At 33.7% G+C, this 573969-nt stretch overlaps 12 protein-coding genes and 1 pseudogene across 22 annotated transcripts; 10 read left to right on the forward strand and 3 right to left on the reverse strand.

Annotated features, from left to right (window-relative positions):
- Positions 1-60969: 60969 nt before the first annotated feature.
- On the forward strand, positions 60970-194303 carry LOC125053879 (POU domain, class 6, transcription factor 2). Of its 7 annotated transcripts, none has more exons than XM_047655481.1 (14): positions 60970-61279; positions 65067-65161; positions 86733-86825; positions 96877-96974; positions 160025-160154; positions 160624-160797; positions 162770-162910; positions 163317-163800; positions 175425-175606; positions 185798-185978; positions 187780-187833; positions 188642-188725; positions 190504-190640; positions 191476-194303. In XM_047655481.1, exons 4-14 carry the CDS (start codon positions 96900-96902, stop codon positions 191598-191600), a joined length of 1767 nt encoding a protein of 588 aa, XP_047511437.1. In that variant the 5' UTR covers positions 60970-61279; positions 65067-65161; positions 86733-86825; positions 96877-96899; the 3' UTR covers positions 191601-194303. The 7 variants fall into 7 exon arrangements, with proteins under 7 accessions (XP_047511437.1, XP_047511439.1, XP_047511436.1 ...); XM_047655483.1 differs by having other exon boundaries at positions 160028-160154; XM_047655480.1 differs by lacking the exon at positions 86733-86825.
- An 833-nt stretch (positions 194304-195136) lies between these two features.
- LOC125053859 (tyrosine-protein phosphatase non-receptor type 4) lies at positions 195137-212139 on the forward strand. Of its 2 annotated transcripts, none has more exons than XM_047655455.1 (15): positions 195137-195727; positions 196100-196228; positions 197902-198115; positions 199088-199296; positions 200120-200272; positions 201330-201568; positions 202783-202932; positions 204112-204349; positions 205403-205508; positions 206240-206479; positions 207089-207205; positions 207937-208160; positions 208975-209107; positions 210220-210428; positions 210969-212139. In XM_047655455.1, the coding sequence occupies exons 1-15, from the start codon at positions 195578-195580 to the stop codon at positions 211035-211037; spliced, it is 2580 nt and encodes an 859-aa protein (XP_047511411.1). In that variant the 5' UTR covers positions 195137-195577; the 3' UTR covers positions 211038-212139. The 2 variants fall into 2 exon arrangements, with proteins under 2 accessions (XP_047511411.1, XP_047511410.1); XM_047655454.1 differs by having other exon boundaries at positions 195138-195727; positions 204109-204349.
- A 5226-nt stretch (positions 212140-217365) lies between these two features.
- LOC125053839 (fibroblast growth factor receptor 3-like) lies at positions 217366-303576 on the forward strand. The gene is made up of 14 exons (XM_047655429.1): positions 217366-217455; positions 234706-234841; positions 235640-235734; positions 236309-236453; positions 239305-239482; positions 240194-240450; positions 241106-241149; positions 241225-241385; positions 295536-295602; positions 296537-296687; positions 299237-299482; positions 300624-300828; positions 302172-302383; positions 303280-303576. Exons 1-14 carry the CDS (start codon positions 217390-217392, stop codon positions 303543-303545), a joined length of 2229 nt encoding a protein of 742 aa, XP_047511385.1. The 5' UTR covers positions 217366-217389; the 3' UTR covers positions 303546-303576.
- On the forward strand, positions 283761-285109 carry LOC125053840 (annotated as a pseudogene).
- A 664-nt stretch (positions 303577-304240) lies between the features above and the next one.
- LOC125054126 (hepatitis A virus cellular receptor 1-like) lies at positions 304241-306039 on the forward strand. Its single transcript, XM_047655845.1, has 2 exons — positions 304241-304350; positions 305048-306039. Coding segments are annotated over exons 1-2 (783 nt in total). The 5' UTR covers positions 304241-304349; the 3' UTR covers positions 305830-306039.
- A 3525-nt stretch (positions 306040-309564) lies between these two features.
- Positions 309565-378657, forward strand: LOC125053898 (BMP and activin membrane-bound inhibitor homolog). Its single transcript, XM_047655508.1, has 5 exons — positions 309565-309918; positions 363683-363851; positions 372941-373098; positions 376768-376939; positions 377427-378657. Exons 1-5 carry the CDS (start codon positions 309813-309815, stop codon positions 377584-377586), a joined length of 765 nt encoding a protein of 254 aa, XP_047511464.1. The 5' UTR covers positions 309565-309812; the 3' UTR covers positions 377587-378657.
- A 4121-nt stretch (positions 378658-382778) lies between these two features.
- LOC125054174 (4-hydroxyphenylpyruvate dioxygenase-like) lies at positions 382779-391922 on the forward strand. The gene is made up of 10 exons (XM_047655911.1): positions 382779-382812; positions 385244-385329; positions 385481-385582; positions 386022-386234; positions 386679-386782; positions 387220-387324; positions 387918-388005; positions 389972-390094; positions 390769-391008; positions 391782-391922. Exons 2-10 carry the CDS (start codon positions 385249-385251, stop codon positions 391854-391856), a joined length of 1131 nt encoding a protein of 376 aa, XP_047511867.1. The 5' UTR covers positions 382779-382812; positions 385244-385248; the 3' UTR covers positions 391857-391922.
- A 4241-nt stretch (positions 391923-396163) lies between these two features.
- LOC125053886 (4-hydroxyphenylpyruvate dioxygenase-like) lies at positions 396164-403720 on the forward strand. Its single transcript, XM_047655493.1, has 9 exons — positions 396164-396346; positions 397619-397708; positions 398193-398297; positions 398748-398963; positions 399322-399422; positions 400912-401016; positions 402530-402737; positions 403076-403315; positions 403565-403720. The coding sequence occupies exons 1-9, from the start codon at positions 396344-396346 to the stop codon at positions 403637-403639; spliced, it is 1143 nt and encodes a 380-aa protein (XP_047511449.1). The 5' UTR covers positions 396164-396343; the 3' UTR covers positions 403640-403720.
- A 1618-nt stretch (positions 403721-405338) lies between these two features.
- Positions 405339-413854, forward strand: LOC125054092 (4-hydroxyphenylpyruvate dioxygenase-like). Its single transcript, XM_047655766.1, has 10 exons — positions 405339-405353; positions 406979-407062; positions 407276-407380; positions 408525-408740; positions 410104-410204; positions 410903-411007; positions 412103-412310; positions 413027-413266; positions 413532-413688; positions 413762-413854. Exons 1-9 carry the CDS (start codon positions 405339-405341, stop codon positions 413604-413606), a joined length of 1149 nt encoding a protein of 382 aa, XP_047511722.1. The 3' UTR covers positions 413607-413688; positions 413762-413854.
- A 2449-nt stretch (positions 413855-416303) lies between these two features.
- Positions 416304-430138, reverse strand: LOC125053943 (translocation protein SEC62). Its single transcript, XM_047655575.1, has 8 exons — positions 429975-430138; positions 425883-426009; positions 422608-422741; positions 421619-421732; positions 420140-420336; positions 419518-419704; positions 417351-417514; positions 416304-416465 (listed from the first exon to the last, which is right to left on the reverse strand). The coding sequence occupies exons 1-8, from the start codon at positions 430008-430010 to the stop codon at positions 416324-416326; spliced, it is 1101 nt and encodes a 366-aa protein (XP_047511531.1). The 5' UTR covers positions 430011-430138; the 3' UTR covers positions 416304-416323.
- Positions 430139-430322: 184 nt separating this feature from the next.
- Positions 430323-434015, forward strand: LOC125053989 (probable serine hydrolase). The gene is made up of 2 exons (XM_047655632.1): positions 430323-430643; positions 431230-434015. Exons 1-2 carry the CDS (start codon positions 430619-430621, stop codon positions 432135-432137), a joined length of 933 nt encoding a protein of 310 aa, XP_047511588.1. The 5' UTR covers positions 430323-430618; the 3' UTR covers positions 432138-434015.
- A 1436-nt stretch (positions 434016-435451) lies between these two features.
- LOC125053900 (NFX1-type zinc finger-containing protein 1-like) lies at positions 435452-450121 on the reverse strand. Of its 2 annotated transcripts, XM_047655510.1 has the most exons (14): positions 449324-450119; positions 448872-449088; positions 447906-447951; positions 447374-447608; positions 446704-446868; positions 445389-446234; positions 444754-444906; positions 443184-443331; positions 442748-442831; positions 441166-441440; positions 438980-439126; positions 437852-438026; positions 436762-436901; positions 435452-435533 (listed from the first exon to the last, which is right to left on the reverse strand). In XM_047655510.1, exons 1-14 carry the CDS (start codon positions 449993-449995, stop codon positions 435471-435473), a joined length of 3366 nt encoding a protein of 1121 aa, XP_047511466.1. In that variant the 5' UTR covers positions 449996-450119; the 3' UTR covers positions 435452-435470. The 2 variants fall into 2 exon arrangements, with proteins under 2 accessions (XP_047511466.1, XP_047511467.1); XM_047655511.1 differs by lacking the exon at positions 438980-439126 and having other exon boundaries at positions 449324-450121.
- A 35351-nt stretch (positions 450122-485472) lies between these two features.
- LOC125053902 lies at positions 485473-526221 on the reverse strand. 3 transcript variants are annotated; one of them, XM_047655513.1, is made up of 8 exons: positions 526012-526221; positions 510210-510293; positions 495096-495161; positions 492149-492265; positions 490881-491004; positions 487881-487968; positions 487165-487263; positions 485473-486148 (listed from the first exon to the last, which is right to left on the reverse strand). In XM_047655513.1, the coding sequence occupies exons 1-8, from the start codon at positions 526067-526069 to the stop codon at positions 485837-485839; spliced, it is 948 nt and encodes a 315-aa protein (XP_047511469.1). In that variant the 5' UTR covers positions 526070-526221; the 3' UTR covers positions 485473-485836. The 3 variants fall into 3 exon arrangements, with proteins under 3 accessions (XP_047511469.1, XP_047511470.1, XP_047511468.1); XM_047655514.1 differs by having other exon boundaries at positions 490896-491004; positions 492149-492271; XM_047655512.1 differs by having other exon boundaries at positions 492149-492271.
- Positions 526222-573969: the final 47748 nt, after the last annotated feature.

Consider the following 573969-nt stretch of genomic DNA (forward strand, 5'->3'; position numbering starts at 1 on the left):
TGATGAACTACGCACAAAACGACACCAACAATCCGTACGATGATGACATACCCTGTACCGCGTTAGCAAAGTTTCTACTGTGTAGGATACAAACAACTCAACCTTAGCCATTGGGCCTCAGGGCCTGTCGGTATTTAAAAAGGTCGAGATCCTGCCTTCAGGTCATAGGACCACTTCTGTATTAAAAATTATAGAATTTTGTCTAAAAATCTTACCCTTAAAGCATTGCTAATTGCTAAATTTAGCACTCTTCAATTTAGGGAAAATTAAAGTCTCACAGATAAACACACATTCACAAACATTTTACAAAACTCTTTTAGGTTTAAATAAGTATATTCTGATTAAAAACATACATGTTATTTAGGTACAATTCTTTCTATTACGACTTACTATAAAACTCCGTTGAATCCAGTACTTTTTCAAATATTTATACGCACAAACTAAATACATACACCACATATAGTTTACATGAATAACGTATATGTGTGCAATTTAAGGGAGTCACAAAACCAAAATTTTAAATTGATACAAATATGACAAAGAAGAGCAAAGGTTTAACTACGTTTACGTACCAGAGAGTTGATTGCCATTCTTCTTTTCCGTTGATTTGAGAACTGGCGGTTAATGTAAAATTAGAAGCGTTTCACATATTATACATATTTTTTTTGCCGTTCATAAGTGTACATTGTGTTAACTACCTATTTGAATAAATGATTTTGACTTTAAAATTTCCACAATTACCGTCTTAAATGTCAGTTGAAAGTTAGTCCAGCGTTTAAAATAACGTTACAATAGTATAGGGTTAGGCCAAAAAAGCATGCTCATGAAAACTAGGTATATGGCCGAGCGTGCTGCCAAAAAACTCGTTATAACCAAACACAATTATGGTTCACGAAACAAAAGTGAAGCGGAGTCGCTATTTCTATCCAGTTTAATGGTAAATAAAAATTATTTAAAAAATATAATGCTGGATCATTCGACTTGATCCAGCTTTTAATAAAAATTATAACATCTAGAATTAGAGAAGCTTCACGCTTTTCCTAAGGTTGTTTGTCTGTTTAAAAGCTATTTTTTAACAGACACAGACACACAGTTATTGGACGTCAAGGCAGTATACAAAATACCTTCCGTATTACTTCGACGTTTCTTAAGGCAGTTTTTGCCGCCACCACTATGTGGAACCAGCTGCCCACTAAAGTATTTCCGAACCAATTCGACTTAGGGTCCTTCAAGAAAAGAGCGTACCAATTCTTAAATGGCTGGCAAGTGCTTGCGAACCTTCTGGCTATGTGAGTGTCCATGGGCAGTATCAATTAACATCAGGTGCGCCTCCTGCCCATTTTCTTCCTATTGCATAAAAAAAAAAAAATTATATATATATATATATAACTACTAGTGTAGTATGCAATTTGACGTTGAAAAACTCTACATTTTGAATTAAAATATCTCCACACATTTTATGTTTCAGGTAGTTAATTACTCCTATAACGACAGTTAGAGGATAATGAGATTTTTGCAATTCAACAGTACACATTACTGGGTGTCACCTCACACAACGTGACCCATGGGTTATTAGGTGGCATGTTAATGAATTTCATCAAACGAATTTGCAAATATTATACACAATACGAGTTGAAAAGTTCGCCTACGTGGTTCAACTGTTATAAATATTACTAGCATATCATCTAGTAATAAGAACCAAATAATTTAAGGGATTAAGTCCCTAACGCTAATTGATTATACTTAAGTATACCCACTGGGCAACGCTAGAGACAATGATGATCTCCTAGAAGATGGTACGGGCTTTGGTATGGGATTCTACTAGTGTGGACACGTTAGCTCCGTCTCACCTCCATCGTACAAGCCTCAGAAATTAGTCTTTCCTGCAACTTCGATTTTGTTCCCTTTTTATTTAACAATAATATAAAAACATTTGCACAGGCGCTATTTAAAGATTTAAGTTGTCGCCTGACAGATAGTACCAGTGTCCCCAGAGCTCGTGCTTTCCTCGCTTAACGAATAAGCATACAGCAGCGAGGAAATACTGCCAGCGTTTTCACAGGGACTAAACCTTTTAAATTTGTTTTAATTTTCTTTTTATACATTTTTATATCATTACTACGTAGGTTAAGAAAATTGTAAATACTGTATATTTGATTGTAATAATAAATATAAACTTTATGAATCTTAAAAAAATAAGTATTCTTTTCTCTTAAGTGGTGCTGATATTGTTTCGTTTCCCCCTTCGCCGAAGCCTTGCCTAGCCGAAGACTCTATCTTCGGCAAGGCTTAGCGCCTGTGTAAGGATCTTAACTTGGTCAGTCCAGCGAGTAGTGTCAGTATCGTCCTATTAATGTCCACGCTCACATAGTCAGATTTTTTTAAATTTATGACACAATGAATTAAAGAGTTGAAATAAAAATAAATCAGTGGCACTAAAACCTTTTTAAGGCCTCAGATTTCTAAATCTGTTTCTTGATCATTTGTCAATCTAAAAGGCACCTGGTGCCTGACACACACCGTCGACTTTTTGGGTCTAGGCCAAGCTGGTTATGTCACGATGTTGACCTTCACCGTTCAAGCGAATGTTAAATGCGCACATAGAAAGAAAGACCATTGGTGCACAGCCGGGAATCGAACCTCCGACTTCCAGGATGAGAGTCACACACTGAAGCTACTAGGGCAACACTGCTCTAATTAAAGAGTTACTGAGCTAAATTCTAAAGGGATAAATAAGACTAGATATTATATCGTATTAAAAATGTCCATAGCGCTAAGGCAGTAGTTTGAACTGAAGCTTTTTGAAGCATCGCACCTATCCAAGTGCGTGAGAGAGCTTGTAAAAAGCTTAATTCTTGAAAGCTCAAATTCCAAGACTAATAGTCTGATCTAGGCTACGTCTAGCGACCGAGTGTACGGAGATAGGCCTGCGGTGCTCATTAAAATATGTAAATGTTCCCCAGACATTACGCAGATAGGTGCTTCTGACTTATTGACTGGATAGCTTTAAGCACTCCTAATATGCGGTTAAAGCTTTTACGCTTTTTCGAATTTACTTGAAGTGGGATGATTTGCTGTGCAGCACGAGAGTTGTTGGAGGAATTCAGGAGGAAAAATAAGATGATAGTCAATAAAGAAATAGGGATTTCTCCGGGAGTTTTCCCAAAGGTAACAACATCAAAAGTGCAGTGTTAGCCTACTGGCTTCAGCGTGCGATTACCATACCTGAGATCGTAGGTTCGATGTCCGGCTGTGCAATTTTGGACTGTCTATGTGCGCATTTAACATTCACTCAAACGGAGAAGGAAAATATCGTGCAGAAACCGGCTTGCCTTAGACCCAAAAAGTCGACGGCGCGTCAGGCACAGGAGGGTGATCACCTACTGGTCTATTATATTGAAGATCATAAAACAGATACAAAGATCTGAAGCCCAGACCTAAAAAGGTTTTAGCGCCACTGATTTATTTTTTAACATTATCATAAAGTAAACAACAACTGCTAAGTTCATAATATTTACGAAAGAGGTTACAACGTATTTTTACTTTAACAAGTTTACTATAAACGCTTAACTGAGCGTTCCTTATAACAGTCGTAAAATGTCGCAGTCGCAAATGTTTGGTTTTTAGACTCGTATATTATTAGTACACATACCTAATAGGCGATTTAATTAAGTAAAAAAATTTAACCATCTTCAAATATCCATCAACATGATTAACCTGGGCACTTTTGAACAGAAATGTATGGATGCTCATATCTTAAAAACTACTGAAGCGATTTGAATTAAATTTCAAGCTAACATACACTACATCTTAAGCATTTAGCTAAAATCAGAACCGCATATGGTCGCAAAAATATACCTTATTCACTCCGTAATTCGAATTCAAATACGCCTGCGAAGTTTTTTGGTAGACTCTAATGCAGTAACAGCGTACGACAGTGCTATAGTTTCTTTTATATTTTTAATATTATTATTTTTTCTTATGTTAGTGAATGATTTAAATGAGAATAAAGTTCTTCAAATCTAAGCAAAACATACGCCACATATAATTAAATAAATATAATTTTCCGTCTGTGGATAGATAAAAAATTACCTTGTCCTGACATAAAGGCTATTTATGTAAGGGCATACTTTATATGTGTGTATAAATTATTCAAGTCAATTCAAAGTACACTTTCTATATATAAAAATTGCATAACACCATCCCGCGGTTGTGAACGCATTACCGGTATGGGGCACCTACCGCGCGCAACTATTTAGTATCATTACAAATGTCGCCCTGTCCGTCTGTGCGCTGCTACCGTTCCTTATTAATAACGAGTCGAAGCTTTCATAGGGTGGATAAGGTTTGTACTAAATATTTTGAAAAAAGGTTGTTTTTCGAATAATATGAGAATAGAGAAGTTAAAGTTAAATTCTTCTGTTTAATCCGTTCAATACTCAGTTAACAAAGTGGAACATCACATGTTATGTTTAAAATAGATATCTAATAGTTTTCAAAGTTTGCAAATTGTGCAGCTCTTTCCGCTTGACCGTATTTAACGAAGAGCGAATCGAATCGTCGAAAACCAGTCAATTTCCGAACAGCTTGATCCCTTGGCGTTGCGCAGAGATGTGGGATCTCTCTGCATCTTCTACTGCATTTACCATCGAGAGTGTTCAGAGGAGTTGTTCGAGACTAAAAACTAAAGCTAATATATGACGCTGTTCACCGTGAGCACGGTAAAATGAACGTGGTCCTCCGCCGGTGGCGCTAATATCTATCTATCAAACTATTACATTATGGGATAATTGTATACAGCATGTCGGACTCATATACAATAAAACTTAAGCTAAGATTAAAAAATACAGTCTTCTTTTTCTTTTGGTGCCATTACTGGAGATTGCCCGTCAGTCTCGTAAAGCGTGTCTTGCCTTGCCAGATGCAGCAACTCTTCCGCACTCATAATACCCGTCCACTCCTTAACGTTGAAGTCATTTCCTTCTACCATCAGTTCTACCCTGGATTTTACCCATTATAATTAATTGAAGGAGGTGGTAGCGGTCATGGCGCAAACTCAAACTCAAACTCAAACTCAAAATATCTTTATTCAAGTAGGTAACCAAGTACACTTTTGAATAGTCAAGTTAAATTAATCGTAAATTTACATTTACTACCAGTTCGCAAGTCAAGGGCGTAGAGCGGGTAAGAAGAACTGGCAAGAAACTTTCCGCCACTCTTTTTAATCGCCAAGTATTGTCATACAAATTGTTTGAACTGGAGCAATTCAATCCCAAGGATTAGGATCATTTAAGTAGTCCTCAAATTTATAAAAAGCTTTGTTGATTAATTTTCGTTTAACGAGGACTTTGAATTTATTTAGTGATAATTCTCTAATTGCGCTTGGGAGTTTGTTGTAAAAACGAATACAATTTCCATATAAGGAGTGGTTTATCAAATTAGTTCTATTTCGCGTATTATACTGGTGAAAGTCACCATTTGTTTTAAATTCGTTTATATTTTTTTGGACATACAACAAGGCTTCAAGAATATATTGACCAGATAGTGTCATAATATTTAATTCCTTAAACTTATTCCGTACCGACTCCCTCGGAGAAACACAACAAATACCCCGAACAGCCCGCTTCTGCAGCACAAATATAGATTGAACCTCTGCAGCAGCACCCCACAATAAAATGCCGTACGACATAACGCTATGAAAGTAGCTATGATACACAATTTTAGCCGTGTCCTCATCAGTAAACTGTCGGATTTTCTTTACTGCATATGCTGCAGAGCTCAGCCTATTCGAAAGAGTCTCTATGTGTGGACCCCATTGGAGTTTACTATCTATTGTTATGCCTAGAAAAACAGTTTTGTCAACAAAGTTTAGTTCACTGTCCTTAATTTTCAGGTTACCAATATCTCGCTTTACGCTAGTAGTTGTAAATCTAATACATTTTGTTTTATTCTCATTAAGCAATAAGTTATTTACATTAAACCAGTTAACTATACGAGAGATAGAATTGTTTACATCGTCCAATAATACGTTATTCCTATTCACTTTAAATAGAAGTGAAGTGTCATCAGCAATCAATACCATCTCATGAACTTCGTTGACAAAGAATGGGAGGTCATTTATGTAAATCAGAAACACCTGGCACAAGTACGCTTTTCGACGACATTCCAACTCCATTTAAACCTTTCTCGTTAGTGACCAGCCTATACAGCATGAGACGATAACACCACATTTCAAATGCTTTAAAGCACCGGTGGGCTTTATAAATAGAAATAATATTGATAAAAAGCTTTTTACTAAACGGATGAGAAGTCCATACAAATCGAACGGCGTTCGTTACTCGAATCCGCTGAGGTAAGCAAGTGTTGTTTTGTTTTGTCCTCGTCATTACGTACCTTTCAGCTCATTACAGTTACTGCCAACAGATCACTCGCTTAATTTGTGCATTTCCGATCCGAAGATATTCAAATTTCAACTTTAATGACGGGAGGGAAATGATAATAGAATGTTAATGGTACAAGAGGGCTTAGCAAGTACAATAAGACGCAGATTCCCTTGACAGGCATCAGGTTACAAGTCACGATTTGTTTTTTGTCTGCTCTATTATTTATGAGGCGAGCGAGGCATGTCGATTATATCGATGCTTATATTAAAATTTGCACTGGTTTAGACGTTGTGTTTGCAAGGATTTCAACTTTTTTACGCTCACAAATCAACAAATTTATTTAAAGTTATTATATCAAAAAACTTAGCCTAAATACATCCATATAAAAACAAAATTAATAAATCAGTGCCTAAAAAGCTTGTAGAGCACAAGCTTTTTAGGCCTGGGCCTCAGATTTCTATATCTGTTTCATGATACGTCAATCTTATAGGTGACCAAGCTTTTGTGCCTGATACACACCGTCAACTTTTTGGGTTTAGGGCATGCCAGTTTTCTCACGATGTTTTACTTCGCCGGACGCGCGAGTGTGTAATGCACACATAGATAGAAAATCCATTGGTGCACAGCCGGGGATCGAACCTTAGACCCCAAGGATGAAAGTCGCTCGCTTAAGCCACTAGGCCATGCCACGCTATATTGGAGGCTGATTATTGCAAAACCTATCGAAATAGCCTTCATTTAATAATGTTTAGTTTTGTGGTTGTTGATTTTTCTCAAATAGTTTTATTATTTACTTATGCATAAAAAGGAGGTTTCAATACTATTGTGACAATATTGAAGTGTTATTTACAATTTCTACGTTATTTTTTGGCAATTGAAGCGAGTTGAACTTGCAAAACAGACTCTTATCCAAAGCGAGTTATTAAATTTAAAAGTTAATTTGAAATTAAAAATGTTGGCAAGAGAACTAAAATACTTGGCTCATAAAGCGACGTCAAGAAAAATTTATTCGAAATTATTTCCTTCATTATGATAATTAACGGCAAACGGAACTAAATGGTAATTATTTTCTGCTGACATTTTTATTACGAAAGAATTCTTTTAACGCTAGATTCACATTTTATACTTATTTATTAAAATAGTTTGTACACAGTCTCTTTTCAGTCGGTTGCTCATGTCTGAGCAAGGAAACATCTGGAGCTGACAATCTGTTTCCACCGGTTTCTGATTAGCTTTTCTTATAACAGTGTATGGTTTTGAGGACGATGAGTCTTTCACTTGATCGGTCCATCTGGTTGGTGAACGGGCACGTGATCTTTTGCCTTCTATGTTACCAACCACGATCAGTTTCTCCAAGCCTTTCCCAACGCCTCTGCGCATTGCATGACCGAAATATATATGTACATTGTACACAGGGTAAACAATATACATTTTTAATGAATAGAATAACTAATAATAATAATCTTTATTTTCTTCTCTGGCATACATAAGGTTTTTATGATTAAACTAAGATTATAACATTAGAAAGTGTATGTGAGAGACTGGTCTCTGTAACAGGAGACCTGAGTGACAGATAACCAGCCTCTCCACCACCGGACCGGAACACGTACAATCATGTCATTGTCAAAGGTTACAATAGAAGAAAATAAGTATTAAGTGCTAAAGAAAACATTGCAAACGGAGTCTTAAAAATAAATTTGGTGTGTGTTTGTGTGTGTGTGTATGTGTGTGTGTCTCTCTCTCTAAGTGTGTGTATGCGTGCGTGGGTGTGTGTATATGTGTGGGGGAGTGGGTGTGTTACAGAATAACAGTTATTCAACTCCACACGACCTTCTAATATGGCCTTCTTACAAAGCGTGATCAAAATATTAGAACCGTGTAGGTTTCACAATTTAGTCTAGGTTTTTTAATATAATGACAAGTGCCCGCCGCCCATGGCATGCGAGCCATTGCCGGCATTTGAAGAATTGTTTTTCCTGAAGGACGCCAGTGGGGTGGGGACAGGAGACCGATTATTGCACCATCCACTATTTCAAGGCTTCTTTAAATTCTGACTAATAATTATTCATATTATTTTTACTTTTACTGGTGACACTGCATGAGTAGGCGGGTACTATCAATGTCGGCGTCTGCTGCGGCCTGGCCTTACTTCAATTAGACAATCCAATGAGGAGGTCGATCTTCAGTTGTTTGGACTAATACATGCAGCTGAGTTTCATCATCGGATATCAAGGCAGAATACAAAATACCATCCGTATCACCTTGAAGTCGTCGCTCCTTAGTGAGCGATTCTTAAGGCAATTTCTGCCACTCACCACCACTAAAAAAGCTTTCCAATACAATTGCATGCATTATCTGAATTTTCCTGCTTTGTGCTAAACTTAGATGCGGTGAAACTCGCACTGTCAGCTTACGTTGCCTTTTACTGCTGGAGGCCGCAATGGTATATAGAAGGATAATATACAGTTATTGGAAAATCTAAAAAATATTTACATAAAGAATTTTTCGAATTCCCAACTACCCAAACGATTTTACTTGCAAGAGCCAATAAAGTTCAAAAAATGAATTGTAGTGAAGCTTTCAAAATTCCAATTGCATTCGTAGGTCGTCTTTGATCTGACACGTCATGGGAACACTTTTAGCGTGAATATCGAAACGGGTGCAAAAGGAAAATGTACTAGACTAGGCTAGGCTATGTATGCCTTTTGAATTATTCATTATAATCAGGGCACTTAGGACCGTTTTCGTCCCACGCAGTTATTTTGTATTAGTTATTTGTGTATTTTGTCACCTTGATTAAAAAAAAGGGTGCGTGTACTTATGAACGCACGTAAGAAATTATACTTTTTTGGCATTATTAAAAATAGTTTTTGATTGCATGCAAATAATTAATTACAATAATAATCAAAGACTGGAAAAGGAGTCATTGTAGTCAATAAAGTTCAGTTTACATTGGAAAAATTAAATAAATAAATATTTATTATTATTCTCTTACATTAGGTGTAACATAAATACTATTATTATTCGAATGTTGTTTTTAAATTATGTCCATATTCATTCTGTTAATTTTGTGTCACGATGCGCGCGCATCGTAAAATTTCACTCTCATCAATTTTTCATAACGCGCCTAAAGAAGTATAACTTCAAAAATCTCGATAGATTTTTGTTACAAGAAATTATTTGTTAAAAACGTTACCGCTACGGTTGGAATACTAATCGAATACAAACCAACTCGGTTCGATCCTGTGTCTCAAAAAATATCAATATCAATGCAGTTGGCTGTCATAATACGAGAATTTCGAATAACTAATTGTGAATACATAAGTTACATTTAATCAAATTAAATTAAAATGTTTTTATCATGTAGGTAACATTAAAAAAACAGTTGTTTAATTTGCATTTACTACCAGTTCCCAAGTAGAATAGAGTGGGCGAGAACTGGCAAGAAACTCGGCCATTCTTTATAATACCAAAATTTTTGTTTACAATAAAATTGAAATCTGCTCAACTGCCAATGATACCGTAAGAGATGCACACCATGCTTCATTTTACATATTGAAACAAAAAATTACTCAGAGCGAATTTGCAATACTGACGTTAAATATGTATGTATGTATGTTTGTATAATATGACCTAAATTACGGTAATCAAGTAACACAACTATCGTATTGGCTATTAGCGGTTAGTTGTATAGTTATGAATAAATAAATAAAGTGTCATAATAATGAATAAAACAGAGACTGTATCTCTTTTATTATAATATGTCAATCTAATGGGCAAGATTGACAAATTAGAATAAAAGGTGATCAGCCTCCTGTAGGCTGTACCGTCAACTTTTGGGTCTAAGGAAAGCAGATTTCTTCACGATGTTTTCCTTCACGGTTCGAGCGAATGTTAAATGCGCATAGACAGAAAGTCCATTGGTGCACAGCCGGGGATCGAACCTACGACCTCAGGGATGAGTCGCACGCTGAAGCCACTAGGCCACACATACAGTGACAACAAAACTTAAGGTACAATTATAAGCAAACTCCTCCTTTATATTGACAGTATCAAATTCTATTCATTAACTTCCCAGTTAATAAAAGTCAAAGTGTAACGCACACAGATGCACTGAACGCACTCAAAGGAAATAAAAATTAATCATTTCGTTATGTAAGTAGTATCAATCCATCGTTTTCCGTTCGATTGCGACGCCGATTGCAATTGACATTTTTTGGTTTTCAACCTTAATTATTAATAAAATGGCAAAAAAGTACACTGTAATATCCCAGTGGCAGTAGGTTTTTACTATCACAGGTTCGATATATTTATTTGAAATTTCGTATGAGTTTAGATGTTTGGATATGGGTCGGTCGTCGTGTATACATTTCTGGGTTTCCTTCATCATGTTTTCACACGAAAACTTATTTTTTTTTTTTTACTTCAATTATATTATCTACTAGCCATGCTCTTCGGTTTCAATCGCGTAGATACCAATCTACTACGTCGGACTATAGATATATTTTTGTTATCATAATAGTTTATACTTTTCAGAGTTTATAATTCTTATTTATTCCTTCCTTCCTTTTTATTTAGATTATTAGTTACATACTATTCATAATCTAATCAATATACAGATTTTACTTTACAACGAATATATATCTAATAAAGATGAAAAAATTTGAAATCGGTCTAGTAGTTTTTATGTAAAATCTTATATAAAATTCAAAGCTATTAGAAAACTGGATAAGTAACATAGTTACAATCAAATTTCTCTTGCAACATAACTGAACATTATAAAGAGCTACGAAATAATAATTGATGAGTGAAGAACCGTATTTCAAGTATTAATACTTTTGGACTTCCTGGAGTCGCAACTGGGACTAAGGGTAAGATTCAGAAACAGAAAGACTTAGTGTGACTCCTGTGTGTCAGAAACGTAATGGATTTTGACAAACAAAGGCATAGTTCGTCTCTATACTTAATGCACTACTGATGTTTGTATATAAGTGGTTATGTACGAATTTAAATAAACGCGAAAGAGTGAAGCTACTTTATAATAAACAGTTTTACGCAAATGAATAATAGTTATTTTATTTTTCAATTGTCCAGTGCGGTCCGGTCGCCGAATGCCCAAGAATTAATAACATTCGCCCCGACCGCGGACAATCTGTGCTCTTTTTGACTGTATTTTTGTAATTTTTTTTCTATTCAGTTTCGGATAGTTTTTTGCGGTTGATGACCATTGGTGCTTTTATGATGGCTGTGTTTTTAATAGGACGCGACAGGTATGTTATGGAAGATGGATGCTGGGTATTCGTTTGTTACTACGTTAGATGAATCGTATTCAAACTTGTCAAATTGAGATGAGCATCACTTTTCCTCCAACAAAACGCAAATTTCATATGTAAGAACAGAACATTGTAAGACAGTGTTTAATAAAAAAAAACAAAAAAAGTTTTGCCTACAAAACTTCATTTTAAAGGATGATTCACGCTACACCGTGTCTCGACCGGGCCGTGCCCCGCCCGGGGCACGGTCTAACATTAATGATATACTTTTGTATGAAGTAATTCATGCCTGACCGTTGCTCGGCCGTGCGCCGCCCGGACTCGGCCGGGGCACGGCGTTGTATTGTCGGTGGGTATTGTTTCCCGGCTCCGGCACGGTCCGGCCCCGGCACGTCGTAACATGAACGTAGGCGCCCGTGCACCCGCAGAGCAGTCAACGTTAAATCTTAGTAAGGTTAAATTTTTTTTTGACAAAAACAGATATAGTCGTCCAAACACGTACGTGCGTACACCCAAACAGCCCGGTGTAACATGAACCACTGTCCCGGCCGGCGCACGGTGGACGTGTCCCGGCCGAGGCCCGGCCCGGTCGCGACACGGTGTACCGTGAATCATCCTTAAATCTATTAGCGTAATTTATTCAGTATTAAAAAGTTAAATATGGTTAAGTTAACTAAAATACATGTTACATTATGATTCTTACACAGTTTATTTGTTTAATCGATACCTAAAAATTGTGTATAACATATCCACAATACAATAACGACATTTATAACTAAAGCTTACAAATGAAAGTAATTAGAGCCATACAAAAAAAGCTATTCTTACAATAAACTTTCTATCCCTAAACATTATTGTTGAAGATAAATAAATCTGGCCAAAATACACGAAATCCCAAATCAAATCAAAACTGCGGGTTTGTACACATTTATAGATTTTTCATAATAATAAACCCCTTTTATTCCATACTGTTGAAATATACATATCAAATGGGTGTTAGTTTTGTTAATATACTCTTACTCTTCGTTTGTTAATGTTATTTCCGTTTATTTGTCATACTTTGAAATATATGTGTCTTTACTAAGACATTATGGAACATTACGATCTAGCTTAACTTAAAACTAATAAGTAATTTAAGTCTAGGCTAATTCATTAATAAGGATATTTAATATAAGAAAGTGTCCAATAACACTACTTAGAATCTCTATTAAAGGGAAGACACTCTGTTCTTGTGTTCTATGATATATTTTATATACAAGCGATTGACTGCAAATATTTTGGTAATACATTCCTTAAATAAATTCAAAATGTCCACCCATTAATATCCGTCAATGAGATACCGTTGATGCAAATGAGCTAACGCAGTCTCGAGCTGTCAAATATGAAAATTATTATGGTTATTTTCACCACTTAACGAAAATCAATTCAGATTTCCCGATGCATTTCACATGTACGTTACTTATTATCATAGGATACGGATTGTAGATTCGTGACATTGTATATATATAATATATTTTAATTCAAATATCCGGCACTTGTGGTGGACATTATTGTATTGTTTTGTACAAATATATACTGAAATATATATTGAAATTTCTATTTTATATTCGTAGGCGAGAATATATTTATAGTGCAAAAGCAACGTACATATATTTATAATTATATCAGTAATTGTAATTACTGAAATAAGAAAGGGTCGCTGGCGCATTTATGAAGCCTTTAACAATTAGAATTTATAGAAAATAGTACCAATTCAACGCCAGCACAGCCGCCGAGAAGCTTTTTAGACTAGCAAAAGATACCCGGCAATTTAATTTGTTAATAGCCAATCATTAGCAATAAAGTGGCATCAAAAGAAGATTACTGTATCGAATCATGAGTTTGAGTGTTACTTTTATAAATCGTATCACTTTTTTGGTTACTTTATTAATACTCCACTAGGCAGTGTTGGCCTAGCGGCTTCAGCGTGCGACTCTCATACCTGAGGTTGTAGGTTCGATCCCCGGCTGTGCACCAATGGACTTTCTTTCTATGTGCGCATTTAACATTTGCTCGAACGGTGAAGGAAAACATCGTGAGGAAACCGACATGTCTTAGACCCAAAAAGTCGACGACGTGTGTCAGGCACTGGAGGCTGATCACCTACTTGCCTATTAGATTTAAAAATGATTATGAAACAGATTCAGAAATCTGAGGCCAAGACCTAAAGAGGTTGTGGCGTCGCTGATTTATTTTTTATTAATACTCCATGCGCAACTCTAATACTTTATCAAAATCGTAAATCGTAGCGAAATCCATGACTTTCGATTCAAAATTTCGAAATTATCAAACGTGCATTCTAGTTCGTAACTTGCTTTGAATAGCACTTTGTTCATTTGCGGCGTTGCAGTAACTTAATACACGCATTGCCTTATTTAGAGAAGCTTTCTAGCTAATTTATTCATACGTTAGTGTTGACCAGGATACGGTAGAAGCAGCACGTATGAAACTTGTATCAAATGGAATGTTTATAATAAAAAAAAACGTGTGTGTTAATGTACACGCATTAGAAGTTATACTTCTTTGGCGTAACAAGATAAAAATCTTTTTAAAAATTTGTAGAAAAAACGACACTAACAATAGAAAAAAGGTATTTAATACATTTAAAGTTTTATTATAACACATTATCTAGTTAAATAAAGGTTATTTAAATATCACAAAAAATTACATCTGCATAATTAAAGAAATTGACATTTTTTATTTAGCATGCAACTCTGGTACATATTGATATTTACTATTTAATTCACGTCCATTGGTTACAAGAAGCTTATAAAAACTTAAATGTATAGCTAACTTCAGGGTGTCAGTTATTTGTGCCGGTGTGCGCGCGCATTGTAAAAATTTACCCTCATAATTTTTCCCTAACGCGCCAAAAGAAGTGTAACTTCAATAATAATAGCCTTCATTGCTGTAAAATACTTATCCTTAGTAAGTACATACAAATGCGAAATACTATAAACACTAAGGGTAATTTCTATGTTACAACTTGTCCTTGGACATCCTCTAAGAGCTTCCACTCTTCTCGGTGTCTAGCTTTACGTAGCCAGATAGGGTCAATTACTCTAGTTATATCATCTTCCAAATATAAAGTTAGAATATTGGATGTATAAAACAAGAATGACAGCAAACCGGTAACATTAGCAGACACGGAATTACGAAAATATACACTAAAATCATTATAAACTCTAAATTTATACTCTCAAAGGCCGTGGAACGGACGAATACTGACAAGAAACTTTTTAAATTGCTGACTCTTCTATTTTAAAAGATGCTTGTAAGGAGCTGCAGGTATTACACATGACTTGAAATCAACCATGAAAATAAATACAAATTTAGTGAGACTTAGGTTGAAATTAATTATTTCACCGCATTTACGAATTCAAGCCCGACCATTGACCACAGTTGACATAAATTAATTAGACTATGACTTCGCACCTTGTAAAATCGCCCCTAGGTCTAAAATAAAGCATACACTTATGAAACATGTTATGTATACACTGCGCAAAATGTAAAGGAATTAAGTGCATGATTAGCATACGTAATTACAGCTGTTATCGGCAGCTTAATTGCACTAAGAAATCGCCGCGATATACGCGTAATGTATTTCGGTTAGTTATTCGAATCTATTATGTGATCTAGTGGCGTAGTTTACGACTTTCAATCCTGAGGTCGTCTGTACGAAAATGAAATACTCGAAAGAAAATCTTCGTTAGTACGTCATGTGCGGCCAAAAATGGACGGCGTGTGTCAGGTGAAAAATACTGCACGTTTACCGTACGTACATAGTAAAATCACAAAAAAAGGAACCAAAAATTTATGATGTCTGGTACATAGACATGTATATTTAAATACGGTTCTATTTGCATGTTAATTATGTATGTAAATCAAAACTAACTGTCTAAGAAAATAATTATACATATAATATATTTTGAAGCTTACGAAATAACTGGTATTCGAATACTTTTATATACACGAATTTTTGTGTTTATTTTTAAACTGAAAAAAACCGAAATTGAAATTGCCCCGGCGTAACAGTCGTAAAACCAAAAATTATTTTTTCAATTTTTTTTCCTATTCGACGATTTAATCATTGTTGTAAACAATAACATAATGTACATTACAGTAATTTATCTCATTAAAATGAAGAGCAAAAGCATTTACTATTGTTTCACTGTTTAAACATAATTACAGGCGACACAGTAACCGCACATTATGACAGTAATTTTGACGAAAGTGTAAAACGTAATAATTTATTACCACTCTTTTCGAGAAAATATGATCCTGGTGAAAGAGAGATATATTATAACTCTTTACTTGTTGTTTGTCGCATTAACTTTTATTAATTACTTGGTAGAACTTCAAAACTACCTTGATCGTTGGAACCCAGCATCCGCGTAGTTTAAAAGGAAAATTTAAAAAAAAAGTAATTAATTTATTAAAATACAGTTTTTTTCATTTAATAACAATATTATAAAATCAATTTAAAGAGCTTTTTTCACGAGCAGTTGGCCTTCAACGTGCAACGCTCGTCGCTGAGGTCGTAGGTTCCATCCCTATTTAACATTCGCTCAAACGGTGAAGGAAACCATCGTGAGGAAACCGGCTTGCCTTAGAATTAAAAAGTCGACAGCGTGACAGGCACAGGAGACTGATCACCTACTTGCCTATTAGATTGACAAATTATCATGAAACAGATATAAAAATCTGAGGCCCAGACATAAAAAGTTATTTTTTTTTATTTAGTACACTGAAGTTTTCCATGTATAAAACACAGAATCATAACGTCCAATCCTATTTAAATCAGTCGTGCTACCGTTTCAAATCACTAAGTTTGTCTATACGCTAATTTATTTAATGCCTCACGGTGTATGTTGCTCTAATTGCGGCCTAGACGTTGCCAACTTATCATAATGTCTCGCAAATCACGACACAACAAGAATAAATCTATATGATACGGGCAGAATAGGGCTGTCAGCATAATTGTGCAATTATAAAGCTGGTATGCATGTGAATTTGACTGTTAGAATGGGTTTTTGATAGCAGAGTAGATAATAGATATAGCGATATAAGAAGGCACGACTCAACTCTGTCGACGAATGGGTTATGGTGACGAAAACCAGCACGTTTTAGATCCAAAAATGGATTGTTTGACAACCAGATCACCTAATTCAACTTAGGCGTACCAATTCTTAAAAGGCCGGCAACGCACTTGCTCAAGCTTTCGGGTAATGTCCGTAATCCATGGGCGGCGGTATCACTTAAACATCAGGTGAGCCTCCTGTCGGTATCGGTACTACTATAACATAAAAAAATGAGCAAACATACATAAATCTGATCCCATATAAAGTTATCTTTTCTTGGTTATAAGTAAACTACGACGACTACGACGGCTCATTGGTCTAGTGGTTAGTACCCCTGACTGCGAATCCATGGGTCCCAGGTTCGATCCCCGGCTGAGACAAACATCGATGTGATGAGCATTTGGTGTTGTGCTTAGGTCTTGGGTGTTTAAATATGTATTTATATGTCTATCTATCTATAATATGTATGTATATCCGTTGCCTAGTACCCATAACAGAAGCTTCACCAGCTTAGCATGGGACTAGGTCAATTGGTGTGATTGTCCAATAAAAAAAAACTCCTTTTAAATGTTTTTTACCCGTGGTCTCCAGCTCTTTAATAACAAATTTAACATTATAAAGAGAGGATCCTCTCTCCTGGATCTTAACCACTGACTGGTATTGACTACGGTTGAGAAGCTGCCATCATTAGCGGCCAGAATAACATCATCAGCGCGTTTCAAGGAATTACGTCACGTAATCGATGTCGCAGAGACAGGTGCTGCAAACGCAATGGATTTGACACACTGGGGTCAAACTTAGCGCTGAGTTTCGACTCTCAATCTTACTCTGAGGTCTGCAATAAATGACGTAGTTGATATAAATTGAATAACGTATGATATAATATGTACGATACAAATAATATAAGAATTGACCAATCATATGACTCAAACTCAAAAACTCAAACTCAAACTCAAAATATCTTTATTCAAGTGGGTAACCAAGTACACTTTTGAATCGTCAAGTTAAATTAATCGTAAATTTACATTTACTACCAGTTCGCAAGTCAAGGGCGTAGAGCGGGTAAGAAGAACTGGCAAGAAACTTTCCGCCACTCTTTTTAATCGCCAAGTATTGTCATACAAATTGTTTGAACTGGAGCAATTCAATCCCAAGGATTAGGATCATTTAAGTAGTCCTCAAATTTATAAAAAGCTTTGTTGATTAATTTTCGTTTAACGAGGGTTTTGAATTTATTTAGTGATAATTCTCTAATTTCGCTTGGGAGTTTGTTGTAAAAACGAATACAATTTCCATATAAGGAGTGGTTTATCTTTTGGAGCCTGGTTGGTCGTACACTCAAATTAGTTCTATTTCGCGTATTATACTGCTGAAAGTCACTATTTTTTTGGACATACAACAAGGCTTCAAGAATATATTGACCAGATAGTGTCATAATATTTAATTCCTTAAACTTATTCCGTACCGACTCCCTCGGAGAAACACAACAAATACCCCGAACAGCCCGCTTCTGCAGCACAAATATGGATTGAACCTCTGCAGCAGCACCCCACAGTAAAATGCCGTACGACATAACGCTATGACTAATAATGTAAAATGTAAAATTCTTTTAAAGACAAATTTGCGCGCCATTGTGTGTGGAAGAATATGTGAACTTACGATTGTACCACCTTGCACATTTTTGTACCATATTCTTGCAATACATTATTATTATTATTGTATTCTATTGCTAGAAATGTAAAACAATTGAAGAACACTGAATGCATAAACAAGCTTTTTGTCTCTTATATGTTATGTGATATTGAATAATTAAATATATTTTACTTACTTAGTCAATTAATAAGAGATTAGATGTGCACCGGCAGTCAATAGGCTGAAAGAAACGTAGACAATTTTTGCACAATATTGCAATGCTGAGACAACCCTGCATGAAAGAGTTAAATGAATATATAATACTGCGCACACGCATCCAATACACAAAATTGTTTTATTGTGTATCAACACGAGATTATTAGCACCAGACCACCTGCATTAATGTTATGACGCGTCGTATGTCTTGATTATTTAAACGGCATAACATGTAATTGCTTTTAACAATCTTAAAATCGTCTGCGCCTGTGTCTGATTCTATAAAGAGTTTCTCAAATATGTTATTGAAGAGAATTAAGAGTATTAACCAAAATGCCCGCTGTCTTCTATAAGTACCTACGGCTCGCTTATCTGCTACTTTTATTGCTGCAATAGGCTCGCTCTTACAACATAAACTAACATTAATGAAAATATTAAAATATTTTACAACAATCTTCATACTTACTGTAACTATATGTATTAATGAGGTGTAGGTTTTCATTTAGATTTTTTTGCTGTTTGCCTGTGTTTAATTTCGTTGCTATTGATGATATATATTGATATTTGACTTTTTATGTTTGAAGTGAAGTTTATTAGGGACTTATAAATAAATAGAAACCACTTTTCGTTGACATGATTTGATATAAGTTTGTGATGTTTTAATTAAAGATAATAAACGTATATTGGCCACTACTTCAGCGGGCGACTCTCATACCTGAAGTCGTAGCTTCGATCCCCGGCTGAGCACCAATGGACTTTCTTCTATGTGCGCATTTAACATTCGCTCGCACGGTGAAGGAAACCATCGTGACGAAACCTGCATACCTTAGATGAATGTTTTAGCAGGCTGTAATAGAAAACTTAATATATATGAGACGGTGAACACCTAAAAACCCTAAATATGTATCCTAACTCATAAATAGTCAATATATAAATATACGGAATGTCTGCATCAAGATACCTAAGGTAACAGACGGAGCCCTACGGGTACGATCAGAGGCTCAAGGTGGTGGGTCTTTCTCAAATGTTTCAGGTAGGCTCACCTCAATTAAGGGCTTGATGGAGTCTTTGCCACTTTGAGAGGAAGCGAGAAATGAATACGACAGGCCATTATTCATATTGGTTTTATTGTTATAAAACAACATTTTGACTTCTACTTACTTCTATTCACACATGTATAAAGTTACTCTCGAGAGCTGTTGGTGTACCTTCAGGTATTAAAATTGGAACAAACCGTGAACCGTGTCAGCAGTTAATTAATAAATTCAATGACCACTAAGGTACATTTGGAGGCTGTACCTCTATAGCGTGTTGTTCCCACGGGAATGTAAGTGCGTGCTCCTATTTCACCATGCCTCCTGCTGATAGAGGACAAATCTTTACTTTTAATTTATTTTATTATGATTAATTAACTATTGATTACTTAAGATGTCACGTGGAACATGGTGTAATGGTTGCAGCTCCTTAAAAACATTGTTTAAAACAAAAAATGTGGCGATTAAAAAGAGTGGCGGAGAGCTTGCCAGTTCTACTCTTCCGTTCTACGTCCTTGATTTTAGAACTGGCAGTAAATGTAAAATTAGAAGGATTTAATCTATTACTTTTTTGACGTTTATAAGTGTACATTGTGTTACCTATATGACTAAATGATATTGGCTTTTGACTCTTTAATGTTTTATAAGCTATGTTATATATATGTTCACTTTAAAAGTTGGTCTATGAAACGTAACAATAAGCAAAAATTTAAACGTAATTTACAATAAAACTATATCTTAAATTTCATAGTTCCCGATCTAGGTAACTATATCTACTTGTATAATATATTATGTATATAGTGTATGGTTAACGCTGGACCTGAGATCTTTACATAATATCTTTTGGCTTGAAACCAAAGGCTTATCTCCGAACAATGTGTTCTCAATTTTAGTTTAGATTTAGTGCTTAAAGATTATAGGGAATAATGTTTAGCTATAATAACTTCTTCGGGGAGTTCATTATTACTTCCTAAGCCAATTAAAAGCCTCGGTGTTAAAATTCCTAGTTAATATATATGTTAACGTAAAATTGTAAACACCGTTAGATTGTAATCTATCTCGCGAGATTATAAACTGTCGAAAGATTGTGAACCTCAGCTTACTGCTTACAATTTAACGTATTCGAAATCCAAGACCCATTTTTTAATTGGGGCAAACGAGGAGACTCATCTGATGTTAAGTGATACCGACATGGTCACTCACATAGCCTGAAGGCTCGCAAGTGCGTTGCCGGCCTAAGAATTGTTACGCTATTTTCTTGTAGGACACTGAGTCGAATTGGTTCGGAAATACTGGGGAGCTGCTTCCACATAATGGCGGTGCGCGGCAAAAAATGCCTTAAGAAACGCACAGTCGTGGAACGACGGACGTCGAGGTGATACTGGAGGTAGATAAGTACTTGGAAAGGTGATAAAAGATTGGAGCGCCTATTATTATTTTATATATGCGTAATGGCCCACGTTTCTGATAGTCTAAAAACCTTATTTAATAAATTTAATTTTCTACAACAAAAAACATTTTTCAATGAAAACAGATCATTCTTGAAATTCTTCAAACCAAAAATATCTTATAATATAAGAAGAATTTATTGCGAAAGCGTTTGTTTACGTGTTAAATTTTCACACCTTAACCGCTGAATTAATTATCACGTTCTTGTATACCAGTCTACCTCATAACTGTTTTAATTTGATTTGAACTAACGTTTTTACTAGACATATATATCAAGACAAGACAAGACATCAATGGAAAGTACCTTAAATATCGTAGATAGGATATTTTACTGAAATAAGACTTTATTTTATTTTGAAAAGTAAGTAAGCGGACTTATTAAAAGATTGGCGATTTGCGTAAGACAAAAGGGATCACCAATTGAGCATTTAATTAATTAATTTCCAAAAAAAATACTTAATTGACTTCTTCATGTATGTTTTAGTTTGATTAAAATAATTAATTTCACGTGGTTCCTTTCTTTCAAAATACTATTTTACTTAAGAACAATTATTATATTTTGTCCATTCTCTTAATTGGCATCAAACAAATAAGAGGGTTTATTTTTACATTTAAGTCGGTTCAATTCCCAGGCGAGACAAGTATTTTTTAGAAATCATTGAAGGCAGTACTTACTTTTTAAAATAAAATAGTCTTATTTCAACAAAATATCCTATCTACGACGTTTAAGCTGCTTTCCTTTGAAGTCCCATAGTCTTGGGACGCCCTGTATACTAACTCGCTGTACACATTGTTAGAAAAGTATTCCTTACAATTAAACACCTTTACTTGGAAACTTTAAATGAATAATTATTCCGCTCGAGCCATTCGCTTTATAATCTTTAACCCAAAACAAATGAGTGCCCAATTTCTTGCCTAAATATTGACTCCAGAATGCAACATCGACTGAGACGCGGTAGACATGCACATAAATCGGCGGGGCCGTAATGGCTGGCCCTCTCAAATCCATGCCTCAGCTCAGAAAGCCGGATTTCTACGGTAATACACTTAAAACGGCTGAGCTTAAATCATCGTCATCGTTTGTTGAACAAGACTCCGGTCACATATCAGCCCGGTGACGGCCGACCCTACCCTAACTCCCAATAATTTTCGGTCTAGCCTCCCTGCGCCTAGATTTCTAGAGTGCAAGTTCATATATCGCATGAAACTTGCTCTTATTGAAATTGTACCTGGATATTTTGAGATGAGAATTTTGAGGTTGATCTAGAGTTGCGTTTTAATTAGTATTAAGATTTCAATTTTCTTTCCAAGGACTTATCTATTTCTGATAAACTTTTAATTCTAGGAAGGAAAAATATTCACCTTAAGTATATAAAGGTACTATAGATCAGTTTTTTCCAACATTTTTTGTGCCATACCTTATTTTTATGTAATAGGAGGCAAACGGGCAGGAGGCTCACCTGATGTAAAGTGATACAGCCGCCCATGGACACAGGCTCGCAAGTGCGTTGCTGGCCTTTCAAGAATTGGTACGCTCTTAATATCAACTTAAACCTCATTAAGAACAAAAACAAAGTTACGGTAAGTTGGTAGATTGTTTTAAAATATATCAATATTTTCATCTATGTTCTTTGATAGCCTATTCACTGTTCTATGATTATTTTTCTTGAGAATAGATGATATTCTAACAGTCAGGCTAATATCATTAGTATCTGTTAATTTGATTATTAGACAAGTTTGTATATAGCGTAGAATATATCTACCGAATTATTATCAGTTATTTGCAATGTTACATAGTAATTAGTGTGCAAATAAGGTTATTAATATTATAATTACAGCCATAAAATGGCGTCAATCCTTTGTGTGGCAAAGCTAAATTCGATATTGGATTTTTCAGACTTAATCTTGTATTCAAATTTTAATTATATCATTCTGGGGTTTGAATAAAAACGGACTCATTTCGCGGCCTCGGTGAATAATAACCAGTCCACGAATCCTGTTATGAATTACACTGTAATGTAACAGTGGTTAAAATACATTTATGTCCCGATTTCTCAGATTCATTCATTCTTTACTGGAACATAATAGGAAGACTTGGAAAATTTAAAGATTTATCAAACTTAAACTCGAACTTAAAATACCTCATATTGGTAACCATGTACACTTATGAACGTCAACAGAAAATATGTTAAATTGATTCTAAATTTACATTAAATACCTGTTCGAAAGTCAAGGACGTAGAGCGGGCAAGAATGATCAGGCAAGAAACTCTCCGCCTCTCTTTTTAAGCGCTAGGTTTTGAGTCATATAAATTGTTTGAACTGGAGCAAATCAATTCCAAGGATTGGTATCATTTAAGGAATCGTCAAATTTATAAAAAGCTTTATTGATTAATTTACGTTTCACGAGAGTTTTGAATTTATTTAGTGATAATTCTCCAATTTCTAGGTATTTTTAATCGTCTTTCCTATTAAAGAGAACGACTTCGGTATCGTTAAGTTATCTACATAATTATATACATAGCGTTGTCCATTTACCTGATATTGTTTTATTGTTACGTACTATACTACGTACTGTTATTTGTTAGTATATTTTCAGTCTTGAATTTAATAAGTGAACTAAAAGTAAAAACTCATTCAGTACAACTTAAGTAAAAACATTTGTATTTTACAACGAGTTACACTTCGGTGTAACAGCGGTCTGCCGTTATGTTGATCAACAATTAATTCGTATCTGTGTATCCGTAAAAGCACTTTCATCATATGCATATTAAAATTATTCTTTGTGATTATGACGCTTAGAATAATGTTTGCCATTTGACATTTATTATGAAAATACAACAGTTAGCACTTTATCGCTAAACAGTAAGTTAATTTTGGATCTGTGCAGTCTGTTTTGAATCTGCTTAATTTGATTTCAATTAGTTGACTTAGTTGATATGCTACATTGCAGTTCAGTTCATTTGCCTTATGTCTAAACATAAAAATATTTTTTATATAAATTCACATACATATATATGTAAAATCAGTTGTAAACCAGATTGAAAGCCATTTTTTTAACAAGTCTTAAATCACGACTGATTCTTAAGATATTCAGCAACTTGCTATAATAATACCAATTCATCTATATTTTAAAAAAAAGCAATTATGAATACTACTTCACTCCGGTCCACCGCTTGCAACTCTATAAAGCGCGAAATCCGGCCTGACAGTGCGAGTGTCCATGGGCGGCGGTATCACTTACCATCAGGTGAGCCTCCTGCCCATTTCCGTTCTGTATCATACGAAAAATACATGGAGTACTGTACTCACATCTGGCCGGGATGTCCCCAGTACCAGCTCCTTCCGTTTGACCGTATTCAACGAAGAACGAAGCGTATGGTCAACGTCCAGTCACTTTCCATGCGGCTTGATCCCTTGGCGATGCGTAGATATGCGGGGTCTATCTGCATCTTCTACCGCATTTACCTTGGAGATTGTTCAGACAAGTTGTTTGGACTAATACCTGCAGCTGAGTTTCATTATCGGACAGGCAGAATACAAAATACCATCCGTATCACCTCGTTTCCACAACTGAGCGTTTCTTACGGCAATTTTTGCCGTGCACCACCACTATATGGAACCAGCTACCCACTGAAGTGTGTCCGTACCAATTCAATATGGTCCTTTAATAAAAGTGCGTACCAATTCTTAAAAAGCCAGCAATATCACTTAACATCAGGTTAGCCTCCTGCCCGTTTGCCTCCTATTACATCAAAAAAATTAATTAAGAGATCCTGTAAGTGTCATCTCATGTTATTTCACGAGCATTTTTCCTATAATTTTAACCTATAAATAAATATGCTGTTTGTAAAATGAAGAAATGCTTCGTGCTTATCACGGATTTGACGGCCAAAATAGTAGACAACTTTTGTAAAGACATCGCGAGCATTAAATAAAAAGCATTTATAATACAATCAGGAGACGCTCGCTTATAATAATAATCGTCAATAATAAATTTCATTAAAATGTAGATCCAGTTAAAAGCATTTTTTCTGATTAATTTTCAGTCGCGGGCTCGCTCTTCTTTTTTTAATTGAATATCAGGCCACTTTGATGGCGCGTCGAGAGAAAGGGGTTGAAAAAGTTCACCCTCATTTGAATAAAATAACACCACTCGCACTTTGCATTTACGGAGATATTTCAAATTATATCTGAACTCTTTTTTGTTAAATTTTTTTGGTATTTATTTTATTTTTCCATCAGCCCTCCCTATCTAATTGAGTTAGGCCTCCGAATCGTGAATGTCGATCGAGTTTTAATTCAATTTATTTTTGTTTCTAATGGAGTTCGGAGATTTTTTGCGTTGTAATTTTAAATCATTGGCCTATTTGAATATTGATTGAATATTTTTAATTTCGGAAAGTTCTTAATTCTAGAAAGTTTTATAATTAATTATATCGGCTTATTTAATATTTTTTACCTCTCAATTTTTTTAGATTATATATACGTAGATAAATATTTTTTGTCTCTCTGTTCGAATTTTTGTCGAGTACTAGAACCTTACTCTTCGTATCTCTTCTTCTAGTTCACATAATATGCAAAAACTTGTAACAAATTATGATCATGATGAATCGCTTGCTGAGTCTTAACTCGTCTACATTCCCTTTTCGGATCTATTCCGTGATCGTAGTACTCATTTCTAAAACAAATGCGAACGGCGGATGTGACGTTTTCAATTACGAACCTTGGAATTCAACAATCATGTCTAATGACGTCACATCCGTCCTCAAAGCGTCTTTGCTTCATTTATTCAAATAAAGTTACATAACCATTATTATATTAGCGATACACGTAACTACAACAATGGCGACACGCCACGGCTCGGCGCCACTTGAGCAACACTTGTCGGATTTAACTGGATTGAACCTGTTTGATACTTTTTTATAATTAACTTGCTTTACTCCGCGTTTATTCGGTCGCAACTAGATGTCGTATATAGCTTTTTTTTCTATAAATGAACTGATCCAAAAATAAATTTTAAATTCGAAGCCTTATTCGCTTTCGAGAATTACATTTTGTCTATTGGTTCGACTGTTCGATTGTCCAATTTGTCGTTCGCATGTTATGAGTACATATATTTCCAGTTTCATATATGTACAGTTATTTTATGTTTATATACATATATATTAACTTTTTGCTATTATACGAGAAATAAAAAACCATACATTTTTCAATCGGGAGCCAGCAATACACAAGTTTTCCAACTGTGCAAGAGTCTTTTTAATGTTCATAGATCACTTCAGTGGGTACCAGCAAAGCAATAGTTCTCTAAGTACAAGAGTCGTAAAAAACGTATGTGAAAAGTATCAAAATGACGCATTCGCAGTACAGTAGGCAAGAGCGTTTAAGAGAGTGAGAAAAGCTCGCCGCCTGGCCTATTCGTTTCAGAGGGCGGCTCTACTTTTGTCTTTGCACGATGGAAAAACGAACAACTTGGATCTTCTTTTTATACCTTTCAAAGGTTTTGGTTGGTGTATTTAAAAATAGAACACTCTTCAAACATTATTTAGAGTATCGTTTCTTTTGCAATTCGAAATTTAAAAATGACACGAGTAATTTACTGTACAGTTTAATAAAGAGTCTAGGTTTAGCGAGTAATGAAACACTCCGTGTTTCATTGACTTTATTAAGGTAAGTGGACTTATTGGGTGTATTATAAAGCCATTTTTGTGGGATTCGCACTGGCAAGCACTGGTCATACGTAAAAAAATATTTTATCTGCATATTATTAATATAGTTGCGGATTTTATTTCATTTAACAATCTTTAATTAAAATAACAATAAAGAGTATAACTCGCTAATGCCATTGTGATACAAAATTTTGAAAAAGACTGTCTAATTAAACTGAACTCTTCAATATGTGTGTAATTAATACTGTACAATCTAAAGTGTTAAGTTTTCTGTAAATTTAAAATTGGGACGTTTCTAGAAAAACTTCAAAGACAATAAAGATTTCCTTAAGAAAGGCTCGAGTGCGGGGAGGCCCTCAAGGGAGGCTTGACACTCATTTAAGTAGCACATAATTCAGTTTATTTAGCCGAATTGAATCTCGACGAAGGGTTGGAGAGGGAAAACATGTTTTAAGTCGTTTCTTTTATCGGAATAAATTAGTCGATTTGAGCTTTTGCTAATGAATTTCTTCGTTTTAATTAATTCGCGAGTTGGATTAATAGTTGTATTCGTAATCCGATATTTTCTTTTTTGAAATGGAATTTTAAGTAACTAGAAATTTAATTTAGCTTAATTATTAAACGCATAGTTTATATATGCAGACATCGTGTGTTTGAACTACAGTTGAACTGATTTTTGTAGTACGTACTTTAGTTATATATTAAAAGTTTTAACGTTTTATAATTACTAGTTTTCGGATATTATTGTAAGTTTTTAAAGAGATTATTAATGGCGCTATAACCCTTAATGGCTCCTTTCCATGATTTTGCTTTGGTGTTTTTTTCTTTTCTGGTTCGGTAACCAAATACATACGCCGTCAATAGTGGGGAAAATAGAAACGTGATTAATATAAGCGCGAACTTAGTCTCCCAAATGTCAATACACTTTTGACGTGTCGTCAGACTTAGCTAAGTCCTGTTTCTGAGTCTTACTTTATATTATGTCCCTTACATGCGTCATGTGGAACATGGCATAATGGTTGCAGCTCCTTACAAACGATGTGTAAAACAAAAAACTTGGCGATTAAAAAGATTGGCGGAGAGTTTATTGCCAGTTCTTCTCTTCCGTTCTACGCCCTTGATTTGAGAACTGGCAGTAAATGTAAAATTAGAAGCATTTAATGTATATTTTTTAGAGGTTATCAAAAATTTCGTAGTAAAATAAAATAGCAAACAATAACACACACAGATGGAGCATTTTATCCTAGCAACAATCAAAACCCAACCGCAAGTTTAATTATGCAAACATCAAGCCGTTGCCAGATTTCTCATTAGAGCTAAGATAATGACGGCGTACACTGTCGCAAAATTAGATACCAAGCACGCACCCAAACAGATATACGCGGCACATTAACATAAACCGAATTTGCATGTAAATTACATTTTACAGCGTCTTAATTAAAACATTTTGGCATTATAAATGATCAGGGGTGTGCTCTGGTTATAGTTTAGTACCATTTTTAACCAGTTACAAAGTTTTAGATGTTTTTTTGTTACGAAGTTTTATGATGAATGGTAACCCTAATCACTTTTTTATTTATCACGCTTTTCAATTGTTTTTTTAGTTATTCAATCAGTTGCGGAGGCTGTTGTTGTTCCTTGTCTTTACACAACTTCTCTTGGGAATCAAGTCTAGCACTTCCGGTAAAAACAAATGAACGAAAAGCGTATTAAAAGTCATAATGTACGTTTTGCATAGTATAAATGTCGCATTTCTTACATTTTACCAAAGTTATTATTACTTCTCACTATGGCTGGAACAGCTTGGAGTTGCATTTGGGGTAATTAAATAAACAGCCATAGATTAAAAACCTCGTTCAAAACAATGAAAACAAAAAAGAGAATTTCTGATTTGAGTTTTTATTACGTTTTCCATTAAGAACCCCATCGAATCTTGTAGCATAATTTACATGCAATTTAAAGAAAATAAAATCTTCGCCCGCTCAAGGGGTGTAGGGGTGATATTAACAAAAACCTCTTTAAATAATTTGGCAATTAGGGGCGACATTAAATTTGCATAATTGTGTAAGTTGTGTACAGTTTATGTTTTCACAATAGGATTTATCTATTAAAGCTGACTCTGTGTAGCTATTAAAATTAATGTACATTATTTAAATTATCTGACAAATAACCAACTTTAGAAAAATACGGTTTAAATTACAATTTGTTAAAGTATTTAGTATTAAGTTATTTAGGGGATTTATTTTATTTATTTACAAAAGCTTGCCAACGTCTGCACACTCATTGGTACATAAGAAACACTTATAGGCAAACATAACCTACATGAAAATCTTAGAAAAAAATTATAAACCTAAGGGAATTGGAAAATCGATTTCAAAGTGTGGAGCAATTATGGATATCCAAACCTAGCTCGTTTATCAGAATGCTCAATGCTCTGGATATCGCTGAGTTTTTCTTAAACGGGACGATAGGGATATCTTGATACCCCAGGCAACCCACACATAGGGTTCACGAAATTTAAATTTAGCTAAAATATTGGGGCAATAATACCTAATTCTTAAATATCTTAAACGCAAACGTATCAATGAATTATTTATCTAGTTTTTCTACCGATATAACCAAAAAGTAATATATACATAGCGATTACATAAATTCTAGTCTTATATAACCATGACATAATCAAAAAATTGTGTATTATGTAAACACGTGGATTAAAAAAACGTCTTGACACAATTTCGTTTCTAAACGTGTATTGTTCCAACAGACAGCATTCAGAATTAGTTATGAAGAACTAAAGACAGTCGTCTTTGTATATAGAGAGTCGCCGCAGGCTACGTATAGTCTAAGTAACACATTGTTTCAAGAAACCACTTGAAAAAATAATGAACCCGTTGTTCCAGCGTAATAATAAAAAATTATCAACAATAACCCTCCGCCAAAGAATCTCGAAAATAATGACACAAAACGCTTTATTTCTCACAATTACGACGTTCTACCTCGACACGTTGCACTGTGCGTATTAAGCGAAACTTCAGCGCTGTAAATAAGCTTTCAACTAAGTTTCAACTTTTAGGCGGCTTCAAGCAAGGGGAGGAAATGTCAGTACGCTCAGCATTGCCGGTTAAGCGAGGGAATCGCTTGTAACATGCATTTACATATGAAAAATAAATTTAAGACGCAACTCTAAGCCAGTGTGCACTGTTGTAGTGAAATACGGACGCCTAGTGTCAAGTGTAAATCGCCTTGTTAATTTCGCAGAGCCTGCGGCGAATTTCGCCGAGGACGCATTGTGTATGCCGGCTTTATGTCGCGTCTTCCCGTTGTCTGTACATGGCTTTAATTGCGCGCGTCATTGGCGCGCTTTTTGAAAAAAGAATGACGTGTAATTAACGCGGGAATATGGAACGTGACAACGCGTTCTGAGGGAGTTTTTTTAATTTTTTTAATTAGGCAAGGGTTTTATCGGCGGTACCGTTTTGTTTTCGCCTCGATTGTTAATTAGCTATTTGATATTATGTAAATTTAAACAAGCTTGTTCGTGTAATTCAAAGTTTTCGTATATAATTTGGCGTTGTATGAAAAATAGCACAGATTTGTCAACCATTTAGAGCTATTAATACGAGGTTAACATTACCCCGCTTCGGTTGATAAATAAAAATATTTTTTCAGGACAATGACTGGTCAAAATGGCGATGATACATGATCCTCGTTTCGTTGGTGCTCGTGTATTTTTTATTATTAAAAAATCACATTAACGGCCTTCATTGGGGCGGCGATAAATAATGCTCTCCTTATTCAAATTTTTTGTTTTTGTTCAGCCCCCGTGCGTTATAAATGAGCTTATTTGGAAACGAATGATAGGGCGAGATAAAATGCTGTTAGGTCTATGTATGTATGAATTATTAATTACTTGCCGCAATGTCTAAAATAAAAAGCCGATAAACAGTATACAACAGTTATTACAATTTGCTTTATCTTATCCCAAATTTCATGGAATAAGATAAAGCAAATTAAAAGACACGTGTATTTTACAAATAAAATAAATTTCATGTATTTTAAACAGCACTTTTTATAAATTAGATTTTTTACTGTCAACAATTTTTAAAATCATGATTTCTTCGATTAAAAAAACTTTATTTATTACATTACAATTGCCTTTTTTTATTAGTATTATTATAATTTACCACGTATGTTTTACTATATATTATGTGAATGTATTTTCGGTACTACTCTTTTGAAGTACACTGAAAGATTAACGAAAATTATTTAAATTATTTACCCAAGCAGACAAGAATCACGTTGACTTAAGTGTAAATGTTATTACGTTGTTTTGTATTGCTAGATCAGTTCTTCATCTATTACCCTGGACATAGAATTTTCTATTGCTTATCTCTAACACTGCTAGACCACGTATACTGTAAATTGTCTTTTCCAGGGTTTGTACTGCAAGTATAGGCGTTGTGGATTTCACCTTTCAACTCTGAGGTCGTTGAATCGAGTCACAGCTGTGTACCAATTGATTTATCACGATGTCCACAATAAACACTCTCTTATACGAAAAAAATATCGTGAGTCATGCCAAAACTAATTGCCTTGAATTTTATGTCAATGAAGAAAATTTGGTAAACGTTACATTGCATTTTACCTATTCTTAAAAGTTTTTATATACACGAAACAATGTCATAATTAAATAAAGGCTATTGTTATTAAGAAGAAAAAAATATCTCAGATTCAAATTTGCGGCTTAAAATTTGTAGTACATTAGTTTTTAGTACACTAGAAACGTAGCTACTATAAATGCTTATGTAAATCCAATGTAGGTACTAAGTAGCTCGGCTCATTGTATAAGTGTAGTCAATCTTGCCGCGACCTCCCTTTTGTTAACATTATGATGGATGCATCTAGAATACAGTATGAAGTTATTTCTTACTATTAACATAAACTATAGAATGTTATACGAGGTTGCGGGCTACTCGATTGTAAGGAAGTTGAATGGATCTTGTTAGCGCTGTGGCTATTTAAGTTCTCGTGTCATATTTTATTTATTTATTTAATAATAATTTTACAGCTAACATACACATTATAAAACAAAATACTTCGACAATATACAAAGCCAAAACAGATTACATAGATATACGATATATATGAAACATAACATAAGTACATTAATAGACAAAAAGAAAAAGAAATAAAAGAAAACTGAAGTTTAACATTTAACAAGTGATACTTAATATTTAAACAAAGTCAAAATCTTTCCGCCTCTTCAAATATTTCCTCACATCCTCTTTGGTAAGGCGGAAAATATCAACATCCTCATAATAAGTGTTATAGTTAGATGAAACCCGATACATTGGCGAATTATGCAGGTAATTTGTGTTCATACGAGGCACGTGGGACAATTGTATCTTGTCACATACGGTGAAGGGATTCTTAAAGAAATTATCGACAGCAAATAGCCCCTATTAAGTATCAATAAATCCGCCCATTAAGCATATCATGCAAAAATAAAGGGTCATAAGTATCTGACCGTCCTTGTTACATGTATGATGTTTAGAGCACAAATAAAATAAAATTCGTATGGTTCATAGTGTGATTATAAAAAAAGGATTATAAGTTCTATAATGCTAACATAACATTTTATTATTACATAATATATTCGTAGCATCTAAGTTTCTCAAGTTTTCATGTATTTGTAGCTTTAGCCGTGTTATATTTAACGTTCAACTAATTATATGAATTCCAAATATACGCTTTTAAATGTATAGCAAGATTTGATATAAACTGCCCTAGTGAAATATAATCTAAAATAATAACTTTATGTGTATTTGACAATATATTTGATATGTATATGATGAAATTCCATTGAAATACAATAAACGTTTACAAAGTTTTCTGCCTATATATTTAAATAGAAGTAAATTTTAATTTCTATTAGTAGTTTAGGAATATTGTAAATACTAGTGTGTTGGAAATAAATAATAGTATGCTTTCGAACCTTTTAAATATGAGTACATTAAACAAAGTTTTCAGAGTACTTCATGAATAGGGCATATAATCTAAAAATATATAACATTGTGTACTTATCTGTGTTTCTCTATCTAAATATGTAAACAGAAATACGTGTTGGTACTTTAAATGTAATGAGAATATTTTATGAATATACTTGTAGGTCTAAAATAAAACCTAGAATTCATCTGACGTCACATTAAATTAGCCCGAAGCACCTGGTACATAATATAGAAGAAATGCAATGAAACGATAACGTCCTATTGAAGATAATCGGGCCATTTCCACTAGCACAATTGAATGATGACTTGCCATTGTGACTATGTTTAGAGATCCTGCTCTGATGTTGGATAGGTGCTGCTATTTGATCCACTTATCTATATTATTACGTCTTACTAGGTCACTCTGTGCAAATTGATGTACTTGCTTATGGAATATAACTGAGGAGTTTTGCATTTGGATATAATTTATTCATCGACATATATAACTGCGTCAATTTTTATTGCTTTCTGCTCTCAAACAACACACACATACTTATCACCTTAACAGCAGTTACTGCCAGTATGCACGCAAAAATACTAGGGTTATCAGTTATGATTTGAAATGGGATTGTCAATGTCAAATTCCATGCTCTATTAGTGAAGAAATCATTCAAATACTTCACACATATAAATGTTACATTAGACCACGAAAATAGTCAGAGCGCTTAGGTATAAACTTTAAAGATAATAAGCGTCTGAAAGCACTTGATCTTACTAATTTAGGAAGTTAGAGGATATCTCTTTGAAACCTATAAAATCCTTACTATTATAATGTTCCAACTGAAGACTACTAAGTAGTCATCTCAGTGGTAGATTTTATACAATAATATAAGGTTTAGGAGATCTAGGTCTAGGTAAGGTCTAGGACACTAGGTCATGCCAGTTTTCTCACAATGGTTACCGTGTAAGTACGTAAGAGAATTAAATGATGCACAGCCAGGTTTGTACACTACTGAAAATCTTACTGGTCCTACCTAACAAACCTTTTCTGTAATCTATTCTGATATACTTACTTTTTATATGGGGGGCAAAAACTGCCTTAAAAAACTTTCGGCTGTGGAACGACGGACGTCGAGGTGGTATGGTTCTATCTTCTTCTTGCATTGCCTCTCCACTACTGGAGGTTGTCGGTCAGCTCGTCATACTTCTTCTTATTCTTCACCAAGCGCATCAGCTGTTCCTGTATACAAGTAATCAATGTTCTGTGGACGTTGATACTAAACAATAGGATCGTTCGAATAGAATTCGTATAGTATATGGAAAGGATGCGTTTAATATTTTGACAACAATTTTACAATTATATTCTGTTTAAATGCAGTAATCTATTCTCTATAATAGTACCAGTGATTACAACTTCAGGTTTTTAAATTTAGGGGGAATCAAGATGTTCTGGAGGATTTGATTAGATTTCATTTGGAAAACGTACGATTCTATACAACAAAACAAACCAAATATAAACTCAAATAAAAAAGCTATAAAAATACTTATATGTTTGACACATTTGAAATTATCTCTCAAAAAGTACAACAAAAGCTTTAGGGGATTGTAATCGAAATTTAGGGATATTTAAAGTTACCGTTGGTACATAACTTATCGTACGGTTTTTCACGTATCCGTTTGATTTAAGCTTAGTTCTGAATAGTGAATAAGTTTTCGCGATCAGGTAATTAATTCAGATTGATGAGAACCAAACAATGTAGACGATAATCTTTTAACACAATCCGGCAGAATCATTTTATCGCGGCGTGCTCAGCATGAGTAGTGTTTGAGTACCTACTGTATAAATTATGTTGTGTCCTCTTCAGAGCTATTCAACCTTTTTTAAGGTTTTGGCTTTGTTGGCAGGTTGTAAGGCTTTGTTTTTAGGTTATGTGAAATGTATAAAGCAAAAATATTTGCAAAGCATATCAAACAGTAGTTTTCGTTAATCTGCATCTTGTTAATCTAATATAATAATCTATTTTATAACAATCTTTTGATTTTTAGGTCTAAATTTCTATGTATTTTTTTCCTTTCTACGTTGTGTATGATCTAATATAATTGATTAAAAAAATGTGACGTTATATTTTCTTGTATCTTTTAAGCATACTCGTACATGTTTATTTAGGATTTCAAAATTTTATCAAACTAACATACCTAAGCGGTAAAACAATTGAATGAGAGTTCGATCATTGCTATAAGAAAAAAAAATTAAACATAGTAATGTTGTCATATTTGTAACTACATTATGATTTTTATATTAGCGAGCGAACGCCAAATATACACCAAACGTAAAGATCGTGTTGTTTGGTGTATAAACGTTATTAGAAAAAAAAATCAGTAGCGCTACAACCTCTTTAAGTCTTGGCCTCAGATTTCTGTATCTGTTTCAAGATCATTTGGTAATCTAATAGGCAAGTAGGTGATCAGCCTCCAATGCCTGGCACACGTCGTCGACTTTTTGGGTCTAAGACATGTCGGTTTGATGTTTTCCTTAACCGTTCGAGCAAATGTTAAATGCGCACATAGAAAGTCCATTGGTGCACAGCCGGGGATCGAACTTCAGGTATGAGAGTCGCACGCTGAAACCACTAGGCCCACACTGCTCTTATTAGAAAAAAACACGGAGAAATAATATCTCTTTCAGCGACCTTATTTTTGTACTCAACAGAATGTTGAAACTACAATTTTGAATGAATGAACCACAGGTAACGAACAACTGGATCGACATTTAAATTACGAGCGGGACCCATTTTTATCTGCTTTTTTCCCGTCGAGCCTAGGGGTGGCGCGTACTTTTTTTGAACTTATTTTTTTATCGAACGGCTCTGAACGCACTGCGCTGGGTTAAACGTTCGATATGGGCCTACATCGGCCATCGACATTATAAATACTGCTAATTGATACTAGCTTTATACGCTATTTTGTCTACGTACAAATAGAGTGGGGACGTTAGAAAAGGTCTTATACTTCTCTAATTCTCTTCGAAGAATGTTTAGTTACTCTATACATATTAAGAGTTACAACTTCCGTAACCTAATTTTGGACGAAGACCCAATAAGTGTAAATGCTTTATGGGTCTCCGCTCAAAATTTTGCATGTGTTATAATATTTCGCATTGAGCAGTGTTGGCCTATTTGATTTAAAAGTGTTCATGAAACAGATTCAGAAATCTTAGGCCAAGACCTAAAGAGGTTGTAGCGCCACTGATTTATTTAATAATATTTCGGATATTATTTTGGCCTAGATGCCGCGAACTTAGTTTCGCCTTAATGATTGTTTTTCCTTAGCCTATCTTTAGCAACTAAATACAGAAACAATTCGCTATGCTACCCAATAGAGACTGTTTACTTTTCCAGAATAAAACAAGTTTTTAATTCTCCTTGCAATTTTTCCATTCCTTTTCTCCGTAAGAAAACATATTTTGCGTTTTTTTAATGTAACATAAATAAACGGGCAGTATGCTCACCTGATGCTAAGTGATACCGCCGCCCATGGACACTCAGATTGCCAGAAGGCTCGCAAGTGCGCCCTTTACCTTAGAGCGAGTGAGAATTGTGCTAGTAAGTGTCTTCTTCGCGTTCTCAAAAATCCAATACGCACGGCAGTCATAATTTAGTCTCACCCGAATTACTGCCCTGTCTTTCATTCTTACTATAGCTAGTAACGCAAATAAAATAACCTTAATTAATCATTAAAATGTTTTCAAATGTATTTAGTACACAATTAAAATAATTTCGGAGAGTTTATTGCCAGTTCTCTCCATCAAATCCCTTGATTCAAGAACTGTCAATTAATTTAGAAGCATTTGTTTCACAGACCTGTGTTACCTATATGAATAAATGTATGTTATTTATTTATTTACACTCCGTTACACAAAAATAAGGTACAATTAAATAAATTAAATGAAAAGGAGGACAACTGGCGGCCTTATCGCTATTGAGCGGTCTCTTCCAGGCAACCACTTGGATATTTAAATTTTATGCAAATTATTCACTAACTAATTATCTTAGTTACTTTATATTTATGTTAATATTGACTTATAAATACTGATTTGAATACATTAAAGTGACTTTATGAGTGTACAAGTTCATGTCAAGGTAAAATGTAATTGTCAATAGAATTTCTGCGAGTCACGTTTAATTCCTGCATAATGTATGATTTTAATAGAGGACTCTGCACACACCTGTTTAATTAACAGCTGTGACTACTTAAGACACGATCTTTGAAAATAATTAATTACGAGTTTACTGGCTGGTGGCGTTTGATTATATACATAAGTAATGTGTATATAATGTTGTGTTACATATAAAAACGTATATCAAACGTGTATCAAACTCCGGATCTTTAAGTGAATCAATGCTTGATCTAGCCACCAAGGAGGTTTTATTTTAAGTTACTACACATAGGTACTTTACTCTAATCTGTGGTAAAGGATACGTGTGTGTTATCCGTTCTAATTTCAAATTCGAGGCTTATAAAGCGATTTTAAAAAAGCTTTCAAAGCAACATTCAAACAAATGTTATTTGAATTTCGAACGCAAATATGTAGGAAGCATTTTTTAATTTTATATGAGTATTATTTATTACATTTAAATATATATGTAACGTTGTGTTGTGTGTAAAATACATGATTTTTAACAGGAGGCAAACGAGCAGGGGGGAACCTAATGTTAAGTGATACCGCCGCCCATGGACACTTATATTGCCAGAAGGCTCGCAAGTGCGTTGCCGGACTTTTTAAGTATTGGTTCGCTCTATCCTTGAAGGATCTAGCAACCAAGGCGGTTTTATTTATTACATATTTCACTATAATCTGTGTTTATGGATACGCGTGTATTTAATGGATATGTCATCCGTTCTAATTTCAAATTCAAAGCTTAAAAAAGCTTTCGCAGTAACATCCAATCAAATATTATTCGAATTTCGAACGCAAATATGTAAATTTTTTTGTTAATTTCATAAAAGTGTTTCTAAACTTATAAATCAAATAAAATGTAAACTCAAATAGTTAACGAATGGTTACGATATTGAATGAAAATATAAGTAACGATTCGTTATTTGAAATAAACGCAAGTACCAAAAGATTGTGTTCATATTCTTGACAAAACTATTGTAGAACATGTGAAAAGGCCTCTGATATGTAGACACGGTTTTGACTATTCTCCTATATCCCCTAGCTTCGCCTTTGCGTTCATTGAGCTACGCACTTAACCACACTAACTTTTTTTTTCTAAACATTATCGTATGGGCATAGTCTGTAGGGATAATGTATGTATGTTCTGTAAATAAAAAGATTTAAAAAATATCAATAACTCGTCCTGGACGTCGGTCATCTGGATTTTTAGAGCCTTTTTCTTTGGGGATTGGTCTAATCTAGTGTGGTTCGGCTCCCTTTGAAGATTGTGTATGCAACGTAGACAGAGTTACGATATCTAATAATAAAAATCCAATCAAAACAAGAAGCAAAGATCAGCTTATGGGATAATAATCTACGAGCGCAAAATCTAAGACCTCCATACAACTTTCATATGACGGCATGGACAGTTAATGCACAAAGGCTTTATAGGGTTGTAACAATTTATAAATATAATATATTTTTATGTAATTATCTAGATGGCTTCCGTAGGCGTTTTCTTTTGCAAGCCAGTGAACTGTGTAATCGACTCCCTGGAAGGTACGACGTCCAATTGTTTAAAAGAATACTCATCTCTCAAAGGCCTGCAACCTATTAAAATGGGCCGCCATTGGTTTCGATGACTGCCTGCATATGTTTGCCCCTAAAAAAAGACATTTGAATTAAGAAGACACTAAAATGGGATAAAAGATTACAAAAAAACACTATTATTAAGTTGTTATCAATTTGTTACATCACAGTGAAATACTTGTTTTTCAGCTTTATTTCGCATTAATTTTGCGTTGCGTAGAGATGTGGGGACTGCATCTTCTACCGCATTTACCATGTGTATTCAGAGGAATTGATTAGATTAATACCTGCAGCTGAGTTTCATTATCGGACGTCAAAATACGAAATTCCACCCGTGTCACCTAGACGTCCGTCGTTCCACAACTGAGAGTTTTAAGGCAGTTTTTCCAGTATGTGGAACCAGCTGCTTGAAGTAATTCCGAATCAATTGTATATTATTATTATTATTATTAGTATTATATTGTCATTGTAAGTTGGACACTTATATACTAAAAATACTACTTATATAAAATACTTTATAATTCCGTAAAGACTCTCAAAGGATACTCAAAAGTCAAAACTATGATTAAATATATCGTTTGTCTTTGAATTATTACAGTTCGACGTTCACACAAAATATATCCGCGTACCTTATTTACATAGAAATGAACTATATCTAAGAAATTGTCGCTTCAAGGTTATAATGGAATCTTAGTGATTAATTATTATAAACCGACAGCCCTACACGCCGCCAACACAAGCAGTAGCCCTACCTTATTAATAAACATGCGCTAACAATAAATAATTGTTTATAATGAACTTTATAATATATTAGTGCAGATACTTCATTATCTCGCGGTCTCACGCACACACGCATACACGAAAGGATCCGCGATTTAGTGTTGTACTTATGTATCGATAATTTTTACACATTATTAATACCTTTTTCGTAGTCTTACGGTTATTTTGTGGCTTGGCTATGAAACATTTCTGGCGAATTAATATCAAACGACAGTTGAAATTATTTTACAATAATTTAGTTAGTCGCACCAACAAAGACTAAAAAAAATAAAAAAAGGAATGAACAAAGTTGGACGAATTATAACCAATGGTTGGCCTAGATAGGTGCAACGACGGCGTGTAAATAATGTAAATCGTAAGTGTCATATAAATAAAATAAAATAATATTATTTTAATAAGAAATAAACAACTTAAATAACTGTTTTCTCTTTCTTTTTATATCTCTTTATCCTATCTTAAAAAGAGACAAATCCTTGTTTTCAACGCGTCGTCAAAGAAGTCGAAATAATGATTTTTTAATAAGACAATCAAATTATAAAGATGGTGATTAGGTTTGAGAGTATAGGAATGGATTTTTGAAATGTCATATAATCAAGTGGGATTTTAAAATTAGAATTTTGCATACATTTTCTAATTATTTCTACCTAATTTAAAAACATCGACATAATTACCATACCCTACACTATGCGCAGGAGCACCGTTCGCATTTTCTTTTATCGACGCATTGATTAATGCAGCTCGATTTGAATAATAATTTCAGTACAAACGTTATTGTATGATAAATTTAGTGCAAATTGTAACTGGGCTTGAGATCTTTGAATTAACATTGAAGAGGATCTTAATGTTAACTACTTTATGATGCCTAGAAAATGGCTGATATGATATGTTCATTGCCTTGAATTGAATTAATAAATAGCCTAGAAGTACAAAATAGTATCTTGATCTTGAACTCAAATTGCATATCAGAGTTTATTGCCAGTTCTCTTCCGTTCTACGCCCTTGATTTGAGAAATGGCCGTAAATGTAAAATTAGAAGCAATTAATGTATTTTTTTTACGTTCATAAGAGTATTGTTTTTACATGAATAAATGATTTTTGACTTGACTTTGACTTTTTGACTTGATTTGCTTTTATCATTTTTATATTATAGACACAGCCAACACGCACACTGACACACATTGACACAAATTTTTGGGTTAAAGTCATGCTGGTTGCTTCACAATGCTTGTTTTTATCGTAAGAGCAAGACTAAAAACGTGAATACGAGTAAATGAGGAGAAACAAAGCTTAGTGGTTAACTGAACTGTTTTAATTTCCTGTAAACCAAATGGTACCTACTCACGAATGCATAAGGAGACAGTGGTCCGTAATTGTCCCTAACAACCTACTTGCCTTTTAAGGAAAGAAAAAAAATGGTCACAAACAAAAAATGAAAAAAAAAATGACGTTTGAAAAATTATATATTTTTTTGCATTATTAATAATCAATGGCGCTACAACCTTTTTAGGCCTGGGCCTCATATTTATGTATCTGTTTTATGATCCTTTGTCAATCTAATAGGCAAGTAGGTGATCAGCCTTACACATGTAGTCGACTTTTTGCGTTTAAGGCAAGTCGGTTTCCTCACGATGCGCACATAGAAAGAAAGTCCATTGGTGCACAGCCGGAGTTCGAACTTACGACTTTAGGGATGAAAGTCGCACGCTGAAGGCCAACACTTCTCTTTTTGCATTATACCGGCGATAATTAAGATAGTTTTGAAATGGCTTATGTTTAACTTACCACCAGGTATAGTAACATATAACAGACAAAAATAGTAAATGATTACCAAAATTAAACCCGCATTTTAATGTAAAATTACAACCTAAGTTTTAACATCTCGCTATCCTATTTAAGCAAACTGGCTCCAAAAAACTCATTGTTAGCCCAAAAATAGTTAATGAAAACCAAATTATTAACCATATTTTAATTTAAAATGAAATGCAAAAAAATAAAATCTCGTTATCCGATTAAAGTAAATTACCCTCGGCAAAAAAAATATTTTGCCAAACACAGTAAAGTAAATTTACTCCTAACCTTTTTGTCTCCAAATTGATTAACCACTACAAAAAAAAATTATCTTGAGCGTTTCGTTTACAACCAAATGCTATACCTAAAATAAAAAATAAAACTCTTACAATTTCAATAATCCCTTTTTTAATTATTGAAACAATCATTAAAAAGATAGTCCTCTTAAAACTAATAATAAACAGTTCAAAGATCTTAAAACTAAACTAATAATAAGCATTTAAAAAATCTTAAGAAGAATCAGTCTTCTGTATTAATTCACTGCACAATTAATGCTTTCTTAGCTTTGGCTGGTCGTCCTCTTTTGCGCTTCATGCCAATCGGAATAGCTCTGGCCTCTGAAGGTGGCTGGACGTGCTTAAGCCGAATCGCCAATCCAACGAGATGTCCCAGTGTGGTGGGAGAGGATCGTAAGCCGCAGACATAACTTAATATGGCATCATAATGCTTCATTTGGTAATAAGCCTACATTTTATGTCAATCATAGTGGTTTATTTAGGCAGAAATAGCGCATTAATTTGCTCGCTAAGATTTGGTGATCATTTACTACATTTGGTGTTCGAATACAATTTGAAGTGCAGTCGTGACTAAAATAGCTAGTACTATTGTAATTTTAGACGTTATTTATCTGGTGTTAAGTATATATTTTTGGTAAAAGAACTAAGGGTATCAAAGCATTTTATGGTGATCATTATATTTAACCCCTTTTGAAATAGATAATAAAAAAATATTCTATAAGTATATGTAGGTATATTATAAGATTATTTAACCCTAAGCAAATTATTCCCGCGTAAGTGCCAGCCATCTTTAGATCATCTTCGATAGTAAAAGGGTCCGGCTCTGACTTTTGACCTCTGTGCTAAGTCATTAACTATGCTGCGAGGTTGTCAGTTGCAAAAATAGTCTTCATAAAGCCATAGACAAGAAAGTATAATGCTTACTTATATAAAATTGCGCCTAGTTCCCTTTTTTGTGTTATTTACAACTGCCGTGCGATTCTGTAACTCACTTTTTGAGCTCAATGATTTGAGCGCGACCGCCGCTGTGAAAACCGCTGTGTGAGTTCGAAAAGTGAGTTACAGAATCGCAAGGCTGATCTGGAATTTATATATATTTGCTATTTGCCTTTCTTGGGGGCTACTACTGTGATTATAAAATCACTAACTGTTTGCGATGACGGTGTTTGACGTATTCGCTACAATGAAGAACTTTATAATATCCTTGACGACGCCAACATCATCCAATTCATAAAGTGCAACAGGCTCAAGTACTTGGGACATGTGTACCGAATGACAGAATCCCAAGGTCCTTACTGAACTCACAACCTAGTGGTAAGAGGAAACCCGGCAGAACGAGGCTGCGTTGGTGGGATAGATCATAGAGTTGTAGAGGATGGCCAAACATACTTGAGGAGGCTAAGGTTTACCCGGGCCTGTATAGCCATTGATGATGATGAACAAAAGTTTTGACTTGCAAATTATTCGTTTTTTTTATTAATTATTTACCGATACACAAAATATGGACGTAAATGAGAAAGTAAATTAAAATATAAAAATAGAGCAGTGTTGGTCTAGTAGGGTGCGACTCTCATCTCTAGTCGTAGGTTCGAACCCCGGCTGTGCACCGTTTAACGTGCGGAGAAGGAAAACATTCCATGCCTTAGACCCAAAAACAGCCATAGAAGGATGATCACCTACTTACCTATTAGAAAAAAACAAATGATCACATACCAGATACAGATATCTGAGGCCGCTAAAGGCTGTAGCGCTACTAGTCTTTTTATGTTTCACGCGAACGAAAGTGAATAAAACCTTTTAAACGATACTGTATCTAAGAAGTGAAAGAATGAAAGTTCCACACATAAAAGTGAAAAGGTAGTGAATAAATCGACTTCGGGGGAACTCCGCTACTTGCTTCCGTGAGAAAATAAAAGAACACACTTATATAGAGCTGTTACAATTATTATTTAGTGTTCTTTTTTCTTTAAGATGTAATTTAAGGGATGGTTCATAATTGAAATATTTAATAAGTCAATCATGAAGTGTGTGTAAATATATTTATCTAGGTCAAAATGGGAACATAATATTATTTTAGGTTGTGTTAAAGTCTTACTCTAGATTTGACGGATACATTTTTGCGTCTCATTAATTAATTCCTGTCATAATAGGTGACCCTAAATCGACGAGAATGCATTACCAATGCAAAAAAAACACATACAAAACAAAAAACTAACATAAGAAATTAATTAGGAAAAACAAGCTAAAGAATTACATAAAAGGTAAACAAAATATTAACTATACAATAACTTTTGTCGGTTCACTCAATGGACAATAAAAACTGTCCGTTTACCTGTAATTCATTAACTAAAGTAATACAGAGAATAATATGTGCACTTTTCAGAAGTTTAGGTTTTTATTAGGGGTAGTAGGTCCGCCATCGTAGGTTCAAATCAAACAATTATTTCGTCGCTGTGTAAAGTTGGGTCCTATTTTTCACAAATATCATGTGATATATATTTGAATTGCCTTGCATTCAATGAAATTTACTGTTTAAAGTAACCAATTCACATTTATGAAAATGTAGATATATTTTACAACAATCTTCATACTTACCGTAACTTTGTGTATCACGCTTTAATGAGGTTTTTTTTTAATTTTGTTGTTTTGTATAATATAATTTATAGATGAGATTTGTGTATAATTTGTGTGTTAAGCATTCATATTGTTTGAGGACTTATAAATAAATTAATTCAATTTGTGGGATTTTTGTATAAATTTTTTATGGTGTTGTATCATCTCTAGTAGTATATTTTAGGAGGACAAGGGCGTGAAATGGCGCAACAACACACTTGTGTGGGGACTGCGACCTTCAGATTTTATTTTCTTTTAAAAGCTACAGATTTTTCCGTTTTTCGCGACACATGTAGGTGAATAGGGCTTTGGCCAGCGGAGATATGATCGAAATTATCTTCTTGTTTTTTTCAACTGTTATCATAGTATTGTAAACTCGTGGCGTACAATTTTAAATTTAGAACAAATGCATCTATTTAGAAAAAAAAGACATTTAATTAAAAATCATAAGTCACCGTGACCACGCAAGCTGTAAAGCACGCGAAACGTCGGATAAATTTAAAATTATGTTAAATAATTGTAAATTTATAATAATAAATAACTTTAATCCGGTCAAAAAGTTTTTTTTTTAAATGTGTAAAGGTTATGTTAATCAAAGACAATACTAAAAATCATAACTATGAGATGTACATTATCAACCTCAAATCAATTTGTATGTGATAAATATTTTGTCTTTTACGAGGTTTTTTTGTATGTTTTAAACTAGCAAAAAATAATAAACGACTCAATTATAAGAGTCTTCGCCTCTTTAGTAGTCTGCTCCAACTTTGATTTTGTTCCCTATAGAGACAGGCGCTAATTATACATTTAAGTTGGTGCGTGGTTTGATAGTACCGGTGACTCCAGAGCTGGTGCTGCTCAACCAAGTATCGCAATACGGAGACGTAAATGCCAGCATTAAAGGTATTCTGTGACAGGGACCAAACTTTTTAGAGTGGTTTTAATTTTCTATTTATTTACGTTTCATTATTATTATTACAATGTCGGTTAATAAGTAAATACTCTATATTTTTGTTAAAAAAATATTAAGTATTTATATATAATATGTACTACAAGAATAAGAGTCTTAAAAGTCTATACGGAAGCCAAAAGCCTAGGAGATTTTGAATTGGTTCGGAAATACCTAATAATTGGTGTAAAAAATGACTATATACTCTTTTTAACATCTAATATATAAAATTCTCGTGTCACAATGTTCGACCTCTACTCCTCCGAAACGATCTTATGAAATTTTGTGCATTATTTTTTAAGTAAGTCTGAGAATCGGCCACTATCTATTTTTAAAACCCCTAAGTGATAAGGAGTATACACCGCAAAAAATTGTTTTTTTTTAGACAACATTTTTGTTTTTATTTTTTTAAGATACAGCATATAAAAATACACACAAACCTTAATTTTTATCCCTCTACGATCAACACCTATTTTTATTTGAGGTTTATACAGAGAAAATTCACAGAAAAACCTAAAAAAATTTCATTCCAGAAAACCGAACAGTCTCTGGGGTAGCATAGCAAAATGTTCCATGTTGGTATGTACTAAAGAGGTAGGCTAAGTATCACATTAAGGAGAAACGAAGTTCGCGGGGCAGCTAATGACTTTATATATATTTTCGTGTTATTAGTATGTATCACAAGATAATTGCTAAACAAGCAAGCCTCTAATGTTTGTGCACGAAGTGTTAAGCGACAAAATTGGTTGAATGAGTTGTCAGTGCCGCATTTAGGCGCCACCATAAAAGTATTAATTGCTCACCGACTAGCACTATTGTTTTGATTATAGTAGATGCAAAATTTTAAGACAATGCCTTATAGTTGAATACAATTAATAATTATGATTACATACGGTTGTATAAATTAGTCGTTATGGCTTTTATGAAACAGTAGGCAAACGGACAGAAGGTTCACCTGATGTTATACCGCTACACTCCGATACACTCGCATTGCCAGAGGGCTCGCAAACGCGTTGGCGGCCTTTTAAGTATTGTACGCTCTTTTCTTGAAGGACCCAAAGTCGAATTGGTTCGGAAATACTTGAGTAGGCAGCTGGTTCCACATAGTGGTGGTGCGCGGCAAAACTGCCTTAAAAATGCTCAGTTGTGGAACGAGTAATAGAACCTGATGGTATACCGCCATAGACACTCGCATTGCCAGAAGGCTCACAAGTAACTGATATTTAAGTTGATAGTTTTAGAGCGCAGAGTTGCCCCCTCCAGAATAGGAAGGGCAGCCTGTGCGTTCACACCGGGTCCTAAGCGTTCCGATATTTTCGTAACCTCTCTTATACACTTATAATAAAATAAAATAAAAATAACCTCTATTCGAGTATTACATAATAAGGATTACATTAAGTTTATCTTATTATGATTAATACTGGCAGAGTGATGGCCACCTCCAAACTCTTCCATTTGTCCCTCGTCGCTACTATTTTCAAATCTTTCCCCGCTATCTCTATTATTAAAATCTACCAGTTTCAAGTGGGCGTCCTATCTTTTTTTCTCATAACTATGCTATGTTACAGCATACATAGATTTCTGCTCCTGTTTAGTTGTAATAAACAAGTGTATTGTCACCGTTAACCACTGCGCCAGGCCGACTATTTTATACAGTGTAACACTTTGTTGTACGCTCATCTAGAAACATGCTGGAGTTTCACCCCTTCGTTGTTGACATCACCATGTGCTGCACGATTTGGTTCGTCGTTTCTTCAACAGCAAAAGAGTGGAACTCCTTGTCTCCTGCCATCTTCCCTAGACAGTTTACTATGGGTTCTTTTAAGCGGCAGTTAAATAGGCATCACCTGTGCGTGCCCTTCAATAGGCCACATCTCAAAATTTATGAAGAACTATATATTTAATCTGCTAATTTAATCCATACTATGAATGGAGCACGTAACAATTAATTGGTATAATACTAAGGCGCGGCGTTGATAATTGCGCAGGAATAATATCAGATGATGATTCATCCCCGTCTTGGAGAATGGAGGCAACGCGGACTATTTGGTGATGTCATGGAGGGCACGTGATATATAATTAGCTCACAATTGTTAACGTCTTGATTTGGACAGTTCGTTCAGACATACACTATTATGTTACAAGCCTATAATTCATATAAGCAGTGTTGGCATAGCTTCAGCGTGCGACTCTCATCCCTGAGGTCGTGGATTCGATCTGGCTGTGCACCAATGGACATTATGTGCGCATTTAACAGTCGCTCGAACGGTGAAGGAAAACATCGTGAGGAAACGGGCTTGCCTTAGACCCAAAAAGTCTACGGTGTGTTTCAGTGCGGCGATTGACAAATGATCATGAAACATACATAAATCTGGGGCCCAGACCTAAAAATCTAGTGCCACTGATTTTTAATAATATAATATGATATGGGCTTTAAAAAGCTATAAACTTTGATATACTATATTGCAATCGCCCATTCAATTATTTCAATTTTACCATTATGTATCCACTATGAAGTTTGAGTTGAGTAAAACAGTTGTTTTGAGTTTTTTTTATTTAACTGTTAGTTAAATAAAAAAAAGTAACTTAACAAAGAACTCTAGGTACGGTTAAATATAATCAAAATAATTTCGTAAAACGCAATAGTCTACCATATTACATAATAGTGGCTGAGATAAATGATTCTTTGTGTTGGCGAGAATAATTGTTTTGTTTAAATCAGCTTGTTGTCGAACTTGTTAACTGCTATTTATCTTATTTTCGATTTAAGATAGCCAACTGGCCTATTTGTAAATTACATAGATAGTAATTTGAAGTGCAATTTATTGATAAAAATACAATAAATCAGTGGCTCTACAACCTTTTTAGATCTGGGTCTCAGATTTCTGTATGTGTTTCATGATCTATCAATCTAATAGGCAAGTAGGTGATCCTGTGCCTGATACACGCTCTCGACTTTTTGGGCCTAGCGACATAGAAAGAAAGTCCATTGGGGCACAGCCAGATCGAACCCACGACCTCAGGGATGAGAGTTCAACGTGCGAAGCCACTAGGCCAACACTACTTAGCAATGTATTGATACTCTAGTGAATATTTGTCACAAATAACTATTGTATGTGAAGAAGTAAGACAGTTTTTCTGTGTGTCATTCATATTTTTCCACCGCAAACAATATATATTTCGCCTGGAGTCTAAGTCTCTCACTAACTAAGCCACGATATAATATGATAAAAATGATACTAGCGATGCATCCATTCATGGCAAGTATTGTTTCCCGTAGTATCGTCTTGCCTTGGGTGTATTTGTGCGAAAACTCTAGTTAAAACACTGAACATTGCATTTATACTCTTTAAAATGAAACAATAATAAATAATGGCGCTCTTTACGTCTAGGCCTCAGATTTTTGAATCTGTATCATGGTCATTTTTAAATCTAATTGGCCAGTAAGTGTCAGCCACAGCTGACACACGCCGTCGAACTTTTGTGTCTAAGACATGTCGGTTTCCTCACGATGTTTTTGTTCGCCGTACGAGCAAGTGTAAATGCGCACATCGAAATAAAGTCTATTGGTGCACAGCAGGGGTTGGAACCTACGACCTCAGGGATGAGTCGCACGCTGAAGCCACTAGGCCAATACTGCTCCGATCTATACTCTTTAGCCTATGTTAAATGAGTACCATTATCATTTAATACTTAAAAACCTTTTTAAGATTCACCGTATAAGTTCACTTGTTTAATTGGCATGAAGTTTCCTGCTCGATGAATCTATAGATAGGTAAGTCTAACTCTAAGAATGACTTAGCTTATTTATACATAATTAGCTTGAGCTGTAAACACTGAGTGCATCCCTAACTTCCCAACATCAATATTCAACTGGAGCGTTTATTATCATATCTCATTATACGAGTTAGTGCTTGTACAGGCTTGGGTAGAAGCCCCTTCTTAGGTTATGACCTCACAAGTAAGTACTAAATTTCGCTCTTACATCATCGAGATATATTAAACTTTCGCAGTTAGCGGTAAGGTCCATTTTGATTTGACGATAAACCGATGTAAAGTCGAGATTTAGTTTCGAAATGCAATTTGGAAATGAGATCCGGAGGGTAGCCGTTACCCTTGGGTGGGGGTGGGAGAGTTACCACTATTATTTATAAGGGTAGGGTCAGTCGACGGATACTCGGCTAGCTATTATATTGCTGGACGAAACCGGTAATGTTAATGCGTAGGTTTATTTGTAAATCGCCACGGATTAATTATTAAATCTTTGACCAACCTGCCTTAATCAATATTATTGTATACTCTAATCTGTTTCACAAATACTTATAACATCGCACAGTAGATACAGAATTATATTGTACTATAATCTGTGGGATCTAAGAATGATATTAAACCCGAATAAATTTAAATACATACCAGTCAAAGTATTAGGTATAAAAACAAATTCAATTTATACAATTTCACTTAAGCTTTTGTGGTAATTTGTTAAAAAAGGTCCAAACAATTTATAAGAATGGAATACTTAATTAAGATTAAGTTTCATTGTTTTAACGATATTAATTTCACGCCTATCTAATTACGGAAGTCAAAACCTCATTAAATCTGTTTCCATAGTTATACATTAACGGCGCGTTCATTGCCGTACGTCCGTACGCCGTTGACTTGAGAACTGACAGCAAATTTAAATTCAGAATCATTTAGGTATGTTTTACGTTTATAAGTGTACATATACAATACAATACAATAATTATATTGTATAATTTAATGTAATTAATTTATTAATGAACTTTATTTGCCATAATATGAACTTTAAAACGACATTTTTAACATATCAAAACTTCTACGAAAGAAGATAATTTTATAAAGTCTTTACATGATAAAACAAAAACCTGGAAGTATTTTTTCAAGTAATCAGAGTAACTACTTTAGACTCTAAATTTATTATATATTTATTTAAAAAAACTCTAAAGTTTAGAGTTTTACAATCTTGATTTGGTTTGTTAATCAACAGCTCTGGTCCTATTTCTGAGTACTACCCTTCCCTTTTTACACGTGTCTATTACGAATCATGTTTATATTATAGAAGACTAACATTCTTCAATATAAATGTTTCAAAACTGTATTTACGCTGTATCAGAAGTCATATGAGTACTTAAAACCGAGCAATTAACTAATTAATAAGGTATATAGTAGGTGGATTTGCTACATTTAACCGTTACAGTACACAAATATCTTGCACGTAAAAATAGATGAAGCCAGCCAGCACAATGGAAACAAACCCAAGATAGTGTTCGCGAGTTATATCTACTTAACTTGTATGTTTAAAATAAACAAGTGCGCCCAGACACAATTTACATAAATATATTGCTTCTAACCTTGTACGGTTCTCAATTTAATGGCCTTAATAGCTTCTTTGTAACTACACTTTATGTCCGTTAATTTATTGCCAACCACATTAACAGGTTTTTATATAGTCTAGTTTTGTTTGATATTACGCGGTACTTTGGTAATTGTTGTAAAAACGGATTATAAAAAGTGTATTCCATACTAATTTTGTATGTATTTTTGAACTACAAGTACTTCTAAGAATTATTTTATTAACATGCCTGAGTAATAACAGTTAGACATTTAAACAAATAAATAGTAAATAATAATCTTTATTTTGTCTTACAAAAACTTACATATAAGTACACAAAATAAAGCAACAGTTCTTAATAATAAGGAAAAGCTGTATGTGTGAGACTGATTCCTGTTAAATGTAAGAGTATAACCCGTACATATAGTCGTCTGTTATATTACTAATGGGGGAATAATTATGTTCATCTAAGGAACTCAGCACGGTCTTTATCCGTATCACCTCTATCACGTATATGGAACTGCCCACTGAAGTATTTCCGAACCAATTCGACTCAGGGTCCTTCAAAAAAAGAGCGTAACAATTCTTAAAAGGACGGCAACGCACTTGCAAGCCTTCTGGCAATGTGAGTGTCCATGGACGGCCTCCTATTACTTAAAAAAAAGGTCTATTAGACTTAAGTATAATGTAGTGAAATATTTTAAGATAACCGACCAGAGTGAACTAATTTAACTCTTATAGCGTTCTGAGTGAAACGGAAAACTCGTAAATAACAATTATGTAGGTACTTTAAATTATATTTGTGTTGTAGAGGACGTGTTGTTTGAGTTAATTGTCATTGCAGTGAGGGTTGTAGTATTGATAGCGCCACCTATAAGGTTATAAAACAGCCTTGTGTGCCTTTTAACACTGACTAAACATATGAAAATTGGTTTATGTAGTGCACATTATGATATAATCTGAGAGAACTAGAAATATAGATCCAGTAGATGAAAGCTAGAAGATAAAAAGTAACAATAACAACAAATAACAAAATAACCTTCTGGCAATGAGTTCATGGCCTGTATCACTTTACATAAGATAATAAAAACGTTAGTACATCTAAAATGCTTTATGCTCTTAGAAGCAAGTAGGTGATCAGCCTCCTGTACCTGACAGACGCCGACGACTGTTTTATCTAAGGCAAGTCGGTGTCCTCACGATGTTTTCCTTCACCATTCGGCCGAATGTTAAATGCGCACATAGAAAGTCCATTGGTGCCGGGTATCGAACCTACGACCTCAGTGATGAGAGTCGCACGCTGAAGCCACTAGACCATCACTGCTCACAAAATGTATACAAAACATCATCTCAAATCAATATTACACCTGACAAGTATCAAAACTCGGCCATCCTATCAATCATAAAATGTGTTTTGCCTCACATGTGTAAATATAACATTCTAGCCTCTATACTCGGTCACATTCTTTAAAATAATAACAATGTATCCTGCCCCATAAACAGCTCATATCCATTAAATATCAATCCAAATAATAATACATTTTTGAATAACATTACATTTTGTACAATTTCAATTGACATTTCGATAGTATCAAATAATTACAGTCGTTATTAATGTCAAAGCTTAGACAGAATTGAAAGAGTTGACATTAGCGTAGGTCGATACGTAACGGCGATAGTTCCGAAGGGGGTTAATTAATAATAACGGCGTATGGGTGATTAATGAAACTGTACCCTTCCTAATTTATAGTTGGACTTAGCTTCCCCACCCCGCCGGCCCAAAGCAAACTAAATATCCGATACCTCGCTAGGAGTGTTGATGGGCGAGTTTTGATACTTTTCAGGTGTAATTTTGATTTAGGACGATATTTTGTTTGAATTTTTTGAGCAGTGTTGGCTTAGTGGCTTCAGCGTGCAACTCTCATCCCTGAGATGATAAGTTCCATCTACTGTGCACCAATGGACTTTCTTTCTATGTCCGAATTTCGCCCGAACGGTGAAGGAAAACATTGTGAGGATACCGGCTTGCCTTCGACCCAAAAAAGTCAAAAATGATCATGAAACAGTAAGAGAAATCTGAGGCCCAACCTTAAAAGGTTGTAGCGCCACTGATTTATTTTTGTATGAATTTAAGCCTGTTTTGTTGATACAATTTTTTCTAAGTTACTTTCAGAATTAGTAATTTAACATGTAAAATAGACTTGTATATAGATTCAATTAAGTATCAAACACTATGCGGCCTATCTAAGTTAAAGAATATGTTTAAAGAACAATTCGCAAACAAGGTGCATTCAAATCCCAATCAAAGAGATTTCTGAGTTGCTCTATTTAATTTAATCTTTGCCATAATGTCTAGTATCAAAACGTGCGCATCCAACCACATTATTATGAAGACAAGTACGAGCAGTGTATTCGGACTTTGAAAATCTAATTACGTAGCCAGTACCCTTACCTCGATCGCTCCTTCGCGTCTACCCCCTCCCCCTCCCGTACGTCACCCCGCAACACCCCCTCCCGTTGTTCTATTCCACTTAATAATTTTAGTTAGAACAAACACAAATATTTATGTATACAGTTAAATTATGGCTTATTATGTTCAGTTTTGTTTGTTATTAACTGTTAATATTAACTTCCATGTCAATATAGTTAAAGTTGTGTGGGTACTTGAAAAAAACGTTTAATCTTTCAACAGTTATTCCAACACTTTTCATGACCTCAATTATGTGTCAAAACATTCTTTCATAGTATGTATTTTAAAATATTCGACCCCTATACAAGAGACTGTTACTCGAGACATGAATGGACCAAGCCTATATTTTGTATACAAACAGTGAATTTATCTTAATAAAAATTCAGAAATATTAATCAAATAATAACACGTTCATATTAAGTTGTACCAATAAATATGTCACCGAATTAATTAATCCCGCCTTACAAAAACTCGTAAATTAAAACCCGTCATTATTCTATTAAAGAATCGGGAACAATTAAAAACGATGAATAAAATCGCAATTAACATCGCATAACATGTAATAAAATTCAATATTCTGATGGTATCGGCAAGTAGGGCCAAGTTGGACCAACTCGGGCCAACCGCTCGAATTATACATGGTGTATTAATAGTTACTCTAGTATTGCTAGTGAAGTTTTAATTCGATAACCCGCCGCCCGCCACCCTGCGATAATGTATTTATGGACGATACCGCGTACCTAATGAGCGTTCATACGCCTGTTTATGTGGCCCCGACTTGTAAGGTAGTTAGAGCTTTTAACGGGCCGGTTATGATCAACTTACTGGGCGGCAAAGGAAACGCGCCCGGCTATATTAAGTCGCTGTATAAGGGTCAGCAAGTGGGATTCGATTTTTAAATCTTAGCTCGGCTATAGATAGCCTTTGGAATAACCTGGTCTTTGTGGTTCGATTTTTAAATTTTAGCTAAGCTCGAATTTCTCTAATGTCGATTGTGGAATTCCATTTTTAAATTTTATCTTGGCTATAGTCTGTAGCTTTTAATTTAGCCTTACTGTTGGAATTCGATTTTTAAACTTTTTTGTTATTTTAATCTTACCTGTACCTGCCAGAATCATACACTTTATGGTTTAAGGGTGAAGTGTTTTAAATATAGACCCAGTCATAATTATAATCGTACTAAAATCATTAATCAGTAATTGTTGTCTGATTTGTATGAGTGTCAAGACATACAGCTATTTCAATTAATGTACGATTGGACAAGTTCCATTCTTTTCGTAATTCAAATCCATAATATCAGAATTAATATTTAAAACTAAGGAATATTGAAAATACATTTAAAATTTTAATTATTACTAATAATGATTAAAGCCATCAGAAGCACAAGCTGACCTCCCTCTCACACCCTTTGATGTCTTGACAGGATACTAAGCAGTGGATATGGCATTGTTGATATATTTATATGCACTATTTTTTTTTATTTTTTCATAAGTCTCTGTCTTTAGTTGGAGCTTAATTTAAATGATGGTTACGTTAATACATAAATATGTATATAAGAATACTACCTAATCCCAAATACGTTTTGCCATTTAAAAGTTATTTAATTGGCAATATCTATAAAATTGAGGCTTAGAAAAATTAAAAAAAAATTAAAAAAAAATTGTCGAACAAATAAAACAATTGAAGATCGGACCACAGTTATTACTAACTTAAAATAGTTTACAACCCAATCTCAGAGCTAATGAATATTACAAATACCATAGTGCTCTTTCTAGAACAGACAGCAAACGGGTTGGACACAATGCTAGAACCACGCTTTTCTTGTGACTCTTCTTCTTACCTAAGCCAAATTGGTTTACAAATACTTTCATGGGTAGCTGGTTCCACATTGTTGTAATGTATGTATGCAATTTCCGCACTTAAACGCTCATTTCATCCAGAAGCTCTTGGGCACTTCACGGTGCGACCTCACTGCTCCAAGGGTATATTCAATTCAGCGTGCAACTCATCCCTGAGGTCGTAGGTTCGATCCCCGGCTGTGCACCAATGGACTTTCTTTCTATAACGCATTTAACATTCGCTCGAACTGTGAAGGAAAACATCGTGAGGAAACCGACATATCTTAGACCCAAAAAGTCGACGACGTGTCAGGCACTGGATTCTGATCACCTACTTGCCTATTAGATTGAAAAATGATCACGAAAAAGATTTTTTCACCACCAGGTCAAATTTGGTTACAATGCACATTTGGGGCATCCACTGCAATGCCTCTTCCCAGTTCCCTCTCGGCCGTCTCCCTCGGCCTCCTCAGTACGTCTTGAAGCAACTTCCTATAATTAATTACACTCATTATCATTATTGTTCGGAAGGCAGTTTTGCTTCTATAATGAATTGTTCGCCTCCATCATTAATTAGTTTATTATAATAAGGAGCGGAACTCCGTTCGGAGATTAATCAACTTTTATCTGATTGCATTCGCTTTTGAATATTTGCTGGATAAAGGAGTTTCTAATGAATTCTTCTAATGGGACCAAGGTGTTGAATTGTGTTTGCTTGGAAGGCATCGCTTATAAGGGCCGTTGATTCATGGTTTTTTATTTAAAATGGATTTTTGGATGATTGAAAATGGTTTAATGGATTATTATTTATAGTATTTATGATGGTTTCTTTAATTAGAAAAATACAAGTTTAGCAAAACGCGTTAAGATTTCTTTATTTCTAGATGAATAGACCGCGTTTTTCAAGGAAGTTTTTGCCGCGCACCACCACTGTGTCGAACCAGCTGCCCACTGAAGTATTTCCGGATCAGTTCGACGGGGTCCATCAAGAAAAAAGCGTACCAATTTTTAAAAGGCCGGTAACGAAATCGCGAGCCCTCTAAGATCGAGAGTGTCCATGGGCGACGATATCAATTAACATCAAAAAAAGATTTGGTTCTAAAAGAGATAACTAAGATTAGTTGATTATAATATTAAGTTTAACTTTTATTTAGAACAAAAGTTTAACATAACATCTATTTAAAATCTATGAAAAAGTGTTTATCGTTTTTCATATTTAGTGTGTAATGCTTTGTTACTATTGTTTAATTGTATCTGCACAGAGACAGCATTTAAAATTACGATCGAGCTTAACTTAAGACTAATAAGTAATTTAAGTAAACTACGAATAAGGATTACAAGAAACACACAGTTTATACAGAAATAATTAGAATTTTTCTAAGACCTCTAATAGAGTATAGGCCTATACTCTATTAGAGGCTTCATCTCTCTCTATCTTGATGCATGCATTTTCTCCCAATCTTATGTAATCGTCAACGACGCAATTAATGAATATTAATAGAAATTTGATTTAATAAAACATCAGTTTCTGTTGGTTAATAAACCTGTCTATCCATTACAAATGTTTTAGTTCAGTTAATTTTTAGAATCGACCCAGACTAAACTGAACGACGAACGAGTCGATTTCATATTTCGATAGCAACTATTCAATAGTCACTCGTTGAATCGTCAAGGGTAGCGCATGCTTTAGTAGAATTTCAATTACTATTTATTAGAGGTTATCAATAATAGTCTTTGTTAAATTCTTAAACATATTTTTATTATTTATTTTAAGCCTTAACTTAATTTCCTAATACAAATATATCTAGTTATCTCATGTGTTAGTGAATAACTTTTACAGTTAGTAAGTATCAGGAACCCTCTCCGGTAAAGGCCTCCTCCAAGGCTTGCCATCTTTCTCTATCCCGAGCTATTTGGACCCAGTGAGGACCCGCGATTTTTTTGATGTCATCATCCCATCGAGCGTAGGGTCTGCCTCTGTTTCGTTTGCCTGGTGGGCCACTCCATGTAGTTACTGTTTTCGTCCACCTATGATCCGTGAGGCGCGCTACATGACCCGCCCACTTCCACTTCAATTTTTTTGCGTGGCTTAGAGCATCAATTGCTTTCGTCTCTTGTCTAATTTTAATGTGTCTTATTTTATGTACCTTTTTAATATTTAGCATGCTCCTTTCCATTCCTCGTTGACATGTATTTATTTTATTTTTTGTTTTATTTGTAAATTTCCATGTTTGGCATGCATATGTCAGACATGGCAGAAGGCATGAGTCCATAACTCTTCTTAAACATATAAAGTATATTAAATCTAATATCTATATATTCTATTGGTATTTAAATTTAATATATAACTATTTATAAACTTGTTTTGGGCACGAATAAGGTGGCCCAAAATTAAGATAAAGAATGCTACTTTGCAAATTATAATCAGCGAGTTCTTATTTTGTATACAATAACAAGAATAAATTAAATAAATCAGCGCTACAACCTTTTTTAGGTCTCTGATTTTTGTATTTGTTTCATGATTATTTGTCAATCTTATATCAGCGGTGATCAGCCTCCTGTGCCTGACACACACCGTCGACTTTTTGGGTCTAAGGCAAGCCGGTTTCCTCACGATGATTTCTTTCACCGTTCGAGCGAAAGTTAAATGCGCACATAGAAATTACGTCCATTGGTGTACAGCCGATCGAACTTACGACCTCAAGGATGAGAGTCGCATGCTGAAGCCACTAGGCTAACACTGTTAATTACAAGAAAAAATTAAAATTCAAAGACACAATTTCCTTAAAAACACTAATTACGTAAGTTTTAAGCGGGTTAGAAAAATATACGTTTCGTAGCATTTACGATTGATAACGATAGCCGTTGCTTATCATTGTGGCTAAGCTTACGTAATACGATACCCAATCAATTATGAAGTCGAACGGCAACTTTCGGCTGCAACTTGCTAAACAAAGTTGTGACGTCATTTAGGTATTTGTGTACTCCTGTTGAGCCATGTTTAAAACGATTTTGTTTAAATACACCTCTGAGATACGAGCGAGTTCGTGGATAAGTTTTCAACTCAATTTGGTTCGTATATTTTAAATATGCAGGAAATATTAATAATTAAAAAAACAGTGGTGCTACAACCTCTTTAGGTCTTGGCCTCAGATTTTTCTGAATCTGTTTCATGATCATTTTTAAATCCAATAGGCAAGTAGCCTCCAGTGACACACGCCGTCGACTTTTTGGGTCTAAGACATGTCGGTTTCCTCACGATGTTTTCCTTCACCGTTCGTGCGAATGTTAAATGCGCACATAGAAAGAAACATTTTAATGCACAGTCGGTAATCGAACCGACAACTCCGATAACCGACGACTCAAGGATGACTGTCGTACACTAAAGCCACTAGGCCATCACTGCTCTAAGAAAGTGAAATATTATAAGGGAATCCAAAATCGAGTAAGTTCGACATTTCAGGAAATTTAACTGTAAATCAAGAACTGATTCAGTTGGTTCATATATTTAGAAACAGAAGATGACTTTAATAGAAATCCTAAGTTGGGATTAGTTAATAATAGTAATAATAAAGTCCGTTTAATTTCCAATCATGAAAAAGAATCTTACCTATTAGATTAACAAATGATCATGAAACAGGCACAGAAATCTGAGGCCCAGACCTAAAAATATATTACAAGCATGCTATAACATAGTCGACTAATATTATTATTACTCCATACAGCTTTTTAAATGTTTTTTAGATAATAAATAGCACTTTATTTTTCAAACTGTCAGATTGATTTCTAAAATCTGTAACGATAACTGACAGTTCGTTTATTACAACTACGATATTCTTAAGATGATAATTTTGAGGGTAGTCACAGTAACAGCTAGGAAAATATCTATATGATTTGCTCATATGGCAGACTTTTTTAATAAAGATAAATTAAAAATTCATAACTGGAAAAGTCCTAGATACCTTTTTATTTTGAGAAGTTTTCTAAACATCACCCTTAAAGGCAGACACGAACATCACCCTTAAATGATTTAGTAACGATGTTTTTAACAGATCTAAACCCCTGTTATTTATTAAGAAATGTGTCGTATCGGTCCCAACTTTAATTCCTATCAGTACAAAATCATATCAATCACATCGAGCATATTTATACCAATTACCTTTTTGGTCTGGACCTCAAATTTTTGATTTTGATTTTGATCATTTCTAATAGGTAAGTAGGTGATCAATGATCATCCACGCTGTCTTTTTTGGTCTTAGATATGCCCGGTATCTTCACGATGTTTTCCTACACCTTAAGAGCGAAATTTTTTAAATGGACATAGACAAAATCATTAGCCCAACACTGCTCTAGTGCAGAGCATACTACTAGATAAATAATTGTACCAAGTTTAAAATTTGGATTTTAAATGTGGAATTTGTAATTAGCAAGATGATTATAATCTTTACTATTTCGATATTAATTAAAAAGTTATAAATATTATCTAAAGTATCATTCACAGATTATGATTCTAAATCTTCGATCAAGAAGAAAACTTTATCTGTTCTTAATTTGACATTTGGCAATAAACAATTGTCATTTTTGACGACTTAAAGCCTATCGCAGATTATAATTCTAATTCTTTGTTTAAAAAGTAAACGTCATCTCTTCTTAACTTGACACTTAACAATAATCTATTGAAAATTTTCAGTCTTAAAAAAACCGCAGGACAAAGTGTAATACTAAAAACGTTATAAACGTTGTGAATTATTTTCTAAACGTTTGGAAGAAGGGTTTTGCACGCCTCTGGCAGTGCTCTACTCTCGACATGTCAAAAAACCCAGTCTTTCAAAACTTGAATGACTTTTTTCTCACTAATATAACACTTACAGGATAATATGAGATGACACTAAAATCGAGTTAAATAATCTATCAAGCACATATGGTATTTTTTATGAACAATTATTTTGTTTAACATAGTAAATAATAACATTAAAATCAATCATTCTTGGACGTCCGTCAATCTGTGTTTATGGATCCACGTATGTGGCAGAGAAATTGGTCGAAAAATTTATCGTACCAGAATACTTTTTTTCTTATTATATAAAGTTATACCCTGGGCTGATTCCTAGTTAATATTAGCGTTCTAAATCCTATCGTTTAATTATAATTTGTAAAAAACTAAAATACGACTGTGTATTTTCCTCACCTTAGAGTTATGGCGCCACTATATATTTTTTTATTATATTATTGTTTTTTTTCAATCATTCATTTTCATTTATTTTTTATTTTTATTTTTTTTGTTATTTTGTTTTAAAAAACTTGAGTTTTTGTTTTAGATTTCTTTTTTAAATGTGAATGACCGCTATGAGGCGTGCACTTTTGGATTTTCCAAACTATTTTAAATTACAGTTTTAAGTGCTCATTTGATATTGTGTGGATTTCGTTACATTTATTGCTACTTGCTCAGACTTTGACAGTTGTCATAAAATAAATAACATTGCAGCATTAAGTTTTGACTGTTAATTATAGTACTTCGCGATATTAATTAAAGATTCCTTCGGTCAGGAAAGCAAATTGTTGGTATTAAATCAAATTTAAAGTTTGCCTATAGTTATAAAAGTTTATATTTATTATCGAATCATTCACGTAATTTATTTGGACATTTATTTGAGAAATGGCGTCCAAGAGCCTCTATTCGATCACTGTTTTGTAGTGGAAATGGCTTACTAAGGTGATGCGTCTGAATCGCTACCGAACTCCGATAATGCATTGTCCAGTTACGAATTCCCCCCAAAATATAGTGTGCGAAAAAACTCACCACCCGCTATCGTAATGTCCCCCCACCGCGCACTAAACTTCTTTTTTTAATACATAACTTTTTTTCAAGATGCATTTTTACATGTTTCGGCCTAAAACTTTACACACCCAGTGAGAGCGGACAATGTTGGTAACGCCTATCGCCGCTCGGATTTCTCTTTCCCGCCCGCACGTAAAGCGTACCGGACGATAGTGGCGCGAGGGAAATAGCCTATCCGTTGCCATTGTTACGTCTTAAACCAAGATTAAGGCTCTATGCCGATTTCCATACGCATACATTCTTGAACGCATCGAACGTCAAATATCAATTTAACATTTTATAAAAATTTCCTACAATTTTTTAATTACTATAAAAGTTCGGAATATGCATTTGATAGCCACACGTCTCCCTCCCTCGTCCAGTGCGAAGGCATTCGCGCCACGACAATTGAGTTGAGTTGAATTGAATTGAGTTGGTTAAACCGTAAAAATGCTACGGGCGGGCATTGCCGCGCGAGAAAGAGACGAACGAAAGGCGTGTTGGCCGAGACCGCTGCCTTCTTCTCGACTTACGCCGAGGCGCGACTAGTGAACGTCAGCGTACTGACGTGGACGGCCGCATTTGTGTTTGTCTGTGCCTCGTTTGACAGCCACTGAAAAAAATATTTCGCGCGTCTTTTGACAGCTGTTAGCGAACTTTTTGGTGCGCTCGGATATTAAACTATTTTATGTGTTGTTGCATAATATTGTAACGAAGGAGGATTTTATGTGGTTGTGCTAATTGTTTGGCTGTGCGGGCTATTGAGACGTTATTAAGTGATGAATCAGCGAACGCCGGCTAATTAACAGCGTTACTGTTACGAAAACAATCTTGTACCTTTGCATCTATATCAGTTGGATATTGTAAGTATCGTGTTACTTGATCCCATTGCTTTGTTAAGATTTTTATTTCAAATTAAAATTTTAACCACGTCAGATTACAAAAATTCGTAAGCTAAAATTAATCTTATAAAAGTAAAGATTGCATATCTTACATTGTATTTCAAATAGAGAAGATATTTTGACGAGACAAAAATTAAATTATAATATTTATTGTAAACGTAAAAAGGTGGCATAAACTTAGCAAAGAGGTTAGTTTAAAAAAAAGAAAAAATTACACTGGCACACTACACATTCCATATTCAAAAACCGAGCGAAAATTTGTGATCTGTGATCTGTTTTATACCGATCATACTTTGATATCTTCAATAATAGTGTTCTTACGTATGAAAAAGTTGACGTAAAAAGTTAATATTGTTAGCGACACGTTGGAAAAGTTGACGGGGCGGAGCTAGGGACCGCCAAACAGCTGATTGGTTCGGATACGACGTGTATAACGTTTTTCCGTAGGTATTTTTTTGTACATATATTATATTTTCACGTGAAAACTGATGTATTATAATTCGTAAAGGTTTCGGAGCCATATGACACGTGGTTTACGGGCACGTAAGAGCCATACAGTTATTTTAATTGTAACTCTTTAATTAAACCTGTTTTATGTATGACGTAATAATGAGAATTTATTTTAAAGGGAGATAAGGAAAAGTATACATTTTTAAAGGTTTAAAAATTATCATTAAAATTAAAATTTATTAAGAAAATGAAATTTTATTGAAGTAATGAAACGGTATAAATTTCTAAATTACTAGCTGTAATTAATTAGAACACACTTTTCATTATTTATATGTAATATATTTATATTTGCCTCCACCAGAACAGAATAAAAAATCTGAATATATAATTTATTAAAAATAATGAAAATACATATAAACTGTCACATAATTTTATTCATATTTTATATTCAACAAAGTTATTGGAGTCTACATAGAAATTCTTTACCAAGTATAGTTTAGTATGTAAGCACTGCTATTGCTAACAATATTTGATCAAAAATAGCTAATGCTATAATCTAAACCAGTGTTTCCCAACCTTTTGTATACCACGCCCTTGCACCTTAGCCCCCAAAGCAATATACATAACTTAATTTTTTTTTAAATCGTATCGTTAATTTTTAGGATGATTTTACTAGGTAATTGTTAACGATACACAATAAGTTAAGCATATAATGAAAAACTTAAATTCTAACTCCAAATAATTTGCATAATTTTTTGAATAATCTGCAAAATTTGAACTGTCATTTATCCCACAATAATTAATGATACTATTTTCACATCATTACATCATTAAATTCATTGACCCAATCAACATGATTCATATGTTCATGAATCACACATTTCAATTGTCTTTATTGCTCAAAAATCAAGACATAAATTATACACAATTAACTTGTAAGTCTATGGCCAGTCAGAAATTTATTTATACTTCTATTACATTCATAGTTGCCTGGTAGATATTGCTAGGAACTTCGCCTGGTATTGTATGCATATAATAATATTTAAATATCTATCTATCACAATACATTTTTGTTACCTTTTTAAATAAATAAAAAATCGTTAGGAATAACTTAAGAAAGAAAAATATATTTTAATAAGATTGTTAATTATCTATGACTAATTTCATAGACAATTTATGTCACCAGTGAAATTTCAAAATGTATTTTTTATATTTGTCGACCCATCATACGATAATAAATTGCCGATAATGAATTGTATAATATATACATATATCTAAAACAATACGTTTTTGTTACCATTTTAAATTTATTTTCATATGGAATTAAAAAAAATCGTTAGCAATAACATAATAAAAATATATTTTGATAAGATAGTTAAAAATCTATGATTTATTTCTTAGACAAATTATGTCACCAGTGAAATCTCAAACTGTAATTGTTTTTATTTGTCAACGCATCACACGATAATAAATTCTAACAATAACTAAGTAAACTAATAAATTTGAGCCATTGAACACCAATCCCTCAGAGGTAAGGAAAATGAAAACACTTTACGACAAACAGAACACCGTCTGACATCCAGTTTTATAACCGAACAATTACATTTAATCAGACCATCACCCATCCCTCATCACGAATCCATAAAAACCTAAGAGCAACAGAGACAAATACAGCAAAGCTAGCACCAACCATTGTCTAATTGCTTTTATTATTTTAAGGCATCGTAATCATTATGACCGTAATAAAAATTGTAATTACTTCTCATTAGCTCAATTAAGAATTTTCTAGACTTTAGTCGATTACTCGGTGATATATCGTGTTGAGAAAGTTGTAATTATTACTCAAAAGCAAGGGAACAGCGGTGAAATCAGAAGATTTTATTAACGTCAGTCACGGATCGTATCAATCAATAATAATGATCGTAATTGGAACTAATCGTTTAAAATATTATGCATGAATTTTGAATTTTTGGACCATCTATTAGTAATATTAGAATTGTTTCCGTGATAATTACGTTTTTGTATTTAGACACGGATGTTCCTGGTTTAATAGAACGAAACAGGTCTCATTAATTGTTCTGTCTCGGCCATAATTAGTCTTTTGAACGTATAATTTTTAGTTTAAAGATCTTTAATAAAAGGTAAAATTATCTGACTCGGGTTACGCTAATTATATATTTTAAAGGCCGGCAACGTACTTCTGGTAATGTGAGTATTCATGGGCGACGATATCACTTAACATCAGGTGTTTGTGTCTGTTTGCCTCCTATTACATAAAAAATAATCTGTGGCATAATTTAAATATAGAAACCTGTTCTGTCCTATTATTATCTATTTCTATCATATACGTATCATACATATTAGGGGAAAGTAGAAAAGTGTTAATTTTTCATTACAAGTTCGTATTCGAAATTCAAAGTACAGCGGAAGTCGGAAGGAGCGAGGGAAAACTTTGGTGAAAAGTTCGCACGCACGTGGCTAACACGTGGTCTTGAGTGAAAAATCGCGCAGGTCCCGCCGCGCCACCCCCCGCTACTCGCGTCGCTTTATCCTAAACGAAGGCTAACATTACTATAGCCTACTATACTCCTGATTTTTGTTTTTCATATTATTGAAAATCTCTTCACAGTTTCTGCTTGCTTGAGAAGAGCTTGCTTTTATTATTTCCTCTTGATTTTTTACTTAGGTTTCTTTTTTTTTGGGGTTTAATTTCAATACTTATTTTTGGTTTTTTAAATAAAATATTATATAAGAAATTGTACATTTATATTAAAAACGCTTTTATTATTCATAGGAATACCATTGATTACAAATGAAAGCTACCTGTAGCTTAGTAAATATACCGATACCCTCCGCAGAATTTATTATTGATAAAAGTACAAACATCCGTTTGTTAGTTTTTGTGTTTATTTCGTACACACACACACAAACACATAAACTATCAGCTGACTTTTCAGAAACGAGGTATTTAATTTAACGTGATTTTACTAATTTCATCAAAGTCAGAACATAGTCGTTGATATTCATCCGCGATATTACGAACCTAATAATTTTAGCTAAGAACGAATAAGTATCGCAATACGACGAGGAAATGGTGCATTAAAAGTACACTACCATAGGGACCAAACTTTTTAATTTTTAATACATTTATTTTTACTATGCAGGTTAAGAAATTTGTAAGTATTGTATTTTTGATTGTATAGGTTTGTATAGACGACATCTTAACTATTTTAGCTTACAAATTCGATCTTTTTTATATTTGGATTAAAAATCTTTAATAGTATATTTCTATCAACAGTGCGGCGATCCGGTAAAGGCACGGCGGCAAGCTGTTTTACCCTTATTTGAAAACGTCCTCCCTCCAAAGGGACTTCCTGTTCGCCAGTGGCTCCGGTAAGTAACTTATCCGATATTCAAACCAAGACCTAACTAAGAATATCATATGGGTTAGCTACTCTGTGCTTTCCACTAGGGTAGGTACGACAGGCTCAAAAAGTCAACGGCGTCAGGGTGATCACCTACTTGCCTATTAGATTGCCAAATCATGAAACAGGTACAGAAATCTGAGGCACATACTTGAAAAGGTTGTAGCGCCATTGATTTTTTTACGATAGATCTTAGTAATGAGCTTTTGTACGAAGGTTGTAACGTCAGTGTTACTATTGAAAACATCGAAATTGTATCTCTATTGGAAGTTACAGAGTACGGGCGCTGGTTGTGTCTGTTTTTTTTATTTTGTTTTAAAGACAAGTAGATCTGAATCATGAATTTCGTCCAAGACATTCTTGAGACCTAACAAGCCACTTTATTGATAAATTCTTGGTTCCGGGCAAACACTTATCTACTGTTATGAAACGTAGACTAGACATTAAACGATGGATACAAAATTAGAACCTATTAATATGTATTTTCTACAATATATTTGCGTATTAATTTAAAAAAAAACGTTCTAGACACCAAAGTACGCATTGTCCTAGAATCTTTTAAGAATACTTTTTATATCGTATTAAAGAACTTGCAAGCTAAATTAAAACATGCGCATGCGCATTACTTCCTAAATAGAAGGATATGAATACTTGTAATGATTGCTTAATTCTTTTGAATTGTGAGTTAAATTATTTTATTACCACAAGTACAGGTTTCCGGCTCATTAGATAATTACGAATCAAAACATGGGAAGCTCCTTGACTATAAATATGGGGGCTCATTAACAATTTAGTACGTGACTGTACTTTTGGTACTGATTTAATTCAGTATGTGACTGTTCTGGTTCTAAATGTGAGTACTGTGGGTAATACAACTGTATTCTGATTCATTATCAATTGACTTAATGTCCCATAACCCCTAGATGGGGCAGAGGGCGTCCACAGTTTGACTTCATAGCGTTCGATCTTGAGCCTAGTATTTTACCTCGCTCCAAGTCATTCCGGCTCTCTTTGCCTCATCTGCAACTGTACGAAGGCCACATCTTTGCGGGTTCCAATCAAGCGCCTGGTTGGGGATATAATTGGAATCTCATCGAAGTGTATGGCCTATCCATTTTCAATTGCGTCGCTTGATCTGCTGGCTAATCGGGGTTTCCCGGCAGCGCTCCCAAAGTTGCTCGTTAGAGAAGTTCTTGAGCCAGTAGATAGGATACGACGAAGACAGTGGTTGACCAAGACTTGGAGCTGGGAGCCTTCCACGTTTCACACCCATAGAGCGGCACAGATTTATTATAAAATTATATGAAAATGTCATTACAAAAATCAAACTTGCAACTTTGTTGGAGAGTCCCATACAACATTATCTCAGAGTATATTATGTTTAATTAAAATTAATGAATTTACTAGCTGAAATATATGTATATTTTTTTAGGATTTTTTTTTAGTTCAATAAAAATAACTATCTACTATAAAAAAATAGGGGTTCACCGTAGAGGGGTGAAAATGATGGGTTGTATGTATTTTTAATGCCACATGATAAAAAATAAAAATTTATCCGAAATATAAAAATTTTGGGCGACACCCCTTATCACTTAGGGGTTTGAAATATAGATAGTAGCCGATTCTCAGACTTACTGCATATGCATAAAACATTTCATAAGAATCGGTCGAGCCGTTTCGGAGGAGTATGGGAACGAACATTGTGACACGAGAATTTTATATATTAGAGATACCTGAAAAATTTCATTCATTCGGGAAATTAATTGTCATGCAGAAACAAATTGTGGACTTAAGAACACTTAAAACTACATTTACTCAACAAAGCAATTACCGCGCGCTGAGATGACATATTCACATTCTTTTAATTATTCGTAGAATGCTTGACACCCTCACATTTAGGGTGAGGTAAGGAGGCCCGGGGCGGCGCGACGTTTCAAAATTTTCTCGTACTTATTGAGACAAGTACCTGTGCCAATTGACGCTTGGGGTGTTATGCTACCCTGGTACTAAACAATTGGTTAGCTACATTTCAAAACAAAACACTTCCTTGTTTTATCTTTATTTTTCTAATCATACAGGTTGGTAAATCATTGTTACAATTGCTTACTTAATAAATAGTATGCAACCTTATCAGGCTGTTTTATATAAACATTAAAATAGTTGTTTGCTTCGTATTTTAAAAAAATATTTTTCTGTTTTCGTGGTACCTACTCAATTTCTTTGTATTTTGCTATACTGGTACAATTTCTTATAAACTGTTGCCCACAGACAACGCTAAATCACATATATATATATATATATATATGATGGATCAGTATTAAGAATAACCTTATAATAAAAACTTATCAATAGAAACATATATTTAACAAACATTTAGTTGATATATTTCTAATAACATATAAGGAATATTTAACATTGCTAGAATAAGTTATCAAAACAAAACATTTTTTTACTCGTGATGTAATGATATGATTTTTTATCTGTTTCATCTCATATTATATAAATATGAGATGAAACAGATAAAAAATCACTGTCTAGTTCTCGAAATAGCGTACCATTGCCCTATAATGCCCAGTTAGTTACTAAAACTGATAAAGACAAAAAACGAACGAAACCAAACAATAAATCGCTCATATAATTACGTACAAATCACCAATCTCTGCGCCATACACATGCAACCTAATCATCCTGTCTTAACTTAAACATCGCTTGAATTTAATTTCTCGATTAATTACAACACGTAAACAGGGAAAAATTCAGCAAAACGATAATTATGCACCCAACGAATCGATAACATTCATCAAAGTCACAAGAATCCTATTCTAAAAAGTGGGACGTGTTCGCCAACAAAACCTATATCCAACGAAATGAAGGGTTGTAAACGCTTCGAAATTTAATGAAATGTTTGATTTATGCCCACCGTGAATCAGGTAGCTTATTATAAGGATATATCATTAAGCATTACGTATAATTAAACTCGAACTTAGCCCGAAGCTACCCCAATTTAAGCGGTGCCGCCATTATAATTTTAATAAAATTGCCTGCTCGATAAAAATACCAAAGAAACAACAAAATTAACACATCTGATTGATGTATTATTTGGTAATTTATCGGCTGTAATTACATTGTAATAATGGATAATGCTTCGGCGCGAGAGGCGATTTATTAGTATTTATTAAAGTATGAATTATTGTATAATTACTGGGATAGAAGCTTCCAAACTAAACACAGCGGCTTTAGGTTATTTATGAGTGATTCTCGGAGTCGGTAATCACTTGTTTGCGATCAACTCTTCCGATGCCCGCGCGTTTAATGCGTCCATATAAAAACACTATTAACTCTTAGAGGATATCGTTCTTCGAAGTTGTTTACGAATTTAAACTCTTGAATAGTTGATACCACGAACAGCTAGGATTAATTTTGATATTAATTTAATTATGTAACAAAGATAGTTTCTTCGATTAATTAGATAATATTGGCATACTTAATATTATTAACGTTTGAAGTGTTTTATCAGTGATATCCTTTGTTGTATTATATGTAATTAACAATATACTTTAGTGTTCCATACGTAGTATGTTTACTTTTATACATATTTCGTGTGTAATTTTTTTGATTTAAGGTCACCTGTTAGGACAGGATTGTTTTTTGTAAAAAAAATAAATATTTTTATTCTTATTCCGTAACATATAACAATTTTTTTTAAACAAAATCAGGCCTTTAGTAATATGAAAGTTTGATTAAAGGAAAAGAAAACATAGGAAAATTAAATTCTGATTATCAATTTGGCGCTTTAAAGTTTAAAGCTTGGTAACGCAACGAAGTATAATTACTCGTACATGTAGATAAAGCCGAAATAATAAATAAAAATTAAATGTCTGCCCATTATCAACACTAAACTAAATCACGGTTTGCCATTAACTTTAACAATTGTTTTTAAATCATAAATACTTACATCTTACGAACAAACAAATATAAAATTAATAGTTTTTTAAGCTACACAGAGTCGTAAAGGCGATGTACGCTTAAGATAAAACTCACATATGTTGTTATTATGACTAATAATTTATCCAGACATAATAATTGTATGTACCGGTTTAGTAAAGGCTATATTCAGGCAATTTTGAACCTTAAGAGAGATTTATTAGTATAAAAACATCCAATATATAACTTACTAGATCATTGAAGGAAAACATCGTGAGGAAACTGTTTTTTTATATAGAACAGGAGGCAAACGGAAGGCTCATTTGATGTTAAGTGATACCGCCCATGGACACTCACAATGCCAAAGGCCTTGTAAGAATTGGAACGCTCTTTTCTTGTCTCCTAAGTCGAATTGATTCGGAAATACTTCAGTGGGCATCTGGTTCCACATAGTGGTGGTGCGCGGCAAAAACTGCCTTTAAAACGCGTATGAGTAAGGTCGAAATTGGTTTTTGACAAGAGTCAAAGTTTGCGCTACGTTTTTGAATCTAACCCTATCATACCAAAATCCACATGTGTGGCTACTTTCCTTTAGACAAGACTTATCAAGGAAACTGTAAAGGTGAAGGAAATGTTTAAATTAGATGAAGATCTATCTATTTAGGTTTCTATATAGTGTATGTATGTCTTGTATACACTTACACATGTACTAGTTTAATCAAAATGTACTTAGGTAAATTAGTTACGCTCTGGGATTTAGAGTGTCCATGGCCGTTTGCCCCCTGTTCTATAAAAATAAAAGACTTATCCTTCCTCATCGTAGGTTCGATCCCCGACTGTGCACCTTTGGACTTTCTATGTGCACATTTAACATTCGCTCGAACAGTGAAGGAAAACATCGTGAGCAATCGTTGCCTCAGAATCAAAATACCGACGGCGTATCACAGGTGATCATTAAACAGACACAACTCTGAGGCCCAGACCTCAAAAGGTTATAGCGTCAATGATTTTTTTTATTAGCAACGCCATATACATTGCGTAATTATGTAATTAAGTGGTAAATAGGATTAGTGCGGCGTATTGGTCATCGGAATACTCAATGATAAAATTGAAGTGCCTTGGCCTATGATATCTATTATAGAAACGTTTCATACAACATATAGTATGCTTAATAATGGCTAAGTGGATCTCAAGGTCATGACTTCGAGCGGCAATGGACTCTTCATTGTGTGTGGCTCGTGAAGGAAAATATAATGCTGGACTGCTTTGTACCTCGCGATCCTAACAAAATTGGGAGAACTACATAAAGGCAACGCATTCGCGAATCCATGAATTAAGAGTCTATGGGCAATATCACGTTTTACATTTGCCTCTCTATATAAAAAAAAGTATTTTATTTAGAATTAGTAGGAATAACATTTACTAGATTTATATTTAAACAATTATATTTAGTACAATCATTGAAGGAAACAATTACGTTAATTATTCTCTACAAAATTTAACCTTGTATTGATTTAGGGGTTTAATCTAAATGGTAGCGTCAACGGATAATTGGGCAAGGGAATTGAGACCTTAACTATAGCGCAGAAGGTTCACAATGACCTAAACAATTTTAAGGCTTTTGATGTACAAATTTTACAGTCCTAGTCGTCCATAAACATACATAATATAAGAACACATTTAATCGAAATTATGCAACAGGCGGCCTTTAAGCGATCTCTTCGAGGCAATGTACAAGTTAGAAATAAGTAAATCAAGTTACAAGCGAGAAACATTAATAGGAAATAATTAAGTATAACAAAATTTTAAACAAAAGTAAGAACCACATAAATATAACGAATAAAATGCAATAAATACGTCTTAAAAAATGCCATTATTTTATTGACGATTGTGTGTCATTACACAATCTATATGACATTATAAACACATGACATTATATCCACGTGACATTATATCTATATGACATTATATCTAGGTACATGACATTATATCCATGTATACTTGTGACGTCGAATTGATAACCTCGTCATTCGGTAGTAATTTGCAGCTTAAACCCTCAAACCCCATTCAAAAATTCGCGCGCCTTCGTTATAAAGAAAACTTAAACTGAAGCTATAACAGACTTAAGTAAGCCATTAATTTAGATATTTTTTCCATTACTTTTTTTTTTAAAGACAATTCACACCAATTGACCGAGTCCCATGCTAAGCTGGTGAAGCTTGGGTTATGGGTACTAGGAAACGGATATACATACATATTATAGATAGATAGAACATATAAATACATATTTAAACATCCAAGACCTAAGCACAACACCAAATGCTATCGATGTTCGTCTCAGCCGGGGATCGAAACCGGGACCCATGGATTCGCAGTCAGGGGTACTAACCACTAGACCAATGACTGCACTTGTACGGAGACTAACAATTTAGATAAATTTCACCTATCAAACAAAATCCTTGATTCATAAGGATTGTAAACTAAAATGTATGGAAAGCTGTAGGTTTTTGATAAATACTTTTCAGGATTACATCCATCCTCTATATCTTTCGAATTCCAGCTAGGTTAGGAATTTAGTTGTCACATTTTTTATCTCCATCTTCCGTTGGTAGTTCATGCCCAAGCGTTGTGGTAGATAAGCAAGAAAAGATCTGGAGAAGGCAATCTGTATCCACTGGTTTCTATCCAGCGCCCCTCTTACACAGTGTATAGTTTTAAGTTGTTCTCATCGGTCCGCAATGTATGGCCGAAGTGTAATATATATAATTCAAACTGAAACTCTAACTCAAAATAATTATTAAAAAAAACTAATTATGATTTTAATTGTTTACATTTTCTATGTGTAGTAAAGACGTCCCTGTCAGTATAGGCCCACGGAACATCTGCGATGATAGCAAATAAGCCAAGTAGGGCCCAGTTTTTGTTTGTATTTGTGTATTGCTTACAAAAAATGTTTGTTTCTTTGTATAAATTTCATACTTGATAATTCTTTGAATAAATTTCCTTATTTTTACGATAATAACATTGTATTAATGCACTCAAATATTTTATGGTCGGTATTAAATGGTAATAAAGCAAAATTATTATCAATACTTAAATACTAATTAAGTTACCGCAAGGTCTTATACGTGATTTTCCATATTGAATTCTAATACATTGCGTCATTTGTTTTAATCGACGGTATTAATTAAAAGTTAATTGTGATGAAGGAAGTAGTGATATCAAAATAGCAGGTATTTGCTGTCGTAAATTTCATTAAAAATTGTTTAAAAAATCCCCCGTATGTGACAAGACAATTGTTCCATATTGTACGAACACATATTATTTGCGTAATTCGCCAATGTTTCGGGTTTTAGTGAACTACAACACAAATTATGAAGATGTAGACTTCCACATTTCCTTACCAAAGACGAAAGAAGCGGGAATACTTTCTTACTTTATTTAGCAGTAGTAACAATGTTTTTTTAATATTAGACTATCGTTTGTTTAATATGTAATTTCAGTTATCTTTTTTTTATCGATTAGTACTTAATTGACTTGTTCTGTATTGGCTTTGTGTAAGATTACCTACTTATAAATAAATAAATATAATAATAATATATATTCATACAAAAATTCCCAAAACCTCTTTGATGATTTCTCTTCCTGGCAAATTGGATTTGCTCTGTGATCGAAAGAGGCAAAAGTATATAAGAAAAGTGTAATTCCTATGCACTTTCTTTTTAATTAGACTATAATGCCATTATAAACTGTTTTAGAGCTTTTTGTTTGTTTTAAGTAACACAAAGTTTGATAAATTAAATGAACTACGAGACGAAATGTAGTGTCATTAACCTCGCAAGGTCAGGAACTTTTACTGTTTTGATTTTAATCAGCTGTTTTGCGAAACTTTTTTTAACTGAGATTCGAACCCTTTATATACAATAATAAATTATATTGTATCTGTCGGATCGATTTTCTTAAGCTATATACAAAAAAGCTTCATATTTTTATTTAAAATGCTACCTATGCGTCTTATTTTTAATATGTATTTTTCTTTAATATTGTAAAAAAAAACTAAATTAGAATACCAATCTTTATATATCAATATAATAATTACTAAGTAACTAACACACACTCTGTTGTGGGTGACCAGATAATCTTCCGAGGTTATATTTATATTTGTTTATACAAAAAATTGAAATTGGAACTAAACATAACATAATATGTAAACAAATTATAATAAATGTTAGAAGACCTTAAAATACTGTGAGTCATTTTACGTTTGCCGACTAGTATCTGTATGTACTATCTCTTTTCATCATAGCATACACACAATTGGACAGAAAGAGACAAAAGATTACTATAAAATCCTGCAATTTATTAAAAGATAAATGAAGTGACGTTTACAATGATATGTAAATAACGTTTTATATTTTAACACATGAAGTCGATAAAACTCCCAAAATGGTGAATTTCTGTGTCTGTTTAATTATTTTGGTATAGTAATTATGTGCTAATCCAACTTACATTACAGAAACATCAAATTATATTTCCATATGTCCTTAATTAGAAGTAAGGTGTTTATAACTTGATAACATAGCTAATTATGTTATTAATAGCGCATTAGGGTCATATGACGTCACCGTAATATTAAAAACGTAATTCCGTTACAATGCGTGATTATATATTCATTAACATTTGTGGTTTGTTATAATTTTTATTAGCCGGTTTCCTCACGATGTTTTCCTTCACCGTTCGAGCGAATGTTAAATACGCAAATAGACAGAAAGTCCATTGATGCACAGCCGGTAATGTTGTAATGGTTGCAGCTCCTTACAAACGTTGTGTAAAATAAAAAACTTGGCGATTAAAAGAGTGGCGGAGAGTTTATTGCCAGTTCTTATGTTCCCTTCTACGCCCTTGCTTTGAGAACGGGCAGTAAATGTAAAATAAGAAGCGTTTAATGTATATTTCCTTTTTGACGTTCATAAGTGTACATTGTGTTACCAATATGAATAAATGATTTTTGATTGGACTTTTGCCGAGGATCGAACGTGCGATCTTAGGGATGTCGCACTCTTCAGACTGCGAGTGGCTACTAGACCAGTGTTGGCCTACTACTCGCACTCGCAGATTAGTTCAGTTGTAAATAATCCTTCTGACCCAACATAACATTTAATAATCAGAGCTGATTATAACTGCATTGTCAACGAACTCAACTGACAATTTCAATAGAAAATTACTTTAAAAAAATAAAAAAATAAAAATTACAAATTACGTAGCCGTAAAGCACAAATGATTGCGATAGATAAAAATCAACGAAAAAATGTTGCCACTCGTGAAAAATGGTAAATTCGTAGAAAAAACAGACGATTTGGAATAAAATTGCTAATGACTGAGGCCATTAAGTAAATTATTTTAATTATAACTTGCTGTTTCGTTTATTCATTTCGGTAATTGTTGAATTTGAAATAAGAAGGGTAAATCTTTTTTTTTTTTTAACTGCTCATCTGATGTTAAGTAATACCTACCACCGCCCATGGACATTCTCAATGCCAGAAGCCTCGTTGCCGGCATTTTAAGAATTGGTACGCTCTTTTCTTGAAGGAACACTGATCAGCGAAATAGTTCTGTCTTTGGGAGGAAGAAATAGGACAATTACTTACTTATGATGATACATATATTAAAAACATGATATACAATATACATGGCGCAGCGGCATCCAGATCCATTCAACCTTCTCACAATCGAGTAGTCTGCAATATCGCAGCACACAACTCACGAGGGGACTCTTTGTATTGAAGAAGTCGCATGGGTCCACCAAGCATCCGCGAATATACAATTTGGGAAGGCCCTACCAATTTTTGTCGCTAAGAGTCTTATCTATTTCGCTCACTCCGCTGTGTCTCTGCGACCGAAAAAATTTCGAAATGAGAATCTTTCTTCCTGTGTCCTGTTTATTATTGTCTTTCAGCTGCAGCAGATCATCCGCCACTCTGTCGATCCAGCAGTACTTAGTCCGACCTGGTATCATAGTTCCTACACTACCATCTTAAACGAAACATACGCAGACTACCCGCAAAATTGTAAACGTCTACCCGCAGAATTATGATCTTATTTACATTATGTTTATGAATACTTTGTAAAGTCAAAATCTATTCATTTATTTCAATTAGGCCTATTAAATAGCACCTTTAAAGTTAAAATTACCAGTTAAACATTTAAAAAAATCACTATAGTTGCCTCTTCCAAAAGGTAGTTTTATATGGAGAATAATGGGCAAGAAACTCCATACTTAATCTTTTAAAATAGTTTTTTCAATATTTTGTATACCTACATTGATTTGATAATTGTGAAGAATAAAAAAAACTACTATAGTCTTTACTAAAAAGAAATAGCCTAGGCGCATGGTATAATAAAAAATGCAGCAAATAACTATATTATTATGTAGATACATTGCTCACATATTTATAAATATTGCAATATATAGAAAAAGAAAAAAAATAATAATATGTAGGTGTTTTATTTCGGTAAAATGGCTATATAATTTAGACGTAACTATTACATAACATGTTTGCAATATTTTGATTATGTTAGAGACACTTTATTTTATAAATTATACTAATTTATATTAGCCTCTTTCAAATGACAGTTGGTAGTTGAAACAAAATTAAACCGAATTAAACCCGTCCATTTTAAGACGTCTGTCCACTGATCTTCAAATTATGGAGGCGGCATGCTTGCACCATGCCATTATTATTTTTATCGTTTTCGTCTACTGTAGGAATAAAAAAATATATTTTTATTACTATATAATATACGAAGTATATCCGAACCATTCGACTTTGGGTCCTTCAAGTAAAAGTACCATTTCGTAAAAAGCCGGTAACGCACTTGTGAGCCTTCTGGCAATGTGAGTGTCTACGGATGGTGTCATTACATAAAAACAATTACCACAGGGCTCACAACTGCGTAGCCGACCTTTTGAGAACTGGTACGCTCTTTCGTTACTAAATGCTGTCTCCGACACCATCGATATGTTTATATATTCGCAGAGTTCACAGTATTGTGTGTATATCTTATGTATTTAATTTCGACATTATCATATTGGCTTATTATTGTAAGGTACGGTATTTTTGTAAGTAAATACATTTTAATATCATTTTCCTCCTGTCCCATAATTTTTCCTTTTTATATAATTTCTCCCTATACATTCTCCTTGGAAGCAGTGTTGGCCTGGTAACTTCAGCATGCGACTCTCATCCCTGAGGTCAAGGTTCAATCCCCGGCTGTGCACCAAAGTACTTTCTTTCAATGTGCGCATTTAACATTCGCTCGAATGGTGAAGGAAAACATCGCGAGGAAACCGGCTTGCCTTAGACCAAAAATTCGACGGCGTGTGTCAGGTACAGAAGTCTGATCACCTACTTGCCTATTAGATTAACAAATGATCATGAAACAGATACAGAAATTTGAGGCCCAGACCTAAAAAGGTTGTAGTGCCATTGATTTATTTATTTTATACCTTCTCCATATTATGATCTAATTCGTGTCTCAGGGCAGACGGACGTCTGAATGGCGTCTCATTATCTTTAATTATATACCGATTCTTCACTGACCCCTTTTTTTTTTTTTTTTTTTTTTTTTTTTTTGATATCCGAGGTGGAAATGCATTTGCGCATCCCCTGAACAGGGGTATGTGGGACTCGACCCACGCCAAAATCTCTGCTATTCAGAGACTGGGTGAGCAATACCCACTAAAACCACCTCGAGTAGTTCCGACAAAGCCGCGTTACAGAGGCTCCGGGGTCGCTGTCGCATTCTACCGGGACCTCAACGGCATGTTTCACTCAGAAACCTCTGGTGCAGTATACACTACATAGGAGGTAGGAGATGGGCATATCTTCTCCTATTTACTCCCCGTCTTCTACCCCTAGGATTCGTCCTAAAGCGCTCCCTCTCTCGTTCTGCTGTCTCCTTCTGTAGCATGACATGCTCACAGAAGGATACCACTGCATTCCATACCTCGTCACTGCCGACCATTTTTTGTACAACACAAGGCAAAGCAAGGTTATTACCCACCACAGAACTAAGATTATGACGTAACTGAGACCACTGCGGACAATCCTCCAACGTATGCTGTGCAGTATCATCATTTGCGCCACACTCCAAGCAGCTCGGTGTTGGTTCCCGCCGCACGATGTCATGCAAGTATCGCCCAAAACATCCATGTCCTGTCAACACCTGCACAAGACGAAAAGTAAGGGCACCACTTTTTCTATTTGCCCAGTCACTAAGTACAGGACGAATAGCCTCCACCGTTCTATGCCCCGCTGCTGGGTTAGCTAAGTCTTGGTACCATTTTTGCATAGTAGCTGATCGCGCCAAACGTCTTAAATTCTCGACTTCCTCAACACCAGGGTAAATACCTTCAGCCCTCGACTCCATCCGGTGATTGTATACTAAAGTGAGAGCCTCAGCCTCTAACTCCCAAGGTGGAGTGCCAGCCAATATACAACAAGCGGTAAAAGACACCGTTCGGTAACAACGGACTATTCTTCTTGCCACAACCCTTTGCGGCCTCCGTAGAAGGATTTTATTGGTTACAGTGAGCGAGTCTTGCCACACTGGGGCTCCGTAAAGTGCCATGCTTCGAATGACCCCACAGTAAAGCCTCCGACACCGTTCGTCAGGTCCACCTATATTTGGAAGCAGACGACTTAGTGCCCCTGCTGCACCAACTAGTCTCGAACCAAGGGCTTTAAAATGATCCTCAAACTTCCACCTACCATCAAGAATGAGCCCTAAATATTTCATATTACGACCAACCGACACTCTAACTTCATTAACAATAATTGATGCCCTAGAAGGCGGGCCACCTCTTGGCCCGTGAAACAAGAGCGCACTAGTCTTTTCAAGAGCAACCTGGAGTCCTAGTAGGCCAATCCTATCAACTACTAAAGAGGTCCCAACTTCTACTAGACGTACCACTTCTTGAAAGTCTCTTCCTTGCGCTACAATAAGGGTATCATCTGCATAGCAAAACATTTTTAACTTAGGTAGCAACGTACCCCTAAGCACCCAATCGTATCCAATGTTCCATAAAAGGGGGCCCAGTACCGAGCCCTGAGGAACCCCGCACTTCATTGGCCACCGAACCAGCTCTCCTGAGTCATTTACATACAGAATCTTACGATCTTCTAAATAACTTCTGACAAGATTCTGAAGATATAAGGGCACACCGTGGAAACGGAGAGCCTCCATTATGACTGTAAACGGCAAGCTATTGAAAGCATTAGAAATATCCAAGGAAACTGCCAAGGCCTTACCTCCACTACGGACAGCCTCCATAGTGAAATGTTTCAAGGCGCCAATCGCTTCTAATGTTGATCGCCCAACTCTAAATCCGTACTGAGCGTCTGCTAAATCTGGACCAACAACAGATATATGTTGACTTAAGCGCCAAACTATTATCCTTTCTAAAAGCTTACCCACCTCATTAAGTAAAACTATTGGGCGGTATGCTGATGAAGTGTCTTGCGGACGACCGGGCTTGCGCAATAAACATAGACGACCCTCCTTCCATAGTTGCGGAAATTGTCCAGTAAGAAAACAAAGATTAAATGATTCCCGCATTTCACCCTCTAGATATTCAACAGCAATTGCCAATACACGGCCGTGTATACCGTCTGGACCTGGGGCTCTCCTACGCTTTTTTAGACGATCCACTACGTTTGCAAATTCCACATCACTAACCAAGGGAATCTCGCCTTCTATTTCTGGTATTATATCAGATGTCATCCGTGGAGGAACAATGTTGGGGTCAGCGGGAAATAGTTCAGATACAATTCTGGCGACAAAGTCTGACCGGAGTGTCTCAGTTAGTGAAGGACCTCCTGCCTGCAATTTATTTCGTACAAGACGGTATGGGCGCCCCCATGGGTCCTGATTGAGACTTTCGAGAAACTCACTATGTGCCTTATCCTTAGCCTGACTAATAGCCAGTTGTAGAGCCTTCTTATGTTCTACAAATTGAGAGTGAAGTCGTTGTTCTTGAGCAGCATCACGCTGATGTCTTCGGCGATTGCGAAGATATGCTCTTCTAGCACTGTTGCACATTTCACGTAAATAAGCAATATCCTCGTTCCACCAATGAACCATTTTACGTGATGGCTGGCGCCTCCATTTTGACATGGAAGCGTTTGATATTGCTTTTGCCGCATGACGAAGACGACTAGCTGCTTCATTAACGTCTGTAGGCCAAATAGCGGGTGCACACCAGGCTTGTACAATAGCCGCCTCTTCTGCTAGATCCTTATTTAGACTGCTGAGAACCCAGCGTGGGAATGCCTGTCTATTAACACCCACTTCATACCGTCTCTGGGATTTAAAAATATTGAACCTAATATAGCGATGGTCCGACAGAGTCTCAATATCTTCCGCAACTTTCCAATTTTGCACCGAGGAGGCTAAACTTGGTGAAGAAAATGTTAGATCCACCAAGGATTGCCCTTGCGCCCGCACACAGGTTGGAACGTTCCCTCTATTATGCAGAAAAAGTCCCAATTCTGTATACCATTCCTCTACAGCTTTACCTCTATCGTTAGTGAGGCTATCACCCCATATTTGAGATCGGGCATTAAAGTCGCCTAATACTATCACTGGCAATTGTGCTCGTTGAATTGGGAGACATAAGTTGTCCAGAAAAGTAAGAAACTCCGATAGTTCTCTGTTGGGAGAAAAATAAACAGCAACTATTATGAGACCGTTCCACTCAGCCACAACATAACCTATTCCACGATCCTTTAAAATAAGCGGATATCCACCAGGTCGAGCAATTATACTGACGAGGCCACTTAAATCTTCTAACCAATGAGATGGTGAAGGTATAAAGTATGGCTCCGAGACAACAGTAATATCAATATCCCATTCAGCCCTAGTCTGCAGGAGAAGGTCCTGTGCCCTAGCGCAGTGATTTATATTTGCCTGAAGAAAGTTAATGTGTGCCCTACTACCCATTATTGAGACATAATATCAGCCTCCCGAGCCTGAGCCTGATTTACAGTGCTGATCCCTCTACCCAAATGCGCCATCTTTGCCTTCACAACAGGAGGATTACATTTTCTTCCCCTCATTATGTGGTCCGCTGGCTTACCAGCATCGCCACAGACAGCACAGTGCGCTACAGCCGCTGTACATGTTGCAGATTGATGACCATTCTTTCCACATCGGAAACATAAAGTGCTACGATCCACTTCTGACGGACATTTCACACTAATATGGCCCAAACCTAGACATTTGTAGCATCGTAGAGGGCCATCTTCTATCACCTGAATGTGAGCTGAACTCCAACCTACAAGCAAACGACCTTCAGTGACTTTTTTAGCTGCAGTGACTGGGCATTGTACAAAAACTACATTGTTTCCACCCTGGCCCCTTACAAGAGTGCTCGCCTTTATTAAATCCACCTCACATTCACCCTTTGCAGCTATTGCGGCAATGACTTCTTGGACAGACACAGAGTCATCCAGGCCCCCAATTCGAAGAGCTGCTCGCTTCACCGGCGTATCCACCCTAACCTCTTCTGCAAGAACGCTGCGGAGTTTCTCAGCAAGTTGGCTAGCCTTTTCTGCACTTTGAGTTCCGGGTATCTCAATAATTCGGGCTCCTGTTGCAGTCTCTCTAATTCTGACTTCAGTCACGCCTAAGTCAGCTAATACGACATTGTCCCTAGCCTTTTTTAATATACCCGCATACGTTACACCTCTATCTGCGGCCTCCTGCTGCAATTTAATGACAACCGCAGCAGATCGCGGTGCAGAAAGTTTAGCTTTTTTTCGTGCTTTCGACACCGCACTTGGCACAGTTGCCATCTCCGCAGGAGTAGACAATATCTTACTTTTACGCTTAGGATGCGCAACAACTGACGTCCAGGCACCATCCTGCTCCTGGGAGCAACTTGGAGTAGGGCAAAGACCCTCAAGCACCTGAATTGGATTATCAGTGGCACCTGCATCAGGTAGCACATTAATGGAAGACCCCACAGGTCTCGCGTGCTCCCTTTCTTTTGAAGCTGCAAGGGGCGGACGAATAATACTTGCTGGTAATAAGCGGTCCTCCATTCCCGCCAATTTGGCATCGATCATTGCACCCACCGAGCGCATGACCTCACCTTGCTTCACTGACCCCTGCAGATCGAGTATTTATCTACATTTTAATCTACATACATTAAAATCCATAGCAATTAGCATTAAAACAATTTATTAAAACATCGTATTGCCTTAAGCCGACATACATTATGACAAACAAAAGTCCGTTTTACTTGTTGAAGTGAAACTTCTTTAGGCGCATGAGGGTAATTTTTTTACGGATGAAACGCAATAATAATAATATTAGCGTCACGAAGATGTGCAGCGTTTTTGTCGAAGAAAATTGAGAGAGCGATTGAGACCGATTGAGTGAGAATGAGAAGGGCGAATTACCTGATAGAAATTCTATTTTTAAAATTAAAATATCGTCAAGAGTTAGATTAGTTTTATGCAAAATAATTTATTGAAATCTCAAATGACGAATTGTAAATTAAAATGCCACGTGTTTTTATTATTGAGGGAATAAATTATTTTTATTGTGTAGTCAGATCCTAAGTTACCTGAGTAGTAACATTTTACTGACTTTAAAAAAATGATGACACGGCTCTGTGTCAGTTGATTAGAACGAAAAGTACTGTTAAACTTCTGGACCAATTGCTATAAATATTGATCGTGTCTAACTCATTTGTTCGGAATAGATATTTTTGAAATCTAAGGCTCATCCCGCCCCCTGATGTATAATAGAAGTCCGTCATACTTGTTTTTGACGTGACAACGTCTTATAATTCGATGGAGCCGGCTGCACGCACGAAAAAACATGACTCATGCGGCGTTACCTCGCTCTGAGGCGTTCCATTTAAAATTGACATAATTGTATTTATGCGTACAAATAAATGTAACTTGATCAATTCAATTGTGATTTCCATTTACCTCCTTCTCTATATCCATACAAAATACCTATCAAACAAATAAAATTTAATTTTTTTTTTGAAAAATGCAACCATCCCATCAATATTTTTTTATGACGTTGTCACGTTCAACTATCGTCAGTAAACCGACTTTACAGACAACAGATTTTTTTAATTGTTAAGTTATGTAACCAGCTACCCACTAAACAGAGTAGCATATCTTAAAATCCCGCCACGCATTTGCGAGCTTTCTGGCAGTGTGGGCGGCGGTGTCGCTTAACATCAATAGCTTCCGTTTGCCTATAAAAACATACAAACATTCATACATATCGTTGTGAAAAAATATTTGTGATTTTACTCAAAGGCAAAGTTTTTGAAGTGAAACTTCTTTATCGGGGTTGGAAAAAAATTTAGTGTAACATTTTTTCGTTACGCGTCACATTTTTCCGTTACGCGCCATCTTTTGAAGTGAAACTTCTTTATCGACGTATGGGAGAAATTTTGTAGCAGGTTACGCGCCATGTTGCTTTTTGAAGTCAAACTTCTTTATCGGCGTTGGAAAAAAATTTACACACATTTGTCACATTTTTCGGTTACGCGCCATCTTTTTCTTGTCCCTACCACGGTTGATCCGAAGAGATTCGAAGCCATTAGTAACAAAAATATATAATAACGATAACAATGATAGTAATACTAATAATGCTATTACAATTAATGAAATTTTGTAATAATCTTAGTAGGTACTACATAGTAGTACAGTAATAAGTTAAAATGAAATAATTGTATTTGTATTCATGTCTATGATAATAAAAGCCTTTTGTTAAACTTTATCTAATTTAACTTTATTTAACCAATTTCTGTAAAGTTGCATATAGTAGATCATTTTTCAAAAAAATAAGGTCATAAAGAAGTTTCACTTCTTACGTGTGTACACCTAGTACACGCACACATTTTTTTGTTATCAGCCTAACCTCTCTCATTGTTCCTATTTCTATTGGGATCCTTATTTCGTTAAGTTCGAGTCAATCAATCGGGGTATTTTATCACGACAGAAATAGATGCAAGCAAATAATACATCCACATGGAAAGTTCAGGAGAAGTCCTTTACCTAAAGGAGGTTCATAATGCGGAACATGAACCTCCTTTATATCCACATAGTCTGTGTATTATAACAAAACTAATACCAATTTCATTTGTGAATTCTACAGTATGGAATTAAAGTAGCTTTATTATTATTATTATATACTCAGGGCGTACTATTTATTGTTATATATTCTTTGTGGCCGAATAAATTCGCTATAATACACAGAACTATCCACGTACTACACGACAAATTTTCCACGTTTTCCGCCGCGTAATCGTATTGAAAGCGAACTTTAAGCTAGTGGAAAAAAGCTTCAAACAGACAATCTCTAGTACTCAGGGTAAAAAGGGGAACGCGGGCTAAAAAGCGTAATTATGTTGATTATTTAGGTCGTAATGCGACTGCCACCCTGTCATTAATCGTCCCCCCTCCTCCACACTCTTTATTATTTCGTTTCAATTATTTTTGTGATTATCTTTTTATAGCGGGCGCATTAAAACTCAAAATAACAGCGCATTAAAGGTAATTTGAGAACACGAACTGTTATTGACACTTTATGGAGTAGCTCTGTGACACTTCGGCGTTCTTTTTCGTTGTATTATCTGTGTTTGTCACGTTTAATTTGACAGTTAATTTTCAGTTGAATGCTCTTCTGTGCTCTATTCTCTATTCACACACAAGTATGACTCCCGTGCTATTAGATAAACAATGTATGCTAATTTAATGTAATAATCTCACCCTACTTGACTTCATTTCCTATATCCCCTATATGAGGCAGACGGCGTCCATCGCGATTTTAAGCCTCGTATTTTATATCTGAATTGTACGTCGCCAGGTTTGCTTGTGTTGCCATGCTTCCGCTTTCCTTGCGGGTTCCAATCCATCGCCTGCTTGGAGATATAATTGGGATCTCTTTGGAGTTTATGGCCTATCCATTTCCATTTGTGTCACTTGATCTCCTGGCTCATCGTGGTTTCTCGGCAGCTCACTCTTATAAAGTTATGATAGTTTTTCCAAATACTTAAGTACATACATACATAACGTACTCACGTAATGACAGCTTCACTTTGGAATCTGTCAAGTCTACATCATCAGTATTCAAACAACGCATGTTTGCTTTCTTTTAATGGTTAATACGCTCCAAGAACGCCCAGATTTTCATTAAAAAATTAGTTTAAATATATAAATATTAAAATAACTATTCGATAATAAGTACATATTATGAGAACATTTTATTAATGGTGTGAATAAGCAACTAAAATCAGTTTTTCATTCTTGCTTGGTGTAGATCTTAATATGATTTAGCATCTCGACTAAAAAATTCGGAATGCCGGATTCGAATTGCCGGAGAGTTTTTTCAGGGAGTTTTTGCCGTACACCACTACACTATATCAGGCCACCACCACTATGGCCATCGATGTATTTCCGAACCAATTCGACTCCTTCAAGATAAGAGCGTAAAAGTCTTAAAAGGCCGGCAATGCGAGCTCTCTAGCAATGCGAGGGTCCCCCTGTTACATAAAAAAACTATGTTTTTGTGTTGCCCGTTTTATAAATTAAAACTGCTCCTACTTTTTTAACTGTTTAGCTATTTAAAGCTCTATTTGTATATTATAAAAAATTCTTCGATTCAATTTGTATCTTTTAAGTAGCATTAAACATTCCAAAGTTTCTTTTAATCGCACCTGAAAATATCCGTCAAAGCATTGAATGGCTTTGAGTTTTTAAGATTCTATTCATTCGAATTATTCTAAAGCATTAATAACAAATATAATTATAACGCGACGCGTGACTATTAACAATAGAAGTTGGATTTGCCAACCCTTATTCGTATTACTAATGAATCGCGGAATTCATTTAAAACTAGACTTTAATATAAATTAATAAAGTTTAAAGTCGTATAAATATAGATATAAATGCATTATTATAAACCTTTATGGATGGGCAATTTTTATGATTGTGCTCGTACAGATGTATGAAATCGTTAAATCTTCGGCTTGGAGCGCCGGAGCACGATTTTCTACATTATAAACTTTAATTGCCTTATTGTTGCTTAAAATATTAATTGCATTTTAAACAATGCCTTTCCAATGGGAGAATTTCTAAGTGTTGGTAGGGATTTCAATTATTGTTATTTTTAATAATCCAAAATGGCGTGACGTATAATAAAAAATAAATAAAAATAGACTTTATTCGAGTACACTAAGTCCATGTTCATGTTGTGGCCTCCAAATTCTTCCACTTGTTTCTATCACGACAATTGTCCAATTCTGCCCCGTTATCCCTTTTATTCTATCTTCCCAAGTTTCTGCTGGGCGTCCCTTCTTCCTTCTTCCCACTGGGCCCTTCGAAGTAAGTCTTCTTGATCCATGGCGTGACGTATATTGCGAACGATACATCATAGGTTTTGAAATTGTCATTGGTCATACCTGTTGAAACGATTAAAATTTTATTTGCCAGTGCCACAACACATCTTATAAGAATTTTAGCACCAGCTGATCCAGTGAACTTCATATGACCTATTTCTGAAAATGTCTATGAAGCAGACAAATTAACTTTTAAATATTTGACAACCAAGTGACAATATTTTATTTAAAAAAATACCATGTTTTGTAGCTAGAAACGAATTGTTTTGCGAAATTTAATTATTTATAATTTACACGTGTTTCTCGCCGCTTAAACCTTCCCGGAACCCAAATACTTCAAGATCAAAATAAGCCAAATCGATCTATTCTCGAGTTTTAGCGAGACAAACTTCTTATAATATATAGATTACAGATCATTAATATCGAAAACAATTAATTAGTTATCTTTAATGTGCCAACATAGTCAAATCTTTTCAATATTATTCTATAACGCGTATCCGATAATCTTCAACGAAGAACTCAACGCTTCAAATTGTCAGGTAAATACATAGCAACACGTTTCCACAGAGCATACAAACGTTATTTTATCTGTGCGCGGTTGCGTTCGAAAATTGAAAGTGGCAGTGCGAAAGCATGGAGCATTGATGTATCCGCTGATCTATTATTATATTTAGCGCACGTTAACTGGCCATCGGTGAAAGCGAAACCGTTTTCAATTGTTATCTCACTCGGCCGTTAATTGACCGATATTTGTAAATGTACGCGGGGTTAATTTTGTGTTTTAATCACGCTAGTTTTAACCGTTGACGGCTTGGGGTGATTCACCGTTCGACTTTCATTCTGTACGTTCGATTGTGTCATGTTTAATTTATTTGTTACAATTTTATTTGGAAAAAGCAATAAATAAATTATTTTAACAGACAATCCATATTATTGTGTTAGTTACAATATTGTCCCTATATTAGTAGCTTTATATATTCAATCATAAAAAATATGCCCCGCGTGACTTGGAAATAGGAAAGTTAAAAAGTGTTTTATACTCTGTTGAAATACACAGATTGAAACACGCTATTTATAATAACTGTCCGTGGTGTAGCGTAAAAGCTCTTAGTGACACCTGATTAAGCTTTAGATGGATATTGAGTTTTAAGTTGTTTATGGCTAACTAATTTTTTTTATCTCCGAGGTGGAAATGCCATATACGCAAGCCCCACATTACCGAGGGCACAGTATGTGGGTCTCGACTCACACCAGGCGTCTTCTCTGCTATACAAAGAGGGTGAGCAATACCCACTAGAATTCTGAACTTTAAGGAAAAGTAAATTCTGTCTTTGACAATTGTAAAATATCAGTTCAAGTCAAATACTCTTTTTTTGATTTAGTTTTATGAGGCAAAACCTTAAAAATCCAAAAACGTAGATTTAAGGAAAGCAAAATACTTAATAGTGACATATAAATATAGATTTTGCTGATTAAGGTTAGAATAATTTACGATTAATCCAAAAAAATAACTCGTAGGTACAACCTAATTGTTACTTACTCACTTAACTCGCTAAACAATTTAAAATAATAATAACGAAAGCCTTTTATTTCAGATACTAGGTATATAAAAATACATTTATTCTGTTACACCGCTTATTCTTTGGTATATATGTGGCCTTTGTGGCCTCCACTTAGCTTAAACTACCGCATTCAGTTACGGATTGATTTTTGTTCACGTAAAAACATAAGCAAATCACTTATTATATACACCTCTTAAAGGCTAACTGTTATTTATAAGCTTGCTTAACCCGCTACTAGGAACAGTAACTTTCATTTATCATTCTATGTTATTCTGCTTATTCCTTGGCATCTACGAGTGTATATATCTAGTATGTGGCATTTTTGACCTCCATTTGACTTACATCCCATTTCGGATTGATTATATCTTTAAAATCATATATATAAACACCTCTTTATTAACTGATAAACACTATTTTTCCGTTAAAACGTTCAAAAGCTCTAACTACTTTTACGATTTGAGTTACTGGTTAAGCTAATTCTGTTGTATTCCGAGTGCGTCATATAATTTGACTGTAAATTATACTTTAGTCGCAGCGTTTCCTTGCAATTGTTCCCTTGATGTACGCCGTTAACTTTTGTTTTGGCTATAATACTTCAAAGAGCTAGGCTAATTTAAGCATCTAGACATAACGTATTTAAATTAACTTATCTAAGAGTTAGTCTTCAGATAGTAAAAGAGAATTTGTTAATTATTTATTTTATTTTAAAATGGCACAGTAACGTAACATATACAGATACTTACCGAGAACATAAAACATACAAAAAACGATGTGCATCAATGACAAGTGTGCAGAACATTTAAGCGTTACAATTATAAGCGAGAAAATAAATAATGCAATAAAATAAATCACAATAAAATAGTATAAGAAATACAAGAATTTTCTACCCTAGGTCCCCAAATTCTTGAAATGTTTGTGTTAGCTATACTCTAACTAAACAAATAAATAAAACACGGAACAAGTGTAGTGAAAATACATAGCTAATGGGTGGATAATTCGTACGTTTGCATTACAAAAAAATCCCCGTAGATTCCTGGAGGCGCGTACGAGAGCACTTGTCGCGCTCTCGCCGCACAAAAGCCCTTATCACTGCCCTTCCGCGGGTGTTCCCGATCACTTATACGAACACCATTGTTCTAAAATTATATTGCGACGCGTGCCTCATTATTACATTTTTATTCACTGTTTTCCAATCCTCAACAAACACGTTCAATTAACAAAAATCACAATAACCTTATCAAAAATCGAGTGCCGAAAAATATAATTAGAAGGCGCGCGTAATTCTAATTTTGAATTCAAATTAAAGCCGCTTAATGCGCGGGAGCGACCCCGTAAAAAAAGAGTTGACGAGTGCTCGCAGGGTGGTAATTTTTCATTAATTTAAGTTCACCATTCCCTGTTTTGTTTGCTTTTAATCGCATTTCTAATTAATCCCGTCGAGAATAACGTGACAACTGTCGACTATGGCGGCCATTTTTTTCGTGGGCCAGTATAGCAGATGTCGGCCGATTTCCATTTGTTTCTGAGATTAATGATTCGGTGCGATTGTGAATTTTTCCGGTCGGCTTTTGTTGTTTTAGAAGCAATTTGTCCGCTTAATGTAGAGGGCATTCGTTAAATGCCTCACAATGATATTGAACACAAGGGCTACAACTCTAAAGCAATCTAAAATAGCAATCTCTTATATTATTTGAAATTGCCAGTAAAGTGTTTACCCAACATATACTAAATACTTGCTAGTATAAAGTGGTTCTATTTTTTAATACATTGTCTTTTCACTGTGACATCATGGAACAATACGATCTAACGTAAGACTAATAAATAATTTAAGTCTAAGCTACTAATAAGGATATTTAACATATTAAGAAAGTTTCAAGTGTCTTCTACTTATAGTCTCTCTTAAGGGAAGTGTCTTCCCCTTAAGAGAGACTATAAGTAGACTACTACTAACGTGCATTAACACTGATTCAATAATTCAATTGGTCCTTTTGAATATTCTCAAAGTGGTTCTATTAATCTATCTGTTTCCTGTAATGATTTCGAATAAGTTTTTACACGATTTAAATTTGTTGTTTTGTCATCATCATCTGGCTAGATTGAATAAGTGTATATCAAGATGAAACTTTTTCAAGGGTAATCAGCAGATACCTCCGCTTGACTTATATCGTCCGCTCTCGACAAATTTAACATGCACGGACGGTTATTCATTGTTCTTCTAAGCGCACACCCCTCACGTAGCATTTTACAAGACTGACTACTATTTTTGATTTTTTAAACTAAACTAAGGGGACAATATTCATTATAAATCGTTATAACTATAATGTCTTTAAAACGGCAATGGAAATAATTTATCAGTAATTTAGTTAAAAGACCGATTTAGTTTTTATGTCGATTTAACAGTGTTTTTAAAACGTTGAATCAATGAAATATTATATATATATTTTTAATTTATTAACGGTGTTTATTTCTTTATTTACACTTTGTTGCTTTATAATATAAAAATTTAACATAGTTACATGTAAAGGAAAGGCAACTGGCGGCCTTATTGCTTTCGAGCGATCTCTTCCAGGCAACCACTGTGAGAAAAGAAAAAAAAATGTATTAAATTACATAAGCTAGGCAAGAAGTGCAAAAATACATGTTTAGTTACTATTTAGTAATAGATGAAGACTCAGGAATACAGCTACTTCAAATATGTATAACAAACACTTTCTTAAACTATTAATCTTTTTGCGCCTAATCACTAACAATTTTCAATACAAATGTTTGATACAGACGTGGAATTTCATGCTTAAATCTCGTGATACAGAGCATATCCAGCTGTGCTATGAGCAGGGGCGTATATACTTAAGGGCTTTTTGGGCTGCAGCCTAGCCTTGCGATTCTGTAACTCACTTTTCGAACTCTCATAGCAGTTCGAAAAGTGAGTAACAGAATCGCAAGGCAGGGCTCGCAGTCCCTACTAAAAACAATTCGCGATATTTTAAATTTAAAAAAATATCCGATATTTTAAAAATTCACCTTAATTCTTACGTTTGAATCTCTAAGATCAATCAACACATGTGCGATGCGCGTATCGAACGGAACGGGGAATTCCCCGTCGCTTGTTTTCGGTGCGTTTGCGTCTATTACAGGGGACTTCCCCGTAAAAGCTCGTAGCCCCCAAATTCAAAATCCGCCCATGGCTACGAGTCTTAGTAGATATAGCAGTTTTAACTTTTTACAGCACCTGTACGACAATAAATGTACAGTGTATTTTTTGTAAAGGACAAAACGTAAATGGAGAGCATCGCTTAGTATTTGGAATCGATTGGAAAAGCAATCAAACTCTAGTACCAATGTTTTTGATATTAAAATAGAGCTGCATAGATTTTGATTAGTCGAGAATAGAAAATAACTAACAGGAATACACGTGTATAAATGTTAGATAGAAAAAGATACTGAGTATTGTTATGAATAAATGTATTGTGCGTTGACGGTAATGTTTTATTGTGTTTATTCAATAGAGTTATGATTAGGGAGTTACAACATTATGTCATTGTACCTAATGATTCCATAGTAGGCTGAAAGATAAATGCGCATTTAACATTGGCTCGAACGGTGAAGGAAAAAATCGTGAGGAAACCTGCTTGCCTTAGAGTCTAAGGCTTAGACCCAAAATGTCGACGGCGTGTGTCAGGCACAGAGGGATCACCAATTGCCTATTACAAATGATCATGAAACAGATACAGAAATTTGAGGCTCAGACCTAAAAAGGTTGTAGCGCCACTAATTTGTTTTTCATATTTTTAATTACGCAATAGTTAGAATTCTAAATTTAAAATAATAAAGTTCCCTATCTAATAAAACAGATATCGAAATCTGAGGCCCAGACCTAAAAAGGTTGTAGCGCCACTGATTAATTTTTCATAACTTTAATTTCACAATAGTTAGAATTTAAAATAATAAAGTTCACTATCTAATACAACAGATATCGAAACCTGAGGCCCAGACCTAAAACGGTTGTAGCGCCACTGATTTATTTTTCATAACTTTAATTACACAATAGAATTCTAAATTTATATAAAGTTTACTGTTCCAATTGTTCGGCATTGGTTTCTTAAAAAGGTTTAGGAGGTTGAATTTTGGCAGATATTTAAATTTAGAACTCAGATCAAGTATCTGAGTTCTAAATTAACAATGTATGAAAAGAATAACAAAACGAATCCCCAATGAGAATCACGAACAAAGTTACCTTTTGCATGCATCGGTCAAAATTTCAAAGCTATTTCCATCGTCTCAACGCTCGATACATCTTCGAAGCGCCTTAGCTTATTTAAAATTTAATCTCGACTCTGCACCAAGAACAATGTTTATTAGAAATTTATAATTATAGCTATAGCGTACTGCCAAAATACGCCTACGCCTTACGTATTCGAGTACGTAAAGCCAGCCTTTATCGTCTGCAGTGCACTATAAGTGTCTGGAGCCTGTAAATTTTCGCAGCGGCGATCTGCGGTCGGTCTTTGTGCTATTAATTTGTAATGTCCCCCTCACAGGCCGCCTAGAGTCGAGCAGGGGGTGGGAATCGCTGGATAGATCTAGGCATAACCAGTTTTGGCTTTAAGATTTTCATCTTTGTTTATCTTGATGTAGAACTTATTAATATTGCAGAGAATAGTATGCTAGGTTTGTGAGTTTTCAATAATATAAAAAAAACTTAGTAGTTGCTATGGTTCAAAGAATAGCCAGATTTTACTAAAAACAAATGCTCCATTAACTATACCGGAAATGACTATGTAAACGAGAAACAATAAAAAAGATATCAAAGGTTAATATCCTCAGACATATCCTCAGATCATATGGCATATCGAGTCCTTGCCGATCTTCAATGGGGGCCCGCGTTTCCGATAGGATTAAGCCAGACTTACTGCTCGGTCAGAAACACGGCGCGACGCAACCCCTCCCCCCACCGGCCTAGCCTCACCCCCCTATCACCCGGCGCATTAGGAGCAATCATATTCGACGGCCGCTACGTTTTGGCATCAGTTCGTATTGCTTAGGCCGGGCAGCTATTTGCAGAACAATGATTGGTAGTGTCTTAGTTTGTAAGGTCGTTAGGGCTCAGTTTTGCTTGCCGGAGTTAGAGTTGATTGGAGTGGTAAGATAGAGCGTTTTGTTGTTTGTTTTTGTTGCATTCGATACGTTTATAGGACATTGGGTTATCGAGTTATCCAGATGTATCTTATGGGTGCCGATTACTGTGTCATTTGATTCACTTTGATACGCAGCTAAAACTGTGAATCTTTTATTAACAATCGTTTCTGTATTATTTTACTAAAGGAATTCAGTTGAACATTTCGGACTAGTATTAATTAATTCAATCACTTTATATATTATAAAAATATACAACAATATTAATTCGATTGACGGTATTCTATTTAAACCCGTTTCTTTTTTTATGTAACAACAAAGTAAATGGGCAGGATGCTCACCAAGATGATGGTGTTCAGTGATTGTTGAGTGCCCATAGATACTTTAATTGCCAGAGGGCTCGCAAGTGCGTTGCCGACCTTTTAAGAATTGCTTTGCGCTTACATTTTTAAAGTTTACATTTAAAATAGTAACTTTCTTGTCAGCTCTTATGGAAACTATTATTTCCGCTTATTTTTTTTTCAGATTAAACCAGCATATATGTATGTGTGTTAACAATACCAGTCTTGTTAGGTTAACACATATAAATATTTTCTTCAATTGTTTTTTATGATGCTTAGCGTTCAGCTATCTAACAACTACTAAACATGACAATTCAAAATCTATTTATTTATTGAAGTTTACCACATCATACATAATACTATATTAACAGTATATCAAGCTATCTAAACATAAATGTTACAAAAAATTAAATTAAATAAGAATATAGTATTGTCTTTTATTGACATAACCTTTACACATTTAAAAAAAAAACTTTTTAACCGGATTAAAGTTATAATAATACATAACTTTACATTTACATTCCACGCACGCTGTAAAGCACGCGTAACGTCGGATAAATTTAAAATTATGTCAAATAATTGTATATAACTTTAATCCGGTTAAAAAGTTTTTTCTTTAAAAATAATAATACAATAAAAATACTTATACCAGCGGATCAGGTATGAGATAGAAACCTTATTTCTTTTAAGAAATTGAATGAAGTTTGCTTGAATTACCATCAAAGACTATATCGTAAATCCCGATCCAAATTATTATAGTACATCCATTTGTAATAATACCAAAGCTCGAAGCGCCCTAACATTCCAATTGAAATTTCGGTCAATACAATACGAGAAACCGATAAATCTATTCAAGTTGATAAACAAGTATTTCCAAGGAAAGCTTCTAAGTATCATAAAAGCTCGCATTATCTAAACTCTAATTCGTTCCTAGTATTAGTGTTTACGAGAAATGTTCATTAGAATATTTGCATGGATTTGTACCGATAGAAAAACAAAGCTATATCTTCGGTATTAGGTTTAGAATTTATTTTCTAGCTTAGCCGGCTTAATCATATATATAATCAGAAAAATGAGTCTCTTGGCATTTTGACACATACACGTTTAGTAGTTAGTATAACGGAATAATAATAATAATCCAGTGGCGCCACAGCCTTATATGTCTCACTCAAAGTGCACACGTTTATTTGTTAATTATATTTTTATAGACAAGTAGGTAGGCCTTTTGTGACACATGTCAACCATTTTTGGAAGACATGCCTGTTGCTTTACCTTGTCTGCCTTTATTTAATTGCGTTGAGGAAGCGGATACACACATAGAACGACGGGATTCGAATGCTCGACATCACAGTTGAGAGACGAACCACTAAGCCATTGCTACATTATGAAATAAAAAATAAAATTTATGAACCGTTTCATAATTAATAGGAGCTATAAAAAGTTATATATTAGAATTTCCTTATAAGTTCTAACTTATACATATTTTATATAGATTTGGATTTTTTACACGCTTTATATTAGCTTCACCTGTATGTATGTATGTATGTATGTATGTAACCGACTCCTTCGGACTCGATTTTGACCCACATTAAACGGACAGATTTAATTAAAACTTTGTACACTTATAAAGAATCAGCGACAATATAATAATTTCATAGGTTTATCTCGAAAAATCAATGAAATTTTTTTTAAGTCCACAAAGCAATACGATTAAATTGAGACAACACGTATTGCTGCTAGGACTAAAAAGTGGAAAATAAATATAATAAATAATTTATACATATCGCCTGGTTGATATTTTTATACACGCGTTAATACATTTAATAAACCAGCTAAACATCTGGGAACTTATTACATCTCAAAGCAAAATATTCGAGGAAAATGCAAGTGAAAAATCCAGCGAAAGTTCGATAAAAAAACACTAACATCTTTAACAAAGAATGAAAGGCATCCGAGGCATCCCAACAAAGCACAGCCCACACGAAACCCGCGTTGATTTTCAAAGCGTTTGCCTCCCACAGGTAAATAAAGAGGGAATTTTCCTTCCGAATGCCGACTCCGCCGGATCTTGACCTATTTGTTGGTACGCGTTGGGGTAGGTCAGGCACAGCCTTCGTTCTTTTGTGGCTTTGGTGTTTGTCTCGCAAGTTTATACGTGTTAGCTTTTCGGTTACGTGCGGTTCATGCAACTTGACTTTCGTTTACTACTTAACCATATTTTGCTTATGAAAAAAACGACTCTCAATTTACGACATTTTCCTTAACATATGTAAATAGTTAAATAATATCATTTTACATATTTTAAATTATTTACTTGAATGAGTTAAAGAAGGATAATTAAATAATAATTTGGGTCATATATCATTATTATTGGACATATATAAATCCGAATAAGGTGTAACTTAGTTAAGGTACCTATTTAATATTTTTTATTGACTTTCCTTTCCTAAAAGAACCTTTTGTTTATATTATGTATTCGATCTTTGGCTATAAGTTTTGTATATTTGATTTTAACTGTAGGATTACTAAATAAATATATAGACAGTAATATTTATTTCGTATTTGACTAAAAAAACTAATTTTAAAACTAATTTGATAGGTTTTATGACTTCTAAGGAAATAATTTACAATTAAATTTTATTATTATATTTCATAGGAGACTTACAGTACGTTGATTAATAATTTTTTTTTTTGCAATTATATAGAATTTAAATACTTGTACCGACTGTAAGAATAGATGTCTTTCTTTTAGCATCAAAAATCTATTTTAAACCTGAACAAAAGCTTCAAAACCAACCAAAAGAGTTCGAAAAAAGTTAATTTAAAAAACAGTTGACCAATGTATGAAAGGATAAAAATGTGGGTATCGCAAATTTAATCAAAATTCCCTCCATAATTATTTATCTTACCCGCGTAACTCAGCCCCAGAATTGAATTGTTTTGATTTGAAGTATTTCTAAATAAGTACATCAACTTAGTAGAGATCTAAATATATACGTAAATATCGGAGTTCTGGTGGATTATGTTTGGAATGACTTCTGGATATCTTATATATAAAACTCTCGTGTCACAATGTTCGACTACTCCTCCGAAGGACTCGACCGATTCTTATGAAAATTTTTATGCATATTCAATCAGAAAATCGGCTAGTATCTATCTTTCAAATGTTAAGTGTGGTTCAACCCTAAATTTTTATCTTTATTTTTAGATAAAATCTCTTCTTTTTTGATACAGCATACAAAAATACATACAACCCTTAATTTTCACCCTTCTACGATTAACCTCTATTTTTTATAGTAGATAGTTATTTTTATTGAACTAAAAAATGATTCATAAATATACTTAGAAGGCATTTTCTTTATTATAAAAGCAGCGGCTGTGATTATGCTTTAGTTTAACGCTTGTTGGTCTAATTTAGTATAGTATCCAAGTTATATCCCGCGGATTTAAACGCCACGTCTAAAATGTGTCAGACACTTCCAACTTTTAAGGGACATATAGCAAAGTAATAAAATCCTATTTATTTATAAGTTCTAAAACAACGTGTATGCATAAAATTATACAAGAAATAATATATTTTACACACATCAATTATATTAGAACAAAAGCAAGCAACTAATATAAAATCCTTAGCATAAAATACTTAACTGCTATTAACGTAGGGAATTAACGTGAAATAGATACGTTTTGTCCTATATCCTTAGCGCAGTTTCGTCGTACTTTTAAACTTTTACATATTAACATCATGATTTTTTTGGTAGCTTAGTTCCCTTTTTTCATATTAAGTCTACTTTATTTTTATACCGCTGTGTGAAACATTAAGATTTACATACTGTAACGTTGTAAGCAAGATTTTTAGTTATGTTATAAGTAAGTGTTAGGTGACTAATAAAGCTTTAAAGATATGATTTTTGTCACCTTTAAACGAATATATACCAGTCCTTGCCAATTGCCAGTGCTTGTCTAGCTTATGTCGGCAAGGTTCCGTCCCACATAGAATAACACACATCAACAATTTTCTTAAATCTGTGACAAGCTTACGAATAATAGTAGAGTATTCTTACGTATGTAATTAAATGTCTATAACAATGCATTCAATAACTACCGCATGGATTTTTGTACAGTTGTACAATTATACAGCCTGTCTAGGCTTTGTTTATGGTTCTATAGTTACTAATATACCTATTATAATTCGTTAACATTTGACGTATTTCCTGACCTGCACAAATCAAATCCACGTGGGCGGAAAGTAAATATTTCATTCTTAATACTAAACGTATTTTTTTTCTTTCAGACGAATCGGGATGCGAGGCTGATATGTTGGAAAGTGCAGAGGGGGGGCGGACCTCTCCCTCCCGGCCTCAGCAAGAGCCCATCAACCTCAAGAATGAGGTACACTTAACCCAATACTCAACACTATCTACTTATACTTTTGTGTCGCCGCCCTTAGTAACACTCTATTGTGAAATGTTATAATAAGCTGCATGCCTTTGTCTTGAGGTTGTATTAATAGTTTATGTTAGGATCAAACCGACCAATGTATGATTTCAATTAATGATGATTTTTCTTCCATAAGGAGTTCTTCTAAATAAAAGCACAAGTTAGACAAAAAGTAAAAAATATAGTTATAGGTGGTGCTATTGTTTACACCTGATCCCGAATTTTACATTTGTAACAAGTTAAGTATATGGGTAAGTATTGAATGCACATAAATTATTGGTTTCGATTATCATTAAAATTACCTATGTTTCAGCTTGATTTATAATTGGTATAAGCAATTCGTACGACAATCTAAAATTCTGAGTATAGACGAATAAATTGCTGCCCCGGCAAAATTCGTTCACTTTTCCGGTATAAAAACCTAAGTACTAAAACATTTTTTTCTTCATAAAAACCTCTGAATTTGAGAAATATATAAAAAAATAAATGACTCGAATTGGTCCAGCCAGTTTAACTTGTAGCAACATATTTTGCGATTCATTTTTAATTCTAACATAATTTGCCTAGCTATTAAAAGTCTGAATCACTGTGTAAAATTGTGTATAAAACGACCAAGTTTAGTTAGTTTAGATACTGCTAAAAAACGGGGCTACCGTTTTTTAGCAGTATCCCTATATTAACTGAATTCTAGGCCGTACCACAAAAATAAAGAAGAGATGAAGATTACAAAACGACGCAAAAGCGCCAAGTATGCCATTCAAAGTCGACGTTTTTTGTCTTTACACGTGACCGTAGAATTTGAAGCAGAAAGGACAAAGTTAAGTGCGAATAAGCGCGCTTAATTTTCAAGTGTTGACCGACGAGTTAGGTCCGGGCCGGCGTAAAAAGACGACACATCTGCGCCCCGCTCAAAAGGTCCGATTTCGAAAGACTAAACATCGACCGCTTCGTTAGAGGCCTCGAAAAAAATTCCGGAACGATCCTCCGACCAATCGGCGTGCCACCGGCGCAACCTACTTGCCTCAGAATCTATAGTATCGATTAGTAAGCGCTTTTTTACCCGCACGCACTCACACACCGCCGTCGCGGGGGGCAGCCTTTTTAACAATCTTTTTTTCGACCACCCCTCACCCCAAAAACCGCCATGTCCATCGCGCGATGCAAAGACCGCTGCACCCCACCCCCTTCCCTCATAGCATTGAAAATGGAATTTCCATGAGTGATGGAGTGTCAAACGAGATGTGCAAAAAGTAGAAAAAGTACATTATGTTAATTATTGAACGCGTACTCCGGTCCGAGTTTAAATTGAATGTCATGTCGTATTGTCGTACGTTTTCCAGTGGTGGAGTGACCCTACTTTTTAGAACCACCTCGTTTACATTTTTGTTATGCACGGCTCATTCTTGTATTCATGCAACGAGAGTTCGCATCTATATTTAAAATGTATCCTTTGAATCATGTGTCAAAATAGTATAAACAAATAATCCGGAGTTTTTTCATTTGGGAGAATAATTAAATATTATAATATAACTATTTAATTCAATTAGATGTAATAACAAAATCTATAACAAAAAATATTGCTAGCTATTATTAATTAGTCTAGCTATTCAAAGGGGGAACGCTGCCAGTATCTTCGGAACCTTGCCTAAAGGGATGCTTCCTTTTAATATCTAATATATTATAGTTATTGAATTTTAACGTTAGTTATTGTTTTTATATCTAATTTTATTAAATATGTATTATTAAATTAAATTAAAATTTCGCTCAAATAAATTAAAGGAAGATTAGAAAACATTTTTAACAATTTAAATTTTGAAGTAACTTTTTTTGCAAACGAAATAAATTATTTGTTCGTAAGAGCAGAGTTGGCCTAAAAGTTTCAACGTGCGACTCATCCCTGGGGTCGTTGGTTTGATCCCAGCTGTGTACCAATGATATTTCTGTCTAAGTGCCCATGTAACACCACTAGTACGGTGAAGAACAACATGGTATGCCTAAGACCAAAAAAGTCAGCGATATACAGTATCAGGAACAGCGCCACTTAAAACATCCCATGATGAACTTTAAAAACAATGAAACGTTTCTTTTTTTAATTACAATGATATACAATTCCATATATCAACTATACTAAAATCCATCATTACCCCAACAAACGCATTGAAAAACCAATATCAACAGTTATGTTCGGAGGTTTTTCATTCTGTTCGCAGCAAAAGTTTAAAACTCCAATGGTGCTTTAAGACGTGTTAAAACCGTGGGAAAGCGGAAAATGTAAAGCCTACTTCGTAACTCACGGGATGTGTGAATTTGGTGATTAACAACAAGTACTATACGGCCTTATGGCTGGAAAATTTATTGTAAAATTTTAATTTAATATTACGATGTAGTGTTTTTAGTTACCTCTACGAAATCTCTCTGTAGATAAATATTCTTTTACTTTCTTTAATTAATTTAATTTTTGTACTGTATTTTCTGTTTTAAATCAAATATTATTTTGATATACTATATAGATTATACTTTATTTAAGGTTTAAGGGTGGTAGACTCCGCACTTAGACTCATAATTGGTCCGTTGTGCAGTAAGTCCTGGCTAATTTAGCCAGCCTAGCTCCTTCCAGAAGCAAAGAAGTCTCCTGGGCACTTCACAGGCTTCCCGGAGCGAGGTCGCTACACTGTTCCGAGGATTTCTGTACGTTGTTTAGACACAGCCTCGCATTCCAGGACTATGTGGGTGACTGATGCGCAAGGGGCTATCTAACAATATATTTTAATATTACTGAATATCAAGTTAACGTAATATATTATCTTAGAAAAAAACTTGAGTTCCAAGAAAGCCATGAATAGAAGAAAATACTAATATAATATAGTTTACAGTTATATTTATTTGAACTACACTTCTAAACCGTATATGTTGGCATACCGGCCACAGAGAAATAAATATAAAAGACTGCTCATTCAGGTGTATCGCTACATTTTAGACGGTTCATTTTAAATATTGCCAGTATAAAAATACAATATGCGTGTTCGCGTATGAAGTTTATTTGAAAACATTTTGACATTCTAAATAGATAATCTGAAAAGCGCGGGAATCCCGACACGATCGTCCAACAGTCGCATAGTGTACGCCGAAAAAATATCGAAATATAAAAATAGTTTAAAAAAACGCAAGCACATTTGAATGAAAATTGTGTGGGGGCGGGTGGAGCAGCCCAGTGGACCGATCGCCTATTATTATTATTATTACTGGCATTATATCTGCATTTTTTCCCGCGCACACGGAGGCAGCCATGTTTATTTTTCTTCGTTTTTCTTTTTTCGGAAATTCGGCGGGTGTTGCCCCCCTACATACGCGATACAGGCTGAACTATGCGATGTCTACAAGTGGACGAACATTTAAATTGGCTCTCATCAAATATTGACTGCGTAGTTTTTTCATTAACCGGTCGGTATATTTTTCAGGAATCCTATTCGATGGCTGTATCAATTTGTTTCTTTTCAAATGCTCGGAAGCTCGAAGTATCTTTAAAATTAATTACATTATATTTTAATAAAAATATATTCCAAGTTCGCTGGAGTTTTCGCGATTTATACTTTTGTAAATTTCAACGTATTCATATTACAGATGCTTTTTCAAATTCGTTAGCTCACTGCAGACTTTTTAGTTTGATATAGAACAGATTAGATTTGAAAGATAGTCTAAGTTTAAAATGAAATCGTTAATTAAAAGAGAGATTACAAAAACTCTAATTAAATTTCATCTGAACGAAATTTCATACATCACCGTACTTTCTCCAACATTATTTTTCTTGTAGCGTCGTAGCACTAGTAAACCTCAACATTATTTTTCATGTAGCGTCGTAGCACTTCGTAGAACCCTTGAACATTTCCTATCAGATATGTGCTACTAATTTAAACATGAAGCTCATTCAAATGCAAATCATAAACATCGACAGTATGTGACAAACGCCTCGAGGTAGGGTTGGCACAAATAAATCGCGTCGCAGCCGCGGCCGGGGCTGCCCACGGAGGACGTGATTGATCAAAGTCGTTTGTCAAGCTCGCGTCGCCAGCCCTGCGCAATTAGCACGTGATTCTCCGCGTCTAATGCCGAATTTAGTTTTAATTATCTTTGCATTATCGCATCGAGACATTTGAGCGAAAACGAGAATTAACCTTTGAACCAGTTTGTAGCAAAATCTTGAATATTAACAGCAGTAATTTTGCATTTGTCTTTTGTTTTCACCGGGAACAGAACCGTCATGTTTCTAAACCACCAAGCCACCAAGGCTAATCAGTTAGTTCGTTGTCTCTCCAAAAACATATAGCGGATAGATTTTATAAAAAACTAAGTACTAAGATTTTAATTTACTTTCATTGAAAAGGTCATTAATTTTATTTCGTCTAGACTCGGATAGAATTCATTTGAGATTTGTTTAATTTTCTAATAACATAAATAGTATTATTTTTAAATATATAGCAGTGTTGCCTAGTGGCTTCATCGTGCGACTCTCATCCTTGAGGTCGTAGGTTCGATTCCCAGCTGTGCAACACTTGACTTTCTATGTTCGCATATAATAACCGCTCGAACGTTGAAGGAGAACATCGTGAGGAAACAGGCTTGTATTAGACCAAAAAAGTCGGCGTGTGTCAGGCAAGAAGGCTGAACACTTGCCTATTGGATTGACATATCATGAAACAGATTTAGAAATCTGAGAGACCTAAAAAGGTTGTAGCGCCACTGATTTATTTTTTTATTAAATATAAGTATGTTATCATAAAAATATAGTGTGAAAAGAATCATTGAAGACAAAGGCAGGACTTTTTAGAAAATTCTTAATTCTAAATTTGTGTGTATTGTGATGTTTCTCGTACGGTATAACATCGTAAGGACACAGGTAATTGGTCATACTTAGCGACTAACCATTCTTGAAGATTGTGTAAGAAGAGTGTGTTTCTGACCCATATCTTATTGATGAAAGTATAAACATAGTTGGTATCTAACACTTACTACGTTTCTTATTTGGTATAAAATCTGTCCGCTAAATTTTTTATAAGACAACGTACTTACTGATTGGTCACGGCAGCTTTGTGGTTAACAATACATACATAAATCAATGGAGTAGCGCCATTTTAAGTCTGGGCCTCAATTCTGTATCTGTTTCTCGAATCTAATCTAATAGGAAATTAGGTGATCAGCCGGTTTTCTCACGATGTTTTCCTTCACCGTTCGAGCGAATGTAAACTGCGCACAAAGAAAGAAAGCCCATTGCATAGCCGAGGATCAAACCTACGACCTCAAGGATGAGAGTCGCGTTCTGAAGCCTAAGGTTTATTATAAAAATAAAATAAATAAGCAAAGGGACAGTTACTTATGTGTGTATGTTTAATAATTAAAAATGCAAATTCAAATGCCTGCTATAGCAAAGTACAAACGAGATGTCGAGACATAACATCGAATCAAAATGCGCAATCACGCACATTACGACCAGTTCAAATCTTTTTTTCAATACACTTATACAAAACGCGGACAGGGAATGCTTAGAGAGGCTGTTGAATTTCAAAAAACTGATAAAAATAATCACTTCAGTTATCTAATAAAACAATATTATTAATATATAATATTCTGAATATTTAACTTTTTGACACCAGGGGCCTAGTCAGAAGTTTGAAAAGGACAAAACTATTTGAATTAGTGTTAGTGTGTAGTAGTGCACATCAGACATAAGTGCGAAACAGTGGTAACACAAGAACAAAGTGTCTTCCCCTTCATAGAGACTGTAAATAGTGTTATTAGACACTTTAATTTAAATATAATCAGGAGGTTAGAGTTTCATACATTCATTCTGAATTGGAGAAAAAAAGTATGAAGTCTCTTTATCTTTTGTTCTCAATCGTTGACCGCCGCATTAAATTAATGGAAAACTCGTTTAATGGCTGATTCTAATTCGTTATTTACATTTTGTTTATAATATACCATATTATTAAGTAATTTATATATTTTTGTTTTCCAAAATTGTTTTTACACCAAACCCTACTTTTGTCTATAGCTTAGCAGCCATAGACTAGTATATTCCCAACGTGAGCCCTACCACAGGGGGCTATTTAAAAATTATGTGAAATTTGTATTTCAGTTTTCATTTGAAATTACATTCTGTGTTTCGTTAATAATTTCCTAGGTAATGTATTACTTTCATGTAAGTTTTTTAAGTGAACAATTCAATTATTTTATATTAAAAATTATGTTTGTTTTTTGTTTCCATCGTGTACTTTTCCATCTCTTACATTAGGAACAATTTTATAAAGGCTAAAGGGTTGTGAAAAACTTAAGAGTATTACTACGAGTGTTTTAATAAAATTACTATTTATACGACTATATTATCTATAAATTTTGAACTTCTAAATCACACATTTGCATTAGTCAATAAGATCAAATTCACTAGATAACAACAATTATATCCTAACTAAGTCTGTAGTCAATTATATCTAACTAACTGTATCTATCTATCTCAGTGTAATCTGTGGAGAGTAAAGAACATCATACAAAATGCCAATATGTAAAAAGGAGTAAAAATTTCTCAATTATTGCGAATGTCTTCATGCGACTGGACACCGGTCACCTATCACTGCACCCAACAAAAGAGTTATTATGCATTTTAATGCAACTTAGATGCGATCAGATATAACGGGTTTTGTAGACTAGCGATTTTAAACGCTGCAGCAACAGCGCTGTTTTAAAGCCAGCTATTATCAAACACATTTCGACACATTCTTACATAATTTCAAAGATAGGTTGGTTAAGTTTTCGTCTGAGCAAATAAGGATATTGTTATTTCTTATATTGTTTTATTAATTGAATTATTAGACTTATTATAAAACATTTTTCAGATAAAATTTGTAGTTATTTAAGATTGTAAAAATACTTGGTTATAAACGCGTCCGAAACGCATTTCACCCGCCGGTTTGCGTCCGCGACCAGCCCATCCTCTGAAAATGGAGCGACCGATAAAAAAGGTAACGAATTATAAAAAAGCGGAGGCGCAATCGCGAGCGCGGACGTGTGGGTGGTGGGTGAAATGAAATGAAATAATGAAAAAAATGGACAAAAAGCAGTACAAACATGCATTGTCCTCACCCACCCCCTTAATGAGTGGGGGCTCCCTCTGTACGCGCAAGTGCCTGATTATCACCTGATTCTATCAAATGTAGTGGCGTGTTCACTTTGCCCTTTGTTGTTGTTGAATGTCTCGCGCCTATGTCAATGTGCATAATGGAGAATGCTTCATTTTCCGCATTTTTAACAAAAATAGAGCTTTCCATTTCGTATATTGGCTCAAATTTAATGACGTGGAATAAGTGATACCTGTATGTTCCATAATAAACATATTTATTCTATTTTAAGTGAGTCACGCTGTTTATCACAGTTCTCTGCGTTGTTCCTTGAAATCTAAGACCACGTTACAAAAGACACTTGGGTGAATAGAAGTCTTCTTATTAAAGAACATCTCGATTAAGCAACTCATAAGTATCAGAATATTGGCCATCAGAAACATCAGCCGAAATTAATTTGTTTATGCGAAACAAAGGTGGGCACTGGCTGTATGCACCCGTGCTTCGGCCACCTCCCGAAAAAAGAAAAAAATAGGGAAAAGGGGGGCGTGTGGGGGCGTCCCCCGCGCGATCGGCATCGGACTTCTTTTTTTAATCGCGTCGCATTCTGAATGGTCGTTTTTGGTAAGCACACACTGCGCGTTGCCTATTTTCCAATTTAGATTGCTTTGTATTACCGTCTGAGCGATGCGCAATAGTTTTTGAGGCTCGTGACACGTGAACGCCGGAAATTAAATTCTGTGTAAAATAAAAAACGCCCGGTTTTGGAGATTTTTTCCCGAATTTCGCTTGCGATCCGTCGAGGGCCCTCGCCGTTGATTCGGTCTTATTATGTTTACCAATATAGAAATTTTTATTCATAACTTTGTTCGTTCAACACAAAGGATTGTGTTAATTATAAATAATGAATCTACGAAGTCAAATCATTTGAAATTTTAATTTTATAAGCTTTTAAACCTTTAACATTCAAAGTACTGAACTCAAAAACTGTTAATAAAAATAATTTAAAACCGAATATTTTAATGATTATATTTCATTAATGTCCATTTATCTCAGTTAATTGAAAGATATCAGACCATTCCTTATTGCATCCTATTGAAAGGACGAAATTAAAATTTCCAATGCCGATTCTGAAGTCTACTATTCAAATGAACTACATAAACCGATTAAACATTAATTAAAACAAATGATGTACACAGAAACCACCGTTACACTTTCTCTGACGCTTAGACGTTTCACTTAAATAATTACACAAAAAGCAATAACTCAAGTATCAAAATTCCTCAATAATTAGCAGCCGGAGTAATAAATATTGCTAAGATGATTATTTACCGGCGACGCCTCTAATCACAAAGACAACGATAACATGAGACTTGGGATAAATTATATTAAACATCTATATATTTTAAGTATGGTATTCTAAACTAGGTTACGTTTAGATATATAATTAATTCTATAAATACATTTTGTGTAATGTTTTATACATAATTTTTTTACGCAACATTTAAAGTGTGACGGACTAAACAAACAAAGTTACGTCAAGTTATTTAACATTGACTCGTACGGTGAAGAAAAACATCGTGAGTTTATACATATTGACTTATACTCAAACAGTCGACGGTGTGTCAGGCACAGAAGGCTGATTACCTACTTGCCTCTTAGAAAAAACAAATGAACACGAAAAATATACAGAAATCTTATGACCAGAATGTAAAAGGTTGTCAACAAACAAAAATCTAGTCTAATAAAGAAAATTTATTTTCTAATTGTTACTAAGAACATGTTAATATGAAATTATGATTTTATGATACCTTTTATTTAGTATACATTATGTAACATGCTTTTTTATCTAAAATATATGACAATTAATGACAACATAAATATTACAAAAAATAGTAAAAATATGTATAAAAATACTTGAAATTTTTGTTAAGCTGAAAAAAATACCAGCAAAACAGCGGATTAAAAATGCTTTCTTTAAAATTGCTCACCCCAATACCGAATATATCCAACTTCGGATAAGTACTGTTCATACCGAGCGAAGAATTTGAAAAAGAGGTGCCAGGACATGTTAACCAATATTAATCCGATAAGAAATCAATTCTAAAATAACTTACAATTAAATGGGTCAAACTCAAAAATGCAACAGGAAAAAATGAATGAAACAACTTAAGTTTTAGTAATTATTGCCTCAAGGCAAAACGATTTTCTGCACCCTTCACTATAATTAAAAGTTTAAAATGGAAAGTAATTAGTCAAAGTCGGTAAAAGATATCATTTCAAAGAAATATTTTATCATTTATATCAAATATGAATCAATAAAAAATATATGCAACGATGTATAATCAATAAACGCAATCGATTCCTCAAACTATTTTATAATAAGAATGCCATTATGCCTAACTAACAGAGGCTGTATTTTTTCCAAAAGGGGAGGGGAGTATATGTAATCTTTAAGAAACACTTGAAAACGCTCTGCCAATATGCCCATGAACTAAACATTATATTTATCTGAAGTCTTGCGCCCATTGTTGTAAAACGATTTCTACATTTTACAAACACAGTATACAGCCGCATGGGGCATCGGGCACGGATTTGGGCTCTATTTTCTCGATCATTATTCTATTATTTTATCTATAATTTCTCGTTTTATTTGAGAGGCTGATTATCCTCTGTGCTAACTGCTCAACTTCTTACTGACTTTAAAGATTAAAATGAAATATAGATTGTTTAAATCACTGAATTAGATACAAAACATCCATAAATAACTATAACCTATCGTATATGTGATTCGTTAATTTTTAACCTCTTAGCAAATTCTAAATCCGCTGGTTCTTGTAACAAGTGATAGTACTGTTTTGAGAACTAGTACATACAATATTATGTTAAATTAATTCTTATATTTAAAAATTGAATTAATATTCTATTATAAATATATCTTAGAATAACTTCTATTATTTTCTAAATTGTTAACTTTTTAAATGAACTAGCATCAAATAACCTTGGGTTGGGCAGTTCCCGGGATATAAATGTGGCTCATTAATCATTGTAATTAGATCATTAGTGGGTTCTGGTTACAGGATATCACTATCTGAGTTTTCTTGCAAAAATATTGTGTTGGCTAGATACTGAAAATACTTCACTATTTGCTGTAACATAAGGGTGTATATTCATTTTACATTTGTAAGTCTTTCAACCCAAACACATTGGGTTTTGGCAGAAACTAGCCAATGAGATTTGTGCCCTGCAAGATATAACGCATGTCAGGGTATATTTTTTCATGTAATAGGAGGCAAACGGGCAGGTGTCTCAACTGATGTTAAGTGATACCATCGCCCATGGACACTCAGAATGCCAGAAGATGCCGGCCTTGTAAGAATTGGTACGCTCTTGAAGGACCCTAAGTTGAATTAGTTCTTAAATGTTTTTTCTTTTTATGTTAAAAACTATGAGCACTTGTGTTGTAAACGTGTGACTTACAAGTGACCTAATTAGACCTTATCATCGTAAAATGAGAATGAGTTCTGGGCTTCAGATTTAGACATAGACATAACATTTATAACAAACGAAAACACACACACATAAACACATACAAACACAACAGATTTCTGTATCTGTTTTATTTATTTTTCATAACAGCCTTCGTCACCGTAGCTAGTGTTGAGCACTTAAAAAGAAGAAACACTCAGGGCGCACGCTCAAGCCAATACTGCAAAATAACTTAATACACAATGTATGTCATAAATTATAAAAAGTTAAGGGTACACTGCCACAGGGATCAAACTTTTAAAATTAGTTTTAATTTTCTTTTTATTACTTTTAAATTATTTTTATTATTACTATGTAGCTAAAGACATAAGTATATCATAAAATATAATTAGTTGCTGTGTTAATTAGGTTTTTTAATACAAACTATATATCTATATAGCCTTGTTCGTCATCCTATTATAAACTACTGGGGTTCTTAACACAAATTTTAATACGATAATAAATACTGCTTCCAGCCCGCTAATGAAGCATTCTAAGCTTAAAGCATAAACCAGTTGCAAAATAGCTGATTACACGATAAACTCATACAAGTACATAATTGGCTACTTAATATAATTTTTCCGCGTTCCTAAGCAAGCTATATCGAGCCGGCTTAATTGGTACCGCTATGATTTATTATAGTTAATTTTATGATAATAAGCCATTGAATAATTTGCGAACTATTCTGGAAGAATATTAAACGATCGAGTTTTACGATGAAACAGGCTTGTACAGGTTTATAAAAATGTGATTTATTATAGGTCCTTGTTAGTGCTTTGTAATTTCTATGATAAATGTTTGACTTTCACGGTCTTATACAACTTGGACTAAAGATTTGCTACCGTATTTATTACTATGGTTACCATGGTTACGATATAAACTTAAATAATCGTCAGTCCATGTTTTATAAGAAGGCTTTCATTACTTTAATTACCTTAAAAGGAAATGTACGTATGTTGTGTCTACATTGTATTACCATAAAGTGCTTTTTACTATTACCATGCATTACTTAATAGATACAATTTCTTATTAACTGGAAGTTGGGTTCTCCACAAGTGATTCAAAGTTGTATTCTTCCAAGGAGATAGGGAATAAAAAATTATGTATATTTCGTCAAACGAAGTTTCATACAACCTTTTTTTAGAAAGGGTGTCTAGGGTTGCCTATTTTTTTCTCTAAAGCTGTCCAAACGTGTAGGTTCGACAATAAAGTTCGAATTTTGAATTTGAATGGTCAGATTCAAAAAATATTTAAACTTGTCGAACAAGCTAATAAGTGCATTATAAAATAATAAATAAATAGATTACGTAATTAATTAGTTGAAGAAATATCTCAATTTGACATAAAATAGTCAGAATACCACCGAGCGGCGTGTATTGAAATGGGAGCGTTGTAATAAGTCGCCCATAATTTATGTTAGATGCAATTAAAGTAAGATTGTTGCTCGCTAGGCTAGGAGACCACGCATTCGCAAGTCAAATGAGAAATTATGACTTCACAATTTTGCGTTAGTGTTTAACTATTCACAGCTTTTTAGTGTATTCAAATCAAGTAGTGTACACTAAGTCACTAATATGCTTTTTAATTCACATTAACTGACAATAATCATCAAATCTATACACATATTATATAGAGGAAAGATTTGTGTATTTGTAACGAATTGGCTCAAAAAGTACTGAACCGATTTTAAAAAATCTTTCACCATTTGAATGCTACATTATCACTGATTAATATAGGCTTTTAATTGCAAGAAAAGATATTCTAAACTTCAGAGAAATGTTTATAAAAATACCCGTTTATGTCATTTATTCTGTTATCATTTTGTTTTCATCAAGTCCGTACACAAAGGGAGCCAGCGATACACTATTGCTAAATATACCTATTACTATTCAGGGATCTCCGCGTTAAAAAAATAATTATTCACCCGTACGAAGCCGGGACAGGCCGCTAGTCAACAATAAACTCTGTGTCTTTTAAATCGGTTAGGGTTTTTGCCTCACTATAAGGAATCTATCAAACGAATAATAAATTATTCTTATTTCAAAAATACTAATCGAATCTTAAACTAACAACAATTCTCTATGTCATAATCCATGGACTATTTGATTGCACACATGACTTGGGGGTTATATGATGTGGGCCTATTCTTAAGAAAAATATTGAAACTCTTCTATAATCCATAAAGAAGGGAGTACGTTTCTTTGACCTGGGCTGTAAAGTTCGTAGGAAATAATCTTGTTTTGATAGTATTTGATTTAATTGTTCAATATCCTTCGAGAGCGTTACAGCGGCGATCGGTCATAAAAAAAATTGATTCCATTTTTATAGTATGATTTGCCTTTAGCCTCAAAATGGGCTTAAGTTTCTCTTGAGGTCTGAGAACTTGATTATATGCTTGTTCATAATAGATATAAGTCAATGGAGCTTAGAGAAAACTCAAAATATATCGTAACTTAAAACTAACTTTACAAATGTGTTATTCCAAAAATAAAAGAAAACTTTGAATTTTTTGATCGCTAATTATTCGACAGAAACTTTCTCAAAGGTTATATAGTAAAAAGTAAAATAATATATCCACGCTCTTTGACTATAATCGGTCCGAGGTTTCCTGTCACTAAATGAGATTAAATATATCCTTAGATTTTGCAACATAACGTTTAATGAAGCCTGTACCAGTTTATGATATCATAATAAAGCCTCCGCTAGAAAGTTACTAAATAAATTATTAAATAAGTGTTTACCAAATATAGCTAAAAACAAATGAGGGCGATTAGAAAAGTGTAGAACGTATAATAGGTATATTGAGTGATAGGCTAGGCGACTCTTAAAGATTCAGAAACGAAACTACGACTCTTGAATATCAAAATCCTATACATTATTGACTGGAGTAAATATTAGCACTAAGTTTCGTTTCTAAATCTTGCCATATACCCCGAGGCCGTTCATTTATGACTGTGCTAAAAATATTGTGCAATAAACAATAGTTTTCTGATATTTCAGTTCTATTCTTTTTTATTGATTTTATTTAAAGAAAACGCTTTTTTAACGGATTGAAGCTGTATGCACAGCTGTAGAAAAGGTTATATTATCTGTATTTATTTCCCCGGAGTTGATATCGACTAAAAGATGAAGGGTTTTTTCAGAAATGACTCACGGTGTCCTCTATTTTCGCGATACGTTTTGACATTTAAGTTAAATTAATTATAAGTTTAAAATAAACATAAAATTATGTAAAATAATTATAAGTTTATAATAATACTTAGCTTCAATTTGTTAAAAAGTGTTTTCTTTAAATGTGTAAAAGTTATGTTGATTTTATTTTATTTTTACTCTCAAATATCACACATGTTACAAGGACAATCAGATACTTGAATATATGTTATAGAAAGGATATACGTGTGAAAATGACATGAGAACTTAAGAAGGCGCAGCGCTAACCAGATCCATGCAACTCCCTCACAATCGAATATCGCAGCACACAACTCACGAGGGGACTCTTTGTATTGAAAAAGTCGCATGGATCCGCCAAGCATCCGCGAATATACAATGTAAATACATAATTATGTAGGAATAAAGAAAATAAGAATAATAGCAAATAACTAACACAGCATTCTAAAACGACTCGGCGAAAGGTCTCCATGGAGTTGCTGAAACTGTGTACCAAGTAAATTTGTATCATAGTTTTATTATATTTTATCATCGATAGTATAAAGTCAAGGTAAACCGTTGAATAGTTAATTTCAAAGAATGATGTCATTAAAGAGCTAAACCATATCATATAATATTGCCGAATAAGAATGTGCTTTCTGCCAAATGAGTTTTGGATTTTGTTTTATTTTGTAAGAGGGTAGCAGAAAGACTGTAGGTACCTACACAGTAAAGAAACAATTGCCAAATTTCACAAATTCTTAAAAGCGCGCCCTTTGGCATTGGGAGGGTCCATGGGCGGCATTATCACTTAACATCAGATGATCGTCCTGCCCAATTGTCCACTGTTCTATAAAAAAAAATTGCGCAAAGCTTAGTCAAACCCATGATGCGTATTAAAGATGTATGAATACATATATAATAATAGTCTTTAATTTTTTTTTTATTTACATTAAAAAACCTTGCCCCAATCTGTGTTATTAGAAATTTACACGAAACATTTTCTATTATTTTATGTGAGACCTCACACTAGAAGTGTCGCTAGTATGATAATAATTCTGAATTTATTGCACAATTGAATCGAATCTAATCAATATGCAAAGTGGGATCGCGTGCGCCGGCGCAACCCGCTGTCGGGATATTCGCTTTTTATTTAATTAACTTTTTCAATACTTTCCTTTTTTCGACATGTTCTCTGTAATGAGATATTGCCGATTATAGCTTTTAATTTATTTAATTCGAAACCTGATTTTTACCGTTTATTCCGCATTTTTGATTAATTTATTTCAGTTCGATTTTGGCTCGTGATAAGCCAGATATGTCGTTCTTTGTCCTTTAATTACGAAACAGGTTTATATGGTCTGTTTTTTGTCTTAATTTAACTTATTTATTTTATAAAAAAAAGGCTTTTTATTTCGTGCAAAAAAAATCATTAAATTTATGTTATAGCTATCTATGGTGGTTAAAGGGTCCGAGAAAAGAGCGTACCTACTGATGTTGATTGGCAACGCACTCGCGCGAGATTTTAATTAACCAATTTGGTCCAAGTTTATCCAAATATTATCCTATACTACATATACAGTATGTTAATTGCGCTTATAAAAAAAGCTAAAAACCGTATGCACGGCGTCGAAAGCTCGACATTACTGTGAATCGCGCTTCTACACACTACTACTAACCTAAGTAAAATTTTCAAGCCAAAGAATAAGCTTTCCTTACATCTTTATATATATAATTCTTCTGTGTGTATGTCACTGAACTTCTCTCAAACGACTGGACCGATTTAGATGAAATTTTTTGTGTGTGTTCAAGGGGATCTGGGAATGGTTTAGATTCACAAATCAGCCCGGCAGGTGGCGCTGCAGAAGGTACTTTCATACTTTGTGTAATATCCTAATCGCTTGAAATATCATGCAGGACAACGTCTGTCAGGTCCGCTAGTTTATTATAATTATTGATATTTGTGATTCTCGTATAAACTTTTAATTTCTGCAACTTGTGAATAACATCCACCAAATTGACGCTACGTTTACGAAGTTGATGTAAAAATTTTATGAGAACACTTTTATGTATTTAGATAAATTTTACCTCTCTATAATATTGTAAACGCACGTTTAATGTTTTCATTGAACTAATTTAATGTACTGTCAGCAAAAAGGGTTGTCTCACAATATAAACGCCCTAATGTAAATTTTGCAAACATATTTTTTTTTCTTTTGAGTTTTGTATATCTTCAACTAATTTAGTTAAAGAATAATTATTTAAGTAACATGTATATTTATAACGGTTTATAACGTATAAACCGTAAAACTACTGGTTAGATTTCAAAACCTCTTTCAGCACTGTAAAGTTACATTTTCATACCATTTCAAAATATTAAAAAGTCCAGCCTTGTGAAGCCGGAACGGAAGGTATTGTAATATACGTGTAATGTTAAAAGAGTAAGAACAATGCTTAATCAAAAGATATATGTCAAACCAAAGAATAGACAATCATGAAAGCTTTTCCCCATAGTTTTGCCCAGACACAAAATCAAAGACAGGCTACTCATTAAACTGGTAAACTTAATTTGCTGATGGTACTTTATAACTGGTTTCTAGTTAATTAAGAGTAAGCTATAATTTATCACTAATCATTCAATACTAAATGTCGAGTTGGTTGTGCAAATTATAATTATTTTGAGCTCATAAAGAGATCGGCTGGTTACACAATGGTAAAAGTGACTATTAGTCATAGACGCTGTATATAAGAATGTTTCAAATAAACGTTTATTATGTAAAATCTTATGATTATTCTTCATCCTTACACATCGGTTTAGCGCACAGACTCCATGTTTTTAAGACAAACCTATATATAGTATGACAAAGTGTTTGTCGTAAATGCTCTATTTTAAATTTACAATTCTTCAAAACATAGCCCTCTAGAAGCGTGTTGCTAACAACTATGAGATCTGTTGTATATAAAAAAATAATACAAATTAATGAATAACATTATACTAATACTGTATAATAATATTTTTTTATTTTTAGAAAACCGGGTTTTTAGAAAAAATAAATCTAAAATCCAATAAGTTTTATACGGAAATATATAAAAAAAGCCTACAACATACAAGCAGAGCAGTGTTGGGCTAGTGGCTTCAGACACTCATCCCTGAGGTCGTAGGATCAATCCCCGGCTGTGCACCAATGGACTTTCTTTCCATGTGCGCATTTAACATTCGCTCGAACGGTGAAGGAAAACATCAAGAGGAAACCGGCTTGCCTTAGATCCAAAAAATCGATGGCGTGTTAGGCACAGGAGTCTGATCACCTATTAGATTGACAAATGATCATGAAACAGATACAGAAATCTGAGGCCCAAACCTAAAAAGGTTATAGCGTCACTGTTTTTATTTTATTTTTTTACAACATACAAACACTTATTTAAAAATATAACTTATATCGATATACGAATAGCAGTAATAACAGGGAAATATAACAACAATGAAGCCAAGTGAAGTAAGCACTCCTATAAAGTTCAAACCATAATATTAACCACTAAGCCATGGAGATATTATGAAATCACTTTAAATAGAATTCGAAGAATATTTACGAGATATAATTATATTTTTGAAAGGCTTGATTAAACTTGTTTGAAAAGATTAATGATTAACAAGAAAAAGTAAACAGATCTTAATAAACTAAATAAGGGCCAATCAGTGATGGTTACGACCTGTACTTATGCAATTTTAATTAATTTTGAGATTATCTTTTCTTGCAAAGCCATATCAATTTTCAGTTCTGGACTTGATTTATACAATTCATTAAATTTCTTAAGATTGCCAATTGGATTTAAATTAGTTTTTACGTTTATTAAAATATGTGGTTTAATAAACCAAATAAATAATAAACGTAAAAATTATAATATATTAATACGAATATATATCTACAATTCATGTAAATTATTTATTGGAAGTCTTTGAATTTAATTAATTAATCTTTGAATAGATTTTGTTGCTTTATCATTTTAATAATGAAAAAAATGACGGCATAGTGCTCAGAGTTATTTTCTGATATAGTAACAGCCTTCTAAACGTTATTCACGTTGGTTCATTTCACAGGTTAATTAAATAATAATATAATAATAATCATTCTTAATAAAAATGTGTCTAACTAAAATGTTTCAAATGAATATAAATAATATATTTTATTTGCCTCAAGGCAAAAGTGGTAGCCGTAATTTAAGGGTCTCATATCTTGTTTACTCCGCCCACTACTTTAAAATCGTATCATAATGGGACTACCATCTCAAGGAAATAATAAAATATTGACTGTTTTATTGATATATTTTTATCGTTGTATAAACCGACTGTACTGGTCTTGGCCTAATATAACCATATCTTTTTAAGATTTTATAAGCTAGTACGTCAGTTGATTCCTTGGTGTTGCGTAGAGATGTGGGGTATCTCTGCATCTCCTAACGCATTTACCATGGAGAGTGTTCAGAGGAGGTGTTCGGACTAATACCCTGTGGCTGCGTTTCATCATCAGACGTCAAGGCAGAATACAAAATACCATCCGTTTCACCTCAACGTCCGTCGTTCTACAACTTTCTTAAGGCAGTTTTTGCCACGCACCACCACTATGTGGAACCAGCTGCCCACTGAAGTATTTCCGAACCAATCCTACTTAGGGTCCTTCAAGAAAAGAGCGTACTAATTTTTAAATGGCCGTCAACGCACTTGTGAGCCTTCTGGCAATGTGAGAATCTATGGGCGGCGGTATCACATAACATTAAATAAAAATAAAAAGCTGGCAAGATGCCAACATACTTGTACACATAGTGATTTGCTTATTATGTTTTTCATCGCCTTACACAGAAAACTTTGTACACATATGATTCGAACGAACGACTAAAGAATTGAGACGCGCGCTATTCTCCTAACAATATTAATTATTCATTTCTCACCTATTATCTTTTGTTTCAGGTAAGCAGTCTAGAACAGTGGTATATAGTTCCTATTTATTTTAAATGATGTCAGTATATTGGAGTATCATGTTTTTTTACGGTAACTATGTATTCTAGCATGCCTAAATGTATACTTCTATTCGCAACAAGTAATATAAATTTTCTAAACTAGTGATCGTTTATCTAAACCTAAACATAACAATCAAATATACAGTAGTAATTTTCTTAACCTACGTTATAATAATAAACATAATTTGTAAATAATAAAAATGTGGCAGTGTACCTTTAACTCTGGCAGCATTTCGTCGCTGTATTGCGATACTTATACTTATTTTTCGTTGAGCGAGGAAAGCACCAGCTCTGGAGTCACCGGTACTATCGACCAGCGCAAAACTTAAATCTTTAAACTTCTGTGCACTTGAACCCTACGACCCAAGTCTCTACTACAAAGGGAACAAAATTGAAGTTGGAGGATATTCTCTTATATTTCAGCAGTTTATTCTTTTCCACCTGATCTGCGGCCGCCCCAGCTTTTTTGCTTGTCTGAGGGAAGTGAGACGGGGCTAACGTGTAACACAAGTAGCATCCTATACCAAAGCGGGTCCCAACTTCCAAGGGATCAACGACATCCCATCCGACCTCTTGACATCGTTTCTAGCGATGACAACTATTAGTTTAGATTAATTTTGGGCAAAGTTGTTTGTTCTTAAATCGTTTTGAATATAATTTCGTATTGTGCTTACACACATTCAATCGTTCACTTTATGTCGGTATCTGATAACGGCTATACGATACTTTTGACCGTTTTAGCTACGATAAACGATTATGTATTTGTATATATAAAGTAAAAAATATTCTTAACATTGTCACATTCGAAATAAAAAAAAATTTCTTCAGTTCTTACAATTTACAGATTGTTTGTCAGATTGAGGCTAAGTCTCAGTTAAGAAATTCTATATCAGACTATGCAATCAATGCCACATCTAGTAAAAAATCAAATTCGAACATCTGTGTTTTGCTTGGTTGACTGATCAAGTTTGTTATGTCTACCCACATTTTTGGTGCTGTTTTGCTATTTTATATATGTACCTACATCTGTGCGCTCTAATTTCTAATTTTTAATCTTAGTTTTAAATATGTGTTTCTCAGTAAGTGATGATATGTATGTATGCAATTCTTATGAGAAATAAAGTTATTCTTAAACCAAAACCAAGAAAAAGATAGCTATTTTCTTTTAAGCAAACTATTTCTGTCTTATCGTAGTTAAAATTTTCTTCTAGGAAATTCCTATTTAACAGTTGTTTAAATTCTAAAGTGATTGTAAAACAGTCTTGCATTATATCAACAATTAATCCTTCGAAGCTAATGAAATTATGATGACATTTCACTAGTCACACCCCACGTTTTCACCCGATTTAATCCATTCCTAGCGTGTTGTACAATATATACCTCGATGAACAGACTATCAATTGCAACCTAATCTACACTATCCATCTACACTAATATTATAAAGAGGAAAGATTTGATTTTTTGTTTGTTTGAAATGAATAGGCTCCGAAACTACTGGACCGATTTCAAACTTGAATAATCTAACCCAAGGTGTACATAAATAAACAAAAAACTTCCTTCAATCGCGTGCGCTGCGAAAACTATTAATGATAGAACAAAATGATGTACAACAATTTTTCAGGACACATCACTATCTATAAAAAATGTCACGACAGCATGTCTCTATCTTTTATAGTTACGTCACAATAAGCGTAGATACGTCACAATAAATACCACCGCTAGAAAAGGCTCTTTATTCGTACCTAGGTATTGATCCTTATCAAAATAAATACCAATGTTAAGCTAACAAGTTAAGTTAAGCTAAAAATAAGCTACAATTTAATGGCGTAACCACCAAAACAGCATGATGGATTGGTGTTCTCCTGCCGTTTCTCTTGAATAGTTTACTACTATGTAATATAAGAAAAATCTTAGCCACAGCAACGCTTGACCGAGTCTACTACTCTATGATATAGTCTAAAAAATTCAAACAGAACATTGGTCAGTTAAAATAATCTAACAATTATAAGATCAAAGATCAACGAAAATAAGTGTCGCATCTTCTATCGAAGCGAAAATGAAGGAAGGGGTGTAATTAAAATCCGTTGATTAATATGTAAATGTAATAAGATTATTCTCGTGAATAAATTGAGGGAGGGCGCTTATTACAGGCTGTATCGGCCAGTCTAATGTATTCGATGTCTGCCTTGATAAACGCTGTCGTGGTTGTGGCAAGACGAGTAGTTAGTAACTGTTACGATAGTGGCCTTTGTGTACCTATGAAGCAATTTCACTTTAGAGTGGGCGAAAAATGCTGCAATTTCTCAAAATTACGCATTTATCGAAAGCGAGTTAACCTTGTCTCAGCTTTTTGTTTTCGAGTTGGAAATGACATTGTGGCCGCCCACGCTATGAACAAAGGTCAGGGAATAAGATCTCTGTTTCATATATATGATATTCTAATACAATGCGTCATCGGTACTTTAAGTAGATGTCAATAATGGTCTAAGATCCCGCTATACAACGACCTACACCGAGATGCTTATTTAATGAAACTTATTTTATATATAATTTAATATGTCAATAAATATAATCCATATGGGTTGCCTAGCAAATTTCAGTCCAGAGTATTTTTAATTAATTTAAAAAAAAAATATTTTTTTAAACATTTCACCGGTATAATTATTAGATAAATTCTATACCAATCGAAAGTATGAAGCCCATAGAATATACAAAAGTTAGGTTGTTTTTAATCAATTAATTATTTATGTGTATATTTTTTATGTGACACTAAAGTATATATACATCTTTAGTATAAAAGAAGGTTTTAGTGATACATATATAATACTACCCTGATTAAAAATATTAATTGAAAAAAGTTCAAAAAATTTACTACATGCAAATTATAAAAAAAAAATATTTTTTTTAAATATTAATTAAACATACTCTGGACTGAAATTTGCTAGGCAACCGATATGGATTATATTTATTGACATATTAAATTAAATATAAAATAAGTTTCATTAAATAAGCATCTCGGTGAAGGTCGTTGTATAGCGGGATCTTATACTATAAAAAAATGCGTGTGTACGAAGTACACATGTCAGAAGTGAAACTTCTTTGGCATACTAATTTTTGAGTCTTGTTCATATTTATACAAATCTAAAACTTTAGATTTCCGAGACTTGCAGGGGTAAAGGATGATATGTTATGAATTTTATGAATTTAAATGTAATTAAAATATTAAGTGTCGTAAATCGATGATAAAAACACGTGGAATTTAAATTAAAAAAAATATATAATTTCTTTAAGGTAATTCCCCTTTCTCACTCTCTCTCAATGAGTCTCAATCGCTCTCTTCCTTTTCTTCGATAAAAACGCTGCACATCTTCGTGACGTGCAGCGTCATAAAAACGTCAGCAAATCCATAAAAATTGTACCCTCATGCGCTTAAAGAAGTTTCAGTTCAAAAAAAAACCAATTGAGTTACCAAATATAAATATTATAATTTTTATTACCTAATTTACTTTAGCAAAACAGACACATAATATTTTTCTCTTTTATAAATGAAGGTGTACAATGTAGATATGTGTTAAACAAATATTTTATAAACGATCACCTAATTAGCATTGTGCCGAAAATCCTAACCAGTCTTATTTATGAAGTTACCAAAAGATGCGCTCCCTTGAACAACAGCTAACTTCTTCAATTTTTTACCCGATCTAAATAAATATAGGCCAATCAAACTTCCGAAGATGACCCAGAACACGTCCTCATTACTTGCTATCCAAATTTCGCGCCAAAACGGCCATGTTGTTTCCGCCATCTTTATTAAGAACGCATGGCCTCCCGCCTCCTGGCGTTGGTCAACATCCAGCAAGGCGTTAAAGGCATAAGCTACAGCCACCCACCAGTTTAGATAGACCTCCGTAGGCTGCACTAACGTCGTTAAACATAAACGCGGAGGGTGTATTGAGGTAATTTTCACGGCTCAAACTGTGTTGGTTGGCGGTGTTTGGCTCACTCGTCTAATGGCTTTGATTAAACTGCCAGTTTATTTGACGGTACGATGCGTGCGTGCGGCCACGTATGAATTTATGCTTAGAGGACATCCTAGGTTATATTTACGATCTGTTTTGTTATAATCTTGGACTAATTCTAATAGGGATGCCCTAGGAAAGACGTAACATTGACATTCTTCTTGATCTTCTTGTTGTTTCATGTTCTTCTTTCTCATTCTTGTCTCTCCTTGTTGTACCACATTAATGTGCGTAACGTTGCCACTAATAGTGTAAGCTGGTGTGTTAGGATAACCTTCTTCTTAAAGGCCGGCAACGCACTCGCCAGCCCTCTGGCATTGAGAGTGTAATTTAGCACATGCATAGAACGCCATACAAGAGAACACAACATTAAGAAAACCATTTCTTCTTCATTTCAATACGTCATAACTGTTGTTAAATATAAAGAATATAAACAGACGAAACAATAGGTAGAATTAACTGTTAGTTAATTAATGCATTAACTAACAGTTAATTATTGCAAAAAACCAATCACAATTGATTGTTGTGTGTCTACGTGTTTGGCGCCACTTTGAGGTCAACTATCATATAAAACAAAAAACTATTTCGTCTGTTGACGTAAGTCTTATACTTATACTTAGAACTTGTCGTGTGAAGAAGATACTTTAGAGTGACTTTTCTGTTTCTTAGACAGTTTCCGGTTTTTTGTTTATTCCACTATTTGAAAAAAGACTAGAACATACTATTTAACAAGATGTCAAATGAGTATGATATGAGTAATGATATCACTTGGAGTTGGGTAGAGATGTAGGGTCACTCAGTATCTTCTACCGCATTTACCAAAGAACAGGGGGCAAACGGGAAACAGGGTCATCTGATGTTTGTATGCTAAGTGATATCGGCCATGGTCACTCTCAATGCCAGAGGGCTCGCGATAGCGTTGCCGGCCTATTAAGAATTGGTACGCTCTTTTCTAGAAGGAGCTTAAGTCGAGTTCGGAAATATTTCAGTGAGCAGCTGGTTCCACATAATGGTGGTGCGTGGCAAAAACTGCCTTAAAAACGCTCAGTTGTTGACGGACGTCGAGGTGATACGGGTGGAATTTTGTATTCTGCCTTCACGTCCGATAATGAAACTCAGCTGCAGGTATTAATCCGAACAACTCCTCTAAATAGCTTTCTGTGGTTATGGTATTACAAGATTTTTGAGGTGTGTCATCAAAAATCTTGTAAATAAATACACTTAAGGAAAAGAAATCTAACTGTACAATTAATTAACTCAGCTTGTCAAGTTTCCACCGCTTCATACAATAATGATATAATTATTGTTACAGCAATCTTAGAAAATTTGCATTAAATTAGCCTCATTAATCTGTACATAGATAACTAGATAATTAAAACAAGATTTATAACAACTTGATTCTATGTGTTTACGTTTAATTACATTATGACGGAAATTATATTTCAAATGAGATATTAACTATGTTTTGATCCGAACAAAAGAATTACGATATTATTTGCGTATAACATCGCATTATTTATGATACAGATTTTAATTCGACACTTTCGTAATCCACTGTCCTGTATTTTATAATCTTCGATTTAGGATTTTTTTTATAGAACAGAGTCTTTAGGCAAATGTACAGGTGACATATTAAGTGATACAGCACACTCTGATTGAAAAAAGTGCGTGCGTACAAAGTACACATGTCAGAAGTGAAACTTCTTTGGCAAACTAATTTTTAAGTCTTGTTCATATTAATACAAATCTATAACTTTAAATTTCCGAGACTTAGAGGGAGGAAAATAGGAAGGTATGTTAGGAATTTAATTGTCATTAAAATGTTTCTTCGATAATAAAAACACGTGGCATTTTAATTTACAATTCGTCATTTGAAATTTCAATAAATTATTTTGCAATAAATATAAAATACTAATATTTCATAAATTCTCTTTACGAAATTTTAATTCATAAATTGAATTTCTATAAGGTAATTCACCCATCTCACTCTCTCTCAATCGGTTTCAATAGCTCTCCCTTTTCTTCGACAACAACGCTGCACAATTTCGTGACGTTCCGTAAAACAATTTCCCTCAAAGAAGTTTCACTTCAAAAATCTTCAATTAAACAGACGCTGTTTTTAAGGACCCTCAGTGGAATTGGTTCGGAAATACCTCAGCTGGTTGCTAGTGGTGGTGCGCGGCGGTGTGTTCATCAAATGACTAAACACGATAAATTATGGTGTCCATATCCAATCTTGGCATATATTCTGCATTCAGTCTTTAGGGGAATAATCCGAGTATTGCTAGTAATAATATTACCTTTCCCAAACAATGGATTTCCAAGTCTTGCTGCCAGCCTCAATAATTAGGATAGTGCTCACACTGGACTAGAATGGGGCCTTTGTACGAGTGAAGACTGTGTTGTATATCTTGATACTGTTTACGTTTGCTTTTTGTAGGGTTGCCAACATTTTTCAACCACAAGTTTTAAAATATTTTTTCACATTTTTGTCATTTATAGATATTATTTTAACAACCATACATTAGTTCCTAAACGCAAGTATTTCTTTAATTTTTTTTATTTCATAATATATATTTATATTATATAATATAAATATATATTATATAATATATAAATGGGCAAACGACCCTGTGGGACGCCCAAAAAGGGCAGTCTTCTATATATAATATATTGTCTTAAATCTAAATAATAATTTCTTCTTCTTCTTCGCGATTTCAACAAATTGAACACAGCGTATCCAGAGCTGGATATATTCGGTAGTGGGCTGATCGGTTTTAGAGAAAGCATTTGCAAGTGCCTTTCTCAAACCTAATTTCGCTGTTTTGATGATGATTTTTCTTTTTTTTCTGCTCTAAGTGCCAACAAATTTCTGTAATTTTTTTTTATTTTATTGTGTGCTTTTACTATCGTACCTATATGTTTTAATTGTAATTTTTATTTCCATTTTTTTTTTTTTTTTTGTGAAACTTATGCTTATATTAATTGTCACACATTTTAGATGCGAGATTTTTTGTAAAATAATTAGTAATTTTAGTACTGTGTGTGATGTTATAAGCTTAAACTAAATAAATAAAAATAAAAATAATCTATATACCCGATTGAAATGTCTGTATTAATCGGATCGATAAGACATATATCTTAAATAAAATCTAAAGTATTCTTTAGCGGGTATTTAAAACTCTTGAAACAAAAGCTTTGTATAAAAGAAACTGACTTTATTATTACAATTTTACTTGTAGTAGTACACAGCGTAGATTTGGTATATACATTTTTTCTTGTTATCCGTATATCCTGGCTTCCTTCAGTACCATTGATCGGCACCACTTCACGGGTAGAGGCTTCCTCCAGCTTTTTTCCCAATATCTCTGTCCATCCCTTTCTGTCTCCATTAGCTTCCTGTTAACTATTTCTCCTTCTTACCTTTTGTCCTTTCCATTTGTCTTAAAGTCCACTGCAATTTACATACAATACATCTTTGGCGAACTAGCAGAATCGACTCCCAGTGGGGTCTTCCCCGATAGATACGACCTCCAACTATTCAAAGTGTACTCCTCCCTCAAAGGCCGGCAACACAACCACTAAAAATGGGTGTCCATGGGCTGCGATGACTGCCCTTTTTGTCGTCCCAAAGACTCGTTTGCCCCTCTAATATAAATAAAAATAAATTCATAGTAAGTGATACTTGTTTAGATACATATGGATTATTAATGTGTAATGTTGTGGTATTCCTAAACATAATCTATATGATTTGCTTTATCAAGCTCTAAATAGCCAATACTATCATGAAGTATACAAATACAGAGAATCAACCATCTCAGTATCCTGAATTTTGATTTGACATTAAGTCATGTTTGCCATGCAATAATATAGTTGATCCAAATTAATCTGTTTTGCCAGCCCTACGTGCAACGTCCCCTGCATGCCACACTGCGTTACGAACGTCGTATATTTCCGTCAGTGCGTTCACAACTCTGTCTTATTAACCAATATTCCGAAACTGACTTAAACAAATCTTCCAAATTAAAACTTTTTTCAACCCTTTGGAGACAATTTTCCCCGCATTGAAATTGCCGGCCCGTTAATTAAAACAAAATCGAATTAGGCAAATTCCACCCCTTTAAAAATGAAGACGTACTTGGGGTATTGCTATACATATAGCGTGCCATAAACTAATATTCGCTCGGACACTACTTGGAGTTATTGGACAATGTAAATGAACGCTATCTCCTATAATGCCTTATTTCCCCCTAGCCAGGCCAGTGCCCGAAGCGACCCCGCTTGGGAGGCGCCCCCACCCGAACGATGTCTCATCAGTAAGGATTGAACCCTTTAATGTATTCACCGTAACTTTGGGATGAGTCTTGTATTAGTGTTATAATGAGACGTGGCCCTTAGGAATTATGGGTATACTTATGGATCTCCGGGGTTGGGATTACCTCAACCTAGTTTCAATTTCTATATGTGAGGCTTCATTAGTTGAGGGCGATACGCTATCCATATTATATTATCCCAATATTTGAACAACTAATCCCCGGTTCATTATCGAATTTAATAGTTTTAATATTGAGCCGTGAGTTGCTTCGTTTAATTCAAAAACGTTTCAAAGCAGTCGAGTAATGTAATTAAAATAGTGTTTAGTCGTTCGCTCCTTGAGTCGCCAACAGATCGATAATGCTACCAATTAGTCGGCACCAATTTTCCAATAAAACTTCAAACTGTTTTCCATTCCATTATCTCTCACCACCCTTTATTGCTGGCAAAGTTAAGCTACGACTCCTCTTTCCACTTCGCTCGGAAATTATTACAATAATAATATTATTATATTAATAATTGTATTGATAAGGAGACTCTCGTAATAAGGGTAAACCGTCCCCTTTCTGCCAGCCATCCTCAATAGGAGAATTTATGTAACTAATGAAATAAGCGAAGTGCTCCCCGCAGCAACCCTCTCCCAACACCCTTCATTATCGGAAAGTTTGAAATATAATTTGAAATTATGCTCAATGTTATATTGAAGATAAGAGAAACACAAATTCCTTTAATTGGACTTGTTAAAGTGACTCAAATTAAGTTAACACCGAGTTGATGGTATTACTTTTGAAGTTCTGAGTTATGACGGACTGTCCGTAGGTTTGGTACCTTTTGTGGATTTCACAGCTTGATTGGTTATCGAAATTTAAACTAAAAAGAATTTGAATTTCGAATTCTACTTGCCAATACTGTAACAAATACCCAGCTAATTTTGATGCTTGCCAATACTGTAACAATTGCACTTTATATCTAAGGACAACAAACCCGTATTGATTAAGTATTATAATGATAGTTTGAACAGTATAGATCTATTGATTTAGCAATGCGCCCAGTTCTCATCTAGGGGCAAGCAACTTGAGACTATCACAATTAGGCGTTGGCCTCAATCTAATTATATTTCTGATTGGCCTGGAGTCGACGGTCTGTACTCCTGTTTAGATTGTTCTAATTATTTTCTATAAGCTAATTATTTCATAGCACACATTATTTATGTACACGTTTTTAATTAATTACTAAGTTTAATTGTAATAATTACACAAGTTTTCACTTTTTACTTTACTATGTTATGTAGAATTCTAAATACCCAACGTGGAAGAATGAACTAAATCCTAAAAGTAAAATTTATGAAGAAATATTTGACTTAAATTATCAATAAAAGAGTAGTGTTGGCCAAGTTGCTACAGCGTGCGACTCTCATCCGATACCTACGATCTCTCTGAGGTCGTAGGTTCGATCCCCGGCTGTGCACCAATGGACTTTCTGTTTATGCGCATTTAACATTCGCTCGAACGTTGAAGGAATACATCGTGAGGAAACCGGCTTGCATTAGACCCAAAAAGTCGACGGCGTGCGTCAGGCACAGGAGGCTGATGACCTACTTGCCGATTAGATTAACAAATGATCATGAAACAGATACAGAAAACTGAGGCCCAGACCTAAAAAGGTTGTAACGCCACTGATTTATTTATTTTTTAACAATGTAAGCGTCAAGATCAATTCTTTAATCTTAATAAGGCTTTTTAGAAAGTTGATATATCATTCAACTTTCAATTTTGTATAAAAATAGAACGTTTAAAGTCCAGAGATAAACAAACAAACTTTCGAGAATTAAATTGTATTATAAGATTCACCTTCTCAACAAAACGTCAATTGAAATACTGGTCACAATTAGATGCAAATCGAGATCTAATTATTCGGATTCGAGCAACGCAGCACTATTCTGATTGTCGACAAGCGATTTCGGAAATTACTAAGGCGTCGAGTCCGCCCGCTCATTCCACCCCTTTCCTTGCGTTTCGGTTAGACGGTCAATCATTGGGTTCTATACATTTTAATTGCGATACGATTTGCTCTGACATTTTTGCTTCAAACGTATATATATATCGTGTAGACTTTATCGGTTTTAGAGAAAGTATTGTTGGGTGGTATCTCGAACCTAATTCGCTGTTTTGCTGATGATTTTTTACCAAAAAATTCTGGTAATAAATTGTATGCTTATTTTATCTTGTATATATTTTATTTATTTTTTTGTAACAGTTATGTTTACTTAATTTGTCATACATTTGATGTATTACATTTTATTAAATAAAATATAACTAAATAAAATATAAAATATAATAGACTTTTTAATGACACACACACACATCTCTCTTAGCACTATGTTAATTTCTAAAAGAGATATATAACGTCTCATTGATTGTATATACACAATCATTGAGACGTTAAATTAATTAAAATAAACATTAGACGCACTGTAATACAGAATACGACTTGTAAGTCAACGTCTTTAAAATTCTTAATAAATAATTTAATCGGCATTGCAGAGGTACATACAGCATTTGACCTTGAAATGAAGTACTTGGCTCAAGAGGGAACACGATGGGGAAGCTCTGGATGCCCTCTGCCCCACATAGGGGAAATAGGACAATAAGCCATTGACAAACAAAGCCTAATAAACTTTAACTCTAAAATTAAAGACAAATTTCAACAAGTACAATTCAATAAGTAAATTGATCTAGTCGAAGGCTTAAAAAGTTGTCCACCCAATGTTTGAATGAGTAGATAAATTACGGAATATTGAATAATAATAATAGTATTAAATAATTATAACAATAAAATGACGTTAACCGTTTTAAAGTTATCTTCATTTTGGATTCATTGAAGTGGAAATAATATTAATTTATTTAACTGAAGTATACAATACAACAACTTTTGCTATCTATTCTAATGTATAATATTACTGTTATTTTATAACAGTAATATTAAAAAGTAATAAAAGTAAATATATAGTATGTATGTTAATGTATAATAAATAAAATGTATTAATTTTTTTAAACATACACATAGTGTGTAATCACTATATTAAGAAATGATAACGTGTAACCAAAAACCAAACTTTATAAGCTATAATCTTAATTTATCTAAATGTCCTATCCAATGCAATTTTTGTCAGCAAAGATCTGCACGAAGCGTGTACGAATCAGATAATCGGGCGATGTTAGCCGCAACGTTTCCTCGACTCCCCCCCCAAGACCACCCCCCACTGTACATCATCTCATTTGAATTTCTAACTAGGAAACCTCCATGCAATTATTGGATTAATGTAAATTACGCAGTCTACAGCTCCACGGTGCACTATCAGGGACAGGGTTTAATTAGAATCCGGTTAAGTCTATAATAACGGTTAATCTATTCGAAAAAATAATTAAATAGCATTAATAAGAACTCGTACTTTTTATATTGATAGTTTCATTAAGTAATAACTATTTATTGGGTCACTTTATTGTATGTAGAAAACAATGTATAATTTAATTTTTTTCAATTTCAAAAATTCTTTATTTTTTTGCACAAAAATTAAAAATTATTTCCTGGAATGTAACGAACGTATAACTAGAAACGTTTTTAAAGCTGTTTTACTTTTTAAAATTTTATCAAATAGATAAAACTAAAGTTATAATGTTTCGAAAGGTTTTAACAATAACAAACTAAATTTAACAATGAGGTAAACTACCTGGTAACTATGCAATTTTAAATGAGATTTGCATTTTTGACATGCCTAGATTGAACTAAATATAACTTAAAATAAATGGGGTAGCACCGAGAACAAAAGAGTGGACGGCAAGCAATCACAATAGGAATAGTGATTGCTGTTTAAATAATGTATAAAACAATAAATTAATACTAAACTAAGATTGAGACCAACAGATGTAATTTTCCATACAAGAGCGCCGAAACGTGTGTTTCCCGCAAGGAAAACATTTCACCTTGTAAAACACGTAAAGGCAACATGTCAATGGCCCGAAGCAATCACTGCTAGCCCAGTAAGAGGGAACTCCTAAACAAAGTTGAGGCACGCCAAAACGACGAGCAAAACCTCGCAATATCCCGCCGTGACCTCGAAACCGTACGTAGGTGAAAGCCCTCGGGTACACGTAGGGGAGCAAAAAATCTCTAACCCCCGTAAGGAGCGGGGGGACGCCCGCCCATGAATGAGCGAAGGAGGCGCGCGTACTTGGAGCAAAAAAGTCACGTGACCCCGAGCAACAGGTGCCACCGTGGGTGCGTCCTTGCCAGATTAGACTTTACACTCTTCCATTTTCAAATTTATGTCAACTTCTTTTCGAATGTTTTGGTGTGACCATTTTTATATCACCACCGCACTATACGATACTTTAATATACATTTATTTGAATTATCAATCGTTTAATATACTATAACACACATTTGTAGCTCCCAATCTTCGAGCATTGAAATGTGTCTTTATGAATGGTAGTTCTCCCTCGGCCTCGCTTAACACAAATGTCACGACGGGCCGGAAAACTCTCTTTTCTTCCTGAAGCGGCGTACATTTCAAAATCAACTTTATCCCCACTATTTAAAGTTCACGTTGGTTCACCAATTCCGGGGAATTTAAAGAATTTTCTGCGCAACGCCGTCACTTCATTCTAAAACGTATTAAAGCGGTCTAAGTATGTTTTTTGCTCGTTTTCAATTTGTCGGCACGAAATCTTCCATTCTCCTGCGGCAAATTGTTTCCTCACGCGGTGTGTTTGTATTTTATTATACATTTTTATTCCTCGATAACATTAGCTTAACCGACTTTTCATTGCCTTCTCTAGGGTTGCCAGTTAAATTTATGCAGTTAACGACTTTATTACTTTTGTTAACTATTTTAGCTATTGCTAATTTGATAACGGGAACTTATGATTGTTCTTTATGGTTGTTATTAGGTTTTATGAGTTCTTTCACTTCGTTTAATAGATGGGTGTTTATGAACACTTAAATGTTACAATTGCAAATAATATCGCACTTTATTATTTCTAATATTCTGGATAACAATTCGTGGTGCTTATGCTTAATTTATCTTTAACTAACATCGGTACTTTATTCTATACATATAATTATCATATGTAAGTATGTATATCTCAGAAGTTTTGCTCTAAGAAAGAAGACCAGTAGTTACTTATATATATTTCCGTCGTTCTTCCTCGTTTAAATATGATCTATTATTTAAAGCGGCAACCCTATGTCTATTGTCAGTGATCGCGAGTCGCGTCAAACGTCGCGACCTTGTTTAATAATTCGCATCATTTCCTGTTCACCCGTTTGATATGAACTTTCTTTCACTACCTATCAAAATTTGTATCAATGATAGACATAGGTCTCTATTTATGTTGTCTATATTCAGTTTCACGTTAAATTGGTTGGTCTGTTATCTCAGTGGCTCGGATTGAAATTTGTTGTGTGAAGTAACAAACGATTACTTAAATAATGATTATATACTTATTTTCTTTATTCACTAAAGTATTATAAAAATTATTAATGCATATACAATTTATCATATTTCAAAAGTCACAAGTAACGCAGCGAAGAAGTGACACGTCCTGTGATTACCACGAAAAACAAATTTTTACATATTTCAAGAGTGAAAAACAATTTAAAAAAAAATCTAACATTCACACATAGATACTAAAATCAGTTTTGGTGTTGTCTATTTCGTTTCAACCCGTTGACGTCTACTGCTGAACATAGCCCATAGGCCTAGACAACATATACCCAAAACCTACAGTAGTTTTGAATTTCGAATGATTTAAAAGCATTCGAAATTCAAAACAACATCCGTATCCACTTTAGTCCGATATTGTATAATTCACAAAACATTTTCACCTCTTTACAGGTATTTCAAATGCAAAATAGATTAAAATTAAACCGAATCAGGAATCCTCTACATTTCCTCTTAAAGCTTATCTTTTTACCTTCTCGCGTTAGACACTTCTTGCGTTTTAATCCTTTTGCACTTACACCGCAACTGCTCTGCGGTCTCTTTTCATTCGGGATAATTTCGGACTTTTTACGGACTCTTTTTAAATAGCTGCAATTTTTAGACGTCGATTTTGAAGTGGATTTTATGGAGTGGAAATTAGGGAATCGTTTCACGTCACCGTGTTTTTAACTAGATGGATATTATAGATGATGAAGATAGATAGATTTTTAAGTTAAATAGATTTAACTAAATTGTACATGGGAAAGATTTGTCTTTTGAATGATTGTAACAAACATTGAGTGTTTTTTAAGGCAGTTTTTGCCGCGCACTACGTGGAACCAGCTGCCCACTGAGGTATTCCCGGACTAATTCAAGAAAAAAGCTAAACAATTCTTAAAAGGCCGACAACGCACTCGCGAGTCCTCTGCCATTGAGAGTGTCCATGGGCAACGTATCACTTAACATCAGGTGAGCTTCCAGCCCGTTTGCCCCCTGTTCTATAAAAAAAAAACTCGAAACTACTCTTTAATTTTTAATGTTGTATCCCTGATATAGGCTATTTGCAAAATAAATATCAACTGTGCAGGAACAGGGCGCTGGTTAAAAATAATGTTCGTTTATATATCTGAATAGTGATTAAATTTAAACAAATTTAGCTAGCATTCATTCAAACCAAATAAATATGTGGTAAAAACATTTATTTGATACCATAATCAAAGCCTACCCGATCGGATCATACTACGCCATTAACTATCTGACAACAGTTTTATTTTAAACTATCATATTAATTGATTTTACTTCATGTCTGATACTACATTTTATATAAAAATACGCTGAAAACATCTAAAATCTATACGAACATTTTTCTTTATTAAACCGAATTCGAAATCATGAGTCTCTTAAGCATAAATAAAGTTAAAGATTTTATTGTTACGCAATATGGGAGCGTCTTTGTACATGAAAAAGTATCGCGGCTTTGACTATCTTTAATTCACATTAAAATAGGATGCATGCTTATTGTGCTCAAGATGTATCAAGAGAAGGAGTCGAGATTAAGCGCGAACTACTTCCTGTAAATAATTTGGATAATATGACATATAGTCAACCTTTTTTTTTATCCGAGGTGAAAATGCATTTGCGCATTCCCTGCCCCAAAAAGTTGCAGGGGTATGTGGCACTCGACCCAAACCAGAATCTCTGCTATTCAGAGACTGGGTGAGCAATACCCACTAAAACCACCTCGAGTAGGTAGTTCCTATAGAGCCGCGTTACGCGTACTCCCCGTCTTCTAAGCCTAGGATTCGTCCTAAGACAAAGTCACCCAGACATTATTGATAAATCAAATAAAAGCTCTCTTTCGATGTATAATCCCATAATAGTGATTTAGAATCTTTTACGTTAAGTACCTACCTATTTATTTATTTTCTAAAGAGAATGCGTTTTTATACATCTAGTCATATGTTTTAGCTAGCTAGAAGCTATCAACTAAAACGGACCAATGTAACAGATTTAACATCTATCTCAGCTTCAGCGATAAAAATAATATCATCATGTATCATCAACCAATAAGACGCTTTTATAAGTTTTTTTTTTTGGTAGTTGTGTTAGTTAGTTTGTTATTAATCGAAACAATTTTCTTGATTTTGTTAAATTTATTACCCTATTTCTCCAACAACAAATGTGCGAAGTATTATAAAGAATGCTTAATATAAGTATACTTGCAGTGAAATGACAAACGCCACATCCATACATTTCACCTGCGGGTCAGACGACAAAGATCGGCATACGTGCGGGGTACGAATTAGGAGCGGCCTCACTATAACAACAGGGGGTGACCCGGGGGGAACTATCGATTTTGGATGAGGAACTGGACTGGAGACATGCAAGGCTTAATATCAATTCTAGATAACCTTTACGTACGAAGATGTATTTGGTTCGAACGATAATGCATTCAATGAATGAACATTTTGTGATTCTGTGTCGAGTCTATGGACAAGTGGTGGCCTTGATTCAAAGATTATATTAACGTTTAAAATAAGAATTGTCTATGCACTTACGGAGCTATATTTCGTTTTTACCATTAATTATTGATACTGTATATCAGGATAGGAAATTATTTACTTCATGACGCAATCATTGTACTAATCTGTAATTTTTATAATTGGAACGGCGTTTTTCCAAATCTGTTCACATGTTCTAATGGATTCAATTGTTTTCTACTACACTTTCGTTTAGTTAACAATTTAATTTTAATTTAATCTTAAATTAATAAAATAATATATTGCATTATATTTAATTATTATATAGTATGTAATGAAACCGTTATTTTAATTCAAATCAATAATTTAGTTATAAATGAAGGAACATATCACAAATACAGAATATGTAACAAAAACAAGTTTTAATGACAGTAGTATTAGACATATATAATGGTCAAGGTCACAGCGGGGTACTAGGCATTTTCTTTAGGCTTTTTATAAGTACATTAAAATGTTAAAACCATTCTAAATAATACATAATTAAAACAGACTTTCTCGATAGTGTATACGTTAAAACTAAAGAAAGAATTCAAACGTAATTTTATAGCAATGAGCAAATAAAGCTCATGTAAGCTCGGAAAACATAAGCTTTCTTTTTAAGAACAAAAAGTTTTCGAATTAAGCTGCCAAAAATTCAGGTTAACACAACATTTCCTAACTCGTTCAAGTTTTTCATTGAGTAAACAAATTAGCTTTAAAGATATATTATAGTCGTTAGTTACTGCCGCTTTTTTATAACACTTGCTAACTCCCGCGCGATTTCTCATAGAAATACGATAGATCTTTGAATCTATACATCATACGGTATATAAATAAACGTTCCTCTGCAATCACTGTCTGATGATGGAGAATTTGTTTCAGGCTAAATAATTATAAAAAAACTAGCTGACCCGGCGAACGTCATTTTGCCATGTAGGTAAAATCATTTATAATAAAAAATAGGGGTAAATCGTAGAGGGGTGAAAATTAGGGGTTGTATGTATTTTTTAATACTGTATCATAAAAAATAAAAAAATAAAATTTATCTAAAAATTAAAAAAAATTTATTTAGGGGTGGACTTACCCTTAACATTTAGGGGGATGAAAATCAGATGTTGGCCGATTCTCATAGATACCGGATAAGCACAAAAAAATTCATCAAAATCGGTCGAGCCGTTTTGTAGGAGTATGGCAACGAAAACTGTGACACGAGAATTGTATATATTAGATATCGAAATGAAGGTTCTTGAAATAATAAAAAAACAGACGAAATATATTACTTTCATCGTTAATTGTATTTACGAAAGGCAAAAGTATTTAAAAATAGTAATAATTATAGATGCAAGGGTGTCAAAATAACGTCTAACGTCGACTTTTACATACGTTTAAAATTAGATAGCAAAATACCAGGCAGCAACAAGTTCTATAATTCTTAACTTGTACGTAAACAAGCAAGCGATAAGTGCTTACCGCCCATACACACCTGCAACACCAGGAGGCCTGCAAGTGTGTTTACTGTGTAGGTGCTGGTTAGCTCTTGGCCCCCAAGTCTTCTCTTGGCTTCCATTAAGAAGTAGTGTGCGATACCTAAAAGCGCTCTTTCGTGGAGCGTTAAAAACCTCCAAAAATAAAAAGTAAAAAGTAAAATATTGAATAATCATGACCGATTAAGCGACTAAATAAAAATGCAAAATTAAAACCATTATACTTAGTCGGTTAGTGTTTCAATCGACCTCAAAACTTATTACAATCCACCCTAGCTCATTATCTCTGGCCATAGTTAGAATCGATATTACACACACACAAACTATTTCACACCCACAAGCAAATCTAAACGAAAGTCTACGTTTCGTAACCGGCGCGTCAACTTAAAACTTAATTATAATTAATTAATTCCAAATGGTTGCTGTCTCTTTCAGCCGTGGCAATCTTGGATCTTACCATCCCTTTCCAACATAGGCAAGGGTTGTGTATTGTTTTCGAAGACCTTTTATCGCGGAGGCATTTCACGAAGAGCGTTCGTCGGTTCGATTCCTTTCGGATTTTATTAGCACTTAGATTTTAATTGGAGTTGTATTGAGTGGGCTTTTTCCGGTATAAATATACGCGTTTCGATTGTTTCGCTTAAAAATAGGTGTTGAATTCGTCCTGCTTAACGATGTATAAAATTGTACGGAAATTAACCCGTGGTTTTTAGTATAAACTTGAACTTTTCTTGGGCTTTTTAATAATCACTTTACTGGGCTTAAGACATTACGACAACTCACCAATGTAATGCGTAATTAAGTACATAGAATTGGTGCACACATGGTGATCGAACCTCTTACGCATATTCCATTTTAACAGTATTTGTTACTTTTTGTGGGTAAAACTAAAACAGTCTAATTGCGCTCTCATCTATTTTACTTTCATCTCTTTCCATCAAATTGTGTTTACGCTGTGATGGAAAGAGACTTATTAAAAACTTTAGTTAAAACTGTGAACCAATTAACTATCGCAAATCGTCTATAACTTCGAATACAAAATGGTTCGCAGTCCTCTGATTTGCTAGTTTGCAAATCTAACACAGATGTATAATTTAATTATAATTACTACATTGGGTGACGGGTATCAATGAGGATGCGCCTGAAGGGTCCACCCCACCCCTTTCTTTCCCCATTAAGGGGTTAACCCCCCCTAATTACCATATTTCATTTACTCAACGAAATTATGCTAATTACTTATATTGCTTTGTGTAAAAAGGAAATTTATAAGGATTAAACTTATACCCCTAAATTCGACGTAGCTAGTTAAAGGCGGATCAAATGAATTATTTAACGAAAAAAGAAGGCTTAGGCACCCGTGATTCGGTTATAATCGTGCGCAATTAAAATTCAAATTGGAAATTTTTAATTTTGTTATTGATGGACCTCTTTCGCGGTCCAATTTGGCTGTTAAAAGTTTGAGAGAAGTTTCAAGATTATTTACGTTTGGTTTATGTTGTTGAGTTTAATTATTTTTCTGTATAAACTTCGTTAAATTATAAATAAGAACAAGTAATTAACGCCTTATCGCTGACAAGCTATCTCTTCCAGGCTAGTAAGGAAAATAAATGAAAAAGAAACTAGTGCATAGCTAAATCAACAAAAATGAAATTACAAGTAAGACAAGCTTACGGTTCGTGAATTACAATGGAATATTTTATAGTTAAGCTAATAAATAAGTAAACTTAAAGTGTCTTACTTAGGCACTTATGCAGTACTTTACACTACACTTTTGTTCACTAGCTGCAGTTTGAGTCAATTTTTTAAAGTGAAAACATTTATTAACTTTCCTTTGCTAAATGTCATGACAAAATATAAAAAATATATAGATGCTGTTAATCAAGTTGTATCAGTGTCAACCTTAGCATTTGTATGTATGTATTTTTTATTAATATGCTAACATGCTTATATTCGGTTACTCATTACAATTTGACAAAAGGTTTATATATAAACTGACTGATTAGTAATTACATTAAAATGTTTTAAATTATTCAAAGTTTTACTTCCCTAAAACAACGCATTTCATATTTGGTGACTCTTTTTTTGACTTTGATTAGAAAAATGATTCGAAATTTGAATTTCAAACACGTATCTTAACACTGAATCTCCAGAAATTATGTATATCGCTAAAGGCCATTTTTAATTGCGAAGTACTCCGATTCCTCGATACATATTCGAATTGAATTATATTAATGGCATACTTCTTGGGTAAAGAGTGCCCCGGGCCACTAGTTTCACAACTTATCCTGGCTAAGGCGTCCTTATTTAAATGTAAATGAGGTTCATTTCGTGAAATTAATGTCGTTCAGTACCTCCCCCTGTATTGTGACTATGTTTTTGTTATATTGTAGTATGATGTATCTATTTTAATTTAGGCTTTACGATAATATAAAGTATTACACAGAATAGCAGTGTTGGCCTAGTGGCTTCAGCGTGTGACTCTCATACCTGAGGTCGTAGGTTCGATCCCCGGCTGTGCACCAATGGACTTTCTTTCTATGCATTTAACATTTGCTCAAACGGTAAAGGAAAACATCGTGAGGAAACCGACATGTCTTAGACCCAAAAAGTTGACGGCGAGTGTCAGGCACTGGAGGCTGATCACCTACTTGCCTATTAGATTTAAAAATGATCATTAAACAGATTCAGAAATCTGAGGCCAAGACCTAAAGATGTTGTAGCGCCACTGATTTTATTATTATTTTTTATTACACAGAATAGTTTCACAATTTCAAATAATTTCTTATACTAATATAGTTCATTTAGTTCAATATCATTACGGACGTATTTTGCTATACATTTAGATGGAACGCTGAAACTAACTGAAACCAACCCTTTAGATACAATATCAAAAAACTTAATATTTGTACTTGAATATCAACATATCATGTTTGATAGGACAAAACAAACAGGCCAGGCTCTCACATTGCCAGAAGCCTCGCAAGTGCGATGCCGACCTTTTAAGAATTGGTACGCTCTTGAAGAACCCTGAGCTGATTCTGTTTTTAGATAGTGTAGTCGCTAAACCGATTTATCCTGTTTATTCGCAACGTGTGGACACCTAAGGGGTAGAAGTAATGGACGTACTATGATTATATGGACAGACGAGTCATTACTCCTTTGCAAGTGTTGTGAATCGCTAATGTCCTCTCAGAGTTTAACAAATTATTATTTTAAGAATGCACCGACAACTTTCAAAACTTTCCTCACCGGTGAGTTGAAATAATAAAGCTAAAGTAACCTTAACATATAATTCTAGCCGTTACTTATATTGTTATAATTTGAAATTCGAACACTTGCGAGATCTAGGTGAAACTAAATATTATACTAAATACAAGCTGACCCGGCAAACGTTTGTATTGCCATGTATATTATTTCTAGGAAACATTTTTTTTCTTAATTCAATAAAAATCTACAATAATAAAAAATAGAGGTTGATCGTAGATGGGTGAAAAAAAAAAATAAAAACAAAAAAAATTGTCGAAAAAATAAAAATAAATTTGGGGTGGACAATCCTTATCACTTATAAAGAGTGAGCTGAGTAGCTGATTCTCTGACTTTCTGAATATGCATAAAATTCATAAGAATCGGTCAAGCCGTTTCGGAGGAGTATGGGAACGAATATTTTGACACGAGAATTTTATATATAGAGAGATTATAGGTGATTTTTACCATTATTTTCTTAGCAACGACTTTTGGAAGCATCACGGATATTTCCTAGTTAAATAATATTTCTTAGAGTTCTTTAGCTTGGAAGGTATATAGAAGTGCAAATGTCATTCAACATACAAAATAATATTACAAAAATCATACCTTTTTATATGATACAGACATTCCAATATCATATTTACGACCTTGAACAAAACACGATCGCGCACACTTCTTTAAAATCGATAAAACCCACACATTAAAACATGAAAATATTAGTAATCACAAAATTACGATCGCAATCATTTGAACCAACTGTACGAAGGGTTAGACCACCCCCGGTAATTACACACAGACAAACAACGCACACAACGGTAGAACAAGGGAACTACTTAGCATTTTCAAATTAAATACACTAAACAGTGAATGTGTGGGTGATTATAATGAAGGGTGGAATTAAGTGGCTCCGTTCGAACACCCCACCCGGTGTCTTTCATAGAAACTAGCCGATCATTTGGTTTTAGCTCGCTTCAGAATAAACGTAATAATCTTAATTCATTTTGAAATGCCGAATTTAGTTGTCTTTTTGTATTTCGATCCACATACGCTACTAATGAGATTTTAAACCGATAAATATCAGCTGTCTTTAAATAAACAATTTGGAATCTAGACTTTCTCGACTTCCATCTACAAAAGAGCGTACCAAGTCTTATAAGGAAAGACCCGCTTACGGTACCAATAAGTTTTAAAACCGATTAGATTGATCTTTAGAGACAATTTGGGAACTGGTAGTAATTTTAGACCTTCAACTTCTAAAAAAGAGTGTCCCAATTAAGCCCGGCAAAAGTTTTCTTTAAAAGCCGGTTTGTTTTGTTATATTAAAAAAAAATTGTGACGTTTATGCGTTTACACTATATAATTTTGATTTGATTTAAGTATAAGTAATGTATTTTACTATACATGCAAATAGATACTAGAATAAAAAATCAAAAGCGTCTTATCATCAAAACAAATGCAATTGTTCGATTAGGTTACAAGAGTGCATATTTATAGTGCATTTAAAAAAACTTAGTCGAGAAACTTAGTCACTACTACTAATTCCCAAATTGTCTCTTTAAAACAGCTAAAGTTATCGATTTAAAATCTTAAAGCGTCATTGTGGAACAAAATCTCTCAAAAATGAATTAAGATTATTACGTAATAACGATTTTTACATAATGCGAGCTAAAACACGCATGCTTTAAAATTCAGGACAATACATTGTAAGTTTTACTGTTAGATATATTAGGACAACAAACATTTGAGTTGAGATATTCTAAAAACATAAATCAGTGGCGCTACATTTTTATAGGTCTCAGATTTCTGTATCTGTTTCATGATCATTTGTCAATCTAATAGGCGAGTAGGTGATCAGCCTGTGCCTGACATACTGACTTTTTGGGTCCTAGACAAGCCGGTTCCTCACCATGTTTCCCTTCCCGTAAGCGAGTGTTAGAGGCGCACATAGAGAGAAAGTCCATTGGTGCACAGCTGGGAATCGAACCTACGATCTCAGGGACGAGAGTCGCACGCTGAAGCCACTAGGCCCTGCTCATTTCAAATACCTACCCCATAATTAACACAAACATAATAAGAGTGAATTCCAAATAATAAAAGACAAAAGCTCTTGGATATATCGTTCTATAGACACGTTCTTTATCCATTAAATTGTATAGACCGGGTAAGTGTGTTAACTTGAATTCGAACAACACTCGAACACCATCTCGAATAAAAGCACGATACGTCGATCGATTAATTAGCGTTATTACATTCTACGATCCATCTGTCGTAATTAGCTCGCGATCCCTTTCCCGGCAAAAAATAATGACGCACCCTAAAACACTTTCCACTTTTTTTTTTCATTTTTAATCCAATTTGCTGAGGATTATGTTGGTAATTATATTTTTCCGATTGCCGCCCGTGACTGTGGAATTTCGCATGATTGAGATACGGAAAATTCTCGTTGATTAGCTACGTATGTTACATGCTATGTGCTATGAATTGGTATATTTTTGGTTATATATGTCACCGTAAAATTGTAAACACCGTTAGATTGTAATATATCTCGCGAGATTGTAAACTGTCGAAAGATTGTGAACCTCAACGAACTGCTTACAATTTAAGGTATTATTATTCGGTAGTTATATGAAATTGTTGGGAAGTAAAATTAATCTGTTATTGACCAAAGAAGTTTGAATGATAACTAAGTCAGTGTAGTACAATCTACCGAATAATAATACGTTAAATTGTAAGCAGTACGCTGAGGTTCACAATCTTTCGACAGTTTATAATCTCGCGAGATAGATTACAATCTAACGGTGTTTACAATTTTACGTTAACATATACATTACATTACAGCGTAGACAGAAGAGACGAAAGAGTTCTTAGTTAGAAGAGTACAATTAGACTTTTTGTCAAAAATAGGATAGATCAGAATAGTTAATACACAAGACTTTCAACCGTCCGTTACTATATTTATTCGTAACTTCAAAAACCTAAAACTTTACAAAATATAATCCAACTGTCTTTATTCATTACAGCGAAAACACAGTTTGACAGAAAGAGACGAAAGAGTTCTTAGTTAGAAGAGTGCATTTAGACTTTTTGTCAAAGATAGGATAGATCAGAATAGTTAATACACAAGACTTTCAACTGTCCGTTACTTTATTTTGTTCGTAACTTCAAAGTCCTAAAACAATTCACAAAATATAATCCAACTGTCTTTATTCATTACAGCGAAAACACAGTTTGACAGAAAGAGACGAAAGAGTTCTTAGTTAGAAGAGTGCATTTAGACTTTTTGTCAAAGATAGGATAGATCAGAATAGTTAATACACAAGACTTTCAACCGTCCGTTACTATATTTATTCGTAACTTCAAAAACCTAAAACTTTCAAGAACTAGACAAGACAGAATAAAAAATACCATCCGTTTCTTCGGGCAGTTTTTGCTGCACACCACCACTATGTGGAACCAGCTGCCCACTGAAGTTTTTCCGAACCGATTCGACTTCGGGTCCTTTAAGAAAAGAGCGTACTAATTTTTAGAAGCCCGGCAACGCATTTGCGAGCCTTCTGGCAATGTTAGTGTCTATTGTCAGCAGTATCACTTAACATCAGGTGAGCCTCCTGCCCGATTGCCTCCTATTAAAAAAAAATCTTGGAAATGAGTCTTCTGCCCGTTTGCCCACTATGCTATAAAAAATGGCTACTTTATTGTGTCTTATGATAGATTCTATTGTGTCATACTCGTATAATTTAAGTTAACTTGTATTTTGATTTAATATATTTGATCTAATTAAGACCAAGTTGCAATGAAATAAGTGATCGCTTGGTGATCTCGCCCGCATGCTTAGGACCATTAAGCATTGGACTAATGAGCGTTCATGCCAACACACAAACACACACACTGTGACAATATAGGATTATTATATACTTGGCAACTATTGTCTTGTTATTTTATTTAAAATTACACCATCACACAACACAGCCAAATAAGGTATCTCTTAGTTAAATGTATTGAATATTTTTTGTTTTGTTCCCTTTTGTAAGTGTTTTAACCTTTTTGAAGGTAAATATTATGTATTCTATCTTTGGCTATAATTTAGTGTAATTTTTTGTTATAATATATTATTAGATATAGGTAGATGTAGGATTACGAAATAAAAAAAACAACTACACCACTTCATGCGTTTTCTACAGTATATGTTACAAGCTATCTATAATAACATACATGACAACATAAATTTTACACAAAAAATATGTATTTCCAATTTTAGTTTTTACTAGTAATTTTTTGCTTAAAATCTCTGAAAATATGTTCTACGAGGAACTGTCGTTCTTTATGAAAACTGAACTATAGATACATTGTAACGTTTTATTTATATGGAAAAAACATTGTAACCATGGTAACCAAACGAATAGTTTCATCCTTAGTACGGCTCTTAAAGGACGGTTAATACTTGGCAGATACTGTCATTAGTTATGTTTAATTTGACAATTCGTGCTATAAATGTTATGCAATATCAAAATTATTTGTTACAAACTAATTGTCGTGTGTAAACCTCCTAACATGACCACAAAGCTAAATATCTATTACTTACGTAATACTGGATATGCTACTTATGTTTTTATGTGTGTGTAATAAAGGCGATATCCGCGTGCTTAGGTACCAGTGGGGTTCTAATGATAGCTTTAATGGATATTTCTAAATGTTAGTCTCCCTTTGCAGGTATTAGGTCGTAATACGATGTAGTACATTCATTTATACTAAATAATGATAAATTATGCGTAATTCGTTATTTACGACTTGAGGTGACGTAAACTAAATTCTACTACAGCTGTGGACCATATCTACCTGTGTTGATATGGTAGATATAGATATGTTCCATATGATATAATTCCAAATTCAAATTTCATTCAAGTTTAGAATGAAAAAAGAACAATACTCAGCACACATAGACACCGCCGCAAGTTGTTTGCATGTGTGCGTGCAGCCTAATTGCTTTTGTCATTAATAGACGAATACTTCTTTAGTCGTTGTACAATTAGTAATGATGTATAATTAGGCTTGCGTTAATGTGTGTGTATACTAAGAATTATTAAGGTTCATTTGCTATTAGGGTCATTATTATAGCGTCGTTATTTTAGTATTGCGGCCTCTTTGTTTAAATCACATTCTTTTAACAGTGCTGAGTTATTTTAAGTATGTATTTTTTGCTATCTTGTATGTTAACTTCTAGTATGGTTAGTGGTACGTCAAGTTCTAAATTAAGGGGAAGGATGCAGAGCTTTTGAAGACAGGTTAAAAGTTAAATACTTCCTTATGACTTAGAGTATTACTATCTAGCATTCATTTCACCACACCATATATTATACTTTATCTTCAGTTACATAATTTTTTTTTTTACCAATTTTAGATTTTACTATTAATCTGATAGGCACTTAACAATGTTTTTTTTTAATTGATCAACCCAGTGCCGAATATATCAAGCTAATGATACTAATAGTTTTAGAAGCTTCATGGTCATAGTAAAAGCTTTTAACAAGTATTATGTCAAACTTTGTACAAGTATATTGAGAAATTAGAGAATGACAAAAGCTAAATGTCAATACCTCGGCCAACGCGATTTGCATTGACATTTTAATAACACCAGTGTCGAAGCGAAATAAAAAAATTACTACCTAGAACTTGTCTTATTTACGAATTATATTTATCGATTTTTTTGAACACACTTTCCGAAATGACAATCAAGTATTTTGAATTAAGTTTTTTACCCGATTTCCTCTTTATTGTACAACTAGCGGACCCGACAGACGTTGTCCGGTCTTAACTATGAATATTGATTTCAAATTGGTATAATGAATTAAAAAATATTTCAGAAACAAAGTGTTTATTATTCTAATGCTTTATGTTATACAACATTCTTTGTTTGTTTTTCTGGCTCGCATATTATTATATTATCAATATAATAACTCCGATCGAAGCATTTATTTGAACGATATTCATTATTCTTACATCCTCTGACGATATTTGCAGCACGCATTCTGTCAATGTTGTGTTATGTCAAACGCCATAAGGTTACACCAAAAAGTTCGAATTGTATGGTGGTTAAGTATTCTTGAATTTTCTAATTTTCCGCGCAATTTTTTCTTTTTTTCTTTTATAAGAACCTTCTCCTGACAATTACAAACACAACAAAAAAAAAATCAGACAAATCGGTTGAGCCGTTTTCATGTGATGTCGTGACAACGGAAAACGGGTTTCATTTTTATATATATAGATAAAGGCGTGATAGTTTGCCAAACAAATATACTAATAGTTTTATATAGCAGAAGCCTTATTCGGTTTCAACAATCTTTTATATTTATAAATTGTCTCTGCACAAAGACATCATTTAACATTACGATCCAGTCTAACTTACTGACTGATAAGTAATTAAAAACTTATTTACAAAGAAAGGATATTTAAGATAAAGTGTCGAATTAAGTCTCTTTTAAGGGGTTTACTCTGTTCTTGTACTATTTCTTTCACTTTTGTTTAGCACTTAACACTCACTCACTAATTTGTATAGGTTTGCCCTTTTCAATCTTCTCACTAAGCCCGTGATATCAAGAAGATAGCCTCGACATTCAGGTGTTGCCTTTGTTCGTGGGTTCCAGCAATGGTTTGATTGTGGTGACGTCCTCTACTTTAATTCCTATGGAGGTCGTCATTGCGAATGAACCAGAATATTCTGGTTATAACCACATAAAATTAAGATAATTTTTAGCTTTATAAACTTCGATACCATTATATGAAGCATATCACTGACCGAGTCAAAATATCCACACAAAAGGCTCAAAGGCACACGGCATTGAAGTTAGAACAATGAACTATGAAATATGCAACGTCGCGACCTGATATACTTAATTAGTTGATAATGCTAGAACCAGGCCTGAATTTATTCACTACACTAGTTTTCAATAAAATATCTAGCAAAGACATTTAACGCAAACAATATTGCAAAATAGCTGTTTCTACGCCTTGATTACGATGCAAAGGAAAATTTGTTGTTTAAAAAATAAAATATTAGATATAAAGTACAGTAAATTATATAAATATAAAAATATTTTATAAATAATTAGTACAGTTAAATTTAAAACTAATTACTTTGGTTCTATACCATAACACTACTTGGCACCACCCGTTCACCATCCCCACCATCCGGGTGTTACTTATAAAATAATTTCTATTTCCAATTGTTCTTCATCAAGTTACTATTATACTATCGCCTTTAAGGCTAAAGCTGCGTGCTTTTTCACTGTTTATATTAAAACCAGTTTAAAAAAAGGAATATACATGTCTTGACAACTGTTTTGAATGAGAGGAGACCCAGACTCTTGTCACTTAAATAAAAATAGGCAACATATTTATCAACTAGAGGCATGTAATAATAATAATAATAAAGCCCGTTTATTTCCAATCTTTACAAATTATATATCTCTATCTACATTTTGTTTCTTGTCCCTCGATATCCTAATTTCCTTCTGTATTTTGATCGGACCCGCTACAGGTAAAGGCCTCCAGGCTTTTTTATCCATGGCTTTCTTTCTCCATTCTCTTCTATATCTTCTATCCACCTTTTTTTATCACCTCTTCTCCTTCTTCATATGTGAATACGATATAGGACAACGCAAATCCTTCATTAACCTTATTTCTTCTTTTTTTTTTAATCTCCGCAAAAGTTGCGGCCAAGCCATAACACATAATTGACGTGAGTGATCACGAGATTTAATTTAAAAAATAATTATACCCACATACTTATCATGTGTCTAATTATCGCAATGATTACTAGTTATTACGAAACTTAATAGATGTCGAGACTTCGTACTTAAGATTCCGCACTTATAGTCGAGGTCAATTGTATTTTTATTATAACGACGCGGTTTCGCTAAAGTAGTTATAATATTAGTGTATGTACATGGATTCAATAATAATACAGTGGCGCTACAACCCTATATGGACTCAGATTGCATCTATTTATTTCATAAATTTGTGTAAAAAAATCAATTTGAGAATGTAAGTGCGTGCACTTATTTCACCATGCCTCCTGCTGATAGAGGACAAATCTTTATTTTTAATTTATTTTATTATTATCTATTACTTAAGATGTCATGTGGAACATGGCGTAATGGTTGCAGCTCCTTACAAACGATGTGTAAAACAGAAAACTTGGCGATTAAAAGGAGTGGCGGAGAGTATATTGTTAGTTCTTCTCTTCCGTTCTACGCCCTTGATTTGAGAAATGGAAGTTAATGTAAAATTAGAAGCAATTAATGTTTATTTCATTTTTGACGTTCATAAGTGTACATTGTGTAACCTATAGGAAAAATGATTTTTGACTTTTGTCATCGATTTTTGTGTTTGAGACTGGTATTCTCACGATATTTGCTTTTACTGTAGGAGCAAGTGAATCACTTAGAAAGAAGAGCAGTGTAGGCTTCAGTAAATGACCCTTGTCCCTGTGATCGTGGGTTCGTATCACTCCTGTGCGCCAATGATAAATAGCCTGTTCAACACAAAATGAAATTTTCAATACTAGTTCGACCAGGCAATAGCCAGTTTTTTTAAGTGGCCATTTTCCAGGTCTATATTAAATCGAGAACTAAGTATGTAAAAAGGCAGTAGAGAACAAACGTTAGGGCCAACTGAAAATCAGTGACAGCAACTTAAAGTCCCTTCTGTTTCTGGTTTTGTTTTTTTTTCTCTATTTTTACAGTATTTCTCGCTTTAAAAGTTTATAGTGACACAACGGGTCTGTGCTCCGATGGTATAACTGTAGTAAATAACAATGCGTTATAAAGTTATCTTATTATGGAAGCCAAAAGCCTAGATTAAAGCCTTATAAGTTGGGACGAGTCGTTAAATACAAATAAAAGGCCGGCAACGCACTCGCCAGCCTTCTGGCATTGAGAGTGTCCATGGGCGGCGGTATCACTTAATATCAGGTAAGCCTTCTGCCCGTTTGCCCCCTGTTCTATAGAAAAAAATGTAAAAGCAGTCAAATTTTATAATTTTACATGCGCGAATATGCCGACGTTTAGACATTTTTTAATGAAACGGCCCATGGAATAACAAGCGGAGGATTGCGGATGCGTTGCCGTCCTTTTACTTGTATGTACACAAAGTATAAAATTTGGTTTTGGTACAATAACGTAATATTCTTGAGTTTGTATAGTTCGCTACCATTGGAAGTTACGTTAGTTTAAGATTTTTATATGTGCAAAAACTATTCATTGATAAATTACATATAATTCTATTCTCTTCATTTACCGTACTTAACACGCGTATTAATTATGCTTATTAACAATTAAAGGCAATACGACGAATGTGGGTCAAGACGGTTAAAACGAATAAATCAAATGGCAACCATGATCTCATGTTACTATGTCCAGTGTAACTTGAATCCGCTATAAATCTTATAATAATACCAATAAGGATGATATTAGCTTGATTGGGGATCACATTTCGGTGGTTAGTAAAAGGCCGACAGCGTCATTACATTATTTTAAGATCATTATATCGCTGAGCTATTCATGACTGATATTGTAGGGATAATGTTTGTTCTATTAACGCTATTCTTTTAGATTTTCAGAGCGGAATGACTGTTATTGCTTCAACCGGAAGTGTTGAAACGATTAATTATATATAGTAACTGCTTTTAGTGTGAAACGCGGAGATTTCTATGTACGCAATTAAACAAAATTATAAAAATAGCATACACCACGGACTTTTTGTATGTGCAATTAAGATCTTTATATACAGTAGGTAAAGGAAAACATCTTAGGCCAAAAATTCTAATTAACCAATACCTTTTGTTTTTTTAAAGATATTTTTTTCCAAAAGGGCACCCTGTTCTATATAAAACGAGGAGTACGCTCGACAGATGTACTTAAGTAATAAGCACATGGACACTTAATGCCAGAGGGCTCGCGAGTGCGTTGCCGGTCTTTATCATTTATATCCTGACGTATAAAGTACCTTGCTTTAACAATCAAACAACGATAACAATCTACTATTATTGGTTTAATATGCAGTTCTTGCACTTTCCCCTTTTTCCTTAGCAGAGTTGCCTGGAAGAGATCGCTTGTTAGGGATAAGGCTGTTGCATTATAAAGCCTCTTTATTTCCATAATGAATAAGATATTAAACAAGTATATCATATGATTAATTATTACATAATATGTGCATGCATTAAAAAATAAAATCAAATATTACTATAAATAATCCTTAACTTCCAGTCATAATTAATAATTTCAATGTATACAAATTTTAAATGATAAATTCAAAAAAAAATAAAACAAAATCATTACACAACATTACAACACAGCATTATCAAAGGCTGTTGCATGATTGTCCATTTAAGTTACCTGATTTTATATCTACTCTTGCAACAATCAAAATAACAAAATGTTAATTACAATAGCTAAACGAAACTAAAGATAAAACTCAAAATTATAATTCAAATCCAAATCAATTATAAACACAACTTTAAAATATTACCACTAAGTATAATCTATAATTGTTCATAATGGAATCTCATGTTACTAATAACGATTTTAATGTACGGTGAAAAATTTGTAATTGGTGAAATCAAAGAAATAACACGCCAACAATCAATTTCAACTATTAAACAGAAAACGAATTCGACTATAAAGCGTCCGATAAAATTACAAAAGAAATCAATAAAATAATTAAAATTTCTAATCGCACCAATTAGTGAATGAATTTATGGTTTCGCTTATTAAGACGCATATTGCCCGAAAGATTAAAAACTACTTGAATGCGCGGGAACCCTTTTTCTTAACAATGGGCGCAATTAAGTTATTATTCGCGTAAAAAAGTAACGACAAGTGATGCGTAGGCATAGGCGTGAAGACAAAGAAACGCCGACTATTATTTTGTATTCAATATTGCGGATTTCTCTGGAGTATCGATTTCTATTCCACGGTTATTGAAAGCTTTCTAGAAGCTTGAGCTCCTGGACTTTTTTGACATTAAAAAGTTAATTCACTACTGTCGGGCAAGAGTTGCGTTTGAATATTTTTTTATATAATAGGAGGCAAACGAGCAGAAGGCTCATCTGATGTTAAGTGATAAGCCCATGGACTCTCACAATGCCAGAAGGCTCGCAAGTGCGTTGCCGGCCTTTCAATAATTGATACGCTCTTTTCTTTCTGACCTTAAGTCAGTAGGCAGCTGGTTCCACGTAGTGTTGCGCAAAAATTGCCTTAAAAACGCTCACTTGTAGAAAAAATACTTGAATATTTGAATTTCGATCGATATTATTTTTCATATATTCTCCTTTGAGTACTCGTACACAGATTATAAAAACGCTCAACTCCGGCTATAAAGTTCCTATACGCATAATTTAGCATCTATCATGAGCCATAGATAATGCATTTTTATTTTTTATTCGCGCGCTCGACTCGACAGAACAAATAAACATAACAGCCAACAACTCGCCGCGCGCCCATAAAAAGCATACATTTGACACCCCTTATATTTGCTGACAAGGAAGCGAAAGGGAAAAAACCAGGCATGCTCTAATTAGGTTGTCGAGTGAGAAAGGCATTCGTCAGCACAATAATAATTAACACAGGATGGTAATGAAGCGCGCCATAAAAACTAATTGGAGGTACTAGGAGTGTAGGAGTCGGTAGGAGACTTGTCGCGGGGGCTGGATCATTCGATTGACTATTGTTCCAAATTCAAAACGGTTGTAATTACACGTTTTGTAGGTTTTACTTGTACTTTCTAATTAAACGTTACCAGGATTTTTGGTTATTTAGAACTTTTTGGCGCCATATTTGCTCGTGTTTCCGAAAATATTGGTGAATGATAGAAGCGGGATTATTGACATAATATAATATATTATTTGTTTTATACCTATTGTCTATATTTTCTTAATCAAAAAGCTTATAAATAAATTCTCCTATCAAAACAAATAGAGCGCTAATGTAGTAAACATGGCGCCGTGTTTTAAATCGAAAAGCCGGTGCGAACCGTCTATCAGCTAGTTGAAAAGGGAAATCAGTCAATAATGCACTAATTTCCCCTCCTTAATGGCTCAGTCCGGCCCTCTACTCAGACACTATTACGACACTGCAAGTTAGTGTATAATGAAATAACTTAGTTCGGGCTTTTAGTTACATATCGATGTGTTTGTTAAAGATGTTTCGTGTTTGAATTAGGTTTTATATGAAGAGAAATTTCACGTACATTCTGGTGAAGTGACTCTAATATAAATTTGATTAAGAAGCTTAGTCTTAGTCATTTTAAAATCTATGTTAGTTCAGAAAAATCATGAGGATACGGTTATGTCTAAGGCTCAAATATTTACGTGTATCGGACACAGAAGCCTGATCATCTACATCTTATTGAATATTATATGGTGAAAGTTTATATATGTAAGCGTTGTTATAATATAAATTTGGAAGATAATGATTCCCCCTATAACGCGGTAGACCCGGAGCGCTTTATAGGAAATGGCGTTGTAAGAGTTTTCTCGTAAAATCGTTTTTTTGAACAATTCAAAAACTTCGAATTTAATAAACTTATTTAGTTTAATTTTATAACAACACAATTGAAATGTGCAAAGGTACGCAAAACGAAATATGTACTTGACAAATCATTATAAATTTCACACTACAGAAATATAACTTGAGAAATCTAAGCGTTATAGGGCGGATTATTGTATTTCTAATGACAATATGTCGCGATATCACAATATTTTAGTTCAAGGTGTGGTTAAAAAACATCAAATCCCTTTGGGGTTTTATAAACAAGGCGATTAGAACCATTATCAAGAGACCGCGCTATACCATCATTACCTATCATTACGACGCATTAAGTTTTTTGATTATCCCTAATTCGTATAAAACAGAATTTTCCACATAATTGTACTATAGGTGTGACTGTCATTATTTTAATTGCAAATGTCGATTGTAATTGTGGCTTACGAATATGTATTCTTTCGCTTTCTTTTGTTTATTTTTCACGCAAATTACGCGTATTAGTTTTTTCAGTGATGCTATGTAATTACTGTTATGTCGTTTATTTCAGGGAATTTTACACAAAACAGATTTGAAAATTTAATTGATGTGTAAATGAATTTTTTATTTTATAAATTTCGTAATTGAATTCGGAATTACTAACACGATTTGAATTGTGACTTACTTCCGGGTATACGTAGAAGAGCGTAGCAATATTTTGCTACGAACTTTCATCTACGTAATTATTTTTAAATATATATTTTACAAATTTCATATTTATTAGAGGAATTTTAATTTATAAATATCTATCTATATAAATTAGCTAAACTTTACTAACTTATGTAGACCATTAAAGAGAATCCCTAAGTTTGAATTCCTGCGAAAGAATAACTGTTAAATAATGTCAAGTAGTACCTACTACTAGGTTGTTTACATAAGAAATTTGTGCCGAGCTGTTCAAACTCCGAAAATACTGTAAAAATAAAATGTTCACTCCACCTTAAAAAAAGTTTATTTGTTTTGTTTTAGATCATGCTCATTAGTATCTTCCCTTAGGATGTCTTGTTAAAAAAGGCTTATAAAATCCATACTTTAATGTAAACAATAAATATCAGGTTGCTTCGCTTTAATTCCAATTGAAACTTGTTAAAAAATTTATACGATAGGTTAAATATAACCATTTTTAATTTGTAATATTATTCATAATCTAGTAAAACTAAAACCCCATTTGGGTAATTAGCCTCAGATCGCGTCTATATCTTTCATGAATTCCTTCTCATTATTGTCAAATTTTAGGCTTAATACAATTATTTATTTTCCTTATTTCCTATTTTTACAGTAACTTAAATAGAAAACTAAACATAAAAACATAATATAAACATAACAAGTAAAAACTTAAAACCTAAACCATTTTGTAACTAATTATAAATAATGCAATTCTTGTGAATTCATCCAGTGTGCAACTAAATATATCCCGTCTCACATGCAATAGTGTTTAGAGTGCGCAAAACACGCATAAATGGTGCTTCTCCGAGTAAGTTCGTACGCGCCCGACACTGCCAGCAATTGTTTCTTGCTCATCAATATATGGTGTCTCATAATGTTTGCTTTCGCTGTACGTATTTTAATCACAACTTAAGTTAAGGCCCATCGAGCTCCGAATTTCTTTATCTACACGCAAAAGACTAATCATAATGTAGAACATTTATCTGTCTACATGTTCAGTAGTCCCATACTGAGTACTACGCAGTAAAGCACTCAAACATATGTAACGTGAATTCGTGTATTAGATATATTTGTCGATTTTCAATAACAATCTTATCTTTGTAAACGAAATTGTACGTACGGAGGGCGGTCACAGTTGATGGCGTATACTACTTACTACGCCTACATTTTCAATGCTTTTTTACTTTCTTTTTTACGCCATTTTCCATGGTCCGGCCGGGCGACCCGACCCGCGTTGCTTTTTGTTTTTTTAAATCAGTAAATTGCATATTTGAAAAACTACTGCAGGCTTCGAGGGATGTCGATTGAACGTGCGCGCTTTGTACGCGGTCAAATTTATATAAGGGGATTCTTTTATAAGACAAACATTCGACTGACGGGCGTATATTTATTTGAAGTACGTTTCAATTAGTGGGAAAGTCGACAATAAGTCACTGAAGCAAGGCTATCTTTACAATTCGGTTTATTGACGACTGGAAATGAATCTTTATTGTTAACTTTAAGGTTTTGTAAATGGTTATTATTTATTTTTAGAATCGGTATCATAGATATATAGATTATCAGTTACTCTACATTTTAAAAGCTTGCCAACGCTTGTCACTGATCTTAGTACCAGAAAATGAAAACACCATTTTTAATGTGACAAGAATTTTTAATATACACGGAGCGATAGTAAAAAATTAAACAAAACAATTAAATTATCAAAACTAAATGAAACTCGATATCTAAGTGTGAGGGGAGTAACTATAAGCTCCCAGACCTAGCTCGTTTATTAGAATGCTCAATCTGGATATCAGTTTTAGCCAAAGCGTTCCTTATAAGAAATTGAACTAGAACGCTGATGCTAGCTTAGTAAGAACATATTTTGCTTCTTTGCTACCTTCTAAACACCCTCTGTGCGATAGCCCATACGTTCAGTCCAGTACATCATTGTAGGATACGCTAATGTCACGATCGATTATTAATAGAATTACTATTTGCCTTTGACTAAAGTACAGGAAACAATATAGTTATACCACTTGAAATTCACGGAATATACTACGTGTAAGCGGCTTCTAAATAAGTTCTTTTAATGATTTTATTCCGGTCCCATAAAACCTAGATTATGTATAACTTTATAATTTGAAAATTAATTATAAATAGTACACGCATTATAACGCACCCGCGTTTGTGGGTCAAAATTACCCTTACTTGGGATGGACCAGTGGGATAAAATAAGAGAGGACATCCATCAGAAACCTGGGAATATGGTATAAAAGGAATGGTGGGGAAGGATTGGAACGTGTGTGAAAATGAGAGACAAGTGGAAGAATGAGTGTCCATGGGCTACGATGACTGCTTTTTTTGGGCGTCTCGTTTGCCCTCTATTCTATAAAAGAAAAAGTGCAGGCTATTTTTATTTTATTTTTTATGGATAAGAATACTTGCAGGTGGTACCACAATTAATTGACTCTGAATTTAAATTAGAATCAGAATTCGACAATTTTTAGATTGTTTTTCAATAATCGTACAGTACCAATAATCACAACCCCACACCCTACAAATCAATAATACCCATTAAAACCCTAATAATTGTTCCCTAATTCAATTCGAATTTCTATTTTGAAAAATTGTATTGAACAATTTAACTAAGCAATTGAGTACACGCGCCCCGGGGGTCCCTGCTGTGACGTCATGCTCTTGCGCATGGACCTCTATAATCACATTTATGCGTACTTGTTATTAAGTAGTTGATAATTGGAATTTAAAGTGAATTTGACCTATACTTCACCACAGTGTCGACTCAATAGAAATCAGGAGAGACGTTTTTTAATTGCTTGATTTAAAATGTATAGACAAATATTATTCTATAATACAACAGACTAGAAAAAAATAAAAAATGCAATGTACAAAGTACACAATACACATGTCAGAAGTGAAACTTCTTTGGCAAATTTTTAAGCCTTGTTCATATTTGTACAAATCTATCTTTAGATTTCCGAGACTTAGACTTAGGGAAAAAGAAAGATGTATTAGGAATTTATTCAATTTAACTGTCATGAAAATATTAAAAGCGTCGAAAATTAATATAACTTATAAATTTAATTTTTAATGTATTTATTCGATAGTAAAAACACGTGGCATTTTAATTTACAATTCTTCATTTGAGATTTCAATAAATTATTTTGCATAAAATATAAAATACTAATATTTCATTAATGCCCTTTACAAAATTTTAATTTAAAAAATATAATTTCTATAAGGTAATTCGCCCTTCTTACTCTCTCTCAATCGGGCTCAATCACTCTCTTCCTTTTCTTCGACAAAAACGCTGCACATCTTCGTGACGCTAATATTATTGTTATTGCGTTGCGTTGCTAAAATAATGAACGTTAGTATCAAAAAATTCCGTTTATTTGTTACTGTGATGACATTCAGCAGTCATACTTAGCATTTCTGGACTCTCAATCTTAATATCTTCAAGAACTTGCAAAAACTTATTTCCCATGCTTTGAAAATACATCAGCGATCCAAAATCAATTTCCGGAGTCATATTAGGGTAAACAAAAATACACTCTGATCAGTTCAGTAATTAGTTTACCGGCCAATAAATGGTTGGTAATTGAAGGGAAATTACGATATAAATGAAAAGTTTCCATTGAATTTGATGTTATTTGGGACCCTATGACATCTGCCATTTGTAGACCCTTGGACTTAACAACCCTTTTGTAGGCGTTATTTTGACGAATTACCAAGAGGTTAGTACGTAAATTTTATAGCGGTTTTTAATTATAACAGCTAGTTCAAGTTAATTTTTATAAAAGACTAGCAGACCGGCCAAGCGTTGCTGTGGCTAAGGTTTTTGTTATATCACATAGTGGTAAACTATTCAAAAGAAACGGTAGGTGAACACCAGTCATGGGGACCACCAAGCTTTTTTGGTGGTTATGCCACAGCGCCACCTGTTAGAATTGTGACTACCAAATAATAATCGAATATTTTGTAATAAAATAATATTGCGGGTATAAATTGAGATGTAAGCTTATCCTATCTTTTAAGTTAGTTCAAACTGCACACGGTGTGCAAATTTGATTGAAATTGGTTCGATAGTTCAGGAGTCCATAGCGGACAAACAACGTGACACGTAATTTATATATATTAAGATTTTACAGAATAGTCCTACAGCTTTCTACATTATGTACCATCGAAACCTTCTTTTTTCCTAATAAGTAATTTGAAAAAGAAGTAAACAGCCCAAATAGAAGAGTTTTCCTCCAACTTTGGTTTTGATCCTTTTGGAGTAGAGACTCTTGGGCTGTGTTATGCACAGGCACTATTTATAGATTTAAGTTGGCTCCTGGTATATAGCACCGGCTGCCCCAAGGCTGCTTTCTTCGCTCAACGAATAAGTATCGCAATACAGCAAGGAGACCCAAAGCGACCAAACTTATGAAATTTGCTTAAATTTTCTATTTATCAATTTTTTTATTATTATTACTAGTTAAGAATATAAAGATAGATTTCACCAATAAGGACATCATATCTATGCTTTAATAAAGTTTCTAAGTAAGGCTGGGTTAGTTTTTTTACTAAAACAATATTATAAACCCGACAGCATAACCATTTTTCAAAGCACAATATGTTCCGAGTGCAACAGAGTGGTTGATAAAATATTAAAATTTAAAATTCGAATGTCAGTAACTTACAAAGTGTTGACATGCGGCGCCAAGTTCAAATTCGCTCCAACATGACATTTCGCGCGTCGATCCACATGATTTAAGAATTTAGGCGGAATGCACATGCGGTCATGCACTATACATTCATTCGCGGAATATAGATAGATTGATTATATATTTGTCCGCCGAAAAGATTGTATTTGTATCTTTTAGTCTTAGAGTCTCTATTTATTATGTCACGAGAATAGTTAAAATGTTCTTAATACATGGCAACTTCACTATGAATACAACAGATTTGTAAACATCTCAAAATCCCTTCGTAATTGTAAATCTTATTAAGGCTTTCCCTAATAGAAATCGCAATATCTGATCTTGACCTCACAGTACTATTTTGAATTTGAATAGCAAAATCACTGTGGGAAAACAGTACCAGGAAATAAAAATATAAAACTGCAAATCGAAATCACACTTAACCTGATTTATCAATTTTTTTCTCGCAGGCTAATTATTATGATTTGTAGTTGCTGTACTTGAATTCGATAAAATACGAAACATAATTAAAAAGTGCAACTTAATTGCGTGCTAATTAGATTTATTTTTTTATTCATGATGATATTTCAGTTTAACAAAATACTTCAAGTCTAAATATTACGTCAGCCGTTTCAATTAATATTTCTTCGTTGTCGTTTCGTAGTCGAATCGAGTGCGCGACACCGGACTCCTGTCTGCATAATACATGGCCATACAGTGTTACCGTACGTCCGACTTTAATTATATATCTGCTACAATTTCGCCTTTTTTTCGAGTATTTTTCACAATTCCTCTCCCCATCCCCCGGTCACCCTACCGAACGGGCAGTTTAAAAAAATGCTTACGCGTGTGTGTAACATATCGCATTTCGTCGCAGCCAATTACGCCCTCGTCGCCGGACTGGATCTCAGCTAGGCCCTTAGCGCGCCCGCAACAGTTACAACGCTACGTGCAAGACATCTAACACTGACACGCTTTATTGCAATCACGCTGGACGACGCGGGACCAATAAGCCCCGCTCAACTTTTCCTGTAACAGGCTGTTATTTCACGATTTTAAATCGCTTCTCAACCCGTTAATGACGCGAGTACAAGTGCAGATCGGCGGCTCCGTTCGGCCGCGGACCAATCTATTTAATAACCCCCGCCGGTGACACCCCGCCCGGCGGCCATCGCCAATTTTTACCCCCTACACCCTAGCACCCGCCCTGAAAAAAATCCAGAGCGTTTTAAAATTAATGAGTAAAAATCTACACACACATCCGCACGGCCAAGTATGCGTGTATGCCCGCGCCCGATAATACCCACTTTGCGGCCAAATAATGAAGTGTAATGTGTTCGCGGAGTCGGACCGCTCTAGCTCCGCGCGCTCAGACGAAATCCGTGATCGGCGAGCCATTTCCATTAGGACCAACTATCGGAGGAAAAATTGAGTACAAATTGAAAATTGGACGGGCGCGCTAATTCCGAGCGGAGCGGCGCCGCGGCACAAGCGAACGCAGTTAGATAACATTTGTAGAGGCGGGGGGCGGGGGTGTCGCCCCTACGCAACGCCGTTTTTATTTTGGCCGGCCTTTGCCCCCTTACCCCCTTCGTTCGTCCAACTTCATCTGAATAATTACTGATTTTTTCGTGTACCGCTGATTATTTCGAATGTTATTTGCTGGTGATAATTTTTTCTGCGAACCGTTGTCCGGTTTGGTCAGCCACCTCATATTTTATTCTGTGGTTGAATTTTAAACAAATGTTCTCTAACTCAGCCGCATCAACTATTAAGCCAGTTTTCACTTTGATTTTAAAATTCACAACACATTATCACCGAAACACCACCCAATCATCCAAACAATGAAACACGAAAATAAATACTCAACGTAAAAACAATCTATAGTCCTTATAATCAGCCCGAGAAAGTACAACTTTCTAAATTGTCTAAACAAATTTCCAACGATAACTAGTTTACGTAAAATCCATTCGAAATATATATATAAAAATCAATAATAATATTAATATTCCTCATTGCAATCTCCTCTTATTGAATGTGGAATATTAAAAGTTGAGTATAATAAAAATGCGTTCAATTAAATCGCTAATCGAAAAGTCTAATTATTATGCTTATTCGACAAGTGACAAGTCGAGCCGATGGCGATCGCTTTGGCAAGGATTTCGGGTGACCGCCCACCACCCCGCGGGGCCGCATTTTTTCCAACCACCACTAAAGGGGTTGATTTTTTAAACTGATGACGCTTTCATTCCGCGCTGTGCAACTCGGCGCGCGGCTGTATGTGTGCCGCGGATAAATAAATAAAAAAATAAAAAATATGAACGCCAGGCCGATACGTGCTGCGCTATCTAACTAAACTTTTAACAAAACTTTTCAACGCGTACAAGTGGAAAAACGTGCAAATAGTTTCAATAAAAAACTTTCTAATAAGATTTTATTATCACGTGTTTGTGAGTAGTGCGTTTCTGAACTTTCAACAAAGTTTTCGGCTTCGGGACGTGTTGTGAAAAATTCGGAAAACTCGCCAACAATGCAGCGTGTTACGGGAAAATTATAGACACTGAAATTTTCCGGAAGTGACGAACTAATTAAAATAAGTGTGGGGAGAATGACATTGTCTTTCGTAAGTAATTTAAAAATTATATATTTTATTCGTTAATTCATATTTTTTCTCGGTTTAATTATGAGATAAGATAGTATAGTATTTTAAGTTGTAATTATAACGACAATAATTGGTAAAATAACTTTGTTCATTTAAAAAACAACTGTAATATACCTACTCTAACGTTATATTATGAAAAACTATTTTGAATATTTCAATAATAACCTGATCCAGATGTATTTGATATTATTAGTTTAAACATTAAACACTCCTAAATATAACAGTAAAAATTTACCATAATATTGAGATAAAAATAATGTATTTCCTTATTAATAATAATCAAAAATCTCTACTGATTAGTTCTATTATTTAATAAATATTAACTTTAAATCAAATCATTATATAAAAGACCTCATCTAATAGTTAATTACACCTTATGTAACCCACACGCCGACAATTTAATTAAAAAACACATAAATAAAATTTATGCATGATTAATTTTAGACAACAATATACTTTATTATATTTCCAAGGCTAATATTAATTATAGCTAATAGCGGCAATTATCTATTAGATATAACCGCCATCGATAAAATTTTATCTTAATTTCCTTAATTATTTATCAATTTCGATAAATACAGCCTTAACAACAATTAAATTAGGATTTCTATTTTATTATTTTTGAGTGAACTGACGATATTTTTAAATTTAGAATGCGTGGTGGATTTTACGAATGTTTTGAATCAAAAGTTTTATATTTTTTTACGATTTATTACTTTTATCTATCAAAATAAAAAAAATACTAGTAAGTTAACTTCGAAACACACAATTAGATATAAAGGCCGGCAGCGCGCTTGCGAGCTTTCTGGCAATGTGAGTGTCCATGGACATAAGCATTAACATTAGGTGAGCTTCCTACCTATTATATATTTTTTTTAAATATATATTATTATTATTAGTAAATCACGGTGTGCAAGAAGTAGCAAGCTTTATGTCCACGTATACGTATATTGCTATGCTATTCAATATGAAATAAGTTTAAAACTAAAACCATGAAATCAAAATTCGTTATCCCTAGAAACTTAACAAGCTATAGTCACTTCTTCCTTGCGTCTTTATCCTTCCGTGTCACTTAATTGTTTAGATTATAAGCTTTAAAAACCCTATGAAAATTAGGTACTTCTGATGGTTCTATATGATATATGATTAACGGTTCGTTTAAAGTTACAATACTAACAACGACTAAATCATAATTTGACGTCAAAAGTTTTTTTAGCAAAACCATCCGAAATCTTTTTTCCGGGCCTTAAAACTCTTTTGAACCATGACTTCCTTGAATATACAATATTGGTACCATATCATTCGTATTCGACAAAATCTAGATGAATTTATGTCAGAACTTTTAACTTCATAAGAAATACTAAATAATATGTAAATGTGTTTAAAATAAATAAGATTAACACGAACTAATGAAGATTAAAATGAAAATAATTGTGTCGAATTTAGTACTCTTCAAAATATGTAATATTTATGATTCATTAATAAGAAAGAAATATAATTACTGAATCTAAGTGTCCGTATTTTACACGGTTCGCTAAAGAACTGGAACCCAGAGACAGAAATTGTTCCTTGTTGCCCAATTATCAGCTATGACTCTAGGTGTCGTGGTCCAGCGATTTGTAAAGAATCGTAAATTGAAATGTGGGGCATTGATGACGGTTCCTAGACACAGTTATGTTTAGAAAATAATTTAATTATAGATATTTATTTATTTATAATCTTACAGCTAACATACATAGTATAAAACAAAACGCTTAAATATTATACAAAGCCAAAACCGAAAACATAAGTAAGTACATTGAAAGACAAAAAGAAAAAAATAAATGAAAACTGAAGTTTAACATTAAACAGTTAATATTTAAAAGAAAAAACTAAATTGTTACTGCTTAACAAAGTCACAGTCTTTCCGCCTCTCAGGAAATATTAGAATATTTCCTCACATCCTCTTTATTGAGGCGGAAAATATCAATATCCTCATAATTAGTGTCAAAGTTAGATAAAACCCGAAACATTGGCGAATTATGAAGGTAATTCGTGTTATAACGAGGCACATGGAACATGTCGCAGCAGGAGGGATTCTTAGAGAAATTAACGACAGCAAATAGAGGCTATCTATCCGCCCATCAAAAAAAAAAATATAAGTCTTGCTGACTCCGTCGACATCTATCGAAATTGATACTGTTAAAAATTAAGGAAGACAAACTTTTTTGTATATTTTCGACAGCTTTTATATATTATGGAGACCAGATGAAACATGCCCGCGTAAATGGCGTTCAGATCAGATTGATAGAAAGTAATGTTAACAGTCTATCATTGCAGGCATTTTTTTAAGAAGACGAACCGTTATTCAAACCGTGAGTAATTGCAATTAGTTACCAAGAGATTAAGCGGCTGTAGCAGCTTTAATTGCGCGTAATTGTATATTCTTATAAGAATACTGCATTGATCGACTTGCCCCTGCTTTACAAACAACGCAACGCTTCCATTTACAGTACTAAATATAGCAATACTAAGTCTGTTTTAGGCATTTTTAAAGTGTGTTTCCATTGTCAGCAGGCGGAGTCGGACCGGGAAAGCGGCGCTAGTTCGCCGGAGGGTGGCGGACCGCGGGCGCAGCTAGCCGAGCCGCGGACCCCGTCGCCGCGCGAGCGCACGCCGCACCAACCCCACTTGAATGGCTCTAGTGAGTTCGTACTGAATGCTTTTTAATTATTACATTAACATTTAAATATATTCTGCTATTATATTCTTAAATACTAAGAATATTGTGTACGAAATGCAATAATTGACCTTAAACGAACGACCATAAGTTTGACAATTAATATTAACGTAGGGTATTTACAAAATATGTCCTAATAATATTAAAATGTTTGAAAATCGTAAATGATTCAACGTATTTTCTCAATAATAACAGTACTAAGCTCTTCCGAAGGGTATTCTCATTTTCTATAATTTCACTACCCTATTTATTACATATTTTTTTTATGAAAATATTTTCTCAATAGACATTGATCTTCCACATCTTTGGGTCCTAACCTAATCATAATTTCATGAAAACTTCTAAAGTAATCTTGTGTTGAACCTTTATGATATTTCTATACATTAATTCCCTAATGTATTATGAGTGTACAATACAACCTTTAACCCCACAGTGGCATCGATGTTCCAAAACCTGCAAAACCTGGCGAACATGCAACAAGGGATGCCGATTTCTCAGCAACAGATGTCACAGCAGATGTCGCAGCTGGCTGCGAATCTCCAGGGTCTCACTTCCATGCCGAACCCTGTCATTAATTCGCCACTTAATTTGAGTGTTAGTGCACCAGGTAATGATGCATTTTAAATTATACTTAAAGCATGATTAGTGTTTTCGACGTTATATCCTACGCTTTTTGATGAGAAACATTTGAGTTTTTTAAACGGAAAATTAATTAGAGTTAATACTTACAAACAAAAAATAAATACTTATATATTACTAGCAGACCGGCCAAGCTATGCTGTGGCTTAGGTTCAAGTTATATTACATAGTAGTAACCTATTCAAGGGAAACGGTAGGAGAACACCAGTCATGGGGACCACCATGCTGTTTTGGTGGTAATGCCATTAAATTGTAGCTTATGTGAAACGTTGGTACTTTCAACACAGCGCCATCTGTTAGAATTGTGACTATCAAATAATAAACAAATATTTTGCAATAAAATAATATTGTGGGTATAAATTGAGATGTAAGCTATCCTATCTTTTAAGTTACATCAAACTGCACACGGTGTGCAAATTTGAATGAAATCGGTGCGGTAGTTTAAGAGTCCATAGCGGACAAACAACGTGACACGTAATTTATATATATATTAAGATAAGATGTGTCGCGTTATTGAATCATATGTCTGTTTCTATATTAATGTCATAGATTGAACATTTGTCATGTCCCACTTCATTCGTTTTCCTGTTGCTATAGTAAAATATTCTCAAGACTAACGATATTTTTCCTATTTAACTTCAAGATATCGTGAAAATCTAAAAAGTGAATATTACTTCGAATTTAAACTGTAAACGTATAATGTGATTAGGCTAAAAATCCAAAAATACGTTAAAAGCTAATATATCATCATGTGTTAATAACAATTACTTGTCTTAAATAAAGATTATTATTTTCACAAATAGAAATTCAAATGACGTCAAGGCAAATTTTGTTATTACATAATGTAAAAAACCCTTCAGCTTTATTAGTATAGATTACCCTAAAACACTTATCTCCATCTGCAAAGCTTTCGGCCCAAATTAAAAAGTCCAACTTGATTGCGCAATCCCATAAATACTGGAGTAACTAAAAATTTAGAAACAAAGTTGCAATTGAATTAAGCTAATTCTATTCTCGTCCCCTGCACTTCGCAGATCCTATTTTAGCAAAAACTGTTACCTTTTGCCTTTTAAGCCCTTAGGTTTGAGCGCGTCAAATAGACCACTCAGCTCTCGAGGGTTAACCACTAATTAGACGGAATGGTATAATAAGCGAGACAAGGTTTGTGCATTAAAAACTTGAAAATCGAGGTCAGAAATTAGGTAATTACCGAACCAAATCGATTAAAAATCTTCCCCATCAATCGAAATAATGAGTTGAATTTTTTCACGCGTTATCATTAAGAATTTTATTGTCTTAATAGAGATAATTATACATTTTTTTCGGTTCTTAATTGATGCGCTGTATTACAAAATGAAATGTCATGGTGTATGATATAAATGTTTTTCGTTTTGTTCGTGATTTGTGATGCTCGAATGACGATATCGTTTTATTGTCTCGATTATTTTATTGTTAATAATTATAATAGAAAGTATAGGCTTGATTTCAAGTACCATGACAGATGGGTACCGTTATGCCATATAGATAGAATCATTAAATACAAGTAGTACCTGATTGCACAATTAAGCAATTTTTGCAAAATTCAAATTTGGTTACGGTATTGTCAAAAACGGTTTTCCATTATATTTCGTTGTTTCGTGTTATAAATTTTATTGTTTGTTGTACAATACAACTAATCGGGTGTGAGAGGTATTTGTTGGGTTTTATTTGTTAATGCTAAAGTAATATTCGATTTCTATATCAGCATCAATCGTGTTTGCTTGTACAGAGATAATTTCATAGGATCATAAACAGAAAAATCTTCATACAAGTGCATGTTATACATTCCTCTTTGACATAAATATCATTAAACAACGTATTATACAAATGAATTAGTTTTAGTGATAAAGAAAGTTAATTTACCGTTTTTTGTCTAGCATTTAAAAAAATATTCTTTTCAGGAATGGGATCACCAAACCCAGTGAGCAATAATAATATGCTACCACCAGCGATGCCATCACCGATGCCCCAACTCATACTCGCTTCTGGTCAGTTGGTTCAAGGAATCCAGGGGGCACAGCTACTTATACCGACCTCACAAGGTGTGTACAATAATACCAAAAAATTACTCTAAAATGCCGAAGAGAGCATCTGATCACGAGCTTCCTGGTAGTGTCCTTATATCAGTATACTTCCTACCCGTTATCTCCCTGTGCTATCAAAAACTAATAACCTATATCCTGTAGTACTTTGAAATAATAATTTTCACACCTTGCACATTGGGTATATCTTTTGTGTTCGATTCTCGGAAGTATTATTTCGGGTCAAAAAGGCTGATCACACGTTTACCTGGAAATTAATAAAACTAATGCGGAAACGTTTCACAGGCAATTATGACTACATCATTAAGAAATCAATCTATTGTAGAAGACAAACGTGATATGTATATTTATCTACTATCGTAATTTATACTAGACAAGTTATTTAATACAATATATTCTTCAACAGGAATCGCAACCCAAACAATCCTAACAATACCGGTGAACCACGTGAACTCCAACGATCAGATGGTAAACTTAGCACTTAATAACGGCCAAGTGGTCTCCACATCCCTCGCCAACCTTCAAGCAATGGCCCAGCCTCACCAACTACTAAACTCAAACCAGCAGCAGACAAACATACGGCCGAACATGCTGAACCCATCTCTATCAAACGCCTTATTAAACCCCGGCTTGCCGAACTTCCTTTCGAACGGAGCAAGTAATGCGCAGGAGTTGCTTCAAGCGTTACAACAACCGCAAGGGAATCACAACCTTCTGCAGACGGTGCAACAGAACAATATGCCACAGCAGATGCAAGGCAGACGGTCGTCATCGCCCAGACCGGATAGACATTATAAGGAGAGAGAAAACTTTGAGAGATTCGTAGGTGGATCCAGGGAGAGGAACGAAAGGGATAACACAGGAGCGAATGCAATGAACAGTATTAATAGGTAAGTCCGTTTATAACAATTTTTATTATTAGCGGTGAGTTGAGGACAGGTTTTGCCCGAAAAAGCTGAAGTTCCAGACATATTCATTCCGATTAGATTTAGATGAACATGTTTTAAGAACATATCCAAGAGTCGAATCGTGTCAGATATAATATGGTGATGGCCTAGTGGGATCAGCTTGCGACTCTCAACCTTGAGGTCGTAGGTTCGATCCTGGGCTGTGCACCAATGGACTTTCTTTATATGTGTGCATTTAACATTCGAATGGTAAAAGAAAACATCGTGAGGCTTGCCATAGAGCCAAGAAGTCGACGGCGTGTGTCAGGCACAGGCTGGTCACCTACTAGCTAATTAGAGAAATTACCATGAAACAGATACAGAAATCTGAGGCACAGACCTAAAACGGTTGTAGTGTCACTGATTTTATAATATTTTAAGTCGTATTTTATCAAACAACGTTACGTGTATTATGAAATAAACGTTGTGAAAAAATGAGGATATCACAAAAATTGCACTTATAGCTCCGGTTTTCATGCAGCTTAGGAACTAACCTGTTAGAAAGGATGCTCGAAATCATTAAACCAAATATTTTCATGTCCTAATGAAACCAATCAAAACTAAAATTCTCCTAAATCTATTTCTATGAAATGTTTTCCCGTTTCATTTGGATCAAAATTTGAAATTTGAAATTCAAATTCGTTGGAGTATCTTTTGATGGGTTCCGGGACTGCGTATATACAATGACCTGAACATTACTCGTGACTATTTTCGTATTATTTGTAATTATAATTACATGATTTACATAATGTGATACTTAAAAACTTCTTTGTGCGAAATTTCCTTAAGGTATTCTCATCATTCCCATTGATGGCGAGTATGTGATTCCGGCTATCCGCTTTACGATATTTAAGGTGAAGGCCTAGATGAAAACTTAGACTCCGGTGCTCCCAAAATACCAGCTTCTTCTTCTCTTTTTCTTTTGACCAAATTCAGCGAAAGGCTTGTCGAATTGTCAATCTCCAATACAATGTATCTCAGATCAGTAGGATCGACTTGATTCTCTCTCTCTACGCAGAGACATTGCAGCTTTATGCGTCTTCTATAAAATGTATCAGAACACTCTCCTTCTGAAGAGTTGGTCCATTAACTGGATGATTGGAAGTCTTCCACGGTTCACTTCATTAGGCATCTTCTTAGTTCTTCTGAGAACTAGGGAACTGTAAATCCGGCTCCCTGTTGAGGTCTTCTCTGGGAAAAACGACAACCAATTGTTTTAAAAAACATACTTCGAAGGTATGAAACGCACCCATTAAAATGAGTCTTCTGTCAGAAACTACGATAGTGTAACCCAAGGTATGAGAAAGACCCTTTAAATAAATCGCGTACGCTGCGGAAGCTATTAACAATAGAGTGTAAAGTGTCACCATATGTCTAACAAAAATATTCACTCGATCGGTGAAGGAAAACATCGTCAGGAAACCGGCTTGCCTTAGACCTAAAAAATCGACAGCATATGGCACAGGAAGTTGATCACCAACTTGCCTATTAGATTGATCATGAAACAGATACAGAAATCTGAGGTCCAGACCTAAAAAGGTTTTACCACTGATTTATTTTTATTTAACCGAGACAAGATTTAGGCTATAGAAAGTTACCGAATTAATGCGGGTGAAACCGCGCAATAATAAACGTAAAAAGTCGATAATAAAAAAAACTAATGTTTTATCGGTAGATAAAGTTGGCGTGGGTGCAATGACAAATGTTAGCTGTAATTATGTGACAATGAGCGTAATTACTCGGCCGACACGAATGTGTGTGTTTAATCAACGGTAGTCGGTGTAGGCATTAAATGGAATTTGAAAGGGTCTGCGAATTACGTCTTTGTATATTGCAAATGCTAGTTTCTTCATTCATATTCCTAGTGAGGCATTCAGTATTTAGATAGTCTGATGAAACCTGGCATAGTGGCTGCTATGTATCTAAGAACTATCCGTATATAATTGTCCAATTTTACCGAATAAAACGATAATTTAAGAATTAAATTCAGATTTTAACATCTGAAGAAGTGATTCAATGTTTATTGATTGGTTTATCATTCTACTTAGTTACTTTATAATATGTTTAATCTTTCGATGGTTAACATATGTGGTGTTTAGACATCAATATTTTGTGTATGTTAAGTACATACACAAAAGACAAAACAATTACAAAAACGTGTGTGTACTTATGTACACACGAGAAGTTATACTTTGGCGTAACAGGATAAAAATCTTACCAAAATTTTTATTCTACTTTAGTAGAAAAAACTAAAATGTTGACTATAGCTCACTTCAGGGTGTCGGTTTTTTGTGACGGTGTGCACGCGCATCGTGAAAATTTACACTCATCATCTTGCCCTAACGCGTCAAAAGAAGTATAACTTCAAAAATACGTTAAAATTTACGATATTCCACATGTTATATTGTTCGTAAATATAAATCACCAGAACAACACTCCCCCACTAGAGGGATAATGAAAAAAGCTTCTCTGAAAAATCCTTTACAATACGACCACTTGACACGGCAAGAGGGCCTAATTTTTTTGAATTTAATTACAAAAACCAACATGCAACTAAATTATTAGCATATTCATTCACTTACGAAAACATTTTAGATCTTATCAAACAATTGTCAGTAAAAGGTACAACATTATTAAAGCGCAAAGAATTTCATGACTTCCGATACATAGACATTCACAAATAGTTGTTTCCATTCGAAGAATTTATCATAAACATTTGTATTACTAGTTGCATATGGTGCATTTGGAGGTTCGCTTTTCATTAAACCAAGTAGGGTACAAAAATAACAACTTTTGGAACGAAGTTCCTTATCGCGCGTTGTGAAAGGGGGCTAGACGGAAAAAATTCTTGCGAAAAGTTGTCACGACACTTTTTTGCTATTTGCTATTGTAATACACCGGTTCTCGTCCGATCACCGAAGTTAAGCAACGTCGGGCGAGGTCAGTACTTGGATGGGTGACCGCCTGGGAATGATGATGATGATGGCTTTTTTTTTTCATCGTAAGATTGGTGTCGAGAAAATCTATCATACTGTTATGGTACCAATTAACATATAAATTAATCGAAAGGAATTTCGATCCATCCGGGTGTCCCTTGACACCTCTAAGTTTTTTTTTTTTATAACAACGGGAAGGAGGTTTACCTGATGTTAAGTGATACCGCTGCCCATGGACACTCACATTGCCCGGCTCGCAAGTGTTTTAAAACAAGTTCTAAAACACCAATTCGTTTTGTGATCAAGAGAAAACAGAATTCAAACCTCACCTTTAAATGCATTGTCACGAGTTGGTTAGTGTTTCTTGGGTCAACTATGTCACCTATTTACCTGAAATTATATTTGATTAAGTACCCGAAAAGTTGGGAAATATTTATATCAAATACAAATTTAACATTTAATGAATAATAGAATCTAGTAAAACGGTTTTTTAATGTTATAAAAACTGGGCAATATTGATTACACTGACAGAAGTTGCTAGCGCCATCTTTCGTTTAATTTATTTAGTACTGTAGATATATTAGATTCCGTTCTTGTATGTCAATCGAAAATGTGTGTCGCGTAAAAGACAATATAAAATCATTCATATAACTATTATTCAACAATCAGTGGTCTGTATCTTGACGCCGCGATGGTAATAAGGAAAACAGATTTGCTCCACAATTATCTATCATAATGAGGTATTTTATGGTAATTATAGACAGGATGTGCCTCGCTTGATATAATTACATAATTCACACGAATAATTTTCTGCTTATGATCGTGCGGAAAAGGACGGAGTTTTATAATTGTCACTGTCTTAAGTCATACAATTCATAACTACGAGGTTTTAGCGTTTCATTTGTTTTTTTTAAGACAATTCACACCAATTGACCTAGTCCCATGCTAAGCTGGTGAAGCTTGTGTTATGGGTACAAGGCAACGGATATACATACATATTATAGATAGATAGGCATATAAATACATATTTAAACACCCAAGACCTAAAGACAACACCAAATGCTCATCACATCGATGTTCGTCTCAGCCGGGGATCGAACCCGGGACTCATGGATTAGTAGTCAGGGGTACTAACCACTAGACCAATGAGTCGTTTGTTAGACAATTTTTAAGCACGTGGCATAGGTCTTCCACTAGTTAAGAGCGGGCACTAATAATTTAAAATTAGAAGCATTTAATGTATATTTCTTTTCATAAGTATACATTGTGTTACCTACATGAATAAATGATTTTTGACTTTGACTTTGATGCTTGAATTAAAAACAATAAATATGTATTGATGCTTCACTATAAATTCAATGGTAGACTCTAATTAAAAACACAATACAAAATTCCTCGATACAAAAAAAAAAACAAATTCACCTCTAACTTTTGTCTAATTTCGTTTTTATATCATGGAGCCAAAAATTTATTGAATTACAAGTTTGCTCAAGTGCCGTTACTAGAGATTTTATTAAATATTGTGTATTTTACGAGTTATTTAAATGAAAAGCATTTGGCGCTTACTTCATTTCAATTATGAATTTTGCTAGCATTAGCGCGCTCTTAAGACCGTTTAGATCTACGACAGTTTCATCAAGCCGATGATACTACGATGTTAAAAAAATATGTGTTTAGCTTTAAATGTATTCAGATTAAAAGTAATTTAAAGATACCTATGTCAAAATTGTTGTCGCGGACTAATGACCTAATTTATTTCATTATCACGTATCAACGATTGTAATTTAGTGGAAAAAACATTACAAAAAACAAGTATTTCTTGAAACCTTTCACCAAGCACGTGTTTCGGAAATTTTACAAGTTTGAATTTTAATACAAAATGTTTAATTAAAAATTGCCCAAATATCCACTATCGTCCTTAACCTTAATTATTCATTTAAACCACCTTTAAGAAGTGATAACAAACAAATGAATAAATACAAAACATGGCGGAAACACGTTTATAATTTTCAAAGCGATAATTAATTATTCTCGGTACATGTAATATAATAGTACTTAATGTATTAAATGTTATCAAATGGCACTCCAGTTAATGCAATTAAACACACATAATTATCCTTACTAGAAATACTTGTTTACAATCTAATATAACTCGTTTCTTATCGAGATATGAGTTAATAAGGACAAAATCAATGATATTAAAATATTACAAAAACACGATTATTCACTTGTCTCTTTCTTATCTTTAAAATTCTTTATGGTTCGTACATTAAAGTTAAAAGTGTTTGTTTATCTCAAGTAATTCTTTAATTTAATAATGTAATGGATTCCGAATATGTTTCATGATTGTGCAATTGTGTCGGAAAATAACAATTGTACGAACGAAGACAAACCAAATTTACAAAAATACCTAAAATGTCAGCAGTTACGAATTATAAGTTCAATATCATAATGACGACTCATTGCTCTAATGCTTAGTACCCCTGACTGCGAATCCATGGGTCCCGGGTTCGATCCCCGGCTGAGACGAACATCGATGTGATGAGCATTTGGTGTTGTGCTTAGGTCTTGGGTGTTTAAATATGTATTTATATGTCTATCTATCTATAATATGTATGTATATCCGTTGCCTAGTACCCATAACACAAGCTTCACCAGCTTAGCATGGTACTAGGTCAATTGGTGTGAATTGTAAAAAAACAAAAATATCGCCCTTATCTATACCCTAACACCTTCTACTTAGAAGACAAATATCATAAAGAAACCAGCATGTCTTACACTCAAAAGCAACTCATGTATTAAGTAGAAGACTGATTTTCACCTAAACAAAAGAAACGGATGATATTTGAGACCAGGACTCGACTCTCACCCGAGTACAACAAACTTCTAATTTCCTCTATAAAAATAATACTTAGTGATTGTATTCGTATTTGGGCAAGACAAACAAATAACAGTATCCACAACCAAGGTGTACTTTCGTCACATAATTGATGGCTTAAAGATATTACAAGACACAAAGCTCCCAGAAAGAGCGACCAAATTGCGAGAGATATGGCGGATGAAATCTGCACTCCACTTAGTAATTATTTGTCCGAGAAGGACCACATAGTATATTTTGTAGTTGATAGCATACAGGAGTATCATTGAAAAAGCCTCAGCTCTTAGCGAGTTAAAAGCTGTATATTAAAATGGTGTTTAATAAGACGATGTTTGACAACAAAGTACGGTCAATGTTTTTAAAGGGTCACAATTATGATTTATAAGATATTTATTTCTCGTTAAAAATACTAATATTCCAAGAACAAATAACTAACTAGTAATATAACACATAGCTAGCTTATAAATTGAATATAAAACAGCGTCCAACTCTTTAAAAAAATGTGTACATATACAAAAAATTGTGACGTGATCTTTCTTTGATACTAAAATTTAAATCTCACAAATAATAATTAAAGTATTTATGAACTAAAAAATGCGCAGTCTTGGCATTGTATAAAGGACTGGACTACTACTCGTATTAAAACGGCTTAAATATATCCATCTATGAATTAATACAGGTCGTTAGCAATGCTTTGATAATGTATTCATCATCATCATTAATGGCTATTCAGCCCCTTGTGGGCTCTAGCCCCCTCAAGTATATTTCATCAACTATGTCTTATTTCTCCATCCCACCAACGCAGCCTCGGTCTACCGGGTTCCTCTTATTGTTATAAGTTCAGTAAGGAACTTGGTGTTCTGTCGTCCGCCATTCGGTGCCCATGTCTCGACCACTTGAGTTATGTGAATTGGCCGATGTTGGCGTCGTCATGAAGTTATAAAGTTATTCATTGTATACGCCAAACACCATCGTCGCAAACTGGGCCAAAGAATCTTTGAAGTATGAAAAATTTTAATTGCTCAGTAATATGTAAGAATTACTCAATTAAATAAAAGGTGATAAAAAAGGCTACACTGTACGTGACTCGCATGTAATAAGATAAGCGGAATTCGAAAATACTGAACTGACTTTCTCTTCTCGACTGTCATATACATATAGTATATGACGTGTAAAATACAAAAGGCATATTTATAAACTCAAACTCAAAATATCTTTATTCATATAGGTAAACAAGTACACTTATGAATGTCAGAAAAGAAGTTAAATTAATACAAAATTTACACTTACTACCAGTTCGCAAGTCAAGGGCGTAGAGGGCGTATAAAAAATCAATGGTGCTACAACCTTTTTAGGTCTGGGCCTCAGATTTCTGTATCTGTTTCAAGACCATTTGGTAATCTAATAGGCAAGTATTAAGTAGATGATCAGCCTTCTGTGCCTGACGCACGCCGTTGACTTTATGGATCTATCTGGTCTTTCTGAGCAAGCCTGTTTCCTTACGATGTTTTCCTTCACCGAGTAAATGCGCACATAGAAAGAAAGTTCATTGATGCACAGCTGGGGATCGAACGTACGACCTCAGGGATGAGAGTCACACGCTGAAGCCACTAGGCCAACACTGCTCGCAGAGGGCGTATATAGAATGTCAAAAAATCGTTTAAATATTCGTAACGATTGTACTATACATTAAAGTAAATGTATATGTACGCCTGTATACTTCAAAGACATTAACTTAATGCGACCTCATAATTACTAGCTCGAAGCATTAATTCTCGCATCCATAATTAAGTTTAATACCTCATTTCTGTTGGCCTACAATCTAGATAAATATTGTATGTCATTTGACGTCTATTAAAAGTACATTAAAATGTTAAGTCATTGTGAAATCAACGAAACAAAAAGGTTCTATGATAAGCAAGGTTTGAATAAAAAACTTGTAGCGTTTGGATAATAATAATAATACTTATAATACTAGGCAATTTTTCATTAAATTAGAAGAAATCAGTAGCGCTACAACACTTTTAGGTCTGGGCCTCAGATTTCTGTAGCTGTTTCATGATCATTTGTCCATCTTATAGGCAAGTAGGTGATCAGCCTCTGCCTGACACACGCCGTCGACTTTGGGTCTAAGGCAAGCCGGTTTCCTAATAATGTTTTCCTTCACCGTTCAAAATTTAAAATGCGCACATAGAAAGAATGTCCATTGGTGCATAGCCGGGGATCGAACCTACAATATCTGGGATGAGAGTCGCATGCTGAAGCCACTAGGCCAACACTTTTCATTAAATTAGTTTATTTATATAAATTTTGTATGACTTTCACGTTATCTTATTTAAAAAAAACAGACGTTTCGCAGCTCACCTGACGTTGAAAGTAAAGTGGCTATTGAAGAGTACGACTGTCTAGGAGCAAATTTTTTCACTGTTTCCTAGAGCCTATGTTATAAATATAGTAAAAGACTATATCTATTACTGTTTTTCCTATTAATATAATTGCGGAGCAGTGTTGGCCTAGTGGCTTCAGTGTGCTTATCTCTGAGCTCATTTAATCGTTTAATGTAATCATTTGCCAATCAACTATATAATATATATATTAGAAAATATATATATTACTAGTGGACCCGACAGACGTTGTCCTGTATGATATTTCAAGCAATTAGTAAAGCAAAGTATGAAAGTACCGACTGCAGCGCCATCTGGCGGGCTGATTTGTGAATCTAAACCATTCCCAGATCCCCTTGAACACACACAAAAAATTTCATCAAAATCGGGCCAGTCGTTTGAGCGAAGTTCAGTGACATACACACTCACAGAAGAATTATATATATATATAAAGATATAGTTAGATTAAATGCACTCAAAATATAATAAACCATACATTGATTTAACTTAGAATAAGATGGGTCCAACCATAACCAAACCAGTTATTAAAAATACCGTTTACGTATGAAGTTATATAAAATTATGTTGTCATATTAATGAATTATAACTATCATAATTACAACTTGAAAATAATGTTTATTAGGGTAAAACTGGTACTGATAATTATAATGTATTTGAAATCGCCAAAGGCGTACTGTTTCCTGCATGGCAACTGACTTTTTCTAATTGTATGAATAATTTATCTACTATATTAGGAATTACTTAACTACCTGTTATATAAATTTATTTTTAAATTAAATATACATAGTTACATTATGGTCAATTTGAACACAGCTATGGTCAGTTTTACAGATTTTCAAGGTTTAGGCTGTGAAGTTTTTGTCTTCTTTGCCGCCTTTGCGTCTACAATTGTCAAGTCCAAGAGAATTTTTTTAAATCCAACAATTTATCAGAAAATTATACACAAACCATCCAGTTTGCAGCCTCCAACCAGTGGAAGGACTGATATGTATGGGTTGGTAGGGGGAATAGGCAGAGGGAAATACATTTTCTGCAATTTTGCTCTTTTCACTCAGTGTTAGGTGAGGTCTATTACTGGTTGGTGGCCAGCGAACTAGTTGTTTTGCTGTAGAATATGGAAGTTTACTACATAATATGAGAGGGGAAAGTCATCGTCAAAGTTTGTTGCAGTCTATCTGTAAAACATCATCAAACCCGCCATGCTGAAATCTTTCTGAATTCTAGGAGGTATCAAAAAAAATCGCATGGAGTTACTGAAAATAGTCATCAAGTTATTTTTCATCGCAGTTTTATTATTAACGTTATAGTTAATTTTTTACAGGCGCTTACAACAAATATTTTCCGAAAACGATAACGCAGAATTTATTTAATAACAGATCAAAGCGAAAAAAATATATAAACTAAAGTCAAGTACCAAACTATACAATTGAGAAAATTATCCAGTTAATAAATTCAGATAAATTTAAATTCTCGTAAACACGTAATTACTGTGAGCGTAAAAATATGGAGATAACTGGTTGTCAAATTTTACAAGAAGAGTTTTATGAGCCTTAAAGGGCATTTTTAATTCAATATTAATGAACATTGGGAGTAAATTTTGAATGGAAAAAGCTTATGTTGAGTTATTAGTGCACAAGAAATTTTCAAAGATTTTCGTTTATAAATCTTCAGTCTCCTGCGCAGCTCGATAAAAGAATATAGTTGATATTAATTGTGTCAGGCGTCAAAACCTTTCTTTCATTCACCAAAGCCAAGTGAGCCAAGTGGCTTCAGCGTAGCTCTCATCCTCGAGGTCGTAGTTTCGATCCCCGGCTATGCATCAATGCACTTTCTATGTGCGCATTCGATCGAACGGTGATGGAAAACATCGTGAGGAAACCGACTTGCCTTAGACCCAAAAAGTCGATGGCGTGTCAGGCACAGGAGGCTCACCTACTTGCCTATTAGATTGACAAATATGTTAAATATACAGAAATCTTAGGCCCTGGTTCAAAAAGGTTGTAACTACACTGATTTATTCCATTCCATATGATGAAATAACCCTTTAAAATGTATAAAAATTCCCTACTAAAGAGCGTACCCCATTTCTCCCTCTACTTGAGTTGTTTAACATTTTTACCTTCAGATAAGATTGTTTTGTTCAGTAATTTACAATTCGATATTGTTCTTCTATTTGTATTTGCGTAACTATCATCCAGCAACCCACTCGCGAGCCCTCTGGCATTGAGAGTCTATGGACGGTATTACATAACATCAGATGAGCCTCCTGCCCATTTGCCCCTCTTCTATAAAACACCTATTGTCCCATAGTATGCTCAATAGGGTTGCCTGTATGACCTTATTTCTTAGGGATGTCGCCTTCCTATTTTTATACTCCAACGTTAATAAATACGTCGCGGGCTCAAACCTTAACAACGCATTTTAATTCAGTAAGGATTCTTACAAATTAAATCGTGTATTGCGACGGATGAGCACTAATTAGCTAGCAATTATGAGTAATGCGACACACTTAAAGAGCTGCGTTTTGTGCCGTGTACCCACATGCAGTTGAGAGTCTATTGTCGTAAATGTGGGAAGTTGAGTGTTTGCCGTTTTAAAATCTCGCAGTGGTGTGTTTTTACATATAAGACTTAAGTTACTCGGGGCATTACAGAAGTGTTATCAGGTCTGCGCGTCTGATCTGTATCAGTTAGTGGTAGGTAGTTGATCAGACTTGCCTGATATACGCGACTTTTTCATCATCATCATCAACAGCCTCTTGTGGGCTAAGGCTTCCTCGAAAATATTTCGCCATCACAATCTATTTTGTGATTTTACGTCCAACTTTGATCGCCTATTCCTTCGAGGTCCTTGACAAATCCATCTCACTAACGCAACCTCAGTCTACTGGGTTGCGTTAGTGAGATGGATGGATCAGGTCCATTGGTGCACAGCCGGGGTTCCAGCCAGGGATGAGAGTCGCATGGCGAAGCCAATACTGCTCTGGATTATTATTTACTTATTACAATGCATTAAACCCTTAATAGCTTTGGCCTTAGACTGGATTTGTTTTCTTATCATTTTTTTATATACAAATTGATCATATCAGTATTGTACATTTTTGGCTTTAAAACTACTGGTTTCCTTGCGATGTTCGCCTTCACCATATGAGCTATTTAGTGTTAATTGCACACAGCCGTGGTTCGAACGTACGACTTCAGAATTGTGAAGTAAAATGTAAGAAATTGTTAGTTTATTCTTGCTCGTAATATTCATTAAAACAGCGCACAATCTGTGCTTACACTTGCGCACCTATGACAGAATGTACCATATCTGGAGAACATAAAATAAATTAATATTATTTGGCAGGCTGGCGTCATCAAACGGTGAGATTACCATCACGACATCGCACTCCAACGCCGGCCCAGGCAGCAGTACGGGAAGTGTGAGTTCCGGCCCAAACGCATCGCCTCACGCGCCGGTCAAAATGTCACCGGGTTCTGTCAAGTCTCCATCACACGAGGAGAACGATTTACTGGCTGATTCACCAAGTAAGTTATTTGGTATACATTTAACTATGTATTGAGTATGATACGTCAAAGAATTGGAATCTGAAATTTTAAAAACTCCCCTTTATTGTCTTTGTAAGTCGCGTCTCGCTTTAGAAAACCATACTCCAAATCTGCTTGTGTTATATTTCATCTATGTATTGTAGAGATATATAAAAAATATTATTAGTGAATAGCAACTGCGGTATCTCGGACACACGAAGGGTCAAAACATTATGAACATTACCTTAGTGTTAGCTATTCACTAGTATTATAGATAATTAAGTCAACATAATATTACTTATGAGCCATAATTATTGTACAGGCTAGATTGTAATTCATGTAAAGTCGCACTCTTTTGTGAAGCTTATTGTTAAATGTTTTTTCGAATTAGTTGAATTACTGCTTTATATTGATTAAACCAACTAAAATAATATAACCAGTAAAAATATACCGTACTTATAATATTCTTAACTTAATAATAAAAAAATAATTAATAGAAAGAACTAATTTAAAAAGTTTGGTCCCTGTGCCAGTGTACCATTAACGCTGGCAGCATTTCCTCGCTGTATTGCGATACTTATTCGTTGAGCGAGGAAAGCACCAGCTATGGGTCACCGGTACTATTTACCAGGCGCCAACTTAAATCTTTAGCGCGTGTTCACTTGAATCCCAAAGATACTTTGATCAGTTATATAACTCATTTCGGTACACACAATTTTTTGTTACCTTAACATCCCTTTCCTAAATTCAAAGGTTTATAAATTAACCATTAGAAATGTTTCAACCGTTAGTTAACCTAGTTAAGTCTTTCGATCGCTAAAAACTAAGCGGGATATGAAAAGCTAGGTGCGACCCAGTCACTTAATTGTTCCATAATGAATGCATCGATTCTGCTATTTCTGCATTAAAGCCGGGTAATTACAGTTGATGTAAGCACGCTACAAATACTTTGATAGCTTTAATACGAATCCTAATACATTTTAGCTTTATTGTTTTAATTTTAAAAGGTTGTACGTATATTAAAATACGCTACAAAGGCGCTGCAATCTTTTGAGTAGGCAGTTTTTTGTATATAATCAATACATGATAAAACAAACAGCAGTATTGGTCAAGTGGCTTTATCGTGCGACTCTCATCTCTGAGGTCGTAAGTTCGATCCCCGGCTGTGCTTCAATGTACTTTATTTCTATGTGCGCATTTAACATTCGCTCGAACGGTGAAGGAAAACATCGTGAGGAAACCGGCTTGCCTTAGACACAAAATGTCGACGGCGTGTGTGAACAGTCTGATCACCTACTTGCCTATTAGATTGACAAATCATGAAATAGATACAGAAATCTATCCAGACCTAAAAAGGTTGTAGCGCCACTGAAATACTTTATTTTATTCTTCAAATTCAAATGATATAGCTTTTTGATCCAAAATGTATAGAGCAAACATTTCATATTAACTGTGGATGGTCACAGTCACAGACTATAAAATGGTTAATAAAATCAAGAATCAGCCACAGAGTATAGGATGGTTGCACAAAGAATAAAGATTTTATAATCAATGGAATTAGGTACTCCTGCTTAAATATAAGCGCTTCCAGGCATCTCTGTAATGAAAAAATATATATTATTAATATAGTAAAGTGCAAGAAGTTCATAACCAAATCTTATAAAAATTTATAGAAACACCAACCTTAATCAAAAGTAAAAAAAAAATTAATATAATAAACTTAAAACTAAAAAGCTAATGGTCACGGATTCATGAATTGCTATATCTAATTTACTAATGATATTTGTTCAACTGAAAATAAAAAAAAAGATAATACTTGCAACATATAGGTTGACACCAACGCCTAACCTGCAATTATTAAAAGCATTTTAATCGCAGACCTGATAAGAATCGGGGTTTTTAAACAAAGTGAAATCGCACGCCTAACTAAGCCCGCAACTGCTTCATCTCAATTGATGAATTAGGAAAAAATACACAAATTCAAAAATTAAATGTTCACAATAACTCCTTTACATTGAAATCAAAGCACTTTCCTATGTATTTACTCAAATATTCGAACTAAAAACAAGTGCTTTAATTATTCGGAAATTTGATAAAAACAAAAATTGTTTATTAGACTGTTTAAAGTATCAGTAAACTAAACAAGTCGAAAACCCTTGGCTAATCCAATTTTGTCGACGAGTGTACATTTTAAAACAATGGAAAGTTAGTCTTTTAATCTGTACGATTTTTTAAATTCAATTATAAACTATGATGAGACTAGCATAATTTGTTCAGGTCAACGACCTCATAACTTTTTAACATTTTCATTGAAACTTTTTTAATAATAAAATAAAAATGTGTTTAATAATTTGAATGCCTTTTAAATATAATTATTATATTTCTTTCCCCTTCAGTACTTTCTAGCTCTGAAACTTAGCATTAGAGTTAATTAAGTAATCAGTTAAACATTTTCTAAAAAGGCGGCAACGCACATATTTTGACATTATCAGTATTTGCCGGAATTATTTAACATTAGAAACATTCTTATTCGTTTAGTATACTAGACTGACGGGAGGCAAAATAGCGTGAAAACTGGGCTCTGGGCTCATTAGAGTTCTTCAAGAAAAAGTTACACACATATTCTAAAAAGGCGGCAACTCACTCGCTCACCTTTTGAAATTGTCAGTATTGACAGGCGGAAGAAACACCAGAAAAGCCTATTCTATCCATAGTACATTTACACACACGTTAGAATATTACAAAGTATTTGATTGGATTTTCTTTCAAACCTCCGTACAATGTACATTTCACGTTTTTATTTATATTTCTTTATCCCACTGTTACGTTAACTGTTGTTTAACTGTTAATTGAAACCAAATTAAAAGTCATTTTTATTGACTTTAACAACGTAAATAAATCAATTAAACCGTGCCCATAAGTTTTCATCAAATGACAAATTATCTAGTCGCGTCGTATAATCGTATCGTTTGGCCTAAAAGCGAAACGAGTGCGCCCGGGGCCCCATTTCTATTGATTACTATTTAATTCGTTGTTAGTGGATACAATTACTAAATTACTCAGTTCCTCTCCTGTTTACCAACTCTAATTTATCTATATTAAATCGATAGGCTACGTAGATTGCTTTTGGGTTAAGCTTATGATGAAATCTATACATCTATGAATGCTTAATCTATGTTACCGGTACTTGTCAGCTGTTATTATTTCTTATAAGTTCGAAATGTAATTAAACAATATTCATATTATGTACCACTTCAAATTTAAAAAAAATGCAGATTATATAGTTTTTGATCAATAAGTTTAAAACATTATATTTTTTTTATTACTCTGGATTGTCATTGGGAAATCTATAAAGACTTAGTCTATGCTACCGTTACTTGTCAACAGTTACTATTTCTTAAATTTCTAAAAGTAATGAAACAATAGTCATATTATGTATACCATGTCAAATTAAGAAGATGCTATAATTATTAGCTTTTGGATTAATAAGTTTAAAATGAATAAAAAATATTTCGTCTATTTTTTTATTACTGGATGGTCATTGGGAAATCTATTTAAAACGTAGTCTATGATACCTTACCGATTATTTTTAAATAGCAAAATTATATTATGGTAGCTAATCCTTACACTAATGACACCGCTATCTTGTTGGTGACAAAATACTTTCTTCTACTACTATTTAAATTTCTGCGGTAGATTTTTTTCAACTACAATAATTTAATAAAAATTATATATATGTATAATGTATAATTTAAGTATAAATTGGGCTTTGACTGGGAATCGAACCTGATACCCCAGGCGACACAGTGCCTTAACAAAACCGCTTGGCCAAAACTCCGATTTTAAAATAGCCATAGATATTATCGATGAACCAACTAGATAATTGATGAAACTAAATGACAATTAAATACTATATAAAGCGAATTAAGGCTGTTTAGGCTTCAAAGACACCGAAGTGAACCGCATTCTCGCAACGAACTAAATTAATTAATTAAATAATTAAAACCCATTACAAATAATTAAGGTTGCCGATAAAATTGAACGGATCGATAAGATGTAGTGTAGGAGTCGGCTGAGAAAATGTTCAGTTAAATTTGATGAAATTTATATTTTGGATTACATGGGAATAACAATTATTTAAGTTTTTTTTATATTCTGTACTTCTTAAATATATTAATTGTTTTGATTTAAAAGAATTTTAACGCGTTTCTAGTAGTGTTTTACGTGGGTTTAATAAGAATATAAGCGTAGTGGTGCAGTTAGTCAATTACCTTAACCTTAAAAATTCACTTTCTAGATCATCTTGAAATGGATACTATTCAAAGTCTGACATTAGCTTTGTCCCAGAAATGAGCTAGTCTGGGTGTGTTAACCAATTGGTTTTAATCCTTTTGGACTTCAGATACCTTATTAAGTGGAACGTTATCAGATATACGTATTAGAAAAACAATATTTCATTTTAAGTCAGGTTAAATAATCTTTATTACAGAATTTGAAACTCTATACTGTTTTTTTAAACAAGCACCAGAAAAGAAGTGTTATCGATATTTATAAGTGCAGCGTCTCTCGAACCACAACAAAGAAATATCCCGCCAAGCCACTTGACAAGTGACATTTCGTTTTGTATACGTAATTATAACTAAGAAAACATCGAAATTAAACTCATTACTTTGTTTTTATTAAGTACATTTTTATTACTTCCTTTTGCTTATTAATCCGTGTATAAGCCAAGTTCTTAATATAATTTTAGTAATATAAAGGCACTCGCGAGCCCTCGGGCATTGAGAGTGTCTATACTCTATGGGTATCGCCTTAACATCAGGAGTGCCTCATGTCCGTTTGCGTTGCCGCCTTTTAAGAATATACGCTCTTTTACTGAAGCCTAAGTCGAATTAGTTCGGAAATACTGGTCTCAAATACGTTGATACGGAAAAAACGCTCAGTTGTCGAATGACGGACGTCGTGGTGATACGGGTAGAATTTCTGCCTTGACGTTCGATTATGAAACTGAAACTGCACTGAGTTAGTGCTGACTTAACGTTGAGTATATCCATTATGTATTTGACATAGACATCCTCGAACTCATGCATGTCAAAATGTATTAAGTTCTAAGCCTAATTCGTACCCTAAGCGCAACTTCATGGCTGATCATATTAACACTCAGTTAAAAACTTTTAAAATAGATATTTAAAAAGTTTTAGATAGAAGATATTTAAAGAGAGTTAATTATCGCTGAAGTACGTGTTACTAGCGCCATCTGTTTTCGAAAGTTGTAATCATTATGACGTGAGTGAATGTGGCCATGCGTTATGGAAAATACGAGTTCGACTTATTTCTGTTAGGTGATAGCGATAGACTGTTTGATATTGACTCCTCCTAATTCCTTTGTTGTTTTTTCATTTTATTTGAAATAAGTATTGTGTATCTTATGTATTTCATTTTTTTTCGAGATTATTGTATTGGTTTAGTACTGGAGGATAGTGTATAAATAAATAAGTTGCTAGTTTTTAAGCATTGTTGGAGAGCTTAGAAATCTATTTTTCTTAAACTACAAGCCGTTTCATTAAGGCATTTCATTGGAAAAAATTAATAATATCGTTTTTCATCATTTGGATGGAACATTTGGATGTTGTTTTAATATTGATAAATGCCCACGTGTAACGTTTTTATATATAAAGTAAGTGATTTAAATTGCTTTAACTTTTGATGTTGCATTTTTGATTTACTTAAAAAAAATCTTGATTACTCAAAAATGGTTCATGCATACGTATAGGGTTAAAATTATCGCAAACCCCTATCACGTAGCGGGAATACGTCGAACTACAAGAACCCGATAAGGCAAAAATAATCTTGAAGCATGAAACCTCCTTTCAATCAAAACAAATAATATAACGTATTGCGAAATGAACACCTTTCTAACCTTTTTTTGCGATGGCAACTTGTATAATTGGATAGGCGAAAATGATACCGAATAGATACTTTAATAACTTTAAATTAAATTTTATTTTATTTACACAATTTCTATTCGACACTTTAAAGCTATTATGAAATGGGTCTTTAATTACGGACGTCCAACTGAAAACTTCGATAATATAAAGGTTAAACTTTCGAACGATCAAATCTAATTTTAATTCCTTTTAATTACTGTTATAAAACCTCATTACAGCAGAATTCGATTTACAAAATTCATAAACTACAGAAACTACAAATGTTGCCAGTTCATCGAATAATTATGAATAATCGAGCGTTGAAATAACGGAATCGATTATGGAGAATATTTTTCGACTAATCATAATAGTGTTAGCATGTAAAGTCGACATTAATATTTGAAACGCAAATTCGATATTAGAGATTTGATGAGGGTATTACTTAAATGTAAGTACCGTAAGTCGAATTCATTTGCATGGTTTTTCGTGGAAATGTTTTGAATTGAACGATCGTATCGATCTTTAATAATATAGAAGTTGATTTATAGAACTTGAAATATTCTTTACAAATTTCATATACATATATGAAATTTAGTTTAATTTCAATTACAATATACCTACAGTTATAATAATAATTAAAAATTGATAAAGAGAAAAATTAAAACAAATTAAAAGTTTGGTTATTGTGGCAGTGTATTAAAAGAATTTAATTGTTACTAAAATGTTTGTTTTTGTCTTATAGGGTAATACAGTATCTTAGGTTCCGAAACGAGACAGCGTGAATCCGTCCCGTACGTCAAAAATTTATTGGATTTTGACATACATTTATCAATAATTGTCATGTTTCGCGCTCTCACTTGGAACTTTTTTCTTTATACACAAGTATCTCTGGTCTACTTTATGTGCTTTCATATTCAAAACTAATAATGCATGTAGTGTGCACTGTTTGTACGTATAATGTTACTAAATAGTCGATTTATTAAACGGTCTATTATTCTGATTTTGAGTTTTAAATAAAATGTATTTGTTGTGTCATACTTTGTTGTTTTAATTTCTTTAATAGAGAATTCAAACCCGAATTTCACAGACTATAGACAAAAAATAAAAATACACCTGTCAATTAGTAAACTTTCATCATAGACAAAATGTCCCCTAACAAAATTATACCCCACAAATTTATTACGATTTCATCAAATTTACAGCCGATACTGTAATTAGAGATATCCAAAACAATTCTATCTAATCGCCAAAATACTTAATTGCCATTACTTTATTAAATTGTTCTTGTACACGTAACTCGGGTCAATAGTCGAAACACGCGAGCGATAATTGTATCTAATTAATTTAACGTATTAAACAATTAAGAGTGCGGTATCTTGAGCCATACGAATTCGGTGTACTTCGGCCAATTGCCTTATCTTTAATTAACGTGTAACGCGAAGTACTTGTACTGAATTGAATGATGCCAATTATACCATAGACAGCTAGTGTTGCCCAATTTTAGTTGGTACCAAAGAGTACAGATAACATTTAATATTTAGAATCGAGTCTATAAATTCGTAGCTCCTGTATATGTCAAAGTCAAAACATATTTATTCATTTAGGTAAATTTAGTAGTTTTATAAACGTATAAAAATTTTAATGATGCCAGCTTTCAAATCAGTGAAGTAGAAAAGAACTGGCAATAACTCTCCGTCGATCATTTTCATGGCTTACTATTTTACTTTATAAGATACTTGTAAGGAGCTGGAGCATTACATTTTGCTCCTCACCTCATTTTATGAAACATAATAAAAAAACTATGGAAGTGCTACTTCCCAATTAAGCTTGCCTTTGCCTTTTAGCTAAAGAATTGTGTTTGTAGATGTCGTAGATAGTGTATATACCACTTCATCAGAATAATTTGCTGAAATAAACATATCCAAAAAATATATTCAAACGGGATTTAGAATTTTAAAATTATTTTTGTCGATTCTATATCAAACATAGTTATGGCCAAACACAAATATAACTTATTAATATTCGAGTTTATATTAAGTTTATTTTATTATTATATTTAATTTATTTTATTATTATATTTAATATTACACGACCTCTGACGGAGTTCCTCTTCCCAAATCTTCCCATGTTTCTGGTATCTGCTATCATAAATGCAGGATATATATATGATATGTGACCGGCCTATTCCTTGCTAATATCTTAAATGTTACCTCGTCTATTATTTTTGTAAGGCTACGTATTGCACTGTTTTTTACCTTGTCTTTAATTTTTTTTAAATATACCACTGCATATCCCATTAAAGGGTCAACGAAAAACTGTTTTTTTACATTTAATTAAATGCGTTTTACTACGATTTGAACGTGACAATTTTAACTTATTTTTTATAAAAAGTTAATAAAATTACTAAAATATGATCAGCATTGTCTACATCCGTTACACATTTTTAGCATGAACAGTTTTCTGTGTTGCCAACAAATATCTAATAAATTTCCCCAAAATGCATATTAGAAAACAATCTCAATCCCCCATCTATAATGTAATTACAGTCCCTACAAGTAACAATTCATCGGTGTAACGAACTTAAGCAATCCAAGATTTACCGTACACCGGTAAACAGCAAACGATTGCCAATTTGCTAACCCTACCTTGTCTAATCTTTGTAGTCTTGACTAGAGAAAGTTGCTACTGCATTAAGCACACCACCCCTTTGGTGCTGTGGTCTGTTTTATGTAATAGGTGGCAAATGGGCAGGTGGCTCACTTGTTGTTAAGTGATACCGCCGCCCATGGACACATTTCCAGAAAGCTCGCAAGTGCGTTGCGGGCTTTTAAAAAATTGGTACGCTCTTTTCTTGAAGGACCCTAAGTGGAATTGGTCTATTTAATATATTTAGATTTTTGCCAAACACGAAAATATCACTTGTATTGAGCTTTATTTTTGGTATCTAGTACAATTTAAAAAGTAACATATATATTTAAGGACATATTAGCCTGTAGAAACTAACACTCACTCCGTTGTATAAATGCGCTTTGTGTGTAAAACAAAAAACTTGGCGATTAAAAAGAGTGGCGGAGAGTTTATTGCCAGTTCTTCTCTTCCGTTCTACGCCCTTGATTCGAGAACTGGCAGTAAATGTTTAGATTAGAAGCATTTAATAAATATATTTCTTTTTTTTTTGACGTTCATAAGTGTAGTGTAGTGTGTTGTAATAGTGTGTTACCTACATGAATAAATAATTTTTGACTTTTGACTGTATCTGCTACCCAAACAGAGTCTTTCTGTTTTAATTCTGTTTTAAGTTATTAACTATAAGTATTTTTTTTATGTATGAAGAACCTGACCTAGGGCCCGTTCAAGTATTACGTAAGCACTATAGGGGGGAGGGGGAGGTCTTTTATTTTCTTATCTGGTGATTACGTCAACAGTAATTATTTTCTCATTTACACATATTACCCACACATTGTCTTTGCTTGAAAAACGAAATGCATTTTCGAGGATTCCACAAAAAATTAATACGTTTATGTACTATTATTTTTAAGAGCTTTGCTTACTATTGCTCACAAGAGGAAGAGGGGGGGGGGGGGGGGGATAAATTGCAGTAAATCTGCTTACGTAATAATTGAACGGCGCCCTAGACCTACATAGAGAAAATAATCGATAAAACAATTATCACTGGCATGGGGATAATTTGTCATTGGCAAGCTAAGCAGGGGGTGCTTGAGGCACGTCTGTAGCGCTAATGACATTCCGCATAATTAGGAAGTGCCACCATCTACTAATTACATAAATTGCCCACTAGCTAACGGTAATTTCGCTGCGATGGCAACTTTTGCGATCCCCATTCTATTGACTTAAAGTGCGCTTATGTCACACATTTAAGGAAAAGATCGACGCTGTTTTCATTTGATCCATCTTTATTTTTTTTATTTATGTCAGAATTTGATTTATAGGTCGTTATTCTACAAACAGACTTCACAATGTCACATTTCCTGTAAAACTGTGCTATTATGAATTTAGTAAACATAACATGTCATATTGTGTCATAAACTAATATTTTTGATCTCTTTATGTAATCTGTGACCACGAGAATTTTTATTATTAAATTGCTCAGATAGTCAATTTGTCAAAGTTAATAATTGTTTTTATTTAGAAAATAAAATAATTATATTACATTAAGAATAAAGCAAAGTTTAAAATTGTTATTTCTCTTAGTTTATATTTAACACTGCTCCTGTATAAAACTTAATATTTAAAAAATTCACAGATCAACCGACAATTAGCCAATCATCGGGCAACGTGGTGGATGGCATAAATCTTGAAGACATCAAAGAGTTTGCGAAAGCATTCAAATTACGGCGCCTTGGTTTAGGCCTCACTCAGACTCAAGTTGGTCAAGCCCTCTCAGTTACAGAAGGACCCGCGTACAGCCAGAGCGCTATATGCAGGTAGGATTTTATTAAGATATTGAACATGCTAAAACACAATTTGTCTAGAGAGTTCTAATAATGAAAATTGAACACTATACAATGCTGTTACAGTATAAAATTCAGAGTCGCACGCTTGAAGAGTAGCTTAAATCACGCAATAAAAACTGGCAACACCAACGAAGTTGTCAAAAATGACAAAAAATTACTCTTGACAACCCCACGAGGCCAACAAAAGAGGTTTTAGTTGCGCCGTCACGCAGTCCGAGTACAGTTATCACACTTTTTAATATCGCTAATTGAAGTGATTTGTAAAACAGCGTGACTCCTTTCATTGCTTCCAGTTGGTTTAATTAATTACGATTCGGCTTCCGTTCCGTTTCGGTGTCTCGGACGCCATTTTTGGTGCTAGACGGGCCTTCTGAAATGTAGATTTATTATTTTACGCTTCTGTGGCCATAATGTTAATGTCTGACACATTGTAAATTATGTTTATGAATAGCTGATGAGTTAAGAACACTGAGTAATGTCTTGGATAAAAAATTAATTGTCTAATTACTCATACATTGTTATCAGAATAATTTTAGCCTAAATAATTTTTGTTCCGAATCTTCTCACCAGAAACGAGCTAAGATTTACATATAACAAATACATCTTAGAGTTAATAAAAGCAAGTAATCAATATAAATTAGAAATAAACGAAATAATAGCGAGCAATTATACTCAATTAAAGCTAAATCAATTAATATAAAATGTTTTTCACGGCCATGACTCGAAGGAGTATTTTCAGTTTGGAATCGACCTCCTTCGTATAATAAAATCATTAATCGTTACTTCTGTTCGAGTTAATTAATTATCTTGCCGTAATTACTTTTTTCGTGTAATTAAAAGAGTAAAATTCCCCTGTCTTTGTCCCGTCCTGATTTCATTTTCCATTAATTTTTCTTTCGTCTCCCCTTCAACTTTGTATTGTGACGTGGCTACAGTAGTTACTCCTTTGATTATGCTGGACTCAATTAATTTGCATTATAATTGAAATTAATTATACTTGAATAGACCTCAATTTCTTGGCTTTAATTGTGCAAATGGAATATCATCAAGATATTTCACTTGTTAGGCGTTTCTTCAAATTTAATTGTTCAATAGAAAATATTGTATTGGTTATAGATTCTATATAATTTTTCAACTATTGTATGAACATATTGTAAAACTATATTTCCAACACACAAATATGCAATATCCCTAACCTACACAGTAATAATAATAAAAAAAATAAAAATAGAAAAAAACTAATTTACAAAAAAAGTTTGGTCTCTATGGCAGTGTTGTTTTAACGCTGGCAGCATTTCCTCGCTGTATTGAGATACTTATTCGATGAGCGAGGAAAGCACCAGCTCTGGGGTCAACGGTAATATCAAACAGGCGCCAACTTAAATCTTTAATTACCGCCTGTACACTTGAACTCCACGGACCAGGTCTCCAAAGGGAACAAAATCAAATGTAGAATTTATTTCTAAATATCGAATGTAACGGATCTTTTATCCAAATATGTTTAATGGTCATTGAGCTCATGATCGAATACACTGAATTATCCATACATTCAGAAGGGTACAATTATAATTTCATATTAACGTAACTGCGTCAACGCATTATACAATTCTTGATAGAAATAATATCGTTTCAACATATGTAATTTCGACTAATTGTATCCTTAAAATGACCTAATTTAAAACCTTTGAAAAGCAAGCGTGCGGCTCAAAATATTCTAGTTATTTATGTTTTCTGATGGATTATCTAACATATTATTTGTTACCGTCCCCAGTGCCCTGGCTTCGCAGATGCTAGCAGCTCAACTGTCTTCACAACAACAAAACATGTACGTGTTTTGTTTTATATCCACACATCTGAAGTTAACACCATCTCAGAACATGACTATATTCAGCTCGATTAAAACCTATAAGTTCCGATGGTGATAGCTTCTGAATTACACCAGCCTGTTACATGCATTAAGCACACGCTTCACTACGACCGTACATAACTTGTCTTTAAATCTTTCAACGCTGTTTAATATAATCTAATCTTGATCGGCGATCCATGCATACCACGTGAGTGTAAGCCGCATACAATTATGTCTAATTACCGGTTTTGGAGTTCCTTTCTTTTCCTTTTCACACGTATACCGTATTTACATACGAGTAATTATGGTAAGAAGGCGCTATACATCAGAAGAACGTTACAATAGTTAAGACAAAGCCATTAACGTCGGCTACCAAATGCGCCGTTCGACATTATGAATAATTGTTATGAGAACTTTATCTGATTAGTTATTTGTAACACGACGTGTAATTTCAGACTTTCCATCTAAAGCTTGATGTATTATTTCATTACTTTTTTTATTTATATTAATATTCATTTCGCGCAATTCAAAGCCAGGGCATTGGCATACGTTACCTTTCGCTTCTAATTGAATTCATTTTATTGTTACGTTCGGTATTAATCAAACTGATTACCCTGGCCTAAATTGCCCATTGTTTTTTCTGTATCTTCAATCGTTAACGCTATGTCAATGTCCTGCAATTACTCTGTTAATTTGGAAATTAAATTATCTCGGGATGAGGCAACCGTGCGTTATGCTTTCCGTTCGGTCCGTTCAAGTCTAACATTCTAATTTATGTTCGATACAGATTTGAGAAATTGGATATAACACCAAAAAGTGCGCAGAAAATCAAACCGGTGCTCGAACGTTGGATGAAGGAAGCCGAGGAGAGGTAAATATTGTTTGAGTGAATATTGTATTACCGTCGTGACATTTGGCCTTAACGCTTAGCGATGATGAACATTTCTCAAATCTGGACTAACTGCGCTGTCGTTATGCTTTTTTGTTATCGTATTGCTTGTTTACTAACGTAGACCGATGTAGAAATATTTCATTTGTATGAAGTATTTGTTCAACGGTGTGTTGCGTGTGCGTTTACGAACTTTTCGGATATAGGAGCGGCCCCGATTCTGCGTCGTGTTCACCGTTATCTTGAAAGTTGCATAAGCATACCGGGTTTATTCCCCATCTACCACTTAACATCTTATAAAGCCCCCTTGTGTCTATCGATTATACATTTTGCATCATTAAAATGCATTATCTGAATGCAACGGGAATGGTTTAACATTGCAAATGGTGCGTTGAATTTGCAATCGCTTGTCCCTCTTGGTGGTAATTTTTAACGAGCGCCCCTGCCAACGAATTGTACTTGAATTAATTTCTGATATAGATTCAGTCTCGTCTTCATTAAGGTAACTAACAAATCATCCATTTAACTTTAATCACGCCTGACTTGTTTATTTTTATTTTAACCCTCTGTTTTAGATTGGTTACCTTGTATAAGACCTACAGTTACAGGTTACACACTCTTGAAAACGCTTTTGTTTCTTCGGTTTTTATGTCAATAATAATGTAGTACGTGGTGAATATTTTTAAAATACACTAATATTGTTATTAATAATATACAACAATTGGTAATTTTTTTATAAACGGAACGTGTGGGTACTTTTGACACGGGTTTTCTCAACATATGTACCCGCTTCAAAAGCGATTTTTTATGTAAATAATACCTACGTAATACGTGGCGTAGAATTTTGAAATATACTAATTTTATTACTAATAAAATACAAAATTAGTGATTTTTTATATAATCCGAACGTGTGGGTACTTTCACATGGGTTTTCCGAGCACATCTACCCGCTTCAAACGCGTCGCGGTACATAAATTTAAGCTTCAAATAACGAAGTTTTATTAATTTTAGTATACGAATTACTAACCGTATGATGTATTTTGGATATCCGTCTTTACACGGCCCAGAAATCAGTGGCGATATCGGGTGGTGGGGATGAAATCGGCTCGTAGTTTGAATCGGCAGTAGTTGATAATTAGGGTACGATTTGCCTACACACGAGGTGATCTAAGGAGCAACCTAGGGTGCCCTCCACCACTTCCCAGATTTTGCCTTTTATTTAGGGCCGTGTGTAGACGCTTTAACGTGACAACAAATCTTAAAATGCACTGTAAAAACTGCATCAGTAAAAATCTCTTACTGATGCAATAAGTTTCATACCAAAAGCTACATAAATGCATCAATATCTCATTCATTTATGTATTCAAATGGCATTCGCATTATGAAACCAGACCAAGGTTCATTATTTACATTTGACAGGCTTATTTGTGATATGAACTTGGAGTGTATATTACGAAAATCTCTCTCCCTGTATTTCTTGATTTTGGGTACGCATAAATAATTTCAAGAGGTCCGGTTAACACGTTTATTATTTCTATTCATTAGACTTGTTCGTGACACGGCTTAAACGAATTAAGAGTAGCAATTTCCTCAACGATGGTATTGCAGGTGAAAGTTTCTAGATGTTCTCTATATTAAAAATATGCAAAACGTTTACTTATGCTAGAACAATGTCGTCGTTACACACACTACACACTTCTCACAAACACATTACCCAGATGTATAGAAGTGTGGATATAATTATTAATATTAATTTACAGGTATGCATCGGGCCAGAATCATCTAACGGACTTTATCGGTATGGAACCAAGTAAGAAGCGGAAACGGCGCACGTCCTTCACACCACAAGCCTTAGAACTCCTTAATGCGCACTTCGAAAGAAATACTCATCCATCAGGTACGAATTGTTAACTAAAGCTATTTGCTAGAAGAGCTTTTTTATATTTTATTTGTTGACGTGATAACGTCTTATAACGTCGGCTGCACGCACGAAAAACATGATTCATTGTCACATACCGCCTGTGTGCAAGCGAGAGCGCGAAACAAGCGATAGAGACGCACGATCGGCCTAAGCGTTTGGCTTGTGACGCATTTATCTCTCTTCCAATCGTCGGCCGATGCGTCCAAAAGAGACAGCAGCAGTATACAACCTATACGTGAACTGTCAACTGTTTATAAAATGAAGTGAAAAGCCTTCTTTGTAAACATGTATACAAAATAATGATAATTTAGTGATAATAATTCAATTCAAATCATGAAAGTATGCAATTTTTCGTCAATGTTTTCTTATGACGTTATCATGTAAAATTATCGTCTGCAAACGGATTTAACAGACAACCAATTGTATTTTTTTTACTGAATATGAGAGAACTATGACCTTTTCCTTTCGAATAATTGAGGCATTAGGTTTTGTATTAGAAGCATTTCATATATTTATATACCTTCAGAAGTGTACATTGCGTTACCTATATGAATAAATGATTTTGACTTTTGTCGCCATTATTGTAATGATGAGAACAAAATGTCTAATAGCTATTTAAGGTTTTAATTGAATAAGATAGTTATTGAATAAGTCAAGAAAAAAACTAACTGTGTTAGTTTTAAAAACCCAAATAAAACCCAGGAGACTGATAAATTCGTATCCAAAGTAAATTAAATACAATTGCGCTTCCAAATTACATTCTTATAGAAATGTGTTGTACAAATAAATAATGATAATTTTATTTTTCCAGGTACGGAAATAACTGGTCTCGCGCATCAACTAGGCTACGAACGTGAAGTTATCAGAATATGGTTTTGCAACAAACGTCAGGCTTTGAAAAATACTGTACGAATGATGTCAAAAGGAATGGTCTAATGTTACTGTCATATTTAACGTCAACTATTTTAATGTCTTATTATTGTCATTTGTTTAAAACGCCTCTTGACCTGAAAAAAATAGCTATTTGACCTGGACAAACCACGTTATTCATAACAAATCAGTCTTTTTACACAATTTTAAAGTCTCTGTCAAATTGTGTGTACGCTGTGGTGAAAAGACATATTATTGTGACAGTGTATTACGACTGATCTAGTTTTATGAATAAAAGGATGTCAGTAGCAGATTCAATAGACCCTCGTAGATATGAAAATGGTTTGACATATCGTGACTTAAGTAACTGTCAAAATGGTCTAAAATCGATGAATTCGTTCATAAACAAGGCGAACAGTTATACCCTTAATTTTATCTAAATATCCTTGTTTTAAAAATTGTTTGATAAGTAAAAAGCTCTCTTAAACTACTTATGTATTCGAACTGAAGTTTTTGTCTCTTATATCCGTGTTTACGCTATGACGAAAAGAGACAGATCGATTTAAATCGTTAACTTTTTAGTTAGATTTTCAGGGACAGCTGTTGAAAGGATTATTATGATTAGATCATTTTGCCCCTGTTTTAAGAAAGTGATTATAATTATTTCTTTATTATATAAACACCGATCTTTAAATGCATTTTATAAGGACCGTGTTTTAATAATTCTTACGTCTAGCTACAAAAGCTGTAAACTAATATTTTGACAGATTTGACATATTGGAATACAGACAATACGACAAATATTATGCGACAGACGTATATAGCCTTATTAATCTTTATTCATAGATTACCTCTATCTAACACTTGATCATGTGACCTTTTCACGTCTGTCGGATAGTACTTGTCTAGGTCACCGTTGTCTTTTGTCTTTGCGATAAATATTTTATCTTCGATCCCCGTTCATACAAAAGGGAGATTTAAAATTCGTTATTTTAGCTTACGGTCTGGCCTTACTCGAATCTGACGATTCCAGCCAAGTTTAGTAAAGTAATAAGTTTTTAATGGAATGTTTATGTAAAATAAAACATTTTGACTGATATACTCGTCTCGATGTAGCTATTTTAACAATATAAATTGTTCGTAGAATAACTAGGTGTTTAGTACAAAATTAATATTGGCTTTTCGTTTCCTTGAATGAGTTGTGAATGCATTTTGTAAATAAGTACAACGTGAAATCTCATAGTAAGGTTATTTATTTTTACTCTGAGTTCTTTTGTTTTTAGCGAAATGTGCACCGTATAGTTTAGAATATGTAGTGAATGTGTCAGTCTTAGTGGCCTACCTTTTTCGACTCTTAGTTTTTCTGTTATTAGATAGATATAAAACAATATGTATAAATGCATTGTCGTAATGTAAATATTGTTCGTTTAGTTTAAATGTATTATTAGTTGTAGTTTAGTATAAGTTTTTAGCTTTGTAAGATTTGTGTATACAAGTTAGAAATTTGTTGCGATAATTCTTGAAAGCCTTTATTTCAATGTTTGCGAATACTCCATTTGTTTTAACATGTCACACGTTTAGCAGCAGGTCTGGAGTGCATATTTTTTGGAATCCAACAAAACTAATAAAATTACCTCGCATTTGGAAAGTAGATTTTGAAATATAGAATTTTCAAAAAATTGAAATTATATTTGATTTAAGCAATTGAATCCAAAATGTATGCACGATTTTTGACTTTTTCTTTTCAACTACCCTCACTAAACGGTTATATTTTGTACATGACTCAGATGGCGATAGATAATATTCCAAGTACCGACACCACTCAGAATTTTACGGCGAAGAGCCCCAAACATTTCCTAATAGACCTACTGCTATTCGTTCAGAAATAGATTTAAGACGTAATTTAACGTATGTTAATGACCAATGAAAACCAACTTGTGATGAATAATATTTGTACTGTTACCTACTACTTAACAAGAGTCGTTAAAAAATATTATTAAAAATATTGAACATATTTTTCGGCTGTTGAAAAAATTGTAAATACAATATTAAGGATAATAAAACTATTTGGATTAATATTTAGGAACAAAAGGGAAAAAATATTATCAAAATTTATATTTTCAAAAATTATTACAAATGCAAAAAATGTGTATTTAAAGTGGAGGGTTCGGCCATAATCAAAATTATCGTTAAACGGATTTTTTACGACTTTGCACATCACACACACAAACAAATCAGTACGGTATACAGTGTCTATGTGCGATGCGATGTCTCAATCATATTAAGGAAACAGGTTTTTCTTTACACCGACCGATCCGGGATTAATTAATCTAATTATAGAATAATATTATCAGAAACGATACTACGTTTATCCGATATTAAGCCGAATACTTAAATAGATGTACCATAGTGCTTTATCGTTAAATAAAAACCTGATTCCCCTCAAACATTAGCGTAATAGTCAGCATAGAAATAATGCTAAGTACAAAATAATTAATTAATTATAAAACTGCTAGTCCGTTATAAAATAAAGTTTATTATAATTGAGAGATGGATCGCATCGCACCCTGGTTTTCATACGCAATTACATAGTAATAGTAGTTTAAAAATTATGGAAATCTACACATAACTTCATCTGTAACACATATTCAAACCAAACTGTAACAGTATCTAATAGTGATTAATTTCTCTTCCTGTAATGGTACCGATTGAATGATATGGCTGCTGGTTTATGAAGAAATGCAGATTAAAGGCAGATAACTGTTTGAATTCTTGTTTTATTCATTTTATTATCACCCATAGACAATTTAACCTATTTAACTTATCCTTTTACGAGAGATTTAAGAAATTTTGTTTTGCACGTAGCCTAGGGGCGCTATAAATCTTTTCATTCAAATATTGTCGCAAGGTCGATTAAAACAAGTAACTTCGGGTCATGTAATATTTACATAAAAATTAAAACACATTTATCTACTACAGTATTATCCTAGAAATAAGGCGGTTTAAGGCCGATAATTTAATAAGAATAAATTAAATAAAAAAATCTGACCACTTAAAAAAAGGTAAAGTTTTACTTATTGCATATATGTACGGTGTCTTTCTATGCATAATTAAATAGAAAGGTACTTATTTAATGATGGTTTTAATAAGTTGTAATTGTAAGTAATTAATAAACATTTAGTAAATAATTCGTGCCTATTTACATTTTTTATCGTAAATTTCAAAATATAGTCAGAATGTTGAGTCAACGATGCGTTCGAATTACACAATACGTTTAAATGAAAGTATATTTCATAATATTTAATATATATAAAATAAACCTATAAGAGATTTTCCCGCAATAAAAAGAAATACTATCATAACATTCTGTAGCGGCAAGGCTTAGTTCTTTTGACCTTACCGCACACGTGTATATATATATATACATATTTTTGTACTATCAAGAATCAAACACATTTTTTTCTTAATATTTCTTAATAATAATAATTAAAAAAAGATATTAAATATCATGTACAACATTGTGACATATGAATCACTAGAATTTCAGTTTTTATAGAATGACAATGACAACTACATTACTGACAAATGACAAACTTTTATAACTACTACTGGGCACTGGCATTTGGCAAACGATAATATAATTTTCATAATTTCATATTTTTCAGAATTCAGAAATATACAATGGAGTCGACGAATCACGAATTAAAAGAAATTACGCAAATTTTTTAAAGGCACGCGTTAATTGATAAATATTTTTGATCAAAACAAACAAAGCTTTGTTTGATTTGCGCTTTTGAAGTAATTTAAATTAGCCTAACTTTACAAAACCACTACAAGAGTGTATTACAATTACCAGTGTAACATCGTAATTCTCTCATTGCGTCAAACGCGTACCAGAAACCATGAACGTCTATTGTGTTATGAATCATAAGGTTAGGGGTTAGTGGTTAGTGGTATGTGTAATTAAGTAGTTGATTCGTGTACGATAGCGTCGGGCGTTGACTTCTCTGATAGGAATCCGGTAGTGAGTAATCGATGGAAACATGATTGAGAGTGTATCGCGCCGTGCATTTAGTAGTTCCAGTGGTACATATAACGTGCGAGCATCCGAGCTCGCGAGAGAACGAAAGCTAAATATTTTCAATGTCACTGTGCTGTTTTTGGATGACACCCAACAATCCTTTCAAATCGAGGTAAGACCTGTACATTTTCGGATAATTTGGATAACTTTTTTGGGATACATTCCAAAAGCATAAGCTACAATAGAATATATATGAAGTGTTTGGTTGTCTAGGAATCAGATGAAGAAACTCCTTTCTTCCTTTCTTAAGCTTAACAGTAAAATAAGTTTAATAAAAATATTTTTATTTTATCATAATACTGTTGCTATTAAATGTTTTGCTGCTAAATGTTTCAAATTTAAATATTTATTTGCTTACATACATGTTCTTACTTTGCTGACAAGCACCCATGATTTCATTTCATATATAAAGAGTAATAAGAATATCCATAACATGCTATGTGTTTTTTCCATACCCTGACTGACTTATTATTGATTTTTTTAGAAAAAGGCAAAGGGTAGCACTCTTCTTGAGCTAGTGTTCCAACATCTAGATCTAATTGAGAAGGATTATTTTGGATTACAATTTACTGAGAATGGTTCACCACCTAGTGCAACAAATACTGAAATAACCGTGAGTACATATACATTTTGTTACTATCTAAATACCAGTAATATAAACATAATAATAACTGGTGTATCAATAAAACTCTATTTATATACCAGATATATATTAAGGTCATTGGCAATTGCAGCTTAAAAGATAACTAAATTGCACAATATAAGTTTTTATCCTGATGAATGATAAGATATAAGAAAGAGGTTTATAGATTGTCTTTTAAATATAAATAAGCCACGAAAATTAAAAATGTTTAAGTCACATTGGAATTAGATATCTCTTTATACCTATGAAAGCAAATGAAGTTAGTTGAATAGTCAACAAAAATCTTACTTATGCATTTATTGTGTGTAAAACAATTCACATAATACTAAATAAATTAAATTGGGAATCTAATAAGGAATATATTTTGAAAAGTTGTATGGTACAAGTGCATACTATAAAATTACATTTCCATTGAGTCATACATCATCCTTAAGGTCTTGCTTAGTTCTTTTACATTAATTAATCTACTATCAGTGAGTCATTGTGTTTATTTAATTAGTAGTTTAAGGAATTCTTATCAATCAAAGACTTTTCACTTAGTATATAGGTGAAAGGTGTGTCTATTCAAGTTTATAATTAAGTTTAAAGTGATGGTATTAAGTTGTTTAATTTCTGGAATAACTTCAAATAAAGTTAAAAGTGTGTGGTAAGTAATTTATGTGTCTTGTCTTATTAATAGTAAGTAGCCCTGTGATTTCTCCCTGTTATTTGGTTATTATGATTGTATAAAGCTTATACTATCCTTTTTCAATAAATAGGTTATTAAAAATTTAATTATTTCTATTGCGTCTGATTTCTATAGGTAATTAGGGGTGACCTAAGTGGAATTTGGGTTCGATACAAAGAATCTGCCAAAATAAATACAAATGTTACAATTAAAGTAAACGCAGCCAATTAAAAGTAACAATAATCTTCTATAGGATTGCTAACTTGCATTCTAGGAATCGAGTATGTAAAAAATGTGCATATTTGCACATATCATTAAACATTTGAATAAATTTATGGTCATTTCACGCATACAATCTCAGTTTTTATATGAATTTCATGCTTTCACCAATATCACTCTCAGTAATGTTATTCCTCCTAATAAATGATAATTATTAAATATTAATAGTAAAATTATTAATATATTGTTTCAAAATAAGATTGCATTTTTCTACTTCTGTGACTTAATAATATCTGTGATTAATTACCAGAAAAATATATGTGGATAATAGGTGGATAAAATAGAAAGTATAATACACTATAAAGCCAGTTAATTGACTATTAAAAGAATATCATTCAGTAAAACATAGACTTGCGAATGAATAACGTAGCTATTAATTTATATAACAATAGATTATTAAACTATATTTTAATTTGGATGCCTAATGCAACCGATAAACAAAAAAATTATTACATTGGTATAATATAATAATAATATATAGTTATTTGCATTTGCTCAAAGAAGTATTAAATAAGAAAAGGAAAACAAAACAATATTAATGCATCTTCAGGTAGCTTTAGGCAAGGGGGTATAGAAGATGGTTACAACTATTGCCTCATTCTTTGATGCTTGATAAAAATAAAAATAATTTTTTTGTCCCACCAAAAAGTATTTGTGTATCATATTTAAATATCCTCATTGTAACATACATTTTCAGCGCTGGTTGGATAGCAGTAAATCAGTAAAGAAACAAGTTGGTGTCAACGCTCAGTTCTGGCTTTCTGTCAGGTTCTACCCTCCAGAACCGTGCCGACTTGCCGAGGAGTTCACGAGATATTTACTCTGCTTACAATTGAGAAAGTTATTGCTCGATGGTCGCATGATTGCTCCGAGAAACACCGCTCTTTTGCTCGCTTCTTTTACTGTGCAAGGTAGGATTGATGCAAATGCAACTTCTATATAATAAGTTTTCATAAGCATAGAGATTGCCTAAATTATTTGAATTACACCCTAAGTTTATCAGATATCAGTCCTTCTCTTTAGAATTTAATAAGCATTTTGTAACATATTATTAATAATCCTAATGTTGTGTATGTTTCAAGGAACCATGCAAATCATAGATTTAAATTTTTTTTATTATTATGGAACATAAGTTACAGGTATCACTTATTCCACGTCATTTGGATAGGTTGACATCCCTACTCATCGGCAAAGTAGACAGAGAGTGTAGGCCAAGAGAAAAAGCCAGCGTAAAAAACTCTCGGTACTCATTTAAAATAGCAAATCATCAAACAACACTTATTTTAAAACCAATATCTCAAATTAATTAGAAGTAGCCTGTCTAGCACTAGCCCCTTTTATCAACTATATAATCGTTAACTTTATAGTAAGCATTTTTACATAGCTTTAATTTAGAAAAGCAAAGTTTCCCATATCTATATTGATTGGTTGATTTGTTTAAAAGTGTAGTACGAGTATGAAAGCTGTAATGTTTTTTTAAACCAAGCAAATACAATTTATATTGAAGCTTTCGCATTGGCAATGCCTAATATGATACAGCTAATGAAATCTATACCTTTAACACTATTTAAGGAGCGTTCAAGTATTGCGTGACGAATTTTGGGGGGGGGGTTCCTATTGTAAAACGTTACGATGCGGGGCGGAAATTGAATTACGCGTTATTCTTAATATTATTTTCGACTTTTCAGTACTTTACACCACATAATGGTAACTTTTATGTATAAAGAGTCACTGTGTGGTCACGAAACGTTTTACATGGGGGGGGTCAATAATCTCCAAAAAGATGATTTGTTAGTATGAATCCTAGCGCGTTGTAGTGTGTTACAACAAAAATTCTTGCCTTACCTTGGCTCACCTGGAGATCACATTTTAATCTTTTCTAGCGGAATTAGGAGATTACAATACGACAGAGCATACAAACAGCTATCTCTCAGAATTGTGCCTTATTCCCAAACAAAGTGCGGAGGACGAACGGCGTATACGCGAGTTGCATAAATTGCACAAAGGCCAGTCACCAGCAGATGCTGAGGCAAACTTTTTAGAGCACGCTAAGAGGCTTGATTGCTATGGTGTGGAGTCCCACCCGGCTAAGGTATTGACATTGATATTTACAGTGTAACTGATTTAAGGACCTATCCGGTTGCCAAACTCCAAAAAAGTACATTGTTTCTTTCCATTTTTCGTCATCGTTTGAAGTATGGCGAATGGAAAAAATATATGGTGGAGTTGAGTAGTTTATGTATCCATTTTGAAAGATCGATACACGATTTAAAAAACTTCGCTCGATAGTAAAAAATTCCAAACATCGCCAATTTTTACACTTTGAATTTTTTGCTAAGTAATCCATTTTAGAAAAAAATTTGATAAAATTAGATTAATTTAATGTTTTACAACTAATTGTTATTACGGGCCGGTGCGCTCAGTGCTCCAGCTCTCCACTGCGCCCCGCAATCCACCCCGAGATACTGACACAGCAATTCGAGCTGGGATAGGGCCTTAACGTGAAACTAAAATGCGCACACATCAGCGTCGCTATATACACATAAAAACAAAACTCAACTTCCCGAACAAATGAGCGGTGTTGGCCTAGTAGATTCAGCGTGCCACTCTCATTCCTGCGGTCGTAGGTTTGATACCCGGCTGTGCACCAATGGACTTCCTCTCTATATGCACAATTAACATTCGCTCGAACGGTGAAGGAAAACATCGTAAGGAAACCGGCTTGCCTTAGACCCAAAAAGTCGACGGCCTGTGTCAGGCAGAGGAAGCTGATCACCTTTTTGCCTATTAGATTGGCAAATGATCATAAAATAGATTCAGAAATCTGAACCGAACCGAAAGTGGTAGCGCCACTGATTTAATTTATTTTTTACGAATTTGACATAGATTGAAATTAATTAATAATAAAATTGCAGGATTACAGCGGAAAGGATATCCTTATTGGAGTGACCTCTATTGGCATTGTGGTTTTTCAAAATAATATTCGAGTCAACACATTCTCTTGGAGTAAAATTGTCAAGATTTCCTTCAAGAAGAAACAGTTTTTCATACAACTGAAGCGAGAATCAGTAAGTACATTTCTTGTTAATGAATATATTATTTTAAATAGTTTAGTTTAATTACCAAAGTTAGGGTAAATTACATGGTAAGAAAAGTTAAACACATACACAAACAAGTTATACGGATACAGATTTTGGAAATAAAACCTTTTACCTTGGTTAATAATACTTATTAATTTCAGTTTCTAATTTGATTTAAATTTCTCCATTATTCCGATAGCGTAGAACTGTAGAAGATACTAAATATAAATAGATAATCTTCATATACTTAATAAATTCTCGATTTCTTTATACATTTTAACAAAACATTTATTTGTCATTGTAAAGATTTATTGACTAAAAGTAATTAAGGAAAATCTTATACTTATTATTATTATATTAACGTCATTAAACAGTTATTTCTTGAATAAGGAAATAACGTATTACAAAAGGTACACATCTCAGTTTAAAACAAATCTGATTTTTTTTATATTAATATTTAAAAAGAACAGAAATCTATCTGTAGCTATATCTTAGATGCTCCCTTCCCTCGGTAAAATACTATGCGCTAGTTCGGCTGTATTTAGTCAGTATAGTAAAACAAGATATCCAAGAATATGGATTGATCGGACATGCCGGACATTCGCTACGTCCTGTGTATATCTTAATAAATATAAATTACGTGTCACGTTGTTTGTCCGCTATGGATTTCTAAACTACCGAACCGATTTCAATCAAATTTGCACACCGTGTGCAATTTGATCTAACTTAATAGATAGGATAGCTTACATCTCAATTTATACCCGCAATATTGTTTTAGTGTAAAATATTTGTTTATTATTTGATAGTCACAATTCTAACAGATGGCGCTGTCTTGAAAGTACCAACGTTTCAAATAAGCTACAATTTAATGGCATTACCACCAAAAAAGCATGGTGGTCCCCATGACTGGTGTTCTCCTACCGTTTCCCTTGAATAGGTTACTATTATGTAATATAACTAAAACCTTAGCCACAGCAACGCTCGGCCGGTCTGCTAGTAATATATATATCCTTCAAATTATATACATATATTATATATGTTCCAGTCTGAATCCTACGACACGGTATTAGGATTCAATATGCGTTCTGGACGCGCGGCGAAGGCCCTCTGGCGATGCAGCGTGGAGCGTCATGGCTTCTTCAGACTCAGAGCTCCACGTCGCAGGCCCCTTTTGGGGGCTCTAGGGGCGCTAGCTGGGGTCACAGCACCAACTGTAGCTAGGACTGAAACGCAGGCTCTCGAAGATGCGAGGCGGTCTAGATCGAGTAATCGGAGTTTTGTTAGGTGAGATAATAATTGTAACAGTTTGTTTGATCTTTATTATTATTATTATTAAGCCATTATTGCTGACACCCCAATACAATATATATCAACACTTGTATCACTTATATGTGATAACCTAACTTAATCTAATACATGTGATGTGTCATCGATTTTGGTGATCAGCGTGTCCTGTTACAGCGCCTCTCCAGCTACTTCCATTATTTTCTAATGTTAGCTCTTCTTGTCCTAGTTGTGCCTCCTATTCTCTTTATATCGTCTGCCCATCTCTTTCTCTGTCTTCCTCATTTCCTTTTTCTATCTCGCGTTTGCCATTCTGTAATAATTTTTGTCAATTTCAACCTGCTATCTCTCGTGATGTGCACGGTCCTGCGCCATTTCAATTGCCTTATAATAATAATAAAAGCCTTTATTGCTGAAACTACTTATACTATTACATAAAAATGTGAAGTACACTAATAATTCATCGGCAAGCCGGTTAATTTCAGTTATACAGCTTGTCCTTGGGCAGGCCTCCTCTAAGAGCTTCCACTTTTCTGTTTCTAGCATTGCGTAGCCACATAGGGCCAGCTGCTCTTCAGCATCTTCCCATCTTTTTATTTGTCTTCCTCGTTTTCTTTTGTCATAGCAAGGAAGCCATTCCGTCACTTTCTTCGTCCATTTATTTTTTTACCTTCTCTCATAATGTGTCTTGTCCATTTCAATCTTTCACTAGAAGTAACAGCATTTCTAAACTTTGTCATGTCCTTTATTCCTTCTAGTTTTACTCTATCTATTCTGACATACTCTTAATTTGTTTTCTTGTTTATCAGTGAGTGACCAGGTTTGACATGCGTATATTAGGCACGGTAATATACAGGCATCAAATACTTTTCGCTTGTAAAACATTTTCAAGTTTCATGACTTCTGACAGTGACCAGTATCTTTTTCATGTCAAAAATGCAAATCTCATCTAAAGATTGCATAGTTCCCAGGTAGATTACCTCATTGTTAAATTTAGTTTGTTATTGTTAAAACCTTTCGAAACATTATAAGTTTATAAAAAGCAACACGGCTTTAAAAACGTGTCTAGTTATAAGTTTGTTACATTCCAGGAAATAATGTACACTGGATATGTAGCACTATAAAGTTTTGTGCAACAAAATAAAGAATTTTTGAAATTGAGTATCTTTTCCAAGTATTTGTAACTCTTTAAACCATGTTGTATTACCTTTCAGACGCAGCAGTTCACGTAATCGTGACCGATCAGCAGGTGAATCTCCCGCGTTGGTCGTGACCTCATCAGCTAGAGGGTCTAAAGTCACGGGTCACGGGGAACCGCCGCCAAGACAGGCCTGGAGTGATGCACCGCCATTGGAGAATGAAGAGTATGTCCCAATTTCCATAATCTTTTCGACTCGAAACAATTACTGTTTAACTGGGAATCGAATTTAACACGTATGTCACCATAGGTCGTGGCCATAGCGACTCATGGCCACGCGTAAAACCTTTTCAGAATCCCTATTAAATGCGCCAAAACTTGTAGTACAGGGACACTTTTCGGTAGAGTAATTTTTTTTCACAGTGTGGTCCAAAGTAAAGAAAAATGTATGATTTGAAAAAAATTTATATCATATAACTTAATATTATCTTAAATACACTCAATAAACAACTATAAATAGTATGTCTAACGCAAGAACTCATCAGTACCAATCTAGTGGATATTATGAAAATGATACAGGATGTAGATTTTTTCGAATTTTAATAAGAATTAGTAAAAAAAATTAAATTTTCATATAAAAACCAAAATAAATCATAATTCTGCAGGGGTTGACCTTAGAGACCTCCCGTAGAACAATTTTTTGCCGCTGATGACCTCATCTATCCCCTATTTGCGTTTGATCCACGACTTTTTGGCCACCCTGTTTAGTTGTCTAAAAGATATCGCTCGAAAGCGATAAAGTTTCCAGTTGCCCTCCATAGGATCGGATAAGAAATTTTTTAATAACACAAAACTCCAACAAAATAAACAAAAATTATAACTTACTTGGCCGTGAGTTTTTTATCGATTTCTATCCGTCTCGAAGGACCAAAAAAGAAGTACGGTTCTGTTTAACAACCTTTGCCAAGGGGACCTTCTTCATGAGGGAAGCGGGTTGATAGCGCATTCAGATATAAACAATTAAAGCTGTGTTTGAACAATAAAGTATTTCCGAACCAATTCGACTTTCGGTCCTTCAAGAAAAGAGCATAACAATTCTTAAAAGGCCGGAAACGGACTCGCGAGCCCTCTGGCATTAAGTGTCCGTGGGCGGCGGTATCACCTAACATCAGATGATTCTCCTCCTGTTCTATTAAAAAAAATCAATGTAACTAGCTAGCAATGGTTTGTCTCTTTACTATAGTTGTCTCTGGTATTACTGTGTGTAAAGCCTATATGGATTTGATATATGCAAGTCACACTTAGCGCTAAGTCTCAATTATAGCAATCACAATAACAATTGACGGCCGTTCTTAACTCGCCTCATATGAAATCAACCGTTTTAAGTATATTTTTCCAACAGCAGCGATGGAGGATTTCTGGAGCGATCTCTGGCTCTCCGCGTTCCGCTGTCGTATGTAGACGAGTCGGAATCGGAATCGGCCGCGGAACCCGAACAGGATAGCGAAGCTGTCTGTGTCCGACTCAGTGCGGGACCGGATGGCCGATTCGGATTCAATGTCCGCGGCGGAGGGAATAATACTCCTGTGTTAGTTTCGAGGGTAGCGCCAAGGACAAGGGCACATTTGCAGGAAGGAGATCAGGTATTTTTTTTATTTGGACCACAAAATTAGGACAAACACATGATACAAATTGAGGTTCATACAAAAATATGAAAGCGGTGCCGTCCATATATATATATGTATATACCATGCGGACACGACCAGCGCAATCAAATAATCGATGTGAGACGTAGTATGCGTTCCGTCTCGCTCTAATGCGTATTGGCCGCATCTATATTACGTCATCATGTGTTAGGTTTATTTTCGTTAAAGAATTTCTTGATTCGGTCGCAGCGCTAAAAGCCCACTAACATGAATTGAACTCTGAAGTTCGAAGTCGTTAAATGGAATATCTACATTTATTTATTACTAGCTGACCTGGCTAACTTCGTTCCGCCCTACAACCTTATAATATCGTTGTTACTTTAATTTAACTTATTTTAGGATTTCATTAATGTTAAGTATTACATTAATACAACTTTTTTGCAAATACAGAAATGTTTTATTGCTTGCCATTGCGAAAGAAGAATGGCAGTTTTACACATTAGGCATCTTCTCTCTAGCGTCAATATGGCGATACTGCATGTTAAGCACTTCCAAATCCAACATCTTTTGATCAGGATCAAAGCATGGTTATGCATCTCCCCATTCACCTCAAGATCGGAATTTCTTGAACTGACACGAATTCGACGTAAAGTGATGCGTAGTTCTGTCAACAGATGGCACCATATGGTTTTTGTATTCGTAAAATTAATTAATTAATTTATTGTTATTCGATAACTTATCCGATATTTTATTGCTTATTCTGCTATTTGGGACGGAAACAAATCCAACAAATCAAAAACCATGGCAATCGGTCCAGCCGCTCTCGAGTTATAAGTGTTGTAACAAACCCGACTTTCTTTTATACATATAGATTTTCATTTAATTTTTTTAAATATTTTCTAGCAAATTACTGTCGTCGTAGGTATTAAATAACTTATGTATGTATATATATATTTAAGTAAATAGCATTAGTTACTTGTATGATTAAGCACCTATTTCCCTTACCTTGATATTTGAAATAAATTTAAAGTAGGTACATAATTATTTCAGGTGATATCGATAAACGGCAAAGATGTCGATGAAATGACTCACGATCAAGTGGTTCAAATGATTAGAAATACCAAGGGTGTTCTAACATTGTTGGTGAAACCTAACGGTAAATATTATTATAGTATTTAAATATATTTTTAAAGTTAAACTAATTTTTGCGCGTTAGGGATAATAAGAGTCCATTTTTTCTATTGTTAGTCGTCTACAAACGTAGAATAAATTTTTTGAAAAGATGTTTATCTGGTTACGCCAAAGAAGTATAACTTCTAACGCGGGTATATACGTATACGTTTTTATTTTTTTTATAAACGTGTAAATTGGATGTTTGCTTTATGAAATATTATGTTAATTTCTTGGATAAATTTAAGCGTAAAATCAACGTCAAGCTATAGAAATACATATTTATACTCAATAACTCGAATTTCAAAACGGAGACTCGTTTTAATATGTAAATATACTACAAAACTTAAGTTGAATTATTATTCAAATTCGACTCTACGGATCGAAACACACTTCGAAATCGCGCCTTTGTAAGTCGAAACTTCAACAGTTAAATCATAAGTATCTCGAAGTTTTTGTAGTAGAAAACTCGGTAACTCGATTTTTTTTGCACTTCCCTTAACATTCGAGTTATAGAGATTCCGCTGTATTATTAATTTTCTGGTTTTAGTCATCTTTCGTACGACGTTGATTTATGATACAACTATATATAGACGAATGCTATTACATAAATCAATTATATAAAGTAAAAATTTCCGTTTGTGTCCGTATAAAGCTTTTAAATATTGTCTTTGGTTTTGGTGGACGACGAAAGATTAATAACACACTCTCTTTCAGCGGTCTACGAACCCGAAGAGACGGGTCCAGAGGAACCGGCGGTATGTTTCGTCCCACTCGGATCAGGCCAATTCGAGGGAGACGCACTGGAACAGTCCATGCTCCTGCTGGGAGATGGTTTGGCGAGTGGTGCGGCTTTACGGCAGTATGAAACGTTATTACGGAGATTGCCTGAAGAGTCTGCGGTTTCCAAGTTACCGAATAATGTTAACAAGAATCGGTATAGGGATATCGCTCCTTGTAAGTATTTTTAAGAACTTAGCGTTTACTTCCAAGGAGTTATGAATAAGCTCTTTCTATATGTAGGTAAATAGCGTTTATAATTAGAATAGATTAAACCTTAGCTACGGTGCTGTCACGAATTTTTAAAAAAAAATTAATTTTTACTTTCGTTCTAATTATTTTCACTATAGTTCTAATTATTTTCACTTAAGCTCTAATTATTTTCTGTTTAATTCTTATTATTTTCGCCTTAGTTCCAATAATTTTCACTTGAGTTCTAACTACTTTTGCCCCCAGTTCTAAACGGTTATACTAGCGGATCCGACAGACCGACATCCTAAACACACGTCTTGAATACAAAAAAAAATAATTATGATGGGGCAGAGGGCGTCCACAGTGTCTCTCGTTCGGTTAGGAGTTTCACCTCGTTCCAAGTCTTTCCAGCTCTTTTTGCCTCATGCACCTGTACGCCAGGTTTGCTTGGGACGGCCACACTTTTCTTACGGTTTCCAATCAAGCGCCAGCTTGGAGATATAATTGGAATCTTTTAGGAGTGCGAATCCATTTACAAAGACACAGAAGATTTATATATAAGATGTAATAAAAAATTATATATTTTCTTTCTAGATGATTCGACTCGCGTGATATTAAAAAATGGACCAACAGGAGATTATATAAATGCTTCATTTATTAATATGGAGATTCCGAACTCTGATCTTGTACTCACATACATTGCCACTCAAGGTATTTGGAACTATTTTTAATTTATGAAAAATGAATAAACAGCCATAAAAATGTACGCACAATATTAAATATATATTTATTAATTTTGCAATTAATCCGCTAGCCCCGGGAAACAAAGTCGTAAAGCAATTTTTTTAGAATTTTAGCAATTAAAGAAATTTACAAAAAAAATTGTTTGTTCGTGAATTCCTCGAAAAAGATCATATCGTCATATTTACCGTAGAGAGTGTTCAGAGGAGTTGTTCTGACTAATACCTGCAGCTGAGTTTCACCATCGGACGTCAAGGCAGAATACGAAATTCCATCCGTATCACCTCGACGTCCGTCGTTCCACAACTGAGCGATTTTCAAGGCAATTGCTGCCGCGCACCACCACTATGTTGAACCAGCTGCCCACTGAAGTATTTCCGAACCAATTCGACTTAGGGTCCTTCAAGAAAAGAGCGTAGCAATTCTTAAAAGGCCGGCAGCGCTCTTGCGAGTCTTTGGCAGTGCGAGTGTCCATCACACTTAACATCATCATCATCAGTGGTATCACTTAACACCAGGTGAACATCAGAAAAAATCGGGACGATACTTTCTTATTTTAATCAGGCATAACTTGGGTAAATTTTTTAAAATTTGTTTAGTAGTTTTTGATATAGCATAATAACTGTACCAAAAACTGTTAAACTGATTTTGATGAAGTAGTAGTATGTATGCTAGGATTTATATGTTTTTTTTATCAACAGGTCCTCTAGCCTCGACAGTTGGAGACTTTTGGCAAATGGTTTGGGAAAGCGAGAGCAGTCTGATTGTGATGCTGACGGTACTGGCGGAGCGCGGTAGGGCGAAGTGCCACCAATATTGGCCCAAAGTTGGGACCAACCCACTCAAGACTAGCAACTCGTTGACCGTACTAACGAATAGCGAACAGAATCTTGGACATTATATCAGACGAGAATTGGTTTTGAAGGTTTGTTTCGTAAAAATCTTAATTTAACTTAAATTTACGAATTGTGTCATATCATAGGTGGCGCCACTTATATGAAATTAATTTAAATTAAAAGTATTTGTTGAGTAATTTTTGTCGTGACAAACTATTTTTGTGATTATTTTATAAATAAACTAAATGTAAAGAAAACACAAAAAATAAATTTTAAATTATTTAACTATAGATTTAAAAAAAATACAATTAATATAAAAAAACGAAACGAAAACATTACAACAGAGAGGGAAAAAACATTTTTATACCTTACACATAATATTACATAATATATCTTAAATAGCCAATCACATCCAAGGTTGGCCAATAAATACCTTTTAATTACCATTTTCAGGTTACTTGTAACTTACTTCACTTCAGTAGTAACTGAAGTACTATTTTGTCTCTTTCTGTCGAATAGTGTATACGCTGTGATGAAAAGAGATAGATGTATAGAAAAATTCGGTCTAAAGAATGAGAACAAGCCTGACAAATGTGAACTAATTCAATTTATATTACATATGCATATTCTCAAAAAGAAATATTAAGAATAGTGACGAAATATAATGACATAACAGTGTTGCCAACCTAAGAACATTTTTTTTTTTTTTTTTTCAAATATAACGAGGGAAACGGGCAGACGCTCGCCTGATGCTGAGTAATTCCACCGCCTATGGCCAAAAGGCTCGCAAGTGTGTTGCTGGTCTATTTAGAACTGTTTTAACACTGCGACCTCAAATCCCACGACGGATCTTCTCCATAACCTCAATGGCGCTGCGTTGATTGTAGTTTTCACTTATTAAAGGACAATGGCGGCGCGAGTCGGGCAATAACTCAGCTGCAGTACACGGCGTGGCCGGACCACGGAGTACCAGAGGACTCCGCTGCCTTCATTGACTTCACCCGGCTCTGTTCGCAACTCAGGAACCATCGAGCTGGTATGGTTTTAAAAATATCTCTGTCGGAAATTTAAACCTTATTACAAAGAAATAAAGATCGAAATTTCCGTAAATTATGGATCTTAATGACTGCTTCACAAAAGCTTTTTGACAAAATTTTGTACCATTTCGGATTATTTATTATTGGAACCTACAGACACGGTTATTTTTAATTCTGTTAATAGTTAAATATACGATTAAATTTTGACGACTCATTGGTCTAGTGGTTAGTACCCCTGACTGCGAATCCATGGGTCCGGGTCCGATCCCCGGAGACGAACATCGATGTGATGAGCATTTGGTGTTGTGTTTAGGTCTTGGGTGTTTAAATATGTATTTATATGTCTATCTATCTATAATATGTATGTATATCCGTTGCCAAGTATCCATAACACAAGCTTCACCAGCTTAGCATGGGACTAGGTCAACTCGTGTGAATTGTCTTTAAAAAAAAAACAAGGTTACGGTAACTTGGTAGACTGTTGTAAAACATTTTTAATATCGTGAACCTACCAAAACGCTTTTCTAGACAAGATGGCGTCGCATCAGCATTATATTATACAATAATATTATCGTTCGATCAAGAAGAGTTTGTCTTCTTGTCTAAACCCCAAGACAGTATTATGATTGAACAAGTGAGGACTTTATTTACAATTACTGTCACGTGACTAACATACCTATAAAAATCTATATTTTAATTTTTTTCTTATATAAAAACATTTTTATTTTTTACTCCATAACTATTTTCTTAAAGCCATGTTCCATATAGATTTACTCTTAATAATATTTTACTGTTTATCGGGCATCATTAAATCAATAGTATAATTTTGCTAAATTAGGCTAAATAGTATGCTTTGAGTAAACTTGAAGTGATTTTAATTTAGCTTAAGTATTTTTTTTATAGCATATGGGGGCAAACGTGCCTAATGCTTAAAAAACGGCAGTCATAGCAGCCCATGGACACCCATTTAAGTGGGTGCGTTGCCGGCATTTGAGGGAGTTTAGGAAGCCTTCGAAAGTGCACGCGCAATCTTTCCTATACCATACAAATTTTTGTAGAAAAACCAAAATTTATCGCGAATCAGACATTTATATACCATTTGATATTGCAGTAATACCAACCGTAGTGGAAGAAATGACGGAAGAAGAGCGTATACTGGAACCGCCAATGATCGTCCACTGTTCCGCGGGCGTGGGCCGGACGGGCGCGCTCATATTGGCCGAAACCGCGTTGGAACTCGTTGCGAGACGACAGCCTTTATACCCTCTGGATCTGGTTAGGACTATGAGGACTCAACGGCCGATGTGTATACAGAATGCGGTGAGAATAATCCAAAAAAAATTCGAAAATTCTAAGTTGTTTTGTTTTTTGTTCTATGTAAGGGAGCGTTCAAGTATTACGTAACGAATTTTGGGGGGAGGGGTCTTTTTGTAAAATGTTACGATGCGGGGCGGGGATTGAATTACGCGTTATTGTTAATATTATTTTCGACTTTCCAGTGCTTTACACCACATAATGGTAACTTTTAAGTATAAAGAGTCACTTTGGTGGTCACGAAACATTCTACTATTGGGTACAGAAAAACGTTACGGCGCGTTACATGGGAGGGGGAGGGGGTTAATAATCTCCAAAAATTGCGTGACGTAATACTTGAACGCTCCCTAACGAAGCTGTCGGGCTCATCTGATGTTAAGTGATACCGCCGCCCATTGACACTCGCCCATTGTCGGTTATCACTTTATTCAAAGTGACCTGCTTGCTTCATTACCTACTGTCTCATAAAATAAATATTAATTTAGATATTAGGAACTTAGGAACCATTTTATTAATTGTTTCTAAATAACTTGTTTTTAATTCCAGAGTCAATACAAATTCGTATGCGAAAGCATCCAAGCAGCGTACTCCCAGGGTCTGAACCAGGATAACTGATAGCTGCTACTCCACCCTTCGGGGGACCCCTATTTACGCATACTCATGTATGGTATCAGCCTTATAAGGACACTGTGTTGTATGGACCTTAGGTGACGTCACACGTGACGCAAATTTACGTACCAGGTTACCGTCAAAGCAAGACTGATACTTTTGTGCATTGTAAAATATACCTTAACACAAAGATATACATACAAATATTCAAAATGACCAATCTATGTGAAATATGAACGGAAACAAACGCGAATTTACAATTTGTCACAATAAAGTCACAGCTTAGATTTACTTTAAATTAACACGTCGTGGATACAAGTCTTTTGGCCGAAATTTAAATGTCATGTTTAATCTGTTATTTGTAGCAATTTTTACTGGATTTTTTACAAGTATTGTAGATAATATCTATTATGTGTGTTATAATTTCGCGTTTTATTCTATAAAGTGTTAATTAAAATCTTATCATAAATACTTCCGTCACTTTGATATGTCAATATCTTTCGAATCTGTCATTTTTGGATTGTTTTTAAAAGTTTTGACACTAATTCTGCACTTTGTATCAATGTTTTTTGGAAGTCTTGTTCACAGCGCACATTATGAATATACCCTCATTATGAAAAACTTTAATAATTCAATGTTAATAAATTTACTTTGGCCTCGAAAACTATGCTTTTATAGGAAGTGAAATTTTTAACTACCCTCAATTCTAGATAGCAAATTTTGTTAAAACTAAATTAAAAAAACGTGGCATTGGGGTATTTAAACAAACTTATGGCTAACTTGATAGTTTTCATAGAAAAATGGAAATAGTATTTTTTGTCCCCGGAAATCGAACCTAATATTTTATGATGTAGATAGACACATAGATGGTGTCCCCTTCAAAAAGTGTTCAAAATTTCATTCTATAAAAATTATTAATAAATCAAATTGATTTGAATAATCTCGAATCAAAAGTACATATCAATAAGAATTAGGATTAGGAATTTATTTATTTGATTTTTTTGTAAAGTACCCACATCGAAACTACCCTCAATTTTGTAACTTTTTTCTAAGCTCTCTTAATTAAGTATTTAGTTATTTACTTCGATTACAGTTTTTAAAAACTTTTTATACGCTTTTATGTAAATAGATAATAAAATACTGTTTTATCAGATTGAAACGCAACCGTTAAAACAGTATTTGAATAGTTAAACGCGAGTATCATATATTGGAGTTAAATAATTTGCAGATTGAAACTTGTTGTATATAAAATACGCGTTTTAATCTGGTAATTTCATTTAAATCTGTAGTTCTTGCCCTAACGAATTTATCACACTTTTGTTCTTAGTGCCATTTTAACTTAGACATATCTAGGCCCGTATTTCGGATATTTCAAAATCTAGTCTTGAGTTAACCCTTAAAACACCGGTTTAACTAGACACGTACTTCCCTTGTCAAATCTAAATGTTTTTTTTTTTTCTATATTTCCCTGTGATATCCAAGAAGTATCTTGAAACAAGTTGAACGTTCCGATATACGGCCCGTATTCTAGTAACTCTACCAGTATTACTTAAGTTTCTAAGCGAAATTTTTATTTCCCTGTATAAACAACTCCAATTGAGATGAGTGAGAATGTAAAACGAAAGACGAAACGATATCGTCTATCTGTCATTCGAAATGATATCACTCCCCAAATTTTTAATCTCTAGTATGTTTAATTTTCAAACGATAAAATTTATTTTTCAACGTATTTTTGTGCAAATATTTTATTATACAGTTGTTTTGGATTATATTTTTGTTACTATTTATTTCATTATAAACTTTATTTTCTCAACGAAATTTATATAATTTAAATATACAAAATAACATTTACTAATAGTTTTTATGTATCCGTTCATAGAGCTAAAGGGTACGTGGCGTACGTACTCCGAACGTATACGGTCTGACAATAACATAGTTTTACGATAAGTATTGAACACCGCATGATTTTGTATGAAAGTTGTAATATTTAGTGTTCATACAAATATACTCTAAGCGAACGTTCAAGTATTATGTAACGAATTTCGGGGGGTGGTTGAATTACGCGTTATTGTTAATATTATTTGCGACTTTCCAGTACTAATGTACTACAGCACATAATGGTAAGTTTTAGCTATAAAGAGTCACTGGGTGGTCACGAAACGTTTTACTATTGGGTATAGGAAAACGTTACGGCCCGTTACACGGGGGGGGGGGGTCAATAATCTACAAAAATTGCGTTACGTAATACTTGAACGCTCCCTAATAACAGCTGTTTTCTTGTTAAGCACAAAATGTATGTCTATTGCATAGTGCAAGTTTCGCACGCCAACGTACACAAACTAAGTATACGCGTATACGTACGCACACGTTTTTGCGTATTTTTTAAAACTTTTACTAGTATTTTACCCAAATGCTTTTAATTGCGACTTTAAAATATGAACATTTTTACATCTCCCTTGGCATATCGCAATACTAACCATTTTCATACAAATATGTTTGGTGTAACTTTGTCCAACTCAGTTCAGTGAGTGAAAACTTATTACTAAATTTTTTATTTCATACAGAAAGTTCAATTGGCCTTTTTGCGTTGATTATTAACACCATTGTAAATTGTGTGACTGATGTAGTTTTAAGCATGTATTTATGAACCTGCGCGTACGTTGGCAAGTTCGTTAGATGGTAACATTCGTTGACATAACAAAATCTTGCCAAGTTACGGGCCGGTAGTCACGTGAATTTCGCTAATATTATCACTTCAGAAAAACATAGTGTTTGCTAGCAGGATAGGGAACTCCCTAAAACAACTGTTTTCATGGAAATATCAAATGTTTTACAGGGTGAAAACAATTGGTAATTGTATTTCTTAAATAATTTATATAATTCTCCTTAATAAAGTGTTCTTGTAGAATATTGACGATCTCTTAAAATCTCCAGGGATTTGAAAGATTCGAACCGACACGTTTGCTATGTTATAAATTCTGGAGTATTAGCGAAGTGTACGTTATTTAGTCAATATTTCTACCTTGTGATGTCTGAAGTGCTGTGCGGGTTTTCTGTGAAAAAAATAAAGAAAATTTACCGAATTTTTTATTTATTTCGTTGCTTTCTTTCCCATAATAAGTTGAATATAACTTTCAAGAGTCGAGATAGCATGTTTTATTAACTGTCCAATTCTTGAAACTCAGGATCAAAGGCAAATTTAACTTAGGACTAATTTCCTATTTACAAATTAACGTGTTTGCGTTTTGTATGGATAATATTTGAGTCACATTTCAGTACTCACATCTTTTCAACTGTTAAGAGCTAGGGGATCGGAAATCGCTGTATGGGTTTATTTTAAATTAATCTACGATAAATTGTACTAAAAGTACACAATACGCAGAAAAACACTAATAACTGTACAAAACACTGTCACTAATTGGTTCAATTATGCACACAACACTCCCAGTACTTGATCACTTCTCGCACGTTCACACTAAAAAATGCCTTCATCCAAGGGGTGTACACAAGCCCTGAAAACTACTGTTTTCAGAGTATGTGACTATACTTGCTCTGAAACAGCCTAAAAATGGTTTAGCCTCCTGAAAACGAAGATTTATGTCAATTACAACTTTCAGGAATACTTACCTACTTACTTATATGAATAAATACCATTTCATTCACGAACCACGTCTCTAAGCTGTAGAAAAATCAAGAAATATTTCGTTCCAGACGTGTTCGTAACGGTGCCATTTTTTTCAATCAATAATTACGAATAAATGATTTGTAATATTTGTAGTTTTATTTTTTCTGGCAGCCCTCTGCACCATACATAGCCCATTCATGAATTCAGTTGAGTATCAAAACAAATATTGTTTACTAACAACATACATCGCTGAACTCTCACGAGATTAGCTTAGAATTTGAATGGAAATTACATATATGTTTTCAACATAATTTTATAGTAATAGACAGCCCTATTACGCACATTAATTCATGACTCCAGTTGAGCTCTGACTGGGCGGCTGACGCTCGCCCAATTTCATTTCCCGCCCTTCAGAGTTTTTATTAAAACTTTCAATATCTTGTTTATGACAATTTGTGTTTGTGATTCGGATAATAATGCGTAGAAGATTTAATGGCTTCAATAATTTAAAATATAATGTATACGAAAAGTAAATAATGTTTAACAATGAAATTATGGTATCAATTTCATTATATAGTAATAATTCTTATTATAGATGTAGAAATGAAAAGATACATACAAAAAGAGACAGGTGTTATGAATGTGCGTCAAGTTAATTTTGAACCATCTTCTAGAGTAGAAGATATATCTATTGGAATTACCTTTGGATTGAAGAATTCTTCTCTTGAACAAGTAAGATATATAGTATTGACATAACTTTTACACGTAGAAAACACTTTTTTACCGGATTGAAGTTATGTTATATTATAAATTTACAATGAAAATAACATAGTCACCGTGACCACGCATGCTGTAAAGCACGCGAAACGTCGGTTAAATTTATGTAAAATAAATTTATAATAATACATAACTTCAATCCGGTAAAAAAGGGTTTTCTAAGTAAGATATATAATTGAATACTCCTTAATAAATATATTATAAAACAATACGTAAAACCCGACGCAAGAAAAAGAAAATATCTTGAAAATTAAACTTTCGCGTTTCAACTTCCCCGGGATTATTCTGTAACAATTTTAGTGAATTGACTTTCAGAGCCCTATTGGGTTCTTCCTAATTGTTTTGGTTTTTGATTGGATTGCGTTCAAATCTATACTAATAATAATACAATATAAAAAGAGCTTACTCATTTGAACTGAAAAATACTTTTTGTTTTAATAATTTATCGAGAGATTTATATATAACAGTTCATAGAATCGACAATATATCATTTTAACGGGTTCACATCTAGTCCAGAAATCATCACATTGCATATTTCTCTTAAATACATAGTTATACGATACAATGATTCTGACCCAACTCCGCATACGGTTTCCCTGTGTACCATATGCCGACAACGAATTATATCATATTTTGGCCATATAATGCACAGAAGCGATGATAACTTGGAGAAACTGATCGTGGTTGGTAACACAAAAGACAAAAGACCACGTGGCCGTCCACCAACCAGATGGATCGATCAAGTGAAAGACTCATCGTCGGTCGTCCTCAAAACTAAACCGTTATAAGAGAGACGAGGGACAGAAACCGCTGGAAACAGATTGTAGTCTCCAGATGTTTTCTTTCTGAACACGACGTTCTGACATGAGTCTACCGACTGAAGAGAGAGAGATATAGTTATAGTATTTACTTTTTAGCTTAATATTGAATTAAGTTCCATTCGGTAATGCAGTGAGCAACTCTCTGGGGTTTTAGACTCATATTATAGTTATACCGTTTTGCTCAGGATTTTTACCTTAACTGAAAACAACTGAGCCGGTATTCTAATGTTTATAGCGACCCATAACGAGCCAGAAGAAGGTCGACTACAAAAATGTCGGGATTGTTATCATAATTACAGAGTATGAAGGCTCTTTGGTATTAAGACCACGGCCTGCTGAAAGAACAAGCCAATCAATCTTGGATGAACTGAAGTTCATACCAGACTCATATAGAAGAGTTCTAACTGACTTTGGTCATATCGCCCGTTGAAAGATAACCTGGACACGCTGGTTGTCGTCAGCAAGGTCGCCAAGCTGGTGCGACGAAGTCACGAGTCCCACAGGTCTCCCCCTGACAGCTGCACTAAGGGAAGCTATAGACAGAACAATGTGAAGAGCACTAGTAGGCTAGCAGGTACCTTACAGTGATGCAACCTTCAGCAATGACTCAGAAGAAGAAGAAGACATGGTACTTACTGATTTAGCAATTAATCATGACTAAAATATAATGGTGATTTAGACCAAGTTACGATTCTCACAGGTCTCTAAGAAAGCTATAGATCGAACAAAGTGGAGAGATGGCAGGGCAGCAGGTACCTTAGTGACAAAAAGTAAAGAGTCAAAAATCATTTATTCATATAGGTAACACAATGTACACTCATAAACTATAAAAAAGCCCCTCAAATCAAGGGCGTAGAACAGAAGAGAAGAACTGGCTAAACTCTCCGCCACTCTTTTTCCTTTCTTTTTTTACCGCGACCTTTAGTAGTGAAGACTGAGAAGAAGAAGATATGGAACTTACTTAGTATTACGAAGCAGGGGCACGACTATTATTATCTAAATTAATCATGACAAACATATTATAGTGATTCAATTGACGACGTAATATATGTTATCATTGCGATTACTAGAATTATCAGTCGATTAGTTGATTAAATTGACAGTTCCGTCTAATTAACGTAAGTGAACACACAAAATGTTTACAATTTTGACTATAAGTGTGATTCTGTGTTGTGTTTTTGTGCAATTTAACTTGACAAATGTAAGTGATATTTATATCTTAAAAGATATTATATTAATAGTACAGGTAACAAAACCTATATTATCAGATGTTCCTACGTTTGCGTCACATTTATAAGTCTATAACTGTATTTTCTAGGTACTAGTCTATATATATAAAAATGAAACCCGTTTTCCGTTGTCACGACATAACATGAAAACGGCTTGACCGATTTGTCTGATTTTTTTATTATAATATTCCTTGAAGTACGAGGATGGTTCTTACGGAGAAAAAAATTAAAAAAAATTGAGTAAAAAGTCTAAAAACAACAATTTTCTATATTCCCATACAAAATATTCGTGATAATACTTACAAGTCAATTTGAACTTTAATACCATTACATAAAGTTCAAGTGTTAGTGGAGGGGTTCCGGGAAGGTAAATTTTTATTTTTTGACATAATGTATTTGTTGTCTTTTTAGGTCTGTTTAGGTCTTTTTAGGTCTGGGCCTCAGATTTCTGTAACTATTTCATGATTTGTGAATCTAATAGACAAGTAGGTGATCAGCCTCCTGTGCCTGACACGCCATCGACTTTTTGGGTCTCAGGCAAGCCCGGTTTCCTGACGATGCTATCCTACACAGGGTAATAAAACTTTAAATAAACGCGATATTTTTATGTAGGTACATTGCTCGTTTCGAGTGCTCAGCCGCGCGCGTCGTCAGTGATTTAAATTTTGTGATGTAATAATATTAATGTATAATTAAACGAATTAAAATTACTTTTCAATACACAAATATACAGTCCTCCCTCAAAGGCCGGCAACGCACCCACTAAAAATGGGTGTCAAATGGGCTGCGATGACTGCCCTTTTTGAACGTCCCGCAGGCTCGTTTGCCCTCCTATTATCTATATATATAAAAGAAAGTCGTGTTTGTTACAACACTTATAACTCGAGAACGGCTGGACCGATTGCCATCGTTTTTGATTTGTTGGATTTGTTTCCGTCCCGAATAGCAGAATACATCTTAAAAACAATGAAAACTCGATATGTGTATTGAATACTTATTAATTTCAATAGATGCTGATTTGTTTATGACATGTCAAACATTTTTTGTCCAATCCTGTCAAAAAGTGTAACAACTATTTTTTTTTGAGCTTATGGCCTGGTTGCTGAGACCTTTAAGCCACAACTTTATTTTTTTCTGAACTGACATCATGTGTGCGTTCAGAAATTTATTTTTAATTCCCGAAAATAATACCTAAGATTTATTCTACAGTAAAAACATAAAATCATCGGAAAGGAACGGAATTTAGGGAAAAAAAATCTGTTGGTAAAGGTTGTAAGATTAAGGAAAAAAATCTACAGGTTAACAAAAGTGTAAATGTCTTTTTATAGATTGTCTATGATTTTTCTTCATAAGCTATTCATACGTAGTGGTTATATACTTTTTGAGCTATTGTCTATGTCTCGAAAGTTCAGGCACTGTATACTTATATTTAGTGGTTTTATGCGAGTTGTTATATCATAGCCTTGTACCCTATCTGGCTGACACACTAATATCTTTTGTCTAGTCAGCATTTCCCACCGAGAGGTGAAACAATAACTAAATGATGAAATCAGTTCGGTATCATCCTTCGTCGCGGAAACACATTTATTGGTTTTCATTTTATTCTGTTCGTATAATTAATTAATATTCCAATAAAAGTTCGATTGTATCGTGAACTCATTTTTCCTTTTTTAAAAACCCAATCACTGGGATCCTTCTAACATTGGTGGCAGCGTAAAGGGATTGTATTAATCCTAGGAACGTCTCATATATGTGCAAAAGTGAAAAGTGAAAGTGTAAAAGTGTCCGCGACAACCGAATTCCCGTCCACTGTGCAGTAAGTGACACAGGGTTGTTTCCCTTGATCAACCCACTGTTGAGTCCAGCACCGACGGAATAAGTCCTTATAAAATTCCAATGAAGCTACTATTATTCTCCAGTATCCTGTGAGTTATAAAATATATTTTTATTCACTGTAACATTTAATCGAACTTATCGTCTATCCCTACATTCCACAACTCGCGATAAGAACATATTGTTATGACTACACAAAGCGAGTCAAGTTCGCGACGTGTACAGAAAAAAGAAGAAAGCGAGGACAGAATGGACCTAAGTGTACTATTTAAGTTTATTAAACCCTTCGATGGGTCCAGGGAGAGATTAGTCCCATTTCTAAATAATTGTCATAACGCTTATGATTTAGCCATAGAATCTAAACGTCCTGCTTTACTTAAGTATATATTAAGTCAGTTAGAGGGTAAGGCCGAAAGTGCGTGTAGTATAAAAGAATTTGAATCGTGGGAACAACTCTCCGAGTTTCTCACCACTCAATTCGGAGAGAAAAAACACTATTCGGCACTACTCTCTGACTTACAAAACTGCACACAAAATAATGATTCGGTTAACGAGTTCGCACTACATATAGAATCTTGCCTTTCAAAATTGTTAACAGAAATAAATTTATCTCAAAAAAAGAAGAAAAGCGAACTAGCTGGCCGAATTGCAGCTATGCAGGATTTAGCCCTGCACCATTTTGTCATTGGTCTAAAACCCCAAATATCAACTATCGTCAGGTGTCGAGACCCAGAAACATTAAATGACGCAATAAACTTCGCAATTTCCGAGGAGAAAATAATGGAAGCTTCTCGGAAAAGGTATAATAATCCTCAAAGTCAAGGGCCGCCCAACAAAAATAATTATTCGCGCCCTAACTACCAATTTAGAGATCGCTATCAAAACAAACCAACATCAACTTATGAACGTGCTCCTAATAATGTAAATTTAAGCAGTGCACAGCCACTATTCTGTCGATACTGTAAAGCTAAAGGGCACGTATTGGAAAACTGCCGGAAGCGCGAATTTAATAATAAAAGATTCCAAAATACAAATCAAAATCCACGTACATTCCAACCACGAACTAACAGTAGTTCTAACCACGTAAACTTTGCAGATCCGATATCTTATGAAGATACCAATAATGATGAAGTTGTCGATGATTTAAACTGAAACCTGATTCGCGTCAGTGCCGTGCGGGTCAGAGAATAAAATACGGCACAACATATAATAACAATGTTGTCAATTATAGTATTCCCATTTCTTTACCCTGTAAACAAAAATCCAACTCTTTGACTCCGCTACATGGTAGTCAATTTCGTAAAACTCCAATATCCTCGCAGGGTAATCCAAATCCACAGGCTCCGCAACATGGTTGCCATACTAACCAACGAGACGATATTGTGACTAAATCCTCTGTATCCACTATACCTAAAAGTCCCACTAAATCTTATACTTCCGCCGCGAAGTTTGGACTTCCTAATTCCACTGTATCCAATACATCCACAAACTCTAACTCCAAAGACACACCTACTGTGTTCGAGGTGACATCCAATGCCATAAAGAGATCCTTACCATATGTATTACTCCAGACAAATGTCTCTGAAATCCCAATCAAATTCCTAATCGATTCAGGCTCGTCAGTTAGCCTAATGAAACAATCTTGCATCCAGATCGAACAATTATTCGAACCGCCCAAAATCTTACTCAAAGGAATAAACTCAAACAGCGAAGCAACCAAAACTTTAGGCCAGTTCCCATTAAAGTTCTTCCTGAGCAATAAACAAAACATTATCTTTGATTTTCACGCTGTAGATGACGTTAACTTACCCTATGATGCAATAATTGGTAACGATTTCCTCAACGACCTGGAAGGCATAATTGATTATAACCAAAATTCATTAACTCTAAAGAATCATAAAATTAAAATAGATTTTCAAAACCCCGTATATGTAATTCCACCTCGTACAGAAATAATTATTGAATGCTCAGTATCCAATCCTAACATAAAAGAAGGTCTTGTGCTAGACCAACAATTCCACGAAGATTTAATTTTCGCTAACTGCCTTGTCTCAGTTAAAAAGAATAAAAGAATTAATATATCTGTTTTGAATATCTCTGAATGTCCTGTTACTTTAAAATCAAATCTCGATATCACACTGAACCCTTTAGACTTTGATGACATAACTCATGAATCAGTTAACTTTAATTCTACATTACACCATACCCGACATACTGACGCTTACACTCGCACTCAGGAAGTTTTGAATCAATTAAGAGTGAATCACCTTAATACTGAGGAATCTAACGCTCTTCACGATATATGCTCTCAGTATTCTGATATCTTTCATATTCCTGGAGATAAACTATCTCATACTGATGCCATCCAACATGAAATAAATACAACACCCCAAAATCCTATACATGTTAAATCATACCGCTTTCCAGAAATTCACAAACAAGAAGTAGCAAAACAAATAGACCAAATGTTGGAGCAAGACATCATTAAACCTTCTATGTCCCCGTGGTCGTCTCCTATCTGGGTGGTCCCGAAAAAACTTGACGCTTCAGGACATCGCAAATGGCGTGTAGTTATTGACTACAGGAAACTAAACGACATTACTATTGGAGATAGCTATCCTATTCCTCAAATTTCCGAAATCTTAGACCAACTCGGACAAAGCAAATACTTCTCCACTCTTGATTTAGCCTCTGGATTTCATCAAATCCCCATTAGGGTAGAAGACACACCCAAAACCGCTTTCAGTGTTCCTCAAGGGCACTTTGAATTCACTCGAATGCCTTTTGGTCTTAAAAATGCGCCAGCTACATTCCAACGTCTTATGAACACAGCTCTCGCTGGTCTTCAAGATATCCGTTGCTTTGTGTACTTAGATGACATTGTCATATATTCTCACGACTTACCTAGCCACATAACAAACCTTGAGTTAGTTTTCGAACGTCTTAGAAAATTTAATCTTAAACTTCAACCAGATAAATGCGAGTTCTTGAGACGCGAAGTTATTTATCTAGGGCATGTAATTTCCGATAAAGGTGTAAAACCCAATCCAGACAAAATTAAATCTGTGACACAATTCCCCATTCCAAAAACTCCAAAAGATATTAAGTCTTTTCTAGGTCTTGTGTCCTATTACCGAAGATTTATTCCGGAATTCTCCAAAATCGCCAAACCTTTAACTGCTCTTTTGAAAAAAGATGTCTCTTTCGTTTGGGAAAACCAACAACAAATTGCTTTTGACGAATTGAAACTTAAACTAACTTCTGCTCCTGTTCTAATATATCCAGATTTTTCCTTACCATTTACCTTAACCTGCGATGCTTCTAAATATGCCATAGGTTCTGTTCTTTCTCAAGGACCTAAAGGCCAAGAAAGACCAATAGCTTATGCTTCTAGAACTCTGAATAAAGCTGAGACTAACTACAGCACCACAGAAAAAGAACTCCTTGCAATACTCTTTGGCTGCAAAACCTTTCGTCCTTATATTTATGGGCGCAAATTCAATATAATAACTGATCATCGACCACTGGCCTGGCTCATGAACCATAAAGACCCTAGCAGTAAGTTACAACGTTGGCGACTTAAACTCTCGGAGTATGACTATAATATAAACTACCGTAAAGGTCAACTAAATTCTGCGGCAGACGCTTTATCACGATATCCTGTAAATCCTATACAGAGTGATGACTCTCCTTTAAATCTTGATGAAATAAGCCCATTAAATCCTGATCATCTTGTCGATTTTGAACCCCTGAGTCCAGATGCCATTATCCCTTCCGAAATACAAAATCCTGATCCAATGCCAGATCAACGGCATACTGAATCTCCTATAGATGCACAACGAGTTTTAGATGACTTAATACAATTAGGAGACTTACACTCCCCAAACCTACAAGATAATTCAATTCCTTCTGAATTATTGACTCCCAGTAACTCTCATTCTGACGGTTCTCCTCCTGACACAATTCCTTCATCCAACCATGATTACAACACGTTCTTAAAAGCATTTTCCAAAAATGATACAACCTTTACAACTCACATTAAAGAACACAATGAAAATCTCCTGAAGACTAAATCCAAAACTATTCTTGTACCGGTGTCAATCGATTTTGACGAATCTAATCCTTATCTCGAGGAAATCCTGTCTAATTTAGAAAACCAGGAAATATTGAATGAAGAACGAGAACTCCATTCTTATAAAGAACTTCAGATAAATGAAAAAACCTTTTTCCTTCTCTTAACAAAAGTTTACTACTTCGACAGTTGCTCTTACCCAGATATATTTAAAACATTAAAAACTGTACGCGATAAAATTCTATTATCTGGTAATATCAGCGAAATAGCTATATCCGACTTTAAAAACCCGTATGACAACCAATCTTTCTTTAAAATATACAACATGTTAATTTATTTATTTAATAATACAAACATAATAGTTAATGTCTATCATAACAGTATCATATATCCTGTCCCAACAGAAATTACTAAAATACTTAAAGAAAACCACGATATTCCTATCGCTGGACATTTAGGCTCAAATCGAATGTTTTCTCGCATCAAAGAAAGATACTATTGGAAAGGAATGCGTTCCGACATTGAAAATTATGTAAAAAATTGTAGCTTATGTCAATCTAACAAAGCTTTTCGCCAAATCAATAGAGCTCCTATGCAAATAACTACGACATCAACTCGTCCTTTCGAAAGAGTTGCTTTAGACATAGTCGGTCCTTTGCCCGAAGCTGGCACTATTAAACTTAAATACATACTTACTCTACAAGACGATCTTACTAAGTTCTCTTTGGCTTATCCTATTACCAATGCTAATGCTGAAGAATCCTGTGAATGCTTAACCCATTTTATATCTTTATTCGGTATTCCAAAATCTATTCTAACCGATCAGGGTACTAATTTTACTGCGGAACTTTTCAAAATGTGTTGTAAATTTTTAAAGATTAAACAAATATGGTCAACACCATATCATCCACAAACACAAGGCGCGCTTGAACGTAGCCATTCGACCTTAAAAGAATATCTAAAATCATTTGTAAATGAAAATCAAACAGATTGGCATAAATATGTCTACACAGCTATACTCACCTATAATAGTACTATCCATAGCACAACCAAGTTTACTCCTTATGAACTCATATTCGGTCATAAACCATACATACCAGACTCAGTTTTTAATTCCCAACCGGATCTCACTTACCCTGAATATATTAAAATGTTACACCATCGTTTAAAACTTTCCCATCAAAAAGCCCTAGAGAACATCAATATTTCCAAAGAAAGATCCAAACAGTATTACGACAGACATAGTCGGACTGTACAATATAAAATCGGTGACTACGTGTATATTAAAAACCATGTCCGACTCCGTAAAGCCTTATCACCTATTTGGAAAGGTCCATATAAAGTAGTAAGGATACATGGTAATAACACCCTATCTCTTTTAATTAATCGTCGACATGTGAAACATCATTATGACGAAGTTAAACTCGCCGTCGAAGGTGAAAACTAAATAAAATTAAAATAGTATTAAGCTAGATTCTTAAGTAAACCTTTAAGTATTAATTAATGTTTAAATAAACCTATCTGATAGACTTAACTATAATTTGCACTCAATTTTCTATTTCTTCTTACAGACTAATAATTTATAATCCTATCCTGGGAAACAAAAATGAAGAGTACATTCATACTATCACCTCGAGTCCTGGCATTTACTTCGACCCACATGGTACTGCAAAAATAATAAATGATCATATTCACATAGTGATCCCAATTGATATATCGTTTGCACCAACTCACATAGACAATATTAAGAATGCTTTCAGCACAATACGTTACTTATGTCAACAAAGCGGAACATTCAACCACTTTGAATGTCACAATCTAATTCAACCACTTGATTCATTGTTCAAAGACATAATTCGGGATTTTCAGTCTATATCACACCTTACAACTTCCAAATCGAAACGATCTGCTTGGTTTGCCGGTATTGGAACTGTATTTAAACATATATTTGGAACTCTAAATGAAGATGACGCACATAGATATAATAAAGCAATTGCTAAAATGCAACAAATAGATAAAGATCTTAATTCAAATCTTAAACAAAGCATTTATATCTCTAAATCCGCAATTACAAACTTTAATGCTTCCATGAACGAACTCAATAAGAATCAAATCCTATTGAACGATGTTATCGATAAATTATCTCTTTCCGTCAAAAACGTTTCTGAGGTCATCAACTCTGTCAAGTTGCAAACAAACATGGATGAAATCTTAAGTGTGTTACAAGCTAGCCTATTAACACTTTCATTCAAAATTGAAGATATTGTAAGCAGTGTATTGTTTTCAAAATCAAACACTATTCATCCTTCAATTATTACTCCTAAGCAATTATACATAGATTTAGTAAGTAATATTAAAGATGTATCTAGACTTAAGGATTTCCCTGTAGAGTTAAATTTAGATAATATCAATATCCTAATGAACCTCGCTAAAGTAGTTTCATATGTAATCGAAAATCATCTAGTATTTGTAATAAAAATTCCTCTTTTAAATGTAGAAACATACAATCTTTATAAAGTTATACCTATCCCTGTACCACATAACCCGACATCTCCAAATTCATTTGCACTTATTACTGCAACGAAACCTTTTATAGGCATTAGTGAAGATAAGAAATTATATTTTAATTTTGATAATGTAGATTCTTGTAATTTAATAATTGGACATCAGTATATTTGTAACCCTTTGAATATTCTCAGTGTTGTTAATTATCCAATATGTGAAACAGAAATAATCACCAAAGCTGTTGAAAATTTACCTAAAACGTGTACTACAAGATTTATATTCGGTAAAATTGATATCTGGCATAAATTAAATAATAACAAATGGTTCTATGTTGAATCTAATGATGAGAAACTGACTATTGAATGTAATCATAGTATAATTGACATTGTTATATCAGGAACCGGAATACTTACCTTGACATCCGGTTGTACCGCATTTTGTAAAGAAAATAGATTTGAAGCAAAAAGTGTTTATGAAATTACCGTAAGTCCTGTTGTTTCAAATTTTAACATTATTAATGACAGTTGTTGTAATTTGATGGAATTTTCCAAAGTAAATATTAATATTTCAACGCACCAGTTACGACATGTGAATCTTGATAGTTTAAATTTAATTGACGATTTACCTATTAAGTCAATTGATGATGATTCAGATGATTTCCTTAATGACCCTTCAGACTATGTTAGTTTTAGCTTTAGCATAGTTTCCTTTTTAATAATCTTAAGTATTGCAATTATAATCTTTGTAAAAGCCAATAAATGCGTATTTCCAAACAAAGACATAGAAAATCCAGATAATATCTCTTCAACCAGTGAAACCCCACATCCTCAGCCTCGTCTCCGTATGGAATAACTATCTTACCCTTTTCTCTTTTCGCAAACTTACCTAAAACCGTAAGTTTACTCTTAAACGGGGGGTTGTTATATCATAGCCTTGTACCCTATCTGGCTGACACACTAATATCTTTTGTCTAGTCAGCATTTCCCACCGAGAGGTGAAACAATAACTAAATGATGAAATCAGTTCGGTATCATCCTTCGTCGCGGAAACACATTTATTGGTTTTCATTTTATTCTGTTCGTATAATTAATTAATATTCCAATAAAAGTTCGATTGTATCGTGAACTCATTTTTCCTTTTTTAAAAACCCAATCACTGGGATCCTTCTAACAGAGTGCACATTTTAATAACAATACCGCGTCCTAGAAGATCTTTTCTTTCCCAGCGAAGCCGTAATGCAATTAGGCAACGGAATATCGCGAGTCAATTATCTGATGGAGAACGAGAAATTGCACGCGAACAGCGCTGCGTAGTATGGAGCAAAGAAGGGCCTTAATTCGTGCTTCTCAAACACAAGAGCAAAGAGAGGCAGCCCGTGAAACGGCTACTGAACAACCGACATGTAACATTTCAAAACACTCCGCAATGGCCAAAGTTTTAGTAGCATCAAAAATCAACATATGGGACGAATGCACAATGGCGAACAAACGCGCATTGGAAGCACTAGACCGAACATTAAAAGATCTGCGCAATGACTCGAGATGTTTTGGTGGTGGTGGAACACTACCAGTCATTCCAAGATAGAAAACTGATGAGCAATGTGATTCACGCGTCGATACTTAAAGGAAAATTTAAAGATGAGGAAGTTCTTGTTCCAAGGATTCCGATGATCCCAACGGATATGCCCTTTGAGTTTAAACGAATTCAATTCCCGATTCGTCTTGCCTTCGCCATGACGATCAACAAATCACAGGGCCAATCCTTGACTATTTGAGGCCTCAATCTAGAAAATGCATGTTTTTCTCATGGTCAATTGTACGTGGCATGCTCACGTGTCTGCAAACCATCCCCTTTATTTGTTCTTGCGCCTGACCAAAAAACAAAGAATGTCGTTTACCACGAAGTGCTTGAATGAGAGTCCTATTAATGAATTAATCCGAGTTTTATTTTATTTTTTTCCAATCTGCACAACATAGTTTTCAATCATTTTTTTCTGACATGAGTTTGAAGTACTTAATTATTATTTTTTATTTTTATTCTCATTCTGTATGTATGTTTTCATCATCATTCATCATTATAAAATACTTTTTTGTTTCTACCTATATAAATATATTATTTTGTATCATTGTTTTGCGTTCATCAAAGCCTAAATTAGTTCAGCTAAAAAGTAACACGACATTCATTGACTGTTAGGCGGTACGAAGTTCGCTGGGTCAGCTAGTATATATATAGAAAACAGTATTTACAATATTATTAACCTACATAGTAAGAATAATAACAATTATTTAAAATGTATGAATACCGGTGACCACAGAGCTGGTGCTTTCCTCGCTCAACGAATAAGTATTGCTATACAGCGAAGTACACTGCCACAGAGAATTCTTAATTTTAAAGAATAACTGTAAATATTTAGGTTATATTATTATAAAATAAACTTATCGTTACTCGTTTGTACTGGTAGTAAATGTAAAATTAGAATCAATTCTGTTGAAAATCAATATATATATTATATAAACAAAGTAACTAAGCTAAATAATTCAGTATTAATCACCTAACTTAAACTCAAAATAACTTTATTCATATAGGTAACACAATGTACAGTTATGAACGTCAAAAAATAAATATATATATTAAATGCTTTCAATTTTACATTTACTGCCAGCCCTGCGATTCTGTAAATCACGTTTCGAACTCACACAGCGGTTTTTACATCGGCGGTCGCTCTCAAATCAGTCGTGAAGCAGTCATTTTATGATTTGGCATTCTGAAAAGGTGGGAGCTTGTAGTTTATTGTTTATCCCTCTCAATCCTCTCAAGCCTCTCAATCCTCAAGTGAGTTCAATTCGCGGCTCTGCCTTGCGATTCTGTAACTAACTCGATGCGAAAACCGCTGTGAGAGTTCGAAAAGTAAGTTACAGAATCGCAAGGCTGCACTCGCGGTTCTACTTTTCTTTCTAGGTATATTCCGAACTAACATTCGCTCGTTCTGTGTAGAACGGCTGATTATTTATTTATTTAGAAACAGATTTATAGCTAATTTTGAATGACAAACATTCGCGATAATAAATTCCTAAAAGAGATAAGTAAATAATTTATTATTCTAATAACATGTTAACTATCTATCAAACATATTATGTATATATTATTTAAGTAGTGAACGTATATTATTGTCGATGATACCGTTAATATTTTATATTATCCGATCACTGTTTACATGTTTTAATTGCTTTCTTGCATTAGCTTTGGCCAAGTAATTTATTTATAAATTTACAGTTTTAGAAAAACAAATAACGTAATACATAAAGATTATAAGGGATGCAAAAGGCGGCCTTATCGCTAACAAGGTATCTCTTCCAGGAAACCCTAGTGAGGAAAAATAACTGAAATAAGAAATATGATGGGGAAAGTGCAAAAAAATAAAATTTTAGAATTACCAACATTTTTCTAAAATAGTACAAAAAATAATAATAAAATAAATTTTTAAACTAAAAAGCTAATCTTACCGGTATAAAACAATAAATATATGTCTAATGTAGTTTTGCACTTCTTGCTCACCTTATCCATTTTTTTTATTTTTCTTACAGTGGTGGCCTGGCAGAAATCGCTCGAAAGCAATAGAGCCGCCAGTTGCAGACCTCTTTATTTAATTTTAGTGTATTTCTATATTAGTGCAACGAAGTGTTAATAAGTAATAAATTTTCTCAGAAAAAAAAAACCTTGTAAAACCTTGGTTTCTTACTGAAACTCTCCGGACACACTCGATCACTATCTTCTTTATTTGTAAATATTAAAAGACTGATCTATCCCTTTTCATCATAGCGTAAACAGAATTTAACAGAAAGAGACTTAAGTCCTTTGCACACTTGTGCAAAATAATATAGTTATTTTAACTGGGGCTATCTTGTATGTAAGTTGTAACTTATTAGCTTAGGCAATTTACTAAAAACTAATTACTTATTATATTCTCTAACTATCCGTACAAATCGATCCCAATATTTAATTAACTATTCAAAAACCTATTTCGGCAATTTACCGAAATTATTTTATCAAGATCTTATCAAGAGCTTTAGATATTAGGCGATAACTCTTAACGTAACCCACACATTCCCTGCTTAACCATAATATGGTTAAGTTTGGATTAACTTTTTTAGAAATTCAGGTAACAAATAAATATGCCTTCCCAAGGCGAATGTCCTTGATTCGATTCCTAGCAAAACATTTGTTCACATTGTGTAAATTACAACTTTCAAGGTAGAGGCTGTGAAGTATGTGCCGCCCTCGCCTCTACAATTGTCATGTCCTAGATTATTTTTACAATTTCGTTGAAATTGCACGAATAACATAATTTTTGGGTATGATTTTTGAGCACATAATTCACAAACCATCCAGTTCGCAGCCTCCAACCAGTAACCCAGACCTATATAGGATCGTAGTTTTAATAATATAATTATATTAATGATTATTTGAGTGAAACATAGCAAGACCGAAGAGCTGGCAGCTACCTCGGACAAAGAATTAGTCTAGCTATTCAAAGGGGGAACGCTGCCAGTATCTTCGGAACCTTGGCTAAAGGGACTGCTTTTAATAATATATTTTATGGTTAGTTATTGTTTTTTGTTACATTAATTTGTGTTATCCAATAAGATTTATCTTTCCTAGTTTATAGTTCCTAGTTTTGAATTAATTACTATAAATATACTAGATTCATTTGATAATGTAATAATATATTTTAATAATATGATGATGTAGTGATAAAATAATATAATAATTGACTATGATGAAATGATTTATAAATGTAAAACTCAACATTTTAAGACAAATTTCAAAACATGCAAAGTTTAGATTGTACCACCATATTATTTTGTACCATATTCTTGCTAATAAATTATTATTATAAATAATACAAATGTTGTTGCTTTTGTTTGGGTCTAAAATTTTAAAACACTTTTAAAGTTAGGTTAGGTTGAGTAACACGAGTATACTGGAAATAAGTAGGAGCTTTTAAACCAATAAAACTGTCAGAATCTCCAAAGTAATCAGAAATATGATGTACAAAGAATTTGTAAATTAAAGCCTTAAGGATAAACCGAACACGGTTCGTAAAACCGTGTAAATATCCTGCGGAAAATGGAACTGAAAAATATCTTCAAAGCTAAGACCCTGAAAATGCGAAGAATAATTGCTTATTTTATTTTATTTTCAACGTTTACAGTATTCCCCGTACTTGACTATCTAAAGTTAGTAATTCTTCTTTGGGGCGAGGGATACTTTTCTTTAATAAAATCCCAGAGGCTCTTTTATCTCTGCCTTTTAATAAATTTAAGAAATGTATTAAAGAAAAGCTGTGTAAAAAGGCTTACTATAAAGTTAACGATTATCTAGTTGATAAAAGGGCCTGGGACTAGTGCTTAACAGGCTACTTCTAATTAATTTGCGATATTTGTTTTAAAATAAGTGTTGTTCGCCATAGTCATTTTGTATGATGCTTTTCAAAAGAGTACCGAGAGTTTTTTACGCTTGCTTTTTCTCTCGGCTTACACCCTCTGTCTTCTTTGACGATGAGTAGGGATGTCTACCGAAAATGTAAATAATAAATCTAAGCTTTATATTCTACTATTGTAATAATTGGATTTACTCGGGTTTTTAATTATATGATAAGTATTATGCCGGCTATGTGTGAAGTTAAATTGAATCCGGGTAATTTTATGTTTAAAAAAATCTTACGCAAATCATGAAGTGATACTATGTAAAGATTCATCGTCAATTTTAATAAATTAAACACTGGATGTTTGTGAGAGTTAAATATAGACTTCACTGCTTAACGCCTACATGCACTCATGAAGAATTATTACTCATCAATAACGCATGTTTGTAATTAACTTATTTATCTGAAGAGCCAGAAGACAATTTGTTATTCCACAGCTAACTTAGTACATATAAACGAAACTAGCTAAAACAATTTATATAAGTTCTATAAATCAGTGGCACTGTGTCATGAATAATAGTCAATCTAATAGGAAAGTTGGTGTTCAGCCTCCTGTGCCTGACACACGCCGTCGACTTTTTGGGTCTAAGGCAAGTCGGTTTCATTACGGTGTTTTCCTTCACCGTTTGAGCGAATGTTAAATGCGCTCATAGAAATAAAGTTCATTGGCATAGCCGGGGATCGAACGTATGACCTCAGGGATAAAAGTCACACACTGAAGCCACTAGGCCAACACTGCTCGCTTAGATCTAAATCTAATATAATAATTATTATTATTTAGCATGTTGGCGAGCACGATACTATCCTTCAACATCAAATTACGGAGGGGAGCAACTAATATTGATTTTTATTCAATTTATCGAGTATTTTTAAGGAACCGATTTTTTTTCAAATAAACGAGTTTCAAATCCCTAAAGTTAGGCTTCATACTTAATGTGTTAAGTAGAGTTTAAATAACTATTGTTTTCACTTAAGTGTTTTAATTTTGTCCACATTCAAAAGAAACATTTAATTGTAATATAAACGAATTTCGTTATAAGAAAGGTTATAGTTAACATAAGCGAACAGCTTTTTAAAAATTATAATACCAAATGTATTATAATTAACAAAGAATTACTATGCACAGCCTAAAATATAATTATTCCAAATATTGGTGTGTCTGTGCGTTTCGTATGTGTTTATGTGTGTGTGCGTGTTTGTGAAAGGGAATGTGTGACTATTTTCTTAATAAATAATAATTTTTCATTTATTAAAAATGTCAAATTGAGAAAAGAAATTGTATTGGGCACAATTTTTTCTTTTGGGGGCGTTACGAGAAATGTTAATTTTATTTGTATTAACGAGAATTAAGTTCGGTGGCGGTGTTTTGTATGTTCAAAAAAATTCTTCGGTTTTAAATATGAGCTTATAACTAACACAATATTAGGGGTGGAGGGGTTGCGACGCCAACAAAAAGAAACTTGGCTTATCTAAGGTTTAATAAGTATATTTTTGCATTTTTTTTTAAATCTAAATAACACATGTTATTGGACATTATCGGAAACCAGAATGTTAAAATACAATTTATAAGTGTGGTAAAAACTAAAGGGCTCATTTTAGCTTCAAGTGTGCGAAGATTGTTCACATTTTGTTTACGCCTCTAACTATCTACTAAAACATATTCATATATTTTAACTTAACTAATGTTAGGTTAGGTTAGCTGATGGCGACGTGTATCTCGTTCGTATATATACTTAATATTAAATTTCTCATGTAAATAAAAAAATATTTTTTGTAATGAGAAATAAAGTTCTTTAAACATTAAACATTAGGTTACATAACTCGAGTATCAGAGATAATAAGAGCAAAACATTCTTGCAGATTAATTATTATGATAAAGCGTAAATACAACACGCGGTTGGAGGCCAATATCGAGTTCATTAACAAATGGAATGTATTTTCGTGCTTCCGTAAAGATCCCCATACACCCACGTTGGCCAAATTTTCATTCAAATTCTTTCGTGACTCTTTATCGTTTCGTATTTAATATCACGTGTTCGTATGGCGGGAGTTTTGTTGTCCTCTGCAGAGTAGATTATCTAGTCCAGCCATAAGTTATATTACAGATAAAATGCATTTAAAAAAAAATTAAATACTGTAATATTATTAGAATTATATACCTACACATTTATTAAAGTCTCAGCAAAAATTAAAAAAAATTCTATTCGAAATGGCCAGCTTTGGCTGTTATATAGGGTTTTAATCAGTTTGGAAACGAATCTATGAATTTACGCACTGTTTCCACGGGAAAATTCGCCACTTCTTGCTGCAAGTTTGAAGTCTAAAGGATTGAGGTCTGGGCTAGATGACGGCCAGTCTTCAACTCGTATAAAGTCCGGAACGTTGGTTTCAAGTTAGGCTTGGGTAGTACGTGCCTTGTGACCACGTGATGCAGCAATTCAAAAAAAAAAAACTTTTCTTCAATTGATTTCTAAAACCTTGCACGCCACTGGTACGATTACCCATTATATGAAAAACGTTGTGTTACCGACAATTTTTGAGTATTTGTAGAATCGTTATACCATTACCAACATTATCCAAAGTTTAATTTACTGAATTTCACAATATCATTTTACACCCATCTAAAAAGCCACATTATTTTAGCCTTATTGACCTTTGTCTGGCTTTATGACCTTTTTCTGAAAGACGTTGTTAAATTAATTGGAAAATGATTCGCTGTCATGTCCACACATATGACAGTGGAAAATGCCTGGGGGAAAAGTTGTTAGCTCGTGTATAATAAAATCGATTTGAGACAAGCTAATTTTAGTTATAAAAAATCTTATCTATATATTTGAAGTTACGTTTGCCTATATCAATAAATTTATAAGATACCATACAATCGTCCATACAACCGTTTGAGGTCTGGGCCTCAGATTTCTTTATCTGTTTCATGATCATTTATTTCTCTTAATAGAGAAGTAGGTGATCAGCCTCCTGTAACTGATACACACTGTCGACTTTTTGGGTTTAAGGCAATCAGGTTTCCTCACGATGTTTTCCGTCACCGTTTGAGCGAAAGTTAAAATGCGCACAAAAACAGATGTGTACAGCTGGGGATCGAACCTACGACCTCAGGGATGAGATTCGCCCGCTGAATCCACTAGGCATACACTGCTATAAATTTACGAAATAACTAGTTTAAATTTAAATCTCATTTTTTTTTAAAGAAAATTCACTCTCACCTGATGTTCTGTCAGCTCGCGAGTGCGTTGCCGGACTTTTATGATTGGGTACAGACGGTGGTGCAAGATAATGTTTTGAATAAGTCCTGTTTTACTATTGCAGGAATTGAATACAACACCACCAGATATGTATCCTGTCAGTCATGCCGCATTGCCCCGAGGACTGGCCGTTTATCCCCTGCCGTTGGAGAACTCCGACCATGAGGTCATGTTAAATGTTACCTGGGACCCGCCTATGGGTAATTGTTTGTACTTAGTGAGTAATTATAGCGTTAACTGCAAAAGCAGATAATGTTCTGCCTGGCATGTCGATTTTATTAGATACAAATAGGCTCTAACATCAGAAGATGACACTCATAGAGCTTTTTCCGAGTGACGCCATTCAAAGGAGTTCCGGCTTACAGGAAATAAAAATAATAATACCTAATTAAAATTTTATAAATAGAAAATTGAAACAAATTTTAAAAGTTTTGTCCCTGTGGCAGTGTATTTTTAACGCTGGAAGCATTTCCTTGCTGTATTGCGGTACTTATTCGTTGAGCGAGGTAAGCATACAGATACCGGCAAACATCTTGAACAAATGTCCTTGTCTGCGCAGAAGCGATTTTTAGGTATCACTGGGAGGGGGGGCGGCGGGAGAGTGACGTGTCGACCGCGTGATTGGTAAATCAGTTGACGTTTGTGACCCAGATGCGCAAACTTCCCCCACTTCCTTGTTTAATGCTCAAGAAGTTTGCCGGTATCTGTAATAAATTACTAACTAAAAAAAATTTACAATAATCTGATGAATCCATTAATAGAATGCTTATATTATGTTTGTGTAAACAAACAACTAACTAAAAAAATAAATAATTTATACAATAATTCTTAAAAAAAAAAATCTGATGAATTATTATCCATTAGTATAAAAGCTTATGTGTTTGTGTACACAAAACTATTGAATCGATATTCGGAATGCTAAAGATACATACATTTAGTTCTAGTTAAGAAAAAAGTTATTTTACAATGTCCAGAAATCTAAAATTCCCTTATTTCAGGTCCCCGAGTGAGCAGTTATTCGTTGGAAGTCGACAGTATCAGAAACACAGTAGATTGTCGATCAACACTTTGCTACGAGTACAATATTCCCGGGGTAAGATACCAGTACTAGACAAGTCTATGCATTTCTATATTAGATTTTCAAGGTGTCAAGAGATTACGGAAGACACTTATTACAAATTCGACTCAGGGTATTCAAGTCAATAGTCTAAATCATTTATTCATATAGGTAACAACACAATGTACACTTATGGACGTCAAAAAAAATATCTATGAAATGCTTCTAATTTTGCATACACTACCAGGTCGCAAGTCAAGGGCGTAGAACGGAAGAGAAGAACTGGCAATGAACACTCCGCCACTCTTTTGAATCATCAAGTTTTGAGTCATACAAATCGTTTGAACTGGAGCAAATCAATCCCAAGGATTGGGATCATTTAAATATTCGTCAAATTTATAAAAAGCTTTATTGATTAATTTACGTTTAAGGAGAGCTTTGAATTGTTTCAGTGATCATTCTCTAATTTCGCTTGGGAGTTTGTTGTAAAAACGAATACAATGTCTATTCTTATATATATAAGTTTACTGCCATGTTTAAAAAAAGCGAGAAATAATTAAGAGAGTTTAATTTTTATTCGATTTTTCTTACAATTATCACTCTCACTCAGGATGCCTTATGGGCCTTGGTCCCATCAGAGCCAAGTCCCATAGCAGGTGGCTGCGCAGTCCGTCCTGGCTGTTCATACCGTGTGAAGCTCATCGCGCATCCATGGGACGGCCACACATCTGCCAATGTTAACGTGCAGTTAGATGGTATGTACTGTTTAAATTTAGTGATAGTAGTGTTAGTAGGTAAGCGTCCGATTCGTGCGTTCTAACTCCGGCTGTGCTACTCAATCAACAGGTGAAGGTATCGTTAGGAAACTGGCATGCCATAGACCCGAAAGAATTTTTTTTTATTTTTTTTTATTGGACAATTCACACCAATTGACCTAGTTCCATGTTAAGCTGGTGAAGCTTGTGTAATGGGTACTAGGCAACGGATATACATACATATTATAGATAGATAAATATTTAAATACATATTTTAAACACCCAAGACCAAATGCCCATCACATCGATGTTCGTCTCAGCCGGGGATCGAACCCGGGACCCATGGATTCGCAGTCAGAGGTAACTAACCACTAGACCAATGAGCCGTTAATCAAAGAAGAAAGAAATATAAAATATATATAAAAAGTTTCAGGCATAGAAGAATCTTCGACTTGCTTAAATAGAAAGAAAATACTCAAGGAATTGATAATAATAATAAAAATAGAAACTTTATTCATGACAATAGGGTTGTGACAAAATTCATATATCGCTAGTAGTAAGGAAATCGGGTTGGGAAGTCCTTGTCATATATACCAAATTCAGGAGGTACTAGAGAAGGGACAAGTTAACTACCAATAACCAACGAGCATAGAGGATATGTCATAAAAGTGGTAACGAGAGTGGTATGTCAAGACCGTGGCAAGTGGAGATCCGTGGTGTCTAGCTACCCCTTCAGGAAAAAGGCGTGATATTATATTTATTTATTTATTCAGAAGATTTTCAGTACAATACAGAAATAGATGTATATATAACATTGTGGGCCAATAAAAAATCTTCACATATAGATTGTTTTTATAAAATAAGAATCAGAATTTAAATTAGTTGACAATGAAAGGTTATAAATGCACAATATTCATCATGATCGAAATAATTTTGTGTCAAAGCTTTCCTTGCTGTCACCACACTCGTGGCGAACATATTAATGTGAATAGTTAATATTAAATCTAAATTAAATCTTATATTAAAACAATCTATCAAATGACGTCCAAGAACATGAGTCATGGCATCCCGATTGCAAACATGGCAAACAGATTTTTTGGTTTAAATAATTACAAGTATTATTTTAAAACACCTCTTTCATTTCTAAAACAGACGTGTTTTGCGCATCCGCGAATAAAATTTATTGCTCTCTCGTGATGCGTCTAAGGAATGCATATAAACTCTAAGATCTATAGATAAACATACATTTAGATGAAAGATACATTGCTTTTATTTGAAATGGCAAAAAATTATAGATATACAACCTTTGATGTCTAATGTAGTATAGTAGGTTCAGTGACCGTACCACGTAACTCCGTGTCCAATGATGAAACCAATAATACACTTAATAATTGGCAGATAATAGTAAATGTGTCATGCAAAGATTTCGACCCCAAACTCCAGGCCCAATACAATAATTTTACTGTTTTTACGGCTCGATGCGAGCTGTATCTCTGGTAAGGGAAGGGAAGTTTGGGGACGACCTAATAGCAAGCTAGCGGTAATAGAGAAGGTTGGTGTTTGTGATAGTGCAGTGATGTGTGCGGGGGTAAATTTGATAAGTTTAAGATGAAATATACTTTAAAGCTACTAATATAATATGAGAGCCAGAAATTAGAAATTCTGTGCCACTGGTTGTTTGAATATCATCAATGAAACTTTTTTTGGGTCTCTACCAAGATAAACACATTTGTTTTAGAGGTATTTTTCTACCATAAAACCGCAACTACTATTTTATGGCCGCCTTTACGGTAGCTACAATAAACATCTTTGTACAGTTTTTACGCAAAATTATTGAAAATTTTACACCGAGCTAAGTTCTACTAACGATTTAATATTGAGTTTTCGTACGGACATGATTTGCGGCAATGGAAAGAACTACATCGCAATTGGATGACGTTGGTTGACGTCAAGGCTATGGGTTAGGGAGTGCCAGACAATTAAAGCTAATTGGTTAATCGATAAAATTGTATTTTACTTAAACTTCATTACTTACTTTGCTAACTTTTACTAAGTATTATTACAATCCTTTTCTTTCTTTTAATGTGACTGGGGCGCAAACTAGCTGCTGTGGTCTCACAGAATGACCAGCGCTGTGGAACAGTCTGCTCCTCAGCATATTGCTGAGTCAGGGCCAATTATAACCACAGCACACACGCATTACACACTTGAAACAAACCGAATGGGAAAAGGGATTTTTTTATATCTCATTATGTTTGTTATTTTATTTTTTCTTTGATTATTATTATTTTGTGTGTTTATGTGTGTGTTTTTTTGTTAGTAATAAAATATGTTGTCTATGTCTATTTATTATCATACAAATTAGTGTATATTACGCACCTAGAAAGATATTTGACATTTCCCTGGACAACAATCTCTCTTTTTCTGGGAAACTTCATTCTAACGTTTTTATACTACTTTAGATGCTTTAATGGTGTCCAAAATTTAAAAAAAAATAGTGGCGCTACAATCTTTTTAGGTCTGGGCCTCAGATTTCTGTATCTGTTTCATGATCATTTGTTAATCTAATTCTCAAGTAAGTGATCAGCCTCCTGTGCCTGACGCACGCCGTCGACTTTTTGGGTCTAAGGCAAGCCGGTTTCCTCACGATGTTTTCCTTAGCCGTTCGAGTGTTAATGTTAAATGCGCACATAGAAAGTCCACTGGTGCACAGCCGGGGATCGAACCTACGACCTCAGGAGTGAGAGTCGCACGCTGAAGCCACTTGGCCAACACTGCTCAAAATTAAATTATTTAATATTTTTTTTATAAAGTACAAAAAACTGACTATACAACTCACATATGTCCACAGAATGTATACTGGGTGTATGCTCATGCGCACACGCACCACGGCTTCCAAGACCTGAAGTTGATGCAGAGCTTTTCTCTAAAATGGGAGACCTGTTTGTCAATGTGTCTTGGTCTCTACCAGCTCCACAAGAACCTTTACGCCTTCCACCTAAATTGAGAAAGGAGTTTTATTATGTGAGGTTAGCAATATTCGATTCTATAGTATATGCGACACGGAGAGAACTATATAGTGTACATATAACTATCGAATAATGATAGATATTTATATGATTTTTTTCTGTATCACATAGCCTATATAAATCTAATTTTATAATATAATATAACATAAGCAAGAACCAAAAAAAATTGTGATTCGTACTTATTGTACTAAAGTTAATTTTTACAGTTATTTTTTTATATAGAATCACGATATTTTTTGTTATTATTATTTATTATACACTTACCAAAATTATGAATTTAAACCTGTAATAAAAGAAATTAAATAACTCTCTCCATAGTAGCTTATCATTAAAAAAAATCAAACACCACTTCACGCAAAACTCGTCGAGTTTGCTTATCTTGCCGAAGCCAGCAAATTATTTGAAGAAATCTATTAAGTATGTGGTGTGCAATTATTTAATCAATTACCGTCTAAAATTTGTAATATTAGCGCGTTTAGCCAATTATTAAGGATATTAAAGATTCTTATCAGAATGAGCCTAGTAGACTAAAATTAGGACGGCTGATGGCGACGTGTATCTCGTTCGTAAATACATATTAAGTTTCTCATGTAAATAAAAATACATTAAACATTACACACAGATATCTTCATATTTAATTACCAATGTGATATTTATAAACAAAACTATCCTAAACCAAGACGCGCTAATAAATACGAAACATTTTATCAGCTTAGGTAAGCAGATGATTTCCGACGCCCATCCATCGCCGTGGTTCTCAAACACAGTAACAAGAAGTAAAGAGGCATCGGGCTTTGTAGCCGTTCCTGAAGGACCCTTGTGGATGGTCCTGCCCATAAACGAGCGGAACGTCGGGCGTAGCGATAAGCAAACGCGGAAATTGGTTCTGGACGTAAAAATGATTGCACGAGTGAGCCTTGTGGATGAACGAGGGTGTGTAGGACCAGCAGGGAATGATACAGCGTATGGTAAGTATATCTCAATTGATAGGTTATCGATATACATATATAATGAAATCGAATCGACGACGACCAGTTACTTTCCGAGCGGCTTGATCCCTTGGCGTTGCGTAGGGACGTGGGGTCTCTCTGCATCTTCTACCGCATTTACCATGGAGAGTGTTCAGAGAAGTTGTTCGGATACATGCAGCTGAGTTTCATCATCAGACGTCTAGGCAGAATACAAAGTACCATACGTATAATTTCGACCTCCGTCGTTATACAACTGAGTGCTTTTTAAGGCAGTTTTTGCCGCGCACCACCACTATGTGGAACTAGCTGCCCACTGAAGTACTTCCGAACCAAATCGACTTAGGGAACTTCAAGAAAAGAGCCTACCAATAATTAAAAGGCCGGCAATGTGAGCCCTCTGGCATTGAGAGTGTCCATGGGCGGCGGTATCACTTAACATCAGGTGAGCCTCCTGCCTGGTTTATAAAAAAATCGTTTCCAGTTCTAAACTAATTTAAATAGATAATTTATTTTGCATACTAAACGCAGACTCAAAAATCAATTCTGTTTTTCTACTCCCTCTCTCATTTCTTCAAGAAAAGACCAGCTGAATTTTCGATATCATAATCTACAACGAAGGAAAACCTAATTGTTTCTATTTTGTTCTTTCTAGATCCATTGCAAGCTATAGGAAAGCGTGCTTCAATTACTACATATGTGAGTAGGTATAAAGTATATCTTTAATCATTGTTTTCTCTAATTTCATTTGTTTTCATACATAAACCGTTACAGATACTATGGGCCCTTCTTGGTGGCGTTTGTGTGTTGGCAATGGTGTTATTGCTGGCTTGTACTAAACGTGTTATAAAACGGGTGTTGCGACAATTTCATCCCGCTACCGTGCCCTCTTCGCTTGAGCCGATGAACAGCCTTCCGATATGGTTCCTGCGACAGTAAGTGATAGTGATAAGGCAATAGTGAAAATTAAGCTAAATTTTCACCCTAAATGATATCTATGAAAACCATGTTTTTACAGGAAATTGAAATCCCGTTACGGTGTTACTATTTGAAATGATTTACGAACTTCTTAATATGGCGGCAATTCTTTATAACATGATATTGCTATTAATTTCCTCCAGGCGCAAAATATTTCGTATCGATTAAGTCTCAAATTATTTGCCGATCGACAAATAATCATGGTTCAATACCATACGTCCAATCAGAGTGTATTTCAACCTATATGCCCTTTACGAACTTTGTGAAGGATTTTTTCTTTCTGGGAGCCTTGTACTTTTAAAAGTTTTATTAGGTATTGGTGTTTTAAAAGAATCACTGTTCGCTTGCAAGCTTTCTACAGCGTTTATTCCACGTTAGAAACGGAATAAAAAACAACTGACGTTTTCATTATATCTTTATGTTAAATTCGAATAAAAAACAATTGAATGTTACTTAGATAGATGTATTTTTTCAAATTTAGGTTAATAAAGTATCTCTATGGAATCTCATACTACGCAGAGCGCATAAATTATTTTTTTAAATTCCAGTATACTTAAATGGAAATGTTATAAAACAACAATAACAAATGGTATTTTTAAGTTAATTCTTTTATTTTAACAACGGCCAGTTTATTACACAACGTTCCGCAATCTCGTCCTAGAAAATGGCTTTTGTTTCAAAACTTGTATAAATGATTTGAAATGTATAAAAAGCCCATTACACATGCAGATAAGAACTTTAGACATAAAACTATCGTAACGTAACGATACACCAATTCTATTGTGTGAATACAAATTCACTAACAAAGCGTTGTGTTGTTAAAAACCTTTGAAAAAAGTAGTTTTGTGAAAAGTCTTCCATTTAAAGATCTATCTGTCTAAAAGAAGAAATAAAACTAGAAAATTCGGGGAAATTGTCAAGGCACTTGAATCGATGTAGGTATTTTTAATAGTCAAACGATATTTGGCCAATTTGGAACGTTTTTTTTTATACATTGAACTCCTGATAACCCGACAATCTGGAGGGCAGTGTCGGACTATCGAATTCATCGGATTATAGATATATCCTGCCTAATTTTATATATATATATATAAGCCTTTTATTTTATTTTGTACCACTATCATGGCAAATATATCATCAAATATATCTATCATCCCTCTATCAGGAAGCTCAGATACTTACTGTACGTCAACTGTTCATCCTAAACACAGCCCTCAAACAGCATCACGAACATAAACCTAGTCCTTCTTCCTCTCGATCTGCTCGCCGCCCACCCCCTGTTCACCTTCCTTCTCTCTACACTGCCTTTTCCCACCGCTTCTACTGTTACCTCGGCCCTTTTATTTACAACAAACTAAATCGCAAGCTGAATATTCACTTACTCTTATCCTTCAGTTGTAAAAAGAAGGTCACTGCCTACATACAAGGTCTCAACTATGATGAGACTGAAAACTTAATCCAACCAATGGTCTAACTTACAATTTATAGCTTATTTTTGATTTACTATTTATTTTTATACTTATTTATGTACTGTTATCTATTTATCTAAGTACTAATATATATATATTTATCTAAGTACTAATATATATATATATATATAATAATATATATAATAATTAGCACGGATGTTATATCGGCGCGATTGCACACCTACATATTTTAATTAGGTACCTCTTTTCTCCATGTTACATCTGTAAAATGTCCTTATTAATAATTTACTCTTGTTACTGGTTACTTTTTACACCATGTGGGGAGAGGCTGGTGGTCTGAGATACAAGCCCTGCTTAGTTCAGTCACCAGTCTCTCACAATCTTATAATGTTTCCTTGCGACAATATATCTGTTTCTTAATATTTAGTTAATATCAATGTAAGATTGTGGAGAAAAATAAAGATTTTTTATTTTATTTTTTATTTTATTTTAAAGGATTTATTATTATTATTATTATTATTAAGCCCCCTATAGTCTGGATATTTTTATAAATACCTTGTAATCCGACAAATCCAATGATAAGATTCTATATGTTATATTTAAGTACTCTGAAGTACAAATCACACTTCATTATATATGTCAAATTTAGTAAATTAAAAACAACACAATAGAGAGCTTACGTTTTATTATAAAATTAACGTCATTAATGCTATAGAACTTACAAAAAATATGCAATAACTTTACGTTAGGAAATAATTGGTACTAGACTGTGTCGGATTACAGGGGATGCCGGATTATCGGGGGTCCACTGTAGTCAAATTTGATGTTATGTTATGGACACTCAAATTGCCAGAAGGCTCGCAAGTACGTTGCTGCCCTTAAAATAATTAGTACGCTCTTATCTAGTAGGATCCAAGGTTGAATGGTACATCAGCAGCTGGTGACACATAGTGGTGGTGCGCGGCAAAAAGTGCCTTAGAAAACGCTCAGTTGTGGAATGATGGACGTCGATATACGGATGGGATTTCTTTGGCATCGGCGACCGATGATGAAACTATTATATTTTTGTAAATTCGAGTTTATATTCTACTAGTAGATTCGGCCAAGCGTTGCTGTGGCTTAGATTTTTGTTATATTACATAGTAGTAAACTATTCAAGAGTAAAGGCAGGAGAACATCAATCCACCATGCTTTTTTGGTGGTTATGCCATAAAATTGTAGCTTATGTGAAACGTTAGTAATTATTTTGATAAGGATCAATACCTAGGTACGAATAAAGAGCATTTTCTAGCGGTGGTATTTTAATAAAAAAAAATTAATAAAAGGACGCTTATTGTGACGTAACTATAAAAGATAGAGACATGCTGTCGCTGCTTTCGAGGCGCACACGATAGAAGGAAGTTTTTTGTTTATTTTTTGACACCTTCATTTTTTCATTCACCTTCAAGCATCCCTATTTTTTTTTAATAAAACATAGCCTTTGTCACTCGGGAATATTGTAGCTTGCCAACGGTGAAAGAATTTTTGAAATCGGTCCAGTATTTTCGGAGCCTATTAATTTCAAGCAAACAAAAAATCAAACCTTTCCTCTTTATAATATTAGTATAGATAGTAGTTTTCACCAGAATAAATTACCACTAAAATAAACGCACGACTTTATACTATTTTAATCGGATAAAGCTGTTTTTTAAATTAGTATTAATGTGTTAAATACTCACCAATGACAATACTTTCAACACCTCGACGTGTATTTGACCCTCAGGGGGCAGGCACAATTAGCATATTTCAACAATCGCGGCAAAAAATCTTTTTCATTTTTAGTTATGTGTGTACAGATAACGATTGGAGGTAAATTAGACAATGTCAAAAGCAATTGTTCTTCAATTGAGTCGTAATGGAGCACAAAATGACTCGTATTTTGGGTAATGCAAGTTAATTTTTAACTGTCTAGTTACCATGTCCTAGCTTAGATACTAGGAGGTTTGAAGTTTAAATCGTGATAACGAAAATATTAACTTGTTAATGTTATGTTAACTGTTTGGTTTTTGCTGGTGAAATTAATTGGTACACTACAAAGAATGAGTTGTATATCCACAATGTTGGGCATTGTGGGGTTCCCATGGGGCTTGAAAAGGATCTAGATTTATGACTAAGTTTTTTTTATATACAGTATTGATAAATCTTTATTTTCAATTTTTTTGCTTTATATTTGGAGAATTTTATCTTAAATGCGTATTACTTACTCCGCTGGTTTTGGCTCCGTGTCTTGCCTCCGAAATAAGAATCTTCCAGCCCTTCCTGTGCAATCACCTGCCAATTGGAATGCTACTGCAGCAGGAACTCCTCCACTCTGTCGATTCAACAGTACCTAGGCCTACTGGTCTCTGAATACTGAATGACTATTAGTTTAGGGAATGTTCTTTAGTACTTCTCTGACGAGACCGCTAGATTGTTGGCTTTTGTCATTTTGATTATATTTTCGATAGCCCGCCATACACATATCAATTAAATTCACTTATCACATATATATTAAGAACTTTTTCAAAATAATTAATAAAACCTTTGATTGTCGATTGTTTTAATCCTTTGCTGCCAACTGCTCGATCGAATTTGTATCGCGTGGTCACGTGACCAAGCGTGAAGCATCTCATATCGACGTGTCACGTGACAAAGCCATTCGTATTTTTAAAGCAAATACGCAATATTTGAAAGTAAGCGTTATAATATTCCGTAAAATGGCATTCGAATGCAGAAAAGTGAATGCGTCATCTCGGCCAAGCAATTGCATTGTGCAAGTTTAATGTATTAGATAACAATGATGTGCTAAAATTGCCAAAATGTAAGCGTGTGAACGAGATCAAATCTTGACGTCATGGTTTCACGATTTTACGAGTACAAAGTGCTCTTTGACGTACATTTAATTATGATTATGTAAAAAATAAATAATACAGTGGGTTACAATCTTTTTAGATCTGGGCCTCAGATTTCTGTATCTTTATCATGATGTGTCAAGGTGATGTGTGAATCTTATAGGCAAATGATCATCCTCCTGTGCAAGACACACGCCGTCGACATTTTGGGTCTAAGGCAAGCCGGTTTCCTCACGGTGCACATTTCCGACGACTTAGGGATGAGAGTCACACGCTGAAGCCTAGTCCAACACTGCTGCATGATAATGTAAATTCTAATGAATATTTCTTTATAGAAATACTAGCTGCACCCGCGAACTTCGTTTCTCCTGTGATTTTACCTAGCCTACCTTTTTAGTACCTACCAACATGGAACATTTTGCTATGCTACCCCAGAGACTGTTAGATTTGCTTTGATTAAATTTTTTTAAGTTTTTTCTGTGATTTTTCTATATAAACCTCTGTTTTCAAGTCAAAAAATTTACTCTCATCATTTTTACCTAACGCGCCAAAAGAAGTATAAATATATAAGTTACAATATTTAAAAAGCATTTTACAATTTGTTATTTGATTTACATAATGACATTGTAACAATTTTTGCCAGTCACAAGTGAAATTTCTCTTTTTAGCTAGTTCCGGCCTTACAAATAGATGTAATCGGGAGGTTTAAAAAATATGCCCATTCATACATGGGAATTCAGATTACATGTTAATGAGATTGCATTGCATATAACTGTGCGCAGACGCACATTAATTACTGTCATCGCTCATAAAGATCGTTAAAATAGATATTATTGAAATTACGTTACAAATAATACAGGTAAGTCTAAAAGGTCGTTGGTTTTTCTATACAGCCACATTCTAGCCTACAGCCAAATGAAATATTATTTTTATAAGTGTCAGACATCCTGTTAGAACTGGATCTTTCTGTCTACGTTCGCAATTAACGCTCATTCAGTGAAGAAGATATCGTGAGGAAACTGTCAAATCCTTACACTTTTTTACACCTTTACAACCTTTTGTCGATTTTTGGGTCAGAAAGTAGCTCATGAATGAGCAGAGCAGTGTTGGCCTAGAGGCTTCAGCGAGCGACTCTCATCCCTGAGGTCGTAGGTTCGAAACCCGGATGGCCAGCAATGGACTTTCTTTATGTGCGCATTTAAAGGTGAAGGAAAACATCGTGAGGAAACAGGCTTGCTTTACACCCAAAAAGTCGATGGCGTGTGTCAGGCACAGGAGGCTGATCACCTTCTTGCCTATTAGATTGACAAATGACCCTGAACAGATACTGAAATCTGAGGCCCAGACGTAAAAAGAGTTATTTTTATTGCTCATGAATGACAAGTAAAATGATTTCCCGAGCTGAGCCGTCAAGACCCAATAGAGAAATTTAGTGAGATTCCTGGAAAAATCCAAAAGAAAAGTCAAAATATAAATGTGATTACAGCAGAAAGTACCCATGCGCCATTTTAGGTAAATGGAATTTCACCAACCATACTGTTATTTGTTTTATTTTTAAATGTAATAGGAGGTAAACGGGTAATAGGCTCTTCTGATGTTAAGTGATACCGCCCATGAACTCTGAAATTGCCAGAAGGCTCGCAAATGCGTTTTCGGCCATTTAAGAAATGGTACGCTCTTTTCTTGACCCTAAGTGGCACAGAAGAGTAAAAATTCTTAAAAAACCGCTCAGTTGTGGAACGATGGACGTGGAGGTGACGGATGGTATTTTGTATTGTGACTTGATGTCTGATGATGAAACTCAGCTGTATTAGTCCGAACAACTCTGAACACTCTCCATGGTAAATGCGGTAGAAGATGTACTCATAAATGTTATATTTATAAGTGTCGATTCAATGCTGATTTTGTTTCTACTATTTAAAGTTCAACCTTATTATAACTATGGAATAAAAATCTAAGTATAAACCCTTCGGACATTCTTTCATACAATCTAAACGAAGCGAGTTACTTAATATCGCCTTCACCTACAAGATTTAGTAATAAATGAATGTTAAAAATATAAAAATGAATACAACAAGCATTTCAAATAATCGCACTCAATTAGACGGTCAAGTGCCAAGGACCTTGGGCATTTAGTTAATAAAATAATCAAGCACTCTTGCGACCTTTTCAAAATTTGCAATATTTCTTTAACTGAGACTTTTCTGATACGAGTTAAAAAAAAATGTAACAGGAGGCTAATCTAAAGTGATACCAACCATAGACACTCACATTTCCAAAAGGCTCGAGTTTTAAGGCCGGGCTGTTAAGAATCGGTTGGCTCTTTTCTTGAAAGACCCTAAGTCGAAATGGTTCGGTGGGCAGATTCATAGTGGTGGTGCCCGCACAAACTGCCTTAAGAAACGCTCAGTTGTGGAACGAGTCGAGGTGATAGTGATACATATAGTCTTAATATATGTTTTCCTGGCCGACCCAGCCACGGTGACTCTGTTGAAACTTATGTACGTAGGTGCTATTGTACAAGTATGTGCGCAGACGCAACTCTTTATTCCATAACTGTCATTCTATGATAGGTCCGGTGTCCGAAAGAAACGATTGTCCGCTCCGTTTCATTATGATTGGTCACCAACATTACTAATCCATAGCAGCATTGACGCGACTTGATGCGTCACGTCATTGCTAAGTTTGACCAATCGTAATCGAACGCAACGCTTACGTCTCTTGTTTTATATTTAACTCAGAGATAGCGCTAACTAGATATATGTATTGTTTACTGTATGTTTTTGGATATCAACAGAATCTTCTAAATTCCGTCTGTAAAAACCAACTTTCGCGAATGCAATAGAATGAACGCTACTTATTCAGAGCTTGATATGTTCAGGGCTGATCAATTAATAAAAGCATTGTTAAGAATCTCTCGGGTACCGCGGGGTAATCCGCATTAGGTGAATGAGTATTTTTAAATAGGTACTACGTAACAACTAAAGTTTGTAGTTAGATTTTCTTCTCTATTTTGGAAGTGTAGTATTTTAATTATTTATTGTAAATTTATAATGACCGTAATTATCATATATTTTAGAATATTTTTTACATTTAACAATCTGTTTTTTTAATTAATTTATTTTCTGAAATAAAACAGACAACATCATTTTAATAATAATAACAAATAGTTTATTTGCAAAGAAAGTAGATAGGTAGATACACTTAGATCGATTAATTATAAAAATCCGCACAATCGGCCATATAAAAATAGGCATGCAAATGTCATATTAATTTTCATAAAGTGATATAAATATAGTGTCAAATAATAAGTTATTTATAATTGGTGTCAAACTTATGGTCGACAATCTAAATACTCGCCCACGCTATAATGGCACCTTGCCATTAAAAATTAAATACCTTGAAACAAAATTTAGTCACACAAAGTCGCGATCTTTAGGTATTAAATCTAATGTGTACATAACGGTGTGATGGGGAATGTGAATAATGCAAATTCGTGAGATTTTCCTCAGATGTCATAATATTTGTCATAATTATTACAATAATCTTGATTTACATAAGTGTGGTTATTGAGAAGTAAGTTGGCCCTATTTCAACCTTTTTTTCCCACGGGAACATCGTAACCATGGTAACCTTTCTATCCACATTTTATATTTAAAATACTGAAATGAACAATTATTTGTTTAATGGTCGCTCAAGAAATTCTCAAACATATCGGGCGGTTGTTCGCTTTAAATATTTATTGATTAAATTTCGGTGTGATTCTATATCAACAAATACAAACAAGCTAAATATTTGTAGAACAAAAAAATTCACTCACAGTCTAATAGCCATGTTTAAAAAGAAAACAAAATACCACACACTGAAAACCAATATTGTATAAGCATCCCACTCCATTGTATGCGTAATTGACGTGATCATTTAATTGTAGACTATCTTGTTACATTCAAATTTCCACGTAATCAATACCTGTCAATTAAAACAATAGATAACGTTCGATTATTCGATAATTGGGTTTGTTAGTTAATTTTGTATGCTTATTAACAAAAGCTACATTCAAATTTGATGGTTATGTTGGTAATGGTAATGAAATTGGAGATTTGTATAAAAGTTTTGGTATTTCTTTTATGTCAGTACTGGCCCAAATTATCATTAAAATCTTTGTCATTTCGATGGCATTTTGTTTATCCCTTTACTGTAGAGTGTAGAAGGCTGCCGGAAGAGGTGATGAAGTCAGCGAAAGCGTTTTTTATTGCATCGGATGTTGAATTTTTTCCCACTTAAAATAATGTCCAAATTTTAAAGTAAAAGTTGTTTATCCATGGCGGCAACAAATTCACGAAAGCCAAAAACGATCTAAAAACAAATGACTGAATTTGAAATTAACACTTGAATTTCGAATTTCGCGGCAATCGATAGCTAATTATGAAAATGCTAGTTATAGAATCTCCAACTACATAGGTATTATGTTGAGCTTTATACCCGGAAAGTAAAACTTGAAGCTCAACGCTTGTAAAGAAAATCTACCGACTCGGAGATGTTATTATAGGGTCGAAGTTCGTGTTTAGATAATCGTATTCAGAAACATTGTTTTTGTCAAACTTCTGTCAGTCTCGTTTCTTTTGTTTTTAGGAAACTTTTTAACTAATCAGTGAAGCACAAATTTGAAATCATTATTCATGTAAGTTAAACAATTTTTTTTTATAGAACTCGTTTGCCCCCCTGGCCCTAGGCAAACGAGTCTATGGGACGCTCAAAAAGGGCATCGCAGCCCACGGACACCCATTGTTAGTGGGTGCGTTGTAGGCCTTTGAGGTCGGAGTACTTTGACAGTTAGAGGTCGTATCTCTCTTGGAAGACCCCCACCGGGAGTCGATTCCACAGTTCGCTTGCTCGCAAATGAAAGTGCCTTGTGAAACCCATCGATCCATCCAGCCATCGAGGTGATGCTGATGAAGTGATGTTAAGTGTCACCGCCGCCCATGGACACTCACATAGCCAGATTACCATAGAAAAGTAGAGATTTCAACGAACTGAAAGCACACCAACTTTTTGAAAAAAGCTGAAATTTTGACGTCAGAATTTTCGATTGAAAATTAGGGTGTTTTTTCGATATTAATTCAAAATAAGGTGAACAAATAAATATTTTTAATCAAATAAATTACAGCGTATTTGGGACATAGAAAGGTAAGTTTTCACCAAATTTCGTTAAAAAAAAAATATTTTTGTAAAAGATAAAAATTAAAAACCAAAAACTTGGTTTTTTGAATTTTTCACATAAATTTTGAGGTTATGTGAAAAATGTGTGAATACAAAAGTTTTAGATCTTTTTATTACCTCTAACTTTGCCATTTAACTTTCTTCGATAGGACTTGTAGTTTTGCCGGAAATCGAGATAAACCGTTTTTTACCCTTAAAACTCCCCCCCTACCCCTTCCCGACCTCAGATCGACCGTAATTTATTTTTCCTATCATTTTGATCATATTCCCCTGCTTTTCTTATGGGTTTCATCCTACTGTAATTTTTTTCACTTTTTATTTATTTTAAAGGCTATCTGCACTGGTCTAATAGTGAAATCTGTATATTGATTAGATTATGAATGTAAGTGTGTATCTAATAATCTGAAAGGAAGTAATTAAAAACTTTTATGATAATATATCTATAGCCCAACTTAGTAGACTACCACTACCACGAGATCTGTATCTACGCGAGTGAAACAGCGGGGCATTGCTAGTCTATAGTAATTTAGTAGGCACTCGGCCAAATCTTGTTGGAAGCATTTAAAAACCTTTTCCAAGAAATTTACATTCGTCCTAAATTCGTTTTGCTCAATTTTCCTTTCTACAATTAGCTTTTCCAAATTATCTACATAAAACGAAAAGACATGACTACACAATAAGGTTTCTCGTGATGCTCCAGCCTATCAATTATCAACATCCGACAGTAGACATTGATAGATATACACTTTGAATACATATTGTTTAGTGAGCTACTGTATAAACAAACATATTGATCTAGACTTTTGAAAATTCTAGTGTGCATGTATTGACCATAGTTAAAAGTAAAATAGTCGTAGTAGTCTTTTGTTCGAATCTCACCTACCAATAATTTTTTCTATATACAGTAGAGATTCTTCGAAGTAGAAACCCCTCAAAACTATTTTTTTTTAGGTTTTTTGTTTCCTTTTCCTTCAAGCCTCCATTACTCAAAATCTCAAATAAATAATTAGTCGAAATAATCAGTTAGTTCACAAACCGTTTGAGTTTCGAAAAACTAAATTGGATTGTATCTCGAACATATGCTATGTTTTATTTTAAAACCTCTACAACGCAACAATCATATTTCATCTATAGTTCGAAGAAGAATAAGTTACTATATTATATATTTATTAATTTAAATACTTTAACTCAATAACGTCGAAAGTTATTGGCGTCACTAACTTCTAGTCAGTTAGTTAGTTAGAGCAGTGTTGGCCTAGTGGCTTCAGCGTGCAACTCTCATCCCTGAGGTTGTAGGTTCGGTTCCCGGCTGTGCACCAATGGACTTTCTTCTATGTGCGCATTTAACATTCGCTCGAACGGTGAAGGAAAACATCGTGAGGAAACCAACATGTCTTACAAACTTAGTCTTAGAAAAATGATCATGAAACGGATTCAGAAATCTGAGGCCCAGACCTAAACCACTGATTTATTTTATTTAACTTCTAGTTACTTCATCAAAACGAAGTCCACGGTTTTAGTCGTTAATTCGTAAATAAAATTTGCGGTTAATTAAAAAAAATAGATATTTAAGGCATTCTCAGTATTAAAGGCTGTTCCAGATTCTCAGACAGATTGCATTCACCTTGTTACCAATCGGGTAATTTCAATCAATTACACAATTCACAGATGCGACCATTGTACCACAGTACTCGAAAAATACAGTACATAATAATAACACTTTATTTATATCACAATGACACAAAATAGGACAAAAATAATATTAAATAAATGAAGACAAAGGATGTCTCCCTGGCAGCTAAAAGCACTTTCTTTGAGACAATAAAATATAATAATCCTTCGTCGACCTAAATACGAATTTTGGTACCGTATTAGACAATAAAATTTTGGTATCAATAAACAACTACAGGCAAGGATACTTTGTAATCGTAATTGTATTAATATACTGAAAGGGTATATAATATGCCTATTTTCGTAACAGCACAAGGAAAATGTAATAAACTAAAAATAAATTGGGATAAAATTAGTCGAAAAATTTAACATTGCAATCTCATACTAGACTCATATTAGACGACAGACTAAAACAAAAAATCCGCGCATTGTTGTTCGGTAGGATTAAGATACCTACGACCGAGACGTAAATATTATCGCTAAGCTAGCTTTTGTTTGACGAGGTTTTTTATTAAAAAGCTTTTTACATATTACCATAATGTAGCCTTAAATAAATGTGCCTTACAAAACTAGCTGCAAAGTTTATGTTAACAACTTCAGGTACCTTTAAAGAAGTAGGTATTGTTTTTTTTTTAAGTTTTACCATAAGTACTGTTTCTATTACACTGTGCCTGACCATCCTTTCTAAACCACTTGCGGAGTGATGCAGGTCGACAGATGCAATCATTATGACGTTACATTTACACATTTTACCAATTATATGTGATAAAAGATTTATTTGGAAATCCAACAAAAAGTTATGTATTCGTAATTCATATTCACAGTTATTAAATTAATTATTAATTAAAAGTGTATGTTTACTTATTATGTCTATTAGGCCTGACGTGCTTTAACATATAAGATGCATCGTCAAAAACTTTTGCTCTGAAATATACTCAAACAGAGCAATAAACACGTATCAAAATTCACGAAAATTCAAAGAAATAATAATTAAATCTATCTTAGTGTACCACACGCTTTGTAGAATCCCCCTCTGGACGTCCACCATCGGAATATTCAGCATTCAGACTTTTTCCTGTTCCTCAAGAGAATTTCGCTGGACAGAAATTTTGCGCTGATGAAGAGGTCAGGCATAGGCATAAGCAACTATATATTAAAATGAAATTCTATAATTTTTTTTATGTTAGGCTACGAACTTTTGAGCCCACCCGCTTGCCTCTCCGTGTCTCTGATTAAACTACACACGCCGTTGACCAATCACAGCCAAACGAAATTTATTCTAGCAAGTTTAACCCGCGTTATTTGAATTAATAACAAACACAAACTGATGTTGTTTTGTAATTAATTAAATACCAGTTAATTGTTTGTTCGAAAACCTAATTAACCAGAGTTTCTGCTAGTGACTTACAATTTGTACAATCAAAATTGTTTACGTAAATTATTACGTGAACAATGATATGAATAATCTCCAAATGATTACATATTGTTAGCGTATTTGAAACTCAATTGTGTCTTTCAATATTAAAGACACTGGGTTGGTGCTGTATGTACAGCTTAAGCATTTACGAAAAGTTATATAGCAATAGATTAGTTATTAACGATACGATACAGTACAAGCAGTTCCTGAAGACCCTAAAATCTGCTAACTAACTAAGCTTTTCCGATCGCTACATACAATTTTAGATCGAAGATCCTCCCTTTAGGTTGGAATGAAATTATACCAGAGGGTAAAATTTATGATTTTAACTCGCATAGGTACTGACATCACCTCTAAAATGAAGCAATTACTTTTCGTTTCGTGAAAAAGACTTTACAGCGTATCTGAGTTTGCAATACCATCATTATTGTAGCTCATATAAAAATATAAAAAAGTAATTGTCGCTACAACCTATTTAGGTCTGGGCCTCAGTTCTGTCTCAGTCTGGATATATCTCATAGTCTAGTACGTGATCAGCCTGACACACGCCGTCGACTTGTTGGGCCTAAGGCAAGCCGGTATCCGGTATAACATCCTTAAGATGTTTTCATCGAGCGAATGTTAAATGTGCACATAGAATGTCTATTGTTGCACAGCCGGGGATTGAACCTATGACATCAGGGATGAGAGTGGCACGAACGCTACGCCAACACTGCTCTGTTGATTGGTGCTCATACAAAATAGAATACACCGATGATAAATCGAAACGGAATTACAAATATATGTTCAAATAAAGCAGCTTTAAAGTAAGTAACCAGTCTCGAAACAATAAGCAATAATAATTAACAGTTTATTTAAACCTCAGAAATGTTTAAACAATGCAATTGTTTTACAAATTCGCATAAACATATCTCCATTTCAATTGCAGTTTTTCGAAATTACGAACAGTTTGATGTGGAAATATTTAGTGTGGTAATAGATTTTCGATTTGATACACTGGCGCTACAACTTTTCGTCTAGTTCTTAGTATATGTTTCACTTTGGGATCTACATAATATATATAAACATTTGGCATATAATATATGATATATATTATGCCAAATGTTTCTATGTCGATTTTCTTTTGTCTCGCGAACAAACCGCGCGGCTAACACACCAGACTTAGCCACCGTTGGAAATGTCTATACTAATATTATAAAGAGGAAAGGTTTGATTTTTTGTTTGTTTGAAATGAATAGGCTCCGAAACTACTGGACCGATTTAAAAAAATGTTTCATTTTCAAAAAAATAGGGATGCTTACTAAAACTTGAATAATCTAACCCAAGGTGTAAAAAATAAACAAAAACTTCCTTCAATAGCGTGCGCTGCGAAAACTAAAAATGATGTATTACAATTTTTCAGGACACATCGCTATCTATAAAAAATGTCTTGACAGCATGTCTCTATCTTTTATAGTCACGTCACATAACCAATAAAAAAAGCATGGTGGATTGATGTTCTCCTGCCGTTTCTCTTAAATAGTTTACTACTATGTAATATAACAAAAATCTTAGCCACAGCAACTCTTGGCCGAGTCTGCTAGTCATATATAAAACTTCTTATAAAAGCTTGTTTGCTAGCTAGAAAATAAATACATTTTATAAACGTAATGATTGACATAAGTAATGGTGGTTAAGAACTTAATAGTAATAATTATGTCATTAATAATAATGTCACTTTCTTCTTAATATATTGCAAAATTTAAAATGTTGCATTATCATGGAAACTTTATGATAATTAATATATAACATTGTTTAAATTAACACAAATTTACTAAATGTGTTTATATAATAAATTTATGCTTTTAAATGTTGAAATTATTATTTTTAAATTGCGTAAACGTTTTTGATATTGTATATAAGTTGCCTAGGGATGCTATAAAACAGGATGAATTGGCCGATGTGAAAGGCCCTTGCTGTGCCAAGGTCCATTCCACATCAGTCGTGGTCGTAGAGGACCGTAATATTAACGGCTGATCGCGTGGCTGGATGCGGACAAGGCTACGCTGTTACCGTGTCCTGCCCCGGGCGATTGCTGGTGGCGCCGTGGGGTTTTAGTTGGTATGCACAACAGCGAGTCCCACATAACCCTTCCCCACCAGGTCAACCATGCCGTGGGGGGGTATGCGTAACGCATTTCCCCACGAAAAAAATAAATAAATAAAAGTAGCCTAAGAATTCTAGTTTAAAACTACTAATATAACAGCAAATGTTATTCTTAGAAAACTTTAAAAAAAAAATTTAGGTCTGGGCCTCAGATTCATGTATCTGTTCATATAATCATTTAGTAATTTTCGTGAATTTTGAAGTCAATTACATTTTAGTTAAAAGGTATTTATTTCAGTCAATTATTGGATCAATTATTTAGTTTTTTTGGAAGTCTTTAATTTGATATAATAAGCCAAGCAATTATGATAATCAAATATTTAATTTAATAAATATGGTAAATAAGAATACAAATAAACTTTGCTTAAATAAGTTCAAATCTAATTAAATCCGGTAAAAAGCAGTCAACGTCTTAACATTTCGCCTTAATGTATGTTAATTGAAGAGTGAAAGTGATATTGATGTAAACACTGATTTCGGGTTAATTAAATCCGGCCATTGTTTTAGTTCTATTCACGTCAAACAGGAGCGATGGCCTAGTGGTGTACGACTCTAGTTCTTGAGGTCGTAGGTTCTAAACCAGACTGTACACTAATGGAGTATTTGTCTGTGTTAAAAGAAAATATCCTGAAAAAAACTGGCAAGACCCAAGACGGTCTGTCAGGCACAGAAGGCTGACCTACTTGCCGATTAGAAAAAAAAAATGATAAAAAAACAGATACTCAAATCTAAGTCAAGTTTCCTAAAAATAACATTTACTATGTCTAGTATCTAGGGGTTTTCCATTTCAGCGCAGATACCGGCGTTTTGGTGTGCAATTTCGTAATTTAATATAAGTAATTATTTTTAATTGCCTAAAGCTAATTTAAATTGCGTAATTGATATTGTACAAGTTATCATAGCCTAAAAAGCAAGATTAATAATTTGGTATTGGTATTGTTTATTCGGCTGAAGGACACAGTCCAAAGCGTCAACATAATTGATAATACAGAATAGTTCGTTATCAATAATATCCAGTCCAGTAAATTTAGAAATACTTTCAGTCGTTCAGAGATTTAATCGTTTCAATAATTTTGTATAATTCGGATCAGATTCATTAAGGAATAGTGTTTTCATCCGTATCACAATTTCAGGGTTAATTAAGGATATTTTTAGCAGTCATAGTTGCTCTCACTGCTTTAAAATGAACTGTTATTTCGGCCGCCACGAACCGTAGTAGTAAACATATGGAAGCAAGCGGCGATACTGGTAACAGAATTTAATATTTATTAATACGTCTGCCGCTGACATTTTAATTTTTTACATTTATCATACACTTTTATTACCTGTATTTTTGTATTGTTTTTTTAATGTATCGTCATATATGTTCATCATCCCATTTCAAAAGATCGCGTTTTGGCTCACCGTGATCCAGATTAAGCATTCTGATACACGAGCTAGGTCTGGGTGTCCATAGTTGCTCCCCTCATTATTCCTTTAGTTTTTATAATTTATTTTACTTTACTAGCAATAACTGCCTTAAAAAACGCTCACTTGTGGAACGACGGACGTCAAGGTAATACAATTGAAAAAATATTTTTTTTAATCGGTTCTAGTTTAGGTCAAGGTCACGTGGTGTAAAAAAGCTTAAATTTAAAGTCGAAATCGCAGTCATTATATTATACGTAAAAAAAGTCATCCTTCTTTTATTGGCACAAAATATTTCTGTATTTAAAGACGTCTATGTCTTTCTCGACGGAATCTTTGTCCTTTTAGAAAGTGCCGATGTGTTGCGTCGTAATGTAAGTGAACGTCCGGCAATCTTCCTCCATTCCGCGTCATTTCGATGAAATAAATCCTATAATTGAGCGTGACGTTTTACTTGAATGATAAGAAAGAAATTGTCGAAATAAAATGCATAGTATTAGTCTGTCATAAATTCTAAATTTGAATTTTTAATTGAATTTTTAATTTTTAATATGGCATGGATTATTTGGCAAAAAATTACACATAATAAAAATTACCACGGATTATACTTATTACAATCACGGACCACAGATTAATTACAATTCAGCTAAAGCTGTCAATTGCCACTATAGAAAACTATCCGTGAACTATATATTGGTTATTAAAGAAAATTTTAGATCTCAACCTAAAGTCATGGGTTCGAACCTTGGCTGTGTACAAATGTGCTCGTTAGGTTCGAAATTAATACGCTTATTATTAAAATAATAAGCTTTTTGTTCATTACACAAGGAAATGAAACAGACACTTTCAAAGATGTGTTCAAATAATGAGTTTGAATTTATTAATATTTAAGGATATATTAAAGCACGTACTTTTAGTAGTTAATATCGAAACCAAGCATTACACGCAACATATAACTAGCTTGTAACGAAAAATGTATCTATTTCATGTTTCGCGGTATATAATACGTACATATTATATTATTTACCGTACAGCTTACAGCCGTAACAGTTTTTTGAATATGTGAGCAATATATGCATAGTGGTTTCAACGACTCTCATCCCCTAAGGTCGTAGATTCGATCCCCGACTTTCTATCTATGTGCGCATTTAACGTTCGTAAGCCGTAAAACATCGCGAGGAAAACATGCATGCAAACGGCTTGCCTTAGACACAAAAAGTCAACGGCGTGAGTCAGACACAGGAGGGCCTCTTACTTAATAGAAAAGACAGATACCGAAATCTGAGGCCTAGACCTAAATGTTTTTTTTTATATACCCCGATAGTGGCCGATTGAATAATAAAATAACGACTGTATCAGAAGTTCCAGTCGCACGCTAGTCAATCAAAGATATCTAGTAAATGGCATATCTGTTTCGCAAACTAATAATCGTATGAGAATAGCGGGGTCAAAGATTGAAATTCATGATTTTAGCATGATTATGCGCAATTAAATTGATTTCAAATTAAAATAAGCTTTCGTTTATTAACAGACCCGATTGTTGTATATATTAGGTATCATAATTTCGTGATTTAATTAAAACTTTAACACTTATTAACACAATTTTACAATTATATTAAATTTAAAGCGCATCGCATTTAAACTCAGTAACTCAATTTTGAATCGACTTGGACAACTTAGAGGTTTGCAATTCGACGCCTTTTTTATTTATTGATCATGAAGAAGGTGTTAACGTGTTTCTTCAACTAAATAAAATATATAGTGTCAATAAAATGTGACACATCAGACGTAACACATTTAAAAAAAATCGGTTGTCGGTAAAGTCGGTTTACTGACGATAGTTGAACGTGACAACGTCATAAAAAATATTGATGAGATGGTTGCATTTTAAACAAAAAAAAAATTTAATTTGCTTGATAGGTATTTTGTTTGGATATAGAGAAGGAGGTAAATGGAAATCACAATTGAATTGATCAAGTTACATTTATTTGTACGCATAAATACAATTATGTCAATTTTAAATGGAACGCCTCAGAGTGAGGTAACGCCTCAGAGCGAGGTAACGCCTCAGAGCGAGGTAACGCCGCATGAGTCATGTTTTTTCGTGCGTGCAGCCGGCTCCATCGAATTATAAGACGTTGTTACGTCAAAAGTTAAAGTGGAAATGGGCCGGTCACATTGCCCGCGTTTGTGATGACAGTTCAAAGAGCTACTTGGAATGGCCCAGTGTGAAGAAAAAAGTGCGTGCGTACAAAGTACACATGTCAGAAGTGAAACATCTTTGTAAATTAATTATTGAGTAATTAAGCCGCCAAAATCCTATAATTTTGCCAGTCTTTCTATAATAATGAATGATGCTAAGGCTAACTAAAAACCAGAACTAAAATTAGTTGTTGTTATGTATATAGAAATACCACCATACATTTGGCAACAATTACCAATTAATATAACAAATTCATTATTATCATAATTGCTAACTTATGTCCACATTTTCTAAAATAGCCAACTGGGTTTTAGGAAAAAAAGGTCTTGGTTCTGAGCCCTTATAAAATACAAAACCAACAAAAAAAACGGTAATTTAGTTACTTAATAAAATAATAATGATATTGATATGTATTAAAAACAACCATCGGTGTTCAAGTCTCAATCGCTCTCTCCCTTTTTTCGACAAAAACGCTGCAGGTCGTCGTGACGTTCCGTAAAAATTTTACCCTCATGCGCCTAAAGAAGTTTAACTTCAAAAAGACAGGACACCCACAATAGCGGGGAAGGATTGAAAAATGGTGGCGAGGAAGAGACAAATAAAATGTAATATTTTATTATTTCCCGTTGAAACATTTTACTTAAATCAATATTATGTAATCAAATTTTTACGTAACATTGATTTAAGTAAAAAATCTTGTTATTCTAGTTTGAACAAATCTTATACATATGATAATTGCGGTAATTATTGATTCCGTTAGCGATTTACAATAACCGTTCACCAATCTCATACATGCATAACTATCATAAAATTTCGTTAATTTTGCAAAACCTTACGTAATCAAATTATATTTATCTATTCACCTATAATTTTCTATGTACCCAATACATCGTACGTTGAGACGTCATGGATGTACCTACCGTGTGTTTACAAGATAATGCCATCAAGAGCATAACTTGTAAAAATGTCTCGCAACGCAGTTCTTCCGTTAAATGTGAAATGTTCTCCGTTAAAAGTTGTAAGATCCATGTCCAAGTCGGTAAATTTTTCAGTCCCTACTTAAGAGAGTTAATACTTAGCTTAATTATTTATTAACTTAATACTTACTTAGCTTCAAGTTATTACGTAATCTAACGCTAACATCTTATACTGACCATATCAATATTAATAATAATCATTTATTTTTTAAATAAATACACAATGGTAACAAAAAAACAAAATGGAGAAGTTTCTAACAAGTAATACATGTTATATTAAATGGTATGGTTTAGCGATTGCCACGTCAATGTATATACTACATATATTAAAAACATGAAAGATTTTAAATATTGGTCAGGTCAAAAGAGACCTGAACTGCTTCGAGAAAAGGATGGTACTGCTGTGCGCTTTTTTGTGCCCCTAGATAAGATTCATACGGAATTTCTTGCTAAAATCCCTATCCACTGCAGTATACGTTTGACTAGAAACAAATATCTATTTTACACGCCTATTACTTTTGTGCTCTTCGTTTAATGGTCCTGTTAACATATTGTGTTTACAATAAAACTGTGTTGAAAGTGACTCGGCGGACATTTCGCCGAGTTGTTTAAGCAACCTTGCATTGTTAATTATTTATTATTATTATTGTTTACTTTTGCTTTGTTATATTCCTACCCAATTTCTATTTATGTATTTACATTATATATTCGCGGATTCCTGGCGAACCCACGCAACTTCTTCGATACAAATGTCACAACGGGAGTGTGCTGATATATTGCGAGATACTTGATTGGGAGGAAATTGCATGGATCTGGTTAGCTCTGCGCCTTTTTAAGTTCCCATGTCATTTTCACGCGTAAATAATGTCTATCTTTTTCTAACATATTTTCATAAGTGTTGGATTGTCCTCATTTTAACATGTGTGATGTTTAAGGAAATAAATAAAATAAACAATGATCGTACGTTGATTCATGGAGCCTGGACAAAATCAAATTGGTTGCTGATTTTTTGCTTTAACATAAATAAATAAATAAAATATGTTTATTATGGAACATAAGATACATGTATCACTTATTCCACGTCATTAAATTTCAATTTGTAGGCATCCCTACTCATCGGCAAAGAAGACAGAGGGTGTAGGCCGAGAGAAAAAGCCGGCGTAAAAAACTCTCGGTACTCTTTTAAAATATCAAATCATCAAATAACACTTATTTTAAAACAAATATCGCAAATTAATTAGAGGCAGCCTGTTTAGCACTAGTCCCAGGCCCTTTTATCAACTAGATAATCGTTGACTTTATAGTAAGCCTTTTTACACAGCTTTTGTTTAATACATTTCTTAAATTTATTGAAAGGCAGAGATAAAAGAGCCTCTGGGATTTTATTAAAGAAGAGTATCCCTTTCCCCAAAAAAGAATTACTAACTTTGGATAGTCTAGTACGGGGAAATTGCAGCCTGCGTTTGTTCCGTGTATTAACATTGTGCGTATGTTCTATTCTAGTCAACTTATCACTATTTTTGTATACATACATAATATTTTCATAAATATATTGCGAGGGAAAGGTAAGTATATTAATTTCCTTGAATTTATCTCTAAGAGATTCCCTACATTTTAAATTATAGATTGCACGAATAGCCCTCTTCTGCAGGATGAAAATAGTTTCGACATCAGCAGCATGACCCCATAATAATAAGCCATAAGTCATTAAGCTATGAAAGTAACTAAAATAAACAAGTCTAGCTGTATCGACATCAGTTAGTGAGCGAATTTTTTTAACCGCGTAGGCTGCAGAACTAAGTCTCTTCGCCAATCCGTTAATATGAGGGGACCACTGAAGTTTTGAATCCATGGTGATTCCGAGAAATACAGTTGTATCATCCAGATTCAATTCCTCATCGTTTATAATTGGTCTAGTATCCATAACCCTTGCATTTTTTGCAGAAAATTTAAGGCATTTTGTCTTTTTTGCATTAAGTAGAAGGTTATTCATACTAAACCAATGGACAATCGAAGATAGAGCATTGTTTACATCGTCAAAATTTGTTATTTGTCGTTTGATTTTAAAAATCAAGGACGTGTCATCAGCAAACAAAACTATCTGATGTTTTCTTTCTACCATAAAAGGTAGATCATTTATATAAACAAGAAAGAGGAAAGGGCCAAGAATTGAGCCCTGTGGTACCCCCATATCTACTTCCGACCCAGAGGACCTCTTACCATTCACTTCAACCTTCTGAGTTCTTCCGTGTAAATAGGAAGTCAGAAGATTCAGTGCGGTATTCTTGATGCCATAGTGACGGAGTTTCCCGATTAAGGTCTCGTGTTGGACACAATCAAATGCTTTGGATAGGTCGCAGAAAACACCTAAAGCGTCATGCGACTCCTCCCAAGCCTTAACTATATATCTATATAACTCAACACCGGCATCGGCTGTCGAGCGGCCCTTGGTAAAACCGAACTGATTATTATGTAATAATTTGTTTACGTTAAAATGACTTACCAGTTGATGTAATATAATTTTTTCAAATATTTTACTACAAGTAGGTAGTACGGAAATTGGTCTAAAGTTACTGGGGTCGGACATACTAACTGCTTTAAATAAAGGAATAACTTTACTATGTTTCATTAGATCGGGAAACTCGCCACTTTTAATACAATTGTTGTAAATTATAGCTAGATGGGGAGCAATTACATCAATAATGCTACTAATTATTTTTACAGAAATACCCCAAAGATCGGTAGTGTTCTTAATGTCTATTGTTCTAAATATCCTAACTATATCGTCGGCACCAATGGGTCGGAATGTAAAACTGACCTTGCACTCGTTTACATTATCTTTGAGCAGCGATTCAGCGAGGGCGGGAGATGATTGAAGAGACTTAGTAGTCGAAATTGGAATGTCAGAAAAGTACTTATCAAAAACAATCGCTATCTCTTCATTAGATTTGATTTTAGTGTTATCGACACATAGTTCGATGTCTTGATTGCGATCCCTGACTCTTCCAGTTTCACTATCAATTATCTTCCAAGTCATTTTAGTTTTATTGGTACTATTTTTAATCATGTTTTTGATATTTAAGGACTTGGCCGCGTAACAAACTTTCTTAAATAATTTCGAATAATTTCGAACATAAAGAATAAATTCTTCATTATGATTGTATGACTTTTCAGCGTAAAGGTCATACAACCGTCGTCTACTTTTATAAATTCCCGCTGTCGCCCAATCACTAAACGATTTACACTGCGAATGAGAGACTTTCTTTGGGGTAAAGATGGTGTTAAACTCTTTATTAATACAATCACTTAGATTGTTGTATTGTGTATCAACGGTAGTACCTACCGGTAATAAAGGTAGGCGTTTACCTATTGGGTTGGGGAAAAAGTCTTTTCGCATTACAGTATGTATGAACTTGTAATAAAATCTCTTTGGCTATACTATATGGATCTGGCTGGTTTTGTTATCAAGGAATGTTGAGATATTAAAGAAGATAATTCCAAAATCAAATTAGGATAATGTTTGTTTTTTATTTATTTTTCGTACCGTCAAGATGAGTGAACCGAATGAAGAAATTCGATACATTTATAATTTTTCTCCAAAAAAGGTCGAAATACAACACAAGCCGCGAAAGAAATTTGTGATGTTAATATGGCCCTAGCAGAGTGTCTGTGACAGTAGCACAAATTTGGTTTAAGCGTTTTCAATCCGGAAATTTTGATGTCAAAGATCCAAGTCGCTCTGGTCGCCCTGTAACGGATAAAATGGATGCCATGTTTGAAAAAGTGGAGCAAGATCGGCATATCAGTAGTTGAGACGTAGCTGAAGAACGGGGAATTGACCACAAAAAAGTTTTGGTGCATTTGGAAAAAACTGGGTACACAAAAAAGCTCAATATTTGGGTACCTCACGAGCTCACTGTAAGAAACCTAATGAACCGTGTACTCCTTTTTGATTCTTTATTACGACTTAATGGAACCGAACCATTTTTGAAGTAGCTGACAACTTATGATAAATAGTGGATCACGTATGACAAGAACGTGCGAAAAAGGTCGTGGTCAAAGGTCGGTCAGGCTTCCCAGACTGTGGCGAAACCCGGGATAACTCGCAACAAGGTGATGCTGTGTGTGTGGTAGGATTGGAAGGGCATTATTCATTATGAGCTGTTACCACCAGACAGGACCATCGATTTTGAACTCTACTGCGAACAACTGATGAGATTAAAGCAAGAAGTTGAGAGAAAGCGGCCGGAATTAATCACCAGAAGGGGTGTGGTTTTTCATCATGATAACGCTAGACCTCACACATCTTTAGCCTCTCAGCAAAAACTAAGAGAGCTTGGCTGGGAGGTGATAATGCATCCGACGTATAGTCCTGACCTTGCACCTTCAGATTTCCACCTGTTTCAGTCTCTTCAGAATTCTTTAGGCAGTGTCAGGTTAACATCACGAGAGGACTGCCAAAACCAATTGTCGCGGTATTTTGATCAGAAGTCCCAAAATTTTTGTAGCAATGGGATCATGTCCCTACCTAAATGATGGCAAAAAAATATCGAACAAAATGGTACCTACATACTTTAGTTAAATGTAAATAAACTATTTTAAAAAATGTTTTGAATTTTCTTAAAAAATGCGAAGAAACTTTTTCCCCAACCTATTATATTATGTCTAAATCTCACCATTCGCTTTTTATTTACTGGAACAAACACACTGCTCTTATTTACTTGTTTCACCACTTTACAATTTAGCGCCACTAACTATCCACAATGATCCGAGCTAAGATCAGTTGTAATTGAGGTTTGCATTGCCTCTGCATCTGTAAATACATTATCTATACATGTAGCAGTGGAGCTTGTAATTCTAGTGGGCTCAAGAAACAAGTTAACAAGATTGTACGATTTTAATAACAGATTGAATTTTTTACTAATGGAGGTATTTTCTAATAAATTTATATTGAAGTCACCACATACAATAATATACTTATTGTTCTTAAAACTAACTTTACACAAAATTTCCTCCAACTTTTCTTCAAAAAAATCGTAAGATGCACTTGGTGGTCTGTAAACACTTAAAATAATGGAATTCTCAATCTCTATACAGGCTACCTCCAAAGAGTGTTCTACAGACAGACACACGATGTCATTACGCTCTTTATACTTTAAATTTTTATTAACAATAATCAAAGAGCCCCCATGAATCGCCGACAGTCTGCAAAACGAACTTGCAACTTGGTGCTGATCAAAGTTAAAGATGATTTGGCATTCTCTAAGCCAATGTTCGGTAATGCATAGGACATCAATTTTACTTGATTTTAAAAACAACTCCAATTCTAATTCTTTACCCAACATACCTTGCATGTTTTGATGCATCAAGTTTAAACAGTTGTTGTTAGTAATATTACATGTTGAGCTGAGTTGTTCTAAATTACTGCTAGAGTTTGCCTCTATTGTCACACTATCTAATTTAAATTATTAATACTTAATGAAGTGCTACTGCAAGTATCACTACATTCTTTTAAGTTAAGCTGCTCAATAGAAGCAGTTGTCTGAAAAGCTAGCTGCTCAATAGAAGCAGTTGTCTGAAAAGCTAAATGTTTAGCTTTAGTTGTAAATAAAAAGTAAGATAGCATAGTAGCTATCTGTTGTAAATAATAATTAGGTAGGCGGAACCTATCCTTTGTCAATACATACTTATTTTTAAATATACAATTTATGTCCATTAAATTAGGTAGATTATATATCATATTTTTGTTATTATTATTATTATTTTATTTTTTTTAATTTATAATGCTACAAATGTAATTATTTACTTTTTTTTTATCTCACACACTGTTTTGTTGTGTTTTTTTTAATATTTTTATTACTCTTTAATGTTAATATTCTACGGTTTCGATATTTGTAAATATGTGAGGAACATGTATACTAACTTTTTTAGTATAGTAGTTTATTCTAAGAGTACATTGTCTTCACATATAATTATTTAACAAATGTAACAAAATATTGTAAACCTATTTTAAAAGAGTAAGTGTGGAGTTTCTTGCCCATTCTTCTCCACACGAAACTACCTTTTGGAAGGGGCAACTAGAATCTTCTTTATATTTTTTAATAAATGATTTGACTTTGACTTTGACATGCACGGAGTGAGTAAACTAAAACACCTATGTCAAGTTTTAAAACAAATAACTGAGTAAAAAAGGATTTTTACATACAGGAGTCGTACTTAGCGCTAAACCTCTACTCTTGCCAGACCATGATCTTGGCAATAAAGAATTAACAAAAAGTGCGTAAAATTATGTGCCAGGGTTGAGGGTTCGTTCTACTTACACCATTACCTTTCTCTCTTCAGTCGGTAGCTCATGTCTGAGCGTTGGGGTCAGCAAGGAAACGTCTGGAGTGGATTGCCTGTTTCCACCGGTTTCTGTCCAGCGCCTCTCTTATTACAGTGTACAGTTTTCAGGACGATGAGTCTTTCACTTGATCGGTCCATCTGGTTGGTGAACGGCCACGTGATATTTGGCCTTCTGTGCTACCAACCACGATAAGTTTCCCCAAGTTCTCAACGCCTCTGCTCCTTGCCAATATAAAGGTTATGAGAAATTTTACTATAACATAATTTTTTAAACGATTGTATTAAACCACATACATATCTTTATTTTGATAGGTGTCTTATCTAAGACTTAAAGCCCAACAAACAAGCAATCGGCAAGATGTTCTGTCTAATGAAAATATACAAAATTCTATAAATGTTTACTTCTTTCGAATTTAGAACGTTCACGCGCTCGCCACTCATCAATGCCAAATAAAATAATGCAAATTTAAATCAATCACAACCTGGATTATCCCAAGGAGATTTTTTTTTATGTCACAGGAGGCAGACGTGCAGGAGGCTCTCCTGATGTTAAGTGATACCGCCGCCAATGGACACTCGCACTGCATGGCTCGAAGGGCGCTGCCGGCCTTTTAAGAATTAGTACGCTCTTTTCTCGAAGGACCCTAAGTCGAATTGATTCGGAAATACTTCATTGGGCAGCTGGTTCCACAAAGGTGTGCGGCAGAAATTGCCTTAAGAATCGCTCAGTTGTAAGATTAATGTAGAGCTTTAGATAGTGTAGGCCTTATCTAGGTAATAAGTAAGGTCACGCTCACATAGCTCAAAAAGCTTGATTCTCTTTCTCTGTACGCAGAGACATTACATCTCTATGCGTATTCTACAAAGTGTACTATGAAGAGTTGATTGGTTCCCTCCTGCCTCGTTTCATCACCGCACCGTATTAATTGAAAATTTCATCCGCATCATCTTGATGGCTGAAAGTCCGCTACTCAAAACATTTTCTTTTGCGAGCTAGTGAACTGTAACCGTCTCCCTGAGAAATACGACCTTCAACTGTTTAAAATAGAGTATACTCTTCGTCCTCAAAGGCTAGCAACACACCCACTAAAACGGGTGTCCGCGGGCTGCGATTACTGCCCTTAGGGCTCGTTTGCACCCTTGTCTTTTTAAAAAGATAATTAGGTACTTCTGTGCCTGACCCGGTGTAGCTTTGGATCTTTATCCTTTTAATAATAGCAGAACGAAGTTTTTATTACCCAAAAAAGTTTTTATTAATCTAACACCTAATTGTACACACACAGGGTGTAAAGTTTCACACCACAAAAAATATACCTAAATAAGTAATAGTTTAAAAAAACTAAAAAACACGCTTTTAAAGCACATCAAACTAAAAAGTGAAAAATAATTCCTAATTTAGGCTGAAAATGGTAATGAACAAAAAATACTGGTATTATTGTGAAAAAGCGTGGGTTGCTCTATAGACGAAAAAAAATATGGCACAGAGACATAATTATTTTTCACTTTTTAGTTTGATGTGCTTTAAAAGCGTGTTTTTTATTTTTTTTTAACTATTATTTATTTTTTATTTTTTACTTAATTTTTATTTTTTTCGGATTATTGCATTGTCATCGATCTTTGACAGGTGTGCAAAATTTGAATAAAATCTGTCCATTTAAAGTGGCTCAAAATCGAGTCCGAAGGAGTCGGTTACATACATACAGGTGAAGCTAATATAAAGCGTGTAAAAACACGTTTTTCGAAACAAATACAATCAATTTCTCGTATGGAGAGGTCAACGTAACACGAGAAGGCGATGTATATTGCAATCAGTGATGTATTGGGCAAGTGTGTACTTATCATTTATGTTACTTTCTTATTTGTTAAATTGCTTACAAATGCCTAAACATGTGCCTCCAACGTCGGCATAATTATGTGCATATATAGTTTTTCAACCAATTAATGGTTTAGTTTCCAAGAAGTTTATTCTCATTAAAAACATACATGTCACTTAAATGAACATAAAGGTTTTCTGCGTAATTGTTACTAGCACGCTTTGTTAAAACTAACTTTTTTTAGTATAGTAGTTTTGTTCTAGGAGTACATTGTCTTCACATATAATATCATTATTTAACTAATGTATACAAAATATTGTAAACCTAAAAGTGTGGAGTTTCTTAACCGTTCTTGTCCACACGAAACTACCTTTTGGAAAGGGCAACTAGAATCATCTTTATATTTTATTTGATGTTCAAAAGTGCCATTTTAGGTGGTCTAATTGAAATAAATGAGTTGACTTGACTTGAAAAATATGGTGGAACTAAGGACAATTCGATTCTGGCTTAACAATTGATTGTGTGATAAATCATCACGCTTTAGCTCTTATCAGATTGTATATCGTGCATAATACGAATTCCTTCCGTAAGAGTATGTTAATGAAACACAATGAAATAAAATTCCAAGATTCACGAGCAGGGAATAATAATCATCCTTTATACATTAAAACAATACAGTATTGGCCTGAAGACATTCAGCGTGCGACTCTCATCCCTTAGGTCCTAGGTTCGATCCCTGGATGTGCTCCAATGGACTTTCTGTCTGTGTGCGTATTTAACACTCATTCGTACGGTGAAGAAAAACATCTTGAAGAAACCGGCTTGCCTTAGACTCAAAAAGTCGACGGCGTGTGTCCGACACAGGAAGCTGGATCACCCACTTGCCTATTAGATTGACAAATGATTATGAAACAGATACAGAAATCTGAGGAGTGAGAATTAAGATATTGCATAGCTTCTATCGCGGGCCTCGAGCGTGGAGACGGAATCCAGAAATTCCGTAACGAAAAAATCTTACGCATTAGAGGGGGACAGAACGCATACTGCGTATTCACATCTTTCTGCCGAGATCGGTGCAGCCGGTGCGCGTTTGAGTGAGACAGACTATATAGGCGAGTTAATCTGAGTCTGGTAGAGTGGAAGATTGAATTAATTTATCAAAGAAAAAACCTGAATTAATATCAAAGAACAAAAATACTACATAATTAAATAATTATAATTGCATAAGTTGAAAAAAAAAAATATGCAATAGCTTTACCGCGGCAGTCCCCGAGTGCCACACGTTTTTTTATTTATTAAAACTTCACAACAATCGAAAATTCAATTCCAAATCCAAAATAACTTGTCTAAGTAGGGAAAGTTTAAGTGAAACCTCATTACTGAACACTTTTCAATAAATAACGTCTTGAATCAACATCTTTATCTTTTTCTATTCATTATTGATATTAGGCTTGTTTTGATAATAAACATTCGTGTTGAACAATTTGTTTAAAGAAATTACTCGCGTGATTTAAAATTTCTCAAGATTTATATTCTTCAAAGCGATTTTGCCAAGGATTTGTTCTCCCAAACTTAATAGTAGCTTACGATTAGGTTCTTTATTCCTATTACGAGTCGTTTAGAAATCTTTCTTCTCGTATCTTTAAAAGCTACAACTTGTAATGAGGAGTATGTTAGAAATTAAACTTGAGTGTTTTTCAATAATGGCGTAATGTCAGGATGACGAGTCCAAAAAGATTCCACATCTATTAAAATCATTAGGATTTTTGATAACGTGTTTTTTTTCACACTACATAAGTAAAACAACAAATTATTCATATCTATTATTATTTAGCAAATAAAAAAACTACTTTTATATGCATTTGTCGCGCTCCTAAAAAAGACTGTTATGGTTACATCAATATACACCACTTGTAACTTATTTCGATTGTATTTTTTTTTGTAAAATAAAAAAAAAGCTATCTAGATAAAGTCCTTTATCTGAAACTGAAATTTGAGATTTTACCAACGACTGTGTCGCAACCGCCATAAACGTAACGTATATGATGTTTGTATGTACGTAATATGACACACAGCTTACAGGCCTTGTTACTAAGCTCATTTAAATCCGAATTAATGTGAGCGGTCACAAACAGTGTCAATATAAAATGTATTTTTAGAAGCGCCATGGCATGACTAATGAAGCCAAAACGTGCGTTTTATACAAATAAAGTAGCCCTTTGAATAAACAAGCGTTCGGCAAACTTAACAAGCAATTATATGCATATTTATGGGACAATGGAACTAATGAGTGGAGAAACTTAGCAAACAACACGCTATTTGGATAGTGAGGAAATTATTTGTTAATGAAATAAAACGATTAGTAAATTCCATATCTATAAATGTTTTTGTTAAGAACAATGGTAAAAACTATTCAAGACTACATTTTGAGGCTTATTAAACCTTACTGGGCTTAGTATAATGCTCAAAGTTTTTTTTTAATCGAACAGGGGGCAAACGGGCAGGAGGCTCACCTGATGTTAAGTGATACCGCCGCCCATGGACACTCTCGGACATGCCAGAGGGCACGTTTTGATTTGAAAAAAAAAATTAAATTCAATACACTCAATAAACAACTTTAAATAGTATGTCTAACGCAAGAACTCATCAGTACCAATCTAGTGGATATTATGAAAAAGTACAGGATGTAGATTTTTTCGAATTTTAATAAGAATTAGTAAAAAAATGGCAATTTTCTTATGAAACGCCAAATAAATTATAATATATTAGAACAATTTTTTGCAGCTGATGACCTCATCTATCCCCTACTTGCGTTTGATCCACGACTTTTTGGCCACCCTGTATACGTAAAGGGAGTTTTATTCAAATGAGTGGTTGTCGCAAAAACCAAAGAGTGTTGCCATCAGCGATGTCATTATGGTGATTATTTAAACCAATAAAGTATTCATAATCCTATAACCTATTTATTATTTCAAAAGCTTGAGGTGTCCTTAGTGACATGAGATATTAAAACTAGACAAACACAATTGTTTCTCTTTTTAAAGAGACTTATTGAAAGAATTTTAAATTTACTTAGTTGACATGATTAAGCTCTATGTATCTAAGTCTAAAATATTTTAAAAGACGAAACTGTGCGGACAAACGGTAATATGACGTATCATGTCGCGTGACCAATCACACACAATCCAAACGCACCGTCGTTAATTTTTTTTAATAAATTTTTATACATTCACTGCGAGGTTTGAATAAATTTCGCACATTGATCTTATCTATAATCTATGTAGAGAATGAACAAAGTGAACTTTTAAATTGGCAACTAACCAACGCTTCGAAAAGTGAAAACTTTGAAATTTCGACACAAAATATGTGTTGAAAATTGTAACTATGTATTTCCCTTCTCCCAATCATAATTGCATGCATACGTATCAGTTATAAAAGATAAATACAATGAGATGGCTTCACTGCTTACGAAATTATCTTCTAGGCGTATTATCTTGCAATGTACATAATGCATCTTGTAATTTATATGCCCAAGTATCAAAGGGGAGTTACACACTAGGTACAGGACTTTACTTTAGAACAATTGACTCAGAATCGTTAAATATTGACCTCCGAGGTTATTGAATTTCTTCCAATGGTATATATTATATAGCGTACGACCCTACTCCATCATAGTATTTACATTTAAATAATTTGTTGTCTGTCTGTGTGCGATCAAACCGCATACAAAATACATCCGTGCTGGACAGAATGCAGAAGAGTGAAGTGCTTATGACGATTAAGAAAAGGTAACCTCAAATATTTCGGATACGATTTACGATTACGATAGACGTTATCGTAACACCAAATACGAGTTTCCTCAACTACATAGGCACAGTGGCAGGTAGAAGGAAACCTGGCCGAAGACACACGTCTTGGTTGAAGAATCTTAGGCAATGGTTTGGTCAAAGGACCAAGTCATGTCAAGTCACGTCAAGTCATGTTGAGAAATACGGTATCTAAAACTAAAGTTTAATAATAATAATTTATTGGAAGAATATGGTACAAAAATGTGTAAGGTGGTACAATCGTAAGTTCGCATATTCTGATTTACACAATGGCGCGCAAATTTGTTTTTAAAGGAATTTTACATTTTAATTTTTCATATCATACGTTATTAAATTGATATCAACTGCAGTTTCTCACGCAAATAGTCATTGTCGCAAATAACCAAGTCGACTAACTCTAGTCGGAAGATCTTTTAATTATTTTGGTAACATGTTAACATTATTTCGCTTAAATTCTGTTAAAAATTAAATCCTCTATATTTAAAGCACCCCGATAACCGCACAGTGCATTTCAAATTATAATTTCTTATATTAGTAGAGTTTAAAGGATTATGAGTTCTTGTTTCGCATAAGACCTCAAATATATCGACTTGAATACGAATAACAAACAAATTATTGCAAGTACATATGTGTAAAAGCCCTTGTAATAAACATTCTTTGAGCTTTTTGATGTGAGCCCGGAGGCACTACAAGTTCAATGCGATATGCTTTTAATTTTAATAGACTGTTCATGTGAATAACGGGCTATCAAATTGAATGACGGCTCTCAATTGAACTCTTAGTGGTTATTTTACTTATAAACTCGTTTCAAAGTATATTATATCGTTTGATAAACGTCTGTTGATGATTTAAGTTGTTATTTTTCTAGGGGTTCATAATAAGTTCTAGGAGTTCTGTTTCTGAAGGAACAGTGTTGGCCTAGTAGATTTAACTTACGCATCCCTGTGGTCGTGGGTTCTAACCCCACTGTGCTAATGGACTTTCTGTCTATGTATGCATTTAATATTAGCTAAAGTACGGTGAAGACACCATGAGGAAACCGGCAGATTGATCACCTTCTTGCCTATTAAGAAAAAACAAATGAGCACGAAACCAGTACAGAAATCTCTCAGATTCTGGTTCTCTTACTCTAGTTCTTTTCTGACAAATCTATGTGCGTATAGCGTTATGTAGATCTTTATATATATAAATCTTCTTTGCATGTGTTTGTAATTAAACTTATAAACGGGGCTCCTCCTAAATTGTTGGATCTGTTCAAGTGGATCGTCAATACATTACAAAAGATAACTTTTTTTTTCTTCATTTTATTCAGTTTTTTGTACACGCGGTACGGGACAACGTCAATAAATATTTATATCCCTTAAAACGTTTTATTCAAAGGCAATATTAGATCGTAATGTTTACAAGTTAACATTTAAACAGAGAAATGCGAAACATACTCGAAACATGTTAGAGATATAGGCCTACCTTGTATTGTGTAATACGAAATTGTTTGACGTCACGGAGGTCAGTGACCCTAGTCGCTCAGTTATGTCCAACAGTATAGACATAGTTCTGTGTCTTTTGCAACTATTCATTCCCGTTTTCCGAAATATTTCCACGATCGTTAAAGTAATTTTTTCATAGAAATCATGTTGGCCAGTTGAATACAGACCTTGTGCTAGAAGCTGATAAAAAAAGTTGTGTGAGAGCATGACTCCTGCTGATAAGGAGACTTCTATGGAACATTTGAAACTGACAGAACTCATAATAGTAAGTTACCGTAATAGGAAATTTGTATTGCCCATGACATCAAAGAACAAATCATTATTACTAAAACCACTTCGGGTAGTTCCAACACGACCCAGAAGATCCCGGAGTCATCATTCAAGAGAGAGAGAGACAATTCCTCTTGGCTCCGACCGACTTTTTTTTATAAAATTTAGTTTAAGTAAATAATACTAATTTTCTATGACACATTTGTAGAAGGTAAAAAAACAATACTTTCGAGTTTTTAATCGATTATGAGGATATATAGCTAGCTGTATAAACTTATGTATTTATTCCTATATAACTTATGTATTATTTAGGTATTTATTTGCTTTATTGACACATAAATTATTATAGAAACTAACTAGATAACTAGAGCGTTATAATCTGGGCCCCCACAAAAGAGACTTCGGAAAAAATGTTTTATATTCCGACTAGTAAACTCTAAACAACTTTTCTTTTAATTATTTTTCCTTTACTTTGTAAAAACACGATTATATTGTTCTTAAATAATAAGTGAAATCATTGATCTGTATTTTATTTGCATGTTTGTTAAATACAAAAAAGTTTTTTTTTTTCATTTTATATAGAAAATAATTTAGTGCCACGGAGGTCCCCAAACCTATACCTTTACTCCTTTGTTGCCCCGAGGCTGCCAGTCGTCTAAATCTGGCCCTGGTTATAATATACCAGCTAAAACTTAATATTACTTAGTGTACCAGTTTAACACAAAACCCTATTCACACAACTGTGTTTTCGCCAAAATTAAGACATATTCCGAAGGTTAATATTACATAACGCAATCTCGGTCAAAATGGCTTAAAACTTAAAACAATTTATTGATTACATCATTCCACGCAAAGATTGAATGTTACATTTGTTTCCTGATCCTTTCTCTCGTGAAATATCAAGAAAGTTATATTAATATTGACGCACGCTTTATCTCACGATATTTCACAGCACTAATAAAATACATAAAAATAGCGCTATATTCGAGCTCGAGCATTACATTAGTTTATATTATTATATTTAATATTGTAATATAAAAGGGCCTGGGACTAGTGCTAGACGGGCTACTTCTAATTAATTTGCGATATTTGTTTTAAAATAAGTGTTGTTTGATGATTTGCTATTTTAAAAGAGTACCTACCGAGAACTTTTTACGCCGGCTTTTTCTCTCGCCCTACACATTCTGTCTTCTTTGCGATGAGTAGGGATGTCTACCGATTTAAATTAAATGACATGGAATAAGTGATACCTGTATCTTATGTTCCATAATAAATATATTTTATTTTTTATTTATTTTATTAGTACACGACCTCAGACGGAGCCTTCTCCAAATTCTTCCATTTGTCTTTCATCGCTCATATTTCAATCTTTCCTATTCTCCTTTTCCCAGGTGTCTCATGGGCGTCCTCTCTTTTTTCACACCACTTAATCACGCAACTTAATTATGATTATTATGTTAATTATAAAAAGTTATCGCTGTGGTAGTCTACATTCATTTTGGCTACATATTGTGCTGATAATAGGAGAAAAGCGCCATGTAATGTCCAGTACTGATTACCAGGAGACTTTATTTAATTTAAATTTAACAAATACGATAAATCGTGTTCGAATACTAAAAAGAAACCCATCAAAAGATCGATTACGCTACCTTTTTCCCGTAAAGCATTGATATCATATTATGTGATTAGAATATGCGTGCGCGCATGAGAAACGAATGGAATAGGTTATCCAACTATTACGGTGGCATCTCATTTACATTATCATGGCACGTTATGACATAATGTAGTAATTTCATCAAAAGTAGGTCTATTGCACAGAATGTCCTTAAATATCAAATGGTCGGATTATACTTGTATGTATGTACGTTTTGTATAATCTTAATATATATAAATTACGTGTCACGTTGTTTGTCCGCTATGGACTACTAAGCTACCGAACCGATATCAATCAAATTTGCACACCGTGTGTAGTTTGATCCAACTTAAAAGATAGGATAGATTACATCTCAATTTATACCCGTAATCTTATTTTATTGAAAAATATTTGTTAATTATATTTTGATAGTCATAATTCTAACAGATGGCGCTGTGTTGAAAGTACCAACGTTTCACATAAGCTACAATTTAATGGCATAACCACCAAAAAAGCATGGTGGATTGGTGTTCTCCTGCCGTTTCTCTGGAATAGTTTACTACTACACAGCAACGCTTGGCTGAGTCTACTAGTAAATTTATATTAAGGGCAATGCAGAGGCGATGAGAACTTATGGAAACTGATCGTGGTTGGTAACACAGAAGGCAAAAGATCACGTGGCCGTTCATCAAAGAGATAGACAGATAAAAGACTCATGGTCCTAAAAACTGTACACTGTTACACTAGCACTGGACAGAAACCGGTGGTAGCAGATTGTTCGCACCAGATGTTTCCTTCTGATCACGACGGTCAGACATGAGCTACTGTCTGAAGAGAGAGAAGGGTAATTCAAAGATGAGACTCACAACTCAGAGTGCCATTTGAACTCAGTGCTAAATAAAACATATTTCTGTGTAATGATATTTTACGTTATTCAAAATTTTGTTATGGTAGCGCCTGTAATTCATGACTACGAATACTATCAATTAATTTTATTGAAAAAATCATACTAAAACGTCATTAATATCTATCAATCATTTTACTTGTTTTTTGTCCTTTAAATTATTACCTTTCTCCATAATAACCGTTTACTAGGTTTTATTGTTTGTAGAGTATTTTGTTTATGGCTATTATGTATTGTGTAATCGCATATTATTACTAGCAGAACAAGAACGATAAATTTTACGATCCGCCCATACGATATATTTTTTTTTTGTAGAATAATAATAAAGCGTTTATTTGAAAAGAAAGTGGTACATTCATTGATTAATTATAAAAATAATATATCAAACTAGCTGGCCTGGCGAACATCGTACCGCCTAACAGTCGACTCTTTATTTTTTTTAAATACTTATTCTGCTATTCGGGACACCGGTCTAGCTAGTAAGAAAAAAAAAGAAATTTGATAAGACAACAAATACATTATGTCAAAAATTAAAAATTTACCTTCCCGGAACCCCACCACTAACATTTGAACTTTATGATATGGTTTTAAAGTTCAAATTGACTTTTAAGTATTATTACGAATATTTTGTATGGGAATATAGAAAAGTGTTGTTTTTAGACTTTTCCACTCAATTTTTTTTAATTTTTCTCTCCGTAAAACCATCCTCGTACTTCAAGGAATATTATTTAAAAAAAATTACTTAGACAAATCGGTCAAGCCGTTTTCATGTTATGTCGTGACAACGGAAAACGGGTTTCATTTTTATATATATAGATTATAGCATAGTAGGTAATATTTCACAACATATAATGAAAAACAAAAAAACAAAAACCCCCTTAACAATCAAATTGCCCCCAAAGTTGGGCGTGGGCCTCACGTTGAGAAATATCCTCTCCCACACTAAAAAGGCCTTGTTTAAAACCTTATTTAAATTTTTTTAGCGTTTGTTGTTTATGAGAATTAAATATGTATTTCATAATTCCAAAGCGTTAAGTATAATAATCATTTATTTAAATTACCATATTTTGACAAGTTAATGGTAGAAAGACGCTAATTACTATTGAGTAATAGCAATTAGCACAGTAAAAATGAATTTTTAAATACATCATTGATATCTCGTTAAAAATTTCCGTTATTTCAACTGAAATTATAATTATGTATATTCCACCACCTCTTTGTGGAACCCGTGGAGGTTTTTCCGAACCGTTACGACTTAGGAGCCTTCATGAAGAGTGTACCATTATTTCAAAGGTCGGTAACATACACGCGGCGTAGTAAATGTTATGGTTAGCACTTTATCCAAAGTCCCGCCTGCCCGTTTGCCTCCTGTCCTATAAAAATATGGGATAAATAGCAAGTTAATTGTGGCAGTTATGAGATAATTAATAAGACTATATGCAGTATGTATGTTTATCAAATAGAGCGAAATAATCATGTATATTAAGCTCTTAAATATTATTTATTAATTTAGATAGAGCTAAACTATAAAACGATATTTATTTATAAGCAAAACAAAAGCTTCTTTATTAAAATATTAATTTCTCTTTTTTGTACATACACTTTGCATTTTCTGTTAACAGTTACTCATAGTAAGTAATATGAAAACTAAATAAATATTCAGTTTTAATATATTAAAAGGCGGTTAAAGGAAACTTATTGAAACTTTGATTTTATTCCCTTTGAATTAGAGACTCTTGGCCTATAGGTTGAAATAATGCGTTGTTAACAGTACAATAGAGTTCTAAACAAAAACATTTACAATTTATCCTTAGGCATTTTTACCTCAAATAAATTTTGGATGAATTTTATTCAAAGTTGATTTCTCTCGTTACGTCAGAACTCGTACAATCACTTATACTCAAGTACTAATGTGTTATTAAATATTCTACTCTCTTGTATTGAAAGGACTTTCTGTTTAAAAGTGAATACCCTGCTTTTTTTTATTACGGGCAGACTCACCTGATAATAAAATATATCTACATATATATATATATAAGTGACGCCTCCCTTACTACTTACCAGAAGGCTCGCAATATTAGTTCGTAAATACTTCAGTGGTTCCATATAGTGGTGGTGCGCAGCAAAAACTACATTAAAAACGCTCAGTTGTGGAACGACGGACGTCGAGGTGATACGGGTGGAATTTCGTTCATAATTAACAGCGCTAAAAAAATCATCAACGGATTTCATCTGTTTCTGATATTTTTTATCAAGCAATTATCGACAACCTTCTGCGTGTGACACGCCAACAATATGTAGGGATTAATAAAACGTCAACGATGTTTAACTTCACCGTATGACCGAATCTTAAACACTCAAATAATTAATTGTACATCCGGGAATTGAACACACGACCTCAGGCAAATGTATTGTATTGTTAACATTTTGTCATGGGTATGTTCGTATAGTCACTTTTTTAACCGACTTCAAACAAAATGAAGATGGTCATAAAAACAACTTGTATTTTTTGGTCTTAGTTCAAGCTCGTCGTGGTTATTTCTTCCATACCACAAGACTATAGAAAGCTCTAGAATAAAAAGATTAGAATAAGAAATTATCAACCATAATTTGATTATTAAATAGACCTTAATTGAACCGCCATGATGCAAGAAATTTTCTGTTTCTAAAACCTTGTCTAATATATAAAACTATGGTGTCACAATGTTCGTTCGCATACTCCTCCGAAACGGCTCTACCGATTCTTATGAATTTTTCTATGAATATTCGGTAAGTCTGAGAATCTGACAAAATCTATTTTTCATCCCCCTAAATGTTAAAGGTGGTCCCCCCTACATCTTTTTTTTTATTTTTTAGACAAAACTTTATTATAGAAGTAGAACCCCTAATTTTATTATAGAAGTTATTTTATTAAACTAAAAAATGTGTCCGAGAAATAATATACATGGCAAAACAACGTTTGCCTAATTGTATATAAAATTAAACCGAGAATCTCAGATTTAGTAATCTCACAAAAAATTACAAAAAATGTCAAGCATTAATTAAAATCCTTTACTTGTCCATTATGTCACAATTAAGTAATGGAGCATATGTCAAGATTTTTAACATTTTGAATTGTAATTGGAAAAAAAAATCGACCTATTGTAAGGTATAGTAACATTTGTTACGCTCATTACATTCTCTAATTGTTAAACTATATTAATATACTAGTGGACCCGACAGACGTTGTCCTGCATGATATTTCAAGCAATTAGTAAAGCAAAGTATGAAAGTACCGACTGCAGCGCCATCTGGCGGGCTGATTTGTGAATCTAAACCATTCCCAGATCCCCTTGAACACACACAAAAAAATTCATCAAAATCGGTCCAGTCGTTTGAGAGAAGTTCAATGACATACACACTCACAGAAGAATTATATATATAAAGATAACATAATTGTCAATAACGCAACTTAGATATAAACATTTTACCATTGGGTATTAAGTGATACCGCCCATGGACAGACAATGTCAAAAGTAAGAATTAAAACCGCCTTACTAAGGACCCAAAGTCGAATTGGAATTACTTCGTGTAGCTTGATAATAGATGAAATGCCTTAAGTAACAGTTTAATCTTATTGCACGACTGTGAGTACGGCTAATAATGCATTATGGTATTGGATAAAATAATTACATGAACACTAGCGTCACTAGAGGGGCAGTTGGATTAATGTTCATAAATAAATAAAATAATAAAAAATAGAAATCACTTTATTTGACGCAAAAACAATAACATTTGTACTAACAAACATACCATAGGCAACAAATCTTTGGGATACACTATTATTTTAGGTTAACCTCGTATATATTATTCTATGAGCACTAGCGTTTAAACTATTTGTATCTTAAATGCTAGTTCCTTCCAGTGTCATTAAGAAATTGGTTAAGTTGTTTTTAATTAGATGTTTATTTACGTTATATGTTTATTAAACTAAAAGAAGGTAATCTATATAAGTTGCAATTGGTGAGATCGTAGTAAATGTAACTTCAACAAGATTTTTAAGCCTTGTGGATGAGAAACTTGATACGAGATATATTTAGAGTTATTTAGGTAATTATGGACACTAATATTTAGTTTACTCATTATTATTCTTAATCATTTACTTAACTTGAAAGAGGTACATACTATGGCGGATTAATTAAAAAATCACACAATCTGCTATATCTAACTAACATACAACTGCCAAATTATAATTAAAAGCAATTAAATTAATAATCAAGTCATATTATATGTATGTATCTTAAAACTTACAAACTTAGAACTCCTACGCAATATAGAAGCACCTTTAGAAATCTAATAACTTTTCGTTTGAAACCTTGTAATTATTTTATGCAGTCGTTAAGACCTTTATTAAACTATCTCTCTCTTTAGTCAGTAGCTCATGTTTGAGGGTCGTGGTCAGCAAGGACACATCTGAAGCTGACAATCTGCTTCCACCGGTTTCTGTCCAGCGCCTCTCTTCGATCGGTCCATCTGGTTGGTAAACCGCCACGTGATCTTTTGGCCATCTGTGCTAACCACGATCAGCTTCTCCTAGTTCTCATAGCCTCTGAGCATTGTATGGTATGATAAAATTATTAAACTCAGAAAACTTAAGTATATGTATTAAAATTTATGACTTTTAATGATTCTAATGCATGAATTTAAAATAGTTGATTATTAACATGTTACGCCCAGTTTCTATATCGCTAATTTGTACGAGTCGTCGATATATATGTAAATTATTTATAAAGTGTATTTGAAAATTGTTGTTTTTATAGCCAACGAACCGTTGATGTTACGTGTAAATATAAACTGAGGCATAAGTTTACAATATGTGGGTTTACTTTCATTATTTAAGGCTGACCATCTCATTTAGCATTTTATATAATATTTATTCTCAGTGTGCAATTAACACTGGCTCCTACGGTGAAGGGCTAATTTAGCAAACTGTCATGCCTTTTATTTTAGTATCTATGTGATGCAGAAATGTGCCTAGTCAGTAGACATGACTAGTCAGTAGAGTAGAGTTTCATATCATTATTATCTAACACTGCAAATAGCAACACTTAGAAGAGAATCACACTGTTAATGTAGACATAGACATAACATCTATTATTACTAACGAAACACACACACAGAAACACACAAAATAATAATAATAATCAAAAAAGAAAAATAACAAAAATTATGGAATAAAAAGGAATAAGCTACATAGTATCTGGCCCTGGCTCAGCATTATGCTGAGGAGCAGACTGTTCCACAGCGCTGGTCATTCTGGTAGAGATCACAACAGCTAGTTTGCGCGTCAGTCGCAAAAACATAATGTAATAATAATAATACTTAGTAGAAGAAATAATCAAAATTGCTTTACGCGTTTCCGAGGTACACGTACAAATGTGCCAGATGTGCTAATTTACGCGTCATAGGTAAAACTATGGTAAAACATATAGGTATGACGTAATATATTGCGTAAATTGAGCTACTTTTGGTGATTCCCTGTTTAATTCAATAGCAGAGAAAGTGCTGTACGAATAACAAGGATTCAATATAGCTTTGTAAGGCAACAGGCAAAAAGCCTGCTTACGTAACCAAGACTGTGTCCGCATAGAACAGATACTAAAAATGCTTCAGAAATAATAAATAGATAGATATATTTATTATTGTTTATTTTTCAGATACACATGAATTGTTGAAAAAAAATTGGAATGAAATTAGACTCAAGTTCTTCCTTATTAATTTATTAACACACCACAACGGATATATCTTTTTGTGTATCTTATTCTGGTAGCTTTCTATGTCTAAGTTATTATTTCACCGTAAATCGAATTCAGTCGTAAACAATAATAATATGGAAAAAGGGAGTTAATTAAAAAACACTAAGTATTAAAAACATCAATAAAAAGCGTTTTGAAACAAATACGTTTTTAAATTTCGTCATTCAATTCGTTTTATAATATTCTACAGTTACAATTTTATTATAAAGTATGAAATATGGAAAAGCTTTATTTATTTACATAATTACACTGGAAGACTTTAGATCAAAGGGTCGTAATGTCATAAGCACGAAGTAATTTGTAATTCTGAGCATCTCGACATTATTATCTCCGACTTTCATTTTCGCTAATAGATATATTAAAATTTATAATCTAGATCAAAACAAAGGCTTTTAATAAAAGATTTTGTTTAATTAGGACTTATTTGAGTTACATTATAAACCTCATCACATGCTATGTATTAAACTTTCCAGTATAATTTGATTTTAATTACCTTATTTATATAGCTGTGTTTATTATTAAGAAATAATAACTAATTTGTCAAATCTGAAGACGGATATTGCTAGTAACATCCTAAAAGGAAAATCTAAAAGATATTTTACGAATTTTCTCATCAAGCGTTTAATTTTTTTCTGTGCTATTAATACGAAATTTCGAACTTACGAGTGCGTCTATAAGGTGGAAATTTTTTCGATTAACAATATTGTTTTCCGGTTACAAATTCATAATTCCGTGAAAGTAGCTTTGATCGTTTCAGATCAATGTTTTACCGAAGTCAAATTCGGTGGGTGTCATTAAAATCATAATTCTCGTATGACCGAAGGCCGAATCTTAGGAAGAGTCAGGGAGAGAGGTGTAGACGACTCGTCGGTATATAAACGTACAGATCGTGTGGAGAGCATCATACAACCACGAGACCTCCGAGAGTCAACATGAAAGCATTCTTGGTAGGTATATGTGTGCAGTGAAAGTGATCTGTGACCTGTGTGTGACCCAAGAGGCTTGCTTCCTCATAGGACTGTGACTCAGTGCACGCGGCGACCGCTACACTTCAGTCGCACTATCACGACTTTTGCACTGGCGATCTTTTACACGCAGACGAGTGGATACACTTGGGTCACTTTGGTAATTTATAAAGGAAAGCTTTATATTAATATGTTTTATTGCACTTTAGGTATTAGCGGCCGTTGCGGCTATCGGCTCGGCAAGACCCGAGGCGGGATACAGTTACAATGCGCCTGGAGGAGGAGGTGGCCTAGGCGGTCACGGGGGTGGCATCGGCGGAGGCTTCGGCGGTGGCCATGGGGGCGGCTTCGGAGGTGGATTCTCATCCGGTGGACTCAGCTCTAGCAGCTTCGGTATCGGAGGCGGTCTAGGAGGTGGAGTCGGAGGTGGAATCGGTGGAGGATTCTCCTCAGGAGGTTTCTCATCTGGTGGATTCTCATCCGGAGGTGGTGGTGGATTCTCATCCGGAGGTGGCGGCGGATTCGGCGGCGGCTTCGGTGGCGCCCCAATTGTCCAGAAACACATCTACGTCCATGTCCCACCACCAGAACCCGAAGAACAACGCCCACAAATCATCTCTGGTGGCGCCATCCCCCAGAAACACTACAAGATCATCTTCATTAAGGCCCCAGCACCTCCCGCCCCAGTTGCGCCCATCATCCCCGCCCAGGCTCAAAACGAAGAGAAGACCCTCGTCTACGTGTTGGTCAAGAAACCCGACGAACAGCCCGACATCACCATCCCAACTGCTGCCCCCACCCAGCCCTCAAAACCAGAAGTTTACTTCATCAAATACAAGACCCAAAAGGAGGGTGGTTCTATTGGCGGTGGTATCGGATCTGGAATTGGCGGTGGAATTGGCGGTGGAATTGGCAGTGGTATCGGCGGTGGTATTTCTGGTGGTAGCATCGGAGGTGGTCTGTCCCTTGGCGGCGGCAGCATCGGTGGCGGTCACGGCGGCAGCATCGGTGGTGGACACGGTGGCAGCATCGGAGGTGGCAGCATTGGTGGTGGCAGCATTGGCGGTGGTCACGGCTCATCAGGAGTCAGCACCTCATACGGTCCCCCCGGCCAGTCCGGCCCATACTAAACACGCTAAGCGTGCCCCCATGTGATACCTGCTTCGCCGGCGACAAATCTAGTTTATAAGTAGAGAAAAAATTACGGTGCCTAAATGTATTTATGTAAATAGTAATTTTAATTGCCTAATTTTAGATGTACTATAAATATTTTTGCATAAAAATATCGTTAAAGAAACAAATGCAATCTTTTCTTTCACCTCATTATTACTTAGTAAATATTCGTCGAAATATGAAAGTGTTGTTTGAGATGACATCTTTGACATCCTTATAATGCATTAACACATCTGAAGAACAGGTGTAGTAAGGTAGAAAGTGCAATCGTAAGCGTGGGCGATCCATTACACAACATCGAGAGTCGTGACCCCTCGCTTGCATAACAGAAAGAAGCTACATCTTTCATCATATATCTATATTTTTATTACGTAAATAAAACCCATTCTAAACAATTCAGTTGCGTAAACCTTGACTTTTAAGATTTCCCTTTTATAAATTAGCACATTTTACATAAAGTGAATAAGAAATGTTGAAGTGGGCCATTGATTTACAAAGCAAATATTTAACTCATAAATTTTCCGTTACTTTATCAAAAGATTTGTGGTTCGTTGAACCGCACCACGCATGTTATGTAATACGAAATATAATACAGCTGTAATGTTTTAAATTACCGAAATTAATTGTGCATAGGTTAATGTAACATATATAAGAGGAATATTTGTCAGACATAATAAGTTTAATCGTCAACGGAATTACTAGGAAATTTAAGGACTGACATATTCTTTAAAATCACAATTAGAAGCATTATTTTGCCTGTTATCATTAAAATATACAAATATTTAAATTTTCTATTAATAAAGGATGTAAAATATAATTCTTCAAATATTTCTTTTTAGCAATTGTATTACTTTCTTAGAATCTATTGATTATATGCCTTACAAAGGGAAATCCAATACCAAATTCAACAAAAACTTCAAATGAACTCATCAAAAGGTCACTATCATATTCAATCATCAATCTCACTTTAGCGTTGTTTTTATGGAGATATTACATATTCATTACAATCACAATAAAGTGAAGAAACGTTGCTCAATGATGACCATACGATATTTGTAACAATCCACTTTACGAAACATCCGCTCCAATGCTTAAAGCATTGTTCCAATTTCAAATTTAAACTTTTAAGTTCACAGGCGTTTGATTACGTACTTTTGCATTGTCTTAAATCTTTAATATTATACCGTATACGTCAAGTTTAGGGTATGATTTATATATTTTATTAATTCTCCTGTTGGGGCAATTATCGCGGTCGTTTGTACTATACTATAATACACCTATTACTTAATAGAACAGGGGGCAAACGGGCGGGAGACTTATCTGATGTTAAGTGATACCACCCTAAGAATTCGGTTGATTTAGCCTGAAATTTCTATATAAGTTTCATATTAGCAAAGGAATAATGATTTATCGGCAAAATTACCTACCTGTCTTTTGGATTGTGTCGATTTTTGGATCTCGAATTCATTGTTATTCTTCATATACATACATTATACGAACTCGAATCTCAAAAACTTATTGGACTAAACTACTGTTTAACTTATTGACATCTCTGACATCGTTGACAAATTTAGATGTAAATATTACAGCGACGCTATTCTATTTTCATATAAAATCGCTGTCAAACAAAATAATATGTCAATTTAAAGTGTCTGTACTGTAATTATTTAGATCTTATTATCCTTTCTACTCATCCGAAGTCCATTAATCTTCTTGGAGGCATAAGTACATTATTATATTATGTCAAGCAGATGTAGTTAATTTAAAATCATCATATAGGGGACTATTTTTAATAATAAAATTTGTTACATACAATGTCTGTCGTTCTAACTCATAATTATTAATAAATCGTTTCTATTATGTTATGCCCTTAAGGCAAAAGTCCAACTTTAAAAAATGGGGATTAATTTACTCTTAGATCCGATAGAAATTATAACCAACCGGTCATCACAATAAAAATAAGATTTTAAAATAATATTTTTTAGGTAAAAAAGGAAATCTTAAATGTCTCAGAGTACCAGGAGCGCATAAGTTCCGTGGTAGTTCTCAGCGAAAGCTTAGTGACGTACACACTCTCACTATCCGTTGTAGCTGTGCTTTTCGACAACTTTAAGTTCTGCCACGAGATACGAAAGTTCAAATTCTTATGTAATGGGACCGGTCTGGATCCAGTATTTACGTAATAAAGTAACGGAACCGCTATTGTCTTTGGTTAATGACTCAAGAATTATGAGCTTGTACTGTTCGTATTGAATTTCTTGAATAAGTTTCTTAATTATCGTTTTATTTGTTGTTGAATAATTCTTACGTCTCGAAAGTAAAAAGTTACACAAACTTATTTATTACCATAAATTAAAGACTAATTATATAAATTAAACCATTAATTCATATTTTAATGACACACTTCTTAATATATATTATATGCACTATGACATAATAAATGTAATGTCCGTAACGGTGAGATAAGCCTTCGCGTGACGCAGCCATTGTCTCTGAAATTCTTCCGGGAAACAGATGAATATTTAGAATTAATTTCTTCTTGTTACTTAGCAACAGAGAAAGCGACGTATAAAAAGGTATTTTGTATGGATGTAAAGCTACCTTGTACAAGAAACAATCAGTATGTGTCCTAGTTTTTATGCAAACGTGACGATTGTATTGTCTGACTTAATTGAGATATTAGTTTAATAGTTACAACCTAGTCTGTGTTTCGGCTCTCTCATTGTTCATAGAAATTTTGTTTCGATTTTTAAATTTTCCTCTTTGGTCCTTGGCCTCTTTGAAAGCGGCCATGTTTTCCATGAAACATCTATTTGTCTATTGTCGTTTTAGTCTGTGGTTCGACTCTCATTGTTAGGAATTTGGTTTCGATTTTTAAATCCTGTCTATGGTGCTTGGCGTTCCTATGGCCATTTTTTATACATTCTGAAGATTCGAAGTTTGATTTTTATAGGTCATTTAAATATTTTAAATGGCTGTGACCTATTCAGCCAGTATTTTAGTTTTATGATGAAATATTTTACTACAGATAATATTTAAGCTTTCAAATAGTTTAAATATTAGATTGTTAACGGTGCAAGACTATTGCATAGAATTACACAAGAGTTGAACGAAAGCGGATCTTTCATCCTTTATTTCAAACACGTCTGCCGACATTTCAAATGTGTGTGTTAACCGCAAAACGAATTGTTTGGTATTTGTATTCACTTTCTTTTATTGATGGGAAATCAACTCATTCATATTTACATAATATCAGTGAAATCTTTTTGCTTTTTTAGGTTTAGGAAACACATTACAAAATACATATATAGTAAAAAAATCGGCGGGTAAACATTTTTGGGGATAATAAAATAGGCTATTTTTACTCTGCAAATGGAATCAATATTAAGGATATATGACTTTGTGAACATACTTAACGCTAAGAGTAAGTTACCATTGTGGTCAAACTTTTCTCCGGCCTCGAACCTTCGACCAATGGTTAGAAACGTCATTCACGCTTTAAATGACCAATCAAACGCAAATAATGCACGACCCATTGTGGTGTTAGACTCCTTACAATAAAAAAAATTCAGTAAAAACATACCAAACAAGAATTATGATAAGAATAACTTATCTTGCAAAAACCTGTCCAAATTGTAATCAAATTATCACTATTTCTGATATTTAACGTGAAAGTGAGAACCGTAGCGTAATTATCGCTTGTCCTCAATGCGATCTTAAACTCAAATATTTAGTAGAAAAATAAATTGTATATTGTAGCGATATTACGGCAGGTTCCTAAACATTTCTCAAAATGTTTTTATTTCATCTATGTTACGTTTCTTGATTGGTTATAAGATTTACGAGATCTACGGTGATTTGTCTATTGTTTTCTGAGAAACACATATAATATACATACAACCTATAGATGTCTACGATAATAGAAGATACTATCAATTCTCGTTTCGTTACGAACTAATTGAAACGCAAAAATTTCACAATTATTATTTAAATAACGACATTTTACATTCCTCGGGAATTTTTATTATTTTAAATTAAGTAATTTTAAGTGGAAATATATTATAATTTTAATTAGAATATGTATTAGAGTATGTTAATAGAAGAATAACCACTGAATAATTATTTAAAACATTACAACACAATTAATTTTATCTTATTGTATATTTAAAACATAAACTTCTTTCCTTTTTTACTACATTTATCTGAAAATGACAACAATGATTAAGGTTTATTCACGTTCATGTTTGCCCAGGGAGATTGTAATTTAAAAAAACATTCGCCTACAGACGCCGCAATTATCTCTCGATTTAATTTTTAAAAACTTATTTTATATCAGCTTTTAGTTTTTAGTTTTTTTTTGTATTAGATTGAGTTGGGCCATTCTAAATTTTCTGTGCTACATACTTGCAATTTAATTTAAAACACTACACTTTACCCTAAGTTTGTATGACAATACTTGGCGATTAAAAAGAGTGGCGGAAAGTTTCTTGCCAGTTCTTCTTACCCGCCCTTCGCCCTTGACTTGCGAACTGGTAGTAAATGTAAATTTACGATTAATTTAACTTGACGATTCAAATGTGTACTTGGTTACCCACTTGAATAAAGATATTTTGAGTTTGAGTTTGAGTTAAATATTTCTGTTTTTTGTTTTAGTTTCTTTCTTACTAGGGTTGCCTGGAATATATTTCTAGTTAGCGATAAGGCCGCCCGTTGCATCCCTAATAATTTATGTTATTTGTTTTTATAATACTGTAAATGAATTTACATAAATAGAAATACATTAAAATATGTTTTCTATTAAAGAACTAATTCACTAAGAAATGGTAACAAAAAGATTTCTAAATATTTTTGTATGGCGTCCGCAGCTATGGAATACATAGCTGAATTTCTTAAATTATACACTGTTGTCCTATAGAGTAATAAAAGCGGCACCTAAAACTTTATAAACTTTATTCTCTATCGCTTTTATATTTTTATGCATACACATTTTTATATGAACAACGCCAATTGGTCCTTACAGGTAATAATAATCCAGAGGCGACCTCTAGAGGTCTAGAGATCAGATGCTAAAACTTCATCCATTACATTTTTATGGGCCAACGTTGACAACTTTTGGTTTAAAAACGTGACGGTCGTCACGAAGTTGAAACCGAACGAACAAGTGTTTGGGCAGATAGAAAGAAAAATCATTTGTTCACATTCGGGGCTAGAATATAATCTGTATTACAATTTAATTGGGAAATAGTATCGTTTAATAACAGGTCCTTTAAGTAAGTTCAGTCAAAGGGCAAGTGAATGGTTGTGATCTAGATTACTGATTTGGTTGCAATACTTGAAAGTCTTGAACCGATATCTATAATAGGAGTGAAGATTACCTATGTTAATTGTGATCTCAATTCATATATTTGTAATATCAACACGGTAATGTTTTATGACGAGCGGGCCGGGGTTCTCGAGATACTCCGACCAAAGAGTGCCTGTGTCTCTATTCCATATAGAGTGCTTATATTCTCTCATATTATTGACGTTATAAAACAAAAGAACTAAAATGGAAATGGGCTGGACATACCATAAGAGGAGCAGATAAATGGAGCAAAATTGTTACACTATGCTAAGAGGCCATAAAAGAGGTAGGCAATCTAAAAGGTGGGCTGATGAAATCATGGAAATGGCTGGAAAGACTAAGACCTGGACGAGATTGGTATACAATAAGGAAAAATGGAGGACAATGGGGAAGGCGTTTGCCCGTAGGCACACAGAATCGGCTAACGCAGATTAAGAAAAACAATAGTTATAATGTATATATTTTTTACACGCTTTATATTAGCTTCACATGTAACCGACTCCTTCGGACTCGATTTTGACCCACTTTAAACGGACAGATTTAATTCAAACTTATAAAGAATCAGCGACAATATAATAATTTCATAGATTTATCTCGAAAAAACAATGAAATTTTTTTTAAGTCCACAAAGCAATACGATTAAATTGAGACAACACGTATTGCTGCTAGGACTAAAAAGTGGAAAATAAATATAGTTTAAAAAAACTATAAAACTTTTTTCACTTTTTAGTTTGATGTGCTTTAAAGCGTGTTTTATAGTTTTTTTTAACTATATTTATTATAATAATAAGTAATTGTTTAAGATTTCATGTGGTGCATGATGTAATGGCTCCTTACAAACATTTTGCAATACAGAAAAATTACCAATTAAAAAGCATGATGGAGATCTCATAGCCAGTTCTTTTCGTCCGTTCTACGCCCTTGATTTGAGATTTTTTGTTGCCTATGTTAATAATTGATATTTTGATTTTGTAAATTGAAAATCCTAATAGAGAGTTGCCGCCGAATCTGAAAAGACAAACTAACCAAGAAATCCTTTTTAAACCGTTTTAAGCAAATTCACTAATAAAGTTAAAAGCACCCTAATTAAAATAAAAGCTTCGCATTAAGCTTTTATGATTTTATATGTTGTTTACATTGTACATTTTGTTATAATATGCTTAATTGTTCTTGGTAAAAAGATTCTTTATTTCAATTTTTGGGCCACATCCTTGTACTATAATACCACCACTATGTGGAAACAGCTGCCCACTGAAGTATTTCCGTACCAATTCGACTTGGAGAGTTTTCAACGCATTACTTATATTTCATCACAGTATAGTATTGATCAGATATTATAGTATCAGTATATATAGACAGTATATAAACGCATAATTAACGGGCTTATAAAAAGTTAATTACTGGTCAAGAAAGTTCATACGAAATGTTCTCGTCTGAAATGTCTTTAATTCAATACAATAAAGTCCATTTTCCCACGATTTTAACTACATGATATGATCAGCAAATTGTTTCATACACTTAAAATTTCATAACTAACTCTTATTGTTTTAAGATAAAGATGAGAATGGCGTAGCAAATTTCGTTAACAATTTGTAATTTTCGTGTGAACGGCTAGTAGGTAAATTGGTTACGTAATCATTACGTCACGTTGCAGTCCGCACTCTCGCGCAACCTGACCTATGACATCTTTATAGTGTTGCCATTTTTTGCAATTATCAAAATCGTTAATGCGTATTTTGAATTTTACTTTCGAAATTCGAATGTCAAAGTTGTTGGAGATTATAGTCTATGTTATCTGACGCAATGTTCTGTGTCGCAGATATATATCATGCATTCCTTATCGATAACTATATATTTATAATATAGTAGTGTTGGCTTAGTGGATTCAGCCCGACTCCCATCCCTGAGATCGTAGGATCCCCGGCTGTGCACCAATTAACTTTCTGTCTATGTGCGCATTTAACATTCGTTCGAACGGTGAAGGAAACATGAGAAAACCGGGTTGCCTTATACCCAAAAGTCGACGGGGCGTGTCAGGTACAGGCTGATCACGTCATATTTGATTGACAAAATAAACAGATATAGAAATCTGAGGCCCAGACCTAAAAAGGTTGTAGCGTCACTGATTTATTTTTAACTTATTTAAATTATGCGTCACACTTTAAATAATTTTTTTCTTCTTCTACTTGCCTATGAAATTTTTTTCTGGATTAATAATTGTTTTATCCAATACATTCCATACTTTCTCGTGGTGCCTATACAATAACTGAAAGTCAGAGGACAATTTCCAAAATCTCCAATTGTTCTACAGACTTGACCCTGGTCCATTCTCGATGTTTCATAGCCAAAACTACGATTTTGTAGAAGGCCAGAAGGTATAGGTAATAAAGAGGTAGCATTTACCCCCAATTTTGACCATATACCCCAATTTTGACCTTATACCCCAATTTCGAGCATATTTTTGATACTGCTGGTTACGGAGGATGTGGTCAAGATCTTCTCTCGCTCTGACTTTCCTCTGTTTAATGGTGTGGCATTGTCGAAACAATTTAAATCACGATCATTTAGAAATAAATTTAACAAAAAATTTAAAGTATTTTAACAAATAATAAACACAGCTGATCATAAACAGACGCCATCTTGCCTGTCAATGAGTTTATGTACATTATAAAATTTGTTTAAATCCTCCACTGAATTTGATTTATCGGTGAAATATGTAAACACTGTTTGAAAGCTAAGTGTTAATCTGTAAGGGGCATGCCATTTTTAAAATGGATTTTATGCCACCGAAAAATAATAAACACAAGGATATAGTTATATATATAGCTAACGACATTTTAGTTGAGTATAGAACTCGAGTCGATCCAAAAAGGCCGCTTTAGGAAGCCTTTTCAACCTACTAGAAAAATAAATCTTAGCTTCATCCTTATTATGCAAAAAATACTAATAAAAATACGATTTTAGTTAGTCTTTTTAACCCCCCAAAAATTCATAAGTTACGTATTGGGTCTACGGCATCCTTCGCGCATCTGAATCGCACCAATACACCGATTCTGACCCAACTCCGAATTCAGACTCGCCTCTACCACAAGCCCATAGCGATTTATATTATATTTCAACTTGGAGAACTTGGAGAAACTGATCGTGGTAACACAGAAGGCAAGATCACGTGGCCGTTCACCAACCAGATGGACCGATCAAGTGAAAGACTCATCCTCCTTAAAACTATGCACTGTCATAAGAGAGGCGCTGGTCAGAAACCGGTGGAAACAGACAATCCGCTCCGGACGTTTCCTTGCTGACGTACCTCCTGTAACCTCTGCCTGTTTCTTTGCAGTAAACTTCACAGAACTTCATGTGGCTTTTAACAAAAATAGAGTATTAATATTTTTGGGAGATGTAACATGTAGGTATAAAATAACAACCCGCGCTAAAGGCAGAGTACAGAAGAAAAAGTCCAACCATTGTAACCTAATTGGGAAATTCAAGATGGCGATCTCTATAAACTACTGTTTACGACTTCATGTTTGACCTGCATTGATGAAACGTGTTGATCCTTATTTTGATTTAAGATAGCCATCAAAGACAAAATGTGTTGCGGAATGTGATCTTTATTTATTTATTTATTATTTATATAAAAAGAGTGTCGGAGAGTTTATTGACAGTTCTTCTCTTCCGTTCTACGCCCTGGGCAGTAAATGTAAAATTAGAAGCATTTAATGTATATTTCTTTTTTGTCGTTCATAAGTGTACATTGTGTTACCTATATGAATAAATTATTTTTGACTTTGACTTTGACCACATCATTGTTATATCTTAACAATTCGAGTGAACAAACAAATAGGTCTACCTCGATAGAAGTTCTGTTTATTATTTGTATTGCTCGCGTGAGTGGCGCTTCGCTAACCAAGTTGGAATGTGCGCGCTGTACATCCAAAAGTTTAGACTTCCGCCTCAGATTTTAACTTGGCACCCGTAGACCCATTCTCTCCATTATATCCAGATTATGAACCCGACCCGTAAGTATCTTAAATAAATACACTGAAAAATATAGGCGTAAACACTGATAAATGTGAAGAAGTCTGTAACTTAAATACCATGATTTCTTCTAAATTTTATCCATAAAGAACATTATCTTTGTTTTTTATAGTCATACAAAGTAGCCTATCAGGGATGCGTTCAGGTAGATCTGTGGCCGTGAAGCTATGCAGCATGAGAGTGTTAAAACCCCTTCCTTCGAAGAAACGTTCGGTTTTACAAACTTCCAAGCGAAATTAGATAATTATCACTAAAAAAAATTCAAAGCCCTTGTTAAACGATCCTTATCCTTGGGATTGATTATCAATTTATGATTGATTTATTGATATTTACAATTAATTTAACTTCTTTTTTGACTTTCATAAGTGTACTTGTTTACCTATATGAATAAATATATTTTGAGTTTGAAAAGAGCGTTCTGGCAATATAAGTGTCCATGGGCGGCGGTATCACATCAGGTGAGCCTCCTGCTCGTTTGCCTCTTACGATATAAAAAAAATGCTTGACGTCTTCCATTGGGCCTGGGCGACAATACTATCGTCATGATATTTATTGGCGAGTCGAAGCCCGCTGGCCGGCGGGACCCGTGTTACCTCTTCAGCGATTTGTCTTAGTGATATATTAAGTAAATAAATAATAGCATTAATAAACCATAGTCGTTGTATAGGCTAAATTTACATTCAAACAAAATCGTTATTTGTTTTGTAGACATTATTGTTAATAATACTGGCATTTCTATCTAAAGTATGTATGTATTAAGAATTTTTGTCTATATAAAAGAAAAGAGCAGTGTTGGCCTAGTGGCTTCAGCCTGCGACTCTCATACCTGAGATCGTAGGTTCGATCCCCGGCTGTGCACCAATAGATTTTCTTTCTATGTGCGGATTTATCATTTGCTCGAACGGTGAAGGAAAACATCGTGAGGAAACCGACATGTCTTAGACCCAAACAACGACGGCGTGTGTCGGGCACTGGAGGCTGATCACCTACTTGCCTATTAGATTAAAAAAATTATCATGAAACAGATTCAAAAATCTGAGGCCAAGACCTAAAGAGGTTGTAGCGCCACTGATTTTTTTTTTAAACTTCGTGGTGTATTTATAAATAATTATGGATGAATATTTTCTCCATTATTAAGTTGTTTAAAGTCATAATTGTATTTTTGTTCTCAGAAACAATGCTATCGTGACAAGAGGCCAAATGGAAGAAAGTCCGCTATATGATCACAAAGAGTTTGAGGTACTCTTATTTACAAAATCTTTTCTCTTATTTATAACATATCATCTTTACTTAAACTAAAATAATACAGCACAAGTAGTTTTACATATACAAAAATCGGACCTAACGTTCATTAAGGAAGAACGAAATTTACATTTACCATAGACATAGACATAACATTTATTACATACGAAAACACACACACATAAACATAAAAAATAACAATACTCAAAGAAAAAATCAAATAAGACATATCAAAAACAATAAAAATTAAAAATTCCCTTTTGCCATTCGGTTCACTTCAAGTGTGCAATGTGTATGTACTGTGGTTGTAATTGACCCTGGCTCAGCATTGAGCCAACCAGCAGAAAGTTCCACAGCGCTGGTCATTCTGCCAGAGACCACAGCAGCTAGTTCCCAAATCAATGGCGTAGAGCGGCCGAGATCTGGCCAGGAACTCACCGTCACTCTTTTTAATCGCAAGTTTTAATTTACAAGAAAATTATAAGGAACTGCAACCGAAGGAGTATTCGTTCCTGTACCTAGAATCGAACCCAAGACCGTCCGCCCATGTGCGTTTAACTAAGCCACGGAAGCGGCAGCCACTCTATAACCGCTGCTACATCAGTTCGTGAGACCATCCTTATTTATTTCGTAATCCTACAGCTAACAAAAATTATATTAACAAACAACTAAGTACACTAATAGCCAGAGATGGAATACTAAAATATAGTAATATTTATCTACAAAAAGGTTCAAAAATTTACAAAAGGGAATAAAACAATAAAAATTATTCAATACATTTAACTACAACTACCTAATTTGGCTGTGTTGTGTGATGGTGTAAGAGTGAGGGTATGTACGTACGTGTATGTGGGGAATGCTCATGATGCAGGTGATTTTGCGCTATGGATATTCTTAATACTTCTATTAACTCTTAAATATATTTCACCAGCCAGGGGAAGAATGCGATGACTGGGAAGTCAGCAGATCCAGGGTCCATTTGGGTGCTTTAATCGGAAGTGGTGCATTCGGGAGGGTCCATGCAGCGCACCTGGATATGCCTGGAGGGGAAACCATCACAGTTGCCGCTAAAATGCTGACAGGTAGATTCTAAATATATTATTAAATTAAAAAAATATATCTCACGTTCGAATATTCAGTGAATATTATATTAATTTCCGTTTATATCCGTTAAAATGTAATAATAGGAAGATTTTACTTGCACATTGCCTGAAGAACAAATGGCCGATGGGGCAAAAAAGTCCTGTAATGGAGTCCGAGGACCAGTCGGCAAAACGTTAGACGGCCTCCGACGTGTTTGTGATGTTAGCAGAGCACGTACCAGGAGAGTTCTAGTAGCACATACAATAATTCTATAGTTCCTGATAGTTGTATGAAAGAGTTCTTATTTTGGTTCTAGACTAGAAAAATGCTCATTCTTTAGTTTTCTCTCACTCTTCTTAATTTTTTTTATAATTAAACCTTTTTATTTTTGAATGAGTTGTTTTAATGAGACCTTATTTATCGAAATCAATATGATATGCTCTGCTGTGATCGGAAAGCTGGCAGAGCATTTTACCATTTAAAAATATTTAAAAAAACTGGATATAAACGTCCAGAACTCTTTATACGAACTCTCTTTATAGGAACTATATAACTATTGTTTGTGGTACTAGATACTACTGATAAGTGCTCTGCTAACTTCACAAACACGCCTCCCACTAGGTGAAAAGATGACCTGGTGAGGGTGGAGGGAAGGTCTTGGATGCAAAGGGTGGGGAATCGGTCGTACTGGTAATTTAGGGGAAAGGCCTATGTCCAGGTGTGGATGTCAACAGGTTGAAACGAACGAAAATCGAATATCAACTATGGGATTCAAAACATGCTTAAACCGGTTTGAACTTTTGATTAGAGAGTATATACAATCACAGACATTCATTATTATTCTCCAATCTTTGTAGTATATTTCCCAGGAGTATTCTGATTTATATTACTGAAATAAAGCAATTGTTCATATTATCATTGATATATAATACTGGAATTGATATTTCTTTACTATTTTCTATCTTTAATTATATATTTTAAAGAGGTATGTAAGTTTGTAAATAAACTCAAAAACTACTGGTTTACAAAAATTCTTTCACCATTAGAATTACCAAATTATAAAAAAAATAAAAAAATAAAATAAAATAAAAACCAGCCGTACAAAAAATAGAAAAGCCCAGCCAGCGTGAAAACATTTAAAAATTTAATATATAGAAGTATGTAGTTTCTATCGTGAATACATTTGTTTACAATCCTATCATATAGTAATAAATCGAACTAAAGTAAATTAAAAACAAAATAAATCGGTTTTTCTAATTAAGACTAATATTATAAAGAGATATGATCTCTTGAATAACAACCTCATTAATCTACTAACTTCTAGAGGAATCATATGTATATCTAGGTATATCTATGATTTATAGATCTATTCAAAGCACGATTCAATTACTTGTCTAATTAGCATACCTTTAAAAAGAAACGCCTTATGAATTTTCAATAGCAATTACGTAAACTAGGAAATGAAAGTCTAGGACTGTGTAATTGTCGTCTTCCGTTTGAAGATTCTCTTAAGTTTCAACACTAAATGATGACTCATTTGAATAATTTGTAAATTTTTAGTAATCAATTTTTTCAACAAGAATGTTGTGGGCACTGGTGTACACGCAAGTTATACTTCTTTTGCGTAACAAGATAAAAATCTTTTTAAAATTTTTATTGTACGTTTGTAGAAAAAACGACACGAACAATAGCAAAATAAGGTTTTTAATACAATGAAAGTTTTAGTCTAGTTAAATAAAGGTTATTTAAATATCTCAAAAAAAATATTTCTACATAATTATACAAATGAACATTTTTTATTTTAGCATGCAGCTTGTAGAAACATAGTCTAAATATCGTACAGCATCAATAGTTGTATAAAAAAAAAGTTGACTATAGCAAACTTCAGGGTGTCGGTTTTTGTGACTTTGTGTGCGCGCATCGTAAAAATTTACTCTTATCATCATTTCCTGTCTGAGGCACATAGTATTTCAAACACAATTGCGTATTTATTGGCCTAACTCAGGATTTGAACTCGACGCCTCACAATATACACAAGCTAACCACGCAGAACGAGAATAAAAACAAACGTGGCGCTACAACCTTTTTAGGTCTTAGCCTCAGTTCTGTATCATTTTTATGATCATTTGTCATTGTCAAGTAAGTGATTAGCCTCCTGTGCCTGACACACACTGTCGACTTTTTGTGTCTAACGCAAACAGGTTTCCTCGCGATGTATTCCTTCACATTTGTAGCAAATGCTCACATAGACAGAAAGCCCATTCACAGACAGGGAACAAACCTACGACCTCAAGGATAAAGGTCACATTGAAGCCACTAGGCCAACACTGCTCGCGGAACGAGAACAGTGGTTGTAAATATTGTCGATGTACAACAGTGTGTTTATTGCCAGTTCTTCTCTTCCGTTCTACGCCCTTGATTTGAGAACTGGCAGTAAATGTAAAATTAGAAGCATTTAATGTATATATCTTTTTTGACGTTCATAAGTGTACATTGTGTTACCTATATGAATAAATGATTTTTGACTTTTGTACTTTCATTTTTCTAGACAGTACAGCAGGCGAAGAGATGCATGACTTTCTGCGTGAGATTGCGATGTTAAAGCACGTTGGTTCCCACAAACATGTTATCCGTCTCGTGGCTTGCTGTACTAGACGACCGCCGCTGATTGCGCTCTTGGAACATGCACCTAGGGGAGACCTTTTGACTCTACTAAGAGCTGCTAGAGGAAAGAGAAACATAATGAAGGAAGTAGATGTATCCAGTCGTAATGGACGACCATCTGAGGCGGATAGTAAGTACATTACAACTACTATAGAAGAAATATTTTTAATGAAAGTGACACTAAAATTTTCTGCTAGAAGAAAAAGAAAAAGTGGGATGGTTGATAGGCACAGACATACCTTAAACATAATTGATGAGTCAATCATCATGCACAATAGGTTAAGGAAAATAAAACTTAAAACTATGGAATAAAATAGCTATTGAGAATTTCATCTGTTTCATGCATGTTAGTTAATTTATCGGGCTAGAAATTATAGCGCCTGTTAATAATTAGCAGGCAAAACGACGGTGTTTCGTATTTATATTTTTTTTGTAAAAAGAACGTAAAATTAACGTATAATTCGTCCATGACTAAGCAGGCCAACTTTATTTATTTGTTTATTATTACGTCGTAATACAGACGCCATTAGAATTTTAAGAACATAAAGTACAAACGAAATATGACCGGTGTTTATAATATAGGTTCATCAAGGTTGCAGTAACTTCAGTATCGCCTGAATAAATTTTCCGTTTTTCTACCACCCAATACAAACTGCAACATTGTCGTTAAATGAGGTCATTCTCTTTGAGGGTGTGTCAAAGCCAAGCATTGATGATGCAAGCATGATTCATTGTAATTGCTTTGGCAATTAGGAAAGCTAAGCTTACGCTTGCTACTTTAAGAATAATTACCTACCAAATTACAGATATACAATACATACATATTCCTAATTAAAATCCGGCATCGCACCCACTAAAAATGACACAAAATAATAAATATTATATTTAAAAAAAACAATTTGGGGACGGTCGGGTACCATAAATTAGAAACAACATGGTACTCACAATTGACCTACTATCTACTTAAAGTCTTGCGGGGGTGGAGGGCAACCCAAGTGGTCTCCAAAAAAACGGGGTTCTTTGTACCTGGGGAAGATGTGCTACGGCGAAGGCCAAGGTTGTTAGTTATACCAAGGCCAGAACCAGTCTGTTGCACAAATCCCCGTTAACAGAAACGTTGCGCCTACTAAATGCTCCGACGCAATCAATATCTTTATACGTTCGCAGAGTAAGTTCACAGTAGCGATCTTACGTATTTTATATTAAATTGAATTGGTTTAGTACTTAGATAGTGTATGTTTTTTTTGTGAATGAATAAATAAATTTTACAGCTGAATACACTAACATAAGCGATTCGGATCCGCCGATAGAAGAGCCTGGATATTCTAAATTGTACATTGACTCGGACCAGGAGACAAACAAACACCAGTACGTAGCAGAACCAGCATTACATCTTGACAGCTCTACCATGAGAGATTATGCTTTGCAAGTAGCTTTAGGTATGCAGCATTTGGAAGCAAGAGGAATTACCCATCGGTAAGTGAATATCCAATGCTAATCAATTCTAGATTTTGCGTGTTCCCCTGTACCTATGGATTTAACAGCTACTTTGTCCTACGATGAAGGAAAACATTATACAGAAACCTGCATGTCCAGATCATCATCTTGCCGAAAAAATAATGAAACGGACACAGAATTATATTTAATGTTTATTATGAAATATAAGATACAGGTATCACTCATTCCACGTCATTAAATTTGTCTCGGTAGACATCCTTACTCATCGGCAAAGAAGAGAGACGGTGTAGACAGAGAGAAAAAGCCGGCGTTAAAACTCTCGGTACTCTTTTAGAATATCATCATACAAAATGACTATGGCAAACATAAATAGAAGAAACCAGAAGAAGAGGGATACGGTATATATCCCGTTAGGGTTACGGGACTTTTAACTAAGGGTTAGAAAGAAAGTAAGTCATTCATTCATGAGCGTAACCGTTTTGATGATTAGTTAATCTGTATTAAAGTACTATTAGTTAATAGTTAAATAATAAAAGTATGTTATTATTTCATTATCTTCGTAGATATATTATACACGTTTCCTCTATAATAGCCCGGAAACCCACAATCCGATTTTTAAACACTCACGATTCTAGACTATAATGTAAAGTGATCTGTAAAGAGCAGTACATTACCATAGACAATAGAAATAAATGTTCATTGACCTACTAATTTTTTAAAAACATTAATTAATAGAGGTTTTACTTTTCAATGTTTCCATTACGCCTATTAGTCCAGGATCCATCGCCCATTTTTGCACTTGATTAATATCAACCTAATTTTCCGTGAGTAGCTTTATTTTGATGAGACGCCCAATAATTTCCTGTACGAAACTCTCTATTGTGGTAGCTAACAGAAGTAGCAAGGATAAAATATGTTGATTTGATGATTCTCAAATATTTATTACTAACTGATTTTTTTTTTTGTTAAATCTCAAGACAATTATCTAAATTATTCGAAAAAGATTTGTCCTACAAAATCTATGGTTTGATGAAAGAGTCCCCTCTTTCCGACATGTATCGATAACGAGGTCATCATATATGATTACTAACCAGCTGATTTTATTTTTTTTACTTATGTAATGTTTAGTGATTTTATTTATGTAATTTAACAGACATATTGTCCTACAAATTGCGCGGTACGTTATCCTGGTCATACGCTCAAAAGTAGTAGTACAGATCCTTGATATAAAAATAATTACTATATGGTCTCTTATAATTATTTTCAACATCAAGATTTGTTCTTGGCGGTTTTAAGCACAAAAGGGGTTAGGACATGATGACATATTTTTCCAAAATTAAATGTTCATATTTTCGCTTCAGGGACTTAGCTGCTAGAAACATTCTAGTGGATGGCGCTGGTGTCCTCAAAGTGGCAGACTTTGGTCTCTCCAGGTCTGGGATCTACGTTCATACAAGATCTCGACCGGTGCCGTTGCGCTGGTTGGCACCAGAAGCAATTTTCTCATCGCAGTACAGCAGTGCCACCGATGTCTGGGCATTCGCAGTTTTGCTGTGGGAAATTGCTACTTTCGGTGAGTAAATAGAAGTAGAGAATCCAAGAAGAAATCGAAATGATTCTTTTTGATCTGAAACACTCAAAGTTTCATCAAAATCGGAGTGGATATAACCAAACTGTGAAATTAATACATTTCTCCGGTAATTTTTCTTTATTATCAGACAATTCCATGACAGGTATATGAAGGTTTTTTTCTTGCTTAATCTTAATATATATAAATTACGTGTCACGTTGTTTGTCCGCGATGGACTCCTTAACTACCGAACCGATATCAATCAAATTTGCACACCGTGTGTAGTTTGATCCAACTTAAAAGATAGGATAGCTTACATCTCAATTTATATCCGCAATATTATTTTATTGCAAAATATTTGTTTATTATTTGATAGTCACAATTCTAACAGATGGCGCTGTGTTGAAAGTACCAACGTTTCACATAAGCTACAATTTAATAGCATATCCACCAAAAAGCATGGTGGTCCCCATGGCTGGTGTTCTCCTACCGTTTCCCTTGAATATTATTGCTACTATGTAATATAACAAAAACCTTAGCCACAGCAACGCTTGGCCGGTCTGCTAGTATATTATAAAAGTACAAAAAACACTAAAAACCCACTAAGGGGTTGGTGCCACAAAACAAAATTTTAAATTCCTTATTAAATATATAAATATAAACTAAAAAGTAAAAAAATACAGTTAAGTAATGAAATCAAACGAAATGAAAACATTACGACAAACAGAGAGATAAAAAACATTTTTATACCTTCATAATATTATATCTATCTTAAATTCGACTTAGGGACTTCAAGAAAAGAGCGAACCTACCAATTCTTAAAAGGCCAACAACGCACTCGCGATCCCTCTAGCATTGTTTGCCTCCTGTTCCATAAAAAATATATATTTTAATTTCAGGTGGATTTCCATACGCCGAACTGAGCAACCAAGAGTTACCAGAATTTCTGACTAGAGGCGGTCGTCTTTCGAAGCCTGCTAGAGCCTCGTTACGTCTGTACCAGCTTATGGAGGAATGCTGGTCGAACGACCCAAGCTTTCGACCCACGTTTACCCAAATCGTGAATAGACTTACAGTCCAAAATCAATTGTATGTGGATTTAGATTGTGTTTTTCCACCATTCGAAGATATGGATCTTAAAGATGCTTTTCAACCTGAAGACTGAATAGTTTTATTTATTAAATGTTGTAAGTTAATGTGCATTTTTATTGCTTACAAAAAAGTGTTTCTACCAAAATGTTCTGAAGAACGCGGTTTAGTCAAAGCTCACCGATGCACCATGCCTCCTGCTGATAGAGGACAAATCTTTGTTTTTAATTTATTTTATTATTATTTATTACTTAAGATGTCATGTGGAACATAGTGAAATGGTTGCAGCTCCTTACAAACGTTGTGTAAAATAAAAAAACTTGGCCATTAAAAAGCGGAGAGTTTATTGCCAGTTCTTCTCTTCCGTTCTACAACCTCGACCGATTCTTATGAAATATTTTATGCATATTCAGTAAGTCTGAGAATCGGCTACTATCTATCTTTCAAATCCCTAAGAGTCCACCCCAAAAACAATTTTTTTTATTTTTTAGACAAAACTTTTTGTTTTTATTTTTTTATGATACAGCATACAAAAATACATACAATCCCTAATTTTCGCCCCTCTACGATCAACCCCTCTTTTATATTATTGTTGTACATTTTTATTGAACTAAAAAAATGTTTCATAGAAATAATATACATGGCAAAACAACTTTTGCCGGGTCAGCTAGTAAGTATGTATAGTTTGTTATATGTACAGTCAAGTAGTCAATCTTTTTATTTCAATACAAATACTGAAAACTTTTAAAATTGAAATAGCAATAAAAGTGACGCTCAATTAAAACCACGATATTGTTTAAGAAATTTCTTCATTATTCCGAGAACAATGAATGACTGTAAAACATGAGTGTTCTTAAACTAAATATTCGTGAACAAACAAAGTATGTATTAATTTATTTAATTCAAACATAGATGATACCATATTTGCAATACTTGCATTAGTTTCATCATCGAACGGCGTATCAGAATACGAAATTCCACCCGTATCTCGGCGTCCGTAGTTCCAGAACTGAGCGTTTAATAAGGCAGTTATCCACCGCGCTCCACCACTATGTATACCCACTGAAGTATATCCGAATCAATTCGACTAAGTGTCCTTAAGAGCCAGTGGTGTAACCAACTGGGGCCCGTGGCAATTTTTTTTTATGGGGCCCTATCAGTAAAAATCGCCACGTTGTACTCAGTTTAATTTTAATAAACTTCGAGATTTCCAGCATACTCATTTACACGTTGTATATGTCCCACTAATGGCCATAGGCTCTCAGGCTCTTAGGTGAGAGGAAATGGTCTGTACGATAGCGCAACCCAGAGCACATAATATCACTTGGGCAGGGGCCCGCTTGAGTCGGGGGCCCGTGGCATTTTGCCAGCCCTGCCACCCTATTGTTACGCCAATGTTAAAAGCGTTCTTTTTATTTCTTAAAAAGCCTGCAACGTGTCTGGCATTGAGAGTCTCCATTGGGCGTTATCACTTAACATCAGATTAGCCTCCTGGCCGTTTGCCCCCTGTATTTTGTATAGCATTTTTATATTCAAAGATCTTTGCATAACCTAATTGATCATAATGTATTTTTACAGTGTGCACACTTAGAGTAGCAGCCTCCTTTTTCATATTATTCACAATTAAAGCGGTTTCAACAAAATGGCCGGATCCAGACGACGACAAGTTGATATTCATTGCGAATCCGGTAGAAGCTGATATGCCGGGACATTGGATGCCTTTGAGTGTTATGAAAATCATACTTGGAGGCTCCACAAAAATGCCCTTAACTACAACGAGGAAACAGCTTAAATTGAAATTAAAAATAACCACTAAAAGTACGACCACTAGCACTGAAGCGCCTACAACTACGACGGAAGCTTGCACTACAACTACTACAATCCCTACCACTTCCACCACTCCTACATCCACAACTACTCCCACAACTACAACCACTCCGACAACTACAACTACTCCCACGACTACAACCACTCCAACAACTACAACTACTCCCACAACTACAACCACTCCAACAACTACCACTACTCCCACAACTACAACCACTCCAACAACTACAACTACTCCCACAACTACAACCACTCCGACAACTACAACTACTCCCACGACTACAACCACTCCGACAACTACAACTACTCCCACGACTACAACCACTCCGACGACTACAACTACTCCCACAACTACAACTACTCCCACAACTACAACTACTCCCACAACTACAACCACCCCGACAACCACAACTACGACAACAACTACAACTACGACAACAACCACGACCACCACAACAACGAAGCCGCCACGGAAAACACCACCACGAAGAATTAAACCTGCTACTGATGCACACGAGAATTTGAATGCGTAAAATCATAGTGTTGCCTGGATGAGATTGCTTAGCAGCGACAAGGCCGCCAGTTGCAATCATTTAAATATAATTATGTAACTGGATATAATACTTCTACTCTACTATAATTTACTAGAACACGTCAGATATTTTTGTTGTTATACTCATATGAATTGTGAATATGAGAAAAGGGTTTTCTTTTTTAATAAATAGAATGAAAAATAACAGTATCAGCGGATAAATTACCAAAATCTTCGAATAAAAGTTAATAATATTATATTATCGTAACACATACGGAGGTTGATTTTTGTTATAATGATCAGTTTATAGCTTATATTTTTGTTATTTTATTATGAATTATTTATAATTAATTAATTGCTTCACATTACTATTTGATCACAAATCAAATACAAGCTTATTACACTTAAAATTTATTTAAAAAAACAGATTTAAAAATCGGCGGGCAATTTGAAGTTTATAACCATTCAATGTATATCAGCGCCATCTATATTTTAGAATCTAAAGCGCATAGACACGCATTAACTAGTATGAATAGTATATTGCTTTTTGGGTTATTAAATTTATAGTTAAAATGTTAGGCAAAAGATGGCGCTTTTCTAAAGATAATTAACACGAAGCTTTATTATACCGTAGTTTTCTGAAATAAAAATAAGTCACATAGGTATATACTCTTTTTGAAATAGTTATATTTTATTCTCTTCCAAATTACCGCGAAATTGAACGTCATTCGATATCTCAACGCCGAAGAGTGTCTTCTAAGAGAGGAGTAGCGACAAAGGCTGTTGTTTATTTTTAGCCTATCTCCCGTAAAGTTAACGAACGTATTTTAATAAAGGTTTGAATAGACAATATTCGTGTAATGGCGTACTTATAATATTTTTAAAATGCATAATGTCAGTAATGAAAAAGGATTGACATATTGGTTGTCAAATATTCATGCGCACGTTCAGAAATTTATTTTCTGTAGACGATGGAAAATATACATTTATTATTTCTTTTTGTGTTATTATTTCAATAAACTATTTGTCAAGGTAATTACAGATAAGTGTTTGTTATTTGTGGTTTTTTTTTTCATCTCTGTTTTCTATTGGAGGGTGAAACCTAAGATCACCGATATGCACATGCCTTACAGCTGAAATGGAAATGGGTAGACGGATAAAAGATGAGACTTGAACACAAGAAGTCACTTGCTGGTCCAGGAAAAAGAAACGTGCGAAGACCACAAAAGCGATGTGCTGACGACATAGTAATGGTTTCTGGGTATAAATGGACGGAGGAAGCAAAGAACAGATACAAATGGAAGGTTCCTAAAATCCAAAAGGAGGAGGCCTATACCCCAAAGAGGTCCGTACCGCAGAACTCGAACGGAAATAACAATCACTAAAATCATAAATTAAATTCAGCTAATTAACACTACATCTGTTAGCCGAACCAATTCAACTTAGGGTCCTTCAAAAAAAGAGCGTACCAATTCTTAAAAGGCCGGCAACGCACCAGCCTTCTGGCAATGTGAGTGTCCATATATCACTTAACATCAGAGCCTCCTGCCCGTTAGCCTTTTCTTACATAAAAAAAAGTTCACGCGTCAGATAGTCTTAGTATGTTTGACAAGTGAATTTTTTAAATGGTTTTTTTTTAATTTACAGGCTAATTCGTGAAGTAAATTACATTATTTATTTATGAGTCACTGTTCAGTTATAACAATTAAAATGTTAAGTGCACTCAAAACTACCCATTTATACTGGATTCCTAAATCCTACTATTGTTAACATTATCTCAGATAACCAACAGGCGCCGGTCAATGTATGGCCAGTAAACGAGCGAATGGAAGAATCTTAAACTAACCATGCATAAAAAATGGAGCTATGAATTATGAATATGAATTGACTTTTTTTTACTCCGAGTTTTTGTGGGAGGCCTATGTCCCGTAGTGGAAGGCTGTATAATATAAGAATATTGTCCTTCCAGTGAAAGGACAATATAAAAATGTACCTAATCAGTTATTTTACTACACAAACTTTTTTTTTATGTAATAGGAAGCAAGCGGGCAGGGGATCAACGGCCCATGGACACACATTGCCAGAAGTCTCGCAAGTGCGTTGCCGGCCTTTTAGGAATTGGTACAAAAGGTACGTAAAGTGCGTCCCTATTCACAAAAACTAAACTTAAGTACGGTTCTTCGCATCTTTAATGGCTCGCTTCTGGATCCTGTTCACGAAATTTCTCTTGAATAATTAATATTTACAATGACTGTTTTAAAGTTCCTTTGTTTCGAAAAAGATCGAGACACAAAAGACACGGTAAGTGAAATGACAAAGAAATATGTATCTTGGAAATCAATTGTTAGCGTGTTCTAATTTCAAAACGTTCTGGCGCCAAAATTTACTTTTTTTAAATGGCGACATTCCATTTTCAACCAAAGCCATAGCGTAAAAATTTGTTCTTAAAGGGAAGTCCGTAAATATTTTTTTATGTTGAGATGGCACGTTCATATTAGCTGTACTATAATACAAAATACCAAAACGGCTGAAACAAGATAAATGTCCGTATAAAAGCTAACAAATTAAGTACTTCATTTCTCAATAATGTTAAAGTCATTAAACTTAAATTAATTCGAGGTCCAAACATTCCAACCAAACAAAGGGCAGCGATCGACGTTGAATTCTTTTGATTTTTTTGTGCGCGTGCGCTGTTCAATTCGCCTCTGTTTCTATCGAAGTTTCTTTTCATTTTGTCTGAAGTTAAAAGGCCATTAATTCACGTTTACTGTATGCAATCACTTTTTTATTTATTATAATTACTAACCCCGGCCCGCGGCTTCGGCTACGTGAATTTTGTGACATCTTCAACAAAAAAATTTCCTAAAAGTTCGGTAGTTACTGAGCTTATCGCCTTTATACAGACAGACAAACGCGGGGGACTTAATTTTGTAATACTAATGAAATTGTCGGTATATACATCTACTACTACAGCTTATATCATTTTGACAGTTAATAATCATGTCATCCTAGTTATCCATCGACAGTAGAAAACTGAAGTACGAAAAAAATTTAGAACAATTATTGTTTAAAACTTGTTTGTATTAATTCAAATGGCGCCAGACAAGTTTCCCTTATAATAAATACTTCTAATCGTTAAAAATGAAAGATAAAGAAAGGGTTTATAACGAAATCCCAACAAAACAAAACAAAAATCCACTCCACAATCCACATGGATGCCGCATAGTGCGCTTAAATAAAAAAAATTGGATCCGTTTATACATTCAGTGCTTTATTTCAATGTTATAAAGTTTAATTTACAATGACTGTAAAGATAGAGAACTGCATTGTTTGGTTTATTGGAAGTGTTGCTAGTCTTTTATCGATACTAATGTTTGTTTTAAAAGCAACACAGCAAAGCATGCATGTTATTTTTATAACAGTACAGTTAAATGTACGTGTTGCCATGACTTATGTACATATTGTATATTACAAACATGAATAGATTTTAATTTCTAAAGATAAGTTCTATAAAACACAAATATTAATCTATACCCGAAAGAGTAAAAACTAAAGTGTATGTTACTTCGCTAATTCATAAGTAAAAACTACGTAATTAGTACGTACTAATTAATTGTAATATTTACTTAAGATTTAAAATTGTATTGTCGATAGGCCATAGAGCATCACTCGGACGTATCGCACACGCCGATAGGCCGGTAGGCAAGTTGCTTCTCACTCTAACTACACTTCCCGCTCCCGCGTAAACGTCAGTCAGTGACTTTTAGCAGTTGCACGGAGAGCACGTGTCGCTGTGTTAAAAAATATTATGAGCGCGTGGTGAATTATTATTTTGAAAAACCATTATTATATTAGACTAAATCATTTTTAACTGTGATACTATTATAGGTGTTGTGTGTGTGAACAATGGATTAATTTGGTGTAATCACACAATGTTATAGTGATTTTAATGTGTGTTTGTTGGTAATAGATTGTAATTGAGCTATGACCATGGCTAATTTTAGCGTGTGTTTAGTACTGGTACTATATCAACTCTCGGTTGCTTTTAGTAACGAGGCATCTTCGGAATTGTCGGATCTTGGATTGACAGGTATGTTGTTTATATAACTAGTTAGTATCGACATCCAGCAGTATTTAGCGACGACAACTTCTACAATCTTGGCATTAATTTATGTAGAAATTTGCAAAACAGCATAACAACGCTGTTTTAAACCAATAAAAGTCTAAGAAAGCGTTTAGTCGTATTTGGAAGTAGTCGTTAAATAAGTGATTAGCTAATTATCTAAATTACCAATATTTCTGTAGTTATTAGATGATTTTTACATAAAGCTCCAATATCCTTTAAAATTATTGGGACAAACAATTATATATATAACATAGTTTGATTTCTTTATCCTTTTAACTTACAATAGATTTTATAACAACAATATTAAGTTAAGTACCAGGATCCTATAGCCTCCGAAGAGTCCTTAAGGCAATTTTTTTAAAATTCAAAATTACACAATATTGATAGGAACATTGAAGTCATGGCTTCCTGATTCCTTTGACCATTGTTTTCTATTATATATTCATATTGAATTGTAAACATGCCCACAAAAACCAGTTTGATTTTGTTTAATTGCAAATATTAAATTTATTATTAAAATTTCTAGATATTTAAGAACTCCGAATCTATTTCTCTTTTAAGCTTGAATAATACTGAGAAGTTATCAACTTTAATTAAACTATTAAAAATAACAAGTTAATGATAATATTGTGATAAAGATTACAGTTCATTTGGTCAGAGTTTATCAGAGTTATGGAAATCTGTGTGATGTTAGCATAATTTTAACATTTATTACTTGTTATGACTTCATTTGTTAATCTTAGCTTTGTTTGTGACAAATTAAATAGTATTAAAAGTTGCTATATTTTACTTTTATGAAGGGCAACAATATACCAATAATTTATGTCTAATGTAGTATACATTTTGAAATATTGTCATAATTCTCTACCATTGTTATAATACTGGAAGTCTGGAAATTATTCCATGTGTAGCGTATTGGGAAATTTCGGTTAGTAGACAGTTGAAGTTGTTTAAATATTATTTATTAGAGACTTTCACAGGAAAACTAATTTTTCGTAATGTTTCAACAGTCTCTTCTATTTACGATGCGATAAAACGACTGATGTTAAAATGGTGTAATTAAACTGTTTTTGTTTAGTTTAGCATTGACAAACACTAGAAGTTATGGCAAAGATCGTCAGGGGCCTTTTGTAATTTTTTTTGATTTTTGAATTTCGAAACGGTACATGGGTAGAAGATAATACTGCGGTGAGGACCAGGTGGTTAGTAATCTTCTAATACCTTCTATAGATGAGATGGACCTAGGAAACTTAGGTCTTTTATAAGTCTATACTAGAACCACAAGCTCCTGTTCTTACAATATCAATTACATCAATTAGTAACAGTCTCGTTGTATCGACTTTAAGCCTATGATCGACGGACGAGTAAGACCGTGGTTTTAAATACCGACGAACCTGGCTCGCGGCTCGTTGGTGCTGATCGATTAGCAAGCAAAACAGTCGCAAACATGTCTTGTTCTCTTTCCGATACGCGGTTTTGCATGGCGAGCCGAGTAAAAAATATACCATGACGACGAGCCGCGAGCCAGGCTCGGCGGTAATTAAAACCGTGGTTTTGCAATGATACACCGGCGAGCTTTACCGACGAGCCATAAAACCGCGGTCTTACTCGTCCGTCGATCAGGCCCTTTACATGCATGTATCGATTGGTGACGTCATAATATTCGATATCCTATCAATAAGATCAGATAAACCGCAGACTTGGCGCCGTGACATCGTCGGTAAACAAACATAATATGTAATAAATGATTAAGTAATTTAAATATAATTGATAAAAGAGAGTATGAAAGTTTACAACTACGGGCTGGTGGTCGTTGAATTAGCTGTATATTTGTGTGTATAGTGGAAGCTTCTAGAGAATATACTTAAAACAATATTAGCCTGGTCGGATAACATTAAAGATTTCTTCATGAAACCTACAATAGTCCGATTAGTACTTCATTTGTTTTCGTAGAATAATCTCCAATGTTTTGTCTTCATGCCTCACGCATTACTGCAAATATAAAAACGTGATAATATTTTAAACCAATTTAGATATATCGAATTAAACGTAATTTTGACTGCTGTAAAGTAGAGAAAGACTAGACTGTTAAGCGAAACCTTTAAAAAATTTATTTGAATTTTTTAATGCATATTCAGTAAGTCTGAGAATCGGCCCAATAAGGCCCAAATAAAAATTAATTTTTAGATTAATTTTCACCCCTCTACGATCAGCCCCTATTTTTTATTATAGCAGATAGTTATTTTTATTGAACTAAAACAATGTTCCTTAGAAATAATATACATGGAAAACAACGTTTTCCGGGTTAGCTAGTAGGTATATAACATATAGTATTAAAATGTGAAGTATGTAACAGTAAAGAGATTATGAAAAATCTAACTTAAAATGGCGCCGCAACCTTTTTAGGTCTGGGCCTCTAATTTCTGTATCTGTTTCATGATAATTTATTTATCTAATAGGCAAGAAGGGTATCAGCCTCCTGTGCCTGACACGCGCCGTCGACATTTTGAGACTAAGGCAAGCCGGTTTCCTTACGATGTTTTCCTTCACCGTTCGAGCGAATGTTAAATGTGCACATAGAAAGAAAGTCCATTGGTAGAATGGGATCGAACCTACGCCCTCAGGGATGAGAGGCGCTCCTTGAAACCACTAGGCCAACACTGCTCTAAAAAATCTACTTACCAAAAAAAAAATACATTGGATTATATATAAGTCTTCTATTATCTGTTGCGTCTATAATCTCTGGTATATAATAAAGTACTGACGAATATCTTAAAGTATTCGTGCGTATCTAGGGAGCTTAGTTACAACATGTGTGCGACACGCGCCGGGTTTTGGCGCCAGTGACGTCACGGGATTTACATTATACAAAAAAATGTAATATACATTTTAGATCGCTTATTTAAAGCAAAAACTTTTTTTTTTCAGGAAAGATAAAGAAAGGTAATCTTACTGGGAAATTAAGTACATTAGGTACATACACAATTATATATAATATCAAATCAAAGCTAATTTTTAAGCAAATTTTTAACTGTCAATTTTTGCTGTCATATTAACTTTTATGATATGGTTGTTTCTATGTATTTCATGAAAGTAATTGAGGTAAACGAGTATTACTAAAACTGTGCACAAAATAATTTCCATAGAATAAAGACATCCATGTTTCTATAGTAAAATGTTTGACAAAAATTCGGAAAATGAAGTCAAAGTGAGAAAGCATTAAAACAGACGTAATAATGCTTTACGATTTTGTTTCCCGGGGCAAGCGATATCTCCGTTTCTGTATGTCACCTTTATTTAAGAGAAAGGCGGAGAGGTTATAGCCAGTTCTTCTCTTCTACACCTTTGATTTGAGAACTGGCAGTATGAATAAATGATTTTGAATTTTTAACTTTTTAAATTGATAGTTGCTCATCATTAGTAGACGGTCTACTTGTTCAGATTCTAACTACTGTAAACCAAGGATCTCGACACGAGTCCGTGATTAGTCAAATCAATCAAATTGCTTTGTTTCGTCTTTTGTTTTATATTCCCAACCCTGTACGAATACAGCAAAATATGTTTATCAATTACGTATCGTTGAATAATTATGTTTTTTCCTTAAATAAATTTATATGTGGAATTTAATTGTAAAATATAAAAACCGTTAGTTAAAATTAATTCAAGATTAAATTTTTTTGCGAATCAATTAAATGTATAACTCGTTTATCCAGTTTATTCAAATTAATTTGATTGGAATTCAAGATGGTTGTTTTTATTTATTAGATTTTTCTTGGTATACTATAAATTTAGATATAATTTATATTCTTCGTATATTAATCAATTAAAATAAATAGCTTGATGGGTGGAAGCATTCCACGGTTCGCTTCAATATTTCTTTTACGAACTGTGGAATCGACTCCCTGTGGGTTTCTCTAGGAGATTCGACCTCCAAATGAAAACAGCATACTCAAAGGCCGGCAACGCCAATAAAATGGGTGTCTATGGGCTGCAATGACTGCCGTATTAACTTAGTTCGTTTTATAATACATTCAAAACCGTTTACGACGACATCGTTTAGAACAACATACCGGTTATATTGACCAAAATCAAAGTTCCCGGCTGAATTCTATTGTATTAGGTTCTTAATAACAATGTCATCGGCTGTTACGACCAAATATGAGTAGTTCCTTCGATGTCGTTATAACAGATTTTGACGGATTTTTAATTATTATGGAGTTACCATATGCAACTGGAGTTTTGTGAGTAATTGTATGGCGCCTAAATTCATTAAACGCGGCGCCTCGCACTCGAATTATGAAGTACATACCAAAATGCTTTTTATACAATTGTATTAAGGGTCATAATCGCTCCAGAGTGTATGGACAGTGCCAACTGGCAGTGGCGTCAATGGGTCGCAAATTGTTTAGGGGCGAGTTTATGAGCACCTGCCTATTATTTATGTATACAATTTCCACATAGTGTGTTTAGTAATTAGTTTCTTCCTATAGAAAATTATTACCAAAATACTTGTGTCAAATGCCTCCGTAGCGTGTTAGACTTATATATCCCTGTTAGTTGTAGCTAATAATAACTGTTTTACATTACACATACACACTTGTAATTTTTCACAAAAAACTTGGCGATTAAAAAGTGGCGGAGAGTGTATTGCCAGTTCTTCTCATCCGTTCTACGCCCTTGATTTAAGAACTGGCAGTAAATGTAAAATTAGAAGTATTTAATGTATATTTCTTTTTTGACGTTCATATTGTGTTACCTATATGAATAAATGATTTTTGACTTTTTAAGGCAATTAGAAAATACTTTGTTTTCCGTCCGTAACTTGCAAACTATAAAATTGCGGCAAGTCAACTTCTCAGCCGAAACACGCAGTCCGCCGACACACTTGTAAATGATTTCTTTTTATTACAATCACAAAATACGCGTCTTTCTCATAGTCCATCTATCTACCTGAAACACGTCAAAACTAAAACAGTGGAACTATCTACACTATCAGGTTTAATCTTTATATTACCTCAAATAACTAATGCTGATAAGCAATAAATAATTTAACTTTAGAATACAGCCGGTAACAGTTGCATCTAACTTCCTGTTGAAGCGGAAGTATGGCGCCTGCGGTCGGCGTAATATGTATTAGCAAATAGAAATATAACGGACGTAACGCTTCGGTAACCATTTTAGTTAACAATTACCAAAATAATGGACTCCCGTGGTACCTACAGTAGTTTTTAGTTATAATTGGCCGTAGAGTTTCAGAGGTTTTTATTATTGCTTAATATATTAAACTAAAATTATATAAAATTTCAAATTACGACTAAGAGGTTTAATCTTGGTGCCTAAAGGGATACACCACGGTACAAATTTTAAATCTTAATATATATATAAATTACGTGTCACGTTGTTTGTCCGCGATGGACTCCTAAACTACCGAACCGATATCAATCAAATTTGCACACCGTGTGTAGTGTGATCCAACTTAAAAGATAGCTTACATCTCAATTTATACCCGCAATATTATTTTATTGCAAAATATTTGTTTAGTATTTGATACTCACAATTCTAACAGATGGCGAAAGTACGTTTCACATAAGCTACAATTTAATGGCATAACCACCAAAAAAGCATGGTGGTCCCCAGGGCTGGTGTTATCCTACCGTTTCCCTTGAATAGTTTGCCACTATGTGATAAAACAAAAATCTTAGCCACAGCAACGCTTGGCTGGTCTGCTAGTTCCTTATAAAATTCGCGATTATAACGCATTATACAGTAGGTATATCCGGAGCTGGATATACGTAGTGGGCTGATCAATTTTAAAGAAAACATTGTTAGGTGCCTATCTCATACCTAATCTGCTGTTTTGCTGGTAATTTTTTTAATGTTGAATTGATTTTTTTTGTAACATTTATGTTGACAAAAATTGTCATATGTATTTTAGATAAGATAGCTTGTAACTTATACCGTAGATATATGTGTGTTAGAGCAGTGTTGGCCTAGTGGCTTCAGCGTGCGACTCCCATCCCTAACGTCGCAGGTTCGATCCCCGGCTGTGCATCAATGGACTTTCTTTCTATGTACACATTTAACATTCACTCGAACGGTGAAGGAAAACATCGCGAAGAAACCGGCTTGGCTTACCTTAGACCCAAATAGTCGACGGCGTGCGTCAGGCACAGGAGGCTGATCACCTGCTAGTCTATTAACAAATGATCATGAAACAGATACAGAAATCGGAGGGCCAGACCTAAAAAGGTTGTAGCGCCACAGATTTTTTTAATATACTTAGATAAATAATATGCATTTGAACATGGATTAAATTTTGTTAATTACGTAACGCAAGTTACAAACAATTTCATATTGATTAAGTCTTAATCTAGATCTCTTGTATAGAGTATCTATAGACCTTTTTAACGCTAGACTTATCGCATAAAGACATAAGGCGATTGTTCTTCCAACAATAGTAATAACTTAATAAACAATGCGACAGTCAGGCGCCGTTTAGCCTTTAAAGCCTTTTACCTTGCGCAGTATTTTTACTATACATATATGTATGTATGTTTGCTTATCCAAAATGAAATAATCTATTCATATAGGTATACACTTATGCAGGTCACTAATGCTTCTAAATTCTGCCAGTTCTCAAATCAAAAACGGACGAAAAGAACTGGCAATTAACTCTCTTTAACCCTTTTTAGTGGCCAAGTGTAACCGTAAAAGAGACACTCATGTTATCTAACCAGCCATAAATTTATATTTTCATTAATGTATGTATATAGATTTCACTAATTATATGATATTTCGGACATGGTTAGGGTTCTAGGACTCCTTTTTCCGCAATTAGACTCCTGATTGGTCCGTTGTGCAATATTTCGATATTTCGGACATATAATGCTCAAAGGCGATGAGAACTTGGAGACACTGATAGTAGTTGGTAACGCAGAAGGCAAAAGACCACGTGGCTGTTCAACCAGATACCTACCTCTCTTATAACAGTACCCTGTTATAAGAGAGGCGCTGGCCAGAAAGGGGTGGAAACATTGTCCGCTCCAGTTGTTTGCTTGTTAACCACGACGTTCCGACATGAGCTACCGACTGAAGAGAGATAGAAATTTCACCAGTGATCGCCTAGTGGATTTACCATTCGACCCTAAGGTTAGGACATTTTTTGACTGTACACTCTCTTTTTTATTATTATTTGGACCACAAAATAAGGGCTGTTTGCCGTATATGAAAAATCAAAACGTAAGTACATCCAAACCGTACGTCATTCGGACACGACCAGCAAAGTCTCGGTAAAGGAAGAAATCGTGAGGCACCAGCGTAACTTAGACCAATAATTAACAGTGTGTGTCAGAAAGCTGAACTAGAACATTAGGATACACTGTGTGTGTACTGTTTATTTTTCGTTTTTATTTATTTATTTACACTTTATCACCTTATACAAAACACATATAAAAAATAATAATTAAAAAGCAGGTTACATAAGTTATATGGACGGCCTTATCGCTAACATGCGATTCCAGGCAACCCTAATATGGAACAATAAAAAAGAAACACCCACGGTTAAGTACAAGAAGTGCATAAAGAATTAACAAACAAAACTATTGCTAAAATAAAATAAAGTAAAATATAAAGAAAAAATAAAAATAATACTAAATAAAATAATGTATAAACAAAAATTTAAATGCCAATCAAAAGGTTAACTGAGTCACAATAATTAATACATATAAGTAGTAGCTAATTACGAGTAGTTTTCGTTATACCTTCAGTAGGAGTTGAGGAAAATTAATAAAAAACATTGTCTCATACATTTGGCTTACGGCTTTGTGTAAACCAGACATTTAAATCTACACTATATCGATATTTCTAGGAACGAGTGCCTTTGCCTTGCAAATCGATCAAATCGAGTCATGTCGCAATGCACTTAATAATCATTATGTATGCAAGATGCGACTCCGAAGGCGACTGGGTACTTGCCAAGTGTTTATATGAATCCGTCTATGCCAGGATGTGTACAAGCTATAGCTTATATATAAGTAGGATAAGTAATTAATATATGTCCTGTTAGCAGCAGTAATCATTTTAGATTGGCTCAATATATTACCTGCAATTGATCAACAATTTGATGTGTAAGTAAAGTTTCTGTACTCTTTCCCAGACTCTAATCTAAGGAATCTAGAGTTTAGCACATGTAAAATGCAAGGCAGTCGTCGGCAGTGTGTATGTGTCGCAGACGCACCTTCTGCCTTTTTTAAAAGATACATAATTTTTGTTACGACTTCTTGACTTGACTACTTGAATCATTCTATCTATTAAAGGCCAGCAACGTACTTGCGAGCCTTCCGGCAATGTGAGTGTCCATGGGCGGACATCACTTAACATTAGGTACGCCTCCTGCCCCTTAAATATATGAAGACGTCTTTGAAATTAGTTGCTTTATTTATCTAAGCGTACAGTAAAGTTGCTTTATGTGGTTTAACAATAGTTATTATTTGTTACCTTAATATTACTATACATAACCACCTTTACAAACTGACATTTAGAAAATGATTTGCCCTATAAGACACAAGTAAAAGATAGAAGTTCCTGGTTTTATTCAACATGATCACGATCCCATAGACACGTAGAACATAAGGTTGTGTCAACTTTAACTGTCAGCGCATTCGAATTTTGAATATCAATTGACAGATAATCGATATTCATCGCGGACATCGAATAGATAATTGAGTATATAGTAAAACTCTTCATTGTCTTTGTTTTTTCCTGATGCTACATATTATGATATTCAATATGTCTAGTCAAGGGCTTAGGGCTTAATAAATCAAAAACTAGGCGATTAATAAAAAATAACATACCTAAATAATTTCTGTATCTGTTTCATTATCATTTGTCAATCTAATAGGCAAGTAGGTGATCTGTGCCTGACACACGCCGTCGACTTTTTGGGTCTTAAGGCAAGCCGGTTTCTTCTTGATGTTTTCCTTCACCGTTCGAGCGAATGTTAAATGCGTACATAGAAAGTCCATTGGTGAACCGGGGATCGAACTTAGGTATGAGAGTCGCACGCTGAAGCCACTAGGCCAACACTGATTTATTTGTATAGCTTAGTGTAATCAGTCGAAAGTGCTGCAATTGCTTTCTCGATAAAAAGGAAGTAATACTTGTAAGTATCATGTAGCAGTGGCAATGAAGATTAAAGGTAAAGCCAGGTGGCATTTAAAAAAAAAATAGTTGCTAGTAAGGACGGGCGATAATTTTAGTATTAAATCCAATTCGTTTTTGACCTTGTCACACTGAATCTTATCCTGAGATGTGGATTGGAGCCTATTAGCCTGTTTAATAATTAAATGTGTGTATTAAAACTAGATAAACACATTTTACGTATATTCAAAATATTCCGACGTTTTTTTTTATTCAATAAAAGCCGTGATAATTTGATTGATTTTTTTTTTAACAATATTCGGATATATGAAACATAGTGTCGCGCTTTAAATTATACAAGTTTCTTGTTCTGTCAATTTTGCATACCAAAAAGCTATATCGTTATTGTGCTTTCAAAGTGTTAAGTTTTTATCGGAATCTTAAATTAATTAGTGAATTTTATAAGACAATATATCACCTTTAAAATTATTTTATAATATACTTTATTATGGCTATCATAAATGTATTAGAATTCGTCAATGGCCACGTGTGCGTGGGCGCAGTTAATTCCGTTGTTTCTGGTTTGTCTACATTTCACTGTGTCAATTTCACACCTACAGTTCATAAATTCGTAATCCTGTTAGTGTCGTGGGAACTTTTAAAAAATTTACATAAAACCATAAAAATATAATATCTTTTTTATATATATTTTTTGTATACACTGTCTAAGTATTAAAATCTTCTTCTGGTACTTTATTGCTAACAATTTGAATTGCCGGGTATTTTGCGCTGGCCTAAACAGCTCTTCGGCGGATATGATGCCGGTCCACTCCCGTACGTCCGCAACCACGACTTCTTCCTTCTCTTGCTTCTTCTTTTTTCTCACCATTGTAAGCTGCAACAAGTCGTATCGATGAAGACGCAAAACGAGTCCGAGATATGAGAGTTTCCGTATTTTAACACTCCCCATAAACTTTCGTGTCATCCAGATTCGTTGAAGGACTCTTTCATTCGTCACTCTCTAGATCCAGCTGATGCGAAGCATGCGACGGTAACACCAAATCTCAAAGGCTTCGAGGCGTCTTCTTTAGAAGTCTATGCGTCACAGTGTTAAAAAAAAAAAACAAAATGTTTAAATTTGGAACACTTGGATTGTCGAATAATAAAGTATATTCTATGGTCGGACATTCTTTGATATTAGAACCTCTTTAAATTCAAAAATGGAACACAGAACATAGCTACATAGAAGATATATCAAACGAACAAGTATTCGATAACAGCTCATTATATTTGATTTGTGTCAATGTTTAATACTTTCTATAATCTGTTGAACCAGTCAAGTGATATGATGCCTTATTTATAGGCTTGCTACTGAAATGTAATTGAAACCAGTTTTAATTTTAAAGGGAAAGTTACTTTAAGGGCTACATTGATCGATTTTTATCGAAAAGCAAACAGGAATTGAAGCTGAGAGCTCAAGGATCTCAACACTAACCTTTTATGGTGCGAATTTTGTGTGCGTCCAACTGAGTCAGAGAAAGTTTTCCAATTCCATTCTGCAATTCCACAGCAAAGTCATACTGAGTCCTAACAAACAAAAAGTACATACTATATGAGTTGGCAACAAAATTTAAAGTAGTATTTGGAATGTACTCTTATATCCAGACCTACTATGGATATTCCAGAACCAAACACGTAAGTTTTCTGCTAGTTCCAAATAAGGCCAACTATATGGTATGGGTAGCATAGAAAATTTCACACACAAATTGGATGATAGCTTAGCTGCGTACCCGTTATTAATAACTTGAAAGGCGCCACCACAATTATCGCAGTCTGCAATCTGCATTCGTTATAATTAAATTATAATTATTGCACTGAAAAACTGACAAGTACGGACGAGCTGATTAATGTAATGACTTTATTATTAAATTATTCATACACAAGTGTAGAAGAATGCGTGTAATACGTAAAAAATATATAATGTTTGATGCATAATTAAAATAAAAAAACGTGTGTATGTACACGCGTTAGAAGTTATACTTTGGCGTAAGATAAAAATCTTTTCTAAAATTTGATTCTACGTTTCACTATCAATAGAAAAAACTAAAATGTTGACTACAGCTAACTTCAGGGTGTTGGTTATTTGTGACGGCGTGCGCTCGCATCGTAAAAATTTACTCTCATCATTTTTCTCTATCGCGCCAAAAGTCTCTTCAAAAAAATAAATCAGTGGCGCTACAACCTTTTTAGGTCTGGGCCTCAGATTTCTGTGTCTGTTTCAAGATCATTGGTCAATCTAATAGTAAGTGATAAGCCGCATGTGTGACACACGCCGTCGAATTATGTTATATGCTATGTTAAATGCGCACTTGGAAAGAAAGTCCATTGGTGCACAGCCGGTTATCAATCCTGCGACCCCAGGGATGAGAGTCGCACGCATACATAAATAATATTATGATAAAACCAGTATGAGTATGAGTATATATTATTTGGGCTAATGTTAACTTAAAAACTCGTTACCTCAGATCTCGATAATTAAACTCGATAGATCACTTTAGCCGTCCAAGTTTAGTACTAATTTATCATGTTTTATTCATGCAACAAGAGCTATAATTGCATGCGTCATCCTGCAGTCGCCCACGAAGCTGCGCCGGCGCCGTGTTTGTCAATAACAGCCGGTATGCAAATATTACCAGTTTATTAATTAAAATTACGCTCTGACACTTTCTCTACCCTCTGAATAATTAGTGGCAGACAAAGGGCCGTAAAACTTGTCACTTAAAAAAACACAATGCCGCCTCCGAGGTGGTCATTAAATTCTGGCGTTCCACTAGATCCAGCTGCCATTCCAGGTGTTTTCGTTGTGACATAGGTTCTTTCAAGAGAATAGCGCCTTACAGTCCGGCAACGGCATTAAATCTGGTGTTGAGTGTGTCCATGGGCACTAAACTTTAAGTGCTCGTTTGCCTCCAGTCTAAAAAGTTATTTTTGAATTGACCATTGGGACAGTTATTCGTGGGTCTAGTTCTGAGACCTCTACTATATTATAAAGAAATAAATTTGTTTTAATATATTTGGTTTATATAGTAGGTACTGATATTGATTGGGCCTTGCCCGTTTCCTCAAGATGTTTTCAGTACCCAAATATAGAGAAAGCCATTTCATACCCAGGGTTTGAACGTACGTTTAACCGCTAGGTTAGGTAACACTGCAAAAACCAAGATCAGTTCTTTTTATTCAAGTTTACCGTATCATCATAATACTATATCTACGGTATATGTTACACACTTTTATCTAAAAAAATTAATAAATTCTATACATTATACATTGAAATAAATAACTAACCTTAACATATAATAACTAAAATATATTATGAAAAGGAGTCCCTTCAGGCAAGGTTCCGAAATGTCATACATTTTATCTAAAGTGTATGACAATTTAGGTAAACTGGAAATGTTTAAAAAAAAAAAAATATATGAAAACTAAAAATGTACTATCAATTTTTGTTATGAAAAAGAAAATACCAGCAAAACAGCGGATCAGGTATGAGATAGGCACTTAACAATGCTTTCTTTAAAATTAATCGGCCCACTACCGAATATATCCAGCACTGGATAAGTACTGTTTAATCCGTTATAATTGCGAAGAATTCGAAAGAGAGGTGCCTGAACTCCTAGACTATAGGACTCCTACAAGAACGTAACACCGGCTAAAGATCTCCGATGGTACAGTGATATTAAATTTCTGATGCTACGCTGGTGGTACGTACTATGAGAAAACCCTGTAACTTTTTTCAATGCGTTTATATAATTCTATTTTTCAATATGACGGCGCACCAGAGCGTTATACAAAATAGTTTTTAGTCTTACGACGAAAACAATTTTGCACTCCGTTTAAGAAATCCGAGCATTCGTGCGGTTGTGGTGACTTTATTAACTTGAGATATAAACGTTAATTTTCTGATTTCAGATTACCGTACTTGTATTTCTCTACATTGTTCTATTGTGTTGTTACTTTCACAAATTATTTTTAATTTATTCGTATCACAAGCGGTGGTTTTGTGATAAATTTAATGACAATTCGCACGCAACTGTAACAGACATCTATCAAATTTCATATTGTTTTATTAATTACGCATTGCTGTTTAATTATTTAGTAGATAGAGTTTATATGTTTAGCGAAGTAATTAAATCATTCGTTGATTACAAAGTCTTTTAGAATTCTAATTTTAGTTAACCTCATTTTTTTAAAAACATTTAAATCATTATCATGGTTATTTTATAACTGATGATAATAATGATAATGTTTTATTTTTTGCATTCTTAAAAACTAGCATGTCTAGCGCTGATGGACAGCTGTATTTTTTTTCTAACATATTAGCATACAAATATATCCTTTTTTATAATATATGTATAAGCAAATATATATTATATAATATCTAATTAAAGTAATATAATTCAACTAATCCATGAACTAGTGTCCAGGGTCCAATAAACGAATAAGAGAAAGACAACTTAAAAGGTAGACCAAATTAAGGAAACAGCAGGCTGAGAGTGGCACAGCGCAGACAGGAATGGCAGGATTTTGAGGAAGCGTTTGCCACAAAAAGACACAGATACCTAAAAGGAATGAGATAAAATTAGAAACATAAAATTGTTAAAGTGTCTGAAATAATAATAATAATTACATATTATTAATTTAATCCAATGTGGGACAGGCACGTTTTAACATTAAACAAAGTACGGAATCGAACCTAAACCGAAATGGATTAGACATATATAATCCTGAAAGGTGTTATTTCTATATTTATATAATATTAATAAATCACAAGCCACTCAATCCATCAACATAAAACAAATATGTAATATAAAAACATACGCAAATACTTAAGGTGTAATAAATTTCAGCTTGGGTCAAAAGCCAGCCACCTGACATCCCATCTGATTGCCTCTACAATGCGGCTATACATTACTGGACTTAATTATCGCTTTACCGGTTATGTATCTGGCTTTTAAATTATCCAATAAACTATAGAGTTTCCCTATTGTGTTGTTTGTTTATTATATAACGGTATAAATGTGCGTCATAGGCTTTTTGTTTTTGGTTGTTTCAAAGCCGTAAATTATTCAAATTGCCGCATAATGCGTACACAAGATATAATTAAGTTTGAAGCTACAATACTAGTTATGGAAAGTAATGTACTTTCCATGTAAACAGCAAATCGCGAAACAAACTACTTATTTATTAAAGTTCACCGCATCATACATAATGGTGTATCTACAATATATGTTACAAGCTTTCTAAAATATATGACAAATATGGTAAACAAAAAAATAAAATACAATATAGCAAAACACCGGATTAGGTATGAGATATGCATACAATGCTTTTTTTATTTGATCTGCCCACTACCGAATATGTCAAGCTGTGGATAAGTAGTGTTAATTTCGTTATATTCGCGAAGCAAAATATAATTATTATATAAATAGAAACTAGAACGGAAATGCAAAAAAGGTCAATTAAATTAAGCGTGTCTATTGGAATGACCTACTCGTAGACACGCTATGAAAAGTAGACATCCTTGGCTGTATTAAAAGACAAAAAAATATTCGAAATAATCGAGTATTAAATATACGATTTGTTTTAAACAATGGCAGAAAAGGAATCGTTATTGAGTGAGTAAATGATTCAACAAAACATTTCACTCAAAAAGAAAACGGAAATATCAACTGAAAACAACATCACAATTTTAAGGATGTGATTCAGTCAAAACACTTTGTGATTCACAATAACGCTCTCCCACTTTTACGGCTTGCACACGTTCCTCAAAAGTAATAATTTTAAAATACACATATTTTAGTGTAATCAAAGGCAGCGGATGTTGCTGGAGATAGCGGTATCAATATAACAGCTCTCTGCACCTAATTCCCACTTTCACAATGTTCACCAAGTGTGAAACAATCCACACTCTGTTTTTGTATTTGATTTTACCCTGAATTTATTGCCGCTACACAAGTCAGTCGATTAGTCATCGCATTATTTTAATTCTGCTAACAAGAAAACGCTCAACATCACAAAGCCAATGCACTGTCTACGAGATTAACGCAAGTTAATTGCCCACGATAAAATGGACTCGATGTGGCATCTCAAATGCATTTTGGCGATAAACAATCGTCAAACAGTGAAACTCAATTAAGCGGGCGTCCCGTTATCGGACACAGCGAAGGTAAAGGACAAAAAGGACGAAGAGACAATCTTGCCTTATGCTCTTATCGTATCCACTCATTTGTCGGCGACATTCCGGGAATTGTGTCGGCGGATGGCCTAATTGACTTGGTCGCCTACACTCCATCATACAACCATTAGGCTAGACCCTTTTGTTCTCGACAAGTCCCAACAGGTACAACTACCTGTACTAAAATTTGCAAAAAAAACATTTACCTGGACTCTTGAAATGCCTTTCGAGTGATCGTGTTTTGTTTATCTAAGTAATGTATTGTTCCGAGGGCCTGGTGGCCAATTAAGGTAACGCCATTAAATTGTCATAGAATGATTAATCTCTTATAGGTATTGGATTTGTATTAAAGTGGCTATCAAATCTACACCATAATTGCTGTCATCATCTCTATAAAACAAATGTCGTTCATTAATATACCGTGAACAAAAAAATTATGTTCTACTATAATGTTTGTCTATTGCTTATTTTCTTCTATTGTTGAACGATCAATATTTGCTGTTCTGCTTATGACTCATCTACCTGTCAGTGACATTTTTAATGGCACTCCATCACGTTGTCACGACATTACTTGAAATACCAAGATGCTCATTATTTTAAATGGATTTCAAGTGCTTACTATCTTCGGCTTGAGTGCTTGAGACTCAACAATAAGAACAAATATTTCCGATATTTCTAATCTAAGCTTGGGTTTTATTAGGACTGTTTTAGCGTTATCAAAAAGATGTTTCATAAACTAAATCAACTTTGTTCCTTTGATGTCACTTATAATCTTAAATTACTTAAGCACATAAGTTTCCGTTACCTAAAGACATCCGGCGACCTGTAAATTGATCCATGCGTTATAAATCTCACGGGACTTCGATATGGCTAAAAGCATCACCGGAGGAGTAAAAATAGGTACCGGCTAAGTTGAAGTTCGTGTCACTTGATAAGATTGTAGTTTTTGTAACGAAGGGACAACTTCTAAAGATAGCGGTGTGGAGAGATAATAAAATACGAAAGGTACCGGGATTGGGGCGTAGCCTCTATTTAGATAAGTACGGGTTTGTTTGTCTGGACTGCAGCTTTGAGATCTTTGCCGCTATATTTGATTTTTTAACTCAACAACGCTGATTACGGGTATTACATAATACATTGTAACACTCCGTTCGTATACAAGTACTGACGGCTGGATCACATCTGTTATCAAATCGATGTTTATGTTTCTTTCGAACGCACCTGTTGTGTTCTAAATTCAAATTACAAGTTTCATCACAAATTGGAGAAATTTATTCGTTAGTTTTACATTTATAAGCTAATGACTAAAGCATTTGCATTTGTGTTTTAAATGTTGTATACTTTTTGCTCCGAGTTATTTAAGCTTAAATTCCTTTTAATTTTCGACGTGCTAGTTGCAATGGAACAATAGAATATCAACAATAAATCACTTCAAGTTTCTCATATGCATTGTCGCAATCACAACACTATTACCACCCAATAGAGCCTACCCACCCCTAGACCTTATTTGAATTTACAATACTTTCTAAGTATCGTAATGAATCGCTACGGTTGCTTGAGCGCATTCAGACCCCGTGTTTTCCAAAGCGTTGTATTTATTTAAATGTATCTACGAAATTAGCTTTTAGCGGCTTGTAATAAGATTCATAATCCGTTGTAGACGATCATCCTCAATCTAGAAGTGCACGAGTATCCTTACCGCCTCTGGCGCCGGCGCCGCACTTATAGCGCTATTTTTTTCCCGCGGCGTACCACGTTGAACTCATAATTTATTCATTAAATCGGTAATTTATTCGTCTTTTATACGGACGGTGTATTCTAGTTTGCGACTATTATAGACATTTTTATTGTTTTCGTGTCACGATTGGCAGTCGGCGCGGCGTGGGTGCGCCCTATCATTTTATTGGGCTGTTGCGTGTTTAGAAGTATGGGAATCTTTGTAATTCCCTTCATAGTATTAGTCACGAGGGCGCGACCTTTTGGTCATTTGAATTCGATATTTGAATAAACATAATCATTGATTATAATCTTGTCTTGTTATCTCTCTCTCTTCCTTAGCTCGTGTCTGCGCGTCGTGGTCAACTAGGAAATATCTGGAGCGGATAATCTGTTTCCACCGGTTTCTTCCCAGCGCCTCTCTTATAACAGTATATAGTTTTGAGAACGATGAATCTTTCACTTGATCGGCCCATCTGGTTGGTGAAAGGCCACGCGATCTTTTGCCTTCTGTGTCACCAATCAGTTTCTACAAGTTCTCATCGCCTCTGCGCATTGTATGGCATATGGTAGACAGACGATTCCGTATGCGGAGTTGGATTAAAGATGTATTGGTGCGCTTGCCTCCAGCAGCAGAACTCAAAGGCATCATTTCTCTCTAATCTCAAGCCTTTCTTGTCTTGGTATATTCATTTTTAACTTGTGTTTAATGTTGGGTTGTGGTAAAGTGTTCATAAATAGACTTTGTGGTTTAAGTGTTTGCTGTGAATACGCAATAGACTAAACCATTACGAGTTGTCCTCGACCTTGCCTTATTTTGCTTGTAACTATAACTAAGCACTACATAATTATTATAGTTAAAAGTTGACTATATGGATGATATTTTGAATTTTCGAAATTTATTATGTATAACATTGGTGTTACATCTTATTGCAGTTAAAAATAATTGTTGTCCCGAATTAAGTTTGGTGGCAGTTGTTGTATGTATATGTTCAAATAAAACACTTTGTTTGAAGTTGGGTAACAATTGGCTTTAATTGTTTATTACTAAGATAACTTTAGAAGAAGAAACTAACTTGACTTATTGAAGAGTTCGTAAATCTAAGTGACACATGTTATTGGACATTATCGGAATCGAGAATGTTAAATTACAATTTATAAGAGTGCTAAAAGCTAAAGGGCTCATATTGGCTTCAAGTGGTGGAGGATTGTTTACGCTTCTAATTATTAACTAAAATATTAAACTTAGCTAATGTTACATAACTCCCGTCTTTAATGAAAATATCTTAGACTATTTGACTAATGGAAAGATAAATTTATGTTTTTAACCATTTGGATATGTCAAAACCACGCGTAGAACCAAATATGTTCATATTTCATACTATTTATAACTGGTAGATCAATAATAGAACGTTCTACTGTTTGAGGGGTTCAACAGGTCGCCATTTTATGAAGACCCCTCGTTTATAAACATGTGTTCGTTAATGTGGCTTCTTTGAAAGTCTGGGGAAGGAGAGGGAGGTCTTCAAGAGTGGCTTTCAAAACAGTGGCGACAGATGTGAATGTAAACGAAAACTGGAGTGACAGCAAAAAAGTGATACAAAAGTTGAGTTTTTGTGTTTTTTTCAAACATTAAATGTTTTAGATGTAGCACGAATGTACTGTGATTAAAAAAAAATACGTTTATAATGAATTTTTTACTGTTATTCATTTGTTTTATTAAAAAAAAATTAAACAAGGCACTTGGTTACCTATCATTGATACCTATAAAAGGTTGTTACTTAAGTCTACGTTAAATTGAAAAGTACCATAAAGTACAGAGAGCAACATACATTATTATCCAGCATTTTCCTTTACCTCATTTTGCTGACCGTCTAACATCTGCTTATTTATAACGGCGAGTGGGTTGTAAATCAGAAGGCTGTTTATACGTTATAATAAAATAAACTAAAGCAATAATAGCACTCGCTGCTATGGGGAGGTATTTTTTATAGTGTAAGAGCTAACTCTCCCAGAGACTGACGCCATTCAGCAAGCTGGAGATTTTCGAGAATGGATGCACCGGTGTTGTAATGGCATAGGGAGCATCACGACTCAGAAGTGAGCAACCGGAGGAGGAGATAGTTATAAATATTGGTCTCATAACATGGGCTCTCAAGGACTCTCCATGGTCACGTTATTCCGCGCACCACTACTATGTGGCACCAGCTGCCCACTGAAGTATTTCCGAACCAAGAAAAGAGCCGGCAACACACTTGCGAGTCTGTTAGCATTGTGAGTGTCTTGGGCGGTATCACATAACATGAGATGAGCCTCCTGCTCGTTTGCCTCCTATTACATAAAAAAAAATATTCCAAAGAGGTTTAGGACCGACCAGGGAATTATACTATATATATTTGAGTACTTTACGAAAAATATACAATTTTAAGACACAATAGAAAGAGCCATATTAGAAATTTAGAATAGAGTTTATGTACGTGCGGAATAAAGACAAAAAGACGAATGACAGCTGTCACTCGGCTAAATATCAAAATTTTACAGACCTTAAAAGTATTAATAATCTTATTTACAAATAATAAAACAACATTTTAGTAATTACTAATTCAAAATCAGTTATTAAGCAAATATTAATAAGTGATCAACTCTCATACTATATCTATAAATATATATAGTAGTTATAGAAAAACTGATTTCTAAACATCCTGTCATTGAAAGGATATTTTTATAATCAGCTAGACATATACCGTAAAGTCAATTAATATTAAACACCTATTATTATTATTATTAATCATTTATTACTGATACCCAGTATAATATATATATAAACATTTGTTTAAGTTACATAACCTAACTTAATCTAATACATCAGATGTGACATTTTTGGTGACCAGCTTTTCCCGTGAGACATAGGCTGTGTTCAAGTTGTGCCTAAAATTCTCTTTATATCGTCTGCCCATCTCTTGCTCTGTCTTCCTCATTTCCTTGTTCCATCTCGTGGTTGCTATTCTGGAATAATTTTTGTCCATTTCAACCTGCTATCTCTCGTCATGTGCCCGGTTCAGCGCCATTTCAATTGCCTTTTTTCTTTATAATGTCCTCTACTTTGGTGGTAATTTGTTATATAATCAAATTTTGTAGCGGGTTTTAAGGCACTCTTAAGCACCGTTAAAATAATAATTTTAATATATCTACATAATAGATTTCATTCGACTTAAGGTCTTTCAAGAAAAGAGCGTACCAATACTTAAAAGGCCGGCGACGCAGTTGCGAGCCTTCTAGCAATCTGGGATAAAATACGGGAGGCCTATGTCAGAAGACAAGTTGACCATAAAAGTGGTTGCTAAAAAATTAAAATTCTTTTTTATGAATTTTATTATGAAGGCTGAATTTATTGATAAAAAATACAATTTCGAAGCTTTTAGCAAGCCCCATTCTTAAAAGCTATAATTTCGCTTTTAATAAGGGAGCATAATGTGTCTAAATTCCACAGGCAGCTCGGGGAGGCTACCTATTAGACTCTCTCCTTCAACTTCTATGCTCAATTCTTTTCAATGCTATCAAATTCTATGTTATGTTTTTTTCCTCACTAGGGTTGCCTGGAAGAGATCGCTAGTTAGCAAATAAAGCCGTCCGTTGCCTCCGTAATAATTTTAAACTAACATTTGTTTTAATTTAAATGTAACGAAGTTTACATAAATAAATATTATCATACTATGTATTTTGAATTATATGCAGCATTTGTAATGAGTCATTTCTTTACAGGTAAGCGAGTTGGCAACATACATCGTTATTGGCACGTTGGTATTGACAAATGAAAACAAATTGCATACAGAAGAGTGAGTATGAAAAGTGTCTTGGACGGTAAGAGCGTCACTTGGATATTAGTATTGCCAGTAAATAAAAATAACCATTATAAGAATAACTTGAAGTCTAACTTAATAATTTATTGAAATGTCTTAATGTATACTATTATCTAGAAAATACAGTTCTAGGCTTAAATAAATGTAACACAAACTTTTCCTAAGTTGTATATAATCCAACTGATATGATAGGTTTGGTTACCTGTACTATTAATATAATTTCTTTTAAGATACCTAGCAAACAGAACCGTTCGATAGTTAAAACTTTGTCATTGTAATTAATAATGCAAGGAATAAAAATAAATAAAAAGTTGGATTTTTATTAGATGTTGGTAGATACAATTATTTATTGTACGCAATAAAATTATTTAACTTTTATTAGTTTAGTTTGTTTTTGTACGTTTAGTTTTTTTTCTTCTTAATAACTATATGTAATATGTATTTTTGCACTTCTTGCCTACTTATCTAATTTAATACATTTTTTTTTCTAACAGTGGTTGCCTGGAGATCGCTCGAAAGCGATAAGGCCGCCAGTTGCCCTCCTTTACATTTAATCATGTTAAATTTTTATATTGTAATGCAACGAAGTGTAAATAAATAAAATGGCGACGGTAGTACCAATTTAGAAAAGTATGTGGCACTGTAAAAATTAAAAAAAAACCTTTGATATGAGTCAATATTTATGTTAGTGCCGTTCACACAATGCGAATTCGATAGAGATCTCATATTAGCATAACAATTAACAAAGTTTTCAAAGCGTTTCGTAAAGGACATGCATTGTTTGTGTGAGGCGCCGACTGTGGCGCCGTGCATCCGCTAGTGTAGGACAATACTCGATAAACGATGGTAGCACTGTTATAATAATAATATTTAGGTATGAACACAATGCAGGGTCAAGAGAGTAATTAAAACATATAGGACTTATGGTTAGGTTAGGTTACGACCAGCGTTGCCAGATTTCTTTTTAGTCAAGTCGGGATTTTGGCACTTTTAAAGTGAAAAAAAGCGGGATTCATTTGTCGAAAGCGGGACATTGTAAAAAAAATTAAATAATCAGAAGTTTTTAAATATTTATGTTTTTAATTGAGTTCAAATCACGCATGACAATAGACAGCGAAAATAGTCACAGAAAATGTATTAAAATCAGATTAAACCGATCGTTAAATAGTTCTTATTGATCTTCTGATTAAAAAACAAAAAAATCAAAATAAAAAATGTTTTATTTATTAGAAAAATATACCGTTTCAAACAATACTCTGAAGAGTGAGTACGACCCTTTTTAGCCACTTCATATACCCCGGGCATCCCATTATTCCATTTGTATCTTCTTTTCGAAGAACGCGTTTTGGTCACCGATGTCCAGATTGTGCATTCTGATATCCATAGTAGCTCCCCCCTCACACTTTAAAATCGATTTTCAATTTTAATTTTTGTAACTTTAATTGTTTTGTTTAATGTTTGTATTATCTTTTCGTGTATGTGATGTTTGCCTTTAAGTGATTGTCAGATTAAAAATTTATTGTATATTGTAGTTCTTTTACCAATGTATCAGAGTGCTGAGCTTTAGCAAGCTTTTCTCAATAAAAAAATATCCTACCTTAGTTATTCTTGTTTCTCTGGGCTTATGTACGTCGAATTCGCACGTGATGTACTTAATAAAATTGTTACATGACAAGGATAGTAATTCAGCAGTACTTCAGTACCTTAGTTTCATACTACTAGGAACAACCTTCTTAAAAGGGCACATGATTCTCTTTATTACTTTAGTTAACGAATTACATGTTAACGGACCTTTATTATTGTCAATTGATTGAACTGAGAAGTTATATTATTCGTTAGTGCCAATTTAATTTGTTTTTATGTAATTTTTTACTTATGTTTAATTTCTGTGAGTAAATTTTTTTATTGGTTATGCATTCTTGTCGATTTAGGGTCACCTGTTAGGAAAGAATTGTGTTCTTTATAAATAAATACAAAATAATCTAACAGAACAGATATAACGAGTGTTGTAAAAGCGTCAGAGAATACAAAGGCCTTGCTATTTTGTGGTTCTTGGTATGAAGTGAAAATAGGAATAAATTATGATAACGAGTCTTGCGAAGGGAAATTGCGACATGTGTAAGTGGAAGTTAATAGAGACTTATCGATACCATGTTTTTGACTTGGCTTGTCGTATGACGACCTCATTCCATCAGGCGCCAGTCTCGATTAGCAATAACATCTTCAGGTAACGCTAATTGTGCGTGAATTGTTCTCACTTAGCGACTCACACGTAAAAATGAATTCGACGGAAGTTCCCGTAAGACACGGTTCTGGAACTCATCTATTAATTTTATTATTAACAGCTAGTTTTGATAAAAGCTATATTTAATCTAAAAGACACAAATAAATATTACCTTTTAGTTTTTAGTTTTTTTTGGCATTTGTATATTTTTTTAGTTTCACTTGTAATTTTATTTTGTTGATTTGGTTATGCACTTCTTGCACATTGCCAGTTAAATAAAGTTTACTTAAATATCACAAACAAATTATTTCTACATAATTAAAGAAATTGAAATTTTCATTTTAAAATGTTGACTATGCTAACTTCTCGGTGTCGGTTTTAGTGACGGTGTGCGCGCCCATCGTAAAAATTTACTGTGACCATTTTTAACTCGCCAAAATAAGTATAACTTCAAAAAAAAATAACGTGTTTAGCAGATTAATAGAGTATAGTGCTCATGTTTCTGAGTACCACTAACACAATGCAAAATAAAACCGCTATTAAGTGAAAAATGCTAATTATTTCATTGTTGCCAATTCAGAATTAACTATTAACGGTCTGGGAATGAGTACAGTGTTTAATAGTTGTTTTTATTTCACGTCTCGCGTTACATTACGCGTTGGCGCCACCGGGCGTTGGCTGTCTGCCACTGCAATAACGCACTGTCAAGCGATTAATTTCGAAATCTTTATTGACATTACGTGCTATGTCTAAACTAAAACGTGTAGAAAATTGTTTAGTGCCACTCATTTCTATACTATATTTTGTGTATATAAAAAAATCAGTGGCGCTACATCCTTTTTAGGTCTGGACCTCAGATTTCTCAATTTCTGTTGTGAATTATTGAATACATCAATAATTTAATATACAACCCTAAAACTCTCCCTTTCAAATATAAATTTGATTTGTCAGAAAGAGAAATTGTTTATTTGGTTAGATTATTTGTTCACACAGTAATGACTGATTTTAATTTTAATAGAAGTTAAAAATATTCATTGCATTTAGATTAGTATGTGGACAGTCATGAATGCATTTGGCTTGTCGCCACGGGTGACCTCGTTGCCCCGTTTTTGGCGCCATCGTCTCGGCCATATTTAATAAAAATTACACGATTGATGCGTCATTATTAAACATTGTACCTATCCTCAATGTAACAACGGTTAAAGAGCTTTTAAGGCATTTTTTCGTATGAAATTTCGTAAATTACGTAAGATTTACTGCAATTTATCCCCCTCCTCTTGTTAACAAAAGTAAGCAAAGCTCTCAAAAATAAAAGTACATAAACGTATTAATTTTTTGTAGGAATCCTCGAAAATGTATTTCGTTTTCAAGCATAGACTGTGTAAAAAAGTAAATAATTACTGTAGACGTAATCACCAAATAATAAAATCAAAGACAGGGGGGGGTCTTTGATTTTATATTGCTTATGCCCCCTATAGTGCTTTCGTAATTTCGAATGGCCCCTGAACAGGTCACAAAGAATTGGAATACAGGTTTTGGACTTCCTTGGCGAATTATTTGAAACCTTTTTTAGATTAAAGAGGTCGGAATTGCACTTGTGAGCCTTCTGTGTGTCTGGTGTTGGTGGTATCACTTAACATCAGGTGAGCCTCTTGGCCCCTGTTCTATAAAAAAGAGATTGACATACAGCCCTATTTTTTTTCTTCTGCGCGTATTTGCATTCAGCCCTAAGGCTATTAGCGAATCTGTGCTGTGGTGCTGTCATGTAGCTGAAGACCATCTACTAATCTACTGCCTATCTTCTAGCTCTAGAATATGGTGACGTTTTAGTCGTCACATACTGTTTATCTGGTGAGTTGGCGAGCAACTTCGTTCGGGTGACAAATTTACCGCTCTTTGTATTGCTGCCAGTCTCCAGATTTCCTCTTTGATTAACACCTTGAAATGATGTTCTGATTTCAAGGTGCTCGTGAACTTCGTCGTTGGTACCATGGTACTATTGCAATTGCTCTTAGGATTTTGTTCTGTGAACAACACTAAATAGTAATATATTGGATTCATAGAATGAGTCATTGTATGCGCATTACTTGATGTAAATACAAATGCGGGGTCGAAGGGCAGTTGTCATGCGAATAAATCTGTCTATCACTTGTATAGTAAATTCTAGTTATCTTGAAGGAGCAATTTGACGTTGTATTTGCTATTCATAGCTAATTTGAAATAGTAGACGAAACGGGTTTATTTATTGCAATTGTTTTATGTGTGACGCAACAAAAAATTTTGTGGGTACCTATGTGTACCCACAAAGTTTTTCATACAAATACTATTGAAAACGTTGTTTTGTAAGTAAATTATAGATTATGTGTGTTTTTTAATCTCAAATCATAAATCAATTCAAATAAAATCTTAACTGTGGAATATAAAAATAGTTTACGACCTATTCTTACATTCATATAAACAAATTTTATCATAATCGCTCATGTAGTTTCCGAGGAGTTTGGTTACAATATTGACACGAGATATTTATATATAGAGTTTTTAGTCTTTATTTATTTTCCAAATTCCTGGATAATTAAAAATATAAATTTAAATTAATCATATTTTAACTAATAAAACCAGAAACTCCTGTGAACCTAGCCGAAGCACCAGAATACAAAAAAAATACGTCTACCCGCTATACACATAAGCTACCCGCAGTTATTCATACAAAGCGTTAAACTAACGTTTAATATTTGGTCAAGATGAAATCACTGATCTTGCAATATTATGTCGCAACAAAATCAAAGCGGGCCACACAAATAAATTACTGTCCATTAGCTCTCAATGGCAGTGCGTGTTCACGTCGACGGGCCAAGATGAAATCGTTCATCAAATGACTTATTGGGTTTATCTATATAAATAAAATCGAATATGTTGCTAAGCTCAAAACTTGAAGACGGCTGCACCAATTCGAGTATTGATATTGGTTCCGTGATTTCTGAGGAAGGTTTTTATCGAAAGAAATATTTCAAAAATATAAAAAAAAATTGAAAAATGTATTTTTATTTAGTATATAAGTTTTTCTATGGGGTAGCATAACAAAATTTTCTATACATATGTAGTATGTAGATACTGTATATCCATATAGTTAGGTTAAATTACTATAACCCCTTATTGTACCCATCTGCGTTTTTGAATCGTATGATACGAGATCGTATGTCTACGAAGAGAGCAATCGCTCTCTCCTTAGTTCAAGTGCCGATTTCCAATCTACTTGGCACTAAGTGTTTTGAGTGGTAGTAGAAACTGCATGGGACTGCGTCCAGCATCTCTTAGAGTGGGGAGTGAGTTAACTATAAATGTTTTAAACTCGTTCGGTCCGCGCTATTATCTTAACATATAAAGTTTCCGATAAAAAAATATGCATTTCTCCCTTTAAAAATAAAAACAAATATTTTCAATGTTTTCCTTCACCGTTCGAGCGAATGTTAAATATATAGAAAGAAAGTCCATTGGTGCACAGCCGGAGATCGAACCTACGACCTCAGGGATGAGAGTCGCACGCTGAAGCCACTAGGCCAACAGTGCTTTCTCTTTCTTTACACACCGTTTTAACACAAATATAATCTTTTTAGGTATTTACTTAGCGAGATAAAATGTTGGTTTACGTAACCGATATCATTATATCGAGAATCGAATCTGATACCACAGAATGGGAACGCCAAATTAAAACATGCCGAAGGATTTACGATGACACAGTGCACACGATCGAGCGGGACACGATTTAGGTTTTATATATACGGGCGTTGTAAACTTATTTATAGTTTAGTATCAATTTATTTTTGATAATAGGTATTTAAAATACTCATATTTCAATCAAAAAAATCTAATAATCCCTGATTAGGCATTTTCATATGATTTAGTTCCGAAATTAATGCCCAGCAGTGACCGGGTTAGATAGCTAGAATTTAATATTAAAACTCAACTGTTTTTTCGTCTGTCATCTCTCAATTTCAAATGTCAACTGTCATCTCTCAATTTCAAATGTCAACTGTCATCTGTCGATAATAATAATTCCTCCGCTACCACCATTTCTGGGTGTTTGGCTTTAAGTTCAGCCCTGCGATTCTGTAACTCACTTTTCGAACTCACAGCGGTTTTCGCATCGGCGGTCGCTCTCAAATCAGTCGTGAAGCAGTCATTTTATGATTTGGCATTCTGATAAACAATAAACTACAAGCTCCCACCTTTTCAGAATGCCAAATCATAAAATGACTGCTTCACGACTGATTTGTGAGCGACCGCCGACGCGAAAACCGCTGTGTGAGTTCGAAAAGTGAGTTACAGAATCGCAGGGCTGTATCTGTTGAGTGGAGGGCACCAGACCTCAAGGTCGATCCCTAGCTGGAGAGTGCGACTGAAGAAGATGTAGGCTAACAAAAATTGACCAACGTTAAAAGGAACATCCACTTGAACGGGGGTTTAAACGCTAAAATAAGAAAACATATTAACATAACGCTTATGTTTACAGAATACCTGTTAGTATATAAGCATCCTTTGACTTTTCCCTTTAATTAATCTAAAATGGCCGCCAAGCCACGAACGAAACGTACACAATTTTACGTCAATTAGCGGCTCTTACGGAATCACCTGTATTAAGTTAATTTCAAGGCAAAATAACACTTACGACCATTAGATAAAGGTGGAAATTCTGTGTCCGTATGACATATCAGATTTAAGCAATTGAATAAGGTAAGCTTTTAGACGTGTTTTATTTAATTAAATCTATGATTGGGAATTATCTATTAAAACATGACTTAATTATGTGAGTACAACAGTTAAATTAAACACGGCGAAGAGAAAATTCTATTAATTCTTTGCCGCCACAATCATAAGCTACAGAAGTAGGCGCCTCGTATCACCTCGAACTCCGTAGTTCCACAACTGAGCCTTTTATTTAAGACAGTTTTTGTGAACAGTTCTCTATGAACCAATTCGACTTAGAGACCTTCAAGAAGCGTACCAATTCTTTAAAGGCCGGCGACGCACTCGCGGGCTCTGAGAGTATCCAGTGTGTATCACTTAACTTGAGGTGAGCTGCTGGTAACATCAATATACGTCTTGCGATCCAATCAAAAAGTTTAAAAAATAGTATATTATTTTATTTCTCGCAGTGATTAAAGATTGTTGTGAAAATACTAATTTCGATAGGTAAAAATACTTTATATTTATTTTTTATTGTATACATGACACATGTATATAAAAAAAAACTAAAACTGGGCACAGTTAAAAAAGTGTATAAAAAAATCCCACTCCACAGCAGTATCTCGTAAAATTTCGCGTAAAGATGTTATCACTAGCACCGGAGTTCTAACGCACGGTTAATAATAATGTTAACACTTACAGCTCGTTACTAAATAATAAACTTAAAGTCTAGACATTGCAGCAATAAGTGGTCGCGATCTCGGCTCGTTAACCATATGTCGTTTTGACATCTGTCAACGTTGGTTTTGTGAAATGTTTTTCAATTGCATTTGTAATGAGGTAGTTTATAACTTTTCTTTGATAAACATTGCTTTACATTTAAATACATTTGGATTTATATCATCTCATTCATCTGTCTGTGTGCCCTTTTTTGACAAATACTATTCATTCCCGTAAATACATAAGTATGACGTGAGGGATGATGAGAACTTGGAGAAACTGATCGTGGTTGGTAAGAATGAAGGCAAAAGATCACGTGGTCGTTCACCAACCAGATGGACCGATCAAGTGAAAGACTCATCGTCCTCAAAACTATACTGTCATAAGAGAGACAGATAGTCCGCTCCAGATGCTTCCTTGCTCCGACGCTCAAACATGAGCTGCCGATTAAAGAGAGAGAGAGAGAGAGAGACGACGTGATGAATGGAAAATTCTTTAGTTCTGTGTCTACTTGTATATAAGAAAAAAACCATGTTTTTGTACTTATGTACGTTACGAAGTTATACTTCTTTGGCGTAACAAGATAAAAATCTTTTCTAAAATTGTATCTTTTGCCTCATTCTACGTTTGTAGAAAAAACGACACTAACAATAGAAAAAAGGTATTTAATACATTGAAAGTTTTATTATAAAGCATTATCTAGTTAAATAATGTTTATTTAAATATCACAAAACATTATTTCTACATAATTAAAGAAATTGAATTTTTTTCTTTTAAAATGTTGACTATGCTAACTTCGGGTGACGGTTTTTTGTGCAGTGTGCATCGTAAAAATTTACTCTCATAATTTTTCTCTAACGCGCCAAAAGTACTATAAGTTCAAAATAGAAATGCAATCCTTACACTAAACCAGAAATAAGTCACACACTCTATTTAATATAACAATGCCAATGTTCTATAGTTATTAAAGAATATAAAAGGTCCATAAACTCGGGCGAACTGGGCGGTTACCCTATAATCACCCCGCGGTGGAATCATTATAGGGTCTTCGTTAGTCAGTCAAATCATAGACCGGCGTTATTCCATAAAACGATTTCGTGTCATTTTCAAAATTACAAGAGTTAATTGTGTGTGAAAAAACTATGGTATTTTTCTAAGTATAAGTTGTGTTGTTTCCTTTATTGGTTCTTTTTTGACATTAGCAATAACTATGTAATAGGAAATATGAATGAACACTGTCCAATATCGACATCTTTATATGTTCGCAGAGTGACTTCACAGTAGCGATATTGTATACTATGTGTTTAATATATTTTTGATTTGTATTGGCTTATGTAATAGTCTATATATTTTTATTAATACATTAATGACAGTTATATACATTAACAAATTATGGTATAAAGCTATCTTATAATAATACTAATTTATTTGCAAGAATATGGTACAAAAATTGGTACAAAGCGGAAGCATGGTCGTCCCAGGTAAACTAAAAAGCTAATATAATAATAATATAATATATATAAGCTAATATAATATATATACTCATAGTATTTTACTTATCTAAAAACATACAGAATTTTATGTGATGGAACACAAATCGGTCACATTTCCATCCACCGAAGCCGTCATTACAATATTTTAAAACTTCAAATCAAATTGCTCCCGAAATTTTTGGACCTATTCGAAAAATTTATTAAAATTATTTCGAAGTTTAATTTCAGTTTTTCATTATGTTTTGAAAATTTACTTCGTTAGCAGTTTCCTAGTAATTTATTACTAAAACCTATCATTAAGTTTCGTAAGTGAACAATTAAATTTTTTCTTATAAATTATGTAAGTTATGTATGTATGTAAATTATGTATGATACATAAGAAATTTAGAATGGTTAGCCATTCTAAATTTAACTAATGCTTGGAACATACTGGTCTGGTAGGTTCACGATGGTAGCGTATACTCATAGATCAAAAAATGTAGGCATTAATGATATGATGCGTTTATTAGCTAAATAATTGAAGAAAACAGGTGCCAAGTCACCTGCAATTGTTTTTATCAGATACATTTTACATTTCTAGTTTTTCATAGTTAATATTGCACCTGCGCAAGGCATTGGCCGTATCAACTTTCTAATGCCATACATGTATTTTATGTAATTTATTAATTTAAAATTTATCCCCTTATAGCAACGTATTATTTAACATTTAATTAAGATATATAAGTCTTTTATGTATAGTTTTCAAACTACATATTATATATCTTTGAAGAAAAGTTTTTTGATTAACCTAAATTATGTAATATAGGAGTGATACACTAGTGGCTTCAGCGTGCGACTCTTATCCCTGAAGTCGTAGGTTCAATCTCCGGCTGTTCACCAATGGACTTTCTATGAGCATTTAACATTCGTTCTAAAAAGATCGTGAGCAAACCGGCTTGCCTTAGACCCATATTGACAAATTATCATGAAACAGATTCAGAAATCTGAGACCTTTAATAACAATTTTAGCGGTAATGATTTTTTATTACCATAAATACCTTTTACCCTTCAAAAACAGAGTTTAAAGTTTCTAATTGGTGGTATGGTTTTTCTCCTTGACCGAATTTATAGTATGAATTATATTAAATTATCATATATATAGCTAGAAATTTTATACAATAAATTAAATTCAAGTAAAAAATTAAGCATCTTAATCAGATAAAATATTAGACGTTATTGCATTAATGTAACAAAAAAATATAAAGCTTTCATTTCTAGCGATTTAACAAAAACCAGTATTACGAGGAAGAAATGTTATCGTATCCGCACTGAAACAATTTATATGTAACGGTATGTGAGGATATTAATGCCAAGCAATTGTGACTCTTAAATCCTTTGTAATTTAGACTTACGTAGATTTTTGAAAGGCATTTTGATGCCCAAGCTATATGGCTTTGGACTTTAGGTTTTTAGTATTAACTAAAATATAACCTCGCCGATCATTGTAACTTAAATTGTTAACTATATATGAAACACGTTACACGTTATCCCCTTTGTACCTCCGTCAGACAAGCACAAAAGCTGGCGCGGCCGCAGAGCAGGCGGAAAATAATAAATGGCTCAAATATAAGAGTATTTCCTCCAACTTTGGTGCTCTTTGGAGTAGAGACTTGGAGTGCAGGGCCTTGAGGTTCAAGTGCAAAGGCGCTAATAAAGATTTAAATTGGCACCTGGTAGATAGTACCGATGATCCCAGAGTTGGTGCTTTTCTCGATCACCGAACAAGTATAGCAATACAGCGACGAAATGCTGCCAGCGTTAAATGTACACTGCTATCGGGACCAAATGTTTAAATTTGTTTTTATTTATTTATCAATTTTCAATTATTATTACTATGTAGGCTAAGTATTATAAATACTGTTTGTATATAATACTGTATAATATGGGAATTCAAAAAAAATTAAAAATTACTTATTTTTGACACATTTTAATCAATGCAATAGCGTCGAAGCTCCAAAGTCTTTAGAAACGCTCAGGGTACCACCCAAAGTTAATTACAAATGCCAATTCGAACTATTTAATTCCCTCGAATTAAATAAACAAGGGAACCGCTCGAGGCAAGGAATCGATTGTCGGCGATCCGTCGGCCATTTGAAGGCGAATAATTGCCGATTTCGCCGACACGCGAATGCTAACCCGTGGCGTAATTGCACAAGATTGCATCCAATTTGCAACAAACAAACATTGTCTCGGTTATTTTAGGCTCGTTAATTTAGTGATTTTAATGCATTGACTAAACGCTGAGCTCAGCGGTTATAAAGCGATTTTCAATTGTTCAACCTTGTTCAAACTTTTTACGTTCGATTCAAAACTATACATTCATTAACATTATAGCTGAAACAATAAAAACGTGTGTTTATGTACACGCGTTAGAAGTTATACTTATTTGGCGTAACAAGATAAAAATCAGGGTTAAAAGACAGGGTGTCGGTATTTTGTGACGCGCGCAACGTAAAAATTTACACTCATCATTTTTCCCTAACGCGCCAAAAGAAGTATAACTTCAAAAAGTATTATTTTTGTGCAATAGTGGTTTAATTATTAAGCGTTATGTAGCATTTATTTAGTCAAGTACCTAAAATTAATATGTCAAATGGATTAGACTAACTGCCACAGGGAATCCTAGTGTGGGGACTAGTGCAATTTCTCTTTTAAGTGTACATCCTTTTTTTAATATGTGGTCGTTCAACCTAGACTGTTTCTATTTCTGAGCGCAATTAACACTTGTTAAGGATAACGGCATGTTTCAGAGCCGTAAATCGACCTGTCAGAATCTGATTACAACTCTTCTGAACACTTTATAGAAGATGCATAAAGATGCAATGACTCTGTAGAGTGAGAGAATCAAGCTTTGTAGGGGCTGCGTTGTATCTCAGTAAAATATTTACCTACACAAAACACAATGCTGTTTGGAAGTCAGTTTGGATTTTCTTCCTGACTGCGGAATTGGATTTCAAGTATTTAGTGAAGTGCTAACGTAAGCGCCTTTAACTTTAACAAAATAGATAAGATATAGATATAATGAGAAAATTTTATATGTTACTAGCAGACCGGCCAAGCGTTGCTGTGGCTAAGGTTTTAGTTATATTACATAGTAGTTACCTATTCAAGGGAAACGGTAGGAGAACACCAGTCATGGGGACCACCATGCTTTTTTGGTGGTAATGCCATTTAATTGTAGCTTATTTGAAACGTTGGTACGTTCAACACAGCGCAACCTGTTAGAATTGTGACTATCAAATAATAAACAAATATTTTGCAATAAAATAATATTGCGGATAAAAATTGAGATGTAAGCTATCCTATCTTTTAAGTTAGATCAAACTGCACACGGTGTGCAAATTTGATTGAAATCGGTTCGGTAGTTTAGGAGTCCATAGCGGACAAACAACGTGACACGTAATTTATATATATTAAGATTAATACCATTAAAGTATACTAGCAACGTTTGTTATACGAAAGTATCTTTGATCCACTTATGGATATTTATTAAAAGCATATTGAACATAAGAAAGTGTCCAATACTTACTCTATTAAGGGAATGACACTCTGTTCTTCTGTAATATTTTTTCACAGCAATTAAAACTAACATAACAGTAATTCACTAATTCAAATGGTTTTGTCCTTTTCAATCTCTATTCTCGTGATGGAGCTTTGGACTCTTGAGATGCGATCTCTTACGTATAACTTGGCATTTGAATGCATGTCATCATGTCTAATGAGTGTAACCAAAACAAGATCTTACAACCTGCCGGCACCCTGCAGCGATGGCCACACGTGGTTCAAAGTATTATATCTTGTATGGTGTAATTGATAGGTCGAAGCGATTATTTTTTTATGCCACAAATGCTATATGTATATAAAAAAATACTATATTTTTAACATATAAAGATCAGATCCACCCAAAAACTGGGTTCGCGTAGACACATAAGAGCCGTGTTTTTTGTTTGAAATTAACAAGCTTTAAGGACCTCTTTAGCTTTAGCTTTCAGTATTAAATTTTCGTATCACGTAATTCCTAATCTGAGTCATTAAACTATTTATACACTGTACTACACTGATGGGTTTCCCTCTCAAATACTTTATAGACGTTACAAAGTACCAATAACAGCATATTATTAACGAATTAATCATTTAATTATTTACCGGTTTTACAGTACATAACGTAACACATAATATGTTATATTCACAGTATACCAACAATAAATTATTCACGCTATTAAAGCAATTATGTAGTTGAAATTTAAATAAGGAATTGAATATTAATACAACAAGTGCATAATATTCGTATCAATTCAAATTCCTTTGCATAATCGATTATTGGACTGTATACAATCTTTAATTATTGGATGCATGATTCAGTCTGGACTATATTTAGCAGTACATGCGAAACAGACGCTCTAACTCTTGAGGCATTATGACTCTCAATTGCGTCTATAAATAGCAAATCGTGTCATATTGATGTCAGGGAACATACATGCTTTGATTAACTGGATGGAAATATTGTCGAATTATTATTGTTTCATTCTATAATTAACTAGTAAAGACAACTTTAATTCATAATTTTAACTTATATCTGTTTTGTATAATATTTACGTTAGCAGTACGAACTTAATGTGTCAACTAAAGAACAATAATATTGTCGTAAAGTATGATAGCTGATATTATGTTTAATCAAAAAATGATAATCAAAAGTACTTCTATAAAATAAAATAAAATAAAAATATGTTTATTATGGAACATAAGATACATGTATCACTTATTCCACGTCATTAAATTTCAATTTGTAGGCATCCCTACTCATCGGCAAAGAAGACAGAGGGTGTAGGCCGAGAGAAAAAGCCGGCGTAAAAATCTCTCGGCGTAAACAATAGAATACTAGCATATTCGTAATTATGCATTCCGGAAGCTCATCCCCTTCCTCTCTGAATCATGGCAGCGTTATTACAACATTTTTACCCCAGGAGGGTACCTTCACTTCTGGTATTAGATAATCCGTCCCTGGGTGTGCTCATTCAGGCTGTCGAGCGTATTTTGGTGGTATAAAAATACCGCTCAACTGCAGAGGCAAAACAAGTCAAAATTTCATGAACATCACCTTGATAGCTTTTTCACTTTCCTTTGCGAACTAGCGAACTGTGGAAGTCGAGTACCGGTGGACCTTCTCTGAGAGATATGACCTCCAACTATTCAAAGTTAGAGTATACTCCTCCCTCAAAGGCCGGCAACGCACACACTAAAAAATGGGTGTCCATCCTCGTTTTTTATTAAAAAAATACATTTATATTTTTGTATTTAAGAAATTGAAAAGTAAATAACGTAAAGTTTTATATTAGATTATAATGTTTTGATATGATATTTAAAATGTATATTAAATTATTACTAGTCTTACGTAAGTGATAAAACGTAAAAACTTTGTCCATATGGTAACGTATACGTTAATGCCAAGGCGAGAATCGCCTCCGCTTGTGCTTTGACACGTAAAACAAATATTTGTTGTAAATGAACGAGAGAGTGGTTTGTTTTAACGTATGCGCCGACGTTGGCAGCTGTTTACATTACTACTTACGTAAATGTACACTTAAATATTTAGTTTTCACTGTTTAATAGCCCTGGTTTTTCTATGAAAACCTTGGATGCGTCAATAATGAATTTAAAATGAAAAATTGATTTTTGGTACAAATAAGTAAGATTGGCGCTGCACTAATTTTATGATGTATAAATTACAGCTTAAGTGTAGACAATTTTCAACTAAAAATATTATATAATTACTCGAGTAGTGTTGGCCTAGTGGCCTCTTTCTCAACTCTCATCCCTGGGATCGTAGGTTCGATCAGGCACAGTGAGCAAAGTATATATGTACATACAATAAACTAAAGCTAATGGGTAGGTTCTTCTCTACAATCTTAAAGGACCCTAAGTCGAATTAGTCCGGAAATTCTTCAGTGGGCAGCTGGTTCCACATAGGGGTGGCGCGCAGCAAAAACTACCTTAAACTGAATTTCGTAGACTTAGAGGTCTTCGTAATTTAGTAGAAGACTTCGTAAATAAGGTTAGACTTAAATTACTTACTAGAGTTAGGCTTGTCTAGTGAAGAGACAATTTATAAAAATACTAGCTGACCCGGCAAACGTTTGTTTTCCCATGTACCTACATTATTTCCAGGAAACATTTTTTAGTTCAATAAAAATAACTATCTACTATAGTAAAAAATAGGGGTTGATCGTAGAGGGGTGAAAATTAGGGATTGTATGTATTTTTGTATGCTGTATCATAAAAAAATAAACACAAAAAAAATCTAAAAATTAAAAATATTACTTAGGGGTTTGAAATAAATAGTAGCCGATTCTCAGACTTACTTAATATACATAAAAATTTCATAAGAATCGGTCGAGCCGTTTCGGAGGAGTATGGGAACGAACATTGTGAAACGAGAATTTTATATATATATGTTACCGTAAAATTTTAAAAACCGTTAGATTGTAATCTATCGCGCGAGATTGTAAACTGTCGAAAGATTGTGAACCTCAACGAACTGCTTACAATTTAACGTATTATTATTCGGTAGATTGTACTACACTAACTTAGTTATCATTCAAACTTCTTTGGTCAATTACAGATTAATTTTACTTCCCAACAATTTCATATAACTACCGAATAATAATACGTTAAATTGTAAGCAGTTCGTTGAGGTTCACAATCTTTCGACAGTTTACAATCTCGCGAGATAGATTACAATCTAACGGTTTTTAAAATTTTACGGTAACATATATAATAGATTTCTCAAAACCATATTCTGAAGTCTAAAAAATGAACCGAGCTAATAGCGTAAGCGGTAGTTTAATTGCAGACAGAAACAAATCGTGTCTATTTTTTCAATAAGCCACCGTTCACAAATGCTAATGAGATGTTATGTTAATCATTAATTATCATTACACATTCCTAGAAAGTAATGATTTTTAATGAGGCAATGCAATCATGCGATAAATTGGTTACAATCACAACAACACTACCGATCTTTGGGGTATTTCTGTAAAAATAATTAGTAGCATAATTGATGTAATTGCTCCCCATCTAGCTATAATTTTCAACAATTGTATTAAAAGTGGCGAGTTTCCCGATCTAATGAAACATAGTAAAGTCATTCCATTATTTAAAGCAGGTAGTATGTCCGACCCCAGTAACTTTAGACCGATTTCCGTACTACCTACTTGTAGTAAAATATTTGAAAAAATTATATTAAATCAACTGGTAAGTCATTTTAACGTAAACAAATTATTACATAATAATCAGTTCGGTTTTACCAAGGGTCGCTCGACAGCCGATGCCGGTGTTGAGTTATATAGATATATAATTAAGGCTTGGGAGGAGTCGCATGACGCTTTAGGTGTTTTCTGCGACTTATCCAAAGCATTTGATTGTGTCCAACACGAGACCTTAATCGGGAAACTCCGCCATTATGGCATCAAGAATACCGCATTGAATCTTCTGACTTCCTATTTACACGGAAGAACTCAGAAGGTTGAAGTGAATGGTAAGAGGTCCTCTGGGTCGGCAGTAGATATGGGGGTACCACAGGGCTCAATTCTTGGCCCTTTCCTCTTTCTTGTTTATATAAATGATCTACCTTTCATGGTAGAGAGAAAACATCAGATAGTTTTGTTTGCTGATGACACGTCCTTGATTTTTAAAATCAAACGACAAATAACAAATTTTGACGATGTGAACAATGCTCTGTCTTCGATTGTCCATTGGTTTAGTATGAATAACCTTCTACTTAATGCAAAAAAGACAAAATGCATTAAATTTTGTGCAAAAAATTCAAGGATTATGGATACTAGACCAATTATAAACGGTGAGGAATTGAATCTGGATGATACAACTGTATTTCTCGGAATCACCATGGATTCAAAACTTCAGTGGTCCCCTCATATTAACGGATTGGCGAAGAGACTTAGTTCTGCAGCCTACGCGGTTAAAAAAATTCGCTCTCTAACTGATGTCGATACAGCTAGACTTGTTTATTTTAGTTACTTTCATAGCTTAATGACTTATGGCTTATTATTATGGGGTCATGCTGCTGATGTCGAAACTATTTTCATCCTGCAGAAGAGGGCTATTCGTGCAATCTATAATTTAAAATGTAGGGAATCTCTTAGAGATAAATTCAAGGAAATTAATATACTTACCTTTCCCTCGCAATATATTTATGAAAATATTATGTATGTATACAAAAATAGTGATAAGTTTACTAGAATAGAACATACGCACAATATTAATACACGGAACAAACGCAGGCTGCAATTTCCCCGTACTAGACTATCTAAAGTTAGTAATTCTTTTTTGGGGAAAGGGATACTCTTCTTTAATAAAATCCCAGAAGCTCTTTTATCACTGCCTTTCAATAAATTTAAGAAATGTATTAAAGAAAAGCTGTGTAAAAAGGCTTACTATAAAGTCAACGATTATCTAATTGATAAAAGGGCCTGGGACTAGTGCTAGACAGGCTACTTCTAATTAATTTGCGATATTTGTTATAAATAAGTGTTGTTTGATGATTTGCTGTTTTAAAAGAGTACCGAGAGTTTTTTACGCCGGCTTTTTCTCTCGGCCTACACCCTCTGTCTTCTTTGCCGATGAGTAGGGATGCCTTCAAATTTAATGACGTGGAATAAGTGATACATGTATCTTACGTTCCATAATAAACATATTTTATTTTTATTTTATTTTATTTTTTCAATGCGAGACTACTTTTTACACATTTGTCATTAGACAGTAATTAACATGACATTTAATATTTAACTGTATCTTTTAATTATGTGAGAGGTTTCGAATTAAAAAAGGAGGAACCTTACTTAGATGTAACGTTTATTACTTAGCTAGCGATGGCTTAGTGGTTGATCAACTATACGACTGAACTCACGATCTAATCATAGTCGTGAACTTTTCTTGTATATATATGTCGCAGCCAACTAGCTTAATTAGCCGTTTAATTAACAGCCTAACCGTTTAACTAGCGGCCTGAAAGATGTTCAGCCAGTTGATCAAACAGCTGGGCAAATGACTTGGATCGATGACGTTTCATTACTTGCCTAGCTGTTGACTGTTAATTTTAATTTAATTCCACTTTCTGCCACTGTCAAACTCGAAACGAAACTCTTCAAACTGTCAATATGACGTGGAAGAGTGTAGTGACAATAATAAATGTGAATATAATATCTTTCAGGCCGCTAGTTAAACGGCGCCGTTTAGTTAAAAGGCTAGGCTGTTAATTAAACCGCTAATTAAGCTAGTTGGCCGCGACATATATTCTACTAGCATGGTGCTACATCGTAAGAAAACCGCCTGTCTTAATTCAAAGACGCATGTCACCAGGCTTTCTTAAAACGGCAACGCACTTGCGATCCACGTTATCACTTCACATCTTCACGCCTGTTTGTCTATAAAAAAGGCTGATCACTTGAACCTGACAAGAATATACTTATGTTAACAAAAAAAATGTATAAAATCATTTATTCATAGTAGGTAACACAATGTACACTTATGAACGTTAAAAAAAAGAAATATACATTAAATGCTTCTAATTTTACATTTACTGCCAGTTCTCAAATCAAGGGCGTAGAACGGAAAAGAAGAACTCTTCTGCCACTCTTTTTGATCGCCAAGTTTTTGTTTTGCATAATGTTTGTAAGAGCTGCAACCATTACACCATGTTCCACATGACATCTTAAGTAATATTAATGTGCGATCATATGTAATCCTTGATTTATAAATTTCTTAAAGAATTCTCATTTAAGATAAGAGTCCTTGAAATCTTAATTTCTATTCAACATGAATTAGCTGATTGATTAACGAATTCATATGTACACCTTATGTTGACGAGATAAGACTTTTTTATCCAAGTAAGGTCATTGACTGCAAATGTGAATATCATTACATTACTTTGTTTGCTTCAAAAACCTAATTAAAATTTAATTTATTTCGTAATACAGATAACATAAATTATAAATATCAAAAAATTATTATACTCAGGATGTACCCAAAAATGGAATACATAATATTCAAGAAGGTTATAAACATTTACAAACGGAAAAAATCTATAAAAAAATATTTGATAAATTTAACTAAGTACTGCTGTGTCGGCTAATTCGCCTGTGTCGTGTGGTGGTGTGTACGTGAAGCTTTGCTCATGATACATTTCTAGAGATATGGATATTCTTACTACTACTAAAAAATAAAAAAAGTTGGACACCTCTTATCACTTAGGGGTTTGAAAGATAGTTAGCAGCCGAATCTCAGACTTCCTGAATATGCATAAAAAATCATACGAATCGGTCGAGCCGTTTCGGAGGAGTATGGGAACGAACATTGTGACACGAGAGTTTAATATATTAGATAGTATATTACCACGCTTAGAGCTCACATACCTCTGGCGAAAGTAGTGTTAAGAATTCTTTGAAGCGTTGGATCCGCAATCCACGGAATGTTAATCCGTACAGCGTTCAACGGTGAAACGCATGGACCATTAATCTACACATTAAATCATTTGATACGATTCAAAGTTTTAATTTAAGAATCCCCCAATAGATAGTCTCACTGGGCGAACTTCTTAAGAATCCAAGATTGTGATTTTGAATCCTACTGAAGATAATAATACCTAATATATATTTGCTACCGCGGCTAATAAATGGTCTACCCAATCAGATATTAGGTTGTCTAACGCAAACTAAACAGTAAAGTAAAAAATCGGTTGTCTGTAAAGTCGGTTTACTGACGATAGTTGAACGTGACAACGTCACGAATCGCTCACTCAAATAGGAGAGAGACAGATGTCGAACGCTGAAGAGCGCGGAGTCCGATTGTGCCTCTCTGTCGCTTCGCGCTCTCGCTTGCACTTCAAGCCTTAAATGGAACGCCTCAGAGCGAGGTAACGCCGCATGAGTCATGTTTTTTCGTGCGTGCAGCCGGCTCCATCGATTTATAATGGGGCATCCACACGCTGGCTGTTGGTCACAAACACCGCAAACAGCAAACGAAATACCAAACACCAACCACAATCACCCAACACAAACAGCCATCCACATGCTTGGCGAACGTTCATAACATTCCGAATCGGCAAACATGGCGGACGACGAGCTTGTGGCAGCTATTACTTTCGGGTTGACATATTTTTATTATAAATTAAAGCAAGAGAAAGAAAAAAGGAAAAAAAGAAGAAAGTAAAGACGATGGTTGATGATTAAAATACATAGAAATCGTACAAGGTACTGCTTTAGACCTATTTTAATTTTACTTAAAAGTTTTTATTCGTTTCAGACAATTTATAGAAGAAAAATTTAATGAGCTCATTTTGATAAGCCTCCAAAATGTCAAAATCGTAGGTGCTGACCAATCAGACATTTTTTACGCTTTGCGCGCCAACGAAAAAGTGTATCAAGTAAATACGTCCGCCTCCCGCAAGCTCGCGCGCATACTGATCGCAGCCAAACGTGTGGATACGTTGCAAACTGTTTGCCAAACATCCTTTGATCTGGCAAGATAAACCGACACCGATGCCGAACACTGCCCAACACAAACACAAACAGGCAAACAACGACAAACACCCATCCACACGTCCGTGTTTGCTGTTTGCTGTTGGCTGTTTGCCATTGTTTGGCAATCGTGTGGATGGGGCTTTAGACGTTGTCACGTCAAAAACTACTTTTATATGCATTTGTCGCGCTCCTAAACAAGACTGCTATGGTTACATTAATACAAACCACAGCGGTTTTCTAATGTATGTAACATTGTGATTATGTATAAAAAGGAAAACAAATCTGTTTGAAAAATATATCGACAGCATGCGTGACAGGTTGTTTGGCAATATGCTTATATATGTATGTTTTTAAGTGTTAATTCAAAGAAAAATTTACAGCGTGCGTGGTCACCGTGACCACGCACGCTGTAAAGCACGCGAAACGTCGGATAAATTTAAAATTATGTCAAATAGTTGTAAATTTATAATAATAATACATAACTTTAATCCGGTAAAAAGCGTTTTTCTTTAAATGTGTAAAAGTTATGTAAATCAAAGACAATACTAAGTGTTAATTCATTCGAAAACTTTTAGAACGATTTCTGGGTTCAGACTCGCGATTTATAGCATACTAAAAGACGGGCAATGCACTTGCGAGCCCAATAAAAATGTGAGTCCATTGGAAATGTAAGTTATAAAAATGTGTGGGTAATAATTATGGTTAATAGATTGGAATTCCTCTTGACGTAATATATAGTAAAATTTCGGTGAATTATTTAAATTTTATTCAATTTAATTGCGACCCGTGCGAAAACTGTATGTAATTAAAGTAAAGTTATTTGACTTAAATTATATACAACAAAAAACAATTATTCTAAACATAAAGCCAAAGATCGAGTACAAAAAGGTTCAAACTTTTACGAAAGGAAAAATTTATAAAAATGATTAAATAAGTAATACCTAATTTGGCTGTGCTGTGTGATGGAAAGTGTATGGTGGTTTAGCGCTATGGACATTCTTAATACATGGAGTATTAGGCATATTCCACGATAGCTTGTTGAATAAATATCTTATTTATATATCTGAAGCTTAGTTAAAGTATAAGTTTGGATATTCCCTTCTATACCTATGAAAACACTTAAGTTCATGGCTTAAACATATAACCGAAGACGCCTTTTAAATATAAATATTTTAGCAATTAAAAGTAAACGTAAAAAGTTCTATTAGGGATAAACCATCGTTTCAAACGTTTGCATTGGTATACGATATGTCCTAATGTATGTACTTTTTAGTAAAATCCTTGTAACATTTTAGCTTGACAGCTCTATACTCTATACTCGTACTAAGTGTACGCGTCGCATATTGATATAGACGTCTATAAACGGATGCTTAGTAACAAGTGGTGGATAAACTGTACGAGGGTTATGACACCAGCGGGAACGGAAGCGTTTTCCACAGCGTTTAATGCATTAGGTACAAAACATATAACCTATCTTATTCTTTATATATAACTAGCTGGCCTGGCGAACATTCGATTTAACAGTCGATTCTTTATTTTTTTTTTAATACTTATTCTGCTATTCGGGACACCGGTCTAGCTAGCTAGTAAGATAAAAAAAGGAAAGTTGATAATACAACAAATAAATTATGTCAAAAAATAAAAATTTACCTTCCCGGAACCCCTCCACTAACACTTGAACTTTATGGTATGGTATTAAAGTTCAAATTGCCTTTAAATATCATTACGAATATTTTGTATGGGAATACAGAAAAGTGTTGTTTTTAGACTTTTTCACTCAATTTTTTTAAATTTTCTCCGTAAGAACCATCCTCGTACTTCAAGGAATACTATAAAAAAAGAATCAGACAAATCGGTCAAGCCGTTTTCATGTTATGTTGTGACAACGGAAAACGGGTTTCATTTTTATATATATAGATTATACTTTACGTGTGTATGTCACTGAACTCATATTAAACGGCTGGACCGATATGATTGAATATTTTTGTATGCGTTTGGGAGGCGCCCTGAATGGATAAGATTCAAAAATAGATGGCGCTGCAGTCGGTCTCTACCTTATTTATCTGTACAGCAAATAAACAGCTGGAATATATTTAAATCTTCTGCGCATTTGTTCGTAATTAAACTCCTAAACGGATGAACAGATTTTGATGACATTTTTTGTGGAGTCGATAGTTTACATGATTAGATATTTTTTTTTGTATGTAACACGTGGACAGAACAACGTCTGTCGGGTCCGCTAGTTCTTTTTATCACTGAAGTATCCGTAGTATTCCGAACGCATTCTTCAAGAATTGAGCGTATCTATTCTTAAAAGGCCGGCAACGTACTCGCGAACCCTCTCCGGCATTGAGTGTCTATATGGAATATCACTTAACATCAGTAGTCTCAAGCCCTATAAAAAAATATGTACGGTGTGAATTTTTTTGAAGCTAAATTAGTGTCTCTTAATTGGCTTATGATCAATTAAATACGACATTATCTATCTAAAATTTAAACTAATACTTTTTTTTTTATATACTACGCTAGGTTTAATAACTCAAAAGGTCGTATGCAATTCTCATAGAAAATTAAACTCCTATACGAAAAAGAATGTAAACAGAATTCTCGCTTGTGAAATTCGCTACCGCGCCCTTTCGCGTACAACTTTAAACATTCCTTTTGAAGTCACCGCGAACTAAATGCATTGGACCTATGTTCACGCTCGATGGAGCTTAGAAATCGCTTAGAATAATTAAAGGCACTGTATGACGTGTGTATTTTAATGAGTGCTATCTAGGTACATGATAAGAATGCTTGATTGTTTGTATAAATAACTAGCTGGCCTGGCGAACATCGTACCGCCTAACAGTCGATTCTTTATTTGTCTAAAATACTTATTCTGCTATTCGGGACACCGGTCTATAAAAAAAAGAAAATTGATAAGACAACAAATACATTATGTCAAAAAATAAAAATTTACCTTCCCGGAACCCCTTCACTACTTGAACTTTATGCGATGGTATTAAAGTTCAAATTGACTTTTAAGAATTATTACGAATATTTTGTATGGGAATATAGAAGTGTTGTTTTTAGACTTTTTCACTCAATTTTTTTAATTTCTCCGTAAGAACCATCCTCGTACTTCAAGGTATATTATAAAAAAAAATCAGACAAATCGGTCAAGCCGTTTTCATGTTATGTCGTGACAACGGAAAACAGGTTTCATTTTTATATATATAGATATTGTATTGCATGAAAGTTAATTTTGCTATTTGTCATCTTAGCTTAAAGCTAACACGACAATACTTTGATTAGTTCATATAAATGAGTATGGAGATTCTTTTAGGCTTTTGAACATCAAAAATAACATACAATTTATCTCTTCCTTTTGATTTTTGGAGTTGGTTAGTGGCTTGATAGCTTTAGAAACTAGATTTATTTTACTGTGACGTTTTGGAATATGCTTAATATCACTTCTTTGTTTTTGACAAATGAAAGTCACACTTAGCACTAAGACTTGGTTTTATTATGATTTTTCTTTATACGTATATTATTAGAAAATGTCGTTTTTCTAACGTGAGGGAAATGTATATTGTTGGGATGATATCAGACGTTAATGTACCTATTTTTTTAAATAAAACGACAACAATCGGGTGGGAGGCTCACTTGTTGTTTGCCCATGGACACTCTCAATGCCTGTAGTCTAACGAATGTGTCGTTGGCCTTTTCAGAATAGGTACACTCTCTTCTTGTCCCCTAAGATGAATTAATTCAGAAATACTTTAGTGGAACTAGTTCCACAGTGGTGCGGCAAAAACTGCATTAAAAAGCGCTATAACTAGCGGGTCTTTTTCGATTCCCGGCGACATTATGTATTTCGAATAGCATACATGTTTATGTATATAACGGACGCTTACAAGTATACAAATATTTTATTATCTTAGCGCGCCGATAGCGGAAATGTTTTCGTTTCTAGCGCATGGCAACTCAATCATCGACCGCATTCCTCTACACTTCTTTCTGCGCCAGCGGCCATAGACATTTAAGTGCATTCCACGTGAGCACAAGTGTCTAAGATGAAATGAGTGACGTAGACTGAACATTGGTGTATGAACAAACGATTGTAAAATTTTCTTAATATATATATATATATATATATATATATAAGGATAGGAGGTTGGGTTTATAATTGCAGTAAATCTGCTTACGTAATACTTGAACGGCCTCTATATACATGACCAGTGGAGATTGACTTTTGGACGGACCCGTATGTATGTTTGTTTAATTTATTGAAACGGTAAAAAAGGTTTCTGGCACGCGCGGTAACTCAGTGAATAGGAAATATTGTATAGACATCATGCCCACAAAGGGTTTGTTGATCGGCTTCGATAGGGTAGGCAGGTAGGCAATGGGTCTATTGTATCTTAACGAGGCGTTGAATACTACAGAAGGCCTGTTCTGTAAATTTGATAGAGATTATTGCGTTATCGTAATTTCTATATATATCCGCTTTGCAGGTATATTGTAAAGAGTTTAATGCTATAGTATTATATGATATCTAATAATTTATTTGCAAGAATAAGGTACAAAAATATTATGTTGGTAGAATTTAAACTTCACATATTCTGCGACATATAATGGCGTGCAAAATTGTTTTAAAAATGTAGTTTACATAGAAGTTATTATTTTGACTACATTATCACATTATTAAAATATATTATTTCGATATCACGTTAATATTAACTATCATGTTTCAACTCAAATAATCCATATTTATTTCCAAAGGAAAAATATTAAGTCTATTTTAAAAAACTCTAGTAAGATATTTGAATGTTTTTGGTAAATTATTACAAACCTTGATTATGTAATACTATATATGTGTTTTTATATAGAACAGGAACCTTTTTGGAATTGGTACGCTCCTTTCTTTTGCCCTACGTCGATTTTTTTTCGGAAAAGTATTATGTAACTTCCATAGCAATTTCAGTTGGAACATACAATTGAAACTACATAAAGAGTCATCATGACGTCATAAAAGTAGAGTCACAGATTAGTCCTGGATTTGCGGTTTTAGAAGTTCGATGAACGCATTTATTCAAATGTTATTCGTGTGGCGTGAAAGCTTGATAAACACGACGTGGACGGATTACTGATAAATGCTACATTCTGACGTCTTTATTACGATGTTGTAAGGGCGAAATTGTGTCATACGAACTTTATATACTAGAGTTTTAAATTGCAATGCCTTTTGTAAATATGTGCTGGCCTAGTAGCTTAAGCGTGCGACTCTCATCTCCGAGGTCGTAGGTTCGATCCCCGGCTGTGTGCGCATTTGACATTCGCTCGAACGGTGAAGGAAAACATCTTGAGGAATCCGGCTTGCTTCAAATCCAAAAAGTCGACGGCGTGTATCAGGCACATATGATCACCTACTTGCCTATTGACAAAAGATCATGAAACAAATGCAGAAATCTGAGGCTTAGACCTAAAAAGACTGTAGCGCCGCTGATTTATTTTCAAGATATCTAGTTGGAGAGAAGAACAGTTAGTTAGTTTAAATTACTTTCCAACATCAGCCCTGCGATTCTGTAACTCACTTCACGAACTCACACAGCGGTTTTCGCATCGGCGGTCGCTCTCAAATCGTGTGAGTGAGTTCGTGAAGTGAGTTACAGAATCGCAGGGCAGATACTAAACGTTATATTGCTTTGATGATTTATAACAAGTGCAACTTGGATTTATAGTTTCTAAGATACAGTTGTCCGACTAGAATAAAAAATATTAAATTTTTAGTTCAAATAATTTCTATTAACGTTAATTTCAATTTAAATAGTGTATTTCCGTTGACTTAAAATTATTATTTTTTTGTGAACGAATAAGATATTTCTAAAATATACACTCCGATCTTTCCTTAAAATAAATAAACAGTTTTTTTGACAGTGTTTTTATACACATATCCGCCTAATTAAATAGTCTGGTTTTAATTTTTTTCTGCAAAATAATAAGCAAAAAAATTGCAGAAAAACTAGTATTTATATAAATTGTTGGCGCCTTTTAATTATAGTGACAGCCACGAAGATAACTCTAGCGCAATTATATGAGTGTAATTAATGAGCGAAGGCCTAGTGAAGTGTGTTCTAGAAAACCTCGTATAAAAAAAAACGGAAAAATCGCAACGAAACTGGGATTTTGATCAGAATAAACGTCAGGCACAGAAAAACCTTCTTAAAAGGCATAAAAGGAATGGTCTAACAGACACATCTGTCTGCCTGTCCTATGTCTTATAGGGGTGTTATGATTCTTATATTAAATACTAATATTTTTTTTATATTAAAACTTTAATTCTTAATAACTGTTTTAATATGTCAATTATCAACGTTAAATAAAACTAGTTAAGCTATTATAGAGCCGAAATAGCGTTAAATAGTGTTGCAATAGCTTTCTCTCGTTCACACGCTGTCCCACCTTGTACTTTATTACGATAGTAACGCGTGGAAGCCGGTTTGGATATACCTACATAGGTGCTGGTCTAACTCGCTACATAGTACACACAGTGATATCACGTAAGGTAGAAAAAAATGTATTTTTTTGCCTTAATGTTTTTTTTAAATATATTATATTCAGAGTCTGAATGTTACTCATTACCCAACATCCATATATACAGAGTTTACGACCTATAGTAGGTAATAATGAGAATTAAAAATGGATGAATAAATAAATGGAAAAACTAAAACAAGTTTAAAAAGTTGGGTCCCTGGGGCAGTGTACCTTTAAATGAATGTGTCTGAAAGTGTGTATTTGACTTAAAAAATTACGTATTTTATACTCAAGTTAATTTTTTAGCAAAAATTGATTAATGATTCATAATAAAATTGTGTAAATTATTTAAAATATTTTTTATATAAACACATTATTAACATTACACCTAGGTGTGCAACCATTGTCGTTATTAAAAATTCTATTTAAATTTGTATTCGTGTTAACCAGTTATTATTGGCAGTAAAAAAAGTTCTTTTGTAAAAAAAACTGTAAATCTACTGTTATTACAGTATTTACTGCTTCTTCATTGGTCGCGGAAAAGCAAGGCTGTGTTACGGCCTTGTTGGCATTCCGCTAATGTAATTAACATAAAGATTGCTTGACCGAAAGTTTTGACTTTTATTAAGCTTGTTTGATACCAAACAGGTCGTAAATAATCAGAATAATCGTCTGGTATGCAAAATTATTAAAGTTTTTACATAGATTTTAAATCAGCGATTCTCTCATCCATTCCACGTATATTTTTGCTGCATTTAAAATATCTACATTATATTGGCATACTTGGATGTTCACAGGAAAGGTTACCACTTCGTCTATACTAAACAAAATACACAAAGTCAATAGTGAATATATATTAGACAAAAAACTAAAGAAACTAAAATGCGCATGGGCTGGTCTTGTAACAAGATACACTATGGAAGGGACCATTCGGAAAAAAAAGCAGGCCCAAAAGAAGGTTGGCCGATGACTTGATAGAAATAGCAGGAAAACTAGAACTAAAACTAAAAGAGATAATCTACCCTCTTTCTTTACGTCCGAAAAATATTCCTTACGTTTTTCATAGTACGAAAAATTTCGGCAGAGTACCACTCCAAGTTCGAAAATCGAACGCTACTTGCTACGTATACTATCTAAATTTACATTATTTAACAAAATACTATTATATAATAAATAATAAAAAAAAAGCTTTCAAAATTTCGAAATCGAAATTATTCGCTCAACACTTTCTTCACTTATATTTATTTGTTTTAATGATAACATTAAGTTCTATGTATATTATTGGTACCATCTCGCGTATAGAATCATAATTGAATTCCCAATGTGAAATGCTGCAAAGAAATGACCGCTTGATATCCTGGTCGTAGCTTTAAATTGAAAAGACAGCAAACGATGCAATTTATCAGTTTCTTGTGATCTCATTTCTTGCGGACGATTCAATCTCGATACGAAGTCCGAATCGGCTCCTTTGTATAATAAACACGTCTTTGTTTAACGATTTTTATTGGAGAGATTAAGGCTTATTGACTAATCGAATACTTATTTGACAAAGCTTATTCTAATCAAGTCTATGATACTTTTGTAAAGCACTTGGAAAATATGAAATTCTAATTTTTCATATATTTTAACAAAAGTACTCTTTCGTCTTTTTTTATGTAATAGTAAGCAAACGGGCAGGAGGCTCATCTGCTGTTAAGTGATACCGCCGCCCATGGACACTCGCAACGCACTTGCGAGCCTTCTGGCAATGTGAGTGCCCACAGGCGGAGGTATAACATATAACATAACATGAGATGAGCATCCTGCCCGTTTGCCTCCTATTACATAAAAAAAATAACTTTACCAGATTTACTCGGACGTTATGTAAATAAATATCAGAGGTTCATTAAAACAATCAATCGAAATAGAAAATCATTAGACTTAAAATTAGCGTTATCGGAGCCTACATTAGACGAACATCATTAAGTCGGCTTTACAATCAATTTCGTGTAAAAAACAATCATGGCGCACCGAAGGATACAAAAACAAAACCCCCGACATGTTATTTGGAATTGATAAATAGCCCGAGTGAGACCAAGCGAGACGGGACAGAGAGGGAGAAACTAATGAGTTCGGTTTGGGATAAAACATGAGATACAGTAAGTGCTCCTTATCCGAGCTTCGTTTTTTATTGACATAGTTGTTTATGGTCCTTATATTTGTGGCTTCACGCCGCATTTGCATTGCTTCACGGATAAATTCTGGGACGGCACGTGGCTTTGACATTTTAGGTATTCTAACTAAAACTTTGATTTTGTTCTCTTTTTACTTAAAGAGTTTTTTTTAATTAAAGAGTTAAGTTGGTGTCGGTATATAGTACCGGTGACTTCAGAGCTGGAGCTTTCCTCGCTCAACGGATAACTATCGCAAAACAGCGAAGAAATGCCAGTATTTGCTCGCAATGGTACATTGTTAGAAGGACCAAACTGTTTGAATCTGTTTTAATTTAGTATTTATTTATTTGTAATTATCGTTACTATGCAGGTTAAGAATATTGTAAATGCTGAATATTTGTGTATTGTAAATAAATACTTTCCAACTAAATAGATTTAAAAGGATGTAAACGATATATTTTAAAGGAATATTCAAATTTCTAGTCTGAATATCGCATGGTAAGTGACATGGTAAGTGGGCCTATTCGTACATTACATACATAATTAGATGTAAGTTTTCAAAGTCTAGTTTAATTTCAGCGTTACGATTTTAATTGAGTTTAATTTTACCCGTACGATTGAATTAAATATTTTAATAATAAATACATCTCAGGGATTATATACTTTTTTATAAAATAGGGGGCAAATGTGCAGGAGGCTCATCTGATGTTAAGTAATACACCATAGACACTCTAATGCTAGAGGGCTCGCGAGTACATTGCCGGCCTTTTACGATTTGGTAGGCTCTTTTTTTGGAGGACCCTAAGTTGAGATTGGACAACAATTTTGAGTTTATACATTAAATATTTCTTCTGTCTTATATCAGATATAAGAAATTTGTATAGTAACAGAAATCTTAGGTCAAGTATATGAATTTATTACACAGCTTTGAAACCGTATACAATATTTATTAGTAAAAAATAGGCCGTCTGAACCTCAGTTATTGACCATATAACTCGATTAATTAAAGATAGACAACACTTTTTCAGCGTTTCCAATAAACTTGAACAAGTTCGCTTCGATTATTTATTTGTGGCACGTCCTAACAGACTTCATCAGAAGAAATTCTTAACTTCTTGTTTCTTAGTTAAGGATCGCCATGAGATTTGAGCGATTTCGGCTATCTATACGAAATATTATGGCTTGTACCAGAATTAACTGTAAACTGCCAAGCTTTTTAGTTGTGTTATTTTTAACATTATTATTATATACTACTAGCTGATAACTAGCTGACCCGGCAAACGTTGTTTCGCCGTGTATATTATTTGTAGGAAACATTTTTTTAGTTAATTAAAAATAGCTATCTACAATAATAAAAATAGGGGTTGATCGTAGAGGGGTGAAAATAAGGGGCTGTGTGTGTTTTTGTATGTTGTATCATAAAAAAACGAAAACAAAAAATTTTGTCTAAAAAGAAAAGAAATTTATCACTTTATGGGTTTAAAAGATAGTAGCCGACTCTCAGACTTACTCTATATATTGCATAAAAAAAATCTTAAGTCGAACCGTTTCGGAGGAGTACGGGAACGAACATTGTGACACAAGAATTTTATATATTAGTTTAAGATTCTATTGATTAAATAAATGTTTTATTTATTATTAAATAAAATGTTGGCTTAATAAAGAGACTGCGCCTGTGTCTTGTTAATAAATTAAAGTTTTTAATTTATTAGTGAACGATTACTTCCAAAGCCCGTTCGGAGAAATTTCTATGGAAATTGTACTGCCGTAGAAAGAATACGGTTAGGTCAACGACCTCAAAGACTAGACGGTCGCGAGCCTGAGTCTCGAAATGACAAGAGCTTTTAAAAGGAACTTCGTGGGGGCCAAAGTATACATATTAATAAAATATATTTTTTAACTACCTAATATATTAATTATCCGATGATTCGATAAGATTCCAATGAGGGATCTCGTCAGGGGGGGTCCGGTTGCCTAAGACCCAAAGCAAATAAAGCGGCGTCCATCTAAAATTAATTTTGTTTTGTTTCACCGTCTGGACTCGAAGCATTTACATTGAATGCTTGGGGCCCGTTCTCAGGATATTTATGTTGGGACTCTCGGTGTATGACGTTCGCATTATTCATATATGGAATATATTTGCTGGTTCATCGCCTTGAAGGTTTACTTTTTCACAATTTTTATATTGATTCACTCGTGTTGCGTTTGTTTCTATATATTTTCCTTTTTAAATTGTATTGTTCTTGAGGTCGTAGGTTCGTGCCCCCGCTGTGTACTAATAGACTGAACTCGCCTGGTGAAAATCGTAAGGAAACTAGAACGCCTGAATGCTAATTACCTACTTGACAATTCAAAGAAACAGATACAGAAATTCGAGATTAAATCATAGAGGTTTTTAGCGCCTTGTTTATATACTAATGTAATTAAAAATAAATAAATATAAAACAAAAATGTAGAATTATTACATACATTGATTATAATACGTAGAGAAATCTTAATACTATTTATAAATTAAACCTAATTCATATTAATCGTACATATTATAAAATAAAGTGCTTGTCTATATAGAAGTACTCGAAACCAGCTAAACGGTATTTGAAAATGGAATTTTATTGAAATTCACACGCGTACTAAAATAGTTGGTGGTGAATCATAGCCATCAAAGTTTACGAGCCACGGGCGCCGCACCGTCGACAAACTTGATTGGATCACTGTATTTCCTATTGCAACGACAGTTTCCTGCAATGAAATGTTTATAAATGAATAAAATTTTACGACTAACCTAAAATACGATGGACTAATTCACTTGAGTTTCCTAATTTGAAACTGCCAAAGTTCTAGTTGGATTTAGTATCGACTCTCGATAAGTTGAATTTATTTTCAAGGGAAAATACTCGATAAATTATATAAGACCAATGTTAATAAATTTGAAGTAAGGACGGGGCTCTCACTCTTTAATTTTAGTTTATCATGTACAGACCTGTCAATTGTTTTTTTTTAATTCTTTGGACAGTGATAGACTGAAGACACTCAAAAAAAAAATTACAGATATTTCGGAATAAATATTTGTGTATCTAATTGTTGAAACATTATATAGAAATAAAAAATCACGCATTTTAATCAAACTCTTATTTCCTTAAGTCCCCCCTCCTCCTCGTGGTTATTTAAGCCCTTGCTATTTTAATTCTTTGTAATTTGAAATTTATCTCTGGAGTTTCAAGTTATTGAAAGTCGATTGTCGGAAAAGTAAAATGCCGTAATAACACGCCGTGCCAGAGAATTTATAGGCTCTTTAGTAATGATTTTTAATGTCATATATCACTGTATATAAAGGGTACAGTCATGGTAATCAACCGGTGACCAACCACCAACCAACTCATTAAACGTTTTTCAAAGAAAATAATTTATTTTCAGATCCGAAAGTGGATAAAGACGCTGAAGGTGTTAGATGCTACTGCAATACAGCCCAGTGTGTCAGTACAGGCTACATGTGCCGGTCCAGGAAAGGTGGGGGCTGCTATAGTGAACTTCCACCTCGAAGACATCACTCAAGGCATGGTTGTCTTCATCATTTAGCTGAAAGGTATGTTTCAAAATAAATATAGTTTTTTTAAACTATATTTATTTTCCACTTTTTAGTCCTAGCAGCAATACGTGTTGTCTCAATTTAATGTGCTTTGTGGACTTAAAAAAAAATTCATTGTTTTTTCGAGATAAACCTATGAAATTATTATATTGTCGCTGATTCTTTATAAGTGTACAAAGTTTGAATTAAATCTGTTCGTTTAAAGTGGGTCAAAATCGAGTCCGAAGGAGTCGGTTACTTACATACATACATACAGGTGAAGCTAATATAAAGCGTGTAATGACGTCACTTTTTTATCATGTTTATTTTATATGCAGTAGATTATCAGCCTGACACACAAATCTATTGATGCACAGCCATGATTCAGCCAGTGCATTTCCCGGTGAATGAAATTGGTTCGTTGATAGGTTTTAAATGTAGACATAGACATATCATTTATTACAAACAAAAACACACAAAATAACAATAATCAAAGAAAAAAATTAAATAAGAAATAAAGAGATTAAAAAAAAAATGTTTTCCCTTTTCCCATTCGGTGCGTTTCAAGTGTGTAATATGTGTGTGCTGTAGGTAATTGGCCCTGGCTCAGCATTATGCTGAGGAGCAGAATGTTCCACAGCGCTGGTCATTCTGAGACCACATCAGCTAGTTTGCGCCTCAGTCGCAAAAAAAGAAAGAAAAGGAATGTAATAATAATTACTAGAAAATAATAATATTAGTAAAAGCAGTGTAAGTTAAAATGTGGTCCTGATATAAACACTGTTCAGTAAAAAGTGTGACATTATTAATAATAATACTAATAACAATATTTTTTGGTACAATCTAAACTTGGCGTGCAAATTTGTCTTAAAGGTTTAAAAAAATAATTATTAGCAGCTTCTGGAATTTGATTAAATGACGTGCTTAGATGTTATCATTACTAATTACAGTGAGTGGCAATTAGAACGAATTTTAGCGACACAAAAATGTGCTTTTAAACCCCAAACGACTTGTAAGCTTGTAGATCTTAATCAGTAATCAGGTGGATTAGTTCGTTTTATTGTTTTCGAACGTTGTTATTATATAATCGAAGTGTATGTGTGTATGAATGTGTGTGTAGTCATATTTTTTTTATTAAGCATGCATACTATATTAGAACTTATGAATAATTAAATAAAAGTTAAGATATTTCGAAACAGGTTTAAATTAACATTATTTAACATAAATAATTAAGTAATTTAGCTGTTGTTACTGTTACTTTAAAGTGTAATTAAGAATGTTTAAACCAGAGTAGCACAAATTTTATTTCCGCCACCTTGACGTATTTATTTTATTAGTTTACCGCTGATAGATAAATTGCTTCGGAAAAATGTAAATAGTCCCATGTTTTTCTTAAAAAAGGTTGAAATACCGACGCACCACCCACAATAAATGCAGCAGGTGTATGTGGGGCTCGTCTTATTCCAGGTACTCTGATACTCTGAGAACTGGGTGAGCTATACCCACTAAAATCACCACGGGTAGTACAACACAACCGCATCAAAGAGTCCCTCGGGGTCGCGTTCGTATGCCATTGGCACCTCAGTGGTATGGCAATAGTCCCATGATAGTATTTCGTCATATATACGACAATTTTAAATAAGTTATTGTTAGTCTAAAAATAATTAAAAATTAATTAAAATTAAATTAAAACATTTAAAAACTTTAGTCCCTGTGGCAAACGTAAACGCTGGCAGCATTGCCTCGCTGTATTGCGATACTTATTCATTGAGCGAGGAAAGCACCAGCTCTGGGGTCACCGGTACTATCTACCACGCGCCATCTTAAATCCTTAATTAGTTATTAAACCCCACGGCCCAAGAGTCTCTACTCCAAAGGCTGCTCTGCGGCCGCCCCAGCTTTTTTTTGCAAAGGTATGTAGGTTAAGAAAATTGTAAATACTGTATATTTGATTGTTATTATTACTAATAACAACACAGGATGTTAGTAAAACTATAGTATGAAATTAAACGCAGAAATAACTTCCTAATATAAAGCTTCTCTAAGTACAAGAATCTAGCATCATGTGCTCTAAAAAGCTCAATAAATTCATATATATACCGTATTTAAAACATTTTATAATTCTCACAGTAAATGTATATATACAGTAAAACCAGTCTCGTGTTTTGTTGACTTTCATCAGAAAATTAATTATTTCTTTGTTGCATACTTGCTTCGTCATCCATCAATATCGCTTATCATCCTTCAGATGTTCATACTAAATATCCCATACTATCTTCAATCAATTTGTCTTCGGTCGTTTCGATTGCTTTATAGAAGTTTCAACATCATAGTTATGAAACGATTAATTAATATTTCTTATTTAGTTTTTAGATGAGGTCGTTGAGGTCGTTTTGTGTGTATACTGTATAGGTACACAGAAGTAATAAAACTTAAATTAAATGTAACCAAATTAAGTTATCCCTTGGGTGGTGCGCTCAGCAAATGGTAATGAGGTGGCAACTATACAGTGCCTCATTATATAATGAAAAGTTGAAAAATGAAAATACTAAGGCGTATTTTTTTTTATGTGACAGGGGCAAATGGTTACCGGAGGTTAAGAGATAACGTGTTATAGGATGGTCAGTATACATTGTAAAGATCAAAGTAAAATAATATATATATATATATATATATATATATACATCTATCTGCGGTATATGTTACAAGCTATCTTATCCAAAATACATATATGACAATTTTGGTAAACTAAGGGTCTGTTTCACAATGTATGGATAAAGTAGTAAATAGCTATGCAACACATACATTATTTGGAAGATAAATTATGCTATTTGACATTCATCGGACTCATAAGTTATGATGGACTTTATGTGACGAATAGCGCTATCTGACAATCGTGAAACGCAACAATAGTGTTTATCCTACCAATAAGTAATAAATAGCTAATTTGGAACTTATGTGGAACTTATCCGTACATTGTGAAACAGACCCTAAATGTTACATAAAATGAGAAAAATACTAGTAATTTTTGCTTATTGTTAAGCAAAAAAAATACCAGCAAATCAACGGATTAGGTATGAGATAGGCACTTAAAGCTTTCTTTAAAACTGATCAGCCCACTACGTATATCCATCTCCGGATAACTACTATTTAATCCATTATAATCGCGAAGGATTCAAATGAGTCATTTAAAATAGGTATATATAGAAACAAAAAACAAACAATAAACTCCTATTTAGCGATCTTAAATTGGTCCCAACTATTTTACAATTCTTTTACATACCTGAGCTGGCCCATTCTTCATTCGTGTTCGCTCATGACCAACTTTTTGCTTGATTATCTTATTCGGATCGGGCCCAAAGAACTGGTTCCATTTGGTTTTATTTGTTTTAAATTTTTGCTCGTTTTTGGCAATCGTCCGCCGTTCATTATCTACATTAACGATCGGTCCGGTTCGTTAAGAATTTGATTACTAAAATTGTTTGTTTTAAATTTATCATGTTTTTTATTTATAATGCATTTAATATGTAAATATATACGGATATTTGCGTAGCATGGTTTGATAATATTGGTACTTTAGTGGCTTAATTTCTTACTTATATATTTTATTTTTTGTAACATTTATTTTAATATTTTAGAAAGATTTGATGTGGTAAAGTTCAATAAATAAAATATATATTAATTGTGTTTCATTAGCCCTAAAATTGGCTGGGGTTTTTTGTTAATTTTTATAATAACTATTTAGATTTTAGTTTAGTTAGTTTTTAGACCAGTGCAGATAGCCTTCAAAATAAATAAAAAGTGAAAAAAATTACAGTAGGATGAAACCCATTAGAAAAGCAGGGGAATATGATCAAAATGAAAGGAAAAATAAATTACGGTCGATCTGAGGTCGGGAAGGGAAGGGGGGGGGGGAGGTTTAAGGGTAAAAAACGGTTTATCTCGATTTCCGGCAAAACTAAAAGTCCTATCGAAGAAAGTTAAATGGCAAAGTTGTAGGTAATAAAAAGATCTAAAACTTTTGTATTCACACATTTTTCACATAACCTCAAAATTGGTGTGAAAAATTCAAAAAACCAAGTTTTTGGTTTTTAATTTTTATCTTATACAAAAATTTATTTTTTTAAACGAAATTTGGTGAAAACTTACCTTATTATGTCCCAAATATACTGTAATTTATTTGATTAAAAATATTTATTTTTTCACCTTATTTTGAATTAATATCGAAAAAACACCCTAATTTTCAATCGAAAATTCTGACGTCAAAATTTCAGCTTTTTTTAAAAAGTTGGTGTGCTTTCAGTTCGTTGAAATCTCTACTTTCCTATGGTAAAAAAATATATATATATACATTATTCCGTCATTTATAATCAAATCACTTTAATACTCTTACAAATCTAAACGTCTATATTACTTATACTTAAGAAAGAATTCTATTAAACTGTATCTTTTCATCACAGTGAAAACACAATTTGAGCGAAAGAGACGAATGTCTCTAAAATAGACGCTCGGAATTGTTTTAATGCGCAGTTACTTCTATTTATTGAAATAAACGACTGCCATTTCGTTCATTAAACTTGTAATGCAATTTATTGACGCGGTGACTTGTAAAATGGCCGATTGCATCTTTGTCCTCGTTTCTGAGATAAGGGAGACGGAGAGTCAAAGGCCGGTAGATAGCTCGGCCGCTGAACTGAATAATCTAAACATGTTTGCATATTAGTACATAGAAATATCATTTTAGTACTACCAATAATTCCAAGTATACTATAAAGAGAATAGATTTTCTAAGGAACAAACTCAAAATCTACCGGTACGATTTAAATTCTTTTTAATTTAAATTTTAGGATGGTTTCATAGATGTCGCAGCCAACTAGCTTAATTAGCCGTTCAATTAACAGCCTAGCCGTTTAACTTAACGGCGCCGTTTAAGTAGCGGCCTGAAAGATGTTCAGAATAAACATAGTTATATTTATTTTTTGAAAGATGTTAAACATAATTATATTTATTTCACATAAGTCGTTGATTAGTCTGAGACTTAGGTTCAGAGCAAGTGCGCATACGCACATAAAACAATCTATTGGTTGCGCAGAGACATGAATGCACGACTTCAAGGGAGATATGCTTAAGGTACCAGGCCAGCGTTAAATTTCACATCGTTTAAGATAGTCGTTGCAGCTCCTTACAAGCGTCTTGCGGAAACAACCCCGACCTCTTTGATGCGGTGGCATTGGTACTACCTAAGGTGGTTTTAGTGCGTATAGCTCGCCCTGTTCTCTGAGTAGCAGGGAGCCTGCAGTGAGTCCCACCAGTGCTGTATTTAGTGGGGGGGGGATGCGTAAACACATTAGCACTTTGGTATGGTTTCTTGCCAGTTCTCCGCCAATTTAGAGAATTCATAAATATTTTTTGCATGCGAAAGTTACCTAAATATATTTTGGCTTGGGCTAATCATAATAAATCCCAATTATTTCTAATCTTTACAACACAGTTTAGATTTGTTATATACATTTACTTTTCTTGTTATCCTAATATCTTAACTTCCTTCAGTATCTTTGATCGGAACTCTTTCGCGTGTCCCTCCTCCAGCTATGGCTTTCTTTCTCAATTCGCTTCCTGCTAACGCTTCTGTATCTTCTATCCACCGATTAGGGCGCCCTATTCTCCTTCTTCCCCTTAGTCTGTTGTGTTTGAGCTCTTTGGCTTAGACTGACAAAACCAATTCTATAAATGTGGAGCACAGATATTATTTGTTGATCATAACTTAGGATTAAACTGGTTTATTTACATAAGAATCGGGGATTATGTTAATTCGATGGAGACATTTTAAAGTAAGACCAGAAGTTTGTAAGGCTATTGTTATTATAATTCTTTACGGTATAAAGACTGATGGTAATTTTTGCATTGTATTTTATATGCTTACATCGTTATTCATATTAAAATCAACTACACTTTATTTATCACAATTTTCCTCGTGTATCAGTGGACAGTTTTTTTTATATTATATAAAATACGTTGTATAATTTCACGATTTTTTTTTTAATATCCCTTAAGACTCACTGCTTGTTGTAAGTTAAGCTTGTGGTGTTTGAGGGGGGATTACAGTAACATCCAAAGACTTATTCGTACAAGCTTCAGATTACTTAACGAAGAGTAAAATGGTACATCTTATTATAAAAGGAGACATTAAAATACCTTGGAACGTTTTTGTAGCCTTATATGCATTTTTATATAAGAAATACATTTCTAATAAAGGGATTCTGACATACTCTGCTCAACACTCACACATTCACACATACTTTTTCTCAAAATACTGTTTTAAACATGTACCATGTACCACTGACAAATTGTTATCTAGTTACCCCACAACACAGGGACTCCCTAGTGTGGGGAATATGTGATGAATTTGGCCACAACTTATTTATGTCATGAATAAAGTTTTATTTATTTATTTTATTTAAACATTAACGTATATATACAGTATTTGCAGCGCACGCCAGAATGGCTCTCAAAAGGGAAAATGTACACAATATCTTTACATCATAGATATGTTATTCTGATGTATGAGCTATATTATTGTGAAAAAAAATCAGTGGCGCTACAACCTCTTTTTAGGTCTGAGCCTCAGATTTCTGAATCTGTGTCATGATCATTTTTCAAAAACACACGCCGTCGACTTTTTGGGTCTTAGACATGTCGGTTTCCTCACGATGTTTTCCTTCACCGTTCGAGCGAATTTTAAATGCGCACATAGAAAAAAATTCCATTGGTGCACAGCCGGGGATCGAACCTAGGACCTCAGGGATGAGAGTCGCACGCTGAAGCCACTAGGCCAACACTGCTATTATTGTAAAGTTACATTAAAATCCGTTTAGTAGTCGAGTAAGGGAGTAACAAACAAACGCATAATACCACTTAGCGGTTATAATATTTGGACATAGTCTACTTTAATGGTTAATTGAACGGTTCACGGTTATGTGTGTAGAGAAAACTTATCGTTAAAATTATAATATATAATTTTGCGTCTCTAATTGACGCCCACCATATTCTTGAACTAAAAGCATAACGTTAATTTAAATAGTGACATTTCTCGTGGGAACCTCGCGGGACATTTTAATCAAATATTTCGAGAAGTTTGGGACGATTTAGATAAATCGTTTAATAGCTAATCGGTTGCGTGTTTTGAATATTATAGGCTTGTTAGGCAAGAGCTTTTAGTGCAAGATTTTGGGGAATTTAAGTTATGGACGAAATATTACGTTTGCTTGTTTGCTTCACATGAATTTGCGCGTAATATTTTTTATTAGTATCATTTTTAACTAAGTTTGTTTGTAAAATATTATCTCCTAAATGGAAGTTTGATTTAAGTCCGGAAAAATTTATGAAATCCAATTATAATTACAAAAGAAGCTTTTTATACATTGCATGCATATATTAATTCCGTTTCGATTATATGTATAAATAATTAAATGGTAAAATGGCGCAAGATAAAAAATGTTGCATCTATTTTTACTAATAAAAATAGATAAAAAAAATTACCGAGAGATTTGCAAAGCAAAACACAATTTGTATTCTGTGTGGGCGAACTGAGACTTTGAGTTATTGTTAAAAACGTTTATTGTATTTAAAATCCTTATATAGCCATGTTTAAATAACACGCCAATTCCTTGGGGTCTAAATCGTAATGGGGCATAGGACGGTTCTGTATTTACAAATTACCGTTTTTTTTTTGTGTTAAATATAACATATGGCGCTCTGTCGAATCTTTTATTTTACGCGATTTCTCCTTCCGAGGCGCGCATTTTCACCACTTCCTTCCTCACTAACTGAATATTTAGAACATAAATTTAATAACGTATGATATGATATGTACAATAATATAATGATACAAATAATATAAAAACTGACCAATTCATATGACTAATAATGTAAAATTCCTTTAAATACAAATTTGCGCGCCATTGTGTGTGGCAGAATATGCGAACTTATGATTGTACCACCTGACACATTTTTGTACCATATTCTTGCAATAAATTATTATTATTATTAAAAACAAAATTATCACTATCATTTCAAAAATCACATTACATACATTCACTAAACAACTCAAACAATATCTCGTTAACCTGTCATATGCTGATACTGAAAACATTCTTATTGTGCAAAAATAGTTTTAATATAAACGTGTAGAAATCATTAATATAATACTATAAAATACTGTTTATCTAATATATAAAATTCTCGTGTCACAGTTTTCGTTGCCATACTCCTTCGAAACGGCTTGACCGATTTTGATGAAATTTTTTGTGCTTATCCGGTATCTATGAGAATCGGCCAACATCTATTTTTCATTCCCCTAAATGTTAAGGGTGGTCCCATCCCTAAATTTTTGTTTTTATTTTTTTTTAACTTTTTGTATTAATTTTCTTATTACATATACAGCATACCAAAATATATACGACCCTTAATTTTCACCCCTCTACGATCAACCCCTATTTTTATTATAGTAGATAGTTATATTTATTAAACTAAAAAAATGTTTCCTAGAAATAATATACATGGAAAAACGAAGTTTTCCGGGTCAGCTAGTATAATATATAAAATTCTCGTGTCGCGGTGTTTGTGGTTAAACTCCTCCGAAACGGCTCGACCGATTCTCATGAAATTTTGTGTGCATATTGGGTATGTCTGAGAATCGGACAACATCTATTTTTCAACCCCCCTAAATGTTAAGGGTAGTCCACCCCTAAATTATATTTTTTTAATTCTTAGATAAATTATTTTTATTTTATTTTTTTATGATACATCATTAAAAAATACATACAACACCTAACTTTCACCTCTCTACGATCAACCCCTATTTTTTATTATATACATGGCAAAACGACGTTCGTCCGGTCAGCTAGTAATACTATAAAATACTGTTTACACGTCAAAAGGAAGAGACTGCCCACTACACAGGGAATCCTAGTGTGGGGGCCAGTACACTTTACTTAATCTAAACATCCTGTATATTGTGTATAATAAAGATTTTTCTTTCTTTCTTTCTTACTTACTTAATTGTTAGTATATTCTAAGTTATTAAAAGTATATTTAAACCTTTTCAGAGAAGAAGATGCGCTATCACACTGCCAGAATGCTCCCTCATCAGGAGGTCCACCTCCACGGGAGTACTCCTTGCTTCTCTGCTGTTTTAAGGATCTCTGCAATCACGAAGACAGCCCGCTGGCCAGAGCGCGGCTTAATTTAACCGCCACTGATTCAGGTATGGAAAAATAGTTTAGTTATAGAATAAAACATTCCATCTAAATCCCCTGGGTGGGCATTTGATATCTGTTTCTCTGACTGATGGACTGATGAAGATGGACTTTAAAGACAATTATATGGAAAGGACCAAGGGGAAGGAGAAGAGGGCCTAGAAAAAGGGTGGATAGAAGATATAGAAACGATAGCAGAAAGTCATGGAAGCCTAAGAAATATTTGTAAAAAATTGCCTTTACCCACGAAGAGAGTACATTGAATATTACTAAAGTTAGGATAACGTGTAACAATAAAAAGATATATTGTTAACATTTGTAAAGATTGGAAGTAAACAGGCTTTATTATTATTATAAGTAGGTCAGCCTTCTGTGCCTGACACACATAATCGACATTTTCGCTAAGGCATGCCGGTTTTGTCACGTTTTTCTTCCTGTCAGACACAGCATGCTACTAACCTACTTGTCTGTAAGATAAAAAACGTAGATCAGAGGTAAGACCCAAGTAGGTTTACGCCGCTGGCTTATTATTGTAAATATAAATTTGAAAGGCCGGCAACACACTTGCGAGCCTTCTGGCAATGTAACGTCCATGGGCGGCGGTGTCACTTAACATCAGGTGAGCCTCCTGCCGGTTTGCCTCCTATTATATAAAAATATATATAGTTATAATAGTATTACTATTTTACTTGAGTCTAACTACTCGTTCTAACTTTAGTTGTATCGCCTTTAACCGACTGCAAAAAAGGTTATCAGTTTGACCTATATGTGATATGGTTGGAATTGGATTATGCTCTTAGGCCTAGATTATCACAAACTATAATTCGTGATCATCCTTTTATTTGAACCAGGTTTTACTTATAGATAAAACTTTATATAGGGACGGTATAAATGTGCACGTTGGCTGAATTATTTTCCCACATCTTACGCGTATGTTCAATGATATATGTCTGTTTTCCTCGAACAAAGATATTATTGTAGCGGTTCCCTTATCTAATGTAAACTGTGACTCAGGCGATGTGACATGAATTACTAAGCATTTTACATAATATATTAAATATTTCCGCGACTTCGCTTGATGGGACGTCGCTTTAATTCCTTTGTGTTATTAATGTAAAATTCTCGTGTCACAGTGTTTGTAAGAAAACTGATCCGAAACGGCGTAACCCATTTGTATGATGTTTTCGTTTTGCAATTGATTTGCCATTAAAAAAATATATAAACCTCCTATTTCAATCTTTATATATGAAGCTTTCTCTATTCACCTTATTTGATTTATTTATTTATATACAGCTAATATAAATTATATACAAAAAATAACAATTATACAAAGATGGAATACATAATTTTTACAAAAAGGTTCAAACATTTACGAAAGAAAAACAAACAACAAAAAAAATTAACTCATACCTAATTCAGCTGTGTGATGGTGTGAAAGTAAGTGTATGTACGTGAGGGTATGTGGGGTGTGCTCATGATGCAGGTGATTTAGCGCTATGAATGTTTTTAATACTCCTTTTAAGCATATTCCGCGATAGCTTAAACCAGTCAAGGCTTAAATGTCCGTGTTTTTAAACTAAATTAAAATATATTCCCTACGGAATAATATGATTAGTAAGTTTTAGTAGTAAACATACAGAGGACGAAACGATTTTGTTATAGTAATTTCAAATTCAAATCACGAACTAGATTTATTACACAGGTCGAATTATGTGCTAGTGCTAGTAATACACTTATTTTTAGATATAGCACGATTATTTAACCACAAACTACAATACTTTATAATGTAATTGAACCAGAAGTTTGCACTCCACTTGCTGTTAAATTACTTCCTCATAAATGCCCGTTTGCTTATTCGATACCAACATTATATTTGACGACTCATTGGTCTAGTGGTTAGTACCCCTGACTGCGAATCCATGGGTCCCGGGTTCGATCCTCGGCTGAGACGAACATCGATGTGATGAGCATTTGGTGTTTTGCTTAGGTCTTGGGTGTTCAAATATGTATTTATATGTCTATCTATCTATAATATGTATGTATATCTGTTAACGTAAAATTTTAAAAACCGTTAGATTGTAATCTATCGGTTATCGGTTATCGGTATTCGGTAGATTGTACTACACTAACTTAGTTATCATTCAAACTTCTTTGGTGAATTACAGATTAATTTTACTTCCCAACAATTTCATATAACTACCGAATAATAATACGTTAAATTGCAAGCAGTATGTTGAGTTGACAATCTTTCGACAGTTTACAATCTCGCGAGATAGATTACAATCTAACGGTTTTTACAATTTTACGGTGACATATCCGTTGCCTAGTACCCATAACACAAGCTTCACCAGCTTAGCCTGGGACTAGGTCAATTGGTGTGAATTGTCTTAAAAAAAAAAATTAGACAATTAAAGTTAAATTTTGCTTTACCTTGATATTTAAAGAAACGAAACAAACGAGCCATGTAAAGGATTAGCAGAAATGAATTTGAATAGTGCAATAATGCGAATGATAGCTTATTAAGAATGCAATTCTTGCATTCGATATAATAATTTTGTTCCGGCTAACGCACTCATGATAGCGATCCTTTCTTGGAACCTTATTGTGTCTACATAGTAACAGTGTCCTATTTCCGATTTCTATTGTATTATGATTTCCTGTACCTTGAAATCCTGGAAAACCATCTCTGCAATTTTTTTATTCATATTTAGAGGAAAATTTGTATTTGTTATCTATTTCAAAAATTGGCATCAGACTTCTACTACCCTTCAAAAGCTTTATTGATTGCCAACATATCTGGAACGGGACGCCTCTATTTGTATGTATGTATTTCAAAAATCATACAGATACATTCGTTTCAAAGACTTTATTAATTTCCAAAATAGTCGGCATATATATTTCTCTGTTTTTCAAATGAATGTTTTCATTTCATCCGTTTTATATACATTCAAAATAAAGAAATGATTTTGTCAAGAATTTTGTATTTATCGTTCTCATATCGCTTCCGTGTTGATAACATTGTTAAAAATAACAACCTTTGTGTGATATTTGTTAACGCACTTGACTTTTGACTTTATATCAGTGCAAAATTGGGTTCGAAGTTCAATCTGATAGTGTATCAAGAAAAAGTCACTGCGTCTCAGTTATATACTCGATATTTTTAAATAGTTCGATTTGTCGGGAACTTAATACCCATTTCTATTGTGTAAATATAATTGGGATGTATTAATGCTTATATTTGTTATTAAACTAATAATAAATCGTTTATTTGCAAAGAAGTTATCCATTTAAAAATAGGCATGCAAACGTCATATTAATTATCATCATAATAAGAACATTTAAATTATTTATACTCGTAATTGTCGTCAAAACTTATGGTCTAAATACTCTCCCACATTTTCTCTCTTAAGGCCGATTTACATTATCTTAGTGTTTAGGAGAGTGCTTTAGTACAACTTTAAAGGCAAGTTCTTTAGCGTAGCGTTTACTAAAGCAAGTAGCGTTTACATGTTTCAACTAAAGTACTATCCTAAAGCAATCTCCTAAACACTAAGATAATGTAAATCGGCCTTTAAGCACTCACTACGACACTCTTAATTCGTCAGTTTTACGTCCTGCATCATTATTTAATTGTTATCCAATTGATTAACGAAGGTACTAATACAATCTATTTTCAGAAGGTAACGCGGTCGCGAGCGAAAGAGGCGCCAGTTACAACGGTGAGGTGTGGTTCAAAGCAGCGACCATAGCGGTGCCTGTTTGTGGGGCTCTCATACTATTCCTTCTGGTGGCTGTAGCTGTCAGGTTACTGAGGGCTGACGCGCTTCTACACGCTGATAGAAAACTTAGGTAAGTTTTGAATGATACATATATCCAGATCAAAGAATCTCCATTTAAATGTGAGATCTCTCCGTAAAAAATATAAAAATTTGAGAGTTGAGAATGTGAAGCAAAAGCCAGGACGAATCCTTTTGTTTTTTTTTTGTTTTCCTTTAGACAAATGAATATCATTATGACGCATTATTTATCGGGTCAACGGGTGTTGTTTTTTGTGTTGCATTGTCACCCCCCTGGTTGGTAAGATAGATGTATATATGTTAACGTATACATTATTCTCTATTAGTTTGACAGTCGTCACTTCTTTGTCAGCTAATAATGATTTTACTTTATTCATTTTTTTATGGCTTACAAATAAAAAAATATAATATTTTCATAGAACGTAAACAAAAAGAGTGAATACTCTTGGAAAGCTGCCTGATTACTTACAGAAATAATTAATTATTATACATATTTCCCAATTTAATTACATAACTAATCATATCGAATATTTTTCCAGGGGTGGGTACATAACACCACCGCAGCACAGCACAGAAGACGTCAAGAAAGTGTGGGTGGGGAACTCCGCGCCGCTCCTAGTCGCTCCCGGGGGATGCTTGGTCGCCGTAGAGCGGGCACAACTAGTCGACGTGCCACAACTCTGTGATATTCAACGATAGACTGTAATGAAATCTCTCTGCCGGTGGAAATGACGCTGAGAAGTTTGACAAAGCTAATTAATCTCTAGATTCCGACCCTCAGTTTATAGATAGTGGAACCCTTGACAAAAATAATTGTCGTTGTATTAATTGTCAAGACTTATGCTTGGTCACGTGACCGTTTTCATAAAAGTTTATCGATAATGGGGGATTCTTGACCAAAAAATTGTCGTTGCATAAAATTGTCAAGGCTCGTGCATGGTCACGTGACAATTTTCATAAAAGTTTATCGATAATGGGGGGGCTCCGGACTAAAATAATTGTCGTTGCATAAAATTATCAAGGCTCATGCTTGGTCACGTGACGGTTTTCATAAAAGTGTATGGATAATGGGGGACTCTTGACAAAAATAATTGTCGGTGCATAAAATTGTCATGGCTCGTGCATAGTCACGTGACCATTTCCATGAAAGTTTATCGATAATGGGGGACTCTTGTCAAATATAATTATTGTCGTTGCATAAAATTGTTCTCATGCTTGGTCACGTGATCAACTCTATACCGATTGGCCCGTGACTATAAGTATTAATCAATGCTTTTCCCTGCTAAAAAAAATAGAAAAATCTTGTATACAAATATTGTCCATATATGTTCCAAATATGCCCGCAGACCGCTACTGTCTGATTGCTTTTCTATTACGTCAAAAATCGACAATTACGTGACGAAGCGCGAGCCAATACAAATTCGTTAATGGGTCGTCTTCAACTAAACGTTCAAAAATTACCCCGTCTGTATTAATTTTGGATCTAATTAAATTGATCTCATTGTGACGTCATTTTACACCGGCTCGTATACCAAATCTACCAATGTATATTTTGTTATTTTAAGCTATTTGTTCCTTGTAAATGTAAAGTAGTTTTAAGAAATTTTGATGGATTTACATTATCGAATTTTACTGTCCATTGCGAGGTTACTATGACATTGACATTTGACCATTTGTGAAGTCCAAACAAGTAATAAAAAAGGGTGCGTGTACTTATGTACGCGCGTAAGAAGTTATACTTCTTTGGCATTATTAAAAATAGTTTATGATTGCATGCAAATAATTAATTACACTTAAATAATCAAAGACTGGAAAAGGAGTCATAATAGTCAATAAAGTTCAGTTTACATTTGAAAAATTAAATATTTATTATTATTCTCTTACATTAAGTGTAACATAAATTCTATTATTATTCGAATGTTGTTTTTAAATTATGTCCAATGCCGTAGCATCTTCCGTGGGCAACTTCATTCTGTTATTTTTGTGTCACGGTGCGCGCGCATCGTAAAATTTCACTCTCATCAATTTTGCATAACGCGCCTAAAGAAGTATAACTTCAAAAACTCCTTTTGACTTTCATGAATCTTATACTAACCTCGATTTGAAAATCATTAAATAACGTCCAATTTATTTGACACAGAAATTATGAATTATTGCGTATCTTATGCTGTATTTAAAATATTTAACATTTAATGGCTACAAACAAGTTTTCTTGATAGGGACACAATTCAAAGTAATAAATCTTTTTAAAACGTCCAGTTATTGAAAGGATTGCCGATCAAAAAGTTACAAAAACTTTAGTTTTCTAGAACTTCTAACTAAAATCTAGTTCTAAGCTGTAAAACCATTTCTTAACTCTTAACGCGGTTTCAAAAAACTTAACAACGTATTATTTCCTTGATTTCCTTGATTCATAATCAAGGAAATCATTTTATTTGTAATCAGAGAGTTGATCGCTTGAATGTCAAAGTCAAATCATTTATTTTAAAAAGGCACTTTGGAAAGTCAAAATTACCAGCTAAAAATATTTAATAATTGACTCTAGCTGCCCTACTCTTTTAAAATAGTTTTTACAATATTTTATATACATTGACTTGATAATTATATATGAAGACATACCTAGCTTTACCTTTCAAAAACTGGACTATAGATAATATATCTGACATATAACTAGTCGTAATATACGGTTTATCACAAAGTACCGTCAGAATATGTAAATAAATAATATTTTAAATAAAGATCAAATTATATTTTTCTGTAAAAATATGTTTAAGTGAGATTAACGCTAAAATAATTCTGCAATTAAATATACAAGCAAACGCGTATATGAAATAAATGTATTTATAATTATGTAGCTTACGCTAAAGCAGTGTTGGCCTAGTGGCTTCAGCGTGCGACTCTCAATCCTGAGGTCGTAGGCTGTGCACTAATGGACCTTCTGTTTATGTGCGCATATAACACACGATGATGAAGACAAAAAGGTCGCCGGCGTGTGTCAGGCACAGAAGGATTAGATTGACAAATGAATAATGATTTGATTGGATTATGTGGAAAAGTTAAAAAGTTGGGTCCCTGTGAACCTTTAATGACATTTCGTTGTATTGCGATACTTATGAGCAAGGAAAACACCAGCTCTGGGCTCACCGGTACCATGCTCCAACTTAAATATTTAATTAGTGCCTGTACACTTGAACCCAACGGCCCAAGAGTCTCTACTCCAAAGGGAACAAAATCAAAGTTGGAGGAAAGATGTTATTGATGTGTATACTTTGTCTGCTCTGCGGCAGCTTTTGAGCTTTTAAGCGACATCAAATTCATTTGGTATGAAATAGCCCTTACTATATTATATAATGTATTAATCTCACTTATACATAGTTAAGCTCGATTTAGATGGAGAGAGTTTTATTTTAAAAGTGCGGCATTATTAGAAATATATATTTGAATGTAAACTTTTAAACTTGACAATATCATTATATTTTTTAAACTTTCTCTATGTAAATAGCGCTTTGTCATTTTAGACTGCGTCGGTATTCTGTAACTTCCAAATGCGATTTTTAGTGCAATATCGATTCAATTCTCTTTATATAGCATGCGATCGCGTGGTACCAAATCTCGATTAAAGTCGTGATGGCCTTCATTATTGGGAGTTATAGAGTACCCATGCTGAATGTGGTAAAGATAAGCACTTGTGTAAGTCGTTTGTATATTCGTTAACCAGTTGTAATGAACACTAAGCTTCCCTGAGGTGCCTTATAATATAGGTGCAAAATACTCTTGTAAATATGATGTATAAATATTGAAAATAAATCGAAATTATTTTATTAATATGTGTTTTTTTGCGTTACCTACGATACCTACGATAGATAATCCCCGTATTCATTGAAGTACTCATTTGTCCCTTTTTATCACAGCGTAATAACAATTTGACAGAAAGAAACGAAAGACTACTTCAGTTAAGAAGTGTTGGTCACTAGGCTTTATCGAGCAAATCTCATCCCTGAGTTCGAATCGAACCCTGGCCGTCCACCAATAGTTGTTCTACTCTATTCACTCGTAGAGTGAAGGAAAACGTGCAGAAACCGGCATGTCTCAAATCCAACACTGAAATACTTGCCAGACAGCTGATCACCTACTTGTATATTAAACTAGCAAACCCGGCGAACTCCGTTTCGCCACCAGATGGCTTCGTTTTATGTAACATTTCGTTTGGTGATTAAATAATGAAGAAAAAATTTTTTTTGTAAGATTTTCCCGCTTTTCTGTTGAAATTTTTCCTGAATTTTCTTTGCTATAAACCTCACGGAGCCCGAGACCTTTCCAACGAATGCAAAACCGTGGAAATCGGTTCGTGCGTTCTGGAGTTATAGCGTCAGGAGGGAAAACCCGACTTATTTTATTTATATAGTAGATAAAAATTATCAAAGAAACGGATGCAACCTGAAAACCCATTTGTGGTTGTAGCTACTGGATCATTATTTTTACTTCAGTTAAACGAGTGTAATTAGACTAATTTAGTGAATAGGGAGTATTCTATAACTACAATTCACATAACCAAGGACTTTTTATTTATTTTATTTACACTTCGTTACCTTATACAAAAACACATGTAAAAAAGCTTAGACTTGACAAGGTCTGTAGTACACCTGAAAGTCAACGTAGAAACAAATACATACTAACTTTATTAATTATGTAGTATGAAAAGGATATACTGTTATTTGTATTAGAAATTAAACCATTTTATTATTGAGTCATTTATGGCTTTTATTGAAACTATACACGTAAAAATTTATTGATGTATGGTTTCCATTTAAGTTGTTTGTTAATAACGATTTTTTACTTAAATAATATTATTGGAACGAAGTTCCTTATCGCGCGTTGTGAAAGGGGGCTAGACGGAAAAAATTCTTACGAAAAGTTGTCACGACACTTTTTGCTATTTGCTATTGTACTACACCGTCTCGTCCGATCACCGAAGTTAAGCAACGTCGGGCGAGGTCAGTACTTGGATGGGTGACCGCCTGGGAACACCTCGTGAGGCTTTTCTTTTTCGTAGCGATGAAATGAAAATTGTGAAAATTATTTTTGGAATCACTTAACTAAATTAGTCGTACTAAACGTACACCAGAATCCCTGTACAATAATAATTGCGGGGTCCCTAGTTTCCTTGCAAAATACAATACCTTTAAAAAATATTCATTATAAAAAAATTATGTTTCAGGAAAATGTCATGAAATTCTGCGATATTACAACGAATGATCGAGAAAACCTACCATACTGTATGATACCAATTAATATATAAATTAATCGAAAGGAACTTCGTTCCATCCGGGTGTCCCTTGACACCTCTCAAGTTTTTTTTTTTTAATTTATTAACACTTCGTTGCATGTACAGAAATATAATACAATTGACATACTTAAATTAATTTAAAGAAAGGCAACTGGCGGCCTTATCGCTTTCAAGCGATCGCTTCCACAGTGAAAAAAATTAGATAAGAATAGCAAGAAGTGCAAAAATGCATCAGACAAAGTTATTTAGACAAAATTAATGGAACAAAGCAATTAAAACATGTAACTAGTGGACAGGACAATATTAAAACAGGGACACAAGAAAAAAAAAGTGCACATGAATTTTAGATCAGTTTCACATTAGTTACTACATACTACAACATACATCAATATTATACAGCTAAAGAGTTTGTTGAATGCGTCCGGATTACCAATATTGAATCTAGTTTATGAGATCTTTATCACCGTTTCCTCAAACAAATTGCGTTGACAACATTTATAATTACCAATAATATTTTTATTGGATTATTAAAATAATTTTTAGTATAAGATCATAAATTTGATAAGAATTTGAAAACATATAAATATGATAAACACTATACAGCTTCAGTTTCGTTTTAAGTGTATATGGATAAAGAGGTAAGCATTCTATTTATCAACGTACTATAAACCTAAATTAGTTAATATTTTGTAACGTTGTTTTCATTGTGAAAACTGATGGACTTGCATAGCTATCGTTTATGAATGAAAAAAAAATTTTAATTGTATTACATTTTAACTTCACTATTTCTACTATTTTTGTATAAAGGTAACTTTGTTAATAATAATAATAATTTATTTGCAAGAATACGGTACACAAATATTATGGTGGTACAATCTAAACGTCTTATATCCTGCCACATATAATGCAGTCCAAATTTGTCTTAAAAAGTAGAGTTCTACATATAACATTACATTATAAATCATATCATCAAAAAAGTACATTCTTATATTATTTTTTACAACATCGTCACATTATTAAAATATATTACTACATTATCAAATTAAGATTCCAATTTAAACACAAACAGAAATATAAGCAATATGTTAATGAAAAAGAGCCAAATGAGGTTAGTTGACGGGCTGAATATATTTTAAAAAATATTGGTTGTTTGTAAAGTAGGTTTACGATCGAGATGTTTACGTGATAACGTCTTATTGGTGATATAAGTTTTTGGGAAGTAAGGAATTAATGAAGATAACAATTTTTTCAAATTTTAAATTACATCTATCGTTTTATTCACACTTTTGATGATAAATTTCAGGTGTAAAATGACAAGTTTACGCTCGAGATGAGACGGGAGATCGGTCCGTCTCTCTCTCGTTATACCTGCGATCGCGCTCGTGAGGTTTTGGTGTGACACAAGTTTCTGAACATGTCACCCGACTAAAACGATTTTAAAGACGTTATCACTTCAAAACAAAAATATCTTTCAATTATTTTGTTTATTGCATTTATAATCAGAGTTCCTAAAATTATTAAATATGAATCAATACTAAACATTCCATTGATATCGTAATAACAGCAATATTTACAATTACTACCCATTGGAAGTAAACAAACTATATATTTCCATAATTACTACACGGTGGCCTTGTTCAAATCAATAATATTTCTAGAGCAATAAATAATTATACATTTTTTAGAACTAATGCCAGACTGCGTAATTAAGACTTAAAATTATTACGACTAATTATGGACCCGACTTTTTGGCTAAAATTGGGTGGCGTATATTTTAATAGTTGCACAATGAAGCTGCTTGCTAAGAAGTTATTAAGGAGTTGTTTAGTTCAATACCTGCAGCTGAGTTTTATAATCGGACGTTAAGTACAGCAGTTCCACAACTGAGCGTTTTTTAAGGCAAAGAAGTAGTATTTCCGAACCAATTCGACGTAGCGTCCTTCAGGAAAAGAGCCTACTAATTCTTAAAATGCCGGCAACGCATTCGCGATCCTTTTGGCATTGAGTGTCCATGGGCAGTATCACTTAACATCAGGTAAGCCTCCTGGCCGTTTGCCTCCGGTTAATAAAAAAAGATAAAATTGCATATTTATCGAAATGGAATAGTATCAATACGTATTGTAGGGATGGTTGCTAGCTCTGATGTGTTTGGACTTTTAAAATTGGGACCGGAAGCAAAATGACAAACATTAAAATATCGAGCTTAAAAGCTCACAGCTAATAAATTTTTAGCCCATAGCTAATTTGATTGAAATTATCGCTAGAATATTAGATAACTTACCCGTTATATATGGTACGAGTATTTGTTTAGGATTATTGTTATGGATTAGGTATCGGGTAGGCACTTAACATTGCTTTTTTTCTAATTAATACCTAATATAATACCTATTAAACCCTATATTAACCTCTGGATAAGTAGAGTATATTCGTGAAGAATTCTGCTAATATGGTAACGAAATTGGATTGTACACGCGTTTTGACCAATTAAATCATTTCCTTCCTATGGCATAGATTAAGTAAATTTAATAAGTATTTATTATTTCTAACCTCGCGATTGATTAATACTGTAATAATTGGTACACACACTATCAAGAACTCAATGTTTTGTCTCGTTTATTTATTTTGAATGAGAACGGGAGTAAAAAGGAGAAAAATACCAATTTTCAGTACATTTCTGAATGAGGGTAAGAATATAAAACCAACGCCACGCAATGAATGTTGCTTGTAAAGTCTGCAGTGTTCCTAGATGCCCATTTTCACGGCTTAGTTTATTTCTACTGATCTAATAATTCTTGGACTAGGTAACTTTTGGCTTCTTCAGCCTTATTGGTTCTCTTTTCTAATTTAATATATGTGTACACGTTTGTGAGACAACGAAAAGAACATAAGTCGTACATTTTTATATCAGTTTTTAAACCCTCCTAAAAAGAGACAATTCGAGTATAACTTTTTTCCATTAGAACCCAAAATAAGTTTGACTTTTGGAAAAAAGACAAAGATTTCCACAAGAAATCTTTTGGTGTAGATCCGTTAGATATATAAATATATATTTTGCATTTACTTTTTCAGCCAAAATGACCAACGCAACTAATGAAACAATTGGAAAGGTTCTGAATTTCGATCACCTCACGTTTTGGGTGGCAAATGCTAAAACGGTAAAAAGTTATATATTTACTATGCTATCTTAAAAGCTTCGGTCAGGCCAATGCCTTTTTACTACCAATGTAGTAAATTTTTGTGACTGTGCCTGCCAATGTTAATTGCGCAAATAATAATCTATACATATTTGCTATAAAATTGTTGCAGGCGTCAACTTACTTTGTAGCGCGCTTCGGTTTCAAACCTTTCGCTGTTCGAGAGGCCTCTGAAGATAATCCCGTTCAGTCCTATGTGGTTCAATTAAATAAGGTAATGTTACATTAACCTTATTTATATAATTATATAAAAAGATTTCTGATTTGATAATAAAACAGTCTAGTTCGGCCCTTAAAATTGACAAACTATATTGGTTATCTTTGAATGTAAGTTTTTGGAGCTGCGATTTCGCAATTTCGTTATTTTTTTAATCAGTTTGTGAAAAATTATCACTATGTTAAATATTTTTTTAATTTAATTTTTAAATCCACACATAGATGTTTATTGTTCGGTAATTGGTGCGACGTTGTTAGCTTAATTAGCCGTTCAATTAACAGCCTAGCCGTTTAATTAAACGACGCCGTTTAACTAGGCGCCTGAATGATGTTAAGGTGCGAGCCGAATACTCGAATCATTTAAATTTAATCCATAAAACTTTGTGTAAGATATTAAAAGCTGATATAATACAATGATTATATTATGTCAATTCCAGATAACAATAATATTTCAATCACCGATATCAACTGAAGGTGTGATCACATTGGACATCGCCGCTCATGGCGATTTTGTTAAGGATGTCGCATTCGAAGTTAATAATCTGGAAGAAATTATAAAAAGAGCAGGCCAACAAGGCGCTATTATTGTAAAAGACGTGATCGAAGAATGTGATGATAATGGTGTCGTTAAGTTTGCTGTTCTAAAAACGGTATAGTATTTTTGCAAATTAATTATTATGTACCGAGCTTGATAAAATAGTATTTCTACATAGACAAAAACCTTTTTAGTTCATATGATAATTTGTTAATATAATTTAGCAAGTAGGTGATCAGCCTCCTGTGCCTTACACACGCCGTCGAATTTTTCGTGTCGAGTCTAAGGCGCTCGCGAGCCCTCTGGCATTGCGAGTGTCCATGGGCGGCGGTATCACTTAACATCAGGTGAGACTCCTGCCCGTTTGCCCCCTGTTCTATAAAAAAGAAAAAAAAAGGCAAGCCGGTTTCCTCACCGTTCGAGCGAATGTTAAATGCTCACATAGACAGAAATCATTACTGAACTAAGTAACAGTGATTTTTATTAAAAGACACACCAAAAAATACTCGACATTGGCATCATATCATTCTAGTTTATGTTTATCATCATTATTTTTCAGTATGGTGACAATACACACACGTTGATAGATAAGTCGCTGTACAAAGGAAGATTTCTGCCGGGATACACGATTATCGAAGACGTTGATATTGTCAATAAGCTTTTGTAAGTAAAACACTTCGTTACATAGTGATTTTATTTCTGTTGGTGTAGACAATCTTGGGCCGTGGGTTTCAAGTGCACAGGCGCTAATTACAGATTTTGTTGGCGCCTGGTAGATAGTACCTGTAAACCAAAGCTTTCCTCGCTCAACGATTAAGTATCGCAATAGAGCGAGGAAATGCTGCCAGTGATATACACTGCCACAGGGACGAAACTTTGAAATTTGTTTAATCTTTCTATTTATTTATTTTTATTATTATTACTATAGAATATTGTAAACACTTCTAACATCATGGTTCGTAAATAAAGACAACACGCAAAAAAATATAAGTAATTAAAATTTGTATAAAAATTTTCTTCTCCAAATGTTTTCTATAGGATTCAATTGATTAATATTTCCATAAGGTATAGACATTTTTACTATGTCAATATGTATTTAGGCCAGACACTCATCTTGAATTCATTGACCACGTGGAAGGAAACATGGAGGATGGGACTCTAGAGGATTCTATCGCGTGGTATGAAAAGAACCTCAATATGCACAGGTATATATATTTTGTACCTTCCACTAATATGAATAATACTTACATAATTAATCTACCTTTAATAGCCTTGTCAGTTATAGAATTTTTAATATACCTCAAATTCAGTAAGACTAGGCTTTGTACAAACTACCGACCATGGACTCCAAGCGCCGGTTAAAAGATATAATAATTCCAATAAAGAACAGTATAATTGTTAAATTTCATATCTTGGATTGGTCTTATAGTATGATTAGTTGTTTTTGTTTGTCTATTCATGTTTTGGTATTTTTTTTTTTTAATTTATGTAAATGTATACGTATTTCAGTATGGCCCTCTAAAAAAACTCTGGTAAAACTCCATTGGTTTTTTGCTGCCAAATATTAAAGTTTTTTTTCTTATGTCACCTTATATTATATACAATGAATGTGGTAGGGAAGATACAGTACATTAGAATTCAACGCGCCACAAACCTAAGTATTAGAAATATGAGGCCCAGACCTAGAGGTTGTAGCGCCACTGATTTATTTTATTTATTAACATTATTACTATAAGTATTTATGTAATATTTTAAATATTAATAATCATTTATTTTATTATTAATAATTTAATTTTAGATTCTGGTGCGTTGATTACACCCATGATTTGGTTCCCTACTCGTGTATCAACTCGGCATCTGTTATCAACGAATCAGAGACTGTTCTAGTAAGTAAAATATAATCAATTAATCAAAAAAAATATTTAAAAAATTAAATCCAACTTCGTATGCAAATCTACTAAAACTAAAGATTTCTTTACTTATTATATTTTTTATCTGTACTCTAGAAATGCGTAATACCTACAATCTACATCTTCCATCCTCTCACCTCCCTGTTCTAATCAAAATAAAACGTTCTCATGTAACTTTTAGTTTCCGAGATGTTGTGGACAAACATACGAAGTCACACACACATATGTGTTTATTATTATTTACGTGTTGGAAGCCTTCATTATACTCATATTATACAATATTATGAAAATCCAGTAACATAACAGACCAGACTACTCCGTTTTTGAAGTCAGATAAAATCAAAATCAAAATCAAAATACGTTTATTCAATTTAGATGCTTCTTAGAGCATGCTTATGAATGTCAACAACGTTTACAAAATTCACGAAAGAGCAGGGCTACGCCATCCGTTCGCAAAAACTACCAGGAGGCCTTGTTCTGAGAAGAACGGGCAAGAAACTCAGCAAGTTCTGCCCTCCCTTTACATTACAATTATTTAAAGGAAAATGTCATAAACCACAACGTCATTAAAGTTACATAAGTAAAAAAAAAAATCTGTTCTGTGATTTACCACATTCACCATTACACACATATTCATAACACTTCAAAGATAACAAATCAAATTATAAGAATATAATTAGAACTATTGCCAAGCGTTTTTATCTTCCAGGTAGTCATTGACTGTGTAGTAATCTTTACACATTAAGGTTTTTTTTATATGTGTTTTGAATCTGTTTAAAGGCAGTTCCAATATTTCACTAGGAATCATATTATAGCAGCGTATACTTAGGCCCATAAATGAAGTATTTATTTTCTGCAACCTGTAAGACGGCTGGAAAAGTTTTCCCTTATTTCTTGTATTCCTATTGTGAATGTCGCTGTTCTTTAAAAGAGAACTAATATTACTACGCACAAAAATGATACAGTTGTAAATATATTGGGAAGGTACCGTCAAAATATCGATTTTCTTGAACAAATTTCTAAGTGAAGTGCCTGGTTTCAAGCAATAAATTGACCTAATAGCACGTTTTTGCAAGATAAAAATAGGTAGATTGTATATCTGCTGCATAAAAGAATTCCATACGACATAACGCTGTGAAAGTAACTAAAATATACTATTCTGGCAGTTTCCTCGTCTGTGAGTTGCCTAATTTTCCTAATAGCGTATGCCGCAGAACTAAGCTTGTCAGAAAGTTTAGTGATATGCTGACTCCATTGAAGTTTTTGGTCTATTGTAATGCCCAGAAATACCGTAGAATCAACTAAGTTTAGTTTTTCATTGTTCAATTTAAGCTCTATAGTTGTAGTTTTAACATTAGGTAAAGTAAATCTTATGCATTTCGTTTTTGTGGCATTTAATTGTAAATTATTTGCAGAAAACCAGCACACTATTTCAGAAAGTGCATTGTTCACATCGTCAAAATTTGTCTTATATCAAAAAACAACTAAAGCTTATTAATGTCAAATATTTCCGTTGCGTCAATTGGAAATACTCGCTGCCAATTTTTCTCAAAAATAATGTTGCTATTACTAATAAAAAAATCCCTAAAACCTGTCTAATGGCTGACAGACTGCTGAGACATTAAAAAAAAATCTTTGGCGCTACAACCTTTTTAGGTCTGGGCCTCAGATTTCTGTATCTGTTTCATGATCATTTGTTAATCTAATACGCAAGTAGGTGATCAGACCGCACGCCGTCGACTTTTTGTCGAGGAAAGCCGGTTTTCTCACCAAGTTTTCCTTCACCGTTCGAGGTTAAATTCGCACATACAAAGAAAGTCCATTGGTGCACAAACGGCTATCGAACCTACGACCTCAGGGATGAGAGTCGCACGCTAAAGCCACTAGGCCAACACTGCTCCTACTGCTGAGCTTACTTTTATAATTAAATATTTGTATACAGCTATCTATGAATGAAGCGGCAAAGGGACTTCGTCCAACAAGCAAAGCCAGAGAGTTCGTCAAAGCCCACGGTTCGTCCGGCGTTGAACACGTCGCTTTATATACAGATGATATAATTACTACTGTAAGTATAACACTAAAGGTTAACTTAGTATTTATTTTAACAGTCTTAATAACCATTTAAATATATACAATACAAACAATTACTGCTAAGCTTTCCTCTGAATCTGACCCTTAATAAATCTATTATAGAAAAAGACATGCACACAAAAGTTGACGAATAGTAGCTCTTACGAGTGATGTTTTCAATTTTAAAACCGGCTAAAATCACGCATTATTATTAGAGCTTTATGAATGAATCCATACCAAAATTGGTTAGTTAACATTTACTAATATGAGTATTAGTTGTGTTGAAAGTTGTAAAAAATTAAGTTAGTTTTTTTTAATGGTCTAGTATTGTATGGCCCCTTTTGGGTAAAAGCCTCCTCCATATTTTTCCATTACTCTTGTTTTCTCTCTGATTATTCTGATTGCATTGTTCAGATCTAATTGTCTTGTTATGGATGATCATAAGTTGAAAGTGCATAATTTTAATTATGAGGAGCGCCTTTTTTTATTATATATACCAGAGATATCTGGCTTGCAAATAAGCCAAAAAAGTATTTTAATTGTCTTTGCTTTAGCTGTGGTACTTCAACTGTGATGACTTCATAAGCTAGACAAAAATGTGTCATTCTATCATTAACATCACTACATAATCGTACGTACTAATTGTTATCATAGAATTAACGATTTCAGATGCGTAACCTCAAAGAGCGAGGTGCAGAAATAATAACTTGGCCTGCGACTTATTACGACATGATCAAGGAGAAACTCAACAAGAGCTCTCTCAAAGTACAAGAAACAATTGACGATCTAAAAGAACAGAATGTTTTGATAGACTTCGACGAGCGCGGTTATATGTTGCAAGCGTTTACTAAACATGTTCAGGCGAGGCCTACTTTATTCTTGGAAATTATACAACGTAGAAACCATAGGGTAAGTAATACGCGGGTCAATAGATTGCTGTGAAGAGCGGTGACCGAACATTCGATATATAAATATGAACGCCTTTTTTACTTTAGTTTACACTAGCTTTGGTTGTCCGCTAGGACGAACCTTAAAAACACAAATTAAAAACATTATGTTTTTTTTTCGTTTTTCTTTCTGCTATTGGGTCCAGGTACTTTTTCCGGCACTTATATTGTTACTAAAAAGATACGTAAACAATAAAATCATGCTATTGCAAGACCCGTTCCCGAATTGCTTGTTTAGTGTTATGTACATTGGAGTCTAAAAACAGAAATTAAAAACATTGTTTACTTTCTGTGTATTATGATCATATATAAACTGCGTTCTTGCGAACTCAAGTAAACAATGTCTAGACTTATAGATTAATGATTACAATTATAGACTATAAATCAATTGGTTCATTTGTTAATTTATAAATGACATTTAATTAAGAGCGAGAAGTCTCCGGCCAACGTTTTATTTGATTACCCAATTGTTAAAACAACTATAGCATAGGGACTACATCTTGGGTCATTCTTTACTAAGGGCCTTGCGATTCTGTAACTCACTTTTCTGAAACCGCTGTGAGAGTTCGAAAAGTAAGGAAAGCTGGGTTTATCATACTTAATTCACCTTTGTACTGGTTCCCTGCTTCCCCTTGACAGTCACGGCCATGCTTAAGACGCTCCTCCTTAATATATATGGGATAACGTTATGAAAAACTTTTTAATAACACTTTATTTATATTTTTTATGTTTCAGGGATTCGGTTCTATGAACTACAAATGGGTTTTTGAAGCAATTGAACAGATGAACGAAAAGAAAACGGAGACTTGAACTGTGACTTACAATGTGTTATTTAGTATACGGCTTTTATTTTATTATTAATAGTTTATGCGATACAATATGTTGTGTCAATTTTATCTAATAAAATATTTGAAAAAAAAATTTATTGTTTTAATTGATATTATGCAATAATTACGTTATATGTTTACTACATTTAAATGCCTAGCAATAAGCAAAAATTACTAGTTTTTTTTTATAGAACAGGGGGCAAACGGCCAGCAGGCGCACCTCTGATGTTAAGTGGACGTACCGCCCATGGACACTCTCAATGCCAGAGGGCTCGCTAGTGCGTTGCCGGCATTTTAAGAATTTGTTACCCTCTTTTATTGATGGACTCCGGGTCTTTTTTTATTTTGAATTTTTTATGTTTAACAAAATTGTCATGTTTTAGAAAATATGAGATGAAAGAGAGCATTGTTGGCCTAGTGGCTACAGCTTGCGACTCTCATCCCAGAGGTCCTAGGTTCGAACCCCGGCTGTGCACCAATTGACTTTCTTTCTATGTGCGCATTTAAAATTCGCTCGAACGGTCGAGGAAAGCATCGTGAGCAAACTGGCTTGCATTAGACTTTTTTTAATTTAGTAATTTTTCTTTTTAGAAAAAATAGCTTGTAACATATATCGTAAATATAGTATTATGTACATCGTATACGTAAACTTCAATAAATAAATAAATACCATACAACACTTAATGGATTGACAGCTGATAGAATAACCTCAATGTGCAGTAATATTCAATGTTTGTTAATCGTGCAGCTTTTGCTATAATATTTAAATATAAATTATAAAACATGTTATTGACTGTTAAATACCAGCCCAATGGATGTCGTATTGCTTTATATCCTTTTAAACCTAAACGTCAAAATCGTTTACGACGACATCGTTTAGAACAACACACCGGTTATATTGACCATAATCAACGGTCCCGGCTGAATTCTATTGTATTAGGTTCTTAATAACAACGTCATCGGCTGTTACGACTATCGGATTTTAAAACCAAATATGAGTAGTCCCTTCGATGTCGTTATAACAGATTTGGACTATAGAAACTTTGTATGTTTGAAACGAATTAACTCAAAAACTACCAGAACGATTTTGAAAATTATTTTACCATTCAAAGTCTAAGTCAAAGTAAAATCATTTATTTCAATTAGGCCTATTTAAGGCACTTTTGAAAGTCAATGTTACAAGTTAAAAATATTGAAAAAAAAAATGACTCTAGTTGCCTCTTCCAAAAGGTAGTTTCACATGGAAAAGAATGGGCAAGAAACTCCATATTTACTCTGTTAAAATAGTTTTTACAATAATTTGTATACATTGATTTGATAATTATATGTGAAAACCTTGTACCAAGAATAAAAAACTACTAGACTAAAATATATTAAAACAAGAGGACAGGATAAGTATGGTTTCATGTCACATTATTACTATTATTATTTTACTATATACACTGTATAATACTAAAATAAAATAGACGCATGGTGTTACTAAAAACAATGCAGCAGATAAAATTAATTATTATGTAAATACATGGTGCTCACATATTTATTACAACGCTACATTATCCTTGTCACATATCTATCTATTTCCAAAATTAAAAAAAAAATGCATATTCAGCCACTACAATGGAATTCGATTCGATATACAATTAATACCATTGAACTCTGGAACAGGACTTTTGTGCCGTGGTTCAAAATTGTACTAATCAATCGAAATTAAACATTTTATTCGTAACTAAGCAAAAATAAATCTCGGGGAAGCGCTAGAAAATGTTAGAATTATAAAAAAAAAAATTTTTGTATTGCGAAATGTTGTGCAATAGTAAAAATTAATAATACAAGCTAAACTGGCTGAATTATAAATAAACCAAAGCTGAATTTCAACGTGGGGTAGAGACGTCATTAAATTTATTGAAAATTTTATTTTACTTTAAACAAATACCCATACATGTACATAGGTGTAACATAGAATTTTTAAAATTCTTTATAATAATTCTATGTTTCTTATTATATATTCTTTATAATAATGCCTGTTTGTCTATGTGAATTGTTCTAGTGTGTTCTCAGGCAGAGACATGAATATCCTAGCGCAATAAACATAGTAATTATCATGGAGCAGTCTTGATGATGATACTACATATATTTCATCACGTCAATCATATAAGCAGCTCTCCAAAAATCACTATACTAAGTGGTAACAGTCTGCAATATCGAAAACTGTTTAAACTCCGTCCGTCCGTCGTTCCACAACTGAGCCGAGAGTTGCCGCGCACCACTACTATGTGGAACCAGCTGCCCACAGAAGTATTTCCGAACCAATTCGACTTAGTGCCCTTCAAGAAAAGAGCGTACCAATTCTTCTTCTTCAAATGCCGGCAACACACTTGCGAGCCTTTTGGCAGTCCATGGGCGGCGGTATCACCTTACATCAGGTGAGCCTCCTGCCCGTTTGCCTCCAATTACATAAAAAAAACTGAGAAGAATTGGTACTAGATGATTTTAACAATAACGTTTAATTTAATCTACTGTTTTGCGTGCTATTGTGTTTAAACTTTAAATTTTGTGTTATCATTATCTTCATGTCTACCTAGATTTTAGATTCTCAATACATATAGTCTAAACATATTCAATAACAAAATTCTTATGTTTTGTATATCTTATATATAGGTCATGTTGAATCAGTGACGCTACGCTTCCCCGCTTCTGTTCCAAGCTGGTTTGTGAATACTAGTTTTAACGACGTAGTTCATTTGCATACTGTTTACCAGAAGAGACCGTGGTACGACTTACAAATACCTTAACCTTATAACGATATCTAATATGAAACAAGAGAGGAATCATTTTTGTTCCTTAAAGAAAAAAAAAGTTTTTCATACAGTAGTGACAATTGACATCATTGTAAAATGTCAAAACAGGTTGCTGACATTGATAAGACTAGAACTTTTTGTCAGGAATTGAAATCTTTTATTAGATTCAATAAATAATATTTAATTTTAGCATTCGAGACATTAAACTCATTTTTTTGTTAAATTTAATTCAAATACTTAGATCAGTTTTTAAACTGAATTTTCGTGTAAAAGCGGATTTATAAAATGTCGACACTTAAGTTGCCAAAGCATTTTATTATCATTAAGTTATATAATTCGTATAGATAAAAATACTTAAATTAAGTGTAATTTATTTGTTAAAATAAAAAGGCTTTTTTATGATATAAAATTAATAATATAGTTAGATTAAGTAATTTATTAATCTCGTTAGATGCGTTTATAAAATTAAAAAAAAACCTTTATTAAAGCCAATAAAAGTAACTTCTCAATTGAAAATAAATGTTATATTAGGCAACTTCACACTTGATATAGCGTTAAGTACGCAGTAAGATACACCTCTTCACATATCTCTTTAATAATTTTAATAGAAAAGTTTATAATTAAATCATTGATTCTTGGCTAATTTCGTAGTCGTAAATATTAAGTCAATAGTATTATCGGTACTCTGCGATAGAGGCTTGGCAAGGAACCGGAATGATGTATGCCTTGGTGTTGTTCTAAACCTGTATTCACGCTTCACTTCTGTACTAAGCTATATATGATAAGATGTACTTTATAAGAGTTATTAGGAAATATATAAGGTTGCAATGTCGAATTGTTGATAAAATTGTAAACTTAAATTTGACTACACTTTCTTAATTTTTTCTTCATTTAGAGATTATGTGGGTATTACTGGCAGGACTAGGGTAAGATTAAGAGTCGAAGCCAAAATTCGATCCGTTTTTACATAAGGAAGTCGCGCTAAGTCTTATTATTCAGACTCTTACGCTTTCTACTCTCGATCTATAATCTAAAATTATTTCCAATCCAGATTTCGCAAATTTAGATTGAGAAATGCCAAAATTCGATCTGTCAAATTCAAAGATATTTTACATGATGGGAAATGGATTGAAATATCAATCTCTAGTAGTAACAATTGGATATTTGGCCATAAGTCAAATCAGAATCTTCACTATTAGCATTTACTACTACGTTTTTTGTCCATTTAATATGATGTGCAATAGTTTTCTGAACGATAACACCCAATTATATAATATATCCAGTTTCCACCTTTTGAAATCAATTTCCCTTTAGTTTTTATTATTTATGATCTTTTTTTCTATTTTCGTATTTGTTTGCCTTAAAAATTAAAAATTAAATATTATAATTTTTTTTATTCTTTTATCAGTGTGCCGAGCGTTGGCAAGCTTTTATAAATACATTGAAAAACTGCAAATGTGCGAGCCGTTATCATATAGAAGGGAAACTTAGTAGTGTGTATACGCCTTTATATCGTGTTTTGTTAATAAAATCAACGTAATTTATATGCGTAAATACCTGATTTCTGTATCTAATATAAAATCTTTCTTGAATATTTTTAGATTAGTCCTACCTCGACACACGATCGATATATACGTAATATAGTGAATCAATAAGATATATTTAATTAGATATGGTGAGTTTTATGGTGTATACAAAGCTTATTTTAGTTATAGACTTTTACAATAAATTCGTTCAAATTTACAAAATTTACAAAATTTAAGAATAAGCTTGCTTCTTCATCAAGATAAATAAAGGCATTTAAATAATCAAATGTATTTATATAATTGAAGTAACATACCGTTCGAAAAAACTATGTAGTTTGAATTTGTGTATTTATCAGAAGTTCTATGTTTTTGTTTGCTTTCGTTTTCACACAATCTGTCTGATAAAGAATTAATTTGGGAAATATTTTTATTCATAAAAACTTCGTCATTGTGATTTAACTAAACTGTATTTTAGTTTTATTAGTCTTTTGTCCCTTTCGTCAAATTGCATATACAGTCAAAACCGGTTATAACGACAATGAAGGGACCGTATAGTTGCCGACGTTATATCCGATAGTCGTTATAAGCAATGTCATATATTATATATACACAAGTATAGTTAATATGTATGTACACTATCTACAAGTTATATTTTCATAGTTATCTATCTAGAATAGGTAGGTATGGGTTATAATATGGTATGTTAATATTATAATATGTAAACGAGTCAAAAAGAAACAAAAATATTTATTACGAAATAATTAGGTACAAAAGTAATCAATCATTTATTAATTAATTATTTTTTGCATTTTACGTTTCATACTCCTCAAGGTATGAGTATCACCAGTATCAAACTGTTCGTTAAAGGCAACAAATTTTTGCAAAATCGTTACAGCGTTAAGAGCCTCCGAAATCGTTGTTGGCTGAAACTGTTCGTTGGGAGAAAGTGCGTAGGTATTTATGCCTAAATATTCATTCAATGCCTTTAAATAAGATTTAAAATCGTTTGTATTGTTTTGTTTTGCTGAGACAAGAAGCGGTTGGTCGTTATAGCCGATGAATATCGATAAAATTTCGTCGTTGTAAGCGATATGTCGCTGTATCCGATGTTGTTATAAGCGGTTTGTTTACTGAATAGTTTACTAGGGATTCGGACGGGACCATACAATCTGGTTGTAATAACCGATAGGTCGTTGTAAACGATGTCGTTATAAACGGTTTTGACTGTACGCTATCATGAAAAGGGACATATCTGCTTTTGCTAAAATAGTGTTATTTTTTATTCTTTTGTGAATTTAATACAATAAAATTATTATCTACGTACGACTGACGGAAGCTTTGAACAATGCTTTTAAAAAATATGTTAACAACCAGTTTGTTAGTTAATTTTTTAAATTTAATAATATGTGAAATATTTTCAGACTTCATACACGGACAAGGGTAAAAAGCCTGAAAACGGTAGATTCATTGCATTTCATCACATCACATACTGGGTATCCAATGCCAAGCAAGTAAGTAAAAGCTATTATTAATAAATTAGAGAACCCTCAAAGGTTGGCAATGCCACACTAAAATGGGTGCCCATGGCCTGCTATTAATGCCCTTTTTAGGCATCCCGTAGGATCGTTTGCCCCCCTATCCAATAAACAAAAATTATCTCTCTTCAGTCGGTAGCTTATGCATTGTGCAAGCGCAAGGAAACATTTGGAGCTGACAATCTGTTTCCATCGGTTTCTGTCCAGTGTCTCTCTTATAACAGTGTATAGTTTGAGGACGATGAGTCTTTCACTTGATCGGTCCATCTGGTTGGTGCACGGCTACGTGATCTTTTGCCTTCTGTGTTACCTACCACGATCAGTTTCTTCAAGTAAAAATAAAATACATTATTATTAATTCTTTTTTAGCGAACTTTTATAAGGTCAACTTTTCCAAGGTAGTGCTTAGTCAAACGTTCCTTATAAATTGGTTTCTTAAAATCTGTGTACCATTACCTAGGCTGCGAGCTACTACATCACCCGATTTGGCTTTGAACCCCTGGGATATCAGGGCCTTGAGACTGGCTCCAGGAAAATCACGGCACACGCTGTCAGACTGAACAAGGTTAGTGCATTAGAGAATTTTTATTGAGATTAACGAAAACCGATTGAGAGAGAGTGAGAAGGGCGAATCGCCTTATAGAAATTGTTTTTTAAAATTAAAATTTCGTGAAGATAATTTATGAAATATTAGTATTTTACATTTCATGCAACATTATTTATTGAAATCTCAAATGACGAATTGTAAATTAAAATGCCACGTGTTTTTATTATCAAAGAAATAAATTAAAAAAAAAATTAAGTTTGTATAAGTGTATTCGACACTTAATATTTTAATGACAATTAAATTCCTAACATATCTTCCTTTTTCCCTCCCTTTAAGTCTCGGAAATCTATAGTTTCAGATTTTTATAAATATGAACAAGACTTAAAAAATAGTTTGCCAAAGAAGTTTCATTTCTAACATGTGTACTTTGTACGCCCTTTTTTTTAATGAATTATTGCTTATTTACAGATTGTGTTCGTTTTCCAAGCCCAATATGAGCCAGAGGAATCGAAACTCGTCAACGAGGTGGCTTATCATGGGGACTTTGTGAAGGATGTGGCGTTTGAGGTGGAGAATTTAGACTACATAGTGGAGTACGCGCGGAAACAGGGCGCGATTGTAGTAAGGGACTTGTGGGAGGAAAGTGACGAACATGGTGTAGTCAGAATGGCTAAATTGAAGACGGTGAGGACCAATACTTGTATAAAATTGCATGTGATGGGGGCTGGGTCACAGCAGGGGTTGATTCCGCATGTCCATAGTAATCTAATACGAAAAAATTTGACTCGATATTGTAAAATTTAACTAAGTAAAAAACGAATAAAAATTCGTTTGCTGTCCTGGTTTAATAATGAAATTTGCGTTCCACCCGTTTCTTGATCTTGTATTTTATAGGACAAGTACATGTTAGCCGGACATTTAATTGGCCAATAATCGAACCAAGAACCTTTAGAGTAGACCGCTTCAAACGAAAAATATACAATTTACGAAATAATGAAAATTTAAATTACGATGTACTACTACTCAATTGTTTAATTTCTAGTATGGAGATAATACGCACACCCTAATAGATAGATCGAAATATAAAGGTCCATTCCTGCCTGGATATCAAACGCTTAATAATGACCCCATACAACAATTTTTGTAAGTATAGCATTTTTTAATTTAAATATCACTCCATGTTTAAAATAAACCTCACTATGTAAATAAATACTAATTCCATTTAAACAAACAAAATATATTTTGGTTAAAGGTCAGCTACCAATATATTAAATACCACAAACATCTGTGGCTGTTGATATACTTATCTTTTTTTTTTTTAAGACAATTCACACCAATTGACCGAGTCCCATGCTAAGCTGGTGAAGCTTGTGTTATGGGTACTAGGCAACGGATATACATACATATTATAGATAGATAGATATAAATACATATTTAAACACCCAAGACCTAAGCACAACATCAAATGCTCATCATATCGATGTTCGTCTCAGCCGGGGATCGAACCCGGGACCTATGGATTCGCAGTCAGGGGTACTAACCACTAGACCAATGAATCTTTAACACAACTGAATAAAAAACAGGTAGACAATAATTGTCAGTCGTAGAGATAAGGGAACAATCAATACAGGAACAACAAATTTTCACTATCGATTCAAAACTTTATACATAGAACGGAAATAATTCTTCTTGTGCAACTGTAGTTTAATTATAAAATTGTAAGTGTAGAAATTATTACGTCTAGTCGCTAAAATCATTCAAATGTCACATGGAAGAGACTAGCAGCTCACGACACAGGGAACTCTTGTGGGGGCTAGTGCACTTTCTCTTTTAATCTTGCCCATTCTTCTCCACACGAAACTACCTTTTGGAAGGGGCAACTAGAATCTTCTTTGTATTTTGTATGACGTTCAAAAGTGCCATTTTAGGTGGTCTAATTGAAATAAATAATTTGACTTTGAATCTCTCTCTTATACATCCTTTTTTATTATATCGATTGCCCCGGGGAATAAAGTCGTAAAGGACTTTTGCGACTGTATTAATGGTTTCTCATTTTTGACTTAATTTTCGGTAGGTAATTTTTTTACAGAATTTTTGAAAATGATTTTACTATAAAAAATCACGAGGTTGTCTTTCTTTTACGGAGATTATTTAGTGCACAATGTTATTAATACTACGTAGTACTACTAGTAGATTTTTATTTCTTCATAATAACCATATTGGCGTTTTAGTAAATAAAGAATAGTCCACAGCACGTACGAATCAATTATTGAGGGCGTAATTTAAAAGGCTACATCCAAGGCCTCAGATTTGTATATCTGTTTCATCACCCTCCGGTTTTTTCACGATATTTTCCTTCACCGTTCGAGCGAATATTAAATCCGCATATATAAAACAAGTCCATTGGTACTTTGGTTCTACAACCTCAGGGATGGGAGTCGCAAGCTGAAGCCACTAGGCCAATGCTTTTAATAATATATATAATTGAAATTGGCATATATATATAAACATTTACAAGTGAGGCTAACCAAGCGTCATAACAACCATTACAATTCCAGTCATGCATTACCCTCAACCAAATTTATAAAAGTCTCACGAAAAATATATATTTATTAATACCATTATATTACAGGCCAAAAATTGGAATTAACTTCATAGATCACGTTGTCGGTAATCAGCCTGATAATGAGATGGAGCCTGCAGCTTCATGGTACGAACGGTGCCTTCAATTCCACAGGTATGTTTTGCTCTTTGAATCTATTCTGTATAATATTATCTTCGGCTTGCGTACTACACATTAAACAAGACAATTGAATTGAAGAACCACGACTGCTAAAAATTAGTAATCAGTAAGTTAAGTAAACTGTATTAAATGTTTCTGAAAAAATAAAAATATGTATATCATTATTAAATTCACTCAAATCGTAAGATCCTATTTTTAAACAATCTCCGTGGCGTAGTTGTCAGCGCATATAGAGATTCTAGTTATAATCCTAGCCGAAACAATGACTTTTGGTTCATTCGACAATGACGGCCGATATCTTACTCTACAAAATTATCATTGATATCTTAAGGTGGGAACTGACCAAAGTTACGATGTGTAATGTAGCATTCGCATCGAGCGTGTAACGCATCGAGCATGTTACGCTGTGTTCTAAAATCGGCGTAACATGCTCGTCAAAACTCTATGCTCCACTTTCGCCGCCAGTGTTCACGAGATGGTCGACAGCGAGGACGTGTTGATATCTTTCATTCTATTTAACTATTGTTTCATCCAAATTAAGAAGAAGAAAAAATGTTACTGGACATAAAACTTATTTAAAAACACAGGCGTATGAGGTGGTTTGTTATTGATTGCAATATTAAAAACCAAATGATTACTGGACAGTATAAAAACTTTGTACGCAGGTCTCGATTTTGAAGAACTGTTGAATTTAATTGGACCAAAAGTACTTAAAAAAGACACAATTTATAGAAAATCATAATCATGATCACTCGCGACGTGCGACGCGTAATTACTGAACCTCGTAACAGTCAAAGGATTCGCCAAAAAACCGACAGCCGGGCGGAGCACTCAAAGCGAGCAACGAGCGGCTCGTTGCTCGCTGGTTTCCCCGTAACACGACGAACTGACTGCACGAATGCTCGCTGTACAACATTACATTACATGTTACATTACACTTCGTAACATTGGTCAGTTCCCACCTTTAGAAGTCAGTCCCAAGCTCAGTGACGCTGCGACTTTGTACAACCTCTAATTTCTGCATCTATTTGGTGATCATTTTTTTGTTAATAGCCAAATGATGTAGTAATTTACTGAAGGAGCAAAATTTAATTGTGCAGAAAGATAGGAAAGTCGATTGGTGCACAGCCACGATAACAACGTACGACCTGAGGGTTGAGAGGTTGGGGAGGTTACAGAAATATGTTCTTGATTTAGCATAAATAACTTATAATTATTTTACAAAAAAATCCGACGTTTTGGGTGCTTCAGCGTGCGTGGTCACGGTGACTGAAGACAAAAGGTGTTGAATGAAAAAAGTATCACAGCTGTAGAAAAAGTTATATTATCTGTATTTATTTCCCCGGAGTTGATATCGACTAAAAGATGGATGGTTTTGGCATAAATGTCTCACGGCGTGTCTATATTCGCGGATTGTTTATCTTGAGATTTTAATTTTATATGTGTAAAAGTTATGTTAATAAAATACAATACTATGAACAATAGCATGGTCGCTCTTTGTTTTTAGATTCTGGTCAGTAGACGACAAGCAAATATGTACAGAATACTCAGCTCTCCGATCGATTGTTATGGCCAACTGGGAGGAGACAGTGAAGATGCCAATCAACGAACCAGCTGTTGGGAAGAAAAAGAGTCAGATCCAGGAGTATGTCGAGTACCACGGAGGCGCTGGTGTTCAACATATTGCCTTAAACACCGAGGATATAATCACTGCAGTAAGGATAGTAATTATATCTATTTTCTGATGGTGTCTTATAAACGAAGATCGTCAGCCTTCCAATCCTAAACAATAACAGTTTAAAACTCTGTTTTGTATTCCAAAAAGCATTTTTATAATAGGATTTGAGTGGTTTTAGAAAACTGAATGTTACATATGTATGTTTGAGATGTTTATTTGGGAAGTTGGTTTTTACATTTGGCAGTCCATATTTGATCAGATTTTAAGGTCCGTTGACATTTTCCGTTTCCTAAAATTGTTGGCTAGATTATTTAGTAATCAATAAGAATTTGCGCGTGAGTCTAAAAACAACTGACTGACCGGAAACTTTTACAGATAGAAAATCTCCGTGCACGTGGCGTAGAGTTCTTGTCCATTCCTTCAGCGTACTACAAAATTATCAGAGAAAGTTTGCAGAGCAGCAAAGTGAAGGTGGCGGAAAGTATCGACGCACTAGAACGTCTAAACATTCTCATAGACTACGACGATGATGGCTATCTGCTTCAAATCTTCACTAAAAATACCCAAGATAGACCCACATTGTTCTTAGAAGTTATACAGAGAAGAAACCATAACGTAAGTATATGGACGTTAATGTGATATACATTCAAACACAAATAACATGCCTTGAGTGGCGATACAACCTTTGGGTTTTTAATGGATTAAGTTCACGGAGTAGAAAAGATGGATGGCTAGTTATACAATAGTTGATAAATTACGGGCGATATATCGCTTTTTATTAAAAACTTCAACCAAAATCCCATCCAATTAAACTTTTCACTAAGAAATAAGAAAATTTAATTATTAACGTCAAATTTGTTTCAGGGATTTGGCGCCGGCAACTTCAAAACACTATTCGAATCCATTGAGTTAGAACAAGAAAAACGTGGGAATCTTTAATACCAATGCAATGTCTTCGTTTTAATTTGTGTAATATTAAATAAATATGATAAATATGATACGATTCATAAATAATATCAATGCTCGCACTTTTTTTTAAATGCCTTTAACAAAATTAGAGAGGTTACAACGTCCGGGCCACAGATAAGGATGTTATATTAATTTTTCTTTTGGTCGCCTAGAATCTAGATATCAATGTATGTAGTTAGAGCAACTAAAGTTTGTGCGCTGTGCTGAGCAAATTTTCTTGTAAAATGTTAAAGTGAAACAGTATTTACAAAAACTGTAGCCAATTGATAATAAATTACACTCGCTAAGTCAAATTGCTATATTGATCTTACTAAATTTACATGGTTCCTAGGGAGACTAGGAACTCTCTATTCTCTCTAATCTCTAATTCCTACGCTCATCGAGGTGATGAAGGATCACCGACGATACACCCCTTAAAAATTAACAATATAGTCTTTCCCAAGCTCTGTTGGGGATGGCACGGATATGTATCAATGCCATAAAAAAAATAACTTGTTAAAAAACCTCGCAACGCAAAAAGTTCGGTAAAAATTTGTGAGATCCATGTAACCAAATCGGTCAATTTATTCAGTCCCTACTTAAGGGACTGAATATACTAATTATAATAATTAATATTCTAATAACTTATATTATATAGTGACCATATCAATATTACAAATATCTTATGGGCGAAAATGGCCTGAACTGAAGCAGTGAAACAAAACCTTGATAGATGAAGTATTATAATCGCACGGTCATGAAGTTTTAAGACTCGCATCTTATTATTGCACATTTAATCCCATAGCAATGATTATATTATGATGAAAAATGTAAATAGACCTACAAGTGACATAAAGTTGTTAACAGAAGAAGCTTTCTCTCTTGGTGCAGAGGAGTAGCGAAAATGTTATGAACGTGTAAAGAAAATGGAAAACGATTTCATCACATATAAGCATGAATAATATAATAAATTAGTACAAGTATTTTACAAAGTAATTAACGATTGATTTATTTTTCATGACATAACCCTTAAGAACCCGAATGTATACATTCTTCGTACAAATAAGTAATATAAATCATGTCCATAATGCTAAATAAAAATTAAAGAGTATCAAAATCATTTAATCCAGTTTCCCTAGTATTGACCGCAACAAATTTTTATTTCCCCATTTGATATGAGATTTCGATAGAACTATAACCCCTCTTTAAGCGTACAACATTTCACATATATATTTTAATTTTATACGTCATGTTGATTCGGTGACGCATATACTTTTGTTCCAAGCTGGTTTGTTAATAATAATTTTTACGACGTAGCTCATTTGCATAATGTTTACCTAAGGAGACCGTGGCACGATTAACAAATAATTTAACCTAATAACGATATCTAATACTAAACAAGAGAAGAATCGTTTTATTCCTTAAAAAAAAAAGAAAGTTTATCACCCAGTAAGTGACAAATGACATCACTGTAAAATGTCAGAACGGGTTGATTAGAGTTGATTTTTATTATTTTTTGTTAGGAATTTAATTCCGTACTGGAATTAGATTCAAATCATTTAATAGATCCCATTATGGTGATACTTAAGTAACTATAAAAAATAGTAAAGTTATTATAATAATAGGATTAAGTTTACTTTTTTTTTGCAAGAAATAAAAAACCTTTTTTTATTTTTATTTATTTTATGATATGGTTTGTAGTATGGTAAAGTATTAATCTCGTTAGATGCGTTTATTAAATTAAAGAAAAATTTTTTTATTAATGCCAACAAAAGTAACTTCTCAATTTACAATGACTGTTATAATTTACAATGACTGTTATATTAGGCAACTTCCCACTTGATGTAGTCTTAAGTACGCAGTAAGATAGACGATCCATAGCGTAAGATAAGGGTGGCTTAAGTCAAACGCGAATTTTCGAGCTAAGCTTCGTAAGTCTCCACACCTCTCCACATCTTTCTTTCATCCCGTTTTTTTATAGAGAAGTTCAAAGTTAAATCATTGAATCTTGGCTAATTTCCAAGTCGTAAATATTAAGTCAATCGGTTCTCTAAGGAACTCTAAGGCACCGGAATGATGTATGTCTTGGTGGTGTTTTAAACCAGTATTCACGCTTCACTTTTCTGTATATATATAGCTTAGTAGCTATGTATGTATATATGTGGGGCCGAATTAGCGCTCTATAGGGTTGCAAGCGGTAGCCTGGGGTGAAGCACCGTCTCGCCTTGGTGAGCACACCAAGCTTCTTAGAGGCTGACTTAGCCTTTCCTTCCAAATGACCGAGAATCTAGTATACCGATGCTAGCTGAGGCTTTAAGGAGAGTGTCATCGAAGACAGGAGCAGCGACGAAGGGCGGAAATCGTTCAAACTCGTATCTTCTTGGGGTTAAATTGGACTGGATTTAGTCTACCCCAGTAGCAGAGTTTCGACTTCAGACACAAGTTTGTTCCGAGAAATACCTGCCCAGCCAGTGTAAAGATTATCCCAGTGCTGTCGTCCGCATAGCAATGATTGTTGCTAAACTGCAACATATCATTGATATGCAGAATAAACAGGATCGGAGATAGAACACAGCCTTGTGGGACACCATCATTTAGGGGTTTAAAGTCGGAACATGCTCCGTCGATGACGTCCTTAAAAATAGACCTTTTATTTTTCCTGTACCAATGTATCAGTGTTCCGAGCATTGGCAAGCTTTTATAAATAAATTAAAACAACTGCAAATGTGCGAGGTGTAATCGTTTTGAAGAGAAAAATACTATTAGCAGTGTGATCTTTATATCGTGTTTTCTTTATAAAATCAACGTAATTTGTATGCATAAATACCTGATTTCTGCATCTAATATAAAATCTTTTCCAAAACATTTTGACTTTAGTTCAACCTCGACACACGATCGATAAATAGTGAATAATTAATATATATTTAATTAGATATGGTGAGTTTTATGGTTTTTGAATACGAAGCTTATTTTAGTTTTAGACTTTAAAAAACTGTTAACAAACAAAGAATCTGAAACTTAATTACCAATTTTTTTTTCTTATGAAATTTTTTATCCATTTCAGTAAGTCTGAGAATCGGCTACTATCTATCTTTCTAACCCCTAAATGTTTAGGGTGGTCCCCTATATTTTTATTTTTTAATTTTTTTTATGATACAGCATACAAAAATACATACAAGCCTTAATTGTCACCCCTCTACGATCAATCCCTATTTTTTATTATTTAGTAGATAGTTATTTTTGTTGAACTAAAAAAATGATTCCTAGAAATAATATACATGGCAAAACGACGTTTACCGGGTCAGCTAGTTAAAATATATATATTTTTAGAGGTCTTACAAGGGTAAAAAGCCTGAAAGCGGTAGATTCATTGCATTTCACCACATCACATACTGGGTATCCAATGCCAAGCAAGTAAGTAAAACCTACTTATTATTAATAGAACATACACCCCCCTTATCCTATCTCTTCCCACACATAAACACTCTTCGGGATGAGAGTCGTACGCTACATATTTCTAAGTTATATAATACGGCATTGGTTACAACTAAATTGATAAGGTACACTAATCTGTGAAAACTGCGATCTCTTAACTTCGCTACGGATTTTAACTACTATACTTTTCAGGCCGCGAGCTACTACATCACCCGATTCGGCTTTGAACCCCTGGGATATCAGGGTCTTGAGACTGGCTCCAGGAAAATCACGGCACACGCTGTCAGACTGAACAAGGTTAGTCATTAGTGCCATGGATAATTTTAATTGAGTTTAAGTGAAATCATGCGTGAACATTTAAATATTAGTTTTATATTCACGAATTACAATTGAATGTTTGAGGAATAATTGAATGATATTGTCATTGCATCATTAGTATCATCCACACTATCATGGACATACGCTGTTAGTAATTTCTGATTTAGGACAGATCGAATCGAAACCTTAAATACAAGGACCGGGCAATCGGGCATTAAGTTTTGTAGCTGAATTGCACCTTGACTGAGTACCTACATAAATATGATTTTGAAATTTCGGTAACATTAAATGTAATTAGTAAATTTTATCGCAGTTTTAAAGATGGACAATGTAATTCCTATTCTTACTTCCTTATTCCGAGGCCTTATAAATCTAGATAAATTCAACTCGTACCTAGTTAAAAAATTGTAATTGCACCGTTCTCTAGTGAATGACTCATATCGAATCAAGACAATAAAACTGCACTGAAAAGGGCACAAGACAAAAGATTGACAAGAGAAGACAAAGAAAGAGAGGACATCGATTAAAAAGATGGGCAAATTGTCGAAGAGATGGCAGGCTAGCCCAGGAAAGAGCAAAATGGGCTAAAATAGGGGAAATGAAACCTTATTTGCTAAGATAGTGGTACAATTAGATCGATTAATTATAAAAATCCGCATATTAATTTTGATAATATCATAATATAATAAGAACATTAAACATAATGTCATAATAATAAGTTAAGTTATATAGAAATGGTGTCTTAATTCTCGCACATGCTACGTAGGCAACTTGCCTTTAAAAATTTAATCACCTTCCCCTTGAAAGCATTACACGGCAGTGATCTATAACTTCTAGGAAGGTGATTAAATAGTTTAATAGCCATGGCGTAACAATTTTTTGCATACATCGTGGTGATACCCACAGCCGTGTTGGATCCCTCGGTATATACAGGCTAGTTTCTTTGAATGTTTTGAATAATTTTGGATGCTTTTTTGATGCATGGGAGGCCTATGTCAGACGAGAACCTGACCATAAAACTGGTTGCTAAAAAAATATAATTGTGTTTCTTACCAATTATTTGTTATTTTGTTTGTATCAAACTGTCAGAGAATAAAAGCTTTATTTATTAATTTATTTACAGATTGTGTTCGTTTTCCAAGCCCAATATGAGCCAGAAAAATCGCAACTCGTTAACGAGGTGGCTTATCATGGGGACTTTGTGAAGGATGTGGCGTTTGAGGTGGAGAATTTAGACTACATAGTGGAGTACGCGCGGAAACAGGGCGCGGTTGTAGTCAGGGACTTGTGGGAGGAAAGTGACGAACATGGTGTAGTCAGAATGGCTAAATTGAAGACGGTGAGAACCAATACTTCTCACTATAGCTCTATCCCACCTCTCGCTCCATGGCACTGTGCGTGATGCGACTTTCGCTCTATCTCATTCTCTCTCTCTCGATCTTTCTCACTTGCTTGCTCCCTACTCTCGCTCCATGGCTATATGCCCTTTCTCACTCTCTCTCAATCGGTCTCAATCGCTCTCTCCCTGCGCTGTACATCTTTGTGACGCTAATATTATTATTATTGCGTTTCATCATTTCATTTTATTATATGCTATCACCACTTGGGGTGGTGCAGCCAAAACCCATCTGCTGTCCCTGGAACGTGCCCAGAGGGCTCTTCTAAAAGTTTGCTTATTCAAACCCATTCTTTTCCCTACTTTCACCCTCTATCAGGAAGCTCAGATACTTACAGTACGTCAAATGTTCATCCTAAACACAGCCCTCAAACAGCATCACGAACATAAACCTAGTCCTTCTTCCTCTCGATCTGCTCGCCGCCCACCCCCTGTTCACCTTCCTTCTCTCTACACTGCCTTTTCCCACCGCTTCTACTGTTACCTCGGCCCTTTTATTTACAACAAACTAAATCGCAAGCTGAATATTCACTTACTCTTATCCTTCAGTTGTAAAAAGAAGGTCACTGCCTACATACAAGGTCTCAACTATGATGAGACTGAAAACTTAATCCAACCAATGGTCTAACTTACAATTTATAGCTTATTTTTGATTTACTATTTATTTTTATACTTATTTATGTACTGTTATCTATTTATCTAAGTACTAATATATATATATTTATCTAAGTACTAATATATATATATATATATATAATAATATATATAATAATTGGCACGGATGTTATATCGGCGCGATTGCACACCTACATATTTTAATTAGGTACCTCTTTTCTCCATGTTACATCTGTAAAATGTCCTTATTAATAATTTACTCTTGTTACTGGTTACTTTTTACACCATGTGGGGAGAGGCTGGTGGTCTGAGATACAAGCCCTGCTTAGTTCAGTCACCAGTCTCTCACAATCTTATAATGTTTCCTTGCGACAATATATCTGTTTCTTAATATTTAGTTAATATCAATGTAAGATTGTGGAGAAAAATAAAGATTTTTATTTTTATTTTTTATCCGTAAAAAATTACATTTTTAATTAAATTTTATAGAAATTATTGATCTTACAATTAATTTCGATTTATGAACGACTTAAGCGCGACACCTGTTTCTTGGTCTTGTTTTATGTCGGGCAAGTGGTCCATTCTACGCCGGAACATTAAATCAAACGAAAAGTATACGATGTTAGATCTATGTCAATTTAAGAAATAATAAAGATTTAATGAACGATATACCTTCTCAATTAATTTCTAGTATGGAGACAATACACACACCTTAATAGATAGATCGAAATATAAAGGTCCATTTCTGCCAGGATATCAAACGGTTAAAAATGACCCCATACAAATTTTTTTGTAAGTATAGAATTTTTTATTTTTATACCACTCCATGTTTGAAATACACTACATTTTTTATTCATTTATTTCGTATATTCATATATTTAATGTAGGATTACTACTAACAAAAACTGTATAATAATAAACAATTACACTAAAAGTATAGCCAGAGTTATGCCACCTTATAAAAAATAAAGTTCCTCTCACGAAAAATATACTAGAAAGATGCATTTATTTATTTTTATATATTTTATTTTTCCTACAATAAACTTCACAAAAGCAGTGCGACTTTACATGAATTACAATCTAGCCTAAGCAATAATGGCTAATATTATGTTGACTTAAGTTTCTAGAATACCACTAATAGTTTAAACTAAGGTAATGTTCATTAACAGTCTGAATGTTCTATAATTGACACTATTTTCGTGAGTGATACCCACTTATATTCACTATACCTACTAGGTTTATTTACTTTAAAGCTTTAGTTCTCTTTAGGCGTCTTGTTCCTGTTGTGTCAAGAAGTTGGATTGTCTCAGCATTCATATGGCTATGTAGCCTTTTTATGTGGATACAGTCCTTAATACGGCGAAACGGTTTGCCTTAGCTCACTTAAGATCCTTGTGGATACTTTCATTTTTAATGTCCCATGGTGCATTGACAATGCCCCGAAGAACATTGTTCTGATGCATGCATTTATTAATACCATTATATTACAGGCCAAAAATTGGAATTAATTTCATTGATCACATTGTCGGTAACCAGCCTGATAATGAGATGGAGCCTGCGGCTTTATGGTACGAACGGTGTCTTCAATTCCACAGGTATGTTTTGCTCTATGAATTTTTTTTCTGGTTTTATTATAACATCACATCAACGCGCTACAACCATTTTAGGTCTGGGCCTCAGATTTCTGTATCTTTTTCATGATCATTTGGCAATGTTATAGGCACGCCGCGACTTTTTGGGTCTAAGGCAAGCCGGTTTCCTCACGATGTTTTCCTTCACCGTTCGAGCGAATGTTAAAATATGCGCACATAGACAGAAAGTCCATTGGTGCACAGCCGGGGCTCGAACCTACGACCTCAAGGGTGAGAATCGCAAGTTGAAGCCACTAGACCAACACTGATTTATTATATTTAAATAAAATATTCAGTTTAAGCGCGTACTACACATTAAACAAGAGAATCTTGACGCGATTGCTGAAGATTAGTTAATAATAATTAAGTTAAATAGGCGTTTACCCAAAAGGGTCCATACTGCAGAACACGAAGTAATGGATAATAATAACTAACGTAGACTATAATAATAACAAAATGAATATAATGTAATAACAAATCTAACACCCATCTGATTTGTAATTTTTATAGTATGGAAATTATTAAAGTGGCTTTATTTATATTATTATTATAAGTTTAGTAAATTATGTAATAAACTCGCATATATATCTTCTATAGTACTATAATATTTAACAGGCGCCAGCTATGATTAAGCTATGTACCTATCAAGCCGAATCTCGTGGCATTTTAAACTGTATGAAATGTTTATGAAAAAATACAAATTTATCATTATTAAATTATCACCATTGGATTCTGTTTTTATACAATCGCCGTGGCGTAGTTGTTAGCGCATATATATATTCTAGATATAATCGCCGCCGTAACAATAACTACCTATACTTTTTGTTTATTCGAGAATAACGGCCGATACCTTACACGGCCGAAATTATCAATGATATCTTAGAAGTCTATGTATTAAGAGGTACCTATAGACTTAGCCTCTGATTTCTGCATCTATTTGGTGATAATTTTTTTTGACCTATAATTTCCTTTACTGTAGAAGCAAATATTAATTATGCACAAAGATAGTAAAGTCCGGTGATGATGATTGGTTGGTAATCACTCTCTCTTTGTATTTAGATTCTGGTCAGTAGAGGACAAGAAAATATGTACAGAATACTCAGCTCTCCGATCTATTGCTATGGCCAACTGGGAGGAGACAGTGAAGATGCCAATCAACGAACCAGCTGTTGGGAAGAAGAAGAGTCAGATCCAGGAGTATGTCGAGTACCACGGAGGCGCTGGTGTTCAACATATCGCCTTATGCACTGAAGACATTATTACTGCAGTAAGGATAAGTATTACATCTTTTTTCAGATGGTGTTTTTGAAAGTAGATGATCAGCCTTCCAATTCGAAACTATATATAACAGTGTAAAACTCTGTTTTGTTATCTTAATAGCATTTTTATAATTAGTCCATTGAAATGTTACAATCTGAGGGCCAAACTGAACATTTGTTAGAGGACGCAATTTTATTTATGGGACATGTAGGGGGGGTCAATACAAGCTTAACCTCAAGTTTGTAGGGTTGGCACCCTTGTCCCCCGGCCGCCATCTTGGAAAAAGCGGTGCAAAAAACACCTTTTTGGCTATATCTCCTAAACTATCCATCGTACATAAAATTTGTGAAGACACATATTGTAGCAAATCGCTGCGCCTACAATTATGTCTATGTAACTTTTAATCATAAATCCAAAATTTATGATAAAAAGAGAAAAAGTTCCATAAATAAAATTCCGTGCAAATGTAACATTTCAATGGACTAAATAGGATTTGGGTGGTTTTATAAACCTGAATATGTATGTTTAAGATGTCTATTTGGGAAGTTGGTTTTCACACTAATCTCAGAGGTTATCAGGTAGGTATCTCAGGTCAGATTTAGTTGTCCGATTCCTAAAACAGTTGCCTATATTATCCAGTAATCAATTATTTTAAGAGTATGCGCGTGAGTCTGATAACAGCTTTGGACTGATCGAAAACTGTTAAACAAAATTATTTTGCAGATAGAAAATCTCCGTGCACGCGGCGTAGAGTTCTTGTCCATTCCTTCAGCGTACTACAAAATTATCAGAGAAAGTTTGCAAAGCAGCAAAGTGAAGGTGGCGGAAAGTATCGACGCACTTGAACGTCTTAACATACTCATAGACTACGATGATGATGGCTATCTGCTTCAAATCTTCACTAAAAATACCCAAGATAGACCCACATTGTTCTTAGAAGTTATACAGAGAAGAAACCATAATGTAAGTATATCGACGTAAATGTGATATACATTCAAACACAAATAATATGCCTTGAGTGGCGAAAAAACCTTTGCGTTTTTATTAGATTAAATTCAAAATCTGAATGGCAAGTTATATAATAATGATAAATGACGGGCGTCATATCGCTTTTTATTAAAAACTTCAATCGAAATCCCATCCAATTCAATTTTTCTCTAATAAAGAAAATAAGTCATATAAAATATTATCATTAAAAATTTGAATACTAATGTCAATTTTATTTCAGGGATTCGGCGCCGGCAACTTCAAAACACTATTCGAATCCATTGAGTTAGCACAAGAAAAACGTGGGAATCTTTAATACCAATGCAATGTCCTCGTTTGAATTTGTATAATATTAAATAGATATGAAAAATGTGATACGTTTCATAAAACAATAGCAATGCACTGCGAAATTAGAAAGGTTACAACATCCGGGTCACAGATAAGGATGTTATATGAATTCTTTTGGTGGCTTAGAATCTGGATTATTGACAATATACGCCGAGCAAACTATCTGTAATAAACTTTGTGCGCTGTACTGCGCAAATTGTCTTGTCAAATGTTAAAGTGAAACAGTATACAGCTACCTTGATCTTACCTCTACTAGATTTACTCGATGCTCGTTGAAATGACGGAGGACCACCGACGATAGACGTCTTAAAAATTATCAATGCTGTTGGGGATGGCACGGATAATTATGCCATCAAAAACATAACTTCTAAAAAAACCTCGTAACGCAAATTGCTCCGTAAAAAGTTGTGAGATCCATGTCGACTCCCTTTTTAAGGGACCTTCGGTCTTAAGTTATTACGTAATTAGTATAGTGACCATATAAATATTACAAATCTTTTATGGTCGAAAATGGCCTGAACTAGTTCGAGAAAAGGATGGGACGGCGGTTTTTGCTCGTATTAGCGGACGCACTGCCCTTTTAGATGTACAAAATACTCCTCTGAGATTTCTGTTATACATCGTCGGTGGACTCCGCAAACCAAGATACCAATAACCGGTCAGAGCCTTTGACGCAATTTTTTAAACGCAACATTTTAGAATATATTTTGCCTTAAAAGAGACCAATTATGTCTTCTACACTGGTATAAGACAGAATTTGATATAACACATAATGCCAAGCGAGTTGGAGACCAGTGATCCTACAATCTCTAGGTTTTGGTCAGAGATTTCTGTATATCTCTTGATCATTCTTTTCTTCAGTAAAGGAAATATAGACTTCAAATATAGACTGAAGATGTTTTTAGGTTTAAGAGATGGCGGTTTCTCTCGATTTTTTTCTTGGAATACTCAATACAAAAATAAAATTGAAAATACTATTAAATGTCATTTTATTGGATCAAACTTGCTGATACATAGTAACACCTAGAATTATTTACAAATACATGTGCAGTGCAATTTCAAACTGAAATTTTAAAATGTAAAAAAAATTCAGACCATGATATAAAATATGTACATTGAATTTCATATTTTACGTCAATTTTCGATTCTTTGTATAAGGGTCTTCCATTTAGTGCAGTGTTTCCCAAAGTGGGCCCCACAGTATTTCATTGTTTTCAAAATTTACTTACAATGTTTTGTTAACAATTACCTAGTAGTTTCTTCCTGAAACCTATAATTTAAGTTTCTTAAGTGAACAATTATTTTTTTTTCTTTTTAAAATTATGAACCACCCATATGAATTGTAGAAGGGCTAAGGTGGGGCACGTCACAAATGGGAAACACTGATCTAGTCTAGATCTAGGAATTTACCACGAGTTCGAAAAAGTATTGTATTCCCTTAGTCATAAAAACTAACGTCTCTTTCTGTTACATTGTGTTTACGTTACGATAAAAAGAGATAGATGGATACGAACCGTCGATTACAAACGATGCACGACCGATTTATTTTTTTATGAAGCGGCAAATTCTTTAAAAGGTTTAAGTAACTTACGTACTAAACGAACTTAACCCGAAAGTTTATTAAATCCCCATCTAATAGATACTTGTGTCAAAGTTCTTTAACAAATCGAGAGAGCTAAAAGCGTATGTCAAAATATATGAAACAAAGCTTGCAAGAACAAGAGTTCTTATTAATAAATAAAAATATAACTCTATGGGATTTTATTAATTTGGTTTTGATTTTTTTCTACTTGTTGATTTATTTAAATACAAACGTAAATGTGTCAGATTCAGGTGAACATTCAGTCCATTTAGCACCTATAAAAAAATCCCCAATTTGTCAAGTATTTGACAACACATTTTATACTTTGTCAAAATCGTGGAATAGAATTCGTCTTTGTTAATAAGTTAAAAAACACAAATTTTATTCAAAAGATAAAATGCTCGATCATAAATTATACAAAACCTGCATAAAACAGCACCAAAAATCACAAACAAAAATTTATTCCATGTCGATATTTTAATCAATTTAATTTCTAATAATTGTCAACGAATGTTTCGTCGAGTTGCAAATGCATTTTAATATTTCTATCGTAAAATCGGTCATAAGTCATAACTCGGTTTGTAAAACAGCTGAAGAACAGATATACAGACCGAAACGCCAAAATATAATTTGTTTAATTTTGTTGCAAAACTTTTAACATAATGTATTTAACAGATAAATGTCGTTTGGGAGCATTCAAGTATTACGTCACGCAATTTTACGTCTATAGAAATATTACGTCAACCCCCCCCCCCCCCCCCCCCATGTAACGCGCCGTAACGTTTTTCTGTACCCAAGTATGGTAAAACGTTTCGTCACCACCTAGTGACTCTTTATACCTAAAGTTACCATTACGTGGTGTAAAGTACTGGAAAGTCGAAAATAATATTAAAAATAACGCGTAATTCAATCCCCGCATCGTAGCGTTTTACAAAAGGACCCCCCCCCCCCAAACTCGTTACGTAATACTTGAACGCTCCCTTTACACAGTATAAAAAAAATCTAAATTGCCTCAAATATTTTACAGTATTTTCAAAAATCAAAATGGCGACAAAATCCGACGATTACAATAAAAAACTATGCTATTTTTAATAGTATTTAATCTAAGTGCGTACTTCCGGTTCAAGGTCGTCCGAGTTGACGATCTCGAAGTCCCTATCTGTGGACGACCGTTGGCTATTATCTGTGTCCGATTCTGAATGTTTCTCCGCGTGTTCTGTGGCCGTGCTTTCCGGTGGTTCCTCTCTGGAAAGATTGGAAAAAATATTTTAGAAAAAAAAAATTAATTGAACTGACAAAAAAAAAATTAATTGAATTGACAAAAACATTGATTTATTAATTACCTGTTTAATGATGGTTTAAATTTAAATAAATAAATGTCAATTTAAAAGTTATCTATTTTTTTTTAAAGATAATTCACACCAATACCTAGTCCTATGCTAAGCTGGTGAAGCTTGTGTTATGGGTACTAGGCAACGGATATACATATATGTTATAGATAGATAGACATATAAATACATATTTAAACACCCAAGACCTAAGAACAACACCAAATGCTCATCACATCGATGTTCGCCTCAGCCGGGGATCGAACCCGGGACCCACGGATTCGCAGTCCCCTGACTGTACTAACCACTAGACCAATGAGTCGTCTTATATATCTTATATAAATTATATCTTATACTCTGATTTTTAATTCCATAGAATTCCATATTTCATAAATGTTGCTACTAAAAAAATACTCCACCGAAAAAGGGACAAATTTGACCCATTGGAGGGTAATAAAATATTTCTTTTTAATTTTTATTAAAATTTACTTTACTTATCAAGTGACCTAATACAAAAATAACAATACATGTATATCGAATTAACTTTAATTACTTTATTTTATTCTTTAGCTGGCATCACTGCCTATTAATTCCAGGTTTCCACTATTTTAACAGATTTAATTTTGATTTACAAGAAAATCTTTAGTTTTGGCTATTACAAATGGCGATAATTTTTTTATATGTCCTGTAAATTTGTCTTGGGAGTTTTTATCATAACTAGTGAAAAATAATTATTTACAACATACAACATAAATTTAGTAAAAAATGGAAAACCTCAATTTAAAGTCGGTTAAAAACTTACTTCAAATCCCCAGTATCCGTGTTATCAGTGGTCGGTGCAACTTCTTGCTGCGTCTCTGCTTGCACCAATGGAGTCTTCTCTTCCTCGTCATCAGACTGCTTGTCTTTCTTTTTCTTCTTCTTACTCTTCTTGTCACTCTCTGAACCGGGGCCGCGGTATTCGTACTGAAAATATCAGTTACATAATTACAATTATGAACAAAAATTTGATAAAAGCCCTTATGTTTAAGGGATGCCACCAAGAACTACTGAACTAATTTTGATGAAAGTTAAACTATTCGTTAGACTTTTATCATTAAATTTGTGGACACGTTAACAATTTAACCGCCGTTTAGACAGATTATAAAAATATAATATATTTTTTACTTGATCATTAAATCAAATCAGTGGCGCCTTTTTTAGGTCTGGGCCTCAGATTTCTGTATCTGTTTCATGATAATTTGTCAATCTAATCGGCAAGTAGGTGATCAGTCTCCTGTGCCTGACACACGCCGTCGACTTTTAGGGTCTAAGGCAAGCCGGTTTCCTCACGATGTTTTCCATCACCGTTCGAGCGAATGTTAAATGCGCACATAGAAAGAAAGTGCATTGGAGCACAGCCGGGGATCGAACCTAAGACCTCAGGTATGAGAGTAGCACCCTGAAGCCTGCTAAGCCTGCGAAGCCAGCCAGTAGTCTAGTTTACTTACTTGACCTCTACTATATTGCTTATAGGTTTTAGGTTTAAGAATAACTTTATTTCTCATAAGAATTGCATACATAATTCACTTACTGAGAAACAATATTTAAAACTAAGATTAATAATTAGAGCGCAAAAAACAGATGTTTTGCTTGGTACAATTAGATTTAATTAGATTTTTTACTAGATTTGGCATTGATAGCATAGTCTGATATAGCAAGATTATATTTATTTTATTACTTTTATAAGACTATTTTATTTTTAGTTTAATGTTCTATTTATACATTTTGGGTATATACATGGTTTATAACACATTTTAAGTATTGGGTTTTATTGTTTTTTATTTGTTTTATTTGTTATTAGTCTTACGTTAGGTTAGGTTAGGTTAGGTTAGGTTAGTGAAGAGATAATTTATAATTAAAAAATACGTGTGGCACTCGGGGACTGCTGCGGTAAAGCTATTGCATAGCATTTTTTGTAAACTTATGCAATATAATTATTATTGTCTTTGATTAACATAACTCATTTAAATAAATCCTAAAATCCTAAAACGAGCTTCTATTCATACAATTTTCAAGCCGCACAAGAAGATTCAGCAATTCCTAAGACCAATCAAAAGTAACACCCCATTGCAAGATGCAGGTATATACAAACTGGATTGCGACTGTGGCCTGTCTTACATAGGGCAAACTAAACGCAATATGTCCAGCAGACTCAAAGAACACATTGCAGACATAAGACATAGACGACACACAAAATCAGCAGTCTGTGAACACATACTAGATAGGCCTAATCACTACATACGCTTTGACCAACCGAAAGTACTTGCGAAAGAGAAAAGACTCTTCCCAAGATTGGTACGCGAAGCCATTGAAATAAAAAAACACCCCAATTTCAATAGAGAAGACGGCCTAAAATTGTCAAACACCTGGGATCCAATAATATCCAAATTAAAATCTCAAAAAGAAACACAATCCGCGAAAATAGAGGACACTGTGAGCCATTTTTGCCAAAACCCTCCATCTTTTAGTCGATACCAACTCCGGGGAAATAAATACAGATAATGCAACTTTCTCTGCAGCTGTGATACTTTTTGACATTCAACACCTTTTGTCTTTAGTCACCGTGACCACGCACACGAAACGTCGGTTAAATTTAAAATTATGTAAAATAATTGTAAATTTATAATAATACATAACTTCAATCCGGTCAAAATAGTGATTTAATATAATAATTTATTTATTTATTGCAGTATTTCTTTTCTTTGATATTAATTCAAACTACCACTCTACCAGTCTCAGACGAACACGCCTATCCGATCACGCTAAACGGATGTGAGACGCAGTATGCGTTCTGTCCCGCTCTAACGCGTATCGGCCGCACCTATATTACGTCATCGTGTGTTAGGTTTATTTCGTTACGGAATTTCTTGATTCGGTCGCCGCGCTCAAAGCCCGCGATAAAATCTATGCAATACCTTAAAACTTACTTTATACAAAGGCCAGAAAGACGCTAAGAATCCCACATCCTCAGTCAGATTGGGAAGCAGCCAGAGATGGTGTCTTGTGAGGGTCAAAACCCAGACCAAACAGAATACAACCACTCTGAGCACTGCTAACACTATTATCAGAACGAGAAAAGCGGCTGCCGCGATACTTAAGTAGTACACGCCTTTCCTGAAAAAAAAAAATTAAGTATATTAGTGGATTTCATTTATTACCTTGGACCATTTAGCTATTGAATTTAAAGCATACTTTAGTACATATTCATGTGGGTATAGCTACTTCGGATATATCGCCGAGTTCAATGAATCATTAAAACAGTCACTATATTGTTATTTAAAAATAAATAAATCAATGGCACTACAACCTTTTTAGGTCTGGACAGATTTCCGAATCTATTTCATGATCATTTGTCAAAAGGCAACTAACTAAAACACAAAAACAAAAAAAAAACATTCTAACCCTATTAAGAGACAAGATGTATGACTCCTATATTTCACAATCTAATGTTTTTGTCATACGTGAGACAAAAACTTAGCAGTCAAAACCTACAAATACACATATTATACATAATTTTAAAACGCAAATAAAAGTTTAAAAATATCCAACCTGACGGTAGCAGGCCACAGCGGGAACATGCATATTCCAATAGTTCCGAAGACAACGAGTGCCCCACACAGCCAGTAGTACCAGGGTATTGGGTCGTAGATCCAGACGTACGCGTCCAGACTGTCCAGAAACACTTGCTCCAAATGCATCTCGAGACGTATCTTGCGTTTCTTCTTCTCTTTCTCTTTGTCCTTGTCCTGAAATCACATTTATTATATCTATTATCTATACAAAGTAAATAAATAGTTTCTAGGTTTAAAGTGATATTCTGTGACTCTTCAAATATTAATTTGCCATACTTTGAAGGTAGAAAGAAAAAATGTATATGTATTTTTAATGTCATATCAGGAAAACTTTTAAAATAAAACAATTTTTTTGTATATTTACATTCTTGTATATAGGTGGTTAACCTATTGTCAAACCTACTGAATATAATAGGCGGGCTGGACGGGACTAACATAGAAAAATATTTTTTTTTGGTAGAATTTGATTTGATCTTTCAATCAAATGAGAGTGAAACAACGATTACAACGGTCATACAATAATTATTCGATACCATTATATAGTATACGTCTTTACCCATTACACAAATACATTAATACATTTTGCTCAACTCCAGGCTTTTTTCGAAAAAATAATCGATAAAGTTAATAAATAAAACTAAATTAATAAACATTCAAGTATTGCAAAATAAAATTTTCAAAACTGTTCCATTATAATTATCTTGCACCCACCATAAATATATATATCTACACAAACTTAATAAATTTAAAACAATTTTATATTTTTAATACATGTATTTTTGTCAAAAAAATTATAAAAAGTTCTCTCCACACTAGTCTAACTTTCTCCAAACCGCCACGAGTTATCTTGCATTACCTAAAATACGTAGGAGCTACGGCAACAAAATGTTTATCTACGAAGGCGCACAGCTGTATAATAAACTACCCACAAATATAAAAAATATTACTTCTATCAATTTATTCAAATGGAAGCTTAACAAACTGGACAAAATTACTTTTAATTTCATTACTTATAATTACTTTTAATTCATATTTCTTTGGTTACTTTTATTTTTAGATTTATTGCATGTACGGCTATATTTTATTGTGATTATTTTAAGAACGACTACAATGTAATGTTAATTTTAAGTATTATTCTCATGTAAGTGTCATTTTTTGTTACCAAAGTTACATGTTAAGTAAAAGGGTCAAACAAAAGTGTAATAAAATATAATTTCAAGCAAGATTTAAAAAAACAACTTTTTAGAATTAATGGACCGATAAAAGGGAATTAAATAGCCGAGGTGTACTGCTTTTTAGGTGTATAATCTACTATAATACAAAAAATGGTTACATTAATAATTTTCATAACTTTTTTGTTCTTTAAATGTTTTTTTCACTTTTAGCTTTTGTAATGTGTATTAAAAATAACTTAATGAACGACTCACAGTAAGAGGAAAACTTAATGATAACTTACTTTGGATTCTGAAGCGCTTGCCTTATCTCCATCCTTTTCATCACCACTTTTGCTCGACTTCTCCACATCCTTCTTCTTGGATTTGCCTCTCAACTCTTGCTCACTCACTGGTACCTATAAAGTAACATTTTGATATTATACGTAGATGGCATTTTATAAAGTATAATTGTATTTATTAGATAATACCTATTTCAACCTCTTTTCTTTGGCAGTCATTCCATGTATTCGTATTTATTAAGTATGTAATAGATTGACTTTTATATTACATATATATTTATATACGATAAAATTATTGGCCTCCGTTTTAACAAAATCAGTGGCGCTACAACCCTTGATGATAATTTTTATTAATAGACTAGTGATCAGGTGTCTGTGACACACGCCATCAAATGTTTGGGTCTATGCATCCCACTTTCATCACAATTTTTTTCTTCACCGTACGAGTGGCTGTTTAACGAGCACAGACAGAGATCCATTGGGTACGAGGTTTGAACGTACGAACTGTGACTTCATACAGTTTCATCGTCGGACGTCGAGGCAGTATACGAAATTCCACTTGTATCATCTAAACATCCGTCGTTCGACAACTAAATTTCAAGGCTGTTTTTGCCGCGTACCACCACTATGTGGAACCAGCTGTCCACTGGAGTATTTCCGAACCAATTCGACTTAGGGTCCTTCTAGAAAAGAGCGAACTAATTCGCGAGCCCTCTGGCATTGAGTGTCCAGGGTCCAGGCGGTATAACATAACATCAGATGAAGGTTACCTGCCCGTTTGCCCCTTGTTCTATTAAAACCCTGCTTAACCTGCCTTAACGGAAAGTTAATGATGCCCAACAATGCAATAGTATGTAATAGAATTTAAGTAGCACTAAATGTTTGTAAAGATAATCATTGCATTATACAATTATTTTGAAAATTTAGGAAACTTGTAAAGGTCTTTTTCCATTTTTAATTTACTGAATGAATTTATATTTCTATCCACATACCTTTTTAGCCCTGTGGAATAACTTGTGTAGTAACATCTGGTGAAGGAAATCCGTGACATCGAGTCGAGTTGTGAACAGTGGGTTCTTGGCCGTCGCCCATTTCGATGTCAGGAGAGCGTCAACTGCCTTTGCACCTGAAAATTTATAAATGTATATAAATAATTGTGTAAGAATTTCACTTGGATTTAATGAAACACATGTGATATCTCTAGAAGCCCTATTTGTTTGTACACTGGCTGAGTACTATATATATATATAACGTTTTTCAAGGGAACGGGGTTTTTGGAAGACTATTTGAGATTTATATCATACAGTACATATATGTGTAACTCTAGTGGTTTTGGCAGCGCCAGAATTGCTCGCAGACGGTAGATTTTTTCCTACTTACCTACTTGATATTTTGGACAATTTACACAATATCTTTATAAATTGTAGCCTATGTGTATAAGCTATATTATTGTAACGTTTCATTAAAATCCATTCAGTAGTTTTTACGTGAGAGTAACAAAATCCATCCATACTCACAAACTTTCGCGTTTATAATATTAGTAATGTTAAGATTGAATAATTACGTAGGAAATAAATTAGTCCCTGCCATTACTCTGCTCGCGTACATATGCCGGTAAAAACTAAACGATGTATTTCTTAACCAACCTCTATGCTTTTGGTTTCTTTTATTTGTTTATTATTATTATATATGTCACCGGAAGATGACAAAATTCGCAAATTTATACATATCCCAGAAAATTTATAAACTTTCATAGAATTCTAAACGAGATATAAATTGTATTAATTAACACCCATATTTTCGCAAATTGATAAACTTACCGAACTCACGCGTTAAATACTATGTATGCGATAGCGGCACGTGCGTTCTGATTGGTTGAATATGTCACTAACTTAACCTAACCGTGTAGAATCTTACGAATGGATATCCGTTAGTTAATTTATTTACAACGAGACGTCGCAAATTTATCCATTTCAAGTCTCGTGTGCAAAAATGTCAGTTCGTACTTCGTATCCTATACTCGGTTAGGATTCTGAACTTGCGGATTTCGTAATATTCCGTTGTCATAGACATATTTTACAATGTAATCCACATTAGATATCAAGACTTTGCATTAATTTAATTATCGCACTAACCGTACAAGTATTAGCTGAACGAAACCTCGCATAACATTGATAACCTACTAAAACATATAAACAATACAATAAAAATGTTGAACCCTATTCTAATATCGTAACGGCTTATATTGAATACGATTTCTGTATCGAATATAATAATTTGGCGTGAACTTAGTGTTAATACAATTCTTTGTTAATATTATAGTAGCCGATAACGCTTTGGTTGATTCGTTTAGCTTAGGTTCACGCGATTCCCGGTTTTTAATAGTCTAAACAAGATTCCTTATCACAATCCGGTCACTGCACAAGAAACTTGACAAAACATAAGCCCAAGAGCTCTTTAACTGCAAGATTAAAAGCTCTGTTTTCGCTGTTAGCGAAGCGTTTTCTTGAATTTAACATTATATCGGCCGGCAACGCACTCGCAAGCCCTCTTCCATGGGCGGCGTAAAAAGGTATCACTTAACATCAGATGAGCCTCCTACCCGTTTGCCCCTTGTTCTATATAAGAAAACCACATGCGTTTGTTTCGACTTTTCCATATTTTGTCAGCAACACTGGATGTAAGGTGCAAAGTCGAGTACAGTAATCCCTCCTATACCTACCACAGTAGATGGGTTATAGAAAACGCGTTGTAGAAGTATTCTCGTATAACGCGCTTGTATGATATATAACGCGTTACGACACGTTTAAATTTTCTCGTTTAAGGGGATTTAAATCGAATATTAAGAAAAAAACTATGTTATGAACGAAATAACGTACAAATAAATGTCACGGTACAGAAATATAACGTGTAAAATGCCCGCGTTATATGGGGAATACCTTATACGAGGTGCTGAAATCGCGTAATATGACAATGCGTTATAAGAGTACCGTGATATTAGAGATTACTGTATAGTGCTAGATGACTGCAAGTGAAAAACGTGTATCTTATACATGAATATTTTACATCATATAATTTCGAAAAAATTCAGAATACGAATGAATTATTTATGGAGATCTCTTACTTAACTTGACTTTATTTTTGGATGAGTCGACGACCCACAAATCGTTTTAGTTTTATGTTCGCGCTCAATTTATCTTTACATATTTAATATATATTTGGAAATTCTAACAAAACGAGAGCATATACTACTTTGATAATAATAGTTACTCATCATTATATGTTGAGGTAAAACAATATGTTCTTATAAGTTCGCAGAGGGAGTTCTCAGTAGTGATATTGTGTATATAATATTACATTTTTCGTCATTATAAAATTAAAAAAAAAAGTAGCTAGAATTCAACATTTATTAGTTTCAAATCCAAGGTGTGGAAAAGAGGAGAAGAACTAGCAATAAACGCTCTTATTAATCTAACAGTAATTACATACATTCAAAAATATTTAATTTTTTGTTTGCAAACTTCAGCACTGATTTGTAAAATACTTTCACCGTTATAACCCTACATTATCCCTTTTTAAGACTATAGAATATTTTCTTAAAAACGATATAGTAACTCAAGGTGTTAAAAAGCACCAATAAAATATAACGTGTACGCTGTAGAAACTACAAAAGGTTGTGTCTATTACCTATATTATTAAAAACTAGTACAACAAAACAAGTGAGAAGCTGGGCCGAACACCTCTATTACCCCTGTAAATTTCTTTACCTAGTTATATAGATGTTCCATTGTTATACCCAAATCTCTAAAAAAAACAGAACTGATTTTGTTGAAACTTGGGACTGTTCCCTAAGCTGACATGAACAAAAGCCTAAACAGATAATCGTACTCATTATCCAACATAATTACATTGAGATAAGGAAATTTTAAGTCATTGTAAAGTATTTAATAAGTCTATCAGTAAAAGAAAGGTTATTTTATAAAGTCATTTCAAAGCGTTTAAAAGTCTTCTAGTAAAAAAAGTAAACTGAAGTCATTTTAAATCATTTAAAAAGTTTATCAGCAAAATAAAAGTAAATTTTAAGTAATTTTAAAGCGTTTAAAAAGTCTACTAGCAAAACAAAAGTAAATTTTAAGTAATTTTAAAGCATTTAAAAAGTCTATCAGTAAAAAAAACGTTATTATTAGTCATTTGAAAGCGTTTGAAAAGTCTACTAGAAAATAAAAGCACGTAAATTTTAAGTAATTCAAAGCATTAAAAAGTCTACCTGTAAAATACTCGACGTGGTGGTTTAAAAATTTCGTTTTCTTCGTCGGAACATTCGCTTTTAGCCACTTAGCGACCGCATACTCCTCACTAGTCGCCTTTTCAGATTCGGGAGGTTCACCGAACTCCTGTAATTATTACATTTAATTTTTTTATTATATAGCTAACAAACAAAGTCAGATTAAAAAAAAACTTTAACCGAATAAAACAGGTAAAACTGGGTGTAACATACTGTATTATAATTATAACTATTATTTAAGCTAATTAAAACATAAGTATTTCTCAAATATTATAAGTCACAAATTGATTAAAATTGGACACCAAATAATAAAACAATAACTGTTTCGTGAACATTTGTTTTTTCTAATATACCAAGTTGGTGATCAGCTTTTTGTGCCTGACACACCTGACAGTCGTATACTGAAACCATGAGGCCAACACTGACGAAAGTTCAAGTGCAAATGTTCATGGTTTTTACTAGCACGCACTTAAACCGGAGATTCTAGATTTGATACCATTTGATCTTTTACTTCACAAAATCTCTTAAAGCGTCAGATTTCTGTATATTTTTAATAGATAAAGCGAGAACTAAAACTCCATTGGTGCACGAGGTTCGAACCTACGACCTCAGTGTACTTACTATTGATACTAGATTAAAAGCAAAGTAAATTTTCCCCGGAGTATTTACACAAACATTGACGCGGTAGCCTTGAACCGGAAGATCGTTACATAAATCTACTGCATTTGTTTAGATATACTGTACTTTCCGTACTACTTAAATAAATCTACGCCAAATATTTTCTAAAATCCCCATAACGTCTAATCTTTGACTTGAAGTTTCATTAAATCGTCACTGTTTGTTTACATGTTTTAATTGCTTTGTTTTTTCATTAGTTGTCTAATATGTCTCATATATTTTTGCACTACTTGCTTATTTTAACTCAATTTTTTTTCTCACAATGGTTGCCTGGAAGAGATCACTAGAAAGCTATAAGGCCGCCAGTTCATTTAATGTCAATTGTATTATATTTCTGCAACGAAGTGTTAATAAATAAATAAATCGTTCGACATGAATCAATCCAAGTTGTCGACCTCAAAAGCCTGAATCTCCCGTTAGGAGCGATCACATAAAACCTTTCCGCTTTTATGATATGTATTGGTTTTGGACCTTAAAATATTTGTATAATAAAAAATCACGCATAAATAATAAGGAATTTTAGAATTATAGACGCAGTATTTCAACTATTTACCGCGCTATTAAAAATATATTAAAACAAATGTAAAACACATTAATTCCGTATACTCAGCAAGATTTGAACAGCTGTAGTCACATTCTAAATTTAAAAATCACATATAAAACCTATTTACTAAGAACAAAAAAAACACGTTTTAATTTAAAAATCGAACATTACTCACGAATTCTTCACCCATGATACACGTACTACTGTGCTCGGGTTCTAACAGTGACTACAGGCGGTGAAAGTATTAAGTAGGACGTTTTCTACCTACAAGCAACACAAAACGGACCGATATTACGGTTTATTAAAAAGTAAGGCTTTATACCATTTCCTAACAAGTCATTTTAATCTGACGTCACAAATATTCAAATTTCAAAGGCACAAGAAAACTTTACGTTACTCTATAATCTAACTCTTTAGTCATATTGCATGCGTTACATTTAAAATTTTAGCAATATTCCCCCTTGTGTCCCCCTATAAGGCGGTAGACCCAGTCCGCATTATAGAAAATCGCGTTGTAGGAGTATTCTCGTAAAACCTGTTTTTTTTTAGAATTCAAAAACTAGGACACGAATTTAATAAAGTTATTTAGTTTAATTTTATAATACAATTAAAACAGGTTCAAAGTGTCACACTAAAGAAATACAACTTGAGAAATATCCGCGTTATAGGGGATAAATACCGTGTTATATGAGGTGCGGTAATAGCGTTATACAAAAACGCATTTTAGGGGGTTTATTGTTACTTACAACTATAGCGATTAGGCTTGCGAGGAAAAGGAACAAAGGTATCTTTTTTCTCTCTCCAAGCTACGTCTATCAAAATCTATCGAACAAAAACAGCTGTTCGAGCGTATTGTAAATACAAATACAATCGTCCTTGTTTTGAAACACCATCTATAAATAAAAAAAGTGTATTGTTCCGTCGGTACACTTACAGCAACGATTTTAATATAGTTTTTGACATCAATAGAGAGTAGTTTGAGGAAAGTTTATCTAAAAATATTATAGCAAAGTTACTATGCATGAGTTATCCGACACTCTGTAAGCTTTATCTGTATTTGTCTTAGCGTCCTGGAAAAAGGTTTTATTATTTTAAAAATAGTCATATTTACCTGGAGCTGTTATTCTTCATAGATTATAGTAAAAATATTGGATCAAGATCAATAACAATAACTCTTAAAATTTAGTTACAATATGATAAATTTATAAGTATGGAAATTGGAAGCATTAGATCAATATACATTTCCCAAAAATAATTTATTTTTAGGATAAGTGTGTCCAATTAATTAAAAATAAAGATGTCACAAAAAACTGTCATAGTTTAATGGTACTTGGTAGTAGGGATTGAGATTGTCAACTTGATGGACAACCAAGATTAACAGCTGTTTCAAACTAACCTGAACCAGCTGTAAGGATATATTACAAGTTTCACTCCTAATTATTGTACATGATTAAAACACCTTAAAATAAATATAGAAAATTCAATATTTTTTCAATAAATTGTCAATAAAAATATAATTAATAAATTGTATAACTATGCTGCATAAACTATGATATTACTATTATAATAGGAGATAAATATTAATAGATAAGTTAATAGAGAAGATTAGAATTTAAGCTGTACTTAGCACTTCTTACAGTTGCTAAGGATTAAAAATATTTAAAACAAATTGATCTATGAACCAAGTATCAACACACCAGGCTAAGATTTAATGATTCATAAAAGTCTTACAAAGATGCTCCTAATGTATTGACAATAGGTATAAATAGAAAGAAGCATACTAATATTCTAAAAGGATAAAGAATAGAGAAAGCAAAAAAATGTTTCCATTGTTAAATCCTTCTTCAATAGTTGAAAATAGAAACAATGCATAAACATGGTTGATTATTTTCACTTAATTTATGTACAAAAGGTATATCTATCTACCTTTCATATTAGCAGTAATAAGCATTATTTAAATAATATATCTATGATACAAGCAACACAACACATCTACCTGTAACTACAGGTTACAGTAGTATATATGTTAATATATAAACATTGATATCAAAAATGGGTCAACAAAGGAAGTGCACAACAATTTTTATTATATTAAATTTTTAAAATATATTGCCTTCATAGTATGATGTTGACTAAGAGAAACCCTTATTTTTTATAAATGCTTATTATTCGAGATTAACCAAATAGTGTAACTAAATTTAGTAAGCTGAGAATTAAATTATAGATTTTTTTATAGATAATTATAGATTTTTTTAGATATTTTTATAGGATATTAAAAGTAACTAATTATTGGGTTATATTAGCTAGAGCTAAGCTACAAGTAATGGTAATGCTTAAAACTAAATTAATCTATATTCACAAACCTTTTTCCGCTGAAAAAATACTTTAATAAATATTAGCTTGGCAGAGATCAAACAAAGAAGCAGCAGGAAGGATCGAAGTTATTTATAAAATTTGAAAGACCACGCCGCTTTTGTACAACTGCGCATTATGTGGCTAAAATGTTTTTACATTTTTAATCTTTTTGTCCTAATAGTTTAATAACTGAATTCTTAAATTAAACAGTAAACGCCACGCGGAAAATAGAAAAACTGCCGACGAAGTACCTTCTAAGTAGTCTCACAAATCACAATACATAATTAAGATATATATTTTAAGATGTTGCGTTCTCTTTGATAACAATTTATTACTGAAATACTGAACAGAAGCAAAGCGCAGAAAACATAGTAATATAAAGTTGGTTTGCAGTGATATCTCAAATCTCGACCGATTAAACATATTATAAAACGATACCTAATTGTGTATAATAAAGCCATTATGGTGTTTTAAAACAAGTCTATTTAGATACATACCTCTTTGCGTTTCTTAGTTTTTCTTTTTTCTGCCATCGCAATTTTGTATACGTAGCTATTCCTATTGGTTTTTCCTTACAAGTCACAACTCACAACTTAATTCTCACAACGCTGAAATATTGACAACAAAACCAAGAGATGAAATGAAAATCATAATAAAATATGAATGTCAGAAGTCACCATCTTTTTTAGATGTCATGAGCTGACATGTATGACAATTACAGTTCATATATAATTAAGTCAGTATTTTCGATTTTCTAAAGACAATTTACAACCAAGAACACTTAAGTCAAGTCATCGGAGTGCTTGACGCTTGTCGCTTGAGGCCGTTGACAGCTCAGTGCTCACAGCTGTGCAGTTAACACTTAACAGTGTACAGCGAGAAGACAGTCAGTGTGGCAGTGCCGTTATTCGCTAATAAGTTGATAATTTATTAATATTACTACTTTTTAGTTTTTATTTCATAATATTGTTGTGTCAAGTGATTTATGGATCTGTTTAAACGATTACACACCAATTAATAAACGGTGTTTTGTTCCATATTCTCGACTTGGGAATTTGTAGTGGTTGTGTAAAAGTCGGGCGATTAGTCTATCGCTCAACTCTGTTAATTGAAGTGCATAAAGCTTTATTAAGGGATAAAAATGAACGGACGAGAAACCAAAGAAGGTATATATATGTTTTTTGAAGCTTAATTATTTCATCTCACTTTATTGCTTGCATGTCCCTTTAGGTGGCTATTGGTTTATTAATTGCATGTATGTAACTTTTATATTGTAAGACATGTTAGTATTAACATTTAAACAGTACTTTTTTTTATTATTCTTAGTTTAAATTTATATTCATTTTTATTTATTCCATTTCAAATTACTTAACATCAAAGGTTTAAAAAATTGGTAGATACAGCCTTATAACTTTAATTGATTGAACTGTTGCATTAAGATTGATAGATTTTTTTTTTAGTTAGACTGGCTTGTGGTTATATAAGATAAATCAATAGGTATAAAACATTTTTTTAACATTATATTAACTTTGACCATGATAAATGTTATCTGATTTAAATGTTTTTTATATAATATTCTTACCTTGATATATAATCAAGATTAGGGACCAAGGTTGCTTTTATTATATTGAAATATAATTTTATAGCCTTCCTTAAAACAATAGAATAAAAAAACACATAATTTATTGATATGTTTAATTTAAAAATGAATTCATAAAATGTACTATATTATTAAATATGAATTTATTGCAGAGTTACCAGCAGGAGTGTCTGTAGAGGAAATTGTAATTCCTGTACCATGGGGACATGTGGCTGGCAGGTGGTGGGGCCCTCGGAACAAACAACCTTTAATTGCTATTCATGGATGGCAAGACAATGCTGGCACGTGGGATAATCTAATACCACAACTTCCAGGCAACACCTCTGTATTAGCAATTGATTTGCCTGGCCATGGATTATCTTCTCACTATCCTTCAGGAATGCTCTATTATGTTTTCTGGGATGGGATAGTTCTCTTACGAAGGATTGTTAGGCATTTCAGGTGGGAGAAAATAAGTCTTATTGGCCACTCTCTTGGAGGAGCATTAAGTTTCATGTATGCTGCATCTTATCCAGATGAAGTTGATAGAATCATATGCATTGACATAGCAAGCCCTGCAGTGCGACCTCCAGACAACATGGTTTTAGCTACAGGCTGGTCAATAAATAAAGTATTAGACTATGAAAAATTGACCGAAGATAAGATTCCATGCTATGAATATGAAGAAATGATTGATATCGTTGTTGATGCTTACAAAGGATCAGTATCTAGGGAGAATTGTGAGGTATTAATGAAACGTGGAATGTCTCCAGCACCATCAAATTCAAAGAAACAAGGCTTTTATTTTAAAAGGGACCCAAGACTCAAAGTGTCTGGCTTGGCCATGATGTCAATTGAAACAGCTCTAGAATATGCTAGTCAAATTCGGTGCAAGGTGTTAAATATTCGAGCCATTCCAGGACAAAACTGGGAAAGACTAGATTACTATACTAAGATAATAGACAAATTGAAAGAAACAACTGATGTTACATACATGGAAGTAGAAGGAACTCATCATGTTCAATTGAATGCTCCTGAAAATATATCTAACATAATTGAAGATTTCTTAGAAGAATATTAAGTTTAGCTCAATTTTTAGTGATAATTGTGATAAAAATCATTAAATGTACAAATAAAAAGCCTAAAAGGCCTTTAGTCTCAAAGTATTTAGTTCATTATTGGATAAAAACATGTTACCGTCATTATTTATTACAACAATACACGCATTAAAGTTTATATAACGGGTAAATTGCCTTAATTTACATTGTTAACCAGGTTTTGCATAAGAATGTAGGTAATTTATTGTAAATATTTTATTATTTTGCTACAAATTGATTAGTATGTATTCTTCTAACTTCAAAAAATTTAAATAAAATAAATCAAATAGCATTATCCAATCATCATAATGATTACCATACTACAATGATCTTTGTATATTTCAAATTAAATACAACCTTCATATCTATTTTATATACTAAATAATTTAGTTTAATTATAATTTTCAATATGCACAATACATATTTATTACAATTAGAATAAGTGTAGTTTAATAAATGATTGTACTGCATGACCGTCCAGCTTGAAAGTGCCTATAAAGGGTTTTTAAAATAGGCTTTTCACATAGTGACACTCTTTTTCTGCCTCCTCAAAATATGATTGCTACGCCACATATTTTTGTTTCCTAATATGTATCTTATTTTTAAAAACAGTGTATGCACTATAAGCCTACTAGATTAATGTATCGTGCCCAACACTATCGCAGTTTGAAATCAACTTTATGATAAGTCTTTAGTGGAAATAAAATGACTCTAATCACTTAGTAATCAAGTGTTTGTGACATCATTGCTTACTAATTTGACCTTTGAATAGTTTTCACAGTAAAGACGCGTGTTCGGTTCAAAGGGGTCATTTGGTTACGTTAATGTACCGACTAGAACAAAAGTAAAATGTGAAGGAACTTTTATGTTTAGATTGTAAGGCGCTTTGGGATTTTAGATGAATAGTAGGAAAAATAATTATGCAAACAATAGATGCATAATTATTTAATGGCTGGACATTTAATTGGATATTTAAAGGACAAATAATAATAATGGCTTTTATTCGGCTATTCGAGCGGTTACGCTTCGTTGAATAATTGGCGCGCAGTATTAATTATTAAACGCTATACTAAAATACGTAAAGTATATTAATTCGTATGTTACAGCGCCCCTGGTGGGTTCACGCAACAAACTTTACCGTTTCTAGCTGAGATACTAATATAAAAATTGTGGTACAATTATTATTCTGGGCTTCTCTCAAGGACAGTTTTGTACCTACAATATCTTGATTAAAACTGACTATTTAAAACAAAAACCGCGTGCGTCTTTTGTTTTATAATATATGAATTTAAAAAATTCTAATTTTAGTGCCGTTATTTTGCTAATACATACATATACCGTTTTAGTTTCGACTAGTTGAAGAATTATTAATGTACTATTTTTTTTATACCAGTTAAATAATATTTAAAATAAATTTTTGCATGAAAAACTTGGCAGCGTTCTACATATTTTGGAATAAATTAAATGTATACAAATATAAAATCTACGTGGTGTCGCAAGATATTTAAAATATAATTTAGTTTCTGTTAAATTTTTATAGTTTAATAAACGAATTGTATTTAAACAATATATTATGTTCTTGATTCGGTACCAGCCACGGAATGCTGCTCAAGTTTTACTTATAAACATTTAATTCTGTATTACGTATTGTTATTAAAGATTGTTTATGTGATATTAGTTTATATCAAAAAAACGGTGATTTTTATAACACGACTAATTAAAAGCTGTAATAGTAGGTATCCGTTGCATAACGTATGTCAAACCCAAATATTTGTGGAATATTAATTAGAACAATTTACCTGAACGTAATTGATGTTACGCAATTCTTTATATTTAAAGCACGATTAAATTATTGAAACACGTCACTGCGTAATTTATTTTAACCTTTGTACGTCAACCTGGTTTACCAACTAAATTATACATTCTCAAGACTGCTGGTATTTTCTATTAGGTGGGCTGAAAAGTTCGTAGGCTAGCCACGAAGAATTTTTTTTTAGGATTTGATTGATGATTGCCTTCGAGAGCGATACGATTATAGCGGTCACACAATTTTTCAGTACCATTTTTATAGTAAGATTTTCTTCTCAAAATAGGCTTCAGTTTCGGCGCAAAATTTCTGTCCATTGCATTCTCTTGAGGTTTGAGAACAAGAAAACGTCGTTGGGGGACAAATCTGGGTAATACAGGAATGCGGAAACAATGGAATTTTGCCATCGTTTTAATAGATGCATTGTTGATGAAACAGCAATTTTAAGAGCGATACCGGTCCTTTTGTAGGGCTGATAAGTGATATTTCAATATTGGGAATTACTGATTTGGCCACAGCGGGTAGTATACTATGACTGGTAAGTTACGTAACAAAAATGGTCTACTGCGGCACGGGGTTTGGTGCACTACATTGCATAAGTCTTGGGCTTTGTCAATACATTTTACACACACGAGTTATAATTAAGACTCGACCCTGGAGAAAGGATGACGTGCTGGCAGAGAATTATTTGGTCGAAGCAATGCAAGTGAATATGTTAGCTAATTGAGCCTTAATAAACCTTTATAGGTTAAATTCGGCGCACTTAATGCGCAGTAAGTTAAATTGTAAATTAGGCTTTTGTTAATATTGACGTTCATAAGTGTACATAGTAGTCTTTCCCTCTCCAACTCTACAGTTCAATTCTCTAAATATTCATTATTTGGAAGGGTTGCCTTGGTTTTTTATACATTTTAATTATTCCTAATGATGGATTTGGTTTTAAAAAACCATGGTTATATGATATCGTTGTATAAAAGTACAACCATATCATATAATTTATTTCGTAATCCTACAGCTAACATAAATTATAACAAAAAACAATTATACTAAAGATATATCCAAAGATTGACGACTCATTGGTCTAGTGGTTAGTACCCCTGACTGCGAATCCATGAGTCCCGGGTTCGATCCCCGGCTGAGACGAACATCGATGTGATGAGCATTTGGTGTTGTGCTTAGGTCTTAGGTGTTTAAATATGTATTTATATGTCTATCTATCTATAATATGTATGTATATCCGTTGCCTAGTACCCATAACACAAGCTTCACCAGCTTAGCATGGGACTAGGTCAATTGGTTTGAATTGTCTTTAAAAAAAAAAAAGATGGAATACATAATATATAAAAGGTCCAAACATTTACGAAGGAAAAAATCTATAAAAATTATTAAAAACATTAAAGTAATACCTAATTCGGCTGTCTTGTATGACGGTGTGAAAGTGATATAAATGAATGTCACGATAAGTCGTGATAAAATAAAACACTCATTATCTTAACTTTAATATATTTATTTAGGGACAATGTTTTAAACACGCTCCTTTAAGACAATCGTGGAATGCTTGCGGACTTTCGATCTGAAACAAATTTATAAGTTTCATCCAAAAATTCATCACGAGTAATAAAAAATTTGTAAAAAATAACGCAACCGGAAATATTTCCTTAATTACTTCTTGCTTGCGTCACCATGAGTTCACGTTAACGATCTGTAGCGAGCATTCCAGTATTACGTTACGCAACCTCCCCTCCCTAATAAAACGTTACGTGACCACCAAATGACCATTGTTTAAAAAATAAGTTCATTCAATCAATCAATCAAATCAAAATACGTTTATTTAGTCTTAGGAATGGCAAAAACGTTTACAAAATTCGCGAAAGAGAGACTACGCCATCCGTTCAAAACTGCCAGGAGGCCTTGTTCTGAGAAGAACGGGCAAGAAATTCAGCAAGTTCTACCCTCCCTCTACATTACAATTATTCAAAGGAAAATGTCATAAACTAAAAAAAAATCTGTTCTGTGATTTTAACCACATTCACCATTACACACATATTCACAACACTTCAAATATAACAAAAAAATTGCCACGCGTTTTTTTCTTCTAGGTAGTCATTAACTGTGTAATAACCTTTACACATTAATGTTTTTTTAATGTGTTTTGAAACCGCATAACCGCAATTTGAGAAAACTACATTCATACAAAAATATCGTTACATTATTGTTTACAATGGTTGTAGCCGCGGCAACGCTACTTTAATTCCTCTCTGACAGGGCTGAAGATAAAGTAAAGTAAAAAAAACATTTAATCACTTGTAATAGGTAACATAATGTACACTTATGACATATCAGTATAGAAATACATATTAATGCTTCTAATTTTACATTTACTGCCAGTTCTCAAATCAAGGGCGTAGAACGGGAGAGGAGAACTGGCAATAAACTCTCCGCCACTCTTTTTAATCGCCATTTATTTGTTTTACAAAATGTTTGTAAGGAGCTGCAACCATTACACCATGTCCCATGTGACATTTTAAGTAATTAATAATAATAACATAAATTAAAAACAAAAATGTCCTCTATCAGCAGGAGGCATGGTGAAATAGGAGCACGCACTTACATTCTCGTGTGAACAACACGCAAACACATAGTCGAAATAACCAACATCACCGCATACACGAATTCAAGTACGACCAGTCACCACGATAGAAGTGTTAAACAAAGGACTAGACTTCATACTTGTTGGACTTGGGATAGAGATATTCCTGTAAAAAAATCCCTAAATGAGGAAGTTACTGAATGTTACTTACTTTACAAATTTGGCCATGGCTTGAGCATTGCACCACAAAAGCTTGTCCAATAGCATTCAGAGAAACCAATTTCTTATGAATTCCTTGCCATATTGACGACGCTGTGCTAAGTACGTTTATGTTACCGAATATGTAAAAACCTAAAACAAATAAGTGTCTACTGGTTAACAAGTGGTGTATAATTCGGTTGATTTTTCGGCGAAACGATGCTTTGACTGGGACAGAAGATCAATCACTTTCTATCTAAATAGTAACAATTTTCAAGCTATTGCATAGATTTTGAGCGGGCTTTGAGCGCGGCGACCGAATCAAGAAATTCCGTAACAAAAAAAATCTGACACACGATGACTAGACGTATCATACTAACGAACGACAGGACGCACTGCGTATTCACTATTCACGTCTCTCTGACGAGATCGGTTAGGTATGTAGCTTAAGCGCGGCCGGTGCAGCCTGTACGCGTTAAGGCCTATTTACATTATCTTAGTGTTTAGGAGAGTGCTTTAGGATAGTACTTTAGTTGAAACATGTAAACGCTACGCTAAAGAACTTGCCTTTCAAGTTGTACTAAAGCACTCTCCTAAACACTAAGATAATGTAAATCGGCCCTTAGAGTGAGACAGATTATATAGGTGTGTTAGTCTGAGTCTGGTAGATTGAATTACATAATATCAAAGAAAAAAACTGCATAAACATAAAATTATTAATTATAATTGCATAAGTTGATAAAAATGCTGTGCAATAGCTTTACCGCGGCAGTCCCCGAGTGCCACACGCTTTTTTTATATACAGAACTGGACATCCCACCTGATGTTAAGTGAGATGCGGCCTATTGGAGATGCCGCTAAATGAACTCATATCATACTGTCTAGGGAAGAGGGAAGAGACAAGGAGTTCCACTCCTTTGCTGTTTCGATGAACCAAAGTGATAAATTGATGTTTAGTTCTTGCTGATAATTCATTATAACGATCAACTTACAAACATTTCAGACAGGTCCATAGACACTAGTTTAATTTTTTTTTTGATAATCTACATTGCAAATATCAATAATAAAATAAATGACCCAAAATATGAAGATTTTTTTATTACCTTCTTTAGCTCTAGACAAGGCTACACATATCCTATTTGCCGCCGAAAGAAAGCCTATATTGCCATCTCTGTTGCTCCTAACTAAAGACAATATCACTATCCTGCTCTCTTCCCCTTGGTAGTTGTCTACTACTGTGATCCTTACATCACGTAGGAGTTGATGCTTTTTGCTTAGCTACAAAATAATTTATCGTAAGTAAATTGTCAAAAACACAAATGACATAGGCGTGCATGGAATGTTGGGCGTTGCAAAGAACAAATGACAGTAGAATAAATTCCGTTGAAATCAGAGCGTTAAGAAGTATGTGTGGTATAACATTGTGTGATAGGATAAGTAATAGTGAGATACGGGAGCATTGTGGGCTAAAAGAGGATGTGAAGAGGAGTGACAGGGATTCGAAAGGACATGCTTAGGTGGTAGGCCATGTAGAATGAATGAGAAGCAGGATACGCAAGGCAACCGTGGATGGTGAGGTCAGATCAGGTAGGCATTGTTCATACCTAAACCAAATCCAGGACGTACTAGAGAAGGGACAGGACAAAAGTACCCATAACCAATCACGCATAATGAATGCTATAAAAGTGGATGAAGCGAGAGAGGACCGTGGCAAGAGGAGATCCATGGTTACTCCTTCCCACATTTTAAACTGTACATCACCATTATTACATTTGATCTCTGTCTCTATAGACAAAAGAGTTGTTCGTTTGGAAGAATTCTATAAAATTGTCACGTCATTTCGTGATTGACAGTTTCGTTTATTTATTAAATACAGTTACAGACGTTTGCTGTTACATATCAAATGCATTATATAAAATAAAGCTGCGCCTGCGAACTTCTTTCGCCTTAATCAGATTTTTACTTAGTTTACCTTTTTAGTAGCTATGTACGAACATATTATGGAACATTTTGCTACGCTATCTCATAGAGACTGTTCGCTTTTCTGGAATAAAAACCTCAGTACTAAAAAAAAGTATAAATACATATGTTTCCAATTTTTATCTCCATAAAAACCTTCCTCAGAGTTTAAGGAATAAATTAAAAACTACTTTTGTTTGTTCAGCCGTCTTAGAGTCTTCCCCTTAGCTAAAATAAATAGGATAGATAGGATTCACGTAGACATATCCTACCTCTTTTATAAGTGCAGCTTGACCAGTATATGTGCTTAATATTGTAATATCTTCAGCTGAATAATCCATTTTTCTTAAATAAAGTGCAAGTGCTACACTCCATTGGGCTTCAAATGTATTTTTGTGGCTCCAAGAGTCTTCTAAGCCCTAATTTGTAGAATAAGGTTGTTTATCAGTAACATAAATATGATAAAACCAAAAACATTCGCAAATAATTGTGGTTAAAACACTGAGATTTCGCAAAAAAAAAATTGACAGGTCGCCTGTGTGCAAAAAATCCACACCGGATCTCTTTAGATATATTAAGATAACTGTTATTTGCTACGCGTCGTTAAATTGATTCACAAAAATTATATACATCTCTCGATTATTTGATACATTTCCGGTCTCTTGACAACTCGATTTTGAATAAAATCAATGTTAATTGGTCTACTCTGTAATTTGAAGTTGAACGAAAAGTATCATGCTTGCAAACATACGATAATTTGAAGTCCGGGCTCGCTCTATAAAGGCCTGCCCTGCGATTCTGTAACTCACTTTTCGAACTCACACACCGGTTTTCGCATCGGCGGTCGCTCTCAAATCAGTCGTGAAGCAGTCATTTTATGATTTGGCATTCTGAAAAGGTAGGAGCTTGTAGTTTATTGTTTATCAGAATGCCAAATCATAAAATGACTGCTTCACGACTGATATGAGAGCGACCGCCGATGGGAAATCAGCAGCAGTATTCACTTTGATTAGTGAATACTGCAGGTGATTAGTGATTAGGAGAAAACAAGTGTGGACAGCGACTGATGAGCGCAGGTGATTAGTTGTCTGCGTAGTAAAGTGATTAGAATCGTGTTCTATTTTTTTGCGAGTGAACTGCGAGTAGTGACGTCGCGTGCGCCCTTCCTTCCCCCTCACTCGAAGCCTGCCTGACAAACTATATGACAACTGAATTTACTTAACAGAGCCACTAAACAATAATTAGACACTACTTGTACTACACACCTGCACTAATCATCCTCGATTACTAATCACTTGCACTCGCAATAATCAAAGTGAATACAGGCCTTAATTTGAAGTGATTATCGTGCACAGATCTGTCAATTGTATATGTTAACGTAAAATTGTAAAAACCGTTAGATTGTAATCTATCTCGCGAGATTATAAACTGTCGAAAGATTGTGAACCTCAACGAACTGCTTACAAATTAACGTATTATTATTCGGTAGTTATATGAAATTGTTGGGAAGTAAAATTAATCTGTAATTGACCAAAGAAGTTTGAATGATAACTAAGTTAGTGTAGTACAATTTACTAAACAATTTCATATAACTACCGAATAATAATACGTTAATTTGTAAGCAGTTCGTTGAGGTTCACAATCTTTCGACAGTTTATAATCTCGCGAGATAGATTACAATCTAACGGTTTTTACAATTTTACGGTGACATATACATAAATTTCGCAGTCCAGGCTTCTTTCAAACGTTGTCATGTTTGATGACATCATGAATGAAATCTCTCACTCAAATAAGATTACGGACTTTTCGAAATAAAATTTTTGTGAATAATTTATTTGAGTTCCCTCTGGTTAATTAAACGCTTGGTTTTTTTGAACTCTTGGTAATTTGAAATTTAGTCTCTTGAGTTTCAAATTATCGAGAGTAGACTTTATTTTTTTTAATTTAAAGTATTAAGATTACTCGATCAGTAACAGTAGTCATTATAACAAAAAAAGTTAAAAGCAGTGCAGCGACCTGAAACCCCACGATTTTTCTCTTTAAGAATACACCGGACTACTCTTTTAGACTCTTTTTTACTTCATAGACACATTATGTTTTCCGGGAATCGAACCTCCAACAGAGATGAGAGTCGCTCGTTGAAGCCACTAGGCCAGCACTGCTTGACCACTAGGTAAAGGTCAAAATCAGCTTTATGGCCAGACGAAGTTGAGAAAGAAGGTGACAGAAGAGTCTTTGGAAGAAAAATAGTAATACAGTGGCGACACATTCATCATTTAAACAGAAAAAAATATGATTTATTCCTGTTAATATACTTAGGAACAAAAAAATTAATAAATAGCACTTATTATATAGGCAGCTCTTAAATCAAGAGCGTAAAAAGGCAGACACAGCGTAAACACAATTTGCCAGAAAGAGACGAAAGAGTTAAAGATTGTATATCTGTGGTTTAACATACCTCGGAATCCTCATATACACTATGGCTAAAGAAGTATAGATTATCCTTCATTCCACGTACATTGTTGTAACCATAAACACTAGAGTGACTATCAAGCTTGTCATAAATCGTCGGTACCAATAGTTCCACAAATTTTGGACACATTCGCCGTTGAGTGATCAATGTTTTGGAGTGTATTGTGTTCTTTATCATTCGTTCAAAGAGTGAGATTTCTAGGTTATAAAATTTAGCTAATTTGTAGTGCGCAGCGGATGGGCGAAGCTGTTTATGATCACCTATAAACAATAATAAATCAATTCTTGATTAAACATACTTCCATCATTTTGCCCTTAAAAAATCACCATTTATATTTAATGATAATATTGTTAATAACAATATTATCATTAAATATAATTATATACCTACGTAACAATGGTACAATTAAAATTAAATATAGTCATTTAAATATATTGTGGCAATAAAATTCCGCAATTTAACGCTTAAAACTGAAATATACTCAGATTCCTACACTAAGCAGTGTGTGTGCGTCTGATGTGTATAGGGATAATATTATATTTAAATGACTAAATCTAATTTTAATTGCAACAATCTCACGTGGGAATATATATTTTAAGAATTATTTTAGAGGAAATAAATTTAAATGACTTGACATGCTTCGGTTATTCATTTTATACACTAATTAATTTAATATTAAATACTATTTTTAAAACTTCATTTGTGGAAAATTTTCATTATTTTACTCAACACTTTATGCCTGTGCATAACTCAATCTCAAAATAACTTGATTCATATAGGTAACCAAGTACAGTTATGAACGTCAACAGAAGAGATGTTAAATTGATTCTAAATTTACATTTACTACCAGTTCGCAAGTCAAGGGCGTAGAACGCAAGAAACTCTCCGCCACTCTTTTTAATCGCCAAGTTTTGAGTCATACAAATTGTTTGAACTGGAGCAAATCAATCCCAAGGATTAGTTAAATAATCGTCGAATTCATAAAAAGCTTTATTGATTAATTTACGTTTAATTTATTAGAGTTTTGAATTTATTCAGTGATAATTCTCTAATTTCCCTTGGGAGTTTGTTGTAAAAACGAATACAATTTCCATATAAGGAGTGGTTTATCTTTAGATTAGTTCTGTTCCGATGCTCACGCTACCACTGCTCATGCCACATGCTCATTGTAGCGAATCGTTCGATAAGAGTTTTGAGTATGAAAAAAAGCAATATTTCCGGCAGTAGCAAAGGGCAAACAGAATATATATTAGTCGAAGCATTTAAAATGTCCCAGATTTATTTTTATTGATAACGCTGGTAACAATGGAACAATTAGTTAATTAAATCTGTTGCGTAATATTTAAACCGTTTAAATGGGTACTTATTTCAAAACTATTTTTTTTGGAGTATATGGCCTGGTAATTAGACCTTTAGGCCATATTTCAAAACTATATTTAACACAAACATTATAGACTTTATAATTATAGAATATATATTGATATATATTTATATAAGAAAATAAATTAAAAACTTATGAAATAAATTTCAAAGTACCAGGGCCGCATAATTATATAGGAGATCTTACCAATAAGTATGAGATGTTGGCATCTCGTAGTCAATGAAGCAACAATATGAGCTTCCAACACTTCGGCTGCCTCTTCAACGATAACTAAAATCAAATTAATCATTTTACGACATTTATTCATAGATATTTATTATATATAAATGACCTAATATAACAGTATTATGTATATAACTTTAATATACAAGTAGAAATGTATAGTAAAAACTACTTATTTGATTTTCACGAAACTTGGACTACTCCCAAGTTGGAAATAATATAATTTTAATCAGGTTCATCTCGATATTATGAAGTATACGATAATAAAAACTACCAGCCGGCATCGCACTCGCGATCTTAGTGTCCATGGGCGGCGGCACCTAACGTCAGGAAAGTCTCCTGCCTGTTTACCCCTGTACAATTAAATATATATTTCATATGAATAGAAGGAAATGTTTACCAATTGGCGAAAATAACTTTCGCATTAGATCATGTCGTCTAGCCGCAAATGTCGTGGTGACTCCTACCACGCGAACCGTCTTCATTACGTCACTGTCGATAAGTGTCGATACTTCTTCCAATTCAGTCGCTAGACCGTTGTGCTTGTCCTGTTAATTGTTACGTGGTGGAGGTCAAGTCAATTATACTTAATTTTGAAGTGAAACTTCTTTAGGCGCATGAGGGTAAAATTTTTACGGATGAAACGCAATAATAATAATATTAGTGTCACGAAGATGTGCAGCATTTTTGTCGAAGAAAAGGAGCTATTGAGACCGATAGAGAGATGGGCTAATTACTTTATAGAAATTTAATTAAAATTTCGAAAAGAGAAGTTATTAAATATTAGTATTTTATGCAAAATAATTTATTGAAATCTCAAATGACGAATTGTAAATTAAAATGTCACGTGTTTTATTATCGAAGAAACAAATTAAAAAAAATAAATATAATTTGTATTAGTTTTCAACACTTTTAATATTTCAGTGACAATTAAATTCCTAACATATCTTCCCTTTTCCCTCCCGCTAAGTCTCGGAACTCTAAAGTTTTAGATTTGTATAAATATGAACAAGACTTAAAATTAGTTAGCCAAAGAAGTTTCACTTCTGACATGTGTACTATGTACGCACGCAATTTATTTTCTTTTCTTTAATTAATATTATGAAAGGAACTTTTATTTTATTCTCTTCAAAACAATTTGTCAGAGTAGTAAAAAGTGTAAAACATTTTAATCTCTAAGTAGTTTTTTTTCATAAAATTACGTACTTAGAAACTTGATTGATTTATACACGTTTATCACAAATTTGCATACTATTACAGTGGATTTAATTTATTACGACCTTGGTTGTAGCGACCATTTAGCTATAGCGGCGTATAGTCTAAGTCTCTTGTATTGAAAGCATAAAAAACCAAAATTCACTGTAATTCTGTGAGAACAATTATTCTTTTGTTAGAAACGCCATCTCGTGACCACGTTCAATATTACAAAAGTTTCCAACGGAATCATTTAAATGTTAACATCACATACTTCACTAATAAGAATGTTAAGTAAAAAGCAGAAATGTGCAGGGACTTTAAAATACACTAAAACATGTACAGTGTAAACTCTTTATGTCATCCTCTCTATAACTTCACTCTTTATAACGCAACCACCACTCTCTATTACGAAGAAATATTTTCATATTTGTCTAAATATGATGTCTAACAACAACATACTTAAGTGTAATTGTTTTTATAATCAGCTTACCAAACTAAACTATTGAGGTGCCGAAATTTCTAAGAAAGACACTTGAGGTCATAAACAGCCGTCTCGCCTATTATTAGATTACATTGCCTGTAGGAAATTTTGGTCTCAGTTACGAAACGCACCATTGTTACCTATCTATTATATATATATATATTATAAATTAATGTAATTGGTTAAATTTGGTGTTTTTTCTTTTCTCTTCCTATAACGAACAAAAATGCTCAATGACATTCGTTATAAAGAGTTTACACTGTAATTTTAAAATTAATTAAAAAAAACTTACCAATAACTCTTTCATTTTCTTCGTTAATTTGTTTTTAAGAAGGTCCACTACATAGAAATAGACATCCCATCTCTCATCAATTGACAAACTATATAAATCCTTTATTAATTCAAATTTGATTTTCCTACCCTCATTTTGTCGTTCCATATATTTCTGTAAATATTTAAAAAAAATATATAGAACATTGGGCAAACAGGCAGGATACTCTCAAGTACTCTCCGCTCATTGGTACGCTCTTTTCTTGAAGTACCCTAAGTCACATTGGTTCGGAATTACTTCAGTGGGTAGCTGGTTCCACATAGTGATGACGGACATGACGGACGTCGAGGTGATACAGTTGAAATTTCGTATTCTGCCTCGACGTCCGATGATGAAACTCAGCTGCAGGTATTCAGGTATTAGTAAACTTTATAGAGCAGCCATTTCAAAATAATATAATAGCCGATATATTTAGACAATGTAGTATCCAAATGTGATAAAAAGTGGATTTTGTTTTTTTTTCAAATCCGACATTGTTCTACGATCATGACGAATAGTTCAATGTGAGGTTAATCCAACCAATCGAAATTCTCGATTTGTTAGCTGTGTATAAACAAAACAGATAAAACAAAACTACAAATATATCAAAATTATACCTTAAAACAATCCAGCCGCTGATGTATCTTTTCAATCTGGAGTTGAAATTTTTCTATCATTTTCTGTCTGTCCATGCTCTCATCTGTAATATCTTCGACATATTTAATACTATTTTTCATAGAATCTATTTCTTTCAAAGCCCAATGTTCTGAAAAGCACGTTTCAACTGTCTCCGTTCCTGAAACTTCACACTCTTTATCCCAATCATCAACTTCGTCCACTGCAAGTTTTTCATTTCCGAAGAGCCACGCTAGTATTGGATCTTCATCACAACTTTTCAGTTCCAAATTCAAAAATGGCCTAATCGTCTCATAGCACAGTAGTTCCTTTCCGCACTTGTCAATATCAGTTTGAATTTCCATCATTTCATTAAATACTTTTTCCATTTCCGACCGTTTACTGGCATATAGATATCCATATTTCGACTTTCTCTTCGATCTCAAATTGTGTAAAGTATACGATTCAAGTAATTTGATCTTACTTTGACTGCCAAGTCTAACTATATTATCTGTTATGTTCAAAATTCCTTCCAAAAACTGATCCAAGGCGTGGTTCGTGTAACAAATTATAAGCATTGGTGTACCGTCTAGGGACAAGTTCTTTAGAATAGTGGAAGCGATTTTGACTCCTAGGAACGTTTTTCCTGTACCAGGAGGGCCTTGTATTACTGCGAATTCTTTTGTTAGGGCGAAATTGTATGCTTCCATTTGGGACTGGTCTAAATCAAATGAATCTGAAGTGGGCCATTGTGAGTTATCTAACACGGGAAAGTATATTTCGCTATTTTTACTTTGAATACTGTATATCGTGTCTGGGGTAAGGTAAGAGGGAGGGTTTGTGTTTGGCTGTAAACAAATTAATTTGTCTCTATTATAGATTTTATTTGAAATAAATACAGTGTAGACTCTTTATAACATCATTCGTTATAACGTAAAAATGAGTTAAATTTATTTGGTTTAACACAAATTTCAACATTTATTCTTCCCTCCCAATAACGAATAAAAATGCTCTGTCCCTTGAATTTCGTTATAAAGAGTTTACACTGTATATTAAAAATACACCATATAATTATGATGGCAGAATGTCATAGAGAAGTGAAGAAATTTTAGTTTTTTTATCAAATGGGGCAAACAGGCAGGAGGCTCACATAATGTTAAGTGATATGGACTTTCACACTGCCAGAATGATCGCAAGTGCGTTGCTGGCCTTTTAAAAATTGGTTCGCTATTTTTGAAGGACGTTAACTCAAATTGAGTTTTAAGCTTATTTAATCTGTGAATTATGAATTACACATGTTTTATTATTATTACGTACCTGAATGTCCACAATATAATTCTTCATAGGAAATTCATCTGGTTTGCAGTTTTGCAACACTTTAAGGACTCTGTGGTATGGCTCAAAAAACACCTCACTTTCAACCATTAGGAGCTTCTGAGAGAATATATTTTGTGAAAGTGGACCCTCAAAAGCAACTGCAATCTGAAAACATATATAATATGAATACTTAAAAAACAAAATATTAAGACCACATATCAATATATATTGCCAATTTAATTAGTATGTCTTGGAATGACTATGAGGTGCCAAAAACTAACACAGACATAGCGCACGCTTATAACAACTCTTAGCTACATTCTCAAATACATTGCCTATATACTTCTAAACTAAAATCTGTAACCTGCATAGAAAAACTCACACAAATAAAACATCCACTGTATACACAATTATTTTTCTTTAATAATAACTAATTAGGTATTGTATCTAATATACTCAAGAACTTCAACTTTAAAATTTTGTTGTCTCATTCACTAACAATACTAATAGAGACATCAACAATTAAGAGGTTGTTTTGATTTAATCTACTTCTTATTTGGGTCTACAATATAAATTTTTCCAAAGGTGATATATACTATCTGCCCTGAATGGGATATGACCCTCATGACTGGTAGTAGCATGCAAACCGTTAAACAAATATAATACTTACATAATCTTGACGTAATAAGCCAGGATTAACATCCAAAACAGATGCACATAATATATTATTGAAATTGTCACTTGTAAAAAGCAACAATGATCCAAACATTAGTTGCTTATTGAATCCATATTTTGTACAATCAACGGATTTCTGACTATTACGTTCACTCCAAGCAATATCTACTAAGTAGCCCACTTTGTTTGCACTTAGATATGTGGATATTATTCTTACTTTTGGATACACTCTTAAAAAGAAATTTAGTAGTTAGTATAAATAGTATAAGTGTGTTGCTTTGTCACATCGTAATGATTATTTGTACATAAATGCAGACATCTGATTCTGAGACCGTGGGTTGAACACTGTAAGGAAGTGCACTAATCTATTTTATTTCAACAAGCTTGACTCAGAAAAAATAAACAATGAAAAATGTGTTCATGTCCCAGTATATACATAATTATTTAAGTTTAAGAAGTTCCATTATGAGCTGTTTTAAATTTTATACATAGAAGTAAATTATTATTTTGTTAAATACTACACTTACCGTATATTTTCATGTCTTCTTTTGTTTGGATTTTGTAAATATTTTGCTGAAATTATTTTAAACTAATATTTATTGCAAACTTAAGAGGCAAATACTTATACTGAAATTATACATTTAAAAAAAATTATAAATTCAAATCCATTTTTCAGTTCAGATATATTAAGGAAATAAAAGGAAATAAACTTAGGAAATAAAAAATTTAAATTTGTTTAGCAGAAAAATCTAATTTGAATAACAATATATTCCAGCACCCAATAGTTATAGGTGTATCAAATTATTAACATGCAAGCATTGATATATAAAAAACCCAAGATGCACAGTCTCGAATACAAGTAACGCTCGAAAGTGTCCCGAAACACTATTTCTGTCATTTTCTATAACAGTATATGTTACAAGCATATATTATTGCAAAATCAATCTTACGCGAATTGCTTAAAGTTGTTATTACAACGCAGTGTATACGTACTTAAAGCAATAAAATTTTACGACCGACCGTGGTCGGTAGGACAAGGTATTGAGTGGAGTCGAACATTACTTTTTTATTTACAACTATTTAACATAATTTTAAATTTATCCGACTTTTCGGGTGCTTTACAGCGTGCGTGGTCACGGTGACTAAAGACAAAAGGTGTTGGATGTTAAATAGTTGGAAATTTATAATAATACATAACTTTAATCCGGTTAAAAAGTTTTTTCTTTAAATTAAAAAATAATTTGTTAGTAAATATATTTGTCAAAAACTACACACAAAAAAGTTCAAAAGTACATAAATTTATTTATAAAAAAAAAACACAAATAAATAACATCGACTCCACTTATTAGATACGCGAGACTATTTGAAATGAGTGCACAATTTAGAATGTTGCGCTCATTTTTTGAGGAAGTTTTTTAGACGTTGATTGTGCATCTTGGGTTTTTTATATATCAATGCATGCAAGACATGTCATTAAAAAAATGTTTACCAACATATTCCATCTCTGAGTGGCCCAAAGCAATCTTCTCTCAACAGCCTGAACTGAACATCTAAATAGTGTTCCACATTTGAATAAGTACCATGAATTATATTTGGCTGAATATTCACTAAAGGATCACCAAGTAGATCCTCTTTTGTAGGAAAGATTGAGATGTTTCTAAAACTATTTATGTCAAGCTTTTTATTTTTTGTGATAATTGTTTCATCACCCTGCAAGCAAAAATTTTAAAAATTATATTATAATGTTCTTGTAATTTTTATTGTTCAAATTCTAACCCATTATTTGTAAGAACTAAGTAAATCTTGTTACTCTGTTGTATTTAAAAGCTTCAATTGTCTCATACTATGAAATTTAAATTTTATGAATAGTTAGGAGATTGTGTCTATGGACTCATGAATTGATTATTTTTAAAAATTATTCCCGTTAAAATCACAGAATAAGTACCTGAGATATTGATAGTAGAATTTGTTCTTTCAATTCTAATATCTTTGTATAATAGTGTTCACCAATTCTTTCACTGTGTTCTTCTTGGACTCCTATAGCACTTGATTCAGCAGTTTCAATTAAATCATTCAATAGACTTAAAAACTCATTTGAATAATCTCTGTAGTTAAAGATACCTTGAAATAACTCATAAACATTATTGTAAAATGATTCAACATCATCCCAAAACTGCATATTTAACCGTTTTTCAACTATTCTCACTAAAGGTAATTTAGCTAAGTAATCATGAAGTTGTGCTAAGAATGTTGACTCAAGAAACTTAGTTTTTAGCAAATAGCTAACTTTAGTTTTTTCACCACGCTCTAATGATTTGTATAAAGCTGCTAATATTTTGACAATCAAAACAATGTAATCGTCCTTTAATTCGCTACTGAACAAAAGCCAAAAGCCAGGCCTATTGGCTAATTCTACGTTTAGAGAAGGCGGTTTCATAAAGGAAATGTCAAGAAGCCGTTTGAACCCAATAGGTTTCCTTTCAATATCTAAAGCTTTCTGAGGTTTGGAAATGGCAACTTCTTCTTCATCAGCGAATTGCGAGGAACTTGGTCTCGTCTCTTCTATAACGGTTCCATCAAACCAGTCAATTCTTAAAGATTTATTTCCATCAGTCATGATTTTGAATTTTTTATACTGTTGTCTATAATTAGTTTCGTAGATGAAATGTATACGTAAATTACTTCAAACTTTTTAAAAACTCTTCTTAACTCCGACAAGATATAATAAAGTATAAATTTATTGTTTATGTGTCAATGTCTCAAATGTCAATTGTGTCATGAGTCATCTGCGTTTATCTCGGTTCATCGGTTGACGTTTTGTACTTTTTTTGTAATATTTTGACAACTGATAAGCTGACTGCTTACAGGTGAGGGCTGACACTTGACACGTATTGGATAACACTCGTAGACAATGCCCACTTCCCATAACTAGTATAGAATATAGATAATAAACCACCTAGTAGTACATCGGATCTTTTCAAACTAGTAATAATAATATGTACTTCTGCATAAACTAGTATAATAATACTAGTGATTGATAGTGTGATAATATTTTTATATAATAATGTATTATATATTAATTTTTTTTATATAAAATATAAGACCGTATACAAGTAAGTGTTCTTGTATTCTTTTTAGTTGGCTAAATATGGATCGTTTTTATACTGAATATGAAAAAAACTATTGTGTAACAATATTAACAAATATTTTGTAATACAGCGAGACCCTGTCCAGGCCCACTTTTTGAATTTAGTCTTTTCAGGTTCTAGATAGACCTTTGTAAAAAAGTTTTAAGCAAATAATATGCTATACTATAATATAGTGATTTTTTTCTTCGTTCAATACGCTCAAGTGGAAGGAGGTTTTCACTGCGAAGCGGGATCCAGAGGTGAGAACAGTATTCCATGTGGGCCCGAAGTGTATAAGTGTGAAGTACCGTTTCGCGTCGCTGAGCACACCAAGCTTCTTACACGCTAATTTAGGCTTCCCTTCCCAATGACCGCAAAACTTACCTAATTGATAATTAAAAATTATTTCACAGGTAATTTACTGAAAAATGTAACAAATATATACCTATGTTTTGCAAAATAAATGTAGCAAGACCAAACTACGAATGAATTAATGTTATTTTACATAACAATGTTTGAGACAAATTCGTTTCAGAAGAACCCTCGATTGCAAAGAAAGGTTCATTAATAGCGAAATGGACAATTTCCTTATTCATCGATGTTTGAATAATAGAAAGGAACCCTTAAACTCTTTTCGTAAATTCGTTGGCAATGTGCCATCGGAAAGTGTCCATTTGGCGCTTTATAATTCACATTTGGTAATGAAAATACGCTTCTCTCCACATGTTGTTTTATAAACCAAAATTGTTTTATTTGTATGAACGTCTTATATTATTCCATATATACATTAATATAATTTCGTTAGAACTATTTTGAATTCTTTTTAGAAACACGACAAATTGGGAGAAGTCTTTAGAATAATTCTACTTATTGAATAAATGTGTGAGAAATGAATATAATTTTGTGGAGATTTTTATAAGAAAACATGTATAGTGCTTTTCATGAAAGAAGTCCCGCGGTGATTTTTGGAACTAAATTTGACAGGTCGGCAATGTTGTCATTCGTCGATGTTATCGAGTTCGTTTGTTGTGGTAGATTTTTGTGAATTTTTAACTAGCTTAGTGCATTTTAAAGATTGATTACAATGCCGAACGTTGTAAAAAGTTCGGCTCGAGAAATGATATTAAAGGTGAAAGAGTTCTGTGAAGCGGGACATAAGAATCAAGGTGTTTTAATACCACTAAACAATGTTCGGAAGAGAGTTGGCGCCATAACGGGTACTTTTTAGAGTTGCCATTTAATAATTTTTTGCTGTATTGATGGGACTTTTATGATATAAATTCGTTTTTGCGACAAAATTGAATAAATACATAACGTGATGAAACTAGGTAACTGAAATTAAAATATATACTTATTACATATTACATAAGCATTATAAACTTATAGTTACTATTATTTTTAATTGTTCATAATTTAATTGCAGGTGTGTCAGAGAAAACTGTAACAAGAATTATAAACGAAGGTAAGTATAATAGCGGCGTGTTCTTCGAAAAAAATTGTAACCCAACATTGTTATGCAATAAAACTCTGAATAAAAAATTGTATTGCTTTTCTTTACCCTATTTTCTTTCTTCTCCCTGTAAGTAGGTAGAACACCGCTAGTATAAGTAAATAAAAATATACTTTTTACATAACAGAAATATTGTTTCATCGAAGTATGCAGAAAATAATATTATTTGATAAATTACATCTGCTAAATGTAAATAAAATAGGTAAATTTTTTACTCATAAATGGCAGCATTACGTTATGCGATTGCAGCGCCGCGTCTAGGGGACTTCTTTCATGAAAAGGACTATACCTACCTATTCAAGAAGGGTCCAAATACTCCAGGTGTATTCTATACTTAGTTTTGTAAGAATATTTCGTGATTTTATTTTTCACTATAAAATTAGCTAATTATTTTTTTAAATTCGACGGTGTATAAAATGGCCTTCGTAAATACCGAGATAAAATTTGGCGCGAAGTTCATCTAAGTGATTTCATAGTTTAATTAATTGGCGACTAAAATGTGAATACTGTCGCCCGCCTTTTCCTGAATCCTTTAATCAAGTTTCTTGTAGGGTTTAATGACGAATTAATACAAGCAAAGAGGTGATGTACAGTTTTATGACATGAATCTAGGTTCAAATTTTAATCTACTTAAATCAATTTAGGGCATTGAGAACAGTGTTCAGGATAAAATTTATCTTATAGTATTCTGTGGAAGTTTTAATACTTAACGAATACGTATTTCAAGCTGTGACGTTGATTTAGTGTTTAACAAAAGGTCCGATCCCCAATGATTTGATTCTAGACCCTTACTTTTCCCTTGTGAGTTGTTTTCAAGTTACATGTGTACGAGGCGGAAAATCTATCAACAAACCTTTTTTATAGGTTTACTGCCGCCGCGGCCATTTTGTGCAGTTACAATGTAATTTATTTTTGAAGTGAAACTTCTTTATCGGGGTTGGAAAAAAATTTAGTGTAACATTTTTCGGTTACGCGTCACATGTTTCGGTTACGCGTCACATTTGACCGTTACGCGCGTCTTTTTCTCGTCCCTACCACGGTTGATTCGAAGAGATTCTAAACCATTAATAACAAAAATTTATAATAACTATAACAATGATACTAAAAATTATATTACAATTTATGAAATTCTGTAATAATCTTAGTGGTAATAAGGTAAAATGAAATAATTGTATTATTTGTATTCAAGTCTGTGATATTAAAAGCCTTTTGTTAAACTTTATCTAATTTAACTTTATTTAACCAATTTCTGTAAAGTTAGTTGCATATAGATAATTTTTCGAAAAATAAGGTCATAAAGAAGTTTCACTTCTAACGTGTGTACACTAGTACACGCACATTTTTTTTTGTATAAATGTATTGGCACTAAACCCAACTAAAGAAACTAACATAATTAAACCTCATTGCAAATTGCCCTTGTAAAGGATTTTCTTTGATTTGACTACACCGCTTATTTCTCAGGATATTCTGGAAAATTTGTTGGATTATATTTACTGAATACTTTATGATTTTCGTAAATTAAGCTGGGTTAAGTTACTTGATAGTATCTGTGGCACGCTGGTGAAAGTGATATATCATAGATACTAGAAAAAAAATATGAGACTCGTTGTATTTTCTGTTTTTGTGCATATTTGGTGAAGTGTACGATGTAAAAAGATTTGTACATTTGTATAATGAATAAACTCAAAACTACTAGACCGATTTCAAAAGTTCTTCCACTATTAAAATGCTATTATTTCTGTCAGTTCAGACTAACTGTTCAAAGCTGGGATAGGCCGCTAGATTTTTTTATAAAATTTTAGTAATCCATATTAGTACCTGTATTTCTAATTACCACAAAAAATTATATATATACAATATATTACTTAAATAAAACCAAAGATATAAATGCAAGCTACCAATATACCTCTACGCAATATTTAAGAGATTTTATTTAAACTTAGCAGAGATGCTGACAGATATTGATGCGAAAGTGGTGGCCAAAAAAGAAACACGGTTTTAATGGAAGTTAACTTGACAAATTTGCAAGGGATTCGATATGAATGCTATAAATCTTTGTCGACATCTTGACAGGAACGGATAAGGAATTCAATTTAATTTGTATTTCACTTTGATGGATCTACTTCGAGGCGTTTAGCACTTAGTTAAAAGATGGCCCTTCATAATGTTAGTGTATAAATGTATGTATTGTTATTGTTTATACAAAAGTTTTATTATATATTTAAGTAACATTTAAACTTAGGTTTACATGTTACTTATTTTTTTTAAATTTTTTTTTTAATAAATATATTTATTTAATAAAATATATAAAAAATAAAATATTTTAATATAAGTTTATTAACTTATAACCGAACTAAATATTTTTTTTCTAGAAAGTTCCCTCGTTGCTTCAGATTCGCTGGAAGAGATACCTTATTGTCGTAATAATTTCCGATTATTTTATGGATAATTATGTTTTATATCAACATATTTTTATATACACGACACCAACATCGTCCAATTTATAAAATGTAACAGGTGGTTGGGACATGTGCACCGAATGGCGGACGGCAGAACCCCAAGGTCCTTACTAAACTCACAACCTGGTGGCAAGAGAAATCCCGGTAGACCGAGACTGCGTTGGTTGGAAAAAACTGACAAGGATATCGAAACAATAGGGGTGCAAAATATTCTTACTTGAGGAGGCTAAGGTACACAAGGGGCTGTTTAGCCATTGATGATGATCATGATAGGCACGAATAGAGTCTGGCTAACGAAAGTAGATACTGGATTTTTTTGCAAACTTTTTTTAGTGTTGTCACTAAAGTTAGTACGGTCAAATGTCTTGATATTTTTTTATTTTAAATAAGTACATATTAGTTTTAGTTACTTTAGATAATGTTATTGTTCTTTTACAGATAGTCTTGAGATTATTAGCCAACGGTTATGAATTTAAGAAAAACAAAAATAAACGTTCATTATTAATTGAACGATATGATATAGCTGCGTGGTTAAATTTAAAATATGTAAAATAATTGTAAATAAAAAAATACATAACTTCAATCCGGTAAAAAAGGGTTTTTCTTAATATATTTACTGTTAAGAAAAGCGTATGACTCTCATAGATAAAAAACGTATGGGTTTGACATACTACATAGGTATACATATCATATTATACCTATATGATATTATATAGTCAGCAAAAGTTTAAAGTAAGTAGAATAAAATACAGAGGCGCGTAAATAACCTTAGGCTCGATAAAATAGGTCATCTAAGAAGTCGTTGAATCCCAAAGGTTATAAATTCCGCCAAATTGATCCCAAAACTTCAGTTTGTATTAAAATGCAGATTCCGGCGGCGAACTTGTTCTGAATAAATTACTTAAAGGCTTTTTATATCACAAACATCACATGGGTAAAAAGTTTACATGGTGAAATGGTTGCAGCACCTTACAAACAATGTGTGAAACAAAAACCTGGGCGATTAAAAAGAGTGGCGGAGAGTTTAGTGCCAGTTCTTCTCTTCCGTTCTACGCCCTTGATTTGAGAACTGGCAGTAAATGTAAAATTACAAGCATTTAATGTATATTGCTTTTTTTGACGTTCAAATGAAAATGTACCCTACATTGTGTTACTTATATGAATTAATGATTTTGATTTTTTGAACTGAAAACTATGTTTCATCTTTCGGGTTCTATGTTCGTGAAGTTATGATGGAATACAATGAAGTAATAGATAAAAAATATTCCAGTTTCTATCTATAATTAATGTTAAATAAAATTGTGTTGTTACGCGATTACTATAACACAAATATAAACGCTAATTTATTATCATTCTCTGTGGCAAAACTATTTGAATTAGTGTTAGCACACGTTTGTATTAAGTACTAAACAGTGGTAAGTGAAATTTTTTTACACAAGAACAAAGTTTCTTCCTCTTAATAGAGACTTTAAATAGTGTTATTGAACACATTCTTATCTTAAATATCCTTGAGACATTAGTCTTAAGAGATCTAGATCATAATGTTCCATGATGTCTCAGTAACGACACAATTATTAAAAAAAAACTGTAGCATATTAAAAAAATCATGTATGCCAAAAATATTAAAACCCCATGCTTTTCTGTGTAGTCATTTATTTGAGTACAATGTCCTTTTTCATCTATTGTGAGTTTTATAAAAAAGAAGATCGCTTATTGTTTAAACAAATAAATAATAATAGATAAATTAGTATTATTAGTGTTAAAATATTCTCTACGAAATCAAGTTTATTAGATTTTAGTTTGTAACATGCTGAATTTTCCATCTCGTACAGCGTTATCGTAGTACAATGTGAGCGAACTAGTCCATTTATCTTTCCACTAAAATGGCTTCAAACGTTCAACCTTGAATAAAAATGATTTCTAGCTCATATTCACACGAATATGTTAGTAAAAGCTGTGAAAGGATAACTATACGGAATATTTTAGGGGCTGCGAATAAAATATAAGTGTTATTGGTTCGTATAATTCCATCTAGATTCGAAAAAAAAGTTGCGTGAACAAGATTAAGATTATTTACATAAAATTCTTGTATGTCTAAATGCAATACATTTTTGACCATTCCCACTTAGCATACGTAAATAAACCACACGCCATCCATTTCATTAGTGAAACTAGTAGATTCAAATAAACAGCATCATCTTGTAGACTATTATCAAGAGACAATAATTATACATTAACAAGATTTGTATTTTTATTAAAATATCCTTTTAGTTCGTGCAAAATCAAAGTACCTAAACATAATACTATTAGTAAACACAAAAGATTAGAACGTGTAGGTACTTAAGACTTTTAAAATCTACTGAGGTTAGGTTAGTAACAAGTCCGTTCCGCACGAAGTCTCGAAATAAAAGTGAGTCAACGCCGGTGTTGCCACAAGATGGCGTTAGGTTTCTGCTACAAGATGGCGTTAGTCCGCTTACAATACTATTATACAAAATTACTCTATTTTTTTAAGCCTCTCCCAATCAAGGCCTCTAAGGATCTCCAGTCTGTCTCTATCTCTGTCACGGGTAAGTTGCACCCAGCTCGGGCCAGCCGTTTTGATGATGTCATCTACCCGTTTCGTGAGCGGTCTTCCTCTGTATCGTTTCCCAATATGGCCCTTGTGCATCTATACCGGGTTGCCCTTATGGTCCATCGAGCGTCTGACAGTCTTGCTACGTACCCTCTATTTTTACAAACTAAACAAATATGTATATTTGAATTTGGAATTTGTCATTCTTATAAAACCCAATTGTGTTTTTTTCTGCGCCAATCTATTTTAAATATCCTTGTGACATTAAAATTAAATAACACTAATTTAAAGTAAACATGTTCATATTACATTAAGCAATAAATAAAAGTGTGAAAATGTTTCACTGTGATCGCATTATTAAACAATTTTCCAATACATTTATCAGATTGAAGTTTTCCTATCAATATACGAACGTCCGTTTTATCATTTAATGACCCGTATATTTATTGTAAATGTATGAAGGTTGGAACTCTTTCGTATGAAACAAGATCTCTAGAGAATTTTTTAGTGAAAGGGAATTGAAACTTAAAGAATTTCGTGATAGTTTAGTTCATTATATATCAATTTGATAATCCACCAATAATTTATATTGTTTAGCGTTTTTATATTAGTACCTAACTGACATACAAACCAAGTAATCTATATTTATATTACCATCATCGGACGTCAAGGCAGAACATGAAATACCATCCGTATTACCTTGACGTCCGTCAACTGACCGTTTATTAAGGCAGTTTTTCTGAGCACCACTATGTGGAACCAGCTGTCCACTGAACAATTTTCGAAGCAATTCGTTTTAGGGTCCTTCAAGAAAAGAGCCTACCAATTCTCAAAAGGCCGGCAACGCACTTGCGAGACTCTAGCAATGTGAGTGTCCATGGGCCAAGCCCAAGCCCGTTTGCGCCCTGTTATATAAAAAAAATCAAAATGTTATTGTGTGTGTGTATAAAATGCAGTAATTGTGTGTGTGTGTGTTTTTAACAATGAACTCTGTTCCTTTTTTATCTTATAGTATCAGTTCAGTAGTGAATGTGCCATTTTATTTTCAAGTTTTACAAATTTTACTGGCTATTTTGCATAGCGACTCGGTATGGTGTATAAAACTGGTATTTTCATGTAAATGTTACCATTTTTTCAGTGGACTTTCATTTATTTTCAGGGCAACAAACTTTATTAGCGAAATGCACTTAAAGCTTTAGCTGACGCCGCTAGAGCGATATGAGCCAGTTTGTTAAGGGACACACTGCCGTCTAAAATCCGTTTTTTTTAATTATTGACGTTAAACGAAATGCAGACACGAAGACCAACCTTGATTATTTCAAGGGGTGACCACAGTGACCAGATACTGAGTGTATGCAGAAATTTAATTTATTTAAATCCCGCTGCCAACATTGGTCCTTCGATCCGGATATCAAAATAATTCAAATAACCTAACTTAGTGTACAAAGGTTCATGGTAGTTTACTATTAAAGAGTTGAAGATTTAACGCGAGACGCTGTCCAGCAGTGATCGTCAACAAGCTGAACCGACAACGACCATACAGAATACGCTAATTGAAAGATAGGGTATGTTGGTATATAATAGACGGGCACATGTAAAGGTTAGTAGTATGCTAGGAATTACGTTGTTTACTCCCATTGTAAACTCTTCTTAGTTACGTAAAGTGATTTAAGCTCTAATAATGATCGTTCTTAATATACAATTATTATTTTTATATAATAACTAACGGATCCGACAGACGTTGTTCTGTACATACGTCTTACATACAAATATCTAATAATGTAAATCATTCTCGCCTCCACTTCTACACACAACTTATTTCATCAAAATCTGTCCAGCCGTTTAGGAGTTTAATTACGAGCACATGCACAGATAATTTATATGTACCAGTATGTTTATTTGCTGTATAGATAAATAACCTATATACCGACTGCTGCGCCATCTGCCGGGCTGATTTGTGAATCTAAACCATCCAAGCGCCACTCAAACGCATAAAAATAATTCAAATGAATACAGCCGTTTAAGAGGATACAAAGACAGGACAGTATATAAAGATAATAATTAATTATAAGTCCATATTGTTCTTATTATATTACAATATTATTCTAAAAATTATATTAGTGAGAGCAGTGTTGGCCTAGTGGCTTCAGCTTGCGACTTTCATACCTGAGGTCGTAGATTCGATCCCCGGCTGTGCACCAATGGACTTTCTTTCTATGTGCAAAATTAACATTTGCTCGAACGGTGAAGGAAAACATCGTGCGGAAACCGACTTGTCTTAGACCCAAAAAGTCGGCAGCGTGTGTCAGGCACTGGAGGCTGATCACCTTCTTGCCTATTAGATTTAAAAATGATCATGAAACAGATTCAGAAACCAAGGCCAAGACCTAAAGAGGTTGTAGCGCTACTGATTTATTTATTTATTATATTAGTAGCTTAGGTTTAATAGCATTCCATGCAATAACCCATGTAAGGACAATCCAGCCATCCCGCGATTACAGCCAGTATACTGTTAGAGCTACATTTAAAGAGGTTATATATTTTGCCAGCTACTGTTTCCGACCGTATATCACCCGAGTGTTGGCCGGTCAGACGCTGCAACATAAGCACTCTCCACTGCAAACAAAGAGGCGTTCGCGTTGTTACTTTGAACATCACAGACATTTCAAAACCCGCTTGGATTTTGGTCGCCATTGTTGCTTGGACGTTAACACTTTGTTTGTCCTTGGAAGCCATTATGTACCCGACAGTGAGTGATTATATAAACGTAACAAAGATCAATTGTTTTGGATCCATCAACATTTATTATTGAATGCTCTTCATCAAAAGGTAGAGGATCTTTTTTTAAGAGATATATCGTGTCGCGACGATATTGCGCAAATAAAAATTAATATGTGCACAGTAGGTTAAAAATCGTGTATTGGCAGTATTTGTAGGCCTTGTGGCTTCAGAGTGCGACTCTCATCCTGAGGTCGTATATTCGATACCCGACTGTGCACCAATGAACTTTCTTTCTATATCCGTATTTAACATTCGCTAAAACTGTGAAGGAAAACATCGTGAGGAAACCTTAGACCCAAAAAGTCGAAAGTCCGTGTCAGACACAGGCTGATCACCTACTTACCTATTTGATTGACAAATGGTCATGAAACAGACCTGAGGCCTAGACCTAAAAATGTTGTAGTGCCATTGATTTATTTATTTTTTTGTGTCACCTAAAAACGCCTAATGAGCTTGTTATCCACAAACAATAAAATATGAATATTTTGATAATTTAATATTTAATGTTTAACATAAATCGTTCGAATAAATAAATAAATTTAAATAACTATAGCACAAATCCTTCATACGTAAAATCCATAGTTTAATCTAGGTTATTGGTATATTTTAGTTAATCTAAGGATTTTTAAACTCAACGGAGCGCGTGATGGGTTTAACACACAGTGGACAAATCTACTGGGCCAGAAAACCTATCCAAATATATAATTTCATACCTAAATAAATAAAACTGCTAACAGAAATTTAGTGAGAAAGGTTATTTCTTTATTTATTAAAATTAGATGAGTAATCATTCGTCAGAGACGTGATGCTCTCGTTCTCCATCTCTTATATTCCATCTGTTCAAACCTAAAACTTCTTCTTATCTCAAAAACGATTTCAAATTGTTGTGAGCTCATAACTAGTCTACGCTCTTCCGGAAACTATATCCTTGAAATCCCACCTCAAAATCCTTTCTTGGTGAATCCTTTAAAGTCTCTGTAGTAAAGCTAGGGAATTCACTTCCCGTTCCTATCTGCTTAACTCCTCTATCTTCCTTTAAATCTCAACTGTATAAGCAGTATAGTCCATATCGTATCCCTACCTTTCAAACTAACTCAAAATCAAAATACGTTTATTCAATTTAGATGCGTCTTAGGGCATGCTTATGAATGTCAAAAACGTTTACAAAATTCGCGAAAGAGCAGGACTACGCCATCCGTTCGGAGGCCTTGTTCTGAGAAGAACGGGCAAGAAACTCAACAGTCATTAAAGTTACATAAGTAAAAAAAAAATAGAAATCTGTTCTTTGATTTACCACATTCACCATTACACACAAATCAAATTATAAGAATATAATTAGAATTATTGCCATGCGTTTTTATCTTCTAGGTAGTCATTGACTGTGTAGTAACCTTTACGCATTAAGGTTTTTTTGATGTGTTTTGAATCTGTTTAAAGGCAGTTCCAATATTTCACTAGGAATCATGTTATAGCAGCGTATACTAAGGGTCGATTCGACCAAACAAGAGTAAATCTTAATCTTAGAATAAATCGTCAGTTAATCGAGAGTAAATCAATTTTACGTTTTACCAACTACAAATTCTAAGAATAGTGGGCTTATTCGGGAATTGCTACTATACCGCCGTTTCGCATGGAATAACAGCTATTCCTAGAATAATTTAATGGCGTCAGTCAGTCCAATCAGCTGATTTCTGTCATTTCACAAATATGTATTCTGTGTTTTAATTTCAAGTCAACGCAACGCACTAAATTAATAGTCTATAATTAACTAAAAATAATAATTAATAGTCTTTATTTGCCGAGTTTTATTTTCGTTCACCATTCTCTTGCTATTCGCGTATTGTTATTCCTAGGACAATTATACTATCGATTACGTGGACAAACGACTATGGATTTACTCGAGATTAAAATCATGGAATAGATTATTCTTGGTATAGTTACTCGTGTATAAATTGAAGTTTGGTCGAATCGACCCTTAGGCACATAAATGAAGTACTGATCTGAAATTATCGCGATTTATGTGTCGTAGTTTTCACTTCTTGCGCTCACCTTATCTAATTTCTTTTCTCATAGTGGTTGCCTGGAAGAGATCGCTCGAAAGCAGTAAGGCCGCCACTTGCCCTCCAAAAAGGAGGGCAAGGTTAATGTAACTAATAATAAATAACAGACCCACAAATTTAGTGTCAATATAATTTTTGAAAAGGCACTTCGTTATACATACTATAGAATATAAACGATAAATACGTGTTTATTAAATTACTATTTCAACAAAACGTGCGAAAATAACTAAGTTTTCAAAAGTTTGTGCCTTTAAACGATGCCGTATAAACTCTATGAATACATTGAAGATATCCAATTTTCTTCTTAGACTTACACGATATTGTGAAATATATTTCAGAAGATTTTTCGTACTACGCTAGTTTGTTGAATACTTTGAGAATGTTAATTCGAAACGTTAACTCGACCATCCACTACCATAATGGGACATTAGCATGATCGTTCGATGCTTGATTAAAAGGACATTAGGTAATTTTCCATTCTCTTATAATAATTTGTTTTCTGAAATAAGGTCAAAGCTCTCTACATAATTAACAACGACTGGAAGCCATTTTTTCTATAACGTATCAGTAAAGTATTTCCAAACCAATCCGACTTGTGCAGCAGCGGTTGCAAGCAGTGTTGGCCTAGTGGCTTCAGCGTGCGACTCTCATCCCTGAGTTCGTAGGTTCGATCCTCGGCTGTGCACCAACGGACTTTCTTTCTATGTGCGCATTTAACATTGGCTCGAACGGTGAAGGGAAACATCGTGAGGAAACCAGCTTGCCTTAGACCCAAAAAGTCGACGGCGTGCGTCAAGCACAGAAGGCTGATCACCTACTTGCCTATTAGATAACCAAATGATCATGTATCAGATACAGAAATCTGCGGACAAGACCTAAAGAGGTTGTAGCGCCATCGATTTATTTATATAATTGTTCAAATTAAAAACATATACGTTATTCAGTGTCATTTTTCTTTTATAGATGTATATATTGGTTTTACTAAAGATCGCAAGGCCACAAGTCGAGGCGATCTATTAGGAAGGTGTCGACTTGCAGCCAACAATAGATTTGGCCGACAGCCTCCATTACCGAGAAATAATATATTTCACAGCTACACAAGACCATGTACAAAATGTTTTACAGTTTACTCTAGAGATAAAGAAAAGCTATGTCGATTATAGAAATGTGTGCATTTTGATTGGATAAACAACATGGCGGATGCAGCAATGTTTATGGTGTGTACTAGTATAATCTGTGATTTATATTTTTTATATTTATATTTAGTGACTTAACAAAAATCGTTAACCTATTAGAGGAAGATCTTTTGTTGGTAACCAATTGTATAATTAATGTAATTAAATTATAATGTTGATTCAGATCTGCGTCAAATAGCTAACGAAGGTGTTTTCAATCCCGTAAATTTATACATCACAGAAACACACAACTAGATAACCCGCTTTTGTCTAGTTGTGTGTAAATTACGAACACAAAATATTTGTAAAATGGGTGGATGAGTAATTGTTTGTCTATTGTCTATGGTACATTTTAATGCAATAAAGTTAGATTTAGTACTTGCCAAGATTCACTGTTAAGGTTTTATGAAAGATCAGGGGCAAACGGGTGTAAGGCTAATCTGATGTTAAGTGTTACATGGACACACACATGGACACTTAATGCCAGAGAACCCGCGATTGCGTCGCCGGCACTTTTAGAATTGGAACGCTCTTGAAGGACCCTAAGTCGAATTGGTTCGGAATGGGCAGCTGATTCCACATAATGGAGGTGTGCGGCAAAAACTGCCTTAAAAACGCTCAGTTGTGGAACGACGAACGGAGGTAATACGGGTGGAATTTCGTATTCTGCATCGATGTCCGATGGTGAAACTCTGCAGTTTCCGAACAACTCCTCTGAGAACTCTCCATTTCCTTATTAATGTATTTCTACTAAAACAATAAATAAAAAGTTATGTTTTATAACTCTCTTACAATGACAATTGTAGGACTTGCTACGCTGTAGCCACATACGTAGCGTATATATAGTATAAGGAAAAACGGCTTATATGTTAAAGGTAGGTGGTTAAATTTATGGGCCTATAATTTCAGGTAAATACATAAAATGGTGCTTAATCAAACATATTGGGTTAATTGCTGCGAGTCGTAAAAGTCATTATGTTTTTATTGCTTGTAGCAAAGTATTCTAAATTTTGGATTTCTTAATTGTTGGTAAATCAGTTAATTGGTGAAGAATACGTATAATATAATGATAATAATAATAATAGCCTTCATTTTCCGAAACTCTGTGATCTTCTTGTATTATGATCCTATATATTATCGTATCCATATCCGCTTGCGTCGCTTGCGTCGCTTTATCTGCTGGCTTATCGGGGTTTCTCGGCAGCGCTCCCAAAGTTGCTCGTTGGAGATCTTCTCGGGCCAGTAGATACCCAGAATACGGTGAGGACAGCGGTTCACGAAGACTTGGAGTCGGTGCGAGGAAATTGCATTGATGGTGTGCGTGATTATTTAAATCAAGCACACTTATACATCAATTTATAAGAACTTTATTTTAATATAAGTATTGTATCTTATTTTTTAAGTATCACATAGAAAAGTGGGTTCTACTGCGGTCTGCGAGCTGGTGACATGTTTCATAGTTTTTTTTTAATATAAATTATACCTTTTCTACTCCCCTGCCATTGTGTCCAGGGACTTTTTCTATCTCTAAACTTCACATCACACGTCTTGCGAAATACGCTCCGGCAACATCGGTCATATTTTTGTTTATAATATTCATAGGTGAGCTGGGACGCAATTCCTCGCGAGACCCGTGCTTGATAGTTACTATTTTTCATCTTAACCTAAATTGTTCCTCTTTTTTCAGCCTCCACTTTTGCATCTCCTCCGCAGCTTTATAGAACTCTAGTGGAGTGGCGCACTGATTAGATCGTAAAAGTAAAATATTATGTCCTTAAAATTTCCATTAAAACAAAAGATCACCTAGATAGACTCTTCTAGTAGTAGTAATATGTTTTCCTCATAATAAAATATAGGATTTAGTACCTTATTAAATTCCAATAGCGAGATTTATACCATAAAGTTCATTCACACGGCCGATATTTTTATCGCGCGATTTAATCTCCCATTAAAACTGAAGTAGGGCGCTGTGAAAAATAATTCGCAACTAGAAAAACCGCTTGGTTCTCACGAAACTACACGTTCGTGGTAATCGTATAAAATTGTTTTTGCCATCGTAATCGGTGAAAACAATATCTGAGGCGAATTCTCAACAATTTTTTTTAAAGCGACAATTTCAGTTTTCAAAAGCTCAAAAGTAATTTCTATACAATTTGATATATATATATATATATAGTACAAATAATATTCTCTTCGATTTGAGTTCGTTCTTCTATTTAGCTCTAAATACGCTCACGGTGCCCTCCGTAACTTCTCCATACAAAATTATTTTTCTCTATTACCATAGTTACAAGATTTTACTGTCAGTGTGTAGCCTTATGTGGATGTGAGATTAGACTTACCTACACCTCTCTTTAATTAATGTCGTTTTTGTAATAAAAGTCACTCATGTAATTTAGAAAGAAAGTCCATTGGTGTACAGCCGGGGATCGAACCTACGACCTCAGGGATGTGAGTCACACGCTGAAGCCACTAGGCCAACACTGCTCAATTTTTTAAAACTTAGTCACATATAATTTGTTTTTTGCTCAGGATTTTATTTAATCATTTTATTTCATTTTTGTTCGTGTCAATTAAATAATATACTTAATACGTTTAAGGAGGTTTATTTTTAAACCGGACAATATTTATTTATTGAAGTTTACCACATCATGCCTTATACTATATCTACATTACAAGCTCTTTTATCTAAAACAATTTTGCTAAACATAAAAGTTACAAAAAAATACTAAAAATGTTTGTTAAGCAGAAAAAAAAACTTTATTATACATAGTAAAAGCAATACGTCTCGATTAGGATACTACACATACAATTGTGGCTTAATCTACATTAATAGTGTTCCAATAAAATCGTCACGGAAGCAGTAATTTCGTAAGTTAGCCACATCTGTCACTGGGCCAAGTTAATTTGGGCCAATCTCGTTAACTGATCTCCCAGAGGGTTATCGCAAATGATTAAGTTCCAGTATCTATTAAACACACATAAGGAATATAACTGAATATTCATATACTGGCCAACATAGACCAATTCATAAAGTGCAACTTTAGCCTATCAAGTGGCTGGGATATGTGGACCGAATGCCGAACGACAGAACTCCAAGTTCCTTACTGAACTCACAACCTGGTGGCAAGAGAAATCCCGGTAGACAATTCCATCCCACCAACGCAGTTGGTGGGTTGGAATTGTCAAGGACCTTGAAACAATAGGGGTTCGCAATTGAACGCGGGAAGCACTGGATAGATAGCTATGGCGAACAGTGGCGTAACAATAGGGTGGCAGGGCTGGCAAAATGCCACGGGATCCAACTCAGGAGGGCCCCTGCCCAAGAGATATTATGTTTTATGGATGAATATGAAGTCTCCGATACGCATTGGGCTAGCGTAGGGACTACAGACCATTCCCTTTCGCCTAAGAGAGGAGGCCTATGGCCATTAGTGGGACATATACAACGTGTAGTTGAGTACACTGAAGATCTCGAAGTTTATTAAAATTAACGATTTTTAACGTGAACGACGAACGTGACGATTTTTACTGATGGGGCCCCATCAAAAGAATTTGCCACGGGCCCCAGATGGTATAGTTACGCCACTGATGGCGAAGTATACTTGAGGAGGCTAAGACCCACAAGTATAACCATTGCTGATGATGATTTATATACTGGTGATGAATGTTTTTGAAGTAAAAAGGTCAAGTTTTTTTTTTTTAGAACTGGGGGCAATCACGATTTCAGCGGTAGGAACCCTTTCGAGCAGGGAATCTGTAGCCGTTTTAATGTGCTCGATTAGTCTTTTAGTTACGTCATGCGTGCCAACATGCGCCACTAACTTCATACTGATAATTTTGCGTCACGGTGCGCGCTTATCTTAAAATTTCACTCTCATCAATTTTTCATAAAAAGTATAAATTCAAAAAAATATATAATAAAAATAAGATACTCAATATCGCTAACTCACTCTGTGAACACATAAAGATGTCGATATATGTTTTATTAAGTAAAACCACGTGTGACTTGTACAAGAATTCTTAAATGTCACGTTCTAAAAATAGCTCACGAAAAACACAAGATTTTTCCACAGGCTTAAAGTACTTTCGGGATTAAGGTGACAAAGGAAAGAATCGAGGTCTCGTAAATCTTCATCACTACATAGATCTTATTTCTTCGTATTTTAAGGCTAATTGTGTAATTATAGGGAAAGGTAATACTTACTTTCGGTGATGGAAATTCGTTTATTATGGGGCAAAGTTATTGTGTGTTTTTAAAATCCTTTTTAAAGTTATTTTGAAAACCAATCTTTGTATATGTCACCGTAAAATTGTAAACACCGTTAGATTGTAATCTATCTCGCGAGATTATAAACTGTCGAAAGATTGTGAACCTCAACGAACTGCTTACAATTTAACGTATTATTATTCGGTAGTTATAATTAATTGTTGGAAAGTAAAATTAATCTGTAATTGACCAAAGAATTTTGAATGATAACTAAGTTAGTGTAGTACAATCTACCGAATAATAATACGTTAAATTTTAAGCAGTTCGTTGAGGTTCACAATCTTTCGACAGTTTATAATCTCGCGAGATAGATTACAATCTAACGGTGAATACAATTTTACGTTAACATATATACCAACTCAAAATAATTACCTATTGTATATTATTTAGTAAAACCGAAGCTCCAGAAGATACTTGCACCTGAGTTTCATATCGTACAGTCAGAATACGAAATTCCACCCGTATCACTTCGACGTCCGTCGTTCCACAACTGAGTGTTTTTTAAGGCAGTTTTTGCCGCGCACCGCCACTATGTGGAACCAGTTGCCCACTGAAGTATTTCCGAACCAATTCCACTTAGGCTGCTTTAAGAAAAGAGGGTACCAATTCTTAAAGGCAACGCTCTCGCGAGCCTTCTGGAATTGAGTGTGTCCATGAGCGACGGTATCACTTAACATCAGGTGAGCCTCCTGCCCGTTTGTCCCTTGTTCTATGAAAAAAAAAAACATTTAAGATGCATGTTAAAATAATTACTTAAATTGCATTTTATGATTATTAGCTTATTCATTCCTAACCTTATCCATTCTCGCCTCTCCTATGCCTTAATTAATAACTTATTGGAAGTAACAGTGCATATTAATAAGCATGAGTTAATTGTACTACAAATATTAATTTAGACATGGATTACATCAATTAATTATAGGCTACGTTGGATTTAACAACCTTAAGCTATAGAATATATATAAATACAAATAGATCAATTAAATTCTATCAAAACAATAATGTTGTTATGACCGTAAAGGGTAAGTAAAGGCATGTTTCATTGTTTTATTTGCAAACTTTAAAGGCGAAAATTAAAGTCACAATTTAGCGCTAAACAAGTCAAAACCGTAGTTGCTTTTGACATTACAAAAGTTACAGGCTTTAATCTTACCAAGTGTCGTTGTAATTTTCGAGATATTTAGTTATAAAATAATGCTGACTGGAGTGTCTAAGTGGTTGAAACATTTTGAACAGAATGAAGCCTTGTTATTTGAAGTAAATACATAGTAGTTTTATGATTCTCTTTTTTTTCTAATATAAACAAACTAGCTGCCCTCGCGAACTTCGTTTCTCCTTAATGTGATTTTACTTAGCCTACCTTTTTAGTACATACCATGGAACATTTTGCTATGCTACCCCAGAGGCTGTAAAACCTAACATTTCAGTTTCTTAAGTGAACAATTAGATGTTTTAGTATTGAAGATTATGTTTTTACATAGGGGCTTACCTTTTTAGAAAGGCTAAGGGGCATGCCACCAAAAAGGTTAGGGAAACACTAAACAAGAGAAAGAAAAGTAAAAAAAAAATTGTGTCTATGTTTTTATATAAAATACATATAGGTTTAAAGAAGTTTCTTCTCGAAAGAAAGAAAGAAGTTTCGGGGAAATAAATACAGATAATGCAACTTTCTCTGCAGCTGTGATACTTTTTGACATTCAACATCTTTTGTCTTCAGTCACCGTGACCACGCACGCTGTAAAGCACGCGAAACATCGGATAAATTTAAAATTATGTTTAAATAGTTGTAAATTTATAATAATACATAACTTCAATCCGTCCAAAAAAAGGTTTTTTATTTAAATGTATAAAAGTTATGTCAATCAAAGACAATACTAAGTTTCTTCTCATTAAACACATACAAGTCACTCATATGAGAAAATAATAATTATATTAAAAACTTAAATATATCACGCCACCGTCGTACGCTGTTATTGCATTAGAGTCCATCTACAAAAATTTGCGATAAAGTTTATATAATATTGAGAAGAGACAACTGAGAAATATTTTGTACATTAAGGATGGGGAAAAGAATGATAATTTTTTTTTGTATTCAACTTTCTTTTGTTATTTTACGAGCTACAGAAAACGTTTTCTTAATCAGATTAATGATTCGGTAAGTACCTTTATGATAAATTACATATAAAGAAAGCGTAATTAATGGTCCGATCATTAGGATCCGTTAATGTGTATGTAAGTGTATATTAATAAACTGACATGATAGCCTGTCACTTGTATGCCCTTCATACATACATTGATTTATATTTTGTGTTTCAGTTTAAATATATTGGACAAACACTAAAATTCTCGTATCACAATGCTCGTTCCCATACTCCTCCGAAAAGGCTCGACCGATTCTTATGAAATTTTTAAGGATATTCAGTAAGTCTGAGAACCGGCTTACTATCTCTGATAATATCGGTGATAAGGGGTGGCCAATCCAAAAGTTTTTTTTTATTTAAAAAAAAAAGTTTTTATTTTTTTATGATACAGCATACAAAAATACATACAACCCCTAATTTTCACCACTTTTCGATCAACCCCTATTCTTTATTATTGTAGATAGCTATTTTTATTGGACTAAAAACATGTTTCCTAGAAATAATATACATAAAACAATTTTTTTTCGTTTGTCGGGTCAGCTAGTATTCAGTATAAATTCCTGTCTCAATAAATAACACTGTTAAGGTTTTTATGGATGATCAAATGATCAGGCACAAATACAACACTTAACATTACGAAGTGCTAACCACGGACCATATACACCTGCTACGACGTGCAGTGTTCCCATAATCGTCAGTTATAATTCAAATATGAAGTCATTTGACACACAAAACATTCTGTTATTCTTATATTTCTGTACAGGCAGGTAAGGCCAATCAATAGTCCTAGAATACAGGACGTTAATAACCTCACAGAATCTAAATCTACGTGATATCCTTAGATATCTTTACGCGAGGTTTCATCGCTACTATAAAATATTTCATCTGTCGAATCCTTAAACAAAATAAATAATACGATTTCCTCCTATCTGGATGAAGATGTCAGAGTGAAATATTTGTTGTGGTGTGAACTTGGGTATTTTTTATTTGATTTATGACTGATTTTCGACTGTGTGTCTGGATATTTTAGAAACCAGATCAGTTTGCTTTGATGAACGACTTTTGTTTCTAAATGCGCCTTGCTTCGATTTGAAGACATGTAAGCAGTATCTTGGGTACAAATAGGCCCGATTAATTAATAAAGTTATTAGTGGTTAAATAAATTCAAACAAAAACTAATTTAATACGTGAATTAACTTTGTAGATGTATTAATCGAATCAAAATTCTGTCTAATTCAAAGTTTTAACTAACTTCATTAAAAATTACTTTCAAGGGTAATTCAAGGAAATTTAAAATGAGATTTTAAATCTCAATTTATTGACTCACACACACTCACATGCACCCACACACATACTCTGTCACACACATGCACCACACACTCACTCATGCATACAGGATGTTGAAAACGGTTGAAAAAACAAAAATAATTAATAAAAAATATTTTAATGGAATTTACTGTTAAGTTTGTAAGTTGGGAACCCTGACACAGGTATTTTTTTACTTAAAAGGGTTCCCAAATCTTACACATTGTAATGGATTGTTGTCAAATGAATGAACACTTGTTTTTTTAAATTATAACAGTTCATGAATGAGGTCAATTTGTCTTGTTTTCATTCAACTGCAGATGACCGTGATGATTTATGGAGGCATTAAAGCAAGTGTGCTACATTTCGTAAGTGTATCTTTGTCCAGAAATTTATTGTAAAGATAAGGACCAAAATAACCGTTTTGATGTTTTTCCGGAGGGGATTTGTTAAATTAGTGCACCTATGTAAATAATAAGATCTACTATTGCTATAATATTTTCCCTTTTTCGTTTGAAATTTGTTTATTTTTTTATTTTTTGTGATGGAAAGTTTCGTGATACTAGGTCAAAAATAAGAAATTTACTTACAGGTTATGTATTCATCTTTGTCTTGAGTTTGGTGGGATACAACCAGTTAGAAGCAAGGAGCTTGCTGTCGCTGCAAGTGTAATAAAACGGAAATGTTAGAGATATCGGGACTGCGAGTGCTCGAAAAGCTGTCACAATTGCCGCGAGCACGTATAATCTTACTTACCATTCACGCGCATATTGCATGGTCGCATCATATAAATACATAAATGTATGTTGGAGACAAAATACTTGACATTTTTGTATGCAATGTCTCTATATATTTGAGCAGTATTGGTCTAGGCGCTTGAGCGTGCGCCTCATGACTCTGACTTGATCTGACCTTGGTCGTGCGTTCACGGCTGTGAACCAATTGACTTGCTCGCTCGCATGGTGAAGGAAGATATCGAGGGGAAACCATCATAACAGCTCAGATCCAAAAAACAATTAAACATACCACGAAACACATACAGAAATCTGCGGTCAAGACTCAAGGTTTGTAGCGCCACTTTCTTTTTTCTCGATATCTTTTGACCTTGATATTTCAACATCAAGTTGTAAGATCTCAAACGCCATCACTGAATTTGAAATCTAAGTGTTAAATGGTTTCTAGAGTGTATTTAATTAATTAATTCAAACAACTTTCAAGCATATAATAACAAAATACACGTAACAATGTTAACAAAACTTTGGCGAGCCACGGACCGACTTTACAATTGATATTCATGTTAGTAACGAGTTGAGTTGAATTTGCTAGAATATTATTTTGGACCGAACATTAAGTCAGAAGTTATTTATGGTGAGTTAACTACGAGCCTAAATAAATAACGGTTCGTAATTAGAGTTCCAAAAATCTTACATTCATATACATTTGTATTTTTCATTCAGTGCATTTGTAATATTAATCCAATATTTACATTAAACACAATATTGAATTATATTAATTTAACTTCCTTCAGTACCGTTTATCGGCTAAAGGCTTAATCCAGCTTTTTCCAAATATCTCTACTCAAGGCTTTCTTTCTCCATTCTCTTCCCGCTAACGTTTTTATCTCTTCTATCAACCTTTTTTTAAATCACATGTATAATTGAAAAATTATAAACAAAATTAAGATATTGCAAACGGTCAAACATTGTGATGGAACCTGTGTAGAATTAACATCGATTAATAATACATACATATATATTACATTATAATACATATATAATACATACATTACATGTAAAAATTAATTGCGTTTGTGACTTTCAAAAAAACATTAAAAATTTCGACGCAAAGTTTTCTGTTTACTCAAGTCCTGATGAAATTTAACATTCATTTCGAAACAGTTTAAATGGAATTAAAAGCAAACATCCAACAGTTGAATAAACCAAAATTAATTGTAGGTCATGAAACATAACTGACTAAATATAGAGTACCTATCTCTATCGTATTAAGAACCTAACAAGCTTCAAAGTTACATATGTTTTTGCGTCTAGTATGTATGTTTGTTGTACACTTAAAGAGTTTATATGCTTACTAACATCAAACAGTTTTTTCAATCAAAACTAGCACAGCATACATTTGCTTTAAACAAAACAAAAACGCTTTAGTTTGAGTTTAGCTAGTTACAATGTCACACATATACCCAGAACGCACCATAAGCTATAATGCAATCACTACAATGAATGCTTAGTTTTATTATTCTATCATGTACCACGAATGCTTAGTTATCATGTAAGGGTTTTTAGCTGTAAGAATAGAATTATATTAAAGCCAGTCTAATATCGACCACTGTAGTAATAGGGTCTTGCATCGACCACCTTAGAATTAGAGTCTAACATCGACTATAGTTAAGAATACTAAGTGTAATTACTTGTAATTTCTTATTTATATAAATAACTTGCATGAAATTGGATTAAACGGTCACCTTACTTTATATGCAGATGATACGTGTTTATTTTACTTTGGCAGTTCAATCAAAGATATCTTCAGCAGAGCCCAAGAAGACCTTAATCTACTCTTCACTTGGTTTCAATATAACTTACTCACTGTCAACGCGTCGAAATCATGCTACATTATATTTAAATCTAAAAATAAAAAAGTTTTACCTCATGATCCATTAAAAATAAATAACACGGTCATAGAAGAAAAAAGTACAGAAAAATATCTCGTTCTTAGAATGGATAGCGGTTTGACGTGGAATACACAAATTGAGCACATCAGATCTAAGCTCTGTTCACTTATGGGATCACTTCGACACATTGCTCGGTGTATCCCACGTCAGGTACGTTACACCATCTACAACTCGTTGGTCAAGCCACATCTACTTTATTTAATTGAAGTATGGGGCAGCGCCGCTAAAACTAAATTAATAAATATTCAAGTATTACAAAATAAAATTATAAAAATACTGTTCCACTATAATTATCTTGCACCTACCATAAATATATATCGAGACACAAACATAATGAATCTAAAACAACTTTATATTTATCACACATGTATTCTTGTAAAAAAATTTATAACAAGTTCTCTCCACACTAGTTTAGCTTTTCTCCAAACCGCCACGTGTACGAAGTATGCGTCGAACGAGTTATCTTGCATTACCTAAAGTACGTACGAACTACGGCAAAAAAATGTTTACCTACGAAGGCGCACAGCTGTATAATAAACTACCCACAGATATAAAAAATATTACTTCTATTAATTCATTCAAATCGAAGCTAAGTGAATATGTTAAAGAAAATTACTTTTAAATTCATTTCTTATTACTTACTTTTAATTCATATTTCTTTGTTTACTTTTATTTTTTAAATTTATTGCATGTACGGCTATATTTTATTGTGATTATTTTAAGAACGACTACAATGTTACGTTATGTAGAGTATTATTCTCATGTAAGTGACATCTTTTGTCTTTTTTGAGAAATAAAGTCTTTAAACCTAAACCTAAACCTAATTACTTAATAAAGTTTTCCTTTTTAAAAAACCTTTAAATACCGTCGCGATTTGACTAACTAGTGAATAAAAGGGTTTTATTATTATTATTATTTTAGTGTGTATATTCGATAATTTTATTCTATCTACTTGGTGCATAATTTACGTGTTTTCACAGTCTGAGAATAGTTAGGACTTGAAAGGTAGGTTAATTCACGCCCATAATAATAGTAAACTGGATAGCTCCGTAATGTACAGAAAAACTAGTATTGGTAGCAACAACTTCTGGTATTTTGGATTTAAAAAAAACAGTTATATATTTTTTTCAAAATCCAACAACAGTAAAATACTGCAATAACGCCGTTTGATCTGAATTGTGATCTCAAATTTGTTTTATTCCATGTGATAACTAATACGAACGGAAGTGCTGTCACATCCGGAGCATAACGATGTGTCAGATACGTCACGCTTGGCACAGACTATAAAATTTTATTCGCCGTGATTCGTGATCATTTATGAATGCTAAGTATATGTCAATATTTTTATTACCTTTCGCTGCCAAATGGTCCTAACATTCTAGTTCAACGTTATGCAAGATTTATGTCGTAACTCCATCCATATTGACATCGTTATTAGCGGGTTTATTAAAAAAAAAATTCAAAAATCATTTAATCATATAGGTAACACATTGTACAGTTGTACACTTAGGATCGTCAAAAAAAATAAATGTATATGAAATAGTATTGTTGTTTTTGTTTTTCTATATATATGAAATGCTTGTGTGTGTGAAAAAAATGGTTATTGGGTAAACTGCGAGCAAAAAAGACAATATTTAATTTAGATTGATTCCTATCAATAAAACAAACAAGACTTTGGGTTAAATTGTAATGAGGAAACTTTGAAACGATTAAATAATAAGAAAATAAATTAAATTATAGTTCTGAAAGTAGAAGGAATAAGGATCTAACGCTCTCTACGCCCTTGACTTGCGAACTGGTAGTAACTTAAATTTACAATTAATTTAACTTTTTTCTGACAATTCATAAGTGTAGATGAATAAAGATATTTTGAGTTTAAGTTTGATCAACCAAAGCAACAATAAAAATCAAAGGTCAATTGACACGATCACAACATTTCGTAATAATCCTAGTCTGACATATGAGAATATAACGAGGAAAGATATGTAAAGAAATAATTATATTTCGTAGATAAGATTCTATAGATTATTAATTATCTATCATGTGTTAACTGATGTTTCATTTTATTTGTTTGTTAGTCGGTGGAAAATACGCTAGTTTTGGTATGTCATTTAAATTTTAGTTCGACGATGTTTTGTTAGAACATTTTGGGTTATTAAAGAAATAGGATTGTTGATTGTTTTCAAGTAAATTAACAAACTCTAAATGTTGTTTCTTAAAATACACATTTGAGTTTCATTTATCATATAATATATTTATTTACTAAATTTTGAACAAATACAAGTCCAGTCATGCGAGACCGGTCACCGGATTTGGTAATTAAATACTAACTAAAATTAATTATACAAAAGTAACTTTAAATTATGTTTGAATTTGAATATTCATGTTGAATATCCTTATCAAACTTGCGTCACCTAGGAAGTAAACATGACAAAACATTTTTAACTGAACCTTTAATTAATTATGTAAAAGAATTTCGTTTATTAATGGGAAGTGGGACTTCCTTGCTATACCCAAGAGGTTATATCAATAATAGATTATAATTAAAATTAGTATGTTAGTTAGTCATATTCATGAATATTACTTAATTATACATTAAAATAATAGCCTGCGTGGGCTCGGTGTGCTCGGGTGCTCGGATGTGATCGGTTTCTTCACGATTTTTTCCTTCGTACGAGAGAGTCACACTCCAGCTACTTACTAGAGTAACACTGCTCTTAAATCGAACTTTAAATCTTAGGATATTTCTGTAACACTATGTCACGGCCGAGAGCGGTTAATTGACATCACAATCACGCCGATCCAATAGAAGGGCATAAAAATAGGTACAAAAAAAAATTCAAATCAAATTGTAAACTTTCTATACTTTTGGCGCGATAGGGAAATTTTTTTACGGAACTTCACGAAGATACGCAGCGTTTTTGTCGAAGAAAAGGGAGAAAGCGGTTGAGACCGATTGAAAGATAGTGAGAATGGCGAATTAACTGTTAGAAATTATATTTTTAAAATTAAAATTTCGTAAAGAGAATTTATGAAATATGTATTAGTATTTTATATTTTATGCAAAATAATTTATTGAAATCTCAAATGACGAATTGTAAATAAAAATTCCACGTGTTTTTATCAACGAAGAAATAAATTATAATTTGTATTAATTTTCGACACTTTTAATATTTTAATGACAATAAAATTCATTAAATTCCTAACATATGGTCTTCCTTTTTCCCTCCCTCTGAAAATGAACAAGACTTAAAATTAGTTTGCCAAAGAAGTTTCACTTGTGTACTTTGTACGGACGCACTTTTTTTCTACAAACGCTGAATAATATTTTTGAAAAGATTTTTATCTTGTTACGCCAAAGAAGTATAGCTTCTAACGCGTGTATATAAGTACACACACATTTTTTAAGACATAGAAATTCTAGAAGCATGCATCCAGTACGTGACATTTATATACCTTCATATGAATTTTAATGATCTGTGACGTTATCTGAATTACGAGACGAGCGATTAAATGAAACCCATTATGTATGACAAGGGCATGAATCTTCGCAATTACACATTCAGTTCATAGCACTTCCAATTTGTGGGCTTATCTCTGACGGCCCGGAATTTACATGACACGTGCTCACAAGGCATTGTAATGAAATTTTCATATAATAAAAATAATTTAAAATATACTAATTTTATCATTAGAGCAAGAGATGGGCTGACGATATAAAGAGAATATGAGGCACAACTTGGACAAGAAGAGCTAACATCAGAAAAGAATGGAAGCAGCTGGAAGAGGCCTATATTACACACACACACACACACAGTTACAGGGTACACAGGACACGCTGATAATCTAAAACTGGTCATATGATGTATTAGATTAAGTTTTATTATGTAACTTAAATAAGTGTTAATATATTATACTGGGTGTCAGCAATAAAGGCTTTATAATAATAATAAAAAATAATGATTTCATCATTATTATGTCCAGTAATGCTTGGATACTCTCAACAACATAAATATTATACCTGATTTTATAATTGTTAGTTTTTGAGAATAGATTTAGGGATTTAAATATTTATTTAATTATTACAGAAATACATACATTATCATTACAGACTATGCTAATACGATATTGTCGAGAAAAAATAAAATAAAGCATGTAATATTAAACACATAATAAACCTACTGTGAATTCACTCTGCGAACATACCAATATGTCGATAGTGTCGGAAGCATTCAGTAGGCGCAACGTCTTTACCCTAAAATTATAAAAAGAGTGGCGAAGAGTTTATTGCCAGTTCTTCTCTTCCGTTCTATGCCCTTGATTTGAGAACTGGCAATAAATGTAAAATTAGAAGAATTTAATGTATATTGCTTTATTGACGTTCATAAGTGTGCATTGTGTTACCTACATGAATAAATGATTTTTGACTTTGACTTTGGATCATCCGAATCCGTTAGAATATGTGGACCTCTTCTGAGCCCTTTTTGTCGGTAGTTTATTTGTCCATCTAGTATAATTGAAAAATCAAATTAACGACTAGTATCTTCTGTTTTAAACTGATTTGACGTTAGTGTTATTAAATTATAAGCTTGTTAACATAATGACAGTGGTAGCTGTCAGTAATAATAAATTACTTTCGACTTTACTATCGACTATCAAGTTTATTTGTAAATATAGTAATATTGACAAAACAAATAAACCAAACAATAATAATAATAATAATAATAATAAATAGCCTTTATTGCTGACACCCATACAATGTAATAACAATAATTATTTAAGTTACATAAAAAAACACTTAATTCTAACACATAAATAAAACTTAGTCTAATGCATCATATGACCCGTTTTTGGTAATCAGCGTGTCCTGTGACACGTAGGCCTCTTCCAGCTGTTTCCATTCTTTTCTGTTATTAGCTCTTCTTGTCCAAGTTGTGCCTCCTATTATCTTAATATCGTCTGCCCATCTCTTGGTCGGTCTTCCTCTTTTCCTTTTTCCATCTCGTGGTTGCCATTCTGTAATTATTTTTGTCCATTTCAACCTGCTATCTCTCGTCATGTGCCCAGTCCAGCGCCATTTCAACTGCCTTATTTTCTTTATAATGTCTTCTACTTTGGTCGTTGATCTGATCTCTTCTGCTCTTTTTCGATGTCTCAGTGTTACACCCACCATGCTTCTTTCCATTCCTCTTTGGCATGTTCTCAACTTTAGAAGATGTTTCTGAGATAAAGCCCAAGTCTCGCAGCCGTATGTAACACATGGTAGGATACATAGATTGAACACCTTTTTCTTAGCTACTATTGGGAAGTCTTTACTTTTAAGTACTTCCTTGAGTGACCAAAATCTCTTCCAGGCGCTAGACACTCTTCTTTCTATCTCAAGATCCATTTGGTCATGAAATGATATTATTTGCCCTAAATATACGTAGTGATCAACATATTCGATAGTATCTCCTCCTATTTGTATCATAATAGTTTCTCTATTTGTCATTATTTTCGTTTTAGATTTGTTCATAGAAAGCCCAACTATCTTGCTTGCTTCTGTCAGCTGTTGCAGCATAGTTTGAAGCGTCTTTGCGTTATCTGAAATGATCACTAAATCGTCTGCGAATCTTAGGTGGTTCAGTTGTCTGCCGTTTATGTTTATGCCGACATTTTCCCATTCCAAATTTCTAAATAAACTCTCCAAAATGGCTGAGAAGAGTTTTGGGGACAAAGGATCGCCCTGTCTCACACCCCTGGCTATAGGAAATTCTTCACCCGTTGTCTCTAGTTTGATATAAGCCGTGCTACTTGTATATATATTTCTAATTATACGTATGTATTTTTTTGGTATACCTTGTTGTATTAAGGCTCTCCAGAGGGAATCGTGCTTTATAGAGTCGAATGCTTTACTGTAGTCTACAAAAGCGATGTATAGTGCTTTTCCGTATTCTTTGAACTTTTGTATTAGCTGTTTTATAACATGTATATGATCTACAGTTGAGAATCCGGATCTGAATCCAGCTTGTTCCATGGGTTGTTGTTCATCCATTACCTTCGTTACTCTTCGCAGGATCATTTTGGAGAAAACTTTATACATGTTGGACATAAGGCTTATAGGTCTATAGTTTTCTATGATGTTCCTGTCACCCTTTTTGTGGAGCAGTGTAATTATGTTCTTCGTCCATTGGGAAGGTATGTATTCCGTTTTTAGTATGGTGTTGAATAGTTCAGTAAGTTTTCTTAGGTTCCCTGGTGCTGCTGATGATACTTTGATCATCTCATTAGTTATGTGATCCGGTCCAGGCGCTTTTCCATTTTTTAGGCTTTTGATAGCATGCTCCGTTTCTGAAAGGAGAAATTTAGGTACCTCTTCTTCGTCTTGTTCAAGATTTACTGAATTCTGTAAAGTATTATCAGTCTCTAGTGAGTAGAGGTTTCTATAGAAGTCTGTTGCAGTTTTCAATATATCTTTTCTTTTCGTCTGTTGTTTGCCTACGTAGTTCTTAATGTTCGGTATCCATTGTTTTGTTTCTACGAGTTCTTTTAGAGCTTTTTTAACTCCTCCTGTCTTGGTTATGTGGTAATTAAGTGCTTCTATTCTTCTTTTGTTCCTTTCTTTCTTAATATTGTTACTAATTTTCTTACTTACTTCTGATATCAATTTTAGATTTTGCTTGTTTTTTCCAAGTTTTAAGAGCTGTTTTCTTTCTTCCATTAGCTTTTGAGTTTCTTTTCCAATTTGTTTCTTGTTAGTTTTTGGGGGATTGCGACTTAGAGTTCCAAGTATTTCATTTACTTCATTGATATATTTTCCTTCTATCTGGTTTTTGACTTCATTGTCAGGGATTTGTTTTACTATCATTAGCTTTGTTTTTGTGTTGTATTTATTTCTACTTTTCTTTGGTTCGATACATTTTATGGTGGCTCTTACTAATCGATGATTAGTGTTGAAGTTGAGTTGATTTAATACACTAACGTCCTGGAAGGGTTTCCTATTGTTGGTTCCGATGTAGTCGATTTCATTTTTGTGGCGTCCGTCCGGTGATATCCATGTCCACTTCTTCGCCGTAACTTTTTTGAAGAAACTGTTCATGAATGCTAAATTATTTTCGAGAGCGAGATTGAGCATTCGTTCTCCATTTTTGCTCCTTGGGCCGAAGCCGAAGTCGCCTATCCAAACAATATTAACTGTTAAAACTGACTAGACTTCGACATTGTTAATTTACGAGCTCTGTAACATATAATTACAATGACACCTGACAGTAGCGCTATTGCTTCGACAGATATTATTCACGATTTAATAATCGCGAATATACTTGTTGTAATACTGATATTAACGACACGTTTAAAAATAAACTAATTACCGATTGATAAAAAGTCAAAGACACATCATATATTTCAATTAGGCCTATTAAAAAGACACTAAAAATCACTCTAGTTGCCCCTTCCAAAAGGTTTCGTTAGTAGTTTCATATGGAGAAGAATGGACAAAAAAAGGTTAAATTTCTTGTACCCTCTGGGTACACCAGGCATCCCATAATTCTATTGTACATTTTCTTCGTGTTTAACGTACAAATAAAAATGATTACACACAGTTACGACTCGTAGCAATTAACCCAATATGTTACATTAAATTAAGCCATTTTGTATACCTGAAATTATAGGCCCTTCAATTTTACCGGCTACCTCAAACACCTGAACCATACTTGAACATAAAATTGCGCATAAAAAGGAATACGATTTTGTTGGTAGCTACGGCGTAGATGTACTACGCATTTTATTTTATTAATTCATGTTTTTAGACGTACCTTCTTATTCAAGATCTTATCTACATACACAACAAAATTTGACAGGAAAACTGCTGTCTCTGATTAGGGCGTCGTAAAGTTATATATGTAATTGTTTCTCAACCCACGTGAGTGCAGGGTTGGCCTAGTGGCTTCAGCGTGCCACTCTCATCCCTGAGGTCGTAGGTTCGATCTCCGGCTGTGCACCAATGGACTTTCTTTCTATGTGCGCATTTAATATTTGCTCGAACAGTGAAGGAAAACATCGTGAGAAAACTGACATGTCTTAGACCCAAGAAGTCAACGGCGTGTGTCAGGCACTGGAGGCTGATCACCTACTTGTCAATTAAATTGAAAAATGATCATGAAACCGATTCAGAAATCTGAGGCCCAGACCTAAAGAGGTTGATTGATTCATTCTTTAGACACTGATTTTATTCTCAACCAACTAGATACATGATTTTGCGCTGATGAAGAGGAAATCGTGAAGCCTATTTTGAGGCTGAAGACAAATCATATATTAAAAATGGTATCGGAAAATTGTATGACCGTTATAATCGTTGTATCGCTCTCGAAGGCAACTATATCGAATAATGAAATCCTTTAAAAAAAGATTTCTTTGTTAGCCTACGAACTTTTCAGCCCACCTGTTATCTCTGGTGCTCATCCAGCGAGGTACACATATTTCCTTGTTTGTTTCATTGATATTTTTCAAAGGCTTCACGCTTATCCGATATAAAGATTTTTTCATTTGAAAGAACTTGAAGATTCAATGGTTTACTTTTCAATTAGGGTCTCGTCAAATTACAAAGTACCTGCCCACTATAGTTGCAGACCTATAGACCTATTTTATTTTGCTTAAGCAATACAACCAGTTCTTTAGATATTATTTCTCTATAAACCCTAGAAGGAATAAGACATTTTAATTTTAATAAGGTAACCTAAAAAGGACTTAGTTTCATCAATTGTAATACTGACAAAGTTTAATTAGGGTTTCAGTAAATTTGGGTTAAAACAGTTGGTTTACATAGTAAACTTGTTAAAACTTAGTAATTTTATTTAACCCGTATTACATATTATACCTATATGTTTATGTCTGGTGAGAAGGTTTATTTGAATATCTTTATATATATAATTCTACTATACGTGTGTATGTCACTAAAGGCAAGTGGCTTGTGTTTTTCCCTTCACCGTTCGAGCGTGGTAAATGCACACATAGACAGAAAGTTCATTGGTAAACAGTCGGGGATCGATCCTACGACCTGAGGGATGGGAGTCATACGCTGAAGGCAGTATGCATCGAGTTATACTACATTTTATAATAAGATGTTTTTTAAAGAAAATGTGCAAATCGTGATAAAAAAAACAAGTAGCACGGCTTCATACGTAATTGGAACGAATTAATCACAATCAAATATATCATCATATCAACAGGGGTTTATTGAAGCGGTACTATTTAACAAAATGTAGGTCGGATTACTTTAGTTAGCTAAAATAAATGAACAATTTTCCCTCACACACGGCCGCAGCTGTGAAAGTAAAGTTGACGTCCGACAGTAGGTACTAACTTTCTGCCACGATTTTTCAAATTAGGCAATTTCTCTGTCCGTATAGGAAGGCATAATATAATACCATCTACCTCATCACTTAAAGATTATAATTTCTTGCGTGTTTCCTTGTCTATTTATATATAAAATCATTTTAATTTCACACTGTTAAAAACTTATATCAAATGGGTGTAAGTTTTGTCATTATACTTTAAGTCCACGTTAGTTATTGTTATTTCCGTTACTTTGTGTTCAGTATGGACCCGTTTTGGGTAAAGGCCTCCTCCTGATTTTTGGACATAATATGTTTGGCATATTAAAGTCATAACGACATCTGAACGAGAGTGAGTGACACGTGCAAACACCTGACCGAATCTTTAATGCTAAAGTGGTTTATATTGAATTAAATTAAATGAAAATGAAAACGAATGAAGTTTGATTTAAACTAGGATTAATTGAATTGCAGGTCGAATTGTATTGTTTTTTTGAAGTCTGTTAAAAAGTGTGTATTTATTTACTTACAAAAGCTTGCCAACGTTTGGCACACTGATACATTGGTACTAAGAAAAATAAAATACAAGATTTAATGCGACACTTGCAGGCAAACATAACAAACACGAAGAGGAAAGAAATACATTGATTCATGAATTATAAAAACTGAAGGAAATTTGCAAAGTGTGATGGGATCAACTATGGATAATCTGACCTAGATCTTTTATAAGAATGCTCAATCTGGATATCAGTGAATTTCGGCCAAAACGCGATGTTCTGAAAGGAGGGACTAATGGGATGATGGAATGCCTGGAGATTTTTTTTGATTTTTTTCTGAAGTTACCATGCCATTGTAACAATGCCCTTAGGTCCAAGTATTATAAAATACTGTTGTTATAAACTAAGTCAGTTAAATTATGGTAATATTATCTACAGTATAATCACAGTATTGTCTCTTTTCCATCTCATCCAATTGTGTTTCTAATTTGACAGAAAGAGACAAATGATTAGTTGTTGAAGAAGAATATGACTGTGTGTGACTTTAGATTGAATGAAAAACTTTTTCGTTTTACAGTAATTTCGTTGTCATTAACTTCTAAGTGAAAGATGATTGCCCTGCTAAGGTGTATTTTAATACATAAATACGAAATTTAACAGTTATTTTGGACGGTTTTCGACCTCCCAAGGAACAAGGTAAAAATCAAACCACTGTATTTCTAAATTATTTAATTACTATGACAATACAATAGTATTTACAATGTTATTTTTGGCAATAACAATACTTATCTATTAGGCAAGAATGGTCACCCTTTATACTAAATATTATAATAAAAGGACAAGGACAAGACTACAGTGCATACAATTTTGTTTATATTTAAGTTATTCCTGGCTGGTTGTAAATTATATATTCGAAAAAATGAGCAACATTACAACTGTCAAATAAGTTAATTGAATAAAAAATTAAATAAATTAATAAGCTTATTGAAAGAAATAAATATTGAGCAATGCATGTTTGTCCCACTTAAATATAAACAAAACAGTGTGACATCGAAGAATAAGATAAGGACGATTTTGATAGGGCTAAAGAGTTTTAAATTATTAAATATTAAGGTATAGGCCTCACAGATTATGATGATAATAAATGGCGGAGTCCGTCGTTCAATCCGTCATCTTTCTATTTGACAGCGTCATATTGCTTTGAAAGAAAAAATGGCGGGCTTTTCATTGCGTAAGCATTTTGCATTTTTTGTCACGAGATTCGTATAAGACAAGGTAAATTGGTCCAAATACTTCATAGCTAATATTAATAATAACAAATAAATGATAGTGATTTCTTTGTTCATTAAATTGACGCATATGTAGCACATGAAATTTATTCAATTAATCACTGAAGTCTCCTATAGTTAATTATGACGTCATACATCTTGATTTTAAAGTAAAACACGCGAATGTTGAACCAATTGCTTTGATGTTTTAACTAATGGAATTATCCATCTATTATTTACACTATCATACGTGACCATGCTGTCAAATTGCCCGATTTCATTTGTACATCTCAAGGGAATTTCCCGATATTGATGTAATGTGTAAGATCGAGAGTGGAAGCGTAAAAGGCGTATTTTATGGAGGCCATATAAAGGGAATTGGTACTGAATCGTTACAAGCTTAGTTACGTTAACCTAAGTATAATCAATGAAGGAATAACTATGCGTGTCTCTTACATGTATCAAGAGGACGATTAAAGGTACTAATGATAATTATGATATATAATAAATTTAGAATAGGGATGATCGATGTTAGAAAAACATCGATATTGACATCGATGTCATAATCGAAAGCCCAACATCGATGATTTTTGAATTAATAATTGACAAAGAAATAAAATACAGTGAAATGGTTCGAAATTTATTAAGAAACAAAAAAAAAATTACATATTCCGATATTGTAAAGTAATTTTGATAAAGAAGAAATTTTTAATTTATTTCTTTGTTGATAAAGAGTAGTGAGAGAAAGAGCGTGCGAGACTACGAAAAACGAACGAAGGGAACGACCTGCCTTGCGATTCTGTAACTCATTTTTCGAACTCTCACAGTAGTTTTCGCAGCGGCGGTCGCGCTCAAATCAGCCACGAAGCAGTCATTTTACGATTTGGCATTCTGATAAACAATAAACTACAAGCTCCCTCCTTCGAAATGTCAGTTACAGAATCGCAAGGCTGGGCGCAAAGAATGGATACGCGTTCAAAATTTTAATAAACGCGATTTGTGGATGCGTTCATAGAAGACATAATTTGTTTCGTAAGTTGCATTGGTCGTGTGGGAGGCCGTGAGCTAACATCGATGATCATCGAGCATCCCCAGTTTAGAATAAAATATAGTTCTGATGCTTAGAATAATTATATAGAATATATAATTGGATATGGAGAAAGATATAAGGACGCTACTCTACTTGAAAGACTTAATAATCTTAAATTTAGAATTTGTTTTATAGAAAAATAAAGCTTCATTTCCACAGTGCATACATAAATTGAATTGGTCCGTTACATTATAATACAATTCTAGACATTAGTAATGGTTAGTCGTCTAGGACTCCTAGGTCTATTGATATTAGTACTAGAACCTCTAACGTGTACTTGTACAGTTGGAATGTCAGCTGAATGCAGACTGCCAGCTCTTGAAGCGCGAGGTGAGGGTACACGCACTCTTAGGTCAACAGTGTGAAGGCTGGCGGCCCTGGATGACCTAGACGTGGTAGGAACGTGGTCTGAGGGTGTGGTTAAGGCTGGAAGGTCTGCAGCGGACCGCGATCTGCGTGGTGGACTTTCTGGTATGAGAGCCATACCGCCCATGCTGCCGACGAAGACGGAGTTCTGGAAAGATGATGGCATGTAAGTTGCCTTATAATAGACAAGAGTTAGATATGCTATCATTGTGTGTGTGACATTTTTTGTATATGTTTTTAAATATTGTGGAACATTTTTTTGTTCTATCATAAATAGTTTTAGCGCATGCGATGAAAGATAATTATTTTATAGGCATTTTTTTACACCTTGGGTCATCAGTGATAATGGAGCATTCAAATGGTGTAAGAATTTTTTAAATCGGTCCAGTACTATTTGAGCCAATTATACTTACATGACCATATAATTGCACTATCCAAAATTATTCTCCACAAGTGATGTCATGGTGAGTATTATATATAAACTGTTTCTAGATTAGTATCTTTACTAAGATATCTAATTAAGAAGAACCCATACTGGGTTCTTCTTAATTCAGTTTGCAGTTTGTTATTTGTTCCGTAATCTATATATATAAAAATGAAACCCGCTTTCCGTTGTCACGGTATAACATGAAAACGGCTTGACCGATTTGTCTGATTCTTCTTTTATAATATTCCTTGAAGTACGAGGATGGTTCTTACGGAGGGAAAAATTAAAAAAAAATGAGTGAAAAAGTCTAAAAACAACACTTTTCTATATTCCCATACAAAATATTCGTAATAATATTTAAAGGCAATTTGAACTTTAATACCATATCATAAAGTTCAAGTGTGGAGGGGTTCCGGGAAGGTAAATTTTTATTTTTTGACATAATGTATTTGTTGTATTATCAACTTTCTCTTTTTTATCTTACTAGCTAGACCGGTGTCCCCAATAGCAGAATAAGTATTAAAAAAAAATAAAGAATCGACTGTTAGGCGGTACGATGTTCGCCAGGCCAGCTAGTAATAAATAATAATAACCATATTTTGTTCCGACAGCTTGTGTTGGTGTTTTGAAATTTTGTCGGAAAATAAATACTTAACAATATTTTAATAATTTAAAACAGCTTTGTCCTTATTGTTTAGTATATATTAGAAGTATTTTATAATAATCGGTAAACATACCTGTCTAGGCCGATGGGAAAGGTAACCACAGGGCTGATAAGCGGAAAAGGCTCCACCGCAGTCGTATGACACACAGCCTCTCGACAGTGATGCTCTATGCTGTTAATTAAGAGAAAATCACGTTATGTACTATGCAATACCACAAAAGGGTTGTAAAGATTAAGAGGTTACGTAAGACCGCAAGCCATAAGTGAAGGTAACTTCCTTACACTAGAAGAATTATGTATTTAGTAAGAAAATCGTATTTTCTAACTATAATAATAATAATTAAACTATGTTTATCTAAGTTAAATATATAGAGGAATCGATTGCACTTCCTCCGACTTAGAAAAGGGAGGATTCTCGCCCACTCTATCCACTTAAGGATTCTAATGTATAGAGCCAATATATAATTTATCAAAATATAAATATAATATTTTATTTATTTTTGCCAGTATCTTCGGAAACTTGCCTAAAGGGTCTCCTTTTAATAATATATTTTAGTTATTATATGTTAAGGTTAGTTATTTATTTCAATGTATATGTGAATTATAACTATTTTAAATTTGATTTTTATTAATTATAACTATATTAATCTTATTTATAAAAATAAAATAAAATATAAATATCTACTATATGGAAACACTTTGATTTCGCGACCCCTCTGTAGATGTAGCTACTTATTATATTTTTTATTTAAACTCGCCAGTTAAAGACGGTTTAGGAGTACAACTTACAAGTGGTGGTACGGTGATAGTGTTTTCGGCGAGAACACAGCTTTGCCGATGTTGTTGTTGAAACTTAGGTTGATATGGTTCTAGCATTCTGAAAATATTCTGTGTATTAAAATATATATTATCTCTTAAAAGCTGACATGCCAATAATTATATTTATGTGCACAAGAATACAGGCAAATAATATTTTGGCTACTATGGCTGATGCACTTGGAGCGTAAATCGTGCAGTGAAGGAAGCACACTTAAGCCGGCCAAATGGCCGAGGGCCAAAAGACTGGTCCAGCTATCTTTGGATCGACAGAGTAGAACGTGCTATAATAGCTGAAAGCTGGTGACTATGGTACAAGACCGGTGGAAGTTTCTTGTTTCGTAGTTAGGTCGAACCAGCGGAGCGAGTAAGAGTATGCGCAAATATATATAATATTGAAGTGAAAACGTCATTAGCATCGTTGTGATTTGAAAGTCGATGAAACGAAAAGGCGACAGTAAAAAGAGACAGACACATAAATTCATTAGATTTAACGTGGGAGAAAATGAGATAGAAATCATTAAACAGTGTATAAACTTTAAATTAGTGTGTATTTGATCATTTTCTGAATTAAAAAAACAGATGTGCAAAAAAATTAAATAAGTGATCAATTGTATTTACATAATCATTGTAGTTTTTATCAAAATTAATAATTGATGTTGAACTTAAATATTTAAATTACATTCGTCTCATTATCTTGAAACAAAACATTTTGTATGTTTCACTTTTATTATTTTTTTTTATTTTTATGTACTTAAACATAGATAAACACATATTAAACTCCGTGAATCTAGTCAGCAGTATTAAGACTAACAAGCGCTCCGATGAATGGAACGTATGAAATGTAAGAAGTGTGAACTCAAAGTAATCTTTATCTAAATTTATAAGCCAAAATGCATTAAGTAAAAGGTGATAATAGAAATTATTATGTATACGATTTCGTGGAATGGATAATAATTAGAAGGTACAATAATGAAATACAACTTCGAACCCTTTTAAGAGAACTTATCAATTGTCAAAAGAAATTGTACGAATTTAACCTATATTGTAAATTTTGCTCAATTTCACAGAATGTCCATTTCAAGCGGTGATCAAAGAGAAACTTTATAAAGCATAGTTTGAATATATTATGATATTTATTATTCATAAAAGAACGGCAAACAAGTTAGCACATCTTTTAAAATAGATTCTTCGGTCTAGGCTGTGTCTTAAAACATATCAAAGAGTTTCAGCAATGATCAATGATTTCAGCAGAATTAAATGCATTGCTTAATTTATTTTGACTATCCGAAATGACCATCCAAATGCATGCATAATTAGTCATACCAGTATTAGCAGAATTTCGCTATAAATTAAATTCTAAATGGTTAAGGTGTCATTGATTGTGGGTAATGTGTGTTAAATGCAAAAATGTCACGTGATCAGCGCAAAGTTTTTCGTAAACGTTTCGAAGCGTCGACTTATAGAAAATATTTATATTAATAATAATAATAAAAGCCCTTTATTCGCTGACCTTTTTAACATACATTGCTATTCTTATAAAACTAATTCTTAAATCTAATTTACATTGCAAAAATAATAAATTTATTCACAACCAATTTGGTCAGGTCTGTCGACATAGGCCTCCAATTGTTTCCACGTTTCTCTATCCTTCTCCATTCTTTTGGTAGATCGTCCTCTCATCTTTTGATTTAACCTCCTCGTTTTCTTTTCCCGTTCCTCGGATACCACTATATTACATCCTCAGTCCATTTTTCTTTTTTAGTTCCTCATCCAGTCCAGTTCCATTTAAGTTTTCTTTTTTTTGTAACACGTAATATAATATAATAATTATATTACGTGTAATGTAATGTATGATATGATATGTACGATACAAATAAGAACTGACCAATTCATATGACTAATAATGTAAAATGTACAATTCCTTCAAATACAAATTTGCGCTCCATGGTAGAATATGCCAACTTACGATTGTACCAACTTACACATTTTTGTACCATATTCTTGCAATAAATTATTATTATTATTATAAAAAGAAGTAGTCCATCGCATAGTCTTATATTTAGCATTATTTTCTATCTATGCCGTTCGGTGCTATATGGTTAGGTTCTTAATAAAGAAAATATTTTATAAAGAATAAATGTGTTTGGACTGTTCTTCAAATAAAATAAAATACCTTTACAATAAAACTGTGTGGTCTGCATTGTCTATTTTTCTTTGACGAATATTGGAATTAAAATTTTTGTTTGTTGTGTTAGGCCAGCGTCAGTCACAGTGATATATCAAAGCGCAAATATAATAAAAGCGAAGCATACTAAAGCGTTTTTTAACAAAATATAAAATATGAATGAGTGTCTTATCTTCGTAATTTTATGTATCTACCATGTACATATTTTAACTTTAGGGGTATTTTTGGTAGCGTTATCTGAACCTTTCAAATAAAGCGAACAAATATGTTCTTTGTTCTGATTAAAAGGCTAGACTTCGCTTAAAAATTTGCTGGAAATATACATACGATAGTTAAACTATTAAGGTTTCTATAGTTATCTATGTGAAGGCAAAATAGTTCAAACTCCAAATTTGCTGAAAAGCCTGGATATTACCAATTGTGTTCTAATTGTATTGCGTAATAATGTAATGTATATTATTATTATTATTAAAAAAAATCCTTTTTTGAGACTGAGGCGCAAACTAGCTGCTGTGGTCTCTGTCAGAATGAACAGCGCTGTGGAACAGTCTGCTCCTCAGCATAATGCTGAGCCAGGGCCAATTACAACCACAGCACACATGTATTACACAATTAAAACGTATACGTTAACTTTTTGATTAGGTATTGTTAATTGTGTTTCTGTGTGTGTGTTTTGTTGGTAATAAATGTTATGTCTATGCTATTCCAGCAAATATCGACGTCGCGTGAAGTGGTGTACAATTATATATACATTAACAGAACTAAGAAAATCGAGAACTACGTACAGCTTATAGACGCACCTGATCTTGCCCCAGCGGTTGAAGAAGAGAGCGATCGCTGCCACCCATAGGAGAAGAACGAATGCTACTATTAACGCTTCTTCAGCGCGAACTACTATCGCGCTGCCGTCTGTGAATAGTAACTCTTTTTTATGCTAAAAACTATGGATCATAAAACAGAAATACTGATTTTTTTTTTTGTATCAAACAACACAAATTCCCTTCTTTCTGTTGCTAAACAGAAAATGGCAGGAGGCACATCTGTTGTTAAGCTCCTTCCACTTGACCGTATTCAACGAATAGCGATCATTGACGACCAGTCTATACGACTTGATCCCTCGGCGTTGAGATGTGAGTCTCTTAGCATCATCTACCTCATTTACCATGGAGAGTGTTCAGAGGAGTTGTTCGGATCAATACCCACAGCTGAGTTTCATCATCGGATGTCGAGACAGATGACGAATTTCCACCCGTATCACCTCGACGTCCGTCATTTCACTTTTTAAAGCACTTTCTGCTAACCACCACAACTATGTGGAAGCAGCTGCCCACTGGAGTATTTCAGAACCAATTCTACTTAGGGTCCTTTAAGAAAAGAGCGTACTAATTCCTAAAAGGCCAGCAAGCCTTGCGATGTTTCTGGCTATGTTATCCACGGGCGGACGGTATCACCTAACATCAGATGAACCTCCTGCCCATTTTGACCACTGTACTATAAAAAAGGCCTAGTATTGCTTACGACATCATCTTAATCTTAAATAAAAATCAAATTATATATATATAATAATTAAAAAAAAGAAAGAGAGATTTATCTCTCTTTCTTTTTTTTAATAGAACAGGGGGCATACGGGTAGGAGGCTCACCTGATGTTAATTGATACCGCCGCCCATGCACACTCTCAATGCCAGAGGGCTCGCGAGTGCGATGCCGGCCTTTTAAGAATTGGTACGCTCTTTTCTTGAAGGACCCTAAGTCGAATTGATTCGGAAATACTCCAGTGGGCAGCTGGATCCACAAAGTGGTGGTACGTGGCAAAAACTGCCTTGAAAAACGCTCAGTTGTGGAACCGCGTACGTCGAGGTGATACGGGTGGAATTTCTCTTTGTTTAAGTATTAATAATTCGATTTTAATTCATTAATAATTTGAGCAGAAATCATGTATATACTGAAATCGGCCACGGCATAAATTCTGTGAAACAATCACTTACTGTATCCACACATGTTCACAGTCGTAATGGTCATGAAACTTTACACAACTTATTACTAAGACCTACCCAATTCTGTAATGGATAAGTTGCCTGTGATTTGCGGCGCTGGATATGTTGTGACTGGCGTGGGATGAAGCCGCAAGATTACCTCCGCCGGGGGCCCACCGGTAGCCCCACTCCATTCTGAAACTTGGGATACATTAGTGACATTCAGTATTTATACCGGCAAATGTGAACTTTGTACAACAAATTAATTAGTTAGTTAACAAGTTAATAAGTTAAGGATCTTAACTTATTCATTTGTTAACTAACTTTTAGTCTTACTATGTATGTGTATAGCGGTGCGCAGCTGATTGGAGAACGTTCTATAACGTGAATATACAATATATATTCTGATTATTATTTATTTATTTACAATTAGTTAACTTAAACATATATATACAAAACAGGTTACTTATTAGGCAATGAGCGGCATGGCTAACAAGCTATTTCTTCCAGGCAACCCTAGTATGGAGGTATAAAAAAACAAACACCAACTAAGGGTAAAGTATGGTATAAAAATAAACAAAAAAAACTTTCATGTAATGGTAACACTAGTAAAACTAACTAAAACTAAACTAAACTAAAATCTAAAAAATAAAATTCATTGATTGGATTAATGAGTCATAATTAATATATGTAAGTAGCTAATTACGAGGCAGAAGAGAAATTCTCAAAATGATGGTTTTTAAAGAAATTGAACGACTGAGCTCATCTGATATCAAAAGGTAAGCAGTTCTAAAACACAGTAAATGAGGAGTGATAGAATTCAGTTTTATGAGTAGGAGTTCCAAAGATATGATTGTCAAGGGAACGAAAATCTTAACTACCTCCAGAAAAGAACATACAATTTTGCTTTAAGTACGGTCAAAAAGAACATTATGGAGAAGTTGTATGTGCCGCAAACGAATGGGTATTAATTTCTGTTTACGAAAAGTGAAACATAACGAACGTTCATTCAATCTAATATGTTTCTAAACGTCGAGGCAATATGAATAATGATGTTATGATGTTGGCCATATTGGTAATTTAGTTAATTATACTAAACAAAGGACGCATCAATCAAAAATGTATGCTTTAGCTAAAAGCGGTTTTATAACAATACCCAGTTTTACCAAGCGTGGTATTTTCGACTGACGTCGAGGTTCGAATCACCGCTGCAACTATAAAAATGAAATCGGATGTGAATGCAAATATTATCAGGAAACTAAAATAAATATAAAATAAATCAGTAGCGTTAACAATTTTAGGCCTGGGCCTCAGATTTCTGTATCTGTTTCATGATCTAATAGGCAAGTAGGTGATCATTCTCCTGTACTTGACACACGCCGCCGACTTCTTTGGGTGTTAGGCAAGCCGGTTTCCTCACGACGTTCTTCACCGTACGAGCGAGTCTTAAATGCGCACATAAAAAAGTCCAATGGTACACAGCCGGGGATCGAACCTACGACCTCATAGATGAAAATTGCACGCTGAAGCCACAAGGTCAATGGTTCTTTACTATTATGAGGAAACTATCTATCCAAAAATGAACGAAATAGGTCAACTGTACCGAGGCCTTCGTGTCTATATAAAATATTAGGGTTTATCCGCTAATTCATAGATATGATATATTGGTATGAAATAAATATAATTAGGATAAAAATTGATCTTAAAATATTAGATCTTTTCGTTAAAAAACAGTAAGCCGTTTACTATTTTATTTATTTATTTACACTTCTTTACCTTATACAAAAACATATATGTATATTAAACATTAAGGCGCTTAATCGGTTTTCTAGTTAGTGTCCATTATCTAAAGAGCAAAGTTTTAGCGATCCGGTATATACGAAGTAATAAAATGTAAATGAAGGGATTGCCAATATAATCAATCACAAACTTTTAAACTTTGTCTCTCAATATCGACAGTTGACAAACATGCATCAATCTTTTAGATATTCGGAATTTATATGACGCCCATGTGATAATTGCTAAGCTTTAAAATTATTGTAAGTTCAGCAGATGCTTTCAAATTCCAGCTATGAAACAATTGATCGGATCATCAACTTTTTCTTGTGGCGAACAAAAACATCGTGAGAAAATTTCTGCCGAAAACTGACGGCGTCTGTTTTATAAAGAAAAGTAATAGTAACATACAAATATCTGTGGTCTGATATATATTTATATATACATAAATTTACGAGCATTACGGTGTACCATTACTTATATGCAGATTTGTCTCTGAAAATGTTTTAAAGATGTGGACCAGAACTTTTAGTCTTTGGGTCGGCTGAATGTAACCTTTCCTTTGAAGTCATTATTAGTATAAGCAATCAGAAAATGGCCCGAAATTATATTATTATGTAATTTCTAATTTACGATTCTTAGAACACCTCTGTACTGATTCTGTATTCAACTTTTCACTAAAATATGCCTTAAGTAACCGTTTACATTTCAATGTGTTTCAGTACAGCTGAAATATATATCTTCATATGATTTGCTGTTACACTAAACGTTAAAATTCTTTGGCAAACTAATTTTTAACTATTGTTCATATTTATACAAATCTAAAACTTTAGATTTCCGAGACTGAGAGGGAGGGAAAAAGGAAGATAATGTTAGGAATTTAATGAATTTAATTGTCATTAAAATATTAAAATTAATACAAATTATAAATTTTATTTTTTAAATTTTATTTCTACGATAATAAAAACACGTCACATTTTAATTTATAATTTTCATTTCATTTGAGATTTCAATAAATAATTTTACTTAAAATATAAAATACTAATATTTCATACACTCTCTTTACGAAATTTTAATTTTAAAAATAGAATTTCTATAAGGTAATTCGGCCTTCTCACTCTCTCTCAATCGCTCTCTCCATTTTCTTCAACAAAAACGCTGCACATTTTCGTGACGTTTTTGTAAAAATTTAAAAGAAGTTTTACTTCAAAAATCAAATTACCTTTGTCAATATTAAAACCTTCCTTACCTGCTGATATTCGAGATGAAAGGGGTTGTGGACGGCGCGTCGTGTCTGTGACGTCTCTTGAAGTATCTAAAAAATTATAACTAAGATGAGAATCTACTAAATGATATTGTTTTATATCATACACTATCTTTATATATATGTCTTCTGTGAGTGTGTATGTCACTGAACTTCTCTCAAACGACTGGACCGATTTTGATGAAATTTTTTGTGTGTGTTCAAGGGGATCTGGGAATGGTTTGGGAATGGTGATTCACAAATCAGCCCGGCAGGTGGCGCTGCAGTCAGTACTTTCATACTTTAATATCCTATAGCTTGAAATATCATGCAGGACAACGTCTGTGGGGTCCACTAGTGTTATATAAGGAGAAAGAAAGCCATGGACAGAGACATATAAAACGTTATAGGAGGCGTTTACCCGTGAAGGGGTAGCGATAAATGGTACTGAAGGAAGAAAATGTTAGGATAACAGTAAAAAATGTATATGTCACCGTAAAATTGTAAACACCGTTAGATTGTAATCTATCTCGCGAGATTGTAAACTGTCAAAAGATTGTGAACCTCAGCGTACTGCTTACAATTTAACGTATTATTATTCGGTAGATTGTAATCTGTCGAAGTGAAACTGTCAAATTGTGAAACGGATCGCACCTCGCGCGCTGATTGGTTGAACAGAATATGCCCCGCGCCACCATATTTGTTTGTTAATTAGTTTGTTGTCGAATGTAAATTGATTGTTTTGATGAATGTAAATTGATGATAGATTACAATCTAACGGTATTTATAATTTTACGTTAACATATATAACAAATCTGAGTTGTATATTCTACTTTTGTAATCATTGGAAATTCAACCGGCTTTTATTACTATATTATTATGTTATTTAACTGAAGTGATAAGTGTGTGTTAAGAAATATTCGGTTATTGATATCCATTAGGAATTAAATAAAACTATAAACTAAAATATTTATTTCATTATGGTAAGGAGTGCTACTAAGTGATTACTTATCTGAGAGAACAATTTTTTTGCAGCTCGCCTAATACTGTAAAGCATCGCTCAACCATTTTTATGTTGCGACCCACGAAAAAGCCAAAAAGTTAAATAGAAAAGTCTTGCGACCCCGTCACTGTAAAATTATAATATGTACATACCGTGCTATTTTTAACGAATCTTTTGTACCTTGTTTGTATTTATTAATTTTCAACAGATTGCGATCCCCTTTTCAAACAAACTCGACACCCCGCTTGAGTAAGGATGCTGTAATGAGTCGAATATCGTCTCCTGCCCTTTTGCCTCTTGTTACATAAAAAAAATACCTATCTTGGCTTGAGTGTGCGACCTTCAACTCTATGGTGGTGCATTTAAATCTGCAGGAGAAGGTTCGGGACTGGGCTTCAAGAAAAGAGCGTGCCTATTCTTAAATAACCGCCAACGCACTTGTGAGCCTTCTGGCTATGTCCATGAGGAATCACTTAACATGAAGTGAGCCTCATGTCCGTTCTTTCTATGTGCTTAATTAACTTGTACGGTGAAGGTTGTCCTTCGTAAGGAAACCGGCATGCCTCCGACCCTAATCAATACCATGTGTCAGGCACAGAAAGCTGACCTACATCTATAAAATAAAATTATCAATGAAACTGATGAAATCTAAGGCAAAAATCGTAAAGGATTATTTTTATTATTATTTAAATTTAGGTTTTACTCAACGCTAAACTGACTGACCTTGAATTTAACTAGAGATAAAGGCATAGTGCAAAATAGGCTTAACAGATTCGCATCCATTATGGTGATTTTCGGAGAAACTTATTAAAATAATGAAAATATGGGAGCTTGAAGTTTATTGTTTATCAGAATGCCAAATCATTAAATGACTGCTTCACGACTGATTTGAGAGCGACCGCCGATGCGAAAACCGCTGTATGAGTTCGAAAAGTGAGTTACCGAATCGCAAGGCAGCCTTAAAAATATTAAATTTTCATGCGCTATATGATAACACTTTGTATTTAATGTTTTAGTATAATTATCAACTCTATAAAGACACTTTGAATTCAATATAAAAACCCCAGATTAAAGAAGAAATATATTTCACAAGACACAATCGCGTCTTTTGTTGTCGCAAGAATTTGATACTAAAATATATTTTTTCACCCATTGTCTTCATACGAAATACAAAGTTTTCGCTACATTTCCTTAGATTAACCATCGTTTTTCCTTTCTATACAGCGTTATCAAGTTACCAAGTCTAATATAACTGGGTTCTTTGACACTGTATTTTTTTTTCACCACCTAATTGTATATAGATGAGTTAATATATTAAACCCAAGGTTGATAGAACAGCAAGGGAAAACGTGAGGTAACCGACATGACTTAGACCCAAATAATACAGCCTGTATAGGAAAACTCCAGCCGAATATTGTAAATATAAACTTCGCGGTAATAGCGTTACTATGGCGATATAGTAGACCCCAATTATATTATTAAATTACTAGCTAACCCGGCAAACGTTATTTTGCCATGTATATTATTTCTAGGAAACATTTTTTTAGTTCAATAAAAAATACTATACTAAAAAATAGGGGTGAAAATAGGGGTTTGAAATATAGATAGTAGCCGATTCTCAGATTTACTGGATATGCATAAAAAAATTCATAAGAATCAGTCGAGCCGTTTCGTAGGAGTATGGGAACGAACATTATGACACGAGAATTTTATATATTTAGAGATTATCTTTATGTGGTAGTCTGGCTGACCAGGATGAAAAGCAAGGGAAACGTCGAGTTTATTTATTGAAGTTTACAACATCATAGATAACACTATATCTACAGTATATGTTAAGCTCTTTTATCACATATGATAATTTTATCAAGCAGAAATTATCAATTTTTATTAAGCAGAAAAAAAAATTACGAGAAAAACAGCGGATTAGGTATGAGATAGGAACTTAGCAATGCTTTCTTTAAAACCAATCGGCCCACTACCGAATATATCCAGCTCCAGATAAGTACTGTTTAATCCATTATATCATAGCCCATGGGCACCCATTTTAATGCGTGCACTGTCGGCCTTTGGAGTGTGCCCTCTTTTTTAACAAGTGGAGGTCGTATCTCCCAGAAAAGATGCCCACCAGAAAATGATTCTACAGTTCGCTAGTTCGCAAAAGAAAGTGTTATTTAAAAGGCACAAAAGTTAATTTCAACCAGAAACCATTTTTGTTTACCTGGGAACCGAGTCTAGGACCTCCGCGGTGTGCATATTGAGCCATAAATGCGGCTAATATAATATCATTTTTATAAAGTTTGAAATATTTCAATGGAATTTATTTTCATATGTAAGACTAAGGTTTCATACTAACGATTCAGTGAATATTTTCGAAATGATGACAGCGAATTATAATGTAAACACAATTCAATTTATCCCTTTGCTGTGTAATCGAATTAAGCATTACGAAAATTTGATTTGATTTTGAGAGGCTGTTAAGGAAATTGAACGATCTATTAGATTAGATAATATCTCCTGCCCTGCGATTCTGTAACTCACTTTTCGAACTCACACAGCGGTTTTCGCAATGGCAGTCTTGAAACAGCCATTTTATGATTTGGCATTCTGATAAACAATAAACTTACAAACTCCCACCTTTTCACCTAAATCGATCAATTTCCTTAACAGCCTCTCAAAATCAAATCAAATTTTCGTAATGCTTACTTCGATTACACAGCAAAGGGATAAATTGAATTGTGTTTACATTATAATTCGCAGAACCTCAAAGTTCCGCCCTACGCGGGGCCATCACGTTTTTATGTATATCTTAATAAGACTGATAAATTTATTAGGCATTATTACTTAAGAAAAATGTAAGTAAATATTAAATTAGAAGCATCCAGTCCATTATAAGTTTAAAAGTTTATAACGAAAAAGCCTTAGAGCAAAGTTTTCCATCATATTACGAGAAATTTAATATCGTTACCGATGACAATCGAGTAATATAAAGCATCAAAAACCGGTTTTCTTTATAATTTAACACATTAAAATGGATTTAAATATTATTTAATTTATGATAATATAAGATATTTTGTGAAGAATTAAAAACTTACCTTTATAAAAAAAATGTTTTCTACGATTTGGGAGGTGAGGTATTATTGGTTAGTTTATTAAATTCAATTAAAAATAGATGTTGCTATATATTTTAAAGTATTTTATTAATTGTTATCCTAGAATTAAGGTATTATAGATTATAAAATTATATTTTACAGTTACATCCGAAAACACCCAAAATTAAATTTTTCTACAATTTTTTTTTTATAGAACAGAGGGCAAACGGGCAGAAGGCTGGCGAGTGCGTTGCCGGCCATTTTTAGAATTGGTACATTGATTTCTTGAAGAACCCTAAGTCGAATAGGTTCGGAAATACTGAAGTGGGCAGCTGGTTTCACATAGCGATGGTGCGCAGCAAAAACTGCCTTGAAAAACGCTCAGTTGTGGAACGTCCGCCGTTCCACAACGAGGTGATACGGGTGGAATTTCGTATTCTGCCTCGACGTCCGATGATGAAACTCAGCTGCAGGTATTATCCGAACCTCTGAATACTATCCATGGTAAATGCGGTGGAAGATACAGATGACCCCACACGCAACGCCAATTTTTCTTAACCTTCATAATTAATTTTTACTATCTCAATATAATATAATACTTGCATAATTTCACAAAACTGTGATTTAATAAAAATTCACAATAGTCCAATTTTACGTTGACATATTACAAGTAAAGAAATAATCCATCGAATATTACTGGGAAGTATGAAATTAAACATTAAAATTTATTGATTTGTATTCGTGATGGATTTTATTTTGGAGCGGGTCAAGGTTGTTAAAAATTAATGGTTTATTTAAAATTGTAAACGATTTAACCTTTGCCTTTCTAACGAATTCATTTCAACTGCTTAAATTAGGACCATTTTTTTCGGCTACAGCACTTAGCCAAAATCAAATATTAAAATGTTAAATACTTTGCTTTTATCTCTTATTATCTCTTAGAAATAACACAGCGTCGTGTTAGAATAAGTCAATGCCAGTATGTGTACATTGTGAAAACAGAATTCCTTTTTACAGCCAGGATTCAAATGCACGCTCTCAACATCAAGAGCCAAACAACTGTTATAATAATAAAATATGGAATAAAACATTTTTACTAATTTTATTTTACCATCATATAAGTTGTTCATAGTTAAATACGCCAAAGGAATTGCATGTTCAAGTTCAAGGTTTATTATAAATCAATGATATTTGCAAATATTAGGGTGGCTTTGTAATAAAATTGTTTGTTCCGAGTTGAATCACTTTCTTGTGCCGTTTTTATTGTATTTTTATCACTTTGCTATATCATAGTTTGTGAGACGAATTGAAAGAGGTTTGTGGTTATGTTCTAAATATCTATGCTTGCCACGTCTTTGATATTTGGGTACCAAGTACCAACTATAATGTCATAGTACATTGTATATATTATAATGTCTGTATCAATTATTATGTCTATGTGTATAATTTAGCCTTCGAATTATTTTAATTCCCTTAATAAATGAGTCTTAAGATATTTAATGGACAATTTGTTTATTTTCTACACACAAATATACAGTATTAACAATATTCTTAAACTAAATAGGTACTAATAATAATAATTAATGATTGAAAATTTAAACAAATTTAAAAAGTTTGGTCTCTGTGGCAGTGTACCATTAAAACTGGGAGTATTTCCTCGCTGTATTACGATACTTATTCGTTGAGCGAGGAAAGCAGCCTTGTGGTCACCGGTACTATTTACCAGGCGCCAACTTAACTACTTCACAAGCATACAAACATACTAAAGAAACTATAGAAAACACAATTTTATAACTACAGAGAAATCAGAGTTGAGGTCTGGATTGAGACAAATCTCGTCTGGCCACAATTAATTTGTCCGTTTCTTAGACTTTGCAAAACTCATTTTTTTCTCATTTTTATTCATTTTGTTTATTGCCACGCATACATTTCGTTACTTTGTGAATAAAAGAAACATAAATACCAATTAGTACTTCACCAGCAATCAAACCCAAAACCTCCAGGCTGTATGCGTAAGCCTTTGGGCGTGGTTCATCAGTTTAAAACCCAGTAATTTACCAGTATTTGCGTAATTGCCCTTCTTCATTTTAATTTCAAAGCCAGAGGGGAATTTCAGTATTATTACGAATTGGAATATTCTTAATGAAATGAATAAACACTATTTGCAATGTAAAAGGGAAATGCTCGCATAAAGCTTTGGCTGTGTCGCATTCAACGTGAGAATACTAATCTGTATAATACGCTAAGAGTATGTAGAGAAAAATAATTTATGGTTTTGAAATGCCGGCAACTTTGTATAGTTTACGTCTCTTCGTATTCTACAAAGTGTACTATGGAGAGTGTTCTGAAGAGTTAGTCCCTCCTGCCTCGTTTCAATACCATACGAGCCGTATTCATTCAAATTTTCATCAGCTGCTGTTTTACATGTGACTTTTTTGCGAACTAGCGAACTGTGGATTCGACTCCCGGTAGGGGTTTTCCCTGGGAGATACGATCTTCAATTGTTTAAAGAAATAGTTTATTCTTCCCTTGCAAGCTGGCAAAGCACCCACTAAAATGAGTGTCTGCGATGGCTGGCCTTTTTGGGCATCTCGTAGGCTAGTTTGGGGCAAATAAGGGAGTAATAACGCGGTCTATAAAATCGAAATATACTAAAAATTTAATTTAAACACTATATAACTAAAACACGATAATAATAGTTTTATTTTTAACAGTTTTCAGTTAAATAACATAAAAATGTTTATTTTTTTAAGAAAAACATGATTGAATACATAAATAAACGAACAAACGAAATTTCGCAAATACCTGTATGCATATTGGTGTAAAAGTACAATTTTGGTAGAAAGCCTATAATCCTTCCACCATCTAAAATATTAAGAGATGCGGATGTCTATAAATCCTACTGTCTGAAGTGACCCAGTTTGAACATTTTTGTGCTTCTTGTTTACTTTTTGTCGGCAAAATATTTTGAATGCAGTATTATACCCAAAAATTTACTTATAGAGTATAACCTATATTGTGATTTATACGAATCATCGTAAAAGTGTTTATTTTATGACTATATTATATTATATCTATAGTAATAATTAAGTTTCATATACTTCTTGAAACATTCATCCATCTTTACGAAATATAAATAAATCAGTGGCCCTACAACCTGTTTAGGTCTTGGCCTCAGATTTCTGAATCTGTTTCATGATCATTTTTTTAAAATCACACGCCGTCGACATTTTGAGTCTAAGACATTTCGGTTTCCTCACGATGTTTTCCTTCACCGTTCGAGCAAATGTTAAATGCGCACATAGAAATAAAGTCCATTGGTGCACAGCCAGGGATCGAACCTACGACCTCAGGTATGAGAGTCGCACGCTGAAGCCACTAGACCAACACTGCTGCTTTACAAAATATACACACACTTAAAATTTTATTTTTTCCAAGGACCTCTTATAGAATGTAGGCCTCCTGCAATTGTTTCCATGTCCCTCTATCTTGAGCACTTTCAATCAAAACAAAAAAGCAGTGATAAAACCCGTGTAAAATGAAAAACAAACCGACTAGAAAATATAATGTTACAAAAGTTTGAATACAGTTTTCATGTTAAAATTCTTACGTTTTAATAAAATTAATTTTTATTTTAAAAACTCGTTGCACATTCAAGTTTTCACACTTTTCTACATTTTTAAGTGGTCTCTCAGCTGGAACTAAAAAGATATGTCGCATTTAGAACATTGCTAAGATTCATAATTTTAATTTAAAGTGTATCTTATATTTTTATAAACGTTGTCTCTAGACGTTAAAGAAAGGTAGTCGAGGGCGGATGAATCATAATTATCCTAATTTTAAAATTTCATAAATCAAGACTTAAATTAATTAAGACATTACTGTTTATTTATACCGAAAAATGCATCTTAACTTAACCCATCAACAAGAGTATTTAACATATTTATCTATAAATAAAATACAGAATTTATCGATAAAACAAATGTCATATTATATATAAGCTGTGTCTAGAACAAATAGACTTCATTTAAAGTGTAAATAGATATCTGAGGTAATTATTTATAACTTATTAATTTATTTCAGATTATAAATATATATATATATATTAGACCAGTGCCGATAATTTTTGAAACCAAAAAAAATTACAGTAGGATGAAACCCATTAGAAAAGCAGGGGAATATGATCAAAATGAAAGGAAAAATAAATTACGGTCGATCTGAGGTCGGGAAGGGGTAGGGGGGGGAGGTTTGAGGGTAAAAAACGGTTTATCTCGATTTCCGGCAAAACTAAAAGTCCTATCGAAGAAAGTTAAAGGGCAAAGTTGTAGTTAATAAAAAGATCTAAAACTTTTGGATTCACACATTTTTCACATAACCTCAAAATTGGTGTGAAAAATTCAAAAAACCAAGTTTTTGGTTTTTTATTTTTATCTTTTACAAAAATTAATTTTTTTAAACGAAATTTGGTGAAAACTTACCTTATTATGTCCCAAATATACTATAATTTATTTGATTAAAAATATTTATTTTTTCACCTTATTTTGAATTAATATCGAAAAAACACCCTAATTTTCAATCGAAAATTCTGACGTCAAAATTTCAGCTTTTTTCAAAAAGTTGGTGTGCTTTCAGTTCGCTGAAATCTCTACTTTCCTATGGTAAAAAAATATATATATATTACCATAGTAAATCTTCTCAGAAAATGCAAAACATCGTATGCAGTAACGCCCAGACACGTCATACCCTTCCCTACATCTCTATGAAATACGAAAATTTTAGCCCATCTAAAGGCTAAAAAATTTTTTTAGGTCACTCAGGTATATATAAGTTATCTTAAAATAGTAATAAATAGGCATCTAATTATAATTTAAAGAAGATTCGTAGAGAAGTAGGGAAGGGGATGACGGGTCTGGGCGTTACTGCGTACGATTTTTTGCATTTTCTGAGAAGATTTACAATTGTAATATATATATTTTTTTTTACCATACGAAAGTAGAGATTTCAACGAACTGAAATCATATCAACTTTTTGAAAAAAGCTGAAATTTTGACGTCAGAATTTTCGATTGAAAATTAGGGTGTTTTTTCGATATTAATTCAAAATAAGGTGAAAAAATAAATATTTTTAATCAAATAAATTACAGTATATTTGGGACATAATAAGGTAAGTTATCACCAAATTTCGTTAAAAAAAAAAGAAATTTGCAAAAGATAAAAATTAAAAACCAAAAACTTGGTTTTTTGAATTTTTCACATAAATTTTGAGGTTATGTGAAAAATGTGTGAATCCAAAAGTTTTAGATCTTTTTATTACCTACAACTTTGCCATTTAACTTTCTTCGATAGGACTTTTAGTTTTGCCGGAAATCGAGATAAACCGTTTTTTATCCTTAAACCTCCCCCCCCTACCCCTTCCCGACCTCAGATCGACCGTAATTTATTTTTCCTTTCATTTTGATCATATTCCCCTGCTTTTCTAATGGGTTTCATCCTACTGTAATTTTTTTCACTTTTTATTTATTTTGAAGGCTATCTGCACTGGTCTATATATAGTTTTACTTAAGTAACAATTTGGGTTAATTTTTTAAAAGGCCGTCAACGCACGTGCGAGCCTTCTGGAATGTGTCCATGTCCCGTTTGCCTCCTATTACTACATAAATAAAAATTAAGTATTTTTTAATTATTAATAAAGAAAAATTTTTTTTTTAATATTATCATGTTCTTTGTGATCAACACGTTTAGGATACCATTGATGCTATGCCTACTACGTGCATCAAGAATTATTTTCCGAATGATGGCATTAAAACCCACGACAAGCCCAATAGCACCCTAAACGTGTTGTTATACTAAATTCAACGCCTACTGAGTAAAACGGGACAGAACGCGTTGGCTATGCTAGAAAAAGTAGCCAGCTGAAATAAATTTTTAGATGAGAGGCACACTCACACATCGTTAAGAAAAGTTCATACATCGTTTGTAGGTTGAGAGCTGTTCAGTTTCACCTCACCGTTATGTAAATAGTTAGGTATTTTTAAGGATAAGGGTAATAATAACTTAATAATGCTTCGGTCAGACTCCTACACAATTACACTTTGAAACCATAACCTGTGAGTAAAAGCATTGTAGTTACTCAATCAAGCCCATAAGGTATTTAGGGCAATATAGTCTACCTAATATTGGCTTAAAAAAAATCATACAAAAACCCTTCCTGACCCCGTAATTTCTAAATCGTCAATCTCAGAGTAGTGCTCTCAAATAGTATTAATTTTGCTAATTCATAACGCCTATAGACCTAAACTAAATTCATCAATTATACTATAAAAATTATTAAGGACTATGAAAAAAGGTCTATGATTCTATTGGTAAATATTTATTAAACTAGATTTAGAACGTATATATTTATATCCATATTAAAAAAAAAACTTAGATTTTTCTTTATTTTCATAACTAGAAATATGTAATTTAAAAAAAATACTTAAAAATTCAAAAGTTACTGAATTTTTACTCTTACACAATTGTTTGAATTTCTGACTTTGCTTAAAACTGCTTTATTGTCAAATAAATCACTTTTTGGACGTTCATAACCCATGACAAGATATTATGTAAATAAGATGGCTTTTATAAAGAACGACAACCTTCTTGAACATTCCTAACGACTTAAGAAATGATGTGAACTGGATGTTGTATGCTGGACTATTTGCTATAATATCCTTTGCTTTATTTATATAAACTGACGACAGTAAAGACATTTTTTTTATTTTCAAACACAATGTGTAATAACGTATTGTTATCGTTTAAGATTGTTAGTGAGTGTATAAAGTTTTCAATCGTGTGTGTATATTCCTACGTATACAAATATATTCATTCTAGCGCGACCTATAATAAAAAAAATATCCTAAAATATGTTACTATTTATAAGCCTAGTTTCATTCAACATGTAGTAGTGTAGTTTAAATGAATTGATCGATATTGTTTCGATGGTAAAACCTTTGAAGGCTGCAACTGATTTTTTGTATGTCTAGTAGAATAAATATAATTAAAAACATCTATCTTGACACACATATTCTTCTTTCAGAAGTGCTATCAACCGTACTAAATACATCTTAAATATGCATATACCAAAGTTCTAAATTTTAATAGAATTAATCAAATTATATATAGAACGAACTAAAATATAAAACACTGAAAAAGAAAACGTAAAGCCTTACAATTCGTATCCCTAATCATAACATCCAATTGAATAAAGTATAAGTTATTCATAAAAAAACACTAAATTATACACTTTATAAAAAATGTCTTCCAAAGCTTTTGGTAATACATTAAACGCCTACGTCGAGGCGCGGAGTCTACGTGTAGGCGTGGTTGTATGATTATAATATAAAACAGTTAAAATACTAAGCTTTTTCTAAACTTTTACACTAAACCCATTCAGAAACGTACTATAAGTCTCAAATAGTTATAAACGTGTATTACATATCTATTTATTTATTAAAGTACACCATCAAATATAATGTATTTTCAGTATAAGTTACAATCTATTTATTATAAAACACGAGACAATTACGGTAAACATAAATTTTACAAAAAAAATCATGCACATCCAAATGAATAGTAAGCGTAATAGGTAATGTAACAAAGAAGAAACCATTCGATGTGTCTTATCCGATATCCACAAATAACTATAAATTAACTATATAATAACTATAAATAATAATGAATAATGTCACTGGCGACCAAAGTACAAGGCAACCAATGTGTAAGTGAAAGTATTATTTAAATTAAATTATGTTTGATATCCACGTCTGGCCTTCACACATTATTATGGAAAGTCTTCGCGTTGGAGATTTAATAAACTATTACTTTACTAAATCTACTTCAAAAGGACTTGAAGAAAAATGATAATTCAAATTCAAATTCAAAAATCATTTAATCATATGGGTAACACATTGTACACTTATGACTTGTCAGTAAAGAAATGCATAATATTAATGCTTCTAATTTTACATTTAGTGCCAGTTCTCAACGGAACGGAAGAGAAGAACTGGCAATAAACTCTCCGCCACTCTTTTTAATCGCCATGTTTGTTTTTTTTTTTTTTAATCATTCAACATTAAAATCGAGCAAACAGTAAACGTACGTATAATATCGAAAATGTGAATGCGATCTTTTTATATATAATTTTTATATAACAGGCTAAGTAAAGTGATAGCCCATAGACACTCACATTGCCAGAAGGCTCGCAAGTACGTTGCCAGCCTTATAAGAATTGGTCGCTCTTTTCTTATATTACCGTAATTTAGTGTAAAATTCTCTTATATATTTTTTAAACTAATTTACGCGATTTAAAATGGATTTGTTAACGTAAAATTGTAAAAACCGTTAGATTGTAATCTATCGGTTATCGGTTATCGGTATTCGGTAGATTGTACTACACTAACTTAGTTATCATTCAAACTTCTTTGGTCAATTACAGATTAATTTTACTTCCCAACAATTTCATATAACTACCGAATAATAATACGTTAAATTGCAAGCAGTATGTTGAGTTGACAATCTTTCGACAGTTTACAATCTCGCGAGATAGATTACAATCTAACGGTTTTTACAATTTTACGGTGACAGATTCAAAAAAGATTCTGTGTGGAGATGTAGTGACTGGTCGTACTTGAATTCCTGTATGCGATGATGTTAGTTATTTCGACTATGTCCACGAAAATGTAAGTGACTGTTCCTCTTTCACCATGCCTCCTGCTAATAGAGGACAAATCTTTGTTTTTAATTTATTTTATTATAATTTATTACTTAAGATGTCATGTGGAACATGGTGTAATGGTTGCAGCTCCTTTAAATTGTGTAAAACCAAAAACTTGGCGATTAAAAAGAGTGGCGGAGGGATTGCCAGTTCTTCTCTTCCGTTCTACGCCCTTGATTTGAGAACTGGCAGTAAATGTAAAATTAGAAGCGTGCATAAGTGTACATTGAGTTACCTATATGAATAAATGATTTGAGTTTGAATTTTGAATTCCTTTTTGTTTATCAAGAATCAAAACCCCGCCGTTGTTGGCCAATTTTATAAATCTAGAATTTAATTAAAAACATACATGAAACAAATGTTTACCCCAAACCGCTAATTATAAAGATACTTTGTTAGATTCTTATTTCTCCCTATAATCCATCAATTGTCCAAGAAATCAATCAATTAGTAATAATAGATACGCACCACTACTTTCTATGAGATCGACGTGGGCGTGGCTTACGATTGATGTCGCGTGTTAATTATTACTGTTTCTATTCCAGGATATAGGAGTATAACATATATACGTCCCGTGGGGCTATTATCTTTTTACATTTTTGCATATGTTTTTATTGTGTTAATAATTTTTCTTTCCTTTTGTGCCTGACATTTCGTCGATATTTGGTTCTACGACCGACACCTATGATTTCTTCAACATAGCAAGACCTTAGGAAAAACCTTTCGTGCACGGCTGAAATTTCAACGCAGTAAATTAAATTTTCATTTACGAAAAATTTAAACCATTTTAAATGTTAATTACTTTCACTCGCCTTGTTTAAACTAAATTCGTAATTTTCATTGTAATTTCGTAATATCTTTTGCTACCCATATTATATAACTTTTTATTAGGACCATCACACACACAACCGATAACTAATTAAATGGGTTTCATTCAATATTTATTTAATATTTACTAATGATATATTTCTAACTCAAAGAGCTAATAACATGTATATCATATATCCCGACAATCACATCTGAATCAAGTTAAATATTTTAAATTCGATAAAAACATCGCTTTATTATTATGTCACCAAAGGTTTCGCTGTCAGTTATTTATCAGCGTCAGAAGGGGAGGCAAATTGATAAACATCAATCATTTTATGCTTAGTCATAATCTTTAAGTAGTATAAGGTTGTCATAAATATTTATTAAAGTTTTGTCATGTAGACTGCGCCTTTAAGGAGTAAACTATTGGAATAGTTTTCTTTGAACTAAAATTGATGGTGGACAAGTTAAATACATAATTTACTAGCAGACCGGCCAAGCGTTGCTGTGGCTAAGGTTTTTGTTATATTAAATAGTAGCAAACTATTCAAGGGAAACGGTAGGAGAACTTATGTGAAAGGTAAATAGGTTATGTGAAACGATGGTACTTTTAACACAGCGCCATCTGTTAGAATTGTATCAAATAATAAACAAATATTTGCAATAAAATAATATTGCGGGTATAAATTGAGATGTAAGCTATCCTATCTTTTAAGTTAGATCAAACTGCACACGGTGTGCAAATTTGATTGATATCGGTTCGGTAGTTTAGGAGTCCATAGCGGACAAACAACGTGACACGTAATTTATATATATTAAGATAAGATATACAACTACTACATATTCTCTTTGGTGGTCTCAGATATAGCAGTTGTTGCGGTACAACGTCTGGGCCTCAAATTACTGTATCTCGTTCATGATCATTTGTCAATCTAATAGGCAAGTAGGTGATCCGACTCCTGTGACTTTTGGGTCAACTTTGGTCTTAGGCAAGCCGGTTTCCTCACGATGTTTTCTTCTAATGCTAATGTTAAATGCGCACAAAGAAAGAAAGAAATAAAAATAAAGTTCATTGGTGCACAGCTGGGGACCGAACGTACGATCTCAGGGATGGGAGTCGCACGCTGAAGCCACTAGGCCAACACTGCTCTTAAAATTGACGGAGGATTGAAGGATTTACAGCAGGTAAATCACTCGAACCGTAGTTATGTTAATAATGTAAATGTTTCCGCTTATATTAAGATTATTTGTGTAAATTATTGAATTTAGGCTTAAATTCTTTAAAAATATAAAATAAACACTAGAATAATAATAAAAAGTATATCATTATATACACTCTACTATTTCAAGGTAAAGTTTCTTAATTTATTTACATAAGTTGGCAATTATAACGATATTCCAAAGGCCGGTAACGCATTTATTTGCCTAAAGCCTGTTATTGCCCGTGTTTTATAAAATAAAATATACCTGTTTGACGTTTCGCGCGAGCTTTTCGTGAATTAAATCGTTTGGAGCGATGAGATTTTCTCGTTTTCATCCATTGGTTTTCATCTGAAAATAATATATTGTATTTTAAATTACAACGAAATGAAAATTTATCGCTTTGTGCAACTTTTAATTTTAAAATACATCGTTTTGGGTTATGTTATTCAAATATGTATTACATTTTTATTTATTTAAAAATATTTTGTTCATATTTCATTTAAACATAAACCAACTGCTGACTCAGCTCACGTGGTTGATCCTAATCTTAACAGCTGATGCAAATACACCAGCAGCTCACAAGAATAATATTATGTATAACGCGTAGGAAATATCTGCGAACCTGGCTTAATGACGTCATACAAACTGGAGAGATAGCAAAAAAATTGAAGATGTAAAAATAAAAAATATTTTATTTGTGTACTTATTTTTATTGATACTCGTACCTACTTGAAATTTACAAATACTTATTATTTACATTATTTAAAATTAAAATTATTTACAAATTTACAGAGAAACAATAAACACTAAAATGCGATTAAAGAATAATACACGTGCGTCGGCGATTGCGTTGGCAACGGTACTGGAATACTGGATAGGCGAAAACGGGGCGGGGTGCGGGGAAGCGCATTCCAGCGAGGTTCGCAGATATTTCCGACGGCTTGTATGTGTGAATAGGTGTAAAAAGAATATAAGATTTGAATATTTTCCTGTCTTATACATTTCTCGCAAAGACTCTTTCAAGCCCTAAATTATCGTGGTGAGCCTGCCCGATAGCTTTGACATAATCTCACCACCTAGAACCTTTGATCCTACCCGTATGGCTCCGTCTGTTACCTTAGGTCTCTTGGTACCGACATCCCGAACTTATATATTCACTATTTATGTCATAAGGTACATCTGTAGGGCTTAGGGATCCGTAGGGTTGTTAGATTCTTAGATCTCACTCATATATTTTGTTATCTCGTGCTTGCTAATACATATACTACATATATCCTAAGACACTCCTCACATTTATAACATATAAATTGAAACACACATTTCACAGTCCACTAGCTTGCAAGCTGTACAATGTAAAACTTGATTAACTTGTAAAAGTTTTACACAATTTATTATTATTTATTTGCAAGGATAAGGTAGAAACTTGTTATGGTGGTACAATCTAATATTGGCATATTCGCCGCACAAAATAGCGTGCAAATTTGTCTTAAAAGGTAGATTTTTACATAGAAGTTACATAGAATGAATCATATCATCGTAGTCAATACTATACGTTGTATTAATACATCATCAAATTAATATTAATATAATATATAAATTATAATGTTCCAATAATAGTATATTAAGTCCAGTTTTAAAAAGTGTAGTAGAAAGATCTTTGAATGCTTTTTGAACGCATATTACGCAACGCAGAACGCAAAATTATTATGAACCTTAATTACCATTCAATTGGTTTTTTCCTATACAATTCCAGATTAATTTTTAGCATAACCAATTTCGATGGATGGGGATGGGGATCCTCGATAGTGGTCCATTCGAGTTGACTTAAACATATTTTTGTTTTTGTGAACGAATAAGGACGTTTCCTTATATTAATACAGGGAAGAGATAAAATTTTGTGCTTCTTAAACAAAGGTTCTTTCTGGATAATTTGCTCCACAAATTGCTCTAATACATATTTTTAGCCTTAAATACCCTATTTACTTCAACTGAAGATGTACAGAATACAAACTTAAGGTAAATATTTCTCAACAACGCGATGCTACGCTAGAGCGTTAAGTTCTAAGTAACAAATTAACCTGTTTATGCAAGCACATTCCAACTAACTAAGGTTCCTTGATAAGTCGACTAAGCCAGTTTATAAACAGTAATTATTACTCGTGTACTATGGTCGTTGGAAGCGTTCTAATTGCGTTGTGTCGCTAGCATTATCCACAGATTATAGCGGACTTAATGTTGTTTGTTGCAAGTAAAACGAATAAAGAATTATGTGAAAGAACAATTTTGTACTTCTTTATATTCTGAGGGTTTTTAAATATTTAAAAGTATGTAATAACCATGATTGATGATAAAGGTAAATAATCTTTCTTTCAAAATATTAAATACATGTTGTACTAGTAAGCAATTTTACAAATGTTCATGGTAGGTATGTGACTAAGAGCGTAACAATTATTAAAAGGCCGGCAACGCATTTGCGAGACCGATGGCATTGACAGTGTCTATGGACTAATCACTTAACATCGTTTAACTTAACCCGTTTTCCTGTTCTTTAAAAATAATGTGCTGTAAGTTGGTTTTGTTAATTGATTTCACATATCGATAATAATCGACTGTCAACTTTCATTAGATAACTTACATGTCAAAAGTCAAACAATTTGTGAGACTCTGGCCAGTTCATTGACCTCAATAGAAACGAGTATCCATTGACAAAAGGATTGGTACTGTCGGGGTATTAAAATATTTTCATTTATTTTCCCGAATTCACGTGCGTTTATCTTATAAAATAAAATCATTACGCTACATCCATTTTAGGTCTGGGCCTCAGATTTCTGTATCTGTTTCATGATCATTTGACAATCTAATAGGCAAGTTCGGATCAGCCTCCTGTGCCTGAATACGCCGTCAACTTTGTGAGTCAAAGACAATTCGGTTTCCTTTCGATGTTTTCCTTCACCGTTCGAGAGAATGTTAAATGCGCACTTAAAAAGAAAATCCATTGGTGCACAGCTGGGTATCGAACCTACGCCCTCAGGAATGAAAGTCGCACGCTAAAGCCATGTAAATCATTTATGGTAATTATTGTGATAAATATCTTAAGGCTAGCTATTAAATGTATCAAATAATTTATTATGAGATAAATTTTGCTTGTGTTGCAAGATGTGCTTCTAATGATTCAACTATGCGAACACTAAACATACATAATTGCGGTATTAAGAGGCTTAGTGCAGTAACGACGAGTAAATAAGATATACAGTTCGACACAACGTCGTTATACTCATTATGATATCATCATCGTGGCTTTGTTTCAAGATTTATTCTGGGTTTGATTTTGAAATGAATGTGTCACATTTGAAGGCAGTGTTAAGGTTTTTGTTATGCGCGTTTTAAATGAAGCGCGTCTTTGTTGCAGTTTAAATGATCTAACTTAATACTGTATGTTTACACACGCACATCGTTTATTCAATTATGAGAAAGATCTTTCAAACACAGAAAAAGTATAATAAAAAGTCCTGTCATTTACACTTTTATCTTTCTTATTGCTACATAAAAAAATGTTACAAATGTATAAAACCAGTGAAGTCATAACTTTTTATGATGTACTTACGCTTTTCATTTCAAAATAGAGGTTAATTACAAGAAAATCAATTGAAGTTCGTGATGTGGCTCAAAGACAAAGGATATGTCATCTTTATGTATTCACTTTTAACCATTACATATGTCGCCATAAGTAGATGATTATTTAATGCTTGCTTTGTTATAAGTACATATATGGCCTGTTAAACCGCCGTTTAAATACAGTTTTAAACTCTTTATAACGAATTTCGAGTATAAAAAAACCAAGAATAAAAAAAAATGTCCATTTCTTTAATTATATATTATAAAAATAAACTTTATTCAACTAGATATTGCGTTATAATAAAACTTTCAATGTATTAAATACCCTTTTTCTATTGTTAATGTCCTTTTTGTCTACAAACATAGAATAAGGCGAAAGATTTTTATCTTGTTACGCCAAAGAAGTATAAATTCTTAAAATTCTTCGCAACTTCTTGTACCTAAGTACACACGCATGTTTTTTTAAATTATTTTATAATAACAACGTCAATTGATTGCAGTGCTTAATTAACTAAAAATAGATAGTTAAATAGACTACGAAAACATTTTGTACGAACAGAGAGACGTACACTGGCCGAATGAATTAATGAAGAGAACCAGAAAAATCCAACGTGTTTGTCTATACTAAACAGCAATACAACTTAAAACCACATTATGGTAGGGATCTGTTGGATGCTATGTATATGTTTCTTTCTAACCGAGGGTTTAACGGTCCACTAATCAGAATGGGCTATAATCTGCAATCTGCTGCAGGGCTCTAACGATCTTGATGATTTCGGACCGCCCATCTGATTAAGGAAGACAAGAGCTGATTAAGATTGATTAAGATCTCATTTAGACGGACACAAGCAAGGACAATGAATTAACTAAATGTATAAAAAGGTTCACGCGTATAACTGTTCGCTGAAATAATTAAATAGTTGAGTTGAACTAGACAGACATTGCGCCACATATGACGATGAATAAATTTTATTGCCTAAGAACGCACTTTGGTCTGAGTAACCAAAGAGCGAAGCTTTTAGAATGGAAATGTTGAATTGCAATTTTCATCTTTCAACAGAATGTTGTATTGAAAAGAAAAATATAACGTAGAACATTTTCACTGTCAAACTGCGCTGTTTAAAATTTTCAACTTCCTAATTTAAGCTAAAATAAATGTACTGAATTGTTTTTACAGCGAAAAAGCTCGCACGTTTAAATAATTACTGAGTTTAAATAACTTTTAAAGTCTGTGTTTCGAATACTTTGAAATTAATTATACAGTTGTTAAATTAACAATACAATACAATTATTGTGTTTTTGATGAATCGCACTTTCAGTGGCGCTACAACGTTTAATTTTGTTCTCCTACGCCTTTTTTTTGTTCGCCTACGTTCTCTTAGGCCGAAGCGGATAGCCTACGGGATCGACCTCCCTGACCCTCTCTGTCTCTTCTTTGATGACCTTCCAGAATCTCTTTCCACGTGCCGTCACCATGCTTGTAACAGTTACTCTCACGTAGCGTTCTTGCCATGTAGCACGCCCAGTAGAGGCCTTCTTTCCACCTCCCATGCTGGGCAAACCTTCAGAGTGTGGAGCACATCATCGACAACGCCAGCCTCACTAAGTTAAACGACTAAGCCAATAATAGACTTCGCATAATATATCTATAATATTTTTTTAAAGACAAATAAGTATTTTCGACATTAAACTTAAATGTAACGTTGTAATATATCAAGTTAACTTGAAACCGCAGTATGCCCGAACTAGATTCGTGACTAGAATCGCTGTCTAGGCATTTAAGTTTTTTGGCAGGAATTTGTTTAAGGCCGTGCCAGCTAACTTTGTAAAGCATTTTGCAGATAGACCTTAATCATAGAAAGCTTCCGAACACATATAATGCTATATAAATTATATCGACTTTGCGCTGTATTATGTTGTAAGTTTAGTTAAGACTACGTTTCAATTTGATTTAATTAAGACCAAAGAATAACCTTGTTTTTTTTTAAAAAAAATTTTATGACCAGTTAGATGTATAGTAAATAAAACACATGTTTTGTTGTGTCGGGTGGAGTGTTTATCCTCACAAGGAGGCTCCAATCAACTTTAGAGTTTGTATATTTATAAGTTCCTTTGCGAACCCTATTTCTCAAGTGATATTAGATGGAGGTTGGAGGTAGTTTAACAGCCGTTATATATCATAAAGCGTTTGATATGAAAAGCTGCTACATTAATATACAACTGACATACATTAAAAAACTTTTGCAATAAGGAAACAACGGTCAGTAAAAGCAAAAGTAACAAACCAGATTTAAATATAATTTTTTAGAAAAATTAGGCAACGTGAACTATGAACTATCATTTCGTTCACAACATTGCCTTTAATATAATATCGTGTTGTACACATACAAAAATACACCTGTCATATATACTCAACATTAGGATCTCCGCCATTTTGGCGATTAAAAAGAGTGGCGGAGAGCTTATTGCCAGTTCTTCTCTTTCGTTCTACGCCCTTGATTTGAGAACTGGCGGTAAATGTAAAGTTAGAAGCATTTAATGTATATTTCTTTTTTGACGTTCAGAAGTGTACATTGTGTTGCCTATATGAATAAATGATGTTTGACTTTGACTTTACTTGTGAGATACGCTGCGCGACCCCATACGATTGGCTATACTAACCTCTTTTAAAACTCTTCTACATTAACATTTCTTAACCATGTGTTATCCTGCTCAATCGTGAAATTGGAATTCTTGTATTTCTTATTATTTTTATTTTGTATTGCATTGTAATTCATGAATCCGTGAGTTTAGCTTTTCCTGTTTTTATTATTATTTTTGTATTATTTCAGATTTAGTTAATATTTCAGAGTTACTTGTAATTTTGTTTTTGTTGATTTGGTTATGCACTTCTTGCACTTTACGCTTAGTATTTATTTTTTAGTTTTTTCCTTACTACGGTTGCCTCGAAGAGATCGCTTGTTTGAGATAAGGCCGCTCGTTGCATCCCTTATAACTTTTATGTTATTCGTTTTTCTTTTAATGTAACGAAGTATAAATAAATAAATGAATTAAATAAATATGTATATTTCCATAACATGTTCATAAAAAGTATATTTCCAACTATCTATATGTTTCTCACATCGTGGGACGTTCTTGTTTACCACTTTATTGCCAAGCCGCATAAAAAAATGTTTTATTTAGCTTATCTAAATAAATGTAATAAACGCTCACAGATTACAAAGCGTATGAGATATTTTATTTATAATACCACGTACGTACCAATAAAAGTCCTAATATTTTAGGAAGCTTTTTTACCTCAATCTTCAACCCTTGGAAAGTTGAGCAATGTAATCTATTCTCAGAGCTTAAATCAGAGAAAATATAATAAATATTTTTTTTTAATTTTGGGTTCAATTTAGTTGTATATTCATGTGACAAGGAACGTCATGCATATCTCGTATCCTTTAAGTTGGAGTTAGAACTTACAGTACAGTAGATAAAAAATTTTTTTTATTAGAACCACAAATCACAGCTATGAATTTTAATATCCTATAAATGACGGGTTTAAGGAAACATCGGTCAAGACTATTTTTTGGTTCTGGTTAAATCTATGGTTGTGTTGGCCTAGTGGCTGCAGCGTGTGACTCTCATACCTTAAGTCGTAGGTTCGATCCCCGGCGCAACAATTGACTTTATGTCTATTCGCGCATTTAACATTCGCTAGGAAAACATCCCAAAAAGTCGACTGTCAAAAGGCGAGTGTCAGGCACTGGTGGCTGATCACATAAACATAACGATAACAGTTAAAGAAATCTGAGGCCCAGACCTAAAAAGGTTGTGGAGCCATTGGTTTATTTTTTTTAAATCTATGCCTAATTAATAATGCCTCAATAATAATTTTACTAATGCCTTAAGTAATCATTAGAATTCGGTACTCTTAATGATAACATTCTCTCTGACTGTAACTTCAAATAGATGGGAAAAGCTTCCTTTCCCTATTTCAACTTTTCAGTAATTAATCGTACTAAATGTCTAATTGTAGATATTTTTGTTTTACAAAGCTCAAAGGCTTTCGGGCTTTCAAAGCTTTGGGCTAATTTGGACACAGACGTTGAAAATTTGGAAATTTGAAATGTAGGCGAATGAAGTATAATAAAAGAAATTATTATAATATAAAATTCACACATTATCTAAACTATATTTGTAATTTTAGTGTATTATATATTTTTATATAGTTGGACGATATCGGACGAAATATACATGTACCATATTTCTTAATGACTCAGGTGATATATTTCTCTAGCGTGCATATACGGGATATGCACGAGAGTACGCGGCTCAACTCCGACCAGAGAAAAACAATTACAGATGAAAACCACTAGCATTTTTCAGTAGTCCAGGGGTCATTTTAAAATTCTACCGAGGCCTCAACACAATACCTATTAATGCATGTAATTTAAATATAAGAGCACTTCTAGCTTTTGTCTCGTTCGCTTACGTTATCTCAGCCGCACATACTCTTTTGGATATTATTATATTAGTCACAATATCAATTAAACCAAATTTTCTAACAAAATCGCCAGCTTTTGTAATATAAAGTTATGTATTGCAACACTTTTAGTCCAAAGGCAGTAATTACGGCAACAATAGCACAGTCGTAACGAGCACAGTTGCCTGCATAACTTTGTAATGAGTGTAATGGCATTGCAATTGGAATTATTCAAAGTTTTTCCTACACTTGTCGAAATTTTCTTTTACTATTCGAAAAATATACCTACTATCCATTATCAGATAGTATATTTTATAATTTATTACCAGCTAACTGCTTACTATTTACAAACGCATAAAGTTATTAAAATAAAAAAAGAGCCAACCTTGAGAAAATTATGTTGGAGACGTCATTGCTGCCAAAAGACATAATTGATTAATATCATTAAGAAAAATTGATGTTCAATACAATCAAGGACTAATTACGGAAAACTTAATATAATGTATCAAGGCGCACAAATATTTAATAAATTGCCATCCAGTTAAAAAAAAAATCTTTTTACAAATTAAAAAACTTTTAAAGGAACAAATAATTACCAAAATACCTATAAAATCTTAAAGTTCAATATAAATTAATTGAATAAATATGTATTTACAAAAAAGTCACTTCTAACATTTAATTATATCTGTAAATGAGCGTCTAAGAAGTTATTACTATTAGTCACACAATGCCTGCCCTGCGATTCTGTAACTCACTTTTCGAACTCACACAGCGGTTTTCGCAACGGCGGTCGCTCTCAAATCAGTCGTGAAGCAGTCATTTTATGATTTGGCATTCTGAAAAGGTGGGAGCTTGTAGTTATATTAATTAATACCACAAAGATGTTATCAAAAAATTTAAGTATATTTTATTCGTATAGGTAAAACAATGTACGCTCTTGATGTTCGAGACAAAAAGAAGTAAATTCATTTAAAAAAAAAAACTATTTATATTAACTCCAGTTCTCAAATCAAGGGCGTCGTACGGACGAGAAGAAATACCTCCAAACCTCCGTATTTATAACAACGCGTTTAGGTTCATAATGGACTTGCCGAGTTTCTGCAGTGCGTCAGGTATGTTTGCCAAAACCTACCTTACCTAAACTGACGGTTTTAATGCCATCATTCGGAAAGTGAATCCTAGATGCATCGTGTTAGGCATAGCACCAATGGTATCCTAAATGTGTTGATCACAAAGAACTCAACCTTAAAACGTTGGATTATGCTGTCCATACTCTACGCTAGGAGGTTTTTTTCATGTAATAAGAGGCAAACGGGCAGAAGGCTCACCTGATTTTATGTGATACCGCGGCCCATGGACACCCACATTGCCAGAAGGCTCGCTAGTGCGTTGCCGGCCTTTTAAGAATTGGTACGCTCTTTTCTTGAAGGGCCTTAAGTCGGATTGGTTCGAATTGGTTGGTTGGTTGAAAATACTTAGTGGGCAGCTATATTAATATGATATATAACCAAAATTATTAAAAAAATGTTTGTAAGAAGCTGCTATTACCCACCACATCTTAAAGCAAATAATAATTAATAAAAATAAATGTAAGATATTAAAAATAGATTCAGAATATACATAATTAAATAGTCAGCTCCAACTATTAACTTGAAGCAATTCTGTTGGTAACAATGTTAGATTATTCCGTTTAAACTCTTCTAAGCTCACACATAATGAGCTGTTTGTGGTTGTTACAAAGGCTGTCAAGGAATCTATTAACAAAACATTATATTATAATAACTTGTTTGTGTACGTTATGCTTGCTTAAATATTATGGCATTAATCTTACCTGAGGAGCGTTTATTTACACATTATCTATAAGAACTGAACTTGAAAAGTTAAAGAATTTCACATCAAAAGATGATTATAGGTAAATTTTATGTAAGTTCGGCTCAATGATACTTTATTTCTCAAAGAATTACATTCACTTAGTGAGAAAATTTAGATTAGGTTAGTTATGTACATCGTGTTATGAAATTATTTAAAATAGCTATATAAAATTAAAATATTAGTTGCTAACAATACGAGTATGTACAATATTTTTCACAAAAATGCGGGTAGGTCGCATCGATGTTACAACAGCCCTGCGATTCTGTAACTCACTTTTCGAACTCACACAGCGGTTTTCGCATCGGCGGTCGCTCTCTAATCAGTCGTGAAGCAGTCATTTTATGATTTGGCATTCTGATAAACAATAAACTACAAGCTCCCACCTTTTCAGAATGCCAAATCATAAAATGACTGCTTCACGACTGATTTGAGAGCGACCGCCGTTGCGAAAACCGCTGTGTGAGTTCGAAAAGTGAGTTACAGAATCGCAGGGCTGTTGTAACATCGATGCGACCTACCCGCATTTTTGTGAAAAATATTGTACATACTCGTATTGTTAGCAACTAATATTTTAATTTTATATAGCTATTTTAAATAATTTCATAACACGATGTACATAACTAACCTAATCTAAATTTTCTCACTAAGTGAATGTAATTCTTTGAGAAATAAAGTATCATTGAGCCGAACTTACATAAAATTTACCTATAATCATCTTTTGATGTGAAATTCTTTAACTTTTCAAGTTCAGTTCTTATAGATAATGTGTAAATAAACGCTCCTCAGGTAAGATTAATGCCATAATATTTAAGCAAGCATAACGTACACAAACAAGTTATTATAATATAATGTTTTGTTAATAGATTCCTTGACAGCCTTTGTAACAACCACAAACAGCTCATTATGTGTGAGCTTAGAAGAGTTTAAACGGAATAATCTAACATTGTTACCAACAGAATTGCTTCAAGTTAATAGTTGGAGCTGACTATTTAATTATGTATATTCTGAATCTATTTTTAATATCTTACATTTATTTTTATTAATTATTATTTGCTTTAAGATGTGGTGGGTAATAGCAGCTTCTTACAAACATTTTTTTAATAATTTTGGTTATATATCATATTAATATAGCTGCCCACTAAGTATTTTCAACCAACCAACCAATTCGAACCAATCCGACTTAAGGCCCTTCAAGAAAAGAGCGTACCAATTCTTAAAAGGCCGGCAACGCACTAGCGAGCCTTCTGGCAATGTGGGTGTCCATGGGCCGCGGTATCACATAAAATCAGGTGAGCCTTCTGCCCGTTTGCCTCTTATTACATGAAAAAAACCTCCTAGCGTAGAGTATGGACAGCATAATCCAACGTTTTAAGGTTGAGTTCTTTGTGATCAACACATTTAGGATACCATTGGTGCTATGCCTAACACGATGCATCTAGGATTCACTTTCCGAATGATGGCATTAAAACCGTCAGTTTAGGTAAGGTAGGTTTTGGCAAACATACCTGACGCACTGCAGAAACTCGGCAAGTCCATTATGAACCTAAACGCGTTGTTATAAATACGGAGGTTTGGAGGTATTTCTTCTCGTCCGTACGACGCCCTTGATTTGAGAACTGGAGTTAATATAAATAGTTTTTTTTTTTAAATGAATTTACTTCTTTTTGTCTCGAACATCAAGAGCGTACATTGTTTTACCTATACGAATAAAATATACTTAAATTTTTTGATAACATCTTTGTGGTATTAATTAATATAAATACAATTTAATCAATATTTATTGCCTTATGTCAACGATGTATATAGTCTCTATCTATATTTGGTCTCTAAGATATCAATTTCAATGTTTAGTACATACCGATTCTTACGGGAAAACCTTCTTAGTAATAGTTAATTCTGATCAGTTAGAATCGTCATAATTTAGTTTATAGGTCAAGAAGAAGATTTAAAAATAATAATTGTATCACGAAGATATAAATCATTCCACTTTCAAATATTAAACCGAATACAGTAAGAATTTATAAACAACAAAATAGATATTGTTAATTCGCTAAAATTAGCTCAGATCAAAGCAACATAACACCAGATAACACTGTGGTTGATTCCATTCCATTAACTGCATGTCTGGAAGTGATCTTTGTTTTGCATTGGGATTTCGAGAACAGACATCCATTGATTTCAGATGGGAAATACAATACTATTTTCGTAAAGTGCGCTCACGTGGAATTGAAGGGATTGAAGATATGATTTTAATAATGATTAGTCTTAATTTAGAATGTTATATATTTATTACATATTATACATAAATGAATTGCTTGTCATTTATCTTGATGAAGCGCGAGTCTGGATTGATTTGGCTTATTTTTATCTTGAAATATTTTTGAATGTTTAGGGAAGGTGCGGTAGAAACATACGACAACGATAATTTAATTTTCCAATAAAACTAGCTGTGAAATCTTATTATAAAAAATCCCTTGGTTGTCAAAGATGAATAGCGTTCAAAAATTAATTTGTTTCATGTCTATAGTAGTAGGTCCCATATCTTTGTTGGTTTTAAAAATAAACTTCAAAGATTTTACATTTGTTTCAAATCTCTGGCCATGATGTGATTTCATAAATTAAGTGTATAACTGTGTTCTGTGTGCGCATTCAATATAATAAAAAATGGTTTCAAGTTTTGACATTTTACACATATGAACCGAAGTCCACCGGGTCCCCGATGACATCTATTTATAAAGAGAGTAAATAGATTACATGTTAATCTGTCATCTATTTTATTTTTTCGATTCTGAGCACCGTGTATCTACATAACAATTTACTTATCGGCTGCATTGTTTTTTATAACAGATATAATATAGATATAACAGAGATATATATAGATTATAATAGATCTTCACGTATAATTATCAAATCAATGTATACAAAATATTGTAAAAACTATTTTAAAACAGTAAGTATTGAGTTTCTTGCCCATTCTTCTCCATAAGAAACTACCTTTTGGAAGGGGCAACTAATGTTTTTTTATATATTTTTAATTTGTGATTTTGACTTTCAAAGACTGATTAGACTTTGACTTTGAATAAGGCTATATTACTATTATTAGGCATATATTACAGATGCCCAATTCTATATCTCTGAATTTTTTTCAATATATATAAATATTATTTAGGCCCAAATTGGAATTTGAACCCAATGCACTTAAACCTACATGACCCAAGGAGAATATATTACTTTCAAGTTTTGCCACTTTACTTTAAGAACCAGTTAATTCCATTTGACGAGGGTTTTCATTATAAGATTCCGCGGTCGGCCGAGAATCCTCGGTATTCCAGACTGTGTGTAAATGACCTCGCTAACAGGCTTTCACTAATAGACCACTACGATACATAAGTGCAAAAAAACTTGATGAAATGTTCCATATTTGCGCTCGTCGCTTAATAGTCCTGTTAACAGATTTACAATAAAACTGTGATAAAAATGATTCGGTGGACATTTCAGCAGCACCATGGGGTCTGTGTTAATTATTTGCTATTATTTATTCCTACATAATTATACTGGGTGGCGCAAAAGTAAGGACCATATTTGGTTCAGCTATAAAAAAAATTAAATTAGAAAACTAGATTTAGGTTTTTTTAAATGTATATTTGTGCCATTAAATTTCGTACCATTAGGATTTAAAGATGATGTCTTTGAAATGGTGACCTCCAGAGTTGATGCACATTTGAGCCCTATTTATGACATTTTGCATAACTTGCCGTAATACTTCCTGCGATATGTTCCTTATTTCTTGATGAATGTTTTCTTTTAGAGCTGCGAGAGTCTGAGGCTTGTTCACATACACTCGAGATTTCAAAACACCCCAAAGAAAGAAGTCTGGACTCGTCAGATCGGGTGATCTTGCAAGCCAAGGCAAATCGCCAAAACGAGAGATAACTAGGCCTGGACAAGCGTCCCTCACTATGTCCATAGTGTCGCGCGCTGTGTGTGCCGTAGCGCCGTCTTGTTGAAACGTAAAATTTAGGAGATTTAAATTAATTTGAAAGTTATATGATATTATATTCATAGATGTATTAAAATCGCAGTCAAATTAGACTAACCCCTATGTCTTATAACTTTTAGACTTTATGTCTTAGAGGCAACTCATCTACGTTTAAAAGAAATATTTTTTCTTACTCCTACTATTTCAACTTTAACAACCAGTAATATCATAAATAAACTGATACCGTGCAAGGGTGTTATTATATGCCAACGTTATCGCTCATATAATTTAGTTAACACGGAACAATAGCGGTTAATTTTAACTTTACATATAAACATTCAGTTAGTAATACCGATAATTGGATATTCTTAAGAATATACATATAACAATATACATATATACGTAGTACTAACACAACAGTGTTCAACTACGTTCCATATTATAATTTTAAGCCCACAATCTAATACGATTGATTTTTTTGTATCTAATATAATTCGTAAATAGAAATTGATTTCCGTTAAAAACGGATAGAATATTTTACACGGTATATATAATCAAATTTGACGACTCATTGGTCTAGTGCTTAGTAGGGTACTAGACCCATAACACAAGCTTCACCAGCTTAGCATGGGACTAGGTCAATTGGTGTGAATTGTCTTAAAAAAAATATATATATAATTAAGGTATATATAATCAAATTTAAAATGTCAGCAATCATACAAGCATCACGCGGTATCAAATAAGACTCTAAAATCAATGAGTTGAAGGCTTATCGATTTATATGAATAAAACATTCCTTTGTGGATCAATGAAGTCATATTATGTATGAAACTTGACGATGTAATAACCGGAAACAATCCTTGTATCTAAGTTTAACCATAAAAAGAATAATCGGTTTTGTTGGATTGTGTTTTTATTAGTGCAAGAACAGACAATTGAAGATATTGTATTGCGTGTTTACATAAACAAAATGATATTTTAATAAAATTGAGAATTTGTTTTAGTATTTTATTGTAAAAACATAAGTCAATCGGTGTTGTTGGATTGTTTTTAGATTAATGCAAGAATAGACAATTGAAGAATATTGTATTTTGTTTTTTCAGAAACAAATATTTTAATAAAATTGAGTTCTTTTAGTATTATATTGTAAAAATACTTGCAATTTTTTAAAATAAATATAGCCTATGCTGAGAGATACTGCAGCATTTTATTTGATAACGACATTTTTAAATCAGTCCAGTAGTTTCTGAGTGTATTTGTTACAAAGATAAAAATACGAAATGTATTCATTCACTCATTATAAAATATTTAAACGAAATGCTACAAGTTACTGAGATTATCACATACTATAAATTAAATTTTTATTTTTTAACCGTATTTAGGAGTTCAATTCTTGTCATAACAGATTTATCTGGATTTATAGGCACTCAAAACTGATCGCCTTGTCTATAAACAGAATTGCCAATGACACAAACGTACAAATGTTGCCTTGCCTCAATACCCTTGACACAAACTTTTCGATTGTTTTATCAAGGATTTATAGACACATATTACTCGATGCTTCATGAAACATACACGTGAAATATTCAAATGCTATCGTATCTATACCAAAATAAGTTTAACGCACTCAGATAATAATTGTTAATAATATCTTGTAGGAAGGTAGGAGGTTCATATTGATAGGAAATTGGTAGTCTACTTATAATAGACGTATACGGCTCATTTGGGAAGTATACTCAACAAAATATTGACTAGATCTGAATATTATATACACGACAAAGGTCACCGCGGACCTCGCGTGACTACAAATATCATTTCAGTCAATACTTGGACATATTTGTAATTAAGCTCGAAGTTTCACAATAGTATTTATTACAATAAATTAAAACCATTAAATATGTTTCAGATTATTTAGGCTTTCTGTTGTATTTAATCCATAAAAAATCACCGGATAAACGTAATCTATTTTTTGTGAAGTTTTACAAATGCTCCGTAATAAATGCATTTATGGGCATTTTAATGTAATAAAAAACTTTGTTTTTCAGGTGGTAGTACAAATCTAATTTAATTCTAACGATTAAATATATATATATATATCTATTTTTCTCATAAAAGTATTTCAAAATTACCTTGATTTCGATCATGTTCAGTTTCTTTTTTCAAAAACTTCATAAACTCAACACTCATCTTAAAAATTCTACGGAAAGTTTCAAAACATTCCAAAATTTAAAAAAAGAACAAACGAAATCGTAGACACTGAAAAGTTGGAGGAGAGTTTTTCTGTCTCCGTGCTATTTAGTTCTCCGCGCCGAGCAACGCGACGTGCGTCTACGCGCGCCTACGTCGTAGCACTGAAGTTACAAGCGAAGCCTGCAGTCGGCGTAAAACAGCAAGAATTATTTCCCTAAGACGCGATTTACCATACACATTTGCACTAAGTTCAATACATGGATGGTAATAATAAGTCTGAAAAAAATAGATGAATAATAAAAATGAATATATTTTTTATAAGATTCCATTTAAATTTTAATAGCAAAAACAACATTAACTACGATTGTTTTGATTAAATCGTGAATTAATAAATCTTTATATAACAGTGGGCAAACGCGCAAAATGCTCACCTGATGATAATTGATGGACCCTCACATTGCTAGAAGGTTATTATTATCATATTTTATCTTTAATCGACTAATTATAACTATATAAATATAAACTATTTTCTCTTTGACTAGTTAAAAAGCAATAAACCTAAGGTAGTTTTTTTTATTAATTTGTATGGAAAAGAAATATATGAAAAAAGGTACCATAAGGTACAATATGTCCTCAGAGTATAGATAGTACTGCGTGATTAAACAACCAGATTTTTAAAATACGATTTTTCACATGTGTCAAATGAATTGCCATATACAACAAAATTCAACATTTCACCCAGATTATTTTTTTACTCTACTAAAGGAATTTCTGAGATCCTAATGAAAGATCTTCATATGCCGCTATTCCTATCAGAAGTACTTATCTTTTTATATTTTATGCGATCTTTCGTATTAAGACAACTAATATTTCATTTATACCAAACTTAAACCGTTTTCTATTAATAATTATTATAATTTAGTTCAATAAAATAACTCAGATCCATAATACTTAGTAAGTACAACTTAAAGACAAATTTTAGTACCAATATCAACAACAAATAAAAATAAATAAATATACAGCGTACGCACAAAATAAATCGTAACATATAAACGCTAATAACATTCGTATGGTACGAATGGGCAGGGTGTATCTTATACCCTCTTGCCCTCATATAATTAAATGAAGCCACTTGCAAACATCTGTTGTACATTTAGATATGTGAAACTATCAGATAACAATGCGGATTTCATCAAGAGATTGAGTGAAAAACAGTGGCGCTACAACCTCTTTAGTTCTGGGCCTCAGATTTCTGTTCATGATTTGTCAATCTAATAGGCTTGCCTAGTTATCAGCTTGCTGTGCCTTACAAACGCCGTCCACTCTTTGGGTCTAAGGCAAGCCGATTTTCTCACGTTCTTTCCTTCACCGTTCGAGCTAATGTTGCACACATGGAAAGAAAGTTAATTGGGGCACAGCCGGGGGTCGAACTGACGACCTCAGGGGTGAGAGTTGCACGCTGAAGCCACTAGGCCAACACTGCTCGTGTCAATTTATATTTTCATACATGTCATTTGAAGTCCTTGCGTTTTCATAATTTCTTTAAAAGCACTTAGGGGCTTTAATAGCCTTTACAGTTGATATTAAATAAAAATGTTTTGTGCCCTCTGTAAGCTTAGATCTCTTATCCTGATTCTAAACGAACGCAGCCGCGCGTGCTGTAGCCAGTAAAACCATAAAAAGTTTATAGTATCTTTATTTAATCCACTTATAATTATTCTGTTATGGGAACGCGGTTAATGTAGTGTTTCAGTATTATAGTATCCAATGTATAATTCATTTTTCTAGGAAAACCATACAGCTTAAATATAATACAAAATCATTTTTAAATCAATACGCCATAGATTGCATGCATTGCAGAGAAATGCATAGTAGCCTTTCAGGCAGAGCTGTGGCCGAGAAGCTTCGCAGCATGGGCGTGGCAAATCTCGCCTTTCCTAAAACGGGACTTTATTTGCTAAATTTTACAGATATAACAATAATATGAGGGAGAATGCGTGTAGGGTGTGAGTATGTATGTGTGCGTGTAATTGAAGCCTGTTTGTTAAAATCGGCTTGATTTATCGGCAGTAATAAAAATGAAAATGATTACAAATAGCAGTAAAGATTACCTAGGTTTAAATTATAAATGTCCCAGAAATGCGTGGATATCTCAAAATCTATTAAACACGTTCTAGTGTAACTTTATCTGTTAACTAAGTTATATAGTATGGTATGATATGTATAGGTCATGACTTTTTAAAGAAATTATATACATATATGTCACCGTAAAATTGTAAAAACCGTTAGATTGTAATCTATCTCGCGAGATTGTAAACTGTCGAAAGATTGTGAACCTCAACGAACTGCTTACAAATTAACGCATTATTATTCGGTAGTTATATGAAATTGTTGGGAAGTAAAATTAATCTGTAATTGACCAAAGAAGTTTGAATGATAACTAAGTTAGTGTAGTACTACAATCTACCGAATAATAATACGTTAAATTGTAAGCAGTACGCTGAGGTTCACAATCTTTCGACAGTTTATAATCTCGCGAGATAGATTACAATCTAACGGTGTTTACAATTTTACGTTAACATATATACACTAAGCAGGTAAAAACTTTCTTGGAAGCTTTCTTCAGCATTTTCTACCGCATTTACCATGGAGAGTGGTCAGAGTAGTTGGAAGTCGGACTAATACCTGCAGCTGAGTTTCATCATCGGACGTCAAGACAGAATACAAAATATCATCCGTATCACCTTGACGTCCGTCGTTCCACAACCACCACTATGTGGAGCTGCCCGCTGAAGTATTTCCGAACCAATTCGACTTAGGGTCCTTCAAGAAAAGAGCGTACCAATTCTCAAAAGGCCGTCAGCGCGCTTGCGAGCTTTCTGGCAGTGCGAGTGTCCATGGGCGGTGGTATCACTTAACATCAGATGAGCCTCTTGCCCGTCTGCCTCTTGTAACATAAAAAAAAGATAGATATAAAAAAATATTTCCATAGTAAGTCTCGTTTCTGAATTACACTAATAGTCCACATTAGTTTAAAGTGCTATTTTTTATATCTTTTAAAATAAAGAGAAAAAAAATTGAATGTAAAATACCAGTGGCGCTACAACCATTTAGGCCTATGCTTCATTTTGTATCACTTTCGAAATCATTTGTTTTTTCTGGAGTCACGAGGCCAACACTGTTTTAAAAATTTGAAAAATCTGTGTCGTGAAAACAGTTAATTATACAACTATGATAATTAGTTAATTTCATTTGAGTATACAAATAAGGTATGCTGCGTCTGTATTAAAGATGATGTATTATTTGACTTTGAAGTCAAAACTTTGTCATCTCATCTACAAGAAAATAGGGTTGCAACATGCGATAAATTTCTTTCATGTCACCGTTGAGAATATCCAAGCAATTACGGAATGCAATCTTTTTGCTCTCCGTCGTTTTGTGACAGACGTAATCGCTTACTTGAAGTTTTGTTTTTCTTGGCTTTTTCCGAGTTATGTAACCTAACATTAGTTCAATTACATATATATATATATATACATATTAGTTAATAATTAGAAGCGTAGAGAAAACGTAAGCAATCATCGCACGCTTGAAGCCAAAATGAGCCCTTTAGTTTTTTACACACTTATAAATTGTAATACAACATTCTTGTTTCGGATATTGTCCAAAAGGGGGACTGCACTTGTATTGAAGTGTCACATAGATTTATGAACCCAAAAGTCAAGTTAGTTTTTGTTACCGTCGCAACCCCACTACACCTAATTTTATGTTAGTCTCTTATATTTTAAACGATTAAAGTCAGTTGTTACCCAGCTTTAAAAAAAGCGTTTCATTTAGCATACAGCTGAACATATCTACAACAAAGGCCCGTAATAAAGTTTTTTTAAATAAAATTTTTAGGTCGATAATATGTAGAATTTTCGTTATTTTTTACAAAGTGGCAGTGATAAGTGTTTCTTTATAAAAAGAGTGTTTTACAACGATAAATAATTGTTTTTTTGTAATATATGATATTATAGTAAGCGAAATATTGTAATATCAAACACAACAAATCAAATCAAAATGTATTTATTCAAAAAAAACACGACATTTCACAGTTACCCACTGAAGTGCAAGAAAATAGAGTACCAATTCTTAAAAGGCCCGTAACGCACTTGTAAGCCCTCTGCGAATGTAAGTGTTCATCCGACGGTATCACTTAACATCAGATGAGCCTTCCGTTGAGCCCATTTTCCCGTTGTTCCATAAAAAAATATATATTTATGAGCAGCTTTTCAGAAATTCAAAGCTTTTAAAATGCCTAAAGTTGTTTAAATATTCCTAAAACACTAAATTAACTGCTTATTCTAAATGTGGAAGACTATATGTGTAATATATATAAAAAAGTATAAATATACAACTTAATTTTATTCAAAGTCGATACGACAGTCGAGCTATCAATACTAATACTTACTATTCCGTTGGCACAATGACCCAAAATGAGTTTTTGCCTCCGAGACAAGAGAATGTCAGAAATGATGTTCTAAGATATGATGTGCTGCTGCTTGCCAGCTGTGCCAGCTCAGATCGCTGGAGTTTCTTCTGACCCTCCAACCTCCTCTTCCTTTTAGTAATTTCATTTCGGCTACCGATTAAGGTATTGGAAAAAAGAAGGGAAGGTCCTTCTTTGATTTTCCCCTATATCATGAATAGCCTATTATAGATCCAGAGTTTCATACTTTTTTGTTAACAGTTTGGATAATAATAATATCCAATATAGGAATAATATAGAATCTTATTTTTAATTATATATTTTATTTTTTCCCGAAGCTCGAACGTTAAGCAAGCAAGTTAACCTATATGAAGGGATCTAAATAACAATAATTTAATAATATAGAAAAAAAAAATTACAATTACGAAAAATGCAAGCTTGTAAAGCGAACGAAATTACACTGAAAATACAATTTGCATAAATTAAGATCCGAAATTGCACAATGTACACTTTAAATTTATTGTAGCAGTATTAAATATATTTAGAAGAACAGTAATAAAAAAAATGACAAGCGTATAATTTGATAGAAATTGATGAAAAAAGCGCTACTGTCTTTAAGTATTTAATAATAATACCAAAACTGTTGAATACAAATTAGCCAGCCTATACTTTAAACAATGTGCTTATTATATGTTATTGTGTGTTGTGTCCTGCTTAGACTAGAGTTGTTTAGAGTCGTTTTTCTTTCTATCTTATTATATAAATACACTTAATTCGATAAAAAACCTTCGTTATTACATACCCAAATCCAAAGCGGGTTGATACATATCATGATACAAAAATTAACTGTGCCCGCAGGCAAATGAAACAAAAGAAAATACAATTTCGTCTGGTTAATGCAAAATAAACAGTACCAAATTAATTTCTCGTTTCAGAATCGATAAAAAGGAGCTTTATTGGGTCATGGAGCGTTTTCAATCCATTTTCTGCACTACTATGTCAGTCATCCAGCCTTGAACTCCACTCAAGAGATTCATCTCTTGATGGCCCCAAGACTTTTAGTAAAAAAAATCCTGACTGTGTGACTACGCGAATTCTAGATGTACTTTTGTTCCCTTAGTCGTATTTGGGAATAACGAAACGAAACGAAATGAAACGATGCGATGTAGAGATCTCATTAAAATAGAACATTTCACTATGACTAAGGAATTTCAAGGTAAAATTAGTACAAGATAGACAACTGATTGATTGATAGAATTTATGTAAACTTGCTAGAATAAGACTTGATAGCACGTAAAGTCAAATAGGACGTGCAATTTCAGCATCAAATACCCAGTGTATGTTAGTTAGACGTTGACAGACAGACAGATATAACATTTATTACTAACGAAACACACACTCAGAAACACACAAAATAATGATAAGAATCAAAAAAGAAAAATAACAAAAAAAATATATGAAAAAAAAAATGAATGCTTATTCATTTTTTTCCATATTTTTTAACATTTTAAGCGTAATGTAATGTGTGCGCGTTGTGGTTGTAACAAGCCCTGGCTCAGCATTATCCTGTGGAGCAGACGTGTTGGAGTGTTCCACAGCTGTGGCCATTCTGCAAGAGAGTTAGTTTTAGTTAGTTTGCGCCTCAGTCGCTAAAAATGAAAAATAATGTGATAACATTAATAGCAGAAAAAAAATAGTAATCTTGGTTCCTTAGAACTTCACACCTACTTCGGACTAATTGATTGTACAGACAAAGATCCGACTACGTATTTTTGGTATATAAATTTGGATTTTTTTTGAATTCATAACTAAATTTCTCAATTTTAATTTAGACAAATATTTTAGATCCGTAAATAAATTAGTTCAGACATTTGCTAAATTGTATTAAACACAGTGGTTTTTGGATACATACAAAAGAAGCCAAATTGCAAAGATAAGTTTGCCAAGTAGATAGTTCACTGCATTCAGGCTTTTGTTATTAATTCTTGACCCACTTAACTTAAAAGTTCATGAAAATATATTTCAGTGAGAAATATTAAATGGCTTGCGACTTCGTTATATACGTAGAAAAAATAGTATTTTTGCACGTATAAATGTGGGTTTTCTACATAAATGCCGCAGGAATTTCAATAAATTTCAATTACTATTTTTTAACGTGATGAAATGCGCTATGCATAGCCGTTGTGCAGTGGAATCTCCGCACAACGGACTTCCGGAATTATTATTGTAAAACTGTAAGATTGTGGCTTAATTTATTCTGTTACGGGTTATTCTTGTAAAATAAAACAAAACTAGCACAGTATGTTTATAAAAAGAATCACACTACAATATCTGAAATATATACAGTAAATCTTAACTTAAATAAATAAAGGTCGGCGCGGCGTCAGAAGGATTTTTGTAGATACCAAACTGATTTTTAAGTAATAATGTTTTCCACATAAACAAATTGTTATTTTACTATCTATACCTAATTAGACACCCAATTTGAAGGCATTTCTCAAAGATAACAACTACATTTCAAATAACTTCACAAAAAAATAAACCCTTAATTAATAACTAAAGAAAACCCATCACAAAGTTATAACAAAAATACAAAATTTCATATAACACAAGGAACAATTTATAACACAAAAGCATCCAATACACGATAATCACCATCCGTGTCTATCGTTTTCCGCTACCCTCAAGATATTTCAAACATTACATTTATAAAATCAAGACTAAAGATAGTTTTTATAAAAATACAAATTTTATTCTTTTATTTTCCTACATACCAATATCCCAAATCAAACACTAACTCAATTAAAGTGCTAACTACCCTAAGTAAACGACGCTGTACAAATTGACAATTGAATTGAACCAATGTTATGATCTTTGATATTCATCTCCATTTTAGTTCAAATTAATTCATTAGTAAATTTTCAATAATATAACGTCTGTCTGCCGCCAATATTTCTGCGCATATGCTTAAAATAGACCCTTTTGTGCTAAGTTTTTTTATATATTTAGCTACATATTTTTTTAACGCCCATACACTCCGACGAGTCTAATTATATCCCCAACCAGGTGTTTTATTGAAACCCGCAAAGAAGCAGAAGCGTGGCCGTCCCAAGCAAACATGTCGTCGTACAGTAGCAGATGAGAGGAATGAAGAGAAACGTCTCAGCAGCTATTATCGATTAATTATAGTAAAAAATGTACTTATGTACACGCGTTATAAGTTATACGGCGTAATAATTTTCTTTGAGAACTTTAGAGGTTTCCCTCTTCGAATTGCATAGGTATTTCTTGTCCATTTAAGTGGTCACTTCCAATCGAAACGACATAATTTGTACTTATCATGATATTTTACAATAAACACTATGTTTTTTATCACATTGTAACGGGTTTTCTCGTTTGAACAGCTTTGCGATTCTGTAACTCACTTTTCGAACTCTCACAGCGGTTTTCGCAGCGGCGGTCGCGCTCAAAGTGAGTTACAGAATCGCAAGGCAGTTACTCTCATATTTTTCCCTAACGCGCCAAAATAAGTATAAGTTCAATATGGTTTTAAGATGATACAGAATATTCTGTAAGCTATTCTTGGAATTCTGAAAATTCCAAACTAAAATATCATTTTTATATAATACTCATTGAAGCCCAATCGATAAGCAATTCCAAGACTATATTAGTTGGTCAATATAAATTTTACTGCATTTTGAGTGTCGTTAAATACGCTGCCATAAACTGTACTCTACTTAAACCAACTCAATAAAATGAGCAGCTTTAACCAACTTCAAAAAACCGGAAGTTTGAATTGGAATTCTTCCAAACTTCCAAGCTTTCAGGATTTAACATTATTAATGTCTTATAACCCCTAGATGGGGCAAAGGGCATCAATAGTGAGTCTCCTTCGCGTTACAAAGATTCTTATTTCACCTCGCTCTTTCCGTCTCTCTTTGCCTCATCTGCAACCGTACGTCACCTGGTTTGCCTGGGACGGCCACGCTTCCGCTTTCTTTGCGGGTTCCAATCAAGCGCCTGCTTGGGAATATGATTGGGATCCCTTCAGAGTGTAAAGCCTATTCATTTCCATTTGTATCACTTGATCTGCTGGCTAATCAGGGTTACTCGGCAGCACTCCCAAAATTGCTCCTTGGAGATCTTCTCGGGCCAGTACAGCGAAGGCAGCGGTTGACGAAGACTTGGGAGTCGGTGCGACATGTCTTTGGTGACCTTCCACGTTTCACACCCATAGCTCAGCACTGTAATCATTTAATGAACGCTAATTATTATTGATCTAATTTAATAATCATAAAAACAGTACCATTACATATAGGAATCCATTCGCAATGCATTGAAAGTATTCAAAGATCATTTCGATACCTCCTAAGTATACTGAGTCATCTAACAAATTTAGGTATTTTGTTTTTTTTATACAAAAGTACATAATAAACCATGATCTTAATGTTAGTGTTATTTTTTTTTAAAAAGACCTATAATTACCGAGATAATTTCACGAATACTAAATCAATTTCAACATCAGTTAAAATCGTACATTGTATACTGATCCAAATAACATTGTATCAGTATTCGCGGGGCGTGAGGAGGGACGCATTGATACAAGTATATTATGGCTCAGTATACGATAAATGACGGCGAGGGCGCGAAATTTTTTTAATTTTCTCAATAATAAGGTGAATAATACTAATGATACAATTAGCAATATCTCACGAATCGGTGATACAATGCAAAACAGGGATGAATATGGTAAGTTACATTGATATACTTTATTTACGTTACATATAGTGTGATTTTGCCATTTTTGTTTGATAATTGTTACACGTTGCTTAGTACGCCGTATACTGATACAACTATATTTACACCTGTTTACAACGAACAAACTTTATAAAGAAGACACTTGATTTATCTGGCTATAATAATGTACTAATTCAATTTTTGATATATTTGTTTTAATTGTGGTATAATATGTGTTTTAAATTTTATAACTTAATATTGGCACGTTAAATATAAAAATATGAATTCTTGTGTTTTTAATTGTTGTTTGTTTTAGAGTCTCCATTGCCACCGGATGAAAATTTTATGGAAGAGGAGCTATCAATACTTGATTATATTGATTAGAATGATAACAAGAAGGTATCGCAGAATATCCCTTCTAATGCTTACATATTATACCTAGATTATATTCTTTGCTCTTCGCCTTGGGTATCGAATGTTGATAACTGAACTCAAAAAGGAGATCGATCGCCATCAGTCATAGAGAACACTCCAGGTAATTCGCCCATCCAGAATAGCATTATAGAAAATTATTGTGATATTACTCCAGTACCATCGCCGTATAATTCTTTTGACTCATCTCCTGTTAATTTCTGACATTAATGACATCACATACTCATCGTCCAATAACGCCAAAAGCGCATTTCCATTGCGAAAAAAGATAAAGAAAGGCTAAGAGTTTTCATAAAAAATCTAAGGATAAGGAGAGGAAATATAAGCTTAATAGAGGATTGGAATATGTCAGTAGAAACGGAAGAGTACATGCTACGAGAATTATGAAAACTTCTTGCCCCTCAACTTGTCGGAAAAAATGCAGTGAGAAATTAACAGAATGTTTTGGATTATTGGACCACCGAAGACAATGGGTTTTTTGGCAAGATATGTTGTAAAAGCTGGAAAAAAAAGAGAAAAAATATTGTCTATACAAAAAGCAGTGAAGGAGATAATATTATTAAGACCACAAAAATATCGGTTTGCAAAACTATGTTCTTGAGAACCCTTTCTATTAGTTTTGATTTTGCTTATACAGATTTAGAAAAGTCCGATAAAGGTAATGGATTTATTAAATCAGATCAGCGTGGTCTTTGGATGAACATATAATCCATCCGATAACGTTCACAGTGTTATAGATCACGTTGAAGCATTTTCTCCTGTAGAGTCACATTACACTCGCCAAAAATCAAGTAAACATTATCTGGAAGGCTTTTTATCCTTCCCAAAACTGTTCATGAATCGAATGGTTTATGGACTACCGTGAGACAATATCTATATATAGGTTTTATAAACCCAAAAAAGATATTTGTGAACAATGTCACATTTATGAAAATAACAAGCAAGTTCTGCAGGCAGATAAAGAAAAGCATGAAGAGCATTTAAAAAAAAAAATCTAGAAAGATGAAAACAAAAGATAAAAAATCAGCGTTACAAAATGATGAAATCCTTACATCAGCATCTGATCTTCAAAAGTGTCTTAATGTATGTACCTCACGGAAGCGTGAGTACTTTTTATTATAAACGGAAACATTATTTGTATAATTTCACGATATTAATTCTGGGATCTCGCCAAGGTGATTGCTTTTGATGGTATCAAGAGACAGCAAAGAGAGGTGCAATTGAAATTTCCAGGTATCATTTTAAGTTTATAGAAGATACGGGTGGTGAAGGTCAAAATAGAAATAGGATTTATTTCTTAATGTATATGTTAGGTAGTTTAAAGTGTAGTATAGCTATTTAGCCATCGCTTTCTAATAGTGGGTCATTCACAAAGTGAAGGCGACAGTATGCACGCTTTAATTGAAAGACAGACAAAGATAAAAAGCTTTATATGCCTGATCAATGATATACAGCTTTTAGATACATACACAGTTATTGAAGTGTCTCAGGATTTAATAAAGGACTTCAAATCAAAGTCAAAACGCGTGAAGTTACAAGCGAAGCCTGCAGTCGGCGTAAAACAGCAAGAATTATTTCCCTAAGACGCGATTTACCATACACATTTGCACTAAGTTCAATACATGGATGGTAATAATAAGTCTGAAAAAAATAGATGAATAATAAAAATGAATATATTTTTTATAAGATTCCATTTAAATTTTAATAGCAAAAACAACATTAACTACGATTGTTTTGATTAAATCGTGAATTAATAAATCTTTATATAACAGTGGGCAAACGCGCAAAATGCTCACCTGATGATAATTGATGGACCCTCACATTGCTAGAAGGTTATTATTATCATATTTTATCTTTAATCGACTAATTATAACTATATAAATATAAACTATTTTCTCTTTGACTAGTTAAAAAGCAATAAACCTAAGGTAGTTTTTTTTATTAATTTGTATGGAAAAGAAATATATGAAAAAAGGTACCATAAGGTACAATATGTCCTCAGAGTATAGATAGTACTGCGTGATTAAACAACCAGATTTTTAAAATACGATTTTTCACATGTGTCAAATGAATTGCCATATACAACAAAATTCAACATTTCACCCAGATTATTTTTTTACTCTACTAAAGGAATTTCTGAGATCCTAATGAAAGATCTTCATATGCCGCTATTCCTATCAGAAGTACTTATCTTTTTATATTTTATGCGATCTTTCGTATTAAGACAACTAATATTTCATTTATACCAAACTTAAACCGTTTTCTATTAATAATTATTATAATTTAGTTCAATAAAATAACTCAGATCCATAATACTTAGTAAGTACAACTTAAAGACAAATTTTAGTACCAATATCAACAACAAATAAAAATAAATAAATATACAGCGTACGCACAAAATAAATCGTAACATATAAACGCTAATAACATTCGTATGGTACGAATGGGCAGGGTGTATCTTATACCCTCTTGCCCTCATATAATTAAATGAAGCCACTTGCAAATATCTGTTGTACATTTAGATATGTGAAACTATCAGATAACAATGCGGATTTCATCAAGAGATTGAGTGAAAAACAGTGGCGCTACAACCTCTTTAGTTCTGGGCCTCAGATTTCTGTTCATGATTTGTCAATCTAATAGGCTTGCCTAGTTATCAGCTTGCTGTGCCTTACAAACGCCGTCCACTCTTTGGGTCTAAGGCAAGCCGATTTTCTCACGTTCTTTCCTTCACCGTTCGAGCTAATGTTGCACACATGGAAAGAAAGTTAATTGGGGCACAGCCGGGGGTCGAACTGACGACCTCAGGGGTGAGAGTTGCACGCTGAAGCCACTAGGCCAACACTGCTCGTGTCAATTTATATTTTCATACATGTCATTTGAAGTCCTTGCGTTTTCATAATTTCTTTAAAAGCACTTAGGGGCTTTAATAGCCTTTACAGTTGATATTAAATAAAAATGTTTTGTGCCCTCTGTAAGCTTAGATCTCTTATCCTGATTCTAAACGAACGCAGCCGCGCGTGCTGTAGCCAGTAAAACCATAAAAAGTTTATAGTATCTTTATTTAATCCACTTATAATTATTCTGTTATGGGAACGCGGTTAATGTAGTGTTTCAGTATTATAGTATCCAATGTATAATTCATTTTTCTAGGAAAACCATACAGCTTAAATATAATACAAAATCATTTTTAAATCAATACGCCATAGATTGCATGCATTGCAGAGAAATGCATAGTAGCCTTTCAGGCAGAGCTGTGGCCGAGAAGCTTCGCAGCATGGGCGTGGCAAATCTCTCCTTTCCTAAAACGGGACTTTATTTGCTAAATTTTACAGATATAACAATAATATGAGGGAGAATGCGTGTAGGGTGTGAGTATGTATGTGTGCGTGTAATTGAAGCCTGTTTGTTAAAATCGGCTTGATTTATCGGCAGTAATAAAAATGAAAATGATTACAAATAGCAGTAAAGATTACCTAGGTTTAAATTATAAATGTCCCAGAAATGCGTGGATATCTCAAAATCTATTAAACACGTTCTAGTGTAACTTTATCTGTTAACTAAGTTATATAGTATGGTATGATATGTATAGGTCATGACTTTTTAAAGAAATTATATACATATATGTCACCGTAAAATTGTAAAAACCGTTAGATTGTAATCTATCTCGCGAGATTGTAAACTGTCGAAAGATTGTGAACCTCAACGAACTGCTTACAAATTAACGCATTATTATTCGGTAGTTATATGAAATTGTTGGGAAGTAAAATTAATCTGTAATTGACCAAAGAAGTTTGAATGATAACTAAGTTAGTGTAGTACTACAATCTACCGAATAATAATACGTTAAATTGTAAGCAGTACGCTGAGGTTCACAATCTTTCGACAGTTTATAATCTCGCGAGATAGATTACAATCTAACGGTGTTTACAATTTTACGTTAACATATATACACTAAGCAGGTAAAAACTTTCTTGGAAGCTTTCTTCAGCATTTTCTACCGCATTTACCATGGAGAGTGGTCAGAGTAGTTGGAAGTCGGACTAATACCTGCAGCTGAGTTTCATCATCGGACGTCAAGACAGAATACAAAATATCATCCGTATCACCTTGACGTCCGTCGTTCCACAACCACCACTATGTGGAGCTGCCCGCTGAAGTATTTCCGAACCAATTCGACTTAGGGTCCTTCAAGAAAAGAGCGTACCAATTCTCAAAAGGCCGTCAGCGCGCTTGCGAGCTTTCTGGCAGTGCGAGTGTCCATGGGCGGTGGTATCACTTAACATCAGATGAGCCTCTTGCCCGTCTGCCTCTTGTAACATAAAAAAAAGATAGATATAAAAAAATATTTCCATAGTAAGTCTCGTTTCTGAATTACACTAATAGTCCACATTAGTTTAAAGTGCTATTTTTTATATCTTTTAAAATAAAGAGAAAAAAAATTGAATGTAAAATACCAGTGGCGCTACAACCATTTAGGCCTATGCTTCATTTTGTATCACTTTCGAAATCATTTGTTTTTTCTGGAGTCACGAGGCCAACACTGTTTTAAAAATTTGAAAAATCTGTGTCGTGAAAACAGTTAATTATACAACTATGATAATTAGTTAATTTCATTTGAGTATACAAATAAGGTATGCTGCGTCTGTATTAAAGATGATGTATTATTTGACTTTGAAGTCAAAACTTTGTCATCTCATCTACAAGAAAATAGGGTTGCAACATGCGATAAATTTCTTTCATGTCACCGTTGAGAATATCCAAGCAATTACGGAATGCAATCTTTTTGCTCTCCGTCGTTTTGTGACAGACGTAATCGCTTACTTGAAGTTTTGTTTTTCTTGGCTTTTTCCGAGTTATGTAACCTAACATTAGTTCAATTACATATATATATATATATACATATTAGTTAATAATTAGAAGCGTAGAGAAAACGTAAGCAATCATCGCACGCTTGAAGCCAAAATGAGCCCTTTAGTTTTTTACACACTTATAAATTGTAATACAACATTCTTGTTTCGGATATTGTCCAAAAGGGGGACTGCACTTGTATTGAAGTGTCACATAGATTTATGAACCCAAAAGTCAAGTTAGTTTTTGTTACCGTCGCAACCCCACTACACCTAATTTTATGTTAGTCTCTTATATTTTAAACGATTAAAGTCAGTTGTTACCCAGCTTTAAAAAAAGCGTTTCATTTAGCATACAGCTGAACATATCTACAACAAAGGCCCGTAATAAAGTTTTTTTAAATAAAATTTTTAGGTCGATAATATGTAGAATTTTCGTTATTTTTTACAAAGTGGCAGTGATAAGTGTTTCTTTATAAAAAGAGTGTTTTACAACGATAAATAATTGTTTTTTTGTAATATATGATATTATAGTAAGCGAAATATTGTAATATCAAACACAACAAATCAAATCAAAATGTATTTATTCAAAAAAAACACGACATTTCACAGTTACCCACTGAAGTGCAAGAAAATAGAGTACCAATTCTTAAAAGGCCCGTAACGCACTTGTAAGCCCTCTGCGAATGTAAGTGTTCATCCGACGGTATCACTTAACATCAGATGAGCCTTCCGTTGAGCCCATTTTCCCGTTGTTCCATAAAAAAATATATATTTATGAGCAGCTTTTCAGAAATTCAAAGCTTTTAAAATGCCTAAAGTTGTTTAAATATTCCTAAAACACTAAATTAACTGCTTATTCTAAATGTGGAAGACTATATGTGTAATATATATATAAATGTATAAATATACAACTTAATTTTATTCAAAGTCGATACGACAGTCGAGCTATCAATACTAATACTTACTATTCCGTTGGCACAATGACCCAAAATGAGTTTTTGCCTCCGAGACAAGAGAATGTCAGAAATGATGTTCTAAGATATGATGTGCTGCTGCTTGCCAGCTGTGCCAGCTCCTCCTCTTCCTTTTAGTAATTTCATTTCGGCTACCGATAAAGGTATTGGAAAAAAGAAGGGAAGGTCCTTCTTTGATTTTCCCCTATATCATGAATAGCCTATTATAGATCCAGAGTTTCATACTTTTTGTTAACAGTTTGGATAATAATAATATCCAATATAGGAATAATATAGAATCTTATTTTTAATTATATATTTTATTTTTTCCCGAAGCTCGAACGTTAAGCAAGCAAGTTAACCTATATGAAGGGATCTAAATAACAATAATTTAATAATATAGAAAAAGAAAATTACAATAACGAAAAATGCAAGCTAGCAAAGCGAACGAAATTACATTGAAAATACAATTTGCATAAATTAAGATCCGAAATTGCATGTACACTTTAAATTTATCGTACCAGTATTAAATATATTTAGAAGAACAGTAATAAAAAAAATTACAAGCGTATAATTTGATAGAAATTGATGAAAAAAGCGCTACTGTCTTTAAGTATTTAATATTAATACCAAAACTGTTAAATACAAATTAGCCAGCCTATACTTTAAAACAATGTGCTAATTATATGTTATTGTGTTTTGTGTCCTGCTTAGACTAGAGTTGTTTAGAGTCGTTTTTCTTTCTTATTATATAAATACACTTAATTCCATAAAAAACCTTCGTTATTACATACCCAAATCCAAAGCGGGTTGATACATATCATGATACAAAAATTAACTGTGCCCGCAGGCAAATGAAACAAAAGAAAATACAATTTCGTCTGGTTAATGCAAAATAAACAGTACCAAATTAATTTCTCGTTTCAGAATCGATAAAAAGGTGCTTTATTGGGTCATGGAGCGTTTTTAATCCATTTTCTTCTGCACTATGTCAGTCCAAGGGTGGATTCAAGAGATGATCTCTTGTTTGCCCCACTTTTAGTAAAAGAAATCCTGACTGTGTGACTACGCGAATTCTAGACGCACCCTTTTTTCTTTAGTTGTATTAAGGAAACCATGCGATTTAGAGATCTCCAGAAAATACAACATATCACTATGACTAAGGAATTTCAAGGTAAAATTAGTACAAGATAGACAACTGATTGATTGATAGAATTTATGTAAACTTGCTAGAATGCGACTCTTGATAGCACTTGAAGTCAAAAGGCACGTTGACAGACAGACAGATATAACATTTATTACTAACGAAACACACACTCAGAAACACACAAAATAATGATGATAATCAAAAAACAAAAAAATATGAAAAAAAAATGAATACTTATTCATTTTTTTCCATATTTTTTAACATTTTAAGTGTAATGTAATGTGTGCGCGTTGTGGTTGAAACAAGCCCTGGCTCAGCATTATCCTGTGGAGCAGACGTGTTGGAGTGTTCCACAGCTGGTAAATTTGGAAAATTTTTTGAATTCATACGTAAATTTCCAATTTTAATTTAGACAAGTATTTTCCGTAAAGAGAAAATAAATCCGTAAATAAATTAGTTCAGACATTTGCTAAATTGTATTAAATACAGTGGTTTTTGGATAAATACAAAAGAAGCCAAATTGCAAAGATAAGTTTGCCAAGTAGATAGTTCACTGCATTCAGGCTTTTGTTATTAATTCTTGACCCACTTAACTTAAAAGTTCATGATATTTAAGTGAGAAATATTAAAACTTGCGACTTCGTTATAGAAAAAAAAATTGTACGTATAAATGTGGTTTTTCTACATAAAAGCCGCAGGAATTGCAATAAATTTCAATTACTTTTTTTAACGTGATGAAATGCGCTATGCATAGCCGTTGTGCAGTGGAATCTCCGCACAACGGACTTCCGGAATTATTGTAAAACTGTAAGATTGTGGCTTAATTTATTCTGTAACGGGTTATTTTTAAAATAAAACAAAACTAGAACAGTATGTTTATAAAAAGAATCACACTACAATATCTGAAATATATAAAGTAAATCTTAACTTAAATAAATAAAGGTCGGCGCGGCGTCAGAAGGATTTTTGGTTTATACCAAACTGATTTTTAAGTTATAATGTTTTCCACATAAACAAATTGTTATTTTACTATCTATACCTAATTAGACACCCAATTTGAAGGCATTTCTCAAAGATAAAAACTACATTTCAAATAACTTCACAAAAAAATAAACCCTTAATTAATAACTAAAGAAAACCCATCACAAAGCTATAACAAAAATACAAAATTTCAAATAACACAAGGAACAATTTATAACACAATAGCATCCAATACACGGTAATCACCGTCCGTGTCTATCGTTTCCCTCAACGTATTATAAATCAAGACAAAAGATGATCGTTTGTAAAAATACAAATATTATTCTAGTATTTTACCACATACCAATTTCCCAAATTAAACACTAACTCAATTAAAGTGCTAACTATCCTAAGTAAACGATGCTGTTCAAATTGACAATTGAATTGAACCAACGTTTTGATCTTTGATATTCATCTCTATTTTAGTTCAAATTAATTCATTAGTAAATTTTCAATAATATGACGTCTGTCTGCCGCCAATATTTCTGCGCATATGCTTAAAATAGACCCTTTTGTGCTAAGTTTTTTTATATATGTATTTAGCTACATATTTTTTTAACGCCCATACACTCCGACGAGATTCTAATCATATCCCCAACCAGATGTTTCATTGAAACCCGCAAAGAAGCAGAAGCGTGGCCGTCCCAAGCAAACCTGGCATCGTACAGTTGCCGATGAGAGGAATGAAGTGAAATATCTCAGCAGATATTATCGATTAATTATAGTAAAAAATGTACTTATGCACACGCGTTATAAGTTATACGGCGTAATAATTTTCTTTTAAAAACTTTAGAGGTTTCCCTCTTCGAATTGCATAGGTATTTCTTGTCCATTTTAGTGGTCACTTCCAATCGAAACGATATAATTTGTACTAATCATGATATTTTACAATAAACACTATGTTTTTTATCACATTGTAACGCGTTTTCTCGTTTGAACAGCTTTGCGATTCTGTAACTCACTTTTCGAACTCTCACAGCGGTTTTCGCAGCGGCGGTCGCGCTCAAAGTGAGTTACAGAATCGCAAGGCAGTTACTCTCATATTTTTCCCTAACGCGCCAAAATAAGTATAAGTTCAAAATGGTTTTTAGATGATACAGAATGTTCTGTAAGCTGTTCTTGGAATTCTGAAAATTCCAAACTAAAATATCATTTTTATATAATACTCATTGAAGCCCAATCGATAAGCAATTCCAAGACTATATTAGTTGGTCAATATAAATTTTACTGCATTTTGAGTGTCGTTAAATACGCGGCCATAAACTGTATTCTACTTAAACCAACTCAATAAAATGAGCAGCTTTAACCAACTTCAAAAAACCGGAAGTTTGAATTGGAATTCTTCCAAACTTCCAAGCTTTCAGGATTTAACATTATTAATGTCTTATAACCCCTAGATGGGGCAAAGGGCGTCAATAGTGAGTCTCCTTCGCGTCATAAAGATTCTTATTTCACCTCGCTCCAAGTCTTTCCGTCTCTCTTTGCCTAATCTGCATCTGTACGTCACCTGGTTTGCCTGGGACGGCCACGCTTCCGCTTTCCTTGCGGTTCCAATCAAGCGCCTGCTTGGAAATATGATTGGGATCCCTTCGGAGTGTATGGCCTATTCATTGCGATTTGTATCACTTGATCTGCTGGCTAATCAGGGTTTCTCAGCAGCACTCCCAAAATTGCTCCTTGGAGATCTTCTCCCAGAATACGGCGAAGACAGCGAACGACTTGGAGTCAGTGCGAGATGTCTTTGGTGACCTTCCACGTTTCACACCCATAGATCAGCACTGTAGTCATTTACTGAACGCTAATTATTGATCTTATTTAGTAATCGTAAATACGGTAGCATTTTATGCGATGCATTCGCAATGCATTGAACGTATTCAAAGATCATTTACTCGACATCATGCATTCTTTAGTACAGGATTTTCTCATAGGCACCCGTACCATCAGCAAAAATAAACCACCTCTCATTCGAATTATTCGCTTAACCAAAAGCAAAATATTACTAGGCTAAAATTGGAAGTGCTTTTAATTTTTTTGTAACATTTATGTCCATACCATAATAGTCATGTATTTCAGAAAATATAGCTTTTAACATATACTGTAGATATAGCATTATATATGATGTGGTAAAGTTTAATAAATAAATCGTAAAATATAAAATGCTATAATGTATAGAAACGTTTCGTTCAAGCATTCCTCGCAGTTATCATAAAGCTTCGATTCATATGAAGCCAATTTACGACCAGTGAAAAATATTGAACAACGATCGTTTAAAGGAATTAAAATTGGATCATATTGCTTTATATGTTGAGGGTTTAATAAATGAGAGACATGTATGTTATAAGTTTCTCTAATAACCGTTTAATTTAAAATATGACGAAGTTATATTATTTGATTTAAAACAAGTAAATGTTTTTTATTTACTCGCAAATACAAACAATATTTTTATGTAGAATTGTCTTTTATTGACATAACCTCAACATTTAAAGTAAAACGCTTTTTACCGGATTAAAGTTATGTATTATTATAAATTTACAACAAACAATCCGCGAAAATAGAGGACACCGTGAGCCATTTTTGCCAAAACCCTCCATCTTTTAGTCGATACCAACTCCGGGGAAATAAATACAGATAATGCAACTTTCTCTGCAGCTGTGATACTTTTTTTGACATTCAACATCTTTTGTCTTCAGTCACCGTGACCACGCCCGCTGTAGTGTTAAAATTACTATAACCTCAACATTTAAAGAAAACTTTTTTAACCGGATTAAAGTTATGTATTATTATAAATTTACAATTGTTTAACATAATTTTAAATTTAACCGACGTTTCGCGTGCTTTACAGCGTGCGTGGTCACGGTGACTGAAGACAAAAGGTGTTGACATCCAATCAAATGATACATAACTTTAATCCGGTTAAAAAGTTTTTTTCTTTAAATATTTTTATGTATAAGCTGAATATGAAACCGCTTATATGTAAATTATAACTAAACGTTTAATGACCAAGCTACAGTCGCAGTTATATTCCAACTTAACTGCAGTTGTACGACCGCGACAGTTCGGCGCTTCACCATAGTACTCAAGAGCACGTAGCTTAGAGCAGGCATTATCATAATCTTTCGTTAATTTTAAGCTTTTTATTAGACTGCTATAGATACTATAAAATTTAAGGGTTGGTTAACATTCTTTATTTTAGGTTGGTTATCAAAACTAAGTTTCAGTTAATATCCGATTTTATCATCGAATGGTGTTAAAAGCGTTGAATAGTAATGAAATGTTGTGGTTCCATTTTAATATTAGATGCGGGCTGTGAATACTGTATTGAGGGAGAAATGTTATCTCTAAATCTTCCTATTTTTCAATATGCTACCAATTTATACGAGATTAAAATAAATACATCAATGGCGCTACAACCTTTTTCTGTATGTGTTTTATGATCACTTGTAAATCTAATGGTCAAGTAAGTGATCAACCTCCTGTGTTTAACACACGCCGTCGACTAAGGCAAGCTGGTTTCCTCACGATGTATCCTTCACCGTTCGAGTGAATGTTAAATGCGCACATAGACAGTCCATTGGTCCACAGCTGAGGGTCGAACCTGCGGCCTCAGCGGTGGGAATCGCACACTGAAGCCACTAGGCCAACACTGCTCGTGTCAATTTATGCAAGATTACCTATTTATGTCTTTATATTTGTCATTTGAAGTCCCTGCGTTTTCATAATTTTTTATAAGCACTTAGGGGCCTTAATAGCCTTTTTAATATGTTTAACCGACTTCAAAAAAGGAGGTTATATGATTGGATATTTGTATATGATGATCTATTTAAGTTTTTAAGGAAAGGTGCTAAATTTCCTAAGTTAATATATATTTTTGTATTTTTTCCGATACATTTGTGAATTTGAAACTAAAAGGTACCACCAACCATAAGGAGTAGTCATAGATTCATCAAAATCGGTTTTGTAGATTAAGAGATCAACGCAAATCTGGTATTCTTGGTATAAAAACAAATCGTCAAATATGAACTTCATGCAGAGAAATTGATTGACAGCTCTTGAAACTAGATTAAAGTTTGACTGTTGATTGACGTTCTGAGGCCTAGATATGATCACTGCCATCAAATTTATAAAGTCCGCTTAGCTCTTTGAGCCGACATCTCGCCAATCTCGTTACTTGGCGCGCCAATCTCGCCTAGTCTATTTCATATTTCATATTCGACTGTCCTACTCTCCATTATCTATGACTTCTAAAAGGGTAGTAGGTACTTACTTAGGTTATAATTACTGTTATAGCGTCTATAGCCGATAAAGGACAACGCAGGTTTCAATAAATCTTTAAAAAAATAAGTTTGTTAGAGTATTTTCTTTTATAATGTCGAGCAGTGTTGGCCTAGTTGGCTTCAGCGTGTAACTCTCACCACTGAGGACGTAGGTTCGATCCCCGGCTGTGCACCAATGGACTTTATTTCTATGTGCGCATTTAACATTCACTCGAACGCTGAAGGAAAACATCGTGAGGAAACCGGCTTGCCTTAGACCCAAAAGTAAACGGCGTGCGTCAGGCACTGAGGGCTCATTGACCTGAAGGTTGAAGACCTACTTGCCTATTAGATTACCAAATGATCATGATACAGATATGAGGCCCAGACCTAAAAAGGTTGTAGTGCCATTGATTTTTTGATTTTTTTGATGTTATATTGTGTCTGAAACATTCGTGGAGTTACTAAAACATAAATAATTTAAATGAGATTGTATTGTATCTTTGAAAGAATGTTTATTTTTGTCGGCATTTGTTATCATGATAATAACAGAAACAATATTAACAACCTTATTTATTCAGTTGTTATGTTTCAAGAGATAACTGTTAATTTTTAAGCATTTTGTAAAATAACAATATCTTCACATTCCACCGCTTATGGGACTTAAAACCTACCTTGACTTAATGCCCTATGTCCCCTGCATGAGACAGAGGGCCTCCACAGTGATCCTCCATCGCATCTTTCCAGATTTCTTTGCCTTTGAAACTGTACGTCACCAGGTTTGTCTGGGAGGTGACGTATCCGCATTCCTTGAGTATTCCATTCAAACGCTGGCTTGGGAATATGATTGGAACCTCTTGTTAAAACAGTGGCAGGACTTATCTTTCTAGGCAACAACTAAACCGGTCCTTTCTTCTTATTAACTGACTTGATAAAATGTACTTGTCAGTGTGAGTAATATTATTGGTATTAAATATCTAATATTAATTAATTAATTCTCGTGTTACAATGTGACATACTCATACCCATACTCTTCCGAAACGGCTCAACCGATTCTTATGAAATTTTTTATGCATATTCAGTAAGTCTGAGGACCGGCTTCTATCTACTTTTCAAACCCCTAAGTGATAAGGGGTATCCACCCAAAAAAATTATTTTTTGAAAAAAAATTATTTTCTTTTTTTATTATGTGGCATTACAAAATACATACAACCCTTAATTTTCACCCCTCTACGATTAACCTCTATTTTATATTATTATCTACTGATAGTTATTTTTATTGAACTAAAAAAATGTTTCCTAGAAATAATAAACAATATACATGTCAAAACAACGTTTGCCGGGTCAGCTAGTAATATATAAGTATGATGGTCTATGTAACCTTCTAAGTCAAAATCGAAATGGGCTTTTTTGATTCAAATCTGTTCCTACAACAGCCCAGGTTTTACCAATTGGCTCATGAGTTGTCAGGGTTACTGGATACATGTATGATATATTGAAGAGCTTTATTTGTTATAATTACGTTTATAATATGTAACAGGCATGTTCTTACTTAGATTTAAGCAGCAACCAGACTTGTCTCCTGAGATTAACCATCCAATTTGTGAGTTAATTAATAAATGTTACTAGAATTAGTAATTCTATTGTGATGTTTTGTGGATTTGTATGGCTATTGTATGAGAGTTGTATTGTAGATTTAAACTTTTAGTTCTACATTTATTCATGAAGTTCATCAGCCTGTCGTGGCCCAGGTGACAGTATTGTTGGAATCTTGATGATTAAGAAATAGCTAATAAGAAACAGTTTTATAGTAGCGTCTGAGTATTATGTCCATAGACAAAGATATGATTTTTATTTACAAACGCAGAAAAAGACCAAATAAATTATATTTTTTTCTACATAGTAATATAAAAAAAACTTAAACGGCAGAAACTAAATTAAACCAAACCAAAGTAAGTTATTAAATTATAGAATATAAAACTAATAATTAATATTTTAAATTTTTAGAAATATCTGGTGCTTTCTTCAAAGAATAAATGTTACAGAAATACCTTAAATTATAGTTATCCAAGAAAACACAGCATCTAATAATACTATATCTAGCCAATAGCTCCGTCTATATGACCGAGAAACTATTTCAAAACTATAAAGTTTGAATACATTTAGGTAAATTAGATTTTATGTGTTCATTTCAATTTTGTACATCTTTGTCTTCGGTCTGTATAAAATAATCTAATAAGAGTAGTGGTTTATACATAGAAAGGCAGTGGTTTATATTTGATAAGTATAGTAAGTATGTATATAAAATACGAATTCCTAAAAAAAACGGGGTGAAATGGATGGAGGAAGCTAAGAACAGATACAAATGTAAAGTTCAGGAGGAGGCCTTTACCCAAAAGGGGTCCATAACCACAGGTGACTAACATTTAGCTAACAGTAAATACTAACATAACTACTAATATTTCAAAGGGAAATTAAAGATATGGAAATAGACAAGGCTTTTTTTATTATTATTTTTACTAACATAAACATGGATGTTGATGAACTTTATTTCACTAATACAAGAGAACAAAATATAAATGTATTTAAAAAAAAAGTTCAAAAAGGCCTTTGTGGCACAAAGGCCTCCTCCAGCTGTTTCCAGAGCTTCCTATCCCTGGCAAGTCTACTCTACCATAAAGTAACATCGAAATACCATATTTCGGCCCTACAATGCGCAGAGGCGATGAGAGTTTTTAGAAACTGATCGTGGTTGGTAACACTAAAGGCAAAAGATCAAGCCGTTCACCAACCAGATGGACCGATCAAGTGCAAGTTTATAAGAGAGGCACTGGAAAGAAACTGGTTGAAACAGATTGTCGGTTCCAGATGTATCCTTGCTGACCATGACGCACAGATATGAGCTACCGACTGAAGAGAGAGAGAGAGATTTTATATACATTTTAAACGTTACGCATACTTTATAATGCATGGACCAAGAACACAACTTACTGGCCCAGAAATTTTAATAATAGAAATTTTAGTCGCCCATTGTTTGTTTAGGCTTATGTCAACGAAGTCTTATGTAGGTTAAGGGTCATTGTAGTTTGAACTTTCAAGCATCAAATTCTTGAAGGTTAAATTGACACGATCGAAGTGATCTATATTCCATTCAAACGATTATCGTATGTAATATGAATAATTTAGGGACCTTCATTGTCTAGGACGCACGTATAAGTGTTTACATATAGTCCATTGAAATGTTACAATTTGGGGGCCAAACTGAACATTTGATAGAGAACGCAATTTTATTTATTGGACATGTAGGGGGGTCTATACAAGCTTACACCCAAGTTTGTGGTTGGCACCCTTGTCCCCCGGTCGCCATCTTGGAAAAAAGTGTGAAAACACGTTTTTGGCTATATCTCCTAAACTATCCATCGTACAAAAAAATTGTGAGGACATATTTCGTTGCAAATCAAAAAGTTGTAAGTTAAAAAGAAATTCCTATTTTGCTTAATTACTTATTTTCTTTTGATTTTATCAAAAAATTATGTACAAACAATTTTGTAGAGGATCTCTTTCTGAAGATGTTCCTCTATATTTTTTTAAATTTACGTAATTGGATGCGCTGTTACAGCGCTCCAAAGTTGACCGATTGATCAATTCCAACAATATAACAATAATAAATAATATTCTTTTCTTATTAAAAAAACAAATACTATGAAAATAATGCGACAGTTAATGAAATGATTTTTATGTTCTTCCGGGAATCGAAGTCACTCAGAGAGCCGTATAGCCTTAGCCACATCATCATCACCAAGTAACCTTTTAAATTAATAAATATAATGCTGATAATAATTGTACGGTGTATTATTTAAAATACCTAAATATAAGACAGATAAAATTCTTCATTAAGGAATCCTCAAACTTTGCAAAGCTGAAAAGTTTTGAAGTCTCCAATCTCGGTCTAAATGAATGTAATTTACTTCTTATGAACTTACCAAAAAGCGGGCGAAAGCAGTTTTTAGCTTCGGAGAAGTTAATTTCGTAAATCCTTTTAATAGAACACATCAACTGAGAAACGAAGTAAATAATAAACAATAATTATTTTTAAATAAAAAACTGTTTTGACCGGATTGAAGTTATGTATTATTATAAATTTACAACTATTCAACATAATTTAAATTGCGTGCGTGGTTTTAGCGTGCGTGGTCACGGTGACCACGCTGTAAAGCACGCGAAACATCGGATAAATTTAAAATTATGTTAAATAGTTGTAAATTTATAATAATACATAACTTCAATCCGGTCAAAACAGTTTTTTATTTAAATGTAAAAAAGTTATGTCAATCAAAGACAATTATTTTTAATTTATAGATTATTATTAAATTTAATTTATAAAAAAATTTTTTTAAAAATTAACAACATTAAATGTTGCCAACACAGCATTTGGAGACACACAAGAGACGTTTGGTGTGCTTTGACGGACAATAAGTTATAGAATTGTGTGTTGTTAAATTAACTTCTATTTCTAATTCACTGTTGTTGTTTCTTTGTATGTATTCTTTTATCTTCTTTTGTTTTTTGTGTGACTGTTTACAAAATGTTATAGCTGTATTCTTATCTAATAACTCTTCTGTTTACATCTGCTGTTCTGTACAATTAATTAAAAAGCGTAATGTATTATTATAGATACAGAAACCTGACACCTAAAGAGGTTGTAGCGCTGTTTTTTTTTTATTTTTAAGTTAATGTAGTAATGTTCTTAGTAATAAATAAATATATTTAACCTCCTTTGTGGTAAAAGGGCGGAGATAAGTATAAAAAATCGTATAATAAACTACATAAATAGTATATTTTTACAACGTTAACCTTTGAGTTTAAAGCTACTATTAGGTAATAAAATACGCACAAATAACATGTGGTTAGTTATAGTTATGTGTGAACGGAAGGGATTCGAACTCATAAATGGAAAGCACAGGGTTACGAGCAAACATCTTGGCACACTGTTACACCGAAGCTGTGCTTTTGAAATCATGAATGTAATTAAAATGAGTAATTTTAAATGTTGTAATGCTCTAAACAGATCTCTATCTGCGTTAAACGATTACATTATTTCGACTATGATTCGAGTAAATGTTTTTTTTTCTTACTAGGATTGCGTGAAAGACATCGTTTATTAGCGATAGGGTTGCCCGTTGCCTCCCGAATATTTATGTTATTTATTTTTCTTTTCATGTAAAAAGATAAAATTTAAAAAAAAATCGATGAGCAACAACGTTTACTAACATTAAGGCAATCTCAAGCTTGTACAAGGCATTTGTTAGAAGTATGTTAGCGTGTAAATCGTCTGTTTGGGCTCCGCATGAATGTATTGGAGCACATACAGAATATGTTTACACGTTTTCAGTCAAACAGACTGTATGGCATATTTTTTTAATGTAATGGAATCTCGCTGTTGGTCTTAAGTGTCTTTACAGCTGAGCTCGGGCTGAATGGGCGTTTTTCCCGCGACTAGTGCAAGGGCATCTCCTGTGAGACTCGGACCTCGGCTTGGGCCGTTGCGGGGTGGTCAATCGCCTGAAGGCCAGGATGGAAGCTCACTGGAGTGAGCGAAGTGCGAAGTAAGTATGGCATTATCCCTACTATCCCTTAATGTATCCATCATAATTTGTCTTAGGTGGGGTACAATTAATTAGAAATAAGACAGGACTCCCAGTTGGCGTTCTATGCTGGGAGTGGTGAGCAACCCAAATGTTCTTCAAGAACTCGGCTTCTTTACACCTAGAGGATATGTGCGACGGCCAAGGCCAAGGTTATTTACGATCAGTTGTTTGCACAGATCCCCGTTATCAAAGACGTTGCGCCTACTGAATGCTGTCTCCGACACTATCGACATATTTATATGTTCGCAGAGGACAGTAGCGGTAATGTGTATCGTATGTATTTTTGTGAATAAAAAAATATATTGAATGAGGAGTCGTAATAATAAAACGTATGTCAGAAATAGCGCGGCTCTAAATCAGTAATTTTTGCAAATGTCATAGGCTACAGAAATGGCGTGCTTTTAAGCACACAGTAATAATGTAAACGCTTTGATGACAAAGTTAGTGGAAGTGAAACCATTATATTTCTGATACCTTTGACCAGGTACGATTTAAAACTTTGTTTATTTAGATACATTGTAATCAAAGGTCATTTAAGAAATATCTTTGGCGTACATAATTCAAATATTACGGATACGAAATTACATTTATTTCTTTATTTATAAAAGCTTGCCAACACTCGGTGCACTAATACCTTGGTACAATAAAAATAAAATACAATGTTTTAATGTAACAAGCACTTATAGGCTGACATAACATACACGAAGAGATAATAAAAAATAAATTAAACAAATAATTAAATTTTAAAAACTAGACTAAAATCAATATAAAGTGTGAGGGGAGCAACTATGGATATCCAGACCCAGCTCGTTTCCCAGAGTTTTCATATAAGTGAATGTTCTTAATTCTTTGAATATCTATCTATTTTAAGGCTCCGCGGTTCCACGTGCATTGCTTCGGTCATGCCACAATTTTCTATAGAATATCTCGGTTAATAGACTTTTAAATGCAACAATAATATTTGTTTGCTCTATTGTCGATAGTTTCCGCGAATGCGATTTAGAAATCTATATTAGTCTTTTTTATACCTTGGGTACGATAGTGTTCTATCATTATGTCATGTAGAACCCTGACTTTTTTGTAAATATTTTGTACATTCATCAGGGATAACGTAAGTAATGAAATAATTATTCAAATCAGTCCTGTAGGTATGGAGCTGTTCAGTACAAACCAATCAATCGTCTTTATAATTTTTTTATTTATTAACACTTTTTTGCATAAACATAATAGAAATGAAACATAATTAAATGAAAAGGAGGGCAATTGGCGGCCCTATCGCTTTCGAGCGATCTCTTCCAGGGAACCACTGTAAACAAATGTATTAAATTAAATAAGGTAGGCAAGAAGTGCAAATATACATAATACATTTAGTAATTGTTAATAACTAAACTAAATAAATATAGTTAAAAAATATTGGTTGTTTGTAAAGTAGGTTTACGATCGAGATGTTTACGTGATAACGTCTTATTGGTGATATAAGTTTTTGGGAAGTAAGTAATTAAGGAAGATAACAATTTTTTCAAATTTTAAATTACATCTATCGTTTTATTCACACTTTTGATGATAAATTTCGGGTGTAAAATGACAAGTTTACTTATTCGACTATGATATACATTTTTCTTCATACATTCACGGAATGACTGGCAGCGCTCGAGATGAGACGGGAGATCGGTCCGTCTCTCTCTCGTTATACCTGCGATCGCGCTCGTGAGGTTTTGGTGTGACACAAGTTTCTGAACATGTCACCCGACTAAAACGATTTTAAAGACGTTATCACGTCAAAAAACCTATGAAACACGCTTTTAAAGCACATCAAACTAAAAAGTGAAAAATATTTAGGCTGAAAATGGTAATGAACAAAAAATACTGGTATTATTGTGAAAAATCGTGGGGCGCTCTGTGCCATATTTTTCGTCTATCGATTTTTGTTTAGTGTTGTCTCAATTTAATCGTATTGCTTTGTGGACTTAAAAAAATTTCATTGTTTTTTCGAGATAAACCTATGAAATTATTATACTGTCGCTGATTCTTTATAAGTGTACAAAGTTTGACTTAAATCTGTCCGTTTAAAGTGGGTCAAAATCGAGTCCGAAGGAGACGGTTACATACATACATACATACATACATACAGGAGAAGCTAATATAAAGCGTGTAAAAAGGATACATGAAAAATAAAAAGTGCACATGAATCACGATAATTTTAAATCAGTCTCACATCAGGTAGTAGTCAGTACGAATGTTAGGGATATATGGACAGGTAATAATATAATACTAGCTTCTCTTTTCACTTCTTGATACGCTTCCGTGTAACTGAGGAATACCATTAGGGACCTCAGGATAGCGTTGCGAGAAGACACCGAAACGAATTTGTTCATTTACCCACCACTTAGTTTTGAAAAGGGTAAGGATATCTGCGGAAAGGTTTTCTCGATGATCTTTGAATTGCCATGAAAAATTCTTGCATACATATATTACTTGTTAACCATGCGATTCTAAAGTAGTTTTTTCGTACTAAATGCGGAAATTAATGTCTTAATGTCGAAATTAAAGTTGACGATAGTCGTAGAAACCTGTAGCTCTAAAAAAAATATAAAAAATCAGTGGCGCTACAGCCTTTTTGGGTCTGGGCCTTTATGATCATTTGTCGATCTGATAGGCAAGTAGGTGATCAGCTGTAGGTATTTAGAACTATGACAAAACTGATAATCAGTGCAGTCAGACGCAAACGTTTACGCGTCAGTAATCATTAAATGAGATAACAGTTAGATAGCCCTTTCAATCAATGAAAGGAATAACCCACAAAATACAGCGGAATTATTGCACGCCTCGCAGTGCTCTACTCTCGACATGTCAAAAAACCCAGTCTTTCGAAACTAGAATGACTTTTTTCTCACTATCTAATATAACACTTACAGGATAATATGAGTGCACTAAAATCGAGTTAAATAATCTATCAAGCACATATGGTTTTTATGAACAAATATTTTGTTTAACATAGTAAATAATAACATTAAAATCAATCATTCTTGGACGTCCGTCAGGCTGTGTTTATGGACCCATGTATGTGGCAGAGAAATTGGTCGAAAACTTTATCGAACCAGAATACTTTTTTCTTATTATATAAAGTACCTATATATATATATATATATATTCTATTTACTGTCGTTTAATTATAATTTGTAAAAAACTAAAATACGACTGTGTATTTGTATATCTGTATATACATTTATTTTAGTATATTTTTTTTCCTCACCTTAGAGTTATGGCGCCACTATATATTTTTTATTATATTAAGTAAGTAGTAAGAAGTAAAAATAAAGAAAAAAATAAATAAAACGAATATTTTTTTTTTAAATGTGAATGACCGCTATGAGGCGTGCACTTTTGGATTTTCCAAACTATTAGGATTCTGCTCTGAATATTATTGACTTTATTTTATTTGTAAATTTTCATACTTCAGGCTGGTTCTCCACTACACATTATCCAAAGGGCTTTTTTTATTTAACCAACATCGTTACTCTGAACTTGCAATAGCGATATCTCGACGTTTTTGTATTGAATTACGAGTAAATGTTTCATTATCTCAACCTATCAGAAGCCGGGATAATTCACTATTGGGGGTCATAATATCCATTTATGACAAATTAATTTGTCGCAAACAGATGGCTCGCTAAACCGGTTGCCCGAGTGACACGCACTCCCCGGAGAGTGTGTTATTGAGTACCAGCCTTGCGATTCTGTAACTCACTTTTCGAACTCGCACAGCGGTTTTCGCAACGGCGGGCGGTCGCGCTCAAATCAGTCGTGAAGCAGTCATTTTATGATTTGGCATTCTGGTAAGGAGGGAGCTTGTAGTTTATTGTTTGACCAAATTGTTTGAGTAACCTCTCCTTTTAGAAACCTTTTTCACGACAATCTGCGTACCCTTTTTAAGAAAACAATCCATAAACTGCTGAACGAAATACACAACAATAAAATTGTGTAAAAAGCAACACCTAACTTACATTGTATGATTGTGTTCGCGACAAAATTGTCGTACTTTTACAGCCAATACTCAATTCGACCAAATTTTCAGCTTATTTTGCTTTTACGGTCAAATTTACCGAGATATCTAACATTTTGTTATTGTAATCTAAGTTGACTTTGCTAGATAATATCAAAATTTTGGCTCACGTTTTGTTTTGTTAATGTAATGATTATTCGATTATATATTTGTATTTGTATACCACAACTAGAATAAATACATGTAAAAAGCATATTGAAGAAATAAGCAAGTTTTTAAAATATACAGAAGATGTGTATAGCACCTGGAGATTTCATCAACTTATAATGGTGATGATATTTTATTTCCAAACCAATATGACTTAGTGTCTTTTAAGAAAAGAGCGTACTTTTAAGAAAAAAACAATTCCTGAAAAGCCGGCAAATCACTCGCGATCTCTCTGGCATTGAGTGTCCATGGATCTCCTTCCCATTTTCCCTGAAAATAATAAAAATTGCCTGTCTTATGGCACATTTTTTACGTAAAGACGCAAATGTCTCTTTTTGTCAAAGCGTAAACACAATTTGACAGAAAGGGACGGAAGAGTATTTTAGTAGAAAGAAATTTAGTTTTTATGAAGGCCTAGTCTGGAGGTATTGTGATTAACTTTTAGGATTACTTATAAGTAGGTAATGGCAGAGAGTAGAACAATGCAGACAGAGGCAGGATTTGAAAGAAGGCCTTTGCCAAAAAAAGGGGTCAGATACTAAGGAATAAACGAGATGATAGAAATAAATGTGATGATGAACTTGGAAGTTAATAATAAGTATACAGTATAGTTTTTATACTAGCTGGTGTCCGCGACTTCGTCTCGTCGCAGGATTAAAATAATATTTCTCTAAATGATGTAGCGTGAAAGACATATTTTATCTACTTTTAATACCAGATATAAAAGCGATAAAAGTATTTTTTTCATTTAAATAAAATATCTATTTTTATTGTATTTACGGTTCAGTGTTTTGGCTATAATGGGTTACACATAAGATATAGATATATACTGTGACAGTCTTTTTTTGAGGACTATTTAAGATAAACATTCCCTTCTAACATTACATATGTGGTAACTCTAGCGGTTTTGGCAGCGTACGCCAGAATAGCATCTACGATGGTTGATTGATATTTTGGTCATTTCAGACAATATCTTATATATCAATAAATTTTAGCGTAAGTGTTATTCTGATGTATAAGGTATATTATTGTAAAGTTTCATTAAAATCCATTCAGTAGTTTTTAAAGAAAGAGTGAAAAACATCTATCCATACTTACACACTTTCGCGTTTATAATATTAGTAGGCTATAATAAAAAAAATATTGAGTATTTTTTTCCGAGAAATCCTGAAAATATATTTCCACAGGATTTCGTTCATGTAGAAATACAGCCAGTGCAACCTTTTATTAAAGGCATTTAATATTGGATCGTGTAGCGCCATTTTTTCCGTTGGCGTGAATTCTATATCGATTCAATAAACTTGAGATATAAAGCGAACACCGAAAAGTTTTTCAGCCTTACACTTAGCCTATTAGTAAATTTACTTCGTGTACGCCAAAAAAGACTCGGAACTATTTAAGGGTTGCCGTATTTAGTACCTGTTTTCTGCAGTTTTATCTTATATTTCAGTAAAGCGTATTCTTTTAGCCTATTTCGATAAATTGACTATCTAATACAAGAAATATATAATTTAAATCATTAAGCGAGTGAAATAAAACTAACAAACTCTTCAGCATAATAATATTAAAATAGATAACTTTAATAAGGTAATACATGCCGCTGCTAGGCTGAAAGCAAAAGAACCGAAATACAGCTACGTATGGGTGCGTAACGGTCGTATCTTCATGCGAAAAAACGCAGAATCAAACTTCCTCCATGTAAAAACCATAGACATATTAAGTCAGTTATCATAAGCACGCTTAGATTGTAATATAAATATATGTATGTTGAACAGTAGGGCACCCCACACAATGTAAACAAAATCGATTGTAACTACCAAAAAACGATTTTTTTTTAAATATTTTGTTTAATTTGATTTAAATAAAATTAAAAATTGTATTTTGTGGTTGTTTTGCCAATGTATCAGTTTGCCGAGCATTCGCAAGCTTTTTATCAACAAAAAACGTATTTACAGTGTATATTTGCGGTTTTTTTTGTTGTCTAGGACTCTAGGGCATGCCAGTTTCTCAACAATGCTATCCTTTACCGTGCGAGTACAACATGCGCACATAAATACACAGCCGTGATTCGAACGCATGAACTCAGGGTTAAGTCGGTCTCTGAAGCCATCACTGCTCCATTTATTAGGCATTTAAAAACTTATCTTCCTAATTATATATAAATTTGCTGGTTTTGTTTAATTACGAGCGCAGTGTAGGGAAATTTATAGGCTAATTGGCAATCAATTAGAGTCACTGGGGACCTCCGATCGGAAATTTAACAACGCTTTGTGAATCTAAACTTATAATAAATAACTAGTTCATGACTTCGTCTACGTGATAGCCGTTGTTGAACGAAAACTTAAAAGCTTTTTCCTTATTTCATTTACGTTGACATGGAAAAAGAGAAATATTAATCGCAATTTAATATGTCACGCTCTTGTTACAGTGACTCGAGCTACATATTCCCTGCTTTATATGAAAAAAAGTTACGCCCATGGACACTCTAAATGCCGCAGAAAGCTCACAAGTGGGTTTCCGGCTGTTTAGGAATTGGTACGCTCTTTTATTGATGGACCCTAAGTCGAATTGGTTACAAATACTTCGCTCGAAAATAAACGCTCAGTTGTGGAACAACGGACGTCGAGGTGAGAAAGAATATACAAAATCGATTTTGTTGTTTAACAGATTTGTCCTGTTGAACAACAAAATCAGTTAAAAAGTACCTAAGTGTGTTGGTACTTTTTAACCGACTTTAGAAGTGAAGAAAATCAATTCGACGTGTAATTTTTTTATAACTTTTAAATGAACCATAATGGATATGTACCTACTTAAAATGAATAAACTAATTTTTCCTTTTTTCTTTTCTTTAACCTGAAATTAATTACATACTTTACGCAACATTACATACTTATTACAAAATACTCATCTTATTTCCTATTTAATAAATAAGTTTTAACTTTAAATAGTGCTTTTCATAAACATTTTATTGTAAGGAAATATCGCCGCGTACATTTCATACATTTCAAAATCCTTCATAAATTAAAACAATGGCTGATATACGAACGCTGTCCAAAACAAACAGCAAAAACTATGAACATTTCAAATGCAAAGCAGTGCGCGGAATTCAGTAACAGGGATTTCATTGTTTCCACAATTTCTCGTTATTAAATTATGTTATAATTTAAATACGATAGTTGTTGTTAATGTCACGTTTAGGAGTGGATGAGGTTTTGATAATACATTAGACGCTTTTACCAATTTTAATTAAAAAATTATCGCCTTTTTTTTATAGGAATCGATCTAATTGCACCGGTTTAGTTACGATAATACAATTTGACAGAAAGGGACCAACGGGTAGTTAAAGAATGCAATTAGACCGACCGTGTTTGTAAAGAAGGGGATCGGTTTCAATTAATAAAATCTTTTAAAAAATATCTTCCTAATCTAATGTTTTTTTGTAATTTCTTAAGAGTTTCTCTTCGAGTAAATATTGGAATATGTTTTAACCTATATAGACTAGGAGATCGCTTCGCGGTTTTGTATGTATATCTTGTATATATATTTTCTGGAACAGTCCGCGTAATAAAACAGTCAGCGAACCGAATGGCAAAAGGGAATTTTTAACTTTAATTGATTTTTATGTCTTATTTTATTTTTTCTTTGAGTATTGTTATTTTGTGTGTTTATGTGTGTGTGTTTTCGTATCTAATAAATGTTATGTCTATGTCTACAAAATACCAAAAATACTTTTGTTGTCCAGTGTAGCCTCGTGGACTCGTTAACTTCACTCCAGAAACACAGAAAAGCTTAAAATTATCTTTTTATTTTTAAAAACTAGCTTTTGTGAGCTGTGATACTCTTCTCATTCTTTAAATGTGTCTTTTGAAAGTTAGGGTCAGCCTACGAACTTTTCAGCCCACCTAATATTTTGATTCTTTATTAGTACACCTTCTTCCTAGCATATCACAGTGTGACAAACCACGAAGATAACAAGATAATAAATTAGCATTTAATATTATAGACATAGTAACCTATCTAATATATAAAATTCTCGTGTCACAATGTTCGTTCCCATACTCCTCCGAAACGGCTCGACCGATTCTTGTGAAATTTTTTATGCATATTTAGTAAGTCTAAGAATCGGACAACATCTATTTTTCATCTCTCTAAATGTTAAAGTTCCACCCTTAAACTTTTATTTTAATTTTTTAGACAGAATTTTTTGTTTTTATTTTTTTATGATACAGCACACAAAAATACATACAAACCTTAATTGTCATCCTTCTACGATCAACCCTTATTTTTTATTATAGGAGATAGTTTTTATTGAACTACAAAATGTTTCCTAGAAGTAATATACATGGCAAAACGACGTTGGCCGGGTCAGCTAGTATACCTACGTATATATAAAAATGTGTCTTAATTTCTTTTCTCTTTATTCTAAAGTCTAAACAATATAAATATATTTATTGTTCACTGTGGAGTTTGCAACTCCACTCAAAGGTCACGAAGATTTTCCCAGTTATATTCTTTCACAATTCTGTGAGTTACCAAAACACGAAAAAAATTTCGGCCTTCACTTCACAAAGATGTTAGAATATTTTGCGAGAGGTTTTGCGGCTTCGTGATATCTCGTTTTGCTCCGAATTTTAAATAGAATTTCTTTTTGTCATTCACCTTTGCGGTTGAACAGATGGTACCCTTTCTACGCAAAATGTATTGCTAAATTCTGGGATATAAAAAGTAATGTTACTAATGTTGTAAAGAACTTTTATTAATAAAATAATTCAGGGCCGCTACAATCCTATATAAGCCGCGACCTCAGATTGCATATGTTTCTTGGATCTTTTTTCTTAAATAGGCAGAGTCTTCTGTGCCTATACAGTGCGAGATTTTTGGACGATTTCAGACGTATGTCCCGTCATGAGTATGAGTTAATGGCGCACTTGGAAACAAAATTCCATTGGTGCATAGCCGGGCTTAAACGTATGACCTTACCAAGCACTAGATCAACATCGCTATCATTTATCTTAATCATAAATACCCTCATCATCAACCACCTTTTGGGTCCATCTTTGGAACGTAGGCCTCCTTCAACTCGACCGGCATTGCGCCTTTTGATGCGGACGTTAAAATCCGTCTTTTCTCGTATGACTTTCATTTTGAACAGTCTCGTTGCTCACTCCAAGACTGTGATTTAAATACTCTAAATACGGTGTTTTAAAGTACCTGTCCCTTTCTATCACAGTACGAGCAAAAAGAACGAGACGAAAAAGTGATAAGTTAAAGGAGTAGAATGAAACCAAATTAGTTTTTATGAATAAGGTTAGTCTCTAGCTGAAATCTTTTTACAAACCACTTATGTTTTGTGACATATATGATATAGATGACCCAGCTGACTTTTTTATTGGGTTATCTTAAAGCAAGAGTTTATGATACCCCTCTTACGAAAGTTGAAGACTAAAATAAAGAAGTGAGAGCCATATCAGGTGACGTTCTGCGGCGTGTCTCTGCAAATTCGCTAGCCCGCTTTGAAGAGTGAATTCACCGTGATGGAAGACATCTTGACGGTATAATATTCCGTACATAAAATCCGCACGAATACGGCAATTCGTTTTTTTTAATAGATATTTAAAGTTTAAAATCGGCGCTGAGACATATTAGTATATACGTATAGAGTTTATAGACACTTTTGTAATAGTGTGAGTTAAAAACATTGTTATTACCATAAATTTTTCGATAGGCAACGCATATGAACTCCCATTCGTCATTTCTCCCGAATCCTTGCGATTTAAATAAAACGTCAGAAACTAAGATCTATCTGACCACTTTGTCACTATCATTTGCCGTCTTTGTCAAGATAAGTACCACCCTTTTCTAGTTACGCGCCCTTTTTCCGCACGAAAGCGATTTCACGAAATTTCTCACTGTAAAACTGTATTCATCAAAGAGATATATTTGATATTTTCAACGATGAAATATTTTTTAACACTTGCATAGAATTTAACGTTATAAATTGACAGATACAATTATTAGAAGTAACAATATTTTTTTTATGTATTTAAAAAAGTAGTGTAGTGTATTTAAAAAAGGTTTTTTTTAAAAATACTTTTACAATTTGTTTGGATTTTTTTTTTTTTACAAATAAAACGCCTAAAGAGAACTAAACCTTTTGAGTTAATAAACCTAGTGTAGTGAATATGCAAGTGCGGTATCTCGGACACATGAACACAGTGTCAAAATATTATATTATAACACTGATGTATATAAAACTGATGAAATTAACAAATAATAAAAAAAAATACGTTGAAACATGAAGATCCGTCGAAGATACTCATCTTACACATATTAATAGCACCATTTTTATGTCAGACTGATATCAGTCTGCTTATATGAGCATCATAGCTCTGATGGGCTAGCATTGATGAGCAGGTTAGGCTTTCCTAGGTTATTTTTTTATTAATAAGCAAATTGGTGATCAGCCTTTTGTGCCTAAAAGACGCTTTCCTACACCGTATCAGTGTAGTCAGTATTAAATGCTCGTAATAAATAAATGCCCATTGGTTCGAACCTGCAACCAGAGATACAAGAGCTGAACGCTCAGGTCAACTCTGGTCAAATATTTTTGTGTAATAATTTATATATATATATATATATATATATATACGTATATTGTAACGATTGTAACTTTATTTAATTATGTACCCTAATATCGTGTCCCCAAGAGTGTCGGTACGACATAAGTTTTAAAAATTAAATATTATGACACTATCTGGTCTATAATATACATATATGTTTGAAGCCTTGTTGTATGGACAAAAAAATATAAGCAATTTTAAAAGAAATGGTGACTTTCACCAGTATAATACGCGAAACAGAACTAATCTACCAGGCTCTAGAAGATAAATCACTCCTTATATGGAAATTGTATTCGTTTTTACAACAAACTCCCAAGAGAAATTAGAGTATTATCACTAAATAAATTCAAAGCCCTCGTTAAACTTCAATAAAGCTTTTTATAATTTTGACAATTATTTAAATGATCCTAATCCTTGGGATTGATTTGCTCCAGTTCAAATACTTATGGCTCTCTTACAAACAATTTGTATGACTCAAATCTTAGCGATAAAATGAGTGGCGGAGAGTTTCTTGCCAGTTCTTCATGCCCGTTCTAAGGCTGAATTTAGTGTCGGCGCTGATGGTCGAGATATATGAACTTCTAGAAAGCGTTTTTGAATGACGCGTATCTATCAGCGCGCACGGTGGTCAGCGCCGATGGCTGCGCGGCCGTACGCGTCGCGCGTCGGGGCCGCGTAGCTGTCAGCGCTGACGATCGCCTAGAGCGCCTCTGCTTTCAGTGAGCGTTGTAGTGTCGACCGGACGTCGTCAGCGTGTACAGTCATGGCAAATCGCGAAGTGGATACGGGTCGAGTAAGGCGGTCAGTACGATACTAAAACGAACCACGCTGAGCGTCAGTGCTGACGGACTACGTGCTGATCTATGAGTGCTGACGGTGAGCGTGAGACTAAATTCAGCCTAAGCCCTTGACTTGCGAACTGGTAGTAAATGTATATTTAGAATCAATTTAACATCTTTTCTGTTGACGTTCATAAATGTACTTGGTTACTTAACTTGATATTTGAATAAAGTTATTTTGAGTTTGAGTTATTGAGAGTTTTAATTCTATCGGGGTGAAACATTAACCGTAAATTTAGTTTGAAAATAAATTCACTCCTTTGACACGAAACCCACAAAATCCGTTGGACAGCTAAACTAATTTTCTTATTTACTGAACTGTATTAAAATTTGGAGTAATCTTATTTGACGGAATAACTGGTATTTGCTAAAGCTGTGCAATCCTTTTTCGTACCACTTATTCAGATTGGCTATTATTTTTAAGACAGCTTCTTTCGACCATATTACTTTTTATAGTATTCTTAAGTGGTTTATTCTAAATTCGTCAGGATTGTTTTAGTTTGACGAAATTTAAATTTAATTTTTATTCATGAATTTACTAATATGAATGAAACCCGAGATGGTTGGGTGTACTGAGAGCATACTTTTTAAATGACAATATTGAATTACAACTTATGCGTGATTTTTTTATGCCATATTTTATGAAATAAAAATGTCTTATCCGGAATCGATGTCCATATACCACTGAGCCAAGGAGGCAGTTTAAAACGAGTAAAAACGTTTTTGTCATTTGTTTTTAAATAATTTTATAGTTTTTACAGACATGTTATGCACTCATATTTATTACTAATTAGTGTTTATATAAACTTTTCGGAATATAAAATCACGTTTGTAATTAGATAATCATCTTTCGTATCAAATGAAAATATCAAGTTGTTGGAAGTTAAATTAAATATTCGGGAGTTGGAAACTTTTTGAGATTAGAAGATTTTATGGGTAATTACATTTTTGACAGACCTTGTTTTTATTTTATAATAATAATTTACTTGCAAGAATATTATGGTGCTACAATTTAAGCGCATATTTTGCCACACATAATGGCGTTCAAATTTTTCTTAAAATGTACATTTTTACATAGTAGCTACATATTATATTATTACATAATTGTATAAATATATATGTAATGGTGAACAATTTAAAAGTACTTAAAGAAATAATAAATTTTATAAAAGTTCAAGTTAAAGTGAAAAATCTTCGAAAGGCATTCGACAAGTAGCAGCGATTATAAAACTTTCAAAGTCAAGTCTGATTTACGTTAGTTTATAACGATCGTAATAAATTGAAAGCATTCATGAAAATTGCTGAAATTTTTCCACATTTCAAAAACAGATACCAGCAGGTGGTTAAGAATTAATGGCCAGTTAAATCGTTTATAAATTTCTTCAGGTTTTATTTCCTTAGATAGATTTAGATATAGATAATAATGGTAATAATAAAAGTTTAATTTCTAATTATTACAAAAGTAATTAATAAAATAAGCTTAGATGTGTTTTTTTTTTGGGAAAACCACCAATGGCAATGGGCGGGGCATATAGCAAGATGCACAGACCAAAGGTAGAATTTAAACACATATGGAAAGGACCAAGGAGTATAAGGAGAAGAGGGCGATATATTGATATTAAGATATATTCCCTAGATTTATTTGCTTAGATAGGCATAAAAAAATTAAAGTGGTTTATAATAATAATACAATTTATTGCAAGTATATGGTAACAAAAATGTGTAAGGTGGCACAATCGTAAGCTCGCATATTCTGCCACACACAATGGCGCGCAAATTTGTCTTTAAAGGAATTTTACATTTTACTTTATTAGTCATATGAATTGGTCAATTCTTATATTATTTGTATCGTACATATCATATCATACTTTATTAAATTTATGTCCACTACAGTGTCTCACGTAAATAATCATTTATTGAATAGTAAATTTTTTCCTTTCATTTTTTAATACACCAAGTCGCTTTTTAAATAGTCTAGTCGGAAGATCTTTTAATTCTTTGGGTAAATTATTGTTAACCTTAATTTCCATACAAAATGTGTTTTTCCCAAACAATTTTTGGCACAGCCAATTTCTTTAGTTCTTACGTTTAGATTATATTAAGTATATTAATCTAAAAAAAATTTTTTTAGAAAAATTTACGATACTTATTTTTTTATGACTGTAGAGTGTAGGTATGTATAGATGTAATAAATAAATATGTGTATAACGCTTGGCTGGAAGGAAACAACGGAACAAGATCGGTGTATCAATATTTATATCGCCTGTTAAAAAATACATAGCAAAATATCATTCTTATATTATCCTTCAATTTGTGAAGGAATAATTTAATCAAATTTTACATCAATCAAATGAAATGTATGATATTTGGCCGAATATTATCAACGTATACGTAGTTGCAGAATATTCGTTGTAACTATATCTAACGTAGTATTGGATGGTACAATTTCCCCCGGTGCTAAGTAAGCCGTTTCCGTTCCCTTACTGCCTTCACGATATCATCAATTGTAGTAGATGAATTGGCTACGGTCAGGCTAAAGGAGTTTTATAGGTACGCTATTTGGTGAAACTGCGTAATTACAAAACACAATGTATATATTATTACTAACTTATGATCTAAGGTAAGTAGATTTTCAATATGTTATTGTACTTAATATAATAACATAGATAGGAAAAGATTTAGACGGCGTTATTCAGAGATTTTATACGTGAATGTGTCCTATCAAAAGTGCCGGTTTTAGGGTGGACTACCGAGGCCTCCACAAAAGAAGGACCTTCACAATAGAGACTTCGGAAAAAATATGTTTTATATTTCGACTAGTATACACTAGTCAACAACTTTTCTTTAGATATATTTTTAAATTCTAAAATAATCTACTTACTACAATAAATTTTTGATTAAAAAACTCGACTGAAATTGTTTCATTTTATTTGGTAAATTATTTAGGGCCGTGTGTTGCCTCGAGGCCTCCAGATCTTAAATCCAGCCCATATTCATATTTTGCTACTATGCTACTATGGTTGTTAAGTATAATAAACTGAAACAACACTTATCAAGAGCTTGATATATTCTTTAGTGTGCTGATAAATTAAAAAAAAAACATTGTTATGGACCTGTCTGATACCTAATCCGCTATTCTGCTAGTATTTTTTTTGCTGTTATAATTGGGAGTGTAATTTATTGTACTTTTATTATTTAATCTTTTTGCTGTAACATATACTGTAGATATATCATTAAATATGATGTGGCGTACTTTAATAGAATAAATAAGTATTTAAGTTACGTAGACTTTAGTAAAACCTAAGTAAGTTTATTATTAATAAATCCGCGACACATGCTATTGTTAATTTATGTTTTTTTTCTTTCTTTCATTTATTAATTATAATAATATATTATCTTGTATAAGGTACCACTGATCGGATAAACATTGGTGACTGAAGAGTAACACTACAGTTTTAAATTACAAAAAACTAAAGACTTAGAAAACAAATTAGCATAACTCACATGTTAATTTCTACATTTTATTATGCATAAATTTAAAGTTTCACAAAAAAGTACCGATTGTAACAAAACTTTTAACAATAATAAAACGCGAATACTATTGTGATTCATCCTATTTACACAAATGTTCAGTGTGATGTGCCGGATATAATCATAAAAGCTTTATCGTGTAACGAAACTTATCCATACCAAATCTGATAAGCTTGCAAGATCCTATGGGGTGCTTCAATTTTTACAATTTCCAATACTACATATATTTGTAAAGGCTTTCGCGAGCTGCGTAATATATATGGATGAAATATTTAGTCATCTGTATATAAAAAATACAATATTTTAAGGACATCAGATTTCTGTATCTGTTTCATGATCATTTGTCAATCTAATAGGCAAGTAGGTGATCAGCCTACTGTGCTAGACACACGCCGTCGTCTTTTTTGATCTAAGGCAAGCCGGTTTCCTCACGATGTTTTAACCGTTCGAGCGAATGTTAAATGCGCACATAGAAAGATAGTGGTACTCAGCCGTGGATCAAACCTACGACCTCAGGTATGATAGTCGCACGATGAAGCCACTAGGCCAACACTGCGATCTGTATGTATAGTAAATAATTAATTCGAATAGCTTTTAAACAAAAAGAAATAATAGGGTTTTGTATCGAAAATTTCATCTTGGTAGGCGTTAACCGATCTTCCGACTAGAGAATGGACTTGGTGGACTTCTGGAAATTATTCAATAAATGATTATTTGCGTGAGATACTGTAGTTGATATAAATTTAATAACGTATGATATAGATACAAATAATATAAGAAGTGACCAAATCATATGACTAATAATGTAAAATTAAAAAAAAATCCTTTAAAGACAAATTTGCGCGCCATTGTGTGTGGCAGAATATGCGAACTTACGATTGTGCCACCGTGCATATTTTTGTACAATATTCTTGCAATAAATTATTATTATTATAAACTGTTTCTTTCGTAACGCTGTATCAGCACAGCTCCCTCGTCAAGGGGCAACTAAACTTTAGTGAATATATTTATAAATTATACATACATATGTTTACATACGTCCCTGTGGAATAAAATATTTGTTTTTCGTTTTATACGATCTTCGCTGTTAGATCTTATCAGGGAAACAGATCAAGTATTCCTCAGACCTTTGGAGAGTTTGCACACAACTGTAAAGTTTTCTAAGAAACCTTTAATGAGCTGAAGCAAGTGGTAAACTCGTAACAAGTGTTTCCCACACGTATTATACGATTTATAGTTTTACAATGTTGCGATACTCAAGGGAAATTATCGTTACAGTTATTTGCACAGACGTTTTATTTTCTCACTGTGATATTAAAATCGTCTATCAGAACCAAGAAACTACCCAAATTTATAACTGCCAATATCAATAGTGATATCGACTCTGGCTTTGCCTCTCAATCAACCACCCTTGGGATCACAGGGTACAAAATTCGGGTTCTTCTTTTTTAATGCCGCCTCCTTTCGAAGGTCGGCGCTCATCATTGATCTTTTACCTGGATGGACAGTCTTTCTGCGCACCTCCACTATGTGGAACCAGCTGCCCACTGAAGTATTTCCGAACTAATTCGACTTAGGGTCCTTCAAGAAAAGAGCTAACCATTTCCTAAAAGGCCGGCAACGCACTTACAAACCTTCTGGCAATTTGAGTGTCCATTTGAGCCTTGTCACTTAACAGCCGGCCGACTGCCGTTTTCCGCCTGTTATATTAAAAATGGATTTTGGATGCCGCGTTTCTGACTACCAGAATATATGACTATTCTTCAACAAAGATGTGTGTCCGTTGGTCCTAAAGTGGGGTTCATTATTTAGAGTGATTATCACTCGAAAATATTTCATAATAGGCTTAAACTCAAATGAAATAAATGTAATTAAAGGCTTGGGCGTAGATTATAAATAGCAATATTTTATAACATAATTACAAATTAAATTTTTGCTTATCTTAAACCCCCAAGAGCCTATTCGCTTAAACAAATTAATTTACATTTTGCTTACCCATTGGTTATCTTAAGAAAACAGCCTACAAAGTTTTAACTTTAAGCTTGTACTAAACAACAGCTTAGCTTCTACTTTTCAAGTGTGAAGTTAAAGGCCAATACTACCTCCATATGTTTTATTAATTAAGGCTCGATCAAGTGACCTTTTAATATCGAAATTATTAATATTTCTTGTAATTGAACTTGGGGTCTTCGTGTTGAATATTAGTTGCGTGTTGTATTAAAATTTTTTCTGTTACTTTAAAGAAGACTGTCAATTATGACGTTTAGAAAAAAAAATTTTTAACTAATTATTTAAACAATAGAAAATTAAAAAAAAAACAATTATAAACAATAAAAAATTGTTATTAAGGAAAAAATTTTTTTTTAAAAATCATAAAATTTTTAATGTAATAAAGTTGTGTTAAATTTTTTTTTTAAATATTGGTTTATTCAATTTGTTAAAAAAAATTTTGTCAACAAATGGCGGGATTTTTTTTTTTGCAAATCAATAAATATCTTGTATTAATAAAAAAACGATTATATGATGATTTAGAAAAAAAAATTTTTTTAACAACATTACATGGATTTTTAACTTTTTGTTTAAGTAAAAAAAATGTTATAAACAAAGTATAAATTTTTTTTAAACTTTTATGGCACGATCTTGTTAAGTATGTATGTAAGAAAGGCTCTACGAAGCGAAATATTTTTACGACCATTATTTAAACATTTTTTTTCACTTACAATTAAGACGGTCGTTCGAGAAAATTTCGTTTGTTAACGATTATTAAACTTGTTGAAAAATTAAGTTTAAGTAAAATTTTCAACGGGAATAAATTAATTATAGTGTTCAGAACACACCATAATTTTTTCAAATTTAAAAAAAAATATTCAATACCTTAAATAAATTAATTAATGTGCCGTAGTCGCTTTTGACGCCACGCGCGATTCCTAAAAATGTCACCCGCAGACCTATTTTCAGCGTTATTTGAAATTTCTTAAATATGATTAGTTTATTAAATATTGGCAAAAAACTAAATGCCATTTTTTTTTCATCTTTAATTGTCTATAACTTTTGCAATTTTTTATGTGCTAATACACGCTTTTAGCACATTTTTCTAGGCGTCATTCCGGATCCAATGAGCTATCGCACATAATTTTAAGAGCAGTATCTCTATTTTGTTCCATTTTCAACTTGTCGACTAGACTACCTCGGGATGTTGTTACAGGACCGTATTGACACTGTTTTAAGAACTTTCATAGAGACTCATTTGACTCATTTGACGACTCATTGGTCTAGTGGTTAGTACCCCTGACTGCGAATCCATGGGTCCCGGGTTCGATCCCCGGCTGAGACGAACATCGATGTGATGAGTATTTGGTGTTGTGCTTAGGTCTTGGGTGTTTAAATATGTATTTATATCTATCTATCTATAATATGTATGTATATCCGTTGCTTAGTACCCATAACACAAGCTTCACCAGCTTAGCATGGGACTCGGTCAATTGGTGTGAATTGTCTTTAAAAAAAAAAAAGAGAGGTCACAACTAGAAAATAAAATATATCCTACTTTTAACATAACATCCTAGGAACCTTGAATGATGGGGAAGAAAGCACCCAAAGTAAGTCTTCATATTTTACCTCGTTTCAAGTCTTTCTGGCCCTCTTTTCCTCATCTGCAACAGTACGCCAGATTTGCTTGAACCGCCACGTTTCCACTTTCCTTGCGGGTTCCAATCAAGCGCTTGCTTGGGAATATAATTGTAATCGGTTCGGAGTTGCCTATCCATGTCCACTTGCGTCGCTTGATCTGCTGGCTACTCGGAGTTTCTCGACTGGGCTCTCAGAGTTGCTCGTTGGAGATCTTCTCGGGCCTATAGATACCCAGAATACGACGTAGACAGCGGAGACAGCGGTTGGCGAAGACTTGGCGCTGGTGCTAGAAGTCGTTAGTGACCTTCCACGTTTAACACCCATAGAAGCACAGACTTTTATTTTTATTTTATTTGATTTTTCCGCCTCCTTCATCACACATGTTACAAGGATGACAATCAAATACTGATACATTTGTTACCACCAGACTAGATCCATGCAACTCTCAATCGAGTAGCCGCAATATCGCAGCACACAACTCACGAGGGGACTTTTTGTATTGAAGAAGTCGCATCGCACATCCGCGAACGTACTCTGGTAATACATTATGTAGGAATAAAGAAAATAATAATAAAAGCAAATAATTAACACAGCAAGGTTTCTAAAACGACTCGGGAAAGGTCTTTATGGAGTTGCTGAAAATGTCTATCAATTCATTTTTCATCGCAGTTTTATTGGACATCCAACACAATCTGTTAAGGACAGACCATTAAACGATGAGCACAAACGTGAGGTAGGCGTGTAAAAGGGATATTTGTTTGTAGTCAACCGTGTACTGCAGTAGATAGGGATTTTAGCAAGCAATTCCGTATGAATATCACTATGTATCTTGTAATCCAATTCAAGCAAAATTAGTATTACATACAACACATATCAGTTTTATTGAATTTTAGTAGTACTAAACTACCTTTTGTTATTGCAACATTGTTTAGATAAATGTAAAAAAGTAATTTATTCAAAAGTATTTAGCAATGAATTCACATGTGTGTACACACGTACGCACCAGACGTTGCATGCGCCTGCGCACGTTGTCTTCGTTGACCCCGAATTAAAACAAAGAATAAGATCGAGGAACTTTAATCATATCAGATTTAATGTTTTACAAAAACGTTAAGGCTTTCAATATATAATACAAATAAATAATCTTTCTTAAAATAAATCTTTTCTATTTACTTGAGAATTTTGTAATGTTGTTAAAATATCAACAAATAAAATTTATAAAAAAAAAAAATACAAATTTAAAAAGTTTGATCCCTGTGGCATGCTGGCAGCATTTCCTCGCTGTATTGCGATACTTATTCGTTGAGCGAGGAAAGCAGTAGCTCTGGGGTCAATGGTACTATCTAGCAGCGCCAACTAAAATCTCTTTAAGAATAAAATAAAAAAATTGTATCAAACACTCTACTTCGCCTACCTTTTTAGTAGTCTACCCATTCATATTTATTTATAACTAGCGGACCCGACAGACGTTGTCCTGTCCTAACTATGAATATTGATTTCAAATTGGTATAATTAATTAAAAAAATATTGCAGAAGTGTTTATTATTCTAATG

This window comes from Pieris napi, chromosome 11, assembly GCF_905475465.1.
Source record: "Pieris napi chromosome 11, ilPieNapi1.2, whole genome shotgun sequence".
Taxonomy (NCBI): domain Eukaryota; kingdom Metazoa; phylum Arthropoda; class Insecta; order Lepidoptera; family Pieridae; genus Pieris; species Pieris napi.

Bases quoted from the DNA above. Each gene is read 5' to 3' on its own strand.
- LOC125053879 (XM_047655481.1), top strand. From the start codon at position 96,900: ATGTTGGAAAGTGCAGAGGGGGGGCGGACCTCTCCCTCCCGGCCTCAG. The intron at 96,975-160,024 runs GTACACTTAACC...TTCCATTGTCAG, and splicing joins CCATCAACCTCAAGAATGAG to CAGGCGGAGTCGGACCGGGA. The intron at 163,801-175,424 runs GTAAGTCCGTTT...ATTATTTGGCAG, and splicing joins GCAATGAACAGTATTAATAG to GCTGGCGTCATCAAACGGTG.
- LOC125053859 (XM_047655454.1), top strand. From the start codon at position 195,578: ATGATTGAGAGTGTATCGCGCCGTGCATTTAGTAGTTCCAGTGGTACA. The intron at 201,569-202,782 runs GTGAGATAATAA...ATTACCTTTCAG, and splicing joins AGTAATCGGAGTTTTGTTAG to ACGCAGCAGTTCACGTAATC. The intron at 210,429-210,968 runs GTGAGAATAATC...TTTTAATTCCAG, and splicing joins CGATGTGTATACAGAATGCG to AGTCAATACAAATTCGTATG.
- LOC125053839 (XM_047655429.1), top strand. From the start codon at position 217,390: ATGTTTACAATTTTGACTATAAGTGTGATTCTGTGTTGTGTTTTTGTG. The intron at 295,603-296,536 runs GTACTCTTATTT...ATATTTCACCAG, and splicing joins ATGATCACAAAGAGTTTGAG to CCAGGGGAAGAATGCGATGA. The intron at 302,384-303,279 runs GTGAGTAAATAG...TTTTAATTTCAG, and splicing joins GTGGGAAATTGCTACTTTCG to GTGGATTTCCATACGCCGAA.
- LOC125053898 (XM_047655508.1), top strand. From the start codon at position 309,813: ATGACCATGGCTAATTTTAGCGTGTGTTTAGTACTGGTACTATATCAA. The intron at 309,919-363,682 runs GTATGTTGTTTA...ATTTATTTTCAG, and splicing joins GTCGGATCTTGGATTGACAG to ATCCGAAAGTGGATAAAGAC. The intron at 363,852-372,940 runs GTATGTTTCAAA...AAACCTTTTCAG, and splicing joins CTTCATCATTTAGCTGAAAG to AGAAGAAGATGCGCTATCAC.
- LOC125054174 (XM_047655911.1), top strand. From the start codon at position 385,249: ATGACCAACGCAACTAATGAAACAATTGGAAAGGTTCTGAATTTCGAT. The intron at 385,330-385,480 runs GTAAAAAGTTAT...AAATTGTTGCAG, and splicing joins GGGTGGCAAATGCTAAAACG to GCGTCAACTTACTTTGTAGC. The intron at 390,095-390,768 runs GTAAGTATAACA...TAACGATTTCAG, and splicing joins CAGATGATATAATTACTACT to ATGCGTAACCTCAAAGAGCG.
- LOC125053886 (XM_047655493.1), top strand. The intron at 398,964-399,321 runs GTGAGGACCAAT...TTTAATTTCTAG, and splicing joins GAATGGCTAAATTGAAGACG to TATGGAGATAATACGCACAC. The intron at 399,423-400,911 runs GTAAGTATAGCA...ATTATATTACAG, and splicing joins GACCCCATACAACAATTTTT to GCCAAAAATTGGAATTAACT.
- LOC125054092 (XM_047655766.1), top strand. The intron at 407,381-408,524 runs GTTAGTCATTAG...ATTTATTTACAG, and splicing joins ACGCTGTCAGACTGAACAAG to ATTGTGTTCGTTTTCCAAGC. The intron at 412,311-413,026 runs GTAAGGATAAGT...ATTATTTTGCAG, and splicing joins CTGAAGACATTATTACTGCA to ATAGAAAATCTCCGTGCACG.
- LOC125053943 (XM_047655575.1), bottom strand. From the start codon at position 430,010: ATGGCAGAAAAAAGAAAAACTAAGAAACGCAAAGAG. The intron at 422,742-425,882 runs GTAGACTTTTTA...ATAAATTTTCAG, and splicing joins CCACGTCGAGTATTTTACAG to GTGCAAAGGCAGTTGACGCT. The intron at 419,705-420,139 runs GTTGGATATTTT...TTTTTTTTTCAG, and splicing joins CTGTGGCCTGCTACCGTCAG to GAAAGGCGTGTACTACTTAA.
- LOC125053989 (XM_047655632.1), top strand. From the start codon at position 430,619: ATGAACGGACGAGAAACCAAAGAAG. The intron at 430,644-431,229 runs GTATATATATGT...AATTTATTGCAG, and splicing joins CGGACGAGAAACCAAAGAAG to AGTTACCAGCAGGAGTGTCT.
- LOC125053900 (XM_047655510.1), bottom strand. From the start codon at position 449,995: ATGACTGATGGAAATAAATCTTTAAGAATTGACTGGTTTGATGGAACC. The intron at 446,235-446,703 runs GTACGTAATAAT...ATTTGTTTACAG, and splicing joins ATTATATTGTGGACATTCAG to CCAAACACAAACCCTCCCTC. The intron at 436,902-437,851 runs GTAATAAAAAAA...TATTTGTTTTAG, and splicing joins CTTGTCTAGAGCTAAAGAAG to GTTTTTACATATTCGGTAAC.
- LOC125053902 (XM_047655512.1), bottom strand. From the start codon at position 526,069: ATGAGTGTTGAGTTTATGAAGTTTTTGAAAAAAGAAACTGAACATGAT. The intron at 495,162-510,209 runs GTATATTTTATT...ATAATTTTTTAG, and splicing joins TCGCGCGAAACGTCAAACAG to ATACTTCAAGAGACGTCACA. The intron at 486,149-487,164 runs GTATGTTTACCG...TCATCTTTCCAG, and splicing joins TTTCCCATCGGCCTAGACAG to AACTCCGTCTTCGTCGGCAG.